At 38.7% G+C, this 564,273-nt stretch overlaps 35 protein-coding genes, 3 non-coding genes and 1 pseudogene across 71 annotated transcripts in view; 23 read left to right on the top strand and 16 right to left on the bottom strand.

The window, feature by feature from the left end:
- Nucleotides 1-1,683: 1,683 nt before the first annotated feature.
- shisa8b (shisa family member 8b) lies at nt 1,684-21,360 on the bottom strand. The gene is made up of 4 exons (XM_053512272.1): nt 20,807-21,360; nt 13,893-14,014; nt 5,121-5,231; nt 1,684-2,291 (listed from the first exon to the last, which is right to left on the bottom strand). The coding sequence occupies exons 1-4, from the start codon at nt 21,358-21,360 to the stop codon at nt 1,819-1,821; spliced, it is 1,260 nt and encodes a 419-aa protein (XP_053368247.1). The 3' UTR covers nt 1,684-1,818.
- A 12,676-nt stretch (nt 21,361-34,036) lies between these two features.
- On the bottom strand, nt 34,037-37,908 carry desi1b (desumoylating isopeptidase 1b). Of its 2 annotated transcripts, none has more exons than XM_053511756.1 (7): nt 37,528-37,908; nt 37,423-37,444; nt 37,274-37,343; nt 37,035-37,144; nt 36,733-36,855; nt 36,478-36,567; nt 34,037-35,208 (listed from the first exon to the last, which is right to left on the bottom strand). In XM_053511756.1, the coding sequence occupies exons 1-7, from the start codon at nt 37,610-37,612 to the stop codon at nt 35,184-35,186; spliced, it is 525 nt and encodes a 174-aa protein (XP_053367731.1). In that variant the 5' UTR covers nt 37,613-37,908; the 3' UTR covers nt 34,037-35,183. The 2 variants fall into 2 exon arrangements, with proteins under 2 accessions (XP_053367731.1, XP_053367733.1); XM_053511758.1 differs by having other exon boundaries at nt 34,037-34,513.
- A 155-nt stretch (nt 37,909-38,063) lies between these two features.
- On the top strand, nt 38,064-42,483 carry xrcc6 (X-ray repair complementing defective repair in Chinese hamster cells 6). 2 transcript variants are annotated; one of them, XM_053511754.1, is made up of 12 exons: nt 38,064-38,357; nt 38,489-38,601; nt 38,694-38,835; nt 38,919-39,170; nt 39,251-39,437; nt 39,906-40,092; nt 40,180-40,352; nt 40,472-40,629; nt 40,743-40,872; nt 40,957-41,057; nt 41,813-41,929; nt 42,035-42,483. In XM_053511754.1, exons 1-12 carry the CDS (start codon nt 38,288-38,290, stop codon nt 42,232-42,234), a joined length of 1,830 nt encoding a protein of 609 aa, XP_053367729.1. In that variant the 5' UTR covers nt 38,064-38,287; the 3' UTR covers nt 42,235-42,483. The 2 variants fall into 2 exon arrangements, with proteins under 2 accessions (XP_053367729.1, XP_053367730.1); XM_053511755.1 differs by having other exon boundaries at nt 38,079-38,357; nt 40,180-40,348; nt 40,468-40,629.
- Nucleotides 42,484-44,110: 1,627 nt separating this feature from the next.
- josd1 (Josephin domain containing 1) lies at nt 44,111-47,404 on the top strand. The gene is made up of 5 exons (XM_053510817.1): nt 44,111-44,245; nt 44,739-45,409; nt 45,540-45,668; nt 45,754-45,948; nt 46,352-47,404. Exons 2-5 carry the CDS (start codon nt 45,123-45,125, stop codon nt 46,452-46,454), a joined length of 714 nt encoding a protein of 237 aa, XP_053366792.1. The 5' UTR covers nt 44,111-44,245; nt 44,739-45,122; the 3' UTR covers nt 46,455-47,404.
- Nucleotides 47,405-52,023: 4,619 nt separating this feature from the next.
- On the top strand, nt 52,024-57,135 carry cbx7b (chromobox homolog 7b). 3 transcript variants are annotated; one of them, XM_053511778.1, is made up of 7 exons: nt 52,024-52,370; nt 53,184-53,227; nt 53,355-53,420; nt 53,523-53,589; nt 53,691-53,979; nt 54,191-54,279; nt 55,733-55,851. In XM_053511778.1, exons 1-7 carry the CDS (start codon nt 52,302-52,304, stop codon nt 55,739-55,741), a joined length of 633 nt encoding a protein of 210 aa, XP_053367753.1. In that variant the 5' UTR covers nt 52,024-52,301; the 3' UTR covers nt 55,742-55,851. The 3 variants fall into 3 exon arrangements, 2 of the variants coding, with proteins under 2 accessions (XP_053367753.1, XP_053367752.1); XR_008365628.1 differs by lacking the exon at nt 54,191-54,279 and adding an exon at nt 56,074-57,135 and having other exon boundaries at nt 52,050-52,370; nt 55,733-55,992; XM_053511777.1 differs by lacking the exon at nt 54,191-54,279 and having other exon boundaries at nt 52,051-52,370; nt 55,733-57,135.
- Nucleotides 57,136-60,298: 3,163 nt separating this feature from the next.
- ep300a (E1A binding protein p300 a) lies at nt 60,299-97,010 on the bottom strand. Of its 7 annotated transcripts, none has more exons than XM_053511770.1 (31): nt 96,719-97,010; nt 93,804-94,420; nt 93,017-93,193; nt 92,430-92,727; nt 90,582-90,701; nt 89,422-89,631; nt 89,189-89,294; nt 88,939-89,070; nt 88,548-88,665; nt 88,276-88,435; nt 88,066-88,146; nt 87,884-87,960; nt 82,622-82,774; nt 81,281-81,709; nt 80,946-81,167; nt 76,564-76,726; nt 74,771-74,889; nt 72,266-72,505; nt 71,852-71,940; nt 69,360-69,470; nt 69,079-69,135; nt 66,580-66,657; nt 66,415-66,482; nt 66,138-66,288; nt 65,742-65,888; nt 65,464-65,577; nt 65,186-65,351; nt 64,891-65,058; nt 64,652-64,813; nt 64,299-64,580; nt 60,299-64,124 (listed from the first exon to the last, which is right to left on the bottom strand). In XM_053511770.1, exons 1-31 carry the CDS (start codon nt 96,810-96,812, stop codon nt 61,362-61,364), a joined length of 7,872 nt encoding a protein of 2,623 aa, XP_053367745.1. In that variant the 5' UTR covers nt 96,813-97,010; the 3' UTR covers nt 60,299-61,361. The 7 variants fall into 7 exon arrangements, with proteins under 7 accessions (XP_053367745.1, XP_053367748.1, XP_053367746.1 ...); XM_053511773.1 differs by having other exon boundaries at nt 69,360-69,440; XM_053511771.1 differs by having other exon boundaries at nt 88,066-88,143.
- A 15,524-nt stretch (nt 97,011-112,534) lies between these two features.
- On the bottom strand, nt 112,535-112,606 carry trnaq-cug (transfer RNA glutamine (anticodon CUG)). Its single transcript has one exon. It is a non-coding gene; the product is annotated as a tRNA-Gln (tRNA).
- Nucleotides 112,607-112,959: 353 nt separating this feature from the next.
- l3mbtl2 (L3MBTL histone methyl-lysine binding protein 2) lies at nt 112,960-121,458 on the top strand. The gene is made up of 17 exons (XM_053512269.1): nt 112,960-113,473; nt 114,603-114,759; nt 115,114-115,247; nt 115,447-115,546; nt 115,630-115,706; nt 115,985-116,102; nt 116,757-116,891; nt 117,000-117,088; nt 117,179-117,428; nt 117,675-117,751; nt 117,835-117,939; nt 118,128-118,275; nt 118,379-118,461; nt 118,565-118,799; nt 120,715-120,756; nt 120,936-121,124; nt 121,210-121,458. Exons 1-17 carry the CDS (start codon nt 113,099-113,101, stop codon nt 121,332-121,334), a joined length of 2,439 nt encoding a protein of 812 aa, XP_053368244.1. The 5' UTR covers nt 112,960-113,098; the 3' UTR covers nt 121,335-121,458.
- A 49-nt stretch (nt 121,459-121,507) lies between these two features.
- chadlb (chondroadherin-like b) lies at nt 121,508-130,077 on the bottom strand. Its single transcript, XM_053512270.1, has 8 exons — nt 129,978-130,077; nt 129,509-129,678; nt 129,056-129,250; nt 128,623-128,924; nt 127,996-128,497; nt 127,214-127,900; nt 126,839-127,005; nt 121,508-122,128 (listed from the first exon to the last, which is right to left on the bottom strand). The coding sequence occupies exons 2-8, from the start codon at nt 129,674-129,676 to the stop codon at nt 121,846-121,848; spliced, it is 2,304 nt and encodes a 767-aa protein (XP_053368245.1). The 5' UTR covers nt 129,677-129,678; nt 129,978-130,077; the 3' UTR covers nt 121,508-121,845.
- A 1,069-nt stretch (nt 130,078-131,146) lies between these two features.
- On the bottom strand, nt 131,147-139,889 carry rangap1b (Ran GTPase activating protein 1b). Of its 3 annotated transcripts, none has more exons than XM_053511049.1 (16): nt 139,799-139,889; nt 138,997-139,124; nt 138,771-138,898; nt 138,530-138,589; nt 138,248-138,427; nt 138,033-138,167; nt 137,587-137,745; nt 137,116-137,226; nt 133,744-133,843; nt 133,359-133,443; nt 132,945-133,122; nt 132,740-132,841; nt 132,543-132,645; nt 132,356-132,444; nt 132,135-132,256; nt 131,147-131,997 (listed from the first exon to the last, which is right to left on the bottom strand). In XM_053511049.1, exons 2-16 carry the CDS (start codon nt 139,103-139,105, stop codon nt 131,919-131,921), a joined length of 1,740 nt encoding a protein of 579 aa, XP_053367024.1. In that variant the 5' UTR covers nt 139,106-139,124; nt 139,799-139,889; the 3' UTR covers nt 131,147-131,918. The 3 variants fall into 3 exon arrangements, with proteins under 3 accessions (XP_053367024.1, XP_053367026.1, XP_053367025.1); XM_053511051.1 differs by having other exon boundaries at nt 132,740-132,802; XM_053511050.1 differs by having other exon boundaries at nt 139,822-139,871.
- Nucleotides 139,890-140,284: 395 nt separating this feature from the next.
- Nucleotides 140,285-140,357, top strand: trnar-ccu (transfer RNA arginine (anticodon CCU)). Its single transcript has one exon. It is a non-coding gene; the product is annotated as a tRNA-Arg (tRNA).
- A 1,995-nt stretch (nt 140,358-142,352) lies between these two features.
- kctd17 (potassium channel tetramerization domain containing 17) lies at nt 142,353-155,989 on the top strand. 5 transcript variants are annotated; one of them, XM_053511056.1, is made up of 7 exons: nt 142,353-142,820; nt 145,368-145,476; nt 146,029-146,120; nt 146,539-146,634; nt 147,002-147,127; nt 147,417-147,550; nt 155,213-155,989. In XM_053511056.1, exons 1-6 carry the CDS (start codon nt 142,446-142,448, stop codon nt 147,507-147,509), a joined length of 891 nt encoding a protein of 296 aa, XP_053367031.1. In that variant the 5' UTR covers nt 142,353-142,445; the 3' UTR covers nt 147,510-147,550; nt 155,213-155,989. The 5 variants fall into 5 exon arrangements, with proteins under 5 accessions (XP_053367031.1, XP_053367028.1, XP_053367030.1 ...); XM_053511053.1 differs by having other exon boundaries at nt 146,539-146,682; XM_053511055.1 differs by having other exon boundaries at nt 146,536-146,634.
- Nucleotides 155,990-161,315: 5,326 nt separating this feature from the next.
- On the bottom strand, nt 161,316-174,131 carry gucy2cb (guanylate cyclase 2Cb). Of its 2 annotated transcripts, XM_053511047.1 has the most exons (27): nt 173,722-174,131; nt 172,542-172,654; nt 172,386-172,453; nt 170,439-170,654; nt 170,240-170,358; nt 170,046-170,145; nt 169,806-169,905; nt 169,585-169,717; nt 169,393-169,475; nt 169,100-169,220; nt 168,851-168,935; nt 168,628-168,730; nt 168,102-168,164; nt 167,928-167,999; nt 166,583-166,687; nt 166,401-166,487; nt 166,184-166,316; nt 165,965-166,102; nt 165,483-165,571; nt 165,258-165,349; nt 164,794-164,949; nt 164,421-164,613; nt 164,145-164,319; nt 163,378-163,476; nt 162,520-162,614; nt 162,316-162,392; nt 161,316-161,877 (listed from the first exon to the last, which is right to left on the bottom strand). In XM_053511047.1, the coding sequence occupies exons 1-27, from the start codon at nt 173,909-173,911 to the stop codon at nt 161,679-161,681; spliced, it is 3,204 nt and encodes a 1,067-aa protein (XP_053367022.1). In that variant the 5' UTR covers nt 173,912-174,131; the 3' UTR covers nt 161,316-161,678. The 2 variants fall into 2 exon arrangements, with proteins under 2 accessions (XP_053367022.1, XP_053367023.1); XM_053511048.1 differs by lacking the exon at nt 173,722-174,131 and having other exon boundaries at nt 170,439-170,637; nt 172,542-172,631.
- Nucleotides 174,132-176,637: 2,506 nt separating this feature from the next.
- csdc2a (cold shock domain containing C2, RNA binding a) lies at nt 176,638-179,976 on the bottom strand. Of its 2 annotated transcripts, XM_053511810.1 has the most exons (5): nt 179,954-179,976; nt 179,756-179,822; nt 178,198-178,470; nt 177,934-178,056; nt 176,638-177,823 (listed from the first exon to the last, which is right to left on the bottom strand). In XM_053511810.1, the coding sequence occupies exons 3-5, from the start codon at nt 178,371-178,373 to the stop codon at nt 177,661-177,663; spliced, it is 462 nt and encodes a 153-aa protein (XP_053367785.1). In that variant the 5' UTR covers nt 178,374-178,470; nt 179,756-179,822; nt 179,954-179,976; the 3' UTR covers nt 176,638-177,660. The 2 variants fall into 2 exon arrangements, with proteins under 2 accessions (XP_053367785.1, XP_053367784.1); XM_053511809.1 differs by lacking the exons at nt 179,756-179,822; nt 179,954-179,976 and adding an exon at nt 179,626-179,749.
- A 612-nt stretch (nt 179,977-180,588) lies between these two features.
- On the bottom strand, nt 180,589-206,210 carry LOC128541391 (aconitate hydratase, mitochondrial-like). Its single transcript, XM_053511789.1, has 17 exons — nt 206,144-206,210; nt 193,089-193,231; nt 192,705-192,963; nt 192,433-192,525; nt 192,162-192,320; nt 191,898-192,048; nt 191,698-191,802; nt 191,524-191,615; nt 185,447-185,552; nt 185,191-185,348; nt 184,895-184,968; nt 184,685-184,796; nt 183,894-184,172; nt 183,618-183,809; nt 183,291-183,423; nt 182,876-182,997; nt 180,589-182,395 (listed from the first exon to the last, which is right to left on the bottom strand). The coding sequence occupies exons 1-17, from the start codon at nt 206,177-206,179 to the stop codon at nt 182,264-182,266; spliced, it is 2,346 nt and encodes a 781-aa protein (XP_053367764.1). The 5' UTR covers nt 206,180-206,210; the 3' UTR covers nt 180,589-182,263.
- A 2,459-nt stretch (nt 206,211-208,669) lies between these two features.
- LOC128541134 (aconitate hydratase, mitochondrial) lies at nt 208,670-221,835 on the bottom strand. Its single transcript, XM_053511368.1, has 17 exons — nt 221,769-221,835; nt 217,695-217,837; nt 217,245-217,503; nt 216,978-217,070; nt 216,705-216,863; nt 215,260-215,410; nt 215,060-215,164; nt 214,886-214,977; nt 213,112-213,217; nt 212,860-213,017; nt 212,564-212,637; nt 212,354-212,465; nt 211,574-211,852; nt 211,298-211,489; nt 211,019-211,151; nt 210,276-210,397; nt 208,670-209,584 (listed from the first exon to the last, which is right to left on the bottom strand). Exons 1-17 carry the CDS (start codon nt 221,802-221,804, stop codon nt 209,453-209,455), a joined length of 2,346 nt encoding a protein of 781 aa, XP_053367343.1. The 5' UTR covers nt 221,805-221,835; the 3' UTR covers nt 208,670-209,452.
- Nucleotides 221,836-226,761: 4,926 nt separating this feature from the next.
- phf5a (PHD finger protein 5A) lies at nt 226,762-230,670 on the top strand. Its single transcript, XM_053511374.1, has 4 exons — nt 226,762-226,901; nt 227,537-227,560; nt 229,049-229,215; nt 230,472-230,670. The coding sequence occupies exons 1-4, from the start codon at nt 226,850-226,852 to the stop codon at nt 230,559-230,561; spliced, it is 333 nt and encodes a 110-aa protein (XP_053367349.1). The 5' UTR covers nt 226,762-226,849; the 3' UTR covers nt 230,562-230,670.
- Nucleotides 230,671-230,806: 136 nt separating this feature from the next.
- tefa (TEF transcription factor, PAR bZIP family member a) lies at nt 230,807-237,817 on the bottom strand. 3 transcript variants are annotated; one of them, XM_053511370.1, is made up of 4 exons: nt 237,715-237,817; nt 234,701-235,078; nt 234,263-234,483; nt 230,807-233,895 (listed from the first exon to the last, which is right to left on the bottom strand). In XM_053511370.1, exons 1-4 carry the CDS (start codon nt 237,800-237,802, stop codon nt 233,680-233,682), a joined length of 903 nt encoding a protein of 300 aa, XP_053367345.1. In that variant the 5' UTR covers nt 237,803-237,817; the 3' UTR covers nt 230,807-233,679. The 3 variants fall into 3 exon arrangements, with proteins under 3 accessions (XP_053367345.1, XP_053367344.1, XP_053367346.1); XM_053511369.1 differs by lacking the exon at nt 237,715-237,817 and adding an exon at nt 235,930-236,192; XM_053511371.1 differs by lacking the exon at nt 237,715-237,817 and adding an exon at nt 235,930-236,191 and having other exon boundaries at nt 234,263-234,450.
- Nucleotides 237,818-239,024: 1,207 nt separating this feature from the next.
- zc3h7bb (zinc finger CCCH-type containing 7Bb) lies at nt 239,025-251,231 on the bottom strand. 3 transcript variants are annotated; one of them, XM_053511365.1, is made up of 22 exons: nt 251,001-251,231; nt 249,893-249,953; nt 249,764-249,800; nt 249,460-249,657; nt 249,183-249,341; nt 248,497-248,577; nt 248,298-248,357; nt 248,144-248,186; nt 247,790-248,022; nt 247,192-247,489; nt 246,401-246,459; nt 246,160-246,259; nt 245,896-246,057; nt 245,576-245,781; nt 245,362-245,462; nt 245,035-245,216; nt 244,450-244,526; nt 244,018-244,265; nt 243,237-243,342; nt 242,925-243,033; nt 242,690-242,823; nt 239,025-242,480 (listed from the first exon to the last, which is right to left on the bottom strand). In XM_053511365.1, the coding sequence occupies exons 2-22, from the start codon at nt 249,949-249,951 to the stop codon at nt 242,445-242,447; spliced, it is 2,688 nt and encodes an 895-aa protein (XP_053367340.1). In that variant the 5' UTR covers nt 249,952-249,953; nt 251,001-251,231; the 3' UTR covers nt 239,025-242,444. The 3 variants fall into 3 exon arrangements, with proteins under 3 accessions (XP_053367340.1, XP_053367342.1, XP_053367341.1); XM_053511367.1 differs by having other exon boundaries at nt 246,160-246,220; XM_053511366.1 differs by having other exon boundaries at nt 247,799-248,022.
- A 4,590-nt stretch (nt 251,232-255,821) lies between these two features.
- cby1 (chibby homolog 1 (Drosophila)) lies at nt 255,822-258,313 on the top strand. Of its 2 annotated transcripts, none has more exons than XM_053511372.1 (5): nt 255,822-255,906; nt 256,241-256,350; nt 256,520-256,625; nt 256,767-256,879; nt 257,614-258,313. In XM_053511372.1, exons 2-5 carry the CDS (start codon nt 256,273-256,275, stop codon nt 257,692-257,694), a joined length of 378 nt encoding a protein of 125 aa, XP_053367347.1. In that variant the 5' UTR covers nt 255,822-255,906; nt 256,241-256,272; the 3' UTR covers nt 257,695-258,313. The 2 variants fall into 2 exon arrangements, with proteins under 2 accessions (XP_053367347.1, XP_053367348.1); XM_053511373.1 differs by having other exon boundaries at nt 255,829-255,906; nt 256,250-256,350.
- Nucleotides 258,314-265,087: 6,774 nt separating this feature from the next.
- Nucleotides 265,088-267,575, top strand: slc16a8 (solute carrier family 16 member 8). The gene is made up of 4 exons (XM_053511655.1): nt 265,088-265,304; nt 265,403-265,546; nt 266,389-267,231; nt 267,340-267,575. The coding sequence occupies exons 1-4, from the start codon at nt 265,088-265,090 to the stop codon at nt 267,573-267,575; spliced, it is 1,440 nt and encodes a 479-aa protein (XP_053367630.1).
- A 1,659-nt stretch (nt 267,576-269,234) lies between these two features.
- pdap1a (pdgfa associated protein 1a) lies at nt 269,235-272,741 on the top strand. The gene is made up of 6 exons (XM_053510814.1): nt 269,235-269,431; nt 269,762-269,844; nt 270,692-270,760; nt 270,868-270,992; nt 271,085-271,236; nt 271,403-272,741. Exons 1-6 carry the CDS (start codon nt 269,419-269,421, stop codon nt 271,435-271,437), a joined length of 477 nt encoding a protein of 158 aa, XP_053366789.1. The 5' UTR covers nt 269,235-269,418; the 3' UTR covers nt 271,438-272,741.
- A 3,935-nt stretch (nt 272,742-276,676) lies between these two features.
- Nucleotides 276,677-285,582, top strand: sh3bp1 (SH3-domain binding protein 1). The gene is made up of 18 exons (XM_053511446.1): nt 276,677-276,926; nt 280,747-280,789; nt 280,912-281,016; nt 281,131-281,207; nt 281,486-281,597; nt 281,680-281,756; nt 281,837-281,924; nt 282,004-282,072; nt 282,167-282,257; nt 282,685-282,821; nt 283,094-283,205; nt 283,371-283,452; nt 283,555-283,635; nt 283,721-283,834; nt 283,964-284,061; nt 284,160-284,274; nt 284,512-284,816; nt 284,925-285,582. The coding sequence occupies exons 1-18, from the start codon at nt 276,880-276,882 to the stop codon at nt 285,245-285,247; spliced, it is 2,076 nt and encodes a 691-aa protein (XP_053367421.1). The 5' UTR covers nt 276,677-276,879; the 3' UTR covers nt 285,248-285,582.
- cdc42ep1a (CDC42 effector protein (Rho GTPase binding) 1a) lies at nt 285,557-293,540 on the bottom strand. 2 transcript variants are annotated; one of them, XM_053511447.1, is made up of 3 exons: nt 293,374-293,540; nt 289,107-290,082; nt 285,557-287,749 (listed from the first exon to the last, which is right to left on the bottom strand). In XM_053511447.1, the coding sequence occupies exons 2-3, from the start codon at nt 289,558-289,560 to the stop codon at nt 287,127-287,129; spliced, it is 1,077 nt and encodes a 358-aa protein (XP_053367422.1). In that variant the 5' UTR covers nt 289,561-290,082; nt 293,374-293,540; the 3' UTR covers nt 285,557-287,126. The 2 variants fall into 2 exon arrangements, with proteins under 2 accessions (XP_053367422.1, XP_053367423.1); XM_053511448.1 differs by having other exon boundaries at nt 289,107-290,079.
- Nucleotides 293,541-302,189: 8,649 nt separating this feature from the next.
- si:ch211-141o9.10 (probable endonuclease 4) lies at nt 302,190-306,743 on the bottom strand. 2 transcript variants are annotated; one of them, XM_053511113.1, is made up of 8 exons: nt 306,558-306,743; nt 304,626-304,831; nt 304,345-304,554; nt 303,263-303,442; nt 302,977-303,108; nt 302,694-302,798; nt 302,479-302,608; nt 302,190-302,361 (listed from the first exon to the last, which is right to left on the bottom strand). In XM_053511113.1, exons 2-8 carry the CDS (start codon nt 304,804-304,806, stop codon nt 302,304-302,306), a joined length of 996 nt encoding a protein of 331 aa, XP_053367088.1. In that variant the 5' UTR covers nt 304,807-304,831; nt 306,558-306,743; the 3' UTR covers nt 302,190-302,303. The 2 variants fall into 2 exon arrangements, with proteins under 2 accessions (XP_053367088.1, XP_053367089.1); XM_053511114.1 differs by lacking the exon at nt 306,558-306,743 and adding an exon at nt 305,192-305,270.
- On the top strand, nt 305,758-326,132 carry tnrc6ba (trinucleotide repeat containing adaptor 6Ba). 4 transcript variants are annotated; one of them, XM_053511111.1, is made up of 22 exons: nt 305,758-306,060; nt 306,990-307,077; nt 308,129-308,150; nt 308,378-308,728; nt 309,563-312,322; nt 312,557-312,718; nt 313,122-313,294; nt 313,425-313,493; nt 313,605-313,808; nt 314,028-314,126; nt 314,380-314,499; nt 319,952-320,095; nt 320,248-320,364; nt 320,492-320,687; nt 320,794-320,952; nt 321,044-321,208; nt 322,724-322,867; nt 322,968-323,060; nt 323,178-323,393; nt 323,581-323,651; nt 323,771-323,910; nt 324,006-326,132. In XM_053511111.1, exons 2-22 carry the CDS (start codon nt 307,021-307,023, stop codon nt 324,538-324,540), a joined length of 5,997 nt encoding a protein of 1,998 aa, XP_053367086.1. In that variant the 5' UTR covers nt 305,758-306,060; nt 306,990-307,020; the 3' UTR covers nt 324,541-326,132. The 4 variants fall into 4 exon arrangements, with proteins under 4 accessions (XP_053367086.1, XP_053367085.1, XP_053367084.1 ...); XM_053511110.1 differs by having other exon boundaries at nt 314,007-314,126; XM_053511109.1 differs by having other exon boundaries at nt 314,004-314,126.
- A 3,241-nt stretch (nt 326,133-329,373) lies between these two features.
- On the top strand, nt 329,374-333,437 carry csnk1e (casein kinase 1, epsilon). Its single transcript, XM_053512313.1, has 11 exons — nt 329,374-329,590; nt 330,296-330,391; nt 330,499-330,609; nt 330,704-330,852; nt 331,006-331,234; nt 331,324-331,494; nt 331,654-331,802; nt 331,895-332,096; nt 332,223-332,359; nt 332,486-332,554; nt 332,644-333,437. Exons 2-10 carry the CDS (start codon nt 330,316-330,318, stop codon nt 332,516-332,518), a joined length of 1,257 nt encoding a protein of 418 aa, XP_053368288.1. The 5' UTR covers nt 329,374-329,590; nt 330,296-330,315; the 3' UTR covers nt 332,519-332,554; nt 332,644-333,437.
- A 1,316-nt stretch (nt 333,438-334,753) lies between these two features.
- Nucleotides 334,754-346,942, top strand: tmem184ba (transmembrane protein 184ba). 2 transcript variants are annotated; one of them, XM_053511058.1, is made up of 10 exons: nt 334,754-335,091; nt 337,703-337,936; nt 338,880-339,045; nt 341,987-342,077; nt 342,224-342,299; nt 342,404-342,495; nt 343,524-343,693; nt 343,944-344,138; nt 344,475-344,501; nt 344,659-346,942. In XM_053511058.1, the coding sequence occupies exons 1-10, from the start codon at nt 335,083-335,085 to the stop codon at nt 344,886-344,888; spliced, it is 1,290 nt and encodes a 429-aa protein (XP_053367033.1). In that variant the 5' UTR covers nt 334,754-335,082; the 3' UTR covers nt 344,889-346,942. The 2 variants fall into 2 exon arrangements, with proteins under 2 accessions (XP_053367033.1, XP_053367034.1); XM_053511059.1 differs by lacking the exon at nt 344,475-344,501 and having other exon boundaries at nt 344,659-346,940.
- A 67-nt stretch (nt 346,943-347,009) lies between these two features.
- On the bottom strand, nt 347,010-353,517 carry maff (v-maf avian musculoaponeurotic fibrosarcoma oncogene homolog F). The gene is made up of 4 exons (XM_053511060.1): nt 352,773-353,517; nt 351,780-352,032; nt 349,302-349,376; nt 347,010-349,095 (listed from the first exon to the last, which is right to left on the bottom strand). The coding sequence occupies exons 3-4, from the start codon at nt 349,335-349,337 to the stop codon at nt 348,652-348,654; spliced, it is 480 nt and encodes a 159-aa protein (XP_053367035.1). The 5' UTR covers nt 349,338-349,376; nt 351,780-352,032; nt 352,773-353,517; the 3' UTR covers nt 347,010-348,651.
- Nucleotides 353,518-354,600: 1,083 nt separating this feature from the next.
- tomm22 (translocase of outer mitochondrial membrane 22 homolog (yeast)) lies at nt 354,601-358,643 on the top strand. The gene is made up of 4 exons (XM_053511061.1): nt 354,601-354,946; nt 356,560-356,678; nt 356,767-356,884; nt 357,193-358,643. The coding sequence occupies exons 1-4, from the start codon at nt 354,857-354,859 to the stop codon at nt 357,265-357,267; spliced, it is 402 nt and encodes a 133-aa protein (XP_053367036.1). The 5' UTR covers nt 354,601-354,856; the 3' UTR covers nt 357,268-358,643.
- A 1,448-nt stretch (nt 358,644-360,091) lies between these two features.
- On the top strand, nt 360,092-367,993 carry dmc1 (DNA meiotic recombinase 1). The gene is made up of 14 exons (XM_053511861.1): nt 360,092-360,179; nt 360,394-360,451; nt 360,599-360,643; nt 361,705-361,851; nt 361,997-362,079; nt 364,065-364,117; nt 364,202-364,243; nt 364,407-364,479; nt 364,766-364,857; nt 364,969-365,042; nt 365,456-365,570; nt 366,241-366,301; nt 366,833-366,949; nt 367,839-367,993. The coding sequence occupies exons 2-14, from the start codon at nt 360,395-360,397 to the stop codon at nt 367,906-367,908; spliced, it is 1,029 nt and encodes a 342-aa protein (XP_053367836.1). The 5' UTR covers nt 360,092-360,179; nt 360,394; the 3' UTR covers nt 367,909-367,993.
- Nucleotides 367,994-369,441: 1,448 nt separating this feature from the next.
- Nucleotides 369,442-380,222, top strand: gspt1 (G1 to S phase transition 1). Its single transcript, XM_053511964.1, has 14 exons — nt 369,442-369,844; nt 371,448-371,489; nt 374,028-374,267; nt 374,371-374,404; nt 374,510-374,587; nt 375,512-375,692; nt 376,025-376,179; nt 376,312-376,452; nt 376,777-376,870; nt 377,441-377,521; nt 378,216-378,389; nt 378,489-378,578; nt 378,660-378,828; nt 379,158-380,222. The coding sequence occupies exons 1-14, from the start codon at nt 369,682-369,684 to the stop codon at nt 379,208-379,210; spliced, it is 1,695 nt and encodes a 564-aa protein (XP_053367939.1). The 5' UTR covers nt 369,442-369,681; the 3' UTR covers nt 379,211-380,222.
- A 3,762-nt stretch (nt 380,223-383,984) lies between these two features.
- Nucleotides 383,985-391,942, top strand: rsl1d1 (ribosomal L1 domain containing 1). The gene is made up of 9 exons (XM_053510820.1): nt 383,985-384,063; nt 386,142-386,278; nt 386,466-386,604; nt 386,956-387,104; nt 388,606-388,707; nt 388,946-389,039; nt 389,152-389,277; nt 389,456-389,626; nt 391,633-391,942. Exons 1-9 carry the CDS (start codon nt 383,986-383,988, stop codon nt 391,771-391,773), a joined length of 1,137 nt encoding a protein of 378 aa, XP_053366795.1. The 5' UTR covers nt 383,985; the 3' UTR covers nt 391,774-391,942.
- On the top strand, nt 388,745-388,872 carry LOC128541783 (small nucleolar RNA SNORA55). Its single transcript, XR_008365655.1, has one exon. It is a non-coding gene; the product is annotated as a small nucleolar RNA SNORA55 (small nucleolar RNA).
- A 338-nt stretch (nt 391,943-392,280) lies between the features above and the next one.
- On the top strand, nt 392,281-395,189 carry LOC128540895 (transmembrane protein 238-like). Of its 4 annotated transcripts, XM_053510886.1 has the most exons (4): nt 392,281-392,522; nt 392,603-392,680; nt 392,773-394,128; nt 394,337-395,189. In XM_053510886.1, exon 3 carries the CDS (start codon nt 393,666-393,668, stop codon nt 394,119-394,121), a length of 456 nt encoding a protein of 151 aa, XP_053366861.1. In that variant the 5' UTR covers nt 392,281-392,522; nt 392,603-392,680; nt 392,773-393,665; the 3' UTR covers nt 394,122-394,128; nt 394,337-395,189. The 4 variants fall into 4 exon arrangements, with proteins under 4 accessions (XP_053366861.1, XP_053366863.1, XP_053366860.1 ...); XM_053510888.1 differs by having other exon boundaries at nt 392,603-394,128; nt 394,340-395,189; XM_053510885.1 differs by having other exon boundaries at nt 392,603-394,128.
- A 95-nt stretch (nt 395,190-395,284) lies between these two features.
- On the top strand, nt 395,285-397,760 carry LOC128540894 (tumor necrosis factor receptor superfamily member 17). The gene is made up of 3 exons (XM_053510884.1): nt 395,285-395,544; nt 395,771-395,911; nt 396,874-397,760. The coding sequence occupies exons 1-3, from the start codon at nt 395,367-395,369 to the stop codon at nt 397,110-397,112; spliced, it is 558 nt and encodes a 185-aa protein (XP_053366859.1). The 5' UTR covers nt 395,285-395,366; the 3' UTR covers nt 397,113-397,760.
- Nucleotides 397,761-398,701: 941 nt separating this feature from the next.
- Nucleotides 398,702-505,978, top strand: snx29 (sorting nexin 29). Of its 2 annotated transcripts, none has more exons than XM_053511028.1 (21): nt 398,702-399,404; nt 402,420-402,484; nt 403,666-403,718; nt 404,001-404,125; nt 405,953-406,133; nt 406,319-406,389; nt 408,266-408,520; nt 408,737-409,097; nt 409,217-409,341; nt 409,484-409,580; nt 410,154-410,236; nt 416,047-416,110; nt 416,352-416,480; nt 421,193-421,278; nt 448,823-448,929; nt 465,463-465,579; nt 467,861-467,916; nt 468,523-468,604; nt 482,356-482,496; nt 493,596-493,735; nt 504,631-505,978. In XM_053511028.1, the coding sequence occupies exons 1-21, from the start codon at nt 399,398-399,400 to the stop codon at nt 504,758-504,760; spliced, it is 2,475 nt and encodes an 824-aa protein (XP_053367003.1). In that variant the 5' UTR covers nt 398,702-399,397; the 3' UTR covers nt 504,761-505,978. The 2 variants fall into 2 exon arrangements, with proteins under 2 accessions (XP_053367003.1, XP_053367004.1); XM_053511029.1 differs by lacking the exon at nt 504,631-505,978 and adding an exon at nt 494,647-496,518.
- Nucleotides 505,979-532,293: 26,315 nt separating this feature from the next.
- Nucleotides 532,294-532,415, top strand: LOC128541782 (uncharacterized; annotated as a pseudogene).
- Nucleotides 532,416-539,061: 6,646 nt separating this feature from the next.
- Nucleotides 539,062-564,273, bottom strand: part of shisa9a (shisa family member 9a) — a 31,893-nt gene continuing 6,681 nt past the window's right edge. Inside the window, exons 3-4 of the mRNA XM_053511034.1 lie at nt 548,651-548,803; nt 539,062-540,853 (exon numbers count right to left, since the gene is read on the bottom strand). Coding sequence (XP_053367009.1) covers nt 540,450-540,853; nt 548,651-548,803 — 557 coding nt within the window. The 3' untranslated portion in view covers nt 539,062-540,449. The remainder of the gene's footprint in view (nt 540,854-548,650; nt 548,804-564,273) is intronic.

The raw sequence follows: 564,273 nt of genomic DNA, 5'->3' as shown, positions 1-564,273 counted from the left end.
GGCTGTGCAAGATATTATATATAACCTTAGCACAGTTTTCAATGGCGTATTTCAGAGATATTAATACATTTTAAACTGGGAATAATTTTATTCTGAAAAATGACCATGTTTGCCAAATTTTGCTGTATACAGCTTTTCTATAAACACGATTAACACATTTGTCATACAGAGATTTTTTTTTTTTGTTAACATTCTGCACAGAAATCCTCAGACTGATATATTCTACAATTTATTCTGTAGTATTCAAACAGGTATTTAGGCATGGTAGAGAGATTAGGCAGTGGTCTGACCTTTTAAAAGCTAAATTGATTTTGTCACACGATTCACTGCGCTGTGATGCCCTTCTTTTGACATTTTTAGACCAAATACTAAACTGAAAAATAACCAAAAAAGTTCTGCTTCTAAAATTTCTAAATTGTCCCGTTAACACTGTCCTCCTTTAGGCATTCAATGCGAATATCATAGCTCTAAATATAGTTCTAATTTGGCTAATAGGGTTGCATAGAATATTTTTACTCTTATTTGTTTCTGAAAAGCCCTTTTAAATTAATAGATAATTCATATTAGAACGATAAATACATAACATACACTCTTAGGGGACTCCATCATAGGGTTGTGAATACGTATAATGTTTAAGGGTTCCCCCAAATAGACAACCAAATAGCCTTAAAAAGTTCTAAAAGATTTAAAAGTGTACAGTTCAACACAATATATTACATACGTGCATACATCTCTTCCAAAGTTGCTTTACAACTGTAGGGTAATCTGTCACTTTAATGCTCTCCACACAAATATTCATGTCTAGTCTGTATAATAATGACATGTAAAGTTAAGATTACAAAAGTAGAGCAAATGCTGATTCTAGAGGCTTATTGGAAGCACTTTAAAATGTATATCTTCTGAATACTATGAACATTTTACAAATGGTGTATGTGTGTTGTAGATAAATGTGCTTGAAATACAGAAGTCTATGAGCAATTTTTAACTTTCTTCTCACCGGCCTGTATCTGAAACTCTATATAATCATCTGAAACTATGAATAATCATCTTAAGAGATTCTTGTCCACCACAACAGGTGAGTTAGTGGTGGACGCACATGCCCTACTTGTCCTGGTTATAATGTGATGAGTTAAATAATGAGAATGTGGGCTTCAATGCCATTGAACTCACCATTTCATCTTTACATAAGTTATATTTAATTCAATGATCAGGGTCATGACCTCAATAGAAAGGAATTGTAATTGGAGATGTATAACAATTGTTCAGGAAAATGCGACTCAGCATCACAGTGGGTTCCCGATTGCTTCATATTCATATAAGGGGGAGCTAAGGTAAGCTAAGAAGAACAGGAACAAAGAAGTTACTGACTACTTATGTATGCATCTACTGTATGAAGACAATGTAATGTACATGAACTGTAATACTGTAACCTGTGGATTGTTTCAAACATGACCACATGACCCAATGAAAACAAGAAGATCTCTCGCAATAAGACCCACAAATGCCTCACCCATGGTTTCACTTCCCAGTTCTCACACAGTACATACATCGATAGAGACCTGATCGACACATACTCAAGTTCATTATTGCCTTCTGTCTAAACAAAATTTTAGCCCTGTAGTGTTTATGTAATCTCAGTGACACTTCACCTTCCAGCTGTGTGTTTGTGAAAAGTTTGCTGGATCAGAGACATGGAGACCAGAGGTTAGACTAAACTACTCAGGAACTACTATAGGAACCTGATGGAAAGCTTATCAGCTGTGATACAAGAGCCATATAATTTTTCTGTCCATAAATAAAAACAGCAGCTGAATACTCTTATACCGTGACTTCTGTTTTGCTGTTGGTTTGAAAGCTCTTGTGTTTGTGAGAGTAGGACGGAGGTCCTTCATAGGTTGTAGGCTGCGAGAAAAGCTCAGGAAGCATCTCTATGCTGTATTGCCTTCTGCTGGAATAGGTCTGCCGACTAGGGTGTCCAGGGTGTGAGGTCTGCCGAAGGACGTGTCGGGGTGCAGTGTCGCATACTGTGAAGCTTGAGCTTAAGTGTAAGGGATGGTTTCTGGTCTTTTGAATACAGCTCCTCTCCAGTCGACTGGTGGGGATGGAAATTGAAAGAGCAGAGTCGACATTATAGGAAGGCAGAGGCTGGTGCATGCAGGGCTTGTCTTGATGGAAATAGGACTTGTCTTTTTGGTGCACTGGGATGGGTTGAAATGGTACAGGAAGAGTTTGGTTTTGAGAGAAGTCCATGAGTGGATAGCTTTTATAGTAACCTCTACTGGCTGTGTCTGCTGTGAGAGAGAAACAGAGAGAGAACAGGGAAGTGAAAGGAAGAGAAGTGTTTGAAGACAAATGGCCATACTATTAACTGAGCACAAGTCATTGAGGGGTGAAATGAAATTATCTTAATAAATAGCAAATTGAGCCCTTTCACCCAGGAGAAAATCCTGGGTGCAGTGACCACACAAACACATAAAGCAGTGGTGTCATTTCAACTTAATGCATTAAGGTCATTACCCAGGCCAAGTTTCTTCACGTAGAGAGCTAACTTGTGTCTGGGGAATGACCTTAATGCACTAATGTGCTAATGGCTAAAATTATCTTTATTTTTATTGTTCTGTAATGCCAAGTTATTCATGAAAATAAAATAAAATGCTTTATCATAATATATATATTTTTATAAAATAAAATAAAAATCCCTTTTACCCATCCTGACCCAAGTTGGGTTCCACTCCTGTCAGCCAAGAACATACCAATCATAAAGATTTGGAACCAATCTACCTTAGGTCAACAGTCCAGGCTGGAGAGATGGTGTGCTTTAGGTGTGTTAAAGGTTTTCTAGGCATTCTTTAGTCCTGTTAATACCATCAATCATCTCTAGAAGGCCACAGACTTTTTGAGTATTGTTGCTGACCATGTACAGTCGTGGCCAAAAGTTTTGAGAATTACATAAATATTTGGAAATTATTTTTATTTTATTATTTAAAATATATAAAAAATTGGAAAAGTTGCTGCTTAAGTTTTTATAATAGCAATTTGCATATACTTCAGAATGTTATGAAGAGTGATCAGATGAATTTCATAGTTCTTCTTTGCCATGAAAATTAACTTAATCCCAAAAAAACCTTTCTACTGCATTTCATTGCTGTCATTAAAGGACCTGCTGAGATCATTTCAGTAATCGTCTTGTTAACTCCGGTGAGAATGTTGACGAGCACAAGGCTGGAGATCATTATGTCAGGCTAATTGGGTTAGAATGGCAGACTTGACACGTTAAAAGGTGGGTGATGCTTGAAATAATTGTTCTTCCATTGTTAACCATGGTGACCTGCAAAGAAACACGTGCAGCCATCATTGCTTTGCATAAAAATGGCTTCACAGGCAAGGATATTGTGGCTACTAAAATTGCACCCAAATCAACAATTTATGGGATCATCAAGAACTTCAAGGAAAGAGGTTCAATTCTTGTTAAGAAGGCTTGAGGGCATCTAAGAAAGTCCAGCAAGCGCCAGGATCGTCTCCTAAAGAGGATTCAGCTGCGGGATCGGAGTGCCACCGGTGCAGAGCTTCAGCGCATCTACACGCACAGTAAGGTGAAGGCTTTTGGAAGATGGCCTGGTGTCAAGAAGGGGAGCAAAGAAGCCACTTCTCTCCAAAAAAAAACATCAGGGACAGATTGATCTTCTGCAGAAAGTATGGTAAATGGACTGCTGAGGACTGGGGCAAAGTCATATTCTCCGATGAAGCCTTTTTCCGATTGTTTGGAGCATCTGGAAAAAGGCTTGTCCGGAGAAGAAAAGGTGAGCGCAACCATCAGTCCTGTGTCATGCCAACACTAAAGCATCCTGAGACCATTCATGTGTGGGGTTGCTTCTCATCCAAGGTAGTGGGCTCACTCACAATTTTGCCCAAAAACACAGCCATGAATAAAGAATGGTACCAAAACACCCTCCAACAGCAACTTCTTCCAACAATACAACAACAGTTTAATGAAGAACAATGAATTTTCCAGCACGATAGAGCACCGTGCCATAAGGCAAAAGTTATAACTAAGTGGCTCGGGGACCAAAACTTTGAAATTTTGGGTCCATGGCCTGGAAACTCCCCAGATCCTAATCCCATTGAGAACTTGTGGTCAATCCTCAAGAGGCGGGTGGACAAACAAAAACCCACTAATTCTGACAAACTCCAAGAAGTGATTATGAAAGAATGGGTTGCTATCAGTCTGAATTTGGCCCAGAAGTTGATTGAGAGCATGCCCAGTCGAATTGCAGAGGTCCTGAAAAAGAAGGGCCAACACTGCAAAAACTGACTCTTTGCATAAATGTCATGTAATTGTCGATAAAAGCCTTTAAAACGTATGAAGTGCTTGTAATTATATTTCAGTACATCACAGAAACAACTGAAACAAAAATCTAAAAGCAGTTTAGCAGCAAACTTTGTGAAAACTAATATTTTTATCATTCTCAAAACTTTTGGCCACAACTGTACATTCTTTTTATTTCCAAATTTATTTATCTTTGAATGGCCATGTCCAGCATGATAATGCACCATATCATGCAGAAAAAGTCATCCCAATCTGGATTCATGAATATGACAATCATGTCAACATGGATCAGAATCTCAAAGGGATTCTTCCGATGCCTTGTGGAATCCAAGAATTATTAAGCAAAGTGAAGCCTATTACTATTACTATTGTGCTGACATGTTCGTTCATTAAGCAAAAAAGGTTAGACCTTTTTAATCTATTTTTGGGGCAGATAGTACTGATTTGGTGACAGCTATAGCAGTAACTCATTAAGGTACATATTGAGCAGGATTAGTAAGTGTATGTCTTTTTTTTTTTTTTTCTTTGTGTGTTCTCTATTTTAATGAATTATTACCTGTAGCCTGTGACTGAATAGCCCCAAGGTTTGGCAACAACCCTGACATGAATTCTGCTTGAAGTAGAAATTCTATAAAAGGGTTTATGTAATTCTGTGTTGCTAAATCAAATGAATGAATGATAATTGAACTGCATACGAACCATCAAAAGGATTTGATTAAAATGTAAACAGCTCAGTAGAGATAGGTTTTTAGTAATCCCATGACTGACAGACCATCTTTATTTAATCTCTTACCAACAGCCTTCAGTGAGGAATACTTCTTGTGTGTAAGGCCAGGCAGACTGCTGTTGCTTTGTGGAAGTCCAACCACCGGCCTGAATGCTGTGGTGCTGAGATGATATTGCTCTGGAATAGAAAGGAAAAAAAGGGAAAAAATAAAAAATAAAATTATATAGTATATATTCTGATATTCTGTGGTTACTGAGATTTATTATTTATTATTTTATTTAACATTGCAGATTAAAGTAGACATTTTTGTGCTCCAGCAGACCCACCTTCAACTTTTGTTTTAATTGAATTAAATACTCAGATACCAGAGGCAGTGAGAACCACCTGGACACCTTCTTATGTGCATACTCGCACATGGCACAAATTTCCAGCTGTGTCATACAGCATTGTGTCAATTCTCTATTACCAATTACAGTATGGCTTAGATGTTCGTGTGTATGATGGCCCTCATTATTGGGTCAGTAAAAAAAAATATAAATGCAAAAGCTACTTTTCAATTAAAAATTAAATGCTACAGAGAAATGTCAGTATGCGATGCTTATAAAACTGCTGCTAAAATGTCAGGATGCAATGCAATCTCAGTATACAATGCGTATGAAAATACTTAGAAATCCCTATGAAACTGTCCAGGATTCAATTGAAAGATGCTTTTCAACTACCGAACACTCACTTTTCCAGATACTTACAGGCCCGGGATTTTACCCGAACTCATTTTTTCACATTCCCTGCTATTCCCTCTTCTAACCCACTTGATTATGTTCTTTAACTGGATCCTAACCTTAAAGGTGTGATCTCAGAATTATATTCTTTTGCCCTCTTACTTCATTCTTCTGCTTCAGATGGTCTACGATATGTTTGGTCCGTAGACCTTGGTATGGATATTAGTCCTTTAGTTTGGCAGCTAGTATTGAAAAGAATACCTACTGTACCTCTTCTATCTGTGCTCGTCATGGAGTTCTGCAGTGCAAAGTGGTGCACAGAGTCCACTGGTCCAAGAGTAAACTGGCCCGTCTATATCCTGGCACTGACTCTAACTGTGATAAATGTCATTGCGATCCTGCTGATCTCATCCATATGTTTTGGTCATGCCCGGTTATATTCTCATTTTGGACATCTGTTTTTGACTCTCTGTCAGCCATTACCTCAGTTAAGATCCTCCCGGAACCTTTGATTGACCTGTTTGGGGTTTTACCCTGTGGGTACTCCATGCCCTCCTACTTTGAACTTGTTGCATTTCTTACCCTCCTGGCAAGACGTGTTATTTTAATGCACTGGAAGGGCTCTAACCCCCATACTCACTCTCTCTAGATAAAAGATGCCCTTACTTTTATGAAGTTAAGGAAGATTAATCACTCACTGCGTGATACTCAGGTTAAATTTTCTAAAATTTGGCAACCTGTTCTTAATTATGTTGAATCTCTTCGGTTTACCGATTCTGCAGTAGTTTAGGAAGACTTTGGCATGTATGTCTGTGCTCACTGCAAGCTGCAACTATGTTATGGAATTGACTATGACCTCAATCCATGCAGTGGGATAACTAGGCCAGAACAAAGGGCTGCTTTCTGCCAATCTAGTTTAAATACGGCACCAAGTGTGGCACAGTCTATGGTGCTGGTCATGTGTAAGTCAACCATGTTAATCTCTGTGTACTAGTGTTGCAAAGAAACCCTAGAAAGAAGAGAGCAAGTTTCAGTAGCTAGAAATAACCACAGCCAAATGGAGTGACCAAGTGTCACTGTCAAATCGACACAGCCTGGCTCACCATTTTATTGACCACATAAATTCTGTGGGCTTTTTGTGAGCCCAAAGCACATAAATTCATGTTCTTATTTCCACAAGCACTGTACTTCACTGATTCTCCAGTGTTCAGTATAAGGCGTTTTATCTAACAGGATGGGCAGTTTAATTAAAAGTTCTACACGTTGACACCTCTTGACCACCATAGTCAAAATGTCCAGTAGTGCAGAGCACCAATAAGCAATACACCAATAAGTTTTATTATGAACATAAGCATTTGGTCTTATTTTAAACAGCCCACAAATGCCTTATACACTCATTGTACCACTCTGTACCATTTATCCTGGAGCCTAACACACTAAACTAAGGGGTGAATCAAACCCCCGACCCTGGAAGTGCAAGGCCAGAGTACTAATCATTAGCCATATGCCGCTACTTAATTGTTTTGATACATCAATGCATTATGTTATTGTGTACAGGTTTTGCTCCAATTAATGCAGCACAACCTTTACCCATGCCGACTTATTATTTATACCAAGCATGCTTCACTGGATAGCATAGGTTGCCGTTGCTTCAGGTTATTAAGTGAACATACGTTGTACAGTATTTTGCCACTGTATCACATAAGGTAGACCTACAATGTTAGTGTCACAGCTCAGTTAGTGATGTTTCTGTGGCAGCCCCTTTCCTCTAATGGGAAAAGTAGACATATGTTATTTAGCTCAAGGGACATGGACAGAACTAAAACCATATGGTAGCTGTATCTGAAATAGTTGACAGTAAATGTATTACCAGCATATAAAAATTATTTTATAAAACAACAATTATGTTATAAAACAAAATCCTTTTATTATTATTATTATTATTATTATTATTATTATTTCAAAAGTTGTGTACAAAACTATAAACATGTGTGATGTTTGATTATACCCCCTTTTCTCCTTTTATGGGTTGGAAATGTATGAATGTATCTAGGTTGTGATAAAATGCTCTTTTGATAGGTTGTTTGTAGTTCAGCAGCATCTCTGAATGAGGATGTAATCTGAGTTACAGATAATAAAAACATCTCCTAGGAAAACATTGAACCATTTGCATTTACTGAATAAACAAATGTCTACTGAGAATCGTGGTCTTGCCTACTCATATGTTTATAATTCTGATAAGAAGTTATGCTGTTTCCAAATAAACCCTTCTATTTGTTGGCTCAGCAAAGCAATTAAATAGAGTAAATTATGATTTCGTGCTAGTTTTTCAAGGTGATAATCCAAAAACAGCACAAACACCAGGGACACATTTAAATCTGTTAGTTGTGAGGCATGATAGTGCTGTTTTGCCCTGCTTGCCTCCTGTCATATATTGACACCTAAATGTGGTACAGCCCACAGTGAGAGCAGTGCCCCAGTCTGAATGGCCTACTTCCACACTTGGCTGGTAACATGGACAGGACACTGGTTCAATTAGTGAATGTTGGCTGCTGTTTTCCATTGATCATTAATCATGTCTCATTAAACATCGCACAGTGTGTTGAGCTACAGTATGATCGATGTGCACAGTGTTTTTCAGAGTTAACCTACATCATATATTCATAGATGTGTTCTACTGCTTCCTGTTGACAGCAAAAAAGATCTTATTTAGTCTTCTAAAGGAAGGTTTACTAAAACCACAAGCACATACTTCAGTGCATCAATGTATTATAGATTTATTTATGTATTGTAAAGAAATTTACATATTCATAGGTATTATTAAGTTAATCAATATCCTTTTCTAAGTCATAGTGGGTTAATATTAGTTCATATTAGCTTAATACTTTATGTCTCCTGAGTGGTTACTTCCAAAGTAATACTGAGTACACTGTGTGTATGTATAAATATGGAACAGAGAGAGGTTTTGTGCGTGTGCGTGTGTGTGCACTGCTACTAACTATCCTCATCATAATGCCATCATCTCACCCTAAAACCAACTATTGTGCATGATCACAGCCATGAAGCTCTTAGACCCATTTTACATGGTCATAATAGCACACTAACAGTCCTCCAAGGGCAGGAAAGACAGATATGTGACCAGTGTACCAAACAGACTGAAAGGATCAGCAGATAAGCACATGTTCATCAGGCCATCCCACATGTATGCTTGATGGATGGATCCATGCATATTTTCACAGTTATAAACGTAAACATAAATTCGGGCTCTTGTTTTACATTCTGTTCTTCTTTTTTTTCTTTTTACAAAAATTAATGAGCAACCCTTATGAAATATATTTCCCTATATATTAACTGATGTGTTCTGATCTACTGGTTAATGGATATAATATTTTTTTTACATATATTACAATATATATATTGAATTTGATTGAATATATATTGCATATATATATATATATATATATATATATATATATATATATATGAATATATATATATATATATATATATATATATATATATATATATATGAATGGGCCATGTATGGATATATATATATATATATATATATATATATATATATATATATATATATATATACATATATATATATATACATGGTCCATTTATATATTGCAATATATTATTAAATATAAAGCACTAGTTTAACATAACAAGGAAGTTATGTTTTATTCGAGTGTTTTTTCTTATTATTACTCATACACTATGGCAGACTGACTTAAAGATTTCAGGAACATTTCTGAAAAGATAATTTCCTGTACAAATTATATGCGTATCAGCTCAGACTGTTTGCAAATGTTAGCTGCTTTTGAAAAAGAGTAAGAAAATAAAATTTACATATTGATTGACATGTAAACGATCACCCTTCCAAATGTGTGTTTTCTCCAAACAGTTACCACAAACGCGGATACACACAGTTGAATGTCTTTGCTCTAGCATTACATTATTCTGCCATTCGAATTAAGGGGTTCAAACATGTTCTAACATGGTAATGCCCTTGTATACAAAGAGTGGTTTATAAAGACAAGGTTTGGCAAGATTGGGTTTGGAAGAGCTTGAGTGACCTGCACAGTATCCTGGCCCCAAACCCATTGAACATGTTTGGGATAAACTGGATAGCTGGCTGCACATCAGACCTCCTCACCCAGCATCAGTGCCTGACATCAACTAATATTCTTATGGCTGAATGAGCAATCAGTGACTGAATGAGCACAAACATGCTACAAATCTAAAGCACTCCCAGCCTACATTTAAAAATGCTCCACTTGCATGATTTCATTAGAATATTGGTATTTTTTTCTGAGGAAAATGATGTAGCTACACTTTTGATTTAATCTAGTTGTTAGTCCACAAAAATGTCTAATGTGAGTTTATGGCCATGGCAGTGCCACAGTTGTAAGCTGTTACAATTCTATAGCACTTGAAGGGGATAAACTCTCTTGATAAATGAGCCACAACATAAAATAATGACTTATTTTTACAGGTTTGTAATTTAGTCTGGTCTATTAGCGTAAGCAGGAACAGATACTGTATGAGGCTAAATCATAAAAATGATATAAGCATTTTTTCAGTAAAATAACTGCCTTGCCATTGGGGCCATCCTACCAGGTCATGTCTCTTTGTAAAGACCTAGACATTATATAACTCTTTTTAACATGTCCAGTTCATATCAGGCACTGCCTGCTTTTTTCCAAATTCTCTCATCTTTAATCTTCACATAGTAAACCCTCTATGAAGAGGTATCAGATTTCTTAAACCCTCCTATTACATGTCAATTTCCCTGATAAAGCTTTTGAACATCAGTGTGACACAGTAGCATTACTTCTAGATATTAAATCCATTATTGGAGAAAACTGTAGGAAGTGTGTACTGTCAGATACACATTAAACCCCTAAGCACTAGAGAGCCAAGCTTAAATCTTCGCTATAATGAGGAAAGAATAATCATCTCTTAAGCACAGTGCATGACATAAATCCCACACCTGATATTAGTCTGAAGTCTACCATTTGCAATTCCACCAAGTGGTACCGCAAGGAGCTCTGCTGAACTTGATTATATGTGCAGATGAGTTAGAAGTAGGAAGTTATTATAAGTATTACCTATAAAATGTAAAAAGGGTAGGGTATGTAAATTTGCAGCATAAAATAAGAAATGGAAGGAGCCCAGAGGCTAAAATCAGACCTCTAATGAACAGAGAGCGCCAATATCCTGTACATAGAGCCTATACATAGGTAAAAAGTAAAGAGCCCCTACTTCTTGCAGCATTGAAATAGGGACCAATCACCATTGTTATGTCGATTTTAACTATATAAATATTGTAGAATAAAGTTCTTTGTATTTCTAAAATTTGTAGATGATACGACAGTTGTTGGACTCATCACAGTCAATAATGAAACTGCTTATAGGAATGAAATCAGAGACTTACTAAATGGTGTGGGGTCAACAACCTTGTACTAAATGCATCTAAAACTAACTCACACAGCCCCAAAACATCTTCATGACCCCTCTACAAACATGAAGCTCAATTTTGGTCTTATAACTCCAAATGACTCCAGAAGCTGTGAGGCTTGTCTAGGTGCAATCTGGCATACTGCAAGTGGGCCTTTTTGTGGCATAGGCACAGTAACAGCTTTCTCCTGGCCACTCGACCATGCAAGTTTGTGTAAGACTCTTTATTGTGCTCCTTGAAACAGCACCACCACTTTTTTCAAAGTTATTTGTGGGTTTTTCTTTGCATCCCAAACATTTCTTCTGGCTGTAGTGGGTGAAATCTTTCTTGGTCTACCTGACCATGGCTTAGTATCAACAGAACCTCTTATTTTCCACCTCTTTATCAGAGGTCACTGGTATCACTAGTATTTTTAAGTGTTGAGATATCTTTTTATATTCTTTTACTGCTTTACCTTATTATGCAGGTCCATTGTCATTTCTTAGTCTTCCCCATGGGGCAGTATCCAGCCAAGTCAGTGCATCACCTCAAGAACTGAGAAACTCACTGACTATTTATGCACAGACGCTTATTACAATTACAATGAGTCACAGATGTGGAAACATCCCTTTAATAACCATTTAAACCTGTGTGTCATCTTGTGTGTTTATAATGTGGCCAAACCTTCAGACAAACAACTACGTAATACTGAATGTATTGCATATATATATGGTTGACGTGAACTCATCTATCATATATATATATATATATATATATATATATATTGCAATGATGCCGCTAAAGGATCAAAACTGAAATGGCGCACTCGGTTGCAAAAATTAAAGTGCGCCTTCTCCATGACAACACGCCAGCTCATTCAGCTCATGAAATGGTAAAACTTGCAGGTGACTTGGGTATGAAATGTTGCCTCATCTTCTCTACTCCCTCCTATTTGAACCTTTCCTCAGGAGGCAAAAGGAGACTTCTTTAAACACGATCTCCACCAGCTTATCCATTAAAGTGTGTCGAATTCGGTGGAGGATATGCGAAAAAAACTGTTGTGCATCCCTATATTTCTGATTTCCCTGATTAATCCCTGATTTTGTGTTTTTGGAGCTGGGTACAGAGGATAAGAAATTCAGTCTTGGTAAAGGTTAGAGAAATGAGTGGGACGGCTTTAAAGTTATCGTTACGTACAGTAAAAATTTGCCTAGGCAGCATTGTAATTCCTTTTTGGTTGTTAGGATTTGCCAGTATGCTACTGCCTTCACTTTTGCTGGGTACATTTGGATCTTGGAGGGGTTGATGGTGAATCTGAGGAAGGAAACATTGTTGTGTTGAACCTCACAACAAAGTTTCTCCGCCTTGACAAAGTTGGTTCTCAAGCAGTCTTCAGAGACCCCGGCATACATGCAGTTATTGTTATCTAATGTCCAAGAAAAGATCAAAATGTCATCCTAATAGACAAAAAATCTCCTCCCCTGATTCTGACCAGGTGATATATACAGTACGTCCTACAGAAGTGCAGTTGAGTGAGGATCTGGGTGATTTGATTAGAAGATCAATGGCTGTACTCATCAGAGGAAATAGCAGTTGGCCACAAAGAAGATTCATGCACCACCAGGAGGAGGTAATGTTTGGATAATTAAAGGGCTTTAATATACATGGCCACTTTCTGATGGGGGAAAAGTGAGTATAAACGTCCCTGTGATGGAGCTGTCTCTGGGAGAGGGTCAATAGCCCAATTGCAGGGTCTGTATGTTAGAAGGGAGATATCACAAGTGTAGTGAAGAGGGAAACTCCATAGTCATGAGAGAGACAGGAGCAGACTTTGGGCATGAGATGAGGCACAGGGAGCTCCACCCAAGGATTGCATTGTTAGTCCAATCAATCTACAGTTTATGGGGTGTCCAACTTGAGCATTAAAACTTGTAATACCACTGTTCCCTATTCATGTGCCCTATCAGTGAAGAGTGTGATTATATATGCCACCCCGAGCATTCTGTAGGACAGGGGGAGGCTCGGAGCTCCAGTAACATGAATGATATTGCAAGAGGAACGAATGACAGGTTCCAGGCTCCCCATCATAGGCTTTAGAGTTAGGCAGATGTGATTCAGGGTGGATGGAGTGAGCAGAGACCGTAGGAGATGTGGCTTGGAGTTTAGCTTGACAGAAATAGAGGAGAGCATCTGATTGACCTGCTGGTTGCTTTGTTTTACTGAGCGATGGCCTGTTTCAGCTGATCCAGCTCTGCTGGGTTCATCATGGCTGGAATACACAATTACAGACGGGACTACAAAAAAATGCAAAACCTTTGTCATTTAAAAATTGCATGCACTGGGATAGATCCACAGCATTAGTGCAATTTGCCTCCAATGGGGTCCTAAAGGAATGAGTCAAATCTGAGATTAATGGAAGTAGCATCTCCAGCTGGCTACAAAAAGTTATACCTTAACTTTCTACAATTTACTTTTTCCTCCCCATCTTCCCTGCTCAAAGCTCTACAAGGTATCATGATTCACCACATAATTGATAAGCACACATCCCATACATATTTACCACACTGCATCCATATTCAGTCATGATTACTGTTTATGTGCAGTAAATTATACATCCATTCAATTAGTGACCATGCCCGCATACACACATTAAATGTGGGGCTTTCTTACCGCTGCGGCTGCGTAATATCCGTGGTGATATACCATTGCCTCCAATGTTGGTGCTGCTGCTACTCGTTCCATCTACAGAACTCACATCACCACTTGGCTGTTTCAGTAGCTCCTGCAGAGTCCTACACAGCAAAAATGGAAACACAGGGTTATTTAAAAGTTACTTTGATATTTATAGGTTCTTAAAGTCCAAAATAACTTTTGTGGTTTATGGTTCCACATAATACCTTAAGGACTACCTTAGAGGTATAATAATAGTGATTAGGTATGCACTTTTGTTCAATAAGCTCTTGGATACAGCATATCAACTATGTCTGTATCACCACCTGACCCAACAGAAACCGATCAGGTGACTTAATACAGGTTGGAGTCAGCATTCCACTAGCACACCCCAGAGGTCTTGTGGAGTCATGCTTGAGGGGCCAGAGCCATTCTGGTGGCAGAAGGTGAAGATAAACTATGGACTTTTCCCACCAAGTGGTGGTGGCCTGGGACCCTTCAAAAATCATGCTTTTTTGGCCAAGCAGTATGTGTATATATGGTAAAATGTGCTCTCAATTTTGACTAAGTCACCAACAGCAGCAACAGCAGGGCAACCCTTACACCCTTACACCACCTCCTCTATGCTTCACATTCATAAAAATTGGTACTTAAGGCTGGTCATTCTAATAAACCTATCCTCTAGCTCTTCATCTTCTTTTTCTGGGACGATGCTTATGAGACCTGGATCACTGCACTTGGGATACATGGGATATCATATATTGTAAAAATATAGGTGCTGTATAAGCAAAACAGACAGTGATTAAAATATTACTTCCTGTATAATATTTTAATAATATTAAAATATTCTTTCACATTGGGGTGTAATCCAAATTAGTACTGATTGGAAACAAGGTTATAGCAGATTATAACATATAATGGTAACAGGCATAAAATCCAGATATTTACAATTAGTAAATGATTAAATCAAGCCCGGTAAATTTAGGCAGCATGGTGGTGTAGTGGTTAGCACTGTCGTCTTGCACGTCCAGGTTCGATTCTTGGCCAGACTCGATTTCCATCTCTGTGTGCATGGAGTTTGCATCTTCTCCCCGTACTTGATGGGTTTCCTCCAGGTCCAAAGACTTACATATTGGGCTAATTGGCGTTCCAATGGAGGTTGCCCGTAGTGTGTGAGTGAGTGAGTGTATGTGTGTGCCCTGCGATGGATTGGCAGCCTGTCCAGTGTGTACCCTGCCTAGTGCCCTAAGCTTCCTGGGATAGGTTCCAGGCCCCCCGCGTCCCTAAATACAGGAGAAAAGCGTTATGGACAATGAGATTTTCTGGAATTTTATTTGTTATTTTGTCTTTCATAGACAATGACAATGATGAAAATGATAGACCTCTCTTATATTTTTAGGTGGGAGAACTTGCACAATTGGTGGCTGACTCAATACTTTTTTGCCCCACTGTACTGTATGTCTAATACTTACGTACTCTTTATGTTGTTCCTGAGACATACTCAGGAAATATATCACCTAAATGCCGCCTTAAATTACTGATGGGAATTTAAAACACGGCAGAAACAAACTTCTTTAAAACATGACACAAACAATACATGATGGGAACCAAACTTCCCTGACCAAAGAAGCAAAAAAAAAAGGCAAAAAAGCTTTCCTTCCTCCAAGAGACACCAGACTAAACTGCTAGATTTAAGTTTACTGTATCAACTACTATTTCTTACTGCTGTACTTCGGCATGATATACTATCAAAACCCCCATCAAAAACCCCAACAGTTTTCTATTTACATAAAAATTTAAGTCCTAAACCAAACCCCCTGTTTAAAAACATTTTACGCACATCCACCATGAGATTATTCGTGGAATCTTGGGTACATGTAAATGCACCTAATGTCACTTAAACTTCCAGAACTGGGACTAAACGGCTAAGTGGCTCATTGGAGATAGTTTTTGCTGCATTGTTTTGCCGCATAATAAGTTAAGCCTTTATTTGTCACATATGCATTACAGCACAATGAAATTCCTTCTTCGCATATCCCAGCGTAACTTGGCTCAGAGCGCAGGGTCACCTATGATACAGCCCCCCTGGTGCAGATAGGGTTAAGGGCCTTGCTCAAGGGCCCTACAATGGCAACCTTGTGGAGCTGGGGATTAAACCACTGATCTTCTGATCAGTAACTCAGTGCCTTAGCCCTTTGAGCCACCACTACCCCAAGGACGTTTTCCTAGTTATGTAGAATGGCTTACTTTGTAGGTTCTCAAGCAAAATGTTTCTGTAGACGTCTGAATTCATTCTGCTGCTAACATCATGAGTTACATCATCAATAAAGATTAGTCAGCCCTTATCAGAAACAGCCACGCAAACCCAGGTCATCTACAGTAGGTAGCCTTTATATTTCTGCTTTTAAAATCTTCTTAAATAATGGATTGAATGATGGATGGTAAGGATCACCTTACCTTGTGCTTTGTGGAAGCTGTTGGTTATGTCACTGGCTTGCTTTGGGGATTTTCTTTCCAATTTTCCTGATACAACTTCTTTTGTTTTTCTTGACTGACTTCTGTGTCTGGTTGTTTGTAAAGCAGAGGATTTTTCTTTTCTAATACATTCCAAATTGAAATATTCTTTAAGTCGAATGCTTGTACAATGGCTCTCATAGACAGCTCAGTGGTCTTCAAAATTATTTATTATTATGTAAATATGAAATTTGGAACACCAGTTAGCCTAATCTGCATGTCTTTGGACCGTGGAAAAAAAACAGAGTACCCAGATGAAACCCACCAAGCATGGGAAGAACATGCAAACTCCATGCACACAAAGACAGGAATCAAGCCTGGCCGGGAATCGAACCCGGACCCTCGAGGTTCTAACCATTACACCACCCTGCCACCTACATTCAGTCATATATTCCAATATTTTTGATTATTTGAAAAATGGGTTGGTTTAAACAAAAGGTGGTATAACACATAGGTAAGTCATAACGCATCTAAAAGTTACTATAAGAAAATAAAAGCTAAAATTCTGATATTTCATCTCATGTTCACATTGATCCACAACACAAATGTCTTCGCATAAATTTGCTTTTGCTGTTCCAGTACTTTTTGGAAGCGATTGTGAGCAATCATAGAAATTCGACAACAATAACAATGACACAAAGACATTAGTCGGAGTAAGACAATAGTAGACCTGGGTCCAAAGCTGAGTCTTAGAATATGCATATGTAAAATATAGAATACTTTTCCTGTGACACTGTTACATACATGTGCATTTCCAATGAGTACTCAGACATGTACAACAAGCCCTCTGGCTGACATAACACAATGATGAGATTTAATGTGATTGCAGTTCTCCTGTGCCAGAAACTACTAATGGCAGGAGACCAGTGAGGCACAAAATAAGGACAACAACACTTCAGAGAGGCATGAAAAAGCAATGATGGACAACAGTGTGTCCTTGTGTGTTAATCTTGTACTTCACGGTTTCAGTAAATCCTTCGACTATAAGCAGGAAAGCTTACATTGAAACTAGTTATCTTATATGTAAGCTTTCCTTCTTATAGTCAAAGGATTTACTGTAACTTTAGGCAGTAGGAATACAAAGTTAGACTACTACTAGTAGTAAATTACGGATAATTACAGAGGATGTTACTTTTTCAGAAGAGTCAAATTATTGACCAGCATCAAGCAAAGCAAATAAAATTTGCAAATGAATTTGGTAAAAAAAAATGTGGACAAAAAAATTATGAATGTCTGTGATCAGAGATCAATTAACTATCTGGTGAAGTTCATAAAAAATAAACTGTAGAAATCACAGCTATGTTTAACAATAAAAGGAAAAAAAACATTAGTTTATTCACAGTGCAATGAGAACTCACAGGACTCGTCACAGGATGGTGACTTATTTTCATTGCTTTAATCTTTTGATCTCTAGCAAATTTAAGGGTTTTTTCCTGATTAGGTCTCACTAACAAGTGGTTTTCTTATAGCTACACAGCTGTTTGGTCCCAATCTTCTGAGTTCTCGTTACATTGTGCTTGTGGAAATGCTCTTACTTTTACAATTGACTACAGCTGTGATTCTTGCTGTTAATTTGTTTTCCATACATCTTTACTAAGCAATCTCCATTCATTGACCACATTTCTTTCACAAAGTTGAAGGCAAGTAAGTCAGGTGTAAGAACGTGTTGATTTTTTTAACCTAATTCGAGTTTATATAGACATTTTACTTTTACGTGGAAGATTTCTTATTTAATTGGAAGTAGCAGCAGCTTAATTAATGTTTCTTGTTTCTAAATATTCTGATTGATTCATACTATGTTTTCATTTCTGGAACACTGCACGAGACACTTTAATAAGTCAATTGTCACTTTCAAATTTTATATACTGTATATATACTTTTTTCTTCTATATTTCTATATTTTGTAATATTTTTATTATGCCCTTATTTGTAAAGTTTATTTTACTAGTTAAATTTATTTATTTTAGTATTTCTTTTTATTCATATTTATTTCTTATGTATAAGGTCACTGGCGGTCGTATAAGCATTTCACTGCATATCATACTGTGCATGACTGTGTATGTGACAAATAAAATTTGAATTTAAATTTGAATACTAAGTATACAGTACACCAGTAACAAGCAGCAAAAGCAACTGTAATCCTTATCTAATTTAGCTTCTCATCTGAGTTTAGCAATTTAAGCTTAAATAATCAATTATTTACAATATTTATAAACAATCATGTATCAAAATGAGGAACACTTACTCTGGTTTAAAAACATATGGTGCACAATTCAACATTCATAATATTTTCTTAAAAAGTTTTAGCATTAGCATAGTCCAAAACCTCCCTCTCTCTAATCTGTCCAGTAGAGCGCGAGTGAAAACTGAAAAATCCTTTATACCACCTTGGAACAGCACTATCAAAAATGTCACCCTCCTTTGCACTCTCCCAGACACACTCATAATATGAACAATTTGAAGACCAGCCAACCTCATTGACATTAATCTCATTGTCCATTAGATAAAAAAATTATTCAGTGACATGGCAATTGTCTTATTACGTTTCAGTAACCCTCAAATTTGTAAGGTCAGACAGCCTTACAGAAATACAGCCTGTGAAGTGCTTTGCATATACAGTACCTCCCCATTCCAATTTTTTGTAGTATTACAACTACTGCCAAAACTACACTTAAGTGGCTCAAAACAAGTAATCTATATTTGTTAGAATTATCGGATGAATAAAGCATAAATTTTTTTCGGTGAGTTAAACTGCATGGGCTGGCTTTTTGTTCCCGCAGGCATGGGTGAGCCTTGGATGCCTATAATCCCTTCACCAGTTTGCTGCTCGTGTATAGTCAGTGATTAGTCTCTCTCTCTCTCTCTCTCTCTCTCTCTCTCTCATAAGCAAGTGTCATTAGAGATGTTTCTTGTTAAAGTCGCAAAGAAGAAAAAGATTCTAGTTTGCCAGCAGAGACTCTGTCAGAGTAGTGATTCTGTGTGTGTGTGTGTGTGTGTGTGTGCCAGCTACGATTCTCACACCAGTTCTGATTCATTTCGAATGTTGCAGGTTAATTTGTTTTATTTTTATTTTATATTTTGTATTAATTATTTTTATATGAATATTTTTGAGTTGAAATAATGTTTCCATTATTCTTATGGGGTAAAAAATGCTTTGATATACGAGTGGTTTGGATTACAAGCTCACTTTCAGAATAAATTATGCTTAATGAAATGTCCATGCGTTACACACTTTGGTTTACCCAAAACCATTTTCAAAAAAATTTCTGTCTGTCTGTCCAGTCAGATTTTGTCAGAGCATCACACAAAACTGGACTGGGCTGGATAGAATTTAATGAAACTTTGGCAGCCATTAAACCTGTGCCATAAATAAAATCAAAACATTGAGTAGAAGGGGCGTTATGAACAATTACTGTATGTGACAGATTATGTTTTTTGGACAAATGTAAGGCTTTTTTTTATGTGGGTGTGGCTATATGCGTCAATCTACAGAGCCAATTAAAGCAATAGTTTACCGTGTATACACAGAGTATATGGAACACCTAGAAGTAACCGTAATGCCACTATAAAGTGCTCAAATCCTCACAAAACACAAAAGGAATGCACAACTTAGCATGACTTACTCTAAAAAAACTAAACCTTCAAAGATGAATGTACAATCAATGTATGTTTATTTTTCCTGCGGGAAGTTTAAAATCAGTTCGTCACATATGTTCTAAATTCATGGTGCTATTAATAAGTAGTAATGAAAAGCACCACTTAAAATAAAACACAGGTCATTAGAACAAACATATCCACAGCAGTTCAAGGTGAAGGCATAAAAAATATCTGAACTGAGAACCCAGTATTATGCACTTAAATCAAAATGTTTAGTAAAAGCAGAGGTATGACCAGATATCTTAACATTTGAATTGTGCAAACATTTTAAATGTCCGAAAGAAGGCTTTACATTTATGAATGACACTCCCATGCAAGGGTGGCAGTGCAGTCGTTCCCTTGAAGTGGAATGCCAGATCCTTATTAATAATGAATAATTTTTCGCAAAGTTGCCAAAGGGAATGAAAGTTATTTATTATTGTCAAGTATCAGCCATTCTGTTGCTGAATGTTCACAGAAACTGTGTACACAATCAATAACAGAGAGTGTACATGAGTAGGGAAAATGTTTTAATTTAGTCCTTTCTTATAATCTACAGAGAGTAGCATTCAAAGACATAAACATCAATGCAGCTAAAATAAGTGTACAATTTTAAGTATTAGACGAAACAGTCCCCTCATTCCAGAGACAATGTACAGTAATAGCACAGCAGTGTAAAAACCTGGGATGAACAATATACACTGTAGAATAAGGTCATAAAATATGTTAATAAGCACCTTTACTTAAAGAGCTTTTGGACTCACCTTGAGTTGGTGACGTCATTTTGTCCACCTCGGCTTCTCTCCAAACCCAGTTTGGTGAAGATGCCTACTAGAACCATGATGGCCACCACACCACAGATTATGTAAACGATAATTTGTGTGCGATCTCTTTCATGCTCTGACTGCACCTCAGTGATAGTATCCACAGGTTTACCCGTGTTGGCCCAGATTGGTGTATCGTAGTTGGAACATGAAGTCTGGTCCAGACGTTGCTGATGGAACTGGCAGCAAAACCGGTAAAAACAGGTACCACAACAGTACAGAAAGATACCTGCATTGCAATTAAAGGGTGGGTCCCACTGGCCCATCACATCAAAATAACCCTGGCAGCGGGTACCTGTGGATAGGACTGTTTCCTCCACTATTTCTCCTGCAGGTGAGCTCAGTATTAGAGCACCTTCTGATTTCACTGTGGGATATGCAGTCCGATTGGCCAGCTGCATGTCCATTTCTGTGATAGCCTCATCCTGTGCCTGTAGTTTGCACCCAAGTAAAGTAGCCAGGACAACGTGGAGCAGAAAAGACAGACTAACCATGTTGCTCTAAATATGTATTAAGGGCTATAAGACAGTTTTGATAGTAAGTGTTAATCATAAAAGCTTGAACTTTAAATTGAGACTTGATAAACTTTTTTAAATTAGTAACTAAATTATTATAAAATAGTAAATAAAAAAAATTAAATAGGTTAATTGTTATTAATTATCATTAATTACTAATTATTACAAATGTTTACTTATTATTATTGTCTCGGAAAAACGGCGAATTGTTTAGACATGCAAATAATTATTGCAAGTAACTACAAGTTATTATTGTAGAACATTGTAAAACTGTTAAATAACGGTTAGAAAAAAAATTCACCAATTATCAAAATCATACCAATACAAATAATCTTTTACCTCTGTCATATTAAGAAAAAATATTAAACACAAGTCTTTGTTGATTTGCTGCTTTCCCTTGCTCCTGCATATCGGTCAACAGTTTTTAGCGCTGCACTAGGCAGTCTAGTCAACAGAAGTGACATGTACATCCAAAAAGGTTCTTTTTAGTTTTTTCCACTACAAATGAAAAAATCTGTGGTTCCTTTATAAAAAGCTCTTCCTCCTCTTCTGCCTGAAGTAAAGAGTGCTAAAGAGTTCACACCAGGTGTTTTTGTAGCAATCCAGCATACTCCACTCAGAGCCCAGACATAAAGCCCTGTGAAAAGCAACAGTTCAGGACTGAAATGAAATCCCTCCTCCCTGTCTGAACCACTCTCTCAACTCTAAGAGAGAGAGAGAGAGAGAGAGAGAGAGAGAGAGAGAAGAAAAAGAGAATGGGGAGGGGATTATATTATCTACCAAGCCGCTGCTCCCTTAAAAGGGTGAGAAATGTATATTATATTTAAGGGCATCACAATAATAATAATAAACAACTACTGTAACTGTATGAAGCAAAAATCTACTTCTATTCTAATACCAGCCTGATTGTACCAGTTTGCATAAATGTATCTCTTAATGTATCTATAAGCATCTATAAGTATATAATAGTCATTAAAGGTTGCACACCAAACAGTAGAATATATAGAGTTTTTTTTCTTCATACGTTCTGTAATGCATTCTTAAATTCAGCGTTTCAGTTCTCAAATCTTCTTTATGCAATTGCAATATACAGTACAAACCTGCCCAGCCCAAATTAATCCCTGTTCTGTCTATCTACACTACCTACATCTAGTACTACCAACTGTGGGCAATAAAATTTTTTTTAAAGATTTACAAACATTTTTCAGGTTGAAGATGCACAAAGGAATAAACAGAGATGTCTTGTGTAGAATTGTGTCTCCTTTAGTCCTTAAGGCCTTAGTGGAAAAAACAAGCAAAAAATCTGATACTCTCAATTTCCATTTAGGCCACGTTCATATGTGGTATTTAAAAAATATGTATCTGATGCAAAATCTGACTTTACTCAAATTACCACTGATCATAATTCGATGCTGACAGATAATCCATGGAAGGAAAGATGGTGGCTAACAGGGGAGGAGGATTTTAGTGGCAACACAGTGATGTAATTACAGTATTTCATAAATATTTTGGGGTTATGTGGCTGAACAGGAAAAGTTTGAAGGCACATATTGTAACTGTTCAGTGTTTAAAGAGATTTCAAAGGAACTGGGTGAACACAGACATAGAAGAAACCTGGCTACATGATTAAAGGAAATTCACAAGATTAAAAGCAAAATTTAAAGAATCCAAAGATGTGAATCAAAGAAATGGCCATGACCCAATATCATGGCCTTTTTCCAGCAAGCTTGAATGGATTGTGTGACATGTTGTCCCTTTGCATATACATCTGAGTTTAGAAGCAGTGAATACATAATGTGAGCAGCCTACCAAAAAATGAGATCTGGTCAGTAAATCTGATTTGGGCCACCCTTTTTAATGTGGTACCAAAGCACAAATCCACTGGTTGTCATTTTATTGCTAATAAGTTCCTTTTCCCTTTTGGTACTGCACCAACCTTCTCAGATCCCTGTTATCTACACACAAACACAGGCTCTACATTTCTCTCCTAATCTCCCAGAAATTCTCCTTTGAGAACATAGCATATTTTACACATTCAGCTTCCCACCAGACAGAGGAGTCTAATTCCTATGACTCTTTTTCCATGATATATTCATTTTTTTACTCTTGTTCTGCATAGAAGCTGTCAGGTGTGTGAAGCAAAAAGCTATTCTCTCCCAATGCATACAGGTGAGCAAGAATAATACACTGCCCTATATAAACCAAAACTAGAAGTGTAACAGGAAAGAACAATAAGGCATATTCTGTCTGAGACAGTTAATCTATCTATAGCCGCACGTGACCTCTAATACAAAAAAAAAGAAAGAAAATGAAGACGTTTCTGTACTGGAAAATATCTTTATTAACCGTTTGTGTTCTGGCAAACTTTATAAAAAGAAACCGAGAATATAGTTCTGTGTAACTTAAAGCTTGAAAAAGATTCACACTTAAAGCCTCTACCAAGACAGTCCAAAAAATGTGAAAAGCTTTTCTGGAATTTGTTATTCTCTTAATTTATTACTTGAGGTGGAAGGAGACTAAGACTTTACTCCTACACTTTTATTTAATCTTTTATTAGCAGCAATCGACCTGTAACTCCATTCTCCACCCCTTAATGTATATATTTTTCTCTTTTTACCCTCTTGTTTATTTCTCTCTTTTAGTTTATTTGGTAATTATTTTCTATATATATATAAAGTGGAACCTCGGATTACGAGCATAATTCGTTCCGGAAGTGGGCTCGTATTTCAAAACACTCGTAAACCAAATTAAATTTTCCTATAAGAAATAATGGAAACTTAAATTATTCGTTCTACAGCCCAAAAAAATTTATACATAAAAATAATTAATACAAAATATTATTATATTAATATATAATTATTATTATTAAAGCTTCTCCGCTTTTTTTAACAGCCCATTAATTCATGCTCTTGTAATGATGAGAGGGACAAACTGGCGATGCCTGTTACTGTTACGATGATCCTTCACTTAAATCCAAAAAAAAAAAATACTGAAGAACAAAACTCAGGCTCTATATCCTGACTTAAATCTCGCCTTCGCATTCACACACACCGGACTGCATTACCCACAATGCATCTCCCGCACTGGACTACACTTTCGTAAACAGCGGTTATAAATCAACGTCTCTCTCCCGCTACACTGTTTATCTGAAAATTAGCAATAAACATCACTAAAGACACTCGTGTGAGCGCAAACTAACAGAATCACTGCTGTAAAGTAAAACAAACAAATAAACCAGCACCGTACCTCTAAAAATATTTGACAGTTCTTTCGGAGAGCAGAGTGTGTATCTCTGTGCATGTGTGTGTGTGTTTGTAAATGGGAGTTTCACACACACACACACACAGCCAACACAGTGTCTAATTACACTTGTGCACGCGCACACACCGCGATGAGGAAGAAAATAGATTTTTAACCTCTGTACTGAGAATTTCTTTTGCTTTACTCGCGCGCACACACGTGTTATAAAAAACAGTACATGCGCTGTACACACGTGCTTTTGAACACAAAACAAAATATGTTTTACACACACACACGGGGTCACAGTGTTATAGTAAACAGTACACGCATGCACGGATGTTGATTATACCAGTAAGAAACGAGCACTAAGACCCAGCAGGGGAGACGATTTCGCAGCGCAAGAGAGAAAAACCGTTGGCTCATTTGTTATCATGTGACGCTTTGTGTCAAAACAAGAACCGCATGCGTGAAACATGGTACTCGGTGCTCGTAAACTAAGACAATGCTCATTTTTCAAGTCAAAATTTATTAAATATCTATGCTCATCTTGCGGAACACTCGTAAACTGTGCTACTCATAATCCGAGGTTCCACTGTGTGTGTGTGTGTATATATACCTCTATATATATAGAGACTATATATATATAGTCTTAGGCACCCCTTAATAAATAAGGAATTTTGGTGATTTTTTTATTGAAAAGATGTTACCACAGTCTCTCTTGGAAATAGAAAAAATGCACAATATTTTCAGCAAACACTGATGCATACTGTAGTTACTTCTTATGCCATAAATAATAAAAACATTATTGCACCGTGAAAAAGTTTGGGCGACCTAAGAGTTCCAGAGTCTTAGAGATTCTTTTTACAAGGTTTTAGATCTTAATCAGCTTGTTAGATCTGATGCATGGCAACAGCTGTCATTGGTAAATGCCAATTTCAAAGGTTTACAAATACTTTACATTTACATTTACATTTAGGCATTTGGCAGACGCTCTTATCCAGAGCGACTTACATTTTTATCTCATTACTTTGACTCTTCAAACAATGCCCACAATGCAAGAGAAGGCTACAAGAAGATAGCAAAGCGTTGTCAGCTTGCAGTTTCCACAGTGAGAATTATGTAATTAAGAGATGGTTTAGGGGAACTGTGGAGGTCAAGATGAGATCTGGAAGACCAAGGAAACTCACGGAAAGAACTGCTCCTATGCTGGTCAGAAAGATAAATCAAAACCCCTATTTGATTGCAAAAAAATGCAGGAAGGTTTAGTAGACTCAGGAGTGGGGTTGCACCGTTTCACTGTGCAGTGATGCTTGCACAGACAAGACCTTCATGGAAGAGGCAGCAGAAGAAAACCTTACCTGCGGCCCCATCATAAAATCTAACGGCAGAAGTATGCAACAGAAGCCTACAGAAGCCTGGTGTGTTTTGGAAACAAGTGCTGTGGACTGATGAAGTTAAAATAGAACTCTTTAGTCACAATCAGCAAAGGCATGTTTGGAGAAAAAAGGAGCAGCATTTCATTAAAAGAACACCTTGCCAACTTATAAGCATGGGGGTGGATCTATCATCCTTTGGGGTTGTGTTGCAGTCAGTGGCACAGGAAACATTGCACGGGTGGAGGGAAGAATGGATTCCACTATATACCATAGCAAATTCTGAAAGCAAACATCACTCCATCTGTAAAAAAAAGCTGAAGCTGAAAAGAGGATGGCTTCTACAACAAGACAATGTTCCTGAACATACCTCGAAATCCACTATGGAATACCTTAAGAGATGCAAGCTAAAGGTTTTGGAATGGCCATCACAGTCCCCTGATTTAAACATCATTAAAAATGTGTGGGTAGATGTTAAAAGCCTGAAAGATGAGAAAATAATATTACAGAACTAGAAAATCCCGAGTACAAAATTCGAAAGACTTTTAGCTGCTATAAAAAGCGTTTGTAAGCTGTGATAAAGCATAACAAAATTCTTTAATTTTCCATGCCCTCACCTTGAAATTTTGTAGTAAGTCATGCTGTGCCGTGCATTTGTTTGTGTTTTTAGGAGGATTTAGGCATTTTGTAGCAGCATTAGCATTTTGTCTGTGTCTTTCGCATACTCTGTCTAGCCACTGTAAATAATCAAGTTGATTGGTTCTGTTGAGTGACAGGTACAGTATAGCTATGGCCACCTCACAGAAAAAAACAGCACATTCGCCCACAAAAGCGCTAAATGCTGTGATGTAATCTGGCACATAACTGCTCATAATTTCAGTTCCACTTAACATGTTGATGGTAAAGTTGATGTCCCCCTCAAAATACCTCAACAAACAGCCATTAATGTCTGAACTGCTGGCAACAAAAGTGAGTACACCCCCAAATGAAAATGTTCAAACTGTGCCCGGTGTCAATATTTTGTGGGGCCACCATTATTTTCCAGCACTGCCTTAACTCTCTTGGGCATGGAGTTTACTAAAGCTTCACAGGTTGCCACGGGAATACTCTTCCACTCCTCCTTGATCACGTCACGAAGCTGGTGGATGTTAGACACCTTGTGCTTCTCCACCTTCCGTTTGAGGATGCCCCACAGATGCTCAATAGGGTTTAGGTCTGGAGACCTGCTTGGCCAGTCCAGCACCTTTACCCTCAGTTTCTTCAGCAAAGCAGTGGTTGTCTTAGAAGTGTGTTTGGGGTCATTATCATGTTGGAATACTGCTCTTCGAAGGCAGGGGATCATGCTCTTTTTCAGTATGGCACAGTACATGTTGGCATTCATGGTTCCCTCAATGAACTGTAGTTCCCCAGTGCCGGCAGCACTCATGCAGCCCCAAACCATGACACTCCCACCACCATGCTTGACTGTAGGCAAGACACATCTGTCTTTGTACTCCTCACCTGGTCGCCGCCACACACGCTTGACACCATCTGAACCAAATAAGTTTATCTTGGTCTCATCAGACCACAGGATGTGGTTCCAGTATTCCATGTCCTTAGTCTGCTTGTCTTCAGCAAACTGTTTGCGGGCTTTCTTGTGCACCATCTTCTGGGACGACAGCCATGCAGACCAATTTGATGCAGTGTGCGGCATATGGTTTAAGCACTGACAGGCTGGCTCTCCATCCCTTCAACTTCTGCAGCAATGCTGGCAGCACTCACGGGTCTATTTTCAAAAGCAACCTCTGGACATGACGCTGAGCACGTGCACTCAACTTCTTTGGTCTACCATGGCGGGGCCTGTTCTGAGTGGAACCTGTTCTTTTAAACTGCTGTATGGTCTTAGCCACCGTGTTGCAGCTCAGTTTCAGGGTGTTAGGAATCTTCTTATAGCCGAGGCCATCTTTGTGTAGAGCAATAATTCTTTCTTTCAGATCCTCAGAGAATTCTTTGCCATGAGGTGCCATGTTAAACATCTAGTGACCAGTATGAGAGTGTGAGAGCGATAACACCAAATTTAACACACCTGCTCCCCAAGGACACCTGAGACCTTGTAACACTAACAAGTGACATGACAACGGGAAGGGGAAAGGGCTAATTGGGCACAATTTGGGCATTTTCATTTAGAGGTGTACTCACTTTTGTTGCCAGCAGTTCAGACATTAATGGCTGTGTGTTGAGTTATTTTGAGCGGACTTCAACTTTACCCCATTATACAAGCTGTACACTGATTACGTTACATTCTATCAGAGTTTCATATCTTTAGCGTTGTTTCTTGAAAAGATATAATAAAATATTTACAAAAATGTGAGGGGTGTACTCACTTTTGTGAAATACTGTATATATATATATACTGTATATATAATAAGTGTTCCAAATTACATGAAAAAATTTTAACAAAGTCCATCTTCAGCTATTACTACGTGACTTGTTCTCAGAGCTAGATGCTCTACTCACAAAATTCACGCATTCGTTTTACACTTACTCCATTTTCCCACAAGTTTCCCTTTTTTTTCCCTGTATTTTTCTAGTTTTTCTCTCCTTTGCACTTCTCTCATCTTTTCTGATAAGAGACAAGCCATTCTGCATTACCTTGCTGCACTGTGATGAACCCATTGTAGCATGAAATATGGCCATCCTTTGACAGTAACAAAGAGAGAGCAGTGGATTTACTGATAAGGTTAAAGTAAAGAATAGAGAGAGGACTGTTAGAATGAAATGAAAGGAATAAGCAAATTGCCTATTAGACCAAAGGGGTGGAAATACAATTCTGCACGTTCCAGTTGAAGGGGAATTGGTTATTCAATAAAACAATTAGTTATGGATGACAGTGGGAGAAGTGGTTTCTTGCTGCCATATATAATGAGCCTACAAGGTTTTTTTTAGGCATCATGGGCATGTGGATTATCGTTCAGTCATTTACCAGAGGAGAACAGGTGAACATTTTATATATATATATATATATATATATATATATATATATATATATATATGTGTGTGTGTGTGTGTGTGTCTGTGTGTGTGTGTCTGTGTGTAGGGTGGGTGAAAAGTAATTGGGCAAAACAGTCTCTAAATAGACACTTGTAAATAGGATCAGCCGTGAGAGGCAACACATGCAACGTAAACAAAGATGGCCAACCGCTTGACTGTTCAGGAAGCAAGCTAAGATCGAAATGCTGAGATGGTGGCATACAGTGTAAAGGAGGAATGCAGCATTACATCAGGAGACAATAAAAGTTGTCATGCAAAACTGATGACCACAGGCTCGGTAACGGATGCAAGAGGAAGTAACCAGTGCCTACTTTTAAATTGAAAAGGTTTTTTTTGGAAATTTAATTTGAAAATTATAATGAATGAAGTACACATTTTTTTATCTTCTATGCCGCCTAACCTGTTCACAGGGCTCATATATGTGTACACACATGCACTACAATACCTACCTTGTACTTTTACAAAAGTTAAGAGATGTGTTGAAAATGACACTTTAATAAAAAATAGTATAAGTCATAAACTATGGCAACAAAATGTGGATATCTGTACAGAAATACTCCAGTGAGCTGCATGTATTCCTATAGCAGTATCACAACAGCAAAGTCAGTCTCATACTGGAGGGGCGTCTCTGTCATAAGTGACCTTTACAGACTGAAAAGACATGCAAATGCCTGGATGCTCACTGTATTGATTTTAATATTATTATAAGCTGGTCTGGAAATACATTGATCCACTAAGAAAAGCCAAGAATTTCCATATTTTATGTCACTCCTCCAGTTCAAATAGAAACCATTATATTGACTGGTCACACAAGCCAAGGTGCTCAAGAAAAAGGTTTGTTTAGGCTTTAGTTAGAGAGCTAATCAGTTTCAATGTGGCTCACTTAATCATTTCAAACAGTAATGACTTACACATTACTTCATATTTTGACCTGACAATGAGATCATTGTGATGATAAAGTATATAAAATATCTTTACAGAGTATCACAGGTCAAGAGTATAGTAGCAAACATTGTATTATTACAATATTATTATTATTACAATATTATTATTATTATTATCATTATTATTATTATTATTATTACAATAGTTGGATATGTAAAACTTCTTGCAACAGACAAATTATAATATAGCTTTTTTTTAGCTCACAATCTCTGTATTCTGCACAGGTTTGGCTTTACTCCACTCATGGCCACACAAAAACACACCGACCCATGTTCTCACCAAGAAGTAAGATAGCATATTACTTAAAATAACAATTCGGGTAACCGTAAAAACAATAAGCACTGTTAAATCATTCTTTTTTTTTTCCCCTTTGGAATCATCCTTATTATCTCCAGTACATGTCCTCATTAATGCTCTTTGGCTGCATGATCACATATCCTCAAATGCTTCACTGTCAAGTGGAAAGCCCTACCAGAGGTCTGAAGGTTATAAACTGCAAAGGGAGACTAAATCTGGACCAGGACATTCAAAAGGCACACGCCTGTAGACAAACGAATGTACTGACAATGTTTATTCTTACCATCTTTGTTCTGGTTAATGTCTATTAGGCTACACATAAACTATTACAGGAAGCAATTTTCTTAATTTGATATTACTATGATATTCAAAACCTAAATGTAAACGTTGTGTGCAAAATGCAGTAGAAATGTGCATGAAGCTGAGAGATGACTACAAGCTGTATGATTTAGTAATTTCAAGAATCTCAAATGTGTAGCTAAGCTAAGGTGATTTAATAAAGTTTTCAACTACTACTGACAGTGACATGTACTGTAGATGTGGACGAATTGAAGAAGGATGGCTTGAGTCTTGTTCTAAGGAATCTGACAGCAGAAAGAGGTTTAGGAAGACAGAACTCCACTTCAGAGGTACAGAGAAAAAAACACACCCAAAAAGGATTTAAATAGAGCTAAAAATATTCCTGAGTATATAAAGCGTGTCTAGGCATCACATATCAGCACATAATACAGTACCTGAGAATCATAAAAATATATTTCTTCAGTAAGTAGTCAATTCCTTCAAACAGTGCGGTCCATTTTGTTGGAATGTTTAACTGGAAAAATGGACTTCTTCTTTGTCTTTCAGCTGTTCCTTTTCAGGGGTCACCACAGCGAATCATCTGCCTACATCTAATCCTATCCTCTGCATCCTCTTCTCTCACACCAACTAACTTCATGTCCTCTCTCACTGCATCCATAAACCTCCTCTTTGGTCTTCCTCTAGACCTCCTGCCTGGCAGTTCAAACCTCAGCATCCTGCTACCGATATATTCACCATCTCACCTCTGAACATGTCCAAACCACCTCAATCTGGCCTCTCTGACTTTATCTCCAAAACATCTAACATGGGTTGTCCCTTTGATGAACTCATTCTTAATCCTATCCATCCTTGTCACTCCCAAGGAGAACCTCAACATCTTCAGCTCTGCTACCTCCAACTCTGCCTCCTGTCTTTTCTTCAGTGCCACTGTCTCTAAGCCGTAGAGCATTGCAGGTCTCACCACTGTCCTGTACACCTTTCCTTTCATTCTCGCTGATACTCTTTTATCACACACCTCACCTGAAACTTTTCTCCACCCATTCCAACCTGTCTGTACCCACCTTTTCACCTCCTTTTCACACTCTCCGTTGCTCTGGACTGTTGACCCTAAGTACTTAAAGTCCTGCACCTTCTTTACCTCTGCTCCCTGTATCCTCACCGTTCCTTTTGAGGCCCTCTCATTTACACACATGTATTCCGTCTTACTGCGGCTAACCTTCATTCCTCTGCTTTCCAGAGCATACCTCCACCTCTCCAAATTATCTTCCACCTGGTCCCTGCTCTCGCTACAAAGTAGCCATGTCCATGGAGACTCCTGTCTAACCTCATCTGTCATCCTGTCCATCACCAGAGCAAACAAAAAGGGGCTTAGAGACGATCCTTGATGCAGACCCACCTCCACTTTGAACTCTTCTCACACACCTACAGCACATCTCACCACTGTCTTACAGCTTACAGCTCTAACATAGTTCTCTGGCACTCCAGAGTTCCTCAAACAATACCACAGCTCCTCTCTCGGCACCCTGTTGTACGCCTTCTCTAAATCTACAAAGACACAATGCAACTCTTTATTACCTTCTCTGTACTTCTCCACCAGCATCCTCAAAGCAAATACTGCATCTGATGTACTCTTTTAGGCATGAAACCATATTGCTGCTCACAAATGCTCGCCTCTGCCCTTAACCTAGCTTCCACTACTCTTTCCCACAGCTTCATTGTATGGCTCATTAGCTTTATGCCTCTGTAATTGCCACAGCTCTGCACATCTCCCTTGTTCTTAAAGATCGGCACCAATACACTTCTCCTCCATTCTTCTGAAATCCTCTCACTCGCCAAGATCTTGTTAAACAAACTAGTTAGAAACTCTACTGCCACCTCTACTAAGCACTTCCATACCTCCACAGGTATGTCATCAGGACCAACAGCCTTTCCACTCTTCATCCTCTTCAACGCCCTTCTCAACACTTTTACTAATATTTGCTACTTCCTGCTCCACAACAGTCACCTCTTATACTTTTTGTTCTCTTTCATTTTCCTCATTCATCAACTCCTTAAAGTACTCCTTCCATCTTCCCATCACCCTCTTGGCATCTGTCTTTAATCACTCTAACCTGCTGCACATCCTTCCCATCTCTATCTTTCTGCCTCGCCAACCTGTACAGATCCACCTTACCCTCCTTACTATCCAATCTAGCATACAAGTCCTCATATGCTCTTTGTTTGACCTTTGCCACCTCTACCTTCACCTTGCGCTGCATCTCCCTGTACTCCTGTCTACTCTCTTCAGTCCTCTCAGAGTCCCACTTTTTCTTAGCTGGCCTCTTTCCCTGTATACACTCCTGAATTTCCTCGTTCCACCTCCGAGTCTGTTTGTTCACTTTTGCCTTACCCGATGATACACCAAGTACCCTCCTACCTGTCTCCCTGATCACATTGGCTGTAGTTGTCCAGTCAACTGAAAGCACCTCCTGACCACCCATACCCTTTCTCAGCTTCCACCACTTTGTCCTCTGCTCTGCTAATGCATAGCTTAGTATTAGTGCTTATTGTTTAGGACATCAATTTTCTTTCCGTATTTTTGAAATATATTAATGTATTAAAACAGGGTGTTAACCTCAAATACATTTTTTATGTTATTTTTGGTTTTCATAAAAAAAGGTGAAAAACCTACTGGGCCCTAATTGAAAAGCTCTATAAATAAGATTTCTAAAAATTTCTAAAAATTAGTTTTCCTTTGTCTTTGTGGATTTTTTTGCAGATAAAAATGACATTTAATGCTCTTTAAATTATATTTACAACACACTTAAGTATGCAAGAACTAAAGTCATCTGCGGCCAGGATCTGTGGTTTTCCTCCTCACTAACCAAATGCTTCATCTACATGGTCTTTTTTAAAAGAATGTCCACATATTTGACATGCTCCAACCCCACCACTCTATAAAACAAAATGCAGATTAGTTATCAATTTACACAACTAAGACCTCTGAGAAACTATACTTTTAATTGAATACTTTAAATAACTGGTCAGTGGAAAGACCTAAGCTATGGATGTTTAATGGCTTAGTAAATTACATAACACAGGTCCAGTGTGATCTAATTTCTTGTTCTGAGTAACTAGAAGAAATGTATCAGTTTAGACTCAAAATCACTGCAGTTTTAGCTCAGTAAATTTCCTCACAGTTTCCAACTCCAACTGTATAGACTATGTTTTTTCACACGATTTGACTTATGAGATGTCACGTTGTGAGTGAAAGTAGAATTACCTCTCACCTGTTTAAAACAGGAAGTGCCTGAGAGTACAGGAAAAGCCTGAAACTGCTGACATGGTAGATAAAGATCATTGCCCAAAAGGATGATCTATTATATATAGCTCAGACAGGTGACAAAGTTGCTTAGCATGAAGTTGGGCCAACACAAGATCCCAAAACTGTTTTAACATACCTTGACACAGAAACTACACATCTCTAGAACTTTAGAATAACATTTATTGCGAGTTATGGCAGTTATTATACAACTACACAGTAATCACAATATAGTGCTAATTTAAATAAAAAATATTGCATTTATAAATGTCAATGTACGTTTAACTTGGTTTTCCAAGTGTGAAAAGTGTAAAAGTCTGCAGTACTTCTGCCACTTAGTGGCCACTTTTATTGCAACACTAGAATTACCCAAGTCCTTCAAGCAGACAAACAGCATCACAATAAACGGCATTTACATTTCATGACATTCCCCTGTTGTTTAGGGAAGATTATATTGTTAAACAATAACATTATTTTACAAACCACTAAAACCAACTTAATTTAATAAGTATTTCACTTATAATCCAAATTTCCTGTTAATAAAACCTTTGTGGATTTAAAAAAAAAAGTTACAAAACTGAAAAAATTGCATATGTAAAATTAATAAATGTCAACAAAAAAAGTTGGAAAGGATACAATAAATCAACTGGACATGGGCCAAACAGCAATGCAGACAAATGGACAAGAAGTGAATGGAGGTTACCAAGAAAAAGAAAATCAATCAGTAAAGTAATGCCTCTATGGCATAACACATTCATTTACAAAAGTGATCATCAATATGTTCCCATTTGTATTTTATTGTATTTGGTATAAGTATGAATGTAGGCCCACTTTGCACATCACACATTTTACAGACAGTTAAGGCTTTTAGAATTTTTTTATTAATAAAAAAATATTAAAATTCTTATATTTTATTAGCTGTTTTTGTTTTAGAAATTGACAAACTAAACATTTTGCTAATAAAAATAGCACACCTGTGTCAGGAAGACAAAAATATTTGCGATATATTACTCTGCATATTACTCAAAGTATTAATCTAAAGCTTTATTACTCAGAGTATGATTTCACAAAATTTTACACTTCAAGTTCTTGTTTGTGCCTTTTACCACTATTGTAATGCCGCACAGTGTCATATACAGTAGTACATACAGTACGCTGCATAATTTAAAACACAAATAGCAGCCATAAAAGCCAGAATCAGTTCCACAGAAGGTATTTTGAATTTGCTTTGAACAAGGTTGTGTGACTTTCATATGTGACTGCACATCAAATAAAAGTCAACACAAAAGCAGACTTCAAGATCCAGGAAGAATCCACTATGTGTCAAGAACAAGCCTCTGCCTTTACATATAAAACATCAGAACACTTAAGTAAAACATAACTATAATTTATACACACATTTGAGTATTTAAACATTATTAAACAAATTAAAATAATAACATTATCTTATAATATTTCAACAGAATATGATAAAATATTGCTTCACTGTTTATCTCTTTTGCACAATGATTACTGGACTACTTTTTGCACTAATTCCTCAATTATTGCTGCTGTTTTAAGGAATGTTTATGTTTACCCACTACCTCAACACCATATTTTATGTTCTGTTATGTCGTGGTCACTTTGCGCACTGTCACTTTGTTGTTGCTCTTGTTTGCACATTTGCACATGCACATTATGTTGTCTATAAAAATTTTATACTTAGCTAGTTAGTTTTTGTTAATTTATGTTGTAATTTATGTTAGGTCTCTCTGTCCTGTCTCTGCTAGCCAGCTAACTAGGCCTCTTGGTTAGCTAGTTTAGTGTCTGTTAATTTGTGTTGTAAAATTATGTTGCATGTAGCACCATGGTCCTGGAGGAACGTTGTTTCGTTTCACTGTGTACTAACTGTATATGGTTGTAATGACAATAAAGCCTACTTGAACTTGAACTAACCACAGTCAGAGATTTTTCTACACTCCTTATTTATAGTTCCAGTTGGAAGCAACTGACTCATGGATACAAACCAATGAAGCAAAATTTGAGATCCAGAGTAGAGTGTTTTACTTTGTTTATAACACCTTGGGACATTTATTTAGATGTAGATTCTGATGCCCTGGAGCAAACTATTTATTTCTCAGTTAAATTAGCCTCTCTACAATGACAAAATATTTATGTTTCAATATATTTAAATTAAGGGGAGTTTTTGTTACTCAAGTAAAATATACTGTATAAGTTAAACTACATTTAATAATGGAAAATAATGGTAAAATTGGTATGTTTAGGAAAAATGAATTAAATAGAATTAATTACATTACAAACTTAATTTAATTCGTAAAATATACACACAATATTGATATGTAAGGCCAGAATAGTTTTTATGACCTCATATGGTCGTGTCTGTGTGCTCTTTATTATAACTTATCTTTTTAAAGAAACACATTCGAATAAGCAATGGTGTAGAACATGTTTTATAAATAAGAGGGTGTTTTGTAAATAATTTCTTCTATATATGGAGACTTTTGAGACACCTTACATTCTATATGCTATACATGCTGTATATAGTGACCTGATGTAAACCATTTCTGAACCATTCCTTTAACATGGCATTGTTTTTATAACACCGTCTACCTCTGTCCATGGGGTCCATTGAAAGAGTTGTTGGTAGATGGGACAATGGTGACAGATTCAATCAAAGGACGCAGCGTTTGTCCAAAAGGGCTAAGGACAGCAAAAAAATCCATGTTAAATCAATTGTTTCGAGCTACCAGAATTTCTGTCCTAACAATTTCTTCACATTTTCAGTTTTGATATTGCTATCGCTTAGATGGTTTTAATGATTTCTATTAACTTTTCCAGTTACCATGGTTTGTAGTAGAGACTTACGTGGAAAGGACATCAGATGGTAGGTCAGTAATGTATGATGGAATTTTTCTTCCTGTTAAAAACTGGGCTATCTCACTACTGAAAGTGTTACAGTTGTGCTCGAAAAGATGGTATGTCTCTGGTCTGTAAAGAAAGATTTATTCATTTATTTCTTTGTTTTAAGTAGAAGCAAATGCTCTTATATGTGAGTATACGTATGTAATTTACTTCAGATTATTCTTGCTGAATTAGTTTTGCTGAATTATAAGTACATTGTCTAAAACATGCTAAAATTTATAACAGGTGAAACAAGATGGATTTGCCTGAATGTGGACTCCTGAAGGGATGAAAGATATTCTGTAAATATGTCCTTAGAAACTTCTGTGTTTCCCAAATCCACTATGGAATCAGGCTCTCCCAGCAGTGTAGCACCCTGAACAATTCACAAGACAGGACCATGTTTTTTACAACAGAAACTTTGGCTGCTGCATTATAGCTGTGTTGTAAATCTGACAACTAACTTCTTTGTACTTCTTTATGAAGATTGTTTAACAGGTCTTACCGGTGGGCAGTTTGCTATACCCTGTCCTCCAAAGAAATACTCCATTCCATGGATTACAATTGCTGTGTGCCTGGGTTCAAATGACAGTTTTTAATTGAGAAGAACGATAAGGGATCGAGACCTCAGAATGCAGATCTTTAAATACTTACCAAATTCCTTCGAGTTGTTTTCCTGTCAACCAGAAACTACGGGTTAATTTGATACATTGTTTTACAAGTAAAATATAGTTGGTTAGTTTAATCTTGCTAACTCACCTAACAGCATAGGACTCAGCTGGCGAGCAAGTCCCTTTGATATGTCATAAATATAGAGCTTTACATTGTAGGTCTGATCCTCCATCTCTCAGCACGACTTTTAATTTTCCTTCTGTTTTCAAAGTTTAAGAAACCAGGTACATCCGGTTTGAGATGAACTAAACGACACACCACCGCAATGACAAAGCAATAGACTAGCACAACTACAACGCAGAAAATGACAGCTATTTACATCAGGAAACAGAAGCGTAGTCTTGTTCTACCTCCACAACAGTAGGTGGCGATATAAATTGCAATAGTTCGTAAAGATGTGATTTTTTTTTCGCGCACTTTTTATTACGTATCAATGTGTGTAGGACACTGCTTTCGTTTGTAGCAAGTACTAGATTTATTGAAAGTTTAGGTTTAATATATTAAGAAAAATATTTTTGCGCACGTTTGGTTGCATGTCGGCTTCTGTTGCGGTTCATGCTCAAACATGTCCTCCTAAACAGACCACGCCTTTCTGCAATTTTATTGGTTTACGTGTTTCCGTTTTTTTTCGTTGATTGGATAGTTGTGTTGTCACTCAAATGGTAGACGTTTGGACCACTCATCCGGCGCGGGGTTTTTGTGCTTCTGCTTCTGCTGAGACGGAGGAACGGAAGTTACTATTAAGAAGTAGATTCTGTTGTTTATTTAAGGACACTAAGAAAACGTATAAGCAGTTTACCCACTAAATAAAAAAAAAGGAATTTGTTAGGTTACAGGTGGCTAAAAGATGGCTGATTGGGCAGATTACCGTAACGAGGATGACGAGGTTGAGCAGGAAGAAGGAGAAGAACCTGCAGGTATTCACCTATTACTTTTAATGTGGTTAAAGACTTTAAGTTAACAGTTAGGCTTAAGATATTTATCCAGATTGAATTATTTTGTTATCTTATTGTTTAATGTGCAATATTTTCTATTAACATTGTAATAGGAGAATACCGGAGCACTGGACGTGACAGCTTGGTATTCTTAGTGGACGCGTCTAAAGAAATGTTTATTAAGGGTGAAGATGGAGAACCCTCTAACTTTGACATGACAATGCAGGTATACACATATGCCTCCTGAAATTCACACAGTCCTGTTTTGAGCAATATTATGATCACCTACAGTTTTACATTAATCAGTTTTTCTTCTAGTGTGTGCGCAGTGTGTACACCAGTAAAATCATAAGTAGTGACAGAGACCTGGTTGCACTGGTCTTTTATGGGACTGAGCAAAGCAAGAACCCCAGAAATTCTTTTAAACATGTCTACGTTTACCATGATCTAGATTCTCCTGGTAAGTAATAGACACCATGTTTGTATTTGTATAATATTTTTGTCAGAGTAGTCCGTTTATTTTTTAACTCATCTTTGTCTTAGGTGCTCGGCATGTACAGGAAATCGATAAACTGAGAGGTGATGAAGGGTCTCAGCTGGCTGCAGAGACCATGGGCAGTGGAGAGACGTCACTTGGAGATGCTCTGTGGTGCTGTTCAAACTTGTATAGTGACATTAAACTACGACTGTCTCACAAACGTCTCATGATTTTCACCTGCAGAGATGACCCTCATGGCGGAGACGGAATTCGAGACAGACAGGCTCGTACTAAGGCTGATGATCTTAAAGAGACAGGTGAAATTGCAAACTGTTAAACTGTTTGTCCATCTGTTGTTGAATCTGATCCTGATTTAAGTATTTCTCTTTGCTCATAGGAGTGGTTATAGACTTAATGCACCTTACCAAGCCAGGAGGATTTGATGTTTCCCTGTTCTTTAGTGATATTGTAAGCCCCTCTGAGGATGAGAGTGAGCTTGGGCTGCATCTCGAACCCTCTGGGAAACTTGAGGAACTACAGAAGAGGGTCAGGGCTCGAGAGATGCCAAAGAGAGCCCAGAGTAGGTAAGTAAAAACGCTGCAAAACCCAGATGTGTTATGCGTTTGGATAGTTAGGTTTTTAAACCTTGTCTTTGTTTTTAGACAATTTTACTCTGTTGCTGTTTGCTTCTATATACCCAAGATTATGATATAATAATGTTTTTTTTTTTTTTTTATACAAGCACTTGTAAAGTAGTTAGATGTTTGTTTTTTTTTATTCTGGCATAAGTATAATGTTTTAAAGAAACAGTTACAAGCAGATAAAAAATCGTTAAGTATTATAATTAATTTTTTCAACATATGAACAGTAGTATGAAGAAAATTTAGTGGGAATAGTTTTGTTCAGTTTAGTCTACAAATACAGTGACAAATAAATGAGACCCACTCCTAATAAAATCTTTAGAAACAGAGTGACCCATATATTACCCAAAGTTTACTGCCATTGCAAAATTGCCCCACTAATAATATGTTTTTAACCTTTTATTTCCACAGAATTACTTTTTCTTTGGGAGATGATATGAAAGTGGCAGTGGGTGTGTATGTGTTGGCCAGAACAGCCACAAAACCTCCTGCTGTAAAGTTGTACAGAGATACAAATGAGCCAGTTCACACTAAGACCCGTCTTTTCCACACCCAAAATGGAAGCCTGCTTCTGCCCAGTGATACCAAGAAAGCCCAGGTAACTGCAAAAATTGCATTTTTAACACATTATTTGTAATGCACAAACTCATAGTAACACATTTTGGACTTTTTTCGTTATATAAAGGTTTATGGAAACAAACAAATTCTGATGGAGAAAGACGAAGTGGATGAGATTAAAAAGTTTGATAATCCAGGTTTGGTCCTGATGGGGTTTAAGCCAATGGATCGTTTGAAATTACACCATCATATACGACCTGCATTGTTCATATATCCCGAGGAGGAGCAAATTGCAGGCAAGTCCTTGTTTGTTGCATCCTATACAGCTTTTCTTTTAAACCTAAGTGCTTGTTATTGTTTTCTGGCATGATAAAACTTCAGTTCTCAAATTGCATTGTTCCCAACACTCTTCTAGGGAGTTCCTGCGTATTCACAGCTTTGTTGCAAAGATGCAGTGAAAGAAATGTGTTTGCGTTGTGTAAATTCACTTCACGCCGTAACACTCCACCTCGGTTTGTTGCTTTGGTACCGCAAAAAGAAGTGTTGGACAACAGTCAGGGTCAAACTGCACCTTCAGGTTCTAGTTGTGATTTGCTAGCAAAATATTATTCACCATAATTAATATGCACAGTGTCAATATGCATACTGTCAAGATATGAACAGTAACCAGTATGTACTTTGATCATGCAGGTTTTCATGCCATTTTCCTACCCTATGCGGATGATATACGTACTCTGGATGTGCATGAGTGTCCTACAGCCTCTGATGAACAAACTAACAAAATGAAAGAGATTGTGCACAAACTCCGATTTAAATATAGGTATTGTTTTTATTTTTGATGTGTTAATTAATGTGTCTCAAATGTGTCAAAATAATTGATTTTCTGCGTTTTATATGTATATAGGAGTGATGCATTTGAAAATCCAGTTCTTCAGCAGCATTATAGGAATTTAGAGGCCCTAGCTCTGGATATGGTGGCACCTGAAGCCATTGAGGACTTTACAAGTAAGTTTTGTTATCTGGATTATCCCTGAGATGTATCCTCATATATGCCATCTTTTAGAAATTACAGAAACAGGAAATATTTATATAAGAATATAAATTATATAATGTACTCACTGTGGTGGTGTAAGTTCCACATAACCATCACAAGTTTAGGTGTTATATAAGAATATGCAAAGTTTGCAAATAATCTGTGCATCACATGTGTGTCAAACTGTATGAAGAGATCTGCACGGATTGCAGATCAACTATGATTGGTTACACCATTGCATACGCACTCTTGGCACATACTCTAACAGCAACACTCTAACTGTTTACATAGTGCATATGCTCGAAAACATTGAGGAAAAATAATTTTTCCTTTAGACAGCTATGAGTTTCTCCTTTTACCTAAAAACAGGGAGTTAAAACTGTAAGGTTGAACAATGATGAGAGGAAAGTAAAATCAAATACCAATTGAAAAGATGACTTCCAAGCGTTAAATAATTAATAAAATATTAGTCAGGCTGCTTGTTGGTTGAGGAGGCTTGGGGAGCAGTCAGTGTTCCAGTTTATTCCAAATCTGTTCTTTGGGGTTGCAATCAGACTCTGTGCAGGTCACCTTGGACTTCTTGGTTCAACATCCAAAGACTTATTACACAACTCTATCCTTTCTGCTACTGTATGTGGCACCAGTTTGGGCCCATGCATGGATGTTAGAGTCAGTTTTTGCCATATACTAGCCATTTGTAAACTTTAATTTTTTTGTCTGTCCCCAGTGCCCAAGGCAAAAATGATGGATGAGCGACTTGGTCCTCTAGTTCAAGAATTCAAAGATTTGGTCTATCCAGCGGATTACAACCCTGAGGGCAAGCCATCAGCCAAACGCAAACCAGGTGAGGGTTCCTGGATTTTAGAAATGAAATAACTAAATTTGAACTAAATATGAACTGTGTCAGTCATTATTAGACCTGTTGAAGACATTCATTTGTTTTTAACAGCTGAGGCTGGGGGAGGTGTAGACAAAAAGCCAAAAGTTGAGATGTCAGAAGATGAGCTGCGAGCCCATGTGGCAAAAGGAACTTTGGGGAAGCTGACAGTGCCTGTACTCAAAGATGCCTGTAAACAATTCAGAGTACGGACCACAGGCACCAAGAAACAGGAACTCATTGATGCTCTGACTGAAGAGCTTTCTAAATAAATTGCAATAACAATTGTTCTGTAGCTGTCTTGTAGGTGAAAAACTATTGCTATCCTGTAAATGCTGTTGCAGCATTTTAATCGTCATCACACATCGTTTTAGGGCTGTGTAAAGCAGAAAAAACATAAAAGACTCTAATTAAATTGTTTTGCACTGTTTATTTCTATCCTGGAAGTTTGAGTGTCTTTATTGTAAATAAAGGTGCAGTACAACAAAATAAATGCTAAATACATCATCCGAAAGAAACAAGATGTGTAAATGTTTTTTTTTATATGGTCTAAGTAAGGTAAAGTATTATTTTTGCAGGCAATACTTTCACCATCTGCCTTTTTTCAGCTGAGTATTCTCTGTGGTGGACCTAAAAACAGAAGAGTCCCTGGTTCAACCCTGAGCTCAGGTTGCTCTGTGTAGCTTTTTACACATTTTCCTTAGGTTTGCATGGCTATACCTCCATGTTCACTGGTTTGGATTGGCTATCCTACATTGTCCCCATCACCCACCTTATATAGAGTAAGTTCCTCCTTCTGCAACTAAAACGATGTGCCTCTGTATTCTGACACTTTTATATTAAAATCAGAATTTGGTTTTCTTTCTTTTTTTTTCTTTTTTTTTTCTTTTTTTTTTTTTTTTTTTTATTAAAATCAAATGCTCTCCATCATGGCCATCCCCAACCAATCTCTGCACATAATTTTATGCGAACAGAATAGTAGGGTTTTTTCCCCCACATGCTTCAGTTTACTGTTTTTTCTTCCTTGGACCACTTTTGGTAGATCCAAAAGTTGCTCTATTGAGTTGTCTAGCAATCATAATCTGGCCTTCATCAAAGTCAATAAAATTTTTACACTTTCCTTTTTTTTTCTTTAACACATCAACTACAGGGACAAAATGTTCAGGACCTCCTAAAAGTGATCCAAGGAAGCAGAATCAGTGAACCCAGTGATACGGTAATGGGTGGCCAAGGCTCACTGATGCTCAAATGAAGCAAATGCTGGCCTGTGCAGTCTTATCCAAAAGAAGAGCTACTGTAGCTCAAATTGCTAAAAAGGTTAATGCCGGTTCCCATGGAAACGTATCGTTTCTAATTTAAAAACGTAATATAACCAATACATGTCCTTATGCTTTTAAAAATCATAGTCCTTGTTTATTTCTGTACATGAGAGTTACAGTTCATATTACTTCACATACAGCTCATGCAGTGGCTGTATAAAAACTTTATAAAATAATGTGTAGTTTTTGTCTGCAGTTGAGAGCCTACTGTGATTATAGAACATATGGAAATTAATGACAATATCAATGTTCTGAATTTAGCTCTCTGTGCCCTAAAAAAGTGTTTATTTTCAACTAAGGTGATCGTTAAATCCCGAATTGATATGTAGTTCACTTCACAATATGTATCTTTTTTACAATTTACCAAGAAATAAGGGGCATAAAGCAATGCACCTACAGTATCGTGCACTCTGAAAGCACGGTAATGATCTGGGGTTGCTTCAGTTGGCTAGGTCTAGGCTCGGCAACATTATGTGGAAATAAAATGAAGTCGACTGAGGACCTGAATGTCCAGGGTATCATATCAAAGGAGCTTTCTTCCCTGGTGGCACAGACCTATTTCAGGATTTAGATGATGAAAAAGTGATCCTGGGAGCATGAGGAATCATTCTCGTATATAAACTGGCCACCACATTGTGTGCTGCAATCAAAGCTAATAGTGGTTGAATGAAATCTTGGTGCGTGCTAAGGTGTAGGTACAGTGTATGTAAAATACAGAGCCATTTAGGTGTAAAAGCAAAACTTTGCAGTCACATGGGCGGAGCAGTTCGCAAGGTGCTGATGACGTAGCCAGAGCAGGCAGCAGAAAGCCAATGACGTTTCGCGCATGCTCAGGTTGGAATACAGAGCTATAAGGAAAAAGTGCGAGAAACAAAGAAATAAACAATCCTAGGAAAAGAGATAAAAACGTCAGTTTTGCGGCAGAGGAACAGCTCAGAGTCAACGGGATTGTGTACCGTGTGCGGTGAGGACGATTAATTTCATGATATCCTTTTGACGTTTTATGTAGTAAATAATCTCAAACGTGTAGCATATAGCTAGCTAGAGTAACGTTATGGCAAAATTATGAGAGGGATAAATGTTGCTGACAGAGTAAACGTAATCCGTTAGTGTCACCTTTAACATCCGGAAATATCCCACTTTAGTTCTGAAATACTGTCTGAAGTTTTAAAAAGCTTTTCTTTCCATTTCTTTTTTATAGCTATGTAGTAGTCAATGGGAAGTTTTTTGGGCCACTCTGTCTAAAGTGGATAACGTTACTGAAACCATGCATGAACTTAGCTTTGTAAACCCAGCTAACGAGGGAACAAGATTGTTTATTTCTCTTATTCGATTTCTTAGAATAGGGAACAGATAGAATTAGGAAATATTATATGTTGGGTTTCTTGTGTAATGTTGTAGACTGTAACTTGGAAATATTACAAAAAATGCTAAAACTTTGTTTCTTTTTCTTTAAGTCTGTAGTGGTGTGAGTTCTACATGACCGTCACAAGTTCAGGAGTTTTACTTGGTCATCTGTGATTGTTTACTTGAATGCCTTGCAACATCTGATCACAGCCAGAATGGAAAGAAGCCTTGTGTTAGAGACCGCTTTGGTCCTCAGCAGATCTACATGCCACAAGTCGAACTCAGAAAGGAGATGCCATTGCTGATTTTAAGAACTTCTTACAGTTTTGTCATCTGCTGATACTTTCTTAATCTTCAACTAATACACAGTCATACATTGAACTGGCTTCAGATTTCTCCTTGTAGCTATCTTCCCCTCCCCTTGCCATACACCTCGAGCATTGGAGTGGTTGTTGTGGAGATGACAGTGGTGACAGAGTAGCAGAGAATCTGGGATGGGGAGTGCACCATGTTCTGGTAAGGGGAGGGGGGTAGGTAGTTTTCAGGAGCTGGGTTGTATGCCATGGAAGGTGAGCAAGCAGAAAGGTGAGGCTGCTGGAGGGGGATCTGCCCCTGAATCATATGAAGCTTTAAATGCCAGAGTCGACCCTTCTCCTCAACAACCTCCTGCCATCTACCACGAGAAGCAACACAGAGAGTTATGTGCTCTGCATGCACTAAATAATGTCTTCCAAGATGGTGCAGCATTCAGTAGAGAGGCACTTCAAGAAATCTGCCAGAGGTTTGTGAATGTTGCATGTTGCAGGAACATACTGTATTTAGTCTAGGCCATCAGCCTTCAATGCCTTGCTTTTGGTACTTACAGTCATCTGATGACTTGTTTCTTGACAGTTATTTGTTCTGCCTTACAGGCTCTCCCCTAGCACAATGGTAACCCCTCACAAGAAGAGCATGCTGGGTAATGGCAACTATGATGTAAATGTCATTATGGCTGCATTACAGACTCGTGGTTATGAAGCTGTTTGGTGGGATAAAAGAAGGTACTTTGCTCTGTCAAAGCAGAGATGAGGTTAATATACAGACCTTGTCTGCATCTTTATGTGGATTTTTCTTTTTTTATCTTAGAGATGTAAGCAGTATTGCACTGCCAAACGTGACGGGCTTTATTTTGAATGTGCCGTCCAACCTTCGTTGGGGTCCTCTGCGTCTGCCACTCAAACGGCAGCATTGGATTGGAGTGAGGGAAGTGGGTGGAATCTTCTATAACTTGGATTCAAAACTACGCAATCCCCATCCCATTGGAACAGCTGATGAGCTCAGGTACTTTGAAGCTACTAACATCATAAGTGTTTGTGATTAAATGAGATTTATTATGGAGTCTAGGTTGTGGGTATTGCGTATGGTCCAATGTCATGATCGACCCACACCAATTGATATAGGAAGCACATTTATTTATGAAGTAAATGCAGGGGTGCCTCTGTTAAATCAGTATTTTATTTGGCCATGTAAACATCCACAAGGCTGATTTGTGTATTACAGGCCAATAAAATAGTTGTATAATTGAAATCAGGAACAACATTAAGGGCATGTTTCCCTCTATGAAACTTTATTATAGTGCAGACTTTAAGTGCACAAGTTAAAAAAAAAAAGGATTTGTTTCTCACCTTTTGTGTCCAAATGTCTGGAAATCATATTGCAACATTATTTTTTGATGATGTTGCAGGAAGTTCTTGCGTCACCAGCTTCGAGGGAAGAACTGTGAACTGCTGTTGGTTGTGCCAGAGGAGGTGGAGGTCCATCAAACCTGGAGGACTGATAATGTTTGAGCGTTTTCTCAGTTGGTTTAACTCGTGTTCAGGAGGGAATGTTAAGGTTCAATCAGGGAACCATATAAGAGCAAATGGAGTTGCAGTAATGAATCACAAAAGCACACTGGCAAGACTTTTTGTTTACACACAGGAAAAAAAAAGCCCACACAAAATGCTGGACCCAGACTAAAGCAGCAAAGGACATTAAAACACAGGGATGTTGCAAAAAAAAATAAAAACACTATACTGTTCTGTAAGACTTTTATCTATAAGAATTTCAACATTTGGATTTTGGCAATGCATTTTGATATGTCTGTCATTTTTGTTTCATACTGTATAAGATTTAAACTAAGACAATGGAATTCAGTAATGCAATCTCTGTCTATGTTACACACAGTCACTTCTTTGCTGTTCATGTGATTTCCCTTTATGTCCATATGATTGTGATAAAGTCACACCTCAACTTCTACTGTAGCAGTGGAAGGTTTTTATTTGGCTAGATTTTAAAAGGAACATGAAGCACCTTCACCTAATGGTAATCGATGTGTGGTTTGTTGTGGGGTATAATGGATAAGAAATATCAATGCAGCACAGTGTGGTCAAACTATAACTGGATTTTTCGTGTTCATCTTTTGTAAGAGTCCTAGGGAAACCGTTACTTTCTGCCTTGCACTACAGTCATGTTACCCACAATGGTTATAATTCTTTCCCTCACATAGATTCAGTTAAAACCACTGAGCGACACCTTGCAAGGGTTATGCAAGTTACATGCATAATATGGTTACATGATTTAATGGTAAAATATAATCATGTGCCATTGACAAACAGTTTGTGCTGTATTTTCCATGGGTTTTATGACTTTTTTTTACTTTCATAAAACTTTGTCAAGACAACAGAGATTTCTTCCTCGAATGAGTGCAGGAGTTTGGGAGAGGTTTTTAAAATGATCAGATTGTTGTTTTTGTTGTCTTGTGTCGGTTAAATAATTAAGACAATATTATGCAGTATGTCTGTAATTATGTTTGTTCAGGTCTGTGTATGCTGTTCATTCTGGGGGTCATAATGAAATTATTTGAAAGGGAAATCTAAATCTACACCTCAGGTTTTCTTAAAAACTGCACAGTCACATTTGGTTGAGTTAACATCTAGACATTAAAGAATGAAATCATTCTGTAAACCTTGCTAGGCCATACCCATAATTAAATATTAATGAGAATTAGTGTTGTACAAAAGGGACATTCCACATTTACATACACAGGGTGCTTTGTTACACTGTAGAAGTGTTTTGATTTCTTTGCCATGACAATCCTGTTCCCTTGTGTCCCTTTTTAGGGAAGATGTAGTCACAACGTGATCATGCCATTGTTTTCCATGCAAATGCTTGTAATGGCACTTTATGTATAATCAAAGATGTGTTGTGACATTAATAAAATGTCTTTGTATGTAAAAAGATTGATGGTCACATATCTGCTTATGTGCTCTGTGATAAATGATTGTGCATCTGTTTGAGATTGCCAGAAAATGTACATTTAAACTGACTTCAATAATGAGTGAAGGATACAGACCAAAAGATTTACCAAATATTTAGTGTACTTATAGGTTCTAGAAGGGGCACTGGTGGCTCAGTGGTAGGTGATTCACCTGCCATGCATAAGGCCTGAGTTTGATTAGCAGCCAGTTCCCAAATCCCAGCCACTAGATGCAGTGCCGGTCCCAAGCCTGGACAAAATGGGAGGGTTGCGTCAGTAAGGGCACCCGGTGTAAAATGTGTGCCAAGCTTGTATGTGGCGACACCTTGCCGAGAGCAGCCGAAAGACCACTCACAGGTTCTGAAAAAAGGATTGAAAATAAAACATTTTGTGTCAGGTTTATGCCTAAAATATATATTTTTTATGATTTTAACAGGTTACATAGGCTAATGTTTTATATTCACATTTTTGATCCAGCCTTTTTTTCACACTTCAAGTATTTGATTTTTGAGTGCATTTAACTGAGCTTGTAGGGTTCTTATACAAGTCATTTAAATAAGCATATGTACAAAATTTAGCCTTTTGTTTAGGTGGCACGGTGGCTTAGTAGTTAGCACTGTCAGCTTGCAATTCCAAGGTCGGTTTGTTTTTTACCTCGAGTCTATGATACTAACAATGCAAAGAGTTTGTATGTTCTCCCTGTGCTTGTTGGGTTTCCTCCGGGTACTCCAGTTTCCTTCCACAGTCCAAAGACATGCACATTTGGCTAATTGCCATTCCCAATTGCCCATAGTGAGTGTATGTATGTGTGTGGGCACTTAATCCAGGGTGTACCCCTCCTTGTGCCCTAAGTCTCCTGAGATAGGCTCCAAGCCCCCTACAACCCTGTACACAGGATTAAGCGATAAATTTAGACAGTGAGTGAGTGGGAGAGCTTTTTGTTTACGGTTTTGTTCCAGTGACTCATGTTGGTGTGACAATTTCTGATAAAAATCAATAAGATGAACGATCCTGTCACTCCATTACTTTTTGCAAAACATAATCTGCTTACAAGGCTACATGTAAGGAGTGGTCGCATCACTGATTCAAATTTAAATTTTATTCGTCACGTATACAGTCATACACAGTATGATATGAAGTGAAATGGTTATACGACTGCTGATGACCTCAAGACACTCACCATTCTGGCCACAGAAAAGAGGTGGCATTAAATAAACATTATGTTGCAGTCAGACAATGCCAGTCATTTCTACAAACTAGGATTGGTGGAATTTTTTTTCTGTCCTCCCCACATGGGTGGAGCTTAGGTTATGTTAAGGTGTGAGTGGCAGCATAAATGCTAATTGTTTAGATTAGAAAATCAAAGCACATTTGTGTGCTTGTCATCTGAAAAGTAAGTAGTCTTAAAAATGAAGCGAGTAGAAGTAAAAATTATCACATATAGAAATTACTCACGTAAAGTACTGGTATCAGAAATAGTACAATAGCAAAGTACTTGTACTGTACTTTGTTACTTGCCCCCTTTGCCTGCCTTACACCCTGTATTCCCAGGACAAGTTCCAACCCTGACCTGGCTTAAGAGGTTACTAAAGATAAACCAATTCTAAGGTTTTTAATTGCCATTAGAGGAGCTACTAGGATTCCAGGTCCAAGTCCAGGTTTAATTCTGATCTTGTGTATTGTTTATGTACTCTTTGTTTTCATATATCCATAGTAGTATTGACTACAATATAAGAGAAAACAAATGTGCTTATCTATTAAATGTGAGTAGCATCAAAGAAGGTGCACTTGAGTATACATTTAAAATAGTTAAAAATATATACATGTGCATCTCAATAAATTAGAATATCATTGGAAAGGTGACTTATTTCAGTAATTCAATTTAAAAAGTGAAACTTATATAGTTTCATTACACAGACTGTTTGTTTATTTATTTTAAGTTTGATGATTAAGGCTTACAGCTTATGAAAACCCAAAATTCAGAATGTCAGAAAATTTGAATATCACTTAAGACCAATAAAAATAAATTAAATGAAAAACACAAATTACTGAAATTGTTACTACTGAAACAATTTTTTTTTTTTTTTACATATGAATATGTACAGCACTCAATACTTGGGGCTCCCTTTGCATGAATTACTGCAGCAAGGCGGCATAGCACTGAGGCTATTAGTCTGGGATCTCCATCTCCATAAAGCTGGTCAGCACAGGGAAGCATGAAGTGCTCTGAAACTTCCTGGTTAGATGCCTATGCTGACCTTGGACCCGATAAAACACTGTGGACCAACACCAGCATATGGCATGGCTCCTCAAACCACCACCAACTGTGCAAACTACACTGGACCTTAAACAACTTGGATTCTGTTGCTCTCCTCTCTTCTTTCAGACTGGGACCTTGATTTCCAAATGAAATGCAAAATTTAAAGAAGAAATTGGTCCGCTGAGCAACCACCCAGTCCTTTTTGTGCGTTGCCTTTGGTTCAAACGTGGGCTAAGCCCTGACTTCAGCTGCAGTCCAATCCTTGGAAATTCAAATTTAAAATCAGAAAGAGTTTTATTGCCAAGTACGCTTGCACGTACAAGGAATTTGTTTTAGTGACAGAGCTTCTAGAACAAAACAAATGACAAGACAAATCAGCACACACACACAAAAAAAAAAGATCCCCCCCTCCCCTCTTAAGAAAAAGGTTAACATCAAATGGGTGTAAAATACTTACAAATAAGTTAAATAAATATCTGTGGTACTGCACAGTATATTGCACATGTATTTATTGTCAGTGATAGGAATATTCAGCTGTTCATGTGGTAAATCGCATGGGGGAAAAAATGTTCTTTTGTCTGACTGTCCTGGTGTTCGGTGCTCTGTAGCGTCGACCCGACGGCAAAAGTTCAAATAGAAGATGGCTTGGGTGTGAGGGGTCCAAAGTGATATTCCGAACCCTTTTCTTTACTCTGGATATATACAGTTCTTGTAGTGTGGGAAGGGGAGTGCCAAAAATCCGAACCGTCCTTTGTAGTCTTCTGAAGTCTGCTTTCATAGCTGAGCCAAACCAGACAGTTATGGAAGTGCACAGGACAGATTAAATGACGGCTGATTAGAACTGTGTGAGCAGCTCCTGTGGCAGGTTGAACTTCCTCAGCTGGCGAAGGAAATACAACCTCTGATGGACAATGGAGTCAATGTGAATGTCCTACTTCAGGTCCTGAGAGATGGTTGTGGCCAGGAACTGGAATGACTCCACTGTTGTCACAGCGCTGTTCACGATACTGAATTGAAAATTCTTGAATAGGATTTATTTCACAATCTTTTCAAGGCTGTAGTTATCCCTTTTGCTTGTGCATTTTTTTTCTACCACATTTTCTTTCATTCAACTTTCCATTAATATGAACCAAACTGAGAGAACATTTAAAGGGTCAGGAAACCTTTGCAGGTGTTTTGAGTTAATTAGCTGATTACGGAGTGTGACACCATGAGTCTTCAATATTAAACTTGTGCACAATATTGTAATTTTCTGAGATACTGAATTTTGGGTTTTCATTACCTGTAAGCTATAATCATCAAAATTAAATGAAATAAACACTTGAAATACATCAGTCTGTGTGTAATGAATATATATAAGATTTACTTTTTGAATTGAATTAATTAAATAAATCAACTTTCGATGATATTCTAATGTAGTGAGATGCACCTGTATATATAAAAAAACTTTTGTGAGCTTTTAAGATAACTTAAGAACTAGAAAATAATTTTGTGTTTATAGTTAGTGTGATCAGAAGATCTGCTTGCTTTCGGCACAGGCCGGCATGGTGGGACAGCAGATAGTGCCAAAGTCCCCAGTTAAATCTTAAACTAGTGTCTACTGAGTTTTGCATATTCCCCTGCATGTGTGTGTGTGTGTGTGTGTGTGGAGGTTCCTCCCTGGAAGGTGAACTAGATATGCTAAATTGCCACTAAGTGTTCACATACACGTGACCCACATGTCACGTGTATATGAACACGGTACCCTGTATCCTAATGGACGTCCACCTGGTGTCAGATGAATCCATCACCACCCTGACAGGGATAGGTTACTAAAGATGAAGAAACGAAGACTGAAGTGTTTGGGGCACTTTTGGCTTTCCAAGCTGATTTCGCAGGGTTGTGCGCGTGGGGGCGCGCTGAGCCATGCAGATGTGTCGCAGATTTTAAAAGTCACTGTGCGCACAGAAAGATCTAGTACGAGGAAATGGGACGTTGAAAAGCTTTCAAAACTGAAGCCAAAACAAAACTGCGAAGGGAAGAGTAGCAGAGAAGGAGGAAGACATTAGCTTTTCTTCTCAGTCATACTCACTTTAACGAGCAAAGCGCACTTCCAAATACGTTTATTCACACACAGTAAGAAGCGCAAACAATCCCATGGAACTGTCAGCTATCGGAGAACAAGTGTTTGCTGTGGAATCGATCATTAAGAAGAGAGTGAGGAAGGTAAGGGAGCAACAGTGAATGTTGTTGGTTGATGCTCTTGTTTTGCAGAAGTGTCCGGTTCATTTTTATTTTATTATTTTATTTTTTTTTGCAATCTGAGGATTTTAAGCAGCTCAGTGTTTACATCATTAACCTGACTCCATGCTTAAAGAGGGCGGGGAGCGCAGCGATCGCTTCACCGACGTACTTTAATGGAGCCTGAAAGGGGGAGAAACTAACGTGTTGTGGTGTAGCACGTTATGAAACCGTTTGGTGATCGGATCCGAGCCTTTCCTCCGCCGAGCCCCGGAGTGACAAAAACTGCTGCGCAGTATCCTCAAACAGCGACAACTTGGCTGAAGTTAACCGACATGCTGGTACTAGATCACTCATATAAGTATTCCTGGTGTGGTGGCGTGTTTCCTTTACCTTATTAGATAGGATTTTATATTTTGATATTATATTGCGCAGATCGCCTGGATGGCAGTGACGGAGCTCGAGCTGAGCTGTGATGCGATGCGCGTGCCCTGATGCTCCCTAAACCTGATTGAGGGATTAATAACATTTAACCCGGCTAAAATTTTATGTCACGTGCAGCAAATTCTCTTTAAGAGTGCAACTTAATTACAGTCTTCGTGTCCGAACCTGCCTGTAGTACCCAATGTGCGCGTCACTGAGTTTGGACTACAATGTAATTAAACGCTCCGGGGTCGTCCATTCAGTGTTTCCTTAAACGTCATACGTCATTACGTCATGTCAACTGAAGACCATAAGAGTTTTTTTTTATCTAAAAGCATACATCATTTCTTTTTTCCCCCCTATCTTGTTGAACAGGGGAATGTGGAATATTTACTAAAGTGGAAGGGGTGGCCCCCAAAGTAAGTATGTTTTCCCAAGTTTTTAAAAGATGCATGCTGCATCATAAATGTATTTATATCTATGTTATATAGGATAACTATCAAATTCTAAAAAATAATAAATTAATAATAAATACTCACCTTTCAGGTATAGCACTTGGGAACCCGAGGAGCATATACTGGATCCCCGGCTTGTTCTAGCATATGAGGAGAAGTGAGCTTTGCTCAATTTCAGGAAGCAGTATACTGACTAATTCTTTTGATTTAGCCCTTATTTAAATTGCATTTCTCAAATCTCAATTCCATTTCACAACAGAGAGCACAAGGACAGAGCAGTGGGATGGCGAAAGAGAGGACCTAAACCTAAAAGACTTCTTGTACAGGTAATGACTGGAATTGCTTCTTTTTAACCACACTATCCTAACATCATATATCAAAGCATTTTCTAACTGTACAGTTTCCTACTTCTAATCTCTACCCAAAGGGTATTTACTCAATGGATCTCCGCAGTGCACGTAAAGCTGTAGAGCAGTCTCCAGGACATCTGCATCTGTCCCTTGCACACCACCTTGATCCAAAAGCTGGACATGCAGTGCAGAGATTCTGCCCCAAAGAAAGTGCTGTATATCATCAACTAGTTCACCATAATATAACTAAGAGGAACCCCAAAGGCCCTTCAGTGGAGCATTGGGATGAGTTGGAGAAGGATGAAAACTATGAAGAGGAGGTTATAGGACAGGAAGAGGCAGAGACTGACAGGGCCACTCTAAACAGTGAGTATGTTAAAGAATAAGGATAAACACTATGTTGACCTGCAGCCATGGCTAAAAGTTTTGAGAATCACACGAATATTAATTTTACAAAGTCTGTTGCTTCATGAAGTCTGCTACATATTAACATTTTCTGACAGATGTTCCTATGGTATACTAAACTATACTAACAAGCATTTCACAAGTGTTAATATATGACTTTTCCTTTTTTAAGACCTCTGCAATTCGCCCTGGCATGCTGTCAATCAACTTCTGGGCCACATCCTGACTGATGGCAGCCCATGCTTGCATAATCAATGCTTGGTATTTGTCAGAATTTGTAGATTTTTGTTTGTCTACTCGCCTCTTGAGGATTGACTATAAGTTCTTGATAAGATTAGGGTCTGCGAAGTTTCCTGATAAATAAAATATTTTGTATTCTGATCCACTTACTTATCACTTTTGCCTTATGGGAGGGTGTTCCATCGTGCTGAAAAAGGCATCGTTCGGCACCAAACTGTTTTTGAATGGTTGGAAGAAGTCGTTCTCGGAAGATGTTTTTGTGCCATTCTTTATTCTGTGTTTTTAGGCAAAATTGTGAGTGAGTTCACCCACTTCTTTGGCTAAAAAGCAACCCCATACATGAATGGTCTCAGGATGCATTATTGTTAATACGGCCTAAGGCTGATGGTAGCACTCACCTTTACTTCCAAGCAGATACCCCAAACAATTGGAAAGGGGATTCATCAAAGAAAATGACTCTACCTCCTCAGTCTTTAGCAGTCCAATCCCTGAAACCCTTTTGCTGAATATAAGTCTGTCCTTGATTCCTGGAGATAAGTGGCTTCTTTGCTGCCTTTTTTGAAATGTATGAAGGTGAGCGCTACCATCAGCCCTGTGTCATGCCAACATTCAGAGACCATTTATGTGTGGGGTTGCAAATATTGACTCTTTGCATAAACGTAATGTAATTGTCAATAAAAGCCTTTGACACTTATGAAATGCTTCTAATTATACTTGAGTATATCATAGTAACATCTGACAAGAAGATTTAAAAATACTGAAGCAGCAGACGTTGTGAAAATTAATGTTTGTGTCATTCTCAAAACTTTAAGCCACGGCTATAGTAAACCCAAATAATGAAGTACTAAAACAGTTTACCTTTCTACCTGGGCAAATGTGTTTGTGTAGTGGACATTTTCCAGATTCTATTAAAAACTGTAGTGGAACCATTTAATTTTTGTAAAAATGAAAAACTTTCCCTTTCTGAAGCATCAGCAATAGTTTCTTTCCCTGTCAGACTGATTGCACCCTCACTATATTGTATCTGCACATTTTATAAGTCATCAATCCGTATGTGGATACATGTGACCTGACCCTTGTATGTATGTGCCACCTTGCCAAACATTACTGCCATTTAGTGCCATTTAATCCATATTTGTGGCATGGGTGACATTGTGGTTAGCACTGTGGCTTTGCACCACCAGGGTTGAGGGTTTGAGTCTTGTCATCAGGTCGGAGTTTGTGTTTGGTGGGTTTTCTCCTATGGTCCAAAGATGTTCAGATTAGACTAATTGGTGTTTAAAATTTGCCCTTAGCATCTGAGTGAATGTGCTTGTTTGTCTCAATGCTTCCTTATTTTATTAGCCATATATTTTAATGGAAAGTGCCATATATTTTAATGTCCCATTCTGTGCTTTTCTGTACAAATATTTGTTTAGTGTTTGGCTCACAAAATTTCTCTCTCTCTCTCTCTCTCTCTCTCTCTCTCTCCCAGGTAATGTAGAGACAGAGGGTTGGAGTGCAATAACTAGACCAGAGGAAATTACATTGTCTCCATTGTGTGAGGAATGGAGGCCAGTTATGGGTCCAGAGGAGGTAACTGTGACAGATGTCACCATCAATTCACTGACAGTTACTTTTAGGGAGGCTTTTGTTGCAAAAGGCTTTTTTAGAAGCTGGGAACTGGAGCTGTAATACAGAAACATGGTAAATTATGAAGATGTCATGTGAGACAGAAGGAGCGGGGAGTAAAAAGTAAGACTTTCTTTAAGTGCACTAGATGTATTTGAGGTTTTACATATTGTTTTCTACTGAATAACCTTTTTTCATTTTAAGGTGTATTTATGAATATTAGAGCAAACATCCTCAGCATGGAAAGTCTACTCATCACGCTATATGTACATGGGTCAGCCATAACATTAAAATCACCTGCCCAATATTGTGAAGGCCCTGATTGTGCAGCTCTGACTCATTGGGCATGAATTACATAGGACCTCTAAAGTTGAAGATGGTACCTTTAAGCTGTGACGTCAGGCCTCCATGAATTGGACTTGTTTGTCCATCACATCTCACAGATATTCCATCGGATTGAGATCTGGAGGCCAGATCACATTGAATTCTTTGTCATGTTCATTAAGCCATTCCTGTAAAATTTTGCAGCGACCATGTTATGCTGCTGAAAGAGGCCACCGTCATTAGTGAATACTGTTACAATTAAGACGTGCACTTGGTCTGCACCAATGTTTAGGTAGGTGTTAAGTCCACATGAATGCTAGAACGCAACATTGCCCAGATCTCTGATCCATCTTCTCATATTGAATCCTGGTGGTATCTCTTCCTCAAGTATCTCTCGGATTCAGACAGGCTTGCCTTTGCTCCCCATATACATCAATAAGTCTTGGGTGCCATGACACTTCGACTTTTATACCACTTGTCCTTACTTTGGGTAGGTACTAACCACTGCATATCAAGTCTTGTCATATGAAGAGATGCTCTGACCCAGTCATCTGGCCATCACAGTTAGGTTCATCTGTAGGCTCGATGATTTTACCTGCTTCCAACACATGAACTTTAAGAACTGACTGTTCACTTGATTCTATGTATATCCTATCCCTTGACAGATGTGATTGTGAATGAGATAGCAAGTGATATTCATGTGACCTGTCATTGGTTTTAATGTTATGACTGATGTTATTAATGCAGCAGAAGCAATCTCCAAATGCAGTTATATATTTAAAGTCTCTGAGCTAATAGAGAAGATACTGAAACTATTCTCATATAGTACTGCTACGTGAGGGTGTATTTATTTGAGTACATGTTAAGGTACTCTTTAGCTGTACATAGCCTTATTTGTAACTTGCAATCAGTAAATAAAATTGCTTCTCAGACAGCAAAGAAGGGGCACTTGTGTACACCTTTTTTTTTAGTGTGAACAAAAATAATTTAAATTATTTAAGATAACACTTTTTAAGAAACTGGAAGATGCTAATTAATATGAGATCATTAATATAATCGTGGCTGATATCACAGTAATTGGCCATAATTTTGGAAGAATTTGGGATCAATAGAATTCCACACTACGTTCCCCTGATCCTCCAGCACTGTTTGGCTGGTCCCACCATCTCTCAAAGATCGAGGAAGACATGCATCTAGACAATTTTCTGTTCTGGCACCTAGGTGATGGAATGAACTTCCTCTAGATGTCTGTACAGCTTAGTCTCTGGCAATCTTCAAACGACAACTTAAGACATGTCTGTTTCTTCAGTACCTGGATTAATGTTGAGGTTGTGGTGTGATTATTTATAATTTTTAGAACTTGGTTTGGCAAAAAGTAGATGCTTAATGAAAGTGAAGTAGAGAAGAAGCTTGTAACACACTATTATTACATTAATGGAGCTAAGTTCCAATAATATTCAAGCAAAATAAGTCGATTAAAAAATGAAAAAGATGTAAAATGATTTATAGAATTTTGGGTCATACAACACAGCATACAACTATGTAGTAGTTATATCCTTATACAATACTTTACTGACAAGTATAATGGATTGGTTTATTTTGATCATAACCATCACACTATGTAGTTAGTTTAAAAATGCAGCATTGTTAACAGAATTTCTTAAATGTCATTTTTGATAGAAAATGTAAACATACATTGTGTAGTGTGAGGACTGTTACAATCCAATATATGTGTAAATGTAAATGTAGCCTACTGATGCCGATATGGAACAGAAAATACTGTGCATTAGCATCAGTTTAAAGTTGACTTGTGACATGTTTTACTAGCAGCATGATGTTCTGTAACCTAAGCTGTCACTAAAAGAAAGACCCTATTTACACCTGGCCGTTTAATGTGTTGCATCTGGATTGTATTTTAACAAGGTCTTAATGTAATAGATGTATATGTGATGTACATGTGTGAGATGTATATACACTAGGTAAGTGCTTTTCTAGTCTAATTACAATTCAACACTTTGTGTTTTAACTGTAACATTTTGAAATCCCGTACCTTATGATATAAACTGTCATTCCATCACTTTCTCTTGAACTTAATACAACTTATGCAGTTTGTTACCAATCCAGTAAAATGCCTAAACTTCCCTGTGGTGGAAAAAAAAATTCTGAAAACTATTATGCTTTCATTGAATTATATCACTATGTGTGCAGCACAAACTTTGCAGGGGGCCCTTCTACAAACTTGCTTGTACTATGATCATTTACAGTACAAACTATCAGTACAAAGCCCAGAGCTAAATAGCTCTTCAGAAAGCAAATCTTTCGATCAAGTGAAAACCTTCAAAATGTACTTTATGCTGCATATTAAACAGCCAAGTGTCAATGGGGTCAAAATTTAGTTTTCTTTTTAAGGTATATAGTGCATACATAGTGTTGTGCGTGTTCTGGTTATTGCTGTTGTAAGTGGTAATAACCATACTCACGATTCAGCCTGGGTTAAGCAATTTAACACATAACAGAGCTGTCAATCCACATAAAATAAATGAACTGATTTCATTGAATAACAGCTACTGAATATTTATGAAAAACTATTTTTACCTTTAATATTATTTTATTACTATCAAATTAAACAAACATTATACAGAATATACTAACTATGGAAACTCACAATTCTTCCTCCCTGCCTGCTAGTTTTACTACCTCTGCATTTACTTAAAGACAATTTTATAGCAGCACACGGTAGCATTAATTGTTCTACTCTTAGTCACGCATTCCATCTGCCTGTGTGAACTTTGATATTCTCCTGCTAGTAACCATGTGATGTACATTTATACTGAAAGGTAATTACATCAACCATTGTATTTTTGTATGATTACACATACACATGAAAGGAACATTTTATATTTTTCTTATAATTAGCAGCAAAAGGGTACCATCTAAATAATGAACAGATCAAATTACCAGTTGTCTCTGAAAATCTACACTGTACAGATACCCTGGTGTTGTGTTGCCAGAATATACAGTATTTGTATTATATGACATGCTTTTATATCATAAAGCTAAATGTGAGAAATGAAAGATTTTGTCCCCTGTTGGATCACTGTCATCTTTAAGCATATATGTTTAGAACTTTGTTTTTTAATATGTTGCAGAAACTGCTTGAAAGTTGACATGAAAGTACCTCAAGAGTACTGTGGGAAGTCCTACACAAATTAAAACACAAACTTGATTTTCATTGGTACAAACATACTTTAATGTACAATTAAATAATTGAAAAAAAAAAATCTGACCACAAAAAATAACTTAATTATAGAAACCAGAGCATCAAATATTTTTGCTCCTCTCAGCAAGCACCAAAAAGTGTTAGCAAGAGAAAAGTGGTCAAAATTTTAACAAAATCACATGATTTGTCCAGTCCATTTCTGACCCACTTCAAAAAGATTCCACAGACAAATAGGTTCAGTTAAAATGGTTTGTACAGTGGATCATTATTTATATATTCATGTATAAGACGTTTCATCAAAACATTTCTCAGCAGTCCCCAACTGGGATGTTTAAGGTATGACAACAGTGTCATTTTGCATTACCATTACATCTTTAAAAAAATTTAATTTATCAGCTCCTGTTGCTTCAAGTTTTCTTTCAAAAATTAAATAAAATAATATATCTATCTATATATGTATATATAAAAAAAGAACAAGTATTTGTCTTATTCCATAAAATAGGTCTCACACCATATTGCCACTGTTCAGGTAATGTCCTGCTAGGTTTATCATTTAAGCTACTGAAGAAGTGGGGGGAAAACAGGAAATTTATCATTTGGGTTGCTGTTTTTCATAGCCTTCTGTAACTGTCTTTGTCTATGTGAAATGGACAGTAGGGCCTTCCACAATGTTTGTGTGCCACAATGGCAAAAAAAATAAATAAATTGTAATCCTAATTTTAGTATACATATAAAACAACTAGTATTGGTCTGAGAAACATCCCACCTAATAAATCTTATAGCAAAACTCCACTGAGCCTGCTTGCCCCAAGCTGCCCTAAAGGCTCAACTCCCTTCAGCTTAAATCAGAAGGAAACAAAAATATAGATTTCTATTCCTTAACTGTCTGGTTCCATGTACACTTTTTATTACAAATCTATTCAAGTCCAGAATTTCTTTACACAGTAGGAAACAATGATGGAAACCCCAAAGTTCTGAGCATCAAAAGGAAAACGAGTCAGGAAAATGTTTCCTTCCTGGACAGAGGAGGAAGTGTAAGGACACTGATCCAGAGAGATAGTGAAAGAGCATTTAAATTGCTTTCTTGAGAAATTCAAGTTCCCTCATCAGAGTTTAGGCTTCATGGTAGAAATTACGGCACTGTCCTATTATAACATCTGTAGAGTCAGCAGTTCCAGTACCATTCCATACATAAAGAGACAGAATGAAAGAATGCAGCACACATTTAAAGAACAGGATTTATGGTAGTGGGAAATCAATGACACGCATAGAAAGACTAAAGTATCCTATGCAATCTGCCATTGGGAGGGAAAAAAAGGGACACACTGCAATTTTAAATCAAAACAAGACCATACAACCCCCCAAAAAAGGAAATATTAATGTATGAATTTCTTGCTTGGGTCAGTTAACAGAAATGCATTACAAATTGCAGCCACTTTTAAACAGAATATGCCAAAAGTTGTACAGTAGGAGTCACTGCAGGGATTTAAAGTTTCTATGAAAAAGATGATAAAAACTGTTAAATTCTAATCAGTAACCACTAATAAATTTAATATGTGTGGAGGAAAAACAACAAAGATCTATTGTGTTAACATGTTTTTCTCTTTAATTTTATGCATTTAAAATATTAAAAAAAATATTTATAAAAAGGCAGTCATCCCCAAAAATAGTGCTTGTCAAATACCAAGGAGAATATTCCCATCCTTTCACCCAGAACCCCTTTGAACACAATTGGCTAAAAATATATATATATATATGCATATATTAACAGCAATAATTTACCATTCATTTAATTTATTAATTTGCTCATTTAATGTAATATCTCCCATAGGAAGGTGTAGTCTTTTCATTTACTTCAAAAATATTAAATAAGAACACTAATAATGAGAGCAACAGTAAATTTTAAAATTGCAACCCATTCCTATTAAGTGTTTTGAGGACTGTAATGCTACATTAAATCTAATGAGCTGTGATTGATATTTGTCCCCATGTCTTGGTTGTTGCTGGCCAGCATGTCATTAGTTCCTTGTCCATGCAGGGGCCCCATTCCACCGAGTTGTGAAAGCATGGCATTCTGGTCTGAACCAAATGTAGCTTGGTCCAAAGCATTAGCCTGTTGTTGCTGCTGAGATGGCTGCTGCAGTTGTTGTGGAGGTGCTACCATACCAGTGTGATGTGGGGCAAGATGACTAGGGTGTGGGGAGCCCGTTTGGGGAGAGATCCCAAACGGAGATCTCGGAGAAGGCTGAGGCTGCATCCGAGGAGATGGACTAGAGTTTGGTGGCAGAGACTGGGGCCGTGGTGATGGCTGAGGTGACCGCACCTGGTTGCTAAGGGAAGTGGATAGTTGTTGGCCCTGTAAATGTGGAGACTGGGACATTGGCTGTTGAGGGCTCATGGGATTATGTTGAGCAGGAGATCCACCACCTCTGTGCTGCTGTTGCTGCTGCTGAAGGAGCCTTTGATGCAATGCTTGCTGAATGATGGCCTGGGAAGGTTGAGGCTGAGAACCACCTTGGGGGGGCTGTAATTGCTGCTGCTGCAGCGAACTACAATCACTTCCTTGAAGCCCACCCATGGCATTCTGCTGCTGCTGCATCAGCAGCCTCTGTTTCAAAGCTGCTGCCCCTATTTGCTGAGACATGGATCCTGAATAATTCTGTTGCATCCCAACCTGTGGTCCTCCTTGTTGCTGTTGTGGGAGTCCACTGGTTTGACCTTGACCTGGCTGCTGACCCGGCATCCCTGGCTGACCAAGATAACCTTGCTGTGACTGGGGATGCTGAAACTGACCAAGATTTCCCATCTGCTGCTGCTGCTGCAAATGTTTCCTCATGAATTCTTTCAACTGGGGAGACATATTGGCCATGTTTGAGACTTGACCAGGCACAACGCCATGTTGCTGCTGCAAAACCATTTGCTGCTGCTGCATATTCACACCCATAAGGGAACGTTGTTGAAGTGGGTTTGCGGGGGGCATGCCATTCCCTTGGCCCATGTGCATACTTTGTTGACTGCCCCCTGTATTTACATTTACCTGCTGGCCTTCTATGCCTGCTGGGCCTGAACCTCCAACACCAGGCCCACCTCTTCCAAGGTATTTTGGCACTCGCTGCTTAACAAATGTTGCCATAAGCTGTGGATTTGAGCGCAATATCTTAAGAACCTGCTGCTGTTGAAGGGGGGAGCTGGGAGAACGCAGAGTTCTAAGAAGATCTTGCAAGGCACTCTGAAGGAGACCTCCATTGCCGGTCCCTGGGTTTGTAGCTCCACCTGGGCCGCCAATCATACCCATCACTCCTGGTTGCCCCTGTTGTTGGGGAAGAGGTTGCTGCACCACCTGTTGTGGTTGTTGCCCAGAAACCATTCCAGCATGACCCATTTGACTCATCACTGCTCGTTGCTGAGGGGGCATACCAGAGGTTCCCCATTGCTGCTGTGAAGGCTGGAGCTGAGGCCCACCCTGTGGCGCCTGTGGCATTTGCACTTGGGAAGGAAGTTGGCTTTGAGGCCCTACTTGTTGCTGCATGCCAGGTCCTATCACACCTTGTTGCTCAATTTGACCCCTGGATATAGTGGACTGTGCCTGGGGTTGTAAACCTTGGGGTCCCACCATCCCTGCTCCAGGGTGGTTCAGACCCATTGGGTTTTGTGTCTGAGGCCCCTGGTGCAGGGTGTGTGGGGCCATTATCCCTGGTCCTTGACTCATCTGCAGACTTTTTTGTTTAGCCATTTGCCTTTGAGTCTCTGCCACTCGCTGAATCTTCAAGGCCATTTCTAGAGCAGCAGGAGGAGGACCAGATGGCTGCGGTGAGGGAAATGCTGACTGACCCGTGTTTGACTGTTGTTGCTGGGGCAGAGTGGCTGGGCCCATGCCAGGTTTCCCCATTGACTGAGAAATTGGAGAGGAACTTTGAGGTCTTTGCACATATGGAGGAAGGCTGCTGGGATGCTGAAGCTGTGTAACCGAGGATGGTTGTGGTGGTTGTGGTTGTTGCTGCATCTGTTGCTGTGGAGAGCTCATCATCCCACCACTGACAGGTAGCTGTTGGAACTGATGATGCTGCACCATTCCTGCAAGTTGCTGATGCTGCTGAGGACCTCCTGCAACTCCAGGCTGTGGGACAGGAGTTTGACATTGTTGAGTTGGTTGCTGCAGGACAGGAGGTTGAGTACTTTGGGTGGGTGTCCCAGGTCCAGTTGTGCCATTGTTGCTGGGTGATGGTAACCCTTCATTTCCACCAATTAATGGTTGGCCTGTTCTTTGCATGCTAGCCATCCTTCTCCGAAGCATCTGAGCTTGCTGAACCCGGTGCTGAAGCTGCTGTTGACGCAGTTTCTGCTTGATGTTCAGGCAGAAAGGCACTGGACATTTGTTCTCTTGGCAGTGTTTAGCATGGTAACAGCACAGTGCAATTAGCTGCTTGCAGATAGGGCAACCACCATTGGTTTTGCGCTTGCAGCTCTTGGTGTGTTGGACGACTCTCTTCATCTTTTGACAGGATGGAAGTGAACAGTTGGCATTGCGGCACTGGCAAGCATGTACTAGAGACTGTATGCAACGCTGAATGCTAAGACGGCGCGAGTCACCGGGACTCTGCATGGAGGCTGCAGCTTGGCTGTTGCTCTCATCATCCAGACCCAGGCCCAGCTTCTCCATCTTGTGCTCATGACCTTTTGCATTGTAGCAAGTTATGCAAAGGTCATAATCCTGCAATGAGAGATTATGTGGTGGGTTTAGTGAACCACAGACAGAAACCTAAACCTAAAAATCATGATAAATGTAGATTGTGGACTTTATTATGTACATTACATAGTCCTTTTAAATGTACTACCCATTATCAGTTTCTGTCTTAGATTTAGAAGCTAATTGAATATTTCTTACCTCACATACAGTGCAGTGGAAACGTGTTTCAACATGGTGTTTGCATTCATTACAGGTATAGACAAATCGATCTTGACTCTGGTTATGCAACTCTACCAGCATACACATCGAACTCCATTTGGACCGCCTCAATGAGGAAAACTCCAAGTGTTTCTCCCGTGCCAGTGTAAGAAAAGCATCTCGCCCATCCATCAGGTCACATGCCATTAATGGATCTGGGTCCATGATTGGTGGAAGAGCATTGGAATTGGGCCCAGCAATCAGCCGGATGACAAAGAACACCTTAAAGAAATAAAAAATTAGAACACCAAGCTTCCCCTAAAATTAAAACCTTGACTCTGCCTCTGTCCTACCTCTTTATGCTTCTCCATGGTGGCATAAAGTTTTTGTGATAAGTCATTTGACACATTTGGCATCCCGGGTTTCTTTTTGTTGGCTCGGCTCATACTGCTCTTGTTCTTGCTCGTCTTTTTATTGTTCTTTTTCTTGGCATTCTTGCTGTCGCCCTTCGTAGCCTAGAGGGTGCAAGGTGGTATAAAAATTAAACTGACTAAAGGGTTAATGTAACTACAGTGAAGATACTCAAACTTACATCTACACTTTCACTGGCAGTACTGTTCTCCTCCCGTTTTCTCTCCTCTTCCTCCTGTTCCAACTCCTTGATGCTTTCTTCAAGCACATTGGGCCAAAAGTCACCCTCAAAATAAGGCAACTCCTTGGCACTAGTGAGACGATCCTCTGTCGCCTGTTTAAATATGTCCTGCAAGGAAAAAGAAAAAAAGAAAAAAGTGTTGTTTCTTGAATCTGTGTTTGCCTTGTAAATATAAATGCTATAAAAGCACCAGTTAACCAAAATATATAATTTATACATGACAATCAATTCTTACCTTATAGTCATGCACAATGCGCTCTGCCACAGCTTTATCTAGCATCTTCTTGTACCATTCCTGCAGTCGCTTAGGCTTGGGTATCTTTTGGTCTGCAGGGTGACAGTGGAATATGTAGTCATCTCCCTCACTAGGAGGGCAGGCCCAAATGTGACCTGTAGTAAACCTTAAAGAAGAGCCATAAAGACAAGGTTGGTGAGAGCACTAGTGCAAAATGTGCATGCATAACTATTTTAATATTTCTTACTCCATAATTGTTTCTAACGGAAACATCTTACCCTAACTTTTTGGCATACTCCAGATACCCAATAAGAATCTCATGGTATACTGCTGTTCTTAAACAACGCGGCTGAAAAAAGTGAACACTGTCCAAGTAGGATATGTACACCCGTCTGTCAGGAAAGACCAACATTTTCAGACTGTACACAGTTTCAGTTCAATAACTTTTATTTATAAAAAAACATTAAAAACCTGGTTACGTTTGTTGGATCAATAATGGGGACAATAATTCTTTTGTGTGATATAAGAAATATAATTTAATAAAAATATGTTGCACCTTTGATTTGGATGTGGACAATCTGAGCTGTATTCCTGCACATGCATGCCAAAAAAGCAAACATCCGCACCATTAATGTCTTCAAAGGCAAACAGAGCTTTTGATCTGTATGGGAAGGACTCTGGCATCTCACCACTGTCGACAAATCTGAGAAAAGGGGGAAAACATCAATTAATTATCATCATCATGCAAAATATTACTTGATTTAAGAATAAATATATTAAAAAGACTTAGTTCTTGGTGTGCATCTTCTAACTAATGATCATAACCCCCCAAAAAATGAAAAATTTAAAACAAACGAATAAATAAAGAAAAAAAAGAACGGAGCACAATAAGATACAAATACTGCAACTGATGCCGGCATTACATATCTTGACATATCTAAGCATCTCTCACCTGGACTTCATTCCTGGTTTGACTTCTACCACCTTGTCAGAAACATGGACAACACGGATAGTGATTTCACCACACTCCGGGTGGTTCTGGCGCTTCATAAAGTCATTAACACGAGTTTCTAAGTAGTTGCCCAGTTTAGTCTGGGGCAACCCTATACAAGCAAAGAACATTTACAATTATTGTGATAAAATGTTACCAATACAAGGTATTATCAATTATACCATTGTTTGTAAGTATTTATAATATATGTAATAATATATTGTAAATATATACATACTTTTAGCAGAGTACTTATTCTCTTTGCGGGTCTTGTTGGCCTTTTTCAAACATTCATTACAAACAAAGCTGAAAGAGTCAAAGAGGACATACAGGTGAGATGGGAAATCCTTGAAATACAATCAAAATGAGCCAAATCATAATGTTCAGTATGACAAAGACTCACCCTGAAGGCCAAATTGTGTCATTGTGCAGAACACAGATCTGATGCATTTTACGCCCACAGTCCATACAGTCCACAAATCTACAAAGCGGAAATGTAAAATCAATTCATAAACTGTATAAAATATAAAGCATGCAATATATCGCCTTAAAGACTGAATTATTGTAGCATTTACAAGGTGAGCATAATGCAAGTCCTCCATGTGCGTATATATTTAATGTACAATATGCCCATTTATATATAAATAAAATTATAAAATGTCACTCCGGCTTTATTTGAATTAACTTGCTTTTCAACACACTTTGTCCATCCATCAACAAGCTTTTATATTTCCTCATTGAAAAACGTTTTGGGCTGAGCTGCAAGCCACTCATGCCCTGCCGTCTCCACTTCATCAGAAGTGAATCTGGTTCTTCGTAAGGCTGCTTTCAGGAAAACACAGTTGACAGTGTGAGCAGAAGTGTGGACAGGCATGGTCATGCAACATTAATCGGAAGTGTCCTACTGTAATGAACACTGTTGATTGTTGAGACTTTTTCCCTTTGGAACCCCAGAAAATTAAGCATCAATTTTTCAGCTGATAGTTGGTTGGCAAATGTAGATGTTTCTGTTCCATACACTGCTATTGTATAGCACTGCTATGATTTTCTTTAAGAAACTTCCAACTTCCTTAGGGTGTCAGTGCAAATTTTGTTTGCAGATATTCAAACACTTTTTTGTTTTTATAAAAATTTAAAATCACTGCATGCTGCTCTTCAAAATGCATATCACAAGAGGGGGGCATCCATTTTTGCTCGCACTGCAGTTACAAATAAACTGATGTACAACTTCAAATCAGAAAAAAAGTTGGGATAGTATGGAAAATTCTAATAAAAAAAAAAAAAAGAAAGTAGTGATTTCTAAATTTACTTCGACTTGTATTTCATTGCAGACAATATGAACACATATTTCATGTTTTCTCTGGTCAACTTCATTTCATTTGTAAATACACATCCTTTCCTGTCATTCAGACCTGCAACAGATTCCAAAAAAGGTTGGGACAGGAGCAATTTAGGGCTAGTGATTAGGTAAATTGGTTAAATGATGTGATTTCAAACAGGTGATGTCAACAGGTAATTGTAATTATGATTTGGTACAAAAGCAGCATCCAAGAAAGGTCTAGTCTTTTAGAAGCAAAGATGGGCAGAAGATCGCCAGTTTGGCAACAAATATGTATCAAAATTATTGAAATGTTTAAAAACAATGTTCCTCAAAGAAAGATATTAAGTCATTTGGATATTTCACCTTTAACAGTGCATAACAATTAAAAGATTCAAGAAATCTGGAATAATTTCAGTGCATAAAGGACAAGGGCACAAACCTAAGTTGAACAATCGTGACCCCCGATCCCTCAGAATAGTCATTCATTTATGTATAAGCGAACCTTTGTCAAGTACCACAATACGTAGTTACATCCACGAATGCCAGTTAATACTGTACTGTGCCAAAAGGAAGCCCTATGTTAACAGTGTTCAGAAGCGCTGTCGACTTCTCTGGGCTCTGAGTCATCTGGGATGGACCATCATACAGTGGAAACGTGTACTGTGGTCAGATAAATCAGTATTTCAGGTATTTTTTTGTGAGAAATGAATGCCGTGAGCTCCGGACCAAAAAAGAAAAGAATTATCCAGACTGTTACCAGCAACAAGTCCAAAAGCCAGGGTCCGACACGGTATGGGGTTGTGTCAGTGCCCTTGGCAAATGTAACTTGCACTTCTGTGATTGCACGATTAATGCTGAAAAGTACGTAGAGATTTTGGAGCACAATATGCTGCCTTCAAGAATACATCTTTTCCAGGGACGCCCATGCATATTTCAACAAGACAACGCAAAACCACATTCTACACACACATTACAAAGTCCTGGCTGTGGAGGAAGACTATACAGAATGTAACTTGACTGGCCTGCCTGCAGTCCTGACCCGGTGTATTTTGAAGCGCAGAATTACGAAGTTGTAATGGCAACCTTACAAAGTGGTAAATGCTTTATTGTTCCAACTTTTTTTGAAGTGTGTTGCAAAAACCAAAATTTAAATACATATTTATTTTTTAAAAAGAAATTAATAAAATTTATGAGGAGCACATTAATGATTTCCAAATTTACTTTGACTTGTATTTCATTGCAGACATTATTTACATTTTCCATATTGTCCCAACTTTTTCTGATTTGGGGTTGTAATAAGTTTACACCTATACAACAATGACTGGGGAGACAGTAGCCTTTAACAAAAAGATTAACTGCAACCAACAGAAGTTTTAATATAACCGGAGTACGGTAAATATTGTGTGCGCGTATGTACAAGTCTACATTTATATCTAGCATTGCTTTTAAGATGTAATTGTACATAATCATAATAAAAGGACTACAGATGTTCACCTTCTAGTAAGGGCATGACATTCAAGAAAGATGCCTTTTCACTCGAGTGAATAATTGTAATTGTGTTAATTAAAATTCAAAACTCACAATTCTGGGTCCAGTGTGTCATTCTTCTTTTTTTCAAACTGGTCCTTATTGATAGATCTGGAACATGAATGATCAGTTTTCAACAAGAAGTAAGAAAAATCTAATAGCTAGAAAATATTCCTTTTCACTATAGCAATCTCTTCATAATCAATCTGTAGAAGAACACTGAAGAGAGTATTAAGGCACCTACAGTAGACAATTAGACATTTATCCTAAAAACAAAATACATAATTTTTGCTTTGTGAGGCTAGAAAAGAGAAAGGCTGTATGGAAGAACTCACGTCTGTGGCTGCGATGGGTCGTCCCCTAGGGACACACTTTCACCCTGGATCTCGTTGAAACACTTTTCACAGAAGTGGTACCTGTCAGCAAGAAGTCCATATTTTGGTGAACTACACCATTCACCAACACCACAGCCATTCACAGATAGGCCATGAGGAGGCAGACACCAATCATTGCAGCACAAGGCAGGGCAGGCCAAGGGGGAAGCAGGCACAGATGAGGAGCGCAGAACAGGGTCGTCGCCAGAGGAGTCAATCATGATGCAGGGTTTTTGAGCAAGGATTTTAAGGAGGAAGGGATATGATGGAGATGAGTGATGAGATGAAAGCAGGCAATGGCAGACATGACACGTGTTGAATTACAGAAAAGGTAGTGTCAAAGAAAGAAGAAAATAAAAATACAAGACATTAGATTAGAGGTAGGAATGGACACACAGATAGGGAAATGACAGACAAGACAAGCAGAAAGCCAAAGCAAAGCACAGATTAGCGTTTGCATGTGTAATGAGTAAACCATCACAGCTAAACAAGAGCATAATCAACTGCAGGGGAGGCAGAGGTGAGGGGAAGTATTTACAGACACATGAGCACATTAAACATATACACACGCAGCAGAAAAAAAAAACGTCAGCCAAAGGTTATTTTAAGGCTGTCTCTTCTCATAGGAGGCACATATATAGCATGTGAATTACACCTTCAGATCAGCTGTTAGGGAACTGTTTCTTTTTGCTCTTTAGCCTTCTAGGTTTTACAATATATGTGCCTAAACTTTTACATGAGTACAATGAATGGACAAGCATTCCAAAATTTTGCACCAATGCTTAACACTATTTAATTTGCATTGAAATACACATGGCATGTTTTTAGGGCAAGCACTTGGGTGTGGAACAGGGTAAGTAATTTTGGAAAGGAAGAAGAATCATCATCTTCTTCAAAAGAATCATAAATTAGGAACAATCCTGTGGCCATCTATTTATACTATATACTTTTGAATAATGTTCGCTCTCTGTTGTCAGTGCTGTTCAGGGGTGCTGGATGTGCTTGAGAGGGGTCAGATCTCATCTTACACCTACACAAGATTATATTTCATATTATGCACAAAAACTTTCTTTAAGCTTAAGGTACAATACACTAACTACTTAGTGAGTGAGCAAGCTAAAGAGATTGATTGATTGTTTTTTTTTGTTACCGACCTGCTGTTACAAAAAACAGCAGCATAAAATGCGGATTTACCTGACTGTGCCATACTTCAAAAGGCCAGACACTGTGCTTCTGTTGCTCTTAGCAGAATAACTGAGATTAACTAGTCTCTTCCAATTTTTCAAAGCTTAAAAAAAATATGTCCCATTGTTTTCTTTTGCTCATTTCGAGGCTACTTATTTGCCTGCTAGCACCATTAACTAAATAATAAGCTAAAAAAAAAAAAAAAAAAAAGGAAAAAAGTTAAATGTGAAAAAGCTAGAAATGTGCATTGACCTCCAGATGGCAATGAGTTAAAATCTTAGCAAAATTAGTACCACCCAACCCCAGTGGGTGCAAACATCTAAAATCTCTTTATATAATGCATCTATAATAAGATGGCTAAGGAGGATAAGAAGAATTGCCTATTCTTGTGGTTGTCAATTTTCATGATACACACTATATGTAAATACGGAGGTGGATCGGTGATGCTTTAGAGCTTGTTTTGTAGGGGAAAATACTAAAAGACTCAGTTTAAAGACAAGTCTAAATTTTGTGAAACTTCCTATAATGCAAGTCTTACAAAATATTTTGTTTTAAGGGTATACTGTATAATGAGAACAGATATTTAGTGCTTAGCTCTCAAATTAACAAGTCGGCCCACTGAGAACACACATGAGAAACTAGGCCAGTCAACATAAAGCAGTGCTTATATTACATGCGGTATAGAACAATTAGCCTTTAAATATTTGGATGTATCCTGAATCCGTTACCCCTCCTCTGTATTTTTTATGTCCTTAACATTCCTTTATCTCATATATATCTTTTAGATAATGCTTAAAAGGTTGAAATCTCTTGCCAGCCTAAATTAAATTGCAGTAGTTGGGCCACACATCTAAAAGAGCACAAAGTGGCACACATTATTAATAGATAAGCAATGAAGTGGAAAAATTAATTGTGGCTAAAGTACAAGGATTTTCCCTATTCTTATGATCACTTTTTCCCTTTTATTATATGCTGATAAATTAAATAAATCACACAAAACACTTACACTAAGATTAAAATATTCCAATTTTGTTAAGCTTAATGTTTTTTTTTAAATCAATAGAAATCTAAGACAAATGTAACAGCCGCTGTTTTGCTTTACCATACTGAATCAATAAACCATCTTATTTAAGATGCAGCAAAAATGAATTTCATCACGAAGCCACTAACGAGGTTTAGCAGTATTTAGTCATATTGCCTTAAAAGAATTTATTATATACACACACACCGTATTATATTTGTGCATGTGTCCAGTCTATGTCTCTTACCTGTTCTGGTAACTAAAGTAAGCAGCATCTCGTGGTATAGTGCAAAGCTGCTTGCCATAGCAGCACAGAGTTTGAGGGGAGAATTCCCGCTAAAATAAAGACAAAATCATGGAACCATTACAATAAGCAGCAGTTGGTAGTGTTTGTGCATTTAACAGCTTGTGACAATAGCTTTTTCCTATATATTAAATGTTAAGTCATAATTAAAATTATACTTATTTAACTGTCACAGGATCATATATTACTTGGTAAAACTTTTTGTAATTACAGGCAACCAATTGCTATGGACAGCATGAACAGAGAAAACTGACCAAGTGTGAGCTTGTCTTTTTACCACAATTAAATATGCTAAGCCTATCACTGTGATCATAATTGTTCCACTTTATGAGCTCACCTCTCTGAGCATACACTTACCTTTCTCCCACAGCAATAACCAAGGCTCTGCATGACAGGGTCAATCTCTTGCTCAAATACCTCAGCCAGTTTGGAACAACACTTGTACACCCGTGAAGTCTTGCGGTTGTAAAGCCAGGCATTATTGAACATTAGCCAGATGTCATCAACATATTGCCACGGCTCCTGATACTGGCCTGTGTCAAGTTTGCGTTTTATAGTAGAAAGGTCCATAGGATTCTTAACAATATCAAAATAATCCTAAGGGGGAAGAAAGAAAAAACAAAAAAAAGTTGTTACACATTCATTACTTGCACTACTCTTGGACTTAATTCTTTTTTTTTTTTTAAATAGATAAGCGTATATATAGTCAAGCCCAATATTATTCATACTCCTGGCAAATTATGACTTAAAGTTAATTTTATTTAACCAGCAAGTTTTTTTCTTGATTAGATATTACATGGGCATCTCCCAGAAGATGATAAGAGAGTACAAGAGGCATTATTGTGGAAAAAAAAAAAATATGACTCGTCCTTTATTTACATTCAAACTAGGGATGCACCGAAATTTCGGCCGCCGAAAATTTTCGGCCGAAATAGCATTATCGGTTTCGGCCGAAACGTAAGAAAGCGCCGAAAATAAAAGCCGAAATTGTCGCCACGCCTCTCCCATCCTCCCGTCTCGTTCGCGCTGTCATTACGCATCAAACACGGAGTATGTCGGCGGTTTGGAAGCACTTCAAAGTTTCAGATGAGGACAGCAAAGTTGCAATATGCAACATTTTTTAATACAAACAAAAAGAAAATATTTTAAACATGTTTTTTAATGAAGCCATTTTCGGTTTCGGTATCGGTTTTCGGCCAAGTGCATCCAAAAATTTCGGTTTCGTTTTCGGCCCAGAATTTTCATTTCGGTGCATCCCTAATTCAAACAAAAAGTGGCATGACCAAAATTATTCATACCCTTCTCAATAATGAACAGAATAGCCTTTATTTGCTATTACAGCAACCAAACGCTTCCTATAATTGCTGACCAGCTTTTTGCATGTCTCCTCTGGTATTTATGCAAATTCATATTAAGCGATGAGCTCCAACTCTTTCAGGTCAGAGGGTTTTCTTGCCATCACCCTGATCTTTAGCTCCCTCCACGGATTCTTAATTGGATTTAGGTCAGGACTCTGGGAGGGCCACTGCAAAACGTTAATGTTTGTGTCTGCTAACCATACATACATACATACATACATACATTCTTTACCACTTTTGCTGTGCGTTTTGGGTCATTGTCCTGCTAAAATGTCCACTGGTACCCAAGGCCAAGGTTCTTTTGGAGTGCCTGATGTTGAGAATTTTGATGTATTGCTTCTTTTTTATGGTGCCGTTTACTGTGATTAGTTCCCCTGTTCCCTGGTAGACACCCCCAAAACATTACGTTTCCACCACCATGTTTGACAGCGGGGATGGTGTTCTTAGAGTTAAGAGCTTCTTTTTTATGCCAAATAAAGGCTACATTATTGTGGCCAAACAATTACATTTTTGGTTCATCGGACCATAAAACAGAAGACCAGAAGTCATCATCTTTGTCCAGATAAGCATTTGCAAAGGCCAAGCGAGCTTTTGTGTCCCTTATCTGGAGAAGCGGTGTTCTCCTTGGTCTGCATCCGTGGAACCCAGAGGTGTGCAGTGTCTGTTGGACTGTCTACCCTGCTGCCAGCAGAGCCCAGAATTATCAGGATGGCCTTGGTGGTGATCCTTGGATTCTTTTTTACCTCTCTCATTATCCTGCCGGCCAGCACAGGTGTCACTTTCGGCTTCCGACCACATCCGCTGAGATTTATGCGGAACATCTAGTATTTTTCAATTATACTTTGCACTGTAGCCACTAGAACTTCAAAACATTTAGATTTGGTCTTATAGCCCTTTTCTGACTTGTGAGCAGCCACAATGCGCAGGTCCTCAGTGAGCTTCTTTGTCTTAGCCATGACTGTCCACAAACCAACTCCAGATAGCTTCTGTTTTTTACCTTTTGAGTTAAATAAAACAGCTATTCCCAGCTATTCCAATCAGGGTAATTTGGATCCTTAGAACAGCTTGGACTATTCGGAATTATATAGAACTTTGGATTTTCCCATAGACTGTGACAGTTTGCAAAGCATATGAATAATTTGACATGCCAATTTTTGTTCAAATGTAAATAAAAGATAAGTATTTGTTCCCCCCACAATGATGCCTCTTGTACATCATCTTATTATATTCTGGAAGAAGCCTGTGTCATTTCTAATCAAGAAAAAGCTAGCTGGTTGAATAAAAGTAACTTTAAGTCAGAATTTGCCATGGGTATTAACAATTTTGGGCTTGATTTATATACATTTTATATACATTTATACATATACATGTTATGTATTTTATTTATTTACTTTAAACCATAGAGATCATTGCACAAATAATCACATTAAAAAGCTAAGTTTAAATAAGTAAGGACAAACAAACAAACTAATTTTAGTGTTCATGAGCGGTGAAGGATACATACAGGAATTCCCAGAAGTGATGGATCCACAGGCTGACGGAAGGGGAGAGACTCCGGGTCCTGACGATAGAGAGACTCCAGTGTGGGCATAAGAGCCTGTCTCAACTCCTCAGGTTTGAAAACTAGTCCGACAAAAAAGGAGGGTTAGAACTAATGGGTAGTTTTAAAACATTTCATTAAAAAAGTTTTCCTTTACTCTGAAAATATATACCAGCGTTTCCCCTATATTAGTACAGGCATGGTGGGCTTCCGTGCCAACAAGATCCCCTGCCATGCCTTCACAACAGACCATTGCTTTTAATCTAATACTGTCCAATGAACTGTAACAGTTGGAAGATTAGTAATGTGGCTACATGTTACTACCAAATATGGCACTTTTTAGTTATGGTAGACTAGAACAGAGGTTTTGTTAGATGCTGCTCCTATTACCCATGATGCCTCTACCTCGCTGAACTACTGAACTTACTCTCCTCCCTAATGAGCACTGCAGGTGTTATGCACTAGAGGGCATTTTAGTGCATACGCTAAATTCTGCAGTTCATGAATAACTAATAAATATAGTGTTGTGGACAACTGGGTTATATAGTCAATGTTTAATGCTGACAGAATAAAGCTGCCATGCGGAATTCCCCACAGAGACATTTTTTGCTTTCCAAGCCAACATGCCATCTTGGGGTTAATGCTACCAATAAGCTTCAGCTTACTGGAATATAGTATATTTGAAAATGTTACATCACGGTTTTAAAAGAGGACAGAAAAGTATAGAAATCCTTGTTTTATTAGTATAAATCTAGTCTTGTAGTGATAATAAACAGCAAATATTTTGCTTGGTTAATTACATACCGTCATGTGCAAAAGTTTGTATTTTCTCTTTAAATTCTGTGAGATTTTGTGTAAAAACAAATTATCTAATTGTAGTCTGACAACAAGTTACCGTGATATGATTCAAAAGCTTGTAAATCCACCTTTAGAAGAAATAACCTAAACTAATAGTTTCCTATATGAGCATAAGTCTCAGATAATTGTGGAGGAATTTTCCATTCTTCTTTACACTTTCTTTAAGGTTTTGGGCATTTGCTTATGCACAAATCCCACCATGCCATTTCAATTTAGGTAAGGTCTAGACTTTGACCAGGCGAGAATCCCTCAGTGTTGAACGGTAAACTCAAAATTGTTTGAAAATGTTTTATAATCCCCTCCAGACTGATGTGCAGCAACAATTGCTTCTCTAATACCATTGCTTATGTCTCCCCTCCTTTGCTTTTAAGTCCTGTGGAAGCAGTGAGGGCGTATTTAGTATTGCTCACTTTTTTTTTTACTTTTTGGCTTCATTTTTGTTAAACAGATAATGGCATGGAAAACATTATAGGATGTTCATCTGGAGGTTATATTTGCCTAATACAATTATTAGTATTATGATAAGAGAATTTTTACTGTTTCTTCATAAAAACACTATTAAATAAAGGACTTGGTCTCTCCAAATCTGCCCTTGTCTAGAAATAGCAAATAGATAACATGCTGCTGAAATAAAGGGCTTGTCTCTCCAAATGAACACAATTTAGTATGCACACTTATGGAAATTACCCATCAAAAGTCTTGTTGGGTGAGAAATAAATAATCAATTTTAGAGAATAAATGCAAAAACCTCCATCTTCCTCCTGCCACCATGCCTGAATGATTTTCTAGGGAAAAACACTATACTATTGCAGGTAACTGCGTCAAGCCAATAAATTCTACATTAAAAGCACTTGGGTATATACTTTATGTAAAATTTCCTTGCAGAAAATGTTTCTCACGTTTCTTTTTATTAGGTATCCCAGCTGGAGTGCCAGGGGTGCCTGATCCAACATCTTCTTTAGGCTCAGTTTTCAGGACAGGCTTTTTGTCCTCCCCTGCTGCCATAGATGTTTCCATGGGAATAATTTTACATCCGTCACTGGATGGAACGTCCTTCTTTATCTAAGGAAAGCAGGATATTGAAATTGAAAATATTAGGCAAAAATTCAGGCTTAAAAAACAATTTTAAAAAATAGTTGAAAAGCAACAATGATCGGGCCCAAGCACCTGTATCATCGCCGTTTAGGCGCACAAGAAATGCAGTGGGCACATGCGACAAATGTGACATTTTGGGTCTACTGAAACTGATCACAGCAATGCAGACTAATGTCAAAAGCTATACACATACACACAGATGCAGCTCAACAAATCGTTGAAAAGTTGATTTCGGGAATTCGATTCAAAACGTAAATGTGAAGATTCATTACACATATACTGCTGTACAAAAGTTATTATTCCTTTTCATTTTGATTATGGCTTAAAGTTAATGAAAACCCAAAATTCAATCTCTCAGAAAAATTTAAATATTGTAAAAAAAAAAAAACTTTATAGGAGACTCATGGTGTCATACTCCGTAATCAGCTAATTGACTCAAAACACCTGCAAAGGTCTTTCAGCCTGGTTCAGTAGGCTGGCTGTTCACGGAGTGCTGTAGGATTGTGAAACAAAGTCCATTCAAGAATTTAGGGTGAGATTCACAAGGAGTGGACTGCAGCTGGAGTCAGTGCTTCAACCACACACAAACATATCCAGGACATGGGCTACGACTGTAACATTCCTTGTGTCAAGCCACTCTTAGCCCAGGTAAGATACATCTAAAGTCTCTGGTTCAAGGGCAAAAAGGACTGGACAGTTGCTCAGTGGGCCAAAGTCCTTTTTTCAGATGAAAGTAAATTTGAATTTTATTAAGAAATCAAGGTCCCAGAGTTTAAAGGAAGAGAAAAGATGCTGAATCCAAGTTGCTTCACGTCCAGTGTAAAGTTCGGACAATCAGTGGTGGTTTGGGGAGCCATGTCATCTGCTGGTGTTGCTTCACTGTGTTTTATCGGGTCCAAGGTCAGCATAGGCATCTGCCAGGAGGTTTTAGAGCTCTTCCTGCTTCCCTGTGCTGACCAGCTTTATGGAGATGCTTGTTCCATTTTCCAGCAGGACTTGGCACCTGCCCACACTGTCAAAAGTACTAATACCTGTTTAAGGACCATGGTATGCTTGTACTTGATTGTCCAGCAAACTCGCCAAAACTAAACCCCATAGAGAATCTATGGAGTATTGTGAAGATGCAAGACACCAGAACCAACAACGCAGAAGAGCTGAAGGCCGATATCAGAGCAACCTAGGCTTCAACAACACACCGTTAAGTGCTGCACATGTTCATACTTTTCAGTAGTCCAACATTTGTGGTTAATATTCTTCATTGGTCTTACATAATATTAAAATTCTCTGATACACTGAATTCTGGGTTTTCATTAGCTGTAAACCATAATCAAAATGAAAAAAAAAAAACCTGAAATACCAGTCTGTGTGCAATAAATCTGTATAATACGATATTAACTGTTTTAATTGAATTACTGAAGTAAATAAACTTTTCCAATGATCTTGTAATTTATTGATACACTTGTTTGCATAAATGCATCTATGCATGCATGCATGCACTGACCATTAAGCCATATTTAAAAGATAAAGGGAGAAAGATACATCTAGTGGACATTGTTTAGCACTGCAGCAGTGAGACCAAAAACATGTCAAGTCAAAAGGAGAATAAATTAAAAACATTTGTTGTGAGCTGCTTGAGCATTTAAATAATCAAACATCCTCACAACTATGTAAATATTTTGAAACATTTGAACTTTCCACTTTTAAAATGCATTACATTATTAAAAACATGAATTTTCTTTTATTATGTCCTTATTTAAACCCACAGACCAGCAACAACATTTAAGATATAAAAAATTCCTTTGCAATTCCATTGGTTAAGTTTAGCAAACAAATCAAAATAATCGACTTCCTGTGGAAAAGACCCAATGACATGCAATGAGAAAGTTGTCCAGCTTAAGAAGGTGTACTGGGTTTTACATGTATATGTGCAAGTGTCTATGAGCTATGCAGCAAGATTTTTCAGAGGGTGCTGAGAAGGGCACGTGCCTTTGTGTACTGATCCTCTACCTATACGTTTACTCAAACATACAAAACCAGATAGAATGGAACTTTTTTTAAAAACAGTCCAGTAGTCGCAACATTTCAATGGCCAAGTTCCTCAATCTTTTAGGTTAGAACTTACTAAACCACAAATTAAAAAACCTGATCTTGATCCTTGTCAGTACTCTACCTATAGGCTAATATTAAACCTCACCATTATCTCCAAAATCCTAGAAAAAAAATGCAACATGGCATGCTCACATGTAATAGGAATAATTTATCAGTCAGGATATAGGCCTATTGAAAGCACAGAGACAACGCTGTTTAAACTGGTAAATGACCTCCGACTGGGCTCTGGTCAGGATTGTGTGCCCATGCTTATATTGCTTAACCTTAGTACAGTTTAACACCACATATACTGTAGTACTATTCTCATTGATAAATTAGAAAATGTAAGACTCAAGGAAAAAAAACTCTCCTCTCAGTCACTTGATGTAAATGGTAAGATATACCTTTATTTGCCCCACAGTGGGAAAATTTCTAAATGACTATCCTATGTGTACTAAAGTAAAGTTTGGTGTTCCACAAGGTTCTGTTTTAGGCCCACTGATATTTTCTCTCTCTAGGTTTCCTTTGGGTACCAATTTGTGAACGTGTATAGTGGGTAAAATAATTATTTCATCCCTTATAGATTTTGTAAAGTGACTTACTTAATGCCGATAAAATAGAAGTACTGGTACCAAGACCACATGGAGCTAGAAGTAAGCTTTCTGCTCACACAGTAACTCTGGATGGCTTTTCTGCATCAACATATGAGAGATTATTCATCCCAGTCTTTTACTTAAAACTTAAGTAGACAATATTACTAGGATAGCCTTCTTTCCACTCAAATACAATAAAAAATATATTGTCACTACACAATGCAGAAAAACTAGTTTCTGCTTTTGTTACCCCTACTTTGGATTACCATAATGCTTTACTGGGTGTTCTACTATGTGCATAAACAAGCTCCAGTTAGTCCAGAATGCAGCACCCAGAAAATAGGAACAGAATATATCCCAGGCTCCCAGTGAAATTTCGCACTGGGGTGCTCCAATTGATTGGCTGCTGATCAGAGTCGAGGTAATGGCGCAAAACATGAGTCAACAGCCACAACAACATTCCGTAGCCAGTCTGGAAATATTACCAGGTCTCTTTAAAAGATGTCAAATTTGCAATATGCTAATTTTTTTCTGAAGCAAAAACGTGTGGTAAAGTATGCCAAAAGCTTTAACAGAACAAACCTTATTTACCACTTAAAACAATGCACCATGAACATTTGGAGTATGAAAAGTTTGGAGTAGAAAAAGCTGACATTCCCTCAACCGCCTATATACGCTCAAAAAGCTTGAGCCTTACTTTGCAAAGAGTAAAAAGGCTAAAACCATCACCACAAAAATAATTAATTAACAAAGAGCCATTCCCAGCTCTGGCCAAGGCAGCCAGGGTTTTTTTTTTTTATTCCTCCATGCTGTGGGGTTGACAGTGAGCTGCACACATTCTGGATTTGCACACTTTCTGGGTGACTCATGGACCAAGAGTTTAATGAGAATGGCGGAACCCAGTTCACCATAAATCACTCAGGTTTGTTGACAATTGAATTGACTGGTTGCTTTACTTCCCAGGGAGCCCTCATGTCTTATGTTTCCTTCTGGCTCTCCCTTTTAGTTATGCTATCATAGTCAGTCCTGCCAATATACACTGACCTTATACATTACGAGACCCAACTGTTCTCCTTATCTCTGCATATTTTATACACATCTCCCTTCCCAATTTTCTTTTGATTCTGTAAAGCTGCTTTTCAACAAGGATTACTGTTAAAAGCACTATACAAATAAAACTGAACTGAATTGTTAAAAGCACTATACTGTATAGGGCTCCCTGTTGAGTCTGGTTCCGCTCAAGTTTTCATCCTGTTGTCACCAGTGGCTTGCTAAACTAATAAACTGAATTATAATTTATACATATTTACTCACTTTTCAAACTTATTTAAATTTTTAAATTCTAAAAATATGCTTTGCAACAATGATCATTGTTATGATGACTATTTTGTAGAAACACAACAATTTAATTGAAGTTATACTGGTTACATGCGAAGGACGAATTTAAGTGTCTGGTGCATTAAGTCAGTCTTTATCAGCCCACAAGATTTCCCTTTGAAATTTACCTCAGGCTTTTCCTCAGCTTTAACATCTACTTTTTTTCCAGTTCTTCCTCCAGTCATTGTCTCTTCCTCATCCACCTCTTCCTCCTCATCCTCCTGCTCCACCTTGGGCTCAAGGGTGGCAGCAATGTCTGAGGGTACCTGCTGGGAAGGTGCCTCAGCACTGCTTACAGAAGCAGGAGTAGAAGCCTGGCCATCTACTGGCAGAGGGCCCTTCTGAGACAGCTGATGAGTAAAAGAAGAAACAAGAAGATATAGTAGTCATTAGAAATGCAAAACTGACACCACCATGACAAAAAGGCAGATAATCGGTACTGTGGCAGGGTGAAAAAACTCACTGGAGTGGGTGGATGCTGAGGCACAAGGCCAGTGTTGGGTGTTGAAGGAGGCCCTCCTAATGGCTGCTGTAGTTGCATAGCTTTGTCAGCGTTAGCAGGCTGAGGTAGCTGCTGCTGACCGGCACCCAAGCTTACGTGGGGCAAACTGGGGGTGTGAGGCTGTGGAGTCTGTGAACCTGGTAAGCTTGGAGGAGGTGTGAGGTGTGGAGTGGGTGTGCGGCTGCGTGCTGGAGAGGGAGAGCTCTGTCGAACAGATGGACAGTGGGAAAGGCTTATAGACTGAGAAGGGGTGGATGATGGAGGCACTCCAACCCCATTGTTGGGGCCTAGAGAACCCAGTGATGCCCCGCTACCCATTCCCCCAACAGAGCCAGGCTGGGCTAAAGGACTACTGGCTGGCAGCAGTGGCGATGTTGAAACTGGAGCATGCTGAAAAACAAAATACACATTCATAATAATTCAGCCCTTAATGAAAGGTGAATAAAAGCAAAACAAAAAACACCCAGACAAAGAAGTCGTCCATGTGTGTGTACATTTCCGAAGCACAAATTATTATTTTTGAAGGGAAAAAAATAAGGTAGATCAAAAGAGTAAAAGCACTTTTAAAAAAAGTTACACATATACACGAAAAGCAAGAGACCCAGCATGCAGTAGAAGTTCCATCTTTATAACCTTCTTTTGGGACATGAATGGTCCTATTCTGATGTGTTTCAGGAACATGGTCAATCAGTGAACAGTAAAGGCCACTGTGCTGTGCTTAGAAACAGACTGAAACCTGCAGGTCACAGCAAAAAAAGGAGAATTCTTTATGCTCTGTGAAAATGCATGTCCCCCCAGGCAGAGCGGTGGAGGTGGAGGCAATGCAAGAACTGCAGTTTAAATCTCCCTTACAGCCCTGATTAGTGACGATGCGACAATGATGTCTTTGGCCGACTTAACGAAGCTCTATGTGGTTGCAGGTTCACCTCTGATGAGGTTAAGGAAGTTGTGTAGACCTGCATTCAGGATCATCAGCTGAAAAGCTTTTAAAGTTAAAGAAATTAAAAGAAAGATAAAGTGTATTGACCTGCAGGGAGCCTACAAGGAAAAGTGCAGCTACCAGTATTAAAGGTTAAGCTGCCTTTAAAAAAAAAAAAAAAAGTTATCCCTTGAACACCCATGATTTGAATTGATCATAAGATGCGACAAAGTCTATACTAATTACATTTCTTTTTTATTATTATAAAAAAACCTTTTAGGACCACAAAACCCTGCTGTTTAATGTTGTGGCTGGTCTATCTAAGAAATCTGCAGTGCTTGCTGGGGTTTGACAAACAGTGCTCAATGGGAATTTCCTCTTACCTGGGCCATGCCACCCTGAGAGCCAGGCTGTGCTATACCAACCGGCCCAGTACCAAGCATTGGGCTTGAACCCTGAAACTGGCTGGATGGCAGATACTGATTCTGCATTTGTGCAACACTAGGTGGTGGCATCTTTGTAGGCCCCATAGGCATCTGAAATATTAAAAAATGAACGCTAACATTATGCACAAGTCTGTCTTCATATTTTAGGATTGCAAGCAGACAGTAATTACGTAATTAAATGTTATACCTTAAAGTTCAAGAGGGGGACCATTGTAACTGTCAGGGCTGTGTTTGCAAATGATTACTAGTAGTGCTGTACAGTTAGTCACATAAAAGGGGAAAAAAATCTAAATATGGACCTGTACAATTATTTATTTGCAAAAGGTTGCAATTTATTACAGGTAATATATACACAGTCGGAAATTTATGTAGGGTTTGTCAATTTAAATACAGTGAACCTAAGCATTTTCTGTATATGAATAAACGAAATGCCAGCCAAGTTGAGTCTACGTCCAGTAGCCGGTTCAAAACTTGTTTGCGTCAGTGGAAAGCCAAGCGAAATGAATCTACAAATTATTTTTGCCAAGAGAAATCATAAATTATGGTTAAGTGAGGTTTAATGTCTATTTATTTTATATTTTACTTCATTTACACACCTTTTCTAAATGTTTTGATAGTTTTCACATGCAAAAATACAATTATAGAGTGGTAATATTGGTAATATTTTTGGGTGGCTGGAACAGATTATCTGCATTTACATTCATTGAAACCAAAACATTTATTGAAGCCAATTAATTTCTCCCGCACCTCCACACACATGCATTATGACTTTAAACATACATACACACACACATTATTTATATATTCAATTACACACTGAAAATATTGTAACTATTGATACACTGTGCACTGCAGTGTATTTTTTGTAAAATACACGTGAACTACTTCCGTGATTTGTTCGCATCTACAAATGTTTATAGAGCCGCAGTCCGTTCGTATCTGCAGAAATTCGTAACTCTAATGTTCCTATGTCGGGAACTTACTGTACATATAATAGCTACATATCACAATTTAAATTACGATCATGATGTGTCAAAATAATTGCAGTGTACTTTTTTGATCAATTTGTGCAGCCCTAATTACCAATCAAAGCCAATTTTTACAATATTCTCAAAAACTGTACACAGTTGGGTTTTTTTAAAACCCACAGTTTGAGCTCTAAACAAACCTCAAGTCATAGTATGGTTTGAAAAAAATGAGCCAAATGGTAAACGCTGCTTATTTAGAGGCCACAGGATATGTGAGATCTGGGGATGAGGGTTAAGTCACAAGCTGAGAACTTTATCCAAATCTGGTTAATGTCAGATCCAAAAACCCGGGTGGCTCCCAAAAGACCTGACCAATCTTCTCCATTTCAAGTTCATACAAAGCATGAGAGTCAGCTATCCATTTTGATATAGATTTTGTGATCATGTGTCTAAAATAGTATATATACAGTGGTGTAAAAAACTATTTGCCCCCTTCCTGATTTCTTATTCTTTTGCATGTTTGTCACACTTAAATGTTTCTGATCATCAAACACATTTAACTATTAGTCAAAGATAACACAAGTAAACACAAAATGCAGTTTTTAAATGATGGTTTTTATTATTTAGGGAGAAAGAAAAATCCAAACCTACATGGCCCTGTGTGAAAAAGTAATTGCCCCCTGAACCTAATAACTTGTTGGGCCACCCTTAGTAGCAATAACTGCCATCAAGCGTTTGCGATAACTTGCAACGAGTCTTTTACAGCGCTCTGGAGGAATTTTGGCTCACTCATCTTTGCAGAATTGTTGTAATTCAGCTTTATTTGAGGGTTTTCTATCATGAACCGCCTTTTTAAGGTCATGCCACACCATCTCAATAGGATTCAGGTCAGGACTTTGACTAGGCCCTAGGCCAAAGTCTTCATTTTGTTTTTCTTCAGCCATTCAGAGGTGGATTTGCTGGTGTGTTTTGGGTCATTGTCCTGCTGCAGCACCCAAGATCGCTTCAGCTTGAGTTGACGAACAGATGGCCGGACATTCTCCTTCAGGATTTTTTGGTAAACAGTAGAATTCATGGTTCCATCTATCACAGCAAGCCTTCCAGGTCCTGAAGCAGCAAAACAACCCCAGACCATCACACTACCACCACCATATTTTACTGTTGGTATGATGTTCTTTTTCTGAAATGCTGTGTTACTTTTACGCCAGATGTAACGGGACACGCACCTTCCAAAAAGTTCAACTTTTGTCTCGTCGGTCCACAAGGTATTTTCCCAAAAGTCTTGGCAATCATTGAGATGTTTTTTAGCAAAATTGAGACGAGCCCTAATGTTCTTTTTGCTTAAAAGTGGTTTGCGCCCTGGAAATCTGCCATGCAGGCCGTTTTTGCCCAGTCTCTTTCTTATGGTGGAGTAGTGAACACTGACCTTAATTGAGGCAAGTGAGGCCTGCAGTTCTTTAGATGTTGTCCTGGGGTCTTTTGTGGCTCTCGGATGAGTTGTCTCTGCGCTCTTGGGGTAAATTTGGTCGGCCGGCCACTCCTGGGAAGGTTCACCACTGTTCCATGTTTTTGCCATTTGTGAATAATGGCTCTCACTGTGGTTCGCTGAAGTCCCAAAGCTTTAGAAATGGCTATATAACCTTTACCAGACTGATAGATCTCAATTACTTTTGTTCTCATTTGTTCCTGAATTTCTTTGGATCTTGGCATGATGTCTAGCTTTTGAGGTGCTTTTGGTCTACTTCTCTGTGTCAGGTAGCTCCTACTTAAGTGATTTCTTGATTGAAACAGGTGTGGCAGTAATTAGGCCTGGGGGTGACTACAGAAATCGAACTCAGGTGTGAAACCACAGTTATTTTTTTAACAAGGAGGGGCAATCACTTTCACACAGGGCCATGAAGATTTGGAGGTTTTTTTCTCCCTTAATAAAGTAAACCTTCATTTAAAAACTGCATTTTGTGTTCAATTATGTTATCTTTGACTAATAGTTAACGGTTTTTGATGAGCAGAAACATTTTAGTGTGACAAACATGCAAAAAAATAAGAAATCAGGAAAGGGGCAAATAGTTTTTCACACCACTGTATATATATATATATTTTTTTTTTTTTTCTGAATCAGCATGTGAAACCCATTATAGTCTATGGAATGATTTTTTTGGGGGCATGATTTTTACTAACATAGAATAGTTTTTCTTTTGAGCTATTTAACGTGGCATGTTTAAGTTTCTAATGGGACCAAAACCAGCCATACCGTTCTTAACCCAGTCACTCCGCCAGAACGACTGGCATTAAATGCAAAAGTTTTTCCGCGTTCAAAAATACAATTATAGTAGGGGAAGGCACCCTTGATGGCATATGGCTGCTACAAAAACACTCCCCGTATTTCTTATTTTAATATTGTGATTAGCCTAAACCCCTAAAAAAAATAATAAACCGCACACTGATGGCAGGGTCAGAATAAGGTCCCAATAGCTTGAATCCATGAGCCTAACCAGTCCAGACTGGTAGAGGTGGTGTAATGTTGTGTTGAAGGTTTCCTTGGCACTTTTTGGGCACGTTAATATCAATCACTTGAATGACATGGCTTATTTAAGTACTTTTACTGACAATGTGCATGACCCTGGGCTACAATTTACCCCTTCTACTAATAGCTCGACATGCCTCCAGTTTGCCACTAGCTAACTTGTTTGCTGATCGTTTTGGTCTGTGATGTAATTGGTCAACCCTGAATATAATATTAACCGGACATACTTCAGTCAACAAATCAATTCTTCTTCCGTGATTGTATAATAGGACGAGGACAGTAGTCCTATTAAATGGTTTACTTAAGAGATAACCATAGCTTAATCTGTTCATGTAAACGTACTGGGTGATTCCCCTATAATAGTACAGGCATGGTGGGATATTCAACATTACTTGCCTTAGTATAAAGCAATCAAATAAAAAAAAAAAATTACCTGACCTAAAACACATTTAATATATCTACTGTAAAAACTAAAGACGCACCAATACCGGCCTCAATAACACATTTTCTAAAGTACTCATACTGGTTAAAATTCCCCCGATACCAGGGACCGATACCACGGTTTGAGAAATGTTTATGTTTGAGCAGCGTGTAAGGGGTTAATCACAGGCGCCGAGTGCCCACCCCGGCTGCAGCTCAGAGCGGGGAGAAGGCGAGACATGTCAGCCATGTCGTCTTCATTCACTTCAAAGACGACAAAACAAATAGTTAAATTATATGACTAAAGCTGTTACCTGTAAATTTAAATCATGTTTTTATTAAGTGCTCGGTATTGGTGAGTACTGAAATGCAAGTACTCGTAATCCAAAAAAGTGGTATCGGTGCATCCCTAGTGAAAACATATGTATGACCATAAGGTAAACAACAGAAATTTTTGTTTTATTAGAATACATGCAGTCAGATACAGAACAAGTGTAGCGATGTGCAATGTAAAAATAACAGCCAGATGAGCGTCTTGAAATTAATTATAAGCAAAGACTTATATATTTAAGGTTACTTTCCTTGTTTTATATAATATAAAAATTATTCAAAACTGTTATTTTATTCGTTGCAGGTTTTTAGAACACAATAATTGTTTCTGAATGTCAAAGTGCTGCTGAAAATACAATTACTGAATAAAGGGCTTGGCCCCATCAAATCTCAGCACTAATCAGTAGTACACACAGAGCAATACATATTGACCCTTAATACAGTTGTGGAAAATTAATAGAATGTACAAATGGACATTACCAAGCAAAAGTCATCGCATCAAAGAAATAGACTATTCAATTGAACGCAGCCCTGCCATATTATCACACATGCTTTTGTACTGCATCAATTAAACGGTCTGAAAAATGCAGCCCTGCTGTATTATCACGCATGTACTAACCACGCATTCGTTCAAATAAAGAGTGGGATACACAAATTTACCTGGTTATGGTATGAAAAGCCTTAGTTAGCAGTCAGGCAAAAGGGAAGAAATAGCTATTGGGTCATTATTCACCATGACTATAACTGAGTGAAAAAACTGAGTAAAGTGCATGTGTAAAAGAGTAAGCATGCTTTCAGAACTACATTTAGTTTGTGGACATACAAGATGAAATGCAATCTTTCATTGGGAATTTCTAATGTTAAGTGCATTAAGCAGAGTTCTGAAACAGGGCAGATCTAATTATTTAAACTAGTTTTAGGTTGGCTAGTCAAAATATGTACCATCAGTTTACTCACCTGGTTGAGGGGGCTACCAAGTGGAAGAGGAGGAGTGGATCTCGGACCCATGGGCATTTGATTAAATGTACTCATTCCTATCCCAGAGAGAAACATTTAAATGAGTGCATATAATTTACCATATGTATATTTCACCATTTACCACTAAAATTGTTGTAACACTTAGTATCTAATGAACAGACCAGCAGGGTTCTGCATCCTGTTACCCATCGGGCTTGGTCCTGTGGGCCGCACCATTAATGGATCAGATAGAGGACCATCTGCTGAGAGAACAAAGAATTGTTTACTTCTCATTATGACTATAAAAAAGTACCATCTACTCAGATCTCATCATAGGAAAGATTGTTCTCAAGATAGCACTTTGCATTGAGGACAAGCACTAGTCTACTGACTTGGGGGTAGTCCTGTAGGTGGTCCCTGCGGCATCCCAGTAGGTGGCATTCCAGGCTGAGTGGGCACCATACCCTGTTTCTGCAACCTCATTCGCCTTTTCTCCTCCAGTTCCTTCTGTATCTTGTAGATCTTCTCTGCTAGCAAGTGGTAGTACTCTGCCTACATGACATATTAAAGAAAAAAATAAACAGTCTTAAGTGAAGACCAAGACTTAATAAGTAAAAGAAAAACAACATACAACAGTCAACACAGCCTATGAAAGAATCGTTACCCTGCTGTTTGCAGATTCATACATGTCACCCTCCACTTTACGAGCATAAGCCACTAGATTCTCCATACGCCGGTCCTTTAGTGCAGCTGGATCTGGAGTAGGGAAGATGGCCTGGACACTGTTTTAAAACAAGCAGACACAACTTACTGACAAGAGCACAAACACAACGTTATATTGTATATCAAAAACTGTTAAAACAAGTTAACAGGAATTTGTATACCCGTTATTTTTCCTTTAGTCTGGATTACTGCGCTCATCTATCAAAGCATCTCACCATACATTATTACATTATGTAACTACTGTCACTTTCATTCACCTGGTGGGAAAGCTAATTAATTTGTGATTTGTTCACCTCAGCATCTAACTTGAATAATTATGAAAAAGTGCATACAGTTTGTGGACAAGATGGTTGCGCAGATCCTGGGTGATGTCCTCATGCCAGTTCTTTCTCATGCCAGCACCAGCAGAGGGAGAGGCGACAGGCAATGAGCTCATATTGCCCACACCACTATCATTCAACATACTAAAAAAAAGAGCAATGGAACGATGTCTTTAAACATGCATGTGAAAATATTAAGAGGGATGTAATAGAATGTCAAGTCACAGGTTTCCAGAATTGAGAACCTGATTGCTTTGCTTACTTTTGAGCATTCATGTGAGCATGCAGCATAGGATCTTGAAGAAGGTTAGACGACTGACTCTGCGGTTGGACACCAACAGGCCCATTTACTCCCATTGGGTTCCCACCTGGTAAAGCATGTGCAGTATACGAGTCACATCAAACACAATTAATTTAGCCATTAATAAGCCAAACATTTTAGTAACTTAGTAGAAAGTTTTAAATCAATCAACGTGCAGTCTTTGTTAAACTTACCCACTGATGCGTTGAGTGGCCTAGGTGTTTGCTGGGTGGGTTGAGTTGGTGTTGGGTTGGTCTGGTAGGTGAGTCCCAGAGCTGCATAAGCTCGCTCAATGGAGCTAGGGTCTATCGAACCTGGAGTGTTGAGACTGGGGGCATTGTGTGTGCCACCTGGTGCAGTACTCAAAGCAGTACCTAAGCCCACACTAGCATTGCTTAGTAGGGCTGTGGTTGGGGAAGATGTAGGGTAGAAGTTTGATTAAACTACGCAGCGGAAATTGTAGAAAAAAATATTTAAGCAGTCACTTTTTAAGTAAACTCTAAATCGAGTACTGATGTCTAGGGCTAAATTTTAAAACATTGCACGAGAGCTATACAGAAAATAATGAAAATATAAGGATAAATTATTAGACAGCAGTTAGTTCTGACCAAGCAATCAGATTGGATGAGATGCTTTCCACGGGTGATAATGCACAGTAACACTATTGAGACATTTAACTACATGCAGCCTGACTGAAAGTAGGTCTGCATTATCCACCATTCTGGGGAGAGAGCAGCCGCATGCCAAAGAACGCATTCAAAACCAGTCAGAACAGAACTATCTGTTGCCAGCTCTGCCAGTCGTGGTTATTTAATTCTACCGTTTGAGGAATGATGCGAGTGCCTGTGATGCCTATGACTACATTACAACGTCCTATATCCAGCAGTACAGTACTACCTCACGTGTGGTATTGCTTAATTATCAACCAAATCAATCTTTCAAACTGCACATGTTGGTAAAGTAACTCTTTCCCTATAATAACTCTTTCCGTCTTAGAGTTCTTTACAAAGGAGAGGTGCATGCCTTCCCGGGGATGGGGGGGGGACACAGTGGAAGACGACTCACACGAAAGTGGATAGAACAGTGCATTCGAAAGATGGGTTCAAAAATGGTGCAAATGCATTGCTTGTGATGGAGACCATGTTGAGAAGTACCTTAGTTTAGAGGAAGATTTACTCTGCCAACAATTTAAGCTTTATATTATATATATATATATATATAAAAATAAAAAATAAATAAATGATAAAAAATAAAGTTATGCCCACTTTTGCATTACTTTTAGTCTGACCCTATACATCATACAAGTCATGTAGCACACACAAAGACAAACAGAAACTGGTGAAATGATACACACACTCACACTGTTGATTCCTCTTATCTCCTGCATGCTTCAGTGGCAAACACACAGGGCAGTCATGTCGCGTACAATTCTTCCAGTGAGAGATGATCTGTCGTGATGATGCACAATGTGCCACTGGAAATTAAAGTGAAAATGATTAGTTTTTATTATTTATTAAAGGGGAGAAACTATCGGATCACTTGTTCTCCACATATGCAACTACCACAAGAATTTAATATTATTTAATGAATATAATCAACAGTGAACACAACATACCATACCTAAGCTTTACATGCATCCCAACGATCGGATTACCACTGAATGCTGGCAAATTACCTGACTATTCAACTGAACACTAAACATTTGCCTAAAATCAGATTAAAGCAATTAACGGATTCTGAAATTTAGAAAATGATCATTATTGGGCCCAAATCCAGCTATGTAAACATAACGAAAGATTATATGTATTGATTTTTAATATATAATATTTCTTAGCTTTGTATGTGTACATGGAGATGAAAAAGTTGTTCACCATGAAGTTACATGCCAAAAAGAAATTTAAGGTGAGGGGAAAAAAATATATATATATATATATATATATATATATATTTTTTTTTTTTTTTTTTTTTTTTTTGGAAATTTTCTTCAGGATCAATAAAGTATCTGTCTATCTGCATAACACACACTATACATGTATACATCACTCACACACACACACACACACACAGCCTGGAAAAAGAATTCATACCTTTCATACATTTTGTCACATTACAACCACAAACGTAAATAAATATTATGTGATAGACCAACACAAAGTGGCACATAAACAAAGTGGATGATGAACAGATTTAAAAAAACTAATAAAAATCTGAAAAGTGCAGCATGAATTTGTAAAATCTAACAACTATTTTACTTATAGTACTGTGCAAAAGTCTTGGGCAAATAAAATATGGCATTAGTAAAAGATAATTTTGAAAACATTTCTGCATAAAAATTTTAAAATTATAAAATTTTTTATAAAGAGTAATAGAAAAACAAACATTTGGACTGAAAACTCATTGCTTAAAATCAGGAGTTTTAGACACAGATTTGTGCAGTTTTATAAGAAAACAGCTGTAGGTTTTACTCGCTCCTTTCTATTTTTATGCAAATCCAGCATAACGTCTACCGTGAAAACAGGTAGGTCAGGCCGAGTTCATAGCTACTGAGAAACCCTAGCTCAGACTGCAGAGAGTCTGTAGCAATATATCAATAGGCAGACATAGGGACTCAGGGCCAGCGTGAGGAGTGGCAGCAAGTTGACTGCACACTTCTTTTGCAGGTAATGGTAGCCAGGATTTTCAGGTAAATATAAAAGGGTAGGGTACAAAATGCCTTTGAATACTGTTACGTTGTAAACGGGGAAGCAGTATTCAAAAGCATTTTATCATCACCAACTGTAGAAAATTTACACTGGACTTCAAGCAACTTGCAAAACAGACTTTATGTAGAGGGGATAAAAACAACAACAAAAAACTAGTCTTGGACCTCTGAGCAACAGTTCAGTTCTATTTCTCATCAGCCCAGGTAAAACACTTTCGATCACTCTTTTCGATATTCCATGAATATGAATGTTATTGGTGATGGTTAATGGCTAACTAGAAAGAATTATAATTAAAATTATTTTCTCACTACGACCGCCTGCAAACGGTTCTGCCTACTGGTAATTTTTTATACTCCCTCCCCTATTTTTGTTAAACCAGAAACTGTGAAGTTGGAAATGCTTGCTGTTCTGTCTTTAAACCATTTTCTTCTAGGCAATTTAATTGTTTAGGTTTTAAAGAGGAAAAAAAAAAAAATCTGTGTAGCCCTTGCTCAACCTACCCTGGCAGGATTTGCCAGCCTGGCAGTGCGTCATGTGGTTGAGGACATTCTTCATAGTGCGGCAGTGGGGCAAGTTGCACTGGCGTATTTCCCCATTAGCTTGCTCCCGTCGCTGGCATTTGTGGGCATGGAGCAGGAGAACCAGCTGCTGTTGTATTAGTTTGCGCTTTTCTGGGTCAGCCGTTGGAGGAACTCCTGCTCCCGCTGATGCAGCTGATGATGGACCAAGCCCGCCCTGGGAATTAGGTACCATGCCTGCTGCACTTCCAGCAGTACCAGCTGCTGACTGCTGGGAAGCCTAAGCGAGAGAAGAAGGAATGAGCTTGGAAAAGAGTTTATGCCCCTATTAAAGTTTTAGACACACTGCCAGTTATAGCCTAATGTATTGATGTTCAAATACAATTTTAATTATGACCGAAAGAACAAGGCTATTCCAAGTAATCATTGCAGGGCAAGCGGGATACAGGAAAAAACTAAACTTCTACTTTTTCATGCAAGATTTTTATGAAAGGTGACATCTTTAAAATAAAACAGCTTTAATTTAAAAGAAAGGCAGAATTCAAGATAAAAAACATCTATATACTCACCATGGACTGCATGCCTGACATAGGCTGAGTTTTTTTGTCCATGCTGAATTGAGCCAAGCTGTTAGGTAAACCTGGTTTGTTCACGAGCTGTGGGGCAAGCCCTCCGCCACCAAGACTCTGACCTACATTTGGATTATAGGGGCCTCCATAGGTGCCTGCACCTACCATCATCCCCATCTGGAAGTATGAAAACATAAGAACATAAAAGAAAGCAGTAAGAATAAAATAAAATAAAAACTCAAACTGTGTTTATGAGAAATGCGACACGACAATAGCTTAAAGGTTTAATATTAAATATATTCAATATTACTCAATAGCTAAAGCACCAGGCTTATATTTAGAAGGTGGCAATTTCCCAGATGTGACTCATTCCGTTTTAATAAACTTCTCATTTAACACATTTAACAAATGTTGCTTACGCTTAGATAAACTTTATGTATTTATTTTTTTATACAATTGATATAACAGATCTGTCAAGAATTTGGGTTCAGGAAAGTAAGGACCAAACAGGTCCATGATCTAATATGCATCTCTTATACTGTAAGCAACCTACTACAGCATATAATTAATTATTCAACACATTATACATACAAATACATATAATAAAATATAATTATTGTGCACAAGGGTACACAAACTGGTTGCTTTGCTTTACTGCTGTGTGTTGCATACATACTATGACAGTAGTCAAGAAACCTGTGTGGAAAAAAAAGCACCAAAAAAACCTATGTAATATGCAGTAAAAAAAAAAAAAAAAAGGGGGGGGGGGGCAAAAACTTTTTCCTACCTTGTTTAATGCCCCAGGCTGCTGTGCTCTCAGTCCACCTTGGCTTCCTGCTGCCTGCTGCTGCATGGTGTCAGGATGCAGGTTACTGTTACTGCCCATGCCTGAATTAGAGTACACCATTCTGGGTGTGCCATTCAACATCTGTCCCCCCATCATGCCTTGCTGCTGAGGTGTAGGGGCCCCTTGTTGCTGTTGACCATTACCTTTCTGCATAGTTCTGTTCATGCCACCCACCATACTTCCCATCTGTTGCTGCTGAATCAGATTGGCCTGCTGAGGGGAGAGGTGCTGCTGCCCCTGAGGCACCATGTTCTGAGGTCCTAGAGATGCCTTCATGTTCCCCATGAGCCCCATCCCAGTTGGACTGCCTCCTTGCTGCTGTTGCACTGTTACAGGTGGAACTCCCGATCGAAGAAGCTCAGAAAGTTGCTTGTGTCTAGCAGCAGCATCTTGGCCAGAAATGCCAACCCCTCCGAGCCCACCGACTGCTGTTCCACCTCCACCCAGGCTGGTGTGGAGCTGCCCAAGGTCCCCTCCATTCGCCATGGCTAGCTCAGAGGAGGAGCTAATAAGCTCGTCCGGCAGGTCATGCTCCAGATCAAAGAGTGATCCGAAGTCTTATAATTAATAAAAAATAAGTAAATAAAAAAAAAAAGAGATTAATTTAATTGTTATGTAGAGATGTACATAGTGATGCCTATAATCAATGTGTGAGTTTACTCTGCAGTATTACCACACAAGTTTAATAGAATTCTCCCAATCCATCCATCCCAGTTATTTTTAAGCAATTAGTATTAGTACATTAGTAGCCACAAACAGGCAAGGTCAATCAGATTTCGCTGTTCAGTGCTAGCTGTAGTCTGACCAAGATACAAGTTCAAACCAAGGATTTTTTTTTTTGTTACAGACTACTCATCATCCAACTTTAAGAATTGACCAAAGTCCTATTTAACCAGCAAGTCATAACCTTTGACTTACTGGTTTGAAGTCATTCAAAAGTATGAGTCACAATATTTTGGTCAGTTTTGTATTTTATCATGAGAGGTCCTTCCAAATCTTTTTCTTTCTTTCTACTACACTAAGGAATTTGTTAATGAAAATGAAACCACACTGACTGTATATTAAAAAAAGAAGGGAAAAAAACAGTCATGTGTTTAGAGGGAGTGAACAAGAATAAATTTATTTTACTTGTCCTACTGGTTTTAGCATCTTCTGCACATTAACAAGAAGCAATGTCATTTTATAAACATGTACAAGATCGCATTAGAGGCTTTTGAAAGCGACAGACAATTCATAAAGTACATGCTCTGTGTGTTCGCACACTGACAGCGTCCTTGAAATGTTTTAATTAATCAATGCACAATGATATCCTACAAAACATAGTAAATGAGATGCAGACTGGTGGGAAATCAACATTTAATAGAGGTAACCTAAAAATTAATAAATAAAATAAATCGGGGGGGGGGGGGCAGAAAATAATAAAAACCCATCTCAACAGGTTCAGAACTTCCACACTGGGATGAACCGCTGGTGAGCGAGATCTAAACTTAACTTCCAGCGAGCATTTGTTTAGGTCCCCCCCCCAAAAAAAACGGAACAGTATATATTATATGTGCACTAATAACTTTTTTGTTCCCCTTCAAAACATAGTAAATTAGTAGCTTTAGGGTTGAATAGAACAACTGCTGATGGAAACACACAAAAAATTACAATTGACATATTTACAAAAACTAGCTAGCTGGTCAGTCAAGCTGGGCTGCGACTGACATCTGTTATGTCAAACATTATGAATAGTGGCAAAGTGTGATTATTTCCTACAAAAACAAACAACAACGCCGCCGCCGCCAAAGCCAGTTAGCCAACTAGCTAACAATGCCAAAGAGAGTCGGAGTTGCAACAACTGGGCCTGAAGCTGCGGCATTTACAGCTACACAGTGTGTTCACAACAGCTAGCTGACCAGCTAACAACATTAGCCACATCTTTAGTAGTCCACATCTCTGTATCACAAAACGAACGAAATAGTAAAGACAACCCCGGTATTTGATTAACAGAAAATACTGAAACCATAAACGAAGTTTGGTGTCTTCAAACAGACATTGGTTTTACACCAGAGCTAGAAGTTTTGCCATTGTTTGGAAAACAAACTGGCGTTAGCCAACTAGGCTAATGAGGGTTTGATCTTTGTCGATTGTTAGCCAGGAATAGATGAGCTTTGATGTAGCAAGTTAGCAACGATCTAATATGAAACTACAAGACAAATTTAATATTTTTTAAAGAATAAATCTTTGGTCGACCAATTACATTTAATGAGGAATGAAATTTTCGTGAATATCACTTGCAGTTAATCATTTCTATAATTTAACACCTTTCAGTCGAACAGAATATTCTCTCTGTCAAACTAACAGATTGTAAAGTGACGGATAAGCATGTTTGGCTCTAGCTGGTGTTGTATCCTCTCTAAATTACACCATTACGCATCATGTGTGCTGTTTGTTTTGAAACCAAACAAAAAAGAGCCATTTATTAGCCACCAAGTTACATCTTTGGCATCTGGTTACAATGTTGTGATCTGTTCGTGCAAAATCTGTGAAACAGCACTTCCTAACTTAGCCACAAGCCAAGCTGAAAGCTAGTGTTGTCACTAACTAGCGAAGCTAGCTGTCTTAGCACTCAATGGCAAACTGGCGCCGTTCACGCAAAGCTGGAATGCTAAGCTAGTCCCGTACGGTTATACGTCGCTAGCCTACAAGATAGCTGCGTTTGCTAGCTACGGCAAAAAACGAAAACTGAAACTCATCACACGCTTCTTCCCAACATGACAATCCATGCACGGTAATAAATAGGTGATAGACGGGTTAAACATCCAAAATAAATCTGTCTTGATTTATTTGCAAGATAAAATAAAAATAGTTACCGTTTCCATCGCTGGCGGAGGCAGAAAGTGCCGGAGAGGATAGTTTAGGCCTCTTGGCTGAAGGCGGGCCAGACTCCAGAACGTTGTCAGCCATATTTTTACGAATTAAAAAAAAAATATTTCCACAAAGATAGGCGTCGTCGCCTATTAGGAAGCCTCGACTTTTTAATCGCCTTCAAAATTCGACTTTTCCCCCTCCTTTTAGGGACGAAGGAGGGGAAAGTCCCGTGTACAAAATACTCCTCTTTCCTGGGTTCGCCTCTCGATTTCAGCTTCAGCGTATCAACCCCCTCCCCAGCGCGATTTTTGTTCTTTATAAATTTGTGCGAGAGGAGGAGGAGGAAGAGGAGGGGGAGTCGGCATCAGACCATCAAAAGACACACGTACTAACCCCTGACCCGCTCATAAACATAAAACAAACCCATTTCCCCATTTTGCTCATATTCCTTGTTAGAGGGCAATTTTAAAACAAATCTGGCAGCGCGCGAGGCTAATGTGACCAGCACTCCTTCAAGTTGCTAGATAAAATAAGAAGTCAGTGATATAATCTTTCTGAATGATTATTGTTATGTTAGTATATTTTAATTCGTATTTCAGATATTTTATCCTGTTTGACAATATCACGCTCTGGTAAATATTTCTTTTGCTGCGCGTAAGCGACCGAGAATTATTTCCTCCCACAAGGAAGGTGCATGTAATTCATGCAGGGCTAAATGTCAAGCTTGACTCTTAGGGCGGTGGTTCACAAAGATGGGTCTGGATATCCCAGGGGTCAGTGACTTTTTTTTCTTTTAAATAGCAGTGGAACTCACTTTCTATTACTCACTAATTCTCTATAAAGCTTATCCTGTACATGGTTGCAGGAGGCCTGGACCCTATCCTAGGTGACTGTGGGCACAAGGCTGGATACACCCTGGATAGGGTGCCAGTCATTGCATAGCACAAGCAAGCATGCACACACACACACATACACTATGGGCAATTTTTACCTGCATGTCTTTGGACTGTGGACTGTGAAAGAAAACCGGAGTACCCGGGGGAAACCATCAAGCACAGGAAGAACATGCAAACTCCACATACACAGACCTGAAGGCTGGACTTGAACCATGGACATGCAAGACCACAATGCTAACCATTATGCCACAGTGCCACCTACAATCCAATATTATCAAAGTTATAATTTACTTATTATTGTTCTTATAGTTGCCTGTGTGCTTGGTCACTTGAAGTGGGTTTTTTCCACAACCCTGATGTATTCTGTTAGGAGACCCTAAGTAACTAAGCATCATAAGTAAAAACAAATAGTGAGTAATTTTTTTAAGTGTTTTTATGAACAGTTATGTGCCGGATTTAATAATTTACCTTAACATAAGCTAGTAATAAGCTACTTGCACAATGTAAACAAGCAACTGCACCAATAGATATTAATTAAAAAAAGCGAAACTGAATATTTTTACCGGGATAACTTAATATTTTCACAGCTGAAATAACAGTGCTGAAGTAGTATACTGCGTATACAAGTGCTGAAGAACTTTAAAGGACTGGAGTTGTTTTAAGACTAAACTTAAACTTTATCACCCTTTTTCAATTTCTGATCTGTGATTAAATCTGTGATCTCCAATTTCCTGAACAGGGAGTGTATTTGGCTGACAACAAAAGAACTACAACTTAGTGTAAACAAGACTTAAGATACTCTGTTGTATTAATATTCTAGAAAGAAAGTTCTGACAAACAGAAAGAAAGGCAGACATGTACGTAGGCCTCAAACTAAAATAATAATTCAGATAATGATAATTAATTACATTAAATCTGATAAGCTTATTTTTAGCTTTAATTTGTACAAACTCTTTTCCCATCAATGACCAGTCATGAATAAACTTTTTAAATGGTCAGTAATTATTACTATAGCTTCAAGTGTTATGGTGTACTTCAGTTGTGTGTGGTGCGTCAAGTGATGTTGCCATATGCCAGCCGAAGCTGCTGCTCGACCAGTGAGGAAAACGTACTTTTCACAACTGCTTTGTGTAGGTACAATTGAGTAATTACTTGTACCATAAAGTCAGGACACACATGAAAGGTAACAGTAACTTCAGTATGCCATTTTGCACTGTAATTGTAGTTGTGGAATTATACATATATAACATTTAGCTATGAAATGTCAGTAATTACATAGAGTATAAACAAATGTTTTCGGTGAAAATGTGTGTAATGTCGAATGGTAATCATTTAACCATCACTAATATTAGCTATCATAGCTAAGTTACCTGGAAAGTTAATTATTAACAATCACCTAGCAATCAACCAAGGTGCACAGCTATGTTAAGGTCTTTATTACATTGTATTTTTCAGAAAGCCCATGTGAAGTTTGATCATATAGGTTAATCATTGAAGTAAATGAACTAAATTGTTTAGGTTGCACTGCATCTGTAATTAATGTAGACAATAGTAGCTTTCATTTACTGTTAATGTATTTGTATATTAGGCTATACTGTATAGCTGTACTTGATTATGATAAGCAACATTATTAGTGTTTGTTTAAATGATGTAAAAGCTGTATTATTAGAACCAGCTTTCACTCACATTGCATATTATTGGGAGAAATGGAAGGGTGACATTGATAATAGCAAGTTTTTTGGGAAGGCTCAGAAAACAAGAAAAGTAAGTTTGGAGCTATGAGAAAATGAATACTAGTTATATGATAGAAACATACAGTACTGCAAGCAGCAAGTAAATGTCTCTTATAATAATAATTATGTTGCATGCAGGATTATTTCCATAACGGTTCTGGCACATGGACAGAACACACCTTTTCTTTAATGAAAGCTTTGGTTCAGCAGCAAAGTATGCAGTTCTTTGTGAAGTACCCTATGTGCAGGAAAGACATAGGCTTTACAGGCATCAGGGTGAAGGGCGCAGTCGTGGGGATCTATCCTCAGAAGGCACAGTGTCAGCAGAGATGCATAGGCATGTGCAGAACAGGTGAGACCAGCGGTGCTGAGCAGGAAGGTGCGGTGTAACCTGAGACAGCAGGGCGGGCACGTAGGCGGACAGAAGGTGGCTTTCTCCTTGGCGAACGGGACTCAGAAGAACTGCAGTCCAAAGGAACAGGAGATGCATATAGATTAGAGCTTACAGAAATACTACTCACTGGTGCCAGGCCAGTGGATCACTGAGAACAAGAAGTCCTGCATGGAGAGAAAGCAGCAAGTTATTCGGGGGTTAGTATCTTGCCAGCCACTGTAGAAGAGCATGGTCCATGACTAATGTGAAGTGCCACGCTTATAGAAATGACGGATTATAGACAATAATGTCTAGACTATCCCGTTCAATCGTGACATAGTTTCTCTCTGCCTGCGTAAGCTTCCTACTTACATACAGGACTGGATGTTCTTTGCTCTCGAACTCCTGAGAAAGAATGGCCCAATGTCTGATGTGTGCCATAGGGGCACATACCTGCTTTTTTGTTGTTGGGCAATGGTATAATTTGATGGTCTTCACTTTCTTCTGCTGCGGCTTCAGCTTTCCGCGGCCAATTTGATACCCCAGGTACTGTGCCTCGGTGGCAGGTGGCACTTCCGGGGGTTTGTAGTAAGTAGTTTGTACCCACCTTTCTCAGTTCGCCCAAGATCTGTCAAAGGTGATAAAGATGATCCTTCCAACTACATGAGTTAATCACAACATCATCCAAGTACGCAGTGGCATAAAGGCGATGGGACTTTAGGACGATGTCCATTAGCTGCTGGAATGTTTCTGGGGTGCCATAGGATGAGGGTGGATATGGTGTTGAGCCACCGAAAGTTATTACAAAGCCTGATCCACCCATCAGGCTTGGGCACCATAAAAATGGGGCTTGACCAGGGGCTTGTTGACTCCTCTATGATGCCATGACTAAGCATGGTATTGACCTCAGCATTAATGACATGAGGGCGGGCCTCCGGGGCTCAATGGGGGCACTGGTGAATAACTACGCCAGACGGCATTTAAATATAGTGGGCTTGGGGGAGAACACATCAGCAAACTGATCCACTAGCTCTTCAGCTCCCCTGATTCTGCAGCAGCAGCATGTGAACGCCAACCTAAAATTTGCGAGTCTGAGCCAGTCAGTGATAGATGCGCTTCTGCTTTTCCTGTGCCTCCTGCACAGGAAAAGAGAATTGGCATAGCATGTATTACAGAGAACTAGGTTAATACTGGTTACCAGGTCTTGCACAAATTCAATCATCGACCTGAATGCTGAAAGGCTAATTACCTGAAAGGCTGCTACACCAAGCCTTTTTTGGCGAAGTTGAACAGAGCACACGGCCAGCAGCCGAAGGGCATGAAATCTTTGGAGGCGTTTGGCATTTCACATGGTACAAACAGGACATGCTGCAGTATTCGGTTCCAGTTACAGACGATTCCGTCCACCAATCTCTGGAGCATCTATTTCAAATTTTGGTTGTATTGTTGGATGAGACAGTCGGTCTGAGGGTGATATACTGCCATGCAGATCTGCTTAACCTGCAATAGCCTGCACACATCACAAATTAGTTTTAACATGAATAGTGTACCTTGATCGGTGAGCACATCCTTAGGGAGGCCAATTCTGCTGAAGAGCTGCAAGAGCTCTCTTGTTGTTCGATGTGGCTTTCCTCAGCAGAACTGCCTTGGTGTAGCGAGTTGCATAGTCCACAATCACCAGAATATACTCATGACCCTTTGCAGATTTGGGCAGTGGCTCACCCAGTTCCATGCCAATTCTCCCAAAGGGTACGCTTATAATCACTAGCAGAATTAGTGGAGAGAGGGCGGGATTAGCAGGTGAAGTACGCTGGCAGGTGGGACAGAGTTGATAGAAGTTGCATGAAGGTGTCGAATTTAGCCTGGGGAACCACCAAGAGATTCTCATCGTTTCGTGTAAAAATACAACAGATTATTTTTAACAGGAAAAAAAGAGGCTAGCCGTGGCTGCGGGCCGCTTTGACTTTACCCTCTATAAATACCACCTGTTCCCAACAGTGTTTAGGCATGGGTCCTCACACTGCAGCCATGCAAAGTTGTCATCCTTTTTTACCTGCTGAGAAATTGAAAAATAGTAATTAGATAAATCATTAGCCTCACATTTATTTTCTGCATCACTGATGGCTGTAGGCAGTTGCACCAACCCCTTTAATCTTAACTCAGCATGTGAGAGGTGGCCCAGGACCTTCAGCATAACTAAAGCTGGGAAGAATTCCTTGCTTCAGAAGCTTTTCCGGCTTCTCTCACGGAAGGGCTCTAAGTAGTTCATCGTCACTCTTTCTGGCAGAACGTCACTCTTTCGTTCTGGTTTCTGGCTGGAGCCACCTGATCGTGATTTGGCTGAGCTTGTCCAGCTGCGCTCGCGGTGCCAACTTGAGCACCATAGGTCCAATTGTGAAATTCCATAGTGGCTTGAGCACTTCAAAGCCCACAACAGACCAAGATTTCCATTTTCAACAACAAGTTTTTGGCTTAATGAAAAATAGGCACTCTTTGCCTCACGTGATAGCAGCATAATCAATATGTCACTTCACTCGGGGCATGGCCAGCCTTCCTGCTCTGCGTCCTCGTGGAAAAGCGTGGATCAGCCGTGTTGAAGGCATAAAAGCCCCATCCTGCAAACATTTACATTTACATTTGGCAGACGCTCTTATCCAGAGCGACTTACAAAAAGTGCTTTAAAGTTTACATCATTGGATACATACTTACACTGGGTTAACTAGGTTAATAACTAAGTGCCATTAGTCCAACACAACTGGGAAGAGTTTTTTTTGGGGGGGGTTTAATTCAAGTACTGGAGAAACAGATGCGTCTTGAGTCTTCGTTTAAAGATAGTCAAAGTCTCAGCTGTACGGACATCTAGAGGAAGTTCATTCCACCACCTAGGTGCCAGAACAGAAAAGAGCCTGGATGAATGCCGCCCTCGATCCCTGAGAGATGGTGGAATGAGGCGAGCAGTGCTGGAGGATCGGAGGGAACGTGGTGCAGTGCGTGGTGTGATTAGAGCTGAGAGGTAAGTGGGTGCTGGGCCATTTTTAGCTTTGTAGGCAAGCATCAACGTTTTGAATTTAATGCGGGCAGCTACAGGAAGCCAGTGCAGGGAGCGGAGGAGTGGTGTGGTGTGGGACAACTTGGGAAGGTTAAAAACGAGACGTGCTGTTGCATTCTGGATCAGTTGCAGAGGACGAATCGTGGACAGAGGCAGGCCTGCCAGGAGTGAATTGCAGTAGTCCAGTCCTGAAATAACAAGGGACTGAACAAGCACCTGAGTAGCCTGTGAAGAAAGAAATGGGCGAATTCTTCTGATATTGTAAAGAAGAAATCTACAAGAGCGAGTAAGGTTAGCGATGTGTGGGGAAAATGACAGATGATTGTCCACGGTTACCCCAAGATTGCGGGCAGTGGTTGAAGGAGTGATTTGGTTGTTGTCCAGGGATATTACAAGGTATTAACATGGGGATGAGTCACAAGGGATAAACAACAGTTCTGTTTTACTGAGATTGAGCTTCAGCTGATGAGCAGCCATCCAGGTTGAGATGTCTGCCAGACATGCTGAGATCCGGTTGGAAACCTGAGTGTCAGAGGGAGGAAAGGAGAGAGTAAGTTGGGTGTCATCTGCATAACAATGGTATGAAAATCCGTGCGATGATATGACCTTACCAAGAGACCGGGTATAGAGGGAGAACAGAAGAGTTAATAAAATGCAAACCGTAATAAAGCTGTCCCAAAAGTGCCTGGATGCTCATTTCCAGCAGGTGGCCCAAGTACTGCAGGTTTGTCCTCATCCTGGACTCAACCTTTGCAATCTGATCTGTCAGTCCTTTATTTACATGTAGGCAGGCATATCGCCTGTCCAGCTAGGCTACAATGCTTGCTCTCCACCACCAGTCTTCTCTTGGAGTGCCATGTAGGGTCTTGCATTCCTCTTTGAGGCGTGCCAAACATTGATGTGAGCTTGTTGCTGGTTAGAAAGGTGAGGACCTACAAAATCTTCTTGCCTTCTATGCTCTTTACTGTTGGTCTGCCTTCTAAATGTTGTTAGTTAATCGGTCAGTTCTGTCAGTATAGCTCCCCCAGAAATGTCAGTGGTTAGGTCTTGCATTCTGTAAAGTATTTTCATTCAGATAGATATAAGCCTTTAAACTGCCTCTGAGTCCAGTAATTGTGTGTGAGTGAAGAAAGCAACTAGGCTAAGCCAAGTCCTCTGGGTCTAAAGCTGGATATCTCAGTAACTTTTTAGATTATTTGACAATAAAATATTTTGGTGAAAAATTGTGTGAATCAACAGTTTAGAGAATTGAGGTAGTTTTGATGACTCATTGTCTCTACATTGTAAAATCCCATTAATTTTCAATGAATCCAGTTTTGAACAGTTAATAATAAGTAGAGGTTTTCAAGTTATGTCTGATTTTTCAATTGGACCAAAAACAACCGAGGGCTGTGGGAGAAAATGAGTATGGCAACGGTCCCGAAAATTGTCATAATTCAAAACCGGTGAATTTTCACTAATTTCATAATTTTTCTCTATAGCACTTGGGTGACTCTGTTAAACATTTTGATGTAAGTTTCCCACATTTGCATGCAAAATGTGGGAAATACAGCCATCCATTTTGAAATGGACAAGCAGGAACTTTGGGATAACTATTGGTCTGATTATGTCACTGATGTTATGGTGTTGCATTCGAGGCATAAGCGCAGAGGTTAAGATTATAAGATGTTTTAATATAATATAAAGAAAACATAAGCAAACTGAGCATGAAACTATGATAACAAGAACAAAAAAATGAAGCATTGCAAAAGGCAGTTTAAACAACTTAACAGAACAAAACAGCTTAACTCAATATTTTTAACACAACAGATGCAAGACAAACTATGAACTCAAAATGTTGGCAGTTCCCATCACCTGACTGAGGTGCATTCTGGGAAATGAAGTTCAATAAACAACAAACACAGGAGTCTTTCTAGGGGTTAACCCTGACAGATTACTTAGAAAGATAATAGCAATGGTATGACCTCCAATAAATAAATAAAAAAAAAGTAAAAAAAAAAAAAAAAAAAGTTTTTTGTGCTAAAAAATTTGGAAGATATTTTGGTGGTAATATTCACTGAACAGGATGATGAATTCTCTGGCTGAGTGTCTCCTCCAGATTTAACCTCTCAAGATTTAACCTCTCGAGATTTAACCTCTGATTTTTTTCTAAGTATGTGTTCAAATAATATTGTTTGTTTTATTTGTTATTGAGTTAGAGAAAAAAACAAACTCTTAGTTAATAAATGACAGTTTATGTGCCAACATTGTCTTCTTTTCTATTTTTGCTTCTCCTATGTCACACTACTGTAACTTGATTGTCTTTCTAACTTCCTTACTTTGTTGGCTAAATTACTTTTAGCAAGATCCATCTTTTTTCACTCTCATCATTTAAAAATCTTTACCTACCATTTTTCTTACCTTTTTTTCATAAAAAGATGGTGGAGAGTTATTGGAACGCTCAGTGTCACCCTGTAAATCATTGCCACCCTGCACCTCAGACCCACCCTTTACATTGATTAGCAGACTAGATGGAACTTAGAGCCACACAAGAAGAGGTCTGAGACTAGCTGCTATAGAATTTGGAGCCATGGACCCCATGGCAATGCCCAACAGAAAGATCTGCGGCCACCTCTGTCACTGTCTATCAAAAACACACTCTAAATTTTTTTCTGTATTTTGACAATTTAGATGGACTGAAATGACCCAAGAAGATTTATGCAAATACATTGGCCACACACTGTATATGAGTATATTAAAGCTTCCAAGGCTAAGACAGTACTGGTGTGGCAATTCCGTCTTCCATGTTCCCTATTCTTAAAAGCTCACGTCTAGAGACTGGTTCCTCAGCATCACATGAAATATGCACTTGAGTGACCTTGAGGAAGATGCGCCAATGACAGAAAAAAGGCAGATGGGTGTGATGCACTGCACAGTCTACAGCATCTGTATGACAATTTACATGTAGCCGGCAAAGCTGTGTACCACTGAGGCAAAATCTTTTGTGAAGATAAGTGAATGCTAGCCACCAAAAAGTCAGCCCAAAGCAAAAGATCAAGAATAATGCAAAAAAGTGGGGAATTAAGCTATTTGTGCTGAGTGATATAATACTGCCTACACAGTGGATTTCAGCATTTATACAGAAAAGTCCAATATGGCAAATGGGAAGGGCTTTCATTGGTTCTGTAATGCTACTGGTTATAAGTCTACTCAGATGTTTATTCAGTCCCTTGTTATTTTAAGACTGGTCCTACTGAAACTCACTCTTGGCTGGTCTGCCTCTACCCACCATTCGTCCACTGCAGCTGATCCAGAATGCAGCTAAACCTCTTGTTTTCAACCTTCCTTAGTTCTACCACTATAGCTTCCTATAGCTGCCTGCATTAAATTCAAAACACTGATGCTTGCCTACAATGCTAAAAACGGCCCAGCACCCACTTACCTCTCAGCTCTAATCATACCCCGCACCGCACCACGTTCCTCCCTCTGATCCTCCAGCACTGCCTGTCTAGTCCCACCTCTCAGAGATCGAGGAAACATGCATCTAGACTGTTTTCTGTTTTGGCACCTTCCTCTAGATGTCCATAAACGAGTCACTGGCAATCTTTAAGTGACGACTAAAGAACTATCTGTTTCTTATCTATATGGGTTAATCCCCCACCCAACGAAAAAAAATCAACAGTTTGACCGATGGTACTTAGTTAGTAACCTAGTAACCCAGTGTAAGGATCTAGCCAACGACGTCAACTTTAAAGCATGTTTGAAGCACTCCCCTCCTTCCCACCACACACACACCTTTGCTATTGCTGTCGACTGTGGACATTTCAAGCAATTAGCTTAATTTATATTAAACTAAACAATCTAGGTCTTAATCCAGTCTCATTTTTTAAACTTAAGCATTTTTTCTGTGCTTGTGGTTGCAGTGGCTTGGTAAGAAGGTGGTTTGAATATTGTTATCCCGCTTCCAGTTCAGCATATGTCCTGAAAATCAGGTACTGCGTCTACTATTGTGATGGCATTGGTCAATGCTCGATAGCTAACCAACAAAACTTTAATGTAAACTATTGATATTAAGGGCCACTCCTGTCCTCAGGAGTGCGGCTTCTCCTTGCATGAGAAGGACCAGCACGAAGCGTGCCCCGTCTGTCTGGGAATTCTCCATGCTAGGAGAGCTCTAGCTGAGCCCGAGTCATGTGCGCTTTGTCGCCAGCTCCGGCGTTCAACGCTGGAAAGACGGGTCACGTTCGTGGAAAGGACCCTGGGGAGAAATACAGTCGCTCAGCAGGACCCCCTCCTTTCCGAATCAGCAGTCCTAGTTTTGCCTGTGTCTGCTGACGAGGAATTTCCGTCAGAAGTCCCCGCACTTAGCTGGGCGGACCAGATGGAGTATCTCGAGGGGTCGGAGGACGGTGGGCTCTCCTACAGCGCTGGCCAGCAGCCAGGCACCGAGCAGCATGCTTTCGAGGACAATGGCGTGCTCGACATCGGCCTAGAGATACAGGGCTTGTCGGAGGACGAGCATGAAATTTTGCCGCCTGCTCAGAGCTCCGCTGCTACACTTCATTTTTTGCTCTCTACCGCCGAGCGGCCGAGAAGCTGGAGGTGGAGTGGCCCTCCCCGCTGCCGGCTCAAAAACCGTCAAGGTTCGCGGGATTTTTTCTTCCTCCTGAACCGAAAACCGTTAAAAACTGCTTGCCCATGTTTCCCGACTTTGTCGGCGAGTTAACGTCGTCATGGAGCAAGCCGCTGTCGACCCGTGTATCAGTGCCCGGTTACGGACAGTATTCGGAATTAGATGGAGCTGAGAAGGCTGGACTAGTTAGCCCACCGCCAATGGAGCCATCTTTGGCTGCTTATTTGGCACCCTCGCATAATCATGGAGTGTCTGGCTCTACTCTCCTTCCGTCCAAACACTGTAGATTCTCCTCTGCCCAGCTGAAGAAGATTTACCGCGCTCAAGCGGGCACTGCTTGTGTGCTCAACTCCGCTACGCTGCTTCAAACATATCAGGCAATGTGTTTGGCAGAGCTTGGCTCACTGGTGCCTCAGGAGAGCCCGTTCTGTGCGCTGCTTAACGAGGTCAGGACAGCGACAGACTACATTTTGCGCATGTCTCGTTGTGCGGCTCTTTCCCTCGGGAGAGGGATGGCGAGCGCGGTGGTAGCACAGAGGCATTTATGGCTCACGCTCTCTGACATTCCAGATAGAGACAGGGCCGTCTACTTGGACGAACCGCTGTCTGCTGAGGGTTTGTTCAGTCAGTCACTCGATGCCATTCAGGCAAAGTTTGACTTCAGAAGGAAACAGGCCGAAGCGTTGCGAGACATCATTCCTTGACGAGAGGTGAAGCCCAAACAGGCTCGAAGTATGACCACTCCGCGGCCACCTCATAAGAGACCACCGCCGGCAGCTAGCTCGAGCCAGCCTCCCAGGCAAAACCCACGGCAGTCGGCCTGGGGTATGGGCCCCCCACCGGGCGTCCGAAAGGATTCAGCGACTAGGAGGAAGAATCCTCTCTCCTCCTAGCTCAGATTTTAAAGGGAGAGGAGCTCTGGCAGCAGGGAGACACTGTTTCTCCTCTCTCAATGCCGCCCAAGAGGCCGCTTTGTTATGTTCAGGAAATCAGTCCCAAACGGCGCTGCACTTCCCTAACACAGTCTCCCAAGCACAATCCCCCCCCCCACACACACACAAGTGTTTATGTTCGAGTTATGAACCCCAGTTGGGGCGTGTTAAAAAATTCTCAGGGACTTTCAGCAAGTGCCCTCGATGTTTACAGTTTGATTGCCCCAAAAATGGTGCCTTTTGTAAGCCATGTGAATGTTACATTATTAAAACCAATAAAGAGTCTTATTGTTTACAATGTTGCAAAACAAAAAAGCCCAGTGCCATCGATGAGGCTGCATTTTGGCAGAATGCCAGGGGGCAGCAGCCCCCTTTCAGAAATCAATGCGGGCCGGTTGGCGTCCCACGTTCTCGAGTGGCGCGCATGCGCAGTCTCGACATGGGTGCAAAACACAGTCGCTATGGGATACCGACTACAGTTTCGCATAAAGCCACCGCGCTTCTCTTCCATAGTCAACACCGAGGTGTCGGACGCCGCCGCAGCAGTGCTTCGGGAAGAGATAAATTCTCTTCTGAGCAAAGGGGCGATTCAAGTGGTGCCTCCTTCGAAAGCGAACTCAGGTTGGTACAGCCAGTATTTTGTCGTTCCGAAGAGAGGGGGAGGACTGCGTTCTATTTTGGATCTGAGAATATTGAACACGTTTCTAAGAACGTACAAGTTCAAAATGCTTACCCTGAGGCAACTGCTAATTGCAATAGGTCCGGGAGATTGGTTCACTACGATCGATCTCACAGATGCTTACTTTCATATAGCGATCTTTCCGCGCCACAGAAAGTTTCTGAGGTTTGCATTCGAGGGCGTGGCCTACGAGTACCTAGTGCTGCCGTTCGGCCTGTCACTAGCTCCCCGAACGTTCACGAAGTGCGCCGAGGCGGCGCTGTCTCCTCTTCGGGAGAAAGGCATTCGCATATTAGCCTTTTTAGACGACTGGGCGCTAATAGCAAGCTCAAGCGAGCAGGCAGAGAAACAGACAGCACTAGTTCTGTCTCACATTCAGACTTTAGGGTTCTCAGTAAATATGCAGAAAAACTCACTGATTCTGAGTCAACAGTGTTCATTCCTGGGTCTGGAGATATGCTCCGTTACCAGCCGAGCACGTCACTCAGAGCACAGAATAGCCGCGTTTCAGCGCTGCCTTGCTCTGTTTCAGTTGCAACACAAACTTCGTTTCCGAGTGTTTTTACAACTAATGGAAATGATGGCGTCTATGATCACTGTGGTGCCTCTCGGGCTGTTGAACATGCGTGCATTTCAGCGCTGGGTGTGCTCTCACCGCCTATGTGCGGCGCGCCACCTCAACAGGAGGCTGACGGTGACACCGTCGTGCATGTCAGCCCTTCTGCCCTGGAGGAAACCCAGGCTATTACGTCAGGGCTCTCCGATAGACAGGGTGTCATTTCGCAAAGTGGTGTCAACAGATGCCTCCCTCAGCGGCTGGGGCGCTCTGTGCGACGGCTCTGCGGTCAGGGGGGCGTGGTCACAGGAACAACGCAGGCTTCACATCAACTATTTGGAGCTGTTAGCAGTGTTCTCAGCCCTGAGACATTTTCGTCTGGCTCTGACAGGCCATCATGTTCTGATCAGGACAGACAACACAACAGTGGTGTCGTATATAAACAGACAAGGGGGGACTCGTTCACTTCCTCTGCTGAAACTATCTTATTCTCTATTGCTATGGTCCAGTGTTTATCTTCTGTCACTCTGGGCCACTCACATTCCAGGGCACCTGAATCTGGGGGCGGACCTTCTATCCAGAGGGGGCCCGCTTGTGAGGAAATGGAGGTTACACCCATGGGTGGTAGCTCAGATCTGGGAGCGCTTCGGCAGGGCAGCAGTGGATCTTTTTGCATCCAAAGAGAATGCTCACTGCCCACTATTCTTCTCCATAACAGATCGCAATGCCCCACTGGGGATCGATGCGCTGGCACAATCATGGCCCCCAGCTCTATTGTATGCTTTCCCTCCGGTAGAACTGATTCTGCCTGTCACAGAGAGGGTACGTCAGCAAGGCCTGTCACTAATCCTGGTGGCACCTCATTGGCCGGCGAAGTTGTGGTATGCAGAGATAGTCAGCCTGCTAGCAGCAGAACCATGGAAACTTCCTCTCCTCAGGGACCTTCTGTCTCAGGCAGGGGGAGAAGTAGTGCACCCGCGTCCCGAGCTGTGGAACTTGCACGCTTACCTGTTGAAAGGTCCAATTTGTTAGCAAAAGGGCTTCTCCCGAATGTGATTGAGACAATCCAAAGTGCTCGGGCCTCGTCTACTAGAGGTTTATATGCTTACAAGTGGCGAGCATTTGAGCAATGGTGTCAAGAACATAATGTTCTTCCATTTCAGTGCTCCATGGTGGAGATTTTGTTTTTTCTACAAGAACTATTAGAGAAAGGCCTCTCCTTCTCTACTATTAAAGTATATTTGGCAGGTATATCAGCCTGTCATGTTGGTTTTGATGGAGTGTCACCAGGGGCTCATCCGCTGGCAGCACGATTTTTAAAAGGAGTGCGACGTCTGCGACCCACTGCGAGGTCCAGTGTTCCGTCTTGGGATTTATTGTTAGTGCTTGAGGCCCTCTGTGGTCCTCCTTTTGAGCCAGTTGAGTCTATAGATATGAAAATTCTTTCATATAAGACGGCACTTCTTCTTGCTTTAGCGTCTGCTAAACGAGTGGGTAATCTCCACGCTTTGTCCGTGCATCCATCCTGTATGCAGTTTGCTGCTAATGGGTTAAAGGTTACTCTACGGCCGAACGCGGCCTATGTACCGAAGGTCGTCTCCACTGATTATAGCTCTATGGTCTTTGACCTTTATAGCTTTTTTCCTCCTCCTTTTGCTTCTGATGAGCAGAGAAAATTGCATAATTTGTGCTCCGTACGTGCACTACGGGTGTACATGGACCGTACAGTAGATATGCGCTTATGTGATCAACTGTTTATCTGCTTTGCCAGTCAAGTAAAGGGTAAAGCGCTGTCTAAACAGCGGCTTTCCCATTGGATTGTGGAGGCTATTACACTAGCATTAGAGCAGTAAGAGTGTCCCATTGCCTCTGGGTGTGAAAGCACATTCAACGAGAGCTATGCAACATCATGGGCTCTGTTCAAAGGAATGTCCGTGGGTGATATTTGCGCGGCAGCCAGTTGGTCCTCACCACACACATTTGTCCGGTTCTACCGACTTGATATAACGGCCCCTCGGTGGCTCATTGTGTCCTCTCTGCGGGGTCCATGATGCAGTAGAGTAGCTATCAGGGTTCTTGTGGCTAACTTTGGTAGATACTCGGCGGGGCGTGAATATATGTCCCATACAATATGTGTTGTACCGAGTGAATTGACTGAAAGGGAACGAATGGTTATGACTATAACCTCTGTTCCCTGAAGGAGAGGAACGAGGTACAACACATTGCTGCCCCGCCTCATAGTTACGCTCGGCAAAGAGCGGCTATCGAACTGAGGGTCAACCGTGGCGACGATGGTTTATAGGTGTAGGCGGGGCTACACCTTCGTCACCACAGGTTTGCCTGCCTTTACGGCGTGAATAAAGGTGGCTTCAGCCAGGACACGAGAGGGCGTGATATCCCATACAATATGTGTTGTACCTCGTTCCTCTCCTTCAGGGAACAGAGGTTATAGTCATAACCATTCGTTCATGCAGCTTCCTATTCTTATCTTCAGCAAGGAGTAGGGCTGCTTCTAGCAAAGCATGTGACGGCACTGTTTACAACACGAAGCCGCAAAGTAGGCTTCACATTTTAATGGGTGTTGTAGTTTTGACAAGTGGAAAAGCAAAATAGTGAAATCAGTGCCAGTTGTGTGAAAGCTTCATTCACACAGATAAAACTTACAGATGCATGACTCAGCTGAATTATGTTATCCTAATCCTAATGCTCCAACTTTTTCAAGCCCCTATAATAGAGCTGTGTAGGACTCATGAGTTAAATGAAAATGATGACATAACTGACTGAAGACAAAGACATGCAAACACTATGAAAACTTGTTCAATAAAAACGATAACATACTAAGACTCATTGATTGAAGAGGCTAGAGCCATATAATTGAAACTAAACATGTTCAAAGAAATTGTAAGCCTTAGAAAGTCTTCAGACTATTAAAACCTGTATATTATTGACGTTCTGTTATTTTTTTCGTACGAGTTTGAAAAGCTTGACAGGTTCCACCGAGATTTGAACTCGGATCGCTGGATTCAGAGTCCAGAGTGCTAACCATTACACCATGGAACCGATCTAGCATTCTAGGACGTGTTTTTAAAAATTATAGTTCAATATTACATTTATGATATGCTATTAATAATATGCTAAGGTATATGAGAAACATGTATCAAATGAATTCAATTGTGAATAAATATACAGTATATGTGTATATGCCCAGCCGCAGACAAATTTGCGCAGGGTGTTTGAATTTTAATGTTGCAGTTTGTCTGCACTTGGTGGCAGTAGTGCACCTTTCGATAAGACAACAATCCCCAAAGAAACGGCGTAGAGAAAGCGTGTGGATGGTTTCTGAGGTTAGTAGTTTAAGCGTAGTTAGTGTTAAATTATTAACAAATTGTTGTTGTTTTTGTTTACTTTTTAATAAACAACACATTTATTCTGGCTGCAATTTCTTTCAGATATACTTTCAGAGGGAAATGATGTGACTATCAAAATCAAACAAAAAATAGAGTCTGCTGGATTCACCGAAATAACGCCCTTTAAACGCCTAAAAAACACAAAATGCCGAACCACTGTGTAGCATTTGGCTGTAGAAAGTCATACCGGGATAATGTTAGTATGTTCAGATTTCCAAAGGACCATGGTGACTTTCTAAAATGGGAAAAACAGGTACAAAAAACTCGCCACAAATGGGTTGCCAAGACCCACTCGTTCTTGTGCTCTGAACACTTCAGCAAGGACTGCTTTGAACCCAGACCCACCACGGTCACCAAGAACATGGGTTCTAAAGGACTCAAGCTAAAGGAAGGTGCCATTCCAACTATATTTATTCGACCTTCTTGCACAAAGTGTGGAGGCAATGGCAGCACCTGCGCAGTGTGCAATCCTAAGAGGAAAAAGCAGGGTGTCAACACAGAGCATCAGAAGCTGGACTCGGTGAGTACTCAAAAAACAGCTTCTCTCTTTTCAGTAGAGTTGATTCATTCAGGCCTTGGGGGTCATATGAACATGGATCACCCGGTACAAGCAGGTCATTGGATATTTTGTGACATTCATGGCATTTTGGCAGATGCCCTTATGGAGAGGGACTTACATTTTTACCTCATCATGGTTTACAGTCATACATCTGAGCAGATGAGGGTTAAGGGCCTTTGCTTAAGGGCTCAACAATGCCATCTTGGTGGTTGTGGGGTTTAACCTGGGACCTTCCAAACCATAGTCCGATACCACTGACCCACCTTTAAAAAGGGGGAACCACAGATAATGATTACCCTCCAAAGTTTTATTGGAAAAATAAGTCAACCGATTGAACTTTGTAGATATATTATAAAATAACTGAAAACTATCCAGAACCAGATATGAACCTCAGTTCTTTTGTGTGGCAATGTCCATATTGGCACACTGACTCAGAAATTATTATTATAATTTTTTTTTAAACCGCTGCTCTTCAGTTTGATTAGCCATGACCGACGATCAGCCGACGAGCCTCAGACATAACTAGCTCTGTACCAAATGCAGAAGCTTCTGAGTGGCGCAACGGAAACGCCTATACAGAATATCAAAATTCTTTGCAACTGCAAATTAGTTGAAAGCCACTCAACCTGTGAGTTTACTGCCAGGTTATGTTTTGAGACTTTGAAAGCATTTTAGCAGGTAAAACATCACAGTTTCTTAATAATCCTACAGGTAGTGCACTCTGAACTATTTACAGATTTTCATCCTGCGTTGTCGGTTTGTTTAGAAATAATATAGAGGATGACAAATATGTGCTGCTCAAACTCTTGCATTTTGAAGTTAGTTTGCATTGTTTAAATGCTGCGCTTAATTGGAAAGTTGTGAAACTAATGTTATAAGGAACAGGTTACATTTTACCAATATATATATTTTTTGAAGATTTAAAATTGTAACAAAATCAGGGGAAATTTAGTATCGATTCGAGATATTTATAAAATTGCAATCCATGTAGAATCGCAATGTCAATAGAATCAAACCACTGCCTATTATTCAATGGATCTTAAATGTACCTAATTTAACCACTTTCTACTTTTTCTTTTTTTGCATGAAGAAACGTCGGCCCCCTCTGAATGCAGACACGGATGCTGCAGAAAAAGAAAAAGAAAAAAAAGATGACAAGCGCAGCGAAAAGCTTCAATCTGATGAAGATGGCCATATTAGTCCTACTTTTGCTCCACTCTCTCCTGTGGAAGTTGCTGATGAACCAGGTGTAATTTTAAGAAAAAAAAGAGTACTACTATTTTACTCTCTGGATAGTGTATATGGAAAGCACTATGGAGCTGTGAGATTTCAGAAAATGATAAACGAATGTGTTAACTTTTGATTGGCGGATGGCTTGCTTAAGTAATGCACTAAAAACCAAAAATAAATATTTTTCCCTTTAAATTACTAGCAGTGCATTTCCCCAAGAAAGTTCATATACCTCTAGATTACTGGATTATTGTGTAGGTAATTTTCCTTTGTACAGAAAGACAAAATCAATCATTAGGGAAGTGTTTAAAGATCTTCACACTTGTAAGTGGTTCTTTAAATTTAAGTATTTCTGTCTTGCTCTTCTGCAGTGGTTTGTGAGATGTGTGGTATATCTGGAACACGGGGCACTTTTTATTCCAGATCCAAGCGTTTCTGCAGTCCATCCTGCTCCCGTTCTTTCTCATCCAACTCTAAAAAATCCTCTATAATGGCAAGATTACAGGTAAGCAGTGAAGTCATCTATGAAGTGAAATTGTTAAGGAAAGAGACGGTGTCTAAAAAGGCTGCACATTATACTGTAGTTTAGCTAGAGTCTAAGTGGATGAATGTGAACTACATTCATTTTATCCTACATTGTTTGGATGCTTTTAAATAATGAAACATGATTTAACACCTTTTTGTGTTTGTGCATCCATGTTTAGGGAAGACATCTTTGCAAAGCCCCTGCACCACAGACCACTGCTTCCTCTCAGGTGGAAGTCACAGAACGTCATCATAGCAGCACAGCTATTAAGAAAGATGGTGGGACTTACATGTGCATTTTACATGCAGATATACACACTTTTTATGAAGCAAGTGATGCTTAATTTATTTTCTTTCTCCAGCCTCTTCTGGCTTTAACTGGGGATGTTACCTTGAGAGAAATGGCTACCTTGCTGCACCAGTGTCCTGCTTCAGACATGTGAGTGTTTTTCCTTCAGGCTGTAAATTTAAAAATAGGTAAAATCAGCAAGTATCTAAGTATCAAAGTTCTATAATACCAGTCAAATGAAAGCCAGATTAATTTATTTTGTATTGTTTATGTAAATAAAACCTTTCTACTGTATGCTTTTAGAAATGTTTACTGTTGCTGATACAAATTCATTTAATTTTATTTATGTCACAATTTTTTTTTTTTGTTTAATGTTAAGTAACTGGCGTCACACACATCTATTTGATTTCTGATTCTTGGCAACACAGGTACCACTCTGTGCTCAGTGGGAAGACATTGAGGTGGGTTTGCTCGTGGAGGTCCTGAATACTCGCACTGCTTTGCTGACCAAGGTTTACTGGATTGCAAACATCATTCGACTTGCTGGTACCAAATCATTTGTTCCACATTCATTTATTATACAAACAGTGTTAGTCAGGTGAAATCTGATGGATGTCAACTAACTGTTGTACTACAGGATTAAAACATCATTAACAAAGTAATTAACTCTTGTATTAATTTTTTTTTAAAAAACATTCCAAATAAATAAATTGAAAGCTGTGTAAATCAATTTACCAATTTACAACCTAATTTAATTTGAGTAAAATAAGAGTCCATTTTGAACAAAATAAACAAAGACCTTATTTTGTTTGTGCAGTGTGAAAATTTGTGTGAAAATTTGTGTGTTTGTGCAAATTTTAAACACAATATTTTCACCAGTAGAGGCTAAAGATATAGGCTAGTTACTGTATTTTATTCTACAAAGAGCAAGGTTTGAACAATGTGGAACGTAAGCATGATACTTTTTCATGGTATTAATAAATTTTGTTATAAGAATATAAGAAGGGAAGACAAGCCACAGGGACACAGTGTTAACAGGTTTACTTATAGGTTATATAGCAACAAATAATTTTTAAATCTCATGAGTTTTAACCTTCAATTATTTGATTTTGTATTAATCTCTATATGCCAGAGTTTTTCTTGATAAAACTGTCATACTTTTTTGTTTTGAAAAATATCCTTAGTCATCTTCTCTCTCAGGTTACAAGGCCCTTTTACGATATGTGGGTTTTGAAGATGATGATTGTCATGATTTTTGGTGTAACCTGGGTACAGCTGATGTCCATCCTATTGGCTGGTGTGCAGTGAACAGCAAACTACTAGTTCCCCCTCAGGGTAAGTCAGAAACCTCTGGCAGTAAATCCTTTATTACTTTATTTAAACAGAAGTAGGAGCAGCAAGACATTGTGTATGGTGTTTCTTTTTTTTTTTTCTTCAACTCAGAGATCAGAAAACCTATATCTGATTGGAAATCATACTTGATGGAGGGACTTGTTGGAGCATCTACAATACCTGTGGATTTTCATGCTATGGTAGTATCAAAAGCACATTGTGTCACATACCTTTCAGTTTTCTATATACAGTGCAGTGCTCTATATTTCTTTCTTTTCTGTCTCTCTCAGATGGCAGATAGTATAAAGTGTCCATTTAGACAGGGGGTCCGTGTAGAAGTAGTGGATCGCTCGCTGGTTAGTCGAACCCGTACAGCAGTGGTAGACACCATGATTGGGGGCCGTCTCAGGCTTATATATGAAGATGCAGGGCTTGGAGCCTCAGGGGAGGTGCTTTCAGATTTCTGGTGTCACATGTTGAGCCCTCTTATACACCCCATAAACTGGTCTGTTAGAGTGGGTCATCTCATTAAAGAGACAGGTAATGATGGATAGGTGAATGATTTGCAACATGCATACAATTATTAAATGTTTTTTTTCTGGATAGTAACATTAATTTTTATATATTGTAATGATAATTGTCTAATGATAATTTTATTTAGCAAATATAAATTTCATCTTTAAATAATTAGATTTTTTAAATTTGGTACTTTACATTTGAGAAGATAAAATACACTTTAAAGCTCATAGCAAAGTCATATTTTAGTTCTGTATACTTTCTTCACAGATAAGTCTATTGATATGAGCAGTCATCCGGCATTTCGTAAGGCTCCGTGTGATAGTTTGCCAAGTCATTTCAAAAAGGTCAGTGTGTGTCTCATGTGACCAACTATTTCACTTCTTATCTTGGTGATGTATAATTTTTTTTTATTTTTTATGAATGTTAGTTAAGGACTGTTTATATGGAAGGAGGGTTTTTCTTAGAGGGCATGAAACTGGAGGCCATCGATCCTCTGAACTTGGGGATCATCTGTGTAGCTTCTGTTCGAAAGGTACAACAGTGATTGTCATATTGGTTTGCAAAGACTGCTATTACAGTATATTGGTATTTTGTGACTTTATCTAATTAAATTATCACAATTCCTGAGAAATTTAATTGATGTACTTTATATTATTGAGTAAATTATTTAAAATTGTCTCAGAAATCTAAAGTTTGAATACTTTTTTTCTGGTTCATCAGGTGCTGTTTGATGGCTATCTTATGGTCAGTATTGATGGTGTGGAGATTGGAGATGGCTCAGACTGGTTTTGCTACCATGCTAGCTCACATGCCATCTTGCCCACAGGATATTGCAAAAGCAATGACATACTCCTTACACTACCCCCTGGTAAAAATCTAAAAAAAATATATATATATCAAAAATTCTAAGACTGCATATTTTCCTGTACAATTTATTAGGATAATTTGAAATTTATTTATTTTATTAATAGGATATGATCAGGCAACCTTCACATGGCCCAAATATTTAGAAGAAACGGGAGCAGAGGCTGCTCCACGCAGACTTTTTAACACAGTAATTTATCCTGTCTTTATGTTTCATTGGGGATTTGTCCGTGTAAAATAACAATAATACAGTAAATATAAGTCCTTCCCCCTCTATTGTCTCTATTCCCCAGGATCCTGTTGAGCATGGCTTTGCCCCAGGCATGAAGCTGGAGGCAGTGGACCTAATGGAGCCTCGGTTGGTGTGTGTGGCCACAGTGCAGCGCTGTGTGGGTCGTCTGCTTTTGTTGCACTTTGATGGCTGGGAGTCAGAGTTTGATCAGTGGGTAGACTGTGAATCCCCTGATATCTACCCTGTGGGCTGGTGTGAACTCACTGGATATCAGCTACAGCCCCCCATTGGACCAGGTACACTGAACCCACTTATTGATCACAATGTCTTTATTTTTGTGTTTCATGTCTTGCCGCTTATGACGCTTAAATGGTATGTCAGTAGTTGTTGCCCGAGTGTAAAGTCTTACCTCAGTACCATGTCCAGTACTACAGTGGTGCTACTGTACATGTACAGTAGACATCAACATGCAAGAAGTAAGCAATATGCCATGGACAAGAGTGCTGTTATGCTAAAATCCACAACAATTACCTGAATATCAGGATGGCTGTAATTACCTTTGATCTCGTGCCTAGACCGAAATCACAGCTATGCTTGCATTAAACACAATGGCATAATCACACATGATTTTCCTTTTGTACAACTGTTCTTTAAAGAAGAAATTAACATCAAGTTACTGACATGCACATCAAATTACTGACCAAATTACGGACCAACACAACAGTGCCAAATATTTAGTTTATTTTTTCTGTGGCTAAAAATATGTAGGTATTCAAGTCAAACCAGGACTTTTGATTGTGCAGAAAAACAGAACACTGGTATGAGAGTAAAACCTTTATCGATATATAAAGACTTTTAATAAATTAATCAATTAATTAATTAATAAGGATGCCAATATGTGCACACATATATGCACACAGTTACACTCTAACGCTAATTAGCCTAATTTGCATGTCTTTGGACTGTGGGAGGAAACTGGAGTACCCGGAGGAAACCCACCAATCACAGGGAGAACATGCAAACTCCATGCACACAGACCCGAGGTGAAAATCGAACCCGGGACCTGGAGGTGTAAGGTGACAATGCTAACAGTAACTCCCAGCCAATTTCCTGTGGTGCGGTGGGAAGTATGTGCATCTGCATAATCTGCAAAAAACTGAATACCCTTAGAGATAAAAACAGACCGTTTTTCATTAAAATGCACATCTCGTAGACCCTGCCAGTAGTATTCACTGTTCATGTTTGACAGCGCAGGGTAGAAAATCCACAAGAATGATGCTACATTTGCAGATGCTACATTTGCATTTGCACTAGGCTTGAAATTTTTTCGGGAGCAGGTGTGTCTGTTCGCTTCTACTGTTTTTGCTCCACATTTTGATTTGGGGATAAAATGATGCACACAAATCACAGGTAACAATGTGATAACATTCCTTTTACTCAGTGCAATCTGTGCCAGTTGAAGTCAGAGAGCTCTCTTGTTAGAATATGCAAGTATTTGTTAAGGATTGCGGGTACAATTCCCACAGATAGATGCTTATCTTCTGCTTGTTGCCAGCAAGATTTCCATTGTTTTTTAGGGATCAGGTGTTTCACTCAATGATTGTTCATAGTTCACTGGAGTGGGTTCCCAGCCACCTCAGCCGAGATCATCACTCATGGATGTACAGGCTTCTTTATACTGTTTGCACTATTCAAATGTTTTCCTGTGAAAAAATGCCTCATCACCATATTGTGCTTGAAGTCTTCTGTAAGTGTCGGTCTGTTTTGAATTCCACTAGAAATTTTATTACAACACGCTGTTCCATACTTGCAATAACACGGTTGAATTTTGTTTAGCTTGACACGTGATTTGTGCATCCTGATGCGGCACCATGTGGTAATTGGAGACACGTTTTTGTACTGTTCATGAATCACAAGTCCTGGTTTGACTTGAACGCCACTTCGTATTTCCCAATGTCATGTTATGCCATGTCTTCCTGTGTGCAGACTGACTGATAGCCTTTAGTACAAACAAAAAATCTGAGTCATAAAAACAGTGAAACTGCACATTGTTCTTTTTCTAAATATCAACATTTCTGTTAATCATACTGGTGGATCAGTACTAATCGTTGTTTAATTATATTTATATGTAACTGAAATTGTTTGTTTGAAGTTCAATTTAATGTGACGGTAACCATTATTTATGTTTTAATCATTTGTTTATTTTTGCAGAACCGCAGGAACATACAAGCAAAAAAACTGTGGGTAAAAAGAGTACGTATTTTTCTTGTCTTAGTCATTTCTTTTGTTTTATTTCTTTTTTACCTCTTCCTCTTTTTAACAATGTTTGTCATTTGTTTAATATAACTTAAATTTCTAAACATTAATTTTTAAAACAATTGTTAATTTCACATTATCTTCATTTTCCAAACATATATTTCTGGGAACTTTAGAGAGACGATATGTAAGGAAAAAAATTAATGACGACACATCTAAAAATTCAGCCCCTCCGCAAGATGGAAGTCTTCAGTCAGACAATCGGGCTGAATCTACTGAGCCCCGAGACATGCCAGCCCTGCTTGCAGACACACCTGCACAGCCCATACCAATCATAACTCTTAAAACTGAGCCAGAGGAAGAGGGTATGTACTACTAATATTTTAAATTGTTTACTTATTTTTATAAATGTAATACTCATATATTGAGGTGCACCTTTTTTGTTGGCAGTTATTTCTATTAAAGTGAAAGTGGAGGATTTGGAGACACTCATCACCCCTGACCTTGAAGATAGTGAAAGCACAGGATTACATACACCTCCACCTTCCTTACTGAAAGAAGAAAGACCAGAGTGAATCACTAGTCTCTAGAATCACTGGGATTACAGACTGCATCAAAACAGCCATGTACTGATGGACATTAAATGAAAAATTTTTTCCTTCTACATTAAAAAAAATCCTGAGCAAGAGAGATGAAACAGTTGATGGATTTGTACTCTTTTTCTTCCCAAACTCTAGTGAAGCTTATTCTCTATTACCCAGTTCGTTAATACCAATAAATGTACATTAGTTTCATTCAAACATAAAGAATGGACAGGAACTAAGAGGATGTGTGAAAACACTGGCTTATTTTTCCCCAAAAAAAATTTATTACTATTTTTAGTCTGTTAAAATAGTATACCAGTATTATTGAGTGCTAAATTGTTAGGCCCATTAACCAATTCTAAAGGGATGAGGCCTTAAAGACAACATTTGATATCATTCAATTTGTTAATGGGTAAAATGATGTTTGTGTACTGTTTAAAAGTTAAGTAAACATTAATTACCTGATTGATAAATGTCAAAATACATTATAAATGTTTTGTGATTACACAGACTTGTGTTTCTTAGCACTAGGCTTCTTCCCCAAGTGAGATTTTGCATCCCTGCTTGGTTTGGTTTGAATTGTTTTAATGACTCTCCGTGGTTTGGTGGGGGTTGATCTGGGTTTTGAGCTTTTTGGTGCTTTGGAGATCTTCGGTTTCTGGGAAGGAGGAGGCCCCTGTCCTGGACAGCTCTTAAAACCATGAATGTCCTTTACCCATTGACCTTGGAGCTCAGGCGGATATCCACATCTGGCCCTCACCTTCAGGTTGACCTTCTCTAGCCAGCTGCAGAAACGGTTTTTTGAAAGTGTAATGCTTGCACATATAAATACATTGCCAAAATTATGAAACTGTATTGATTAATCATACAGATTACAGAAACAAACAAATATATACACCCAGGAGAGGTCTGTCTTAAGTCTCTTACAGTGGGGCAAAAAAAGTATTTAATCAGCCACCAATTGTGCAAGTTCTCCCACTTACAAAGATGAGAGAGGCCTGTAATGTTCATCATAGGTATACCTCAACTATAAGAGACAAAATAATAAAAAGAAATCCAGAAAATCACATAATAGGATTTTTTAATAAATCAATTGATAAATTCCTTGGTAATATAAGTATTTGGTCACCTACAAACAAGCAAGATTTCTGGCTCTCACAGACCTGTAACTTCTTTAAGAGGCTCCTCTGTCCTCCATTACATGTTGTAACATTACATGTTAAAAGTATTAATATCATCTGTTTGAACTCGTTATCAGTATGAAAGACACCTGTCCACAACCTCAAACAGTCACACTCCAAAGTCCACTATGGGCAAGACCAAAGAGCTGTCAAAGGACACCTGAAACCAAATTGTAGATCTGCACCAGGCTGGGAAGACTGAATCTGCAATAAGCAAGCAGCTTGGTGTGAAAAAATCAACTGTGGGAGCAATTATTAGAAAATGGAAGACATACAAGACCACTGATAATCTCCCCCGATCTGGGAGCTCCACGCAAGATCTCACCCCGTGGGTTTAAAAGGTTCCATCAGGAACACACTGCGCCGCCAGGGACTCAAATCCTGCAGTGCCAGACGTGTTCCCCTGCTTAAGCCAGTACATGTCCAGGCCCATCTAAAGTTTGCTAGAGAGCATTTGGATGATCCAGAAGAGAGGATTGGAAGAATGTCATACGGTCAGATGAGACCAAAATAGAACTTTTTGGTAAAAACTCAACTTGTCGTGTTTGGAGGAGAAAGAATGCTGAGTAGCATTCAAAGAACGCCTACTGTAAAGCATGGGGGTGGAAACATCATGTTTTGGGTCTATTTTTCTGCAAAGGGTCCAGGACGACTGATCCATTTAAAGGAAAGAATGAATAGGGCCATGTATCGTAAGATTTTAGGTGAAAACCTCCTTCCATCAGCAAGGGCATTGAAGATGAAACGTGGCTGGGTCTTTCAGCATGACAATGATCCCAAACACACCGCCCAGCAAAGAGTGGCTTTCTAAAAAGCATTTCAAGGTCCTGGAGTGGCCTAGCCAGTATCCAGATCCCAACCAAATAGAAAAACTTTGAAGGGAGTTGAAAGTCTGTGTTGCCAGCGACAGCCCCAAATATCACTGCTCTAGAGGAGATCTGCGTGGAGGAATGGGCCAAAATACCAGCAACAGTGTGTGAAAACCTTGTGAAGACTTACAGAAAAGGTTTGACCTCTGTCATTGCCAACAAAGTGTATATAACAAAGTATTGAGATGAAATTTTGTTACTGACCAAATACTTATTTTCTACTATAATTTGCAAATAATTTTTTTTTAAATCCTACAATGTGATTTTCCTGGATTTGTTTTCTTATTTTGTCTCTCATATTTGAGGTATACATATAATGAAAATTACAGGCCTCATCTTTTTAAGAGGGAGAACTTGCATAATTGGTGGCTGACTAAATACTTTTTTGCCCCACTGTATACTGGTATAAAGTCCCCTCTGAAAATATTGGAACAGCAAGGCCAGTTCTGGTGTTTTCGCTGTGCAATGGAGGCATTCGCGTTAAGCTTAAAAGATGAATATGTTATGGTGGATCAGAATTTTGATTTTGATTTCCTAAAATTTACATGTGAAATTTTACATCTAAAATTTAAATGCAAAAAGTTTTACCAACAAAGTAGAGCTTTATGTTCTCCTGACCATGTGCAAACAATGGGGTGATTTGGGGCCTTTTGCAGTGGCTGGTCCTGAACTCTAGAACACCATTTAACCTGAGTTATGTTACAGTATACCTGTATTACTGACCTGCCTCTGTTTAAAGCAAAACCTTTTGGTATTTAATAATTGTATTTGTTTTGATTTGTATATTTTATTGCTATTTTATTGTTATTTATTTCATATTGCTCTGAAGCACTTTGGTTCAACTTATGTTGCTGTAAGGTGCTATATAAATAAATGATGATCTCACACACACGCCTTTTCAGTTAGGTTAGGATTCTTTAACCTTGGAGGACGTAAATATGAGGAACTTTCCAATTTACCTTAGACTGAAGAAGCTACTTGGATGAGTAGTGACATGTATCTACTGAACAAGAAAGAAGTCCAGTTGACATGACTCAGCTTCCAGATAACCTGCCCTGAATGACTGAGAATCTTTACAGACTCAAAATCTTTTTGTTATTACACTGTCTTCTTTTATTGTCCTTTAAGGTCAGTTAGTTTTATTGGTTTATGCAAGCATCAGGACAAATACACATTTGTGAAAATCAGGCAAAGATGATTTTGTTTCTAAATCACCTGTAACCTTTGTAATGTTTTAAATTGGAGCTGTTTAGGTCCACAAGCAGCAATTTGCAGGCAAACAGTGCCATTACTTTCACACTAACTTGGAACATATTTTGAATGTTTCTAAAATTTGTATGTAAGTTGCTTTAAAGTCCAAGTTGCTTTGGTTTTAGTTCAGTTCAGTTCAGTTCAGGCTTTATTCCTCACACATACATTTCTGCACAGTGAAATTCTTTATTCTTTGCATATCCCAGCTTCTTGTTAGTGAGCAGGGTTCAGAGCGCAGGGTCAGCCATTTTACGGCGCCCCTGGTGCAGACAGGGTTAAGGGCCTTGCATAAGGGCCCACAGCGGCAACCTGGTGGTGCTGGGGCTCAAACAGCTAATTGCAGTTGCAGTCAAACAGTGGCATTTTTTCACTAGGTTTGAATGTATTTTGTCTCAGACTGCCTTAAAAGTGAATGCAAAATGATTTGAAGTTATAAGCAAATTTTAATGTCATTTGCTTATCCACAATCATTCTGAACCTTGAATAGAAATCAGATCCACACCTTATTAAGTTGTGGAGAATAAGTATATTATGTAATAAGAATATTAAGTTTGAGAACCCTGGCTTTAAGATTTCGGCACATGATGTTGTCGTCAGTTCATGTGTTTGAAAAGGCACGTTACATTGATGTAACACCCTGGTTATTTAGTACATTCAGGTTATCAGCTGACTTTATTTTATTGCCACATAACATTGCTGAGTCTAGATCTGTCCAACTGAAGCAACCCCAGATCATAACACTGCCTCCAGAGGCTTGTACAGTGGCCACTTCTTACCCTGACGCGCCCATCGCTCTGGAATAGGGTCATTCTGGACTCATCAAACCAAACTACTTTTTTCCCTCGTTACAAAGTCCAATCTTTTTGTTCAGTAATAATTTGAAGCATTTTTTGTTGATATGTCTTACTAACAAGTGGTTTCCTTTTGGCCATACAGCTGTTTAGTCCCAATCCTGAGAGTTCTTATCACATTGTGTGCGTATGGAAATGTTTTTCTTTCTCTGTTAAACATAGCAATTTTCTGTTGTTTTTTTAATGACTCTCCGTGGTTTGGTGAGCGCTGATCTAGGTTTTAAACATTTGGTGCAGCATCACCACTATTTTGATGTTTATGCTTTTTGATGTATATCTTTTCAAACTGCTTGCTCACGCATCATTGGGGCAGACTAACACACTCGGAGGACAGCGCTATCCGCTCCTTCTGCTTGCGTGAGCTCACAGATGCCCCTGATTGTCTGTAGAGCCGTCATTAATGTGGGAGCCCGAAGTTCCTCTCATCCCTCCCCTGTGAGAGAACTCGGCCAATCAGCTCTCTCTAGGCCTCCGGCTGTGAGTGGTTACAGCATCACCTGGGGATCGAACTCGCGATCTCCGGATGATAGGGCGACCACTTTACCACTGCGCCACTCGGAGGCATGTTTATGCTTTTTTAACAAAAAATGCAATATGCACAAGCAGACCCAGGCCACAAAAAATAATAGGCATGTAGAGGAAATAATTGTGTAGTTAAACAATAGGGGAAGTGGTGGCTCGGAGGGCTAAGGCACTAAGTTACTCATCAGAAGGTAAGCAGTTCGAGCACCACTTCACTGGGCCCTAGGCCCTTGAGCAAGGCCCTTAACCCTATCTGCTCCAGGGGTGCTGTATCACGGCTGACCTTGCACTAATGTGCGAAGAAGGAATTTCACTGTGGAGTTATTTATATGTGAAAAATGAAAGGCTTAACTTAATAAACTTACCAGGGCACACATGGGCAACAAAAAACATCTGTGAGTCATGGTTCAATATTTTGATCATTAAAAAAAAAAAACGTATGGGTTCATACATAGGGTGTCATCTAAGTTTAACACATTTAGATGTAACTGTCAGGAAATTAAATTCTAATCCATCATTTTATATACATCTTTTGATCAGTGACCTAAATGTCCGTGAATAGCAAAAACTAGTTATTTGGCTGTTCTGGTCCAATTCTTCATGGGACTGTATGTAGGAGCTTAAGCACTACAGGTTTCTTGTTAATTTGTATTTTTTCCACACGGTGTATTAAAAAAATAAAATAAAAAAAAAAACAGCATGCGATATTCTCACAAAGCAGACTAACACACTAATTAACCACCAAAGTTAACCACACTTAAATAATTTGGTGCCATTGTTACAGTAGGTAATGCTAACACACTGAGGGGAAGCAATCTTACTTGCGGAGTGGTAGAAGTGGGCAGTCACACAGTAGAGGATTTCCTGCCAGATTAATGACCTCTAGGCCTGTAAGTGGACTTAAGTCAGGCACATCCTCAAGCTGGTTGCCCTCCAATAAAAGACTCTGTAGTCCAGACCCAAGACCAGCAAGCGAATCCTTGGACATCTGTACATGGAAAGTGAATGAAACAGATATCATATGTAAAATTAAATCACAGAAATTTGTGCACATTTTTGGTCACAATAACATAATAGAGCTGGGTAATAGAGTAATTCCAGTCTACTGCAAGATAAATGTTTTATCCCTACAAATAAACTGGTGTATTTAGATACAAACTGCATTTTAATTCGGTAAGTGTGTACTTAGATCTTACCTTTTCTAAAGTCATGTTATTAAGATAAAGGTGTTTTAATGAGGTTGCAACAGGAAGAAAAGCTTCAGCCCCAATCCAGCGAATAGGATTGTGGGACAAATCCAGCTCTTTCAAGCTGTTTGTTTTTGGCAAGGCACTAGTTGGCACTTCCTTCAGTTTATTATTGCTCAAGTCCAGTTTATCGAGGTCATATCCTGGGGAAAAGGCCCCAGGAGCGATGTCGGTAATATCATTTTTGGTAAGAAAAAGACTTCTTAGCTTCTCAGCAGCTGTCAGGATTCCTTTCTCAAGCTTGGTGATGGCATTGTTTTCCAAGTGTAGCGCCAACAAGCCAGGTAGCAGTGTAAAAGCTCCTTTAGGAAACTGCTTAAATCTGTTTTTCTCTAAATGAAGGTAGGTGAGCTGGGGTAGACCCTTGAACGCATCTGGGCTCAGTGATGTGAGTTCATTCTCTGAAAGATAGAGGTAGATCAAACCTTTCATACCACTGAAGGCCCCACTTTCCACTTCATGGATTTTACAGCGCTGCAGATGAAGGGACACCACTTCTGGCAGGCCCGGAAAACTGTTGGAAGCAATGTAATGGAAGTGATTGTCATGCAAGTCCAGCAAACGTATGTCTGGCGAGAAGCCTCGTGGTATTTTAGTGTGTCCCTGCTTTTCACAGGATGCATGATGGTTTTCAGTCTAGGGTTGAGGGTGAAACAGAGACAAGATTTAATTATTAAAAGAGTACCTAACATAAAAAAAATCCTTATCATGCTATAAGAATTCTCTCTTACTTCACAAACACAGTTGTCTGGACATTTGGCCTTTTCACCAGGTGGGGTGGTTGGTGGTGGTGGAAGTCTGCTCCGTTCTTCCTGCTCGAATTTCAGCATGGCCTCCTGACTCTGGCACCGCAAATCAGGAGGTTGCACTGCATCAAGGCTCTCATCAGACAGGTGGGGTGGACCACTACAAGTTCCTCCGAGACGTACCCGCTCCTGGATTGACCACTCGCGCAGTGGACGCAGATAGCAGCTGCAGTAGATTGGGTTGCCTGCTAGGTTGAGTCGAGTCAGTTTAGGGGAGCCGAGAGCCAAAGGCTGTAAGACACGTAGCTGATTATAACCAAGGTCAAGGTGAGTGAGCTTGGGTGAGAGCAAAACAGCTGCACTGGAAAAATCCTGTAGGGAGTTGTGATCCAAAAAGAGATGAGTAAGCTTGGCCATAGACACTACCTCCTCTCCTAGATAGGTCATGGGATTGTAACTTAAATCTAGACGTGTCACCTCGGTGAGTCTATGGATAAGAAAAACATTTAAAAAACATATCTCTCAGTTATCTCTTGCTGACATATTCTTCTTACTTCCAACACATTACACAATGGCAACTTTTAAAAAAACACAAATGTGGATTATGCTCACCTTGTCATAGTCTCAGTGGGGAAAAATTGGAGTTCGTTGTTATCAAGACTGAGACGGGTAAGAGTGAAGAGGCCAGCAAAAGCTTCAATGTCAATGTAATTGAGTGCATTGTGACTAAGCCGTAACCATTTAATGCTTTGCAGACCTTGAAAAGCCATATTTGGGATGTATACCAGCTGATTGTGAGTGACGGAGAGGAGGGTAAGAAATCCCAGCTGCGCAAAAGCTCCTGGCTGGATCTCCTCTATTCTGTTGTGGTCAATAATAAGCTGCTTTAAGGAGGAAAGTCCATCAAATGACTCCTGAGATTAAAATGAACAGGAGAAAAAAAGTTTCATATTAACATCAACTATACACAAACTGTAGCAGTTGAAACAAGACGTGGTTTATACTAAATGAATCTCGTCTTGTAAATGAGCAGTGCTTGTCTCACTTGGTACAGGATATCAATGTCATTGTAGGCCAAGTTGAGAAAGACCAAGCGTCCGAGACTGCGGAAAGCTCCTTCTCGTACTTTGTGGATGCCAGTGCGTTGGAGAGATAAGTGGGTGAGGTAAGGTGTATGTTTGAATGCTCCTGTAGGAAGCTCCTGTATGTAATTTCCTCTCAAGTCCAACTTAACTGTGATCTGTAAAGAGCACACACAGATTTGGCCTATAATAAGGTTTACCATATGGAATTATACATAATCTTTATATAATACATTACACAATGTATGTATTAGGATGTACTGTAAAAGGCAGGAAAGACCTACTTTTTCACTGTATTAAGAATGTGTTTAGTATTTAATTACTATTGCTATTATGTCTAGATGTGGATAACATCTCAGTCCTGTTGTAAAACTCCAATTTAACTCCTATAACTATGTTAGCCGTACTGAATGCACCTCATCAATGGTGGGTGGAATCTCAGTCAGATTCTTCTTGACACAAGCCACTGTAAGCTGAACGCTGTCGCACATGCAAAATCTGGGGCATTTTCCAGACTTCACTTCCCGGGTGCCAAGGAAAAACAATAATATAACGGCCTGTACAGCAAGGAGAACCAGCTTCATCTCTATATGTATGACACAGCAGACATGAACATTTTCTTTTAGACATAACTGATGGTCATTTTGTCATTTTCCATTTTCATGACATTTTTTTGTGTTAACTCGATGATTCAAGTAATTTTGTGAGCTCCATCAAATTCATTTTAACAATGAACTATCAATCTATATTATACAATTTTCTTCATCTAGTAGTTAAATACATTCTGACATTAGACATATTTAAACATAGAACATTTTCTAGCTTCCAAAGAGTTTTTACTGTTTTTAATTTTGAAAAAAAAAAAGTAAACTGAGATGCACCTACCTTCAGTACTGCAAAGCAAATCTTCAATTAGTCTTCTGATACTTCCTAAAACCTGAGGTCCATTTAATCTTAAATACCCATTTGTGTACAAGATTTTAAAGATTTTCTGGTAAGCACTAGCACAGAGGAATTTGCTGTGTCGATGTGAGGCGGCTCATTTTGCGAGCGCACACATGTGTGTGTGTGTGTGTGTGTGCGCACAGCTCCAGACCTCACTGCACACACAACACAAAGACACACTGTTTCACATCACACTCACAGCCAGAGTGGCTCTCACAAACATACCATGGAGTGGACATAATTTTCTCTTGAATTCCTCTCCTAAAAAATCTTTTCTACTCATTACGGACTGATTTTGAAATAGTTTTTATTTTGCAGTTACTGAAAAAAAAGAAACCCAAATCAAACAAGCAGTCACTCCCTAATATTATTGTGTAAAGTTATTTGAATACAGTTTGAATCTAGTTAAAATGCCAAGCACTTGTTAAAAGTCCCTGTACTTTCTAGTAATCCTCCTTAGCCAGTCTGTCCTTGCTAAATAAAGCTGAGCGCTTTCACTGAGACTCCCATTTGGCTATAGAGGTGTTGATCAGCAACACTTATTCTAATCATCAGATTCATGCACAGACATTAATTGCTTGGAAATAAAGTAAGAGGGCTCCCTTGCTGACTGCAAATATATTTAGTAACATCCTAACAGGATACAATAACAGCTGGAAACACCTAAGTAAACTCATGCCCAAGCAATAACACTCCAGACAATACTATATTTAAACTACTGTGGAACCTTGATTTGTGAGTAACCAGGTCAGCGAGTGTTTTGCAAGACGAGCAATAATTTTTAAATACATTTTAACTTGATAAACAAACAAGGTCTTGTGTCCAAGTCTTGTGACTGTTCTTTAGTAACTGTGTTGCAACAACGGCAGAAAATAAGGTTAAAAAGGCTGTAGCAGTGCAGCAGATCAATCTGTTTAAAAACAATGCAACATCGTATTTTCACGAAATCCTCAAAAAGGAGACAAAAGCATCATTGGGTTGTGGAATGAATCATCAGTCCATTATTTTTATGGGTAAAACATGCTTTGGATTTTAAGCACACTTTTGGAATGAATTATGCCCGCAATCCAAGGTTTAACTGTATGAAATGACAAGATCAGACATTTTCTAACAAAACAAATCAGTTTAATGTGAATGCAAAAACAATACAGCATATTTATTAATAATCATACAGCCATGTATGAGATTTAAGTCATATTGAGGTACTTTTTCATATTTTAGTCTGTTCCCTTGTACAAGTGGTTCCCTAAAGATTATAAACACTATGTCTAACATCACCATATACTAAATTTGACATCTTCTGTTAAATAAAACTCTGTGCTGAGGTGTTGTCTATCAAAATTACTTACATGAGCTAAAAAAATAATGATTCTAAAATGCCCTCATCCAAAACTTATGATGTTATTTTTATATATGAAAATATGTCAATATTTTAAAAAAGTAGTTACAACAGTAGTTTTCTGGACATTCTTCAGATTCTGTCTAAAACTGGCCAAGTGCTGGTATTATTTGAAAGACGTAAAAACAATAATAATAATATTCCTCATTAAATATCATATCTAAAAAGCTCATGAACAGTAACTGGGCTGTTATTTAGATAGTCAAGACGGAATCTGTAAATAATGGAAAAAAAACAGTCACACTTTTTATATATAATTTAACATTAAAATTGTTTGTAACAAGGCAGTGATTTGCAATGTACTTTTAATACATTTTGGTCTCCAAGGACTTGCTTCACTATGTTTAAATTTTAAATGCTCCAACTTAAGATAAATTATGCCTTTGATGGATACAGACAACAACAGAAGCATTTCTGGTCCCCTCGTTGGCCCATGTATTTGTCCTGTATTAATTAGGAGTTCTCAGTAAGAAAACAGGGTCTTAGGCAGAGATCCTTTTCTCCAGTGTAGCTTTAAGGTCATCTCTAGCACTCATACATGACGCTAAAACTTTGCTGTTCCTGAAAGTTAAATATACACAAAGTGTTAAAAGCTGTAATGGAATGTGAATAATCATGGTCAACTGAGCTAAATATTTTAATAAGCTGATATGGAAAAAAGAAGATTTCTCAAATTCTCTGCATACAGATGTACTAACCGAGACACAAAGACTTCTAGAACATTGGCCTGGTCCACAGGGAAGTAGTCCTGCTCAACGCAGTGCTTTAGAGCAAGTAGGTGACCCGGCAAGAGGCAAACTTTCTTAACTCTCTTCTCACCCTAAAATTAAAAGTATGAAATGTTGCACCATGCTGATATATAACATAAATATGTGAATAATCTGAGCAAAAGACCCAAAGTGAGATATACTTTAATTACCTTTAAAAGCCCCAGTTTCACCAACAGTGAAGAGGTAAAACTATAGATCTGAAACTGAGGGCTGGAAAGTGCATTCTTCAACAGGGCATCTGTTTTACATAAGAGATAAGAGGTCTATTGACTAACAAATATTTTAAAAACAAAATTGTTTTGCTAAAGTTATAGGAACAGAGCATTTTGTTCATACCAGAAATTTCAAAAACAGCTTGCTTCACTTCTGCATCTTCTTCATACAATGAAGATAGCTGAAGAAAAACATCTGCAACTTTAGCAGCATCTGAAAAGTCCATCTGAAACCACAGCGAACATGTTATGAAGAGTATGAAATGGATCAGATCATAAAATAAATTGGGCCAGCTTTAAAAATAAAACGATATACTGTACTTGTTGCTCAAAGAGCTGAACTCTCTTGCCACCAAGATTAAGCAGTTTTTCTGCAGACGGAAACTGAAGGAATGATAAGATGTCAGTACTACCTAATGACACCTGTGTAGAAAAAAATTATATTACATGACATCAATAAAAAAAAACAGATCTATCATTCTCTTCTTCATTTATAAGTACTGAAGCAATAGGCAATCTATCTTACCTTTTCTGGATTCCCTTCACCTTTATATTCATCCTTTAGCCCATTGATACAGTTCTGCTTATTTTCTTCCTCCTCCTTTTTTTCCTCCTCTGTATCCTCATCTTCACAATCTTCCTCATCATCTTCACAATCTTCCTCATCATCTTCATCATCCTCCTCCTCTTGCCCCTCATCATCACTACAGGAAAAATAAAAGTAATTTGAAATCACATCATGATTTATGATTTCTGGACACTAACTGAATGATTATTATTATTTTTTTTTTTTATGACAAAGACATTTTATGAACAGAGTTTTAAAAATCTGCCAGACTGAAATCAGTGCAGATTTTTATAGATAATTCACAGAAATCCTATGATGCATGCCTAATTTGATTACTGAGCACTGCTTTTCCTTACTCTACTAAAACATTACCTGAGCGAGCCAAGTACATCCCCCATGCCCATATTTTCCATGGCCTCTTTGAGTGCCTCACAACCATCTTCCCCCAGGCAGTTTCCTGTCCAAGAAGAAAAACAGTAATAACTATTCAGTTCACCTCAGCACTTTGAAACATCATATATATGTTGAGAAAGAAAAATAAAATTTTCAGTTTAATCACTATGTTTTTGCATGCAATGATCATCGCTGATTGTTGTAAATGGAATAAATACATCAATTTGTATTTGTATACACAGTTTGTATACCAAACCAATGAAACCAATGAATCATTTAATCAATTCTATGCACTTATAACTAATAAATGTATGTGTCTAAAGTGGTTACTAATTCATAACCACTAACACAACACCAAGGTTACCATTGAGGTCTAGTTTCTCCAGATCAGCCTTGTCCCGTAAAGCCCTGGAAACAACCAGAGCTGCAGTATCTGAAATCTCTCCGAATGACAGGTTCAGCTCCTACACACATAAAAAGCAGGAGTTCTTTTCACCAAATGTACTGCTGCTAAAATGATTAGGTAATGCATATGAAAGACATACAAGTAGAGCCAAGATGATCAATTTTAATACTTTATTATTTACAAACATCCATATTTTACTGTGGCAGCGTGTACCAGTGCATCAGGTATAAGTCAAACTTTGCCCTCACTACTAGACATGGAGCCCATAAGCCCTGATTATAATAGAGTGAAAACTCGGTTACAATTAACGCGGTTTACGAGTGTTCGCATAATGAGCAAAGTTTTTTTTTAATAAAATTTTGACTTGAAAAACGAGCATTGTCTTGGTTTACGAGCACAGAGTATCATGTATCACGCATGCGCTTCTTGATTTGATGCCGAGCGTCACGTGATGTTGAGCGTCACAACTGAGCCAACGGTTTTTCTCTCTTGCGCTGCGGGTAATCATCTCCCCTGCTGGGTTTTAGTGCTCGTCTCTTACTGGTATAATCAACATCCGTGTGTGTGTGTGTGTGTGTGTTTTTCTTTTTCTTGCGCTGCAGTGTGTTATGTGCGCGCGCGTAATTTGAAACCGCGCCGGTTCACAAACAAACACACACACTCTCTCTCGCCTTTACTATGTGTCAGTGTTTGAGTGTGTGTGTTGTGTGCGCGTGTGTGTAATTTGACAGTGTGCCGGTTCACTCTCTCTCGCCTTTAGTGTGTGTTTGTGTGTGTGAAAGAAACAGAGAGGGGGTGCTTTAGTCACACACAACCAGCACGGTGTCAAATTACGCGCGCACACAACACACTCAGCAGCGCAGGAGAGAGAAAACCACACACACAGCGCCTGTGCGCATAAATGGAAACAATTTTTTTAAGGTAACGTGCAGGTTAATTTGTTTTATTTTTACTTTATATTTTGTGTTAATTATTTTTATGTATTTCTTTTTTTGGGATGTGGAACAAATACTTTTAATTTCCAATATTTCTTTTGGGAAAATGTGCTTTGATTTACAAGTGTTTTGGAATACAAGCCCGCTTCCGGAACGAATTATGCTCGTAATCCGAGGTTCCACTGTAATCTGCCAGAGAGTACAGGCATTTGCATGTTAAATATATAACCCCAGTGCATCATAGCGGATAATTAACACTTCATATTAATGATGAGTACCAGGTATAAATTTAAAGTCACATTTGGTATAAGATGAAGGCAAAGCAGCTGCCAAACCAATTGAAATGAATCTTATTAATAAATTTGAAAAAGTGACCCAGAAAATTCAACTTCCATATCACATTTAAAATGTTTTTGACCTTTTTATTTTTTTATTTTTTTAATCCACAATAACATGGTACTTACAGTCATGCTCAAAACTTACAACCCCTCAGTTATTTCCATGTTTTTTGTGTAAAACATAATAAATATAATTTGATGATAGCAGATCTTCGTATTCGGCAAATACAACCTCAATTAATAACTTTTCTCACACACACCTTCCCTCCTGAATAACTTAAAGTAAACATCTCCTGCATGACTATCAGCATTCTTCTTTACAACACTGCTTCAGTTAATTGAGGTTTTCGGGTATCCGCTTATGCCCAGCCTTCTTAAAGTTCCACCACAACATTTCAGTTGGGTGGAGGTCTGTACTCTGAATAGGTCACTCCAAAACCATGATGCTTTTTTTGTCAGCCATTCTGATGTAGATATACTGCTGTGCTTCAGTTAGATAATTGTCCTGTTGATGCAAATTTAACCAAGCTGGAGCTGTCAGACAAATAGTTTCACATTTGCCTCTAGAATATTCAGGTTTACGGGGGAGCTTGTGACTCAATGACAGCAATGCGCAGGTCCTGTGGCTGTAAAACAAGCTCAAATCATCACCCCTTCACTGCAGTGCTTGACAGTCGGTATGAGGTGTTTCTGATCAAATTCGGTTTGTTTGTTTTGCCAAACATGGCACTGGGTATCAAGGGAAAACAACCGCACTTTGGTCTCATTTGTCCATAAGACATTGGTCCAGAAGTCATGTGGCTTGTTTAGATGCAGTTCATGCAGATCAGCCATGTTTCAGTTTTCTTTTTAGACAAAAGAGGCATTCTCCTAGCACCCTTCCAAACAAACCACACTTATTCAGTCTTTTTCTAATTGTGCTCTCATGAACTAACATTTAACATGCTCAGTGAGGCCTGTAGGTCGTTTTTTTTCTCTCTCTTTCTGAGCATTCCATGGTCTGACCTTGATGTGAATCTGGTGGGATGTCCACTCCTGAAAACTGACTGGAATGCTTTCCACTTGTGGATAATCTTTTTTCACTGTAGAATGATGAACTACAAATAGTTTGAAAATGGTTTAATAACACCTTCCAGATTGATGTGCAAACTACCAAAACACCTGCTTTTATTGAGTTCTGCATAACTGTTAATCAGTAAATCGAGGTCTGATGATTAACAGCACCTGGCTGCAAAATCCTGTGGGAGCCGTAAGGGGTACTTAGTATTGCCCACATGTTTTTTTTTTTTTCTTTCCTTTTTTTATATGTTGTTTCACTAACTTTTGAACATGAATGTATGTTGCTTTTAAACATGTTATTAGAGCATAACAAAAATAGTAAGGGCAATCTTTTGCACTGACTTTGTGTTTTTACAAATTTGCCTGAAAAATTATGACCTATGACTGCAGGTTTTTTTTTTTTTGGTATCAAAGTCAAAAGGTATCAAAAAGTTAATATATTTTTATATTTATAATTTATATTTTTTAACTAAATCATTTAAAAGCTTTAAATACAAACATCACTTAGATATAAATGTAATAGGTAAAAAGCAAATATAATAATAATAGGCAAGTATTTTAATATGCATACATTTATAGCTCCCCCCAAAAATTCCTGAACCCCAATTCAATCTTCTTTATCTGTTCTAGGATCCAATATGTTTTCTCTGATATCCTTTTGGCCATTTTTGCTGGTTTCTTCGCAAAACCAATATGTGGTATCAGATCACTGCCATCTCTACGGGAAACATATGTTTCCTTCGATAATTGCTGCATATTCTTGTTTTATTCAAAGTTCTTATAGTACAGTCACATTTAAGATTTTCCAACTATGGCAATAACTTACAATCATACTCTCAATAACTTGCTCTTGCGAGTTTGGAGTTTCTGAATAATAGTCTAGTGTGCAAAGCGCCCTTTGCCAAGTAATACATTTTACCCAATAATTTCACAGACATAACTAACAGTTATTAATAAACTGGGGTTTTAATTTAGCTGATTACTTAAAAAATACTGACCTTAAGAACAGACAATCCTTTTAGTGCTGCAGTTAAGGCAATAGCACCTTCAGAGCGCACTAGACAGTCTCCAAAATTAATGACTTGTACATTACACAAGTGCCTGAGGGCCTGCAATATCATCACAAAAAAACAAATGTAATTTTGTAATCGAAATGTTTAAAATAATCTAACAATAAATTGCTTAGTTGTACGAATTAAGAATTTTCAATATTGTTACCAATTAAGATTTGGCCAAGTTAATGATAAAACTTTCAAAAAAAAAAATCTGTGCCTTGATCTTTTCTTATCACCTGCTTGAAAGTTACATGGGGCAGATACTGTTTATTTACACAACTTGCTATTTGACTGCCAAATAATGTTATAATAGATTTATTTACTGTAAAAATCTAAATATTTAAAACTTGAAAAAAAAAAAAGCTAAATAATAAAATGTGTTGTCAGCCAGTAAAATAAAAAAGTGAATCATACCTGTGCCATGGCTACTGCACCTCTCTTGGTAAAAGTATTGTCATTTAAGTTAAGCACACGCAGATTGGGATTATGTTGCATTGCAGTGGCCAACGCTGTGATCCCTGGGTGGTTGATCCCATTCTGAGGCATGTGAACCTCCTCCAGGCTCCCAATTAACTGAAGAAAAGTTAAGGTTGCAATAAATGCATTAGGGTCAGTAATTGGGAAAATGTTTTTAAGGTAGGGTAAGCAAATCAGAAATATGTACATGTTTTTAAAGCACCCATCAAGTTTGTTTGCAACCCACACAGTGTATGTATATATATAATATATATATATATAATATATATAATATATATATATATATATATATATATATATATATATATATTAACCAGTATATGGATCTATCCTGATTATAGTTGTGGCATGGCAAAAAATTTAGAAGTAAAATATCTCATTACCTGAAATGCTTGGGAAAGTGCAGTGGCGCCATCATTCTCAAGTCGATTACGTCCTGCTACAAAGACTTTTAGCTTTAGAGGTGAACCTGCAGCACTTGACTGCTTGTAGCATTCAGTCAATGCAGATGCCAGGATCTAGTATCAATACATATTATAATCAATATTACTGATTTGCTTTCATTTATCTATTACCTGACGTATTAACTACCACTTACTTTGCCTCCTCCAATTCCCATGCCACAATTATTCAGCCTGAGTTCCTGTAGAGTATAACATACAGGGCTCTTGAGGAGGTCCTCAATGCCCTTTACGCCATCAGGTCCAAACGCATTGTCACTCAAGTCCAGTTCGGTAAGCTTGGCCCCTGATATCATCAAAGCACTGCCTAGTGATTTCTAAAAGTATGTTTGAAGATAAAAATATACATGTAAATGCACACTTTTTGCTTACTTACTAACTGTAACATACAATTCATATCACTTAAGTTACTGACTCACCAAAGCTGCTGGAATTTCAGAGCGAAGGCGACCCGTAAACATATCACTCCAGTAGCATCGCTATCCAAAAAGACAAAAATATCTTAAAAAGCTAACAGAAATTGTAATAAAGACGCACAACCTCACTTAACTTTTGTAACCAGTTTATTCTGGACATGAAGTGGGGATGATGCTAGATAGGACATCCAGTCTGTCATAAGATACAGACACACATAACCTAAAATAAACCAAATGAAACTACCTGCAGATCCTTTTTGGACTCAAGAGCCTTTGAGATGGCCTGTGCTGCTTCAACGCCAACAGTATTTCCTTCAAGCCGCAAGGCTTTCAGACCTTGGAACTGCTCTATTTCATGCACAATCTTTTCCACTAAAGACAAACAGAAATCACTCAGTTACTGCAAAATAGACATATGGAATTTTACTTTACCAAAATGCAATGTTAAAGAAGACATAAATTTTTCCAACCGGACTGTTTATCGTTCAGCTTCAGTCCATGACCCTTGTAGCTTAGCTCTTCCCCAACATGCGTCTTGGCCAGAGCCTCTGTAAGCTGATCAATATCTACAGAAGCCATTCAATATCCTTTGGATTCCCTGGTAATTAGAACAAAAATAATGTAAAAATGCGTTAATATTTAATTTAAAAAACCTTAATGTTGTAACCCAACTATGACAAAGCAAAACTGATCGGCTGGTTGGCCAAACGTATAAATATACATACGCAACTACATCATAAAGGAAGTGAACATTTATAGTCATCTATCTAGCTAAACTCATTTATACTGTAGTTATTTACTTAGTAGAGCTATAGCCTAACCACTATAATTATGATAAAACCAACAAAAATGTGTTTTCTTCCTAACCAAACAGCAATTTTAATTCTCAAACTTCTAACAGCTAATATTATTCTGTTTAACTAGCCAGTGCGGCTAACTTATTAGCATTGTACGTGTTCTCACAAACCGTTCATTAACATTTAATCATGTTATTTATCATTTATATCTTAAATAACCAGCCAGATAAATTTTCGATTTTAGCCTAGTTATTGACCTTAGCTATTCAATGTTTATTAACATTAATTTAAACTAACCTTACCTAAATTCGCTAAGCTTAATTAGCTAACCTTGTTTTTCGCGCCCAACAAGCTATCAATGTTTAGTTAGCCAACAAACTAGAGTGTTAGCATTTAATGTTGACGTCCAAATGTAACTTATACGTCTTAAACACTAATTACCCGACATTAAATGTACCATGCTGAAGTTACACACCTGATATCTCTAGGTATAGTTACCTCAAGTAGCCCACACTAACGTTTAATTTCACAACAAGGGCACATGGGGACACTATATTTTGCCGGTTCCTGAACGTTTCAAAATAAAGCGGTGTATAGTTTAAGAGGGGACTAAAGCCCCATGAGGAAGAGAAAACCTCTTTAATTTGTCAAATGTAAACTGCTTATTTATTTAAATGTATAGATAAAGATCTAATGGTTGGTTTCTTAACAGGCATGTAGTTAGTAAAAGATCCAATAAAACAATTGTGAAAATCGGTCAGCACTTTTATTGTGGAAACCTCGCACCCCGAGATCTACGCGTACTCGGTTTCTACCGCGGGAACTGAACTGTCTGCGATTCAAAAGTAACCTAACAGAATCTTTCATTTAAGGCATGATGTTAAATTATTTGTTTAATAACTCTCATAATAACTCTTAATAAGCTCTCTTCATATAGACAATGTTCAAGAGCTCTTGGCATGCCCCAGTGGCCTAATGGATAAGGCACTGGCCTCCTAAGCCAGGGATTGTGGGTTCGAGTCCCATCTGGGGTGGTCATCAATTTTCTTTGTTTTCTCGATGTCGACGGTCGTACAAGTTTACTCCATTGGAAATTGTGCATTTCAAGAAATGTTACAACTGCAATCGTGGAATCATAATGAATCAAACAGAATTACCCAAATCTGATTCCCACCTAGTAATTTAAAAGAACACCACATTCACCACTTCATTACTTTACAAATGTCTTTTAAGGATTCAATTTATCCTTATTTTAATTTCACAAAAACATCATTAAATTTTTTACAAAGTTTTGTTAATGTACTGAAAATTAATCTTTTTAATAATTTACATATGTATTCACCCCTCTTTATGCCTGCGCATAATGCTGTTTTTTTCCTAAATATTGTAATAAAAGATATTCAGAACAATGTTTGGCTATGAAATTTTTTAAATACACCAATGTTGTTTCTAGAGATCAAAGAGACAATATAAACCACAGCAGGTTTGTGCATAGTCAGTAAATAACCTGGGGTTATGGATTTAAAATGTAACAAGCTTATGAAGAATAATCTCTGAAAAGTAATTTGATGGACAAGATGATGAAACTGGCTTTTATGGAAGATTTACCTGTGCTGGAGAGAAGACGTTAATTTAAGATTACCACCCTCAAAACTTACCAATCAATGCAACTTCATATTAGGGCCTTTATGAAGGCTTTACAGAGCATAAGTAGTAGCTACAACTCAACATTAAGCTTTTAAAGAAAATTGTTGGACTTTTTAAAGTTCTTTGTAACATATTGGGGGAAAAATTCATTTCATTTTAAGTTTTCAAAAGTTACATAAAAATAATTATGATATTGTAATATAAAAGAACCAATAAGAGACTGATAAGCATCTGTTATCCAGGTATTTTACTGACCTTTAAGCAAAATAGAACCTGTATTTAACTGTTTTATGAAGATCACTGTTTTAAGTTTGACTTGTATTGAAGAGCAGTTTTTTAAGTAATGTTTGTGTGTTTTAATTGTTGGAGTATTGAGGCCAGTTTGTTTTTATAGAAAAACAATTACTTGAACCAACTATATCAATGGGCTACAATGGGAGACAACCTACTTTTTGGGCAGATGAAAAGTTGGAAGTCAACACTAAGTTAAAAATCAACACTAGAGAAATATAATCCATTAAGACCCACAACCAATACTACTTGAGCTGACTTAAAACTTTGAATTACAAGTTAAATAACTTGATATTTAGATCCTGGATGTTAACCAGTGTTGTGTGTGGGGTTTTCCTACATAGGTCAATCACCATGTCCTTTGTCTTACTGATGTTTAAGTGCAGGTAGTTACCCTTACACCAGTTAACAAAGTTCTTGATGACCTTCCCCAATTCTTGTATATATATATATATATATATATATATATATATATATATATATATATATATACTCAGCAAACTTTTTTTTTTCTTCCTTTGAGCTGTAAGGCGTAATAAGAAAAATAAAAAAGGGTTGAAATATTTCACTTAATTGAAATATTTGCACGTAATTTATTGGTGTGGGTTCCCATTTTTAAAAATTAAATTAGCAAAAAATCATTCAAATTCAAATTTAATTTGTCACATACACAGTCATACACAGTACAATATGCAGTAAAATGTTTAAACGACCGCCCGTGACTTAAAAAAAATATATTATTAATAGAATAAATATGAATAAAAAAGAAGTACAATAGAAAATAAATGTATAGCTAGAGTAATAGATCTATAGAAAACAAAATATACAATATAAGAAAATATAAGAAAAATATAATTCCATGATTTTTTTAGATGAATGGTATATTGTACTTGTAAATAAATTTCTTTTTCTTCTTTAATCTAAATCTTTTAATTTTTACTTTGTATTGCGGAGTAACTGTAGAGTATGCTACCTGAGAATCGCTACAAGCATTTAGAGCAAGTCCGTACTATCTGGCAACCCGGGCAGAGAGCAAAGCGTTTAAAGCAGGAGGCAGCGACGCCACAGTCAGACTCACACAGAGAGGGAGAGCAGCCCGAGCTGGTCTAATAACGGTATCAAATTAAAGCGTTAAAATAACGATAATAACTTTGTCATTTACAGCATCAATTATTTATTACCTGATGGCTACAGCTACGAAGAATAAAAGGAAGCCGTTACCCTGGAATGTAACTGAAAACGCATTGAGTTCGGCATACAGCAACCAAAACAACAATAACAACAACAACAATAATAATAATAATAATAAAGACAGCGAAGGAAGTGAAGCAACAACAACAACACCCACGTCTGCACCCATCGATACGATCGGCTCCGAGATCAGTGTGACGGGGAACGGAGCCGGGCTCACCGCCGCAGGAACAGGAGGCGCGGACGGGAAGTGGGTCCGGCTCAATGTCGGCGGTACCGTCTTCCTGACGACGCGCCAGACACTGCTCAAAGAGCAGACATCCTTCCTTTACCGACTGTGCCAGCAACAAGACCTGCATTCTGACACGGTAAGACGATGTTCTGGCACAATCTGTTTGGAGAAACAAATATTCGTAACATCCGACCTGGACGACGAGCAGAGCAGAGCAGAGCAGAGCGGTCCTGAGTCAGGTGATGGACTGCAGAGCTAGTGCAGCATCCCAAACCCTCAGCATCACACAGGGCTGAAATCATTCTTTTCTCATATTCTTTTACGATCCATTCACATCTCACATTGTTGGGAGAAGAAAAATGATTTCGACAGTGTGTGTGTCGAATGTCCCGAAAAGGATTGGAAAAACAAGTCATTTTGACCTTGGGGGTCTCCACGACGACAACTAACCTTAAAAAAAATTACCTTAGAAATATCAAAAGAAGTAAAAGTTTTGTGCAGTAGTAGCATTAATTAGCTGCATTGACAAGCATGTCAATTTAATGTGTGTGTGTGTGTGTGTGTGTGTGTGTATAAGAGAGAGAGAGAGAGAGAGAGAGCATAAACAGAACATAAACATTGCCCCCTCTTTCATATTAATAATGTGCTTCTTGGCTTTTTACCCTACTTGTGTTTATTATTTATTTATTTATTTATTTATTGTCTTTGACAGGGGTCAAGCAGACTGGCCACCATACTCTTACACTGTCCACCATTTTTGTCATTTCTGTCATGTCACTCTTCCTTTTCCATCCTTCTCCTCTTCTTCTTGCACCTTTTCATATGCTCTAAAAGATTATTCCCTGTTCCTTGTACCCAGGCTTTCTGTTCAGCCACACACAAACTGTGCTCTATGCAATATTTCTCATTGGCTTAAGTTCCAAACACGGCTTTTCTTCTTCCAAGTGCCAATGATATTTATTTTAAAAATTCTTTGATAAGCATTCTCTCTTCTCATCTCATTGTCCATGCTTTACTCCTGTAATAAGATTAGAGACATGAAACATTGAATTCTGCTATTCCTCAATCTAAAAATATCATTGAAGCCCCCTCAGTTCTATTCTTGGTTTAGTTTTTTCCCAAATGTTGAAGGATTTTTTTCTCCTCCTACGTTCCTGCTAGATGTGCTTGTGTAGGCTGTATCTGTTTGTTGCTAATAGGAATAAAGACTTATGTAATATGATGTATATGGTTTAGAATTTGCTAGATGGTTCATACTTCTGGAGAACATGTACTTGGTCTTGGTTTCTCCTACCTTTTCTTAAGTGCTATATGTTTTGTGTGAGTGAGTCGTGGTCCACTTTGAAAGGTGAAGAAAGGCGTTTTTACACATAGATTTTTCCTGAAATTTTTGGAGAGCACAGAGTGGCAATGAAAGGTGTAGATCAGAAAAATGGTGTTGATGCACCTTGCCATGTTGATATAAACAAGTCCTTTGTTTGTCTACCAGGCAGATCCTTTGGGATGCAGGGGGTTGGCTTTTGGGACTTGTTTCTGTGCACAAATAGAAGGAGGAATATTACCACAGATTAAATATTTTGTTATTGTATATCTGTCTTTCGAGTCACATTCATGCTTTGCTGTTCTTGACCTTGCCTGATTATAGTTTTTTACAGGATTTCTTGATGACTGATAAACAATTAAATTAACAAAAGATTCATTTAAAGTAGCCAATAATTCCAAAAGAATAAAATTTTAACATTTTGAATCGTAATTGGGGACAGGCCTTCTGCCTGATTTTATACTGATTATATACATCAAGGGCTCACCACAGCAGACCATCTGATCAGCACACAACTTGGCACAGGCTTACTGCCGATGCAACCGCCCTATTTTATCCAGGCTTGGGACCAGCACTGCAACCAGTGGCTAAGGTTTGTGCATTTCCCTGGAAACAAACCAGGTGTTTCGCAAAGGAGGTGAGAAACTTACAATTTAGTCACCAATGCCCTATGTGCATTTTTGCTTCCGGCATAAAAAATGGGATTTAATATGCAATCTCAGGGCAGTGTAACAATCATGCCCTCAAGTCCTCTTATTTACATATCACAAAATGAGGGGCATCAATATATTGCCTGGCTTGTCTTCATTGTTTTCTCACTAAGTTTATGTGGATAAAACACATATTGAACATCCAAATAATAATTTTATTGTTCACATACTGGGATCCAATGATTAATCAGATATTTGAATACATACAGTATGAAAACTCCAACAGGCTTTTTCATTTTTAACACATGCTCTCCCACCATATATGTATGAGCTTTAATCTTTCTTTTACCTTTTCTTTTCCTTCATTCTCATTTCATCTTCTGTTTTTTTTTTCCTTGCTTTCTTTTTGTGTAGTCATATGCAAGACCAGCTGGTATAATGTACTCTGCAGGGCATCATGTAAAGAACATTATTATCTCCAAGCTACGAAAAGGCTCCCTGTAGAGCTCTTAAGAGCACTAAGATTCACTGCAAAGAGCAGCCACACAGCCATGCGAAACAGTGACTGTGACCACACTGATGTGACCTGCTGCTTGTAGCTATGCACTTATTCTTACATTTTCCTTCTTAAAGTGACTGTAAGGTAAGACGAACTTATTATATAAACGTTAATCCAAGAATAAAATCTGATAGTCATTGAATCTTTGTGTAGGATGAAACAGGTGCCTATGTGATTGACAGAGACCCCACATACTTCGGCCCTATACTTAACTACCTCCGGCATGGGAAACTGGTTTACAACAAGGAACTGGCTGAAGAAGGTTTGTTTTCAATTTGTTTTGTATGCAGATAATTATAGACTGCACCAAAAATTTAGGCAGTAACATGCAGAAGCATTCTAAAGTGTGAGGATTTTAATTAGACTAAAATACAATTCCCTTTCAATACATTACAGTATGTCCTAAACCTTTAACCAAAATCACAGGTGCCATGCACTATCTAGTCCTGCCTGAGTTCACACCCAGAGTTCATTCTCACACCCAAATTTATCATAAATAAAGCTAAAAAAAAAAGTCCACATTCCATTTTTATTCTAAGATTGAAAATGTCCTTTTCCATGAAAGGTAAATTTCCTTTTCAATAGCTTATATAATAATGCACTAATTGATCGACCAACCTTTCCTGTTACAATTAAAAACAAGAAACAAAACAGGAAATTGGTTGTCAAGTTGTATACACCTTGGCATGAGCTTGTCCAGTTAACCAGAGAATCATTTGACTATATGTATAAATTTATTTGTTTAAATTCTCACATGTAACATAATGACACATGCACTGATGTTTTTACTCTTTTGATATGTTTGTAATTTCAGGTGTATTGGAGGAGGCAGAGTTTTATAACATCACTCCACTGATTAAACTAATTAAAGAGAGGATTCTTGAACGAGACTGTAAGGCCTCTCAGGTAATGAGTCATCTGTCTTAAAATCTTTTAAGACAGATGTTGTTAAGCCATATTCTGTTTCATTTAAAATCATACAGTAGAGCTGCAGGACAAAACTTTTTTTTTTACTTAAATTAGTCATTATGATTGAAAAAAATTATGGTCTCGTGCTTAAGTAAGTTAAGCTGTAAAATCTAAAGAAGTAATTTGTGCCAGTTTAACAACATAAGACATGAAAGGCTACTTTGGCTACTGTCAAAAATAGGAGTGCCGCTGGGATGAAAAAGAGACAAAGTTAACCATTGAACAAGTCAAAATGATGCAAAAACCTTTTTGATAAGTTTGCATACACCTACTTCTTTAGTTTGTCTTCATTACACACCCTCTTCTTCTTCTTTTGCCCCATGGCTTTTTACTCTCCTCACATATTTTACAGCAGGTGCCTCCAAAGCACGTGTACAGGGTGTTGCAGTGTCAGGAGGAGGAGCTAACACAGATGGTGTCTACGATGTCAGACGGCTGGAAGTTTGAGCAGGTCAGCGTACGTGCCTGCCGAAAGCCGCGGCCCGGACTGCTCTGGACTGTGGGTTGGATTGATGCTGAGTTGATTTCCTAATCCCAGTGTCCTGTTCCCCCTTCCAGAACTCAGTCCAGTAACATATTTAACTAAAGAAATGACACCTGCACATTTTATGTGGTGTCACATTTCAGATTACAGTTGCAAAACGCATTATTGCATTTACATGCATTCATCAATTAGTAATCTGTAAAAACAGTTGATGCAAATAAACACATATGATGTAAAATTTTAATGGAGGAAAATGGTGTGTTAAATCATTTTGTTTTAACAAACTGCTTTCTTTCTCATGCTCCCCTTGCATTATTTTTCAATGGTTTTGCAGATGGTGAATATTGGCTCATCTTATAGCTATGGTACCGAGGACCAGGCTGAGTTCCTCTGTGTTGTTTCCAAAGAGCTTCACACGTCTGGTGGGGGCCTAGGGACAGAGCAGAGCCACAAGAATAAGGTTGGAGTCCTCTGTTTATACTTAGTATTTAGCTTTTTAAGGATGTTCAGCTGCATTGTGTAAAATGCAAATTCAATATAATATTGGTATTGAATAGTTGCAGTAAATCCTTTACTACATTTTCATACTTTATCACCCCCATTTTGCCTAACAGTGTGTTTTTTTTCCTTATATTTTTATCTGCATAAACCATCTAATCATCTTCCTTTTAAAAAAATTCACAAGAAGTGCCATTCTTTTTTGTGTGGTTGGGGTACATCTGTTTGTTGAACACCCATTATATGTCAAGGCATCAGACACTCAGGCGGAGGAAGGAGAAAAGGAGGAGCAGGAAGAGGAAGAAGAGAGAGAAAGAAATGCCACCCCAAATGAGTGGATTTAGAGATTAGGAGACATTTGTCATTGTTTCGATCACATGAATGGGTGAGGATATCAAATGCTAGGTGTTTGTTGGTGGTAGCCATAGAAATTCTAACCTGTAATATGAGAACCCTAGGTTATTTTATTTCATTGCATCAGAACTCTATTACTGAAACTGTATAAGTTTAACAAGCTAACATGAAAATATATAACCTTATGTGCATTCTACAATCACCAAACTGTACAGAATTGGTTTCACAATAACCTCTGATATAAATCTTTTTCATTAATCTTTAGGCGGAACATAATATATGGATAGCATGCCAGTCTATTACAGGGCATAATGTATACCCATATTCACATACTCAGTCAGACCTGGGGCAATTTCATGTATATTAGATTAATCACCTGCTGTCATGCTTTTGGGAGGTGGGAGGAATTATGGAGGAAAACACTTAGGTAAAAGTTAAAGTTTAATAATTTTTTCTGGAAACCTCAGTTAATATATAACAGAAAAAAGTGATGAAATTTAATTAAATTCAATATTAAATCTAATATTCAGTTGGAAAATGGTAAAATTTATAATGGGGAGGAGCGGCTTTTGATTTCTTTAATACAAGTACTGTACACTGAAAATGGTGCAATGAAATAGAATGGCCTCAACAGCCTCCTTTAGAAACATCTAAGCATGCTTGTTTATACCTCCTTATTCAATGTTTTTTCTTTATTTTTTTTATTTTCAACATTGTATATTAATACTGAAGACATTATGAAATTATGACAGAACAAATATTATGTAGTCAACTAAACGTGGTAAATAATCCAAAATATGTTTTATGATTCTTTAAAGTAGCCACCTTTTGCTTTGATGACAGCTTTGTACACTCTTGACATTCTCTCAGTCAGCTTAATGAGGTAGTCACCTGGAATGGTTTTCCAACAATCTTGAAAGAATTCCCAGAGGTGTTGAGTACTTGTTGGCTGCTTTTCCTTCACTCTCTGATCCAAATAATTCCAAATCATCTCAATTGGATTTAGATTAGGTGGTTGTGGAGGCCAGGTCATCTGATGCAGCACTCCATCACTATACTGTTTAGACAAATAGCTCTTATAAAACCAGTTGGAAGTGTGACTCTTGGAAATAATGGCCCCACTTAGTGTAAACCAGATGTCACTGCAAAATGCTGTGCTAGAAGTGCTGGTTAAGTAATTTTGACTAAGCCACCAACAACGTCAACAGCAAAGCACCTCCACACAATCAAGCCATCCCCTAGGTGCTTCACAGTAGGAACCACACAATGAAACAGTCCATTTATCCTCTTTTTGTTTAACAAATACATGGCGGTTAGAATTTGGACTCATCAGACCAAATGATAGTTTTCTACTGATCTAATGTCCATTAATTATACATTCCATTTCTTGGCCCGAGCAAGTTTCTCAAGCTGGTTCTTGTTTCATTGCTGCAATTCAACCATGAAGGTCTGACTCTCCTCTGTTAAAATATGTCTGCCAGCTAAATGGCAAGAAGCATTTAGGTAGGCTCTAATGTTAGACTCTGTAAATTGTCAGTTTCTGAGGCTGGTAATCCTAATAAGCTTATCCTCTGTAGCAGAGGAAGCTCTTGGTCTTCCTTTCTTTGGACAGAGTCAGTTTTGGAGTCAGTTTTATCATAGCATTTGATGGTATTGGTGACTGCCCTTGGGGGTACTTTGAAAGTTGTTGTGATTTTTTGACGATGTGATTGATTGACCTTCATTTCTTAATGAAGAAATGTCCAGTCTTTTCTCTTTAATAAACTCATAATGTAAACTGGATTTCTCAGTATTTGTAGTAACGCTAATAGTGTTATTAATAATACTGCTATAGTGCTATTGACTCTGCACCCACCCTTCCTCTGCACAAGAAAACTGATGGTTTAACGCACATTAAGAAGGCAGGAAATGTAAATTGAAAACCATTCTAGGTAACTACCTTGTGAATCTGATGAGAGATTGCCATGAGTGTGCCAAGTAGTCTAAAATATAAAAAATATTCTGGGCTATGTAACACTTTTTTGCTTATCACATAATTCCATACGTGTTCCTTCATAGTTTGAATGCCTTCAGTATTAATGTTCAATGTTAAAAAAAATAAAAGTAAAGGAAAAAAAAACACTGGAGAAGAAGAGAAGCTTTGTCCAAACCTTTGACTGGTAGCGTGTATTCACATACACATACACAAGGGCAAAAAAAAAAAATTATGCAAACTGACTGTAGAATTTATTTTTATCAACTGAAAAATACAAATGCATAATTTTATGTCATAATTTCATTGCTTCTTAATACATTCAAATAGACATTCAATTTGTCCATCTGTTCACCAGAAGTTAATTAGGACACCAAACAGGTGAAAATCCAATTTTGCGGACATACATTGTCATGCAAGATCACAACCCCATAGTATAGCAGTCCTTTGCATTTCATCTAAAATCTAAAGCTAGTTAGGAAGTTTAGGCTTCAGCTCTTCAAAAATCATCTCACTGTAATAAGCACTGTTGATTATTGAACCTTTTTTAAATAATGTTCCAATACTGGCCTGTGAGAATCGCAGTAATATGTAAACATAAATTTTTCAACAAATGGTTAACTTTCGAACTTTTTCCTGGTCGGTGGTTGAGAATGTTTCCATTCCATATTCTGCTGTTTACTCTCAGGCTCATGTGATGAATTCTCTCAGTGATGAATTCATGTCTCGTCAACAGTAATGATTCTTTTAAAAAAAATTCACCTTCCTTAGAGCAGTGGTTCCCAAACTGGGGGTCGCGACCCCTGTGGGGAATAATTTCATGGAGTCGTGAGTGGGGTTTTAAAAATTATGTCTTTTTTTGTGATTACACACTTTTCAGTATTACAAGTAAATGCTATAAATAAATATTTTCTGATTTGTAAAGATATTACTGATTGAGTGTAAGTGTTTAAACTGAGTGTTTTTAAAAAATAAATTTGCGACTCAAAGATATGACGTCACTGTGCAGCGACTGGCTCACTAGTTATTGCTACAGCGCACAACTACACGTGAAAACCGAGATGGATAAATTTGTTATTTGCAAATCTAAAAATGTTGAGGAAATTGTGGCCTGAGTCATCTGAACCATGTACATCGACCAAGCATAAGAGCAAGACCCAATTAGACCAAAGTAGGAAACGTCGAAAATATCAGGAAGAATTCATAAAGTATGGATTCGCTTGCTCTACTGTTGACAACGTAGATTTCCCTCCATGGGTAATCTGTTCAGAAGTGCTTGCTAATGAAAGTATGAAGCCCGGCGAAACACATGATTGCTCAACAAGCGAAAAAAAAACAAAAAAAAAACAAGTACACCCTTCCCATTAAAAGGTAAGCCAAAATTATTTTGATGTATAGTAAATGTAGTCAAAATACTGTGAACAGCTTGTTATGTTTATTGCTTGTTTTTGATAGTGGGGGTCGCGAGATCTTGTCGATCTTCAATTAGGGGTCGCTGGCTTGAAAGTTTGAGAACCACTGCCTTAGAGTATCAACCAACTTTCTTCATACCGTGCACAAAGTCTTCGATAAGTACAGTAACGGCACCAGGTACTGTCTCAGATCACAAAAAAGGAATCACTGCACACTGCTCTTCTTTTGCGCAAATCACAAGTGGGGCGTCCATTTTTGCTCGCACTCCAGTTACAAATCAACTTATGTAATACGTTCACACCTGCACAGCAGTGATTGGGGAGACATTAGCCTTGAACAGAAAGTGCTAATAAGACAGTGTGGCTCACAGAATTTTTAATATAATAGTATGGCAGATCACCTTATTGACTTACCTTTTATACTCACACATACCCAAAACTCATCTATGCCTGTTATGAACAAAGACTTGCAGGCAACTTGCTAAAAATTAGAAAGCCACCCAAACACCCAGCACACCACACCCTACTGTGCACAGGGCCCCCAGAAGACAAAAGCCTGACTCGGCTTTTGAACCCCCCAGATTCTTTGGTATGCAGTGGACAAACAGGTGCAATCCACAGAGACCCCAGCCCAGCAACCCACAGCACCCAAATGCCAGCACTGCCAACATCCTGGTGCCAGACACCACAGCCACCACAGAGGTCCTGTGGAGTTATGCCCCAAGGGCTCAGAGCTACCTGGGGAACGAACACAATATTGGCCATAATTTTTCCTGATGCAATGTTATGGCTGATTGGTATGTGTGTGTATATATACATTAGCAGTCAAAAGTTCGGAGACACTGGTCAAAAGTTTAGATTTATTTTCTACATTGTAGAACAATACTAGGGATTTCAAAACTATGCAGTAACACATTCGAAATGAGGTAAAAAACTAACAACAACAGTGAGTTGTTATTTTAGGACATGAAGGTCAGCTGTCTAGAATAGTTCTTGCAAGAACATTACTGTCAAGCGCATTTGAAAAACCCATCAGAAACCCATCAAACCCATCTGGCCAACTTGCTCACATGAAGACAATCCCAGGAAAGGAAGACCAAAACCTCTCAAAATCTCTGCTGTAGAGAAGTAGTTCATTTAAAGTTACCGTTACCAGCCTCAAAAGTCACAAATTAACAACACCTTAGATTAGAGCTGTTATGGAGACTTTACAGAGCATAAGTTGCAGAATCATCTCAGCTGTTCGAAGCAGATTATTGCATCCTTTGAATGCCGTCAGCATTATTTTACAATGTAGGAAGAAAGAAAAATCAGTAAAGACTCTGGAATTAGAAGTGATGGTGGAACCTTGGATTGGGAGTAACCCGGTTTGTGAGATTTACGCAAGACAAGCAAAACTTTTTTCCAAATTTTGACTTGATAAATGAGCGAGTCTTGATATACCAAGTACCAACTATCATCGAGTATCATGTGGCACACATGCGCAATGGATCTCTCTCTCGCACTGCGAAATTGTGGGTAATCATCTCCCATGCTCGGTCTCAGTGCGTGTGCCTCACTCGTATAGTCAATATCTGTCTACGCAAGTGCTGTTTACTATAACACTGTGTGCGCATAAAGCATCTTTTATTTTGTGTTTGTATGTACGAATTTCATACACACCAAAAGAGACTCACCCACATGTTTGTGTGAGGGTGACTCTTTATTCGGTAAACTGGTGTGTGTGTGTGTGGGTGTGGGTGTGTGAGAGAAAAAGTTGTCCTACACAGCAGGCCCCTTCTCCCCCCCTTCTTCCTCTCCTCTCTCTGGTATCAGTCACTACAGCCATGATTCTTTTCAATGGTAAAGTGCAGGTTAATTTGTTTTATTTTTACTTATTTTTGTTTTGTATTTATTATTTTTATATTAAAATTTTTAGAAGTGGAAATAATCGTCAGAGTTTTCATTATTTATTTCCTTATGGATGAAATTTGCTTTGATGTACAAGTGTTTTGATATACAAGCACACTTCCAAAATGAATAATGCTCGCAATCCAAGGTTCCACTGTGTGTGTGTTTGTGTGTGTGTATATATATATATATATATATATATATATACACACACACAGAGTGCTGTGAAAAAGTACAGTATTTCCCAGCCCCTTCCTACTTTTTTACATATTTGTCACACTTACATGATGCAGATCATCTAACAACTTTTAATATTACACAAAGATAATCATGTTAAATGTTTTTTTAATGATGAATTCATTTATTATGGAAAAAGCTGTCAAAATCTTCCTGCCATTATGTAAAAAAGTAATGGAGTAGAGTTGCTCCTAAAACTAATAATTGGTTGTGCCACCCTTGGCGGCAACAACTGCAATTAAGCATTTGCTATAACTAGCAGTGAGTATGTCACATCAATGTGCAGAATTCTTTTAATTCAGCCACATTGGTGACTTTGTGTTCATGACCGTTCTCAATCAGATTTGACTAGGCCATACTCTGTTTATGTTTGTGTAATAGTAAAATTTGTTTGATGATCTCAATCTTTTAATTGTGTCAAATATGCAAAAAAAAGGAGGGCAAATACTTTTTCACAGCACTTTATTTATATTTATCTATATACAAGTGCATCTCAATAAATTAGAATAATCGAAAAGTTGATTTTTCAGTAATTCGATTAAAAAAGTGAACCCTGAAATTACACACAGACTGATGTATTTTAAGTCTTTATTTCTTTCAATTTTGATGATTATGGCTTACAGCCAATAAAAACCTTGTTCCTTGATAAAACACAGTGGATCAACACCAGCATATGACATGGCTTCCCAAACCACAACTGACTGTGGAAACTTTACCCTGGACTTTATGCAGCTTGGATTCTGTGGCTCTCCTCTCTTCCTCAAGACTCTGGGACCTTGATTTCCAAATGAAATGCAAAATTTACTTTCTCCTGAAAGACAGTCCAGTCCTTTGCCCAGGTTATACGCCTGTGACGCTGTCTCTGGTTCAAGCATGGTTTGACACAAGACTGTTGACATTTGAGCACAACTAATTACTTGCTCTTAAAGCACTGACTTCAGCTGCACTTCACTTTTTGTGAATTTCCCCCCAATTTTATAAAATGGGGTTTGTTTCACAATCCTCTCAAGGCTGCGGTTATCCCTGTTGCTTTTGCACCTTTTTCTACCACATTTTTTCCTTCAATTTAACTTCCCATTTTTATGCTTGGATATAGCACTCCGTGAACAGCCAGCTTCATCAATGAGATTTTGTGTATTACACTTCATATGCAGGGTGTCAATGATCATCTTCTGAGTTTCACTTTTTGAATTGAATTACTGAAATAAATAAATTGTTGATGATATTCAAATGTATTGAGATGCACCCATACTGTATACATACATATAGTAATAGTATTAGTAGTAGTTTTGGTAGTAGTAGCATTTTTTAGTTTTTCTATACATCAGGCATACTGACATACAGTCAGGTTTTTTTCCATGTGCCCTCAGTACACCGCAACACTGAATTTAAAATTAAACAGTCAAGTTGTGTACTTGACTTTTAGCTTTAAATGGAGTTTGATGGATGGCCGGTACTACCCATTTAGGAATTACAGCAATTTTCACACACACACATAAACATTTCGGGGGCTCATGAACATGTTAAAAGGGAAGAATTAGCTGGCAAGCTTAGCAACAGCAAAAGGCCTGGAGAACCATTGACGGCAACTAAAGTGAATGACCACAAAATTCTGTCCAAGGTAAAAAAAAGGGATATTTTTTACTGTCATCTGATCTCAACGCAATAGTAGTAGTAATATAGTCTTTGACCACAAAGGATTTTCATCCAAGTACTAAAAAAAGTCCTTTTGTTTGTAATTATGTTAGTTTGTTCCATTATTTATGAGCCCTTAAAATGGGTGTGTGTATGAAAATAAATATAATTCCTGAATGGTTAATACCACACTTTTGTCAACCCCCTTGAGTTAAGCTGAAAGTCATGACTTTTTTCTTGAGTAGTTCATTTCAAATGCAATGTGTTGGTGTACAGAGGCCAAATACCAAAAAAAACATCCTCGCTCAAAAAATGGATGGACCTGTAGGTGGAGTATTAATGTAATATAAATATGATGTTTGTCTGACATAGTCATAGTTTCATAAATTCATTTAGTCATTGTCATCTTCACCTGCATCTCCGTCTAGAGAAAGAGTTTACCTTATTATTAGAACACCTGTTCTTATTATAAATGTGATTTTTTTTAGTTAATATTGTAAAATGCTAGATTTAAATTCTCATTATATTTTTATTTACCATTTTTCAGCTTTTCCAGATTCATGGATCCCGGATGTAGAGTATACCTTTTTTGGTATTACCATAGTTATTTTTTCCAAATACTGAATTGTTTATTTCGCAGATAAGTGAAAAACCAGCAGCTAAAAGATAATCAAAGTATGGAACTGTGTGTGAAGCATGTGTAGAAAAGTGTTTAAGCAAAAGTTAATAGATCTCACTTGTGACTAAAGGGCAACTGATTGTGGTATAATTTCTATCAACAAACTTTAATTTAATGAAAACAGGAATTAAAAAGGAAAAAATATAAAATGGGACTTGATTCATACTATAATATCGGACTATTGCCATAACTTTAAACCAGTGATACAAAGATTTGTGGTAAATATGTTGACAATATTATAAAACCTAAAAAAAAATGGCTGTGAAAATGTGACTCATGTTAAATATGTAGCCTAACCACCATTTATTGAGCAGTTGACACAGTTATGTTATCCTGTGCTCCTAACACATACCAGTGCAACTGGGATTCTGCACTGTTCCAATGTTGTGGTTGGTTTGTTTAAAACTTCAGTCATATAAAGTAATACAACTGGATCTGTTTTGAATGCTATATGACATTATGTGATGCCCTTTTGTCTTGGATTTATTCCAATTATACAATATCTTTCTACATTTGGGTTCTATAAACCCATTTTATTTAAAAATACAATGACTAAATTAAATGAACAGTTCACTTATTTTAAACAAGCCACAAAGTCAAAAAAATCAAAAGAAGCACTTTCTGCCTCCCTCAGTCATTTATTGAAGGTAGTTTTTTTTTTTTTTTTTTTTACATATTGTGATTAAGCATATTCATTCTGTAGTGCTGCATAATTTTATTAATTTTTTATAGACAAGATGGACTTTGTAATCATAATCATTTGTATAATCATAATCCATTTGTAATTATAATTAGGTCATTGTGCAGGGCATTAGGTTTGTATGAGATACTAAGTATGGAATGGTAAGCCTTTATATACAGACCAATCCACTTTTGTATCAGAACACATTTTTAATGGAATGCACACATTGGTATTTTACTTTACTTAATTCTGTGTAATTTATTTATTTAATTTTAAAATAAATCACTTATGCTTTATTAATTTATTCATCCTTAATGTATAATTTAAAACACACAGAGGTGACAAACTTTTGCCTCAAGCACACCTTCCCTCTACCTTCATGGTGGACTTTTTTCACACCAACTGTGTTGGATATGTTAAGAATTTGTTTATGTGATGGCTTTCATCCCATCAACTGTGGAGCATTGCCATGGAATATAAGTATTTGTTTTGTTTGTTTATACCATATGTTACTTCTTTTGTTAAAATGTATAATTTCAAGTGCTGAATATTAATTTATATAATTGCTGTCTATAGTATTTATAAGTTATAAACAGTAAAGTGCACAAGTTCCTTTTCTCTAAAAAGTTTAAATAACCTTAGTCACTTCAACAGTCATGTGACAGCAAAGCAATGCAAAAAAAATATCATAATAATGCAGATACAGGTCTAGAGTATCTTTTTGTATCCATCCCCAGATCTATGTCCTGATCTATTATCTGTAGACCTGTTTTCTGTCATGAACTAACCCGAGGAGAACAGAAGACGTAGCTTTAGCGGTTAGCCCTTTGTAGCGTGAATGGTAAACCCAAACGCGGAGTGACACGAATAGGCAGGATAATCACGCTATTTGATCTAAGGACTCTCACAAATGGGGAGCAAGGGAGAGACACAACGCCTCTGTCCGAGACAATGTCCTTTGGGAACCCATGCAGACGGACTACGTGCTCTAATATCAGTTCCGCTGTCTTTTTGGCTAATGGGAGTCCGGCGAGGGCCACCAGGTGCACGGCCTTAGAGAACCGATCGATGATGGTCATGATGGTGTCTTTTTCTTCGGAGGCCGGCAGGCCCGTGATAAAATCGACGGCGATGTGCGTCCAGGGTCGGCGAGGGACGGGGAGAGGTTGGAGTTCGCCGGAGGTAGGTTGGTTGGTGTCCTTTGCCCTGGCGCACACCGGGCACGCCTGAACGAACTCCCGGACGTCCTTTACGATGGATGGCCACCAGAAGTCCTGTTGGAGGAACTGCAGTGTGCGTCGTCTGCCCGGGTGTCCCGAGATGGGGGAGGAGTGACCTCACTGGAGTACTTCTGACCTCATATTGGTGGGCACATAGAGCCGTCCAGGCGGCACACCTGCCGGTTCGGTCTCTGTGGTCTGCGCCTGGCGAACCCTCGTTTCCAGATCCAATAGTAGGGGTGCGATGATCTTTGAGGGTGGTAGGACAGGCGCGGGGTCTACCCGGGGGCTGTCAGTTTCATGTTGACGAGAAAGCGCGTCTGCTTTGGTATTCTTAGACCTCGGGCGGTAAGAGAGATGGAAATTGTAGTGCTCAAAAAATAGAGCCCACCGCGCCTGTCTGGGGTTTAATTGCTTGAGGTTTCGGATGGTGATTAGATTTTGATGGTCCGTCCAGATAATGAATGGGTCCCTGGTGCCCTGGAGCCAGTGACGCCATTCCTCCAAAGCCCACTTTATGGCCAACAGCTCGCGGTCCCCTACCCCGTATCGCTGTTGAGTGGAATCGAATTTTTTGGAGAAGAAACTACATGGGTGTAGTTTCTGATCTGGACCTCGTTGAGAGAGGACAGCTCCAGCGCCCACATCTGAAGCGTCCACCTCTACAACGAATGGTTTACTGGCGTCCGGGTGGAGGAGGATAGGAGCAGTGGTAAAAAGGGAGCAGAGCTTCTTAAAGGCAGAGATGGCGGTCTGGTTTAGTCGAAAAGGGGAAGATGATGGGCGAGTCAGGGCGGTCAGTGGCGCGGCAACTGTACTGTAGTCCCGGATAAAGCGACGATAGAAATTCGCAAACCCGAGAAACCGCTGAAGCTGCTTGAGGGTCTTGGGTAGGGGCCAATGACGCACAACTTCGAGTTTCTGCGGGTCCATGGCCACACCCTGGGGCGAGATGATGAAACCCAGGAACGTGGTGGAGCGCTCGTGAAAGGCGCACTTCTCCAACTTACAGTACAGCTGGTGGGCAAGTAATCTCTTTAGAACCGCCCTGATGTGCTGGATGTGTTCATCAACAGAACGGGAGTAGATGAGTATATCGTCCAGGTAAACGAATGCCCACCGGCCTAGCATGTCCCGGAGGACATCGTTTATGAAATGTTGGAAAGCGGCGGGGGCGTTGCACAGTCCAAATGGGATCACTAGACTCTCATAGTGTCCGGTAGGGGTGATGAAAGCCGTCTTCCACTCATCGCCCTCTCTGATGCGTACCAAGTTGTAGGCGCTCCTGAGGTCCAACTTTGTGAAAATGGTAGCACCAGAGAGAACGTCCAGGGCTGAGTTGGTAAGAGGCAACGGATGTCGATTCTTGATGGTGATGTTATTGAGCCCCCGATAGTCAACACATGGGCGAAGTTCGCCTCCTTTCTTCTTCACAAAGAAGAACCCCGCGGCAGCAGGCGAAGAGGATGGCCGGATGGTACCATGGCGGAGAGCGTTGGTCACATAGTCCTCCATAGCCTGCATCTCTGTGGATGACAATGAGTAGAGGTGGCCGCGGGGTGGGACAGTTCCCGGCTGCAGGTCTATTGCGAGGTCGTACGGTCTGTGAGGAGGAAGATGAGTGGCCCGTCTCTTGCAGAAGACCTCCGCCAGGTCCCGATAAGCGGCAGGGATGGCGTTGACGTCGACATCGGGGGCCTCGGACTCCCTAGAGCACGTCCCAGCCGCAGCCCGTAGGCACAGTTCGGTACAGGTCGCGCCCCACTGTAGAATCCGGTTCTGTCTCCAGGAGATAAGAGGGTCATGTTGGATGAGCCACGGAAAACCTAGGATGATTGGAGGAGAGGAGATGGGGGTGACATAAAAGTTGATCTGTTCCTGATGTTTATCGATGATGAGGATGATGGGATGAGTCTGGGTGGTGATGGGACTGGTGGAGAGGGGCCGACCGTCGACAGCGGTAATCCGAACCGGCTGGGATAACGCCTCGAATTTTAACCCCAATTTTTTGGCATAAGAGAAGTCAATGAAGTTGCCTGCGGCACCGGAATCGATGAACGCAGTACTCCTAACTTGTTTGTGGCCAAAATGGAGGTGTACTTGAACCGTGAGACGGGAGGAATCGGTCGAAGTGGAGGAGAGTTGGATATGACCCGGTGAGTGGTCCTCCTGTCTCACCGGGTCTGGCCGTTCTTCTGCGGTCAAGGAGGCGCGTCCTAATTGCATGGGTTCCCCGGCTCCTGTGTTAACCACGGCGGGAGGTGGAGATCCGGCAGGTCCGGTGGTTGTAGGAGTGACGGTAGATCGAGTGTCGAAAGCCGGGGCCTGGGTGACGAAGGTGGGCGAGGACATGGAGGGCGGCAGGGTCCGAGGAGCTGGCTTCGGGCGCGAGAGCATGCGTTGGTCAATCCGGAGGGCCAATTGGATGAGACCCTCCAGGGTCGCGGGCAACTCTCGTCCGGCTAGCTCATCTTTAATGCGAGACGCCAGTCCCTCGAAGTAAGTTGTGCGGAGGGCGGCATCTCCCCAGGTGGTCTGGATGGCGAGGGTTCGGAAATCCGCCGTGTAGCGACTCACGGACGACCCTCCCTGCCGTAAGTGATAAAGTTTGGTACCGGTCTCCACCTCACCGGCAGGATGTTCAAAAGTGAGCTGTAGTTGGCGTGAAAATTCATTGTAGGAGTGCGCTGTGTCTGAGCGCAGTACCGCCGTGGCCCACTCAGCTGCCTGCCCAGTTAGCAACGAGACGAGAAGAGCAATGCGGAGCCGATCGGTGGAGTATTTGGTGGAATTGAACTCAAACACCAGATCTAGCGCTGTCAAAAACACACTACATTTCCCGTCTGTGCCATTCCATTTATCTGGAAGCGAGAGAAAAACATCAGAAGGAGGGGGGGGGTTGATGCGGCGCCGCGGCCTCCGCGGCGGGGGGCCGGCTAGCCGCGCCAGCAACAGCCGCGCGGAGATCCGCGTTCTCCCGCCGAAGCTCCGCCACCTTGCGGCGCAAGGCCGCGACGTCTTGGATGCTCCGGCGCAGAGTAGCAAGATCTCCGGTTAGCTTGTCGATTAGCTCGGCATGCCGATCCACCACATCACAAAGACGCGCGTGATCCGCTGGGTTTACCGCGGAAGGCTCAGTCATTCTGTCATGAACTAACCCGAGGAGAACAGAAGACGTAGCTTTAGCGGTTAGCCCTTTGTAGCGTTAATGGTAAACCCAAACGCGGAGTGACACGAATAGGCAGGATAATCACGCTATTTGATCTAAGGACTCTCACAAATGGGGAGCAAGGGAGAGACACAAATCCAACCCGCGTCCTATAAACACACACTCAATCTGGAAGTAAACCCAAGAGGGTGAGTACTCACGGTTCGGTGAAACGGTCCGAGGCGACATGGACCGCCTTACTTCCGGGTCCTAGTGCCGGTCGCGGACTGAGTGTGCATGACATTTTCTCAGGTCTACAGATAATTCTCTTGCTCTCATGGCTTTGTTTTCACTCTGACACACTATCTACTATGAGACCATATATAGAAAGATGTGTGCATTTCCAAATTATGTAGATTGAATTCAATTAGGCACAGGTGGACTCCAATTAAGTTGTAGAAGCATCTCAAGGATGACTAATAGGAAAAGGATGCGTCAGCACTCCAAGTGTCATAACAAAGGGTCTGACCACTAACGTAAATCGGATATTTCAGTCTTTATTTTTAATAAAGTAATAAAAAAAAAACACTCCAAACACCTGTTTTACTTTGTCATTGTGTAGAATGTTGAGAGGGAACACAGGATTTGAAAACATTTTAAAATGAGTGTGAAACCCAGCAAAATTTAAAAACACTTGAAAGATTCTGAAAACTTTCCGTCAGCACTGTAAATACAACACACACATTATGTGCCCAAAAGACCATCATAGCCTTGCATTGTTCTACCCCAAGATGTTGCCACAACATTGGATGCCTTTCAATGCTTTTGCCATGAACATTTTGCTTTACTGGAACTTAAAGGCACTTTTTCTTTTTATATATTTCATATATTTCCAATATATTTCCAATATATTTCAGAAAGAGTATGTATTTTGATGTGTGCATTATTCATGAACATTTTCATAGGCATACAAATCAAGCACCTAAGTTGAATTGACATGGGGTAGCAGATTAAAAATTTATAAGTTAATGAAAAATTTACTAAATATTAATTTCCAATAAATGTTTATTGATGAAAACTTACTGTAATTAACTTGTAATGAGCAGTAATAAAGAAAATGAACAGTTGTAACTGAAAACCATTCACATAAGAAAATGATCGAACAATAAAAAAAGCTTTTAAAAGAATACAACATAAAAGGATACGAAATACATTAGTACTGATATTTAAATATAAATTATTTACAATATTCTGCAATGAACATGAAACAAATATTTTTACAGGCTACAGGTATGTACTAATGTTGTCTGCAATAGCCAAATGAAAGTACTCAGGCTGCTCACTGTCAGCCAGTTCTGAGTGACCTCTAAGCTTCCTCTGACGTGCTGAAAGTGTTTTCCTCTTCCAAAGGCTTGGAGACCGCTGCTCCAGACAACTCTTTATCATCTCTGCCAGATCTTGCTGCAGACGCTGGAAATTTTCACTACCATCACCAAAGAATACAGGAGATTAGCTTTTTTTCTGAGCTCTTTAAAAAAATGAAATTGAGAATACAACAGACAAAATCTTTTAAGTGGCTACAGGATAACAACAAAAAAGAGCTCTTTAACTATGGTATTTTTATGTGGAATTATGAAATATTAGGTGCAAGAAACCCCATATAATAGTCTGGTGCAGTGTATGATATCTTAAAGTTATTCCAGCAAGGTGATGAAATAAATCTAATACATTTGCAAAAACACTGTTGTTATTAACAATGATTTCAGAACCTTATCTAGTTAACAGAGCAACATTAACACTGGTTAATAACTATTTCACATGAAATATATTTACTTTATTAATTAGACAGTTGATAAATTTTGATTGTATACTTTTATAAATATTATGTAAATATTGTGGAATGAGTGAAAGAAAGACTCACGCTGTTGGGGGTGTAGGCAAATTGTAGTTTTGTCCAGTAACTCCTGTTAACCAGTATGTTGTCTCTTTGCCTTTACCCTTATAATAGCAATTGTAAAGACATAAATAATAGTGTAATGGTCGATACATTCACTCGTTTAATCTACCTAAGCTAACAAATTCTCTCTTTTTTTTATTGGACTGTGGCTTGTTAATTTGTACATACCTTTAAATATGTCTCTCCTCGCTTTATATATTCAAACTTGCAGTCAGCCTTCTTGATAATGTTGATTGTTGACTGACTTACATGGATTCTCAAGGCTGTATAAGGTGTGAACAAAGAAGGGCAATCTATAATTAATCTGTCAGGCAAGATTGTAATAGCAAATCTAGAAATTTCTGTGAGAACGTGATACATGGGAGTAACTGATCCTGGAGAACAACAGCCAAACAAAAAAAATCTCCCTTCGACCCAGCAGCTCCCCTAGAAGCTCCTCCCCAATCTCATGGACACGCATTACCAACCCCACTGAAGCTCTAAAGCTGGCCTCCTCCCAGGGGAACCGGGGAAAAGAAGTTGACCGAGAGTGCTCTCCAGTTGGCCGCTCGAGCAGTTAGACCCACTGTGAATCCTGGATCTTTTCACCCTGGCATAAAAAGCAGGACTTTGTTTCTGCACCACTCTGGCCAATCAACTTCCAGACCGGGGGTGAACTAGGGGAAAAAAGTCTTACCACCCCGCCATGAAAAGCGAAAAAAAAAGCAACCAGAATGTCTGGTGCAAATTCATTTGTCAAAACATTACATAAGCCTTAGTTTATCCAATATTAATATGGCTGTTTGTATTTGTCTTATTTAATAATTTCTTCCTCATTTTGTTTTTCACACTCCCCCAGCATTATGCAGTTTGGGTAGAACAGCAATGTTTTTTAGCGCATTTACAGCACGGACAGATACCAGTATGAGAGTAGAGATTCCCTAGTCGTTATTAGAACATAATCAATTGATGCACCTTTAAGAAAAAGATACATACATAATATACAGTAAACAATGTATGTAGTTATTCTTTGCTGGTAATACTTACGTAATCCTGTGGACTCCATGCGAGAGGCAGTGTTCACTGTGTCTCCAAACAGACAGTATCTGGGCATCTTGATCCCGACGACACCCGCAGCACAAGGGCCTTTGCATGTGATAAGCAGTAGTCATTTAATTATTAATTTCATTTGCAACATAAATCAGAACTTTTATGAAGAGTCAGAACAATAAATAACTGGATTTAAATAGTATAAACTGTCTTAATTTTTTTACCATTATGTTTTAGCCTCTTTTAATCATTTAAATTTTTGTTTGTATTAGTTTAATTATAATGACTGTTTTCAACTTAATTAATAGAAATATTTTAGAAAAATATTGTGGAAAATATTCCTTCCTTCTACTTATTATGACCATGATTATACATGTTAGATCTCATGATCAGACCCAAATATGTCTAAGCCTTACATTTTATTCTGAGGTAATATTACAAGCACAGTATAATTCTGCACATGCACCCATGCTTAGTTACTTTGTACTTAGTTAATAATATGCCCACTGTGTGCAACATTTACACCTCAATTTTTCATGCAAAAGGTACAGCTCAGCACTCAGCAAGCTGTAAATAGTGTTTAATCCTGATATGCCGTAATTCACATGATGGTTAAAATACACTTTGTATTTGTATGCAGTCACAGCATACAAGCCACCTTCCTGCAGCTTGCCCACATAACATAAATATCACCCTGGGCCACACACCTCACCTCTCAGCCCTGGTGTATGTGTTTGTGTGTGTGTACAAGGTCTGAACAATACCTGAGTGCACCCCTATTCGAATCCATACTGGTAAGCCAGGGAGGTGGCGCAACTCAAAAGTGCCCATGAAAGAAAGTATGTCCAGTGCCATATGGCAAATGTCCATCACATGTCTGTCTCCATTCCGCCGTGGGAGACCAGACACCACCATGTATGCATCGCCAATTGTCTCTACCTGAATCATTAACAGGCAAAAAGATCATATCATTTGATAGTACAAAATGGATTATGCACAAATACTGTTTAAATGGGATGTAGAATCATCTGCAAAGGCACCTTGTAGACATCATGATGATCGAGGATACTGTCAAAGTTTTTATAAATGTCATTGAGCATATCCACCACCTCCATGGGTGTGCTGTAGTGGCAAAGAGTGGTAAAACCCACAATATCACTAAAGTAGATAGTGACCTCTTCAAAAAGCTCAGGCTCCACAATACCAGTCTCCTTCAGAGAGCGGACCACTGGCCTAGAATATACAAATTCTTTCAGCTCGAGAGTTTTTGTGTACAACTTAAATTCAACTTTTATGTACACATAAAACACTGAAATTGTAAGGCACACTATGTCTGAAATAGAGGAAATGTATGGTTGTGTGTTGTGAACATGCAATCTGAGGACAGTGAACCTTTACAGTTTTGGACCTTACCCTGGGAGAAGCATGAAGTTGAGATTGTCTGCTCTGTCTCTCTCTGCCTTGTACAGTGCTGTGCGCTCTTCCACCAGGTACTCCAGGTTACGGGAATACATCTGTAGTCGCCGAATCAGATTGCCCATGTAACTCTCATTGGCCTGGTTGTGAAGGCTACGGAAATTTTTTTAAAACATGCTTGTAAGACTACATCAACTTCTATAGTAATTCTAATGTAGCATGATAATCACATACTACCAAAATATGTCATCAGGATTGGAATGTGCAATAATACTGTATATCTGGCTAAAAAACATTTACCTCTACCTTTATGCCACCACTTTGCATTATAGTTGGTATTATTGCTTATAATGATTTTTGCACTGCCTTGCAACATGTACAAATCCGGCAATACCTTTATTAATGCATCTGCCCATCTGTTTGTATTATAAATTTCTTTCTCCAGTCTGAATGGTTGTTACCTGACAATTTTCCCCAAAGTGCTTTCAATCTTTTTGAAATCTGGTCTTTTTTCAGGGTCTTCATCCCAACAGGATTTGATAAGCAAGTACACCTGAAACAGATTGGACAAAAGTCACAATACAATATTGGTCTTTTGTTTGCCCTCACATTTTTCAGAAATGTATTTAAATACCACATTAATATAATATACACAAACACACACATGTACATAAATCTATACACACCTCCAATTCATTTTCACTTGCAGTCTCAAAGTTTAGGTCAGGCCTGAAAAAGCACAGCATTCTAGGATACTGCACACGGTCCAACTTTTCTGTATAAAGAAAATTATGCTTATACACATAGTAATAGTATTTAAGAATGTGTTACTAATCAACATTTACTCTACCATGGCATTTTTCAGAGTGGATTTAACTTGTACGATGTCTCTGAAAATGAACACCAATAGCTGCCCAGCAGGGGTCAGTATGTGTATAACATTTACATTTAGGCATTTGGCAGACGCTCTTATCCAGAGCGACTTACATTTTTTATCTTATTACACATTTGAGCAGTTGAGGGTTAAGGGCCTTGCTCAAGGGCCCAACAGTGGCAACTTGGTGGTTGTGGGGTTTGAACCTGGGATCTTTCGAACCGTAGTCCAATGCCTTAACCACTGAGCTACCCCTGGCCTCAATATGGTATAACAGAGGTGTACCAGTCTCACCAGCTTTCTCAGAACAGGTCTGGGTGTAGAATGTGGACTTTCTCAGCATGATTTCCTGTGCAATTATAGCAAAACTATACACATCTCCCTTCTGGGAAATGCCCTCCTTTCGTAAGTGTTCAGGGGCAGTCCACAGATCTGTGAGAAACAAAACATTTCTAATTAAGTAAGAAATAAAAATCAGGTCAATGTAAATGCAGCCACCTGAGGAACACTTACCTCTATCTGGACTGAGGATAGTATTAAAACCAAAGCCAGTAATTTTTACTACCATACGGTTATCAATGACACAGTTGGTGGACTTCAGATGACCATGGACTTCAATATTGCTTGAGTGAAGATAGGACATACCCTGCATGGTGCCATATAAAAAATTTTATGCTTCTCAAAACATCCAAAAAATGTTCAACTTAAACAATAAAAAGTTCTAACATACCTTTGCAATGTCATACATGACAGAAATTTTGAACTCCCAGTCCATGAAGGTCTCCTCTGGGTAGGAAACCCTATCATTAAGTACATACTGAAAGAATACAGACATTAAAAATAGGTGTAAATTTGAGCTGAACCAGTGTATGGGTAACTTTATGATCTTGTGACTTGTGCTGTTCTACACACCCTCAGAGATCCTCGCTCGCCATACTCAAACACTCCAAAAACCTCATGATCAATCTTTACTGTACCATAAAATTTTATTAGGTTGTAATAATCGATCTGTAATAGCTAAAGAGAAAGTAGACCATCGAAAATTTTAGTTAGCTTGCATTTAAGATACATTGTACTGCTTCAAGAAATATAAAACATGTTTCCAGTGAAGGATTTAAAATTTATACACACAGGGTGATGGAGTTCAAACAAAATTTTCCACAACTTCACCTTTTTATATCTTACCATACATTTTTGCTTTGTTAAATGAATTATTAGGGTAAGTTAGTGCCATAGGAGCTCATTCGAACAGATGTCCTGTAATGATTTTTGACTGCAACCACTTGAATATTTATAGTATTGGAACATTCTAGAACAGCTGACTTAAAATAACAACTGACTATGGTTGTTATTATTTAATTGCCTAATGCCATATGTTCTATTTCATAGTTATTTAAAACTCCCACATTGTTCAAAAAAAAAAAATTGTTAGATTTTAACTAATTTTAATTACTATACAAATGTTTTACTGGGTCAGAACTCTTAATGGGTTTACATACACTTATTATTTGGTGGCAATGTCTTCTAAGCCAGAATTGCCAATATCTCCTGACAGATCAGGTGTAGCTCAGTCAGGTTATTTGGTCTCCTTGCTTAACCAAACTCTTTTGTGATGGCCACTGAAATACTTTCACCAGTCGAATCTAACTTTGTGGCTGATTTCATGAAATGTGTCCTATGTATTTCTAAAGAATCCTTTGATGCCAACTTTTTTCTAAGTTACACCGGTCCATCCAAACATCACCACAACATAATCCTGGATTTTGTTTAAATTAAATCCTCATACTTTTTTTCCTGTGGACATATTGCTGATCATTGTGACCAAGTTCAATTTTGAGAACACTACTCTAAAAGTTAGATCATCACCTGCAAAATCCAGTCTGTTTTTCTTAAAGGGGCTTTTTCACACAAGTCTAATTGTGTTCTAATTGGGGATGTCTTCATCAGTTCCTTTGTTTTGACAGATGCTTATACATTTTTATTTGTTTAAAAAATAAATTGCCCATAATGAAGAACCAAGTTGCTTGGATTGGTTTAAACATGCTATAGGGTACATTTTAGCCATTTGGAATACAGGTACCGATACGGTGAAGTCTTGCAGTAATAAATGTACGGAAATATAAAATATCTGAAGTTATGGAAAAACTGATATTAAACTTCTTTATCATAGGTATATGTACAAAAGTTTGACAAAAGCTTGTTACAAATAAAGTGCAAATTGTCGTGAAGAGGGGGAGAAAAGGGACATGTCGCTTACCGCATTAAGTGCTATCCTCTGTCTTTCACTGAAGCAGCCATCAGAGTGCTTCAGATCTTTAAGGATTACAATCTATGATAACAAACATGCATTTGTTTTAAAATATAAGGTTTTGTTTATTTTTTTATAAACCAGTAAGATGATGAGATAGTTACTAGGAGAATAAAAAAGCACCTTTTTATCATAGCGTGCCCGGCGAATCTTCTGACTTGTATCTTTCCAGGCGTCCTCATCAATCTGATTAATCAAATGAAGTGTTTAGTAATAATTAATTGTCTACTAATTATTAATTGTCTACTACCTCTAAATGAATTTCATTAAATGTGGGTAAATGGACCTAGTAGCCATTTGCTGATGAATCATAAAAGCAAGCCATATAAACCAATAGCCATATAACTAAAAACCAGTTAAACGATGAATAGTTCAGTTATAAATATTCATAGCATGCATATATTATTTGGCTGATGTATTTCAATATGTTAACAAATGTGATCCAATGGAAAGATACAAAGAAATTTTAAGTGTTAAAAAATGAACTAAAAAAGAACAAATCATGCCTCATACATTACTGTCTTCATATTATTTCTATTCCTAGTTGTGTCCTTTACAATGTGAAAATGACTAAAGCAAAGTAAATGGATCAAGATCCAAAATGATCCAAAAGCATACAGCCTAGATCTGCATTATTGACAAACATTACCTTAAGAGACACCATATTTCGCTCACTGGACTCTACAGGGGTAAGTTGCTCTACAGGGATGTGGGACCATTGTCTCTGTTTACGACGGTATGACCTGTTCTGCCTGGAAAAGCAGAAAGGATATTTCGTCATGTTTTCCAAACACAATTAAAACAGAAAGCAGACAACTGGATAATAAAATGTGACAGGGAGGAGCTATAGTGATCATCTGTGATGTTCTTACCAGTATAAGACAAACGCAACTGTAGCTATCACTACCAATGCTAATGAGACCAGGGATATAATAACAATGTTTTCAGCCAGCAGACCTGGGTATAAATAGTGCAAAAAAGTGTGTTAGAAACCACTGATAAGTGTCTGTACAAAAAGACATTGTGCACACTATACATATGGCTTATCTGTACTTAATATCATACAAACAGTGTCAAACAGCTAACAGCAAAAAACTATTAAATTAGAAAAACTATAGCACCTGTGTTATAAACACGAGGTTGATCATCAGGAAGTTGCTGGTGAGGCCAGATGAATGAAGGATTGCTGTCTACCAGTGTTGTTTTATTATTGCTGGTGTCAAACTCATACAGAACTTTGTACTGAAGGACAGAAAGGGGAACTTAGGCTTATATGTCTGATAACGAAAACTGATTGCACACAATGGTTGTCAGTATCATGGCAGTGACTTTAAAAATGATTCCCACATTTCCATAATCTCCCAGGCAAATAAATCTGGTCTAGTAACTTGAGTAGTTAAAGATTATTGATTACCTCATTGCTGGTGTTGGTGTAAATCAGTGAAAACACCACATCTCTATCCCCATGCTCATCTATCATATAATCTCCTGCAATACCTTTAATCATAAACATAGAGTATTCACACAGGTTTATTTTTTACATTATAATTTTACAAACTGTAACTGTGACATAATTAGGAAGCCAACAGGATTTTAAGTCTCCGACCTTTAAATGACACATTTCTGAAATAGTTTATGTTGACGCTGTCTACATCCAAGACAGGATTGCTCCAAATTTGCCTCATGACCTGCCCAAACAACAGCACGGCATCATGGTATGCTGCAATATAATCATTCATCTATAGTCAACAAGACAAAAGAAAACAGATGTTTAAAAAAGGTACAATGAGAAAACATTTCTATATAAAAAGCAGGGAAAACCCTCACCGTGTTGTTGGAGGTTATAGTGTAACTCCGACTATTGGGCATTGTCAGGACTAAGACATTCTTCATAGCATCATTGGATGGTTCAAGGTAGTATTTGTCACTAAAATGAGATGTTTGGCAAAGTCTAGTTTAGTCTTAGTTTGCTATGTTGTTTCCCATGAGCACCATAACAGAAATTTAAGCTTCAAAAGAAAACTTAGTCTAAAAGGTTAAAACAGCAGTAAACGGTGGATGACTAACTTGTACAGATCAATGAGAATAAAGGCAATTTGAGCATCAGCATCCAGAGAGCCATTCTTCAACTCAATTATATCATCAGGAGTTCCACATAATATAAACACTGTGGTAGAAAGAGATGCTAGTTAGTGATGGACAAACATTTGCGTGTATAAAAAAAAGTGAAAATAAAACAAAAACATGCAATATATCCTTACAGTTACTTTCTTTCTTCTTTTTTAGTGCAGCACTGAAATCTTCTTCTTTTCTGAGCACCACCCGTGTCTTAACACTGGCAGCAAAGGAGCCTGAGGCAACCTCTAGGGCATTCAAGTACCTAGGAAAAAAAAAGTTATATGTCATTAGCTTCCGACAAGGTAAACTTATTTCTTGCAAAGAACACTTCCGGTAACTCACCAAAAGCAATCCTCTGTGATATTGGCTTTTTTGTAGATGTATGTATTCTCCCAGGAAGGCTTAATTCTGTCTGAGAAGTTCCAGAAGTTGATAAAGAAGTTGGAGACCTTGCGAGCAGGAGGCAGTATTCGTGTCAAGTCTGCTTTGAAGTCACAGGACAGGCCAAAGCTTCCCGCTGAGATGATGGGCATATTGAGTGCTAGACCAACATCACGACTGTCAAAGACCAGGTCAAACATAAGATAAAATATTTCCAAGAGAAGAAACTTTATAGTTTCTTCAACTGAAACAGATATTTGTCTTTCCATTAAAAAGCACTGGGCTATGTGCCAATTCTAGACATTTTCAGGTCACTACAGGTCAAATTTTAAGTGCAAAGTGAGAATCTGAGACCAAAATTGTACACTTATGCATTCAAACTTTAAACATAACTACAAGCCTAAACATTATTAAAAAATTGCATGAGTTTTAATCATACAATGTATTTTGACTTAAATGAAGGCATGTGTGAGGTATGCCTGGTTGTAAAATTAACCTATAGAGCATTTTCTGATTCAAGATCGGCTCAAGTGAGAAGCAAGTGTTTAGTCCATCACCAGTGTCTAATAAGTAACCACAATTTATCATGCTGAAATTTATCTTCTGGCAAAACACCTTCAATACTACGTAATTTGGCCATTTTAGGCCAAAATTAAACATATACATACTACATTTGTATGTAGTTAACAGCTTTAATCAATTGAAAATCTTTTTTTTATTTTTTTTATCAAAGACAGCCTCTTAAGGTGAACTGTAAACAGCATATGTTAACTTATTTTCTTTAAAACTGTAAAGTACACAGTGCATTAAGACAATGGTTCTCAGCCCTAGTCGTGGGGGACTATTGCACTAGACATTTTGTGTTTTCTTATTTCCTATGACACTTGACTAATCAAGACTAGAGTTAGGAACGACTGGATTAAAGCACTGGTTGTATTTTATTAATTCTTGACAAATGGCAAATGAAAGAAGCAAATTGAAAGTATTTAAAAGTTTGTTTGTTTTTTAAACTATCATTTCACATGCTTACATTGTAATTTCATTAACCTACTTTGGTATCTCAAGGTTTCACTAAAATGTGTGCACATTTAAAATAATACTATAGATTGAGCTGAATCAAGTGATGCTTTATAAGCTAGAAACCATCACTGTTAAATTAAAGCAAATTGTAACTAAACAGATCATTCACAATATAAATACACTATATAACTCATAATTATAATCAAGAATATTAATTTCTGATTATTGGGTTCCCTGTTGAGTCTGGTTTCTCTTAAGGTTTCTTCCTATTGCCATCTCAAGGAGATTTTCTTTGCTACCATCGCCCCTGGCTTGCTCATCAGGGACAATCTGATAAATATGATTTATACATATTTTCTCACAAATTTTCAAATAATTTCCCTAGTTTTCTTTCGACTTTCTTTCTTGTAGAACTGATTTACGTAAATAAACAGTCTTAAAAGCACTATATAAAGAACAGTTAATTGAATGATTGTCATTATCATATAATTGCCGCATTTTCATTTCATTTTTATTTTGTCTTGCTTTTATGTTACATTTAATTATAACTAACATCATAGAATAATAATAATTTATTTGTTTAGTCTGCATTTTGTATCTGATTTTTTAATATTCATAGGCAAGTACTTGAGTTTAAAGTCTGTCATCTTAACACTATTGAAAGTATTAGGCACTTCTACTCAAGAAAGATCTGGTGATCTTACACTCATGTACTGCGTGCAAGTGATTTGCATAATCTAAACAAAGGGCCTTAAAAACTGATATAAGTAGGTCTGTACAAAGGTCTGAATACATGCAAATTTCTCTACATAAATATTGACAAAACTTTTAGACTTAAGTTACCAACTCTAAATACAGCCCAAAATGAGTAATTTCAGTCTAACTCACTCCACCAGTTGGAAAGTTGCATAGGTACAGGACGGTCCCAGCAAAGCGCAGCCAACCATTCCTGTGTTCTACAAAAGAATGTTGGCTGTGAGATTTAGCAGTGTTCACAGTGATAACCATGTCTCAAAGTAAATAAAATCTAAAATTAACTCTCACCTGGAGGTCTATCAGGATCTCTACTGCCTCACAGATGCTGCTGCTACAGCCTTTATTTTGGTAATAGATGGTTTGAAACCCATTGTAGGTAGCAGTCAGATTGTGGAGTACATCTAAAACCACAGCAGCAGTGAAAGAATTAACAACACTTAACAAAATCATGGCCCTAAATGTGTTAATTTATTTTAGTCAAAGCTAATATATCTTCACCAGAAAGTATATGCAAACTTCAAGCACACAGGCCGGAGGTGAAATTAAAACCCACACAATGCAGTCATCCATCTGAGCATATTAAATGTAAAAAATATGATTGTGCATTTTTTTACTTATACGTATGTTGCATTTCAGGTATGCACATAAAGAATAAGCCATACTGTTATCTACTAATCATAATTTTAACCATAGAGCAGTTTTATAAATTTTTGTTGCAACAAACTAAGTATGAGTTTACAGACTTACTAGATCCAAGATCCATCATATATTTTCTGCTCTCTGGTAAAGCGACATTCAGGACACAATAAAAAGTAATAATAATTATTATTTTTATTATTATTGTATCCTAAATGTGGCGGCACAGTCAACACTGTCGCTCTGCACCTCCAAGGTCAGGGTTTGATTCCCACCCCGGGGTCTGTGTGCACTGAGTTTGCATGTTCTCTCTGTGGGGTGGGTTTCCTCCGGGTACTCTGGTTTCCTTACACAGTCCAAAAACATGCATATTAGGCTAATTGTTCCTGAATTGCCTGCAGTGTGTGAATAAGGATGTGCGCCCGCAATGGATTGGCACCACATCCAAGGTTTACACGCCTCGTACCCTAAGTTTCCTGGATATACAGGATAAAGCGGTATAGATGATAAGTGAGTGAGTAAGAGTGTATCCTAAATGTTACTTCAACAGAGAGCAAATATATGATGGTTCAATAATAATAATAATAATAATAATATCTTATTACATTTCTCCACCATTATATTTGTATTATTGTGGTTATTAAGTTACTACAGAATAATTTTAATAATAAAATTGACTGGTGAGTTTATTTGAAGGTAGGAAGGTCCACACCTTATTTCCAAGTACACTGCACTTTAATTCTAGTTCACAAACTACAAGGACAACACGTCTATTTTCTCTCTAACATTAAAATGTTTGTTGGTTTTAATTATCAAGAATAAATAAACCTACTATTTTTGAAGTTGATCTCCGCGTCGGATTCAATGGCTTTTATCACCGCTGGCCGAACGAAGTTCATACTCCAGGGGGAAACGCCATCCTGCAGCAACACCACGTTCATCATGTACATACCGTTTAGACAAGACAAGTGCAGCGTCTGTGGAAGAGTCGAGAACAAACACGCAAAAATCCAGTAACGCATTTTCAGTCATTAAAAAAAGCCACGTCTCTTAAAAAAAAAAAAAAAAGCTTAAAATGTCTTCAAAGGATTTTTAACAAATATTTATAATTAAACAAGCCCAAATGTAGGTGTAACAGTGTATGCCGCTAAAAAAAAAAATAGGTTTATTATATAATATTAGCCTAGTACAAGAAAAAAACGACGTAAAAAGCGGTAACGCGTGAAGGCGAGTTGTCTCTGCGGTGTGAAACACCTGTGCTCGTTAATGAACTACAGAGCGGAACAGAGCTCGCGCAATAATAAACCGCCTCTGTGTGAGGTGAGACTCTCTCAGGAGTCAGTCCATGAAAACTGCAGCCACTGTGACCATGCTGCAGTCTACTTTATAAACTGTAATACCATAACAGCTAAAATATACCATTTGGTCTTAACTTTAACTTTAACTTCTCAGTGATGCAACTTTGTTTTAAAAAAAAATTCTCAACAGTCTTCAAATTCCTTCTTTTTGGATGGATCGACATAAACCACAGTTATCTTGAAATATTAAAGTTAAAACATCACCCAACTGTTGATTATTTTCCACTGTCTGTTAATGTTATTTATTGAGTTGTCCAGTGTATCTCTGTTTACACAGACAGATCCATACAATTCGGAATAAATATAAGTTGTTTTTTTTTTGCCATTTGTTCTTTGTACACCACCACACAGCTTTTAAAATGAAGCACTTAAGAAGTGACTTTCAGCTTTATTTCGTAGAGTTTGATAAATGTAAAGAGTGCATTAACAAGGTACTTGTACAGGTAAATGGCTGTAATTCCTGAAGGGTTAATGCAACAATTTTGTCAAATCCATTGAATTAAAGCTGAAAGTCTTGACTTCTCTTATATATTGAATGTTTCATTTTAGTGCAATGTGGTGGTGTACAGAGGCCAAATGCCTTGTTGTTGTTGTTGTTGTTGTTATTTTAGTCTCCTGCTTACATGAACAACACAATTAATGGGATGCCTCATACAGTAAATAGTTTTAGTGGAGATGTTATCTCTTGACCCATATGCTTTTATGTCTGAGCATAACAGTATCATTCATTCAATTCTTCATTCATTCACTTTGCCTACTACATATTCTAATCAAGGTCATAGGGAGCTTAAACTTCAAGGAACTCAGAGCACAACGCAGGGTACACCCTGAATGAGTTTCCAACCTCGCAGGGTACAGGCACACACATTCACACACTTAATCATAGATTTTAAAATACCAATCACTTACAATGAATGTTTTTAAACTGTCTGGGAAATTGGAGCAGCTAGAAGAAGTTCACCCTGGGAGGACATGCAAACATTGCACAAACAGACTGGATGGGAGATTTGAACCTAACTATTGAGAGGGATTGGAATGTGCTTCAAAATTCCTTTTTCTCGAATTTTCCCGCTTGTCACAATTTGGCTGTAGTTTTCATGGAGTGACCCTTAGATAAGAGCCCTGTTTAAACATGTATGATTGCCCGCATCTGCTTACAGCTGCACTATTACAAATGCAATTACAGTTTAGCAAATATAGAATGACAGCTAGTCACCTGTTGTTGTGGTCCCTCAGTAAACAAAGGCTTTAAAACAAATGTCAGATAACACATGTGACTTTTTTGATATTACCTGTTTTTTATCTAACCAACTATACTTCTATATGCAATCACGTGATGTTATTATGCCTATAGAACAGTCCCAGGATATTTTAATGTTTCCCATTTTTCTACTGTTTTGTTAAATGGGCTAATGTAAAAAGTACATATTAAATATTAAAATGTTTTACTTATTTCTTTATTTATAAGAAAGTATAAATACTTATTTGTAAAATGAATTACAAAAACCTTTCATTATAGCTTGATCTTAATCTGAGGGGCATTTTTTCTTGCCTATGTCATTTTTAATAACATTGTATCACTACTGAAATGTTGTACATTAGCCTTCTTGATTGAGCTTAATTAATTTGTTAAAGACTGTAAACTAGCCTTGCAGTTCTGCAGTACACATAGCTGCCGGTTATTTATTGACTTATAGAAACCTTAATTTTAATATTTATCCTTATATTAAAACCTGTTAGAAAGAAATTATAACAGTAAAGGAAGAAAACAATTACACTTAAGGTGCAAAGGTTAATGTGCTATAAACCTACTGTGCTGCTGGGTAACTGAAGTGTCATAAAATCATACATAGTTTACTATTTTCAGCACAGCACTAGTTCTCCTTTTCATACTAAATGAACACCGTTTCTGAATGCAAAACAAAACGGGTACAATTAATTTGTTACAATCAAGTGGGTATATCATGTACTATTTTACACATATATGTACAGTTGTATGCAAATGTTTGGGTACACCCAAGTATATTACACTATTTGTTGTTGTTGTTTTTTTTTAAAGGAAAAGACAAGCCTCTCCCGGGAGACTTAGGGCACAGGTGGGGTACACCCTGGATAGGGTGGTAATCAATCGCAGGGCCCACACATATACCTACACTCAGATACTTAATCACACACTATGGGTAATTCATTGACATTTAAGCAAATACCTACACTCAGATACTCAATCACACACTATGGGTAATTCATTGACATTTAAGCAGATAACTTATATATATATATACACACCTGCAAAACATTTGCATATGATTTGCAGATTTTACTCAGTTTCCGTATTCAAATTATATTCCATTGTATCTGTATGATCAAATGCATTTATTCTCAGACAACTGTAAATTCAAAACCAAATCTTTATTACACTGTAAATACAATAAAATTACACATACACTAAATTTTGTAAATAAGTGAATTTGAATGGGATATTTAGTTAAATAATTGTTTACTTAAAATTCTTATAATGCACACAGTTTGTTTCAAATGAGGACAATCTAATGTCAAAAACTATTAGATGAACAGCCTATTATCAAATGGATAAGGTTTGTGCGCAGGTCCAATGTCCTTAAAAAAAGTTATTTACTTTGACCAAGAACGGACAATGCTTGAGTAGTTGTACTTTGTTACCATACTTAATAGTTTTTCTCATGTTCCATTATGAAGATAGCACTATAGCTAACCATATCTGTCTGAATATGGAAAATTCATTGCAGTGAATCTTTTAAAGATACGCGTCCCTGGGCAAAAATAGAAACTATTTGACTGTCACTTAATTCAGTTTTTTTGGCAGGATACTTCTGCTTTAATATTAAGTAAGATTTTGACTATTTATACCTTGACTTAAGTATAATTTCTTAATACTTTGTCCATCCGGACTGTGAGGTAAGATAACTGAAATTTACATTTACAAAAATCTGACATTTGTATTATTAAAGAGCATAATTTTCACTGACCTTCCATAACACATTAGCATTTTGGTTGTCAGTATTATGCAACCACAATGCAGCAAAATTATAAAAACAAACAAAACAAATAAATACAGGTAGACAGACAGACAGACAGATAGATGAACAAACAGACAGACATTTCTAAACAGATTGAGACTTTGTGTTTTTATAATACTATCATTTTAAAAGCTCAGTCAGGCCTGCTAAACTAACTTATATCAACTTAGCATTTATTTGCCAAGCTAAATACTCAGAAGATACACGACCCCAAATTCATCCATAACCTACTTTTACACATGACACCATTCAAGCATAGCCTTTGGCTATTTTATTACATTGGATTTTCCTTCTCCATGCCCGAATTCATCCTGCTGAAACTTCTGTTCTTCATTCTTGCAAGAGTAAACATCTGAGCTATGAGCTGATGACTTGTCCAGACCATGTCTCATGCTTTGTTCCCGGTGTAAGGTTAGTGATTACCACCTCTACAGCTTGAAACTTCAGATTCTTCGGTGGAACAGGGCACACTTTGTAGGTCACTTCATCTCCTTCCACTGGTACATATTCACCCTCAATGCTGACAAACACAGGACACATACACTATTACTCTCTAATATTTAGATATTATGCAGATATGCAGATCCAATGCAGCACATATGATAAATACTTTTGTTATGGTGTACTTACTCTGAGATGTGAACAAATATGTCCTCTCCTCCATGAGTGGGTCGGATGAAACCATGTCCCTGGGATCTAGAGAAGTTCTTGCAGACTCCCTTGAAAACTGGTCCAGACCTGGACCTCACAGTTCTGGAAGACAGAGTTAATGATAAAAGTGACTCTAGAAAGCCAAACCGTGTCATACATTTAGTAAGACAGCATTGTCAAAACTGATCCAGCACACAAGTTTTATTATATTTGTCTAACATAAAGTTTGTAACTCCGACTTACGCAGAGTAGGAGCGATTGCGTTTGGTCGGAAGTGGACTTGTTGTGTCCCCGGCTTGTGGTGGTTTCCTTTCCCAGACATGACTGCCCCCTCTCAGAAAAGGGAAAGAGATTGGGAGGGAAGTGTGAGGTTTGTGTAGCAGGGGATCAGATGAGGATGAAGTGTCTGAATCAGTCATTGTTCAGAGGAGTCTGAGCCCTCTGAACTGTCGAGCTCCACTGGCAGAAGACTAATCAGGTGAGCCACAAAGGAGTAGATTCAGAAGCAGGAAAGCACTGCACAGATGCACAAATTAATATACATAATATAGATTAGAATGTACAGAACAATTTAGCTATAATGTGAGCAAACAACATTTATGACAATAAACACTTAGCATCAGCAATGAGTAGTGTGTAGTAGTAGATGTGTGTAGTGACTCGAGCTCATCTCCTGTAACACATCATGTATTAGTCACCCTCACTGCACTCTGCCCTTGAGTACAAAGGGACCACCACTTCATAGGTATGCAGTTTAATATATTCTTCATGCATATGCTTTTTTTTAAGGCATAATACAGGACTGCTATCTGCAGTCTATTCTCAACCCAGCGGCAACAGCGAGGTGTGATAGTAAATTCTAGCAAATGATTCTGATCAGTGCTACGCAGACAATCATGTCAGCATCATAGAGAATGGTCCACCACCCAGATATCACTGAGTCATCAGTTGTTTTTATTAATGCGCAGGAATATGGGATGGCAAATTGAGTGGAAGGAGATGTATCTTTTATTGAAATGCATAAATATATGTGCCATGCTTGGTCTTTCCTTACATGTAACAGCATTGGATAAATAACTAACTAGCTCAAATTCACTGAAGGTAGTAACAGTTGAAAGAACCAGCGAGTGCAACTAGAAGACATGGGTGCACCTGTAAATATCTGGCAATACAGGGTATTCACACAAAAAGGTCGAGGGGGAAATGCTCGGAAACCAGAATGTTTCTATAATATCAATAAACTGTGAACATTAGAGGTGTAACACAAACCGGAATTTTAACATCGTCATGATGCTGAAGCAGAGAGCGCTCGGTAATTCACTGTGCTCCTGAAGAGATGTCATTTCACTCCATAAAACCTGGGCGTAAATGGAGATTATCTCCATGTGAGAATGTATTGTTCTCGTTTTTGTACACAGAATATCCAAATGCACACACACGGAACCTAATAATTAATAGTCTCCATCAGCGGTTTGTTGTTATAGCATGATTAATTATTATAGCTGAGAGAAAAACGATTAGCGACGTAAAAACACCACAAGCTTTCCTTTCGCTTGTAAACATGAACGCGTTATAAAAAAAAATAAAAAAAAAACAGCATGGCGTTTTATTTATGCGTGGACGAGGAGGAGGTGGGATGGACCTGGCCACCACTGAAGAATAACCTCTTACCGTACTGTATTTCCAAAATGTCCGCGGGTGTAATAGGTTTATTCTTCACTCCATGTTTATCTGAAGCTCATCCATGAGCGACACTCAGCTGTTTGCTCTAAAAGAAAACACCAAACCAGGCAGAGCTTACCGAATGATGTGCTGAGAAAACAAGGAGGAGGAGGAGGAGAGGAGGAGGGGGTCGGGATGTGCCTTTTCTAGAAAAAAAAAAAAAAAAAAGTACACTCATTTACACGTCAGAGGGTTAGTGTACCACTTATTATTTATTTAAGTTTTATTTCTATTGAGCTTTTAATAATAAGCATGGTCATAGAGCAGCTTCACAGACCGCCGGTTGTAGATTTAGCCGATAGAGTGTTTACATCCGAGTGAGTCAAGTGCGCCAGTGGCTGTGAAAACTCCCTGAGACGACATGAGGGGGAAAAAACCTTGAGTGCTAACTTAAAAAGGGAACCCGTCATTTTCTAACACTGGATAGTAGAAAATAGGGTGGAAAAATGATACAGTAGAAAGTGCTGTCATTTACTGTAGTTTGCTGATGCTCAAATCATTTCAATTAACATAAGACACATTACTTGTATATGTTTAGTAAATATATACGTATATAGTATTTTTACTTTCAATCATGCAACACGATTTCTCACTTTGATGTTCAGTATTCAATTGTAGCACTTGTTTAAAGGCCAAGATCAAGGAAATGTCGTCACTATGTTTATACATCAAAGTAAGACCATATACTTTTCATCTAAAGATTTTTTTCATGAAATCAATCTGATTCACAATGTCATCAATCTTCAACACTAAAATCATGATTTGATAATTTATTATAATTAATAATATGGAATAAATATCAGTCACCCCAAACTAAAAATGTATATCAGATGTTTCTCTTTATTTGTTTTGAAATGTCATTTATTTTGCAATTTGAGTTGAAGTCCATCACTGATGTTACTCATTTTATAACCGTCACACAAAAACAGAAAACGTGATTAACATCTAAAAATTAATTGATTTTGACATTATTGAAAACCATGTGGTCTTACACATGGAAGCCGTTTTGTAAATAATTGCCATTGGTGACCGATGGCTAAATTGTCATTGGTATTATCGTCATTGGCGTTACCAGGAAGAGAAGTAACAGCAGTTATTAAATGTATTTTTTTTAAGCATTATGCTCTACTTTTTGTCTATTCATAAAGTTATGAATTTTTTTTTGTCTATTCTAGGTGTGAAAGACGAAATACATTTCAGTAGAATTTTATAACCCAAATTCCAGTTTTTCTGTAAAATGAACCAATAATCCATTCCTCTTTTATAATTGTATACTATAGTCAACACAGTGGGTACAAAGTATGTTAAATGTTTGAGCATTATGGTCTGGTCACAGCAGCAGGTCTTATGTAGGTACAAAAATAAACACTCATCAGACTAGGCTATGCTTGTCTAATTATCTATTGTAAATTTTTTGGTGAGCCACAAAGTTTGACATATGAGGTGCATTCAGAGTTCATTGGCATATCTCGGTTGTAATGTTATTGGAGTTACTGGTGCCTTTCTTTTAGCACAAACCCATCTGTCCCTTCTCCTCTGACCTTTGCATTCAAGAAGGCATTTTGCCCAGAGAACTACCACTTAGATGACATTACAGAAATTGGAACATATGTTTTACTGGGACAGGCTGCAAAGTGCCTAAATCTACGTTTTTATGTAGTAACCTTACCAGCAACTTCATTTCACCTCTCATTGGTTACAACCGCTCAGCATTCACCAACCTGATCATCTGCACCTGTTTCTCCGAGCTTGCCAGGTTTATGCCATAGGTTTTTTAGATTATAATAATTTATTTAAAAAAAAAGATTCTACTAGCTGGCAGTGGTAATTTAAAAATAGTTTCTGGTTTTCAAGCATTACCAATTTGTCCTGTGTTTTCTGCAACCGGTAGCTGGTCAGAGCAAGCTGAATTTTCTGTTGGAGAGTCCTATGTAGAGGGTCATACACCACATTTACTCCTACTGCCAATAACTGTAAGAATGATGTATGTGATCTGTGTAATCCTCCAGATCACTCACTCACAGACGAAAGAGCTACCAGCCGGAATCATACCCTGTGCCATTTGAGTATGCCAAGATAACAGCCACACTGCAAGCATTCAGAACTTAATTGGTTACACATAAGTGTTAATGTTTTTACACATTTTAAGATAGGCTAAAACAGCTTTACAACAGAGATTAAAAATACTTTTAAAACCAGATAAATATAGCCAAGATTTTAATCAAGTTTCAGGTATTTTAATTTTATGGATATTTGCCTTTCTTTGCTAGTGGTAATAAATAAGCATTTTTGTAATGTGAACTACAAAGTAATGACAGACTGTATATACATTAGAGTTGAAGGTTTGGTTGAACCTGTGAGGCAGCATAGACAACCAAATTTTCACCCATTACATTGAAATGGAACTAAAACCAAGAGCACTTTTTTGCCTATGGCAACCTTAAAACTATGAGGGTTACAGTTACAGTTATGAGGGTTACCACAGATAGAGTTATTACAGAACATGATTCACAAGGCTATTTCCCTGTTTATCTGATTAGCATGACAAACACAGGGAAGAGTAAAGATGTTCATAAACAGTCCTTAATTACTGCAGCTCTTTCATCCTGTTTAGGGCAGAGCCTGCCTGAAACCATTCGATCTGAGTCTCGTTGAAAGTGTGGTTTAGTTCAATAGTTTCCTTGCTGCCACCCTTGTGCTTGATTACAGCATGCAGAGGCTAGAGGTAAAAAAATAAATAAAAAATGCAGAAAAAGTAAATAATTCACTAGATTAGTGAATAAAGCTGTAAATCAATAATGACAAAGTAACTTTAATAATAAATAAATAAATAACTTTAATAACAAAACTTTAATAATACTTACATGCCACTTACATGCACATTTGCACACCCCTAGTCAGTTTTTTTATTTACACTAAAATTTCTATATTTTATAGATTTTCTATATTGTACAAAATATTTTAATTTTTTATCCTAGCTAAATTTATTTTCTATTGTATTTATTTTTATTCATATTCATTTTCTATTAATAAGCTTTTATTTTATTTTATTTTCGTACTGTGTGACAAATAAAACTTGAATTTAACTATACTGGACTCTGATGTTTTTTAAATTTGTATTCTGTTAAACACCTGATAAATAAAGGTGGGGGGCCGGACGGACAAAAAAACTTGTTTATTTTGAAAAAATGCTTTTCACCTTTCCTGGGGCAAACGTCTGGAGACCTACGATGGATATTTTGTCATCTGGGTGGATTTTGTCATAATCAGTAGGGTAAGCAAAGGTAAGGGGAAGCAGGCCTTGTTTCTTCAAGTTTGTTTCTGTTAAGAGACAAAAAAAAAAGTAAAGTCAATGGAGAGTATTTTTTTATCCTTTGCTTCATTCACTCTCTGACTATAATAAGTTCTCCAGCTTCTGAATACCTTTACCTAGCTTTTGACTATGCTCCTGGTCACTTTTAATTTCTGCATCTTTAACATTCAAAATACAGCAGGACGTTGAAAAGCAGGAAACTGAAATTCTCACACACATGGGCACAAGCCTTATTGCCGGCTTACAAGCTCTGCACATTCCCTCACACGCAGAAGATAGGGAGGAAATAACTAACACTCACCATGAATTCTGGCAAAGCTCTTGACAATGATGGCCCTGCCTCCAAGATGCCTAGGCTCTAAAGCAGCATGTTCTCTGCTGGATCCTTCACCATAGTTCTCATCACCCACCACAACCCAGGAAACACCATTTTTCTACAGGTAAGCGAAAGTAAAACAACTTAAAAAAAAAAAAAAAAGTTACCTACTCCTAAAATTTAAAAGATTTAAATTGCATCTCTTTCTCTACATTAATGAACCTATAAATAGCATATTTAAATAAAAAAGAACTAGTCTTTCTGCAAATTCAGTAAACAAATCATGTCAGAATCTAAATAAGATTTACTTGCCTTGTAATTGCGAGCAACATCAGGTACAGCACCAAATTCACCAGTCAGCTGATTGCGAATCTTATTAACTGAATCATTTTCAATATTCACAGCTCTAATAAGCAAATTGTTTGAAATGTTGTCCAAATGACCACGGAATTTCAGCCACGGTCCAGCAGCACTAATATGGTCAGTGGTGCATTTGCCCTTCACCTAGGAACAGCTCCAATTAAAATTTTATGATAAACGTATCCCAAAGAGCTAAATCAATCAATAAGCACTTATTAGCCAGATTACCTTTATGAGCACTTGCAGATCCTCCAAATCTTTGCCGTTCCACTTATCAAAGGGCTCGAGCAGCTGCAGGCGATTGCTTTGTGGGTTGACATCCACTTTGAGGCCAGAGCCATCAGCTGGGGGATGTTGATACGTGTCCTGGCCTGGGTCAAAGTCACGTGCAGGCAACTCGTCTCCTGTAGGGGGCTGCAGCTTAAACTTCTCTCCGTTGGAAGCTGTGAGATAGTCAACCTCAGGGTTGAATTTCAGTGTACCCGCAATGGCAAGAGCAGTAACAATCTGATTGGCAGAAAATCAAACAAAAACTGTAAATTTAACAGGCAATCCAGGGTGATTTACTCCAAAGAGATATATTCTGTAATAACTCTAGCTAGGATTAAGCAATCTGAACGAAACAATGTACAAAGTGGTCCTCAGTATATGAAGCTTCAAACAAGGAACAAGCCCGTGGAAGCACTGTGGAAGATTGGAAGGAAAACATCTAACATGAAATTGCTGCTTCCTTCCACACTGATACCCTTGCCGATATGTTCAGAAAAATGGAGCACCACATCAAAGTGTGTCTGGCAGAAAACAGAAATCACTTCCACCATCACATGTAAGGTGATGTATTACACATATCTCAAGAATGTAGTGTACTTTTTTTTGGTTCTGTTAGCTTCGTCATAGCAAGAGTTATTACAGAATTTTTGGGGCCTCTTTTGAGTGAATCACCCTGCACAACGATAAGAAATCAAAAGATTATGCTCCAAAAGGCAGCATGTCCCTTAATGAAACCATAATATTAATACCCCTGGAGAAGTGACGAACGCATGGGTGGCAGGATTGGCATCATTCCGTGCTGTGAAGTTCCTATTAAACGATGTGACTATGGTGTTCTTCTCCCCATTCTTAACATCTCTCCTACACATGAGAAGGACATGGGAAACCATGTACAATACATTTAAAAGAATTATTACTTAAGATAAATGCCTACGTTTCATAAGCAGGGCTCTCCATACCTGTCCCACTGTCCGAGGCAGGGTCCACAAGCACTGGCCAGTACAACTCCTCCAACATCACTGAGTATCTTAGCCTGCAACCAGAGAAATAAATATCCCATTATTATTTATACAAACCCTATATTCAGTTTTACAAAAAATAATTACTTTAACCCCCTAAATTCACTCACTAAAATCATAAACAGGTATTGAAACTGATCGTGAAAACAGGGAACCAAGTACAAGGATAGATTAAAAAGTTAATGCCTGGTCTACATTTTTTTAAATAAGCTTATAAATTAAGCACTCAGACTTACATAACCGTCTCTCTCAATGGTAGCACGAATCTGCTCAGAACCAGGGGTGACTGTGAACATGGCTTTGCACTTGAGCCCCTTATCTAGAGCCTGCTTGGCCAGTGAAGCAGCTCTACTCATATCTTCATAACTCGAGTTGGTACAGCTTCCAATCAGACCTGAAAGTCAACGCATGAAAGGCAAGCTGTTTACTCTGACACCAATCTCAAGTCATGTGCATACAATACAAGTTGATGGAGCCGTGTTTGCTACATACCAACTTTAACCTCTAATGGCCATCCATTCTTCTCTGCAACAGAGCCGATTTCAGACACTGGGTGGGCCAAGTCAGGAGTAAAGGGACCATTGATGTGTGGCTTCAGCTGAAAGAGATTGAACATTAAATTAATGAAGGCACACAACAATTGAAAAAACCTTATTTGGCAATAAATTGAATGATTTCAAACGACAATTAATTCCCTGTACTCAAATGGCCTCCTGGCACATTATCCTGAGATTGTAGGAAAATGTACATGGTCAGCAACAATACTCAGTGTTGCATTAAAAAAAATGCTCAAGGCGTACAAAGTGTGCCAGGAATATATCCCCCGCACCATTATACCCCCACCACTAGCCTAAACTGTTGAAATAAGGCAGGATGGATGGATGCTTTTATGTTGTTAAATCATTATTCTGACCGTACCATCCAATTGACTTTTCTGAAATTAAGACCCATCAGACCCGGCAATGTTTTATTGTCCAATTTTGGTGAGCCCTTGCGACTATAACAGTTTCCTGTTCTTAACTGACAGAATTGCCACCAAGTGTGGTCTTCTGCTGCTGTAGCACATATGCTTCAAGGTTCCCACCAAAATGCTGCTCACTGGGTATTTTCTCTTTTTCAGACCATTCTCTGTAAACCCTAGAGATGGTTGGGCATGAATCCCTGTAGATCAGCAGTTTTAGAAATACTCAGCCCAGCCTGTCTGAGACCAAAAACCACGCCATACTCAAGGTCATTTACATCTCTCATCTTCACCAACCTGATCCTTCGTTTGTACGTCAGCAAACTGTCTTCAAACCATGTCTACATGCCTAAATGCTAGGGTGCAACGATTAATCAATCATGATGACTAAAATCGATAATTAAATTAAATTAGTTGCCAATAATTTGATTTGTCAGTGAGTTGATGACCACCCTGACATGTAGGTGTTAGGCTAAAGTGAGTAATAGCACTTTCATGAGCAAAAATCTCCTAACTATGGAAACATTTAACCCAGGAATGAACCTATTTCAGCGCATCAAGATAAGAAGAAAACCACAATAAGCAATGCACCAATCATGCATTGTTCTCACTATACAAGCCTCTGGCGGCAGCGTTATGATCTGAGGTTGCTGTGGTTGTTTGGGTCTTGTCACGGGACAAACCGGAGACAACAACAGACGACTTAGCAGTTTAGCCCGTGCAGCGTGGATGGTAACCCAAACGCAGAAGCAGCGAGAAAAGGCAGGATAACCTTACAACACACACTCGGTCAGGAAGATAAACCCAGAAATGGTGAGTACTTACGATCAGCAGGTAAACGTTGGGACCAGCATGTGCAACTCAGTGACTGAGCGATGTGAAGCGCCGTGGAGGATATCCGACGATGGTAGTCCCTGATGAGATCGGAGTCGAGCATGAACTGGGCCAGAATCAAGACCGCTCCTCGGGGCCGTAGCCTTCCCAGTCAACTAGGTACTGGATGCCTCTGCTGCGAGGGCGCGAATCAAGGATCTGGTGTACGGTGTAGGCAGGGCCACCGTCGATGATCTGGGAGAAGGAGCAGGGGGGGTTGGATGTAACCATGGAAGATGTAGTGAAGGGTTTGAGTTGGGATGTGTGGAATACCGGATGAATTTGGAGCGCTGCAGGCATCTGGAGCTGGTAAGTGACAGGGTTGGTTCGGAGATTGATGCGATATGGACCAATAAACCTGGGTTTTCTCGATTCAGTATGAAGGTGTAGATTCTTAGTTGCTAGCCACACTTTGTCACCTACATTGTACAATCGTCCCGGGGGGTGTCAACGGCGATGTTGAGTGGCGTAGCGGGTGTTGGCTTGGTGGATGGCTTGGTTGGGTTGGTTCCACAGCCGCCGACACCTGCGGGCCAACTGTTGGGCCGATGGTACATCAACCGCCGGTTCTTGGTGTTCGAACATCGGAGGCTGGAAACTGTGACATACCTCAAATGGGCTTAGATTCGTGGCAGATGAGACATGGAGGTTGTGTGACAGCTCAGCCCATATGAGGGACCGGGCCCAGGAGCGCTGACAATCGGCGATGAAGCATCTTAGATGGCGCTCCAGTTGTTGGTTGGTCCCCTCTGTCCCAGAAGAGAGGCTACAAGTGGAATTGATCAGACGGCAGAAGGCCTTCCAAAACCGGGCAGTGAACTGGAGCCCCCTGTCCGAGACAATGTTTTTTGGGAATCCATGCAGGCGGACTACGTGCCTTAATATCAGTTTGGCAGTGTTCTTAGCTGACGGGAGTCTTGTGAAGGCCACCAGGTGCACAACTTTGGAGAACCGATCCACGATGGTCATTATGGTGGTCTTTCCTTCCGAGCCCGTGATGAAATCAACGGCAATGTGTGACCAGGGCCGACGAGGGACAGGGAGCGGTTGGAGTTCCCCCGGTGTCGGCTGGTTTGTGTCCTTTGCCCTGGTGCACACTGGGCCAGTCATGGAGGGCCACCAGAAGGTGTGTTGGATGAACGAACTGAAGGGTGCGCCAAGTACCTGAGTGTCCAGATATAGGTGAGACGTCCAGATGGTGTGCCTGCCAGTTCGGTCTTCGTGGCCTGTGCCTGGCGAACCCCCATTTTCAAGTCCCAACGGAGAGGTGCGATGATTTTTGATGGTGGGAGGACAGGTGCGGGTTCCGCCCAGGTGACGTCTTCCTCATGTTGTCAGGAGAGGGCGCGGCCTTGGTGTTTCTGGACCCCGGGCGGTACAACAGATGAAAATTATAATGTTCAAAGAACAGCGCCCACAGCGCCTGCCTCGGGTTAAGTTGTTTAAGATTCCGGATGGTGATCAGGTTCTGGTGATCGGTCCAGACAGTGAAAGGCTCACTGGAGCCAGTGACGCCATTCTACCAATGCCGACTTTATGGTTAACAGCTCGTGGTCCCCTACCCCGTATTGCTGTTGAGTGGGGTCAAATTTTTTGGAGAAGAAGCTACAGGGGTGTAACTTCTGGTCTGGACCTCGCTGGGAGAGAACAGCCGTGGGCCCACATCTGAAGCGTCTACCTCCACAACGAAGGGTTTGTTGGCATCTGGGTGGAGAAGGATCGGAGCAGTGGTGAAGCAATGACAGAGTTCATTGAAGGCGGAGATGGCGACAGGGTTGAGGGTGAAGTGGTGAGGTGATGGACAGGTCAGAGCGGTTAAGGGTGCTGCAACTGTACTGTAGTCCCTGATGAAGCGACGATAGAAGTTCACAAACCCGAGGAACCGTTGAAGTGGCTTGAGGGTCTTGGGTAGGGGCAAATGACGCACAACTTCCAGTTTCTGCGGGTCCATAGCCACACCCTGGGGCGAGATGACAAAACCCAGGAACATGGTGGAGCCATCGTGAAAAGCGCACTTCTCCAACTTACAGTACAGTTGATGGGCGAGCAATATCTTGAGGACCGCCCTGACATGTTGGGTGTGTTCTTTGACAGTCTGGGAGTATATAAGTATTTTATCAAGATATGCGAATGCCCACCGGCCTGACATGTCCATGAGAACATCACTGATGAAGTGTTGGAAGGCAGTGGGGGCATAGCAAGTTTGGAGTCCAAACGGAATAACCAGGCTTTTATAGTGTCCAGTGGGGGTGATGAATCCCGTCTTCCACTCATCGCCCTCTCTGATACGCACCTCTGATAAGTTGTCTGCGCTCCGAAGGTCCAACTTTGTAAAAATGATGGCACCAGAGAGGGCGTCCGGGGCAGAGTTGGTAAGAGGCAGTGGGTGTCGATTCTTGATGGAGATGTTGTTTAGCCCCCTTTTTTTTTTACAAAGACGAACCCCGCGGCGGCGGGTGAGAAGGAGGGTCTGATAGTGCCTTGTCGGAGGGCGCTTGACACATACTTCTCCATTGCCTGCATCTCGGTGGTTGAGAGGGAGTAGAGATGGCCGCGGGAGGAATAGAGTCCGGCTGAAGGTCTATAGCCAGATCGTAGGGGCGATAAGGAGGAAGATGGGTGGCACGTCTTGTGCAAAACACTTCAGCCAGGTCTCGGTAGGCGGGGGGGATGGGGTTGATGTCAACGTCGGGGGCCTTGGACTCCCTAGAACCTGTCCCAGCCAGTGCCCATAGGCAAAGTTTGGAACAGGTCGGCCCCCACTGGAGAATTCGATTTTGGGTCTATGAGATGAGAGGGTCATGTTGTAGCAGGCAGGGGTGCGCGATGATGATGGCTGGTGATGATATGGTGGTGAGATGAACTTGGATCTGTTCTTGGTGCGCGTTGATGGTCAGGGTGATGGGTCGAGTCTGGTTGGTGATGGGGCTAGATAACAGGGGCCGACCATCGACAGAGGTTATCTGAACCGGCTGGGATAACGCCTCGACTTTTACCTCCAATTTTTTGGCATAAGTAGAGTCAACGAAGTTACCTGTGGCACCGGAGTCAATAAACGCAGTACTTCCGACTTTTTTCCCGGGCAAAGAGGGTAGATGGCTCGATGGTGCGCAGCCAACCCACAATACGCGCAGAGCCCTCCTCGGAATCGCCTAATTGCATGGGTTCCCCGGCTACCGTTTGAACCATGACGGGTGGTGGAGATCCGACAGTTCCAGTGACAACGGGGTTGAATGCAGGTAGGGCTTCAGGGAGAGAAAAAAGAGGAGGGTCATGGCGTGGTTTATGCAAGTGATGACAGGGCGGGCGGCAGGGGGGCTGGCTTTGGACGGGAGAGCAGGCGTTGATCGATCTGTAGTGCCAGTTGGATCAGGCCTTTCAGCGTAGCAGGCAACTCTCGTCCCGTGAGCTCATCCTTGATACGTGAGGCCAACTCCTCGTAATATATCGTCCGAAGGGGGACCCTTTAACACCCCCGGTGGTCTGGACGGCGAGTGTACGGAGCTCTGCCGTATAGCGACTCACCAGGCAAACCTCCCTGCCGTAGATGGTAAAGCTTTGTGTCGGTTGCCGGGTGAATTTGTTGTATGAATACGCGGTGTCAGAATCGGAGCGAAGAACTGCCGTGGCCCACTTAGCTGCCTGCCTGGATAGCAACGAGACAAAAAGAGCAATACGCAACCGGTCTGTGGAGTATCTGGTGGAGTTAAACTCAAACATAAGATCCAGTGTGGTTAGAAAAAGATTTCTCATCTGGCCATCCCACTTGTCCGGTAAGGCTAAATAAACATCAGATAAAGAAGAAAGTTGCGGCGTGGCAGCTGCTGCGACGGGCGGCGGACCAGCCGGAAGAGGAACAGCCTTACGGAGAGCCGCATTTTCGCGCCACAAGGCCGCGATGTCTTGGAAGCTGCTACGGAGAGCCGTGATCTCGCCGTTCAGCTGATCGGTCGACTTAGCATGTCCGTTCACCACATCGCAGAGGTGAGTGTAATCCGCTGGGTTAAATGCTGGCTCAGTCATTCTGTCACGGCACAAACCGGAGACAACAACAGACGACTTAGCAGTTTAGCCCGTGTAGCGTGGATGGTAACCCAAATGTGGAAGTAGCGCGAAAAGGCAGGATAACCACGCGAATTATTCTCAGGACTCTCTCGTAACGAGAGCAAGAGTCTACACAAATAAACTTGCGTTCTTACAACACACACTCTGTCAGGAAGATAAAGCCAAAAATAGTGAGTAATCACGATTTGGCAGGTAAACGTCAGGACCAGCATGGGCAACTCAGTGACGGAGACATGTGAAGCTCCATTTTACCTCCTTTTATGCTTCCTGTGTCGCGACCGTACTACTTCCGGGTCCTAGTGCCGGTCGCGGAGCGAGTGCATGACAGGTCTAGGCTCAGCAACATAATGTGGCAATAAAATGAAGTCAGCTGATAACATAAATGTAACTGAATGACCAGGGTATCACAGTATAAATTTTTCCCCCTAATAGCACTGGAATATTCCATGACTTTCAGATTGTGAAAGAGTGCAGGCATGAGGAATAATTTTCACACATGAACTGACTACCACAATATGTGCTGTAATCAAAGTTAAAGGTGACTAAATAAGATTTAAGAGTGAGTAACATTTTTTTTGGTAGGCACTGTATTTTGTCATTGTCAATATAAATTTGAAAAGGTTTCTACTGTAGTATTTTAGTGATGAATTAAATCAGGACAGGCGCTTACCTCATTTAGGTTAATCTCAATCACCTGGTCATATTCACAGCCAGCGTCAGGAACGAGCAGATCTTTGTACTCATCAGCCAGACTGGCAATTTCTAAGCAAACAAGAAAATAACTCCCATAGAGGAAACAGTCTAAATGGATTAACACAAGTGTGTGAGAAATTCTACAACCAACCTGCACGTCCTGTCTTCTCCAAGTACGTCCTCATGCGGTGATTGTATGGGAAGACTGAGGTTGTGGCACCAATTTCAGCACCCATATTACAGATGGTAGCCATTCCTAAAAGACAAAAATTTAAAAATAATATAAAAGCATGTAAAGCATATACAAAACAGTTTTAGTTTCTTTTGACTTTCAGTGGTGCAATGTCTTACCTGTACAGGAGATGGAATCAACCCCAGGACCATGATACTCCACAATAGCACCAGTGCCACCTTTTACTGTGAGGATGCCAGCCACTTTCAGGATAACATCCTTTGGTGAGGTCCAACCTGACAGACTGCCTGTCAATTTTACACCAATAACCTGCACAAAAATTCAAATTTTTTCGTATTATAAAGATGACAGTTAACAAATATGACAAAGTGCCACAAAAGGTGACCGGCAGCTGACGGCATGTACAGTATATGTAAACTTACCTTTGGACACTTAAGCTCCCATGGAATTCCTGCCATGACATCTACTGCATCAGCTCCACCTACTCCAATGCAGATGCTGCACAATCCACCACCATTAGGGGTGTGGGAGTCCGTACCAATCAACATTACTCCGGGGTAGGCATAATTTTCCAAAATAATCTGTGAAAAATTTGCAAATACAGAATGGCCTATGGTTGCTGAATTATATCTTATATACAACAAAAATATCTTCCAGTAAAGAAGGGGTACAAGAAGCACCCTTAAACAGTACCTGATGGAGGATTCCTGAACCGGGTTTCCAGAAACCAACCCCGTATTTAGCTCCTGAACTGGCAAGGAAGCTGTAAACTTCCTGATTCACTTCCTGGGTCACAGCAGGAAATACAAACAAACTGCAATTTACTTAATTTGCTCAACTAAAAAACAATAACAGCTCTATTTAAACTACTTAGATAAGGTTTTAAAACTCTTGACTCAGACACAACACATTTGTACAACAGGAACAGCAACCATGCTGCCAACCACATATTACTATAGACTTACCTTTGCTCGTTGCAAGTCCTGGGCTCCTCCTAGCTGAGCCTCGATAAGGTGATCACAGTAGATGGTGGACGGTACAGCCACTTTTGGGAGTCCACTACTGATAAACTGCAGCATGGCCATCTGTGCTGTTCCATCTGGCATTGCCACCCTGTCTGGACGCAGATGCAAGTACGTGTGTCCGCGAACAATCTCCTGGCATTCCGGGTCATCCAGATGTCCGTAGACAATCTTCTCTGAAAGTGTAAGTGGCCTGTCCAGCCTGTTAAGCAAGAAAAAAAAACTACTGTTGAGGAAGAACTATACGTCTATATATAAAACAGTGTGTTGGAAAGAGGTCATCAGAAAGAGCAGTAATAAAAACAGCAGTGAGTAAAGCAAGCTGACCTTTTGCGCACAATATTGACATTGGACTGGAGTTTATCATAGTTAATGTAGGAGTTGGGCTCAAAACGACTCATCGCCACCTTGGCTTTAGCACTGAGAGCCGCAGCCACATGGAGACGTCGAACTCCATGGCCTAGGACCAGCTGAGGAAAAGAAAATATAATGCACTCAAATGCAATCAAATTTAAGTTGGGATGACATGCTGGGACTATGAAACATTTCTCATAGTCATTCTTTTCCAGGACATTTTCAATAATTATCTAGCAGCTAAAGTATGATAGACAGGTTATCACACCTTACACTAATGCTTTGCAGATGTGTCACTTGCATTTTGTACATTTCTTTACCCTGGTTGCTTGTCTGATTTTGAAGATGTACAGTCTATGCCTATAACTCATTTATGAAACATATCTGCATATGTGTTTGCTCCTGAAGCAAAATGATTTTGGTCTTCTGTTGTGAGACCTTGTATTCTTAATAGAAACTGGATCAAAGTGAAAAAGGATCATTTGAGATATAACATTAAATTTACCCTGATAAGAAAGTATTGCAAAGATTTAACTTAAGTATTGACCATTTCATATTATTTATAAAATTAATATATTTTATTTCTTTTTTCACTGTGATCATTCAAATGCTTTTTGAAATGATGTGCAAATCATAATTACTTTAAAAACAGGTTTTAAAGTACAGATAAATATTTAATGTATATTTTTATATTGATATGTATATTTGATGTATTTACATTGAATGCATTTAGTGTTTAACGGGTTGACTACTAATTACTAATTAACTACTAATGGGTTGGCTCTTGATTACTTAAGTTCCACACCCAGCTCGGTAGGTAACATTAGCCAGGGACAGGCCGAGGCACGGGACCACAAGACTACATTTGCAACGTTCTCAGGCCTGAGAGACAGCATACCCCAGCAGCCGGTAAACTAGCTTCGGGGGGCGCTAAGATGAAGCCGCCTCCCACAACCGTTCTTGTTCCCCCAACTAGTGGATTCAACTTCCGGTCGGGACGTTTGGGAAGCCGCGCTGGGATTTATGTCAACTGTGGGCTAGACGGCGGCTTACTACAGGCGCTCGTGGACACCAGCCCCACTGTTTCGCTGCTGCGCTGTGGATTACTGGGGCAAAGCGAGCGCGGTTGCAGACTGCCTGACCCAGCCTTCAACATTTGCACCGTGTCTGGGAGCTACATGAAGATACGGGCTTGTCGCATGGTGCGAGTCCAAATAGATGAGCGAACTCATTCACACGAATTCTTTGTGGGTATTATATCGAGGAGAACTGCATTTTGGGGTTAGACATTTTGGAGAAATGGGGTGCGGTGCTGAATTTAACTGACGGGACTCTTCGTGGTAACTTCGGGGTAGCTAGGTTGTTTATACTCAAACCTCACAGCCGCACATGTTAGTAGCACACACACGGGGGGAGGAAATCCCGGTAGTCGCGTAAACATCCGATAGCAGACCAAGCGGGAAACCTACACGCTAACGCCGACGCTTTATCACGACGGCCGTGCAGCAAAGCACGCCGTCGGTACTGCGAGTGAATGGAAGAGCGCGTGTGCGGTGGCGACGAAAACCAATCCCCGAGACCATCGATCCAGAACTTCCCTCTTGCGCAGTCCTCCGGTCTCTCCGGTGTTGATCAGCCGTCCGAGCCAGCGTGCAGCCGAGTTACTGCATCACCTAGAGCGTCACCCGTAGTCACTTCGCCTGTGTCACAGCTGGACCGTGATCAGCTCATTGCCGAACAGGAGAAGGATCCAGTTCTGCATAGGATGCTAGATAGGGTTAAAGCGGGCGTGAGACCGGATTATACCGCAGTCGCTCATCTAGGGCGAGAGGTAAAAGCTCTTCGCTTCCAGTTCACTCACCTAGCGTTGCACGAAAGGTTACTCTATCGCCACTGAAAAACGGCCGCGCGTCACGGGCGAATGCTTCCAGCTGCTGGTACCAAGGGCTTTGCATATGAATCCTAATTAGTTTGGAGGAACGTTTTAATCTGTTCTGCAGGAGCACTCTGTTCTTGGATAAATGGCGTATTGGTTTTCTGTTTAACTGTATTTTACTGTGTTTGCTGTTTGATGCTCGTTTGATATTCAGCTTTTGCCGCCCCTCTACATGCAACAGAAAAAATTTGAACGAATAGATGCCACTTACACAGATATACTGCAGCTGAAGTGTATGCATAATCAAATGTTTTTTTTACAATAATCAATTAAAGAAGAAATCCATTGCACATTTGCCCATAATTGTGCTATCCCTCTCCATCCCAGCAGCATGTCACAAGAGCTCTTTCTCCAGTTTAACCTCAATTTATAATTATATTTATTAAATAAAATAAAAATAAAAATCAATTTGCACAATAATAAACTAAACAACAAATATATTGCACTATTCTTTATCCCCTTTATTTAAGGTTATATTTATTGCAAAATAAAATCAATTGGCACAATAATCAATTAAACAACAAATCCATTGTACTTTCCCCATTTTTCCTCTTGTGATACGTCTCTCCCTATACCAAATAACAAAACCCGAAAACAAAATAACAAATTCAAAATTAAAATAACAAAACCGAAAACAAAACAACAAATTCAAAATCAAAATAACAAAACTGAATACAAAATAAAAAACCAAATACAATATAACAAATCAGAAAACACAACGACATATCCAGAAACAAAATACCAAATGAGAAAATACAACGACAATTCACGTAGATATAGTTAAATACTTATTGCTGATTGGATGAAACATCTTTTATTCAAGACATACAAGAAGTACTATCAAGTGAAGTCAGAATAATTTTTAAAGCAAATTTAACACAACTTAGTTGACCAAAGTGCTGTATAATCCTAAAATACTAAAATGAATCCAAATGTCTGTGTGGCTGCAGTACTTCATATATACGTACTATATTTTGAGTGACAGATGTCTCGTCCAATCAGCGGTAAGAATCAACAAGCCAAAAAAGGTAGGTGAGGTTTTCAAATAACATTCTTACTGCTGATTGGACGAGACATTCGCCACTAAAGATCAGCAAGAAGAATTTATTTCGCAAACCACATAGGCATGTTGATTCTCACCGCTGATTTCCTGCTCTTTGTTTTACCCAGATGAGGATGGGTTCCCTGTTGAGTCTGGTTCCTCTCAAGGTTTCTTCCTATTACCATCTCAGGGAGTTTTTCCTTGCCACTGTCGCCCTCGGCTTGCTCAACAGGGACAAACTGACCATTTGATTCATACACATTCAAATTCCATACAAACTTAAATAATTCTTTTGATTGTGTAAAGCTGCTTTGGGACAATGCCAATTGTTAAAAGCGCTATACAAATCAATTGAATTGAATTGGACAAGACATCTGTGACTCTGTCTTTTCTGGTTTGACTAAATTGTCGTGTTTTCTCATTTGATATTTCATATCTGGATATGTCGTTGTGTCGATTTGTTATATTGTTTTCGGTTTTGTTATTTTGTTTTGCACTTCTCGGCCACTGTACATGACAGATCCAAACATGCTTTTATTGTAATTAAGGTTTTCCTTCATAAATCAGAAAATAAATTATTAAAATGTAAGCTACAGTGTTAACTATTTACACTCAACAAACAACATAAACAAAATTAAACCCTTGACTGACATTTAAAATAAGGACTACTAAACTAATAACATCTGCAAAATGTAGCGGAAATTCTCAAGACCTGACTCTTCTTTCCCTCCTCTAACAAATTATTTTGTTATCAGTCACAGTGGAGCTCAACCTGCCAACAGATTGAAAATGGTGAGGTGAATGAACCAAAAGCACACCCATTTAGCCCTTTCAACAGTTATGTTAGAACCTAATCATATATTAATGAAATCTCCTTTTTTATTAATATTATAATTAATTATGAGATTTCACAAGCTGTTAGCAGTATGATTAATTTGAATCAATCAGTAAGTCAAACTGTAGTTTATGAGAAAGTGCAAGCAAGGGATAGGCTTGTGTTGAGTGAGTAATGTAGTATTTTTAACATCATGCACCTTAGCGGTGCCCTGATGCATTGTTGCATTTATCACACTGAATCTGCATGAAAGATTTTACATGAAATTGTGAGCAAAGAATATACCTGTTCAACTCCTAGCAAGATTCAAAGAGAAAAAAGAAAGCAGAAAGCAGATGATTTTGACTTTAACTTGGATAGACATGTACATGGAATAAAAATGTATAGCACATAAGAATTGAGGGGCTGTTAAGAATGCCACTATAAAGGCAAAAGTAGGAGGGGTCTGTGTGTGGCATGGTGTTCAATAACGCGCACGCACACAGACCCAAAGAGCAGGCTAAGCCTTTAGCAGAGAGAGAAAATTTATTTTTTTTACCTGTCTAATGAGACTTGCTTTTGCTTTAATCATCACCTGCACTGTACACACACGCATGCAGACACAAAATAAAATATGTTTTAGGCACACTTACATGGTCGCAGTGTTATAGTAAACAGTACACATGTGCACGGATGTTAATTATACCAGTAAGAGATGTGCACTAAGACCAAGCAGGGGAGATGATTACCCACAATTCCGCAGCACAAGAGAGAGAAAAACCATTGACTCAGTTGTGATCACGTGACGCTTGGCAAGAAGCGCAAAACAAGAAGCATATGCGTGATACATGATACTCGGTACTCATAAACCAGGACTTGTTTGTTTTTCAAGTTAAAATTTATTAAAAATCTTTGCTCGTCTTGCGGAATGCTTGCAAACCGCGTTACTCGGAATCTGAGGTTTCGTTATATATACGAAAATTTGTACTATAAACAATATGGTGCCTAAGACTTCTGCACATTACTGTAATGCCCCTTTTGGAGTTCTGCAGCTGGGTCTATTATGGCCAGCATTTACTTTTTTCGGCAATTTGTGCTGCATTGTCTTTTTTTTGTGGCATTGGACATGACATTTGGACACCACAGGCATAAATGAGCATTGGAATCCTGTCACCAGTTTCTCCTGTTATGTGTTGTGAATGGTACTGTAAAGACGAAGAAATCTCTGGCTGATTCATATACTTATGTATAATAATTTGTTTGTAAGGCTAATCTAAAAATGGCTTTAGTTTGTATGGGTACAAAGATTTGTCTTTGGAAAATGCAATGGAAAATGGTCATATGATCTGATGAGTCCAGATTTACCCTATGCCAGACGTTAGGCGCATCAGTGTAAGAATGTAGTCACACAAAGTGATGGACTCATCATGCATAGTACCCACTTCACAAGCCTTTGGAGGAAGAGATCTGGGGATTTGGGATTACTTGGTTTTCAGACCTCAGTCAGCTGACAACCTGTACTGAATGATGAGATTATCAAATCAATGCATGTATCTTTCCTGGCATGGAAAGGGCATATTTTAGAACATAAATGTCAAGCTTTATTAGTTTTCAAATTGTTAAATACTGATTCTGGGCGCATAAGGATATTTTCATTTTAAGTGAATTCCACAAATGAAATTAAAACTCAAGATAGTCAATCAAAATATGTGTACATGACTTATACATAAGGGAACAAGAGAGAGAGAGAAAAAAGGATAAAAATTTTCTAGGTGGATTATATGTGGTCAGTGATGGCTATTTTCTTTTTATAATATTTATTTATTTATTTATTTATTTAGTAGCATCTGTCTACTTGAACATTAATCACAGTTTCAGCACATGATACAAATCCCCCAATAGCCTTCATTGAGGGAGAACTTACTGAAATCGGTGAGCAGCTCTTTTTGATCTTCCAAGTCATTTCCACAATTTACTGGATCCACCATTTATACTTAATTGTGCATGTAGATACTATCCAGAAAAGACACATATGTTTAAAGCTTGTCTTGTTGAATAACAACCTTACTGATCTGCAGTTTACCTGAATCATATACAGCTATTGTAATGATAATATGTAAATGTGATTACTGACAATGATTTACGGCACCCAAACAACACTAAATGTAGTAACACATAATAACTAAGAAGCTCTCTAAGGCCTGTAAATCTGTTATCTTACATAACCATTCTATAACTTATGTTACTGTGCTAACATAAATAGGGGCTAGAAACTGACCGTTTTTTAAAAATGTATTCTAGGCCCTTACCAGGCCTAGAATACCCAGGCCTAGAAGGCACTTCCAGTTGTTGTTATTGATGTTTACAAATTAAATTGTGGCATCTTAGGAATTAAAATCCACACAAAATTTTGAAACAGGGTTTCACATAATAATTATAAAATGTCTCTGTATGTTGTATAAAAATTTTATGTTGTATTTGAATTTGTATAATTGTGTAATTAGGAATTCATATAACTTCAATTAATTAACTTTAATTAAACCAGACAAACTTTTCTGATCGCTTTGCATGCCACGAAATCCCTTTCACCAAAGAGAATTATACCCGATGTGTAATGGTTGACTTGAGACAACCTGATGCTCTTGTGGTTGGACTTCATGCCTGTTTTTTTTACTATTAAACCTTCCCAGCTGCTATCTTTTGCATCTGTTCTTAAAGGAGTTAATACTCCCACTCTCAACTTCTCTTTATCTCTTTTCCCTCTCCCCCAACTGAAATCAAAACCCCCTGATTCTTCTCTATATGGATGGACATATATATATCTCCCACTCCTTTGTTCCTCAGAAATTCACCATGACATTTACAATGGTTTATGTTTTTTGTCATATAGAACATAAACCATTGTCGATAGAACAGGGGTTTGGTCAAACATATAAAAACATATAAAACCCCCATCTTTTGCTGTTAATAAACAGAGACCTTTTTGACAATGTGTGTGTCTTTGACTAAGTCTCTCCTGGTGCCAGAAAAGTTCATCGAAGCACAGAGGACAGACAGAGCAACTCACTTCTTCTACTAATGCCACTTTAAAACTTTACAGCAAGACAGTGTACTGTACATTCACTAACTTTACTGAATGGCTGCACAATGAAATTCAAAAAAAGTGTACAAACAGAAAAATAGAACTTACTTCACCACTTGGTCATGTCTAGATCTGCCAGGTTTCGGGGCTGTCGCTGAGCAACACAGGGTTTCAGCTCTCTTTAAAGATTTTCTATTGAATTTAGGTCTGGAGACTCCAGAACCTTGATATGCTTCTTACGGAGCCACTCCTTGGTTTTCCTGGCTGTGTGCTTTAGGTCATTGTCATGTTGGAAGACCCAGCCATGACCCATCTTTAATGCTCTGACTGAGGGAAGGAGGTTTTTGCCCAATATGTCACAATACATGGCCCCGTTTATCCTCTCCTTAATACAGTGCAGTCGTCCTGTCCCCTGTACAGAAAAACACCCCTAGAGCATGATGCTTCCAGCCCCATGCTTCACTGTAGGTATGCTATTATTGGGATGATACTCATCATTCTTCTTCCTCCAAACACGGCGAATGGAGTTAAGGCCAAAAAGTTCTCCTTTGGTCTCATCTGATCACAGGACTTTCTCCCATGACTCCTCTGGATCATCCAGATGGTCCCTGGCAAACTTCAGATGGGCCTGGACATGATCTCTTCACGGCATTGACCAGCTCCTCCCGTGTCGTCTGGGCTGATTCTTCACCATTCTTAGCATCACTGATACCCCATGTATCTACTTAGACTTTGGCTGATTGTGGGGTGCACCGGTGTCTTTATGACAGCTAACGACCTCAAACAGGTGCTACTAATTTAGAATCATGAGCGGAGTGTAGCTGGACTATTTAAAAGCAAAATAACTGGTCTTTGCGGGTCAGAAATCTGGCTGATAAGCAAGTGATCAAATACTTATTTGACACAGTAATTCACAAATAAATTGGTAAAAAATCATACAATGTGATTTCCGGATTTTTCTTTTTAGATTCTGTCTCTCACAGTGGAAATGCACCTATGCTGAAAATTGTAGACCCCTCCATGATTTCTAAGTGAGAGAACTTGCAAAATCACAGAGTGATCAAATACTCATTGACCTCACTGTATATAAATATACGTGTACCTCTCTTTCAAAAGAGTCTTGTCCATTTTGCTTTGCAATTGGTATCTGTGCTATATCCATTGTTGTTTTCTTTACTTTTTCCCCTCAGGTTCATCTATTCTGGCCTGTTTTATAGCTTTTCCATCAGGATTTTTGGGCTTGATATTTCTAGGCAATGGTACAGATTAGTCTTTTCAGTTTTTTCATCAGGTTGGTTTTGCAAAGAAGTAATTACAGAATTAAACTCTGTTCTGTATATGGTTGAATATCGTGACTTGCCAATGATGGTTGTAGCCTTCTTCCTTCCCTCCTCATTTTCAATAATTTTCTATTCTTCTGTTTCTGTAATCTCATCACTATTAACCAAATGACTTCTTTTGCAATTAGGGACACCAAATGGCCAAGACTGGTTTGCACAGAGATGGTTAATTTAGGTTCAAGCTAAACAACACAAAGTATCCTGAAAATTTTGGCGGCATCATGCACAGATGTGCAATTCAAAATTCAGAAAGTCTTTCAAGCCCTTATCACCAGTTCCTTTGCCAATAGCCACTGTGAAGGATTTGATGACATGAGCCGAGCATAAGTGCAAAACTGTCGAGCATAAGTGCAACACTGTCACAGTTCGAATTTTTGCCCATGTCTTTGTCCTGTTTTCGATGGCATATATCCTCTCAAGATAAGCACCATGTCTTCATGGTTAAAAGTAAGCATGAGTCCCAAACTGTAATCCGTTTCTATTTGTCTTATAATGCATCTTGTGTATGTGGCAAGTTTTAAATAAAATTGCATAAGCCAGAACGTAATGGGACTGAATGTTCATTTGTGACCACTTCACAAACAGGCAGCGGGGGAACATCTCTTCCAGCCCCAGGCAAGGTTAAGTCGTAGTACAATACCCTTTTTTTTTTGGTAAGGATTTTTAGATATCACTCCTCCAGTGGCATACAAATACAAAGAGACAGGGGATGCTACCCTGAGATGTTCAACAAGTATACTCAGGCTAAGCTCTGTGTAGAGGTGCACACAAAATGGATTGATCTGTAAATTTTAAATGTACCCAGGTGTGCTGTATGAAATAAGGTCACATTCCTTCAAAATAGTTCGTGTCAGGTGCATCTCTAGTAGCACATCATTGTGAATTTGAGTGCTTTAACGGACTTTATATGCAATGACTTTTAGGATGTTTTTGCTAAAACATTTTGTGACCTGCCTGCAACGCTTCCACAGGTGTGGTTCTCAGCTTGTGGTAATACTCCTCACTGATCTCCTGCAGAACAGTTCCAGCAATTTTACCACGTTTGATATTACTGGCAGGTCTTGCTCTTGTCTCAGCTTCACCATAACGATGAACCCTAAAAGGAATGGCCACAGAAAACTTACTTGGTGATGAAGCTAGCCTAAATACATACTTTGCTTTGCAGGTTGAGAATGAGCAGACTGCACGAATTGTAATATAAGGAGAGAGGATGTTTCTGCTTTTTCTTGATTTTCAAATTTCAAATTCAAATTCAATTTTTTTTTTGTCACATACACAGTCATACACAGTACGAAATGTAGTGAAATGCTTATACGACTGCCATTGACCCTAACAGAAAATTAAAGTTTACAAATAAGAAATAAATATAAATAAAAGAAATACGATAGAAAAATTCAATAGAAAAATTTAATTAAACTAGGAAAAATAGAACTAAAAATAAAAATAGAAATATGATATACATAAAAATAGAAATATACTGTACAAATTGAAATATACTGTACTGGGTGTGCAAATATGCATAGAACAAAGTGTCTTTGTGCAAAGGTTATTAAAGTGTCTTTGTGCACTGGTCCAGGATGTAAACGTAAACATGTAGTGTAGTTGTGAAGGTAGGTGTGCAAAGTTATTAAAGTGCTGGTATGTGAAATGGAGTGTACAAAATGTTTTTTTTCCTGGAATTCTGAATAAATTGCATGTGTCCAAGGCTTTCTGAGTTTTGTGGTGTGTTTGGGTGTTGCAATTTTTTCGCATGTTTTTTGGTCAAATGAATGGTGTTTTTTGTGTTTTCCTGTATAAAGGTTTCTGCCAGCCTCCGAGTGGCGCAGTGGTAAAGTGCTCACCCCATCATCCGGAGATCGCTGGTTCGGTTCCCGGGTGATGTTACCTCTCACAGAGAGCTAAATCTCTCAGCGAGGAGGGATGAGAGGTACCTTAGTGCTCCCTTAGCACATTAACCACGGCTCTATGCCATTCTGTGAGCTCATGCACGTGGAGGGAACGGATAGCACTGTCCTCCGAGTGTGTTACGCCACCCCCAACGGTGGATAAGAAAAAAAAATTTAGCCAGGAGGGCTGAAGGCTGTCACATTTTTCCTCCAAACCACGTAACAGCCTTCTGCCCTCCTGACTAAATCAAAGTAGGAGCCCCCCTAGTGACGGGAAGGAATTGGACACGACTAAATTAGGGAGAAAATCGGGAAATAAAATCTAAAAGAAATTAAAAAAAAGGTTTCTGAGGTTTCTGCCCATTAGTATCTTCTAGTGAACTGTTTGAAATAAATCTGGATCCACAGAATCATCATTTTTTCTGTGACAGTACTTTCGATCCATCTTCATACAGGCATCATTTAAATTATTGAAATTGAACAGCTCAGTCTCACTCAATTGGGGTACGGGAGAAATTTAAGGGGAACCCTTTTTCAACTCCTTGTGAAGCATCCATTTGTCGTGTTTTAGTTCAAATAATCTCACTTTTTAACTCATTCTTGATGCTGCAGGGCTGAGACTGCTGTTGTTCATGAACTCTGTCTCTAATCTGACGGCGATTATAATTCCACGCAGTCCAAAGCCATTTTCTGCTAGCCATATTGTATTTTTAAAGATTTTCATTGATAGATGAGACCACACTTTGGATTTAAAACATGTGTCCTGATTTAGCACATTTAACTCTAACTGTTCAGTATCTCCAGCTAGTGTCCACAAATCTGTCCTTCATGCTCCTTTTTCACTTCCGTGCCTTTGGATTTTCAGATCTACTTGAATGATTAGTGTGTCTTAATCTAAGCCACAAAATAATAAATTTGGAATTATTTCTCTGAAAAAAAATTGGGATATCTGAAGTTTATCTATTTATTTTAGTTAGGCTATTAAAATAAAGCATTCTTGTGATTTATTTTAACTTTTTTTTTTCTTAAGAGAATGGCTAGCTTGATATTCTATGAGAATAATGTGTTTGTCTAAAATTTGTGCCAATGTAATACACACTAATAAAATGTATATTACATTTTTATTAATGTGTATTACATTGGCATATATTTTTATTCAGTGATTGGTATGCTCTTCTGAAATACATTGAATATTGTAAGTAGTTAATACACTTTTCAGTGAATAATTATGTGCTTTATGCTTTTTTTTTTGCTCTGATAGTTTAAAATGTTGAAAAGAGGCTGATTTGACATGTGAATGCAACTATATGAATTGTAAAAGTTGTTAAAAGTTTTTAAGTTTAAAAAAAGATCCACAACTTACCAAGCTTTTACACCTTCTGCCGTCACTTTATCTGTTGACTTAATGTTTTGTACCAAGTGAGGTGAGGGGATGGGGGTAGGGAATCCTTTAATGAATTGGTGGTATGGTATAGTAGAAACCAAAGAAGTCTTAGTGACACTTAATATAAAAGTTTACCTTTTTTGTTTGTTTTACTTAAAGGTGAAAAATATTATGGTGCACAAATAAAAAAAAATGTATTCTTTCAGCATGATGGATGATAAAAAAAAATAAAAAATAAAAACACAGGACATTGAAAATTCTATTTAATTTAAAAAAAACTTTATTCACCCCCAGGGGGAAATTTAGCCACGCAGAGTCGTACAGACAATAAACCACAAATTTTATTGATAAAATGTACAAAGATAGCATAGGATTTTCTTTATGATAACTCCAAACAATAAGTCAAATTATTGTCCTTAATTTGACAAAACAATATATACTATAGTGAACCTTCATTAGAAAACATTTGGTGCACTCTGGGAAACGCAGTCCCAGCCAAACAGAAGTCTCTGGGTGCAAGATGCCCTCTAGGGCTCATTTCTGACAAACACATGACATGATACAAAACAACCTACCCTAAACAAGCAATTTAAATACATCTGTGATGGGAAAAATTGTTGACATAATGTATTAGTGAGAAAAGGAACTGATTATAGCGTACATCGTATAGGGTAAATTGGCAAAACTTTCCTTGCGATATGTTGCTGGAATAGAAAGAGATTTATCAAAAAAAGATATGCACACAGTTCAGTGAAATCTTCGAATTCTATACCTAATACACACACACACACACACACACATTTATTTACTTGAAAAAGCTCCTGTGATATACTGATGGGATAGAGTAACGCATATCACAAGAGGAATTATAAGTAAAAGTGCAATAGATTTGATGTTCAATTGGTTACTGTGCCAATAATTGATTAAAATAACAATAAGTTAATATAACTGTAAATTTTTACGGGTAATTCTTACGCAGTCCCTAAGCCGCACACAGTGCAGCTCCGCTTTCAACAGGGTTATGCGCCTCCCAGAATACTTAACATACATTTAAGGCAAATAGGTGAACATATTACCAGACCCCATATTCGTTCCAAACCTTCATGTTGCATGCAGAGAGGCGGCAAAAGCTGAAAATCAAACTAACATCGAACAGCAAACGAGCAAACCTCAATCACTATTTTAACCTTGCGTTAATCTTGCAACTAAAATTTCCAGCCGTCCTCTTCAGACAGGCAAAATACGAAACCGTCAAAAACCATATTAAGTTTTTTAAAAGGCTGGTTTGCTAATGTATGAGCAAAAAAAAAACACCCATGAATGGTAACTATTTTGGTGAGAAGAACTCCTAGCCTTCTGCTAACATCCTTGGAGGCGATGACCTGAGCAGCATTAGCCGACTATCTGCGCTCTTCTCTCTCTTCTCGCAACAAAAGCATTTTAACGTTAAATAGACACACTTAACTGCAACTAACACCACACAAAAAAATTCTACAGAGAGTAAAACACACAATAAGATACTGCAATCGTGGTTTATCGTTTACCTGAAGCCTGGAGACGGTCAAGCAGTAGGATGCCATTTTGTGCACTGACAAAGATGTGACGCTTGAAAATGACGTCGGCAGCTATAAATCCGCGGCCCTCTCCACCCCGCTCTTCCCACTTTATATCTGTATGTAAAACCCAGTGTGGCTGGTAGTGTGGGATTCAGGATGCGGTTCCCCTCCCTCTCACTCTGTCTCGGTTACTCAAAAGTTGCCTACCAGTATGTATTGTCTGATTTGTATTTCTGCATTAGTACACTGTAAATTACAAATTCATGCTTTTAGGCGCTTACAATGTAATGTTTTAGTATTCTTCACTCAGTTAACTTCTTTAGATACACTATACTGACACTAGGAAGGGTTCAGCTTTGTATTTCACAGGATATTGCAAGCAATCTGGTCCATGTAGGCATGATTTCCTCACAGTTCCTAAAGACATTTTCATGCTGGGAAGCACCCTTTCTACAACTTCCTAAAAGTGTTTAACTGGCTTTACAAATGTATTAAATTTGCAAAAATCTCAAGTAAACTTTTTGCATGTTGTCATTATGGGGTGTTGTGTGTAGAATTCTGAGGAAGAAAATTAATTGACATAAAATGTGCAAAAAGTGATGCGCTGTGAATACTTTCCGGATGCACTGTATATAGTATCTACTTTTAATCATGAAACACATTTCTTACTTTGATGTTCAGTACTGTACTTCAAAGTAAGACCATATACTTTCATCTAAAGATTTTTTTTCATGAAATCACTGATTCACAATGTCGTCAATTTTCGATAAAATAAGTTTAAAACTAAAATCATGATTTGATAATTTATTATAATTAATAATATGGAATAAATAGCAGTCACCCAAACTATATAATTAATGTTACTGTTAAACAAGAAGAGCTTTATTTTAAAAGTCAAATGCAAAATGTATGTCAGATGTCTCTTTTTATTTGTTTCGAAATGTCATAATTTATTTAGCAATTTGAGGTGAAGTCCATCACTGTTGTTACTCATTTTATAACTGTCACAAAAAAAAAAAAACAGTGATTACATCTAAAAATTAATTGATTTGACATTATTGAAAACCATATGATCTTACACATGGAAGCCGTTTTGTAAACAATTGCCATTGGTGACTGATGACTAAATTGCCATTGCTGTTATCATTGGCGCTACCAGGAACAGAAGTAACACCAGTTATAATTTTTTAAAAATAATTATGCTCTACTTTTTGTCTATTCATAAAGTTTGCTGTTAAAGGACTTTTAGGTGTGAATGAAGAAATACATTTCAGTAGAATTTTATTACACAAATTCCACCTTTTCTGTAGGATGACCCAATAATCCATTCCTCTTTCACAAATGTATACTATAGTCAACACAGTGTGTACAAATTATCTTCAATGTTTGTTTAGGAAGAGCATTATGGTCTGGTCACAGCGGCAGGTCTTATGTAGGTACAGAAAAACACTCATCAGACTAGGCTATGCTTGTCTAATCATCTATTGTTAACTTTTGGTGAGCCACAGGGTTTAAAATATGCTGTGCATTCAAAGGAGCTCTTTGGCATATCTCGGTTGTAATGTTATTGGAGTCAATGGTGCCTTTCTTTCAGTGCAAACCCATCTGGCCCTTCTCCTCTGACCTTTGCATTCAAAAAGGCATTTTGCCCAGAGAACTACCACTTTGATGACATTACAGAAATTGGAACATACATTTTACTGGGATGCAGTAAAGCTGCAACTTTGCTAGGCTGCAAAGTGCCTAAATCTACTTTTTTTTATGTAGTAACCTCATCAACCTCATTTTACCTCTTATTGGTTACAACCGCTCGGCATTGACCAACCTGATCATCTGCACCCATTTACCCCAGGTTTATGCCATAGTTTTTTTTTTTAAAGACTATAATGCTTTTCAAGTTTAGGTTACGGTGTGCCTTACAATAATTCCACGGAAACTAGTTTAGAACATAAAAAAAACTAAGTTTAGGTCTTCTTGGGAAATTCGACAGCATTATATAGAATTACCTTCCTTACATTAATGTAAATAAATAACCTTGTCTGAGATACTCTATACTATTCATGATTTTCATGATTAATCGCCATCAAAAACCATCAAATTATTTTCCAGCTTCCATATTACTTGACTTAATTGATCAAATATTCAAAATTTTCTAAACATTTCTTGATATTTTATTGAAAATATATTTTCTACTAGCTAGCAGTGGTAATTTAAAAATAGTTTCTGGTTTTCAAGCATTACCAATTTGTCCTGTGTGCCATACACCACATTTACTTCTACTGCCAATAACTGTAAGAATGATGTATGTGATCTGTGTAATCCTCCAGATCACTCACGGACGAAAGAGCTACCAGCCAGAATCATACCCTGTGCCATTTGAGTATGCCAAGATAACAGCCACACTGCAAGCATTCAGAACCTAATTGGTTACACATAAGAGTTAATGTTTTTACACATTTTAAGATAGGCTAAAACAGCTTTACAACAGAGATTAAAAATACTTTCAAAACCAGATGAATATAGCCAAGATTTTAATCAAGTTTCAGGTATTTTAATTTCATGGATATTTGCCTTTCTTTGCTAGTGGTAATAAATAAGCATTTTTGTAATGTGAATCACAAAGTAATGACAGACTGTATATACATTAGAGTTGAAGGTTTGGTTGAACCTGTGAGGCAGCATAGACAACCAAATCTTCACCCATTACATTGAAATGGAAGTAAAATCAAGAGCACTTTTTTGCCTATGGCAACCTTAAAACTATGAGGGTTACAGTTACAGTTATGAGGGTTACCACAGATAGTTATTACAGAACATGATTCACAAGCCTATTTCCCTGTTTATCTGATTAGCATGACAAACACAGGGAAGAGTAAAGATGTAACTGTTGCTGATCTGATGAAATCACTGGACTTTATATTAGATCAAGTGGAAATCAAACAGAAAACAATTGCCTAATTGCATGAAACAAACTGAAACGCAACAGAAGGGAAAAAAAATAATAAAATCTCCATGCACTTTTAAACAACCATTTAAATCACACAGAATTTATCACCACTGCTATGCTCCTCATATTTTGTGCCTATGTATTCATTTATTGTGATTGTATGCCGTATTGAGGCAATACTGATTGCTTAATTGGATACATACACGTCAATCATACACAATGTAATAACTGAGTGGAGTGAATTTAATTTCTGCCATAACAAATTACAAATATGTCTGCGGAATACTTGAATGCTGCACAAATCTTCTGCATGTGTAGATCCTTGCCCTTTCTTCATAAACAGTCCTTAATTACTGCAGCTCCTTCATCCTGTTTAGGGCAGAGCCTGCCTGAAACCATTCGATCTGAGTCTCGTTGAAAGTGTGGTTTAGCTCAATAGTTTCCTTGCTGCCATCCTTGTGCTTGATTACAGCATGTAGAGGCTAGAGGCAAAAAAAAAATAATAATAAAATGCAGGAAAAGTACATAATTTACTAGATTAGTGAACAAAGCTGTAAATCAATAATGACAAAGTAACTTTAATAATAAATAAATAAATAGCTTTAATAACAAAACTTTAATAATACTTAGATGCCACTTTCATGCACATTTGCACACCCCTAGTCAGTTTTTTTATTTACACAAAAATTTCTATATTTAATAGATTTTCTATATTGTACAAAATATTTTTATTTTTTATCCTAGCTAAATTTATTTTCTACTGTATTTCTTTTTAAATTTATTTTCTATTAATAAGCTTTTATTTTTATTTTTTTTCGTACTGTGTATGACTGTGTATGTGACAAATAAAACTTGACTTTAACTATACTGGACTCTGAACTGAAATTTGTATTCTGTTAAACACCTGATAAATAAAGGTGGGGGGGGACAAAAAACACTTGTTTATTTTGAAAAAATGCTTTTCACCTTTCCTGTAGCTGTAGTTTATTTATTTAATAATAAATAAATAAACTTTAATAAGCCACTTTCATGCACATTTGCCAGTCAGTTTTTTTATTTACACAAAAATTTCTATATTTCCTAGATTTTCTATATTGTACAGAATTTTTACTGATAAATGAAAATGGGGGAAAAAAAAAAAATACTTGTTTATTTTGAAAAAATGCTTCTCACCTTTCCTGGGGCAAACGTCTGGAGACCTACGATGGATATTTTGTCATCTGGGCGGATTTTGTCATAATCAGTAGGGTTAGCGAAGGTAAGGGGAAGCAGGCCTTGTTTCTTCAAGTTTGTTTCTGAAAAGAGATGAAAAAAAAAAAGGAAAGTCAATGGAGAGTATTTTGCTTCATTCACTCTCTGACTATAAGTTATCCAGCTTCCAGATACCTTTACCTAGCTTTTGACTATGCTCCTGGTCACTTTTAATTTCTGCATCTTTAACATTCAAAATACGTTGAAAAGCCATATTGCCAGCTTACATGCTCTGCACACGTTCTCCTTCACGCTGTTGTGCACTCCTTTTTTTCAGCTCACAGCAACAGGCATTTAGCCATATTCTCCTCCTCCTCACACTTCACTTGACCACACCCCCACAACATAACCAAAGACTTAATTTTAAAACTTAACTCCCATAACTGCCATCTGTTTCTACTTTGCTTTTTCTTGGTTCCAGAAAAATCAATAAAGTTCTTTAAAAAAAAAAAAAATAATTATGAAGAATTTATATTTATTATTAGCATATGTACAAATCTACCTTACGCTAAATTAAAAGCTATAGAGTAACTGCCATTTGTAGTCATATTAATTGATTAATCATTTCAGTCATCCTAGTCATCTTTCAATCAAAGATGAATTGACTATTAAAATAGTCATTAGTTGTGGGCCTAAAAAAAAAGACATTAAAAACTAACACTCACCATGAATTCTGGCAAAGCTCTTGACAATGATGGCCCTGCCTCCAAGATGCCTGGGCTCTAAAGCAGCATGTTCTCTGCTGGATCCCTCACCATAGTTCTCATCACCCACCACAACCCAGGAAACACCATTTTTCTACAGGTAAGCGAAAGTAAAACAACTTAAAAAAAAAAAAAGTTTCAAATTGCATCTGTCTCTACATTAAACTATAAATAGCATACCTAAATTAAAAAAAAATCTTTCTGCAAATTCAGTAAAGAATCTAAATAAGAATGACTTGCCTTGTAATTGCGAGCAACATCAGGTACAGCACCAAATTCACCAGTCAGCTGATTGCGAATCTTATTAACTGCATCATTGTCAATGTTTACAGCTCCAATAAGCAAATTGTTTGAAATGTTGTCCAAATGACCACGGAATTTCAGCCACGGTCCAGCAGCACTAATATGGTCAGTGGTGCATTTGCCCTTTACCTAGGAACAGCGGCAATTAAAATTTTATGATGAACGTATCCCAAAGAGCTAAATCAATCAATAAGCACTTATTTGCCAGATTACCTTTATGAGCACTTGCAGATCCTCCAAGTCTTTGCCGTTCCACTTATCAAAGGGCTCGAGCAGCTGCAGGCGATTGCTCTGTGGATTGACATCCACTTTGAGGCCAGAGCCATCAGCTGGGGGATGTTGATACGTGTCCTGGCCTGGGTCAAAGTCACGTGCAGGCAACTCGTCTCCTGTAGGGGGCTGCAGCTTAAACTTCTCTCCGTTGGAAGCTGTGAGATAGTCAACCTCAGGGTTGAATTTCAGTGTACCCGCAATGGCAAGAGCAGTAACAATCTGATTGGCAGAAAATCAAACAAAAACTGTAAATTTAACAGGCAATCCAGGGTGATTCATTCCAAAGAGATATATTCTGTAATAACTCTAGCTAGGATTAAGCAATCTGAACGAAACAATGTACAAAGTGGTCCTCAGTATATGAAGCTTCAAACAAGAAACAAGCCCGTGGAAGCACTGTGGAAGATTGGAAGGAAAACATCTAACATGAAATTGCTGCTTCCTTCCACACCGATACTCTTGCCGATACGTTCAGAAACATTGAGCACCATTCAAAATGTGTCTGGCAGAAAACAGATCCCTTCCACCATCACATGTAAGGTGATATATTACACATATCTCAAGTATGTAGTGTACTTTTTTTTTGGTTCCGTTAGCTTCTTCATAGCAAGAGTTATTACAGAATATTTGGGGCCTCTTTTGCGTGAATCACCCTGCACAACGAGAAGAAATCAAAAGATTAATGAAGCATGTCCCTTAATGAAACCATAATCTTAATACCTCTGGAGAAGTGACGAATGCATGGGTGGCAGGATTGGCATCATTCCGAGCTGTGAAGTTCCTATTAAAGGATGTGACTATGGTGTTCTTCTCTCCTTTCTTAACATCTCTCCTTCCAATGAGAATGAAATGGAAAATCACGTACAATACATTTAAAAGAATTATTACTTAAGATAAATGCCTGCGTTTCATAAGCAGGGCTCTCCATACCTGTCCCACTGTCCGATGCAGGGTCCACAAGCATTGGCCAGTACAACTCCTCCAACATCACTGAGTATCTTAGCCTGCAACCAGAGAAATAAATATCCCATTATTATTTATACAAACCCTATATTCAGTTTTACAAAAAATAATTACTTTAACTCCCTAAATTCACTCACTAAAATCATAAACAGGTACTGAAACTGATCGTGAAAACAGGGAACCAAGTACAAGGATAGATTAAAAAAGTTGATGCCTGGTCTACATTTTTAAAATAAGCTTATAAATTAAGCACTCAGACTTACATAACCGTCTCTCTCAATGGTAGCACGAATCTGCTCAGAGCCAGGGGTGACTGTGAACATGGCTTTGCACTTGAGCCCCTTATCTAGAGCCTGCTTGGCCAATGAAGCAGCTCTACCCATATCTTCATAACTCGAGTTGGTACAGCTTCCAATCAGACCTGAAAGTCAACGCATAAAAGGCAAGCTGTTAACTCAGCAATCTCAAGTCATGTGCATACAATACAAGTTGATGGAGCCGTGTTTGCTACATACCAACTTTAACCTCTAATGGCCATCCATTCTTCTCTGCGACAGAGCCGATTTCAGACACTGGGTGGGCCAAGTCAGGAGTGAAGGGACCATTGATGTGTGGCTTCAGCTGCAAGAGATTAAACATTAAATTACTGAAGGTACACCACAATTATTCAATTTATTTAAACAAAAACCTTATTTGGACTGAGTAACAATAATAAATTATAATAATATAAAAAGCAATTTATATAGAGCTAATCTTAAATAAAATGTTTTTAAGAGATGGGTTCATGCTGACAAATTGCACTTTGAAACACAAAGACAATGGGGGGCGGGGGGGGGGGGGATCATGAAGGTCAGATTCACCTTCAAGATGCAAATTTACTGTTCCACCACACACCAAAGGTGTTTTGGTAGATTGAGACTGGGTGACCGTGGAGCCAGTCAATTGAATAAATTAAAAGGACAATTAATTCCCTGTACTCAAATGGCCTCCTGGCACATTATCCTGAGATTCTAGATGGTCAGCAACAATACTCAGAGTTGCATTAAAAAACAAAAAAAAAAATTTTTTTTAAATGCTCAAGGGGCACAAAGTGTGCCAAGAATATATCTCCCGCAAGAATATGCTCACCACCACTAGCCTGAACTGTTAAAACAAGGCAGGATGGATGGATGCTTTTGTGTTGTTTATTCATAATTCTGACCGTACCATTCAATTGTCTTATCTGAAGTCAAGACCCGTCAAACCCGTCAATGTTTTATTGTCCAATCTTGGTGAGCCCATGCGACTATAACAGTTTCCTGTTCTTAACTGACAAAAATGCCACCCAGTGTGGTCTTCTGCAGCTGTAGCACATTTGCTTTAAGGTTTCCCACCAAAATGTTGTTCACTGGTTATTTTCTCTTTTTCAGACCATTCTCTGTAAACCCTAGAGATGGTTGGGCATGAATCCCTGTATATCAGCAGTTTTAGAAATACTCAGCCCAGCCTGTCTGAGACCAAAAACCACGCCATGCTCAAGGTCATTTACATCCCTCATCTTTACCATTCTGATCCTTCGTTTGTACTTCAGCAAACTGTCTTCAGACCATGTCTACATGCCTAAATGCTAGAGCACGACGATTAATCAATCATGATCACTAAAATTTATAATTAAATTAGTTGCTAATGAATTGATTTGTCAGTGAGTTGAGGAACACCCTGACATGTAGGTGTTAGGCTAAAGTGAGTAATAGCACTTTCATGAGCAAAAATCTCCTAACTATGAAAACATTTAACTCTTAACTTGAGCAAAACAGCTGCTAGAATCAGGAGGAAAGACTTTGAGTCAGGAATGACCCTATTCCAGAGCATCAGGATAAGAAGAGAACCACACGAAGCCATGCACCAATCATGCATAGTTCCCATTATACAAGCCTCTGGAGGCAATTTTATGATCAGAGGTTGCTGTGGTTGTTTAGGTCTAGGCTCAGCAACATAATGTGGCAATAAAATAAGGTCAGCTGATGACATGAATGTAACTGAATGACCAGGCTATCACAAAATAATAGTTTTTCCCCCCTAATAGCACCGGAATATTCCATTCCTTTCAGATTGTAAAAAAGCGCAAGCATGAGGAATAATTTTTACACATGAACTGACCACCACAATATGTGCTGTAATCAAAGTTAAAGGTGACTAAATAAGATTTTAGAGTGAGCAAGATTTTTTGGCAGGCACTGTATTATATATACTGTAAATCTGAATTTGATTTGTATTTTAGTAATGAATTAAATCAGGACAGGCACTTACCTCATTCAGGTTAATCTCAATCACCTGGTCATATTCACAGCCAGCGTCAGGAACGAGCAAATCTTTGTACTCATCAGCCAGACTGGCAATTTCTAAGCAAACAAGAAAATAACTCCCATAGAGGAAACAGTCTAAATGGATTAACACAAGTGTGTGAGAAATTCTACAACCAACCTGCACGTCCTGTCTTCTCCAAGTACGTCCTCATGCGGTGATTGTATGGGAAGACTGAGGTTGTGGCACCAATTTCAGCACCCATATTACAGATGGTAGCCATTCCTAAAAGACAAAAATTAAAAAATAATTTAAAAGCATGTAAGGAATATACTAAACAGTTTTAGTTTCTTTTGACTTTCAGTGGTGCAATGTCTTACCTGTACAGGAGATGGAATCAACCCCAGGACCATGATACTCCACAATAGCACCAGTGCCACCTTTTACTGTGAGGATGCCAGCCACTTTCAGGATAACATCCTTTGGTGAGGTCCAACCTGACAGACTGCCTGTCAATTTTACACCAATAACCTGCACAAGAATTCACATTTTTTTTTTCGTATTATAAATATGACAGTTGCAAATATAACAAAGTGCCACAAAGGGTGACCGGTAGCTGACGAAAAGTACACAGTGGGGCAAAAAAGTATTTAAACAGCCACCAATTGTGCAAGTTCTCCCACTTAAATAAGATGGTGAAAAAATTCCAGAAAATCAGATTGTAGGATTTTTAAAGAACAACTTTGCAAATCATGGAGGAAAGTAAGTACACCTACAAACAGGCAAGATTTCTGGCTCTCATAGATCTGTAACTTTTATAAGGCTTCTCTGTCCTCCACTCATTACCTGTATTAATGGCATCTGTTATCAGTATGAAAAAGACACCTGTCCACAACCTCAAACAGTCACACTCCAAACTCCACTATGGGCAAGAAAGACCAAAGAGCTGTCAAAGGACACCTGAAACCAAATTGTAGATCTGCACCAGGCTGGGAAGACTGAAGCTGCAATAGGCAAGAAGCTTGGTGTGAAGAAATCAACTGAGGGTGCAATTATTAGAAAATGGAAGACATACAAGACCACTGATAATCTCCCTCGATCTGGGGCTCCACGCAAGATCTCACCCCGTGGGTTTAAAAAGATTACAAGAACTGTAAGCAAAAATCCCAGAACCACACTGGGGACCTAGTGAATGACCTGCAGAGAGCTGGGACCAAAGTAACAAAGGCTACCATCAGGAACACACTGCGCCGCCAGGGACTCAAATCCTGCAGTGCCAGACGTGTTCCCCTGCTTAAGCCAGTACATGTCCAGGCCCATCTAAAGTTTGCTAGAGAGCATTTGGATGATCCAGAAGAGAGGATTGGAAGAATGTCATACGGTCAGATGAAACGAAACATAAAACTTTTTGGTAAAAACTCAACTTGTTGCTGATGTACCATGAGATTTTAAGTAAAAACCTCCTTCCATCAGCAAGGGCATTGAAGATGAAACGTGGCTGGGTCTTTCAGCATGACAATGATCCCAAACACACCGCCTGGGCAACGAAAGAGTGGCTTCGAAAGAAGCATTTTAAGGTCTTAGAGTGGCCTAGCCAGTCTCCAGATTTCAACCCCGTAAAAAAAAACTTTGAAGGGAGTTGAAAGTCCGTGTTGCCAGCGACAGCCCCAAATATCACTGCTCTAGAGGAGATCTGCGTGGAGGAATGGGCCAAAATACCAGCAACAGTGTGTGAAAACCTTGTGAAGACTTGACGAAAAGGTTTGACCTCTGTCAATTTGGTAGCTGACTAAATACTTTTTTGCCCCACTGTATGAGAACTCACCTTTGGACACTTAAGCTCCCATGGAATTCCTGCCATGACATCCACTGCATCAGCTCCACCTACTCCAATGCAGATGCTGCCCAATCCACCACCATTAGGGGTGTGGGAGTCCGTACCAATCAACATTACTCCAGGGTAGGCATAATTTTCCAAAATAATCTGTGAAATAAAATAGAAAATACAGAATGGCCTACAGTTGCTGAATGATATCTTGTATATAACAAAAATATCTTCTGGTAAAGACGGGGTACAAGAAGCACCCTTTAACAGTACCTGATGGATGATCCCTGAACCGGGTTTCCAGAAACCAACCCCGTATTTAGCTCCTGAACTGGCAAGGAAGTTGTAAACTTCCTGATTCACTTCCTGGGTCACAGCAGGAAATACAAACAAACTGCAATTTACTTAATTTGTTTAAAAAAAATTATAATAACAGCTTTATTTAAACTATATAGAAAGGGTTTTAAAACTCTTGACTCAGACATTTTTTACAACAGGAATAGCAACGATGCTGCCAACCACATATTACTATAGACTTACCTTTGCTCGTTGCAAGTCCTGGGCTCCTCCTAGCTGAGCCTCGATAAGGTGATCACAGTGGATGGTGGATGGTACAGCCACTTTTGGGAGTCCACTACTGATAAACTGCAGCATGGCCATCTGTGCTGTTGCATCTTGCATTGCCACCCTGTCTGGACGCAGACGCAAGTACGTGCGTCCGCGAACAATCTCCTGGCGTGCCGGGTCATCCAGATGTCCATAGACAATCTTCTCAGAAAGTGTAAGTGGCCTGTCCAGCCTGTTAAGCAAGAAAAAAAAACTACTGCTTTATATGGCTTTTCCAATCCCAGATTAAAGTGAACAAATAGGAAAACAGTGTGTTGGAAAGAGGTCATCAGAAAGAGCAGTAATAAAAACAGCAGTGTAGATAAAAGGGGAAAAACAAACAGGCATAAGAGTGAAACGCAAACATGAGTAGAGCAAGCTGACCTTTTGCGCACAATATTGACATTGGACTGGAGTTTATCATAGTTGATGTAGGAGTTGGGCTCAAAACGGCTCATTGCCACCTTGGCTTTGGCACTGAGAGCCGCAGTCACATGGAGCCGTCGAACTCCATGGCCTAGGACCAGCTGACGAAAAGAAAAAAAAAACAAATATATAAAATGCACATGAAACTTAAGTTGGGATGACATGCTGGGACTATAACATTTTCAATGATTATCTAGCTGCTAAAGTATGATAGACAGGTTATCACACCTTACACTAATGCACCCCGCTGTCGCCACATGCTTTGCAGATGTGTCATTTTCTACACTTGCATTTTGTACATTTCTTTACCCTGATTGCTTGTCTGATTTTAAAGATGCGCAGTCTATGTCTATAACTAATCTATAAAACCTATCTACATGCGTGTTTGCACAACTCCTGAAGCAAAATTATTTTTGTCTTCTGTTGTAAGACTCCTTGTATTCTTAATAGAAACTGGATCAATAATAAAGTAAAAAAAAGTATAAGTTAAGATATTAACTCAAATTTACGCTGTTAAGAAAGTATCACAAAGATTTAATTTAAGTATTGACTATTTCATATTATTGATAATATTAATATATTTTATTAATTTTTTTCACTGTGATTATTGAAACGCTTTTTGGAAAGATGTGCAAATCATGATTAATTTAAAAACAGGTATTAAAGTACAGATAAATACTTAACGTATATTTTTTTATATAGATATGTACACTCACCTAAAAGATAATTAGGAACACCATACTAATACGGTGACCCCTTTTCGCCTTCAGAACTGCCTTAATTTTACGTGGCATTGATTCAACAAGGTGCTGAAAGCATTTTTTAGAAATGTTGGCCCATATTGATTGGATAGCATCTTGCAGTTGATGGATATTTGTGGGATGCACGTCCAGGGCACTAAGCTCCTGTTCCATCACATCCCAAAGATGTTCTATTGGGTTAAGATCTGGTGACTGTGGGGGCCATTTTAGTACAGTGAACTCATTGTCATGTTCAAGAAACCAATTTGAATGGATTTGAGCTTCATGACATGGTGCATTATTCTGCTGGAAGTAGCCATCAGAGGATGGGTACATGGTGGTCATAAAGGGATGGACATGGGGTCCGTTCTTCGTACGTCGCTAACTCAGTTAGCTGGATTTGATTGTTGTGGATTTGTCCTGATCTTGGATTGTTTCGTTCTTCGATGCGCTTCTAGCATTTGTTGTCATAGCAACATATCCGTAAGCTTAAACCTGCTCGGGAGCAGGTTTATTTCATGTAAACAGGATTTAGCCTGCGCTCCTGGCGGGTTATGATTGGTTGAAATGGCGAGGTCACATCTGATTGGTTAAAGAGCACGACTGACTCACGTGGAAAAAGAAAAGTATATGCCCCCTGCCATGGACAACACACACACACACACACACATAATCGCTATCAAATATTATATATGAACATAAATTCATAGGTTTATTGTTATCAAATATGATATTACTATTATAATAAACCCTAGGCACGAGACAGCCGTCAAGACCATTAATACAAATTCTTGTATAATGTTTATTTTGTAACACATTTATTTTTCAGGGGTTTGTCATAAAAATATGCTATATATAATATTATATATTAAAAATACATATTTTATAATGATAAATTGGACGAAACTAATTTTATTATAAAATAAACAATATAAAAGTATACATAATATTTCCATTTTTTTCATGTACAACATATTTATTTTCATATTGCTTATTTTATTTTATTGTCTCATGTAATTTGTAATTTGAAAACCATAAACTTATGAATTTATGTTCTAATATAATATTTGATAGCGATTACGTAGGGGGGCAATCCATGGCAGTGGGGCATTTCAGCGCATAACACGTTATGACACGTTACAAAAAAAATTGAGCCGCTCTTTTTCCATTTCATCAACCAATCAGAGGGCTTGTGATCAGTGTTTCTATTGTCGATGCATATCGCCTTTTAAACCAACGCACGAACCCACAATAATCCTAGACAACTCAATCCAGCTATACTAATCATCAACAACAGGTATGCTCGAAGAACCGACTTAGCCAGATCGTAATTAGCACGATGATCTCATCTTAGATGTGTCAGTTCATCTCGGATGTGTCAAGCGACGTACGAAGAACGGACCTATGGTCAAAAACAATGCTCAGGTAGCCTGTGGCATTTAAACGAGGTCCAATTGGCACTAAGGGGCCTAAAGTGTGCCAAAAAAACATCTCCCACACCATTACACCACCAGCCTGCATAGTGGTAACAAGGCATGATGGATCCATGTTCTCATTCTGTTTACGTCAAATTCTCACTCTACCATTTGAATGTCTCAACAGTAATCGAGTCATCAGACCAGGCAACAACTGTCCAATTTTGGTGAGCTCGTGCAAATTGTAGCCTCTTTTTCCTATTTGTAGTGGAGATAAGTGGTACCCGGTGGGGTCTTCTGCTGTTGTAGCCCATCCGCCTCAAGGTTGTGCATGTTGTGGCTTCACAAATGCTTTGCTGCATACCTTGGTTGTAACGAGTGGTTATTTCAGTCAGAGTTGCTTTTCTATCAGCTTGAATCAGTCGGCCCATTCTCCTCTGACCTCTAGCATCAACAAGGCATCGACCACAGGACTGCCGCATACTGGATGTTTTTCCATTTTCACCATTTTTTGTAAACTCTAGTAACTGAGCAGATTGTGAAATACTCAGACCGGCCCGTCTGGCACCAACAACCATGCCACGCTCAAAATTGCTTAAGTCACCTTTCTTTCCCATTCTGACGTTCAGTTTGGAGTTCAGGAGATTGTATTGACCAGGACCACACCCCTAAATGCATTGAAGCAACTGCCATGTGATTGGTTGATTAGATAATTGCATTAATGAGAAATTGAACAGGTGTTTCTAATAATCCTTTAGGTGAGTGTATATTTTATGTATTTACATTGGATGCATTTAGTGTTTAATGGGTTGACTACTAATTAACTACTAATGGGTTGGCTCTTGATTACTAGGCAAGTTCCACACCCACAAATTTAAAATAGTCTTTTTTTTTTTTTATCAATTTGCTGTTGAACTGAATCTATACAGCATTTTTGCATGTTGACAGAAATAAAAAAATATATATATATATTTCTTTTTAAGTACTTAGTTTTAATTATTTTTATTTGTACCCATGGACTAATAAAATAACCTATAGGGCATATACAAGTAGTTTAACTTTTTTTTATGTTTTAAACATTTGCACACTGCTATAACAATTTGTTCCTCTTTATTGTAAATAAAGGAAGTTTATATATATATACATACAAACAGTGTATGGAAAGAAAATAATAGAATCGGACCCATGTTGTGGCTTATGCACAAACATTGGACATGAACTGACTGCTTTTACCCACAAGGCAGAGAGAAGCAAACAATATATTTATTGTTAATAAACTTCTTATGACTGACTAAAACATAAACTGATTTCTTGTATTCTTGAACTTGACATGACGAGGAAAAAAAGTGTTAAATTATGGTTTACGTGGCAGTCCTATATATATATTTAACACCATAAATAGACACACGACTTGTAGAGACTCCTAATTATTTTGGAGGAACGTTATAATTTGTTCTGCAGGACTCTCTGTTCTTGGATAAATGGCGCAGCAGTTTTCATGCTTCAGGGCTTACACACTATTTTAACCTTGCGTTAACCTTGCAACTAAAATTTCCAGCCGTCCTCTTCAGACAGGCAACATACGAAACCGTCAAAAACATTAAGTATTTTAAAAGGCTGGTTTGCTAATGTATGAGCAAAAAAACACCCATGAATGGTAACTATTTCGGTGAGAAGAACTCCTAGCCTTCTGCTAACATCCTTGGAGGCGATGACCTGAGCAGCATTAGCCGACTATCTGCGCTCTTCTCTCTCTTCTCGCAACAAAAGCATTTTAACGTTAAATAGACACACTTAACTGCAACTAACACCACACAATAAATTCTACAGAGAGTAAAACACACAATAAGATACTGCAATCGTGGTTTATCGTTTACCTGAAGCCTGGAGACGGTCAAGCAGTAGGATGCCATTTTGTGCACTGACAAAGATGTGACGCTTGAAAATGACGTCGGCAGCTATAAATCCGCGGCCCTCTCCACCCCGCTCTTCCCACTTTATATCTGTATGTAAAACCCAGTGTGGCTGGTAGTGTGGGATTCAGGATGCAGTTCCCCTCCCTCTCACTCTGTCTGTCTCGGGAGAATGAAAACAAAAACGTTCCTCAAAAGTTGTCTACCAGTATGTATTCTGTCTGATTTTTATTTCTGCATTAGTACACTGTAAATTACAAACTCATGCTTTTAGGCGCTTACAATGTAATGTTTTTGTATTCTTCACTCAGTTAACTTCTTTAGATACACTATACTGACACTAGGTAGGGTTCAGCTTTGTATTTCACAGGATATTGCAATAGGTAGGAGTATCAGAGTACCCAGAGGAAAACCCACCAAGCTCTGGGAGAACATGCACACGGAGATGGGAATCACTGCTAACCACTACACCGCCGTGCCTCCGCCTCCTAACACAAAGTGTATTAATCCAATATATCAACAGTGTTTCATGCAATAAATATACTGTATGACTAGTGCAATAATTAAAGACATCCATTATGACTTTTAAATAATTGCATTATTAGTGCAATACTATATGGTAATTTAATTTAATAATTTCAAACATCATTAATAGTAATTGTAGGTGTTATTTTGGCTTGTGGATTGTCTGGTTGGTTGTTTGCCTCTGATTTTTCTTTGTTTCCTTACAAGCCACATGGTGTAGAACATTTGTTCTCAAAGTCCGGACTCTGGTCCGGATCCTGACTTTATGGTCAGTCAATCTGGACCCAATACAGTGTAATAAAGTATATGTTCCCTACCTTAATAAACTGTTAGTTTTGTAGTCTATAATAAGATCGTTATGGCGATCCTTGCCCGATATTAAAGCTAAATGTAGTTTTCCTGTTTGACATGGTTGTCATGGCAACATTGACTACCAGTGAGTGTTTGGGGTTAAACGCCAATTGTCGGGTAACAGGCACCCATTTAAAATTAGCGAGTTAGCTACCAGATAACAGGCTTTCGCGTTCTGTCCTTCAGGCATTGAAAAGTACGATTTCTGGCGTCTTTTTCCGTGTGTATCTATGGCACAGCAAGTTAAAAAAATTTCAACTTTTCAGACTGCTGCAATCAATCAGCTTCACTCTTTCCTCATTCTTTCACTCTGTCCCCTTGGATCATCTGGTGAAATTCTCCATGTTCTCTTTATGCTTGAAGGGTGATGAGAAGCACCATGGCAGACATCATGGGAGCGCAACCTCACAATTTTCCAAGTGTTTTTTAAACGTAAAATGTCAATGAGCCCTTAGGGCATCATGTAACTTTTACTTCAAAATCATTTTGGTATTACAGGGTCTTCTTGTCTTATTCTTTTAGGTCAATTTGTTTAATTGGTTTATTCAGGCATTATATGAAAATACACTTTTCTTGTTCAGCTTGTTTCGGTTTGAAATCAGAAGAGGAAATGCAAGAGTTTAGGAGTGATAGTAGGGACTTTGAATGTTGGGACTATGACAGGGAAGGGAAGAGAGTTAGTTGATATGATGCAGAGAAGGAAGGTGGATATACTGTGTGTCCAGGAGACCAGGTGGAAAGGTAGCAAGGCTAGAAGCTTAGGATCAGAGTTCAAATTGTTTTACAATGGTGTGGATGGGAAAAGAAATGGAGTAGGAGTTATTCTGAAAGAGGAGTTTGTAAGGAATGTTCTAGAGGTGAAGAGAGTATCAGATAGGGTGATGAGTCTGAAGCTGGAAATTGAAGGGATAATGTTCAATGTTGTAAGTGGTTATGCCCCACAGGTAGGATGTGTGTAGCCAGACAACACAGAATGGTGGTGTGTAAAATAACCCTGGTGGTGAGGAAGGTGAAGAGGACAAAGGCAGAGCAGAGGACAAAGTGGTGGAAGCTAAGAAAGGAAGAATGCTGTGAAGTCTTTAGGGAGGAGTTGAGACAGGCTATGGGTGGTCAGGAGGGGCTTTCAGTTGACTGGACAACTACAGCCAATGTGATCAGGGAGACAGGTAGGAGGGTACTTGGTGTATCATCAGGTAAGGGGAAAGTGGACAAGGAGATTTGGTGGTGGAATGAGGAAGTCCAGGAGTGTATACAGGGAAAGAGGCTAGCTAAGAAGAAGTGGGACACTGAGAGGACTGAAGAGAGTAGACAGGAGTACAGGGAGATGCAGAGTAAGGTGAAGGTAGAGGTGGCAAAGGCCAAACAAAGAGCATAGGAGGACTTGTATGCTAGGCTAGACAGTAAGGAGGGTGAGGTGGATCTGTACAGGTTGGCGAGGCAGAGAGATAAAGATGGGAAGGATGTGCAGCAGGTTAGAGTGATTAAAGATAGAGATGGAAATGTACTGACAGATGCCAGGAGGGTGATGGAAGGATGGAAGGAGTACTTTTAGGAGTTGATGAATGAGGAAAACGAAAGAGAACAAAGAGTAGAAGAGGTGACTGTTGTGGAGCAGGAAGTAGCAAATATTAGTAAAAGTGTTGAAAAGGGCGTTGAAGAGGATAAAGAGTGGAAAGGCTGTTGGTCCTGATGACATACCTGTGGAGGTATGGAAGTGCTCAGGAGAGGTGGCAGTAGAGTTTCTGAGAAGTTTGTTTAACAAGATCTTGGAGAGTGAGAGGATTCCAGAGGAATGGGGAAGAAGTGTATTGGTGCCAATTTTTAAGAACAAGGGAGATGTGCAGAGCTGTGGCAATTATAGAGGTATAAAGCTAATGAGCCAGACAATGAAGCTGTGGGAAAGAGTAGTGGAAGCTAGGTTAAGGGCAGAGGTGAGCATTTGTGAGCAGCAATATGGTTTTATGCCTAGAAAGAGTACATCAGATGCAGTATTTGCTTTGAGGATGCTGGCGGAGAAGTACAGAGAAGGTAACAGGGACTTGCATTGTGTCTTTTTAGATTTAGAGAAAGCGTATGACACGGTGCCAAGAGAGGAGCTGTGGTATTGTAAGAGGAAGTCTGGAGTGGCAGAGAAGTATGTTAGAGTGGTGCAAGACATGTATGAGAGCTGTAAGACAGTGGTAAGATGTGCTGTAGGTGTGACAGAAGAGTTCAAGATGGAGGTGGGTCTGCATCAAGGATTGGCTCTAAGCCCCTTTTTGTTTGCTCTGGTGATGGACAGGATGACAGATGAGGTAAGACAGGAGTCTCCATGGACTATGATGTTTACAGATGACATTGTGCTCTGTAGCGAGAGCAGGGAACAGGTGGAGGAAAATTTGGAGAGGTGGAGGTATGCTCTTGAAAGCAGAGGAATGAAGGTTAGCCGCAGCAAGACGGAATACATGTGTGTAAATGAGAGGGACCCAGGAGGATCGGTGAGGCTACAGGGAGCAGAGGTAAAGAAGGTGCAGGATTTTAAGTACTTAGGGTCAACGGTCCAGAGCAACGGAGACATTGCTTAACACTGATCGTTCCGGACCTTTGAGCTTAAATAAAAATCAGATTTGGACCTTTGAATATTATGATTGAGTACCCCTAGTGTAGAGGAATATTAGAGCTAAATAAAAATTAAAAATCACACTGAGAACAGATATAAAACAGAAATCCATGGCAGGCATTGATTGTGTGTTTACATGTGTTTGCACAGGTAGTCATATGCGTGTTGCTGACCGAATGTATTGGTAGGCAATGTCATCATCGTTTTTTATGTCATTCTGTGACCATGTCACAGGCGTTGTGAAAACAGGTACGTCAGGCCAAGCTCACAGCTACTAAAAAAAACATCAGACTGCAACGCATCTACAGCAATAGTGCATACGGATGGCAGAAGTAAGGGCTGCTGAAATGTTGGAGCAGCGTGAGGAGAGGCAGTCTAGAGGTTATTCCAGAAAATTTAGGGCAAGAGGCAGGGGCAATTCATCACAGGGCACACTCGTATACACACTCACTATGGGCATTTTGAGAGCACCAATTAGCCTAATATGGATGTCTTTGGACTGTGGGAGGAAACCAGAGTACCCAGAAGAAACTCACCAAGCTCAGGGAGAACATGGAAACTCCATGCACACAGAGGCAGAAAATAAAACCTGACCAGGAATCAAACTTAAGACTCTGGACTTTCAAGACAAGTTGAAAATTTGTGCTGCCATGTGCTAAAAATTACTTACTTATCTTCTATACCGCTTTATCCTGTATGCAGGGTCTCGGGGACCCGGGGCCAATCCCAGGAGGCTTAGGGCACAGGCGGGGTACACCCTGGACAGGGTGCCAATCCATCGCAGATGTGCTAAAACTATTTTGATAACAATTCAATGAATCATGAGTCTCTGGATGAAGTAAAGCTGGATTTATTGCAACAAGTTCAACACAATGAGTTAGCCCTTGATTCTGAGTCAACCCAATTAAGTGTCACTTAAAGCGTCAAGGTCCAGTCAAGGAGGTCCTTCATGTGCATACTTATACCAAATTCCCCTCTGTTCATTTAATTATTGTATCTGCAAAGAAATTCTTCTTAGTGGACTTCTAATTATACAGCAAAAATTATGGTCAGATATTGTTTTTATTTAAAGTTTGTTTCCTGAATTTAGTTTTTCTTTGAAAGACTTTTTTGACTGCAAGAACGAGGTTAATAAACATTTTAGAATAAATGTAATCTTTACGATTACAAAGTTTCTACTGATAACTGTAAGTTATATTAATTATATAGTCTACCCCTCTTTTTTACATGTTCCTGTTATCCTTCCTGGCTATGTTGTTTGGATTGTGTGTTTTGAATAGCTTTCGGCAAAGACAGCAAGGTGACTTAGTGGTTAGCACCGTTGCCTTGTGCCTTCAGTTTCAATGGTTCGATTAATTCCTGCCTCAGGTCTGTTTGCATGTGCTCCCCGTGCTTAATGATGTTAGTGCGTATGGCTGGGTGCACACCAGAAGATGGCAATGCGCGCGGCGTTTTTGCGGCGCGAGAGAAAAAACGGAAGAGGAAGAGTGGGGTGAAAGGTCACTAGTGACGTCGCTACTACGAAAGTGTCGTGGAGCCGAATCTTCCTCGGTTTATCGGCTAGCAGACAATGGCTAAACATCATCCGGATTTGATTTTTTGCAGAAAGCAAGCTGGTGTCGGTAAGAGTGACTGTTGATGTGCTTGCATACATTTGATATGTGGCTGTGGTTTAAAACCGATCTGCATAAATTCAATTGAAACAAAAAAAATCTAGTTGTAACCAATTAGCCACGCTGTTAGCTAGATTAGCAAGTTTAGCAAAGTTGGTGTAGGCTAGCAGCCTTTTCCCTATAATACAGGCTTGTGCGCCCAAATAGTATTAACTGTCTCTACTTGTTACAGAATAAACTTACTGCGTGCTTATTAGCACTTTTACCTGACATTTAATATAAATAATCTTCATAGGAATCTCCAGATTATGTATTATGAAACTGATTTGAGTATGACTATGATTGCCTGTTATTTGTGATAAAAATAATACACCCTTGTTTATAATCTTTACCATTTGAGGTTTTAAAATACTGAAGATAATTTCTTTCTTTAAAAAAAGTTATGTAAAATAAAAACAAATAATAAAAATCCTATCAAGTGTTGGAAAAATAACACAATTTATACACATTTATAATCACAAATTTAAAAAGCTGATCTGTGTAGTCTGAAACAAAATAATTAATTAACCTAATTAACTACTTAATTGACTACTCAAATGCATTGTCTAATTGTATGTTTCACATTCTCTCGTTTTCCTCCGCAGCCATCGGGAGACTTTGTGAAAAATGTAAGTTAAAAGAAAAAGCAGACCTCGGTCTATATGTTACTACTAACACTAAGTTATAAGTAATAGTATAATACACTCACTAAGCGCTTTATTAGGAACACCTTTACATTTACTCATTTTTTTCCAGCCATTCATGTGGCAGCATTATACTGCATAAACTCCTGCACATATGGATTCTCCATGTCCGGTAATGTTCAAATTAGCAATTTTGACGTGGTGGTGCCAGACATGGTGATTTAAGGGGCTCAGTTGGTTAAGGCTCTGAGGTACTGATCGTAAGGTCGGTTCAAGCCCCAGCACCACCAAAGCTGCCATCATTGGGCCCTTGGGTACAGCCATTAACCCTCTCTGTTCTACCGGCACTGTATCCTCTCTGACCCCAGCTTCCTACCTGGGATATGTGAAAAAAAAAAAAAACATTTCCACGTGCACTAAGGTACATGTGACATAAGTATTTCTAACCGCCGATCTTCTAGAATTTTGCTTTTGATTTTTCTAGAGTTTGCTCAAAATTGTGCAGTACAGAAAAAAACTCCAGTAAACAGCAGCTTCTTGTTGATGAAAGAGGTTACTTTAGAATGGCTTTAAACTGATAAAAAGCCTACAATAACTTTGGAAAACCAGTCTGTATAATTAAAAGTAGCCTGGTCTGATGAATCCTAATTTCTGTTGACAAATAGTAGGGTCAGAATTTGGCACCAAATTTATGAAACCGTGGACCCAACCTGCCTTGTGTCAACAATCTAGACCAGTGTGGAAATGTTTTTTTCTGCATTTTTTTTCACCCTTTAATATCATTAAATCATCGCTAAACTGCCAAAGCCAATTTGGTTCAAAGGCCACGATTTACCCGTTTTCTAGCATGATTATGCAGCATGTCACAAAGCAAAAGTTGTCTCAGACTGGTTTAATGAACATGACAATGGTTCAAGTGTTCTTCAGCGGTCTTCCCAGTCAATGTATCTAAATATGCTAAAATATCTTTAGGATTTGTTAAACAAAAGTGCACCTGAAGAATCAGCAGAAATTGTGATATGCAGTCATGCCAACACAGACTTGAATCTGAAAGGAATGCTTGCAACATCTTGTATAATTTTGCAGGAGGAAGTGAGGCTCTTTTAAAAGCAAAGTCGTGTTCCTAATAAGGTGGTTGTTGAGTTTAGATCTAACGTAATAGGTTCAGCAATATTAATTAATACATGCTATATAAATATGCTTTGAATAGTTAGCTTTAATATTTTAAAACTCAGATCCACTTTACATTTTTTAGAGAATTGATTACCACCATGTATTAATCTTAGTTGTACTTTTTTGGAAGTCTATTTCTGTCACTGGTATGATGTCATGAAGCTATTGACTCAGTATAATAGTCATTTTGTATTTTTCTATTTAAATGGTAGTTTTTCTTAATTACACTTATTAGCATTTAAACTGTTAATATTTTGTGAGTTTTATATAATGCTTTATCTAATGGTTTAAATGTTTTAGGTGATGGCAAGTGTGTTATCTGTGACTCTTACGTCAGGCCTTGCACACTCGTACGCATATGTGATGAATGTAACTACGGATCGTATCAAGGACGCTGTGTGATATGTGGCGGTCCAGGGGTTTCAGATGCTTACTACTGCAAGGAATGCACCATTCAGGAGAAAGATGTGAGTAAATCTCAGTTTTAAATAATTCTGGCATGTACAGACCTCTAGAGAAAGATCATTCCACCACCTAGGTTCCAGAACAGAAAAGAAAGTAGGTGCATGTCTTCCTTGACCTCTGAAAGATGGTGGGACTAGTAACTTATGGTTGGTCAGTTATGGCAAAAATCATAATTATTATTATTAAACTGAGATCATATCTAACCAGATTGACTTTGGAAACATCATGCATTTATGACTTAAACACAAGTTTTAAAATTCGTTTCAGTGTTGCATATAACCTCACCATAAAAATATGACTCCAAACAGGAAGATTGTAAGACAAAGTACAATAATCATTAAATATTTATTTTTTGTTTTCACAGTTGTAGAAATTGCAACTAATTGCATAGCCCTCACGTTTTTTTTTTTTTTTAAATAAAACATTGTTTCCTGGCCACATTCAGTAGGTGGCAGTATGGCAGCAATTACCTGTTACCCTTCAAAGTAGTAGAAGTGGTGACACCTTTGTAGAGTCCAGAACATGGAAGCAGTTTGCATTTTCTGCAGAGACTAATGCTGCATTTTCTGCAGAGACTAATGCTGCATTGCATTCCACAGTGTACTTTATAGTGGTAGTTAAGGGAATTTTACATTGATCAATTTAAAAGATGTATAGAAAAAGTATGCTTTTTTTCAAAACAGATTATTAGCCTATATATCAGTAATCTATAATTATATATTTTTAAAATTAAATTGTTAATTATAAACTCTTATGTCATTAACATTGTTAAATTCAATAATAATGATAAATGTAGACACATTTTGAGCTTCATTTTTTTCATGCTCCAGCAGGACTCAGTAACTGATTGCTGTAAGTGGATATGCAAAATTTCCAAAGTGATGAACCTTCACTTGTTCCCTACACTGTTCACAGTTCTCTTTGAACTGAGCAGTTTCACTCCCTGCAGTTTGGAATCGTACTTAAATTGCCTGAATACCCTGTGCAACATACTCCGACGGGAAATCAGCTGCTCATTAGAATGCAGCGATATTTAAGAATTTGTCTATTTTAAATAATTAACATTTTTAAAGCTTATCTAAATAGTTCAAGAAAACCTAATCGAATTAATTATTGAATTAAAAAATCTATTAAATTCCACAGCTCTTATTCTGGTGTATTGTTTTAGTAATCGTCACTGTCATGATCTGTTTTTCTTTATAAAGCAAACAAAGTGTTGATTCCTAATGTTGTCTTATTTTCTCTCTCTGCTGTACAGCGAGACGGCTGTCCTAAGATTGTGAACCTCGGCAGCTCCAAGACTGACCTCTTTTATGAAAGAAAAAAATATGGCTTCAAAAAGAGGTGAAGATGACGGAATATGGAAGATGACCTTTTACATGTTTTCATTAACTTCCCTTTTTTAAGTGTTGCTTTTTTTCAATGTAATAAAAAACTGTTAGTATGCTGGCACAGTGTCACTTGGCTTGCGGTGGAATAATATGACACAAAGTCATAAAATTACAAGATATATTTTTAATAACAAGTACAAGCTTAAAACATTTAGCACAGTGTTAAATTTTTTATAAACCAGAGTTTAAATGTTTTCTTTAAAAAAAAAAAACAGATGTGAACTGGAGTGGCAATGACATACAGCTTTAAATCCCCTTTCATCACGAAGTAAAGCTTTTATTAGACATGCAGTAAAATTAATATAGTGGTACATATTCCCAATTTTTTTCAGGTCAGAAAATATATATTTTTTTAATTTACGTTCTGCACCGTTTCTGGGTTTACTAACATGGAGCTTTGTCAGCATACCTACCCCTTCTGGTGACCAATCAGAATTTCAGTTAAGTCACACTTTAAGGGCTTTTAAATAAATAAATAAAGCATTTACACAGTACCTGGTAGACAGTTTCAGAGTGGAGGAAAAAAAAGAATGAATATTTATTTTAGGAAGCACTAGTATATTAGCCTTTTAGCAATAAACTTAAACGGTTGCTAAAAGTCACTGCAACACAATGCCCTTAATTGAATTCCATCTATACTATCTACAGATGGGAAGCTCATATTTAGTCTACAAATAATTCAAAGCAGCTCAAGTAAGTGCACAGATGTGTGATGCAGTCCCTGATAATCCGAGACAGTTTGGTCATTGTACAACCTTGAAATAGAAACTCTGCCATCAAATGAGTAATGGTAGTATACTTTATCAAAATTACTGGATAGCCTGTTCAACTTTCATCACCACTGAAATAACATTTAAACTTGAAGCTGAAATAGTTACTCGGTCACAAGACATACTAGTTTTACATACAGTGTTACACCCTATTCCAAGTCAGCGTTCAAAATCACTGGTTTATGGGGTACTTGCTTAAAGCACAGTAAAGTAACAACTTGAATGTGTAAAAAAAATATATATATAAAAAAGTTAAATCTTTTAACACTTTGCTGTTAACATATTCACAAGCATTCCAGGAATCCTTTAGAAAGCAAAGCTGGATTATCCGTGACCCAGATTGTGAAAACCCAGCTAAAGTCTTTTTTTCTGTGTCACTATTTTGTGTTTTCACATGGGGACACGATTGTGTTTTAGGATTGTTTCTAAAACATGGGGTTTTATGGGACTTTGTTTCACGATCAAACAGATAACAGTGATATTTTACTATGTTTTTTTTATTGATAGCTTTCAAGTTATTCGATTGTTTTTGGGTTTTTTTTGCAATTGCTAAGAAAAACTTTTCAATAATGACCTAACTTTCTTTAAAATCTTTACAGTCAGCACAACAAAATTCTTTGTGGACTAAACTGTGAACCATTTTTAACTGCTTTGACAAAATGCATTAATTTTATTGTCACACACAACGAAAAGCAAAACTTTATAGGCATGTTTTTGCATGTCAACATACTGTTTACACCTGAGTTCAAAGCCTAGATATAATTATTTAGATGGCAATTTGATACATTTTCATAATAACAGGATATAAAAAATATAAAAAATCTGAAGAAAATTATATACAGTGCAGTGGGTACTGGAGTGGCCAGGAGAGGGAGGGACCAAGAATTATTGTCTCAAAAAATAGTAAGGCTACTATAATTGATTATGTGATAAATCACAATCATTCTGTCAGAGAGGCTGGACTGATGGTGCAGCGAAATCTGCTACGCTTAACAGGGTGAGATTTTGCATTCTGCTAGGGTACATGATTGAGATACATTTTACATAATGTTACTATAAATTTAAGTAAATCCCCCAAAACTTGTGCATTTAACAATGTTTATAACTGTATGGGACGATATGGCTTTTTACTGTGCCAAACTTCTCAAAGAGTGGCCTGTGAGAGGATGATCTCGCATTTCCTTCCACCATACTCGCAATTTCTCAACCCCGTAGAGAAACGGTGGAAACTTTTAAGAGTTTTTAAAAGGTGTACCCAGTATAGAAAAAAACATTACAAACAATAGTAAAAAAAAATCTAAAAAAAAATATGTTGTGCTTCTGATTATCACTTTATGCTGAGGGCATTAAAACTATCTATATCTATATATTTATTATAGGTGGCACAGTGGCTTAGTGGTTAGCACTGTCGCCTTGCACCTCTAGGTTCCTGGTTCGATTCCCACCTTGGATCTGTTTGCATGTCCTCCCCATGCTTGAAGGGTTCCTCTGGGTGCCCCGGTTTCCTCCCACAGTGCAAAGACATGCCGATTAAGATAATTGGCATTCCAAACATGCCCCTCGTGTATGAATGAGTGCAAGTGTGTGTGTGTACATGTGCGTGCCCTGCGATGGCACACTGTCCAGAAGGTTCCCCGCCTCCATGCCCTCGCAACCCTGATCACAGGATGAAGCGGTACCGACAATGAGTGAGTAATTTTTTTTTTTTTTATGCATTATTGTAGATTTATATGGATAATCAGTTTATCAGTTTGCTCAAGGGTAAGAAGACAAGGGGGTACTTTATAAAATATTTAAATGTATGAAAAATACACCATCTACAAATCTACATCATATTAATATTCAGAGCCTTCTCTCTCTTTTAGATCACAGATTTTCACATAAGCCTAACCTCCATATACTTGAATATTTAAAAAAATAACAAAGTTACCATTTATATAAATGGTTACTGTTAAAAGTTAACTTTTTTTTAATCCGATAAAGACAATTATACGGCAATCATAACTATAGGGTTTTAACAATGCGATAGTGAATTCAGATGTTAAAATCAAGGTATTTTGTTCCCTTTTGATTAACATTTTTTCCATTACAACACTTTTCTAAACACAATTTATTACCCTGAAGCCTCAATTTTTAGTAAAAAAAAAAAAAAAAAATCCAATAATATCTCAGGTATAAAGTAGTTTAGGGAAAAAGGCAATTGTGACTGTAGTAAAGGTTTCAGTTTAGTCATGAGATGGAGTAGATTTACTAACTTCTCTTGAAAACATGAATCGCCCAGCTGTTGTTTGCCAAGATCAGGTTCTTACAGTTCTCCATATTTCGCTTCATAGCAAGCCATGATTTTCTTGTAGCTTCCCAAGTCTTTGCGCAGCTCAGCCACCTCCTGCCTCAGAGCCACGTTCTCCCGCTCCAAGAAGGCAGCACGGACTGTGATCTGATTTTCCTTTACCCGCCGGGCGTCTCGGGATCGTTTTGCTGCAATGTTGTTTTTCTTTCTTCTCTGCCAATATTTTTCATCCTGGAATGGTTTACCAAAAGATTGATTACAATACAACGACAAAGGTGAACTGTCTACATTATGCACAAATTACAAATGTTTTTGCATAATTGTTATTACTTGTTGTAACAAAATACTTTTTAGGAGAGTATTGTTGTAAGTGTGCATTGCGGGGGGAAAAGAAATCAGTGTTCATGATTTAAATGTCCAATAGTTTTATATATTTAAAAAAATAGAACTAAAAAACACAAATGTTGTGGGCAAGGACAAATAAAAACATGTATTCAGTGTAAAATTCAAATTTTATGCAGGAGTGGAATAAAAATTAAAAAGCAGTTAAAAAAAATAAATAAATAAAAAAGTACTGCCCACATCTCTATAGACCTACCTTCTGGTCCTCAGGGACAAATATTTTCTTGGCTTTCTTGATTATGGGTTGTGGTTTGAGATCATCTTCACTAAAGCGATGCTTGCGAGGGTTAAAGAGTTCTCCTCCAGGTACACTGGAAAGCACTAGGTCTGCAGGATCTGGCTCGAAGTTCACTGCTATCTCAATGTCCTCTGGGTTAACAGGGTCTGGGGTCAGACGTTCACACTCTGTGGTTAGGCCTAAAATATAGGGTTTTACTAGGTTTTTCAAAGTTTATTTTACTTAATTTCTATGTGTAATACAATTCTAACAAAATCTGTCAATATAACTTTTTTTCTGAATCTATTTAAACAAAGCACATCTATACTCTTACCAGAAGGTAGGACTGCATAGCACTGCACAGTTTAACTTTGACTATTTCATGACTCAAATTTGACATTTTCACTCTATACTGACCCGTTTTGGTCTGTGCCGAACCAGGGTTTGATGCAACAGTTATTACTTCTTCACACTGCTCCAGCTCCATGGTTGGTAGAAGACAGATGGGAGTTGCTGGCCTTGGTTCTGTTTTTGGTATGATGGTGGGGACTTTCTCTAATATCTGCTCAGAGCTTTCCCTCACAAGGCTCTTCTCTTGGACTTTTTCAGAAGCAGTGATGCCATTCTCCATCAGAAATTCCTCCAGATCCATGTACTCAAGATGAAATGTTTTGCCATCATACGGAATTGTTTTGTCCCAGATAGCAGGGGTCAGGGCAGCTGATGGCCCCAGTCCACTGACTCCACCTCTGGAGTCCATTTCATCTTCTGAAAGGTTCTTTTCTTTCTCATGTTCTAAAAGAAATTCCACCAGAGTTACCATACATTTTTCTCTTCATGTTTTCTCTACTGTTTTTTTTTTTTTTTTGCAAACACAAAATTGAGACCAGAATGTACTGTATATTGGAAATGGATATCCGTAATGAAACAAGTGTGATCACTATCGCCCTATGCTAATGAAGCTGGTGCAAGTGCGTTGTTTCCAGAAACACACAATAGATGCACACATACAAAAGGTCCAGCTGGTATGGATACAGCATGAAAACTATTCTCAAGAGAAGAAAAGCTAGAACTGTTTAAATTTATTCAAACTATTTGACACTCACTGCACATAAACCACAACATGTTTAAAAAGTACACTGTATTTTTTTCTCACTTGTTTTAATGTGACCACATTTGATTAGGTTTGAGCAAAATAAGTCTTAGTCTCACGTGTATTGTCAGTTATTTTATCAGACTGCCTGACTTCACACTCAGAATAATAAGTAACATGATTTGCTAAGGTTTTTAAAATGTTATACATTCCTTCTAAAATATGTGCTGTTTTAAGCAATTTCTTATCTATAGACATAAAATACCACTGAACTACATTTTCACGAGGATTACTTTGGTGGCATCACATGCATAGCATCAAAGCATGCATGCACCACTCGCATTGTTGCCTCACTTAATAAGTATGCACTGAACATATTTGACGTGTTGTCATATCTTGTGGAGTACAGCTACAGGGTAGTAATGGAGACCATGTTTTGTAGGACTACTTAACCTTTCACTTGCTTCAGTTGTCGTCTTCACGGTTTCAATGACGTTTGGTCGTTTATACATATCGTGTGTGTGCCTCAGTCAGAAATGCGTGACCTACGTACCATCTGTACATTCCAGCAAATTCGGCGGAGGAATTTCCAGTATTTTCTTTAACGCCACTGGAAACGCAGCAGGAGGACCGCTGCCGTCGTCCACACGCACTGTTACGCGTTCCGCTGACATTTTTGTAAACGTCCTTCCTTCTGTGTTACAAATTGTATCACTTACACTTTTTTTGAGTGACTGATTTTGGCGAAAACTCCCGTACACACTACCGCGCCCTATAAACAAGAGAAGTGCCTTTCACCCGATTCTCCATGTTGCACGCAAAGAACCTGCTTCATATTCACACACTAAGCCCCGCCCACATTGGGGAGTACAGCCGTATAGAACAGACAGACTGAACATTCGCTTCTCCAATGTGAATAATGTGGTGAAATTTAACCCGCATGGGCGGGCACACCGACACCCACAGAAGCGCTCGTCCAAAACAACACACTTGTTGCTTTACAGTGTGGAAGTTAGAACTGACATAAAATATCAATTCATGAAACTGCTCAAAGATTCTGAACCAAATAATCCAATCTAACCTCTCAAATCGCACGTACGCATTTGTTATAACAAAATGTAAATGAAAAACATGCAATTTGTGTACTTCTGTAATAAATGTTAAATAGATAAAGTGGCTGTGTATAGCAAATGTATCACATTTACATAAATATGAGCCAAAACCTGACCACAAATGTCTTACTGGATTGAGCATAACGCAGTATTTGCACGCAACTGGAACCATGCGCGCGCACACACCCTCACATGGCCCTGCACGTGCCGTTATCAGTTTGGAAACACACACACAGACCTATGAGGCAGCCGGCTGCTAGGAGGCGTGGATCCCGTTATGTCTAAACTCTCGCGAGATTGTCAGGAATTCTTGTTTCCAAAGAAGCGATTGCTTCAATCAGACTTTGCAGAACAAAATAACAAAATATATAATTAGTATTTTAAATTCATAACAAATGCACGGGAAATGTTTATTGCTATCCGTTCACACCTGGGTATGGACTAGACTTTAATAGCAGGTTTGTAATGGTAACAGGTGGGGTAAGGTATAAGCCCATCTATATCTTGGACCTTACAAGCATGGAAGGTAAAAGAGCGCATGGTCCCTACTGGTCTCGAACTGATGTGCAGGTAATGTACACGATAAACAACAGTGATGGTTCTCAGTTACAAACTGAGTAACCGATACAAATCAGGTGGTAATAAATAAACGTTTGATAATAAATGCGCATGTAGAATATTGTTAATTTACAGAAATCGCGCTAAAATGCATATAAATTGGTGAAGTACCTGCATCGTAAAACACCACTGCTGTTCGGATGCCAAATCAGTTAAACAGTGAACTGTGCGTAATCCATCGTATATACAAATTTATTTAATGACATAAGAATATATTTGCATGTAAAAAAAAAAAGTTATATTTAAAGAATAAATATATGTTTTATCTCATAGTGTAACCTGAGAAATATATTGAGACTAAATAAACACCACTAAATCTAATTTAATCTACCCAGGGCATTGCCTTGTCTTCTGGGTCAGTGGTGCGCAGTTTCAGTGCAAGGGAAGTCTCGTTACTCTACAAGATCTCTGATGTTTTAAATAAACATTTTTAGTGCTAAATTGTAAAAAAAATTTTAACTGAAATGTCGTGCAAATATTATCAATATCCATATAGTAAGCCACACTAAATGTCAATAAAGTGTTTGAAACAAGAAAAAAAATCTTTTTATTGACGTTACAACAAACTAACTGCGGAAAATACGTAATTTTTAGTTTTATAAACTTACCGTCATCGTTACCAGTAGAGAAGGTGAAAGGGTGCTCAAGCAGGGCTTTAAATATATCCGGAATATCAGAAGACGTTTCAGAACTCATGTTGTAAGTATTAAATAAAATTACAAAAGACGGCAAGACGGAAGGTTTGTCGCAGTCTTCAAAACACGAATTGACCTAACATGTAGAAGTTGTGTCAAGTTACCAAATCCGCCTTGCCACTGAACACCGTGTTTCTCCACAGCGCGCGCACAGCTAAGCACCGCCCCTGACTCCCTGAGGCTAATTGCTCCGTGAGCTTTGATGTGTGTGATTGGATGTCAGGACGCTTATTGTCCGTTTGGCACCCAATATGAATGGGGGGGGGGGTATTGTTCATGAACGATTCGTTCTGTTTGAACGATTCGTTCTGTTTGAACGAATCTTTAACGTGACTCAGAAGAACGAGTAGTCTCGGAGAGTGATTCATTCATTTTCTACAGGGCGCGCATGCGCAAATCATCGCAAAACCTCCGTAGGTTATGTACAGGAAACAGAATTGAGCGATTCTTTATCAATGACTCTTCTACTCCGAGTCGTTCGTTATTTTGTCACGTGACTCCTATAAACGCAATGCAATGCAGTACACAGGAAACAGAATTGAACGGTTTTTAACGAATCTTCAAGTCCCGAGTCATTCGTTCCTTTGTCACGTTGACGCTATGCGGTGCAATAGATTCAACAGAACGAACGATTCAGACTGGAATATATGATGGTGAGCTACTTATTCTGTTTATTATAATATGTCCTTAGCTGCATTATAATATTTCAAACTATAGCCAAAATTTGTATATATAGACATATTGGGGGTCTTTTTTTTTATTGAAAATGCAACATTTTATTTTATTTCTGATCAAAAGAACGAAATGAACTAAATTACTCAAAAAAGATTAGTTCATCTTAATGAACGGAGATTCCAAGAACCGAGTCACTAAGATGATTCAAACTTTCAATCACTACAGCGAGGAGGGTGTCAAGGAACTTCTGGACATCCGTCATGTCGCCATAAATAAACCAGGAGTTAGGACCTACATGGTATTTGTAGTAATTAACTCAAACGTAATTTTTTTTGAGATTGTGTTATTTTCACTGTTTATATCAATTTGTCAAACTCTTCTGCACAAAGCTGAATATATATATATATATATATATATATATATAAAAAAATTTTCTTTAAGTGAAAATTCTCACTGCTATTCTTATTTGGTGTATTTAGTAACACTTTCATAGGGTGACCACAAAGATCACGTTTTCTGACTGAAGCTTAAAGAAACAACCAACACAATTCTAAAACAATCCGTTTATTGTTAAGCACTCATGAGATTTGGTCCACTGTATTTAATATTCATTCCAATAGGGGAGGAAAAAGGAGAAAACAAAAACAATGTAAAAATACAGTACAAAAAGAGGCATTTTTTTTCTTTCAAAAAACCCTGATATTTTTTCAGCTATTAGTTGAAAAATAATTAATCTCGAAAGAGAACAGCATCTTCAACATTAGCAAAATTGTGTGTTCTGTTGAAAAGACATATCTTTTCAGGATAAAATATGGAACATCATACTGGGATCAATGCTTAAATGTCTGCCATTCAGAATGGAGACCTGGCTTGAGAGAGCATTAAACACAAAGGTCTAACCATGTGCAATCTCTCCCCATTTGTCCAAACTACTTGGGGAAGGAGTCAAAGTCCAAGAAAATTTAAAATGTCCCATGTTCACATTCACATGAAGTAAACTCAAGTTGAAAAATGACAGGGATGTGATTTAGTTGAGTGTATGATTTTCTCTCATAAACCAATTGAATAACCGGTGGCCAGAGATTCTGCCCTTTTGATAATATGACCATTTGAAAACATCCTCATGATCGAGACGGTGTTTGTAAACCGAGTCTCTCTGCACCCTCTTCTCAGCTTACTCACACTTCCTCTGATTGTCTACCTGTCATCAAGAATGGAAACTGCTACCAAAACCAGAAAAATACAAGAATTCTGTGAAGTGTCAATGTTCCACAGGAGAACGTTCAAGACAACTGGAGCTGCATGCCACAACCAACCACATCAGCCAACAAAACAAACCACAAAACCTGTCCACCACCTTGCATCTATTTCATTATTCAAGTTGTCTAAGTATGTATATATTTATCATATATTGAAGGAGAAAGATTATATATGTTAAGGATATTTATAATTGTATATATGTTTATATTGTATAAGGTGCTATGAAAAAAAAGAAAAAAACACTTATGTATGCTTAACATTTTCTCATAATACAGCTGACAAATACATGTGCTTGAGGACTTCGAAACCAGGCAAAAAGTCTGGACAGGTGGTGCTGTGTGTTTCAATCGACCTGATCCACCTGTCATCATATGAGAGTTACAGTAAAGGCACAAGGTGGATCCTACCATTAGAAATGGCAACAAAATACATGCTAAACACACTAGAAGAAGCAATAGTGTATGACCTCATTGTAAACTTACATTGTACTTGTTTTGCATTAAAAGACTAAATGATTGACCATTTCAAAACCTTAAGCACATGTATCTATACAGCGCCTCCTCCCTAAACTGAAAGTATCTCAGCATACATAGACTATGCACTGTTATGTTTTATGTTCATACATTGATACATATACTTAAAAGAGAGTTATACATTGCAATTAACATATACATATATCAATAGAATATAGGAGGATAGACAGTCATAATAGTAATTATTATCATAATAGTAGTAGTAATAGTAATAATAATACAATCCCTCACTGAAGCATACATTAAGATCATTCCAGAAACTCCCTCATAGTATTCAGACCTGTTGAAATCCAGACAACTCCCAGCCTCAAATACATATGGTCTTTATTATTTCTAAGACATCAATGTGCTAACAGTAAAATGTACAGTTATTTTTTTCTTGAAATAGTTGGCGGTACAGGCTGGCAACTTCACAAAACTGAAATTTCTGGAATGACCCTCAAAGAAGCGAGAAGAAAAATCACTAGTCATCTAATCAGCAATACAAGTCATATAGCATAGTTCAATAACAACAGGTTCTATGTAATCAATACAAGGTCAGGCTATATTTAATTAAGTTTTAACTGCTAGGTTATCAATAATTATTAGTAGTATAGTAAATATGTATGTCCACCATACGTATGGACAGGGCTTACTAAAAGTAGCAAGGTATATCATGAGTGTGTGTATGCATGTGTGCGCAGGTGTATGCATATGCATGTGTATGTTTGTGTGGTTGTTTGTATACGCACATACACACACACACAGTAATGTGCAACAGTCTTGAGCCACCCCTCATTTCTTTAAATGTAATTAATTAAATGACGTAGATTAAAGAAAAGGGAACAAAAGTTTTACTGCGACAAGCTACAAAGTGCTTAAAGATACAATTCAAAAACTGGTTGTTTTATGCAAGAACCACAACAGCTACCTTATTTCTCCTCTCCGCTTTTTCAACCACTCAGCATCACCTGGTTATCTGTCATCTCTACCTCTATCTTACTGGTTAAAGACACAAGTTTTTAGTGCTTTATAGCCCCCCCAAAAAAAGAATTCTCTGAAAATGGTTATGTAGAGGACTGAAAATGAAAGCCAAAAACCTGACAAAAATTAGAGCCAAAAAAGAAAAGGCATTCAGGAAGCTTGTTTAACTATTCAAGACCAAAAAAAAAAAAAAAAGTAAAAGTCTGGCTCTTTGGAAGCAAAATATGAAGAAATAAGGGGTGGCTCAAGACATTTGCACAGTACTGTGTGTGTATAATTTTTTTTTAGAGAAAATATAGTTATGCATAGGCACACCATCTTAAGTTTATCTGCCTAAAGTCTCCCAAGTTCATGTTCATTCATTATCCTTGCCTGAAATGAGTAAATATGAGTTATGGAGAACTACTATGAATCTGTTACGAATTCAAGAACTCACTTAAGAATATAGCCTAACGAGATCCAACGTTGCGTGACGCACTGGGTTAATGAACTCAAGTCTAATTCCAATCATTTATGCATCTTAAACTTTCCATCAAAGCAACCAGATTACTACAATTACAGTAAAGCCTCTTGAATCTGCCTGATCAGATCAAATGGTACTAGAGGAGCAGACTTTTATCCAATTCCTTGGCTCAATTGCCTTCTTTATTTATTACAAATTCTCTGCTTTTCACAGCTCAGTGCAAACTGAATGTAAATGCAAGTTTGGGCACGCAAGGCTGGATGGTGCAGATAGATAGGCAGCAAACCTACATGCTAGTTCTATGAAGACACAGCCAGACAGACAAAGGATAACTGCCAAGGTGTGTTCAATACATTTCACATATCTTTTGGAGGGCCTTTGCTGGCTATACAATCATGTATTTTTGCCAATATGGCAAACACACAGAATAAGGAACCACTTATTTTTTTTTAAACTGTGATTTGGTTAAGGAAATTTAAAATGACCTTAATTACATAGGCTTACTGGTTCGCATATGAAACACACAGCCAAGTGTAATGTCAACAAATGTATTTGGGCATAAATGAGAAAGCATGTATGCTTGTGTTCACTATCACCATGTTAGGCTTACAGTCAGGCTGTCAACAGGAGATTACAGTGCACCCTAAAGTTGCACTGAAGGGAATGAAGAATACAAACTGACTGGGTCTCATGACGAAAAGCTTTATCCAGAAAGTCACAAGGACTACCCCTCAATGCTTTGGTTGGGATCATAGCTCCCCACCTCCTGACATGCGGCGCGTAGCCTGTCAACCAAAGCCACACAATCAGTCAAACGTCACGCTATAAAAAGGCAAGCAAAATCATGAAGGCATTGACTAGGATGAAAAAGGTTGCACAAATGCCATGCAATACTTATTTTACCAACAAACATTTGGTAAGTTTAGAGTCACTAAAATACATCCACAAACTCTCCACACATTAAAACACAATCATCAGTATGCCTGTCACCTACCACTGACTCAGTGTAGTCAGCTTGCATGACATTCTGTTTATCTTCAGGAGGTGGAGTCAACAAGGGGCCGTCTGTTCGACGATTCTGATTGGTTAGTGATAGCCATAAGTCATACATTTGCTGCATGTCCCTCACTGTAATTGGGATAGAAAATAACATTTTTATATGTAAAAAACGCAAGCCTATTTAATAACAGCTTTTTATCAGTCCTTTGTGAAGAACGAATGATACTCACAACTGTTGTTCTTCATATAAGTCCACACATCTCTTTCTTCTGAACTGTGAGCGAAAGAGCAGTTGCCAATGTAGTGGCACTTCTTTTGCTTCATCACGTGAACACACATCTACAAACATACAGTACAGAAAAATAGTTGTTACAAAAATGTTACAGTTAAATAAGGCTTAATTTGCTTTAAACTCTTATATTCACAACATCATTTAAAAACTGGATGGAAGTTTGGACTTGGAACAAAATTTAGAAAAAGACTGATATTCACAAATCTGTGCAGCTACATGGCTAATTGCAAAGAAATAGCTCAGAACTTACATCGTACTGCTGGGGGTATGTTCGAGAGAACGGCAGTGGCCGTACAACTACCCACTTTTTCTTCTCAAACGATTTCACCAACAGTACCCGCCGTTCTTTTGTCCAGCTAAGAGTAGAATTGAACAAAGAAAAAAAAAAAAGGATGAGACATGTATCTGACTTTAAGCATTATATTTTACATATAGAAATGTGTGATAGTAAATCCATGCTGCAGTTACACTAAACTGAAAAGTAACCATTAATTATTTTTAGGATACCATAGTATTAGGTCAGATTTCGCTTTCAGATGAAAAATTAGATTTTAGCATAACAGTGAATTTTAAAAAATTTATAAAATTTGATGCCATGCAATGAATCCAACTAACTGCCTTCAACAAATACATCAGTCCTGTGTTATGGTTTATTAATATTTCCTACCTGTGTGGGGGAGTTTAACATGGTATCACTTCAGTGCAGTTTCCAGCACGGTTTAAGTAAGAAAGCAGTCAACAATTCAGTAATCGTTAATATTAGGTAACATGCGTATGGTTATGCATAGGTATGTGAGCATCATTGTAACACACCTGACCTTTTTTGGGATTAAATCATTGTCTTTATTTTAATTAATAAGGATAATAAATTATTAAGTATGTATTTAATTAATATTATATTATTAATTAAAAATAATAAAGCATAAAAGTGTCCAAGTTTATTTCTTAATTTGGCAACCAAGTTCCAAACAATAACATTACATACAACTAAGATGATCTAAAACCAGTTTAAGGCATAGTAGCAGGTTCACCTGTGTTTGGCTTTTGCAGTGCAGTATTTCAGGGCCTTGTCTGGCTCATTGACCTGGCCCTCCCTCCAACACTGGCCACAAACAAACTTCATCTTAAGGTTGAGCCCACGGCCTCGGCCACACGTGCCTCCTCCTGAGCCGCCACCTCCAATACTGTCACCGCCCATTCCAACCCCTCCTCCAGTCCCAAAGGCAGCACTGGTTACAGGATTACTGCTATTGCTGGTTTGGTGAGGCACATGCATGGGCTGAAAAATAAAGGGAGTAAGATAAAGCAATGAAAAATAAAAAACAGTATAGAACTGCACATAAAATTATATTTAAACTGTGTATATGAATAAATAGCAAGAGAAAGAAAATGCAATTAGATAAACGTTTATGTAAGGAGAAGACGACCATCACTTTAAGAAGCAAAATCTTTTAGTGCCTCACCTTCTGTCTTTGTGCATTCTGCTCCAGTCTTTGCCAGTGTCTCTTTGACTCCTGAACCATCTCCTCATGGGTGATTCCTAGGCATGCAAGTGCATAGACAAAAGACAAGTAAAAATTCTCATTTTAAATATATTTTATTAGATAATTCTTACAGCATTCTATGTGTGATTTCTTTACTTAGTCTCAAAGTTAAATAAAAAATAAATAAAAAAAAAAAGCTTTCATTCCATTGCATACACACATTTGGGGAAATCACTGTTTGTTTTTGGAAAATTTACAATAAACATGCGAATACTGGTCCAGAGCAACCTAAAAGTACTTTGGAGTGAGGAACAATAGTTACTATAAAAATTTTGCGAAGATAAAGTTTTATATTACTGGCATTAATTTAAAATATTACATAAGAAAGCATGCTAGCACAAACACCAAAAATAGGAAAAATAAAACAGAATTTAATTATGACACAAAATATGCCAGCATATGGGGCAGACTTGTCTAAAGTTGGTTAAGAGGACAAACAGTTACACACAACTGTACTCAACTATTGGCCCAATGTGATCAACATTATTATTGGATATGTTGTACCTGTGTCCTGTTGCAGCACCCAGCACTTGAGTTCAATAACTGAGTGGGCAAAAGAACAGCTGTCTTCCCTCTGGCAGCCGTATCGCACCTCATGGCGGCATACGTCAAACTGGCATAATGGATGGAGCGGACGAATCTTACTGTAGCGCACGTTGGCCGAACGTACCACGTGCACCAGGCACCTGCCATATCGCATACAACAAACAAACAAATGCATTAATGGGATTAAAACATATGACTACAATATACCAAAATCACCCATCATCTCATTTAAGGACCATGTGACTTAAAAGAAAAAAAAAAAAAAAAAAAAGAGAGGTGGCTCACTTGTTATCATCAAAAGGATGCTTTGCAGTCAGGTTGGAGCAGACACCTAGGTTCTCTTTGCTGCGCTTACTTATAATACGAGGCTTACTGTCAAAACATTCCTACAATACAGCAGGGATAGAAAAAAATAGACTTACATCAGTTTCAGGTAAACACCCATCTAGAAAACTGGCTTTTAATGCAAAAGATGTATTGTAGTCCAGTGTTAAATTACCTCACAGAGGAACATGAACATGCCCATATGAATCTGCAACAAGCGAGTGACACTAAGTGCTCGTCTCTCATTTGTGCCCAGGGGGTCGAATAATAGCTCTCGACATAAAGCTCCTTTTCTCTCCTGGGTCCACACATCTATTTCCTCCTGACAATAGGCAAATGTGCAGTTTTCTCCATACTGACACTCCTGACGCTCCTGCACTTCTGTATTGAGAGTACAAAAGCATCAGCAAACTCAACAAATCAACTAGTGGAAAACAAAATGATACCTTTGACCTTCATGACTGTGTTTATTTAAACTGCAACACAGTAAAATACCTTTGCAAAGCACAAACGCCCCAAGGAAGTTATTCCGGGCAGGGCGAGGCCGTATCCTCTTCCAAGTGGCGTCTTCAGAAGATTTGAGGCGACAGAGCAGCACATCTCTTTTACAGCGATGAGCTGCTTCAGGCTGATACTTGTAATCCATGACCCGAGGACCTAAATCAGAAGCAAATATCAAGCTCTGCTTGTTAAATGAAGTCTAAACATAGTGCAGGGAATATAAATGTAGTACTGATAAACATGTCTCACACACAGTACCTATGCGACTGTAACAGGCATGACAGGCCTGTCTGAACTCATGAGTGGCAGCAAGTGGATTCTGGGACAAGAGGGAAAGGTTTGTGGCAGCTGAGCCATTCTACAGGAATCATCATTAAAAAAAAAAGATTTGTTGGACAAAATATACTTAATGGATTAATGACAAATTCTAAACAAATAAGCAGCTCTTTCTATTAGGAGAACTGAAAGACTCATGAGTGAAGTAACAAAAAGTGCTTACTGAGTGAATGGTACTATGGTTCCTTAATCCAGAGAAGAAACTGCTAGAGACTCTTCCACCTGTGTAAATAAAGAGAAAGTAAGTATAACACAAAGATTTAGCACCACAATATCTGTAATATTAAGCGGTTCTGCCACTATTTCAAGAATTAGCATGCATTAGGATCTAAATAGGAAAAAGATCTAATAAGGAAAAATAAATTCCCCATCATTAACAGGAAATGTGGATTTGACACTATATATATATATTTTAGGAACCGCACAATATCAACATCTTGCAAAGACTTGGATTTGGAAACATAGTCAGTATTAGGCCTGGGTGGTAATATGGTAACAAGGAATCCCAGTGTACTTAAAAGTAGCAACACATCACTTTAATTACAGAGAAGAAAAAAAATCTGCTGTGCACCATAATAGGGTCTGCATAGTCATGAAAATCCTAGAAAAATAAGGGGTTTCAAAATCACATTTTCAAAACCTGGAAAGATCACTGGGGGGAGGTGTATTGGTAATGTGCCAAAAAAAAAAAAAAAACTGTCTGGCAAATTTACCAGGAGATTATTAGGGGAAGGTGTTATGGTATATATATATATATATATATATATATATATATATATATATATATATATATATATATATATATATATATATAAAATACCTTCTGTCCAACCCTATTTATTATCAGATCATCCATAACACAAGGCTCTAAGATCTATAACAATTAAAAAAAAAAAAAAAAAGAAAGCCATTTAGTGCATTACTACTGCTAAACTTGCTGTAACCAAGGATTACCTGGTAATGTGTACTCAGAGAGAGAGTCTAGTCCTTGTGTGCCGAGTGATTCAGCTCTAGCCCTTCCGACAGCCTCTCCGGACCCAGGAGGAAAAGGGAGAAGAGACTCCATGGCTTGTGAGCTTTCACTCTGTCCAAGTGCTGAAAAAGCATCCAGCTGAGTGAGGGGGTTGGTGGTGGAGCCAAAATAAGGTTGTGGAAGCGGGGATGAAGAAGCTGGGAGAGCAGAGGGGTAGGCAGCACGCAACCCTACAGCTGTGTTTGGGAGGTTAGTAGGAATGGCACCTTGAACTGGGGTCTAATAAAGACAAAGAAAATAAAAAATTTAGTCGATTAACAAAACAATAATGGCTGATGCCAATTAAAAGAATAAACAGTAAGCTTTGACTGAAAAGTTATTTTTATAATATTTGATTTATGATCTAACCGTGAAAAAGTTTAGATACTTAGAGCTAACTTTGTGTATGTGACTATAAACACTTGAATAATGTGTTTCTTTAGAATATGTAAATAAAAAAAAATAAAAAATATTTTTTTAAACCAATGGTTTCGAAAAAGACTGTTGAAAATGACTCTAAACTGCTGATCAAGGACTTACCACACTGACCTCGGCTCCTTTTTCCAGTAGGCTATCCAGATTTGGATTCATCACACATTCACCCACATCCTCAGACACTGGCACGGAATACTGCACCTGCCCAGTGGGGCCCTGACTGGGACTCTCAGGGGTGTCCTGGGGAACTATGGAACTCATTGGGGGCATTGCAGGGTCATCACTGACCGGAATTGGGGTGGCCAAAGGTGCAGGGATGCACTGGGCATTGGACAAATCTGGGCATGATCCAAAATTAAAGTCAGTCAAACACACACTTAATACTCAAAAATGTCAAATTAGCATTTCCGTTTAAAAGTCAAAACACATATATTCTGAGGTCTTAAAATGCAGCTTTACCTGATCCAATATCAGTCAGTGACTCGAGACCATTTGAGGATGTCTAAAAAAAGATTAAACATGGAAAAAGTTAAATGAAGAAACATAAAATTAAAAGAGAAAATTATGCAAAAAATTAGGTCTCCATAATGAAGCACACAAAGCCTATACCTACCTCTCCTGCTGAAGGTGCAGCTTCCCCATTACTTGCTGGACCAGATGTTGTGGATTCAACCTGGACATGGGGGGAAAATATATATATATATATATATATATATATATAAAAAATTGTGTGTTCAAGCTTCACCTGAATTATACACTGCCTCTTGTTCACGTCACACAAATACCATACAAAATGAGTGTAGATAAATTACCTGAAGACTAACATAGGCTTTGCGGATTTTCAGGCCAAGTTTGTTGGCCAGGTCCTTAGCCAACTCACTGACTTGACTGTCCTGTGTTGAATGAAAAAATATGAAATACGTCAAGACATCCTCGTGACACACACAGCAATACTTAATTTAAGCACTGATACTGTGCACAAGAAAAACAGATTTTTATGCTGTGTGCGTGTTTTAAACACTGCTGCAAATTTTGATTTTAGCATGAATGTAATAATATGGCATATTGTTGGCTTATCAAAACAGCAATCCAGGATAAAGAAATCACTACAGCAACTGGAATGTTTATAGTTGCAAACATGAGACTACTTACCAGAAACAAAACCAGGATTAAAACACATCCATTACTACACCAGAAAAAGTCTTGGTCAGAGGAGTAATGTTCTTTCCCTATCATATGACACATCCCATAATCAGGGAAACAAAAGTATTACTTCTGATTTATGTGAATCCAATTAAACCTTTTTTTTTTTAATCTGTTCATGGTACGTTACAGGTTAACTTATTACCGTAACGTTGCTTGCGTGTATCTGAACATCTATAAACTGAGATTTTCAACAGTGTGTTTTGATGATTATTCGCAGTCTGCAACTGAAATTAATGATTTCAGATGAATTCAGATGTTTGCACTGCAGCATATCCAGAATTAAGGTACGTACATGAGGGGAAGTAAGCAGACACCCAGTGCCACACTCGTACGCCTCTCTGAATCGACCCAGCTCTCTCAGACACAGTGCCTTTCTGTAGAGTGCTCTCCGGTTACCCTCAGACACGGCCAACGCGCAGTCACAGTCCTGCACCCCCTGCTCGTACTCTCCCTGAACAAAGACGAGAGCAGAATAATCAATTGCAATCGGCACATGGACTCTTCTCCACTTTCCCAAAGCAACGTTAAGACTAAATTTAACTGTGTAGGGAGATAGAACATCTACTTACAAGGCTATAGTGTGCAGATGCCCTGTTTACGTAAAGGCTTTCAAGCAGTTCTGGAGGAAGGACCAGGGCTTCAGACTGGGCATATCGAGCTACGTTCACACCTTCAGTGTAGTGCGCGGCTGCCTGCCTGTAATCTCCATCACGAAACACTGTGTTACCTTCGTCCAGCAAGTTGCACACTAACTGAGTCAAAAACGCCTGTATAGAAAAGTGGAACATGGGATTATTTCTCAAAATAATAACACTTTGAAATGAAAAACACACTACATGAGGAAGTACGATTTTTTCTTAATGAGACACTGACCTCATAACCATCAGGATCAGGGAATGGTAAAGATGACCTGCAGAACCATAACGTAAGATCATTAAACAACCAATCTGTAAATTCTTGCATACAATAGGTTATAAGAAAGATGTATTAGAAAAGACATACTGAATAAATCCCAGGGCTTTTTCAATTTCCTCTCTGCGCTTCTGTCTCTCTGGATCCATTGCTACAAAATGGTAAGGGTATTTTAGGGTGGGGGGGAGGACATTGCATCAGTTAGCAAAATGTAAGAAAGTTGAAAAAAAAAACTGGACACCACACTTTGATGATTATTTTTGTGTTAAATAGAAATAAGCCAGGTTCGATATGTGTATGATCTAAAACTTGAGTAATTAAGTACAAGTCTAGTAAAGCTGTCTTAAACAGCACACACCCACACGAAATCTTGTTTTTTTTTTTCCTTCGGAAAACATTTTTTTTAATAAAATATTAACATAAATCAGCAACACCCATTGTCTGTAAACGACTCGGGGTTTTTTTGTTTACTTTAAAACAGACAGGACGCGCTGTTTGCTAAAATGTCTGCCAACCTAAATAAATGCTTCCCCGCCGAAGTAGCTTAAACTCTGCACGGGCTACAGCTAGTTAGCGACACAGCTAGTTAGCCTACCAACAAAATTAGCCATAGTTACCCGTTTATTTCACTTGACTCTTGCGAATTAGCTACTCAGTTTGAGGGCCAAATCTATCTATTACTTCATATATTGGTAACAAAAAAATCCACATTATAATTGAATTTGAAGACTAAGGACATGCTGTAATAAAACAAAGTACTGCGTTGTGATCTTGTGATAAACTGCAGCTAGCTAGCAGGCTACAGAGCGGGCCTCTGAAACACGGAGGCTAATTCACCACCTAATGCGTTAGCTAACTAAGTAGCTCACCGCGGTATTTGAAGAAGACTGCGTTGCTACCTATGTACACACAAAATAAATAATTAAAAACAGGGTAATTATTATCACCATAATACGGAGTTTATTATAGGATGTAGCATTAGCTAGGTTAGCGCCTGGAAGAAGTTAAGTGCATATGAAATTAAACTCCTCAATCCACAATCAACACCAGTATCCTGAAGTCAGCTTGCGTTCACTAACCGCCAAGCCAAACAGCATTTTGTTTTTTATTAAGGCAGCGAATTGTTTAAGCCAGCGCCCGTCGCCTAGACAGGGGTAATTAAAACAGCGGCGTGTTTTGTGCACATTAGCTCACCCACCTAGGGCAAATCGTGTTCACTTCCACAGTCTGTGTTTAACACCAAGCAATGAATTCCGTGGGAAAAAATAATAATCTGAAAAGAAAACCGCGCAACTTTACAACATTATTTATTCTCCCTAGATCATTTTATCCGAGTATGCTTTGTGTCCAAAATGAATGCTGCGAATTGTAAACGGAACATGTGAGACTCCTCTGCCGATTTCTCCAAGTTGATCTGGGCCGGTGAGTGCACACGCCAGGTCCTAAAGCGAGACGATTAAAAAGTAGCCTGGAAATGCACACCAGCACTAGGGGACGCTGATACACACTAATTTTATTAATTAAGTGAAGATTAACACAGACCATACATGGTTCTCAAAAATGCATATTATATGATTAAAATATAACCACAGTAAAAACATTAAAATAATTGAACACAGACTAGACTGATCATGTGCACATACCCACCACTTTTGGCATATGCTAATAAATATTGATGACTATGAAGAAAAACAATACAAGTCACGTGACTGAACAAGCAAGATGTAGGAAACCCAAACACAAAGTTTTTACTTGCCAGATTCTGTAAAAAGCTTGTGTCTTTTTTTTGCAAGTTGGTTTTGTGTTCGTCATGATGGTTGTTTTGAAGACAATTATAATGAGACAATTATACCACAGGTCCTGCACATTTTAGTGTTTTCCCTGCTCTATCACACCCACTTTAATAAAGAACTGATTGCTGATTAGTTAATTCAGGTTTTCTGGCAGATGAAAAACTCAAAAAAGAAAAAACACAAATACAATGCTCAGTTGTATTAGTCATGTAATTTTAACTTGTATATTGATTTTACTTTTGTAAGGAAATGATAACAAGCTAGCATTTGGTAGTTAGTTGATATTATTTATGTTCTAGTAATGTAAGAATAAGGTAGCTATTATATAAAGTAAGGTACAGGGCTGTTATGAGTAGTACCTAAGAAGCGCCGAAACAAATAATAAGCGCTGGCATGCTAAACAGGTGAGGGTCCAGCTAGGATCTTTGGATTAGAAGACACCACACCTATGAAAATGCAAAAAGACCTGAATGTAGTTACCTTAAAAAAGACAAGGATCCTGCTCATTATTCTCCAACAGCTATGCATCTGTCAAATTCACAACTGTGCAAAATATGTGGGTTATATCGGGACCACTGCAGCATGACCTTCTGTAAAAAGCAACGGGGAAGAACCCGACATTCTGATGACAAGAAGGTGTGCTAATCATGTGGAAAACACAACCCCAGATCAAAGGTTACCAACTGATGACCCTTCTTTGAAAACCAGAAGAATTCTTTACAAAATTGAAATATGAAACCTGAGAACCCTAAGGAATCAGAACTAATTTCTACAGAAAGCCATTGGATAGGATGGATGTATACGTAACAGACATCTGTGAACAAAGTTGGATAGATACAGGAAAGTATACCCTGGATGATTATGTCTTCTCTGGAGATGTACAACAATCCAAGTATGAAGTGGTAATCATGTTAAAACATAGAAATAGGAATTTCAGTTATTCGGTTTTTGGTATTTGATCAAACAAAACAAATATGATGACAGAAGGGACAAAACCTTCAACATCAATATAAGCAAGAATACGACTGACCAAAAAAGAAAAAGTCATTATCAAGCATAGAAAGTAACAAAAGAGATTTTGAATTTAGAAATCTCCAACACATTATTAAAACCTGGAAGGATATTGCTATACTGCCCACAATGTCAAAAAAATGTGCTTGGAATAAGATCATGCACGGGGACAATTTAAATGCTTGGTGAAGTTGCATCATCATAATGAATAAATACTGTAAATAAAATCCACAGGAGAAATCAAAATAATTTCCAAACACACAGTGTGATGAGAACTCAAAAGCTTGGGACTTAACAGCTATGTGATCATAAAAATACCACTTGTTAGTGCGATTAATAATAAAAAAAAAATTCTTGCCTTAGTTAGGCAGGTCTATGCCCAGCAATGTTATGTGGCATTAAAATGAAGCCAGCTGATGACCTGAATATACTGAAATAGCAGGTTTTTCCACTCCTATGACTTTGATTTTACTTCCCTGATGGCACAGGCTTATTCAAAAACTCAAATTATGAAAGAATGGTTCTGGGAGCATGAAGAATCCTTTTTACATTTTTACATTGTGCACTGTAATCAGATTTAGAGGTTAATAGTTTAACTCTTTTTTTTTTAAATGGTTCAATGAAATCTCTTGTGTGACTTTTTTTTTTTCGGCCAGCCAGTGTATATACTCTAACATGGGACCATTCTTATGAAGAAACTAGTATTAGTAAACCAAATATGCAAAAATGCAAAGGTAAAACAAGGAAACTAAATCTAGGTACAAAGGAACGTTTGTCATTAGAGAAAGAGGAGTGGACTTACTGAGAAACACAAGCTGATAATGATAAGTCCATGGCTTTATCATCCAAAGAGAAAATTATACACATGTAAGAGGAGAATTCAGAACTAAGTTGATCATGTGTATGATGTTGTTTCATATGAAAGTCCAGTACAAAATAAAAAAAACATAAGTGTGTAGTAGAAACAATAAATAAAAAGAAAACATTTAGTAAAATATTATAAAAACAGCAACAAACAAAAAAGATGACAGACAAAATACTAACCAAAATACAAGAACAAATTCTGAAGAGTAAAAATGTATTGACAATAGGATCAGCAATTGATGAGGAGGACAATAAATCAAAAGAAATATGGTAAAATCAAAAATAGAACAAAATAAAATAAACAGAACAACTTAATCAAAGCAGTCAGATAATACTGAAACAGGGTTGGTAAAAAGACAAAGTTCATCCCAGTATTGGAAAACAGATTGTGGATCAATACCTTTGAAAAACCTACTCTATTTTTTTTTCTGTTGAAAAACAAAGAGAAAAACAAATTTCTTACAGAAAGAGAAATTGATAAAAAATTAAGAATTAAAATTGAAATTTTATTTGTCACATACACAGTCATACACAGTAAGATATGCAGTGAAATGCTTATACGACCACCAGTAACCTTAAAAAGAAAATTTTTAAAAAGAGAAAAAGAAGAGAAAACCATATTAATGTGTACACGGTAGAGCTGTATGTCATAATGCTGCCACTACAATGTATGGAAAAGGTCAGGCACAGAAATGTACTGATCTGTAGTTATTTAGTGTCAGCCCTGGAAAACATCAAGATGGGAGACAATAGAACATACTAATCAAGTGCCAAGAAAGAGGAGAGATGATGGCACAACTATAGAAATTTGGAATGGGTGGGGACATTGTGAAAATTATTTTAGAGAATGAAGAAAGAGGACACGGTGGATAGTATTTCATGGGTTTCTTATGGGCAACTGGACTAGAAAGGAATATAAAGATGAAAGGAAAAAGAGAGCGAGCATGACCAGAAGGTGGCAGTAATGCGACACCAAGGGTGCCTTCCGATCGGCTTGAAGTTCCCTCAGAAGCGGACTGCACAAGATATTCCGCCATTTTGTTAGCGGTAGCTCAGTGGTTAAGGTCAATACCTACACTATGAACTATGTGAAGGGTGTAGGGGAACAAGTGAACAATGGGTCTTCACTTAACCGGAAGTGGAGATATTTTTTTTCCCCAACAGTCAGTGAGCCCCCAGGAGCGTTAAAAAAGGAGCACGAAAAAGGATTGATATATTTATTACCCTTATTAACGAAAACGACATTATATTATTAGTACACAATAATTTACATTTTAACGTAATCAAGATTAGTCAAACATTTGTTTGCAAGTTATACACATTTCAATAGAATGTATTATAATGGGATCAGTTTTTGTTTTAATAAATATTCAATATTTTAATGTCTGTAGTATGACATTTCCACAGCAGCAGCAAAAGGTATACAAGGTGCTTATGTTGCCAGGGTTACGCACGGAGGAAGTGACGTCTGCGTCTGAATGGTGGAATTTTTTAGTTATAATAATAGTAGTATTGGTAATAGTAATTAATCGTGATGGAGGGAAGTTCCCTAAACCGACAGAGTATGAAGTACAATTTGATGTAAATAGTTTTGGAATAAATAATAACTTAAATAATACTGTGTTAATAACAAATTGAAATATTCTTTATAATTATACACAATTTATTCAACTAGCCAGTTTCTTAAGAGATATAAGGCTTACCTCTCTGAATTTTGTTCTTTTGTGGAATAGATGTGGAGTCTATTGTGCATCTTTTTTTGAATGTATAAATGTTTTTTTTTATTATTAATGTTGAATGTTTATTCACTATGCTGAATGGAAAAAAGATTAGTGAATACTAACTTAAAAAATTCTAATAATGATTTTAAAAAATCAAGTAAAATAAGGAATGTATTTTAATAAGATAAAAAAGATATTAAGGGGAGTCATTTTTATGTTGTAAGATGTTTAGGTAAATTATATATACACAAATGTAAATGGTCAGAAAAAATGTACAATATCTCCCATTTCAAGCAGCAACAAATATGGATGCATTCAAAGAACTAAAATCCGGAGAAAACCCAACAAACAAGGGGAGAACATGCAAACTCCATAAATACAGACCCGAAGGGGGAATCGAACCCAGGACCTGGAGGGGCAAGTAAGGAGTAGGAAGCTTTATAAACAACGTTTATGTCCGACACTGAGATAGAAATATTTTTAGACTCAGATTAACTTTAAGCGCGATTGCTAGAAATGATTGTGAGACGCTTAATAAGTACGGGCCATGGCTTGATTTTATTTATTCATGACTGAAAGAATGATTTCCTGCTGTGTTCTTTCTGTTTAATGGGACTTTTATTAAATACAGAGGAGGCGTGTGTGCTGTTGCTAAGCGCCCCCGGAAGTAGCCTGATGTTTACACGTTTTTGTTTCGCAGGAAAGAAAAGCAACGGTAAACCAACTGTTTGAAAAAAAAATAAATAAAATTAATGCATTTTTATGAGAAAATCTTTAACGTTTCAGTAGATATCTTTCCCAGTATATGACTAGGCTTTCGCGCCAGGCTTTCGGCTGACTTGTGTGTTGTAACTGGGACTAGCTCTGAAGCTAATAATCTGTTTTACAGCTTTAGGAGGCTATAAAGTAATAAAGCTGTGTAATGCTAATGATTAATATCAGTGACATATTTATATTTTTCTGTATATTAACGACTTTTTAAATGTTGTAGACGTCTTGTTAAAACGTCTAATTACAGCTTTGCTCATTTTGTGTTATTTCTCTATCAGGTACCACAGGTGATTATTAAATTTAGACTAAAATGCCCCTTTTTGGCAATACATTTAGCCCCAAGAAGACACCTCCTCGCAAATCTGCCTCCCTCTCCAACCTTCATACAGTAAGACATGATTTCTGGGACTACATTAAAGTCTTTCAATTCTACGTAGATTAGTAATACATTCATAAAATTCAGTACGTCCAGTAATAATATTGCGCAAACAACAAATTTATTATTATTATGTAGATAAATAAATTCTAGTATAATATGCATGTTTGTTTTCTGTCAGTTGGATCGGTCCACCAGGGAGATCGAATTAGGCCTGGAATATGGAGCTCCTATGATGAATATTGGAGGTCAGAGCTTAAAATTTGAAGATGGACAATGGATTATAGGTACGACCTTTCTCCTGATAAGCAAACAACTCACAAAAATCCACAACACTGCTATTTTATAAATTAGTATCTGGTGGTTTGTTGTCTTCTTTTTTAGGGAGCAGGTCAGCAGTGTGTTTAACGCTTGTCTCTTTGTCACAGAGTCAGGAGCGAATGGGTCTAGCAAGGAGGTGCAGAAACTGAAAAAGAGGAATCTGCAATTAGAAGAAGAAAACAACCTTTTAAAGCTTAAGATCGAGCTGCTGTTAGATATGGTAAGTAGGCTTAAGCTTACATGTTCAGATAATGAACGAGAGGTATTATTAGATTAAATACTTTAAAAATTGTAAAGTTTTACATTTTCATAGATGAATAAACCAGACGCTTGGTCTGTCCTCTGTGCTTCAGTAAGCTTACTGATGCCAGGAAAGACACAGTCAAACACGTAAACACATTGACTGTCATGAAGGTCTATATTTATTAGCAAAAAAAGATTTTGATTTGTTTGTCCGGAGACGAACCACAAGGTGTTAGCTTGAGGGAGGAACACACAGAGAGAGAGAGAAAGTGTGGAAGAATTAGCACATTAATAGGGGAAGTAGGAGACCGGAAGGTAGTAGCATAGAAGATTTAACATGTTACTTCAGATCCAATGGGAAGAGAGTAGAATAGAGCAATTTTGGATGATTTGGAGCACTTATTGTACCAGCATACATAATGATGTTAAGGGCATAAACCAGCACAGATGCAGCAGAAATAGGCATTTTTTTCCTGCTCATATGGGCTGCGAATTTTATGGATGTCTTCAATAGTGTGTGCTCTGTGGCAGTTTATCCATGTCTAACTGTTGCCTCCAGATCCACAGCCATTGTCCATTTTATTTATGAATTATTTGTTTCTTCAACTGGTTTTATCACTTGCATCATGGTTTTAATTTAAGATGTTAGCATCTGTTTCCTGTAGTTGTTCTATAACATATTGACAATAAATCATATCTCTTCTCTATCAGCTCTCAGAAACCACAGCCGAGTCACATCTACTGCAGAAAGAGTTAGACGACTTGAAGAGTCACTACAAACAAAAGAAGTGATCGGAAGCATGAATTGCAAATAATTTTGTTTTGGATGCAGATTTCTTCTTGGTGTTTTTCATAGAAAAGGATTTATCGTACTATTTGCATACAATAATTAATTTCATGTGAATTTTTTAAGTGTTATTACATGAAATTATGCTACAATGTTTGTTTAATACTTTTTTCTTTTAGTCATTGCGTGAGCAATTAAAACAATATTTTCTTAGTCAAGTGTGATTTTTTTTTTTCTTCTTCTTTTCTTTTAACAGATCTCTGTGCATGTTTTTAATTTGTTAACAAAAAGCCACAACTATCAGTAGTATTGAACATACTGACCATTTTATATTCAGGTAGAACAATCCTCGAAGGCTAAATTGGTCAGCACTGTAACTCTTTCATAAATACACTGCTGCACTGTTTGATCACTTCTTAAGAAAAGGAGCTTACTTGGATTGTGTGGGTTCTAAAGCATGCAAACAGATTTGTGAGGATTGTTGTACGTGGAATGAAGCACGTACAGTAGGGTGCACTGGGTTGTGGCTTTTTTTATTAAAGGGTTTTATTGCATCAAAATGATGACAACATTGTCATCTTCTAATTTTTAAGGATGGCTCCAGAAAAAATAGCAATAAAGGACTTTGTCAATACACATTAAAGGCATAGGCTGCGTTCTCGCTCCCTCTTTCTCTCCTCACTTATATATACACTACCGTTCAAAAGTTTGGGGTCACTTGCAAATTTCTTTGTTTTTGTTGTTATTTATTTTCTACATTCTACAACAATATGGAATTAGGTAATTACGTGACAACAACAAAAAACAACAGTTAGTTGTTATTTTCAAAAACAGAGGTCAGCCTTTCTCTAATAGTTCTTGCAAGAACAGTATTGTCAAGTGCATTTGCAAAATCCGTCAAGCACCATAATGAAACTGGCTCTCATGAAGGACATCGCAGGAGGGCGAGACCAAAACCTACCTCTGCCGCAGACGAGAAGTTCATTATCAGCCTAAGGAGTTATCAGCCTAAAAAAAGTCAAATTAACAGCACCTCAGATTAGAGGCGTTATAAAGTCTTTACAGAGCATAAGTAGCAGACACATCTCACCATTAACTGTTCAAAGGAGATTAATGCATTTTTTGGACGCCTTCAGTATTTCTTTACAATGTAGAATGTAGAAAGAAATAAAAATCAGGAACGATCATGGAGTTAGAAAGTGCCCCCAAACCTTTGAACGTATATTTATATATATATATATATATATATATATATATACACAGTGAAGTATTTGATCACCCTGTGATTTTGCAAGGTTTCTTACTTAGAAATCATGGAGAGGTCTACAATTTTCAGCATAGGTGCATTTCCACTGTGAGAGACAGAATCTAAAATGAAAAATCCGGAAATCACATTGTATGTTTTTTTAACAATTTATTTGTAAATTACTGTGTCAAATAAGTATTTGATCCCTTTCTTATCAGCATGGGGCTGGAAGCATCATGCTCTGGGGGTGTTTTTCTGCACAGGGGACAGGACGACTGCACTGTATTAAGGAGAGGATAAACGGGGCCATGTATTGTGACATATTGGGCAAAAACCTCCTTCCCTCAGTCAGAGCATTAAAGATGGGTCGTGGCTGGGTTTTCCAACATGACAATGACCTAAAGCACACAGCCAGGAAAACCAAGGAGTGGCTCCGTAAGAAACATATGGACTATTTAAAGGCAAAATAACAGGTCTTTGAGGGTCAGAAATCTGACTGATAAGCAAATGATCAAATACTTATTTGACAGTAATTTACAAATAAATTATTTTAAAAAATCATACAATGTGATTTCCGGATTTTTCTTTTTAGATTCTGTCTCTTACAGTGGAAATGCACCTATGCTGAAAATTGTAGACGCCTCCATGATTTCTAAGTAAGAGAACTTGCAAAACCACAAAGTGATCAAATACTCATTGACCTTACTGTATATATATATATATATATATATATATATATATATATATATAATTTATTTATTGCAAAATTTTACCATAAAGCACTGCTGCCTGAAAGGCTGAATAGCTAAATAAAAAGCTAAATTTAATGTATCATTATCAGTAGCAATGATTAAACAAATAGGTTTATTTCTCATTATGATGAGTAGGCTGTTTCAAAGAAATTAAGAGAAGGGGACTGCTTGTTGTGACACTTGTGATCTTTACTTAACACTGGCAGTAACATACTTTTAATTAAACTTGGTATGCAAGTTCATTAACAAGTAAAAAAATACCATACTAGCAATTTGTCTCTTTATTTGTTTTTGTCTAGTTCATCGCTTGCCTGAGCTGCCATCTGAGTGGTTAAGTTTTATTAAGGTAGTTCTAAAACAGCTGGACCATTATTTTTTATAGCTATATTATTTCATAATTTCCTAATCGGCAAGACAAGCAGTGACAAGAGTTTCAAATGTATTACTTGGTGTATCATGAGGAAGTGATGTGAGGTTGGAAAATAGATGAGCAGTAACATTAAATACATTTCAAATAAATGATGGATTTAAAGAAATTTGATTAAATTTGTTTAGGTTTTTAATCCATCCTTAATCTATACTGCTTATTCTGTGTAGAGTCATGAGGTCTGGAAATTATCCCAGGGAACTCAGGGCACAAGGCACACACCAAACCATCGCAGTGAACAAGCACACACAGTCTCACACAATCATACAGTTTGGAAATGCCAGTCAGCCCATAGAACATGTCTTTGGACTGCAGTACCCAGAGAAAACCCAACACGCACAAAGAGAACAAGTAAATTCGATGCACATGAGATATGAACTCCAATCCTGCATGAGCAAGGCAACAATGATAAATTAAAACCAGTTATTGTGGAGTCTATCATGTAACACAAGATAAATGCATAAACCTTGCATAAAGTGTAAAAACAATGTGTGTTGTCAGATTTTTGTAACTTGTTATATGTCTGTGTGGACCTGTATTTCCTCTGACAGTTACTCCAACGAATGCCATCGAATGCAGTCTGACGTAATGTTCAGTGCAAATACAGTACAAGTTTATTTTTGTAAAGAAAAAAAACTTTGGCTGATCATAATAGGTATTTGTTAATAAACATCACTTTCATGCACATGCCCAATAAATATGAGCTTTATAAGGAATTAGAAATGATTAAGCGGAAAGTACAAGGAACATTGGGGCATGGGGTTTATCTGGCAGATTTTCTCAAATTGGGATCATAAAAGAAAAGAACACAAACCGGTGTAATAAACTGGACTGCACTGAAAAACCTGCATATTATTAGACTTGGATGGATCCAAGATGGCGGCGCGGCAGTAGCACGCAGCGGCCGCTCCGGAGCCAAAATGGTGCTACTTTGTTTACGTTTTGTGTGTAGCGCGTTTATTTTACTATGTGTATGGATATCGTCGCAACTGGTGTCCGTACATACAACAGCCAGACACTTTTCAACCTAAATAACCCGGTTAATGTTATCCGCGATGAGCTGCGGGAAAAGCTACGCGACCTCGGCTTGCTGCGTGAACCAGGCCTCGAAGCCTCGGCGTTGCCTGATGCAGGAGGCCGGAGGAAGGGTCATCGGAAGCGGTGCGCGAGGAAGCGGAAGCGCGGCAAGCGGGCGGGAGTCTGTGCTAGGCTAAAAACAAACCCTAGCCGGCCGGCTCTCCCGTCCATCATCTTATCCAACGTCTGCTCTCTGGACAATAAACTGGACTACATCCGACTCCAGCAGGCTACACAGCGTGAGGTTAGAGACTGCTGTGTCTTTGTTTTCACGGAGACATGGCTCAGCGACAGAGTACCGGACGCCGCTATTCAGCTAGACGGGCTAGCCTCGTTTCGCGCCGACAGGAATACAGCTCTGTGCGGTAAGACTCGCGGTGGCGGCTTATGTGTTTACATCAACACGAAATGGTGCAAGAACTCTGTGCTAGTTTCTAGTTATTGCTCATTGCTAGTGGAGTTTGTGATTGTTAGATGCAGACCTTTTTATTTACCACGAGAATTCACCACTGTTTTCATTATCGGAGTGTACATTCCACCTAGCGCTAATGCTAAGGAAGCGCTATGGGAATTGTATACTAAGATCAGTGAACTGCAAAATACACACCCGGATGGACTGTTTATTGTTGCTGGAGATTTCAACCATGCAAATCTCAAGTCAGTGCTTCCTAGATTCCATCAGTATGTGGATTTTGCAACGAGAGGGAAAAACACGCTGGATCTTGTTTACACAAACATCCCCGGCGCATATCGGGCAGAGCCCCGCCCCCACCTCGGCTACTCAGACCACATCTCTGTTATGCTAATTCCAGCATACAGACCACTCGTCAGGCGCTCAAAACCGGTTCTGAAGCAGGTGAGAACCTGGCCGGCAGGAGCCATCTCTGCTCTTCAGGACTGTTTCGAGTGCACTGACTGGAACATGTTTAGGGAGGCTGCAACTTACGGCGACTTCACTGACTTGGAGGAGTACACGTCATCAGTGACCAGCTACATCAACAAGTGCACCGATGACGTTACTGTCTCCAAGAGCATCATCTCACGACCCAACCAGAAACCGTGGATTACTGCGGAAGTGCGTGCACTTCTGAGGACCAGAGACTCTGCCTTCAAAGCGGGAGACAAGGTGGCCCTCAGAACAGCAAGGGCCAAACTTTCTCGGGCCATCAGAGAGGCAAAGCGCGCACACGCCCAGAAAATCCACAATCACTTCAGGGACAGCGGTGACACACGGCGCATGTGGCAGGGCTTACAAGCCATCACAAACTACAGGGCGACATCACCTGCCTGTGACAGTGACGGCTCCCTCCCAGATGCGCTGAACAACTTTTATGCTCGGTTTGACAGGCAGAACAACGTAGCGGCGAGGAAGACCACCCCTCCTCCGAACGACCAGGTGCTGTGTCTCACTACAGCTGAGGTGAGGAAAACTCTACGCAGAGTCAACCCACGTAAAGCTGCTGGACCAGACAACATCCCAGGCAGAGTGCTCAGAGAATGTGCTGAACAGCTGGCAGATGTTCTCACCGACATCTTTAACATCTCTCTGAGCAGCGCCGTCGTTCCCACGTGCTTCAAGGCCACCACCATCGTCCCCGTGCCCAAGAAGTCTACTGTGTCCTGTCTCAATGACTACCGTCCCGTTGCACTCACACCCACCATCATGAAGTGCTTCGAGCGGCTCGTCATGAGACACATAAAGTCCCTGCTGCCCTCCTCACTGGACCCACTGCAATTTGCGTACCGTCCTAACCGCTCAACGGACGACGCAATCTCCACTACACTCCATCTTGCCCTCACACACCTTGACAAGAAGGACACATATGTTCGAATGCTGTACATAGATTTCAGCTCAGCATTCAACACTATCATCCCCCAACAACTGATTGGGAAGCTGAACCTGTTGGGCCTGAACACCTCCCTCTGCAACTGGATCCTGGACTTTCTGACCGGTAGGCCTCAGTCAGTACGGATCGGGAACTGCACCTCCAGCACCACCACACTGAGCACTGGGGCCCCACAAGGCTGTGTGCTTAGTCCCCTGCTGTTCACACTGCTGACTCACGACTGTGTAGCAACACACAGTTCGAACCACATCATTAAGTTCGCTGATGACACGACCGTGGTGGGTCTCATTAGCAAGAACGACGAGTCAGCGTACAGAGAGGAAGTGCAGAGGCTAACAGACTGGTGTAAAGACAACAACCTGTCTCTAAATGTTGACAAGACAAAGGAGATGGTTGTTGACTTTAGGAGGACACGAGGCGACCATTCTCCGCTGAGCATCAACGGCTCCTCTGTGGGAATTGTCGAAAGCACCAAATTCCTGGGTGTCCACCTAGAGAAGGACCTCAGCTGGTCCCTCAACACCAGCTCCCTACAGAAGAAAGCCCAACAGCGTCTCTTCTTTCTGAGAAGACTGAGGAAGGCCCAGCTTCCACCACCGATCCTGACCACCTTCTATAGAGGAACTATCGAGAGCATCCTGAGCGGCTGCATCACTGTCTGGTTTGGGAATTGTGCCATATCGGATCGCAAAACCCTACAACGGATAGTGAGGACAGCGGAGAAGATCATCGGGGCCTCTCTCCCCTCTATTGAAGACATCTACACCACACGCTGCATCCGCAAAGCCACCAGCATTGTGGCTGATCGGACACACCCCTCTCACACACACTTTACACTCCTGCCATCTGGAAAAAGGTACCGAAGCATTCGGGCACACACATCCAGGCTGTGCAACAGCTTTTTTCCACAAGCCATCCGTCTCCTCAACAAAAAGGGACTGGACTGATAAACACAAACACACTCACACACACACAAACACAAACATTATCACACAGCTTAACTCAACTACCTCAAAATATTGAGACTGGACTGACTAATCAACACAAGTGCAGACACACTGACCTACACCACCAAATTATCGTACACACCAACCTGTAAATGCTTCACTGTTTTTAACAATCTTTTTGCACAATGATCATTACTGGACTACATTTTTGCACTAATTCCTCAAATCTTGCTGCTGTTTTAAGGAATGTTTACGTTTACCCACTACCTCAACACCATATTTTATGTTCTGTTATGTCGTGGTTGCGCACTGTCACTTTGTTGTCGCTCTTGTTTGCACATTTGCACGTGCACTTTATGTTGTCCGTAAAAATGTTACTTAGCTAGTTAGTTTTTGTTAATTTATGTTGTAATTTATGTTAGATCTCTCTGTCCTGTCTCTGCTAGCCAGTTAACTAGGCCTCTTGGTTAGCTAGTTTAGTGTCTCTGTTAATTTATGTTGTAAGTTTATGTTGCATGTAGCACCTTGGTCCTGGAGGAACGTTGTTTCGTTTCACTGTGTACTAACTGTATATGGTTGTAATGACAATAAAGCCTACTTGAACTTGAACTTGAACTTGAACTTGAACTTGCTCTTTAAGCTTTGCATGAAAAAACAAATCTTTAAAATGAGCAAATGTGAGGAATTCTTATTCATTCTCCTTTCATGTGGAATTCGTATGGGAACAGTGGAGCTGAAATAGTCATCAAATCATCAAATAGTTTACTGAAGCATCCCCCTTTCTCCGAGGACTGATAAGAAGTAAGTAGCTTTCCTTTTTATCATGTAAAAAAAACATAAAAATAATAATTTTGTGAGCATTAAATATTTCTATTAAGAGTTTGTTCTTTGTCTGGTACAGTCATAACATAATTAGACTGATTCAAATTTATTGGTAGATTGTATAGCATGATCTTTTTTACATTAAAACCTCAGTTCTACAGTATCTGTACAGTACTTCACATCTCTGCTGATGAGTAATCATTTCTGTTTTAAAACTCAACATAAAAAATAGGACCTTTAAAGATTTTTACCTTTTCTGCAGGGATTTTTTTGGGCAAACATGGGAGGCAGTGTGGTAGAGAGAATCAGAGTGGATCCTCCGGATGGAGGCTGGGGTTGGGTTGTGCTCTTTGGTGGCTTCATTATCACTGGTTTCTCCTACGCTTTCCCAAAAGCCATCAGTGTGTACTTTAAAGAACTGATGCGGGACTTCGGCTGTGGCTACAGTGACACAGCGAAGATTTCCTCCATCATGCTTGCCATGCTTTATGGCACAGGTGAGAAACGAAGATAAAACAAATAATTCATGCAACATGTTTATTTTTCATAGATTGATTAAGTGCATAGATAATCTTTAAAACATTACTCTGATCAGGTCCAGTTTCCAGTATCATGGTTAACAAGTTTGGATGTCGACCAGTGATGCTCATTGGAGGATTGTTAGCCTCAGCTGGGATGATTGGTGCTTCTTTTACCACCAGTATTATCCAACTTTACCTCACTGCTGGAGTCATTACAGGTGATTTAATGCCTGCGTGAAGTTTTAAAAGCATTGAACCACTGTAGGGCGAGGTGCTGTACTAAGTACATGATAGTACATTCTTTACAATTAATAGAGTTCCTCTTCACTGTTCTCGATGAATAAAACATCTTAAGTCAGTTTTCAGAACATATAATAGAGAGTTAAAGGTTTATAATCATTCCAATTTTATTGAGTCCAAATTTCGGCCGACTAGGATACCTTTTCTACTGATACACCAGTAATATCTGACAGACATATTTATTAGATATTTATGTACCAGTCAAAAGTGTGGACACAAAATTAGACTTATTTTCTGATTTCTAGAACAATACTGGACTTTTTTTTTTCGAAACTATGAAATAACACATATGGCACTAGGCAACCATGCAGCAACAACAACAGCAGCAGTCACTTGTTATTTAGGACATGAAAGTCAGCTGTTGTGGAATAGTTCTTTCAGGAACAGTATTGACAAGTGCATAGGCAAAACCCACAAGGAACACGATGAAACTGGCTCTCATGTAAAGTTCATTTAGAGTTACCAGCCTCAAAAATCATCAATTAACAGCTTCTCAAATTAGAGGCGTCATGACGGCTGTGCAGAGCATACTGTACTGTAAGTAGCAGTCCAATCCCAACATCTTAATATCATCTGTTCAAAGGAGATTATTGCATATTTTGGGTGCCTTCAGTATTGTTTTACAGTGTAGAAAGAAAAAAAAAAATCACGAAAGATGGTATGGAATAAGAAGGTGTGTCCAAACTTTTGACTGGTATTGTATATAAACATTTTACTGATCTAAGACCATTCATGTATTGCTGCATTTTATTCTCCACAGGGCTTGGTCTAGCTCTAAATTTCCAGCCCTCGCTTATTATGCTTGGATATTACTTTGACAAACGCAGACCTCTGGCCAACGGTCTAGCAGCAGCTGGCAGCCCAGTGTTTCTCTCAGCTCTTTCTCTACTGGGACAAGTGCTGCTGGATCACTTTGGCTGGAGGGGTGGCTTCCTGATTATGGGAGGGCTGTTGCTTAACTGTTGTACCTGTGGTGCTATTATGAGACCGTTGGGATACAAAGTTTCGAAGTCTGCAGCCAGGGGAGAATCAAATGCTCATGAGTTGAAAGAGATGCTCCCATCGAAGCCTGATCAGGAGAAGAATCATCTGGAGAAGGCTAAGAAGGAAAGCCCCAAGCGAAAGAAGCTACTTGACTTCAGTGTGCTTCGTGACAAAGGACTTGTCGTTTATATAGTAGCCAAATTTGTAGTTGTGCTTGGTCTGTTTGTCCCTCCGATTCTCTTGGTCAACTATGCTAAAGATCAAGGAGTGCCAGACCAGGAAGCTGCCTTCCTCCTCTCCATTATTGGATTTATTGACATCTTCGCCCGACCCACATGTGGCGTAGTGGCAGGACTAAAGTGCATACGAGCCAAAATGCCCTATTTCTTCAGCTTGGCCTTACTTCTAAATGGGCTTACGGATGTTTGCTCTGCAAGAAGTACAGACTACATGGGACTAGTGATCTTCTGTGTCTTCTTTGGCCTTTCTTATGGAATGGTGGGTGCGTTGCAATTTGAAGTGCTGATGGGAATCGTTGGAACTAAGAGTTTTTCCAGTGCCCTTGGTTTAGTACTCCTTATAGAGGCAGCAGCTGTGCTCATTGGACCTCCTTCTGCTGGTAAGTCTTGTTAAAGTAATCAATGTCTTATTTAAACATGTTACAGCATGTCTTTGAAGGAGAGTAAGCCTATTTCCTCTGACCTTTTTCCCGTATGCATTTATGCAGGACAATTAGTGGATACTTACAAGAACTATGAGCTGATTTTCTACATGGCTGGTGGAGAGTTGATGGTTGCCGGGTTATTCTTTGCCATTGCATCTTACTGCTGCATTAAGCCCAAGAAGAGCAAGGACTCATCCGTCATTCAGGATGCTGATATTGAGGGCAATAGTAATCATACTAATTATGAATCGAACCATGATTTGAACCATGAATCGATTCATGGTATGAACAATAACTAACGGTAAACGTGACAGTTTCCCGATTTGTAACAGTAAATGATATTTACGCATACATGGTTTTAGTGTATAGCATTGAAATCAATGTGCTTTTACTATGTGCACTTTCTTTGACCAAATAAAATATATTTTGTAGTCCTATAAATAACTCTGGTTTTTCCTTGTTGTACAAGATTAGTTGTTAGATTAAGATTATTCTATAAAGGTTAAAAACGAAGCAATAATATTCCAGCTTCTGTTGGGACCTGTATTCATAAATGCCACAGATAAGGAATATTCCAAGTAATTTATTTATTGGTTGTAAAAGAAAACATTTCAAGTAAAGTATATACAGTATACATATTAAGAAAATATGCTAAATTTGAACACGTAATAGTTGTTTTAAGCTCTGTATATAGCAGCACAGCATATAGTGATGCATAACTTTTTGACAATAAAATAAAGAGCATTGGGAACACTTTTACCTTATAAAAAATGTCCTTGTGTAATGCTTCGAATGTCATAAGGGAAAAGGATACTGCCATGTAAAGCCATTTGCAGTCCGAATTGCATGATAAAGCAGAAAATGCAGGTAACTTTTAACACGACTTTTAATATTCTGCCTGCTGAATATTAATGTACAGTAATGTTGTGTACACACCAGGATTCAGGTCAACTAAATTCAATCTAATTTTATTTGTAGAGTGCCTTTTACAATAGACCTTGTCACAAAGTAGCTTTACAGAAACCTGGACATACATTTACAAGTTTAATTCATCCCTAGTGAGCAAACCTTAAAAGACTTAAATGTAAATTGTTATTAGCATTGCAGTCTTTAGACTATCCAAGAGCAGTCTTTAGGGTTTCTGTGTGGTAGCATTTACAGTAATCTCATGCTTTTATCATGCGATATCTTTAACGATGCTTGATCCCTACTTAGTGTGCTATTTTTGCTTTGTTTCCAATTTAATAGGGACCTAGTTTTTACAGCAATATTTGATTTTAAATTATTAGCTTATTGTAGTGATCATTCATTCATTTTCTATACTGCTTATCCTGTATAATCATGAAAAGCCTGGAACCTATCCCATTACACTTTGGGCATGAGACAAGGTACACCCTGGACAGGGTGCCAGTCCATCGCAGAGCACACACATACTCACATGTTCATTCACACACTTTGGGCATGTTGGCCCATTCTGTATGTCTTTGGACTGTTTCCAGAAAGCTAGAGTACCTTGAGGAAACCCCCAAGCATAGGGGAGTACATGCAAACTACTCGCACGTAGATGCCCTGATGCTGCCTCATTTCTCCAGGGTCAAGGGTTCGATTCCTGCCTACAGTTGGCATATTCTCCCCATGCTCTTGAGCTCTCAAGGTGCAAGGCCACAGTGTAATCACTACGCCACCAAGTGGCCTTGCAGTGGGCATATAAACAAATTAATGCTGCTACTAGATTTTTAAAAATCTGATTAAAATGCCTGAAACCAGCTCAATACCCAGTTTATTCTGTAAATATATATAATTTGATGACTTCTAATTTTCTACATCTCAATACATGTAAAGAAAGTTATCAGTGAGAACAGCCTGTTTGCTGTTCACACTTAGTACAGCAGGTGGTAGCATACAGCTGTTGGGGTGGTTTAAAACCCAGTATTAAAGTCACTGAAGAAGAAGAAGAAGGAACGTCACACTCCGGAAGCGGCATTAAGAGAGTCTCGCGCTCGAGGACCCTCTTAAAGACAAAGATTTGTTCTTTTGTTTGTTAGAATTTTAAAACGGGATTCGTGTAGACTTTTTATTAAAGCAACAACAGACATACTTTATACGCAGTTTCTCCTCGAAGAAGTTTAGACACTTGTCACGATGCCTAGAGGAGGTAAGAGGAGCCGTACATGTGTCTAGAGAATTTTAGCTTTGTGCTAACAGGGTTAGCTGCGCCGCCGCATCGCGTCATCAGAGCAAAAAGCTAACACGCAGTAACCCGATAATAATAATTCCATTAACTTACTCCTTTAGGTTTTTAATCTTTGAATAAACTAACATTAAAGCTCGAGTGTTAACACTGAGTAGCGTCCGCTCATGTCTATACCTTTCTTTTATTATTTTATTTCCGTGCTGTATTTCTCTAATCTCTCGTGTATTCTGGTATTTCCTTTATTCTCTACATTGACTATTCTTTCTAAAATCGACCCCTCTTTTTTCTTAGGGAAAAAGGGCCACAAGGGTCGGGGAAAACAGTTCAGCAACCCCGAGGAGATCGAGCGGCAGATGCGCGCGCAGAGGGAGAAGGTAAATATAACCTACAGTATTGGTTTCCTGGTGACGGGAATCACCGGGCAGCTCCCGGATACGATATTATCACGATACCTCGGTTCGATTAAAATTGCCATTTTGTAAGTATCACGATTTTATACATTTACCGATGCGATATTATATTTCTCCCGAATTTTGTTACATTTTTAAACCTTTAAAAAGTGTTTACGACCAAATAAATGTAGTATATTGCTTATACCATTATCTTTCTCACTTAAAATTAAATGCAAAATTTAAATATCAACCAAATTCATATACAAATTAGTTTAAAAATCTAACTGAGTAGCACCTATCTCTGTCCTTCACCATGATTACTATTTTCAAACAAACTTGGTAAATACTTGATTGTAAATGTGTTCGGTTCAGAATGTGCAATCTGTATTATTAATAATAATAATAAGAAGAAACAGCAATGTTTTACCTCCTCAAACACCTTCTAAGTTTCAAAACTCAACATAACACTGAGCGTACAGGCAAGCGGGGCTTCTACCGCACTGCTGTAAACTTACAAAGATTGGTTAAAAAAGGCAGTTCTGAGGCTTTTAGCATGCATGGTTTTTGGTAATTTAACACCATAAAAGTGTATTTCTGTTACGCCACTTGGAAGCTTCTACGTTCAGTACAGAATTGCTTATATCTGAGGTTCATCGGCTATCGACCGGTCATGGCCTTTTAAACTGAAAACCATCCCTCTGTAAAAACTTAGAGTTTTTGGTTCATCCCTCTGTAAAAACTTACCCCCCCCCACACACACACACACACTCAAGTAACGCACGTTATTTTGCCTCACTCAGTCTCAGAAATATACACCATGTTTTGGCAGGAGGAAAACGGTGGTGCTTCTGAGAGTCCATCTGAGTCTGAGGAGGAAAGCAGTGATGAAGATGAAAAAGTAACTAACACTTGCCTCTTATTTCTTTTAATTTTTGTACTGACTGTTTAACTACAAATACAAAAATTGATTTGTTTTTTCACTAAAATGTGTGTGTGTCATGAAAGAGTCAAAAAAGGAATGGAGTCCAAGGGTTGATTGAAATTGAGAATCCCAACCGTGTGTCTCAGAAGAGCAAAAAAGCCGCAGAGGTTGACGTCGAGGCACCAAGAGAGCTCACACGCAGAGAAAGGTACTTCTACACATCTGGGGTTTCAGCTTGAGAATGTTGTTGCTGCTGTGTTTTGATTAACTTTCGTTTGTTAATGTATGTGTTGGTTGCAGGGAGGAGATTGAGAAGCAGAAAGCTAAAGAACGCTATATGAAGCTGCATCTGGAAGGAAAGACAGATCAGGCCAGAGCGGACCTTGCCAGACTGGCTATTATTAAAAAACAGAGAGAAGATGCAGCGAAGAAGAGGGAAGAGCTGAGGAAAGGTGAGTTTAACCCGCTGTGTGACATTAGTCTACATGTTGTATACTAAATCAATCCCCATACAAAATCTTTAGTGCTTTACTATTAATATTCAGAAGCTTTTGTTATGCTTAACAGATTTTTCAAAGAACTGAGTTCGTTGTGTTCTGTTTTTTTAATCTGTTCCAGAAAAAGAGGCACAAGAAGCCAAGTCTAAGCGTTAAGTCTCGGCCCCATGCTGAGGACTCTGGGCGGGAGGGAAGGGACCAAATTAATTAGGGAGACAGCTCAGGGGTGTCCAGATACTGCCCTTTCATCCATCACTGGCAGGGACAGGCAGAGATTTGGACATTCAGACTCACATCACATAAAGTGGGGGTTAAAGACAAGACCTCACTGGTTTGCTTATTGGTATCTAAAAAAGGAGGCGCTCCGCAAATTATGATGTCCTCATGTCCTTTTCCCCCATATCTCTGATGTGTTCTGATCCTACAGCTGCTAGAGTTCACTCTTAAATTTACACTTTTGGTTATGTTTTAATAAAGCTTTGATTGGGTTGTTGGCCAGTGTGGCATTCTTCCTGATGTTACCTGCCAAGTAGGATAGAGTAATGAATGGAGGAACTAGCAAACTTATTGAACACCATCTGTTCTCATCCTGACCTTATTGCTGTATGTTTGTATTCTCTGTTGCATAAGCTACACATAATAAGCACCCTTTGTATTGAACAAGATGTCATTATTATTGCATGCTAGTTGCAAGATCCAACTTATTAGAAATGCCAGTAAGTACACATTTAAAACATAATTAATTAGTTACTTTTGAAAAGATCAACAGTATTAATATGCATATGTAAAAATGCTAAAGGTATGTATGGTTGTATTCATGGGTTTTTACTTCCCCTCCTTTATCCTGTTGTGCTTACATGTCTCTGTAAATGGCCTTTTCTCCTCACGACCAACTTATAAACATACCTCTTGTATATTAGGCCTTGTTCACACTTGGTAATGATATCTATCCGGAGTGATGTCATCAGAAGCAGACAGACGGATCAGAAGTTTTACGCATCTTCAGTAACCACTTGTGATCTATGGACATGACACAGTGGATAAGTTGGTGCTTTGTACTGAATTCACACTACAGATGTTTCATGGCTATATGTGTTGAAGTAGTTTGAGCTGATCTGATTTTGATTCCAGGAACATGTTTTCACCTGTTCCCCATGCTGTGTATATGTGATCATTTCATCTAATGTGGACGCTAAAACCAGGCCTGAACAGGGTCCTATATGCCTCAGCTTGTTGGTGCGACTTGAATTGCCTTGAATATTAGGGGAAGCAATATTGCAGTGATGCAAATGATGAAAACTTCAGCTTAGTTTGTAAAGGAATTTATTTACAGAAGTGGTTAAAAGATTTGTAAAGTGTTCTCCATTACTGAAATTTACTTGCTTGGATGCAATTGGATGTTAATCCCGAATTGATTTTTTATTTTTTTTGGAGTTGAAATAAATACGTTAGTACAATTACTTTATTTGACTTTGTTTTGCTTTTTGAGCAGTATTCTCTCACCTTTGACCTGTGCTTATGTAGATCACTGGGAAAAATTTTTTTAATTGCCCAAAGGCAGAGATGATGTTTAAAAGTGCAATTTTCTTACACTGTAAAACTGTCAGTGTTATACCCAAGGGATCGATATGGGTTATTTGTGGTAATCACTCAAATGTGTGGAATGTGGTAGATATGGATATGAAACCTTGGAATATTCCTCTAACCATGGTCAGTTTGTATTATTTATGTACTAGCAGGGTTTTGCCCCCAGTTCTTTCAAAGTCACAAAGATAAAAATATTTGGTTTCATTGATGGAGATTGAATGCTATGGATGAATTTTCACCTCCACTTTCACTAGAATTTAAAACTGGAGGGTCCTAAATGCTGATAAGCTGATGAAGATGCAGGGGCTGTAATAAATAATTAAAGAACTAACCAGTAGGGGCTGCACTACTTCTTTCTCCTAGTCAAGAGTTACACTTAAAAGGACCCCTGCCATGCACATTTTACAGGTTTCTCAGCTCCCAGCACACCTGATTTAACCAATCAGCTAATTAACAGCCCTTATTTGAAGTGATTGTATTAGAGCAGGGAGATACTAAAATGTGCAGAGGAGAGGGTCCCCTAGGACGAGGGTTGAGAACTTTTCTTTTAGAATCACCAGCATCATTTCAGCATCACCAAAAATACATTGTGGCTGCCCTGTTGTGGCTCACTCGCCTGCTGTTTTATTCTGTAGATGAATAGATAGAACCTTATTGTCATTGCATTATACAGTTACTCAGCTACAGAATGCAGTTCAGCATCTTCCAGAAGTGCAAAGTTGTGTGTATATATATATATATATATATATGTATATATATATTTATATAAATAAGTACGCAGTAAGGTGTAATAAGCAATAAAATGTTAGTTAAATACAGAGACAACCGAAACGTGTATACACGCTTCAGGAAAAGAAAACCTTTTTGCCTGACCCTCTCTCTTTGTAGCAATAAGTTCAATTAAAAGAACAGGAGTATCATCAAAAAGTTCATTTTAAAGTAATTTTTTTTTAAGTGAAACTTATATAGATTTATTACACACAGACTCATATTTATTTCTTTTCATTTATGTCTTTGAATTGGATGATTATGGCTTACAGCTAATAAAAAAAAACAAAAATTCAGAATCTCAGAAAATTATAAATATATAGAAACTATTACATATGACCAATAGAAAAAAAAAGGTTTTTAACACAGAAATATTGGACTACTGAAAAGTATTAACATGTACGGCACCTAATAATTGGTTTGGGCTCCCTTTACATAAATTACTGCAGCAATGCGGTGTGGCATGGAGGCGTTATGGAAGTTCAGGTTGCTCTAATTGCGGCCTTCAGCTCTTCTGCACTGTTGGTTCTGGTGTCTTGCATCTTCTTCTTCACAATGGGGATTACATCGGGCAAGTTCGCTAAACAAAAAAGTACAGGGATACCATGATCCTTAAACCAGGTATTAGTACTTTTGACAGTGTGGGCAGGTGCCAAGTCCTGCTGAAAAATGGAACAAGCATCTCCAGAAAGCTGGTCAGCAGGGGGGAGCATGAAGTGCTCTAAAACATCCTTGTAGACAGTTGCACTGATGCTGGATCTAATAAAACACAGTGGACCAACACCAGCATATGACATGGCTCCCCAAACCACCACTTACTGTGCAAACTTTCCACTGGACCTCAAGCAATTTGGATTCTGTACCTCTCTTTATTTCCTCCAGACTCTGGGACCTTGATCTCCAACTGAAATGCAAAATCTTTTGTCTGAATAGAGATCTTTGGCCCACTAAGGAACATTCCAGGTAAGCCCTGGTAAAACATATTTGATGGTGGTTCAAATGTAGCTTGACAAAATGCATTTGACAGTAGCCCAGGTCCTGGATACGTCTGTGTGTGGTGGCTCTTGAAGCACTGACTCCAGCTGCAGTCCACTCCTGATGAATCTCCAAGTTCTTGAATGGGCTTTGTTTCACAATCCTCTCAATGCTGCAGTTCAAAATCAAATCAAATAAATTTTATTTGTCACATACACAGTCATAAACAGTACGATATGCAGTGAAATGCTTAGACGACTGCCTGTGACCTTAAAAATTAAAAGACTATTAATAAGAATTAAATATGAGAAAGAAAAATTTACCCATAAAGGAATAAAATATCTGTACAGTACAAAATATAAAATATAAGAAAAATATATCAAAAAATAAGAAAAACAGATGTGCAATATAGAAATATAGAATTTATAAAATTTTTGTATGCTGAATATAAATAGAAATGTCCAGGGGGTGTGCAAATATGCCTTAAAGTGTCATAATTCACATAAGACCAGTTATCCCTGTTGCTTGTGTACTTTTTTTCTCCCACATTCACTTCTACTTTCATTTAACTTTCCATTAATGTGCTAGGATACAGAACTCTTTAAACAGCCAGCCTACTGAACCAGCCCGACAGACTGTTCAAACGCTCAGGAAACGTTTGCAGTGTGACACCATGACTCTCCAATATTACTATAACTTTTTCAATTTTGGATTTTCATGATCCAAAAGCCATAATCCATAATCATCAAAATTAAAAGAAATAAACACTTGAAATATATCAGTCTGTATGTAATGAATTTATATAATATAGGAGTTTCGAATTGAATTACTAAAATAAATCCGACAATATTCTAATTTATGAAGATGTACCTGTATATAGGGTTTCCTCCAGTTTCATCCCAAGTTGTGAAACTGATTTGTTGGCTGATTGGTGTTTTCACATTCACATTGCCTTGAGTGTATGTTTTTGTTGTGTGTGGAAATTGGATGGATAGATATGTTTAAATGCCTCAAGGTCATCTTTCTTTGGCCACTGAGTGTCAGTCTTACTTAGAAATCCTGCCTTTAGCTTAAGCATTAGAACTACACAAGCTCTCATAATTTTTTTAATTAAACAGTTATGTCCAACTGAAATTCTTATTCTTGCTATTCTTATTCTTAATGCACTTCAGATGCATTCTTATAAAAAATTCTAAAAATCTAAAAATGCATTATTATAAAAGATATTTTAAAAAGATTCTAATCTTTCAAGAAAATCTGAAAAATTATATATATTATTTGTTTTGTGACTATTAACATTGTGTATGACCTTACATTATTAAGTAATTAAGTACTTCAAAAGTATCAATGATGCAAAGTGTTGATGGGTAGCACAGCGGCTACGTGGTTAACACTGTCAACTTGCACATCTAGGAACAGGGGTTCGAATCTCACCTCTGGTCTGTGTGTGGACTTTGCATGTTCTTGTGCCATGCTTGGTGGGTTTCCTCTGTGTACTCTAATTTTCACAGTCCAAAGATATGTGGTGTAGGTTGGTTTCGAAATGGCTCGTAGTCTATGATTGAGTGTTTGTGTGTGTGTGTCCAGGAAATACCCTGTCTTGTGTCCTGGGTTCCCTGGGAACGGCTCCAGAGCAGGAGAAGTGGTATAGGTGATGGATGGATGGATGGATTATGTTAATGTAGGTTAAATGCTTCGAATGAAGTGCTATTAACTGCAGTGTTCAGTGTGCCTAGACTAAAATAATCACTGACAGCCTCCCTGATTGCAATCACACAAACTGAGGTAGTTCAGTTAATGCAATGCAAATGATGACATTTCAAGTAAACCAATCTGTAACAAATTTCCGGCCCTTGGCAACTTTCCACTGACTTTATTTATCTTTCAGGAAGTCACATATATCTGCCAGAATAAAACACAATATGTAACAGAGCTTTCTGTGTTAAAACGTATGCACCCAGAGGTGGTAAATCTACTGGTCACAGTTCTGTTTTCACTGCAGCAATTTATGACAGAAAGAGTTTCACAGTGTGATGCACAGAACTCCTTCCCTGTAGCATGATTTGACTTCCTCTTTCTAGACTCGAGGCGTGTGCGACTGTGAGTGTTTGGTTGAGAGCTTCAAGTGGGGAACTTAAGTGAATCACATTGTTTTTCTTTGGACATAAATCATATGGAAATATTAACCATCAAATGAGACTGATTCTGACCTGAGCATAAGAAGCAAGGACTACACGGTGGTGGGAAGAAAAGCAAACCATCATAACCATGCTAAAGCAATTTAGTCTCCTAAAGCAGTTTGGAAATGTGGGGAAGTAAGTACTTTCGTGTGGCATCTTATGATAATGTTAAATGTTGTGTCGATAAACTGCTTGTTTACTTGAATAACCATCATGTATATTTCAGCTTTAGATTTTCCTCACACTTGTAATTCATCAGTATGATAGGTAGCATGAAACGTTGGCCAGAAAATGTATTTTGATTAAAATGTTTTGGCCAGAAAATGTACTTTGACAAGGCCATCATGATTAAATTTATATAGAAGGAAGTTCACCCAATGACACCCTAAATGCATACAGTCATTCAGATTCCTTTCTAATGATGACTAATCGTAGTATAATAATATTATAGATAAATATCACATATAAACCATAGTAATATTTTTATTACCTCTGTTTTATTTTATTTTATTGTTTTTTTTGTTTTTGTTTTTTACAAATAAGTCCCTTCCCAAAAATTAAGAAACTGTCATATGTATAAAACATCCATAGATTTATTCTTTTTTTTAATCATTCTAATCAATTTTTTTTTAAATAATAAAGTTTATTTTGAAGCTACTTAGAGAGCTCTGCAGTTGGCCCCTGTGCTAATTCGAAATAAGGTGGGTGTTGATGCAGAGCCGATGCTTGCTAAGGCTGCGGTGTGTATGTGCAAGGTGCAGAGATAATGCAGCTTTTTGCAACCTGCTAACTGATGTTAGCATTGTTATTGAATACTTCAACAATACGCCTACAGGTTTAAAGATCAACAAAGCGTCCACTACGCTGCGGTCATACTGCAACCATTAATAATATCAAGAACATTTATCTTTTTATCTTAAAGTCTTCGAAAGGTGCTTGAAATACGCAGTGGAAATCTAACTGAATAAACACCATACAACTTATCCAGTTATCCAAAATGACTAAATTGGCCCACATGTCTAAATGTGTTCAGGTGTTTGTCTTAGATGTTAGAAATCTATAGCTGTGGAGAGACGGATAATATAACACAGTTTCGGGGAGAGAGATAAATGTCTCTGTTTAGAGAGAGATAATGCCTGTCTGTTTGAGACCCTCGAGCGAGTCACTCTTACCCATCTGCACTTGTCTGATTCAACAGAAAGATGTGCAAACAGTTGGTAAAAGCACCTGTGGTAACAGCAGCATTTCCATATTAACAGGGAGGGGTATCCTCTTTGTGTCTGTGGTTTCTCTTGTGCTCTTTCTGTGTTTGGAAATAGTGTGTGGCGTGTATGTAGCTTTATGTGCCAGTTAGAGCTCAGTTACTGTATCTCTCGTACAAGACTTAACAGCAGACAGAGCTTCAGATGTTGTTTGAAATGTACGTTTTATTCGTCTGCCCTTGATATAGTGTAAACCATCAGGCTAAAATATTACTTCGGTGAGAACTGAGAGGACATTGGAAATGGCATGTATAACCCATGTGTTGCAGCATGCAGTCACTGCCCCCCCGACACCATTCTCTTCGGCTTTCATTTTAACCACAACACGATTCAGCCTCTAATTTTAGGACTTTCTTTTTAGTAGTCTGAGACAGTGTCGAACTGCACGCTCAAAAGTGTGCACTACATTTTCTCTTTAAAGTCAGACGTTTTACAATTACCAGACCTTAATGACATATTAATTATGCATTAATAATACATTTAAAATCTCACTAATGACTGTGAAGCAGAACTGAATAAGCCATTTAAAGATTTTTTTTTATTTTGTAACACAATATATCATAAAATAACTAATTTTAAATGTGGGGTTCAGGTAGTATAACCAGCGCATCTGTGTTTAAATACAATGTTTATTAATGTTAGAGGTCATGTCTAAGAAAGAAAGAAATTTTTACGATATTTTGGTAATACATCAACTGATTAGTCACTTGAACTAAGGCTTAAAAACTTAAACTGCCCAGTAATGTAAGTAACATTAACATCAAAATTTTAAGACATGATTATGTACAGTATGTAATCAAGATAAGTGCACTGATCGAACATTATAGATAAGGTGTAAATTATAGATAATGTCTTCTAAATGGAGACAAACACAGACATGCAACAAGACAGTGACTTGCAAGTCTATCAAGATTCTTTTACTTTCATGTTAGGTGAAGGCAAGCATAATCTACATACTGTAGTACAAAGAAAGATCACGAAGTAACATGAATTTGCAGCAATCCTTAATCTGCTTGGCCTGAGATTGGCTGCTGGTTTATATTTAAATGTTTAGATGAAACGTTTCTATTTCGGGAAATACACCCAACTAAATGTCTTATAAAATACTGTGAGAAAGTACAAAAAATATCTCTACAACTTAGCGCTATAACTGAAAATGTAAACATTTAAATTAAAAAGATTATTTGCTCAAAAAATTTACAAATAGACCCATAGATGCAAAAAAGGAGGTGACCTTTTCCTTGCTTAACTGAAACTACTGTATATGGCCAAAATTATGTGGATATGAAATCATCACACCCATATGTGTCTGGTTTAACAACCCTGACATTTATCCCCTTTTTGAGAGTTTATCCCCTTTGGCTTTTTCAATAACAACCACTCTTCTGGGAAGGCTTTTCACTAGGTATTAAAGTGTGGCGGTCGGGATACCAGATCATTCAGCCACCAGAACATTAGTGAGGTCAGGCACTGATGTTGGATGTGAAGGCCTGGCACAAAATCGTCATGCTGAAACAGATTTGGGATCTTTAGTTCTATTGAAGGGAGTTCTTACTACCAGATTTCTTTATTTCTTAAAGGAAAAGAAAAAGATTTTATTATTATAAATTATAATATAAATTAAATATATATTATTTTTGTAAGTTTTATTTTTAAAGCCTCTGCTCTCTATAGGCCATGCATTTTACACAATGAAATATGGATTGATCTGCAAAAATAATTATAACTGAATCAGTAAATATTATCTTGTGCATTTATTTTATGTATCTTTATTCATTTGATCCTTCTCTATTGCTCATAGTGATCATTCTCTATTGCTCTTCAAAGAAAATCTTTATGGATAATCATACAGTCATAATGAAGCTTCCCCTAATTTGACAAAAATTAATCTGACAATATATTATTACTGAACTATTATTGTTGAGTATAAATAACAGTTCTAAAAATTGGTGTTTCCAAATTGCCCCTTAGTGTGTGAATGAGTGTGCGAGTGTGTGTATGTGTGTGTGCCCTGCAATAGATTGGCGCCCTGTCCAGGGTGTACCTAGCCTCGTGCCCCAAGTCTCCTTGGATAGGCTTCAGGCTCCCCGCGACTCTGTTTACAGGACAAATCGGTATAGATGAGTGAGTGAATGAGTAAAAAGAGACAGGGACAACTACCAGAAGTCCTGTACTGTGTCTACCCTTTTTATAGAAATAATTTTCAAGAATGAAAAGCCCGATGTCATGAGTAAATAATTGTTATGGTTCATATTTGCTAATTTTTGCTTATTTAATTAGCACCTAACATTTTTTTTTGATTATGTTCCTAAAATGTGGTGATTTATTCCAAGACAGCAACTAACTGTATTAATTGAGTACGATACGCATTAATGTATCTGAAAATAAACATGCGGTATATGGTACCCTTCTCACATTATATTTAACCCATTAAACCATGAAAACAATGTTTGGATAGACATTACGTCACAAAATGATTTAGTGTTTGTGTTTAATATACTACTATTTAATGAATCACTTATTGATATTTAATCAATATTTAATGAATCCGTCAGTAACTTCAGTAAAATATACAGAAAAGGTGTGCAGCTTTAAGAATCGGGAATGTTATAGGTCGGGAATGTGATACCTTCTTATGAATTGAAACCTTGTTGAAAAATGTGGAGTTCAAACAAGCGCTATTACTATTTTAGGGCACAAGATGCAACTGACCTTCTCGCTGAGGATCTGGTTTTGGTGAGTCATTTTGACAGCTCTTGTTGCTTTCTTTAGACTGCACTTTCAGCCTCAGTACACACTCTTTCACAGTGTCAGTGAGTGTAAGCTTGGTTCCTAATTGTACATGTCGCTGTGTGAAGGTGGAACAGCGTGTGGAACCAACAAGGAAAGCAGCTCAGATCATCCATAAGAAGCTGGTCGGTTGTTTGCAGAGTCAGCAGGGGCTGGACTCAGAGAAACGCATGGTGATCGTTGTCTTCTGTCTTCTCATGCATGAATGATCTAATTATAGAAATTACAACATCTAACATCCGTCTCTATTATTTTTGTTGCACTTTTCTCCTTGTGTCATCTTTTAGAAAAAGCTCCCCCTAATGCTGCTCTCTGTCAGTATGGCTGAGAGCTTTAAAGATTTTGATGGCGAATCCTCTATTAGGTAAGAGTTTATGGACCAACTTTACAAAAACAAAAACAAAAAAAATCAAAAACATATAGCTCATACTGGAAACTATCCCACATTGTTCTTTGAACTTTCTTTGACTTTAAGAATATCTTGCACGACATCTAGCAGCTTTTAACTGAGGGCTAAACTGAGCAGATTGAACAGCCTGAAATTTTTTTTAGCAATCTGCGGTCATGAAAATTGACTGGTCTGTCAGACAAAAACGGCTAAATTCGGGTTCCTTAACCACGACTGGTTGTACCTTTCTACAGGACTGTTTTAGAAATGTGCTGCTTCATGGAAAACACTCTGGCACAAACATTAGCAGAATTTGAGGTGAAGCTGGAAAAAGATGTTCTGGAGCCTTTAAATAAACTCAGTGAGGTAACTGCTTTTGTTTCTCTAGCACCCAACATCATCCACGGCATTCAGAAGCACTAACACTACAAACGTTCTCTCTAATCAGGAAGACCTTCCAGAGATTTTAAAGAACAAGAAGCAGTTTGCGAAACTGACAACAGATTGGCACAATGCTCGAACCAGGTACAGTAGATGCTGATGATCTGTAAGTTGTTTTAACATAATAATGGACCTTGGACTTTGACCTGTATTTTTTTTCTCAGAGCTCAAGGGAGTTCAGGTCCTCAGGCTAAGCAGGATGGACTGAGGGAGGAAGTGGAGGAAGCCTGGAGAAAACTAGAATCTATTAAGGTTTAAATGTAAATCTGCCATGATTTTATATACCGAATATCATTTGTAGACTTTACTGATCAAAGTTTTTTTCTCACAGGATCAGTATTCAGCTGATCTTTATCATTTTTCCAGTAAAGAAGATGAATATGCCAATTACTTCTTACATGTGAGTTCTTAATATCTTTAGTAGGACTGGTATAAAAAATGCAATTACATTTTGATGGAATCTGACTTCTTACCATCATCTGATGTCTCTTTAGCTCTTAGAGCTCCAAGCTGAATACCACAAAAACTCTTATGAATTCTTGGAAAAAAATATCACAGAACTCAAGGAAAGTCACAACCAAACAGGTGAGGAGAAAGAAAATATGATCAACAAGATTTTGTGTTTCTTGGCATTTAAAAAAAATCTATTTAACATATTAGGTTAATGTAACAAATATAGCACGTGTACTTATTCTTACATTAATGAGGTTCCTCAGTGGTGCTTATGGAGATCAAGACTTCTGTTTTTGTTCGGAAAGGGACACCCTTTGGTCCAGGATTTTAATGGCTTTGAAAAGACAAAACAATCAATTCTTTAGGGTACTACACAATTATTACAGCACAGGCAGAACGAAACGCATGTTAAGCAAGCATGTTTTTCCACATTGGGATGATTTTTTTTTTTTTTTTACTCAAACTTGCTTAGCACAAACCAATGCATGATTCACTTCTAAGAAAATGGTGTGCCCTTTATCAAACGTCAGGACTAAAGTTGTGTGTGTTTGGAAAATAGAACCCAAGATGAGTCTCTCATTAAGGAAAGTGTTTGGTGAGCCTCTGCTTTCCCATCTTAAGAGCTGTGAGAAGGAGATTGCTGAACCCATTCAGGAGTGTGTTAGCATGCTGCTGAGGACAGGACTTAAAGAGGAGGTAAGCCACCTTAACTTGAGTACCTACAAACAAACACATGCTAAAGTGGCACATAATGATAGCAAATGGTAAATAAGGATTATGTCAATTTGCCTGGCATGTGCTACCTTTCTGTTTTAGCCACAATAAAGTGTTTCCTTAAGTGTTATTGACCACACTTGCACAAACCCACAAATGGAGATCTAAACTGAAACCCTCTTAGTAGCACTAGCACATGGATGCTTCCTCTATTCCCATATGCCCTAGTGTGAACACCTTGTGGCTTCTCTTAGGGCTTGTTCAGGCTGGCAGCAGCTGCATCCGTGGTCAAGAAGCTGAAAAACAGTTTGAACTCAGGGATGGTGGATCATGATGAGTTCTGTGCTGACCCTCATGCAGTTGCAGGTACAAGACCACCAGTAGAAGATAGCTGGAAATATTTTAAACACGCATTCTCATTAAAATGTGAAATTAGATATTTATAGAACATGTCAGGTGGGTGGTTATGCCAAGGATTGCAGAGGATTAAAGGTCTATTACAAAAGAGGTTTTTATTGCATTTTCTCACAGGTGTTCTGAAATCTTACTTGAGGGAGCTGCCGGAACCTCTCATGACATTTGAACTATATAACGAATGGTTCAAGGCAGCAGGGTAAAGAACATTTAATATTTAAAATGTTAACAGTGCATATTTCACGCCAAACTCTTAATGAGATAAGATGATAATGCTGTGTCTCCAACTCTGTCTTTTAAGAGAAAAAGACCTAGATGAGAAATTGGAGCAGTTTCGGACTGTATTGAAAAAACTCCCTTCAGAAAACTACACTAATCTTCGGTGTGTTTTGGTGAATACTAACTACTAAGTAGTTGAATGCCATCACATTTTGAAGACTAATATTCAAAACCTCTCCTTGCCTCAGATACCTTATCCAGTTTCTAGCATGTTTGTCAGAATACCAGGCAGTTAACAGGATGACTCCTAGTAATATCGCCATAGTGCTTGGACCTAATCTGCTGTGGCCTCGAATTGAGGGGTTAGTATAAAGCAGAGACACATACACACTTAGATGCTTCATCGTAACATTTCATTCTTTTATTAGCTCTTAATTTTGTACGCACAAGTGATATCTGTACCACTGCTGATTTTCTGTGCCATTTTACAGAGAGACTTCTTTGTTAGACATGGCTTCTGCATCTTCAGTCCAGGTTGTGACAGTGATAGAACCCCTCATACAGTATTCCAAGAGCCTGTTCCCTGAAGGTACTGTAGACCCACATGGTTGAAGAAAAAAAAAAGTGCCTATGTAAGATTTCCGCATAAGTGTGTTTTGTCAGCTTACATGCTATACTGTTTTCCAGATGTGGATTTTGAGATTTCCGAACTCCCTGCGCTGTCTCCATCTTTACCTCAGAAGTCCCCATCAGACACTGTCTTTCCCCCATCTCAAAATGTGTCTGTCTCAAAAACTGACAGGTAAGATTTAAATCTTGCTTTGTTAGAATGGAATATATTATTAAAAGTAATAATTCATGTTTCAGGTAGCTCCAGTTTCTTGTCGACCATTTATAAATCTTTCATCTAGATTCATATATTTTCAGCAATAGTGTTTGAAGTTTAATACATGCTTCTTTTTTGTGTGTGTGTGTGTTTTTTTTTTTTTTTTTTACATTTTTCAAATTTGTGTGTTTTCTCTTTTCCCACCCCACCCAGTCCATCTTCAGTTGAAAATTCTGGCACATCAGTAAATATTAAGACTGACTTAACGAATCGTGGTTCAACAACTTGGGATGGTAGCAATCCTTCTCCAGACAGTCAGCCGCCTGCTCAGGCTTCTAGTTCAGATGCAGCTCTTGGTGAGAAGCAGCCCAAACCTCATCCACAACCACTACCTCGGTCTCAGCTTCAAGCAAAGTCTCAGATTCAGGATGCCACCCAATTAAAGACAAACGACTCTCCAGATGATGGCTTAGAGCATTCCCCCGAAGGCACACTCAAGATCACCACTCCCTTTAAACGTATGATTTTTTAAAAAACACATAAACCCTTTGCATTAAGGTATGATGGCATGCACACATTTTTCAAAGTACTCAGCCTATGTTAATCTGTTATTTTATGTCTTACAGCAAGAAGGTCATTTGTTCAGCACAGGGCATTTAATAAAGACTCTGTTGTAAGCTATGGCAAACCCAAAACCCCAGTTACTCCCATGAGCGAGCCTGGAGTTCTGCCAAGAAGTTTTCCACTGGCCATGCCTGCAATCTCTGAGGCACAGATGCAGCCTGCAGCCAAACCCCAAGCGCCTCCTGCTCCTTCAGCTCCTCCTGTTCCTGCAGTTCCTTCACCTGAAGGAGCTCCTCAGAAAAAGGCTGCGGGCAAGAGACCCAAAGTGCCCCCTCCACTTCCACCCCCATCCCTGCCCAAGCAGCTCTCATCCTCAGCCCAGTGAGCCCAACCTGCATTGGCCTTTCTCACGATTCACTGTCATCATGTGGTGTAAATAATATGCTTTCTTGTTTTTAAATTTGCTTCTTTTTTATGTGCACTGTCTCATTTACTGTAGCTCTATAAAACCTTACCCTGCAAACCGGCTTTCCCCAATAGGTTCCTATATATGCAAATATAATACAAAGGGAAATCTCACTTCCTATGGTTTCAGCCTTGTGTGCTAACAACAGTGTACAATTACAATGTCCTCAGCAAACTGGGGATTTCCTATGTGGTACAACAAGAAAATTGTAATCACACGTGTAAATAGTGTTGTATTTTTGTGTTATGTTCTCCTTCTTTTTTTTATTAGATATATTATTCATACTGTTTATAAGAGTACATTAGTAATGTGCAGATTTCCTGTGCAAAGGAACACATTCGTATATATATACACAATATAGAGCACATGATTGAGAAGTCAACTTCTCTGTCAAAATATATAAAAAAAATATTCATACAAATTATTGTCATATTGGCTGTTATAATCTACAGCTTTAGTGTGTCACAAAAAATATTGTATGACGTTGTTTTCAGTACAAAACTTGACAAAGTGTTTTTATTTATAAGTTGTGTTTAGATGCAAAAATACAAGGGACAGTCAAGTCAAACTGGGACAGCTGAAAGTTTTTATGAGAGTAAAAACTCATGATCTTTATTTCTCTATATAACCCCTTGATACACTAATGCACTTATCCCAGCATTTCACTACTGCTCAGATACCTGTAGGGTAGAAGGATTTCTCGGGATCTTTGAAAAAATGATCGGACTGCCTGCATCGCTGGCCTCCCAGGAATTCCTTTAATGGCCCAAACATGTGGAAATTGCTTGGATCAAAGTAAAGACTTCCTCCCAGCCTTTTTAAAAATATTTGCATGTTTTAAATGTTTTACTGCAGATAAGAGTCGCGTCACCATACTTAAAGGCTTCTGAAAATATCAATTGGTTATAAGCCTTCATTCTTGAGAAATTTCACCACAAGTCTTGGTTTGACTTGAATGGCCCTTGTATTTACTCCTAAATAAACGTAATAACAAACGGAAAGGTTATGTTACTTTTAAAATGTATTTTTCTCTTGTCAGTATTCTTATACTGTATGTACTGTAACAGCCTAGAGGGTTAAACTGAACTGCCTGAGTAGTTTTATGCAGTTCATAATAATATGACAGAGGTTTCCCGCAATAAATATGTCCGTAATAAGGCGTATGTATAACATGTGTAATTAGAGTCACCGAGTCTATATGCAGAATTTTGTGTATTAAATTTCTGGAACATAAAAATAAGAATGCTGGTGTAAAAATTACATATACTGTACCAGTCAGGAGTAGTTTATTTTGCTGACCTTATACCGTAGCTTAGCCTTAATACTGTAGCTGTAACTGTTCATGCACTGACAAAGAGAAGTGTTATTCACGTAGTTGCTATGGCAGGAAGTTGCCTTGCTGTTTGGACTCCTTGGTTTAAGGTTCGTATTGCTCATATTCAAACATATGAAAATAATAGTGATGAGGTCAATTTGTTCATCGATTGTCACAATGAAACACTCAGTACATAATTCAAATCCACACCTAAGCTAAAAAACATACACTAGCATCCATCATATACAGTACTTTAACATCCTTCCACAGCCATACCTCTTAAAAACCAAATAGCATTCACCTGCATTTTTTTTTTCAACTTCATGTTCTGTGCTGTCCTTATTTAAAAAAAAAAAAAATACAATCACAGAGCAAGAGAGAAGCTTGGTTAATAGTACGTTTTCAAATGTAAATTTTCAGGACAAACTTCTGTTACATTTGGCACAAGAGAAATGTAAAGCTTAAGGTTAGTAGTCTTTCAGGCTAGACCTTGATTTCCTCTTCCTCATCATGGTAGGAGTAAGGTTGTCTCCTCTGGGTGATGCTCATGTCAGCTTTCCTGTTTGTTCCACTGCCGTAATGTCGGGCCAGCACATCTGCTGCCTCCTGGAACCTTTTGGCCTCCATGCCGTGCTCCTTGGCAGTGTAGGAGCGCATAAGATCACCTACCGTAACGCATTTCAGAGATTTGCCATTCATCACATCCCCACACCCCCACTCTACTCCGTAAAGGCGACTCCGGCCCTCCGAATCCTCTCTCAGAAGTGAATCCACCAGTGAGGTTCTGGTGTCTGAGATCATTTCAGTGTCACCATTGGGCCGTGGCTCGGATTTGTGCTCTGATTTAGAGATGTGATTGGCTTCCCAATGGTCACTGGGCTTATCAATCATGGCGAAGACTTCTGACATGAGCGAGGGGCCAAGGTCAACGGTAAAGGAAGTCATGGAGTCAGACAGGCTGAGTGGTTCAGGGACGGTGAGGGTATGTGTCAAATCTGTAAGAGAGCCACTGTGCATCTCAGCAGAGAAGGATGAAGGAGCTGCGCTCTGCACAGGCCTCTCTGAGCGTGACAGCCTGGGCAATGTCACAAATCCAGACTCTATACCTACAGACGGGTGAAAAAAGCAGAGAAAAATGGGAAATGGCATGAACAGTAATGTGCTTCTACTTTGACTGGTGGTGTAAGAAAAACATCTGGCTGAATAAATTGTATTTATTCTTTCCCAGAAGATGGCACTGAAGAGTTGAAGGCTTTATAACATTTCCTTCTATTAAATATGTTATACTGTGAGAGAACCGATCACTTAACGGTAAAACTAAAGAAATACAAACACTGCAGAATAAACATCTGGGTTGGTTAACATAAGGAGCCTTTTCCTTGATCTGTACTTAAACTGTGTACAAATAACATGCATTCGAATAAAAGTTTTGATACACAGTATACAATGTCAGCTAAAACACACAGGGCGAAGTTTCCCAAAACTCCTGCAGCGCAAAAATCTTCATCTAATAGCAGATCAAACATCACACTGATCGTTTTTGCACTCAAAATTTATCTTTATTTAAAAAACAGCTGTGTGTTCAGTAATCATCACTAGGCAGCACATCTACAATGTCAGTCTGCAGGGTAACTTTGCTCCTACACATGGCTTTACTTGAAAAACGTGTCTTGAAAAATCGCCATCCCTTCACCACTTCTGGTATTTCTCTGGAAGAATTAGAGAGTGATGACTTCACTCCTGAACCCTCATGAGATTAGCCTCTCATTGTGTGAGACTGATAATAACAGTAACTAAGCAGCAGCCTTCGGGACATTAGAGAGCAAACTGCCAGACTCAAAAGGTAAGCTTTTTTTTATTTTCGCATCTGACTGAGGAAGTAACTTTACCTCTGGACACGTGTATAGAAGTGTGTGTGAGAGGGTGTGTGTGAGAGCTGTCTGTGTCAGATGCAGGCCAGATAGGTCACACAGGGAGGTGTAGGTGAGGTGCGTTTAAGTATCACAGACATTGGAATTCAGACACTGAGGACCTTGGCTATGTTGTAACAAGTTTGTAGATAACAGCCGAGTGAAATATTGAAAAGACAAAAATCTCCTTTTGGTACCACTGATTTTAGTTTCCCTAAAGTATCATCGCTAAATAAATTGTCATACTGGTGGTGTTCATACTAAGCTGTGTCTACCAGTTTACAATTATTTTTCTTCAACTGGGCAGTGATTAGCATGTGAAGAATAAAAAAATTAAATAATTAAAAACACCAATTTTAGTTAAATCATGAGAAAATAATGAAATTTAAATCAATGTTACATAATACTTCATCAGTACCAATGTTACTGCAATCTAGTGAATGTCAAATATGTTTTAACATAAGGACTGAGTTTCTCAAAACTGCAGTACATCAAGAATGTCATGTATTTATTTCAGAAATGATGCCCTGGTGTCGTATTATATTCGTCTTACCATATGAGCAAGTGCTGTCTTCGGTTGGCCTGGGTGTGCTGGAAAACAGGACCTTGACAGGGCAACCGTTCGGTGAGTCCACATCCAAGCGAGGGAGGGAGATGGCGTTCTTTATTATCGGAGAGATGGGTGGAGGTGGAGGAGAAAGGTCCCTGGAACCGCCCCGGGGTCGATCTGGAGTCTTGCGGACATGCCGTAGAGTGCGAGAGAAGAAGCTCTCGCTCTTTTCTGAGGCAGTGATGGAGTCTCCATCACCACTGTTCCCTGCACCACCATGGTTGCTAAGGAACGAGGTGTCCCCGAATACATCTCCCCCACGGCCCACATGCATGGTGTGGCGGAAGTCTCCGAGCGGTGGGCTTATCATATCAGGAGTCAGATCCCCCTTAAAGCGCCGCCTCCCTGATGAGTGAGAAACAAGGCCCTTCAGCCCAGACAGTTTGCCCAAGTTCATGACTGCTGAGTTTTCTGAGCTCACAATAAAACCACAGGAAAGCACAGCAAATTTTCCAAGAATTAGTATTCCAACTGAAACTCTTGGTGTTCCAGCGAGTTTTTGCGTCCTATGCAGAAGAAAGGATCTGGCCTAGCTTGACAGGAAATTATCCACACATTACCATTCATGCAAAATTATGCATGGCTCCCTTTTTCTCTCTCTCAAAAAGTCCAGTTGAGTGAAATGTTTCTCAGAGAGGATTTTCCATAAGTATCAAGACAAAGATTTTTTGCCCCTGGTTGCTGTCCATATCCAAAATGATCCCGCTGAGATAGACGTGAGATGAAAATACTCATGTCCTCAATTCCTGGAAACGTCAGATGGGTATGTGGTCAGAGAAACTGGGCTCTACAGTTGTTTTGGGTTTTGGGTTTAGAAAACACAAGTTCAAAAATAAATCCAACTCGGGCTGCAGAGATCTTTGTGGTTTAGGATTTGCTCCATATATTCCATCTCCAATGAGTTTGAGAGTATCCGCTGCTGTATGTTAAGAAAGATAAAATGTTAAGAAAATATCTGCAAATTTCATTTTTGCAAAAAAGAGACAGTGACGTGGTGAATGTGGTATGAGTGGGTAGCACTTGGCTACATAAATAATTGCAGGTTTCTGCTGATTTTATGCTTTAAAACTACATTAGCTTCTGTGCCAGATCCTCCGATCTAAAGTCCACTTCCCTCCTTTTTAAAAAAAAAAAAAAAAAAAAAAGCAACCTTAAGTTAGAGGAAAAAAATACTTCGGTTTTGCAAGTAACACTGGACAGTGTCTTGATCATTTATTTTCATTATGTCTTGCAAAAGCCTTTTTAAGTAGTTTCTCAATCTTAGACTACAAAACTACTCTTTTCAAAGCACAGACCTTATTTATGAATATTCAACATCAAAACCAAAAAAAAAGCATTTAATTGACATGAAAAGTCAGGATATACATCTCTTTCTTGATGTTCTGTTGTTATTTTGAAAGGAAACGTGTAATTGTCATTTCTTTTTTTAAATGTTTTAACAAGGTAGCACGCTTTTACAGGCACGTCTATTTTATGAGCTTTCCACCGAGACTGGCCTCCCACACATGTTAGTTCGACTCCATTAATGAGTTATTACGGTGCTCCAACAGCATTACGTCAACTCTCAACCAGCTCTTGGGTCGTTCTTGCTCATGCACTGATTGTTGGTCTTTTATGTTAACAGACTACTCTTTTAAAAGCAGTAAGTTTTTCTTTTCCTGCTCAGCAGAAGGTCTCATGCCCTCATGTGGAGAACAGCTCAGCTGTTACAGGTATGTCGTTCTATTTAGCCTAAAGTACTTTAACATTTCTTCTGTTAACTGTGTACTTAAGATAATTTAAGTCTGGATTAACAAAGAATCCTTGCTGTGTCCTTAAAAACCCTCTTGCCTCAGCCCCCCGCAGGCATGTTCCCTAACAATGCAGTGCAGAATTAAAAAGCATTCGAGTCAGATTGTAACAACTCTATGAAATTTTTTTTTGTGTGTTTTTTTTTTTTATAAATAAGGAAATGACTTGCATACCTAATTATTAACACTATGTACTCCCCTAATCCCAGTCCACTCAGTAACCTCTGCCCTGTCTCCTGCTGTGTGTTCTCGAGAGAGGGCGGGCACAACACCCTCAGTCCACCACCCGCGATAGACTTGTTGCTTCATCCCTCCCTAAGCTCTGACCAGAGGCTTTCTTTTGCCGTGTTCTTTTGTCCTCTTGATACCTGGCTCCAAAACTTCTGATTCACTTTCCAAAAGGTCAGACCAAAAGATGTTAAATGGCTTTTAAATGCAGAAAAGGTAATAATCTGGACAACAGTCAGGATAAGATCAGCTCGTTATTGGGCATCTTTTCTTTTCAAGGGCCTTTGCCTCCCTCAATACATTCAGCTTTTTCGGCAGTGTGAAGTAACTGCCCTGCATTAAAAAGTGAAGAGGGAGGAAGATTTTTGTAATATATGATTATGACCACCTAAGCAACAAATGACTAAACAAAATGATCTGGAGGTTTTTTTTTTTCTTTTTAACTCCAAATGCCCCTGAAGGCACATGAAGTGGCTAGAAACCACATAGGATGCAGAATATATACACACCGTAAACCTCATGATGCAACACATTCAAAAATTGAGACCATACACGAACAGTTCTGCTCTAGGAACCAGACAGAGAGTGGACCCATTAGGGAGATGTGCATATAAACCTCTGAAACAAAAGAATAATAGGACCCGTGTGTGTGTGTGTGTGTGTGTGTGTGTGTGTGTGTGTGTGTGAACACATTCCTAAGAAGAATATCACTGAAGAGTGTCTACATCGAAGATTAGAAACACATTTTAGTTTGTCTCCTTGTTCTCTTTACAAAACATCACCAAGCTGCCAGTGTAAGGTTTCGACAATAAAAATCTACTGACCTAATAAACAGATTCCCATTTATTGGAATTAAAAAGATTCATGTTACTGGAACTAGGCTCATGAAAAATTTCCCTGAATTGTGCAAATATCTCTCTGTCTCTCTCTCTTTCATGGATTCCATGTTACTTTGTAACTGAGTGGACCAGGTGGACAAACATGCAAGATAATGACTCATTTATCTTCACCCAATGACCTACGTCCTCTGCCCTCTTAGTCACTTCGACTGCAGTCATTTGACAGACACCAAAAACAGAGAGCGAGCTTTTATCATGTCCCAAGGAGATTATATTATATTATACTAATATTAATCGTACTTTTTAAAAAAAAATTTTTAAACAAGACTAGGTTTTTCACTGTCCTTGTAATCAGACTATTTTGAATCAAAAGACTTGTGGTTGTTGCAAATATTCTCACACCTGAAACTTATGAAAAAAAAAAAACATTTCGGATGATATTAAATGACAGATAAGGTGTGCATATGAGATGCAACACACTGAAAATTATTATTATTCCTATTATATGACATGCAAATGTTATACAGTTACATGGTGTAGGCTCGGAGATAATCAAATTTCATATCAATTTCATTATCATAAAAAATGCGTTTGTAATAGCAAACAAACTTTTTTATAAAAAGTTTTGTGATTTTTAGTTATTTTAATAAATCTTTTTTTATTGTAATTTTTCTAGTTATTTTAAAATATGTAAAAAAAAATAATAATGCATAGAAACTGCTACAATTCTGCAGTGCAAATCCAGCATTCAGCATTTGTTTTATCCACACTTATAAAAGGCCCTTATATGCAGACCTGACGGAATAAGAACTAACTTTAAAACTGAATTTAGTATTTTAATTACTGCCATAACCTAGCCGTAAATAATGCAGTAATGGTTAAAACCCACAAAGATTTACACAGAAATGGTTGAGGATACATAAATGGCACAAATGTTATACTGTATGCTAACTTTTACATATAATCCCACAACTGTTATTGCAAAAGTCCTGCATTTCACCAACAATTCTTAACCAACAGCATATTGTGCAACCCTTCAAATGTTGCCAGGCTCACTTTTTCTCATACTAATACTTCTTCATTAAGGAGTACACTGTGACAGTACAGTAATCTGTATGAGAGAAAATTATAGAAGAGTACAGAGAAGAGATAAGCAAGCACGATAGAGAGTAAAGATTATTAAGTCGTAATGTTGTGGTGCATGCAACCTAGAAATTTATATGGATCTTTTATTTGTGTTCTGAGATACATTTGCAGCAATATAGAAAATAGTGACTCTATCTAAACCATACATATGAATACAGCTATATTCAGGTAATAAACCAGGTTTCAAAGTCATCTATGCCACCTTACCTGATGAAGAACAGTTCACCTTCAGATTCTTGCTGATGAATGAGATTTTATTCCATGTTCATAAAATATTCCATTATGGAGGGTTTTTTTTTTTTTACAAGCTTTAGCCTTTGCCGCTTTTCCACACTGAGACTGCCTCTGCTCTGGTGAACATGGGCAGCACACACCACCAGCAATCTGATTCACACACACGCGTGCACACACACACACACACACACACACACACACACTATTCCAGGCAGCAGCCTGCTCAACTGGTGGGTGGTATTTGGATGAGGGACAAAAGGGGCGGGATTTTCTTGGGGACTAAGGAAAATCCCTTATTTTAGCAACAGTGTGGCATGTTCAGAGGACCCTTCAAGAGTTAATTTAACACAACGAGTATTAAAAGAAAGTCAGATGTAAACAATTTGATTTATTTTAAATGTCCCTTAAAAAGTTCAAGTGCCCGGTTTAGCCAGTGAAATCGGGCAGATATGGATTTTAGCCTAATTATGTTTTTTCAGTGGGCCCTTTTCTATAAATGGAAACTGTATACAGAGCTATAGTGACACCTTTTACAGTTTCCCCCAAAAAAAACAAACAAAAGTGGTTTACATTTGGTTCAAACATGTTGATTCCCAGAGGTTCTACTTAATTTGAACACCCTTGGTTGTATAAAGAACATTCAGTGGAAGAACTCGAAGAAGCTTTCATGTTATATTCTTCATGAAGGGTTTGCAACAGAAATGGCAAAATATTGACATTGCCATATGTTACTGATACCAAATTCTTACATGTTTCCTTAAAAAATTACTTTAATAAATTTCTTTTCTCTGGAGCACAATTTTTTTTTTTTTACACCATTTACACTACATTTAATGGGATCACTTGCAAATTCCTTCGTGTTTGTTCAGTGATTTATTTTATATATTCGACAACAATACTGGGGAAAACTATGAAATAACACATATGAAATTTGGTATTTATGTAACAACAACAACAGTTAGTTGTTATTTTAAGACACGGAGGTCAGCTGTTCTCACAAGAACAGTTTTGTCAAGTGTATTTGCAAAACCCATCGAGCACCATGATAAAACTGGTTCTCATGAAGACCTTTCCAAGAAAGCAAGACCAAAACATATATCTGCTGCAGAGAAGTTTATTTAGAGTTATCAGCCTCAAAAATCACTAATTAACAGTACCTCCGATTATAGCTGTTATAAAGGCTCTACAGAGCACAAGTAGCAAACACATCTCAATATTAACTGTTCAAAGGAGTCTATTGCATATTTTGGATGCCTTTACATCCATGTAGAAAGAAATTGGAGATAGAAAGTGATCCCAAACGTATGTGAAATACAATAAATTATCATCTGAAATAAAAAATATCAATTACTGTATGTATTTCAACATGTACTAATATTATTTCCCCAACTCCTGTATAAATCTTTTTATTTTTATTACAGCATATAACATCTACAGATGATGATTAGGGCCATCTTAAAAAAAGATGTCAAAATTCTACATAAACAATTCAGAGTACTGACAAAAAAGTCCGAATAATATAATTATTCAATTAAACAATTTTTAATGGTGTCCCTAATCCTCACTCACTCACTTATTCACATATTCATCGTCTGTACCGCTTTTTTTTTTTCTCGTGAGCCTATCCCACGAGACTTTTACACTCTGGATGGGGTGCCAATGCATCGCAGTGACCACACATGCTCATTCAGATACTACAGGCAATTTAACCGTATCCTGCATGTTTTAGGACTGTGGGAGGAAACCGGAGTACCTGGAGAAAACCCACAAAGAACATACAAACTCCATCCTCACACAGACCCAAGGCGATCCTCTTCTGTAAATATCCAGTTGGTTTTCTCTCCACCATTTTTTTTTTTTTGGGGGGGGGGGGGGGATTGTAGACATCTATAGTTTTTATATAGTTTAATAGTTCTGTCTAGTAAACCTTACTACATTGAAGATATCATTTAAACTTAGCCAAAAGAACCTTAAGCTAGTCTTACTGCTTTTACTTGGACAGACACATAAACACAAGCTGACATATTTACTTCCAAATGTAATTAAATACCTTAGTCTCAAGGTTTTTATGCAAATGAACCGAGAGAATCAATGAGAGTTCTATTATCAGTTATTTTCAATTCTGTGAGCACAGTTGGATTGATACACTGCAGGTTGATATACTGATATACACTCTGGTCTCCAGAGAGAATGCAAAGAATGCAGTAGTTTTTCAAAATCAAAACTCCAATAAAATGATTTCAAAATGTGTTTCTTCTTTGACTATGCTCATTCCTCGCGAATGTGTTCATACGTTCCTCATTTATGTCCACTGAAGCAACCTAGCTTCTCAGCATAAAAATGCTTCGCTTCAAGCATGCCAGCTATTTGCTAAGAAAAAAACGTGTAGCTTTTGGAAAAGGTTCAGATGTTGGTCCCCAAAGAGAGGCCACATTACATTTTAGCCTTTGTGCTCCACACATTTGACTTTTCCACAATCCATCTTACCCTGTCTTCTTTCTTCCTTCTCTTCCTTTCTCCCAAGTTCAAAGCATCCCTCCATATGTTGGAGATCTTATTTTATTTGCACCTATAACCTGCCTTAAAAACCTCCATAATTAGAGGGCTTTGTCCTTTTGTGTAGGTTTAAAAACAGAATTTTTCTTAACCACTGGTCATTGCACATACTTACTCTTTTAAAGTATTTCTCTCTCAGCTCCTTTTGCACTCCCCTTATACAGAAACCGCTGGTATTCAGGCCCCTCAGCTGTGATTCCTGTGCTGTGAGGAGAGCCAAAAGGGAACCAATCCAGAGCTGAACTTTTAGCTTATCATGGAAATGTTTATTAAGCTCAAGGTTGATGGATGTCCTGGGGCTGACTCTGTGCAGCATTACTTTGTAATGAGCATTGGGACAACAAACAGTGCATGCTAAAGTTTATAATGCCACAGTTCACTTGAGGAACACTCCAACTCAAGATATTAAGCAAGTTAAGAATTACTGTTTTTTTTTCTCATATTGTTAAAATGTTCTTTGACAAAACAATAATTTTTTGAAATGATCTGCATAAGATTCCTAAAAGTGACTTTGTTTCGAGTGTCGGTTAGGTGGTATGCCTCTTATTTTTCAGGGCTTTTACCTCTGTAACAGTTATTTGTTTCGCCGAGCACTGATTCCTTGCCTTTCTTTCTCCTGCTCTGTTTTGCTTTTTAAACAGTGAATGAGGTAAGAAGAAAGCTGCTTTTGATATTCGGTGAATATGGCTGGCATCCATGTCTGGTGACCAAACAGCCAGGCGAGATTGCGTCTCTGTGTTCTCTCTATGTTTAGACTACACCAGCATCTCTTTGCACAGATATGGATCATGGTGCCGTTTCCTGTGTATGATGAGAGAAACATTACTGTAACAAATAAAAAAAATACAAGCCAAATCACCGAGGACGCTGAAGGCTGTGCTTTGGAAACACTGAGTCTGTGTTCTCACATGGTGCGTGGGGTTGCTTGCCTTTTGGCCCTGTTCTGACCCATATGATTACTACTGTGTGTCTGGGTCATAACTAGACTGAAATGCATATACAGTGCTTTTTGGAATAAAATATTGTACTTTGAAGGTATCAGGATTAGTATGCATGTTTTCTAATAGACAGTAACTGAAATATTATGAAATCATAAAGTTGAAACACAGAGAGGCATAGAGGAAAAGGGTGAAAGAGCTTGGGCAGGGTGGATAATAGACTGTTTCCCAGTAAAGAAAACCACTTTAACATTTACATATGAAATGGCTGCATTTTATTTGCAAGTTAAAGGATGCAAAATAAACAACTAATTAATGGCATACCCAAAGACTAGAAAAATGTCATTTGAAATCTTTTTACTGAACCCCAGTAACATTTTAAATGATTAACTATGTGTATTTCTTGTGGTAGTCCCCGCAATGCTCTAATCACAGTAGTAATCTATTACTGCTTCAGTGATATTCCCCCTTTAGAAATGGGTACACAATGCATATTTAAATCTAATTTCTACTGCATTTAACTGAATTCAAAAGATTCTCCAAATGGGTTAAATTGCTGTGGTTTACACTCATTCAGCACATATGTCCAGAATTGCTCACTGTTTGCAGACTGTAAAATGAAAAATGTTTTAGGGGTCATTGCTGTGAATTATTAGCTTGCTGAAACCCTTAGCAGACCTGTATTTATAAAGGCTGTTTCCTGATCCACATTTCCTTTTTAGTGCAGAGTACAGTATGTGGATGTGTAGTAAATGTAGAAAAATATTTGTGTGAGTAGTATATGTAGTAAATGTTTTTATAATACTGGTAGCAGTGTTTGTGGTTATTATTATTATTAATATTATATATTTTTTTTTTACCAAATTTTAATTACATCCTCCGTCTGGTTTCAAAAGACACAACTTACATAAACCTTTGTTTCATATTCTCCTGCGTGAACGTTCTCCTAACAAAGCAAATATTTATTTAATTGTGATGCCAGGCCTCCTATTCAAGTTCCATTAGGGACTGGAAAGTGGTGTACGTTTGGATTATAAAAGCCAGATGTTGCGATCCGAGAAGGAACGTGGTAAAACGGGTAGATGTGGGGAGGGTGGGACTGTTCGGCTTTAAGACTTTTTAGGACTGAAAGTTGTTAATCTGCACAAAAAAATAAAGAGCAGTCATATTTTAGCAACCATTGTATGATTATTTGTGTGCTTGAGAACGAATCCTCACTTTATCTGTCTCCATTTCCACCTGCTCCCTCCCTGACTTCCTGAAGAGTGTGTCGCTAATTAACATCCTGTTGGGAGTGGACCCTCTCTGAGCACTACGCTTCTTGGATGGAGGGGTCCAATGAGACAGGGGTGGGGGTGTAACTCCAGGAATGTGTTTGGACTGCATTCCCATTTCCGTGAATTCTGGCCTGTCAGGAAGCAAGGCTCAGGCGGTGGACAATAGACAATAGTGAGGCTAGGCCCTTGCTGGTGTGAGGCTCCAACAGGAAAAGCAGCACATGCACACATAGCACATAAACATTCAGCTACAGAGTCATAGCTGGCGTCTTCCACAGTAGATAAAAATAACAAGTTGGCTAAGTTTTTCTTTTTCTCTTGCATAAGGGATGATCTCAATGGTACTTTAGCAGCCTTTGCTATCCGGCTCTCATCCAAGTAGCTGTCGCTGAACATGGTGGTCAGGCAGGTTGAGATTTAAAGTAGCTACTTATCCCATGGACAACACTTGCTATTTTCCAAATTCTGAAACTGTTAATATCATAAGGTTGGTCAGGAAACCATATGCAAAAACACATTTGTCTTCTGTCAGTTTACAGTAAAGTGGCGAAGAAAAAATGGCGAAGAGTGTATCTGTCCAGCACTATGAGGAATGTTGCAGTATGACTTATTTATAGCCTATTTATGAGTGTGTTCCATGACTATCCTCATGCAGACAAAATGTCCTTTCTTCTCTTTCTCTCTAGGCAAAAGTGCCTTTTTGATGAGAGTTCAGAGGAGAATTTCCAGATTGGGTTTGAGCTGCAGGAAGCCTGTGATAGCTCAGAAAAAAAACATTCTTTACAACCATGGTGTACAGAAAAGCATCCCAGAGTGCAGAACAAATCAAACCTTGAGAAGGGAAAAAAATTTAAAACTACAGCAGGCTGAACCTTAAATCTGTAGCAAATATGCAATGCAATCAATGTCAATATGGACCAGAATCTTAAAGGAATGTTTTACAAAACCTTATGAGAAATCCATGCCATGATGAACTGGGCTGCTCTGTATTAGTACCAGTATTAGTATAGTGTTCCTAATAAAAGAGGCATTAAGTGTGCATTTGTTTAAGAAGATGAAAGTTAATCCTACATACCTCCAAATATTCACAAAAGCCACTGTGTGGAGAAAATTATTGTTTACATCATCTGAACTAAAATTCCTGCTCTTCTACAATTATATACTGTATGTGAAGTTACACATCTTAGTATAATTAACACTGAACTGTGGTAGGCAGTGGAATCTTATTGTGCAAGTTTCATGACAGCTGATGTGTAGAAATAGACTGGAACACTCAGTAAGTTGTGTTTTCCCCATTCAAGTAAAGGCATCGGAATCAGAGATGCCTCAACTCAAAAAGCGTGACCAGAAAACTGAGGGTAAATTAAGAAACTCAGATGTAGTTATTTAAAAATGTGGACAAATAGAAATTCTCTTTTATGCACATACAATCAAAACAAACTGCAAGATGTTTAAACCACACACCATCACCCACTCACAAAAGCAACGTCCTGCTGTGTGATGTTCCTTCATTTTCTTTTTCCACACAAGGTACAGAGCATTTATAAAGATGTGCTTAGTCTCTTAGGCTTTTGAATTCTTACCAAATCAGCAGGGTTCAGAGAAGATCGGACTGGAGCCTGCGGCTTCTGCGTGTGATGGCCTGTCTGAGGCTGCGCGGCGTCGTTCCCAGCCACCACTCTCTGGAACATTCTTTGGTCAAGGGCAGGAGTCGAGAGAAATAGAAGCCCTTATACAGCCACGCTTGCTGGATGTTTACTTCATTGCATGATTTTTGGGCACATGGCGATTTACACTTCTGATTTCGTTGTGCTGCATGTGGCCCAATTCAGTCTCGGAGACAAATCTACTATACACATTGTGTTGGTTTGAACCTGACATGTTGCTTTTGTGCTTTCATAAAATAACATGACCATATCCAGTAAGTCTTTGGGCCTCTGGTTATAAATAAAGCTACTCTGCCTGGTGAAAATAAAAATTGCCGTTTCACAAAGAAAACAAGTTTGTTGAAATTACTGGGTTAAGAAATGTCGAACCATGAACTTTATTTAAAAATGGTCAGAAAAAAACATTATGACCATTCTCAAAGTTCACTTAATTATTTGGTGAAGTTGCATCGTAAAAAAAAAAAAAAACAAAGAAATTACAGCTATATTTAATAGTGAAGATAAGTCATATTCCAGGACTCAATCTGTGAAAGAGTGGTTCTAGGAGGATAAGGATCCATTTTTACATATAAATTGGCCACTAGTTCAATTTAGTTTTATTTATATAGTGCTTTTAACAATGCACATAAGCTTTACAAAATAAAAAATCTGGTAATGCGTTTGAAAAGTGTAAGAAAGTGTGTATAAATCATATTTATCAGATTGTCCCCAATAAGAAAGCCGAGGGCAATGGAGATGGGAATAGGATGGAACCTTGAGACGAACCAGACTCAACAGGGAACCCATGCTCATCTGGTATCAAACAGACCACCACATCGCACACCGTAATTTAAGGTAAATGCAATCACATATTATCAGGTAAAAAATACGTAATAAAAAATAGCGTTTGTAACTTTTTAGATGTTGTGTTTTAGGTTACCTGTGAATGTGTATGAATTCAAAGGAAAAAGTTTGTGTAGTATTTCCATTAGTATCCTCTAACTGATGCATGCTTCTTCCTGCCTACCAAAGCACAGGCTGTCCTCCACCCAGCACTTTTATCCAGCTGAAGTTTTAATGATAGCTGAGCTGTTCATTTCAGAATCATTTCAGAATCAAGTAAAGCCATTGTCTATTGGGCATCTTTCAAACGAGTGTACAGCACTTGCCAAAACTGTTTGAGGATGACATTTAGGTTAACCACATATGAAGCGGCATATGCTTTAATTTTGAGCAAAGGCTCTACTTATATTTAACAGGGATTCTACATACAAGTGGTTTGGCCTAATTTGAATTGGGCAAAATTCAGTATAAATAGTTTGGCAAAGAATCTTTTTAATTTATGTTTTGCTTTAATCAGTTATGTTTAACTGAGAAAGCAATTAAAAAGCAATCTCTGTAAAGTATTTTAAATATCCTAAAATTAAGGCCTTGTGAAGAAATAACTTTAGGAATTCATCACATTCGGGGAAAACTTGTACTTATACTGTGTTATATTGTTCTTTCCAAAAAATGAGTTATATCAGTGTTCATTTAAATTTGTGTCTGCATTTTAAAGAGACTACATATCCAACATGGCTAAATTGAGCCAAGCGGTGTGACTTTTGTAGTCTTTGTCGAGCCCAATGATCCAACCCAGACACTGAGGCTCTTAAAACAGATTTGTGTCTGACTGGCATTTCCTGTGGGCTGGCAATGAACTGAAAAAAAAAATCCAAACCAAGGCACCTTTCCCTTCCTGTTAAAAAATTCACACTAACCCCCTTCTTCCACAGTAGCCTCAAGAAGAACCAAAACTTCAAACTTCAATCAGTAACTTAAACTGTCCAGTAACACCAAATGACATTGACTAGCTTTTAAAGCCCAGTGCCATACCAGCTTTGTGGAGTGACCTGTGATTGTTCCAGTTCTAGGAGCAAGGACAGGAATGGTGTTTATTGTATGCCAGTTGTGTCCGTGTGGTCTGGCGAGTAGCTTTGTATCCATGTGAACAGCTTTAAATGAGCTGAAGACTCAGAAACTTGGCCAGGGACAGCAGACGAAAATTAAAAACAGGGTATTTCCCACTAGTGAATGAAAAAGACAAACATTATTCGGAACAGGGAAAAGAGGAAGAATATCAATGTGAATTACTCACTCTCACAATTCTCAGGGTTTGCAAAACAGAAAGAGTGATTGAGTAAATTCTTTAAAACATATGAAAATACAACGTGAAAGCGGAATTGCTTTAGCAGACCTATTTTAAAATTTACTGCAGCGTTTCAAATTACACTATTACTTTTGCATTGTTTCCAGCTCCCTCTGCTGACTAAACTGCTAAATTCTAGATGTGCAAACAATTACTTACACTTAACAGATTATTTGAACACAAGTTATGTTTATTGTTTATATGTATGAATTGTACAGTATTAGAGTAGAACACAACAGAACACAAAACAGAACACAGGAATATTTATTATTATCCATTGAAGAAGCCCCCATGCATTCTAGTGCTTACAGAAGGAGTACAGGAGCTCTATTTGCTCAGCATATTGAAAACCTCGGCTGTGGACACACATACACACACACACACACACAACAAATCACACAAATCACACAAACAGGTTGTAATGACTACTTTTTTCATTAATAAAGTCTGACTATTGACATTTTAATAATTACCGGCCAGGTGTCTCAAGAATGAAAGGAATGTTGTCAAGTCGGGGCTCATTCACAATGCTTCGGAAAGCAGAGATGCCAATCTTTCCACGGCCAATGTCCTCATGGCGATCCAAACGGCAACCCAAATTACCTGTAAACATCAGGTTAAGCACTTTATGGTAACGGGAAAAGCAGTGAGGAGATCTTATAAAGGTACTGTTCTTTTATAAATGCACCTTTTGAATCATTGAGATGAACTGCTCTCAGGTAGCGCAGTCCAACCACATGGTCGAATTCGTCAAGCACAGACTTTACTCCACCCTTTGAAGAAATGTCATAACCTGCAGAGATGAGTAGAGTTTGAACTATATACTATATATTGCCAACATAAGCTATGTGACTGATAACAAAAAACTCAAGTTCAAAGAATAGTGATTTTTAGATATGACGCTATTAAATTTTATATTTTACAAAGATATTTAATTAAAATTCAGCGTACTACTAATCTCTACTCCTTACCTGCTGCAAATGCATGGCACGTGTCTAGACATACTCCAACACGTGTCTTATCTCGAACGCGGTCAATTATGCTCTTCAGCTCATTAAAATCTCCACCCACAGTGCTTCCCTGTCCACTCATATTTTCAAGAACTAGTGAGAGGATGAAGAGCGAAAGAGTGTGAGGGAATGCATAGTCAGAGGTAGTACAAGTAACCAGCAAAAAAATTAATTGCATATGGCCAAATTTATCATAAAAATACACATTCTATCAATGTATTTGATAATGGTAGCAAAAGTAGTTTACCAGTACAGACTGAAGGTACTTTCTGGTGAGCATGGTTTATAGCTCGGGCGATCCTTTCAATGCACTCCTCTTTGCTTGAGTTCACAAAAGCCCCAGGGTGGAAGTTGAACTGAGTGAGGCCCAAAATATTGCAGCGCCTAAGTTCATCAACCAGCAAGGCCTGGCTCTTACTAAACACATCTGAGTTGCAAGAAGGAACACAGCAATGCAAACAATAGTTTATTAATCTCTTTTAGGTTTTATTCACTTACTGGTGCCATACATTTTGTTTCCTCTTAGGTTTAGCTGATTTTTTTTAACTCTTTATATTCTATATTAACTATAATGCCCCGTTTATTTAATGTCATTGTGATCATTGTAAATATCAAAATAACTTCAACTTGATCTTTGCCATTAGAATGAAACTGCCAATAAATGGCACTTAAGGAACAATAATGAAAACAAAGAAGCAAACAGAATATAGCACAACCTACTGTGTGTATACAGAATAAGATTTACTTTTCATTACTAAAATACACGAAATGCTGATACTCAAGAGTTTTTCAAGAGCAGGTTAAGATTTCACATGTAACTTGTAATTTCCTAATATACTGTATAAAAAATATGACTTTAAAAACTGACATATTTGTGTTACAGACAAATATTATGTTCTAATATAGTCTAGCATAGTGCATAGTATCGCAAATAATAAATTGCATCTTTCAGACTTTTGGCAGGATTTTTGCATTTGTGTTGATGCTTTTACAAACATTAAAACCTGCACTGATCAATAAAATGTGCAAGTCATACAGAAATGATAAATACATACCACATGTAGCCAATTATTAATCATATAGTGTTGGTGAGTAAGAATCACTGGTGACGCATACACAAGGAAGCCAAATTTGGTGAAATCAGCAGAAGGAAGATTTCCCAGTATTCAAAACATAAAATATTGCTCTAGAAACTAATGTCAAGTGTCAGGTAGGCTCGTTTGGTATTAAGAGTGTATATTGAGTACTATATTATAGATTTTTGCCCAAATACAAAACATGTATTTGTTTTATATCAGCTGGTGGGATAGTAGAGCTTGGTAGACAGACCTTTCTTGGGAGAGCCACAGTTCATCAGGTAAGATCCATGTGGCAGAATGTGTTCTGGGTCAAAGCCGTGATTAAAACACGCCTGCTGGAATTTCTCTGCAGCGGTCCAATCGAGGGCAGGTCTTTTCCAATTGCGTTGGGAACCCAAAAATAATCCAAAACTGTGACCCCCCATTTCTACACTTGCTTCAACTGCTTTCCATATGCCTCCTTAAAAATACAAGGGTTTTATTAGGTTTTATAATTTTGTTGTTGTTAGAAACGTACTTGATGTGTCTTACCTGCTATAGAGACATGCGCACCAATATACTTTTTTAGTTTTTTTGTCCTGGCTTTCTTTCCCAACACCACTGCTATGGTGCTGTCATCTGATGAGTCACTTAATTCAGAGTCTTCAGTTTCCTGTATTTTAGTTGGGTTTCTTTCCTTTCTCTTCCTCTGTGCTGTTTTGCGTGGACCCATCTCCTTTGCAACTCAAGTTATTTACCTGAGGACAATCAGCAGCATCAACCTGATTCCTTACATCATGTGAAGTTATGCAACAAGGTGTTTAGAGTGTGTTACTTCACATCTCTCTCTCTCTCTTATATATATATATATATATATATATATATATTTTTTTTTTTTTTTTTTTTTTTTTTTTTTTACACAACAACAAATATTTTTTACAGAGCCCATACTTAAATAAATTTACTTAAATAAATAAAGTGCTATCATTTAGCAACACTTAGCAATGAGATAAATCCAGGTAGCTCCTCGTCCATTTTCCACAAACACTAAGAATGACTAATCATACCGTTGTAAAAATATTGTTAAAATAGAATTGTGTCATTTCAAGCATTCTTACGTTAACAGATCACACTTTGTATCGCACCAATGCCATGAGCCTATCTGTGTTTGTGTGTGCAGCCCCACCCCTCAACACGTACATATGGGCGGTGCTTATCTGGTGACGCATTAAAGGGCGTGGTCATGTGTGAGCAAAATTAAACGCAAGTATTATTACAAAAATCATATTCAGTCGATAAAGAATTAATTATTGCATCCTCCAATTTAAAAGTTCGCGGTAAAAAAAGGATAAAATAGGATACATTCTTTAGCGACAGATAGATAGATAGATAGATAGATATATGCTCGTATTAACTTCTGAAATTATTTTAGTGCCCCCCACAAGCATTTGATTGTAGTGAATGGATTTTGAAATATGACGTCATTGTTTGTAAAGAAATGTGATGAGAGAACATGAAACCTGTTGTCAGTGTCACTGTGAAGGAATTTACTCACTTTAGATTATTTGCATATAATTGTGAATAAAGAAGAAAAAAACAGGAGTTCAGGTTATCCTGGGTCAGTACCGATCTGTGGACTTTTAATACTGAAGGTCAAAATTTTCCCTTTGCTAACCCCCCCTTCCGACAGAGCGCTGCTCGCACACAATTCATACCCGAGCAGTAAAATGGCCGACCGTCAACCGACTGACTTTTCAGCGCTTTAAAACCAGTTTGGTCTTTTCTTCGTTTACATTCTCTCATTGCATAATTGCAAACACCACTGTGGAGGACTCGTTTTCAAAATTAACGTTAGTTGCATCGCTGAAAACTTTTGATGGAGTGTGTTGGATTCCAAGTCGCCTCGAATGCCTCAAAATTTACAATTTCGCACTGAAGCACTTTAGCAGTAGCTAGCTTCCTAGCTACATTTCATGTAATTCCTGGGGTAAGTGGATCTTTTCTTAGCGAAGTAGCGATCATTTTGTTGTTTGTAAGACCGTCGTTTTTGTGCATTTAAAGAACCAAAGCATGATGCATAATTAAACATGTTTACAAGCCTTTCCTAATCGAAGGCAGGATAGAGCTAGCCTGTCTACCGTTAGCATAGTTAGCGTGCCAAGCTAATGCAAGTTGCTTGGTTTTCCAGCTTCAATGATTATCGAGCTCCAGGTCAGAAATGTGTGAAAAGCCGGGTGCAGTATTAGCAATTGGTTTGCATATAATGCCTTTTGCGGTTAATTGAGAGCGGGGTGATGAAACGTTTGAACGCGGCGCGTTTTTATGACAGCGGACCGTAAATATTTGGCTAGCCGGCTAACTAGCAAGCTAGCGGGAGTTTTGCTTATTTTACTATAAAAAGGTGGCTAGCTAGTTAGCTAGCCGCTTTATTTGACTTGTCATCCGGTACAGGTTGCTCGGAGTAATGAGCTTTTACTCGCTTACCGTCGTGAAAGTTCAGATTCCCTGTTCAATAGGCCCTGATTAGGGTAGCAACTGGACGTGTGGGTATTTGATAACAGCCCTTAGCATATACAGTTAGTTTTGCTTGGGAAAGCTTTCGGCGGTTAAGTAACTGTTGCGTTTATCCGTTTGGATTTTTTAATTGTAAAATTTCACCCAATATGACGGTGTGCGCGCGACAGTGTTAATGTAGCTTAAGCTGCGCACTATCTGTTGCATAGAGATACTCGTAAGGAAATGGGCGGGTGTGCGAATGGAGTGCTAGTAATGTCACAAATTTAGTCAACACGCTTGTTTCACTTTAGGCTGTGTCAACATATACAGCATATTTATTTATCTATGTTTTCTCTCTTCTTTTTTTATATCTATATTTGTATACTGGAGCTAATGATTTCAATGCTTTTATTTTACTAGAAAGGAGCGTCTGGAAAGGGAACAGCAGTTCATGGAAGACAAGAAAAGGAAGAAAGAAGATAAAAGGAAAAGGGAAAGCTCACAGAAGGTAAAGATGCTGTAAGGTATTTTAGATACGCAGCAGATATTTTGTGTTACAGGCTATATTTTGTGTTACAGCATAGCATATGGCACCTGGATTTATTGTGAGCCATACGACTGCAATACATTTGTTTCGTAGACCTGTGGGTTTTAGGACCAAGATGTTGTAGGAACAGTTCAGTATTCCTAAACATGTGTAAAATAGCACATTAAACTGCGTGATTATTCAAATATAATGCATTCTGCTGTGGTGTGATATGGCCAACATAGAGCAGAGTATTTATTTATTTATTTATTTATTTTTGAACATCTGCATGAGCTGAAGTGTCATTCTGGTTATGCCATAGCACTTTGCAAACACATTTTTTTTCACTTATTTATAAAGAACAAATTTCATTTTTTACCTGTTTGTAGTTGCAATTATTATAGAACCGCTCGAGAAAATGTATTTTTTTTGCCATCATGTTTTGCTGCTTATTATTTGTTGTAGCAGCAATATATATATATATATTTATACGTACAGTGTAGTGGTTAGCACTGTGGCCTCGCAACTCCATGGTTGAGGGTTCAATTTCCTCCTCGGGTCTGCATTTTCTTCCCCTGCTCAGTGGGTTTCCTGTGGGTACTCAAGTTACCTCCCCACAATCCAATGACATGCTGATTAGGACTATTGGAGTCCCCACCTTGCCCATAGTGTGTGAATAAGTTTGTGAGTTTGTGCATGGGTGCCCTGCAATGAATTTGCACCCTGTTCAGGGTCTACCCTGCCTTGTGCACAGAATTTCCTGGGATAGGCCCCAGGCTTCCAGTGACCCTGTACAGGATAAGTGGTATAAAAGATAAAAGATTAATAATAATAATAATAATAATAATAATTTAGGTTTAAAATTAGGGAGATAATAGGCTTTTAAATCTTCTGGTACAAAGTGGGGATGCTTCACCACATCAGTTATGGTCAATATATATTATTCAATAAATATAGCTCAAATATTTGTGCAATTTAGTGATTTTCATTAAAATATGTACTGATGTTTGACATTGTACTTTTTACATTTCAGGTGGTCGAGCAAAAAAATAAAGGTAATTTCTATCTTCCATATTGGTTTAAGTGCATTTATTTACTTTCAGTTAGACAATCTGTGGTATTATTTTATATAGCTATATATTTATTATTTATACAAAATATATTTCTACATTCTTGTGTGTGGTTTGTCATATTACTTCTTTTTTTTGTTTTCTTAATATTTAATTTTACTTAAATTTGGCTTTCTCTAATTTATCTAAATGTTTATGATTTTCCATGACAGTGCCAGAACTGACCAAGACCCCATCTGCCCAGTCTCCTACCGTCCCCAGCTCGGTCTGTCCCAGCCCTGGCCCTATCTCTTCTACAACATCCTCCACTGCCACCCCGGCTGCTGGTGCCCCCCCTCAGGGTGGGAACAATGCTAAGCGGTCGGCGGTGGCCAATGGACAGCCCTCCCCCAGTACCCAAGCCCCACAGCGCTACATGCCCCGTGAAGTGCCCCCTCGATTCCGTTGCCAGCAGGACCACAAAGTGCTACTGAAGAGGGGCCAGCCACCATTGTCCTCCATGCTGCTGGGAGGAGGCAACAGTGGGGGAGATAGCCCCAATGCAACAGTGGCCGCTGCCTCAGGTACGATTCTGTGATTTAATGTCTAGGGGAAAAAAAAAATATAAAAAAAAAACCTACATGGTTGGTTAGGTGGATGGAACTAAAATGTAGTCTGGTAATTTGAAATCCCCAGAAACAATGAGGTTGCATTTATTAATTTGTCAAATGAAGGATGAAGGTGGTGTTCACTGTATATATCATATTTGCCACACGCTTTAATATTTAGACCATGCTTAGCTTTGATTAAGGCATGCAGTGTGGGTTGGCAATTCATGTATAAAAATGGTTCCTTTTGCTTTATGCAGAAAAGAAAAGTCTATTAATGGGATAACCTGGACATTCAGTACATTCAGTAGTCAGTTGATTTAATCATATTGCTGGTGAGCATAGAAGCAACCCCAGATCACTGCATCCAGAGGCTTGTTTAATAGGCACTATGATTGGTGCATTGCTTTATTCTTTTTCTTATTACTTTACTAAGTCGTATTCTTATGGCCACTGTTGTTTAGTCCTGATCTTGTGAGGTCTTGTAGGGTGGAATGTTCTTCCACCCTACAAAACCACATTTATGTAAGATTGACAGTTAGGGGGCTATCCTTTCAGGATTTCATTTGTGTGTTGGACAGTTCTTAACCCAATTTCAGTCATTTTAATATTTTTTTAGCTTCACAATGTCCAATAGTATTTTTGAGCAGGCATTGTAAATATACTACTGTACCACTTTTCTGATATGGAAATTGGAGTGCAACAAAAAAGTATTGTACAACAGCAGCTTTGCTACTTAAAAAAAAACAAAAAAAAACAGGCTATTTAAAGTCCTGCAGAGATTAATTTTATTCTTATTTTATTTATTAGATACCAGCTTGGGTTCTGCAGGTCCAGCTGCTTCCTCTCTGCCCCACACATCATCCTCCTCATCAATCGCTGCTTCTTCTACTACTACAAATTATGCAAATTCCATGTGGGGGGTGAGCTCTGGTAGCCAACCCCTCTCTCAGGGCAGGGAGAAGGTGATAGTGGATGGGTCAGACCTGGAGGAATGGCCTAGTATTGCTGCTGGGGATGGAGCCAGGACAGGAGATAAAGCTGTTTCGGGGGTTGCAGATGGCAATGGAATGCCAAACTGTAGTGCCTCATGGGGTGAAAGGCAACAACCGAAGGTTGTGGGAGGAGTAAATGAAGGTGGAAAAGGTGTCAGTTCTGGTAGCCCCTCCCCACCTACATCCTCCTCTTCAACCAATGAATGTATGCAGCCTAGTAGTGTTGTTTGGGGGTCCCAGGGATCCACAGGTGGAAATTCAGTAGCAGCGGGATCATTGCCCTCCGCATCCAAAGCCTCCCCTCTTTCAGGGACTGAGTGCTCCATTGGTGTCAACTGTGGGTTTCCAGGTGCCAACTTTAACCCTAATGCCAATCCCTCTGCCTGGCCAGCTCTTGTACCAGATGGGGCTGGGGCAGCTGTAACAGAGGGTGGCTCCACTCCTCTCCAAAGTGCAACATCATCGTCTGCCAACAACTCTCTTTCTGTGAATCAAGCCTCTCATCAGCACCAACTTCACCAAATGCAATATAGAGACATAGAGCCATCCTGTAGAGAATGGGGTGGTACATTACTGGAGCCAGGAGCAGGACCAAAAAACACAGCAATGACGGAAGGGGGTGATGGAGACTGTGGAAATACTGGGGGAGGGGATCTTTCTGCATCTTCATCTTCTTCTTCCACCTCTTCATCTACTTGGAGAGTTCAGCCTTTTCCTGCAAATTCCAAAACGGGTGCCTCAAGAACTGATGCATGGGAGGGTGGAGCTGGGGGTAGTTCTGTATCTGCTGATGGGGGAAACTCGTGGGGGTTCAGTGGACAGGATGACAGAGGAGGGCCTGTGGGTGGGAGTACGTGGGGCACTGGATCTCAGGGATCATGGAATGGGGGAGTTGGTGAATGGGGTAATTCAAGTAGTGTTGGCAATCCAGGTGGGGGAAATGGAGATGGCTCAAGCAGTAACAGCAGCACCAGTGGTGGTAGTGCTGGAAACCCGTCAGTTTCTTCCTCTGCAGCTTCAACTATGACAAGAGCATGGGACAATCAGAAAGTTTCTGGAGATGGCGGAACAGGGGACTCCAATGAGTGGGGAGGACAAGGAACCAGGGGAGGAGGAGGTACCTCATCCTCTAGTGGTGGAGGAAACTCAAAAAATGGCAATCAGAACCATGGCCACCACCGCTCTCATCAGCCTCCCAACGCTGAAGTGGCCTTACAGAATCTGCTCAACCGGCCTGACCTGGACCCCAGAGTGCTGTCTAACTCGGGATGGGGGCAGACACAGATTCGACAGAATGTGGCATGGGACTTGGAAGGAGAAAGAGGAACAGCAGGTGGAGCCAGATCTTCTACTTCAGGCCAGGTGCCACCATACTCTACCATCACTTCAACTACTGCCCCATCATCCTCATCTTTGCATCCTAGTCAACCTCAGAACACCAACCTGAACTCCAGTTCAGTTCTCACAACCCAGTCTATCTCACCTCGTGAGGGCTGGGATAACAGTAGTAGCAGCAGCAGCAGTAGTTCCTCTCTGCCTAATCGAGGTGCACAACCTAATCGAGGTGCTGCTAATAGTATCCAAAACTCTGGTGTTTCACAATCTGGTAGTGGAGTTGGTCAGTTAGCAGGCCAGAACAAGCCTTCAGTAGGCTGGGGAGAGATAAGTTCATCTGAGAATCAAGGGAAAGGTTGGGGCAATGAGGGTCCAGAATGGCGAGATCAGGTAACAGGGAGTGGAACAAGTGGATGGGGAGATTTTAGACAACAGGGTACTCAAGTAGGAAGTGGTGAAAAGTGGGGTAATAATCATGATGAAAAAGGGACTGGAGGTTGGAATGAAATGGGTAGAGGGGATGGGGGCAACTGGGGTCAGAAAAATAGCAGTGAATGGGGGGAGCGGGAGACCAAAGCGACCAGTGGGAGTTGGGGTGATGGGAAGGATAATGGAGGTACACGTGTAGACTCAGAAGTAGGTACATGGGGAAGCTGGGATGAAGGCACACCAAGGAAAGCTTGGGGAGCAGGAGGTACTGACACAGCTGGAGTTGGCAGAGGTGGGGATATGGGTAGCAAATCTCACTTGGGTTGGGGTGGGAATGTACACACTCCACAGATGCCAAACAGCCAGTTGACCTCTTTAAAAGGTCAGGCACAACAGCAGCAACAATCACAGCCCCAGCAGTCAGAGTCAGTGGACACAGGGGCCATGCAAGGGGGCTGGGGAAGACAGGGAGTTTCTTCAGCCCCAAGCCAAAGTTCAGGGTGGACCTCAGGGCCCATACCCCAAATATCCAGTGGCCCTGGGAGCAGTTCAGAGCCAAGTGGCTGGGAGGAACCCTCTCCACAGTCTATTAGTAGGAAAAAGGAAATAGACGATGGAACATCTGCCTGGGGTGATCCTAATAACTACAACTATGTCAATTATTGGGACAAGAACAGTGGCTCATCTGGACAGGCACAACCAATGCAGTCTCAGCATCAGGGACCTCCACCTATGCCAGGAAGAGTGCCTACAACCCTTGGAAACAGGGATATTAACGTCTCACATTCTTCCAATAAAGGCCCGGCAGTGGGTAAGAATGGTATTTGCTAATTGATACAATTCAGCCCATAAGCAGTCAGAAAAGAAATGTGGAACTAGCACAGTTTTTAGCTTTGCTTACTTAATTAGCACATTTGCATACTTTTCACTAATGGAGTTAGTTGTTTGTGAACAGTCTTTGACATATACAGTAATCTTACAAAAAAAAAAACAAGATATGTAACATCTAATATGTGCCATGTATTTGCCACTTACCGATTACTAGCTCCGGCCGGATGGGGCAGAAGCGGTTCTCCTTCTAGTCCATGCGTTGACAATGGCACTGCAGCTTGGGGCAAGCCTGCGGACACATCCACAGGCTGGGGTGATCCAGATGATGCTGGGAATGCATCAGGCTGGGGAAATCCCCCCAACCCAATCAAGCCTGGTGAGGAATTTTAGTCGAACTGACATTCAGGTTTCTGACAATAAAACAAAAACCTTACTTTTTTTTTGTCTCGCATACAATACACATTACAACATGCAGTTATTTTATGACTAACTGGTGACATAAAACTGATGTTATATGAGAGGAAAAGAAAAATAGGGAAGACCGTAAAAATAATTGCCAGTTTGGATAGTAAACTCCAATGTGGATTTTTATGTACAATACAGTTCTGTGCAACACACAGCTGAGGTAATCACAAGGGAACAAGCTAACAAACCAACAGCTATTTGAGAATGCAGGATATGCGGAGAGTACTGACAGAAAATCTGCTATGAGTGTTTTAGTCTAATATGCAATAGTGAAATCATGGAAAGGTCCATAGTGCTTATGTTCGTTCCAATAGGTTCAAAGTCTATGCAAGAAGGCTGGGGTGACAGAGAAGGCTCTGTCAGTGCATCTCGTCACTCTAGTTGGGAGGAGGAGGATGAGGCCAGTGTTGTGTGGAACAGTGCTGGATCACAAGGCAGTAGCTCTTCATACAACTCTGGGGGCTGGGGAGGCAAGAAGGCTAACAAGGTATACTATTATAACCTTAAATTCCCAGCTTGATAATGTACTTTATAAAATGCCTCTAATGTTTGATATTGAGGCAAGTCACTGCATTTGGTGTTTAAAATCTAATGTGTCCCCCACCCCCCATTTTCAGGGTTCGGTTAAAGGTAGTGACTCGTGGATGAACCCGATGACTAGACAGTTTTCAAACATGGGCCTTATGGTTTGTATTGCTTAAATAACTGAAAATACATCATGTTAATATGTATTAATTATAGTACTTCTGTAGTATTGTGTGAAATCATTAAAAATAATGGAGTTGTTTGTTTTATAGGGTGAGGACCCCAGTAGTCGTCCTTTGGATCTAGCCCCTGGCCCTCCCCAAGATAAAAAGATTGATGGTGATAAACGTGCTATAGGTCTAAATGACTATAATGGAGAGATGCGCAAAGGAGGACGTGCAGCTGGAGGAGTAGTCTTCCGTTCACCTGGTTCCAAAGAGACGGGGCCTGCTGAGACTGGGCCTTATTATGACAAGGTAACGTGTTGCTGTTTTTTTTTAAAAAAAAATTATGTTTAGCATTTCTGATTATTAATTTGGTTCCATGTGTATCCTTAAATTTTCCTCTTTCAAACTTCTTGACTTCACCTATCTATCCCTCTCTGTTACACCTATTTCCTATTTATCAAATCCTGTATTTGGCCCTGTCTGCTTTGCTCTTACTGTACTCAGCAGACCTTGCCTTTCACCAATCAGGATCGGTGCCTTGGGGAAGAGGGGCCTTGTTCTCCATATTCTCCGCCCACTGTCTTCAAGCCCTCTCCCCTCTACAACCACCCCAATCCCCCTAGACAAGTAAGGCTGTGACACTGTATATCTTTTAGGCTATCTCAGTCTCACTGCATCACCCCTGGCCAGTTTTAATTGTTACGTGTATAAATGCTTTATTACCCAAATCCAAGTATCACCCCAAAACTACCCCTTTGGTTTCTCCCTTCTATACCCTGATGTTTGTTCTCTATTTTGATAAGCGCTTTATTCGCTTCAGGCTTTTTGTGTTCAGGACATAGCTTTTGTGTTTAATTTTCTTGTGACCCTCTGTCTGCAGATGGGTGGTCATACATTTGGGAGTGGTGGTGGAATGGCACAGCCCAGGCACCAGCCAGGGATGCCACCCATTAACCCAACTGTGCGAGCGCAAGTGCCTCATCAGTTCCTGTCACCTCAGGTATGTTAATTTGATACTTCCACTCCTCTTACCCAGCCTGCTAAATTTGGCCACATGTCGGTTTATTTTTTTAATAGCTATTTTACAGTTTACTGACTGTGTTATTATTATGTGAGTATGTTTTTATATATTAGCTAGACAAATTAACATTTTATAGCCTTCTCATCATGGTACGTTAGGGTGAGTTGTATAGAAGATTTAAAATTTGGGTGATTTGGGCCAGTGTCTCTTATTTCTCTCTCACCATCATCATCATCGCCAACGGGCGCTCTGCCCTTTGATGTTTATAGCTATTTCTTTCCTATTCATTTGCTGTGCGCCATGTGACTCAAATTTTGTACACTTCCTGACATTCCCTAAATGGTCTCCCATCCTGATTTGACCCATGTCATTCCAAACATCACCTTTTTTATCAAACAATTGTCATTCATCAGGGAGGAATTAACCAAGCTGGTTGTTGGTTGTAAGCCTAATGTTTATGTTGGTCCAATCCTTCTCCTTACTTCGATGTTTATCATCTGTTGCCATCCGCTATTTAATATCCCGTGGTGACAAATTTTGAATATACATAGAATTGAATAAAATGCAGAAATAAAAATAATATACAGCTGTGGTCAAAAACTTTGAGAACAACACAAATATAAATTTATAGTCTGTTCAGAGTTTTTGGATCTTTTTGTCAGATGTTACTATGGTATTTCACTGAAATATAATTATAAGCATTTTATAAGTGTCAAAGGCTTTTATTGACAATGAACATTAAGTATGCAAAGAGTCAATATTTACAGTGCTGACCCTTTTTTCTCAAGACTTCTGCAGTTCGCCCTGGCATGCAGAGTTGGGTAGAGTACAACCAAAAACTCTACTCAAGTAAAAGTAGCTGTACTTTCTCAAAATAATAATATTTAAGTAGAACTAGAAAGTAGTCATCCAAAATATTACTCAAGTAAGAGTAAAAAAGTATTTGGTGAAAAAACTACTCAAGTACTGAGTAACTGTTTTATTGTAATGTCTGATTTATTATTATTTTATTTTTTTGAAATTATGTAAGCAGCCAGATAAAATGTAGAAATTCTGACATTTTATTATAAAATTAATGAAATAAATTTAATAAAATAAATGAAATAAATTTAATAAAATAAATGAAATAAAAAACTAAATATCTTTACAAAATGGCAAATTAAGGAACAAGAAACACAACTGTCCTAATCTCACTTTTTTCACAACATCAAGCTTTTGAAACAAATACCTGTTTGAACAGTGTAAACTATTTCCAGAGTAAGATACACTGTATATTCAGTTGCCCTCCAAATGGCTCAGCAGATAGAAGATAACTTTAGAATGTGTACAAGAGGTCTTGCTTTACCATAAACTGTGTCCAGCAGAACAAATGTAAGAAACCTATATTTTTTTTAACCTCTAGCTTATTTGCTAATTATATATTTTAACATTGCAAAATTAAATAAAACAGCTAAACTAACTGCATCATGTTTCCTTCACTGTCTACCAAAAAGTTACCTAAGTAAATGTAACAGAGTAAATGTAACTCATTACTACCCACCTCTGTTGGCCTGCTGTCAATAAACCTTTGAGTCACATCCTGACAGGGGCAGCCCATTCTTGCAGAATCGGTGCTTGGAGTTTGTCCGAATTTTGGGGTTTTTGTTTGTCCACCTGCCTCTTAAGGATTACCCTCAAGTACTCAGTGGGATTTAGGTCTGGGTAGTTTTCTGGCCATAGACTCAAAATTGAGATGTTTTGTTTTCCAAGTTACTTAGTTATCACTTTTGCCTTATGGCAAGGTGCCCCAGGACGCTAGAAATGGCATTGTTCATCACCAAGCTGTCCTTGGAAGTTGCTCTCAGAGGATGTTTTGTACCATTCTTTATTAATGGCTGTGTTTTTAGGCAAAATTATGAGTGAGCCCACTCCCTTGGCTGAGAAACGATCCCACACATCAATGGTTTCAGGATGAATTATTTTTGGCATGACACAGAACTGTTTGAGTTGATTGACGGCATGTCAGGGTGATTGCAGAGATCTTGAGTAAGAAGCGTCAATGCTGCAAATATTGACTCTTTGCCTAAATGTTATTGTCATTAAAATACTTTGACTCTTATGAAATGCTTGTAATTATACTTCAGTATACCATAGTAACCCCCTAAATAGCAGACTATAAAATAGAGAAAAATAGAGATGTGCATTTTTTAATATTTATATCATATATGATAACTTGGTAATTTATATTGTATATTTGATAACTTGGTAACCAGCTAATGTAAGTTTTGTCAACAAAAAGATTTGTTGACGACCTTTGTTCCTATGACTAAGGCCAGACGATGATGAGGCATCACGGGAATCAATGGACAGTGACGAAATCAGCATGCAATATTGTAAATAGAAAAAGACGAGACTTAAATGTAGTTTTAAAAAAATAAAAACTGATAAAATATGTCTTTATTTTCGTGGACATTAAAATTTTGTCACAATCTGCTGCGATAGTGTTAATTTGTTATGGCATGAGCAGTAGTATTTCCCAGGTCACAGCACGCGGCATATCGGGAGTAATTTGCACGCGCAGTGATGGGATGATACAAACTTTAGCATTTTTAACTCTTTGTCCTCACAACAGTATTACTGAGTGAAAGAGAAGAGACAAATAGAATTTGGGCCTATTTTCTTTATATTGACCGGGGGAATTAAGCCGACGTGTAGTAATATCAGGGGGGAAAACAGTGTGGGCATACAATTGCTGGGGAAAATTCCACAAACATGAAGAGACTCATTAAGGCATTCCATAAAAATCTCAAGCTAGTTCTATAGCCTCTTTGTTCTAATTGTTTTGCTATATGTGATGTATTTTATTTTATAGCAAAACTGTTGGCAAACAAAGTTTGTAAATTCATATTTTAGAAAAGCTTCAAATCTCTGTATTGGCCATACTAATCCTGTTGTTTTACTATACAAAAGTATAGTTGCATTAGTAGTAATAAAAAAAAAAATTGGAGTACTGGACATGCAGCAGTTGTTGCGATGGTTAAAAATAAATATAATTACCTGAAAACATCAGATGAAAACAGAATTTTAAAATGTTGAGAGAATTATTTTGGAAAAACTTCAAAAAAAAAAAAAAAAAAAAAAAAGGGTTTTGGCTAGAATAGTTTGACTGTAGGGTTAATTAATAATAAGCTTATTGCTAAAATGTTACGTTTTCATTGACTAAAACTAGACCAAAATTCCCTGTCTTTTAGTCGACTAAAACTTTACTAAACAGAAATACCATAAGATTGACTAAATATGATGATAACTACCAGGGGCATTATCCCCGGAAAATAGCTGACAAAATTAACACTATAACCAGGCAAGGAATTGGTTGTTGTGAAGATTACCACAACTTGAGAGAGCAATTTAGGGGTGCCTTTTCTGTATTTAATTAAGAGTTAGATTCGCCTTGAGCTTTAAGCTTGGCATAATTGCCAGTGCTTAAAATGACTGACTTCTTACTGTGGACTACTTTTACAGTGAGGTCAATAAGTATTTGATCACCCTGTGATTTTGCAAGTTCTCTTACTTAGAAATCATGGAGGCGTCTACAATTCTCAGCATAGGTGCATTTCCACTGTGAGAGACAATCTAAAAAGAAAAATCCGGAAATCACATTGTTAGATTTTTTTTTTAACAATTTGTTTGTGAATTACTGTGTTAAATAAGTATTTGATCACATGCTAATCAGCAAGATTTCTGACCCTTAAAGACCTGTTATTTTGCTTTTAAATAGTCCATATGCTTCTTACGGAGCCACTCCTTGGTTTTCCTGGCTGTGTGCTGTGGGTCATTGTCATGTTGGAAGACCCAGCCATGACCCATCTTTAATGCTCTGACTGAGGGAAGGAGGTTTTTGCCCAATATGTCACAATACATGGCCCCATTTATCCTCTCCTTAATACAGTGCAGTCGTCCTGTCCCCTGTGCAGAAAAACACCCCCAGAGCATGATGCCTCCAGCCCCATGCTTCACTGTAGGTATGCTATTATTGGGATGATACTTATCATTCTTCTTCCTCCAAACACAGCGAATGGAGTTAAGGCCAAAAAGTTCTCCTTTGGTCTGATCTGATCACAGGACTTTCTCCCATGACTCCTCTGGATCATCCAGATGGTCATTGGCAAACTTCAGACGGGCCTGGACATGGGCTGACTTCAGCAGGGGAACCTTCCGTGTGATGCAAGATTTTAATGAAATCATGGCCATGAAGTCTTATTAGTGTATTACTGATAGTAGCCTTGGAAACGATGGTCCCACCCCCCCTCACGGCATTTACCAGCTCCTCCCGTGTCGGTCTGGGCTGATTCTTCACCATTCTTAGCATCATTGATACCCCATGTATCTACTTAAACTTTGGCTGATTGTGGGGTGCACAGGTGTCTTTATGACAGCTAACGACCTCAAACAGGTGCTGCTAATTTAGAATCATAAGCGGAGTGTAGCTGGACTATTTAAAAGCAAAATAACAGGTCTTTGAGGGTCAGAAATCTGGCTGATAAGCAAGTGATCAAATACTTATTTGACACAGTAATTCACAAATTGTTAAAAAAAAAAAATCATACAATGTGATTTCCGGATTTTTCTTTTTAGATTCTGTCTCTCACAGTGGAAATGCACCTATGCTGAAAATTGTAGACCCCTCCATGATTTCTAAGTAAGAGAACTTGCAAAATCACAGGGTGATCAATTACTTACTGACCTTACGGTATATTAAAGATATTGTGTGTGTCAATGACCGGGATGAGCGATAAAGCTTAGGCTATGCTTGGCAGGTTTGGCATCCTGTGTTGGCTTGTTTGCGAAATTGTGTTCATTATCATGTGGATAAAACAGTCTTGAACATCAGTAGGTCATTTGTAGGGACGTGATTAAAACCTTAATGATAACGGTTATTAAATTGGCTGTGTGTCAAATTGTATGCTAATTCAACAATTCTGGAATCTGTCTAGTGGTGAGCTTTACCCCAGTGACATTATCTAGCCTTGCTTCTAAATTAAAAACCTTGTAGAAGTAAGGTGGAATACGAATTCACCCTTCTCCAGTTGAGCATATAGTTTTCATCCTGTCATTTGAGAATTAAACATTACATACTCTACTATGTAGACAGAGAGCTTTAGTCTTTTTGTGGGCCGGTAGACGGATTTTACGGTGGTCTGGTGTTGAGTGTTTGTTAAATATATTGGCCGTGTTCTGATGATACCAAAAAACTTTACAATAACTGCATCATGAAATGTATATTTTTTGAATGATAAATAAAGTTTATTTATTGGCTCATTGGTTTCATTATTATTACATTATATATTATACAAGTTAATATTTGTCCAAATAATAATTTGCTGTTAATTGCTTAAAAAAAAAAAAAAAAAAAAATAGATTGGTGCTATAACTGGTAGATGGTGTTGTCTAGGTGCCAGGCTCTGTGCTGAAGCAGATGCCTCCTCCGAGTGGGGGTGTTGGAGCAGTGGGTGGAGGAGTTTTCCCTCCTCAGCTGTCCCCACAGCACATCGCCATGCTCAGCAGCATCTACCCTCCTCACATCCAGTTCCAGCTGGTGAGTATTAGTGCTTATTAGTTTAAATTACACTGCCATTGTCCCAATAAACTAATTAGTGGCTAAGTTTTCTTCCCCTTAAATAAACTAGAAATCTAACCCTTAGGTTTGGGGTTTATAATTGTTTCACTCTCTGACTCACTTCACCACAGGCGTGTCAGCTGCTCCTGCAGCAGCAACCTCAGCAGCAGCAACAGCAGCAGCAGCAGCTCTTACAGAACCAGCGCAAGTTCCCTCAGAATGTGCGTCAGCAAGCAGACCCCCAGCAGGTGCGGACCTCTAAATGCAAAGCTGACTTGCTTATTATAGTACCATTGATAAATCCCGAACTCTCTCTAGAAACCTAGTATGTCATTTTGAATGTACTAAAATAATTTGTGCTTTTCCATCTAATAGCTTGCCAGAATCATGGCTGTACTCCAGCAGCAGAGACAGCAGCAGCAGCAGGCAGGCAGTGTAGGGGGAACCTCTAAACTTTCGCCATCTCACCTTGGTAGTGGTAGCCAAAAAATGCCAATGTCTGATTCGCTGTCTCACCCTGGACTGGGAGGCTCAGTGGCAGACCTGCATCAAAAATCACCTGCCTATTCAGGTGAGTGCTCATGGGAACCCTGTTGGTAAGGTTACCTTTATACTTTGTCCTTCTCTTGCCCACTGTAAGCAACAAATTGTTTCACCTGAACTTTTCACGACTTCAGGGTTTGGTTCTGGTGTGAACCTGTCTGGTCTGGAGTTGGGGTCCATAGCCAGTGGTCCTGGTGGTTTAAAAGAAAGTGGGGGTCAGCAATCTCGTTTTAAATGGATGATGGAGGGTCACTCGCCAGCTCCATCTCCTGATGATGCACTTCATAAAAATGGTGAGTTTATTCTACAAAAACCCCAATGCAGCAAATGCTGCTTTACATTCGCTGTACGTCTTATGTTTGTTTTTTTTGGTTATCTTTATAGGCCCTATAGCTGCTCCTCTAAAAAGAGGAGGCTCCCCATACTCTCAGTATGATTTGTTGGGCACTGAAAGTTTGGGTGGCCCCCTCCAGGGGTCCTCAGACAGCTGGCAGAGAACTCCTGGAAACAAAATGGGAACCAAGACTGGAACATCCAGCTGGCCTCCAGGTAAATAATTCTTTAGGAACAATATATAATACTACATAATTACCTACAGAAAGCTTTTCTTGGTGTAGTTGTTCAAAAAGGTACAAAAAAATGTTTTGGTTAATTTGAAAATGAGAATCTATTAATTGTAAAGTTTGTTTTAGAAACTTCTCAAATATCTATTTTTTTAACAAATCCTTATTTCTCAAAATTTTTATTAACATAAACCAACAAATTGGTAACAAACTACATTAATTCTCAACTATAGATATTACTTGTAATAACAAGTTAAATTACAATTAAATACACATGTCTATATTGGGATTCAAGTTTCTATGCGATTAAATGTGCAACAGTAATTTAACTTGTAAACATGCGTGTAAACCTGTAAAAGCAAGGGGCACGTGAAGGCACTTCCCTTTTATCCTTTAAAAGAACAGAAAACCTAGCTATAAAAAAAAGAGAAGTCCACCTAGGGGATTCTCTTCAAATTCAAGTTCCTTTCATGGTAACTGAATAATGTCAAATCAACATGGCCGCTCACACCATCAGTAGCATCAGCTCCTTTTACATCACAAACGACATCGCCCACTCAGACCAGATTTGTATGTCATGACGGTTTCCCTTGATAATTTTTTTCTTAATTACTATAAAACTGACGTTTATTATTGACACTAATGTTGAAGCATCTGTCCTCGGACACGGCATGCATGTGCACATCGATGTCTTTGCTCACAAAATCTGTGATAAATATATCATAAGTTTCTGTGACCACTCAACTTTTTTAAAAATGCCTTATCACCTGATTTCTTATCTTAATTGTGATTAGATATTTGGGATTTCTGCAGCACAGGAGCAGAGCTGTAGTGCTCTTCATGTAATTACCATTGTGCACCTATAACATGTGGGCATGTGTGCACTTGCACAGTTAAGGTGTAGCTTGTTTGAAGGCCTGTGTGAACTCTATTCCTGCATTGGCAGATCTGCATACATACTGTACATCATAGACGGTAAACTAAAACTGAGTTAAAACACAGTTGAAAGACTAGTTTACTGCTGCAAAATATACTCAACCAGATTAAACTGTTTATAAAGTCAAACATATAAAGTAGTATGATGTTAATTAACATCATGAATGTCGTAGTTTGTAATTATTATGGTTTTAGGCAATATAGATAAAGAATATACACGTATTTTATGTTTAAATTATTAATTAAATTATTTTACTTATTGTACTTATATTAATGCCAACTATTCTGACACAAGGTTTTATCAATTTATTAATGTACATTTTTATATGCTTTTTATTTCCTTTTAGTTTTTTTATTATTAGATTTATTTCTGTTAACCCTTTGCCATATCATGTTTTCATTGGGAAATAAAATAAATTAACAGCAAATAATGTTTTTCCGTCTTTACTAAGGGTGCCAATAATTCTCCATCTGTTTCATGAATCAAAGTCTTGGCACCTGATTGATGTCCGTATTGGTGTATTGTCTCTTAAAGATTACAATTTTTTTTTTCACGTTGGTGTAGAATTCCAGCCAGGGGTGCCATGGAAAGGAATCCAGAGTGTTGATCCCGAGTCGGACCCCTATATGACCCCTGGAAGTATGCTGAGTTCGTCTGCAGTGTCGAGCCTCAGTGATACTGAGCACCAGTTGCTAAGAGATAACACAGGTAGCTACAATCACACCAGTACAGATCAGAGCTGTTATACTTAAGGTACATTTTTTATTTTTATTATTTATTAATTAATTTTTTTTAACCCTTGCTTTAGAATCAAACCCCTCCCTAAACACCTTGCTGCCTTCACCTGGTGCCTGGCCCTATAGTGCCTCAGACAGCCCCCTCAACAATGCACACAATTCAGGTAACAATTTTAAAAAAATATTTCTTTCTCTCTCTAAACCGCTGCTCCCTCTACCCTAAAACCCTCAGACGAATAGCTTGCCCTATAGTTTGCTCATGTACATTTTTGTCCCAACAGCTAAGTACACAGAGTACAAGCCAAGCTGGCCTCCCGAGCCTATTGGACACAACAAGCCTTGGAAAACCAATCGAAATCCATCTCAACTACCACGCCCACCTCCTGGACTGACCAATCAGAAACAGTCCTCTGTGTCCCCATGGGCGGGAGGAGCACCACGATTAGGGAGGGGTTGGGGTGGATCTGGAGGAAGCCAAGAAAGCAGATACGGATCTGGTACTGTCATGATTTGAGTTACAGTCAGTTACAGCAACAAAAAAAAAAGGAAAAATCTTATCTCAATGTATTTAGGTGGATTTTTTTATGTGAATAATTTATTTTTTTTTTTTTCCTGCTCATGTTGCAAGTTTTATAGAACTTGATTATGATGGTGATGGGTGTTGTGTCTGTGTTTATTAAATAGGCTCAGCATGGAGTGATGGAGGAGCCTCAAGGGGGAGTTGTTGGCTGTTGCTGAGTAATCTTACTCCTCAGGTATATAAATGAGAGTGGGAAGATATTGTATAGCGAAGTTGGCCTTCACAATGCTGACCTACAGATGGCAAACTGTTGAATCAACGTACTGACCTTTTGATTTAAATTTTCTTGTTTAGATTGATGGTTCCACCCTGCGCACTATCTGTATGCAGCATGGTCCTCTGTTGACCTTTCACCTTGGTCTAACCCAGGGCAGTGCTCTGATTCGCTACAGTACTCGCCAAGAAGCAGCCAAAGCTCAGAGTGCACTGCACATGTTAGTATATATTTATATATCATTTGTGCTCATTCTACATTTAACCATATGGCTTTCTTCCTTTTCAAACATTTTACTTTTTGCTATTTTGTCAGGTGTGTTCTGGGCAACACCACAATCCTGGCAGAGTTTGTAAGCGAGGATGAGGTTGCTCGCTATTTTGCACATTCCCAGGGTGGAAGCACCAGTGGGGGCGGGCCACCAGGACCAGCAGGGTCGTCCAGTGTAGGTGCAGTGGGCACAGTGGGTACTGGTAGCTCCGGAGAAAGGGAGCGTGCAGGAGGAGGAAGCTCTACTACAGGAGGTGGTGGCAATGGGGGTGGAGTCGTGCCTGCAGGCTCTAGTTGGCAGAGTTTGGATGGTACGGGTGGCTCCCCAGACCCGGTCTCTGTCCAGGCACCTGGCCTGAACATCTTTGCTCAGTGGAGCAATGGTGCGGGGGGAGGTGGAGCAAGCACCACCGCGGCGGGTGTGGAGCCGGCCAGGCAAGGGCTATGGGCTGCAATGCCAGCTGGGTATCCGAGCAGCAGCCTGTGGGGAACATCAGCGCTGGAGGATCGGCACCAGATGAGCAGCCCTGCAGCGCTTCTACCTGGAGACCTGCTGGGTGGAGGCTCTGACTCCCTCTGACTGACACATTTACACAGATAACTATACACACATGCTGGCAGCACACACGTCATTATGACACGAGTATACTGAAAAGCACCCAAAAGTACATCAACAAATGATTAAATCCAGGTGTGAAAAAAAGCACTCTCAAACACAGGAATCTGGAGAATTTACATGTTTATAGACGTAAAATAATTAGTCAATGTGTTTGCCAGCAGAAATATATAGACAAACAAGCACTCAGTCCTATGGTACAGATTCACATTTAAATGTGCTCCAGTGCTGAATTATTACCAATACCGACTTGCATTATAACATAAGAGAGAACACTGGTTACAGATGTATACACACTGTTAAACACATGAGTTTCACAAAGACCGTGCTCTATACCCTGCTCTCCATAATCCAATCTCCATTCTAAAATCTCAGGAGCGTGAAGATGCAGAGTGTGGGGCACGGCCGCTTTTTTGTAAGTATTGCAGTGCAAAATTGCTGACTGACCTACACAGACGCACATGCCTACACATCCCTCATACACCTTTTATCCTTAAATGAAGACTTTTACAGCAAGACTTGAACTGATCAAAAAGATGGACTAAAGGACTTAAACTCAACTGGATGAGTTCTAAATCTTGAGTTTATATAAGATCACACTCGCATACTGAGGCAGCATCACTCAGGCATGCACTGTAATAAAAAAAAAATTTAAAAAACGGACAAATATATATGCATCATACAATGTTCTATGTGATGTTGAGCACTTGACATAGAGGACAATTCAAAAATGTTACAGCTTCTATTTACTGGCAATGTCAAACACACTTACCCAGCCATGCAGTTCTGATGTCTGACTGTATCTTGTCTTTGTTTTAAATGTGGAAAAGTGGAATCCAGAGATGTCTCTCTCTTCCTTAATATGCTGACCTCGTTTTTTTTCTTTTCTTTTTTTTTTCTTACTCAAACAAGTTTGTTGTTCTGATGACTATGATCACTCTGATGTTAATTAGCTGTATAATGTGCTCTCTTGGCCTGTGTGCATGAGAGAAGTCCTTAATGGAGGAGGTGACATGGAGCATTAGTATGACATCACTGAATGTGTGTCATTAAGAGATTAAGAAGCGTGGTGTGCATTTGCTAATATATATGCTGGTTAGGGAGGCGAATAAATGTGTGACAGCTTCTTTCAGGTCTGTGTGCTGGATAAGTGTATGCAGATATGTCTGTATGCGTGAGTGTAGACAGCAAGTTCAAAAACATTGGCACTAATGAATATTTTTTAAGTTGTGGTTTTAGCAGCCTTTTTTGTTTTATATATTGTCTGAATTGCAATAATATTAAAGAGAGAAAGCTTTTTTTTTTCTTAAAGAAGAAACAACCAACTGAAGGCATTCGTACAGAGACATGCCAAACCTATTGTACCAAGCTGAGCTGGATGGATGTTTTAGGAACACTTAAAAGTTACCTATTGTTTATTTTTGTGTTGTGTACCATTTTAAATTAAGGCAGGCTTTATCACTCCTGTTCAGGTTGTTTGTTTTCTGATTTTACAAAGAAAAGGAAGTTAATTTAAAAAGAACAAGTCAATTAATAAAGGTTGAACTGAAAGCTTCTGGTCTTGTCTGCAGTTATAAATGTCTTCTTCCTCTTGTTGTTTAACAGCGGTTGGAATCCAGTAGATGGGTTACATTACCGCCAACTGTAGGTCTCAATCTTCATCTGCCCGGCCTCTTAATGACGATTTTCCAGACCAACCTTCCTTAAAACATCTAATGTATCCTTCGCTGATCTTGACTTGACTTGTTCTGTTTCTTTAACTGTCTGCATCCACGCTTTCTTTTCAAAACATTTCCTCTCGGTACCACTCAGCAATTTAAAATATTTGTATATTGCGATGCAGTCGTAGTTACGAATTACAATATATGTATACTGTGATTCATCCTTACGCTGCATCACAATATAGGTGTATATATTATGATGTGGTCGTAGGCAAGAATGCACACTTCAACCCGTGCTGATAATCATTACCACAACATTGCCTTAAATGTGGCATTGCTTTTCTGCAAGTCCTACAAGTGGCATTTATTATCAACAGATGATGATTTGTCTGTTTATTTAACCAGATGTTCTGCTCTGCCAACACATATCCTTCCATGAATGGACAAGCTAGAGTTGGGCTGGCAACTGGCGGTTAGTGTGTTAAAAAGGGGTACAAGTAATTTTTCATTCTTACCAGTACTATGTAGCCAAAAGAATAAACCATGGAACCTCCAGTCCATTAAACCTCGTAAGTTCTTCTTTATATTTCCACTTATTTCACTTTGAAATATCTGCTAAATTTTGGATTGTTGGGTTGAATCCAGAATTGTTTCAAATGGAAAGGTAGTATGTTATATGGTGTACAATTGATTTATACCTGTTCCATACACCAAGCAGTGCCCTTAATTAGGGGTTATAGAGGGATTTGGGATTCTTGTGTTAGAAGGGAATTAGCATTGTGGCTTGTGTATGCTGTGTAGAAAACAACACAGACAGTTTAGAAGCACTAAGGATAAAGTATGTTGTTTGAGATGCCAATGTTATCAGGTGTGTTTTCTTGATGAAAGTGCTTCTTTTTTACGGCTGCTTTGACTTTAGACTTCATAAAACACCACCCATCACCAAAAGATGACATGGCACCCCAAATCATCACTGTGGAAACTTTACATTGGACTTTAAGCAACTTGGATTCTGTGCCTCTCCACACTTTTTTTTCTTATATGGGAGTAGCCTGATACTAGGAGTGCAACAGTCATAGGCATTTCCTGGAGGCGTCTGTGTGTGGTGGCTCTTGATGCACTGACAAGTTTTTAAATTGGCGTTGCTTTCCAGTTATATTCCAGTAAACTGGTGAAAGGATCATGGGCAGCCAAGTCTCTTCTATGCCTGTGGGGACCACTAAAAAGCCACTAAACTACAATTTGCTGAGAAATTTTGCAACATTTGGCAGACACCCTTATCTAGAGTGACCTACATTATCTCATTATACATCTGAGCAGTTAAGGGCCTTGCTCAAGGGCCCAATAGGGGCAACTTGGCAGGGTTTAAACCTGTGACCTTTCAATGAGTAGTCCAACACCTTACCTAGTGAGTTACCCCTGCTTATAAAAAGTCAATGCTGACCACAATAGAAAGTTATTAGAACACTAGTGTATCACAGCTTGCTATGTATGAGGCCATGCCGCTAACGTCCCAGTGCCAGACCCCACAGCACACCCCCAGCGGTCCTGTCGGCACATAAGAAACCTACACAATATTGGGCATAATGTTTGCATTTAAATGTTATGGATGATTTTTGGATGAAGGGTATTCTAGTTGAACAGACTTCCTATTGTGCAGGATAGCAGAGCGCAGTTATGAGAGTAAGAACTGCCTTTATGGCTCTGTATAATCCCCTACAGCAGTAAGGTACTTATCACAGCATTTCACTAGTGCTTGGATACCATCAAAGTTTTCTCAGTACGCCAGAGATCGCACTGCTTGCGACTACATCACCACTGCTGAAACACTGGCCTTCCAGAACTCCTTCAAGGGCCTTTTCTTTTAAAAAACAATGCCATCTGCTGCTGTTGGTCCACAATGTTTTTTGAAGTTGAAAGTCAATGCAGCTATCTCTGAGATGATTTTACAGCACTTCATAATTTTGTCTGCTGACAAGCTTTATGGAGATGCCAACTTTCCTTTTCTAGCAAGAATTAACACCTGCCCACAGTGCCACAACTACTGTTAACTGGTTCGATGACCATGATATTATTGCGTTTAACTGGCTAGCCAATTTACCTGACCTCAACACCAGAGAACCTTTGAGTTATTTTCAAGATGAGGATTAGAAACGACTGACCAAACAATAAAGATGAGCTGAAGGCTGCTATTATGGATGATTTAAAAAATACATTGCAGTTATTTTGATATAATTTAAACTGCAATATTTCACTATTAAATGTACTATTTTGTATTCAAATGTATTTATCAAGGCTAACTCTAAATAACTGTAAAAATGATCTCATTAAGTAGATGTTTCAGCTCAAAATGATTTTAGATTGTAAAAGCAAACTTTTTAAATTAAATTATTGACGCTACATAAATTCCTCCTTATGCATATATTACCATATTTATTTATTTCTACATTGTAAAGTAATGCTGAAGGCGTCCAAAATATGTAGTAATCTGCTTTGAACAGTTGATATCGAGATGTGTCTCTACTTGTGTGCTGTAAAGCCTTCATAACGGCCCTAATCTGAGGTGCTGTTAATTAGGGATTTTTGAGGCTGGTAACTCTAAGCAGAGGTAAGTTTTGCTCTTGCTTTTCTGGGTTGGCCTTCATGAGAGCCAGTTTCATCATGGTGCTTGATGGGTTTTGACAGAGCAGCTGACCTTCATAACAACTGCCTGTTGTTTTTACTTGTTGTTATTGTTGTTGTTACTTATCAAAATTCCATGTTACATGTATTTCATAATTTTTGTTAATTATTGTTGGTACTGTTCTAGAATGATGAAAATATGAAAATAAATCCAAACTTGTTACTAAAGCTTTGACTGGTATTGTGTGTGTGTGTGTGTGTGTGTGTGCATATGTACAGTATATGTAAGTCTGTATTATGCAAGGTTACCTGGTTACGTAATTTTTTACATCAATGGTTAGTTAAAGGTAATGATATATATGTGTGTGTATATATATATATATATATATATATATATATATATATTCCCAGGCCTCTCCAGTACCGAGTGTTTCCATCGTGCGGCCCCTTGAAGTGATCCGGGTCCTTCCGGTAGTTTATGAATGACATCATTTTCTGTCACAAGTGCGCTGCGATACAAACAAGGGGAGGGTGGTAGCTTTGCTAACGCAAGTAGGTCAGCGCGAGCGCTAGAAATCGAGGATTTGGGAATTCCTACTGAAAGAGCAGGATCGTTTTCTACTCTGCGTCTGGAATGAGACTCGTGAAACGGCTCGTGCTGCCTTCGCTGTCCAGGGTCCTGCCTCGCGAAGCCGTCCGCCTGCGCCGCTTTGTCCTCGCCCTCGGATCAGGTAGGGTGGGACTCATATAAGGTCAAAGCGGGACGTGTGTGCGTGTACGTGTGTGTAGCATGACGGGTTGTTCTTCTTCTTCTTTGTGTGTGTGTGTGTGTGTGCTTTTGCTTGCGGGTGGATGGAAGCCGTGTCCACTGCGCGCTATGCGGTTGCTCCGGAGTCATGATCTCTACAGGGTGCGGCTGCAACCAAATCCGTCGTGTTCCTCTCCACCGTGGCCTGCTGCTCTTTCTCGATTTGTGAAAGCATGCCAGCGATGGGCGAACGTAGTTTTTGCAATAGGAACCTCCGTTTTCACGGCCTCGATCTTACCAAATGAGCTTGGTAACCAATTGCATATGCGTATTATAGATAGCATTGCTGGTATTGCCTAGACTTGATCAGATGATTCTCACTGCAAGTAGTTCAGTACTAGCCTGCCATCGATCCTGACCATAAATCAAAGTCAGGTTTGCTTTACTGTACTGGAGAGCTCCCAGTGCATGTCAGCGATTCATGCGTTTTCTCTGAAAGATTACAGAAGAGGTTTATGTCAGTTGGCACAGCTAGTGGCTTGTGCACAGAATGATGTACTATTACCGTGTACCATTCTGTTCTGTAATCCGGCTCCGCATGCTGTAGTCTCCGGTAGCTTGCTAATAAATCTGTCCAAGGGATGTGACAATTTCCCCAGTGTGGCACTAATTTTTTGCTCATTCCCAGACAACTTTTAGAACAAAGTCATGGAGCTACGTGTTGGAAACAAGTACCGCCTTGGGCGGAAGATTGGAAGTGGCTCTTTTGGGGACATCTATCTTGGTGAGTAGCTTCTTTGAACGTGTTTGAAAGCAGACCACACAAATGCTTTGCTCTTCTCCTTAGCTGAATCTGTCTATAACTCAGTTTGCCTCATCACTTTTTTGCAGGTGCCAATATTACTTCAGGAGAAGAGGTTGCCATCAAACTAGAAAGTGTCAAGACTAAGCATCCCCAGCTTCATATAGAGAGCAAATTCTACAAGATGATGCAGGGAGGAGGTGAAGCTAGAACAGACCTTTTATAAAGATATATCCAAATAAATAACGTAAAAGATCCGTTAATCTATGTTTGTCTTTTTACCTGTGTGTGTAGTCGGAATTCCGTCGATCAAGTGGTGTGGTGCCGAGGGTGACTACAACGTGATGGTGATGGAGCTCCTGGGTCCAAGTCTGGAAGACCTGTTCAACTTCTGCTCAAGGAAATTTAGCCTTAAGACTGTGCTGTTACTTGCTGACCAGATGGTAATGGGATGGATGCAATCAGAACATGAGTTTACATGAAAAATCTCTTTCTGCTTTGGTTTTCATTATACTGTCATAAACTACTTGCTTTTGAACACTGTTCTTTTTTGAATTTCCTGTTTATATATATTGGTCTTCACTTCTTCCCTGCAGATCAGCCGCATTGAGTACATCCACTCAAAGAACTTCATTCACAGAGACATCAAACCTGACAACTTCTTGATGGGGCTTGGCAAGAAGGGCAACCTTGTGTACATCATTGATTTTGGTTTGGCCAAGAAGTACCGTGATGCTCGTACGCATCAGCACATTCCTTACCGGGAGAATAAAAACCTGACTGGCACTGCCCGCTATGCCTCCATTAACACACATCTGGGCATTGGTAAGAGTGAAATAGGGTGTTAGATACAACACTGCAGACATGGGTTGTTGCTTAGGGCTTTTGTGTACATGTCTTATCTGTTCCCATAGAGCAGTCTCGGCGGGATGACCTGGAGTCTCTTGGCTATGTGCTCATGTACTTTAATTTGGGCTCACTGCCTTGGCAGGGTCTTAAAGCTGCCACGAAACGACAGAAATATGAACGGATTAGTGAGAAGAAGATGTCAACTCCTATTGAAGTGCTTTGCGAGGGCTATCCATGTGAGTAGAGGAACAGCAACTGAATTATACATGATTTCCTCCTACTGACAATTCATTTACTTTCATGTCATTCATTGTATGAGTTCATGAGGATCCATCTTTCTTGTTACTGTTGATTTTCTAATGGCCATTGCTCTTTTCCTTTAACTCTGTTTGCAGCTGAATTCTCCACATACATGAACTTCTGCCGCTCACTGCGATTTGATGACAAACCTGATTACTCCTATCTGAGACAGCTGTTCAGAAATCTGTTCCACAGACAGGGTTTCTCCTACGACTATGTGTTTGACTGGAACATGTTAAAATTTGTATGTTTTTCTTCCTGCCCACTGTTATAGAAATAATTTTTACCCTAGACATTTGTTGTTGATTCCCCTATGTTTGCCTCTGACTGCAACAGGGATCCAGTAGGACAGCAGATGAGAAAGAGAAGGAGCAAAGAGGAGGAGAGGGAGAAGAGAGAGACGAGAGGCCCACTGGGGGTCCTCAGGGTTCTGCAGCACGTGCACTGCCCTCTGGCCCGAACCTTCCAGCTCCTAACAGAGTCCGCAACGGTCCAGACCCAACTGGCTCTGCACCTGCTCCACGGGTTCCACAGTCTGGTGAGCTGTGACATTAGCTGAAACCATTTTTGAAAGAGGTTTCTACAGAGTAGATTGTCTTAGAGTGTAGGTGTCACCTATAGAGCTGTGTCAGGTTACAGTAATGTGTGACATGTTGTTTCTCAGGGAATGCATCTCCCAGAGCAGGGCGAGGAGCTGAGCGAGAGAGGAGAGTGTGCTTGCGTCTCCATCGGGGGGCTCCTGCCAACGCATCTCCTGATCTCCCACTGCGCCATGATCAGATTCGCATTACCCCCCCACAGGTACGCACACCTGGGCTGCTGTATTTGTATTTGCCCTGCTGTGCTTATCTTAGTTTTTTTAATTATTTATTTATTCCTTTTCTTTTAACATTGCTCATATTTTGCAATATTTTGTTTCATCCTCAGGTCAGTGTGCCATTTGAGCATATGGGAAAATGAGCTTGGCAACTTCTGTTATTTATTCTTTTTCAGGAGGTAAGTCTTTTTTTATTGCAACTGCGTTGCCCATAAGAGTAGAGTTTTCAGTTAACTTAAAATGTTCTGTTATCTCTTTAATTCATTAGGATTTCAACAAACAACTCCCCTAAGGCCTTTGTATTCATCTTTCTATATAAGTCAGTTGTGCGGAGAAACAGAAGTAGGGGAGAATGTCAGTAAACATCGTGCTGCATTGGACAAGAGGGTCACAACATGACTCCTCTGAAGTGCTGAAGTTTTCTGGGTATTTAGACGACAAGGCACAATTAATGAAGAGGTGTGATTCGACTATGGACATTTGGATCACACGTTTCAGAAGGAATTACCGGAATTAAGGACTTTTTGCCCACAACATGACTGTTGTTCCTGTTGGTCCGACATACAGATATTGGAAAACATGGAATAACTTCTTAGATTGTAATGTAAAAATTGATTGTTTATTAAGTGTGAGTCCAAATAAATGTATCGCTTGCACACTCACTTTAAATGCAAAACAAAGGTGTTATATGTTGTCATACATGCTGATGTAGTTGGTATAGTGAAAAACATTATTTTTATGTTTGAACATATATCAACATTGATATTAAATTTAAATGTTTTTGCTAAATTAGATAAAAATTGGACTAACTGCAAAATAAGACACTAAAGAAAAGTTCTGTTACTCTATAGCATGGACAACACTGAAATTTAACAAAGATGTGATCCTGACCAGAGGTTTGTGTTAGCCAACCTAAAAACGTAAATGACAGCTCAAGCATTCCTGCTGGCCTATGTATATGTCAAATCCATAGACTCCCATGCCATATATTACAAGATTTAATCTAGAGAATTCTGTAATGGCATGTTTAGCCATGGTACCCTGATTTATAAATAAATGAATATGTCCAATAATGTCACAGACTATGTGAATGTGTGTGGCTCTAAAAAAAAAAAAAAAAGAAAGAAACATTGGTGTGTGAGCGTGAGCATGTGTGTGTGTATATATCACGAGTCAGAAGTTTTCTAATTCCTTGGTCTTTCCTGATTTTTATTTTTCCCATCTTTACAATGTTAAAGTCATCCGAAATATGCAATAATCTCAGTTGAATGGTTAATAATGAACAGTTGATATTGAGATGTATCTGCTACTGTACTTATCCTCTGTAAAGCCTTCATAATCACTCTAATCTGCGGTGCTGTTAATTGGTCATTTTTGACCCCGATATACAGAGTCAGCCAAAAAAAGTGCATACAGACTTCAGAAAAAGAAAAATAGTATGATGTATATTATCTTAATATATTCAAAATATTATATTATTGTAATAATATCATATTCATATGTTTATATTATCATCATATTTATCAATATATAACCTATAGCAATAGATTTAGTATCAAACTATTTAAACAAGTTTTTCTTTTTCCTGAAGTGTGTATACATTTTATTTGAGTGACTCAGATGGTATGGATGGCGGCACAGTGGCATAGTGATTAGTACCGTGGTCTGAGGGTTTGATTCCCATCTTAGGTCTGTGTGTAGGTCTCCCTGTGCTTGGTGGGTTTTCTCCGGAAACTCCAGTTTCCTCCCACAATCCAAAGATATGTAGATTAGGTTAATTGGGTTCCCAAAATGTCAGTAGTGTGTGTGTGTGTGTGTGTGTGTGTGCCAGCGAAGTGGGGTACATACTGAACATCCAACACAGGGCATACACACACACACACACACACATATATATATATATATATATATATATATATATATATATATATATATATATATATATATATATATATATATATATATATATATATATATCAGGCGACGGAAGTGGGGTACCTACGTGCAATCTGGGAACGCCTGCGCCACAGTTATTACTTTTATCTTGAAGAGTGGACAGGAGGTCAGCCATTTTGAAACGTACAGAAGGCATTTAGTGTTGCCAGATTTGACTGTATTTTATCTGTTGTTGCTTTTGTTTAGATTTTGACTGCGAAAATGTGCACGTAAAGAACACAGTCTGCTCTATTTTAAACAAATTAAGGGAAAACTATTGTTTTGGTATTTTTCATATGTATTAATCCTTGTCATCTTTACATTTCATGTGAAATATATGGGTGTTCTTTGGGGGTGGGCTGAGAATCGACGACATAGTAAAAACCAACCCAATCTGGCAACCCTTGAGAGTTGACTCGCTGGCTCTCCGGCTTCAGCGCACTGCCACTTCAGCTCTTTACCTCCGTTTAGCGGTGTTCATCCTCACCACAGCGCCTGTCTTTAAAGCTCTTATACTGCACCTGGAGAATACTAATTGTACCATTTAGTTTAACAGTGGGCTGTCGTGGTGTTTTTTTTTTTATGGCGCTTTGGAGGAGTCGGGTGGCGAGTCAGGTAGTTAGTTAGTATAACAAGTCAGTTGTTTAGTTAGTGAGCCGAGTTCTGTCTCAGTGTCAGTGGGAAGATAAACATGGATGACGGGCCACGGTGATGGCTTCCAGGAGTTTAGGCCCTGACTGATCTGCTGCTTCTTTCTTTTCAAACAGCATTCATGCATTTGGTAAGTGGGATAAATCTAATACTGATGTTTTACTGGTGTTGAGTTAGCTTTGGCGTTCCTAACAGAGACCAAGCTGAGCTTCGGGTGACCTGTAAAACTCCTCTGTAGTACTGTCTGTCTTTTATCATTATTAGTAATTGTTCAGGTTATAAACGATGTATTTATTTTAACAGTTAGAGGACAACGTAAAGTCGCATAATGACTTCGTGATTGTTGACTCGGATTTATGACTTTCACTGAATAATAAAACAAGTTATTTATTGGGAAATGTTTTTTTATGTAATTTTGTGAGCAGCGTTAAATTGAAACGCTTAGTCCAAGTTCGCTAAATGTTCGCGACTGTGTGTTAAAGACTCCCCTTTATTGGTGTATCAGTGAACACCTGACCTGTGTTTGTTAACCGACTGTTGATCCTGATGCTCTTATTGTTTGCATTACAGCTCTATCTTTCTGTCAGTTACTTTGCGTCACTTAATTGCGCTCGGACGTGTCGCTCTAAATAGCGCGCGTGACGCTCAGTAGTGAAGCGCTGAGATTTGCGTGGTTACGTATGCAAAAAAAAATCGAAAGGTTGCTAAGTGACGCAGAACGAGCTCATGCCCACGATAGTCCTATTTTCAACCCCCGCCCACTTCCGGTCACCAGTCCAGGCAGGCAGATCCGTTTAAACCTACCCTCTTCGTCCAGCATGTGGCATGTTTTGGGTTTTTTTCTATTTCTTTCCCTAGCTCCTTACATTCTACTATACATATAGTCTACCCAGAGCTTATTTTACAACACAATATTTATCTTGTACTACCTATTCAAAACAGGATGCTTGCCTACAGGAAGCACTTATCACACCCCACACTGCACCACATTCCCTCAGATCTTCCAGCACGGCTCGACTGACCCCACCATCGAAAGACCTGCATCAAGTTTCTTGCACCTAGGTGGTGGACTAAACTTTCTCTAGATGACCGTACAGCCGAGTCACTGGCAATCTTTAATTCGACGACTAAAGAATATTTCTTTATTAGATATTTGGGTTATCCCCCCCCTCCTTGTATAAGTAACTTAGTGTAAGGCTATATCCAATGTATCCAAACTTCAAAGCACTTTAATAAGTAGCTTTGTAAATGTAAATGTACTGTAATAGCACATCAGCACCTCTTTGGCCTAATCAAAAAAACCTAAACTCAATACAGCTCAATGTATTCATTCCTCTTAAGTAACCTCCTTGTCATGGTCAACACACAGGAGAAGATGCACAGTTGTGCACCTGTCTTTCCATGAACCTTAGAGCTGTGAGGTGTCAGCATCACACCCCTGCATCACTGTGACTCTCTGGTTAAATACTGTTCTACCGTATAACTATGAAATACGTATAACTATCTGTATAACTATGAAAATAAATCTTTAGCCGCACTGTAAAATATCACATGCACAAATCGGTATATACTGTAAATAGAAGAAACAATGAAAGGTTAGCATCTAATAGTGAATAAGATATTATTATTATTATAGTATTTTGTATGTTTGTAGTTGCAATCTGAATCAATCAGCTACAACATTAAAACCACTGATGGCTGAAGTCAATATCAGTTATTCAGTTACAGTGGTTCATGTGTTGGAAGTAGGAACAGTGGGCAAGCACAAGGATCTGAACAAGGACCAAATTGTGATAACTAGAACGGGTCAGAGTATCTCCATTTCAAAATGGCAGGTCTTTTGGTCAGAGTGCCCATGCTGACTCATGTCCACTGCTGAAAGTGAATAAAGTTGGCATATTACAAACAAAACTGGACTGTGGAGCAGTGTAAGAGACTGACCTGGTTTGATGAATCATGTTTTCTTGTATACAGTATTATGTGGATAGCCAGGTGTGTTGCATAAATTACCTAGGGGAAGAGATGGCACTACAGGAAGCAGACAAACTGGCGGAGGCAGTGTGATGCTTTAAGCAATGTTCTGCTCAGAAACAATGGGTCCTAACTTTCATGTGGATGTTACTCTAAAACTTACCTACACATTGTTGCAGGTTGAGTAGACCCCTTCAATGCCACATTATTTATTAATGGTGTTTTTCAACAGGATAATGTGCCCTATTACATGATTAGAGTAACTTCAAGTTCAAGGTGTTGACTCACTGTCCAAATTCCCTGGGTTTTAATCTGATGAAGTGTCTGTGGAATGTGCTGAACAAACAAGTTCCATCCATAGAAGCCCAAACTTACAAATGCTAATGTCTTAGTGCCATATACCACAGAACACCTTCAGAGGACTGGCACAATAGTAGCCAGGTGGTTTTAATGTTATGGCTGACTGGTGTATATTGTAAGATGTTGTAGGGCTTTGGAAGGTAATCTTAAAAGAGCTTTGTTACCTGAGTCACCTGCCTGAGGGACGCATTTCAGATTGACTGTAAAGTGGATGAGGGTGTGGGACTAAATGTTCTTTTGTTATCCTGAATCCTTTCTCTAACCTCCTGGATTTAAGTGAGCAATAAATCTGTCAATGTATTCATCTAAACTGATATAAAAAGGAATTGGTATAAAAAAATTTGCTAATAGTCTTTTTTGAAAGTGTAATGATCTGTATGTGAAAATGGTTCTTCCTGATTCCTTTTCAGAGCCCCAGGCTCTGGAGACGTGACGTGCCTTTGTCAGAGCAGTTTGGCGAGGCTTCAGTAGCTGCAATGGTTCCAAGATCTCCAGCAACAGTGTCCCCTACTGGGCCCAACATCTCATGGCTCCCTGAGGCTCCACTCCGCACTGCTGACCAGCCAATTTTCCTCATGACCACCACAGCTCAGGCTGTGTCCGGCTTCTTTGTGTGGACAGCATTATTGTTTACCTGCCACCAGGTACAAACCTGCATCACGGCTTACATAAAAAAAGGATAGCCTTTTTCATTAAACACAGAAATACATGTGTGAATGGCAAGATATGATCAGGGTCTTTTCATTGTAATCAGGAAGCTTGATTCCCAGCTGAGTGTCTAAGGGCATTTTCACATTAGCGTCCCAGGATCAGGAAAACACTTGACCCCAAAGTTTTGTTTATTTTGATCAGTGAGAACACAATCGTTCCTCTTTCTGGAACCTTGGCAAGTCCACTGGAAAAGGCGGTCTCAAGAACGATACAGTGTTCTTGGGCACAGATCGAATCGAACAAGGAAGCTGATTGTACCTGAGAATGGAAGCTTAGATGCGACATTATCAGTGCTGTCTCCTTTGAAATCTCAGTGTGTGTAGCACGCGCCAACCTCATCCTCTATTCCACACAGCGATAGCTAATGGGAAGTGGGGAGATACATGAGAGTGTAGCATGAAGGTTAACTTGTTTGTTCTATTCTTCTCTTGTGTTTAATGGTAGCTCACAAAATATGTAGGTGCATACTGCCACCTGCTGTATCGAGTGTAAATATGCAAGTGTACCTGAGAACGGAGCGCAAAAATAATGTCAACGCTGGCCAGCGGTGGAGTGAGAAGAGAGGGTGGTGGATCATTCCTGGGCACGATACAGACCAATTGTGCCTAATGTGAAACCGCTCTAAGCTTCTCTCATTACCATTACATAAAACTGCTAACAACAGAAGAAATCAAGCCTTGTTATTAAATAAAAAACCTTCTGTATTTAAGACAGATAAATGTGTTGAAAAATGTGCAGTGGTCAGCTCCTGAAAACAGTTAGTCATAACGTCTATAGCTTTAAATTTACTTGTCTCTTAAAAATTTGAATTACTGTACTGTTTTTTTTTTTTTCCTTTGTTTATTTGTCCCCCCCCCCCTCCCCCACACCTTTCAGATCTACATGCACTTGCGCTATTACAGTTCACCGAACGAGCAGAGACACATAGTGCGCATCCTTTTCATCGTTCCCATCTATGCTTTTGACTCATGGCTCAGCCTTCTCTTCTTCACCAACGATCAGTACTACGTCTATTTCGACACAGTGAGAGACTGCTATGAAGGTAACGTCGCCTTGTGCTAACTGCAGTGTAAATGGCAACAAGCTTCGAAGTCCATAGCACGCATGGATTTCCACAGCTATGTCTCTGAGGCCCTCGTATTTGTTCTCAGTCTCAGTGCACTCATCTCCAGGGATTACTTTGGGAGTGCTGCTTGTTGCATGGCAACAGTGTTGGTCTAGCTTTTATTAAGAAGCGACAGAAAAACGCAGCTTAGGGATAAACGAGGAAATTTGACCTATGATCAGCGTCAATCTGCGTCTTTATTAGTAAATGGGCTAGTAGGTAGAAATTATAGACCCGTGATTTATGTCCTGAGGTTTTGTCCTGGACTTGTCTCTACCCTGTAGTATTTTTATTTAATTTTTTTTTGCATTACCAGGTGACTCATCTGGTAATTAACAACCCCTTCCAGTGTTGGATCAGGTGTGCTACAGCAAGAAAAACACTACGCGGGGCTGGACTAGTCTTAGAGCATACATAACCCAGAAGCACTTGAATAATTATTAAAATTATGGTCCAAAAACTTTATTAAATGCTTCTGCTGTCTTGAATGTAATTATAAAAATTTGTTATATTAGGCAAAGTAAAGTTAAGAAAAACCAAAGTCTCTATCCAGTCAGGACAGGGCAGTATTTCTGTTGCCGGTTAAGTTGTGTAGTTGTTCTGGTCCAGGCATGTGTTATACAGTCAAGGGAAGGGTGGTTATTTGCTGTCCATAATATCTTTTTATCAAAATAAATACATCACCAGTCACATCTGCTTTCTCTCTAATGATTAAGAGAATCATGTATTGTATTAGCAGAGCAGAAGGCTAGCTACTGTAGGGGTGAGCACAGGCTGGGTGTAACTGCAAAGGTGATGTCTGCATCCACAAGCCTTTCAGCTGTTCCGTACTGCAGCTTCACCAGACAGCCACACCAAACAGCTTTGTTCCTGCAGCGTTTCTGCTATATATAGAGCAACACTCACCCCCCACCCACACACAAACGCTCACCAACTGGTCGACAGACCATGAGATATGGACAGATTAAACCCATGAGGAGGGTGTGATGAGTACCACAGTACGTTTACGGCATGGACTTCCCATATGGCTTCCTGTCTTGTCCTTTATTAGGCTTCGTACAGATGCAGTGAGCTTCAGAGCAGGTCACATTTATTTGTTCCACTGTAATTTCAGTTAACATGCTTGTTAACTAGTTGAAAGTATTATATTTAATATTTATAATTCTCACAATGTTTTCAAAAGTTGAATTTCCATTTACATTTTCTTGTATGTCAGAGCAAATATAAAAACAAGGATTTCATAATCTGGACAACTGATACTAGTTTGGACAAGGGAGATGATTTGACTGATTTATTTAGAAGCAGAAAGAGTTCGTGTGTAAATAAGAAACAGAAGTAAGTTCGGAAAATTAACGAATAGTTGATGCAAAGAAAACGAGTCAAGTGCTAGTCTAGACATTGTCTAAAGAGGCAGGTCTTTTATGGAAGGAAAGGAGACGTGGTTAGGATTGGAGGGTAAAGTTCATGCCACCATGACACTTCTTCAGAGTGTGCTCATCTTACAACCATGCTCAGATAACAGAGAAGGACATGCCAGAGGTTAAAGACTCAAGTTGTGTCACAGGTGTGCGGTCCTGAGTTAAGGTACATACAGTACACTATATTGTGTAGTGGCTGCTAAAGCTTAGTTAGCAGAGAATGTGTCCTAACGAGAAAGGCTGGTTAAGGTTATAGCCCTGTGAATGTAGAATGTACAGGAAATCTAGCATTTGAAGGAACACCAGCAAGTAAAGAATTAAAGCATTTTTACGCCTGGAAATCACCAGAGTTTGTGTGAGACTCTAAACAGTTTCTGTGCTTAGGAACAGTCGTGTTCTCCTAAAGCTATGAATGATGCATCTGCAGGCCCTGGCCTGTTATGTCATCAGATGCAAAGAACACCTCATGTCAAATCATGCCAATATTCTTAGCAGTGTCTGAGAGGCCTGTTTACATTAAAAGTTGTAAACGTTACATTCAATTCCTTATGTATAAAGTTTGCAGGCTCAATTCAGATTGTTGGATGGATTGTACACATTAAAATTAACACAATGATTGTGTTTTATGTAATGACTGTGTACATAGCATCTATCTGTTTGTCTAGTCATTCAGTCATTCTTTTGTCTTTCCTGTGCTGTTGAGTACATTGGGCTTAGGGACCGCCGATGGCAGAATTATTTTGTATGGGCACAGGGTTAATGCTCTTGCCTACGGGCCTGACATTAGCAATCCAGCAGTGAAAGCCCGAACCACCACTGCCCCCATTTTATATAGGATATAAGAAATGAATTCAGGAAGAATACTAACATTTTGATGTTTTGTCCACTAACTTAATTGGTCGAATGGTGCTCTGTGTGTGATTGTTCAACCCGCTGTTTGTATCACTCTGCTCATCTGTATTTGGCATATAAAATTAAAAGGTCAAAATATTGTGCAACCTTGGCAAGGAAAGGAATACTTTTTAGGAATATAACTTTAAATATAAATTTAGGAATAAGGAAGCAAAGTGCACATTAAAATGAGCTAGCTAGCTAGCCTATGTGCTACAAAGCTTTGTGACTTCTTTGGGATTTATTCCTACTAGAAATAAATACAACATTTGGCCAAATTAGTTATAACTGAAGTCTTGCTTTTATTTGATGTTATTTAATAAAAAAAAATATATATATGGTGAACCCCAACCACTGGATGCAGTGCTGGTTTCAAGCCTGGATACATTGCGGGGGGGGTTTGTATCAAGAAGGGCATCCAGCGTAAAACTTGTGCTAAATTGTTTTGAGCAGTTGAAAGATTAACAACAAAAAGTACTTATAATTTTATATTTAAAGTTTGATTTAACATGTCATTAATTTAACATGTTTCTTTTTTTTGTTTGGTGTTGGTTTTGGTTCTTATCCAGCGTTTGTGATCTATAACTTCCTGAGCCTTTGTTACGAGTACCTGGGAGGTGAGAGTGCCATCATGTCTGAAATCAGAGGGAAGCCCATCGAGTAAGTTCTGTATTTCTTCTGAGATTATTTCTCATTAATAAGTGTTAGGAGACAAAAAAAAAAGTCAGCTATTTATCTACAACCTCAGGTCCATGTTTCTCATATGTACCTTTTTTTTATTTTTATTTTTTTATTGCTGTGTGAAGGTCCAGTTGTGTCTATGGGACTTGCTGCCTTTGGGGTAAAACCTATTCTATTGGCTTTCTCAGATTTTGTAAGCAGGTAAAATAATAATTTATTTCTCTTACATTTCATTATCATGCTTTTTTGTTTAAATCTGAAATGACACTTCGAATCGACTCTACCTTTTTTTGTTTCCTCTCCAGGCCACCCTTCAGTTCTGTGTGGTGAAGCCCCTGATGGCAGTCATCACAGTCATCCTGCAAGCCTTTGGAAAATATCGTGATGGAGATTTTAAGTATGTCTTCCTCTTTAAAAATGAAATCTAAAACAGGAAAAAGTACAGTTGAATAAATCTGTCATATATTTCTTAATTCCACAATTAATTGAATGCTGTTTACGGTGTTATTAATTTGATTATGTATAAAATGCTTTTCGACAATGACCATTGTTAAAGGTGCTATATAAATAAAATTAAATTAATTAATTTGTATAAAATAAGCTACATTTTTGTTTGCAGTTTTAATTTATTTGATCTCTGTTGCATTCAAACATGAGTGGCCATTTTTTTTAAAAATGTTTTAATTGTCTTTATCATTATATTAAATGTATTAAGATTATTCAATTGACTTTATATATATATATATATATATATATATATATATATATATATATATATATATATATAAAAAACATTATACAGACTAACGTACTGTGCAAAAGTATTGAGCCACCCCTCATTTCTTCATATTTTGCTTCCAAACTTAGTCTTGAGGAATAGTTTTTCAGGCTTCCTGAAGGACTTTGTTGATTCTCCCTGTATCTGACTAAGGTTCTAAGAAATGTTTTTTACTAGTTAAGCCACACAGTGATCTATGATCATAAAATCTATTTAACTTAAGGCATGAACCAGTAAGAAACAGGTGCAGATGATGACAGATGAGCAAGCTGGTGATTAGTATACTGGTGATGCTGAATGTTGAGTGGTTGGAACAGGCAAGAAGGGAAATGAGGTCGCTGCTGAGATTTTTTAAATGGTATTTTTTGGCACTTTGTAGCCTTTTATAGAAATGTTTGTCCAATTTCTTTAGTTTAATCTACATAATTTAATTTATTATCAAATAAGATGTTGCTCAAGACTATGGTACTATAGATTTGTAAAAAAAAAAAAAAAAAAAAGATGACTGTAAAATTACAGACTTTTTTTATCATCATTTATCATACCAATTGTGAAAAAATGTACTGTTTTTTAACATACTAATAGTTATTACCATTATCATCTGTAATAATAAAAGTATTTGATTGCCTGGTTATTTTTCCTAACAGTGTGGCCAGCGGGTATCTGTACATAACCATCATCTACAACGTCTCAGTCAGCCTGTCCCTCTACGCTCTCTTCCTCTTCTACTTTGCCACCCGAGACCTGCTCAGCCCCTACAGCCCTGTGCTCAAATTCTTCATGGTTAAATCGGTCATCTTTCTTTCCTTTTGGCAAGGTGAGCCACATTTGTCTCATCTGATGTGTATACTGTATTATTCATATGTATATTTATTCTTATAATTGTACACCACTATTGCTTGTGTAAGCTTGCACATAAAAATTTCACTCACAAGTACTGTACCAGTGTACCAGTAACGTGATGTGACAATAAAAGTGATTTGATTTGATTTGATTCTCCCCCTCATTGGATACCAGCAGTAGTCGGAAACGGTAACAGCTGATGATCTTTCGAAAAATCTTTCCAGGTATGCTGCTGGCCATCCTTGAGAAATGTGGAGCGATTCCAAAGATTAGCTCTGCCGAGGTGTCCGTTGGTGAGGGCACGGTGGCAGCTGGCTATCAGAACTTCATTATCTGCATTGAGATGTTTTTTGCTGCGGTGGCCCTGCGCCATGCCTTCACATACAAAGTGTACATGGACAAGAGGCTGGACTCGCATGGTGAGGCACCTCACAGCTTGCAGCTGATAATCGTTACATGTCTAAGCATGCTCTTTTTTCATAGTTGCTGGATTAGACAACTTTAATCCAGACTTCCTTATAAAGAAATATAATGACTTATTCCTTTAACTTTCCTTCTGTCTCTTGTTTTGTCCTCCCATTTTATGTTCCTCTCCCATGCATTCATCAAAATGATTTTCATGCCTTTTTTGCTATCGCTCAAATATTGCCTGCTTGCCTCACCATCCCTACTTTTAAATCTCCTGCTCCTTACATTTCCATATCCCCTTTGGTTCTCTCCTCAATTCCTCCTCCCTATCCTCATGCTGCATAAAGGGCCTCTTCCAACATATGGACAGTTCGGTAGGCCACACACTTGCTCTTTACCCTTAAATGCCTTTAACATGATTGCTTTTAACTTTCTTAATATTACGTCTAGACTTAATAAATTTTGTTTCTTAGCCGTTTTTAAAATGTGTTTTTTTTTTCTTTTTTCTTCTTTCCCTTCCGTCTGTCCCAGGCCGTTCAGCACCTATGAAAAGCATCTCTAGCAGTCTGAAGGAGACCATCAACCCTGGGGACATGGTCCAGGATGCCATTCATAACTTCTCTCCAGCTTATCAGCAGTACACTCAGCAGTCCACTCTGGAACAAGGAGTCAAAGCACCGCCCCTGTCACGTAGCCATAGCTCTATGAGCGCACAGGACACTGAGAAAACCCTCCTGCTCAGCTCTGATGATGAGTTTTAGCACCTGTGTAGGCTTCCAAAATTATCCAAATATATGTAGAGCTACTCTTCTGTCTCTAGGATAGACTCTATGCTGCAGTGATGAACTGGTAGGCGAGCCGTTTATAATGGGGACATGTCATTACAGGACCATGTGACAACTAGTCCAACGATTTACATGTTGGAGTATTATAATTATTGCTGCTTATCGTTTCGTTGTTATTGACGTTCTGAAACAACAAATCCTTTCTGCAGAAGCCTTTTAGTATGTTCTGCCTTCTAAGAAAACAGTTTATTTTAAGAGTAACCTTTTCTGTATTATTAGGAATTATTTTGTTGTCTTAAATGCTTATCAGCATTTTTACACATTTATACTTGAATTGATATTTTTTTCCTGAAGGCATTTAGTTATGGAATGACAAACTATTTAAACTCCTCATAAATAAATCTAAGTCATAAAGTATCTAAGTGATGGTAATCAGTAGGGGATTGAGGTTTTGTCTTCCTCTCCCTTGTTTAAGCTCAGCCCTGTGTAAGATGTCCAGTGCTTACATTTGATGTAAAAGGGGTTTGACAGCAGAAATCTTATAACATTTGTTTTAGCAGCTGTGAGTTGCATGTTTTTGTGATTGATAAATCAGGGACAGAGTGGAGTCACAGTTGGGTTTAATGAGATTACAGATTAAGACAAACCTGCACTTGGTTCGGGTTCGGCATTCCTGCAGACTGGAATATTAGGTTATAATTGGGGACAGTAGTGTGTTAGCCATTAAGGAACTGCCAGTGCTCTTGGTGGTAAGGTCTTTATCTGGGTTAGCTTGGGGGTACAACAAAAATGCAGATAAATGTTGCTTAAACTGCAAAATCTTCTAATAGTACATTTCAGATATGACTTAATGATACACTCAACAGTGACACTATACATATTTTATCTTTTTCAATTTTCTTTTTATATGCTTATTAGGGCAGTTTACATAGATCCTTGACAAGCAGGCTTACCCTAGGTGAACAGGCCTGTTCTTTCTTGATGGCCACTAGAGGGCGGGATCTTGTAGAGTGGGAGGGCACCAGCACCTTATCTCAGTAGGACATATTAGTTGCTGTGGTGTTTTCTAAGGGCCGTGTTGATATTTCCTTCCTGTACTTCTGTTGTTTTTTCTTGATTTCAGTTTCCTTATGGTAGCACTACAACCTCTCTGGCCTAGACTCTGCTTGTTGTGGACATTGTTATATCTTTAGCTTATTACAGTTAGATTGAAATATTGATGTCTGTTCTGCTCTTATTTGTGCAATAGAGGCCAGTAGAAATGATCTAGCTCCAGTATTTGATTAAGTATTTATGGTACTTGCTTTTTAGTATGTTAGGGTTTTTTTGGGTGGGAAGGGAATTTAATATCGAATTTTTGGAAATATTTACCATTAATGCACTAAAGCCCAGCTCAGTGCCCTAAAGGGAATGTGAGGCTTTTGAATTACTCGCCCAGGGGGCATCCAAACATTCGCTACATTTAAATAATCACAACAAGCTTTCTTTGTTCTAAGGTAGCTAAACCCACAGTGGTTACATTATTTTGAGAGAGGTGGTACGGTGGTGTAGTGTGATTTCTGCTCCGACCCGGAGTCTGGCGTCGTGTCTGTATGGCGTAGCTCTACATTTTTCCCTGGTGTCCTGAGAAATAAAAAATAAAATAAAATAAAAAACCCTGCTGGTGGAGCTCTATTGAAAACTCTAGGCATGAACGAGTGCGTGAATGAAAATACGGGTGTGTCCAGCCTGGTGATGGATGGGCTTCTCAGTAAGCGTGTATCCCTGCCTTTAGAGGACTTCGGATCCATTGCCTCTCTCATGAATGAATGATTTAGAGAAATTATTATTGTTACTAGGAATTAAACTATTGAGGCTATCCAGCCCTTTTGAACACTAAAGTATATTTTAAGCACAGATAGAGCAATAGTGTGTACGATCAAGCAAATGCTTTAATTTTGTTTTATTTTTAATGTGCCATTGTATATTTTCCTGCAAAGATGACGCTTCTATTTTTCCTTGTGCCGTACCTACAGAATAATAAAAAAAGGATTTTCTGTAATGACATTTGAACTGATCTTTCTTAAACACATTTTCTTTTAAATGAACATGTGCAACTTTATGTACAATATATACATTTATTTCAATTAATGGCATAAAATAGACAATATTTTACCATAGAAAAATATATGTAATAAATACAAATAAAAGGCTTGTATTTTGCTACTTCACAAAACATCCAGCATGTTTGGAACCAAAACAAGAACAAGTTGATAATGAAATCACGTGTTCGATATTAAATTTGAAATAGCTTTAACAGATTTATTTGCAATAAAAATGTTTTTACCTATAAATAATACATATACTGTATACTCCTCGATGCTGGAGTTAGTAAAGCTAATAGTCGGCAATCTTCTTGTCAACCATGAGTTAATCTGTAGCCACAACTTGTCTTTCTTTCCTTCTAGCACTTTCAGAATCTCCTTTTGTTTCTCTCTCTCTCTCTCTCAGACCCTTAAACTGTTTTTTTTTCCCCCTTAGGTCACTTTTTATTCCACATTTCCTTTTCCTCTGGTCTTTCATACAATTTACCATCATGTGATACTTTCTAGACTTCCAAAAAGTATTTTGTCGTTATAAATAATCTACTTTTATGTACAAAAATACCACTGCAAACAAGCCACTATAATATATTAGCACAAATACAGTCATCACACATACTGGAACACATTCCAGTAACATGTCCTGTCTCGGTCATGATCATTTTAGCATTTCCCTGTTCCTTACCTCAGGCGATCAGCTGAAAGAGTGTTATATGACAATAAGGGAAATTCTAAAATATCCCATACCGAGCAGGAGGAGAAACACACTGGCATAGCTGAACTGCTCTTTAAAATATACTCATCCTAAATACAAATCACACCATTACAATAATCAGACATGAAAATATTCCAAAACTAGTTACTCAAACAGTATTTGGACGTAAAATCACAGCTCTCTAGCTTTTAGGTCTTCATCTTAAATACAGATTAAAAAAAAAAAAAACATGTTGCAGATGTAAGATGAAAATATAAGTGGGAATGTAATTGAGAAGCTTGCATTGATGTGGCATGGCATGAATCATAACTGAGTGATTATGATTTTTTTTCCTCTTAATCAGAACTAGAAATATACTCCAGCAATATTTGCCAACTTTGAATGAGTTGGTAGTCAGAGATATGAAGTGAAGCTTAATCATGAACTCAGTAAAAACATTCTCTACACTTAGGACTAGCTTTTTGTGTGACGGCAAAAATCTGGCATATAAATATTAATGGTATAATTAAAATAGTTTCAAGCTACGTTACATGTAAACTTTCCAACGTTACGCTATTTATATTTTAGTTATACTGGTTATAGCAAATGCAATCGACCATACGTAGAAGAAGTGAATACAGTCAAACAATTCAATTTAGAAAACAAAATCATCTTTCGTTGTGGAGAAAATGTTTCGAATGAAATCTGCATTCTCATTATCTAAATGGTCCAATTAATTAATACACAAAACGGGAATGAAAATGCAACATTGGGGTAATAGTGTGGCAAAAGCGATCCGGCATCACTGACATCAATGACTTGACTTACACAATTGTGTGTTGTGTAACGTTAAACGTTTGGCAGTCATTCATTTCAGCTTGGTCCAGTTGTTGTGTACTGTACCTTGTACCTCTACGTGTTTTTGAGTGTGTACATGTTTGCCTATTGCCTGTATGACTCATCCCTACGATGCCTCTTGCTCTCTGGGGCCATGGCTTTGCTGTGGACTCTTCACTATGGTGATGACTGAGGCGGTGTTGAGGCGAGGCGCTGTAGCTAGAATGTTGCCTCCTGCAGACTCGAGGCTGCGTGCGAAGCGCTGCAGCGCTGCCAGGCGAGCCCCAAGCCCCTCCAGCTCCCTGCGCATGCCCGCGTTCTCTGCTCCAAGCCGTTCAACCTCACGCTGCAGCTCCTTCTTCTGCTGCTCCAGGGCCTCGCGCTGGGACACACGCTTAACCCTGCAGCTGGCCGCATAGCCACGATTCTTTAACGTACGCCTTCTTTGCTTTAATTTCTGGATCTCCTCTCTGGACAAGCCGCGCAGGTGCAGGTTCAGCTCACGCACCGACAGAGACATGAGCTCGCTGTCCGACAGCACAGGCACGTTCTCTCCACACTCTCTCTTCACCTACAAAGAAACAGCAAATGCTATAAGAGCTCCTGAATAAACAACGTTCTCATTAATTTTTTTAAAATAAAAACAAGACATGCGTCTTTGTAAAATTAAAACCATCACACATGATGCAATAGATTCGTACTGAGCAGAGAAAAGAAAGAAAGAAAGAGAAAGAAAGAAAAAAAACATCTTGATAGAGACATGGATATCATGTTTACCTGTAGGGCTTTGCTGGCTCTGCTGTCTGACGTCATGGTTGCGCCTGGGTTGTTTTTTTTGTTTGTTTATGAAATCTGTAAACACATGAACACGAAAAAATAACTATGTTGATCTACCCATGTGAGCATAAACACACTGTAATACAATAATAATGTAATGTGCGCGCATACAGATGAATTTACACACTAGGGACAATTTGGCAATGTCAGTTAGCCTAATCTGCATGTTTTTGGACTGTGGAAGGAAACTAGATAAACCAGAGGAAACCTACCAAGCACAGGAAAAAAACTGCAAACTTCAGAAAGAGACTCAAGGCGGAAATTAAACCCCTGACCCTGGAGGCATGAGGCCACGGTGCTAACCACTAGAGATGTGGCATGTATTGCCACACTAACTCCGTAATTGTTTTATTATTTTTACACATTTCAATTTGAGGTGGTAAAATATTGCAGTCCTTCTATAATCCTATAGGTGGTACTCTAAACTATTAGAAGTGAATGCTTTGTGTAGTTTGTTTAGAATTGAAACTACAGTGTGTGTGTGTGTGTGTGTGTGTGTGTGTGTGTGTGTGTGTGTATATATATATATATATATATATATATAAAAATCAGGATATTTCTAAAAATCATGATCCTAACAGAATCTTTGTATCGCGATATCGTATCGGCTGGTCCGTGGTGTTTCCCATCCTTACTAACCACTACATCACCATGTCACCAGCTTCAACACAGTGAAGGTTATTCAAGTATATTACAGTTTTATCTGGGTGTAATGTCTACTATTACAGCAGCAGAAAACAGGAACACAATATGCTCTACTGTTGGCTTATACACATACACACAGTGAAAGTAACATAATATAAATGTAACTTTTACAAAGTTGTTTCAGACACATCTTACAGCTGTTTGTTGATTTATTTTTTGAGAAACACATTAACTGGTCCCAACTGCAGATGTTAAAACGCAACTCTTAAAACCCAAGCAGCACAGATACGATGACGATTTAGAAAACAAAATGCTGCTTTTCAACCCGAAAGGCTTCAAACTGTGCATTTGGGTTTTCGGATTGTCAGGTAGACCGAAAGTTAGCATTACTTTTATAACGGAAATTTCACCACTACAAGAATAGGGAATGACTTTGCAAATATGTGGAATGTAAAATATATTATTAATATAATCATTCTTATCATTAGTATTGTTTTATTATTTTTTTTGGTCATAGAAACACCTAAAGACAACTAGAAAAATATGTAATCGTGTGTAACTGTGCAACTTCTTTGTCTATGTGACCCATTTTATTTTAATTTTGTGCTCCATCATAGTTATATTTGGTTAAAATAAAATAAAATTCAGTTAAACACATTGCCTAGGTTGTGCTAAAACAAATGATGTGTCACTGTTACATATTGCACAATCCTGAGCCCTATACATGGTTAATAAAAAAAAAAAACAGCAAAACAAAAAATGGTTAAAATGCTCTGGCTACTGTACATGGATCCTGAAACAGAAATGGGTTACACCTCCTAGTATGAACACACTTTTAGCTCAAATTCACAAACACACACCAGCATTGTGTTGATACTCGTGAAAACAAATCATTATGTGTACAGTGTGAAAGATCCACAAGCAGAAGCAGGCTTTCTGAGGGCAGGTGAATTGTGGTTAGGAGTACAGATAACACACACAGCGCTGTTGGCCAACACACTGCTGAAAGGAGAAGTGTGTGGGCCGAGCTCTGAGCCTGTTCTGCTGTTCAGCCATGATTCAGCACAAGTGCTGTCCCCATGGCCTTCACTCACATGATGACCGAGTTTCCATTAAATAGAGATTTATTCGGCTCATGGGTTAATATTTCTCACCACCTTGACTCAGGGTTAGTATATCTAACAGTTTGACTCCCATGAGGAGGTCATAATAATGTGAAATTATGTGAAAGTGGTGATGTAGAAAAATCCAATGACATGTTCACTAATTAGAAAGGCAACTTGAGTTAAACGTGTTAAAGAAACACTGCAGTGTTTACTGGAGCTACACGTTTTTACACCTTATTCCTAGATGTTTTAAATAGATGGGTTAAAAACAAACAATAACAATAATTAATAAATGTCCAGCTCACAGAGTATTAGGGTGGACGGAACTCGACAAGTTAAACATAGCTAGACATTTTCCACCCGCAGCTAACGTTAAACACCTCACTAATCAACTTCTCGCTAAAGGCTAAGCTAGTCAGCTAGCAGTCCTGTCAGCTTCTCCTTACGGAGAGCTAAACAACCTCAATGCTACTCGTGTCGCTTAACACAAACCGAAACAACACACCACTACTCACTCAAAACACACGGCTGGCTTTTTATTACCACTTTGTTTAAATGGCGACGCACACGCTGGGGAGCTAGCTAGTTAGCCACATAGCACAACTGGGCGGATTGCTCCGTAGGTTAGCGATATTGTAAACAAACGGAAAGGAAAAAACAGCCTTGCCTGGTAGTGTGTACTTGAACTTCTGCCCTCCAGTCGTAGTAAGAAAAAAAAAACAGATATTCTTCGACGTTCTTTACATTCAGAACTAGATAACAGACAGGAACAAATTCAGCAACTTTACACTACAACGCCACAGTCCGCCTTTTCCCGGAATTACTCAGCGACTCTCCGTGGGATTCTTTCATTCATTAAAAAAAACACCCGATGACGTAATTCTTCAAGAATGTGGGTGGAGCCTCGACACCTCCTCAGTCTGGAGGGTTGTAAACAACATGAAGGGAAAACAGAAATGAAATGTCAAATCATGAGCTAGTTATATAGAGGGAAAACAAGATGAAATAGTACACATATAAAAAAAGGGATGAAAGGCAAAAAAAAAGTTAAGACACAAGTTTGGATTTATTTTTTACATTCTATATTCTATTCTATATTCTATATTCCATAAAAACTGGATTACCCCCTCCACCCAAAAAAAAATAATAATACATATGACATTAAATAATTAAGTAACAACAATAACAGTCAGTCGGATGGCAGTTGTTCTGGAATAATTTTACAATGTAGAAAGAAATTAAAATTAGGAAAGACAATGTCATTTAACGACTTATTGCCACTTAATTGCCTAATTCCACGTGTTATTCCATAGTTTATGTATATTTCCTTACAATAACTGTTGCTCTGATGTTAAGCCAATACAGTACTTTCACCAAAAGCTTCAGTTAAGAGCTCGTTATACTGACATCTAGTGGACACATTTTGTGTAGCAAATAGATCCTAACATCGCAAACAATAAAATTAATAAGTGCATACAGCTGCAAGTATTATTGTATCAATTATTGACAGTTGTCAGTTGTGTGTTTATATGCTGTTTACAATTCCACTATGCAAAGCTAATGTTGGTGCACATAACCATCATTTCTTTCTTTTAAAAATTTAAATATATAACAAAATTTAAAAGTGTCTATATTTTAGTGATTTAAATTAAGTAATTACCTTATTTGGAGAAATCACTTAATAATGTTGCCAAATAGGGAAATCCTTCTCTTCTCTTCTTCATTTCTTTCTTTCTTGTGGTTGACGGTGTACCTGCTGATGACAACTCACAGAATAGCACAGAATTGTATGGATATCTGCAAACAAAATTTGGACCAATACTCCAAGGAAGGTGAAAGTTTCTTAAACTGAATTATCACTTGTGACAAGACATGAATTCATCACTACAAGCCTGGGAAAAAATGGCAAATATAGAACAGAAACATCATCAATCGGCATCCATGAAAATGTTAAAAAGTCAACCATCAGCATCAACGTTGTTTTGAGGTCTTAAAGCATCCTCCCTATAGTCCTGATCTCAACCCATCTGACATTCACTTGTTTGGTCCCCTGAAAGCATCCCTATGAGAACAAATACTCACTTCTGATGATGAAGTGAAGACAGCGGTGCATTTGTGGCTCGCAGTTCATCCTGAAAATTTTTTAATAAAGGACTACGAAAGCTTGTTGACAGATGAGCAAAGTCTATTGAAAAGCAAAGAGACAATGTTGGAAAATTATGTATTTGTCTTTTATAAATATTCGTTTCAATAAATTCTACAACCAGAGTGCAGATAATTTTTAATAAAATGATGAACACATGTAAGTAAAATTAATAGAAGAGGGAAAGAAAAGAGAGATTTAAAAAAAGAACACAACCAAGACACAATAACAACACTAGGGATTTTTAGATAAACTGAGGTCATTAATCAATGAACCAAAAGCTTGCTGTGTGCATTTTCCTTCTTCGTGCATTTTATAAGAAGTAGTTCATTGTGAAATACCAAAAAAGTGATTCATGGATAAAAAAAATCCTTAACATAATGACAGAGTGAGTCACCCTGTCATCAGAGACGTCAGTGAGACGCTCATGTGATCAAGCCTTTACTGAAGCTATTTGAAGCGCGGGGCGAATTAGTCACGTGGTTCCGGCAAACCGCGCGGTCTGGAGGTGTGTTCCGATCGGCCTGAAGTACCCTTCGAAGTGTACTTCACAGGGTGTTCACCAAGTGTGATTCCAAACCGCATGGAGCGAAAATGTTCAGTTCAAACGGAACTGCAAACGGTGTAGGGAACAACTGAACAACAGGTCTTCACTTCACCGGAAAAGGGAATAAAAAATTTAATTTAGAGTACCACCTGTAGGATTATAGAAGTCAGTGCATCCCGCTGGAGCGTGAAAATAATGTAGCTTAAAAAACTATTTAAATATTTAGTATCACTATTATCGAGGACAACATCATAGTAATAAGACACAATAATAAAAAAAATAATTTAATCAATAAATCATTAAATAAGAAAGTATCAGATAATAAAAAATACATGTCCGTACATGTTTAATCAATAATAATAATAATAATAATAATAATAATAATAATCAGCTATTTATTCACAATTTATACACGTTTCAATAGTATATGTCTTATAATGGTATCAGTTTTTGTTTTAACAAATATTCAATATTTAATGCACGTAGTGTGAAATTTCCACAGCAGAAGCGACAGGTATTCGATGTTCTTATGTTACCATGGTAATGTACGGAGGAAGTGACGTCTGCACTGGTGATTCGCAGAGTGTTCCGAATGGTGGAGTTTTGTCGAGGGAAGTTCCCTTTACCGACATTCCCTGCAAACGGAGCAAGCACTAGGGAGCACCCTTTTAACTACACTTCGGAATAGAACGCAACTTCGGTCGCCATTGATCACGTGACACTCGGGGACCCTCCACCCTCCTCGAAGCGAGGCTTAACTTGGAACCGCCCCTCCCGCTTGACACAAGCGTCATACGTAACAGTACGTCCCTGCTGCAGGCGGCGCTGTTTACAGTTCTGCTCATGTGCACTGCAGCAAGCGAAGAACAGTTCCTTCATTTCGGTGCGCATGTAACCGACGTGACCTCCGGCTTTGGTATAATTCATTTGCTCATATTTTCATCCTGCTCTCATATTCGCAATAAAGACCGGCTATTAGTTTTACACGCAGCGCCTTCATCTTAACACCTTCATCTGTAATTTAGTCGCGTTAGGGTAAATAAGCGTCAGGCTGATGGCTGCGGTGTCGGCTGTGTCTCCAGACCCTGGGCCTGTGGTTACACGGCCACCTGAAGACGACATCGAGGGAGACGACGAGGATGACGTGAGTTAATTTATATACGAGTAACACACTGTTTAGCTCCATGAGCAGTAAAGATTGAGTGGGTGAAATATATCTCTCGAGCCTGTACCAGCTACCTGTCCGCCTGCTGTCCAGCTTTCATTCATTCAAGTTCAAGAAAGTGGTGTGTGTGTGTGTGTGTGTGTGTGTGTGTGTGTGTGTGTGTGTGTTTAACCGCCTATTGTTTTACACAATACGCACGATAGGAAAAGACAAGACAGGATTAACCTTGATGAAAGCCTCGGTATGGGTTTATTTTTAGTATTTATGAAAATATTTGACACAATGTTTGGCTTTGCTTTAAGATCACGTGGTATGTGGTCATCTAATAGTTTTGCTGCTCAGACACAACCAGTCCTTTTCTCAAAGGAAGACTGGTGTTAAATGATTGACACACTGAATCACACACTCATTATCTATACTGCTTTGTCTTGTATAGCGTGGGGCCTGAAGCCTATCCCAGGACGGGGTGCCAATACATTGCAGGGCACACACACACATCCATGCTCATGCACACATTACAGGCAATTTGGAAATGCCAATAAGCCTAATCTTCATGTCTATGGACTGTGGGAGGAAACCAGAGTACCCGGAGGAAACCCACAATGGGAGGGGAGACCATGGAAACTCCATGCAGATAGAGACGGGAATCGAACCCGCACCCTGGAGGTGCAAGGCGACAGTGCAAACCACTAAGAAAACTTTAAGGATTGCAAAGAAATCTTATGACATGAGGAACTCAGGAGTTAGCAAAGGAACATCCATATTTTAAGTCTACGTAACTGTTATTATATATATTTATATATTTTCATCCATCTACCTGTTCCCGCCTTGGTATGTGGAGTTTGCACTTTATCCCTGTGCTTGATTGGTTTCCTCCCACAATCCAAAGACATGCAGATTATATAAATTGGCATTTCCAAATTCCCCCTAGTGTGTGAATGAGCATGTGAGTGTGTGTATGTATGTGCCCTGTGACGGATTGGCACCTTGTCCAGTGTTTACCCTGCCTTGTGCCCCAAGTCTCCTCCCCAGCGACCCTGTACACAGGCTAAAGTGGTACAGGCAATTAGTGAGTGATTATCTATCACTCTCGCTGAATTTTCAACCGTGCACACAAAATATGAGCACTCAGATTCAGTACGCTAGGGGTTCTCAAAATTTTACCATAAAAAAAAATAATAATAATTACAATGTCCCCTTAGAACAGGTTTGTTTCATGAAAAAGCATAGAATTTTTTTTCTGTTTATTAGAAAGATATATGTTTCTTTTCTTGAACTTTCATGTTTTGTCTGAGTTGACAGTAATTATTGAAACATATGTTAACAGTCAAACAGATAAGAAACTGTATGACCTTAATCATAAAGATGACATCTTTCATAATGGTGGATTAGTTTTTTCAGTTTTTTCAGTTTTTCTGTCCTCAATGAAGATTTCTGTTATATGTATATAGATTAAAACTCACTGACCCACTGGTTGTACTTCTCAGGCCTGATAAAACAACTACAGTTAGCAGTGTAAGAAGCTTCGGTAACATCTCAACTTCTCCTGTGATTTCTCACTGGTTTTTGTGTTTGTGTTCATTCCCCATCAGCTGGATGAAACCCTGATGGAGAGGCTGTGGGGATTAACAGAGATGTTCCCTGACACACTTCGCTCAGCAGCTGAAGTATCGGCACAGTGCTCGCTGTCCCTCGCGAAAAAAGTTTACAGGTACTGTCTCGGCTTTATCTGTCTCATGGTACTTAGCCTTTTTTTCTAGCTTTTGTAATTCTCCTCCCAATTCCCTGTTATTTTGTAGCTTTTCCCGCACTGCACTGTGGATAGGCACAACTTCATTTATGATCCTGGTGCTTCCAGTCGTGTTTGAAACAGAGAGACTACAGCTGGAACAACAGCAGCTACAACAACAGAGACAGGTAATATTTAGCAATAAACCGAGATTGTAGAATTGTTGTAAAATTGCTAAGGATTTTTTTTTCTTGGTTTGTTTGTCTTTAAGTCTTAAATCTTTAATATTAGTAAAAAGCTTAGCATGGTTAGCAGAATTCTTTCTTAATTTTAATCATTGCATCCACATTTAGTATGTATATAAAATGTTAGATTGTGAAAAACCTAAGACTTTTAAAATCTGTTCTGGCGTCCCCTTTTTTAAATTATGTAATTATTTTTTGGGCATTTAAATAATAGATTATGTATAATATGTTCATAATCCTATTGATCCTAGATCCTATTGGGGCCAAATGCTGGAATGTCTGGGGTAATGCCTGGAATGGCACCCATGACTTCTGGAAAGGTCTGAAGAAATGGCTCATATTCTATCCTCAAGATGCAGTTCACTGGGGACCTGGAAAAGAATCGTCTAGTCATCTGAATTGAGAAGAGGAGACGGCTTTCTTTATGAAATCTGTCATCCAATGTTTAAATTTTTGTTTGTTTGATTGCCTGTTATGTTGTCTTTACATGTCTTTCTGAAAAGAAAACAATGACTGTAGTACTCCAGTAATGTAATTAATTTTATATGTATATACTTATACATACATACACGGTGGTCCCAATGTCTGGATCCATAGGCAACACTCTACTTTAAAGTATTAATTAAAGCAAATTCTCAAACTGACAGCCTCTGACTTCCCAACAGTGTGTGCACAAAGTTAAAGAATATCGATTATTTTTTAATGTGTCAGAACTGATGTTACACGCAGAGATGATTTTCTCTTTATAAGTAATTATTAGTCTGGGCTGATTCTGAAGTCAAATGGTGTTCTGTCTGTTTCTGTTCAATCTTCTATTTTTAGATTTAAAGTCATCTTGGAATCCTGAAATAAAAATAAAAATGTAACTTTTATATAAAGAAAAATGCCTATAGATGCAGATTTTGGACCACTCTGTATACAACAGCAGCTCTGTTTTTTTTTTTTTTTTTTTTTTTTTTTTTTTTAATATGCGTCGATGCACCAGTCAGAGTCAGAAACATATTTAAAAGTTAATTCTGAAAGCTTTTTTAATGAATTATAAAGGACAGTCAAATGATTTGCTTATTCAGAAAGACCAATGAATCTTGGTTGGCTATTTTTTTTTTTTATGATGATGATGAATCTGTATGCCTTGTAAAGTTGCAAGTTATCATCCGAGCCCTTTACATGTGAGTTTTAGTTTATGAAAATTAAAGTTGTGGCAGTGACAAAACAATACACTATGAATGGTAACAAATTGTTGTATTTTCTTTGGTCAAAGTGTTTACTACTTGATAGTAGACACTCTACCTGGCTTCTTATAAGAAAAACAGAAAAAGGTTTTTAATGATGTAATGGCATAACATACGGTACAGCACTTTACTCCGTAAGAATGCTGTTAATAATTCATTTGGGGAAACATTTTACAGAACATATAAATCCTTCTTCACTGCTCCTCCAGAAAGTTTTCAGAAAATCTTTGTATATTTATCTTCAGAAAAAATAAATTAATGGTTATTTGCAACTCGATAAACATAGATCAAGCAGTAGTGCACATGTTAGATACAAAAAAGAGCTTCTATGGCTTTTGAACATATAAAGCTGTTTATTTTGCGGAACTTGTCACGTATCTGTGGATTTGCACTTTCTCATGTCTTATACAAATGAATTGAAAGCAACACCAAAATAAATGGAGTGGATAAAGTAGGAGTAAAGATACAAATGTTTGTCTATGTTTCCAGATTGTTCTAGTTGACACTATATAGTACTGTTTATATAATAGTGATGGTAAATAATAGTGGAGATCTCAGGCGGAGCAGCCATGGCCAAATGGGCTATTCACATGAACATACCATTCCTGAGGAAGCTAGGTGGGTCGACCAGCCCAACGCTCGCTTGGACAACATCCGCTTGGCCGCTCTCACAGGGTCACGATAGACTAGTCTGGCTCAGTGTACAAGTCTGCTGCAGTAACTTCTGACAAAGATGAGGTTGATGTGGAACTTTTTCAGTTACAGTTAGTCCAAAATGCAGCCGCCAAGGTTCTCACTAGATCCAGAAAATATGATCATATAACACCTATATTATCATCCCTGCACTGGCTACCTGTTCAATTTAGAATTAATTACAAAATAGTACTACTTACATACAAGGCTTTAAATGGTTTAGCTCCCTCATACCTAACCAGTCTTTTGATACGCTATAATCCACCACGCTCCTTAAGATCACAAAACTCCGGACTTCTGGTAATTCCCAGAATTTTAAAATCTACAAAAGGGGGCAGGGCATTTTCATATTTGGCTCCAAAGCTTTGGAATAGCCTTCCAGACACTGTTCGGGGAGCAGACACGGTTTCCCAATTCAAAAGTAGGCTCAAGACGCATCTCTTTAATCTGGCATACGCGTAACTCAACCCATAACCTCATACTCCATTACACTTATCCTGAATGGCAACTACGCTAATTCTCTCCATCTTTTCTGTATTTTTCTACCCATCCTGAGACATCTGGAGATTGTGCCAGCTTCAGTAGACAAAGGCCAACCCTGCGAGGTTTCTAAAGCATCTTGAGAAGGACCTGCTCCAGCTAGATTCTGCTTTATGATGGCTGGAGCTACACATCCTGCTCCTGTGCTTCCAGTGATCTGACCCCATCTGCCCTCTGCACCTACTGCTGAACTGAATCTACACAACTTCTGATATATTGAACTTTCACCTGCACAACACACTTGATGTTATTTCTATCTGTTATCACCCAGATGAGGATGGGTTCCCTGTTGAGTCTGGTTCCTCTCAAGGTTTCTTCCTATTGCCATCTCAGGGAGTTTTTCCTTGCCACTGTCGCCGTCACCCTTGGCTTGCTCATCAGAGACATTTCATTCATCATTCATTCATTTAATTATTATCTAGACACATTTTTCTCACACATACACACTTCCAAATATTTTCTTTTCTTTTCTTTCTTAAAAAAAAATAAAAAAATAAATAAAAATCTTTCATTTTTTTCTTGTGAAGCTGCTTTGGGACAATGACCATTGTTAAAAGCGCTATATAAATAAAATTGAATTGAATTGAATTGAATTGAATATACTGTATTTGCGCACGAGGTGCTAGAGCTGAGGCGCGTGTTTGCGCGGGCGCGCGCGTTTTGTGAGTGCGCGCGCGTGCTCTGTATTTCTGAGGCGATTTGCTGCTGTCGTGTGTCAGGTTCATCTCTCAGTAACCATAGTTAGCTAACTTGACCATTTGTGTGTTTTACAGGTAAGATAGTGTGTTAATAAACCTTTGTTCCCCACAAAACGTGTATTTTGAAATCAATCATTAAAAAAAATGTGTGAAAAAAAACGAAAAAAAAAAAAAATTAGTTAGCCACGTTAGAGAGAATTACTTTGTTAGTTTTGTAGAGTAGTTTACAGAAAAACAGCTTTAAATAATAAAATAAATCATATGAGACACACATGATTGTCTTTGACAGTATGAAATCAGTGGAGGACCAAGTTGTAGAAGAGGAGGCTGGGTATCAGGAGGATGAGGTGAGCTAATCAACTAATTCACATACATATAATCTTACACCACAATATTTATGATTATCACAGTGTAATTATAGAGTTTTATTGTATTTGGATAACACAGAAAGAAGAAGACAGGATTAAGATTTATTTTTTTTGGTTAACTTTCAGGAATCTTTCTTCCAAGACATCGAACTCCTGCAGAAATATGGCATTGTGAGTAAAATAGCTAAAGTTATGATAAAATCAGTGAACATGGGGAAAGCTTAATCTGAGACTGCCGGACATCTTCAACCCAAACATTAGTAAAAACGAAAGAATTATTGGGGACCTATTAAATCAATAAAAATGTTAACTTTCCAGATGTTATGGAACTTACATATACTACAATCATCTTAAGGGCATCAGAACAGAGTAATAGTAATATCTTATTTTTCTCAAGATGACCTTGCACAGGGAGGGAGGGGGGAAAGAAAATTTATGTATGTACAGTATATATACAGTATATATGTATGAATACATGTGTATATATTATTATTATCCCCCTTCTCTTTTTCTTATGTATAAATTTTATTATTTTTTTTAATTAAGAAAGGGAAAAAGAGAGAACAGGTGGTTGTTTTTTTACATATACAAAACAAAACAAAAAAAAAAGCTATACAAAAACAAAATGACCTTGCACCTCCTAGGTTCAGGGTTTAATTCCTGCCCTGAGATTCTGGTGGGTTTTCTTCCACCTCCCAAAAACATGCAGATTAGGTTAATTGGGATTTAAAAATTAGTGTGGATGTGTGTGTGCGCCCTGCGAGGCCAGGGTGTGGCCCGCCTAGTGCCCTAAGTCTACTGATATAGGCTCTAGGCCCCCGTGACCCTGTACATAGAATAACGCGGTATAGAAGATGAGTGAGTGAAAGTGATTAAGATGACCTAAAGACCTCTTGAGGACTCATAAGTTTTAAAGACGGTTGTACAGTGGCATAGTGGTTAGCACCGTGGCCTTGCACCTCAAAGGTTCGATGATTTGAGTTCCACCTTTTCTCTAAGTTTGCATGTTCTCTCTGTGCTTGGTGGGTTTGATCTGCATACTCCGGTTTTCTTCCACTGTCCAAAGACATGCAGATTAGGTTGATTGATCTTCCCATATTACCCGTAGTGTGTGCATGTGTGTGTGTCCTGCTATGGATTGGTAGTTTTAAAGACATTCTGCAGACGACCTGAGGGTTAATCATTGTGTTGTAATTGTCACTATATTATTCTCTATATTGCACTCTACATAGAACATGGCAGATATCAAAAAGCTGAAGTCCGTTGGAATTTGTACAGTAAAAGGTATCCAGATGACCACACGCCGTGCCCTCTGCAACGTCAAGGGTTTATCTGAAGCAAAAGTGGAGAAAATCAAGGAAGCTGCTGGGAAACTGCTGGTAACGTTCCCTTTTACACATTTACTGGAAAAGTAGTACATGATTTAATCAGGGCTTGTTGTGTAAAAGGAATGAGTATAGAATTTTACTTGGTACTTTAATATTTTTACATTTAGTATTGATTCTTTTTTTTTTTTTGCTGCAGATGAGTGGATTTCAGACAGCTTCTGAATACAGTATGAAAAGGAAGCAAGTATTCCACGTCACAACAGGCAGCTTGGAGTTTGAGTAAGAGTTAAATTGTAGATAGTCTCTTAGCATGTCATTAGTCACTCACTCATCTCACTTACTCATCTTCAATACCGCTTTATCCGGTATTCAGGGTCGCAGGGGGCATGGAGCCTATCCCAGGAGACTTAGGGCACGAGGCAAGGTACACCTTGGACAGGGTGCCAATCCATCGCAGGGCTCACACACATACTCACACACTCATTCCCACACTATGGGCAATATGAAACTTGCCAAAAAACTTGAAACACCAATTAGCCTAACCTGGACTGTGGGAGGAAACTGGAGTATCCAGAAGAAACCCACCAAGCACGGGGAGAACATGCAAACTCCATCCACACAGAGAAGGGAATCGAGCCTGGCCGGGAATCGAACCTGGACCCTGGAGGTGCAAGGCGACAGTGCTAATCACTACACCACTGTGCTGCCTACGCATGTCATTAGTGCATGGCATAAATAATAATCTATTATAGAGGTGTAATGATATATTGTAGGGATGTCTTGATACAACTTCTTGTCTAAACTTCCATTGGGGTACTTGCTGATACCAGTACCTTGTATGTTGTCCAAGAGTACAATGTGCACAGAACTTTCCAGAAGGCTCCATGTTTGAAGCGTATTAATAAATACACAAGCAATTATTAATAATTGTTTATTATATAGAACTTAAATGGAGTTCTTTTCAGTCAAAATTTTCAAAAAAATTTCAAAGAGTTTCATTGTAATCATATAGTGTATAGTTCTGTATGTCTAGGCAGTGAAGCACCATATTATAACCAGCACACAACAGTTTTATTGATTGATGGTATCAGTGGCGACACTTATTTCTACACTTAATTTCAAACATTTTGGTCTTTCAGTTCTGTTGCACTTAAGCTCTGATTTAAAAAAAACTATGGTGTAAAATACCGTATACATCTCATGAACTATAATACAAATTTTCCTATAACTGTATTCAAAAAAGTGAAACTTGCTTATAATAGATTCATTACATTTACATTTAGGTATTTGGCAGATGCTTTTATTTAGAGCAACTTGCAAAAGTGCTTTGACGTGTAAACTTAAATATTTCAAACCTTTTTTGTTTTACTTTCAGCTTACAGATCTCAAAAAAAAAAAATCCAGTAACTCAAAATATTAGAATATTTAATTTTGAGTTTGGGTAAAAGCGGCATGGTGATGTAGTGCAGTACTCAAGTCCCCTGGGATAAGCTTCAGGCTCCCCATGACCTTGTACAGAATGAGTTTTATGGAGGATAAGAGAGTGAGAGTGTTTGGGTAAATTGCTATTCATACAGTATAAATAATGTGTATCTCTTAGCCTAGTTCAGTTCATGAAACCACAATTATAGGAAAGATTGCTGACTTGATAACTGTCCAGAAAATGATCATCGACACCCTTTACAAGGAGGATAAGCAGAGGTCACTGTAATTAATATATAGCAAATATAGCAAATAATTAAAAATATTGTTTTTAAATTAAAAAACAATAACTTTTCCATGGTATTGTATTATGGAATAATATGTTACAATACTAACTGGTCATGATTAGTGTAGTGTTACTACATCATCACTAGACCACTTTTGAATCATAATAATTCTAGGTATTATAAGCACTTTATCTATTGCCTATCAATATTGGCATAATCTTATACCATGATGTATATTATAGTGGACATATAATATTTACATTTGGCAGACGCTCTTATCCAGAGCGACTTACATTTTTATCTCATTACACATCTAAGCAGTTGAGGGTTAAGGGCCTTGCTCAATGGCCCAACAGTGGCAACTTGGTGGTTGCGGGGTTTGAACCTGGGATCTTCCAAACCGTAGTCCAATGCCTTTACCACTGAGCTACCCCTGGCCCCTAATATCACAAACAAAGTGTGACAGGATCTGAATTACTGTAGTGTAAGGAAATATATAGTACTGTACTTATCCATATGTTATAATCCAGGTTGTAATTAAAAAATTCTCTTTAGTAAACTTCTTGGAGGTGGAGTAGAGAGTATGGCGATCACTGAGGCTTTTGGAGGTAAGCTACATGTACACTTGTGCTCTGTGGACCTCTTGGCCATTCTTGTCTGTTTTGTTTTGTAACTAATACATCTTTATGCAGAGTTCAGGACAGGGAAAACTCAGCTGTCACACACACTTTGTGGTAGGTAACAAAATATCTTACATAGTGACCCTAGATTATTGCATGACAATAGTGTTAATATTTGTTTGATAAAATGTTTATTAAAATTGCGACTAGGTTAAAGAGACTTATTTAAATTGTTGCTTATGAGCTGAACCCTTAGAGTCAGTTTATCTCTTTAAAGTTACAGCCCAGTTGCCTGGTGAGAATGGGTATACTGGAGGGAAGGTCATCTTCATTGATGCAGAAAATACCTTGTATCCTTCTCGAAATGGCTTTGCTGCTGTAAGTCGAGGGTGGGAATCTTTAGACATCTCACAGTATTGTCTCTATAGGCTGCATTTTCTTTTTCCCCCCACTATAAATTAAATTTTTCTTTTTTAACCATCATCAAAAATCCCTTGACATTTTGCAATTTAAAATAGCCGTTAGCTATTTTAATTGGGAATAGTAAAAAAAAAAATGTTATTGTCCCCATTTCCTGACTGTTAGTTATAGGTTCTGTTACTTCTAGTTTTTTTGTTCTTAGCTTCTTTTTCTCAGTCGACCAGACAGGCTGAAGGACATTGCAGACAGGTTTAATGTGGATCATGAGGCAGTCCTTGATAATGTGCTGTATGCCCGTGCCTACACCAGTAAAACATGATTATTATTATTATTATTATTATTGTTATTAAGCTTAGCTTTTCTTCAACGTTTAATTTGGTAGATATTTTGTACAATGTTGTTGGTTCTGGCTACTTTAGGTGAACATCAGATGGAGCTGTTGGACTTTGTCGCAGCCAAATTTCATGAGGAGGGAGGTATCTTCAAGCTCTTGGCAAGTAACAGGAAGGGAAAAAAAAACAAAAACAGTCTTTAGTAATATCTGAACAGTGAAGTACTGTTTTATTACCAGGTTAGTACTATTCTGGATGAAACTGTGGCCTAGTGGCTTAGCACTGTGGCCTCCCTCCTCCAGGGTCCAGGGTTCGGTTCCTGCCTTGGGTCTGTGTGTGTGGAGTTTTTCACATGCTACCTGTGCTCCAAAGACATGTAGAGTAGACTAACTGATGTTTCTAAGTGTGTGTGCTTGCATGGCCTGCATTCGATTGGCACCCTATCTAGGGTGCACTCTGTCTAGTACCCCAAGTCCCCATTGATAGGCTCCAGGCTTCCTGCGACCCTGTATGGGATAAGCAGTATAGAGTATATAGTCTTCTGTTTTTAACCTGGACCTTTGTTTTGCTTCAGATCATAGACTCCATCATGGCTCTGTTCCGTGTGGACTTTTCAGGGAGGGGTGAGCTTGCAGAGAGACAGCAGAAGCTAGCACAGATGCTTTCCAGGTTGCAAAAGATCTCAGAAGGTCAATTTGACTTTATAAAGTCTTAATTAGATTACTGTTCTCTTGTTTCTTAACACACTTTCTTTATATCTGAGATGGCAATTTATCCTGAACCTTGGTAGAGTTTAAAATAAAGTGACAGGAAAACATTTGAGGTAGAGAACTCCTGCAAATTTGCATCAAAATTTGACCTACACTGAAAAAAAAGACAGCAAGTCAAAATGTGTCAATGTTTCTTATTCTGGGATTCTCATAAATCAACACATATTAACACATTGTTTCAAATGCTTGTCCTTTACAAGTTTTAAATAATTTTATATTTTATACTGTATATTATATCTTATATTTAAATATTTGTTGCTGCTTTCTTTAATAAACGTATTCAAGCTTGGCATGAGTAAAAACATGGCTAGGAATAGGTTTAATTATTATATATTTATTTTATTACAGTGTTTAGATGAGAAACACTACATAAATCAGACTATATTTATAACTAGATGTGCCCGCGACTTTGTTTTTTTAATGTACTCCAACTTTACAGTTTTATTATATGTATAGAAGAAGATATTTTCACTTACTATGATGTAAGTTTTTGCACTGTACTTGAAACATTAGGGATAAAGTCACTAATTGAATAAATAAATAAATCAGCTCTTTTCTGATCAAAAGATTTCTGTTTTAATTGCGACAGAGTACAATGTTGCAGTGTTTGTCACTAATCAGATGACAGCAGATCCAGGAGCCGGAATGACGTAAGTGTTTAACTTTTCTTTGGAAACTTGCTACATGCAGCAGATCGCTGGAATGATGTGTCACGTCCAATAAGTATAAACCTGACCATCACACACTACATAAACATTGCCAGTGCAAAAAAAATAAAAAAACACAATCTGGATTTAACTAAGCACATAGTTAAGAGCCATTTATTAGATAATTTCTGTAGTGATTAATATGGTTCAGCTGGCAACACATTATTTAACCCTAACTGACATAGCCTGTGTTCATGGCAAAGATGTTCCTCTGTTTCAGAGGGGTCACATTATTGTCTTGCATCAAGAAAAGAAAACAACGAAGGATATTGCTAAAACTATTAAAATAGGGTTAACTCTCTTTTTTGGACCTGGCAGTGTATATACTATATATATATATATATATATATATATATATATATATATATATATACAATATATATATGAATGTAAACAGAATAATGTGTCTTAAATGAATTTGAGGTGTGAGTGTACTATAGGTGCAGCTACTGATTTGTACCCATTCTGTTAAAGATTTCAAGCAGATCCCAAAAAGCCTATTGGAGGTCACATACTGGCGCATGCCTCCACCACACGCATAAGTTTGAGGAAAGGACGTGGGGAAATGAGAATTGCCAAAATATTTGATAGGTAACGTATTTTGGGGGGAAGAGCTGCCTGGAATAATAAAAAATGGAACCTCGGTTTACGAGCATAATTCGTTCCGGAAGTGGGCTCGTATTTCAAAACACTCGTGGACCAAATAAAATTTTCCCATAAGAAATAATGGAAACTCAAATTATTCATTCTACTGCCCCAAAAATAAATACATAAAAATAATTAATACAAAATATAAAGTAAAAATAAAACAAATTAACCTGCACTCTACCTTTAAAAAAAGGAAAAATCAATCCCGACAGACAAGTGACAGACACACTCTCTCTGCCTTACACAGAAACTCTGCTCTGTCACAATTCTTTTCAAAGGTAAAATGAAACACGACAGGCTGATACAGAGAGGAAGAAAAAAAATTTAATCTCTAATGAGACTTGCTTTTGCTTTATACGTGTGCTGTACAAACACGCTTACAAACACAAAATTAAATATGTTTCACACACACACACACACATGTGGTCACAGTGTTACAGTAAGCAGTACACGCGTGCACGGATGATGATTATACCAGTTAGAGACGAGCACTAAGACCCAGCAGGGGAGACGATTACTTACAATTCCGCAGCGCAAGAGAGAGAAAAACCATTGGCTCAGTTGTGATCACAAGACGCTCTGTGTCAAAACAAGAAGTGCATGCATGATACATAATACTCAGTGCTCGTAAACCAAGACAATGCTTGTTTTTCGAGTCAAAATTTCTCTTGCGGAACACTCGTAAACCGCGTTACTCGTAATCCGAGGTTCCACTGTACGCTTAAGCCAATAGATAAAATAATAACTTATTACCGTGTGTGGGTTGATAACTAATGTCAGTCCACACTGAAAATAAAAAGGAGAGTCTAAAGTGTTCTCTCTGCTTTTCAAGCCCTGACATGCCAGAAAATGAAGCTACCTTTGCCATTACAGCTGGAGGAGTGGCAGATGCAAAAGAGTAAGGCAAAAACTACACAGTGAAAACACAGCGCATGGATTGTTAGTAGACATATATTTGAATTTAAATACAGCTGTTTTCTTGTTTGTTTTTATATCATATATCTATTATGATAGATATATGAGTTTTGTGTGGTTTGTTTTTGCAATAAACCTTTAAGCTTATTTATTGGTTGAAAATATTTCTGAATTTTTATTCCTCACTACTAACTCCCTTAACTTATTCAAAGGACTGGCCTGTATCTTTTAACCTAATCTCTCTATTTCTATCTCTATCTGTGATGACCACAGAAATTAAATTTTGAAATATTCCACTTTACTAAGTAAACCGTTTTTCATTGCCTGATAACCCTAGTCACATGAATCTTAAAAAATCTATTACAGAGAGTTCTTTGGGTGTGGGTGCTTATATAAAAAGTGGAAAATACAGTATGGTCCACTTGCACTGGACAAGCTTTATTATTTATTCATATTTTTTTCTTACATGGATATATTACTTAATATTTTTTGCAGAATTGACTGGAGAATGGCTACTGATTATTTTTTAGCCCTGTTCATACACTTCCAGTCAAATGTTTGGACATACCTTCTGTTTTGTTTAGTGATTCATTTTTTTTTTTTTTTAGAACAATACAGATTTCAAAACTATAAAATAACACATGGCATTTGGTAATTTGTTAACAACAACAGTCAATTGTTATTTTAAGACATGAAGGTAAACTGTTCTGAAATAGTTCCTGCAAAATTAAGTTCAATGTCAAGTTTGTTTGCAAAATCCATCAAGCGCCATAATGAAACTCTCGTGAAAACCAGGAAAGCAAGACTACCTTTGCTGCAGAAGAGAAGTTCATTCAGACTGACCAGCCTCAAAAATCACCAATATAAGAGCTATAAGTAGCCGACACATTTTAATAGCAACTGTTTTGAGCAGATTATTGCATATGTTGGAAACCTTCAGCATTGTAGCAGTGGTAGAAAGAAAGAAAAATCAGGAAAGACACTGAATGGACCATGGAAGGTGTGTCCAAACTTTTGACTGGTAGTGTAGTCAGACAGTTTTTACTACAGATCATTATGGGTTCAGAATCAGGGTGTGTGGTGTCTCTGAGACGCTGTGACCTGTCATTAGAGACTTGTGACGCAGACCACAACCAGGCATGGCATGAAGTTACTGTACAGCTCATCAAGATTCATATATTTGTAGCAGTATAGGGGGGAAAAAACAGGAAATTGGGAACTGATCTTCACACTAAAAAAGTGATTTTGTCTTGTTTTATTTCTATGGTTAAAAACAACCCAATACAGAAGTAAATAAATTCTTTTATACATAACCAGTAATCAATTCCTGTAAAACCTTTCAGATTTTTTTTTACAGAAAACAATTTAATTAAATTGCCCTGAGATTTGTGTTTAAATGTTGTTTAGAGTTTTTTAGCTTTGAGAAAAAAATAAAAATAAAATAAACAGACAAATACTCGAAGGTAATCTCGCTGACTCTGAGGACTGGTGTTTTGGTGTCCCTCTGCTGAGGTCGTGCTCCATCGTTTCTGGCTTCACACACTGATCACTGAAGCAGGAAGCATTGAGGCGCAGTCAGCTATCTGAGTCCGCACTGTGGGAGCGGAAAAAGCAGCAGGCTTCATGCCGTAAACCCGCTATACACGCACTCACTCACACACACACACACACACACAGACACGCAGTTATCTGGAGCTGTTAAAGAGAGCAGTGTCGGGGACGAGCTTTCTGTGCGGCTGTGGCTGTAGTTCGAGCTCGCTATGGACCAGAGAGACACTGCGCCGGAGAGCTGGGAGGAGGACGACGTGGAGGCCCGGGCCGACACCGAGCTCCAGGCTGCCTTCACCGGCCTCAACGTCAACGCACCAGAGTTTGTACCGTCATTCGTACCCAGGGTGTCTCCTCAAAACACCGGCTCCAACGGTAAACACCCCCACACAGACCCACGACACACTGCTAACCAGCTAACGTGAGGAGGAAATAGCATGGCGGTGAGGTTAGCTTAGATAGGATTAGCTTAGCTGCCACGCTGAACAGCTGTCAAGTGTTGTACACACGGTGAGATGAAAATACACTCCGCAGAGCATGTATTCTCACGAGTGTGTGTGTGTGTGTGAGAGAGAGATAAAACGCTTAGTTAGAATGTTGAGACAGTAATAAAGCTGAACGCGTGTAAGCTTTACGGTTTGTTTAGTGAAATGGCCCCTGCTGGCTCTGTGAGAACTGAGTGGACCTGGGGTTCTGTGTTAGTCAGAACTTCTGCACAGTCAGACATCTAGTTATAATAAAACACCCTTTAGGTTTACTGACTTTCTGTGTTCAGGTAAAAGCCAAATATTAACAGCAGTGAAGAGAAATACTATCCACATCCCAGATTTTTGTTGCAATTATGTCCATCAACACACACACAGCACTGAGGTGCCAGAGCGCGCGCGCACACACACACAGCACTGAGGTGCCAGCAGGCACATTCTGGCCTACTGGCACATGAATTCGATCCACCCATTTTCTCTATATTGCTGTCTGATTGCATGTACTGGAGCAAAGTCTGGATTAAGAGTCAGTGTTTTTTTGGGGGGTTGTACATTACAGCACAGTGAAATAATTTCAGTGAGGATATATATGAAGCTGGGGTCAGAGTGCAGGGTCTGATTTGGGTGTTTGAGCCACCACTGCCCTGATTTGAGTGTTTGAGCCACCACTGCCCTGATTTGGGTGTTTGAGCCACCACTGCCCTGATTTGGGTGTTTGAGCCACCACTGCCCTGGTGTGCCAGAGTGGAGGGCACTCTGAATGTGGTGCTAACCCACTGCAGGCCACAGACAGACACAATCACATTTACTTTCACATTTAAGCGTTTGGTAGATCTTGTTGTCCAATGCTTTGAAGTTCACTAGATATATCGTTAATCTGGGTAACCAGGTTACTTACTTGTACTAGAAGTAAGCCATCAGTAAGACATTGTTAAGCAGGTTTTTTTTTTCGGTTTTGGGAGGAGTCAACACAAATATCTTACACACACCTGGTGATACAACACAGGGAATTTGTAAATGTCTTTACACTGCGGAAAAGTAACTTAACGTTAAATATAGTCCTCTTTTGGCGCCCTGGTCTCACACTGCGCCTCATTACGGTGTCTTTCAGACTCTGATCTGATCCCAGGCTGATGTTTCAGGCCAATCAGACCTGAATACCGGTTTTTAGTATCAGATCAGTATGACCTTTTGTTAAAGTGGTTTTCTGTTCATAACTCTAATTATTATTGGGTTAAACAGTAAATAATTTATGAAAATCTAATTTACTGTCTTTAGTGATATCAGTTTAATTAATCATTATTCTCAATAGTTATGTAATTATATTCAGTTGTCCATTGTGTTCTTATTGTAAATTGAAAAGAAATGTGTTTAATGTAAAATCACACATTATATGTGAATAATAAACATCATCTACAACAGTTTGTATCTTGTGCTCGATATTACATCATTTAGTCTCAGACTGTTTAAACTGTGTACTGTTCTCTCTTTAGGTCCTGACGCTGTTACGAACATGGAGATTTCAGAACCTGTAGGTAAGTACAGTATGATTTAACTTTAGCTATATGATGATTTAAAGTGAACAGAATTCATGGTAATTTAAAAATAAGCAAATGCAAATTAGAGTACTTGTATTTCTCCCAGTTATGGTGGTGTAATACTGTCATTAGTGTTAGTTCAGCTATATAGAGGCCAGCTGGAGATTGTACAGCTTGGCTCATGTAACAGTCTGTGCACGCTCATGTTTCACTCCATCTCTCTCTCTCTCTCTCTCTCTCACTCTCTCTGCTCAACTCCTCCACCAACAGCCAGGGACCGAAGCATTCCCAAACAGCAGTATTATATTCCTAAGAAGAATAATCAATTGTTAATACTGTTTCAGAAATATGATTAATAGAGAGTGTTTTTTGTGGCAATTGATTCGGTTATGAATCACAAATTTTTTGCGTGCCGGTTCATGTAGTGCCACATTGACTCCTCACACATGCTTACACAAGTTTAAAAACAAGTGCACTAATTAGTCTTGAAACATGCACGTTAAAAGCATTAATTTAAAGGCATTTGAGACATGTCACATTTTCCTTGTAATCCTACAGGTGGTACTCAAAAAACTATTCACACATTAAGATCTCATGTGGTAGGAGTGAATTATTTGCTAAGTTTGTTTAAAATTATAATTTTGGCAAATGACAGAGATATGTGCTGCTCAGGAAAATCTAGCCTTTTTGTTTAATTGAATTTTCAGTTGAATGTTAAAATTTTGTATTTCAAGTTAGTTTGTATTGTTAAGTGTGAAAACTAATGTTTATTGAAAGGGCTACTTTTAATTACAGAAGTTGATGCATAAAACTGTAGAGTTTTGACAACTTTTTTATTATTATTTTAAAGGCTTGAGGTTTTTAAAATTGTAACCAAATTGCAAAAAATAGAATACTGAATTGGAATATTTATTAAATCATGGCAGCTCAGTGGTTAGCACTGTTTCCGAGCACTTTCAGGGTTTGGGTTCGATTCCCGCTTCGGTGTCTGCGTGCATGAAGTTTGCCTGTTCTCCCAGTGCTTGGTCAGTTTCCTTCAGGTACTCCAGGTCCTCCCACAGTGCAAAGACATGCAGATTAAGCTAATTGGTGTTCACAAATTGCCCATAGTGTGTGTGTGTGCACATGCACGCAATATGTTGGATTTGCTTCCTGTCCAGGGTGTACACCGTCTCGCCCTAAAAATAGCATAAGAATATTATCTTAAAATTATTTTCCATATTGGAAGACCAATACCCCTTTTCCACCAAAGTGAACCAGACATGAACAAGCACCTGGTTCACTTTGGTAGAAAAGGTAGCATTTTTAATAGCGAACTTCCTAAAAATTGGCTTTATTTTTCCATGGGCTGGAGAGTCGTGTCTTTATGTTACTGTATATGTCTGTGTACCTTTATACTTTCCCAGCAATGTGAGAAGCACAACTTCAACATAACCTTGTAAGCGGCTCTCTTGGTTTTGCAAGTCTACTTTGGAAACCAACCATAATTTCTAAAAAGCATTGCATTTTGAGTATATATATTTTTTTTCATTTGTATAAAATGATTGTTAATAATGGGGTACAAGAGAGCAGCATGGGATATGCTCTCAGGTAGGGAAGTGTGAGGAAGCATATGATAGCTTTTACACTCCCTGGTTGGTACTGAAACAGGAGAACTGGCTCAGGGTTGGGAATTGGTCATGCTTAAATTATAGAAAAAAATCATGAAATAAACCCCCCTATCCGTTATGCTGTCTGGATCCAGTTACCAGACAATTGAAATACCGTTTATTCCAAATTATCTAATAAATGGATTTTATTAACATATTAGAGATATTTAGTATAAAGATTATTTGAAGTTTGTAATTATACAGTTTATCAGTGCCACAGTGTTCTTTGTCTCCGTGATCTGTCTTCATCCTTTTCTCACGATTGTCACATTTGCCGCCATGCATATGTGAATCAAAATGACATTTATATTATTAATTAAGCATCATGATTGATCCTGATGTCTAATTTGCTTTTTAACTGTCTGTGTGGTCTCATGACCTAACACCCGCACTCGCACAGGCCTGCTGTACTGGTTGAAATGCAGCGTTAGGTGTGTCTTTCAGCCCAGAACGTTTATCTCTTTCATTATTCTGAATCACTGCTGACAGAGATAAAGCTTTATGATCAGTTCTCCTCAAAGTGCAGACAAGCTAAATGGCAGTCTGTAATTATGAAGCATATTTCAAATGCCTTTGTACATCGTTCCTGTAATTTTTGTTTGTTTATGTAGAATATTTTGGTCACTTTTACTCTGGTCTCAGTTTTTTCTTTTTTTCTTTTTTTTAGTAACAAGACTAAGTATGTAGGTTTATATGATAAAAGAGTATATATACTCTTTATATATACTATATATAGAGTATATAGAATACTTTTATAACAAATCATGAAGCAGAAACTATTTTCTGTTTCACGAAACAGCAGAATAACCCACAAAACCTGTGCTCTAACACGTATAAGATCATCATTTTAAACTTAATGTCATGCATGTCTCTTTTGTCTCTCTAGCTGCTGTGGAAAACGGAGAAACAGATACCGGCACAGCAGAGTCGTGGGAGGAGAAGGGTGACTCGGATGAGGTGGAGGCAAGAGGCGGGGCTATGGAGGAGAGCGGACCTGAGAGGGAAGAAGCCCAAGATGAGATGATGATGGAAGAGGATGAGGAAATGCTCACCCCTAAGCTGCCTCCTCCTCTCCCCGACGCCCCAAAGAAAGAGCATGTTAATGTTGTGTTTATAGGACATGTGGGTGCGTCAGTGTACAGTACCTTCATAGCATAGTCATTTAATTTTGTATTATTAGTGCTGTTTCAAGATTCACCATTTTATCTTATTGTGGCTTTTTTTTTTAGATGCTGGCAAGTCGACAATTGGTGGACAAATCATGTTAGTCAATGCAGGCTTTACATTTCTCCTTAAACCCTTTTAATTAAGTGAGTAATTTTGTTAAATGTAATATGTTAGGCATTAAGTCTAAGATTTTTCTTTTAGGTATTTGACCGGCATGGTGGACAAAAGGACCCTGGAGAAATACGAAAGGGAAGCAAAAGAAAAGAACAGGGAGACATGGTAAAACTGCTTTATTGTGTCATTTTGCAGACTTTTTATTTATTTATTTATTTATTTTTTACATTATTTTATTTTATTTTTAAATTTATTTTTTACTTTATTTTATATTTATTTTTTATTTGCTACACTGGCCATCTTAATCACAGCCACCAGGCAGGCCGAACAGAATTTCTGTTTTATACATAGGTTAGTTATCTATATAGCCTATCCTGCATGGAGATCCTTACACCTGCGTGCTATCAGTACCTCCGAAAGGAGTGTGTGGTAATCTGTTGTTTGTGCCATCGCTGTAGACACTCCGCAGTCTAATCCGGGGATTCAGTAGTTACTGCATGAGCTCGGCCTGACATAACTGTTTTTGTCGTAGACGACGCTGCCTGTTACTATATTTGGTTAAATGTATATTAATGTATACATCAATCAGAAGGCATCATGGTAGCTTAATGGTTAGTACTGTCGCCTTCCACCTCCAGGGTCCTCGTTTGATTCCCGCCCCAGGTCTGTGTGCATGGAGTTTGCCTGTTCTCTGTGGGTTTCCTCCCAGTACTCTGGTTTCCTCCCACAGTCCAAATACATGCATTTTAGGCTAATTGCTGTTCCCATATCGCGCTTAGTGTTTGAATGAGTGTGTTTGCGCCCTGCGATAGATTGATACCCCATCCAGAGTGAATTCCGCCCTGTGCCCTTAAGTCTTCAGGCCCCCCGCGTCCCTGTATACAGGATAAAGCTGTACAGACAATGAGTAAACGACATCAATCAGCCATAACGTTTTTTAACACATTAACATTGCTGGCATCTCTTTGCAGGTGAAGTGATGTGATATAAGATATATTCTCATACATGCTGTATTTACTGGTTTAAATGTGTATTGTATTTCCTCATTTACATGCTTTAATATTATTTGGATAACTTTTTTCTTTGCAGGTATCTCTCTTGGGCTTTAGACACAAACCAGGAAGAGCGAGACAAGGGGAAAACAGTAGAAGTAGGAAGAGCATATTTTGAAACGGAGAAGAAGCACTTTACCATCCTGGATGCCCCGGGCCATAAAAGCTTTGTGCCCAACATGATCGGTGGAGCATCACAAGCCGACTTGGCAGTGCTGGTTAGTTTCTTGCTATCCTTGATATTTTACTGCTGACAGCTTGGTGCTATACTTCTGTTGCTGTGTGGGAGGTGAAATATCAAGGTTGTTGTGAAGACTGAATCTCTGTTAGTTTGCTGAAAATATTCTTTCAACAAAATGTCAGGAATGGCCGTTTTGATCACGTTCTTTGCAGCAGGCTATTGATTTATCTATCGGCTTGGTAATCTCTATAAAGGTTATCACGTCTTCTGTGTTTTTCTTTCTTCAACCTTGTATTTTTTTTTTTTTTTTTTTTGCCATTTTTAGTCTCGTTTAGAATAGGATTTTTTTTTTCTCTCCTGTCTTGCCAGGTTATTTCTGCCAGAAAGGGTGAGTTTGAGACGGGCTTTGAAAAGGGCGGTCAGACCCGCGAGCATGCTATGCTGGCCAAAACAGCTGGAGTCAAACACCTGATAGTCCTTATCAACAAAATGGACGATCCTACAGTAAACTGGAGCTTGGATAGGTAAACCGTGTTTTCATGTCGACGGCAAGATTATTATTATGACAAAATCTGAATATGGACGTTCGGTTTATTGCATAAGTGTTACATTTATGGTAATTTATTGGCATTTTAGAAAACACATTTTCTCTACAGATATGAGGAATGTAAAGAGAAACTAGTGCCATTTTTAAAGAAGGTGGGCTTTAATCCAAAGAAAGACATCCACTTCATGCCCTGCTCTGGACTGACAGGAGCCAACTTGAAGGAATCTTCTGACATGTGTCCTTGGTACACGTAAGTAAAGCGTACAATGACCTTGAACCGTAGCAAAGTAAATTAAGACTAAACTTATTCTTGAGCATTCCAACCAAAGTCAAACACTGTCCATTCAAAAGTCATGTCAGATCCATTCCCAGTGATGTCATTCATTCAATAATATTATTATTATTCATTTAATAATAGTTTGTTACAGTTCATATGCCCACCCCCACCCCCCTTTAAGTAGTATTGACGATGTAGTGTAGGCTCATGCATTATTTTTAATTGTAATGATTTTAAATTACACTAATGGGCATAATATTGAATTTTATCAAGTAACCCATTTCTTTGCCATTTTAGGGGGTTACCATTTATTCCACATCTGGACAGCTTGCCAAACTTCAATCGATCAAGTGATGGTCCCATCAGATTGCCCATTGTAGATAAGTACAGGGTAACACTTATCTTTAATTACACTACAAATAAAATATCTTTAATTACACTACAAATAAAAAGTCTATATAGACTTGATCTCATGTATACTGTAAGTGCTTAGAATTTCTTGGAATTTGCTGATTACTTTTTGTCTGATGTTTTTAATCAAAAGGATTCAGTAGACTATACAATTATTTAGAAATGTAATAGTATTCAGAGAGTGAAATTGATTCTGAAAGTTGTAATAGATGTTAGTACTTCTTCAGTGAACATTGTCGTACAGTAACAAATCTGAAACCATGTCATGGATAAGTTTGTGTCACTTTCTTACTATCATGTAACTACTCACAATGAATTTCTTTTGAGATTATCTGGTGGTAAATAATAATAGAAAAGTTTAGTGTGATACGCTATTATAAACTATTAGCTCATCAGTTTTTATGCTGTTAAGTGAATACAACCAGAATCAAGATTAAAAAAAGTCTGTTAAATTGCATCTCTAATTATTAGTTAATAATTAGCCTTTCAAACACAACAGTTACAGACGTTTTTTTTCTTTTGATCCCATTTCTTGTCTTTTTTTATGTAGGACATGGGCACTGTGGTGCTTGGCAAACTGGAATCAGGGACTATCGGCAAAGCACAACAGCTTATCATGATGCCAAACAGGGTAAGATAATACTCTGGGGGGGAAAAAAACGTCAAGCACTCTTAGATTTCATTCAGTCATCTTTAGCTTTGATCACAGCACACAATGTTGCGGCCAATTCATGGGTGTAAATGATTCCTCGTTCTCCCAGAACCACTCTTTCACTATTTGAGTCCTGGAATATGCCGTGCCATCAGGGAAGAAAAATCCATTGATATGATACATGAACATTCATGTTTTCTATTGCTTCAAAGTCCAATGTGCACCATAGCAAATTTAAGCCTTTTTTTCTAATGAGTCTAACTAAAACATAATTTTCCTAAGGCCACACAGCTGTGAGTTCTCATCATGCTGTGTGTGTAAGCAAATGCTCTTACTCTCACTACTAAACATAGCCTTTTTTTTTTTTTTTTTTTTTTACGAGGCAACTTCAAGTGTTTAAGTGATGTCTCCACCCCCGACCACATTTCTTCCACAAAGTTGATGGCTCAGCACTATCGTTCCAGGTTTTGATAATGTGTTATCAGGGTTCTCAACCCAGTTCCAGTCATTTCAAATCTCATTAGTTGTTTCCTTTTGTTGATGCAGCCCAATAATTTGACCTTTATATAATGGTGACTTTTATTTTTGGGAAGCACAAGAACAGTGAAATTCTATATTTTTAAAGTTCAGAATGTCTGTGTGTCTCAAATATGATGTGTGGTTTGCTTTCTAGCACACTGTGGAGGTGCTGAGCCTACTGTCCGATGACGTAGAGACAGATGACGCAGGGCCAGGTGAGAACCTGAAGCTACGTCTCAAAGGCATCGAAGAAGAGGAGATCCTCCCTGGCTTCATTTTATGCAATGCAGAGAACCTGTGCCACTCAGGACGCACGTTTGATGCCCAGGTAGCGCGCTGACTAGTTGTTTTCTAAACAAGTAGCTTCAAACTACGTTTTGCCTCGTTTCCTGTCTTTGATGGATTTTTTTATTTTCTTGTTTTACAGATTGTCATTATTGAACACAAATCCATTATATGTCCAGGTTACAATGCAGTCCTTCACATTCATACCTGCATAGAGGAAGTGCAGATAACAGTAAGGAACTGGTGGCTTTCTCCTTGTTTCATGAAAATGAAAATACTTATCTGTATTTTAACTTAACACTTCTGTTTAAAGGCCTTAATCTGTCTGGTGGACAAGAAGACCGGAGAGAAGAGCAAGACACGTCCCCGCTTTGTCAAACAAGACCAAGTGTGCATCGCCCGTCTTAGAACGGCAGGAACGATCTGCTTAGAAACGTTCAAAGACTTCCCACAGATGGGTCGTTTCACTTTGAGGGATGAGGGTAAGATCTTATAAGTTGAAACAGTAAGTCTATTAAATCTGTGTACATTGGGTGAGAAATTGGTTTATTATATTAAGATAAAACAATACAAATGATTTAACAGTATACAGAATATTTTTACTATATTGGCTTATAGAGATGATACTTAAAGATTTGCAATTTGAATTGAATCTGCACCTAGGTATTGGGATAATATCGTATCGGGTGGTGACTCATGAATCCTATCCTGATTTGCTTATTTTGGATTTTAAGTGTTTTTGACAGTCTTGATGATAAATTGAGTATAAGGGGAATGCAATTGTACATGAATGTGTCATGTCTTTTTGCAGGTAAAACAATTGCCATTGGCAAGGTGTTGAAGTTGGTGCCAGAGAAGGACTGATCCCACACAGAAGGACTGATCTGCTGCACTGCGGATTAGGACGAAGTGTGCAGCGACCTTTCCAACCAGATTCCTTCAATCTGCTCCATTCTCTTATTGTGGATTAAAACTAAGAGAAACATTTGAAAAAGGACAATATCAAAATGACAGTATGTTTTACGAAGAACAATATAATAGAAAAAAAGCTCAGTGTGACAGCTTTCTCATATTGAGAGCTCAGCTATGCCACTCATGTAGCCCAATTTTAAAGCCAGCCCATTTCCACAGGCCCGTATTCAGTGAGAAAAATGGATGCAATGCTCAAACTGACTATTGGCTTTTTAACTGCCCTCTTGATTGAAGGATTAAGCCATTCCTTTGTTAACTGTCCTTAAGCAATCTGAAACTGATGATGCATATGGATTTTCTAAAAACAATTGTTCACTGGGTTCAAGCTTGTTTGGCCAATTATATATTTGCAATTGAGTCACTGTAACAGAAGATGATCTATTTATTAAGTCTAACCCCAACTGCACTGCTCTGAAATGGGGTCCATGAAGGTAATCAAACTTTTTGCCTTCTCTTCAGATGTTTGTACCGTTTCAGACTGCTTGAGTACATGAGCACAGGAACAGTACGAAGCCTTTCAAAGTTACGTTAAAGTTCTGGTTGTGTCTGATTTTTTTTTTTTGCATATCTAATATTTTTCTGGTCTTCTCCTAGATCAGATCTTTAGTTCAGTCTTTTTCGAAATCAGAAAACTTGCGATATGGACTATGGGCATGCATTTCAGTACATGACTAGCATTTTTTTAAATAAATGCACAATTTCAGTCAAAACTAAACCAGATCAGGCTTATGCACACAATAACTAGTCGTTGCTTATCCTTTAAAAATTGTACTCGGATTAAAAAAAAAAAAAAGAACTGTGATGTTACAGTTTCTCACACTACTTGGCATCTGATCCAGTTTTACATACTTCTGTGGCGATGTCAGCATTAACTATCCAACAAAATAAAATCATTAATTGATCATTTCATCTTTTTTGTGTTTTTTTTACTGCATGTTGTATTCTGAACATTTTATCCTTAATCACACATTTGTCTGTTAAATCCTTAGGCTTTGGGCCGAGACCCTGCTCAAAAAGGTTTTGCTTAAATACAGATGATGAATAAATGGATGGATGAAAGTGTTTTAGTAAGGGGCTGGGCCAGCACCACTGTGAACACCATTCCTAAGATTTCCCAAGTCATTTTTATGATGAAATGATTAATCAGGTATCTTTGTTATAGGATGTCATTATACACACGAAGGTGAGTGGAAAACTATGCACACTGGCTATAAAATGTGTTTAAATTAACTTTTAGAAAAGACATCACTTTTGACAATCTCTTTGCTTTTTATTATAATGTCCATCTGCAAAGTGATCAGCAAGCTTTAGGCTGAGCTGCGGGCCACGAATGCACCACTTTCTTCACTTCTTCATCAAGAGTGAATGTTCGTCCTCGTACGGCTGTTTTTAGGCGACCAAACGGGCGAAATTCAGATGGCGTGATATCAGTACTATAGGAAGGATACTTTAACACCTCAAAACAAAGTTTTTGCAGAGTGTCGACTGTGGGCTGAAGTGTGCGAATGGGCATCGCCATGCAACATCACAACGCCCTTGGATAGCAGTCCTCTGCGTTTAATCTGGAGTTTAGACTTCAGCTCTTTAATAAGCATCTCACTGTAACAAGCACTGTTGATTGTTAAACCTTTTTCCGGGAAATTTTCCAATACTGGTCCTTAAGGATCCCAAAAAACTGTAAGCATTGATTTTTGACTGATGTTTGACTTTTGAACCTTTTCTTGTTTGGCGATTGAGGTGTTTTCATGCTGTTTACTCTCGGACTCTTAGTGATGAATCCATGCCTCGTCACCAGTAATGATTCTCTTTAAGAAACTTTTACCTATCTTAGAGTATCGGTCCAAATTTTGTTTGCAGATATCCAAACGCTTCTGTTTTTATTCTCTTCTAAGTTGTTTCGGCACCAGGTACACCCTCAGACCACACAACCATGACAACAATCATTGCACAGTGCTCTTCAAACCACCACTGGAGTATTGATTTTTACTCGCACTGCAGTTACAAATGAACTGATGTAACACGTTAACACATGCACAGCAGTGACTGGTAGCCTTGAGCAGAAAGCCTTGATAAGACAGTGTGGCCAACAAAAGTTTTAATATAATATTTTTTGACTCGCCCCAGTAACAGGAAACTTTAGAGAGCGAACTCATAACATTAAAGGAATATTCATTGATTATTGCAAGACGCTTACGGTTTTTATTTTTAGAAGCCTTTATGTTAACGCAAGGTCCCTGAAAGTCCAATTTATTCAAACTGTTGCTGAAGGTTTGATTTATGTGCGTTTGTTCGAACTTTTATTTTGAAATTTGCTAACTGCTTCCTGTTCTGCCGTTGAAGCTGAACATTTTTCAATGTTAGAGATTTTAAACTTTTACTCCTCACTTGGCAACCGATTATGTGTAGTTTTATTTCACTAAGAAATCGTTCTGTATTCTTAATTATTTATTTAATCAAACTGTAATAAAGAATCTTTTTGAGTTAAAGATTTCCACCCAGATTCCAGATGCAGTATCGCTCACGAGCGGCCCCTAGTGGTCAAATAAATGTTTACATAAGTAAGACTGTAGGCTGAAAGTGTTGTAGAAGTCAGCACTAATTCTTGAAGGTCTATTTCAAATAAATGCGTTTTGTTAAATTAAAGATTTGCTGAAAAGTATATTGCGTTTATCTAGCCCTGCATGTAATGTTACATATTCATTCATGTCTGCAAGAATTAAATCTAGGGACAGTGATTATTTCTTCAACCCAGCAGTAATAATGTGTATGCTCTTTTTTCGAGCAGATGCATAATGAAAATGGCTTGGGAAAATACATTATATTCTTATTGCCTTTATCTCGTAATACTACAGCAACACACAAATTGCATGGGGTGTTTTAATTGTCACATATAGACTACTCGGGAGAACCATTACATGCAGTTTGCATATTCTCCTTGAATTTCCTCTGTTCTTTGTTCCTCGCATACTCTGGTTTTCTCCCACAATAAAAAAGCATACACAACAATTCCAAATTGGGCAAATTGTGAGTGTGCCCTGTAATGGATTGGCACACTGTACAGGGTGTACCCCGCCTTGTGGATCAGTAAACGTTTTAAAGAATGCCATATGTCCATCAATGACATTCCCAGCCAAGGTGGCCTGTAACCCATTGCATTTGTTCTCACGAACATGCAGTAAGCCCAACACTGATCCTTAAAAGCCAAAGGATAAATTTTCACTAACTTATGTCCCAGATAATTTGTTTTTAATTATTTTTTTATTTTGTTACAAGTCTAAACAAACACTGTGCTGCCTGCCAGTTTATGAATAGATTAGAGCACGACACCTGTAGCATCATAGATAAACTGCAGCATTTTACCACCACAAAATGCAAACACTCACTCATCTTCTATACTGCTTTATCCTGTATTCAAGGTTGCAGGGGCTTGGAACCTATTAAGAGATGCTTAGGGCACAAGGCGGGTTAGACCCTGGACAGGGTGCCAATTCATTGTAGCGCACATACAGTGGGGCAAAAAAGTATTTAGCCTGCCACCAATTGTGCAAGTTCGTCCACTTAAAAAGTGAGAGAAGCCTTTAATTTTCATCACTTGTATACCTCAACTGTGAGAGACAAAATAAGAAAAAAAAAATCCAGAAAATCACATTGTAGGATTTTTAAAGAATTTATTTGCAAATTATGGTGAGAAAATAAGTATTTGGGCAATAACAAAATTTTATCTCAATACTTTGTTACCCTTTTTTGGCAATGACAGAGGTCAACGTTTTTCTGTAAGTCTTTACAAGGTTTTCACACAGATCTCCCCTAGAGCAGCGATGTTTGGGGATGTCGATGGGCAACACGGACTTTCAACTCCATTCAAAGTTTTTTTACTGGGTTGAGATCTGGAAACTGGCTAGGCCACTCCAGGACTTTGAAATGCTTCTTACGAAGCCACTCCTTCGTTGCCATGCTGAAAGAGCCACGTGCCCAGCCACATTTCATCTTTAATTCCCTTGCTGATGAAAGGAGGTTTTCACACAAAATCTCACGATACATGGCTCCATTCTTTCTTTCCTTTACCTGCATCAGTCGTCCTGGACCCTTTGTAGAAAAACAGTCCCAAAGCATGATGTTTCCACCCCCATGCTTTACAGTAGGTATGGTGTTCGTTGGATGCGACTCAGCATTCTCTTTTTTCCAAACACAAAGTTCTATTTTGGTTTCATCTGACCATATGACATCGTGGAGTTTGGAGTGTGACTGTTTGAGGTTGTGGACAGGTGTCTTTTATACTGAGGAGTGGAGGACAGAGAAGCCTCTTAAAGAAGAAGTTACAGGTTTGTGAGAGCCAGAAATCTTGCTTATTTTCCACCATAATTTGCAAATAAATTCTTTAAAAATCGGAATCGAACCTGGACCCTGGATGTGCAAGGCGACAGTGCTTTCAATTATTTTCCCCATTGATATATTATATTATATTATATTATATTATATTATATTGTATTGTATTGTATTGTATTGTGGTATCTTATATAATTTTATATTTATGAAAAAAAATAAAAATAAAGTAAGGGGCTGTAATGCTTTATGTTCTTTGTAAAATATTGGAAACCTTTTTTAAAACCTATGATTCTATCCCGATTTTCGTCACGTGACGCGTACAGGAAGTATCTGTCTCGCGCATGCGCATTGGAGTTCCACCACACACGTGTACCATGGAGCCAACAGCAGGAGATCAAGTGCCATTAGACCTTCTTCAGGTATTATGCTCTTAATTTCACGGTTTTAGAAATGTAGTGAACAATCCCGTGAGTGTACATTTTTATAGTTAATTATTTTTGGGGGGTTAAAGTGCGCATGAGCAGTGTGGATAAGTGAAATGAGACCGTGTAGCTAGCTCGCTAATGAGGTAGCATCATGCTGCTCAAGCTCCTATACACGCTTAAGAGGTATTTATTGTTATATGTGCGTATTTATATGGTTTTATTGTTTTTTTTTTTTTTTTAGTAATACTACAGTGACACGTGTGTGTTTTTTCTCTTGTAAAAGAGTTGTAGTAATATTTATTTGTGTGAATGGAGAGTCTGTGGTCTTCTGTATGGAGATGTTCTCTTCACCTTTAAGACTGTAGACACGCGGCTGAGATTATAGTCTGTAACTCATCTGTTCTCACATGGAGTTTTTTCTGGATAACCTGAGATAAAGAGCAGGAAGAAGGTTCGAGTCAGTATGAAACATCAGACTGCAAACTCCAGAATCTGGCCAACATTTCATCAAACAAGCTGCTTTTGATCTTTAGACACAATGTTTAATGTTTGCAAAAAATTAAGCTTTGATGTTTATCTGATTGAAACATTTTACTTACATGAGAATAGAGTCTCCTGTACATCACATGACTACTGTTTATAATTCTACAACTCTGTCACTGTATTATTACTACAATAGCAATAAAACTTACCTGGACATCTGTGAGTCAAAAATAGTTCACACTCCAACTGTAAAGTCTATTTGAATTAACTTATAGAAAAGACAAATACATCATTTTTTTTTTTAAACAGCCCCCTTCAATACACTTTTTCAACAAGTTTTTGTGTTCCCTCATGTCCTTAAGGATCCCAGGTAACTGTAAGCATCAATTTTCCAGCTGATGGTTGACTTTTAAACTTTTTCTTGTTCTGTGATTAAGGAAGTTTTTGTTTTATTTTCTTCTGTTTACTCTCAGGCTTGTAGTGATGAATCCATGTCTTGTCACCAGGACTAAATCTCTTTAAGAAACTTTTACCTTCCTTAGAGTATTGGTCCAAATTTTGTCTGTAGATATCCAAACACTTATGTTAATGCTCTTCCTTAAGTCATTTTGGCACCACATACAACCTCAGACTACAAAAAAAACCCTATTCCTTCCTAGTCACAGCAGTGACTGGGGAGACAGTAGCCTTAAACTGAAAGTGCTAATAATACACTGAAGCTGACAGATATTTTAATATAACCAGAGTGCGGATAATTTTTGACTTACCCCTGTAAAATCCTGACATTGAACTAACAAGCAAAATGCGCTTCTGGCTGCCAGTTTGTCGTTGTACAAACTGCGTATGTCTTCCTCACACTTTCCTCAAACAATATTATTGTGTTCCAGTTTGGTCGTCTGTTTTCTTGCTGCAAAATTCATCAAGCTATGGGAAATATTATCAGGAAATATTATTTACATTTGTTTATGGCGCAGTGGAGGCTCAAACGATTAAGAGCACTTTTACGTTAGGCTCGAATGATTTGTACCGTGACGAGGAACAATCGCTCCCCTCTCTCAGTTGGCCAGCGTTCACATTAGTGGACTGGCGGAGATTTCAAAGGTGACAGGAGGCACTGATGACCTCACAACCTTCCGTTTATCAGGTACGGTTGGTTTCCATAGCCAATTCAGTCCGTTGCCGAGTGCGCTGTATCGTTCTCTAGACCACCTCTTCCAGGAGACTCAGGCACGATTTTTACGAACATGAAACTTTTTTTTTTTTTTTATAACTGGTCAAGATAAACCAGCCTTTGAGGTCAAGTGTTTTTGGACATTATCCTGTTTCCTAGGGCTTTGGTTTGCAGATCAGAAGGTCAGGGTTTCAAGCTCTACTATTGCCAAACCTGGCTGACTCTGACCCCTTGAAAAATAATAATAAATAAATCATTGTGCTGTCAGGTTGTCATGTGGCAAATAATCTTAATCGTATGTGCAATAATTCTTTTAAATGTAGTCTGTATTAAATTGGTGATTAAAAAAAATAATTCTTAACTCTATAATGGACATTTTATTCTCCTGTATGAAATGGCTCTGCTGTTTGCATTGCAGGTGAAGAAGGCCGTGCAGGCATTGCAGGCTTTTTTGAAGAGCTCCTCAAGCCAGAAGACTCTTCTCAACGAAACGAAACACATTTCTCTCCTCATTACCTTTTGGAAGATCCCCAAACAAGAGCAGACCATTCGCATGTAGGTGTCACCTGGGGTTTTTGCAGATCAAAAGTTGATTTAATATCATTGACAACCTGTGTGCTTGTGTGTGTTAGTATGCAAACATTTACGGTTTTCTTAGCTGTCTGAACAAAGTTCACTTCTTTTTTTCATAGTATTTTTAATAAATGTATTTATCGTAACCAGTGTCCTGTAATTCTCGCAGTCCTCTGCCTCATTCTATCCGCAACGATTCTGTCGAGGTTTGCCTCTTCACACGGGATGAACCCAACATGACAGCAGATCAGACAGAAAGGTTCTACAAGAAATTACTCACACAGAGCGGCGTCAAGTTTATGCCTCAGGTACGGCCTTTTTTTACTTGTAGTGTGAAACATGGGATCACTCAGCGCTCCAGCAAGCCCTGTCCTCTTTCAGTAGTGGATCTGGGTAAAAGTAGTGCGAGATCGACTCAGAGTGTATCCAGACGAGCTTCTGACACCGTTTGGGCTCGTCCCTACAACCTCTGGAACAATCCCTGCCCGAGGGTTCTCACTTCCTGCCCTAAGGACCTGCACGTTTCTGTCATGCCCGTGCTCTAACACGAGTCATTGATTAAGTACTGATTCCTTAATCGGGTGTGTTGTAGTGGAACTTTTTAATGGACATAGATGAATGTGATATTAAAATATTTGACTTTCATATATTTTTGCTAGGTGATTCCTTACAAAGTACTGAAGACTGAATATAAGCCCTATGAAGCGAAGAGGAAACTGCTCAGCAACTTCGACATCTTCCTGGCAGACGCACGTATTCGCCGTCGGGTACCGTCCCACATTGGGAGACATTTTTATGAGAGGAAGAAGTAAGATGTTTTACTGTACATTGTTTACTTTTTCCTTGTGCTTTAATAGGATTAGAATTTCAGTTACAGATCAATAAATCACACACACTGTATACACCAATCAGCCATAACATTAATACCACCACCAAGTGAACTGAACAACTTTGATCACCAACTGTTGACTGGTGACGGCATCATGGGCACCCATCGCTCATCCATACCCACAGGGACTGAAGTCCAGCCTGTTCATGGGATTGGACTCCACAGAAAAGCCTATGCAACAGAAATAACTTGATATTAGAACTATGATGATAAAATGGCACCAGAAGACCCAGTGGGCCACATCCACCATGCACAGGGCCCAAGGCAAGCAAGTCTGATCCATGGAGCTAGATAAGACAAGGAGGACAGAATAGCTGAAGCCTAAACGCACAGGACTGCTATTCAGGGGCATTGTGATCCCGCTCGAGGATACATGTCCACACACTTCTGTCGACACGCTAGAAAAACTTAAAAACCCTATAGTCCCAATCTCGCTTCATCAGACTTTGACCTGTAAAAAGCAGCCCTATAAAGATGTAGATTCTCTTCTCATGAACTCCAACCATAAACATAAGTTTTAAAACTATAAGAAAACAATATCTACTGGAACAAAATTTAAGAAAACCTATTTTACGAGACAAACACCAGAAAAACTATTTTTAGCGAGAGTGCACCTAGAACCTTATGTAAAGTCTTGTTCTTCTGATCAAGGCCATGTTATAATGTGATATAGATATATATATATATATATATATTTACTTATTTATTTATTATTAATATTAATACTTTTAAAAATAACTACTTTTTTCTGCAACCTTTTAAATCCCTTACATTGTAACATAATGTTATATTGGTTCAGGTAAATTAGTTTAATGTTTTAATATGTATCTGCCATGAAATAGCCTGAGAAGCTGATATGGCAAGAATTCCCAATACAAACAAACTTCTGATGTAGAAGTGCATTTGTGACTCAGAGCTCAGCCTAAAAATGTTTTTTTTTTTTTTTTTTTTATTAAATAAGGGAATATGAAAGCTGGTTGCCAGATGGGCACAGTGTGTTGATGACAAGCAAGGAGATGATTTAGAAAAATGATATACTTGTCTTGAATTTGGTGTTGTCTAAACGTTAATTAAAATAAATTCTACTGCTGGAGTGCGAATAATTTTTGACTCAGCCGTGTATGTGTGTAAACTAAGTGTTGTGTACACTCAGGAAGTAGAAAAAGATTTAAATTTCTGAATCATTTTCCTCGCTCTTCCTCTTCATGATTGTGGGCGATGTGTCTATGTTGCCACGTTCCCTCATTTTGTCTCAGTGTTTGAAAAGAAAATTAAGGTTAAATTGTAGCATATTTTTGTGCTTTCTATTAACGGGTGCCAATAACGTAAAAAGTTTTACCTCCTAGAAGTCTTCTCTATATATAAACTGATGTAAAGTCACTGTATTTCTTTGATATAAATGTTCTGTCGTGCATTGCAGGGCTCCTTTGTCTGTCGATCTGACGAGCAAGAACATGGCCAGAGACTTGGATAGACTCGTTCAGGGCACAACTCTCACCGTCAACAAAAAAGGCTCCTGTTGGTAAAGTCACGGTTTCCTTGTTTACCGTCAACCCACGGCACTTCAGCAAACTCTGTCCAGCTGCCTGGTGTTGGATCAGGGTTAACACGGTGCCAGAGTGACTCAGAGTGTATCCAGATGTGTCTCTGTCTGTTGGAGCTCGTCCCTACAACCTCTGATACACAAACATTTGATTTAAATGTTGTAGCATTTTAATGCTATAAAGTTTTACTTATTGGGATGTCCTTTCTGTTGTTAGCACGGTGCGTATAGGACAGTCGGGAATGACTACAGATGAGATTGTTGAGAACATAGTTACAGCTGTTGGCACCTTTTCAACAAAGTTACGCATGGTGAGTTTGTACATCAAGTGCGTTGTCGTGTCCTGGATTCTGATTCTTATCCTTTTAGCCTTTTAGGATATGTACTCATGTTATTGTTTGTTTTAATTGGCTGTTTAAACAGAAAGGAAAAAGCGTAAAAATCATCCACCTGAAAAGTCACACCTCTGTGTCTCTTCCCATCTACACCTCTGACCTGAGTCACCTGACGGTCCTGGAGGAGGAGATGAAGAAAGCACGATTAGCAAAGGCGAGTATTTCCATGCTTCAGTTGCTTGCTTTTTTTTTTTTTTTTGCAGTTGCCATGGAGATGTTCCCACGATTAGATATAGCACCATCCTGGAAATTCCTTCATGGATGTTGTGTGCTCTCCAAGTGAAAAGATCCCTGTATCGTATTTGTGAAATTATGTCTCCCTCGATTCACAGGGGGACAAGGCCAAGCCGAGGGGCAAAAAGAAATCTGGTTTAAAGCAGAAGCGTCGTGATAATAAACAAACAGCAGTTGAAAAGGATGTCAAGTGTGGAGGTGGTGATGAAGAGGAGGAGGTTCCTCAACTGGTGCCTATTGAGTCTCCTAGCAAAAAGCCCAAGCTTGAGGTCAGTGCTGTAAACCGTTTGTACAGACCCTGTCCATGTATAAGAATAGTTTTAAAAACTTTTTTTTTTTTATCCATTTATTTAAAAATTGGGCCTCCGAGTGGCACAGTGGTAAAGTGCTCGCTTTATCATCCGGAGATCGCGAGTTTGATTCCCGGGTGATGCTGTAACCTCTCACAGCCGGAGGTCTAGAGAGAGCTGATTGGCCGAGCTCTCTCAGAGGGAGGGATGAGAGGTAATTAGTGCTCCCACATTAATCACGGCGCTACAGCCAATCAGGGGCGTCTGTGAGCTCACGCAAGCGGAATGAGCGGATTGCGCTCTCCTCCTAGTGTGTTACGCCGCCCTTTACGGTGTATGAAAAAATGTGGTTTGCGGGCGTTACGTGGTTCAGAGGAAATACGCGATAGTCTTCAGGCCAGGTGGTGAGGGTTGGACACAACTAAATTAGGGAGAAAATTGGGGAAAAGGCAAAAAAAAAAGTTTTTATCCATCCAAATAAAGGAAATAAAAATCCGTACACAACAGCATTTTCAAAAATCTATATTTAAAATTTGAACATCTACTAGGTATAGGAAGTGCATTCCAGGATGTCATGAATGTCAAAAGCTGCAAGAGTTACATCAAAAGAATAGAAAAGCATGCAAGTTAGGACATAAAGGCTTAATATTGCAAAACATAAGTTTTATTATTGTTTTAAATAGTGACAAACACAAGGGTTCAGGAGCTGTATAGTGCATGTCATGTGGGTGTAATATCTATATATTTTTATTTGCTTTTCAGTATACATTTACACTTTGCCCTCTGTTATTTCTATATTGTTTATCTTTCTATTTAAATTGTTTTATTGTAACTTTTGTAAATATATAAATAGGGCTGCAACTAACGATTATTTTGATAATCGATTAATCTATCGATTATTGAGCGGATTAATCGATTGATCTCATCTTGATTGGTAACTAAGAGTCACGATAATAAAGGTGAACACTTCATTTAAAGTTGGGCGTCTTTAATAAACTTCCTGATAGAAAAGAACACGTGTCTGCGGAGAATATAGCTGATTAGTGCGTGTGCATAAGGGAGAGAATGCGCGTGCAGAGCTCAAAAGCCAGCAATAAGGTGCGTGTGTGAAGTGGAAATAAAAACTCGATTCGCACATTCTCTTTAGTTATGACTCCTTCCCCATCAACGTGAGTGGTGCTTTGCAAAACTCGCCCACAACCCCGCGCTTTCCCTCTGATTCTAGCAGTTAAGAGTGAAAAATCTCATTTAGGAGATTTGATTCTCCTAAGTGAGATTTTTCCTAAGAAAATTCATTTGCTCATGAAGGTGTTTGCCATCACGCTATTACTCAATACACTTTAAGCCTAAGATCTGCACGTCAGAGCGTTTACACTTAATGTAAAAGTCAAGCCCACTGATGTCCTGAATGAGTCAACAATTTCATTTGATTATCGTTTAATCTACTTTTATTTCATCGATTATCTACTTGTATGTAGATTTCTACATCCCATGCCAGAATTTTTAAATTTTATTTCATTATTATTATTATTATTAAAAATCTTTAAACTCTAGTTTAATTGCATACTTCTGGTTCAATTTTTCTTTCATCGTAGTGAAATCTTTCTATTATATCCCATCTTTTGGGCTTGAGTCTTCGACAGACACTGTATGTGGTTGTGTACGTGGCAAATAAAATTAAATTTGGTGTTGTCAGAAATGGCCTATGTTGTTCCTATGTTAAAACAGCGTGGTGGGAGTTGTACATTTGTTCCCTTTTTTTTAGACTTTAATATATAGATTCCTTTTTTTCATTGACAGAATTTTTGATGTTGACACAAATCAAAATTGCAGGGGAAAAAAAAAAAAAATCAATGTGTGTACTGGGCCATAAAGTGTATCCCTCTATATCTATCACACCCTAGTGGACTTAAATTGTTTAAAGTTTTCGTCATGATGATAATATATTATTCATTAGCATTAAAGTTTTCATTTTGATTTTGCAGGCTGTGTCCAGAAAGGGGTCAAAGAAAGTGCCGAAGCCAGCTGCAACCAAAACCGGCCAGAAACCTAGACAAGGACAGAAGAAACTGAGCAAAGCGACACCAAAAGCCCAGCAAAAGAAACAAAAAAAAGTGTCTGTCTGAAAAGCATGTATACATAAAAACTTATTTTCTTGCAACTGATTCATGTTTGTCAATGCAAAGACATTCAACATTTCTGTAAATGTTTTATATAGGTGTTTGTTCATAACTGCTATAGTTACACATAGCAAATGTGTAGATATACAAGAAATAAACACTGTTTACACATTTACTTTGTGTGTGTGTGCGCGCATGTGATCAGTTGTTGATGTGATTATATACAGAATTTCATTCCTGACTCGATATGTCTCCACATTATTTATTACTACATCGTACATCCACAGCACTTGTGTTGGTTTACCGGCTTTTGGTGACGTCTTTCCTCAGGGCTGTGTTGGACCAGCTGCTGTTTATCCAGTCGCTTTATCCAGCTGACAGCGGCTTGTTAAGGGCTGTCAGTCTAGTCCCCCTATGCGTATATGTAAATTCATTTCTGTGTTCGCAGGAAGCAAACAAGATTATTTTTGCTTTAATTGTACAAAAAAAAACATCCTTTCCATCCCCCTAACAGGCTGTCCGAAAGCCCAAGAGCATTCGCGTTGTGTATTTTGCGAAGACATTGCTGTGCATGACAGGAGGCAGACGTTATTTGTTGACCATCATGCCCCTCCCTCACTTTAATTACAGTCAATGCAACGAGTGAGGCGTTACACTTTGTGGACACCAAACACACTGTCCAAAAGCTTGGAGATAGATTAAGCACGGGTGTTGGAGGAAAGACTTGTGTATCAAAGCTAAAAGTAGATAAACAGGTAAGCGTGCACTGGACATTACTGCTGCTGTGAAATTTAGTTTAGGATTTGATTATAAAATGTAATTAATGGTTTTTCAGATCCACCAGAGATTTGCAGGGTTTGTTCAAGATGTCCTCTGGAGCCGAGGGTCCACAGAACAACGGGAGGATAGCAGAGTTAGTTCAGAATCCTTTCTACTGTGTGCATGAGCCTGTACCTGCTGAGCCCCCTCTCTGGACTTACTACAATAAACCTATAATTCTTTCAGTTATTGGAGGGCTGGTATTATGCGGAGGCATCGTGTTGTGTCTGCTGGTTGAGTTCGGCGTGGCTGATGTGCCCAGTGGCATGGGACCTGTCGGTCTGGCTGTTGGCATCATGTTCATCGCAGTTGCACTTGTGTTGTTACCGATCATCAGGGAAAAACTGAGGCGCAGAGGAGTGAAGACGCGCCGCGCGCTTCATAGGGAACAAGTGTGACCGAGTGAAATGGTGACGATCGACGTTCATCCGGTGACCAGCAATTATTTACTTGTGAAGCAGAAAATGTATATACAGGATAGAGACGTAAAGCACAGAGAGGTTAATATATATCATGTTGAAATGTGTAAAATGTCAGATAAGCAGAACATTTTGTTTCATAATGTGTGAAGTTTTTAGTTTATTACATTTTATTTATGTTCAGTGTAACTAAATTTGAGACTGTAGCCTGTACATATTGTTTAAATAGAGGTGGAACAAGTTTTTTCAGTCTTTTCGTTTCGTCCATAAAGAACGACTGACCATCTAAAAGATCTTATTCCATGGTTTTCAGTAATATAAATTTTTCTTAAAGAAGTGGTCGAGTGGATTTTTTTTGTTTTCAGACCCTGATATGAGCATCTTTAACCACGCTTCTAAGTGTGCATACATCATCATCTGCTAAAATGTATCCATTAAAATATGACTGCTTCGCCTGGTGGAAGATGATACCATAAGGCAAGATAAAGGTGTAATTCGTTGAGTCGATCCTTGCCGAAGGCTTATCCCTTACAATGTACTTTGACCCTTTTACAGAACGCATTTCCCTCAGAGTGACTGCACGGTGTACCGTTAACACCTGTGTCACTCGTAGCAGAAATATATATTTAGTGGAGAAAAAAAAAACACATCGTGGTAGACATGGAGAAAAGTGGTCAGGGAGTGGGTCGGTGCAAGTTCTCGTTTTGGTTTGCTGTATTTCATGACATACTAGGACTCCTGATCCTCATGTCTGGTGTGTTCTGGGATATCTTTTTCAACGACCTTCTGATCTACTCTGGAGCCGTGGTCATTTTCCTCAGCCTTATCTGGTGGGTGTTTTGGTACACTGGGAACATCGAGGTGCCTCCTGCAGAACTGGAGGATGACATCGCTTTGTATAAAAGGACCAAGGGAATTTCTGGAGTGGTGCGCAAAGTCTCGGCTCGTCTCTCCAACGGACTTGGTTCTTTCAGGAGAAGCGGGAGAGGCAGTGCTGTCAGGGGAACCTCCCAACAAAATGCCAGCAACAGCTCAAACATCTGCATGATCTCCTATGCAAACACGCAGCCACTGGGACCATCTAACTCCCTGAACAGGGAACCGTTATCCATATGATCCACAGGTAAATAAAAGAGATATCATACAGCCAGTGATTAGCTTTATTTCAGGAATCGTGCCTCCTTTGTAGTCTGTTAATCATTACCTGTGCTGCTCCTCCAACTGGTTGGTGAATGGAATCAAACAAAATGTTTACAACATTCTTTGCAGACTTTGCACTGCACTGAATATAGGAATGATCAGTTATCAGTAATACACAACTCTTTCCACAGCAGTGTGAAGAAGGCAACCTCTGGACAGCTGTGCCATGTCGAGCAAGCACATGACTGGAATATGTTGGAAATATATTTGTAATTTTATGACTTTTTTTTTGTTTCATATTTATAATACTGTATAAATGTTCTATTTAACACAATATTGTCTGGAATATTTTTGTTATATGATAAAGCGCATAGCACATGAAATAAAATATAAACGTGAAACTTCAATTTCAACAAACATAAGTTTAATTATGGTAAATCTATCCCTTTAACAAAAAACCCCTGACATGAATCATATTTTGTTTTCATTAACACAAGTAAGACGAATTATGCTCAAAAGTTCACATTTCCCTTTTTCCTTATCTAGCTTTTGCATTTTCACATGTCAGATTAGCCACACCTTTAACTGCTTCACCTGATTGCTTACTCTTTCTTCTCATATCTGTACTGTTCCTATTCAAATCAAGAACAATGACTGAGACGGTCATGACAAAATGGCTTTATGTATTTTTAAAAAAATCCTAATTCTATTTCTTGTACAATATATGGTAATGTTAATCTAATGTAAAAAAAAATAGGTTATGCAAACTAAGCTGTATTGTAATATAACATCAGCATTGCAGTTAGCTGGGAAAAAAGAATAGTTTAACAGAACTATGAGTATGAATACTTATGATTGACAGACACTTTTGAGATGTACTCTGGAAAACACAATATTGTGTTTTTTAAACTGTTTATAGGAACAAGACAATTTTTGTCAGCTGAATACAATTTAAAGGACATTTTTTCTGCTAAAACAAAATATCTTAAAATAAAACAGTGTTGATGTCACTTAAAGAAACAATCTGTGACCCTTCTTAAATCCTCATGAGACTTTGTAATGGAGCATCATTTTTATGAGTAATCATGAGACTACATGCACACCTCTGATGATGAAAATAGGACTTGGCTGACTTAACTCTAAAGGGACGCCCCCTTCCTTAGAAATTATTTACATACTAACAACATAAAGGCTGCCTGCTGCGTACTAAAGTGACTTCAGATGCGTCGGGGAAAGATGACTTCCCATATATGGCTTTTACTTTATGTAACTCCTGTGGCTTTGGCAAAATGTGGCATTAACAGTTATTACGATGGACTACTCGAGGAGTGTCAGCATTGCTCCATTAGATGCCAAGCTCCCCCCTCTGTCTGTGAGACATATTGTAAATCTACAGCATGTAAGTACCGTATTGATTAATATTTATGTATGGATTTGATAAAAAATATAATAAAGATAGAAAATATAATAATTGTAAAAAAACTAATAAAATTTACTGCCTTTATGGAGATAAATACATTTCTAATCTTTCAAATTTTCAACATAGACTTTAAGAAATTCATATAACAGGACTAAAATGAGGAAATGACCATGTCATGATCTTTACTACTTTATATCTTTTACAGCGCCTGCTAATGAAGCTGGAGCAAACCGAAATATTCGTATAATCCTCATAGTGTTATTTGTCTTCCTTGCCGTTTTCATTACACTGACTTTGATTCAGTTTGTACGCAGAAAGGCCTGCAGACCTGTTGCCAATGCCAAAGGTAGAGTGTTTTACACAGCACGTCTAACACTACTATTATCATACTATAATAAGAAATTATTGTATACATGAGACATTAAAATTTTTTTTTTTTAAAAACAAAATTTATTTAGTCTTTTTTCCAGTTTATCATTAACTATATATATATATATATATATATATACACATGGACATGCGTATATGTGTGTGTGTGGTAATGTAGCAGTAGAGTAATCATTAAGTGAATATAGAAGATTAAGAGCTTTAGTGATGTATGCTCTAACCAAAATGCTCTAATTGGATAATGTGAGAGAGAGAAAAAAAAAAACATGATCTCATGATTGCGAGTGCCAGATCGGCTGATTTGAGGATTTCATAGACTGCTAGGGCAAAGAAAATAATAAATCTGTAAAGTAAAGTTTACACAGACTTTTGTATAAAAAAAAAAAGGACAAAGATCAGCTAAGTGGTCTGAGGGAAATGGCCAGGTATGACATGTTTAAAATAAGAGTAAGTCTATGATACTTTAAATAACCACTTCACAACTGTGCTGACCTAAAAGATTTTTACTTAGCAAAACACATCAAACCTTGGTCAAGGGAATAACAGAGCAGATGATGGTATAGCGGTTCAATCTTGTCAGCAAAAAATAGGAATATAATGCTACACTGGTCACTAAACTGGGCAGTTGAAACATGAAAAAACATCACCTGGTCTTTTTCCAACCTGCAACACCTTTCCCATCATTTTAACTGTTTTTGATTGATAATCAAACCTGCCAGAAGGGAAGGCCTTATCCTTGACTTTGTGCATTGTGCTGCTGCCAGATGATTGGCTGATTGTATAGGTCAACAGGGGTGAACAGGAGTTTCCAGTGAATAGATTTGTATACTGTATGTACTGTATATGTATATGTGCCAAATAATTAAGATCATGCTAATCACCGTGATAATGGGATAAAAATGGATTTTATGTTACCAACAGCTCAACAAGATTCATCAGAAAGTGATGGAGGTTCTGAGGCAACTGAGAAGTCAGATGATGGAACAACTGACATGGAAGATGCCAGATGCAAAACTCTCTGCAACACGAGCCTTCCACTTCCCTCCACAGAGGAAGGCACCACCATGTTAGTCACCACAAAGACAGTGCAGACATATAACTGCAAAGCTCAATATACAGAGGATGTAACTTTAGGTGTCTGGAGAACTGAAATCGTGTAAATATTACCTGAAGAATATACAATTATGCTGTCTCTAAAATACAACAAAACTGTAAATTGCACAAAAGATGTGTGATGTTTACATATTTGACTCAGATGCTCTTGGCTTTTAAAAGAGTTGGAGCTCTTTTTCATCTTTACCTCTGATTCATTTAGTGTCATTTAAATGTTAGATATCTGGACATCTGGATGAAGTGTAATGGGTTTGACGTCAACCTAAACGAAGTAGGACAGTTAATCTCCAGGAGTACAAATGTGCATCACTGAAGTCTGCCACAGGCGGTCATCCTACCTGAGATTTAAGCACACCCCATGGAAACTAACGTAGGCTGCTTTTGCATTGTATAACCTCTTGATGATTATGATCATCCTTATCTTTGAGACTATTGTGAGTTTGTTAGTTTTACTGCTGTAGGGATAACCAGATTTACAACAGCATTATGTGTGTGTGTGTGTGTGTGTGTGTATATCTATATAGATATGGATATAAATATATATCACTGAACATGTATTTTGTATCAAATTTGGATAAAGCCATACTGGGTTTGTAGCTACAATGTTAGTTGCTTATTAAAAACCCTTGTGCATGTGCACAGCTTCCAGGTATGTGACAATGCATGTGCTTTGTGTATAACCCTTTTTTTTTTTTTTATTCTATTTAATTCAGTTTAATTTGCATCACATTTTTTGCGGCATTGTGGCAAGGTGGGTAGCACTGTTGCCTTGCACCTCCAGGGTCCGGGTTTGATTCCCAGCCAGCCTCGATTCCCATCTCTGTGTGCATGAGGTCTGCATGTACTCCCGCCACTTAGTGGGTTTCCTGTGGGTACTCTGGTTTCCTCCCAAAGACATGTAGATTAGGTTAATTGGCGTAGTGTTAAGTTGTCCGTAGTGTTTAAATGAGTGTGTGAATATGTGTGTGTGTGCCCTGCGATGGATTGTCAACTTGTCCAGAGTGTACCATGCCTCGTGCCCTAAGCCTTTTGGAATAGGCTTCAGGTCTACCATAGCCATTTTCACAAAGCAGCTTTCCAAAATTAAAAAAATTATAGAAATAAATTGAAGGCCACTTCATCTGTGACTATCATCTGTCTTACTAATTGATTAACTAACTATACTGAGATTATACAGAGGTAAGAGCTAGAAGTCAAATTATTTTTTTTTTTACTCCTATTTGAGCGAAAACATGCATGGAGCCCTCCTTTTATGAACTTCATCAAACAAGTACCTATTCTTTTAAAGTCTCACACACTCACTCATCGCCTATACCGCTTTATCTTGTATACAGGGTCGTGGCGGTGTCCGGAACCTATCCCAGGAGGCTTGCGGCAATAGGTGGGGTCCACCCTGGGGTCCATCGCAAGGCACACACATACACACACTCACATGCGTCATTCTCAATTAGCCTAATTTGAATGTTTCAGGACTGTGGGAGGAAAACAGAGTACCTGGAGGAAACCCACCAAGCCCTGGGGGAACATGCACACTCCACGCACACAGACCAGGGAAGCACACCGAACAGTGAAAGCACACTGAATATATATATATATATATATATATATATATATATAAAATCAAGTTTGCAAATTTATTCCACATCTTATGCAGAATTAAAACTTAAATAATGAAGAATAGGGTATGAGCTCTTTTTTTTTCTTCTAAATTCATAATAATATTGTGGATTAAAGTGTTAATTTTAAACAATGTTAAAATGTAAATCCGAGTCTAAATTTAATCGCATGCTGGATACTAAATGCATTTCTGTTAACATTATAATGCACTAAATAGTGTGTAGTAAAAAGCATTGCTATAGGCATAAGGACGCCATTAGGCAGAGACACCGCGGTCACATGACCCACAGACCGGGTCACGTGACTAATAAAGGTGGAAACGCTGTGTAGTGTTGGTGTTTAGCTTAGCATTAGCACTTTGCTCGCAAAGTGGCTCGTGGATGTTTTAGTACAGCACGTAATGAGTGCTTTTCTGCTGAGTGTTTAATGAAACACTGGTTGGTGTAATATATTTGTAGAAAGGAGAATAGAGAGTGTGTGCAGGCCTTTGTTTTTGGCTAGTCAGTCAGTCTGCTTGTCCTCCTCCTCCTGACTGTGGGCTCCATCGATGGCAGTGGCAACAACTTCATCTAACGCCAGCGTTAAAATTGAAAGTGTAGTTTACTAAATCAGGCTCTGAGCACCGTTTGGAGTAAAACCTTCGTCCTTGAGGAAGGAAACCTGTCTTCATGCCGTATAACCAGAGGAACGGATCAGCCTGGGGTAGACTGACAGAATGAACGGTGAGTTGCACATCAGAGAGAGAGAGAGAGAGAGAGAGAGAGATACATATATATACATATATGAGAGAGAGATAGATAGTTTCAGAGAAGGGCTCGTTTTTTTTAGTTAACTTTGCGCATTCTCCCACCACATCCGCCGTGGTGGATTTCAACACCAATCCTGTGTCACTTACCCTCATTACATCTTGGCTCTATGTAAAGCTTTAGCGTCATGTTCCTGGATATTTAATTTAACAACAGGACATCAAGCAAAATAGTATTATTATTATTATTATTATTATTTTTTTTTTTTTACATATACGCATGAGTTCTGAAAGTGTATGCGCGTGCAAAGGTTACTTTCACTTCAGTAACTATGCACGAGACACTGTAAATTAGCAACATGCTAACAATTTCAGTTAGCACTTCACACTGATCTTTAAGCCGTGCGTACTGTTTATATTCCATGCTTTTGCAGTAAGAATACTCTAATAATAAGTGTCCAAATTATGAATTGCAGATGTTTAAAACATATAAATAGCCTATCTGACATTAATAAATGGATGATTAATACTTAATCAACGTTTCAACCTTTTTTAATGTCAAACTACTGTCCCATTAAAAAAATACACACAAACATTCATGGCATGTAAAGTTTCAAGATTCCTAACATTTCCACAATTTACCTTGAGTAAACACACACTGGTAAATCTAAAATCCATTTTAATAGATATGGGTCAAATCTAACCAGGATCTGTTTCAATGTTCAACAAATTGTAGCACTTGTGCAAAAGTATGATATTGTAAAATAATTTTCACTTCATTTTATATCTCAAGCTAAGCGTTTGCTCCAGGACTGTTTTGTTAAAAACTGCACTAATAAATGTAAGTTCAAGTTTAAATTCATTTGTCATTTACTCAAGACATAAAAACGTAATATCATTCCTTAAGTGTTTACTTGTATATTTCCTTTAGGTTGATTTAAATAAAGACTTAAATATATAAAACACAACCAGCCCAAAGAAAAATTTGTCATGTCTCATTTTTTAGTTGGTTTGCTTGTGTGTGTTTTTTTATTTTTATTTAAATTTAGTCAAATAAGGCTTTTAAGTGTCTTGAATCTCACTTTGTTTACTTATCTTATTTATGCCACTTTATCCTGTATAAGGGGTGCGGCTTCCCAGGAGATGAGGCAGGGTACACCCTGGACAGGGTGCTAATCCATACACACACACACACACACACACACACACACACACACACACTTATTCACACGCTATGAGCAAATTTATTCAGAAAACCAGTTAGCCTAATCTGCATGTTTTGGACTGTGGGATGAAACCGGCGGAAACCCACCAAGCACTGTGAGAACATGCAAACTCTACGACCACGAGGCGAGATTTGAACCCTGAGTCTCGAGGTGCAATTCAACAGTGCGAACAACTATGCCACTTTGCTGCGTGCCTTACGTCTGTGTTTAAAAAAACAAAACAAAACAAAAAAAGTATGTTTGAGTGGAGCAAAGGTCAGGCAATTTTGAGGGCTGGTCATTGTGTATCATCATCGCACACAGATTTGTCTTAGGGCATTTCACATGTCCTCCTGGAATAAAAACATATTTACACTTACATTTCTAACGTTTATAAGGGACCTTCTCCAGAGCATCTTGTACATATGTAACTTAGATGTCTAAGCAGGTGAGAGTTAAGCACCTGGCTAAAAGGTCCAGCTTGGTGGTGAGAGGGGGTGTAAACTTGCACTCCTCCTGATCAATTGTTCAATGTTAACAACACACTGTTTAATTCTAAAAAATATTAGACGAGCGGCCATTTGACGTTGCTTTTATCGCTGAATCTGACTGATTCTTCCTTCGGAAGATTTATGATTAAAAGGACCAGTCCTTAGAGCTAGATGACTACCTTGCAGTTTCCCTGACTACACCCTAAATCCCATGGTAATTAAAAAATTTTTTTTTTGAGTGATCATTAGTATTCTGCTCGTTATATTTACATTAAGCGCAAAAAAAAACATGGAGCCTAAGCACTCACTGAAATGGAGTTTGTCACGTTCTGCTCAAATGATTACACACATTTACATAAAAACTCCACATCGTTCTGATCAGCAGAGATAACCCTGATTAGCTAATTATGTATTAATTGTGATCGATAGATCATAAAATGTAGCTGACATTGTTTCCCTTTTTAAATACTATTTTAGTAGTAAAAGTAGTATATGAGTTTATTGAAACCTTTAGGCTTAGTAATTTAGAAATACAATAACTCTTGTTTTACAAGAAGGAAAGCAGTTATTCTCACTCTGATAGTCAGGACAACGAAAAAAAAAACCAATGTCCCATGTGCATGGCAGTTAGTAGGCTAGATTTTTAGTCAACTCGCAGACTGCAAGTGGTGTGAAATATTTTGTATTTATATCGTGTTTAAAGCATGACCAGCTAAATAGCTTTTACATCTGTATTGATAAGCAGTCAGAATCAGAAAACATTCAATATCGCTTGGTAAAATACTCCACTTGGGTATTGAAGTTAGTTTTGGTGTCACATTTAGCATTCACATAAAATTCACAGAGCAACATTACCCCACCCTGATTTAAATTCACATCCTGCATAGCATGTTGGATACAGCATTTTGCCTTTGAGTATTGAACATGGGTCATATTACAATTGTAATGCTAATGTTAGTGAAAACACCATCTCAGGTTGATCTGTCATTTTTTTGCATGGCTAAGAAGGAAGTGACGAGGCGTGAATGCTGTAAGCGTCAGGAGGTGGAAGTCAGAAACTTTAATTAAGCAGATACTTCTGCTTATTAAAAATAATCTGTATAATAAAACCCAGACAGCTTCTCTATTCCTCTAAAACAACTCAATAAACACTGGATGTACAAGTGTTTAGTGATGTCTGCTGACAACTTGGTGGACTTCGCATGTGTGAAGGCTTTGTGCTATCTCTAAATTCCTATATTTTTGAGAAATGTGGGTGCTCCAGTAAGTAAAATGTGGAATGTTTGGATCTTTTAGGCACACAACAACATGACATGAAAAGACAAAACCTTCTGGAAAGATTGCTGGATGCAGTTAAACAGGTACAGTACCTCAAAGCTCATGTTGTTTTTTTTTATCTAGAGGTTCTGTGACTGTAAACACTGGAGGGGTATAAAATTAAATCACAGTTATATAGATTATTCTTATCAAGATTATGTTTATTATTTAGTTGGAAGGCAGAAACCATTTTTGATAGCTAAGAAGTATAAATAATGGTAACCTCAACCTTTTAATAACAATCTTTTAATACATCTGAATGAGTAAAAGGTTCATGAACAGCTCTAATATTGCAAATAAAGAGATAAAGTAAAATAAAATATAGAGTTAAAGTAGTGACCTTGATCAAGGGTTGAAGAGGGATTTGGGATTTAGGCTTGTGTTAGAAGCTAGTTAGCGTTGTAGCTTGCGTGAGTCGTGATAAAAACAACATGGACGGTTTTGAGGCAATTCGAAATGTCTTTGAAGCAATTACTCAGTTACCTACTTTCACTGATGCTGCGACAGACAATTTGTGTAACTTATGATTGTTAGAGCACCTGTGATGTATATAGTTCCAGATGCATAAATTTCCCAATGCTGTTATGTTCTATAATGTGAAATGTGAAATGGCTCTCATCCAATCTAATTGCTTGGTCAAAACTAACTGTTGTATAATGTACATTAAAAATATAATTTGAGCCTAATATTTGAATTGTTCCTAATAAAAATCTGAGGAATGTATACATAAAAAAAGGGGGTACAAAAACTCTTGATCTCTCCTAGGCTGGGACTTTGATATAAATGATTTTGTGCTGAAATTACACTATATTACCTGATTGTTAGTTTATTCAATTAGTTAACGAAATTATTTTAATTTAAAAATGCATTCCTTTGAATAACGCTGATTTGTAAAGATTTCTTTTTTTCAACTATTATTTATTAAACTAGTTATAAGTATGAAAGTATGCAGTACAAGTGTAAAGGTTCATATCAGTTTAATATGCTTTTAGATATATGCAATAACTAACATTCTGAGTTTTTAACTACAGTATATGAGGTAACTAATAATTTTAAGGTACATAACTAAGCGTTTGTGCAGTAAGTGGGGAGGGCGGGATGTGCACATTTTTTAAGTTTATGTGACTTTAACTATAAAACCTTATTTAAATAATCCGTAAAATTTTGCATATTTTTTTATACATTATACAGTATATTATTTCATTTGTTGTGATTTATTTCATAGTGCCAAATTCGCTTTGGTGGAAGGAAGGAGATTGCCTCAGACTCTGACAGCAGGTTTGATGATACTTTTGTATACGGTATAATATTATTTATGATTCATTATATTTAAATCTGGTTTGTATCGGACCTACTGTATTCTAGATTTCCCCTCACCTTTTCATGTTTTCTCCTGTTCTCTTTATGGACTGTGATCCATCTATAATTTTGATGTGATTGTGTTTTGAATTATTTCCCATGCCATGCTGTTATTGCTCATTTTTTATTGCTGCGTTTTGACCTAGGTTTCTGTTATGTTCCTGTGACTCATTTCTTCCTGACTGCTGTGTGTGTTTTCAGAGTCATCTGCTTGTGTGCCCAGTTTGAGGCTGTACTTCAGCATGGCCTGAGGAAGAGTCGAGGCCTGGCGCTCACCGCTGCCGCCATAAAACAGGTTGCTGGCTTTACCAGCAAGACCGAAGGAGGTAAACAAGCTACAGACATGACGCTCATCTTTTACTAAGCCACATTCTCTGGTTAATATTTAAAGAAGTCTATCTGGAGAGTTAACCTTTTTTTAAAAACCAGAAACCTGGGCAAAATTCACAAAAACAAATGCCAGTCTACACTTTCCTTCTAAACCTGGGAGGTGCCTTAGTAACAGAGAGTATCTATAGAGCTGCGGGCAGTTTATAGAGGAAACACATGCTTCAGAGATCTTGTACAGGGAAAGCAGGTGCTGAGAGTGCTTGCGAAACCAGATGGTTATACAATGTGTCACGAAAAAGAGTAAAAAAGAGAAACAGGCCATCTCTGAGGTTTACTACCAACACCTGCTGTGGTTTAGAGTTTTTAAAAAGCAACAGGGGACTAAGAATGATAGTATTTCTTAATGTTCCATAGACTTGAATGATTAGGGGATTAGCAAAGGTAAATGTGCTTGACCTCAAGAATTGGATATCATATGGTAGCTGGTGACATTAAGTGTGCTATAAGGGTTTAGTTAGAGGTGCTGTTTTTTCGCCCCCCTCCATACCACTGCTTTTTGGCCACTGTTGTGGCTCTTGAGCTTTGCTTAAACGAGACTTTGTAGATCCCAGGAGACTTTCAGAAAGTTGATGCACGTTTCCCATGTCCTGCTTTTTTTGAAGTGTGAAATTGGGGCCCACATTTTGCTTCTGATTTGATTGTTCTGAAACCTAGAGGATCTCAATTTCAATATATCTTTTTCAACAATTTACTTGTTCTTACGTAAAATTTACTTGAAAGTAATCATATCAGTCTTTTTTTTAACTTATCAAGTAAACAATCGTGATATGTTAAATTAAATCTTACTGGCTGTTTGCTACTGTGCATTTGTTTATTACGGGTTTGAGGATGTTACCACACTGTAGACCTTGCAGCATCTAAATCCACTTTGGGTTCTGGGATTTAAACCTCTGACTTCTGTTTGATTGACCCAATTATTTGGAGCAGTGATTGTTTATTCTGTTTACCTGGAACCTTTCTCTACTTCAGGTCTCTCATATTAACACACTTTATTTCTCATCTAAAAAAATAAAAATAAAATCCTACTAACAAGGTTTGTGCATGTCCTGAGTATGAATGGATGAGTCGAGTTGCCACTTGGCCTTCCAAATCTATGGCGATCAGGAGTGTACATAGTTGTTGAGGATTTATTCCACAGCCTGGAAGCGGTATTCCTGGCTACTCCAAACTGTCTCGTGATGTCTGCTTGCATTGCACTAAGGGGAGGAATGGTCCTCTCCTATTTTGAGTGTCTCTGAGGATTCTGCGCCACTTAAGGAGCCCTTCTCCTTGTTGCGTTTAGTTAATTTTCTTCCATTTCCCCCCCCACCCTTAATAAGTAACCCCCAGGTATGTAAATTGGTGACAGAAATGGATGTCTGTAGGGTGCTCTGTCACTGTGATGGACTGAAGTCCCATCCACCCTAATAAAGTAATTACTGAGGAAGAAAAAAACTAAAGGATAACATTTACTTATCAGACATTCAATTTAAACACAAAGTGCTCGAAGAGAAGTGGTATACAGTGCAGGCACATGGCTGAGTAGTTGCAAGTGGCTCGGGTGTCTTTCTGTTGCTTTTTTCCAGTCGATCATGTGTAATCTTAACTTCTGAGTTCTTATTGCCCTCTTTTTGTTTGCCGTTGCTGACCTGAGTCGAGCAGAATATTTCTTATGTTTGTATAAGCTCAACTTTAAGTGCAGTTTGTGCAAAATCCTTTTACAAGCCGTGTTTAAGTCAGAGATGAAAATGAATGATGTGCGTTGCTGTGTAACTGTTTTGCAGATCTGACATTCTGGTTCTATGTGAAAGAGCACCTGAACCGCCACGAGCTGCAGCGTTTCTACTCTCTAAGGAACATCTGGTCTGAGCTGGGCCGAGGCAGGGCATGGCTGCGCTGTTCCCTGAACGAGCACTCTCTGGAGCGTTACCTCCACATGCTGCTGGCTGACCGCCCTCGTCTGAGGTACACCTTGCTCTGTTTGATTTACACTGCTGTTTTGTTCAGCTTCCAAGTCAGGATTGTTGTATTTTTGGATTTCAGGTGCACAGGTACCATATTTCAGGGCTAGAAAGCTTATTTTCTTACCCTGTTTGAGCAAGTAGGCATAAAGTTGCAACTCATCGTCAGATCATTTGTATGTTTTCTAGCGCCTTCTATGAAGATTGGGCTTTTATCCTTGATGAGGAGAGGGCCAGTATGCTTCCCACCATGGCTGCAGGTTAGTAGCTTGGCTTTCTGTAAGCTGATAGTGTGTATAAAGCCATCTTTCACTTTTGAAATCAACTGAAACTTTAATACATCACCTGAGATGCCATACTTCCTGTAGTGAAATGTATGTTTGTTTAACTGTATATTCTCTATATTTTTCTTTGTTATTATGACAAAAACATTTGTTTGCCCAGTAATATTTTTTTGGGGTGGAGAAGCCTAGATTATTGAATTATTTATAAATGATTAACATCAGAACTCGGACCAGGAAATGCCTAGCCAAAAAAGTCACACTTCAGATTTCATTCAGTCAACGTTATCTTTGGTTACAGCAAACAATGTGGTGGCCAATTAATGTATGGAAATGATTTTTCATACTCTCAGGGTCACTCTTTTACAATTTGAATCCTGGAATATGCCTGTGCCATAAATGCCTGTGAAAAAAACCTCCATAGAATTGATAACCTGCTCATTCAGTACATTCAAGTCATCAATTGACCTCATTTTATTGCCACATACTGTTGCTGAGCCTAAACCTGACCAACTGAAGCAACCACAGATTATAACACTGCCTTCAGAGGTTTGTACAGTGGCCACTCTGCATGATGAGTGCATCACTTCCCGTTTTACTTTACCAAGTGAAGTAAAAGTGATCTCGATTCATGTTTTTTTTTTTCCTTCCACAAAGTTGACGGTTCAGCACTATGCTTCCAGGGTTCTTAACCCATTTCTAGTCATTTCTATTTTAATTTTATTTGCTTGATGCAGCCTAATAAATTGACTCTTCTAAAAATTGTCACTTCTTCCTTTTTTTTTATTTTTAATTTGGCCAGGCAGTGGATATAATTCATGAATTACGATCCCAAAATTAAATGTACTCATGAACAAAGGTTGGATAATTTTTTTTTGTGTCTGGCGTTGTCACTCTGCAGTGTAATTAGTTGTTCAGGATTTATTTCATAAAGTGGAAACGGCAGTCCTGGCTACTCCAAACTGTTTGGTGATGTTTGCTTGCGTTGGACTAAGTTGAAGGATTGTCCTCTTTCTGATAGTATTGTCTAAATGGGAATTGATGGTGTGAAGACAAAATGCACAGTCAGAATGTTGTTCTTGCATTTGATACCAAGACATGTCAGCTGGACATGATCACATGGCAAATTTCATGCACCTGCACAGCAGCTCTTAAGAAGACTTGAATTAGGTTATCCATGGTAAAATAATCTTTCCTGTGTTCTTAATGTGACAAGCCAATGAACATTATAAATTAGATTTGGGGTTTTGTAACAGTACAATTTTTTTGTATATATATTTTTATACTGCATGTTTCTTTTGTCCATGAGTATAGCTTATTTAAATTGCATCCATCAAGTTGGAATTTGGCTGATTCATAACAATAATACTACTACTACTAAAAATAATGAATAAACAGAAAGCAAAAAAAAAAATGAAGGGAAATAAGGCTAACTCATAGGACAAAAGAAATGAAGTCTGTGTGTGCCTGTGGTAACTATTAAACTGTAATGAATTAGCTGCCTTACTGGAACATTTACCTGCCTTTAGAGGTTCACTTTTACAGTTTAATTATCATTTAGTTGCTATCACCTCTCTATTATCTTTGCCTTTTATAAAGTATTGTGGGCATCATTAATGTAAATTAACTCTGGGGTGATTATGATTTGTAATTTATGGGTGAGGGACATTTATTAACATACTCAAATGAGCACAGAGAAAATCTGCGTTGCCAAAAATGTTGTCTGGGGCAGAAAGATTTTAGTTTGTTTTGGGAAGAATAACATTAACAGACAACGTTAAGCTTATTAATAAATGACTCCCTGAGCGTCTTTTCACATAAATGTTGATCCGTGCTCTTTGTTTTGTGAAAGCAGGACTGAATTCCATCCTGTTTGCCATAAACATTGACAACACTGATCTGAATGGTCAGGCACGCACAGGAGCGTCTGTCTCACTCCTGCTGAAAGAGTCCACACAAGGAATGAGCAGTCTGTGGAAGGAGTCGGCACAGGGTGTCAGCACTCTGCTCAGAGAGATCGGCACTGCTACTGCCGTGGTACCTGGTTTTGCACCACGCTCAGACTGTCCCTCTGATCCCTTGCCTGTGCTGCCCCGGAGCACATCTGCAGGTATAGGGAAGAGACAAACATGACAAAATTTTTTTTATAGTTCCCTTTTTAATTTTTTTTATATTATTAACTTCCTTTATGGTCAGCATGCATATTAAAGTAACTGTACAGAGGTTTCTAATAATGTCTGTTCTTGGTAATTGTTCGTAGCAAGATCACAGTTAGAGCAGTTTAAACATTTGACGCTTCCTGGTTTCTGTTCCTTTTGCTCTTTAGACTCTGGTTTAAGAAAAGAGCGCAGGAGGAAGAAGAAAATCACTAACATAATTTCATTTGATGATGATCTGGACGTGGGAGCGGAGGATGAAGACGAGGGCTGTGTGGGCGTCACGAGGAGTCTGAGGAAGAGTACGACGGGTGATGTAAACTCTGAGGAAGCTCTCGAGACTTGTGAGTCGCCCCCCTTGCAGAACGGGCTGCCTGAGCCAGAGCATGGCATCATTAGTTGGGCTGAAACTCCTCCACAGAACGGCATTCTTCTTGACACCAAGAGCACTGACCATGACGAAGATGACGAGGAAGATTTTTACAGCAAGAGCCGGCCAGAGCCTCAGGAGGACCACACGACTGGGGAACAGTGTGTTTGTTTATATGCACTATGTGATTTTACAAAGAGCAGCATCAGTGAATTAATATTGATACATTAATATATTTTTTTAGAGGTCTAACAGATTGTCATGTGATTTCTTCATTCAGGGTCGTAATTGGGAGCTTGTCCAGTGTTTCGACTTGGAGCCCCAGGCCGGTCATTACAGAGGCCGACAATGACAGCACAGACATCCTTATCCCTGTATCTAAAGTGGAGACCTACAGCCCGAAAGGTCTGCACACCCTGTCAAACCTTTTCTGGTTTTATTCTATTTATTTTGAAACATGATGTAAATATAGAGCTGGTTAGTAGATAACCATGCAAACCAGAATTAGTAGCGAAATTAACTTTGCGATGTGCTTGTTTGCTTTCAGTTGACAGCTCTGTCGAGACGATAGGATTTCACGAGCAAACAGAGAGCTCAAGTCCAACCACTGACACTGAAAAAACAAAAGCTGAGCCAGAGTTCAGGTAACACTTCTGCTTTGTACATCTTAAAAAAATGCATCTTGGGCTGCTGGTATGGAAGTATGACAGTGCCAAAATTCCCCAAAGCGAAAAAGCAACGTTGAATTACATGAACTGAAAAATTCTTGTTGCAATAAAAATTTTGAATGTTTTTCTGCATTGCAATTTGATCTGAATTGAAAAAATCCTTACAGCATTTACAATGCTTGAAATTTTTGGGACTGCAGTTTATTGTGGTTGAATATTTCACATGAAAATGTAATTAAAGCATTTAAATTTCAATGCAAAAATATTTAAGTTGGTAAATTGCTGTTAAAGAAAATATTTTAAAGTGTTAAAAATACAATCTATAATTTTTTAACCTTACAAATTCAAGTTGGGGAAATTTGGGTAATAAAATTCAGGTTGAAAAAATTCAGGTTGAAAAAATTCAGGTTTTTTCATCTCAGTAAGAGCAATAGATTGACGAATTCTGCTGTCTGTGTTGTAGTGTATGGTAACAGAATAACAGAATTTCGGCACTGTTATACTTCCATATGCTGGTCATTAACTGCAGAATGTCATTTTGTCTTTCAGCATGGAATCCAGCTTGTTGCCCCAGAATGCCTCTGTGGCCAGTGTAGTCTCCAGTCCTGGCCTGTCTGACTCTATGACTATGAGTAAGTGGGTTTTTTAACATGCACGACCGAGATATATTGCCATCAATATTGTTACTGGTGATTTTGACAGGGTTTTATGATATGATGTGATAAGTTGTGATAAGTTAGTGTAATATATATCAGTGATGTATAATAATATACACAGATCGGCCTTAACATTTAAGACCACCTAGGTTTTGGGTTCAGGGGGTGCTATGTAGGTGCTCTGGATCCTCGGGCGTGGACGCACAGTGCCTTTGATGGTATCATGTGGTTTCTGGCACTCTATGGATTAGACTTGTTTGCCTGTGTGTCCCATGGATGTGCCATCGAATTGGGATCTAGGGAGTCTGGAGGATAGATCTGTGGCACTGGGGTCATGCACAGCAGGCTGTGGTGCACTGCGTGTTCTAGTACCTTTCTGTCATGGACAGCGTTGACTTTTCTGTGGGATCAGACCGGATAGACTGATCCCACAGAATGTCAGTGGTCATATTGTTATGGCTGATCAGTGTATGTATACTGAAATGTTGTGAACTGAGTAAATATTTTTTCATGTTATGATTTATAATCACACCCAGATGTAGCTCACCAATGAGCTTTGAGAGTGTTGTTAATGCTTACAGAACACTTCATGTACAATGGCTTGTGATCGTACTGACTGTTGCATGCAATAAGTGAGAAATAAAACATGAAGGCTTGTGCGGTTATAGTACACTAGTGCAAAGCCCTCTGTCCTGTAGACTCTCCAGTGGCAGAAAACTTTTGACCGTGACAAAATGCTGACATCTCCATGCAGTGAGTTTTATCAAACCAGAGATTACACATTTTACTTTCAAATAGCATCACAGTTTTTATCTTTTTATTATTCATCTAAGAATATGTGGAATGCCATACATGATACACTTGTTTCTCTCTTGTTGTTGAAGTAAAAAAAACGAGGGTGAAACAAATATACAAATTCTACACTGACTGTAGAATTTATTTTAATTTACTTTCAGAAAAGACAAATTCATAATTTTTTAAAAATATTCTCATTGCTTTTCAATACACAATGTCCATCTGTCAAGTTTTTGTATTTCCTTATTTAAAAACATTTTGGGCTGAGCTGGTGAGCAACGAATCCACCGCTGTCTTTACTTCTTCACCAAGTGAATCTTCATCCACGTAGGGCTGCTTTCAGGGGACCAAACAGGTCAGGACTATAGGGAGGATGCTTTAACACTGCAAAACAAAGTTTTGCAGAGTGTCAACAGTTTGGGGAAAATTGTGGAATGTGCAAGATCACAACGCCCTTTGCGTTTAATCCGAGGTTTAGGCTTTTGCTCTTCAATAAGCCTCTCACTGTAACGAGCACTGTTGATTCTTGAACCTTTTTTCTGATAATGTTCCAACTGTGAGAATCGCAGAAAACTAAAAGCATCAATTTTTTAGCTGTTGGTTGACTTTTGAACCATCATCTACAACCAACATCTGTGAACTTTTTTTTGTTGTTCTGCGATTGAGGATGTTTTCATTCCATACACTGCTGTTGACTCTCAGGCTCTTGTGATGAATCTATGTCTTGTCACCAGTAATGATTCTCTTAAAGAAACTTTCACCATCCTTAGAGTATTGGCCCAAATCTTGTTTGTAGATATCCAAACACTTTTTCTTTATACTCTTCCTTAAGTTGTTCCGGCGTCACGTACACCCTCAGACCGGGACCGACCACAAAAAACATAACATACACAAAAAATACAACACTGTTCTTCTTCCGTGCAAATCACAAGTTGGACATCCATTTTTGCTCACACTCCAGTTACTATTTTTCAATCACACTCGTATTTTCTTTCCGTGTATTTGTGCCCCACAAGGGGATAACCTTAGGGAGGTTATGAAAAGGAAGTTTCCTTCCTCATCGGGAAACTCTGTGTGAACAACACCCTTCCGCCAGCCTTCCCTTTGGGCTTTCATCCACTGATACCTTACATCCATGTGAAGGAAGGGCTATTCATGCTTGGCTTTCATTTCACACAAATGCGTTTTTGATCTAACTCATTATAGACGAGACTAAATTCCTGAAACCAGAAGGCAGGATTTGTTGAAAAAAAGATGGAAAATTATAACGATAGAGATCAAAACGAGTTTAAGTAATCTAACCTTCAAAAAACCTTCTATTAGCAGATCAAATGCTTCACAGTTGGTGGAACCACTTTGCGCAGGTCAAAAAAAGCTATGTTCTGCTTAAATGCTTTAAGCACGCTTTCACCCATGTTCCCACTGTGTTACTGTAGCTGTTAGTCATATAAAAATACACTCTTGGTGGCAGATCTGCTTCCGGCGGGAGTCCTTGACGACTGGTTTCTATCACACTGCTCTAAAGCCTTAGTCTGTCTTTGTGTTTCTAGTTTAAACTTTATTATTATTTTTTTTGGATTTTTCCAATTTTCTCCCCTAATTTAGTCGTAGCCAATTCCTCCCCGTCAATGAGGGGCTCCCACATTAAGGTTATTACTACCACTCAGCCGGGAGGGCCGAAGACCACCATGTGTTTCCTCTGAACCGCGTGACGTCAACCGACCGCATCTTTTCGAACTGCTTGCTCACGCACCATTACGGGCACCATGTAGAGCCGTAACTAATGTGGGAGCGCGAGTACCTCTCATCCCTCACCCCTGAGAGAGCTTGGCCAATCAGCTCTCTCTAGACCTCCAGCTGTGAGAGGAAAACAGCACCCCCCGGGGTTCGAACCAGCGATCCCCGAATGATAGGGCGAGCACTTTCCCACTGCGCTACTCTGAGGCCTAGTTTAAACTTTGATTTAAAAGTCCCATATTTTATTATTTCTTTAACACGTTAACACGGGTCTCAGAGGTCTCCCAAAGTGTGTTACCGCTCCAGTTGAAATGACCCCCAGATAGTGCATTCTTACCTTAAACTCGTGCTGTTTCACTCCTCCTACTCTTCCAAACGCGTGTCTGTATAAATGAGCTGCTGAGGCACGCCCAATAAAGAGTCGCAAAGTTAAGCCAGGGAAAGGGGATCTACTTATATGAGGTCACAATTGTCAATTTGGCATAATATATGATGTTTAAGCCTGTTGCATTTTTTTTGTTTTTTTTTCTTTTGAATTGAGCACCTTTCTCCAGTGGAGGGCACTGTTGATCCGGAGCAGTGTCTCAGCAATTCTGCCTTAGTACTGTAAATACAAATGGTACGCTAAGATGATTCCAGAAGTGGCAGAGATTAGGTATGAATAGAAATAAAATACATTCAATAGAGCACAACACATAGTGTTGAAATATGCATATTTAGTTTTTAGCTATAAATTCGCTTATTCAGTTTCAGAGTCGAAAAAGAGTGACTGAAACCTGCTCCATCTACGAGTTGAAAATTTTTTATGATCACGACCACTTTGCCCAAAGTAATTGTGCATGAGACAAACAACAACAAGTGCATGAGAGCCCCCCTGCTCCTGTAACCATAATGGCAATTTTAGACATGGTAAGAAAAAAAAATGCACTAAAACATGGTTGTGTAATGCCAGTGGAAAATTTTTGCACCGGTCTCTTCTGCTTAGCTTTTTGTGCATCTCTGTGTGTGGATACTGCTATTGTGATTACTCATAAATTGTGTGTGGGTGCATTCATTCAGCTGTTGTAGGCAGGATCTTTCCTTGTCACAGGGTATTCACGGGCTGCACTGAGAATGTGCTTGCTAGGGATGATAACAGTAGTGGGGGACCCATCTGTAAGATTCCATGACACCTGAGCTGCATTGTGCCACAGTTACTGTAGATCTGTGCAGAAGACTACTGAGCTTACTGGAGACTTGTGCGATATTGATTTTTCCTTACTTGCAATTATATACTTACTGTTAAGTTAAAAAATATATATTTTCTTTTTTTCATATATGTACACCATTCCACTGACTTCTGCTACTACTACTACTAAATTCATGGCCAATCCTGATCTTTACTTTTTTCTACATTGTAAAACATGCTTAAGGCATCCAAAATCTAGACATGTTTGAAAATATTTTTGAAATATTTCACAGTTGTATTTGGCGCAAACTTGGGGTAACACATAGGCTTCGTTTTATTGCACTTGGCCTATGAGCTAATATAAGAAGATATGCTACTTTGAAATTTAAATGAAAAATGCCCTTATTTAATAATTTGACCTTAAAAAATAGGGAAAAAAATTAGTTAATCTCCAAATTTAACAGATGGGGCGTCTGTGAGCTCACGCACGCGAAAGGAGCGGATAGCGCTGTCCTCCTAGTGTGTTATGCCGCCCACAGCGGTGCGTGAGCAAGCAGTTCGAAAAGATGTGGTTGGGTGGCGTTACGTGGTTCGGAGGAACCATGTGATAGTCTTCGGCCCTCCCGACTGAGTGATAGTAGTAGCCTTAATGTGGGAGCCCCCTAGTGACGGGGATGAATTGGACCTGACTAAATTAGGGAGAAAATCTGGAAAAAATCCCCCCCCCCCCCAAAAAAATAAAAATAAATAAATAATAAAAAAATAAAATTAAAACACGCTCATTAGTGTGCAATATGCAGGTATATCTTGTGTATAATAATTTCCTTTGACCAGTTAATATTGAGATGTATCTACTGCTTATGCTCTGCAAAGCCTGATAGCAAAGATGATAGCGCTGGTGATGTTTGTTTATTGGTAATTTTTAAGGCTGGTAACTTTAAACGAACTTTCAACGAGAGCCAGTTTCATCTTGGTGCTTGATGGGTTTTGCAAATGCACTTAAGTAGCTTACCTTCATGTCTTAAAAAAACTGACTGCTGTGTTAATCTAAATCCTTGTGTATTATTTCATAGTTTGGAAATCTAAGGTATTATTCTAGAATGCAGAATAATTAATAAATAAATAAAAATAATAAATAAAATAAACCCAAAAGGTTAAATTAAATAAATGGAATTTGTTTTTTACTTCAAAATTTGTTGTTTATGTATCACCCTCAGCAGCAACCTCATTTTCTCTTTTGTCTTTTCCAACCATTCAGCATCACCAGAATACTGATCACCCGCTTCGATCATCTGTAATCATCTGATTTTTCACTGGTCCATGCCTTATACCTCCAGTATTATTCTTGAATGATTTATAGGTTACTGTGTAATTTAACAAATACTCAACAATATTCCTCTTAAACTGGTCAGGTACAAGGACTGGACTGAAAATAAAGGCACATAATTTACCAAAAATCAGAGCCAAAAAGTCCTTCAGAAGGCCACAGTAAGTTCTCAAGCAAGTCTGGCTTTTTGGAAGCAAAATATATAGAAATAAACAGGTTTATGTGGGTTAATTTTTCATACCCAACATTAACTCATAATTTTACCTGGACAATTAGTTAGCCTGTTCGTTCCTGTTATATTTAATTCTGTAATTTCTGTTACAATTGTCTCTTGGCAAAATGTGCCTCCTGAAAGAGACAAAAAAAAGTGTTGGGTAAGGACTCATTGTCTTCCAGTCAGTGTTCACAGGTAGTCGGTTGTTAAACTGAAATCGCTGGCGTAACCCTCTGGCTGTGTGGTGTTATAAATGTCTTCCCCTTTCACGTCACCATCACTTAAAGAAATTAATGTCTGGCTGGTATTTTAAGCTCCACAAAGTTCTCTTTATTATTTCTGTAGTGCTATACAAATGAAAATGTCAGTAGTCTGGAATAGTATCCATTAATGAAAAGAGTAGCGGTCTACATGGGACACTAAACCTCACCAATATATTCAGTACACTGAATATATCTTCTTATTGTCCTGTGAGAAATTGAGCATGTGATGCTTTAGTCAAGTTTTATTCTGGTCCTCTTTTAAAAATTATTTTGCTCCTACAGCCGAACTACGTCAAGCTATTGTGGCCATGATGAACCGGAAGGATGAGCTCACTGAGCAGAACATGTGAGTCACTTTAGTTTCTACTCGCTTTGCCAGCTTTGAACGAACAGTTGTGATTTCCTCAATATATGCACCTTATCGTATATAATTTTGTATATAATTAACCCTTAATGTTAATTTTCATATGGTTGTAAATGAGCACACAAAATTTAAGCAGTATGCATGGACTATTAACACATTGTAGCTTTTTTTGTTTCTGTGAGCTACCATGAATTCACAACTGTGTGTGTGTTTATGGCTGCAGGTCTCTGCGCAGTCTGCTGGATGGAGAGATGGAACACTCATCTGGGCTGCGGCTCGAGGTTGACAGTCTAAAGAAAAAGCTGGCTGACCTGGAAGAGAGGCACACTGCCAAAGTTCAGGCCCTTGGGAGGTACGAGCACTTTGATCTAGACCTTCAGTTTCATGCATAATAGCCACTAAGCATGTCCTGGATTTGGCTGTTTCAAAGTAGCTACAACGCTTTTAATGCATTTGACTGAAAAAGTGTTGAGCATAACCAATCTGATAATACCATAAGGACCTCTTTAAGCTAATGCAGATCATTCAAGCATAAATTTACCTCTTGGTAAAACAGAACGGTTGCAGGTCCCTGAAATCTGCAAGATAAACATAGTGGGAACATTGCTTTGAGTAGCTGGAGAGACTAGTCAGTCTGGAGAAATTCATATAGAGATTTTATTGAAATTTAAACAGCATTTTGTTTTTACTTTTATGCTACTGCAAGACTGGGTTGTCTGATGCAGCCATCACTGTGAGTAGGGTGCACATGCTACACATTTAGTGACAGGAAGAAAAAGATCAATGTCTGGTAGTGTGAGAAATTGTATTTTAAGTAAACCAAGGGTCAGCAGTACACGCAGGAAAAGAGACTTGATAATGATCACAATTACAACTATGATAGTGGCAAGGCTCTACACGTATTGTTCCTCGCAAATAATCGTTCATTCGTTCATCTTTTATGTATACTGTTTATTTTGTGTACAGGGTTGGGGGGGCTGGAGCAAACTCAGGAGGCTTAGGGCACGAGGTGGGGAACACTCTGGACAGGGTGCCAATCCTTCTTAAGACACACAGGCACACACACACACACACACACACACACACACACACTTTGGGAAGTCAGTTAGCCTAATCTGCATGTCTTTGGACTGTGGGAGGAAACTGGAGTATGCAGAGAAAAACCACCAAGCACACAGACCCGAGGCAGGAATAGAGCCCTCGACCCTAGAGACGTGAGGCCAAAATGCTAACCACTCCGCCACCATACTGCCTTTTGCAAATATTGTTGATGAAAAAACAGTATTATTTAAATGATTAATAATTTATTATTTGCATGTCAACTACAGCAAATGTTTTTTTTTGCTTTAAAACTGCATGAAAATAACAGTAGTAGTTTTTTTGCGATTTTTATTTGGATTTAAATTATTTTTCAATATATTTGTTCATTTTGTGGCATAAATACACAGAATACGTAGACTGTTACCATGCAACATTTTAAAGATGATATTTTGTCAAAATTTGACATTTGCCTACCCGTAGTCCAAATGGTAATAAGAAGATTGGAATTAATCAGCTCTATCTAGGTATAAAATTATACTCCATACTACTGTACTGTTCTGTAAAAAAAAATCCCTCTCATTCATTTCCCTGCTCCCTGCTTGAGGTAGGAACGTGGGTGACTTAAGCTTGTCTTATTTTGGCTTTTTCGGTCTCAGTTTCTTAGACTCTGAGGCAGAAGGAGCAGTGAAGTCAATCAAAGTGTCTGACTCAAATGAAATCCTGCCAAGTCGATAGAGACTAAAAATAAGGGGGCAGCTTGGCCTGCTTAGTGTGAGATCTTTCGAAAGATGCGAGCTCTAGATTCAGTCGTGCACAGTGGGCAGTGCTTAAGACATGGGGCTGTGCTCAGCACCAGGCCGACACGCTCACGCGCTCGCACCTTCTCTGCCAAAATGCTGCCTGCTCTGCTATGATGCCGAAACGCCTTGGTGCGGGAAACTGGCCAACATAGACCAGGCGGTTTGGGTGAAAAGTGTTGTCATGGTGGGGGTAGGTGGTCTCAGTTTCAGCTTGTATCAGAAATCCCTCTTAAAACCCTTAACATCCAGTCGAGTATTTTATTTATTTATTTATTTATTTATTTATTTATTTGTTTTCTTTGACTGTTTTTGTTATTTGTGCTTTATTTTACAGGGACGTGCTAATTGTGCTGGTGTTTCATTAGTTTTAGTGTAATTGTGTCTTGGATAGATAACACGCCGAGTGAGTGAATGAGTGAATTTATCTGGAACAGTAGGAAGCACTCTGCAGGGAGCAGGACACGGCATTGGCAGGATTTACAAGAAAAGTTTTGTGCCAAGAAAAGCATGTTAACGTTGATGGGATCCTCACCTGTCTAAGGGATCAAACCAGTGACTCATTTGTAATATCTCACAATGCAGTAATACTGTCTCTCAGACTTCAACTGTCAGTGTTTCACGCTCTGTCAAACTATCCGGGCATAACACTGGTAACATAGTATTGTTAAATGTTGAACCTGCTGATATTTTAAAGTGGATGAGGAGGTCTGATGCTTTTTTTTTTTTTTTTTTAACCACGGTTCAATATATTTGTTGTTTTCAATCCACCTGCCAGACAAGCTTTAGGGAATTGACCATGAATAGGTACATTCCTGTACACTGAAGCCAGGAAACACATTCAGTCTGAACTTTACCTCCTTTCCATAACTTTCCCTCCCCATCACGTTCTGTATCATCTCCCAGGTGGTGGGTTAGTTTTTCCAAACCTTTCTGTAGGCTTTATGTTGTGCCAGGGTTGCATGCGGACGTCCATGTGATGTGCGTTGATGACCAATTACAATTGACTTTTTTTAAACTGTGCTGGGATAGAAAATTCTGTGAAATTTTGCTTTGAAGGTCATTTTTAATTTGTTCAACATTTAGGAATTAGGCTGTTGATTTTGCTTTTCCATGGTGAAAAGATGAAAAGAGCTCGGTAGAGAAAGTTCGCTCTGAAAATGTGTTTCCTGTCACCTCTGCCATGCTGTGCAAATGGTAGGAACTATGATCATAAGCCCCAGGAAGCCTCAAGGAATCATTTCATTTCATTGATAAAAAGGTCAGTTCTGACAGTTAGAAAATGAAACAGTAATTACGAAGCTGAACTTTGTGTGTGTATAACTGCTACCATGTGAATGTCATGCGATATGATTTAATAAGATTAACAATTTCCTTACTTTGTGAAAATCACTATAATCTATGAAATATAAAAAATACAGTAAATGACAAATGTTCTTGCCGTTGATTTATAAAATGGAATAATACATTAAATTAATGGTAAAGTCAGGTGTATGTATTACTTACTGCAGATTAGGATTAAATGAGGTCATTCAATCCTCACTCTCCATACATGTTATTTATAGTGGAGGTTAGAATATCTTCTTACCACCGGTATGTTTGTATATCCTGTATGTCTTTACAGTACCAGTCAAAGGTTTGGACACAAGTTTGGATTTGTTCTTGTAGATTCTCATACAATACTGGAGATTTCATAACTAGGAAATAACACATATGGCATTAGATAATTAAGTAACAACAACAAAAGAGAGTTGTTAAAATGGGCATCATAAGAAAAACCCAGTTTGAGTTTCATACTTATCATGGTCATGGCTGAGTGAGACATGGCTCTTCGGGAACAGCTCTTGTAAGAACATTGTTGTCAAGCGCATTTGCATTTGTCATGAAGGCAAGACCAAAACATACTTTTGCTTTAGAGGGAAAGGTTATTTGGCCTCATTACCACCCTCAGAAATCACCAATTAACAGCACCTCAGATGAGAGCTGTAATGAAGGCCGTACAGAGCATAAGTAGCAGACACAACTTAATATTAACTTGCTGAAGGATATTATTGCATATTTTGGATGCCTTCACTATTGTTTTACAATGTAAAAAGGAATAAGAGAGGGAATAACCATGACGTTGGAAGCTGTGTCCAAACTTTTGACACTTTTTTAAACTTATAAGTACATATTTTTAATTTGGCTGCTTATAACTACATGATGGCTAATAACTGTGATTGTCAGGACAGAGTCTATATGCATGCCTGTTTTCGCATTCTTTGCTCTTGGACGGCGGGGATTTGATCTCCAAATTCTCCATACAAAAAGGCAACTATTTTACTGCCTTGTAATCTTTGTCCTCCTACCTTCCGTACCAATACGATAAACCTGGTGCTTACTAAATACCTATTGTTCTTCTCTAGCTTAAAAAATCCCATTAGAGATGTTGGGGCTCCCTTCCATGTTTGGCATCTTAATTTCTCGAATATGAAATTATGTGAAAAATCACGGGTTTGCCCAACATGGACAATAGAAAAGATCAGTGTGGCACACGTGAAGGGTGGAGAGCTCCCCACAGAAGACCTGCCATTTATAAGCTTTAATTAAATCACACTGGAATTGTGCACAGCTCGCTGGCTCCCAATAACCACACTGGGCTATCTGAGCGCCTCCGGAAATCCTCCATTCTCCTGGCTATTCAAGGCCTTAAAATGTGGTGTGATAAGAGAGCTGCAAGAGGCCCTCAGCAAGAATAGGAAAGCTTCTTTTCACAGCCTCACAGCCTGAATTGATTATGATTGATTTTTCCTAAACCAGCAGAATCAGCCAAGCTGAGTATAAGCACACACACACACACACCCATCTCACAGCCCTTAGGCCACAGCTCAGGGAAGATACTCACCAGCAAGAATTGAATCAGGTTTTTATTAGGCATGGTGGCAGAACAACATTTGCTGGTTCCATATGCTGTGGATTAAAAAAAATTTTTATTAAGATGTTGGATGTCTAAAAATTGATGATAATTTCTCTTGGTCACTTTATTTCTTTATTTATAAATGTTGTTTTTCTTGCTAGCTTTGTTTATTCTGGTTTTATAATTAGTATTAGAGGTCTAAAGGGTTGAGCTGTTCATGCCCTTTCTTGAAAGGAAAAATGGACATCATAAGACAAACCCATTTTGATGGCTTATACTGGGCTCAAAGGCATGGCTGAGTCAGACGCCACTCTTCTGTCTGTTTTGCAGGGAAAACGAAGTGCTGAAGGTCCAGCTGAAGAAATATGTGGGTGCTGTCCAGATGCTGAAGAGAGAAGGCAACCAGAGCGTTGACTGTAAGTTTTAATTTATACGCTCATTTCGAAATTTTCATAAAAACCACTCAGAAAATAGCTGACGTCGCAAAGCACAATGGCTCTGGCTCAACATAGAAGAGCGAGAAATTTCTTCATCATTAACCTAGTTTCAGAGCAGGCAAACTTTTTAACATGTCCTTGGGGTTTTTTTTTAATAAAAGTTAGTTTGCCCTGGAATGAAAACCTGCTGTGCAAAGAGTATTCAGTTTAAAAGGGCTTTATCAAAAGCCAAACAAGGCTAACTTCGAAGATGTAAAAGGGGAAAAATAATTGCTAATTACATTTGGGAGTAACGGAAGCTAATTTATGGAGAATGTGAAAGGAATGTCCTCAGACACAGTTTGACCACCTCTGCAGGCTCTGGAGGTGTAGAACGCTCTGGTATAATTCTCTAATAAAGGTTTTGTTTTACAGAGACGAAACAAATCAAAGTGCTTTATTATTTCTGTGGCCATGGATACCTCAAACCACAGAGGTTCGAATCATTTAAAAGTGGTTTGGATGTGAGACTTTGGCAGACCGTGAAGTCTGTTGTTTATGTGTTTTGGCTTTTATCGCATTAGTAGGTCTCCTAAAACTCCTGTGATTATACATTTTGTTGCTCTAATCCGTCTGATGTGGATCGGTCCATTGCAGGCACTCCTTACTTTGTCTTATTACGTCTCTGTACAACAGAGTTAGATAAGTGTGTGTGTGTGTGTCTGATGCTGTGTGAGTATACAAGACCCAGTCAGATGCCTAATAATGACCTTTATCCAGCCGCCACATGCTGCGTGCGTACAACACCCCTTCGAGCCTGCTGTAGAATATGACCGGCGGTCCGTGCTCTGAGGAGCACTCTTGATGTAAATTTCCCAATTTGCTTCAGCGCTGCCATGTATTTTCCCTGCTGCCCCTCTTTGTTCTTGCAGCGGCTCGGCTCTTGTATTTACACATAAACAATCTCCCGTCATGTAATGCCTCCTGCACTGTACTAATGATGCACATTGCTATACACCTGCTTTAATGATAAACAGCAGCTAAAAAACATGACCATAAACGTCACATGGACATACAAGCTTAAATAAAGGCTCTTCTCATGTCCTGTCAGTGTTTTAAAAGGTCAGGTGCAACTGTTTTTAATGTATTTAAAAAAACAAACAAACCCAAATCTTTGTTCCTGACATCAACCACTGAAAGCAAGCATGTAAGATGCTCCTGACATGGTCTGTACATCACTGATATCAAGCTCTGTCACATCTTATTTTACTCATGCCCAGTTTTGAATAAACGCTTCGTTAAAAAGCTGCAAAAACGTTAAATGGAGGAACTCTCCCTTCATGTTCTTAAATTGATTATAATAAATGTATTGCAAAATCATATAAATGTGCATGGCTAAGTGGCCTATCAGTTGCTGAGATCCAGATGGAGCTGTCATCTGGCTGGGGGTGTGTTTGAACAGCTGGTCTCCTCTGTACAGATATCCAGGTCCAGAGGGACAACTTGCTTCAAGCAAAACCCATGAGGAAAACCTTTCCCCAGCATCTGTAATCCAAAACATGTAGAGGAAAAACTGAATAATGTAGTTAATGTACTGTATAATATAACATTTTATATTGTTTTCTAAATCTGCGCTTGAACATTAGTAGAGTAGTAATCTACATTTTATTAATCTGTTTTAGCAATGAGAGAACTGAAAGCATTTTTGAGCTGGGGATTGTCCTACACTTTCCTCCCTAGATGCTTATGCTGCATCACATGAAAGCTTAACACACTTGAAAGTAAGCACTGTCCACCATCTTTTGCACCATCACGGGCACACAGGATAATGTCCGTGTGATTGACAGCGCAGATCATTGTTACTTCTACCCAGAGACCATGGTTCGAAGTTATACATCTTTAAAGGGAAAGTATTCAAGTCTGTCTTCAATTAAAATCTGATAGGATTATATATATATAAGTATCTCGCCACAGGTCTTTGTTCTGAGAATTTTCTTGCTCTGCAAAATTGTTTATAACTTGGAACATGAGTACAATGTAAGTAATCAAAGCCAAATCTCACAACCCTTGTTGGTATCTTTTGGCGTTTGTGTATTTAGTACAAATTTAACTATTTTATATTTAACTATAACTGAAACTAACCATATGGCTAAACAGAAATGTATATAAAACGTGTACGTATGTATATAAATTCTCTAAATATATTCCATAAGGACCAGTATCTTCTTTTCTAGAATGATCTATTCATTTATTAAAAGTTAAGTACATTTTTTTCTATGTTTATTTCTAAGCTCTTATGAGTACACACTGAACAAATTTCGTACCCTGAACGGTACATGATCCCAGACAAGAATTAATAAACTGACTCTATGCACTCAACTCACTGCTGACGGCCACGCTTAATGAATCAGCGAAGACCATTATTTACTGGACCAGCTGGCAAAAAAAAAAAAAAAGCGTTAATAATTTCATCCTTCAAATTCATTACACGCTGGCTCATATTTCCTTATCGCTGCCGCCCTGTTAAGGGTAACCGGTTTACGCCGGCTCTTGAGTTCTGGCTCAGAGGTGTGGATGAGTGTGCGGCCATGTGTGGGGCGGGGGGGTAGGTTACAGTGTTTACTTTGACTAATACAGACCCCTGGTGTGACCGAGGGAGGCTGTTCTTTATTTAACAGAAGAGGTGTGTGTAGCAGAGAGGAGGTGAGAGAGCATACCTGCAGGGCCAGGTGGTCCACCGTTTGGGGGAGCGCATCCCCGTTACCTGTTAACCAGCAGTGTTAATTAACATTTTAATCATCACCTGTGGGTTAAATGCGGACTTGGCAGGCTTGAAACTGGTGTTGTCAGTTATTGCTTTTGCCCTGTCGACGGATCCGGTGCTCAGGAGGAGCACCTGGACTGAACTATCTGGCTCCTGCTGCCTGCGGTTATTTATCATTTCCTCTGTCAATCCTCCAACACCTACACAGTTGCTGCCCTATACCCATGATCTCACCTTTGAGTTCTAAGCTCATCGGCCCACTTGACATCAGTCACACTGTGACTGCAGCCCGGGATTTCTGATTCAAGCTCTGCTCTGGCACAGGACGTTTACAGAAAGCGGGTGGAAAAAATATACGCAAGAGCCTAGGAAGAATTCGTACTCCTACTTTTAGTAAAGAGACCTCATCCCATAAGGTATTGGATTATTTGCCTTGTTAATCCTGAAAATCCAGCATGGGGAACAAGATAAAGATGAAGGTGATCTTTTTCATCTTCAAGAGCCTTTGTTAATCAGCTCTTTCTGGTACTCGCGTCCTCCATTTCACTTTGAGCCTTATGCAGTGTCTTTGTGGAGCGAATGGAAAAGTTGAACGAGTGCAGCAGCTGTCTGCCTTGAGTGCCTGTTGTTTATCTGATGTTATTTAGATGAAGGAGGACTTTAGAGGACTGCTGCATGCTGAGGACCTCTGATGATACTCAGCAGGTCAGTAGGCAGATGCTCAGTGGAGAGACAGCATCACGCCTTAAGCCCCTTGCCTAGTGTATTTGGTCTAACCCCAACATACATGGATATAGCACAAAGTATACAGTAAGCAAAATATCATTATATACTGAAAATAACACAACATACTTAAATACTTGGGAATTGAGGTCACAAAAGATTTTCAGTCATTATTTAAAGCCAGTTTTCCCCCTTTAAAGGCTAAATTGCAAGATAATATTCAGTTCTGGAGATCCCTCCCCATTTCTTTAGCATGAAGGGTCAATATTATTAAAATTATCTTTCGCCCCCATATTCTATATATTTTTCAAAACTTCTCAATATTTTTACTAAAGACTTTTTTTAAACAACTATATTCCATTATTATACCATTTTTGTGGGATTACAAAGCGTATAAGTAAAGCACACCTTTTGTAAACCTAAAGTTGTAGGTGGAATGTCCCTTACAGATTTTGCCCTTTACTACTATCATATCATAATATGGCTAGATCATACGGTAGCACACTCAACTTGGATCCAATTGGAAAGAGACATTTAGCCCTTATAATATTGGTGCAGTCATACTGTTTCCTTTAAGAATAGACAAGTCAGTAATTACAGTGCACCCGGAAAGTACTCACAGGGCATCACTTTTTCCACATTTTATGTCATGTCACAGCCTTATTCTAAAACAGATAAAATAAATTTTTCCCCCTTAAAATTCTACACACAACACCCCATAATGACATGAAAAAAGTTTGAGATTTTTGCACACACCCATCTTTTTTGAAGAAAAAAATTTAGAAAGCACATGTACACAAGTATTCTCAGCCTTTGCTAAATTGAGCTCAGGCGCATCCTGTTTCCCCTGATCATTCTTAAGATGTTTCTGCAGCTTAATTGGAGTCCACCTGTGGTAAATTCAGTTGATTGGACATGATTTGGAAAGGCACACACCTGTCTATATAAGATCCCGCAGTTGACAGTTCATGTCAGAGCACAAACCAAGCATGAAGCCAAAGAAATTGTCTGTAGACCTCCGAGACAGGACTGTCTCTAGCCACAAATCTGGGGAAGGTTACAAAAAAAATTCCTGCTGCTTTGAAGATCCCAATGAGCACAGTGGCCTCCATCATCCTAAGTGGAAGAAGTTCGAAACCACTAGGAATCTTCTTGAAGCTGGCTGGCCATCTAAACTGAGCGATCAGGGGAGAAAGGCCTAAAAACTGTGCTCAGTTTACTAGGTACTGATGTAATACATTTTTGATGTGGGCTGTAATATTTGTAATATTAAGGCATATAGAATCATAAAAAGATGCTCATCTGCTTCAGACTGTATAGATATCCACTAGAGGTTACCTGTATCATTTGCTTAATGAAGTTCAAAATAATCTTTTTTTAAGTTAATTTTTTATTATTTTTTTGGATTTTTCCCGATTTTCTCCATAATTTAGTCGTGTCCAATTCCTCCCCGTCACTAGTGGGCTCCCACATTAAGGCTACTACTATCACTTAGTCAGGAGGGTTGAAGACTATCATGTGTTTCCTCCAAGCCACGTGACGCCAGCCGACCGCATCTTTTTCGAACTGCTTGCTCACGCACCGTTAGGGGCGGCGTAACACACTTGGAGAACAGCGCTATCCGCTCCTTCCGCTTGCGTGAGCTCACAGACGCCGTGATTAATGTGGAAGCACGGAGTGCCTCTCATCCCCCCCCCGGCCAATCAGCTCACTCTAGACATCCGGCTGCGAGAGGTTACAACATCACCCGGGAACCACTCGGAGGCCAAAATGATTTTTAATCGATGAAAAAACATGTTTGGAAAACAGAAGAACACAGCATTAAAACCACTTGACTAATATTGTGTATAGTTGCAGCAGATTCCTTAAATCATGTAAGTCATGAGGTGGAGCCTTCATGGACATGTCCTAGCACTGCCCCACAAAAGCTTGATTGGATTGAGATTTGGGGACGGCCAGGACACTACCTTGCACTCGGTGTTGTGTCCATCAATTGTAACGGGTTCGACCCTTTTTTGCTCTATTATTTATTTGGATGCTCACATGCTCTTTGTAGGCGCTTTCAGTACTGAACGGGGGTCAGCATGGGAACTCGGACCACATTGTGCTACAGTAGCACCTTCGTGAGACCAGACAGGACGGACTAGCTTTTGCTCCTAAAAATCACGAATGAGCCTTGGATGCAGATGCGGTTCTTTTGGACCAATTGGGTAGGTAGTAACCATTGAGGAACATAAGACCTGCAGTTTTGGCGATGCTCTGACCCAATCATCTAGCCATCATAATTTTACCTCATTTAGCGTTTGGCTCTTTAAGATTTATTTATTTTTATTTTTTTCAACAAATTAATGTTAAAAACCTTATGTTTGCTGCCTAATATATTTCACTTTGGCAGGTGCCATTGTCAAGAGCTAACCAATGTTATTCACGACTTGATTTTAATGTCTGAATTTGCAGAAATGTGACGTTGCATCACTGTTAAACAGATTGATCTCCCGCATTGCTACAGCCTTTTAACCTTTTTCCTCACGAGGGCTAAAGAACAGACACTACACTTGGACACAAAATAAAAAAATGCTTTAGCAGACTTATGTCACCCAAGGCACACAAGTCTAACAGTCTTTGAGAAGCATAGTGGTGGCAGCATGATTTTCATCTAGGCTTGGGTCTGTGTAAGATAGAAGGAATAACATCTCGGTCCAAAATACCATTCTATTTTGGCACAAAACCTCCATGCTTTTTTAGATAGCTGAAGATGAAGAGAAATGTCACCTTTCAGTCCAATAATGACCCCAAAAAAAATGCAAATTCAGTGTTTTGGACTGGCCTACCCAAATATAACCACTTTTTTTTTTTTTTTTTTTTTTTTTTTTTTTAAACAAAAACCTGTGAAATGACTTGAGGATAATGCACAGGAGCTGCTGAGATCTAATGCATTACTGCAAAAAAGAGTGGAATAAAATTGCTAAATAATGTATTAAGTTGGTACTTTTACTCGGATATATTGAATGCTATATTAAGAGGGTAGTTCAAGACAATACGGGACTGATGATGAAATTTCTTGTGAATGAGGTCAGAAAATCGATTGACATTTAGAGAAGACTTTAAGCACACTATGGTGATGAGACTTTAAGCTGCAGTAAAACATTTGAATCGTGCAAATGCTGTAAAGAAGGCCGCACATCCACAAATGACAATCCCTGTGGCTCGGAGCCCACTCAGAGCAATCGTTTCCCTGAACAGTTAGCAAGTGGAATGCCTGACCTTGAAAATCACTGGATAATTTGTTGTGGGATAAGTGCATTAGTGTACCAGGAGATTATATAGAAGAATAAAGGTAGTTTTCACTTCTTATTTTAAACTGTATTTTGTTTTTTTTTTACACCTATCCAACAAACACAAAGTGCTTTATCACAAAGTCTTAGCTAGAGAATGTTGTTGAATTCAAATTCAAATTTTATTTAAATTTATTTGTCACATACACAGTCATACACAGTACGATATGTAGTTAGATGCTTACACGACCACCTGTGACCTTAAATTTTTTTTAAAATGGAACAATTGACAAGAAAAAAAAAAAAAAAAGCAAGAAATAAATAAGTGGTTTAACTATAAGAAGTGACCAAAATATAGAAATTTCTTAAAATATACAAGAAATATAAAACTTTTATGTGTAGACAAAATACATTAAGATTCAGATGCAAATAAGAAGTGGAATGAATGGAAAATGTCCAGAAGTGTGCAAATCTGCATCGTGAGTGCAAGTGTGCAATATGCAATATGTGTGCAAATGTTGCAATGTGTGTGCAAATGTGCAGTGTTTTTGGTTGTCACAGTATATTGGGGTGTGTGCTCAGATGAGAAATGATAAGTGAGCAGTTCTGTGTTATCTTGCAGAACATTGAAGAAACACGGAGATGATTAGTCCTGTGTGTTAACCTGGTTGAGAGACCGTATTACCTGCGGGAAGAAGCTCCTCCTCAGTCTCTCTGTGTCTCCCTTAGCACCGCTTGCTGTAGATCGATTGCAGGTCAGGGAGCTTGGTGAGAGTGGTGCGCTCTGGTAGTTCCTGTCCTGCTTTGTGCTCAAGTCCATTATCAACTTCTTCGTCTTGCCGACGTTCAGGAGGAGATTGTTCCTCTGGCACCAGTTCTCCAGATTTCCAGTCTACTCCAGGTTGGCTGTCTCGTCGTTGTCAGAGATCCGGCCCACCACGACAGTGTCGTCAGCAAACTTAATGATGGTGGTGGAGTTCGTAGTGGCTATGCAGTCATAGGTGTACAGTGAGTACAGCAGGGGGCTCAGAACACAGTGATTGTGTTCAATCACTGAATCAATGTGGTTGGTTGAGGTGGTTACTCTGTCTGTTTGGCGTCTGGCCTCTGATTGTAGTAGATTAAAGTTCAGATCAGAGATTGAGCATTGACTTTTCATTTAAAGAGCTCTTTGATGCCTTTTGATTTCGTTGTTGTGTTGTAAATGTCACTGTGACATTGATGAGGTCGTGATTAGGTTGTGGTTGAGTACTTTGATGTTTTAAATCGGTGCTCTGTTGTATTTAAGCTTGAGTGAAGGTTTAATTAAAAATCGTTCGTTTGATCATGCCTTTATGGTGAAGGTTTGTTGCTGTACAAGTATCGGGCATCTCTAGAAGATATCTTGTGGAGTGTTTATTTGCTTCATGTAGTTATATAACTAGATTTAACGCATGTGTTGGGGAAATTGCCTAGATAAAAGACTTAATAATTTAATTTTGATTGAATTTGCTTGAAAGTCTTGCCTGCTTATTTGGCTTTGCACTAGTGCTTGATGGAGCAGAAAGAAAGCATGGATTAGGATTGTTTGTATCAACGCTGTGAAAATTCTGTATTACCGATTAGAAGGATTCACATAATTGATTTCTGTATTTGGGGTGCTTTTTGAATCTTGATAGGACTGCCTCTCATATTCTTCACAACATAAACCAAGAGTATTTAGAGTTTTTAAAATGTACCACAAAGCTTAAAGGACACTGGTGTTTACAAAGATTATTCAGCTGCTTTTTTTTTTTTTTACTTTGATATGCATTCTCAGTTAACATGCTGTGTGCCACATGTAATCTGCAGGTACAATAGCAACCCTGTTATTCATATTCTTTCCATATAATGATTGAACTATGTATAGCTAAGGATGCTATGGTAACCATCACTGTAAATATTTATTGTAAATAGATTCAAAAGTTAAAATAAAAGCACTTTTCCAAATAGCCTTTTCACATGTAAATAAACATGAGACACAGAGGCAAAGTGTTTGGACCACATTGAAGCCACTGATATATATATATATATATATATATATATATATATATATATATATATATATATATATATATTATAAGCCAAGTAATGAAATCTTTTTTACCTGTTGATCAGACTGCATCACACAGATTTGGAGAAAAGCTTCTTCTGAAAACATGAGCTTACAAACGTCCCATGGTTGCTAGTGTCAGTGTGATTGACAGCGACCCATAGAGCACGGCTCATTTTGCTTTCTTGAATTCCTGGCTACTCGATGGCACAGATGAGATGTACAGTACCACTCAAAACTTTAGACAGTTGGTATGTTTTTCTATAATCTAGAACAATACTGGATTCTTTTTTTTTAAAACTATGAAATAACATATTACATTAGGTAGTTAAGTTACAACAACAGTCAGTTGTTTTATGACACGAAGATCTGGAATTGTTCTTGCAAGAACAGTATTGTTGAGTGCATTTGCAAAGCTTATCAAGCCCCATGATGAAACTGGGTCTTATCAAGAACATCCCAGGAAAGCAAGACCAAAACTAATATATAATTACCAGCCTCAAAAATCACCAATTAACAAACAGCACCACAGATTAGAGCCGTTATAAAGGCTTTACAGAGTGTAAGTAGCAGATTCAACTTAATATCAACTGTTCAAAAAAAATTATTGCATATTTTGGATTCTTTTAGCTTTGTTTTACAATGTATTAAGAAATAAAAAAAAAACCAGGGAAGACCATTGCATTAGAAGGTGCGTCCAAATTTCTTATTTCTAATTTCTTTGTTTATTATCATTTTAATGAATGATATAAGGAATGTTCAGCCATTTGTTGTGAATAGTATGGGTTAATGCTGCAAAACATAGTTGTCCCTCAATAACTATGCACTTTGAATATTTGATTAGCCACAAAGCATGTATAGATATTGTGTGTTAGCTGATGCTTTAAATTGCCACAAATAATTTTTTTTTGTTTTTACACTTTGAAAATCTAAAAACACTACAGATGGTAAGTAGTTGGCCTGAGTTTGTCACGATTGAAAAGAGTTCATCTTTTCTTTTTTCAGACAAAGGCATGTGAATTATTTCACTTTCTTCCTTGTTTTCTTCAGATTAGCATGCAGCATAAATTTAGCCAGACATAGAAGCTGTTGGAGCAGCTGTCTGCACCAGCTGAGCACTTCTCATAAATGTCCTAGACTGCGGCTGCTCTCACTATTAGTGAGGAAAAAATGGATCTGGCATCATTAGGCCTCAAGGCTTTTAGATTTTCTTCCCTCTGTTTAAAAAAAAAATATGCAAATAAACTCTTGGGGGGGGGAGGGGAGACCATATTTAGGGCGTGGCCTAAGAGATTTTTGTATAAGGCAGCATAAAATGTAACAAGCCAACAAGTTACTGCACAAGGACGAAACACATGAATGAATTAGTGTACTTTTTTAATCTCTCAACTGTTTGTCTCTTGTCGTAGACATCACGGTTAATTAAAATGCCTAATACTAATACCGTAGGCCTTAATATGTAAGGAGCAGTGTCTTAATGGCAGTATAATTGTCCTCAACTTCCTGCTTGATTAAATTAGATATGCATGCTGAGGCTTATTTACGTGTGTTTTTCGGTGCATGTATGAGGAAGCGGTATACTTTGTTTCCTGCAGGGGGAATATCTTCTCCACGACCTTAAACGTTTTTTTTTTTTTTTTAATGTGCAGTGTCAATTAGGCTGATGAGAATAATGACAAATTATTGTTGTCAGCTTTCCGCTGACAACGGTGACGATGTAAATGTGATTAAAAAGTTTTATGTAACTTACTCGGCTGAAAAGATTGTAGCGTGCAGACAAGCTCTTTAGAAAGCTTTATGTGAGACAAAAGCAGCAATATGACACGCTCTGAATCTCTGAAGAAAATGTAGTTCCTAAAGAAATTTAAATGTAAAGATTTGATTGGCCTAAAATTGTAAACTCGAAACAACTCTAATGCTGTTTCTGTAGAAACACTGACTTTTATCAATCAATTCCAACCACAAAATGATTGATATTGATGTTTGTGAGAATCCCACAGTTAGTGTCATCACTACTGGACAATTCTTCTGTCATATACGTACAGCATTATTTCGACAGATGGTTCTTAGTGGTTCTTATTTTTTTAAGAATCGCAGCTAAAAAAATTACATTTGATATTGTAAGGTGTTCCTCAATAACATGTACTTCCTTGGTGAAGACGCGGAGGTGTAGTGGTTAGCACTGTGGCCTTGCATCTCCAGGGTCAAGGGTTTAATTCAAGGGTGTGTGTGTGTGGTTTGTAAACTCTCCCTTTGCTTGGTAGGGCTCCTGTTTTCTGCTGCATTCCCAAATTGCATCCTGGAAACTGGACACTTTATACATGTGTATTAAAACCCTGGTTGCTCCTTTCCTATCAGCAGATTTTGTCATTTGCTTGTTTGCACACTGTATACAAGTGTTTACATATTGGGTTTGGGAACAGGGAAATGTTTTCTGTTTTCGAATACTGTTGAGATGCGAAAATAGATCACACAAGACGGCTGGATGCAGTATAACATAACTCGCTGCTCTGTTTTCACCGTCAGCGGACTGGTGTGTCAAATTTGATTTCATTAACATCGTGCTGTAGGTGATGAACACCTGCCGCCCAGGACAGGGGCTGCATCTCGGGTTTTCGCCAGAGCTTCAATTTCCATTACCACAGTGCCTTTCTGTTGTGACTATAAGAGAATGTTTCAGTTAAGACCAGAGAAGAACATGTAGGCAAATTCGACATCATGCGATTAGACTTGGAGAGGTAATTACAGCAAGAGTCCATGATCATATTAGTGTCTGGTTTACCTTTTTACGTCAGCACTTGTGATTAGCTTGTGCTCTTAACAGCGAGCATGTCAAGCCAATCTCATGTGAACACATTTTCTTTTCACGTGAACGAGAAATGGGCTGGTCTGCGTTTATAGACTATTGTGTCGTAGATGGGCTGCAGGCTGCCTGCAGGAAAGAAAGAATTCTCTGTGAAATTGCTCAGAAAGACATTTCTCACTCGGTCGCTTTGCCATGACCTTGGAGTCAGCCTGAAACAGCATATTTTTTTTTTAATGATAAAGTCTGAGATATGACTTTGCAAAATGGGGAATGCAGAAAATGGAAAAAAACAATTTTACCATTTTAGCATCAAAATACTGTATATGTGTGTTTGTATGTATGTATACGTGTGTGTGTGTGTGTTTGCCCGTTTTCTTATAAAACTGCATGCATCTGTGTCTAAAACACCATATAATATGGTGCCTAAGACGTTTGCCCGCTTACAAAGAAATGAAGGCTTTATAATTTTTATCATAGGTTTATGGTACAGGATAGAGACAGAATATCAAGCAAAAATACAGAAAAAGCACATGATACTAATGTTATAAATCGATTTACATTTCAATGAGGGAAATATGTATTTGATCCCCAAGTAAAACATGACTTAGTATGTGCTAGAGAAATACTTGTTTGTGGGTAACCAGGTTTGCACACATCTCAGGACGCATTTTGATCCACTATTCTTTACTGATTTTCTCTTACTTTATAAGATTATTTGCCTGCCGCTAGGCAACTCAAATTTTCGTCTTTTTCCATACATTTTATATAGGATTATGGTCTGAAGACTGGCTAGGCCACTCTATGACCTTAATCTGATTCTTCTTGAGCCACTCCTTTGTTGCCTCGGCAGTATGTTTTGGGTCATTGTCATGCTGGAAGACCCATCCACGACCCATCTTCAGGAGGTTCTCGTCCAAAGTGTTACAATACATGGCCCGTCCATTAACCCCTCAACGCAGTAAAGTCAGTCTGTACCTTTAGCATGAAACCAGCCCTAAAGCATGATGTTTGCACCTCTGTGCTTGACTGTAGGGATGGTGTTCTTGGGGTCATAATCAGCATTTTTTTCCCTCTAAAAACAGTGTGTCAAGTTGATGCCAAAGACGTCAATTTTGGTCTCACTTTATTCCAATCCTTCTGTTCATTGGCAAACTTCAGATGGGCCTGTACATGTGCATTCTTAAGTAGGGGGACCTTGCTGCACTGATTTCAATCCTTGGCGGCACATCATGTTACCAATGTTTTGTTTGGTGACTGTGGTCCCAACTGCCTTGAGATCATTTACAAGCTCCTCCCTTGTAGTCCTGCACTGGTCCCCTTATTTTTCTTATGAATATTCTTACTCTTGCATGGAGCTTCAGACTGAGGGCGACTGATGATTACTTTGTATTTCTTCATATACAAAGTAACCATCAATTTGTAAATAATCGCTCCAACAGTTGTCTCCGTCTCACTAAGCTTTTAGCTGATGGTCTTGTAGCCCATTCCTGCCTTGTGCAGGTCTAAAATCTTGTTCCTGACGTGCTTTGACAGCTCTTTGGTCTTGCCGATGGTGGTGAGGTTTGAATAGAAGATAGAGATTTAGTGGACAGGTGGCTTTTATACACATTATGCGTTGTTGTCAAGAGCTTCTTCTTAGATTAATATGTGTACCATATGAGCACATAACTAGTCTGTGGGAGCCAGAATTATTGTTGGTTGCTTGGGGATCAAATATTTAATTCCCTCACTGAAATGCAAATCGATTTATAACTATTGTATCGTGCTTTTTCTGGATTTTTGCTTGATATTCTGTCTCTATCCTGTACCAAGCCTATCCTGTATAAACCTATGATAAAAATTATAAACACTTCATTTCTTTGTAAACGGGCAAACTTAGAAAATCTGCAGGGGATCAAATACTTTTCCCCCCACTGTATATATAAAGAGATTGTTAGCTTGATATTACAAGCAGAGCCTGGATTTCAGACGTTGCTCCTGCTGCAGCACAGGTGTTGCTTGGTGCGAGACATGAAATTTCAAGCACTTAGATACGCGATGCAGACCTCTGACACCTTCTTTCCTTCCTCCTTCAGTATGTTATTACAGCGATCATTAAAAGTGTGTAGATGTAATTTTACAGTAAGTAATCACCAGGCAGGGCTTGTGGATTGAGGGGTATGGAAGGTGATTTTATATTGGTCAGGTCTGGAAACACTACACTATGTAATCAGTGAACCATTGGACAGAGTGTACAGAGAAATTCTCATTGTAGGGGTTGTATAATTTAAAATATTCAAATTAAGATGACTTGGAGAACTATGGATTCTAATGTGTATTTAAATGTTTTGGAAATGTTTGTACAAAGTGTTTCTGAAAATCCTTGAATTTCCACAGTGTCAAATGTACCGCATTGTAGTGTACCTATCAAATCAGCCAATGACGTGGCAGCAACACAATGCAAAAAATGCACATACAGGTCAAGAGCTTTACTTAACATGAGGCGTCAAAATGGAGGGAAATGGGATCACTGTGAACTTGATTGTGGTATGGATGTTGGCATCAGAAGGACTGGATTTAATATTTTAGAAACTACCGATCTCCTGAGAATTTCACACACACACACAACAGTTTATGAAGTTTAAACAGAATGGTAAAAAAGCAAAAAAAAAAAAAAACTTTTGTATGAAGGGGGGAGTGCTGTGATAGTGATACAGCCTGTTGATGGGACATATCAGAGAAGATTTATCAGACTGCGCTGAAAAGAAGTCTATTTTGGGATAAATAAACACACTTTACAACCGTGGTGAGCAGAAAAGGATTATAGAAGATGAAACGCATCAAACCTTGGAGCAGTTCACCACATCAGGTTCCACTTTTGTCAATCCAGACCAGGGACCTGAGTCAGACTCCCACAGACAGCTGAACGTTCTTCAATTTCCTGGCTTGACCCAATCTGGCCACTTTCCTGTAACCTATTTTATCGGTCTTGTCTTATCTCAACACAGAATTGTTGTTTAATCAGTGTTTGTGTGTGTTTTTTTTTAACCCTTTTTTTTTCTTTTCACTAGTTGTGTGAAAATCCCAGGATATCAAAAGTTTCTGAAATACTCAAGCCTGAGTTTCTCGTGGCAATATCCATGATATGATTGTTTGCACTTGACCTGTATCTGCATGATTTAATGCCTTGCGTTGCTGCCATCTGAATGGTTGATTTTAGATATCCTCATGTTTTTAATAAGGTGGACAATGAGTGTGTGTATATAAAACAAATGCTCCATTTTTTTTTATTCTAATCATCTATTCTTATTTAAAAAAAAAAATCTCTTGCACCGTCAGTATTCATGACACTGTCATTATGAGCTGAAAGAGCCTGTGTCTGTGAGGAAGTGTTCCATGCAGAGCCCGAAAAACCTAACACAGCAATGTGCAGTGCTGCTTAGCCAAAGATGGATAGATGTTTGGTTAATTTCTGGTCCATGATGCCATGTGCTTCTGTGTGTATAATCACATTATGCATAATAATGGGGTAGTAACATAACATGTTTAGAAGAGCAGTAGATGACAGCGGGTGTAAGATTTCAGGAGTCCAGAGTAAGCGGGTAGGAACCAAAAATTGGAGCATTGACTCTGTGGCAACCTTAACATACTTTGCAGTATTTGTATGAATCAGTATGATTAAACCAAAGATATCTCATGATTCTTCATATTTTACACTCATGAGAAAAATACACGAAAAGTTCAATTTAATGCAGCAAAAAGCATAGACAGACATTTCCATATCAATTGATTGACTTTTTTACTTATTTATTTATGAATTTTGTTTACTCACTTGTGGTAATGTTAATAAAAGTGTTAACAGGAATAAGGACCAGCAGGATAGTTTAGATTAGGGCTGCAGGATTGAAAATATAATAAAAAAAGAATCACATTGCAGTTATTTAGACACATATTACGATTGCAGTTTAAACTGTAATGGGAGGGGCGTATTGACAAATTATTAGGGCTGGATCAGAATAATTGAATGTTCGTTTGGAGGGATGGCATTCGATTTTTCATTTTGAGATTTGAATATTCGAAGAAAAAAAAATAACCTGTGATATCTGCGAAACGGTTCTCATTCGCGCTTAAATGACTAGCCCTTGCGGCAACGCCCACATTGTGATTTACTTTATCTTAGAGAGAAGATAAAAATACCAAAGACCTCAGTTGTGGGAGCACTTTAAATTGGCTAAAGACAAAACGAAGGCAGATATGCGATTTGAAACTGGCCTACCACTACAGCTCAACAAGTAATCAGTAATTTTTACACATGATTAAAACGTTCATTTAATTTGCTTGGAAAATACTTGCAATACTGCACGGCAGTCATAAGGTACGGTAGCCCACCCTAGTAATAATTTGTCTATAGGTACATCCCCCCTCCCACTGAAGCTTCGAATATTTGATGTTGATCACTACTGAATACTCGAAACTCAAAAAATGGTATTCGGACCAGCCCTACAAATGATTTAGTTTTAATAGGTCCATATTGCAATTAATTAATTGTACATCACTTGTTTAAATAGGTAGATGGATAAAGAGCGAGAGAAAATTTGAGAAAGTACCTTATTAATATATGGATAAATTGCACTATTATTAAAAGAGAAGAGATTGAAAATACGTGATCATGTTAGTGCGGTCAGGTGATTAATCTAAGAAACTCTCTGCATTAAAGTGCATTTTCTGTATGGGATATTCAGAGATTTTACAGTGTGACTGTTAACTACAGAACAGATTAGAATGTACATGACTATATGTATAGTGAAGCTGTCACAGAAGGAGTTCTCTGTCCTATTAAAGAGGAGAGTTATTGGAAAATATAATGGCACTCTGCAGGAAAGACTTCTTCCTGTGGCGTTCTTAACAACAGTGAAGTGGAGTGGATTCTCTTACTGGAAGTGCTCCTCTGTTTGACCAGTACATTGTAGAGGGGATGTGAGGTATTCTTTATGATATTTATTAGTTTGTACAACATGTTTCTTTCCACAACAAACTCCAGACACTCCAGGGGAGGTCTCAGTACCGAACTAGCCTTACTGATGAACTTGTTCAGTTTCCTGTAAAGATTCACATCATTTTTTTAACCTTACAATAAAGAATCTGAGAAGTAGAGTCTGCTTTTCTGCAGAGCGCGCCTGTGTTACATTTCCAGTCAAGTCTGTTATCCAGGAGAACTCTGAGGTATTTGTAAGCTCTCCATCACCTCCAGCTCTTTTCTCAGAATGGATCCTGTGTTTGGGGTATTCCTGGTTCTCCTGAAGTCCACAACCCCATATTTGGTCTTGGCCACATTCAGGATGAAGGGGTAGGTGCACCGATTCACAAAACTGCTTCCTAGGCCTCCAGTCCACCACTGACACACAGCAGAGTTGATTAAACTGTGTGTAGGGTCTCATTTGCATGTGATTGTCTAGTAACAGGTTGCTCTAAAAGCTGCACAGTCCCAGCTAGTCTTAGCTCATCTGTAAAGTAGAGAAATGTTAATGGAGGTCGTAGGTGGTTTGCTGATGGCCTCTCTAGAGACTCATTGTCAATGCTCTCTAGCGAAATGTGCTCAATTACCCTATTGATGGATGCCGATGGTGGAGGAAAAGCTCCTATTCTACCAAGTGTCAGGCTGCTGACTCTCATAATAGAGCCATGATAGCATCAGCTAACACTGAGTCCTGCTGCCAGCCAAGATATGGCCTCTCCTCTCTTCGCTTTCCAAACCCCTAGAATAGGAACAGTCTAAATTACACTTGCTAATAGAATGCAGAGACAGTGATTCTTTTTCTTCCCATCCTCCATCCGCTCCTTTTCAATTCTCTATCAGGGACGAAGGACGTTTCATTGGATATGAAATGAAAGGCCTTTTCTTATTGACTTTATAGGAAGGCAAGTGAAGTAGTGGAGGGTTTTAAGCAGGAAGACAGGGAGGGTTGGCGCGCTGGTGAGCACGGCACAAACGCATGACTACTTCCTCTTGTTTTCGCCAAGCACCAGATGGGGACATCAATACTTAATGCATGCGTGCTACTTCACGCTTTAAAAAAAAAAAGCCTTGAATTAGAATCGGTCTCAACGAAATGCATCAACTAAAGGAACCGATCAAATAAGAAAATTAGCTTAATATATTAAGTTATATTTTGATATTGATCTGACTGTTTTGAAAGAATTGACTGTTGAAAAAAGAAACCTGAATGTATACCATGTATAGGGCGAAGGTTTTTTTTTAATTTTTTTGGAGTTTATCAGACTGAGTTTATCATCACATGCTGCTTGTAAGGCAAGTGTTCAGGAATGCCTGCCGTATTTTGTAACACCTCTGTGCTCTCCTTGAAGTCGAACCCTTTGCTTGTTTGGTATTTTTTACCAGCGACACAATCTTAATTGAATCATTGAGTGGAAGGTCCCTTTACCAGTGTTTAAGTGCTTTGCATTCGTTTCAGTAAAAAAAAAAATAAAAAAAAAAATAGAGCAGTGCAGCTTCATTACTCACTGATGGTTAGCTCTCTCCCTAAAACCCTTTTCTCCCTCAATCTGCTAAACCTGACATCGTGTTGGCTTGGGGAGTTGCTGTAAGATTTACAGATTTCTTCACTCTTAACGTTGAAATAATCGATTTGACCCACTTTAACATTCGTCGTTAGTCATCGGGAGAGTTTCCTCTATCGTCATGCATTTAATTATCACAGGGAAGCAAATTAATCGTCTGTGTGCTCTGGTGTCTCTCCCTGGGGAGGAGCAGATCCCTTTACTGCTGTCAAGGCTATTAACACAATAACAAAAAAGCAATTAGATTGACTTTTGGACATGGCAGTCAATTACCAAGCCTGGAATGGGGAAGCTCAGTGTCTGATAAAGTAGCTTCTCTCTGATAACAACCGGCATTTCTCACCTCCATCTCTTTAGAGAGAAGGGGCTCATTGCTTTTACTGCACAAGGCTCAGCATGGAGGTGATGTGTCAGTGCGTGCACACACACACACACATACACTGATGATAATCGGAGTGATTCCGATCTCTGAGGCCTCCTTTAACTTTGACTGAAACGTTTGCCAGCACAGATCCTCTTCTCTGGTTCTGTGGTGGCCGCGTTATTGCTCTGCGTGAGGACAGTAGCGCCCGAAACGAACGACGGTGGGCTAAAATCATCTCTAATGTTCATTACTGTGAAGCTTGTGAGCTTGTCTCATGAAGACGGGTTGGAGCTAGTATAATGAATGCTTTCATTATAATAAAAAGAATGCAAACATATTGGTCTCTCACTCTCTCTCTCTCTCTCTCTCTCTCTCTCTCTCTCTCTCTCTCTCACTCACACACACTCTCACACACACACACACACACACACACACACAGACAGTTGTTTCAGGGGTGTAGTAAACAGCTTATTCCAAGCAGATGGAGAGAGAGATGTGAAATGATGAGATGACTTAATCTCCTCCCATGTAGCTGTTTTAACTTTTCACACCTCCTCTGTCTGTACTTATACTCTTTAAAAGCCAGAGTAGTTATTTCACCTGAGTTACAGCATTATGCAAGTGCTATGGTGCAAAAAAAAAATATATATATATTTTTAATGTTAATTATTGATCTGGGCGTTGCTGTGGTCAGATAGTGCTAAATATTTAAAAACATCTCCACAATGCATACTAAATTGGGTCCCTAGTGTCATCAGTGACATGCCAGTCATACATAGATGTCATTTCATAGATTTTTTTTTGTGTGTTAGTGTTTTTTTAATAACGTATTACAGGTTATTAAAAAATCCAGCTTTGTAGAATGTAAGCTTTGACTGCAATGAATTTGGATCATTATTTTTCCAGCATGCTGAGGTACAGAAATATGAAACAGAATATTTTATTTATTCTTGTATTTTCCATACTGCTTATCTTTAAGGGTTTAAATGAAAGAAATGGGGAACAAATGTTTTACTGTGATAGGCTGCAATGTGCCTAAGGATAAAATGAAAAAAATGGGTATGTAACAATATCAGCAGCAACCTCATTACCCCTCTCATTTTTTTCAACCGCACTGCATTCAGCATCACCATTATACAGTACAGTACTAATCACGCATATCATCAATCTGCGCCTGTTTCTCACTGGTTTATGCCTTGGTTGGTTTAATTTAGATGACTTTCTTTAAGGCTTTGAAATGATTCATGGTTCACTGTTTGGTTTAACAAACAACAGTTCAGTTCTCTGAAACTAGTCAGGTACAGGGACTAGACTGGAAATGAGAACTAAAATAACTTTCAGGAAACCTGGAGAACTATTCATTAAGACTACATAAAAAATACAAGAAAGTCTGGATCTTTGGAAGGAAAATATAAGGAAATGAAAGGGGCTCAAGACTTTTGCACAGGACTGTACATCTAGTGCCAGTCATCATCTTATAGTCATCATATATATATGATATTCAGTATCTAGTTAAAAGTAGTTTACAATAAGCTAAACGATAGTATTGTTAGCTAGGCATCACAGTAGACTTTAGTTGTCAAATGGTACTGTAGTAATAGCTACCATTTTTAAACATTATATAGTTTGGTCAGCAGTGTGGTGTAGCGGTTAGCACTGTGGCCTTGCACCTTCAGGGTCATGGGTTTAATCCCCACTTTGTTTTTTGTGCAAAGTGTTTGCCTATTCTCCAGTGGTTGGTGAGTTTCCTCCAGGTACTCTGGTTTCCTCACAATACAAAGACATGAAGACTAGATTAATTGGCTTTCCCAAATTGCTATACCCCGCATCGTTCCTTGGGAGAGGCTCCAGGCCCCCTGCTACCCTGCACAGGATATATGGTATAGAACATGAATGAGTGAATAGTATAGTTTGTTTAGAAATGTCCTTCACTGCTTGACTCTTGTGAGCTACATCAGCTCTCATCGAATTAGCTGTGATCTCTCAGACATAGATGGAACTGATTTCAGTAAGAAGTTATCTGTGTGTTGCAGGGCATTAGATGCAGTGCCTCAGTGCTAGCAGCTACCTGGAGCAACAGCTTCACGTTATTCTTCATCAGTCTTTATCAACTCCATGAAAAACCTGCCATGGCTCTATTATCAGCCTGATGTATCTATTGATCCGTGTTTCAATTCCCCATATGGGGGATATGATCACATACTCAATGCCCTTTCTTTGATTGGAGGAAGCCCAAAGAATAACACAGGTGTAAAAATTGATGGCAAATTACCCCGGGGTCTGGGGTTTGAATTCTGTGACATTATAGGATGTGGAAAAGGGGATAATTGTGACAAAATGGCAGTTGGTTGTTGAAATCTGGTGTGATTGTGCTGTGTGTTTTGTCAGATAATTTGTAAATTATTTTATTGAGCATATGCTAAAAAAAGGTGGATCAGTGTTAAATTTACATTCAGTCTTTTTCTCTGCAGTTTGTCTGAGTCGTTGCTGATTTGCCCTCATTCTGTTCAAGGGCTGATTTCTGCCTGCACAAACTAAATGTATTCAGGTTATGTATGAGCACTGCGTGTGTGCGTGTGTGTTTATTTGTTTGTTTGTGTGCACTTTTGCAAGGCAGCTTTGGCATGCAATTTCACGTCTGAAAGTCAAATTGCCGAAGAGTTGTAATTTGAGGACGCCTAACTCGGACTCGGAATGATTCGCTGAATTTATCCCAAGCGGTCCCGCGCGGCGTCAGCGGCCGCTCACTGGTCAAAAGCAGAGGAAAATTACTTTGATCAGCACATTCATTAGGTCTGCCAAATGTTTTTTTTCTCCTCCTTCTGTATCCAATCAACAGACTCTGATTATGCTTGTGTTCGTCACTCTGATTATGTGTGTATTGTCCCTGTAGGTGCATCAACACAGATTTAAAGCCTCCGTTTGAATGCAAACTGAATAATTGGAGATTTATGCAGAGCTCGTTAACCATCGGTTTCTCCGACTGTGTATTCAGCGCATGATCTAGAGTGTCTAGGTTACAGTAGAGTGGTGATGAACAGCTTTCTGGTCGGCACTGGTGTGAGACACATCACGGAAGCTGTTAACTGCAAGTTTGACTGTTTTCTCACAAATCCTCAGCCTTTAGGGCCAGTCACCTCATTTATAATGATTGTGAGAGAGAGAGAGAGCGAGAGAGCTGGTTAGGCCAAGACAGGTTACTTATTATTAAACAAAAGTGGCCTATATAAGCTTGATGCTCAAGTCCACTTGCCAGTAAATTAGCTCAGTTTTCCGAGTGTGTGCCAGGATTAATGGGAACTGATGTTATGATCTATGAATTTGCTTTCAGGAGCACAGCATATAGTTCACGGGTTACATGAAACTTTGACATTTTAAAATGTATCCATCAATCACACCAACGTAAGCCAATACAATTTAAAATGTATTAACCAATAATGTTGGTTATGCATGTACTGTAGCAGTAACCTTGCCAACCCAGCTGTAATATAATGTTAGCTTAGCTTTCCTTACTAGGCTCCTTCCATGCTTGCTAAGAACTTATTTGACGGGTTGGATCTCTTTTCATGAACACTGGATCAAGTCTGCCTGCTTACACCCCACTTCCCTCTCCTCCATCTTTTTCACAGAGAGTTCTGTCATCTAACTCTTTGCTGCTGTTGTTCTGAAATGTTTTCAATAAATCGACAACTCGGTGTGAACTGCTTCACAATGGTTTGGATCTACACATGCTGCTCCTGAACTTCTAGTGATCCAGACTCCCCTCTGTCCTCTCCACCTGCTGACTCATCCCTGTGCTGAACTGGACTCCATGATAACTTGAACAACTTCTGTTATACTGAACTTCCAGCAGCCTAATATATATAATTTCTGTTATCCGTGAGGATGGGTTCTCTGTTGAGTCTGGTTCCTCTCAAGGTTTCTTCCTTTTGCCATCTCAGGGAGTTTTTTCTTGACATCGTTGCCAACAACCTTGGCTTGCTCATCAGGGACAATCTCGTTATTATCTAAACATATGTTTTCCCACTTATACTCACTTCCATTAATTTTCTTTTAATTTTGTGAAGCTGCTTTGAGACAATGTCCATTGTTAAAAGTGCTATATAAATAGAATAGAATTGAAGTGAGTTGCGATTAAACTGTTGTATTTTTATGAGGGCAGCTGATTTGTGTTTACAGACAGGTTTCTACAGTATGTGAGAGGCGGGATGAGCGCATCAATGCTTTGGGCAAATAAGCATGATTTTACCCATTTAACCTATATATAATAAATAGAGAAAATAAATTCCTTGAGGTCAGTGTTGATACTGTGGCGGGTTTCCACACATTCAGTAAATGTGTGTATGGGATACCCTGGGTTGTGCAGATGAGACTGTTTAAGTAAAACTGTGTGTCAGGTTATCATTTAACAGTTAATAATTTTTTTAACATGTTTAATGTTGTTAAGAAAAACATGCGTCCCATGCTTTAGATTAGCAAGGGTTAGCCTTCACACTCTGTGTTGCTGTTAGTCGTGTGATCTGGTGGGTGGAAATTTGTAAGTGAGCAAATTGGGAAGGAAACATCGAACAATCCATCATAAATATCAGACCATGTCTGGGTGGAATAAACGTATTTATGGCGGAATACTGAAACCCTTGTCCTAAAGGCATTCTGTTTGAAAATATAAAACAAGTAATGAATTTCGAATACATTTTAAAAAGGCACATGTGAGCCATATAGTAATTTGTCTGTATTTCCTGAGGCACACTGTTCCTTTGTGGTCTTACTTGGCAGGTATCTCAAAAAGAATTTTTTTTGGATGCTAATTCTGGTAAACTTGTATCTATTTCATGCAATAGAATAGTGTGGAAATTTTAACTTCACTTTAAGATTCTACTCTAAGACTAAGGTTTTTTAAACCTAACTGTGTAATAGAGATTAGAGAAAAATCTATTATGTTTCGCGATTTTTCTGTGTGGCGATACATGTATCGCCATACTGACTCCAAATTTTTTTTTCATTACATATACAGTTTATACAGTATATGTTTGTATTTGCTGTGGTAAAACGTCGCAGTTCCTCTATAATCCTACATGAGGTTCACTCCAATCTATTCACACATTGACAGCCTGTCTGATAGAAGTTTGTTTAGAATAGTAACAAAAATGTAACATCGAATAAGATTGTTTATAAAACTGTGATACTTACAGAGTTGCAATCAAAATCGAATCGGCATCTAGGTCGATATAACAATATATACAGTATCCTTATATCGCATGGGCCAGTCCCTGGCGACTCCCATCACTACTGTGATATCCACAATTTCAGTGAAAATAAACAAGCGATCCTGTGGGCTCATAAAATAAAAATGCGGATTACTTAGATGAACGCTACCAATACAGTGGAACCTCGGATTACGAGCTTAATTCGTTCCGGAAGTGGGCTCGTATTCCAAAACACTCGTAAACCAAATGTAATTTTCCCATAGGAAATAATGGAAACTTAAATTATTCGTTCTACAGCCCCAAAAAATAAATACATAAATATAATTAATACAAAATATAAAGTAAAAATAAAACAAATTAACCTGTACTTTACCTTAAAAAAATGTAAAATTAAACCCGGACAGATAAGGGTTTTCGTTTGTGCATGCAGAGTGTATGTGTGTAAAATGTGCGCGCGCGCCCGCACACACACACACACACACACACACACACATTAACGGATAGACCGTTTTTAAAACCATTTAAAAATTAGCAAGGAACATTCCTAGTCACACTCACGTGAGCGCATACTAACAGGATCACTGCTGTAAGTAAAACAACAACAACAACAAAAAAATTAAACAGCTCCTCACCTATGAAAACAATCGCGACAGAGAGAAGTTTGTGTGTTTATTTGGCAACCTGAGAGGAGGGGGGCTGAAGGGGGGCTCGCTCGCGTTTACAGCCCCCTTCTCTCAGGTTGCCAAACAAACACACAAACTCTCTGCCTTACACACACACACACACACACACACACACTCAAAAACACTGCAAGCACTAAGACCCAGCAGGGGAGACGATAGGTCTCGGCTTTACAGCTCCCCTTCTCTCAGGTTGCCAAATAAACACACAAACTCTTCTCTGTCGCGACTGTTTTCAAAGGTGAGGAGCTGTTTAATTTTTGTTGTTGTTTTACTTTACAGTAGTAATCCCGTTAGTATGCACTCACGCGAGTGTGACTAGCGATGTTCCTTGCTAATTTTTAAACGGTTTTAAAAACGGTCTCTCCGTTAATGTGTGTGCGCGCGCGCACACGCACATCTCACGCACGCACACACACACACACACACACACACACACACACACACACAGCGCGTGTGTGTATTCACCCAGCAGGAGAGACGATTACCTACAATTCTGCTGCAAGAGAGAGAAAACCCGTTGGCTCACTTGTGATGACGTAACGCTCGTTGTTAAAACAAGAAGCGCATGCGTGAAACATGATACTCGGTGCTCGTTAACTAAGACAATGCTCGTTTTTCAAGTAAAAATGTATTAAAAATAGTTGCTCGTCTTGCAAAACACTCGTAAACCACATTACTCATAATCCGAGGTTCCACTGTATATGTTATCTTAACTTTGCTTAGAGTGTGTGTGTGTATTTTAATTTAAAGTAACTGGATTGAAGGGGAAGTTTTTTATTAGTAGTAGCTGTCGGTACACAATTTCCTTTTCCTCTTTGCCTCAGAGATCATATGAAAAAAGAAAAAAGGCACATTTGAGTCATATAGTATTAGCTATTACTGAGGGTGGATAGTGACTGTGTAATGCATTTTAATCTTCATTTTCCGAAAAAATAAAAATAATTCTACTAGTTAAGTGATTTATACTTTTTATACTAGTTATATTTGAAGGATACTAGTCTTTACTCGTTCAGCTTCAATATTTCGTTAATGGTAATAAAACACCCACTGGCACTTTGTGTTGAGGACAAAAATCATCATGACAGCCATATGTTCTTGTTGAACATTCTATTGCAAAGGCATTACCTTAATTTACAGACCTTCCTCTAGCTGTTGGGATTTGTGATTATTCATCAACATTAATGAGGGCAGTCACAGATGTTGGGTGAGGAGGCCTGGTGTGATTCAGCGCTCCAGTTCATCGCCAAGCTGTTCAGTAGTGTTTAGGTCACGGCTCTGTGCGGGCCACTCAAGTTCTTCAACTGTACAGATCTCACTTTGTGCACAGGGTGACCGAGATGCTGGAACAGGTTTGGACCTCTTGGTTGCATTACAGAGAAATTGTAATTTTAAAGCATGCAAAAGATATTCTAGATTGAATGATAATGGTTTAACCCTCCAGTCCAAGTGTTCTGGAGAGGAGTGGTGGGATTAAACTCAGTTACCTTCTTTCTATATATTTTTTGTTATATTATCTATCTGGTCTTGCTAATATTTTTTCATGAGCCCCTTATGTATTTAGACTCTATTCTCTATTCATGTAGCCATCCATTCATACATCAAGACATGGGACATTTAGCAGATAGCTCAATTTTTAATGACTTAAACGGCCAAACCTTTCTAGGTTTGAGTTAAAACTGTTTAAAAAAACTATTTTGGCTTTGGTAAAATAAAGGATGAGTGCACAAACACAAACAGCTTTTAAACTGTCTATGTGTAATTTTAACCAACAGATGTCTTCATTTAAAACTCTCTGGAACCCAAAAGCTTATAAATTTTAGCTATGTGGTGCAATTAATATGAAAAAAGTGGACTGTCTTTGTGGTTTTACAGGAATTACATCATATTTCTTTTTTAAACATGCACATTCAACATTACAGTGAAATAGGTTTCAGTGTTTGCACACAAGCAGCCATATCTATTTCTGTAGTTCAAAGCAACTTCCAGACACAAAAGTGTGTACACACACACACACACCTTCTTCATGAGCACCGTATCAGGCTTGGTGGTGGTCTGGAATTGGCAGCGTAGGCTGTTCTTTTCACTGTGCTTGCTGACAGTAGCTGTATGTTGGTAAGAAGGCTACACCAGCTATTGAAAACCAAAGATAAGCCACAGTGTTTGAAATGGCAGGCGAGTGTGTGTGTGTGTGGGTGCGTTGATAATGTTTAGGCTTCTTAGAGAAACTCTTTGACTAGACAGCGTCCAGTATTACTGTGCCTGTGAGGCTCACGGTGTAGACCTATTTGCTCTCAGCTCTCCATCAGTGTTGTTCTCCCCATTAGCTTTGTCTCTTCCTCTTCTTATCAGGCACTTCCGCAATACACCGACACTTAACGACACCTAGGCAGCCTAATCCTGCCATCACATCTCCTGGAGTCAATTTTTTCTCTCTCTTTCTCTCTGCAAAGCTTGAAGCGTGGAGAGTTATCTGGTAGGCATTAAAACGAGACACTGATTCAAATAGTTTTTCTTTTAAGTCAGGTTCAGGTTTGGGCTTTCTAGGTTGGAGACTTTCCAGTTGCTCTCACCCTGTCACCCGTTTTCCCTTGGGGTGTTAGGGCTGCATTCGCATTGTCAAAAGTTGAGTCATTCAGGTTTTTAATTGAGTTCGCAGGATGGAACAGACTGAAAAGCTCAGTCTTCATGCTTCTTATGAAATGTGTAGAGCTCAGCCTCCACCAATTCTGAGTGTTGCTCTGAAATTAGATTATGTTGCGTTTGCAGGCTAAATGAGTTCTGTTTACTGGCATTAAGTGATGAACCATTTTCAGAAAGGAACAAAAGCAGCTTCTTGGTGCGAGAAGTCCAAAGGCAAAAGAAATTATTTTTATATTTGTTCTGATTATTTAGAGGAAACTGCAGACTGACTGCCTGAAAATGGCTCTGCCCAAATAACCCATCATTCAATAAGTCAACCTTCATTATGCTGCTTTGTCAATAAACCACTCTTCTTACTCTTTTAGGCAGTACCAGTATTCATATTTTTTTTTGCATGTACAAAGCCAGTTTTATGGGTTTGAATAATGCAGTGGAATACTTGTTGTCCTGCAGCTCTCCCTATGCTGAGGCAATGTGAAGGCTCTGCTCCTGCTGTGCAGCACAGGTCAGTTGCAGATGTGGAAGAACTGGCAGCTAGCTATGAGCGTAAGCTCATCGAGGTGAGTTTGATTCACAGCATGCTACTGAACCCTACAGTTGTTTTTGTTGATGAGATTTTATTCCTTTGGCTTAGTTTATACTGTCGGATCCATATGCATTTGGACAGCGATGCAGTCTTCTCACATCACCACAATATAATTAAAGCACAAACTTTAATTCAAGGTGTTTAAAAGGAAAAGAAAAAGGAAAAAAAAAAAAAACGCCTTGAGTGTTTAGGATTAAAAAAAAAAGTATTACAAAGTCTCTTAATTTTCACAGGCTCAAAAGTAATGAGACAACTAACAATCCTAAACATTAGAATTATTTTTAATATTTTAAAAGAAGTCTTTGTCAATCAGTGCCTGCCGTCTGGAACCCATCAACATCCTCAAATGCTGAGTTTTCTACCCCAAACTGATGGACTGAAGCCATTTTTAGGTGCTGCTTGTTTGGGCCTTTCTGTCTATAGTTTTGTCTTTTACTGTAAAGCACTGTTTTACCAATTTTACACCATTTGACTAAATCTGAGCAGAAAGTGTTGCCCTATATACTGTAGTTAAGAATGCATCCTGCTACTTCTGTCAGCATTTACATCATATATAAACACCAGTGATCCAGTTCCACTGGCAGCCATACATGCTCATGCCACAGTGTTTCCACCACGTTTGATAGATGATGTGGTATGCTTTGGAACATAAAGCCCTTCCTTTGCTTCTCCACATTCTTCTCTTACAATAATTGTGGTAACATCTTGCAGTAAACCATCTTTATTTACCTTTATTCAATTCAATTCAGTTTTATTTGTATAGCGCTTTTAGCAATTTTCATTGCCGCAAAGCAGCTTTACACAGTCAAAAGAATTATTTAAGTTTGTATGAAATGTGAATTTGTATGAATCAAAATGGTCAGTTTGTCCCTGGTGAGCAAGCCGAGGGCGACAGTGGCAAGGAAAAACTCCCTGAGATGGTAATAGGAAGAAACCTTGAGAGGAACCAGACTCAACAGGGAACCCATCCTCATTTGGGTGAAACAGAAAGCAGTAAATGATCTGCATTTATACAGTGTGTAGGGTGGGAGGCAGTTCAGCTATAATAGCTGATGTTAACTGATGTTAATATGGAGTCCAGGTAGTTATTGAAGACCCAGGTAGACTTGTAAGAAGTTCCAGTCATGAACTATCGAACTGTCAAGTCCCCAAAGAAACAGTTGCCAACACCAGCCAAGGCCAGAACCATTTTCTAGGTAGAGAGAATCATTCCCAGACACCAGACGCATCCCAGAGAGACACACGGGGCATCCATGTGACGAGATCTTCAGCCAGAAGCCGAGCACCAGGATGGGTCAGACAGGTCCGGAGGGCAGAGGGAGTCTGGATCACTGGCAGCTCAGGAACGACATGTGTAGCTCGACAGAGAGAGAGAGAAAGAGTGAAAGGGGGAGACAGGAGGAGAGAAGAAAGAGAAAGAGGGGGAGAAAGAGAAGAAGAGGAGAGATGGCAGTTAGGTATGGTCACAATCACACAATGTATAATGTGAATGTATATTAAGTGTAGAGTGCAACCAAAAACTCCGGCAGGACTAACTATGACAGCATAACTAAAAGGGAGAGCCAGAAGGAAACACAAACATGAGGGCTTCCTGACATGTAAAGCAAACAATCACCTCACCGTCAGCAATCCTGAGTGATCAATGAGAGTGAGGAAGACAGCATCCAAACATACCAGTTCACCATAATACTCTACGTCCATGAGTCCCCCAGATCTGCTCCTTTACCTATGGCAAATCTATTTATAAAAATGCTTGGCTAAATAAATAGGTTTTTAGCCTGGAAATAGGTTTTTATAAAGGCATCATTAAAGGCAAGACCTGAGTTAGTTTATGAGAACACTTGACCCCAAAGTCTGGCTCACTTTGATCAGTGAGAACCCAATCGTTCCAGGCTTAGGAACCATGTCTGCTTGAAGACCTGGTCTTGAGCACAGTACAGCGTATTTGGCACAAATTAAATTAGATATGGAACCAGGTGTACTTTAGCTGGGATACGACATCATTAGTGCTTTTTTGAAATTTCTGTGTGTGCATAGCACATGTCAATCTCATCCTTTGATCTACATGGCCATAGCTGATAAAGTAGGAAGGCACAGGGGAGCCTTTTTTTTTTATTTTTTTTTAAATATTTTTCAAAAAAATCTAAAAAATGCCTAAATATTAGGCTTAGTACAAAAATTTACTTCTTTTTAATGGCAACTCACAAACCAGGTAACTGCATATTATTAACACCTGCTGTATCGGAGTGTGAAAATATGCCGAGGATGGAGAACAAAAACAATGTGAGCGCTGGCCAGTAAGGGAGAAGAAGCAATTGTTCCTTTGACGGTACAAATCAATCGTGCTTAATGTAAAAACACCCCAAGTGTTCTTGTCTCGTAATGTTTTAAAAAGGTTTTTATTCACCAAGGAAATAATTCTGTGAAAAGCTTTACTTAAGTTGTTCTTTGTCATGTTTCAGCCATTCCTTTTATTTGTTATTTTTGATTTGGCCACTCCTCGAATTTTCATAAGTCAGGGACTTAGAATCTACTCCAGGCCTTTTATCATTTCTCATGTAATAACTAAGAAACAGTTCGCAGCTGGCCATAAAAATCTTTTGGTCCATCATCCAATTACATTTAAGCCTGTGAAAATGGAAGGAATTCATAAAAAAAAGGCTGTAATCTTTACATCGTTAACACACTAGTCTTTGTTAAACCCTTTGATTTAAAGCTGTAAGTCTACACTTCAATCACGCCTTGATTGCTTCTTTTCAAATACATAGTGGGTTTACAGAGGCAAATGCTTATGGACCTGAGTGTATATTTCAGTAAATTATGGCTAAGTGTGTCTATATTTCAGTAAATGATGTCATGTATTTTGGCCTAAAGTGGTAATCTGCTTAATGCTTGTATTTTTCTCATTAATATGTGTTTACTCCCAGCCCATGTGTAGGACTGTGTACAGTGCGTTGAGCTCCCAGGATTAGGGTTGAGGACCACTGATTTAGAACCTTAATGCTCATGATGTTTTCGCTTTTGTTTTGTACACATGTCTTCAGGGATTCGGCTAATGAGAGAATATTTACATAAAGACTTTGGTAATTGATGTAAAAATTCACATTCACACAATTTGTTTTATTTTTTATTTTTTTGTATTGTTATTAATTTGGTAATGAAAAGTGAAGTAAAGTTCATTATATAATGAACAAAACACAGTGGGTTAGGCTGTTCTAGAAAAATAACCCATGATAGGTTGGTGTGATGTATCCTGACGTGCCGTGCTTCAGTTCCTTGCAGTGGATTAGTAACAGCATGTCCAAAAGTGTATCATTCCTCATATCCTGCAGCGATTTTACAGCAGAACAATATATACAGTATATAATTTTTTTTTTTCATTAAATGAAACTGCATCCTTTAACCATTTGGAGTTAGATATAATGTCGTGGAACTTCCGCTGGGCAAGTTGGTTCTTTCTGTCCCTTATGTTGTAGAAGCCATTAAACAGCTGTTATGTAATGTTCAAAGACCTCCAGCCTGAGAAGTTTCCCATGGTGTAAGAACTTACGTGAACATCAATATATAGAAGGCTTTACCATATCAGTAGTAAAATAATAATTTCTTTGTTAAATACCACATTGTTCTTGATCGGTTTAGCTATACATTATGTGAAACATTGTAAGCCCATTTCAACTGTTACTACAGGAATTATATTAATATCATATTATTTTAATATAAACATGTGAAAATCTACTACAATGTTTATCATGCAGACCCAGCTGTCCATCAAACATATTTTATTTGACTGTAACTCTTTTATTCCTTTAAGGATCTTGTTTTAGTCTGTTGACACTTTAAAAAAAAGTTTTTAAACAAGTAAAACCAAATGTAGTTTTTAAGTTCTTATAAAAAAAATCATTTTCAACATCTTATCTAGTTTTAGTATTGAATAACAAAAATGTCTCTCGCCATGAATATAGCCACAGAAGCTGGCATGGCACTAAAAAAGAGAGAAAGGAAGAAAGAATATAAACATATAATTTAAATTACGCTCATATATAAAAATGTCTGAAGTTTCAATCAGAATCAGTCTGAAAGAACAATGATATAAAATGGCTATTCTGTAAAACTGTCTTGATAGAGAATAATTGTGATTTCAGAAAATCCTCAACAAAACAGTGTTCCTATTCCAAAGTGAAAAACTTTGACAGAATGGCGCCCAGGATTCACATCACAAACTTAATTTGCAGTCTAAAGCCCTATTCGGACGGGACTAGTTTTCCAAACGACGTTTGAGTTTTAATTTTTTTCAGATGACGTCATTTCATGTACGCAATCGGACGGGACTAACATCTCCATGTTTATTACAGAGGTAGGAGTGTCTGTGTTTTACGTGTGGGCGTTGCACAAGATCACATGTCCACATCTACAACCATTATTAGTGCGCAAACTTGAATACCGGCGCGCTAGAGATAGTACGGTAGTTCACGTTGACCAAAAGAAAACGCGTTTTGAAAAAAAAAAAAAGGCAATCACAAACATTTGCATTCGGACAGGATTAGATTTCACAGAGTTTGCTGAAAAACAGTAGGTAATTTGCTCTGGAATTTTTACAGAGGTCGTGTGAGAGAAAGACAGACATGGCAGATTCGGACGGGATTAAAATCATAAAGTACGTCTGTGAAACAAAAATTTCTCTAACGACCCCCTGTAAAACTAGTCCCGTCCGAAACGGGCTTAAGTGAAGTTAACCTCCGTTTGTGTGTGCAAAAGTCATCCTACACAATACCCTCCTCCTTTCCTGTCTTTCTGTGGTGATTCTTTTTAAAGGAGCAGGTTAATTAGTTTTATTTTTGCTTAGATTAATATTTTTGGGGTATGGAACAAATCATTGGAGTTTCCTTTATTTCTTATGGAGAAATTTGCTCTAAGACAAAATGGCATCCAGGATTCCAGGATTCCCCTCATGATTTAAAGGTGCAGAGTCAACATTGGACTGAGATTTATTTCCTTAGGCGCAGTTATGTTTTTTAGCCACATGATGGCATTGTTGGAAAAGGGGACATTTAGTCAAGCGGATCGGTATGTTTTTTTTTTTTTTTTTGGATATTTGTGTTAAAAGCTTATAAGACTAGCTTTGTCCAACATAAGCACAAACCCGACTTACGAACGTGCTCCAAGAACAGAACTTGTTCGTAGGTAGGGGACAACCTATTTTTATTGATTTGTTTGTTTGCTGGGGGAATGAGTATTCTATGATTTTCTATTATTTCAGTTTCCAGCCATAATGCAGCTGTCCCGTAATAAAACAGCAGCTACCAACCAGCTTTAAAACACCTCAGATTGACTAGTCACTGGGATTGAAGGGAGGGACTGAGAGTATGTCATCCGCCTCATATCCTATCCCCATGAACCTACCTGCCTATGAAGATCGCTGCTTTTTTCTGTCTAGGATTCTTTACCCTTGATGAATGTGGCATTATGTGGATTCTAACATGCTGTTTCTGCATGATGGGGCAAAAGCTTTTCTGTTGTCCCACTGAGGAGTGCTGCTTGGGTTTGCACCCACAGATGCTTTATTTGAACAACTTTGACCCTTAGAAGTTGACCCTCCACTTAACTTTTTTTCCCTAAGTGCTTAAAGTCCTACAGTTTATTACAGTTTTAAATTATTATTTATTTATGTTATAAATTTTATTTTTTTAATGGAATAATGCTGTATCTTAGTAATTGTACATTTTTTGACCCCTATGTTTTTATGGAAAGCTCCTTCCTTTAAAGGAGTGATGCCTGCAGCAGCCATTTTATTGCTTTAATTACTTCATTCCACTGGTGAAGTGTGTGTTTTTTTTTTTTTTTTTCTTCTATCCAGTTTTTGTAGGGAAATCACACAAAACAGTACATTAATATTGCTTTGTCTTCATCCCGGTTTATTGAATTGTCTTGTTTTTGTATTTTGTCTTCTAATAAACGTGCAGTGCAAGTATAAGTGCGGAGCAGAAGAATGCACCTTCATGAACTGAAGGAACCTCTGCTTAGGCAAAGCGTCAGTGTGTAGGCATTGCTAACTGTAGTTGTTGGGCAGTTACAGTTACAGTACTGTGCAAAAGTTTTGAGCCCTGACAGATGATTAGGCCGGTGATCAGCATCACCAGTATACTGATCATCTGTCATCGTCTGCACCTGTTTTACTGGTTCATGCCTCAAGTTAGATGGTTTTTAATGCCTGGATGATTCATAGGTCACTGTATGACTTAACAAACAAAACCTTCCTCTGAAACTGCTCAGGGACTGGACTGAAAATAAGAGCCAAAAAAAAAACCTGCCAAAAACGAAAAGCACAAACCAACTTCAGGAGGCCTGGAGAACTATACAAGACTACATAAAAAATACAAGAAAAGTCTGGCTCTTTGGAAGTAAAATATACAGAAATGAGGGGTGCTTCGAGATTTTTGCACTGTATTTGATTTCACACAAGCACATGGTGTGCGTTTATGTCAGCGTGTCCATCTTAAGCTATTTTTTAGTGTTTTTGAATGAAACTCTGGTAGTGGGAGTTTTGCGCGGCCTTTGAGGATTGCTGCTCTAGTGTGCGGAGTGTGTCTCTTTTCAGTATCCTTTCTTGGAACTTTGCCATGACTTCATGTTTGTTTGTTGCCCAGCTGTCTCTCTTGTATGTAATGTTCCTCTTTCTTTACTTACAAACATGAATATACTGCAGGAGCTTGCCTCATTATAATTGTCTGCCTCCTTCTGTCTGTGACCTAGATTTATGAGAAAGCACTATGTGGACGTTTGTGGGTCTTTTTACACACACACACACACACACACACACACACACACACACACACACACTCTTACCATTTGCTTGAATGCACACTTTTGTTAAGAAAACTCTTCTCAAAATAAATGCAGATGTGTACTTTGGACTTTGCAGCACTGTATCGTCTTACCACATGTGTGTGCAAAGCTTGGTCATAGATTATACAGGGTTTAAATGCAATCATGACACACAAAGTGATATTAAAAAAGACCACTAGATGATGAGGTCCGGGGCATGACCTCGTAGATTTCCTCTAATGGCGATGTTCATTAATGAAGCCGTAAATAAGGACCGGGTGATTAGGATGTGTGCTGATTAATGGAGAGGAGCTAAGCATCAGCATATAATGATACTTAAGTGAACCAACAGCCCTGGTTTGTTATTCAGGCAGTGCTCTAGTGCATGAAGTCTTCAGGAGTTTTATAATCATTATGGTTTTCAAGGTTAAAGAAGCAGAAGTTTTTTTTTCTGTTTGTTTGTTTGTTTGTGTGGGGTGAGTCCTTACTGGCATAGCTCTTGGTCACTCCTTTTGTCCTGTCTAGTTTTAGTGACTACACGAAATCAAGAGAGCTGTGCTGTATTGTCTGGAGCATATGCTTTCTGTGTAACCCATTATGAATATTGTTTACATTAAGCTTAAGCAAAAATACAAAAGCAGCCTATGAATTGGATTACACCGATCAGCCATAACTTTAAAACAACCTAGGTTTTGGGGTTTCCTTGTGCCACCAGGGTGGTTCTGGCCCCTTGGGTGAGGTTTGGAAAAAGACCTGTGGGATGCGCCCTACATAGATCGGACTTGTCTGTTGCATCTCATGGTTCCATGATCAGGTTGGAATCTGGGGAGTTGGAAGGCCGGATAACCAGCCTTGATCTCTTTGCCTTCTGAGCACTAAGTGTTCTGGAGCTTTCTGTCTTTTAAAAAATATATATATATATATTTTGCCATCCGGCACATCTGCGACAAATATTCCCCACCCTGGAGATATAGACGTTGTTTCTCTGTTGCCAGCTTGACGCACGATTGCCATTCACACACTGCCAGCGATTTGGGAATGCCAATTAGTCTAATTTGCATGTCGTTGGATTGTGGGAGGAAACCGGAGTACCTGGAGAAATCTCACCAAGCATGGGGAGAACATGCAAACTTCATGCACACAGACCCCGAGGTAGGAATCAAACCCGGACCCTGAAGGTGCAGGGTGACGGTTTTCTGTCATGGCCAGCATTAACTTTTTTTTCTGGTTTGTGCTGCTTTGTCTTTTCTGTGGGATTGGACTGGACAGGCTGGCCTTTGTTTGTTTCGCATAGACACAAATGTACCCCTGATCATGTTACCAGTTTACTTTTTTTATACTTGATCATCTTTGAGGATGTTATGGCTTATTTGTGACCAGTAGCAAGTTCAAATCCATGCCTAAAAATTCTATAGACTTTTTTCAACATATTCAAGATCATTTTAACTTATTTATTCATAACACTTTGTAATAATTTTTTTGTAAAAATTTGACATGACATGGTTTTGGTCTACTTATGAAACTCATCACAGCATCACAGAAAGGCTGAAGTAAATGACATAAATACACTTTACAAATGTGGCGAGCAGAAAAGCGCCTCAGAATGCGCATCATTTTTGTTTTAATGAGGGAGGCTCGATGGGTTCATTGAATGCGAAGTATAATAGAAAACCGAGAGAATTATTTTTTTATAAATAAACGTGCTGTGGAAAAAAAAAAATCTCAAATTTCACAAGGCATCAGAATTTGAGGTGGATGAGCTACGGTAGCAGAAGACCACTTTGCGCTCTACTGCTGTCAGCCAGGAACAGGAATCTGATGCTACAGTGGGCGTAGGCTCAGTAACACTGGACAGCTGAAGACTGGAAAAGACCAGGCGATGTTGTAGAATTTTCACTTGTGTAAAACTGTGCCAGTATAAACCTGCAGTTGACTAGCTTTCCTTCTCTCTTTAATAATGAATAGCCCTTTTTTAGTGTAATACAGTACACACTAGTCATCATATGCTATTCATTATTTCCGGATAGATTAGAAAACAGTTTATGATGATGTGCATCCTGCCATGCTCTTACTGATCACACTATTACATGATGATGATGATGATGATAACATGTACTTCAGCATTTTGCTTGAGTGATGGGTAAATGAGACATTAACTGGTCCATGTAGTAAGAATAATTATATTAACATGAGGAAGATGTAATGTTCATAAACTGAACATGTTTGCCTAATGATAATTAGCGATGAGCTAATGAGTTGATGAATATTATGTTAATGTGTAGGAATGTAGCGGTATGTAGATCATGGAGAAGTGCGGTGATGAGTTAAGTGATACTGCAGTGCTAGCAACTACTGTAAGTTTTGCTTTTTGTAATTATTCCCTTGGTTTCGCTTTGTTTCATCGCTTTAATTTTAGCAATTTTAGCCAGTTTCTCCTCCTGCTGTACTCTTCTTCTCCCACTGATTTATTTATTAGTTGTTCATTTTTTGTTTTAATCTTTTTGACCAGCTGTTAAACCATACTTGTCACAGTTAGCCTGCTGGAGTAGACCCTGGCACCAGCATTCACTCTCTCACTCTCAATCTTTTCTGATTATTTCATGCAATGAGACACTTCTACTCCTGCCAGTTCAGGACTATTTGCTTTTGCTGAGCCTGTTCTGTCTGTGCTCCGTACTCATTTCACATCCAATTACAGGCATTAGACCAGCATCAGGCTACACTGCTCTCAGTCTTGCTTAGACTCTTTGCCATTCAGGACAGTTCATCATTAGCAACCTTTGTCTATCTCTTACTCCAGTTCGGTTCTATTCCCACGACCAGCTTCAATGTTTTAGATCTTTTTTTTCTCAGGTGGTACTTTGATATACTGAAGTATAAGTATAAGCATTTTTCAAGGTTTTAATTGACAATTACTGTACATTAAGTTGATGCGAAGTGTCAATATTTGCAATGTTGCAATGTTGGTTTTAAGACCTCTGCAATTTGCTCTTACAGGCTATGTCCTGAGATCTTTAGGAGAAGTTGCTCTTGAAGGATTTTGTTTTTATATTTTGTACTATTCTTTATTTATGGCTGTCTGTGTTCTTAAGCAAAACTGTGAGTGAGCCCACTCTCAAGGCTGAGAAGCATCACCACACAAATAGTCTCAGGATGCTTTACTGTTGGCATGACACAGGACGGATAATAGCGCTCACTTTTTTTTTTTTTTTTTACTGGACAAGCTTTTTTCCCGGATGCCTTAAATGATTAGAAAGGGGATTTATATGAAAAAAATCACTTTACCTCCTCAGTCCTCAGCACTCCTATCCCTGTACCTTTTAAAGAATATCAGTCTATTGCTATCCTTATGTTTTTCCTGTAGAGAAGTGGCTTCTTTGGTGCCTTTTTTAAAATGTATGAAGGTGAGTGCTACCATCAGGAAAATCAGGTCTTGAAAAAGAAGGGTCAAACTTGCATAAACTTAATGCAATTGTCAATAAAAGTCTTTGACACCTATGAAATGCTTGTAATTATACTTCAGTATACCATAGGAACATTTTGATTCATACACATTCACATTTCATGAAAAATTCCATAATTCTTTTGATTGTGTAAAGCTGCTTTGCGACAATGACAATTGTTAAAAGCGCTATACAAATCAAATTGTATTCAATTTGATTAAAAATACTGAAGCGGCAGACTTTGTAAAAAATATTTATGTATTTGTGTCATCCTCAAAACTGTAGGCCACGGCTATAAATGTTTTAAAGTTACATTGCCATAAACTTACAGCTCAATATGTGTCCAGAGGATTGCTGTTGCATCGTGTAGACACACTGCTGCCAGCTTGTTTCATCTCAGTCATGGTGCTCAGGTTATTTGCTATAAAGTACAGCGAGATAGCTTTACTCTGCTTGAGTTTTATCTTCTAGTGGTTCTGGTAGCTTTGTCTTTTTTTTTTTTTTAAATGTCATAACTCACTTCTCAATTTAGGCTCGTTCTGATGCAGTGAAATGTTGGTGTTTGTTAGCGTGGTATTGCAGCTTCTCAGGGCCAGCTCAGTAACAAGCATTGTGCTTGGTCTTGGCATTGCAGGGTTTAGCAGCAGAGGTCAGTTCTCTTTAAATGGAGCTAGTGTCTAAAGGTTCAGAGTAATGGTTAATAATTGTTTCATAGTTAAATCGGCCTAATCTGGCTCTGTAATTATTGTGTGCTGTGTTTCCATGAAAATTTCCTTCACAAAAAATGAAGAAAGCTTACAGGAATTCCTGCCTTTATCATTTCTACCCAGTGATTCTCCCTCTGCTTAGCGTTTTGAGGTGGAAATTGGGCACAGGATCTCACTGTATATATGTTTGAATATTTTTTTAAATTTGTCTTTAAGCTAAAGGTTAGATATCTTTTTCTCCGGACATGTCATTACCTACAGTATCTTGGGTAACTCAATGTACAAAGCAATATACACCATAGACAGCATGCCAGTCCATCAAGCACACTCACACACTCAAATTCGGGAACACCCGTCACCCCATTTTGCATGTCTTTGGACTTTCAGAACCGCTGTCTTTTTTCTGTATAAGAGTAGATCATTTGTCTTTGCTCTGTAATTAGGGACTTTGGAGGGTTCTTCTAGTCAGTACTAACATGCTCAGGTTCTCTGTTTTGTTTTTTTTCCCTCCATGTTTTCTTTTCTTTCTTTTTTTTTTAAATCTACAGTATGTTTATATATACACATGCATTACTAGTATCAGAGAGTAAATTTGTATTCTTGTGTCTGTTTGGAATGTTTTTCTTCCCCCTACGTACAATTTCTTTCTGCATTGTGATGTCAAATTGTGATGTGTCAAATCATATATGTTTTAGCTTTCTATGTACGAGGAGCGTTTAAGTCAAACGCTCTGACTTTCTTATGGAAGAATGCATAAAACCGATGCACATTGACAAGAGTTTCATGGACACAACTCTTCAGGCACAGTATGGCAATGAAACTCTTACAGTAGGTGCAGTAAAACGTAAATGGTGCCAAAGTTTTAAAGAACACCATAAGTCTTATGAATGTACATGTTCACCAAGTAGAACATCTGATCTTTTCAGATCTTTCAAATTAACAGATAACGTCAACAACTTGTGAACAAGATGCATCTGTCTGTGGGAACTGAACACACACTCATTCACCAACACCACTTGCGCATCATAGGAACTCCACTGGGAGTTATTGCCATATGCCCAGTACAGTCCTGATCTTGCTCCAAGACATTTCCACATATATGGACCATTAAATGAATTCCTGGGAGGCCAGTGTTTCAGACATGAAGCAAGCAGTCCGACCATGGCTTTGGCACACTAAAAACTTTCTCCCTTTTTGCTGTCCATGCGTTAGTGAAACTGGGATACGTGCATTATATTAGCAGGGGATTAAGTAAAGGTAGTTTTTACTTTCATAACTGAGTTATGTAATTCTGCGCAATCAAAAGTCCTTGTTTGACTTAAACACCCTGTGTACATTTTAGAATTATGTCTTATAGGTATGTATCTTAGTACATGGTTATTAATGTAAATTTTGAACTATGTTTAGAGATTTGAGTAAAGTGTTCATGCTAAATATGGCTTTTAGCTCATCAGTCTTATCCTGATGAGGGTGAACAGCTGTTTGATTTCTTCTAGATCTTCTGAAATGCTACTGGCTGTGTTCTCCACAGTGTCATAGTGTCTGTGTCATAACACAGCTGTTGGTCTATGAAGGTGTTGGGCCGTGATGGTGTTGGACTATTCAGCTGTGAATTGAGCTGTTGTCTTGCTGGATTGTAAAGGTTTTCGACTGTAAAGCTGTTTGGCTGAGAAAGTGTTGGGCTGCTGGGCAGTGAAGATGTTACAGTGGACTGTTGTACTGTGAAGGTTTTGGACTGGGTTTGTTTTACAATGTTATGGCTGGGGGTGATTTTGAGGAGTGTTGGGAAATGTATTAAGGATACAAGGGTGTGTCAGGTGCACAGAGGCTCTTAATGCAGATTTCTGCATCTATCATCAGGCTGTTATGAGAGTTGATCTTGCTCGCTCTCTCACTCTCTCGTGTTCTCTCACTTTCTTCCTTTAGCCCCCTCTAGTTGGAAGCAACACCAATACTGAGAGCTCCAACATGCCCAGGAAACATGGTATTACTGGGAACTATTTTTTATTTGTTGTTGTGTTTCATATTGAAATTTCTTTATTTATTTCCTCATGAGGAAGATTGAGTGTAAGTTAGATTGAAATGGAATGTAATGAAGTCTATGCTTTTTATATTTTGATGAGCAGGTTTTTGAAAGAAACTATTAAAGAAGTCAGAAGCATTGCTGTAGTCAATTGGTCTACCTGTCTGAATACAGTTAAATCGAAAGCTTTTGAAGGTTTCTCCCCTCAACACTACAAGATGCCCGTTCCTGATCATTTTAAATGTCCATTCTTTCCTGTCATTCCTATTTGTGCAAACAGCTCCAGCAAGAAAAATAACAGTTTGTTAATAGTTTCCTGATGCTCTCTGCATATTGCACTGTTGAGAGCGCCTTGCCAGGTAGAAACAGGATCTGCTAACTCTCATCTGCACTCACATTTTTTTTAACCAACAAATTGACTGTGAATATTGGCTGCTTCCTGTCTGAAAGCTTTCCTATTCCATGGCTTGATAAACTCAGCTGATTGTGGACTTATTATTTAGCTTTCACTGAAGACTCCTGGCAAGATGTAATTAGGATTCGAGAGCAGAGACCTAGAAGTGCCTTTTGACCTGGAGCGAGAAGGAGTAATGCGCTTTGATATGCGGTCTGAAAGCTCTGACCTGTCAGTCTTTTTTGGCAGATTGGAGGCACCAGGCAGCCAAGGTTTGAAAATACACTATTACTGACCGTGAACAGGTCATTTCCTCGTCCTCACACGCGCACACACAGAAAATTAATTGGATTTCTTCACGCTTAAAATTAATTCCCATTTTTAATGTCCCATTTGAAAGCTTGGGTAGCAAATAAATAATTAAGTAGAGAGCCTGTGTGTGTGTGTGTGGGGAGCAGCTTGCCACTGTGTGTGGGTGTTGGAGATGCAACAGTACTCACATGTTGCTTCTGAGTATGCAGGATGTGTCTGGGATACAGTAGGCTGCACACACACACACACACACAAGCAGAGTGAAATATCTGTGACTTTACTCGAAGTTCAGTTATGATGGTATCTTTAGAGTTCTGGTTTCTAGGGGCTACAGTCTATTAGGGCGCTACCGCACCGTCATACAGTTTTGCAAGCAGCAATGATGTGCTCCGGCTGGTCCATCATATCTGTCTCCCTTCAGATGCACTTCAGCTACAGCTGGGAGTAGCGAGTTTGAAGCATTTTGACCTCAGCTTTGACCCCCCCCATCTTGCTGGCTTCAAAGCTTTGCAGTGGCAGTGTGTTTTATGAGTTGGAGACAATTGAATCTTTGGAGTCCTCGTTAAGATGTCAAACAACAGACATCTTTATGCTCAGAGAAAGCATCTGATTCCGAGTTAGTGTATCGAACTTAGACGGCGCCACAAAGTGCTAATACTAGTGTTTTTTTCTTTTCTTTTTTTTTTTTTTTTACAATTTCACTAGGGGGCTCCCACATTAAGCTTCTACCACCATTCGGTCAAGAGGGCCGCAGACTATCACGTGTTTCCTCCGACCCAGCGATCTCCGGATAATAGGGCAAGCACTTGACCACTGCGCCATTAGGAGGCTGCTAATATCTGTAACATTTCGAGCTAGGAGAGGGAGAATTAGCGCCCTTTTTTTTTTTGCAGGAGTTGTCTACATGTGCTGGACAAAAGTTGTAAAAAACTACATTTCCTTCATGTAATAAAAAAAATACAAAAAACGTAACTGCTTGTGAGAAGGCATGAGTGCAACCTGAGGTATAATCGAGAAACGGCTTCTAATTATACAGATTTTTTTTTTGCGCGAGGGTCTCTTTCCGGCTGTTAAAAGTAGCGTGAGGTGACGGCGCTGAGCCAGAAAAGACGTACATGCTCATTTCCACCAGCTTAAGAGTGATTTGCAATCGGCACAGAGCACATAAATACGATAATGTCTTCATGACCCCTGCACTGTCGCTTAATTACAGTCCAGATTGTGATTGTTCTGTGCAGCACGTCTCCACATCTGCATAATGGAAATTACAGGATTTATTTTTAGTTCCATTTATTTTTCATTCATCTTGTATACCGCTTACAGGGGGCCTGGAGTCTGTCTCAGGAGACTTGGGGTACACCTTGGACAGGGTTTCAGCTCAGCGCAGGGCAAACACACATATACTGTACACTAGAGTATAATTTGGGAACACTAATAAACCTACTCCGCATTTCTTTGGACTGTGAGAGGAAAACGAATTACCCGAGGAAACCCACCAAACCCGGGGAGAACATCCGAACCCTCAACCCTGCCAAGGCCACACTGCTAACCACTACATTTACATTTAGGCATTTGGCAGACCCCCATTATCCGGAGCGACTTACATTTTCATCTCATTATTTATCTAAGCAGTTGAGGGTCAGGGGCCTCGCTCAAGGGCCCAACAGGGACAATGTGGTTGTCGTGGGACTCGATCCAGGGACCTTCGGGACCGTAAATTTCTTGTGCAGAAAAATTGTGTTTAAAGTCACATCACACAACATAGTTAATGTATGATGGTTTAATATTCAGGACTTTTTCTTAAATCATTGAGTAATTTAGCTCCAAGCGAAAATGCTGCACTTTTGCCTGTTCTTTCTTATTATTATGATTGTAACGATCGTCTAGTGCTTTTTTTTTCAGAGATTTTCTTTTGTGTGTAAGCACTTTCCTTTTTTTTTTTTATTTTAGAAAGCGCCAACGGGTTTCTAACTGTTACACTTCATTTTAATTAAAGGCATCGCTTGGAATTCTTCCACATACTGTACGTATCCATCACTTTGAGCGAACCATGAAACCACATGTCATTGTAATTTTAAGTTTTTTTGTTTGGTCTTCTTGAAAGGTCTCTCTGATGTTCAGATTGGTGTGCACCTGGTGTCTGTGTTGGGCTGTTAAAATGCTCTCTATGAAGAAACACCAACAAACGTCAGAATTGACATAATTCATCTGTCAGGCGAGGCGTTGCCTTTCCAAATTCACACCGACACATGATTTCCATAAGCAAATGAGCGCTGTCTCGCCGTCTCCGTCACTTAGGTGTTGTGACAGTTGATGAGGCGTTTGGCAGTGGTGCAACTGGCTCTAATGAGGAGCCTCTCCGACCACATAGTCACACAGGCATACACACACACACACAGAAATGTGTCGCTACCTGTGAGAGAGACACTTTATCCCACCGTTGCCACAAGCCAGCATAACAGCTTTACCACACTCTTATTTTTAATACTTTATATTATGCCTTTTAATAGCTTTTTTCCGCTTGACTGGATGTGCGCATTTCTTTTTGTTAGTGGTCACATAGCTTTGGGTTTTACATTCAAGTTTTACATTTTTTCATTCAATTAAAGCGCTGCTGGAAATCAAAGGGACTTTTCAGTTGAGACAGGACGCAATCCGAATGGCTGAGCGTCCTGACTTAAGGGCCCAATATTGGCTTTCTGGCAGTCTGGGGGTTTGAACTCAATCACTGACACGAAGCCTGGAACATTTGGCACTTACGATGAACCTGTGTGTGTTTCTATGTGTGTGTCTATGTGTTTAATAGGTGGCTGAGATGCATGGTGAGCTAATTGAATTCAATGAAAGGCTGTATCGTTCACTAATGGCTAAAGACAACCTGATTGGCCAGATGAGACAGGAGCTTATCGACCTTCGAGGCCCAGTGAGTATACACACACACACACACACACACACACACACACACACACACACACACACACACATGGGTGAGATATCTCCTTCTACACCTAGTAAATCATCATGTTCCCTTTCTCTATCTCTACAATGCAGACTCTCTCTCTCCACTTACACCACTGTCTCCCTCCACAGGTTTTCTCTCTCTTCAATCAATATCTCTGACTGTCTCGCTCTCTCAGACACACACACACAAACGTGCACGCACGTATACGCACGTACGCACACACTAATCTTAGACACGGTGATGAATTCAGCCAGTAGAATGTAATCTGGCTGCTCTGTGTGTTATCAGTGTGTTCAGGTGAGTAACTTTACATATGGCCAGCACTTGCATATAAATAAACCGGGTTATTAATGTGTGAGTGGTTCTTGGGCGAGGCATACAAAGCGTGCTAATCAGCTACCTGTTAAAGCATTCTAAACATTATCATGTCGCTTTTCCGAGCCACGCTTGGGGTCGTACGATCTACAAATCTGACATACAGTATAACATTTTTTCAGTTTATTTTGTGCCTGTGCTTTAGGTAGTGTTTAACATAAAATAGGATTTCTTATAGTACAGATTAGGTGGACTTTCCATTTTAAACCCGAGCTTGTTGTTCAGCTCCGATTCCTCTCTTTGAACTCGGTGTTCTTTGAATTCGATGGTGATTCATTCATAAATTACCCCCTAATTTTCCAGGGCATTCGTCAGACAAAGGACCTCATTCACCATTAACCGGCAGCAGTTCCTTCATTACTGAATTACCCCAATTTCCAGACATTACTCTTGTTCTTCTTTATCGATTTTAGGTCATTTCTTCTGTTTTCCCTTCACTTCTGATGTTTAAAAAATCTTTAAAAGGTGGTAATGCGTCATAAATTATTACAAACATCATGTGACATCCAATTCATATTCGACTCTAAAAAAAATCTGTTAAAAAAGCAATTGTAGCAATCAAATAATAGGCTTGTCTACTATGAATTTTTTCTCATTATGGCATTTTTACAAAAAATAATTATTAGATTTTTTTTTTTTTTCACTCTCAAGAACCGAAAGCGTAAAAAAAGTTTGTTGAGCATGTTTGTCCAGGAGCTGTGTGTGTTGACAGAAAAATTCAGTACACACCACTGGCTTCGGGAACTGAAATGGTGTTTAGCTTGTTAACAGCTGTGTATAATTGTGGGGTTGATAGAAAGCGTTCAGAAGCAGGTTTTCGAAGCGATCGTGCGGTGATATGCATCACACCACGCTAGGAAAACCTTTCAGAACTCGCACATTTTTAAGCTAATGAGCGTAAAAAGGTTTGGGCCGACTCACATGGTTCTGTAGTTGTTAGTCGATATCAACTTTGTTGTTGCCCGTAGGCATTTATGGTGCGAATTTAGAAGGATCAGCGTGGCCATGTTTTACCCCAAGCATCCACATGGCATATGCTGTAGATCCACCTTATGTACTAACCGTGACTCGCTCTGGGGTTTCAGCCCGGGTTTTTTATTTTTATTTTTTTACCTCTTGTCTCTGCTGCCTCTACACAGCCTATGTGCAGGAGCACGACTCTGATAAACGCTTACATTACAACTGAACCACTAAGGGGTGATAAACACACGCGCGCACACACACACACACACACACACACACATACTGTACACACATGCATGCACGCATAAATAGGATTACAGCACCATTGCTCATAGACTGTGAGTTATTAAACCAATGCTTTAGTGTAATACATAGTAAATGCACTCTTTTTGAACTTTTCATCTTCAAACCCACGTACTTATTTGGTTTTTTTCTAATAACGGTTTTGTAAATTCAGTTTTAAAAATATCCTCTTTGTATTTGCACTGATATGAAAAATGTGACCTGATAAGATTTGCAAAAAAAAAAAAAATGATTCCTGTGTTTTTTCTACATGAACACCTCTTTCATTGTAAAGACCTTAAGAAACGAATTGTAATGCTGTAGGGCCTGGAGAGAGCTAATTGACTGAGGTGGGATGGGAGGCACTTTTACATCAATTACGACTCCACATCCAATCACGGACGTCTGTGAGCTCACGCCCTACAGTGTGGGAGCTACAGTAGCAGTTTGGCGTCACGTGGTTTGTAGAAAACACATGATGGTCTTCACAGCCCTCTCCGATTGAGTGGAAGCTTTAATCTAGTGATGGATGGGAATTGGATGCGACTAAATTAGAAAGAAAATCAGGGAAAAATCCTGAAAAAAAATATTCATGCTTCCCCCCCCTCTTTTTTTTATAAAGGTTCCTGGAGACCTGAGTCAGACCTCTGATGATCCCAGTCTATCCGACTTTGAGACGTAAGTGTACCCTGTTTGTGTGTACCCGGCCTTGTGATGGCAAGGTGGTATTAGAGTGCTGTATATTTTCATGATAATCACTGTAACCAGTAGGGTGACTGTGTCATACTGAGCTGTAACTGAAGGTCTATGAATAGAGCGATTCAATAGCTATGCTGTGAAACGTACCATAAACTTTCAGGTACCTTTTCTACCAAGCTGTGACCTTTAAAACATAAGGGCGTTGCTAGATCTCTGGCAGTTGTTTATCGATTATAGAGAGAGAGAGAGAGAGAGAAAAAAAAAAGAAAAATTGTGCATGGATGCTCAGAATCACTCCTCACTCTTAAGCACTTACATCATTGGGGAGAATATCAGATATGGCATTGGCACTTAATCTATATTGTCGGTGACACAAGTCTCAGGAGCTCAAAATCAAACCGTGTTGAATTTCCAGTTCTACATATTCTCAAAGATTCTCATATTCAGTCAGTTTGTACATGCAGATAATTGCTTTAATAATCGATTATCACTAATTTAATAATTTTAAATAATGCCATTGGCTTTTCTTTGACTTGTATGCTGTTGATTAGTGTCCTCAAGACTGTATTCCATGCTTTCCCACAGAGCTCACCGTGCTCTCGTGAACGTCTGGATCCCCTCTGTCTTTCTGCAAGGCCGGGCTGCCAATGCCTATCACGTCTACCAGGTAATGTTTCCTCCATCTAGTTCAATTGCCCCTAGTAAATCCTACTTTTTGTAGGATATGTAGTTGAGGCATATATCATTGATAACCAAGTCTGACCAGTACCATTCACATCCATTTGACCTCATTCAGGATGTCCTTTTGACCTGGATTGTCCTGCCTAATGGAGCAATGAGCCGGCTAATACCGTACCATTATATTTCAAAGAATCTTTACAAGAATTATCATGTGTTAGAGTTAGGAATCTGTAGCAGTCTGTCCTCTGGAAGACACTTGCATTCTTTGGCAGGCAGTGCCGAAACCTCATCGTTGACCATTTAGATCATTTGTCATTATTTAAGCAAAGCAGTGTTTTAGCAAAGGATAACTGCTGATGTAGGTTAGTTTCACACTAGATTTTTTTTATTGTTCTTTATTTATGTACTTTATTTGTCCTGGTTAGATGTTCTAATCACCATAGCAACCAGGTCAGTCCTTGCTACCAGATGGCTTTTCTGATTAACCCCATTTCTAAAAGGGCTAAAGGATCCCATAAGCCTTTTTTTTAAAATATATTTTGCAAAGTGATGCAGCAGATAGCATTGGCAACACTCAGCTTTAAGGTGTCAGGTTCAACCTTGAGCGAAGGGTAATGTCCATGTAGGGTTCCTCACAATTTTCAAAATTCCTTCTGGATCCATGAAAAATTAGCTAAATTGTCCCTCGGTGTAAATGTGAGTACCTGCTCTGTTGTCCCATCCAGGGTGTATTTCCAGCTCTTGATAACAATTACTGAAGACTCCCTAAGTGGATGAATATATAATCCAGGAGTGCTTTACATGAATATTCTCAGCTGTAAATTCCTTATAGTATCTTCATATGGTATTTCACCTGTCCTACAGTCCTACACAGTGTATACTGTACTTGTTATGGCTGTTGCCTGGAGTGCAGGTCTTCTTAACTTATATCCAATAATTTAAAGCAAGCAATAATAATTATTCCATCAAAATGTTTGGATTTTTAAAAATAAATATTCAATATCAAAAAGGTTTATGTAACACTGTTTTTTATTTAGGTAATTAATACTAGTACATAATTATTAAGTAGGGTTATCACATGCTTGATAGGGTGTGGGCAGTGGTATGATTTGAGGTTGCTTCTGTTGGTTAGGTGTAGGTTCAGCAACTTGAGGCAACCTGAATGTAGTGAATAACCAGGTTTCTTGTTTCTTTCCTGTTGGCACAAGCAGTGGCACCAAGATGACGATGCCAGGATTCATTGGGCTCAAATTGTGAAAGAAAGAGCATAAAATATTTTCACACATGAACTGGCCTCCAGAGGTTTCAGACCTTATCCCCTTTTAGAGTCTTCGGGATTTGCTGGAGATGGCTTTTGCACCGGTCCAACTCTCCCATCATTGGAAGATGGGGGGTCTCTGTCTGTCTCTGTCTTTCTATCTGTCTGTCTGTCTGTCTATTTGTTTTGGGGATTAGTTCTTTCAGCACATTAGCGTTTAGGAGAGAAGCCAAGGGAATAAGTAAAGGAACAGAAATGAAGGCAGTAATAGAAAGTAGCAGTAGGCTGTCGGCTGACAGTACATTTTTAAAACTTTATTGCTACTGCTAAAACTTTGGGTCTTTACATTTCGATTGCCTGCCTCATCAAATGTCTTAAGTTTATTTGCAGCATGCTCTGTTTTAATTATATTTTTTTCAACATTTAATTTTAGTCTTATGGCAATGATTACTTGATTTATCCAAGCTTGACTATGTTTAACTCTGGTCCAAAGTTGCTGCTATTGTTTTAGCATCTTCCACTTTTTTAAAAGAACTACTGAAAAATCTGATGATTCGATGCTCATCTCTTAATAGGGCTTGACTTTCTGGCCAAAGAAAAGTAAGTAAGACAGAAACACAGGCACCTAATCCTGTAGTTTTTGTGTGTCTTTGCTGCCTGAGCAAGAACACCGTGTTTGATGTCCATTATAGTTTACAGGTGCGTTAGAGAGCCTTTATTTATCTGTCTTTACTGTTAAACAGTTAAGTGAATGTTCTCTGATGTCTATAAGCTGCTCAGTGACCGACTCGATATCATATTGTGTACATGTCACAGGATTGTCTACTGTATGAACACGTGTGCTCTTTGCTGTTCAGTGTGCGGTCATGTCCGTGCCTTTTCAGTGCCGACCTTTTGATCAGCGTGAGCGTTGACCTGAGCAGTTAAGCACCTCTTTAACCTGAGTGGATGTTTTGAGAGAGAGAGAGAGAAAAAAAAGAGTTACCCCTTTGACGTCTAAGGTTGAAAGTTGTCCTTGGGGATGTTGGAAGTCTCTAGGCGGCAACCCGCTGTGTAAGCAAGTAGTGTGGAAAAAAATAAAAAGTTTTAGTCAATCCATGTAGAAGTAGAGCATCTCCCACAAGAGGAATTTCAAGCCTTGAATTATGTGCAAGAAAATAAGATCCAAATGACTTTGGGTGCCTATAGAAAGGGTGTAACTGATTGTCAGTTATATTGCAGCTGCTTTGTTTTGCTGTGAGGAATTTCTCACAATCCCTTTATTGTCACATAATGAAAAAATATAACAGCTGCTGCAAAAGCACTTGCTCAATCTTATGGAATTTCAGTGGGAAAGGTTTATTAAAAAAGAGGGTGTAATGACTCTGTCGAAGGAATACTCGGGTTAATCCTTTGCCACAGAGGCTGTTTTTCATGACCTTTTTAACCAGGTTTGTCTTGTCTGTGTGATTGCCAGCAGAGAAACAAAATGTGAAGCTGGTGCAAAGGCCTCATTTTTGGTGTTAGTGTCAGTCTGCCTTTGTAAAATGTTCTCTCTTTTCATATTCCCGCAGCAGAGATGCAGGGATTTATTAAGAGCTGACAAAGCTGACCAGATGATCAAGCTATTACTGTACTAATAACTATGCTGTTTAGGGCCAACTGGCTCAACTCTACTCAGATCTTTCCATCATTAATTTTAATGCCTAATCAGTAAACACGGGTTTGGAACGCCGCAGTTTTTATGCTTACAGAGGACCCTGATTGCCTGGTAATGACGGGAGTGTTGAATACACCGAGGGGGTTTCCCTGTTCAAACAGACCTGACTCAGCCATGAAAGACTTTATAATTAGCTAATACATTTTGTATGAAGACGGTGCGGTGCCTGAGACAGGTCTGCTTCGGCTCCGTCTCTGTAGTGTATAGCAAGCAGTTCAGGGCAGGCAGTGGGGACGGTTTATACAACATCTCCAGGATTCAAAAGTCACACAGTTTCCAAACGAGTCATTCGCTTGTAGTTGTTGGCAAGCTGAGGCTAATCGCTCACAACTCAGTTTTTCCTTTTTTTTTTTTTTTTATTAGATTAATGGAATTTCATAATTCTAGCTTTTTCTCCCCCATCTCAGCATGTTTATTTGAATTCCAAATAGTTGCCATTTCTTATGATTAGTGTAGAAAGGCAGCAAAAAATTGTGCCATTATTAATGTGTGTCGTCTTGGGGGCCAAGGGAGGAAGAGAGAGAGAGAGAGAGAGAGCGAAATATACCGCACTTGCATTCTCTCCATTATGTATAAGCTTGTAGTAAATTGTCTGTCTACTGATATATGACACAACATGGACATACTGCATAAAGTCACATCCTTTTGAATTCAAGTGCCATGTAGAAATGCCTAAATAATATCTGATATCTCTTAATATCTGCTGCTAAGACCATATCAGGACTGAATTATTCAGTTTAGGACATGAAAATACAGTCGAAGTCTATCTGCATCTAATGTCATTCCGAGCCGAAGTTTGCGTACATCTTTTGGCAGCTTTTATTCAGATTATGGTATAATGATGCTCAAGATCATGTTGACATGATGGTGACAACTGTCGCAATAGAACTGATTATTAATAGAGTCAAATCATTTCAAGGCTATTATTAATCACAAGGTATTTTTGCACATGAATATTACACATTAAAATGCTTTTTAAGCTCTTGCACGGTGCCTCATGTCCTGATTGAGGTTTTGTACAGAGAATGCTGGAAGATACATTTTAAATTGAAATAAGCTGCTTGTTATCACCAGCCCGGGCACTCGGGACAAGCATATTACATATCCTGGCTATCAGATTTTCATTCACACTTGCCCGGCGGACTAGAAAGCTGTTAAAATAGTGATCAAAGCCAATTGTTTTTACAACAACCAGAGAAAAAGAAAAAAACTCGCTATTGAATTTTGTGAAAGACACGTATTCATTTGTTTTCTTTGTTTTAACTCAATACCCTCCAATTGTTTCACACATTCCTAGAAAAACATAAACTACTAAACTCAAACTTTCCTTGTTGCCAGGGTCCCGTACATGAGTGCTCCTTTATATTCCATGATTTACTTTTTTAAAAATATTTTTTACATACGCCACATTTACATTATGCTGCATATCTTGGTGGTGCAAGGCATCTTAGTGATATGACCCATGCTGCTTTTTTTTTTCTTTCTCCTGATTCCCACCACCTGCTGCACTGCGCATGCAAAGTGAGGACGTGGTCTGGCTCTTGGAAGGAACTACATACACTTGGCATATTAATCAGCTTGAACAGATGCTAGACACCATTTCCAAAATCAGAATGGGAAAACAGTAATGAAGCTGAGCAAAATAAAGTACATTGCTGCAACAACAACAACAAAATAATGTTATATAACTTTCATTTTAGCCACACTTTTAGCTCACGGTTAAAGAGTTCATTAAGGGTAAATGAACGCACATTGTCGTCAGACCTGATTTAATGAGTGACGGGTATAGTTGGGCAAACACAGGAGTGCTAACATTCCCGGTGAGCTAGCTAATAAATTTCTGATTTCTCCACTGCTCTGCTCATGTAGCATTGGGTTTATTTAGGGCTGGTTATTTTGATTGGATGACAAACCTCCATGCTGTGAGCATTAAGGGTCATTGATTGATTTATTGATGGGTAGGCAGAGGTGGCTTAACGGATTAGTTATTAGTAAGTTTAAGGTTCAGCACTGCCAGGCTGCCACTGTTGGGCCCATAAGCATTACTTTAACCATCTGCGAAAAGGAAATTTCACTGTGCTAGACAAATAAAAGCTTCTAGTGAACCTCAGGTGCATACTACATTAACTTGGATACTTGGACATTTCTTCAATTCAATTACAGCTTAACTGTTTACATGGACACCGACCCCAAATGATGTTTGTTTACATGCACAAAGTAAGCAACATTGGCAAAATGGAAGCATTTAATCTGCTGCAAATATATAGAAGTTAAACTTTGGGATTATGTTAGACTTCCGATCCTTTTCTGATAAATCACGACTTCTGTATTCTAAATGGTTGGAGCCAGAAACTCAGTAGATAAATGTAAAGGCTGATGAGAGAAAATCGTTCTTACTAAGTCTATTGATCAGAAATTTTAATAAAATAACCCTTAGGGAATCTCATCATGTCACCTAATGTTACCTGGCTTGTGGGGCAAACAAGCAACTATCGAATGGATTATCAAAGATTTACACCCCTCTCATTCCTATTAAAGGTTAATTCCGATCGAGTCAGATCAGGTCAGACTGTTCTGAAGATTTCGAGGTTTGATGACCCCACCGTCCTCAGTAAATCTCTTTATTCATGATCCTTGGGGTCAGTGTCTTCCAAACTTTTGCACTACAGCTTCGTTTGCCTCACACCTTGCTCCAACAGTGAAAATGTTTGGGGAGGTTATCTCCATTCGGATTAGCTTAAATTAGATTCAACTTTACTGTCGATAAAATGCAGTTCGAATGTAACAAGAAGTGCATAAGTCCCATATTTACAAAAAATTACAAATAAAGATATACAGTTATAGGGGTGATATGTACCAGGGTTTAGATATTTTATGTACAGGATATATATGTACTGGATATACATTTATATAAGTATGTACAAAAAATGTGTAGTGGTGCAGAGTTAAGAATATAACGTTGAACAGAATATACATTTGTATAGTATATATATTTATGATTATAGGTACACCCTGAAGAGGGTGCCAATCCATCGCAGGGCACACACACATACACACACTGATTCACAACCTATGGGCAATTCGGGAACACTAATCAACCTAGTTGATTACATAGTTGATGTGCAGTGCAATAAAAAGTAAATGTAACAGGTATTACAGTATGATCAGATGTCACATGTAAGAAGCTATTTCTCAGTTTCTTTGTGCGGGCACTAAAGCATCGCATGGGTATTCCTGATGCGAACAGGGTAAATAATTAATGATTAGGGTGTGAGATGTTTTTAATAATCCTTTTGCCCTGTGCAGGCTGCATTTCTTGTAAATTTTCTCGATGGTGTATAGCCGAGTGCCAGTGATTCTACTAAGATGCAGTTGGTGATGATGCTTACAATGGTGAAAGTTTACAAGAATCATCAGTGCACATTTTCAGGCTCCTCAGAAAATAAAGTCGCTGTTGTGCCTTTTTAACTTGGTAACTCCTTGGCAGCAGCTCCACTGATGTGAATGGGAAAATGAGTCCAGAAGGACCTCCTCCTTTTTTTCTGGTATTGAGTTCCAGGTTATTGTTCTTACACCATGCCACTAGTTCCTGGATCTCCTCCCCCTGTAACCCGCTCCATCGTTACTTCTGGTCAGGCCTATCACTTAAATGCCATCCGCAAACTGTTAGTGCTGTTGGAGGAATGCACAGGTATGCAGTCATGAGTGAAAAGAGAGTATAAAAGAGAGGACAGTACACATCCAGCCAGGTCTGTAACCTGATGCTGTTTCCTGACTCACTTTTCCAAAACACCCCAAAGTGCCTCAATAATGTTTACATCTGGTGACGGTGCAGGCCATGGAAGATGTTCAACTTCACTTTCATGTTCACCAAATCACTTCACTTTCAACTTCACTTTCATGTTCACCAAGTCACCAGTCTTGCTGTGTGTATTGGTGCATTATCATCCTGATACATGGCACCACCTTCAGGACGTTTGGTGTTGGCACGAGTTACCAAAGGTTTGGCTATAGCATCCCGGCCATGTACTGTACATTGACCCTGTTTGGCTCCCGACGAACAGTTTTAATGGAAACATGAGAGTTGAGGTGCACATTTAACTCTGCAGTGAGTTGGCCAGCTGTGGTTTTATGTTTTTTGGATACAATCTGGGTCAGCCCCAGACATCCCTTTCAGACAGCTTCCTATTGCGTCCTCAGTTCCTCCTGTTGGATGTGGTTCGTTCTTCTTGGTGATATGCTGATATTACCCTGGGTACCGTGGCTCTTGATACATCACAAAGACTTGCTGTCTTGGTCACAGATGCACCAGCGAACTTTGAATTCTGACATGTCACCCATAATGTTGTGTGCATTGCAATATTTTAAGGAAAACTGTGCTATTACTCTGCTAATTAAATCTTCACACTCGTACTGGTGGAATGTGCAATCCATGAAGATTGGCCACCAGGCTGTTCAAATTTAGCCATGAAACCTCCAACACTAAATTGGCCAGTGATTTAGTTTCATTGTACAACCCCTGTAAGTGTTGGGTTTGTCCAGGTGAGTCAGAGCACAATGAAAGGCAATATTGGCCTTCCCCATGGTGATAAATTCCTATGAAGAATTGAAGTCTTTGTCAACTTGTATTTATTGCGTGGTTTCTAGGGCTGCTAATATTAGTCGCTCGTGCTTCTGTTAAGAATGTTCATATTGTCTGCTGCTTAATCATGTAATGTTGTTGCCAAAAGTATTCATGTGTTTTAATGCAAATCAGAGCCCTGTGGCTTTTCCTGTGCAGACAAGAAATAGTGACAAGAAATGGAATGAAAAGTTATCCTGTGCAGTGTGTGTGTGTGTGTGTGTGTGAGAGAGAGAGAGACTGTGGATGTTTAACCTTTTAAACTGGCTCTCATTACAAAGCTGGGATGATCTCCTGTTCATCCTCATTATGGTGGCTGAGCGGCCGACACACACACACACACACACACTGTTCATTCATATGGATGAGAGAGCGGCAGCTCACTGGCACTAAAACCTCACTGACAAGTGGAAAAGCTGAGGGGAAGAGGCAGCTATTCACTTACACTTTTTTTACTCTCCTCTCCTCATCTCCTTTTTCCGTTCCTCCCCTCTTCTTTTTACTCTCCACTCCACCCCAGTCCTCTTTTCTTCTCTCCTCTCCTTTCCTTTTCTTGTCTCCCTACTCCTTTCCTGTACTTTCCTGTGCTCTTCTTTTGTCCTTTCCTTACCTCTCTTCTCTTATCTCCTTGCCTCTTCTTTTTTCTTCTCTTCTCCTGCTTTCCTCTTGTCCCTTTGTTTCTTTTCTCTTCTCTTCTTTGCTCTTCTCTTCTCTCTACTTCCCCACTCCTCCCCAGTCTTCTCCTGTGCTCTTCTCTTCTTTTTCCACTCCTAATTTCTCCTCACTCTTTTCTTATTCTTCTTTCTTTTTTCCTTTGCTCTTCTCTCCCTCACTCTTCACTCCACCCGTCCTGTTTTGTGCTTTCTTCCTCTCTTCTCTTTCCTCTCATCACCTCTTCTCTCATCTTTCTCTTGCCTCCTCTCTGTTTCCTCTTTACTCCTCTTTTCTTTTTACTTATCTGTCTTTTCATCCCCTTTTTTTTGCTCTCACCTTCTTTTTTTCATTTTTCTTTATTCTCCTCTCCTTTATTAGCTTCTCCTTGCCCTCTCGTCTCCCTTTCCCCTTCTTTCCTCGGGATGTTTCTGGTTTAAAAGAGACACTTAAATACTTGTGGCCTCACAGAGTAAAAGGTACAATCGGCAGAAAACATTTTCATTTTCCTGGATAAACCACAGGCATGGGCGTTTTAGACATCTTTCTCTGGACTGCAAAATAATTTTTTGATTATACTTCAAAGGATTTTTTTCGCACTGTTCATGTACAGTTCACTCAGATAGTTATTACTATATTTACTTTCTCTTTCCCACACACTCGAATGCGCACCCTCTGGATCTCCTTCTACTGTAGATCTTACAGCGGTCACACTCCAATTGGTGAAATAACCAGCTGTTTATTGTGAAGTGAATATTAATAAAGAACTATTGGCGACGCAGTTGCTTTCCTGTTCAGTAAATAAATAGCAGCGCATATGAAATAATAGTGCATGGCATTCATTTACCTTTTGATTGTCGTCTCTGTGTGAGCTGTCAAAATAAATCAGAACATTTCCTTCTTACCGGCAGCTGCATGCTGGGCTCCTCGCAATAATGATTCGTGCACGCAGTCGTTTGTCTTTTCTCTGGCCTTTTTCCCTCCTGTTAGATTGCCACCAACTTGTGTGTATCACATCCTTTTACTTATCATTCTAAACTCAGCCACTGTCAGTAGCTATCACTTCCTCTAATGATCACCCCAGTCGAGCTCAGACACTAATCGGCTTCCTCGCTGCGCTGCGCGTCCTCGCCGAGCTCACCTGGACTTCAAGTAATTATGGGCCCATCAGCTGTTGTGTGCTTCTGTGGCCGCTACCTGTCACTTTACGCTTTTCCTGATCCTCCATCAAACCCCTCCTGAGCAAACCGTTTCTGCCATTTATTTCGGCGTCTACTCAGGACATCCCGGACGATGGGTTCGGCTCAGTTACTGTATACACCGGGTGTCTTTATTAAAATTTTGGACAAAAAGGTCAGGTAGGTACTGTACGTTTCCTATGGCTTTTTGGAACTTGCTGTAAGTTCTGGTTTACGCTTTTGTACATCACAACAATGCTGTCAACTGCTGTTACTAAAACAGTTTTTTTTTTTTTTTTTTGTTGTTTACTTGTTTTTAAAGCAGCTTGATAAGGTCAGACTGTCATGTTCAACCTTTTGATTAATGTTAAACGGTCAGCCTGTTTGCCTTTGAGGATTTTGCAGGATGATGTATTTTTGCGCCATCCAACAGTTTTGTTCAAATTTACTCATGTATGCTTTTATGCTGTTTGTGAGCTTGTGGTATGTAAGATTGTACAGAAATTAAATTCCATCATGACCACACACGCACACACGGTCACAAGCACCGTCACCTGAGAATTACTCTATTTTGCACACAGGTGACAGATGCTGCTGCTGAATATTTCTAATTAACGAGTCCCTCCTCACTCCTTATTTCTCTCACTCCTCTCTCTCTCTCTAGCTTTCTGTAGCTTGCTCTCTCTCTCTTTTTCTCTCTCCTTATCCTAAAAATTTTTCAAATCAATTCTATTTTCTCGCCAATTTGGCAAAGTCTCTGTATAACGTGTAGAGGAGAATGATAACTTGGCTGGGGTATCAAATTATAAGGTGATATGTTTCTGTTGCAGCCGCTTGTTCTTTTATACAAAGAGCCTGGCTGTAGAATCGCTGTAATTACACTGTGCAGGTGAGCGTATTCTTTAAGACGTGCTACTGGTGCCAATTCGCTGCTCGTTTTGAGACCAGACATCCATTAAGCACACAAAAGAATCAATGTGAAACAGACGCCAGGCAGCCAGAGGACGATTTCCACCAGGGCCAAAAGGCACACCTGTTAAGACAGGAACTAGTCATGACCAAAAATAGTTTCTGACAGTACTGTTCTGTTAGCCCTTTCACAACTGCAACGCTCTGCGACTTAGACAGGTTGAAATAAACCCTGCAAGTTTGACATCGAGTGTCTGCTCGACCGCAGCGAGCGCTTGGTGTGATCTTCAGGTTCTGTAGTTCACAGGCCAGCCAGTCATTTCTCATTCCTCCACTGACGGCTCAAGTTCCAGCCCTGCTCCCTTCACGTGATGTGTTTGTGTCTTATGTGCTAGCGCGCATAGGTGTGAATATGTGCCAAGACCCTACAGGTTGATGTAGGTTCCCTGGTGAGAGGAGAAGGAACATCCCAGTGTGGTACCTCTGCAAATGGAATTGGTCAGATCACAGCTTTTATGAAAGCTGGCCACCATCAGTTATTCATCCTGAAAAACTCCATTTAAACCCAGCATGCTTCCGTTTCAGCCGTGCAGCATGTGAACCCTCTACTCAAGGCAAATACACACACACACACACACACACACACACACATACATATATATATATATATATATATATATATATATATATATATATATATATCACATACATTCTGATAAAATGCTTTGATATATAAAAATCAAAGCATTTTTTCAGAATGTGTGTGTTTGTAAAATGTCTCTCTCCCTACAGTATCTCAGTCCCCTGGTGAGGTACACTTTCCCTTTCAGTAAAGATATGATGAGAAACTGTAAATGCATTCATGGTTGGGCAAAATATTAACATCCTCCTCCAGGATGACATTTGCTTTTAGTGTGAATATAAACAGCACTAGGACACTGTGGCTGCTTTCCTTGTTTTTATTATTAATACTACTTAAAAAAAAAAAAAGATAAATGCTGTCAGAGCCACTATCGTTGTTTAATGATGTTTCGTGACTTTTCCATGACTTTGGTCAAGCAGTTTTCAAGTAATTACAAAGGCACGTATCAGGGTGAGTCAAAAATGATCCAGACATTGGCTGTAGAATTTATTTTATTTAAGTTTTTCAACAGACAAAAACATATTTTTTCTACCTAATCACTTTGGTTTTCATTACTTTCTGTCAACAAGCTTTCATATTTCCTTATTAAAAAAAGTTTTGAGCTGAGCAGTGAGCCATGAATGCACCACTGTCTTTACTTCTTCATCAGAAGTGAATCTTTGTCCTCATTGGGCTGCTTTTAGGGGACCAAACAGGTGAAAGTCTAATAGAACAAGATCAGCTCTAACACCTAAAAACAAAGTTTGTCGACAGCGTGGGCAGAAGTGTGCAGACATGCATCACCCTGCAAGATCGCAACACCCTTGAAAAGCAGTCCTTTTTTCCTGATAATGTTTCAGTACTGGGCCTTGAGAAACCCCGAAAATTGTAAGCATCCATTTTCCAGCTGATGGTTGACTTTTGAACTTTTTCTCGGCCGATAATTGAGGGTGTTTCCATTCCATCGTTTGATATATACCAGTAATGATTCTCTGTAAGAAAATTTCACCTTCCTTAAAGTATTGTTCCTGAAGTGTTTACTGATATCCAAACACTTTCTCTATACTACGCACAAAGTCTTAATTGAATAACGGCACCAGTTACACTCTCAGACCACAAAAAAAATTATCTAGTCCAAAGGAAGTAGTGCTGATGAGACAGTCCAGATGTCACCCTTGTATATTTAAACACATCTAATTCTCTTTGACCAGAGATATGTTTATTAAAAACCTTTTTCATGCTTTGATTTTATATTTTTCTGATTGACATTTGAAAGAAAGTCATCTTTAAAAAAAAAACAATAAAAAAAAACAATCTTGAATTGGACCTGTTCCAACATTTGAGCCTGTATGGCTGGAGACATTATTAAGGTTTAAAGATTTTTCTTTCCCTCAACAAAGAGTCTGTTTCCACTGGTACAGCGACGCATAGTCCTCCTCTGTCTAGTATTCAAAAATTACAAAAGAATTAATTTTCAATTACTGAGATGAGTGATTGCTCTTTAGAGGATGATCTGTTTCCATAAATATGTATGCTAATGAGGGCACCTCACTGGGAATGTATTTGCTTTATTACACCATGGGTTTGTGATTTGATTTTCTCCTGTTGAGCGTGTGCATCTGTGCGCTTATCAGGCTTTTTGTGCTCGCGTTTATCTCAGCATCTGGAAGTTTACTTTGAATAACAGATATCATATCTGTTCGTGACTAATAACATTCTTAATTAATTTGAGGAGGCAGCTTGTATGTTAAAAAAAAAAAAAAAAAAAAGTCTAACCAGTCCCACAGTGCTGGATAACTAATACACGCACTCTTAGCTTTCTGTTAGTGGATTCCTGAGCCAGACACCTGAGATGCTTTTTCTTGAGGAAAATCCAGCATATGCTCACCACTTGTTGGCTGCTTTCCTTTTAAATGAAACACTTGTTGGGTGGGCAAAGTGACAAGGAAAAGTTACGAAACCTTTTCTCGAAATAAACTCATGCATATGCATCAGCTATTCATTGAATTTGCCTGAGAAAGCTATTTTGGCATAAGGCTACAGGTCGAAATGTCCTTAGGGTAAAAAAACAAAAAAACAAATCTTAAAGTCTAATCTTTTTTCTTTTATTTTTTTAACCTGTTCGTTTTTTTCATCAGTTCAATACATTTTTTAAATTTTGTTACTGCATACAGTATATACATTATTGTTCCGAGGTGTATTGTGGGAAAAACTTTGATGTATGCTTTATCTATTGACTTGTCCTGGGATTGATCTACTATATTAGTTATTTAATAAATGTTTTTTTGTTAAACACAGCTCGTACTCCATGATAGTAACGCATAAAATAATTATATCTCTGTGATTTGTTATTAGCATTCAACCAGACTTCCACTGCTGGCCTTAAGACGTTCTGTTTCTGCTCACGTTTTCATCTTTGCATGCACACTTTCATGTGCACCCGCTTTCTCATACACACACAATCCGAACCCAGTGGACATGCTGTGTCTGATCTTGCTGTGATCAAAGGGTCTGTGCAGTTAATTCGAGTGTGACTGCAGGGTCTAGAGAGGAGAGGTAGGGCCGAATGTGTGGAAATAGCTTCATCATCCTCCCTTGACCCCTTTCCTTCACGCTGCTCAGTCGCTCATGTTAAGCACTTTTCCACACTTCCATGAACTCGTCTAACCAAGACACACAAGCTGTTGATTAGAAAAAGTAGGGTGTAAACAGCAAGGATTTGGGTATCATGTATTATTTTTTTTTTCATTAAATAATAACAGTTCCAGACGTGTATTTATTGTGTGTTCTGTGTTTCAGGTGTACATCAGGATCTTGGATAACGAATGGAACGTCTACCGACGTTATGCAGAATTTAGAGCGCTCCACAATCACCTGCGAGGCAGGTTCCCTTTAGTCGACACTTTCAGCTTCCCTCCCAAAAAAGCCATTGGAAACAAGGTGAGTGTGGCGACAAAATGTCAAACAGCCAGTGCTAACGTTTTCCTCTCAATGCCTCTCCATACCCTTATCAATAAGTCCTCCATCTTCTTTTCTACAAATTTGTTTGTGTCTTGTTGCAGTTTTGGTTTAGTAAAAATAAAAAATAAATAAATAAATGTCGCTTCAAATCCCAGCTTGAAATCCTGCCGCTGCTTTATGGTTATTTGCAGCACTCTTCTACAGTGACCTTGTACATTAAACTGTCTCTTCCCCGAAGTGGCAGTGTTGTTTGTCATGATGTTAAATTCGCCCCAGAATGAAGGCCCTTTTGTGTTGTGACAAGATTTGACTGAGATCGATGCTAAGTGAAATCTGAAGTCTGAAACAATTTGTGTGTCAGAGTAAACGGTGTCACTTTGAACATGAGCTATACAGAATTTCTAACAAGCAGAAACTCTACTTAGTCTTCCCAATCACTGCTCTCAGTTATCTTTATTGAGCTTTAGGGAAAGATTTTTAAAAACCTGACATTCTGTATCTAAATTATTTTTTTTTGGCAAGCTGAACAACTTTCCACTTTTTTTTTGTGTGGTGTCCCTGTTGAGTGTAAAGGGGGTAGGTGGTTTGCTTTGGATAACCTTTGATGACATGACACACAAATCAGTAAAGCATTCCCCTCTTTCTCTCTCTCTCTCTCTCTCTCTCTCTCTCTCTTTTTTTTTTTTTTTTTTTTTTTTAAAAAAAAAGAAATTTCCCCACTGTGGGATGAATAAAGGTATATCTTGAAGGGAAATCTTATCTTATGCCATGCAACAGTCTGCCCCTTAGTTTCAGCAGAGAATTGGAGTACTTCAACTAATAAGGCCAGGTTCTTCCTCTTCTGTCTTTTCATTTTCTTTCTTGTTTTGAAGATCAATCGATCAATCGGCGCTGCTTCCTGTGAGTTCTTAGGGAGTGCCAGTTAGACCTGGTCCTCCCGTACTCATGACTTTAGTGGTAAGCTTTTCATAGCATGAAAACTGATTCACCAGAAGCCAGACGCAAGGATGTCTAACAGTCTCCTTGTGAGTGGGTGTGTGTGTGTGAAGATGAGAGCTGGCTGGTTTCTCAGGTGCAACGCCTGAAGCTAGGTGCTTTCTTTAGATTTATGGTCCAGCAGGTATTTTTCTCCAATTGAAATTATATAAGGGGTTTGTGGCACTGTACTAGTTTCCTCTTAAATCCCTTATGACCTGATACCGTATGTGGTGCTGACCTCACAGTAATGTGCCTGCTGTGTTCCATCTTTGTTGTTGGTGTTTAATGCAGACGTGCTGCTTAACCGCCTGCTTATAAAGTCTTGGCAGGGACTTTGACATGTGCATTTGAGTGTAGTTTAGAAGGCCCTGAGGACAAAAAAGTGGGTAAGGATAGATAAATGAGAGTCAGACACTGTACAGCGCTGGACATTTAACCGTGACTGAGTGTTTTTGTTGGTTTTCAATGTGTCCACTGAGATTAACTGTCATGTTTATCCTCTTATTGTTTTTCATGATTGGCCTTTGTGGGCGCTAATCAGTGGTGCTTTATAGAGAGTGCTTCAGTCCTTCTCTTTCAGGAAATAAACTGTTCTGGATGAGCCTCTTCTACTGTCAGATTCTCTGAGGTCAAGAGGGCTCTGTCAGTGAGGCTGTTGCGAGGCTTCTCTTCTAACTTACACTGCCTGGCCAAAAAAAAAACCAACAAAAAAAACAGACACTATTTTTTCATTCCATCACCTTTAGCTTTGATTACTGCACGCAGTGTGGAGGCCAGTGCATGATGTGTGAAAATGATTCCCAGAACCGCTCTTTCACAATCTGATTCCTGGAATATGCCTGTGCCGTCAGAAAAGAAAAAGTGCATTGATTTTATGCAGGTTGTCAGCATATACAGTACAGTGGGCACTATGAATGATGGATACTTTACTTCATGTGCCTTCCTTCTTACCCTGATGTGTATAATAGGGTCAGTCTGAACTCATCAGAACACATGACCTTTTTCCATCGCTCCAAAATTCAATCTTTATGCTCTGTAGAAAACTGAAGCATTTTTTAAAATAAATCGTACTAACAGGTGTTTTTTTATTTTTTATGTCCACACAGCTGTTTAATCCCAATCCTGTGCTGGTTGTCTATGCACGTGTTGCCAACTTTCACTATAAAACATCACTCTGATTCCTACTGTCAGTGCAACTTTCTTTCCTTAAGTCATCTCTGATTACAGTCATTCATGATTTTTGTAATTTCTTATGTGAATTTGACAGTTCGCTATTATCCATCCAGGTTTAAATAATGTGTTGGACAGTTCCAGTAATTTCACTAATTCTAATCTGCTTAGTATTCTTTGCTTGGTGCAGGCCATTCTGAAATGGTGACTGTGTTTAGCCAGATGTATTGCACAGATTAATTTTACAACTGATATCGCTTAGCACCTACAGTAAATGAGCATGGGTTCCCTGTTGAGTCTGGTTGCTCTAAAGGTTTCTTTCTCTTGTCACTTTAGGAAGATTTTCCTTCCTACAGTCAACCTCAGCTTGCTTATATGGGACAATCTGATAATTATGATTTATACATATTTCCTCAAATTTTTCAAACTCATTTCCATTCTGTAAAGCTGCTTTGTGGCAATGACCACTGTTAAAAGTGCTATACAAATAAAACTGAATTTAACTGAATTCAGATTAATTTCAAGTTGGAACTTCATTAAATGCATTTAAAATGCATCATGTAAGTATATGAACTGATGTGTATTGTGTTTCTTACTTACCAGTGTTCAATTTTGTTGCACTCGTGGATATGGAGTGATGCTGAGGACATGGTACTGTATGAACAGAGAGCTGAATTGACGGGACCAACTGTTTTGTTTTGTTGTTGTGCAGGCATTTCTCTTCGCTGCTTCTTGATCATGTTTTTTTTCAGTAAAAAAAGATATTTGCTTGTGATGTCTTTATGTGAAAGAAACCAGGCTTTAAGGTCTGGGAGGAAAATGAGCGAATATTTGTCCTTGTTCAGAGAGAACCCCTGCATAAAAAAAATAAAGTGATAAAAATAAATGTTTAACAGTCTACATTGTAATGTCACTCTATGTAGCTTGAAATGTGTTTTTGACTCCTGTGTTCTTCAGTATTGAATATATAATTTGAGGAAATCTTCCAGTCCTAGCTAGAGGCTAACTGAAGCTACGGTTGCTTTTTCCCAGCTACCATGCTGCTGTTCTTGATTAATAAAAATAATGTGTGTTTAGGCAGATCAGTGGAGCTAATTACCAACCCCCCCTTATCGTGCTCCCTTATCTAGCTGCACATCAACACTTTCCTAATGCCTTGTGCTCATTATAACATTTCTTATATATTGTACCTAAAATATCTCTACCTTGACTTGTACTTCATGCACCACTGGTTTTATATAAATTCTAGCTCCTGTGATTCTTCACCTTTAACTAGGCACCGTCTCAGATTTGTATCGCAAAATACCTATCAGCTGATACAAGGGGTAGGTTACAATGGATGATGAGGGAATCCATACTGTAGATCTTCTCCATTTTCTGTTCGTATACCATAGTTCATCCGTATCTTCTAACAGCGGTTACATCTTTCAGCTCGAAACTCATCAAAAATGACAGAAAGAAGGCTATCATGCTGTGCTTCCCTTAGGTTAATAATAGTAATTTAACTGGGAGTGTAGGCTTTTATGAAACCTTCAACTTTTGCTGTAAGCCATTACACTAAGGTATGATTGAGTTTTTTTTAAGCTGTTTTCAATCTTATTTTCCATATTTAGTAGAAGCCTCTTGGCAATAAAAGTCGTTTCTTTTTACCTTCTTTGCTCCCACAGTAGCGTCATGCCCAGATTTGAATTCACATGAAACTGGGAATAAAAATTGAGCTCCAGTTTTAATTCCCTCCAGAAAAAAAACAAAGCAGCGGTAAACCTGCAGAGTGACAAGCTGTAATTCATGTTTCATCAAGGATTTATGAATAATGCTAATAAGCAAATGCAAAAAATGCTAAATCTAATTAGAGTTTTTAATGTACTACATGCACAACAGTTTTGCTGCTCGAATTCCCGTCACAGCTCCCGAGAAATCCCATTTTGTACAGTAGTTGTGAATAAGCTGATGACGCTCCATGATTTGGGACTGTTCCTGAAATATAAGTGTGTGTGCACTACAGAGAGAAGTGCTGATGATGTGCTGCTGCTGGTCTCGCTGTGTCTCACACCCTGTCTGCTTGGGGCATGTCAGATCTCTCCACGCATAGCTTTTCTGACAGCTCTTAAACAGCTGATTTGTTAGGGCTTGAGCCAGCAGACACGCTAAACGATCCCAAGTGTGCTCCGTCAAATCCGACCCAAACGCAGCAGCGTACCGTGGACAGGCCGCTAGAACCCAAAGCGATGAGATAAAACAGCACTGACTGTCACTGTCTCAACTCCACAGCTTAACCCTTCTTCACAGCTCAGAGGCTTTTCATTAGGATAAAATTTGCAAGTGCCATTTTGAAGACTTTAAAAGTGGAATAAATTATAAGGTTTCTGTTACAGACACTAATTAAGAAGCAGTGGAGGTCAGGGATTAATATTCAGCATTTAGACAGAGTTGGAAAAGCACAAATATGCTAGGTTTCAGGGTGATGTTCTGTGGCTAAGGAATCTGAATGAGATGAACCTGTTTGTCCAGGATGGAGGAGGGTGAAGAATTATATACAGGATGGCCCAGAAGTCTGGATCCACAGGCATTTTTCCTTATGTAAAATTTTAGATTTAAGCAATATCATACCAGGAGGATTGCCATTTTTATTAATATCAACGTAGCTGTGATAACAACAAAGGCGTAAGGCCCTTGATCAGGGGTACAGTAGCTATGTGATTTGATTTAGCCTTGTTAGCTAGTTGGCTTCGTAGCTGAAAACAAAAGAACATCAAATGGTTCAGAGGCCATTCGGAAAGACTTTTGACAATTATTACAAAGCCAAAATGTTTTTTTTAAAGATGGCATAACATTATCAAATGTGTTTTCTTTGCTGAAAATCCTTCTGTGATTTCTTTTTTTCTATAATATGGGTATTGGCAGGTAGCAGCTCTCTCTTCAGTATAATGGACCATATAGACGTACCTGTTACCCATTACTGTCACATTACTGCTTTTTATCATCAATGAAACAAACTGGTTTTACCCTTGCTGCAGAAGGAATAAACATATATTCTGTTTATTTATCTTTTGAAGGTTCCGTTTTTAGAGTGTACTTTGCCTTTCTTGGAGTCAGCCATGCTCTGTTACGCTTTTGTTTCTGTTTCTTCTACTGCATTGATTGGATCTGTTGAGTGATATGTATAGCTCCGCCCACCTTGAGGGGGAAAAGGCACTAAATTACTTTTAGATTATTTATGCTCATTTATAATTAAAGCATCAGGGTCCAAACAGAATAGTCACTCGGTCAAGACTTTAGCACATTCACTGTTGCACAATTGTACTGTACATCACTATATCACTCTATATACACAATAACTATATTACCGAATACATCTTCTGTTTGTAAAACACATTGAATTAAATTTTTTGTAAATAAGCCACTTATACACTGCTGGTTAGATGCTGTTGGGTTTCATTGGCTCTTGATCTAATCTAATCTAATACAGTTCGCCGTTTAGTGATCCCTGATCTGAAACAATACTGGATTATAATTTTTTTTTAACTATTAAGATAACTCATATGGCATTATGTAATCAATTACAGCAACAACAACAACAGTCAGTTGTTATTGTATTTTGAGACAAATGTCAGCCCTTCTGGACTTTTAGTTATTGCACGTACAGTACTGTCAAGTGAAATTGTAAAACCCATCAAGCACCAAGATGAAACTGGCTCTCATGAAGCACATTCCAGGAAAGCAAGACCAAAACTTACCTCTGCTGCAGATGAGAAGTTCATTTAGAGTTTATTAGCCTCAGAAATCACCAATTAACAAACAGCACCTCAGATTAGAGTTGTTTTGAAGGCATAAATAGTAGACAAATCTCAATATCAGCCGTTCCAGATCCTGAGGGAGGATAATTACCTGTGCTTTCTATGTAGTAGGGGCTTATTTTGCTTCCTTTTTGTTGATCAATGAGTTCTATTGTGTTAGGTGGAGGTACATTATAGGGCTGCATGAAAGTGTCGATATTTACAGTGTTGATGCCTCTTTTTTAAGACCTCTGCTATTCGCCCTGGCATGCTGTCAATCAACTTCTGGGCAACATCCTAACTGATGGCAGCCCATGCTTGCAGAATCAATGCTTGAAGTTTTTTTTGCCACTCGCCTCTTAAGGATTAACCACAAGTTCTCAATGGGATTAAAGTCTGGGGAGTTTCCTGGCCATGAACCTAAGATTTCGATGTTTTGTTCCCAGAGACACTGTTACTGTTACATCGTTACTGTATTAGGCCTAATGGCAAGGTGCTCCATCATGCTGAAAAAGGCATTGGTCGTTACCAAACTGTTCTTGGATGGTTGCGCGAAGTTGCTCTCGGATGTTTTTGTACCATTCTTTATTCATGGCTGTGTTTTTAAGCCAAATTGTCAGTAAGCCCACTCCCTGAAAAAATAAAAAGAATCCCTTTGTAGGGTGGCTTCTCAGCATGAATAATCTCAGGATGCTTTACTGTTTGAATGACACAGGACTGATGGTAGAGCTCACCTTTTCTTCCCCAGACAACCTTTTTTTCCCGGATGCCTCAAACAATAGGAAAAGAATTTATAAGAAGAAGTGACCCCAGTCCTCCACAGTCTAATCCCTGTACCTTTTGCAGAATATCAGTTTTTCCCGGATGTTTTTCTTGGAGAGAAGTCACTTCTTTGTTGCCCTTGATACCAGCCATTCTCCAAAAGTCTTCACCTCACTTCACCTGCTGCCATCTTGCTGAGAAACATCTGCCCTGGTAGTGCCTCGATGCCGCAGCTCTATCAACTTTCGGAGACCGTCTAGACACTTGTGGGACTTTCTGGGGTGCCTTCAAGCCTTCTTCATAGCAATTGAAACCTCTCTCCTTGAAGATCCCACAAATGGTTGATTTAGGAGCAATCTTACTAGCAGCGATATCCTTAACTGTGGATCCCTGTGAAAAGAAATGATGACCGCATGCGTTTTTTTGTAGGTGACTTTTTAAAGACTTCAGTCTCTTATTCTCATTCGGCACGACGGAGTGTTTTTCAGTCTTGTCCTTATCAACACTCTCACCTCTGTTAAAGAGAGAATCACCTCACATAATGTCAACCGGTCCTTTTGTGGCATGGCCAAAATGCAGTGGAAATGTTTTGTTTTTTTAAGGTTATTTCAATGGCAAAGAGGGACACTGCAGTTAAATGCGATTCATGTTATCGCTCTTCATAACATGGAGTGTATGCAAATTGTCATCAGTCAATGAACTCATCTCATTTCTGAATGACGGCGATTCACTTGCATGCATTTCCCTTGCATTAAAATCATGTTGCATTTACGTTTTCTCTTATTTACTTTACTTATTTACAACAATCCCAGATACAATATCAGTCACACACAGTGTTAAAAAACAAAACTATTCATTTACAGAGTTTAGCGAATGATTCAGTCATATAATTCAGTCATCTCTCTTCCTCATTTTCTCATTTCCTTATGATGTGTAACAAGGAGGCAGCCCTAACGAGCTTATCAGTTGACTTGGTGAAGTTCGAGTCGTGTGCAGTTATTTTCGTGCCAAAAACCTGAGCATAAAACGGTTTTGCGCTCTGATTTTATTTTGCATGCTTAAATGAACGCTTGTGCTGTCTAACTCTCCCTCATGCTCAAACTGTGTTTCCACTCTCATTCTTCTGTTGGTACAGTACCTTAATCACATTTGTTAATTAATATATTATTATTTTTATAACAATAACGCATGTGATGATGAAGTACTGTAGTCGCACAAAAAGGATATTTATCTGTTATTTTTATTTATTATTGTTAACATTCTATTTATTTTCAACAGCTTTTGAACTTAATAGGCATTTTTTTTAAATAATACAAAATAGTGAAGGTCCTATGTAGACAGCACAACAAAAAAAAAATCATGTGATCTCAATTCCCATGCAGAAAAATCGTGATTCGCATTTTGGCAAGAATCGGGCAGCACTGGCACATTGTGCCTATATGTTAATGCCAGTCTTATTCTGATGTCTCGCACTTTACAGCAGGGTGTCGATTAGCAACGCTATTTTTCATGAGCAGAAGGGGAGCGTTCTGTTGTGCAGTGTGTATTATGCTCATTGTGTACTTTTATTCTGTACTATCTGTGTTTTATGATTTGTAGAGTGCAGGGTTAAACTTATTGACTTAAACTGCAGTATTCATAGCTTATTAACTCTCTTAAGCCACCTTGAAAAAGAAGCTGTATACCACTTGTATTTCTTGTTTATTTCACATCACAGAGCACTAAATTAGTAACTATGTCAGATTTAATTTGTAAATTTGTAATTTTTGTAATTTTTTTAATTAATTGATGCTGTTTATAGAACTGATTATTAATTGTATTTTTTTCTCTTACAAAAATATATATATATTTTTAAACTTTTATTATTATTATTATTTTTAGCACTCCTGCAATTTTCTAGCATTACTTTAGCTGTCTACCAGGGTTGTGAAACATACCCCAGTTTGACCTCTCCTAGTTATGTCTCCATCTTTTTTTAGCAGATGTATTGCACATATTGTGAGAAGGATGCTGCTAGTCCTGGAATCCTAAACTGCATTGCTACGGGCGAGGACGGAGCTGCAGGGAAAGTCACAGAGATTGCCAGCCGTTTAGAGCTCGTGCTCTGCCACAGTGTCCTTTTAAGATGACAGACAGCCTCTGACAGCTGTTTTGCTGCTGGCGCTCCTCACGAGACACTCGTCTGGCTAAACTGTTTAGCGGCTCTGCGCTGCCTCTCATGAGCGTAGTCATTTCTCACAGTTTCCTCCACCAGGCCCGCTGATCACGGCAATGGGACGGCTGCCCCTCTATTCTCCAGCTGTTGAGGCTTTGTGTAGAGCCAGGTGGTTCGGTGTGGCCTAGTTATTCACACACCATCTTTTAGTTAGCATTTTGTCCAAGTTGTCCAACCTTCCTTGGGCCATGTTTATTATGAAGCACGTTGCTCCTTTCATGAATAATGAAAGTCACGGAGCTAAAATAAAGGGTGTAGTGAAGTTAACTGACAGGAAGCTGGCAGTTTCGGGCATCTTGAGTCTTTCCAAGGGGTTTCAAGCACGCTTAATTGAGCTCGGCATTATCGCTGCATTAAAGACAACACTCTCATGAGTCCTCTCTCGTTATTACGCTTGTTTTTCAACCCAGCTTCTACTGTACAACTCAAAGTGAATAAATTATGACTCATGTATACTGGATGAATGTGGAACAAGCATGGGTAATGTCTCCTGCATTATGGAGACATAAAAGGTACCCGTATGAACTAGTTTCATGGTCACAATTTATTTAAGAATGCTGGTCTGTGTGGTCTTTGTTTGATGCGGGTCATCTGTTCAGTCATTATTATTTCATTAATCAGCACCTCCAGTGTTTTTGTACATAAAACTGGCTGGAGTTGCTTCTGTATGTGTATGTACAGTATGATTTGTTTTTAATATTATATGACCTCCTCCTACATGCACAGAGGAGCATTCCTGCAAAACCTCCAATTAAACCCCTTTTTGAAGCTGGCAATATGACCATCTAATAACTTCATTACCTTTTTATAGCTTTTATTATTTTCATCCATTATTAATAATTGCACGGTTATTACATCAGAATGCAATTAGCTGGTTTGCCCATGTGTGCTAAGCTCTTTGCTTGTTTCAAGTGTCTGACGTGTAAGACTGTCCTGGATTTATAAACATGAGAAAAAGACCTCCAAAAAAATCAAACTTTGATTACGCACAATGTACCTTCTCTTTCAACCAGAAGTAACTTGGCCCAGTTTTTTCTCAAACTCTCACAAAACCACACGTCCACATGACTACCACACTCTTATTCTTTTTCATGGACACTCTTATTCATGTCTCTTCCACTTCAGCTTGTTTTTTTTTTGTCTCATTAAATATTCTTTCCAATGACAGGGTTTGTATGCCGCAAGCTGGCTGAAGCAATCTGAATGCCAGAAAATAGGCGCTGTAGCAAAATTTCATGCAGGTGATCCACCTGCTGTTTCTGAGATTTTTTTGTGCATCCTCTTTTAAAAGAGGCTCTAGTCTGGGGTACAGCATGCATGCTTTGAGTAGGCTGGAGAAAATCCTGGCATTTAAAAAAAAAAGGAGACTAAAACAACCCCAAAGACAGGATGCTTGATGCTGGAGAACTGGGCATTCGAGGTTACAGAGCACTTTGTTGGTCTTTATTTGGCAGGTTTTGTGTGAGTAAGCTAATACTTGTGTTTACAGATAGAGAGAGCTGTGCTTCACTCGTTGATCCATCTGATAATGCCTTTTATTAAATCCACTTCCAATAAAGCGATGTGGTTTTTCTGCTATAAAGCCATGTTTGCTTTGGTGCTGTGCTTTACATTATGTCTGTCCATAGAGAAATCTCTCAAGGTTCCAGTTATGGAGATATTTTATAACTTAGACAAGAATTTTTTTTAACAGATGATGTGTTTTTCTTGATACTGAACGAAATGTGGCCTCAGGTTCTTTACTTAAGGGAAAACGCAGAAGACTTACATAATTAGATGGAAAAAATATTTATTCCTTTATCAGATGCTGCACTGAACTAAATATATATTTACTTTGTGACAAAATGTGTCTGAAGTATGATGCTCATGGAGCCAGGGTTGTTTTGACCATGGAAGCATGGCTGGTAAATATGGCTGTGAAAAAGTTTGGGATAGGTCTGTTTACCTATTTAACTACTTACAGGTAAACCTGGCTTTGTAGACTGTTTGAGTTAGGCTTTTATTATATGCTTAAAAGCTTATTGTCTTTGTTTCTCTTTGCTAATCTCTGATTAGTTCATTTCCATTGTCTGTGTGACTCTCCACTTCTACAGTACCTTAATTTGAGATTGATGATACATTAATGCTCAGAAGAACCCATCTTTCTTTTGTGTGTGTACGTGTGTGTGATTATGCAGGATGCCAAGTTTGTGGAGGAAAGAAGGAAGCACCTGCAGTGTTACCTGCGCATGGTGATGAACAAGCTCATCCAGACACTGCCTGAGTTTACTGCCTGCCCCACCAAGGAAACACTTCTGCAGCTGCTGCCTTTCTGCCAGTGAGTGCACAAATATATACACACACAAATATGTATGCACTTACATACAGTACAACCGCCTCTGAAAGAATTGTGACAGCAAAGCTTATTCTCTTGTTTTTGCTGTACACAGAAGACATTTGTGTTTAAGATCAAAAGATAAACATGAGAAGATGAATCAGTATTTCAGCTTTCATTTCCACTTATTTACATCAAGATATGTTGAACAACTTGGTACATGACAGAGTTTGTTTGATCTTACCAATTTCTAAGTGATCAAAATTAATTTCTGTTCCCATCAAATGTGCATTTGGTGATAAACATAATAATAAATGTATGAAATGCATGACATTTGAAGCATGGAAAATGGGAAAAGAATTAATCAGAGCCATTGCACAAGCTCTGAGCATAGCCATTATAACAATTTGGAATGTCCTAAAAAAAAAGGGAGTAATCACTTATACAGGAAAAGAAGTACTGTACTAATAATCAGACATTGAACAAGTTCAGATTTGACCAAGAAAAAAAATGCAGTGAGAGATAAACAACATGAACAACTTTCACAGGACAGCAGTGAATCTTAGTCACAATCTAATTATTTCATGAGTAGAAATATAGAGGCTATGCCGCAAGAAACGAACCATATGAAGGCGAAGGCCAGACTTCGAATTCATTAAGAGATACATACCAGAGCCACAAAAGTTCTGGAACCAAGAATAATCTCTAACACAGTAATGAAAATTCCAAAGTTTGGAGAAGTTCATGATCCAAAACATGCAAGCTCATTGATCAAGTGCAGTGGAGGGTAGTATAATGGCTTGGGTTAGCAAGAGCTCACTAATCTTTATTGATAATGCGACTCATGATACAGTAGTAGCAGCAGAATTACTTTTGTAGAAGACAACAGAAACATTCTGTTTGCCAATTCACAGAGAACTGCATTCAGTCTAACTGAGACGAACTTAATCATGCAGCAAGACAATGACCTAAATCCCAGTGCCAACACAACATCAGAGGAAACACTGGAAGCTTTTAGACCGGCCAAGTCTCAGACCTTGAAAGGCTTGACAGAATGAGAATGCAACACTACGATGATGGCAGAGGATTGCCAGCTTGATGCTGTTTTTGCAAGCAACGTACAGAATATGAAACATAAATGTTGTTGTTTTTATTTTACTTAAGAGTTTAAGAGTTATGTTTATTTATTTATTTTCTCACCTTAACATTGGGTGGTCTGGGATGTTTTAAGTTGTTTAACACATCAGGATGTCCATATTGGTACTGTAAACTTAAGCTTAGATTCTGATATTGTCTCATTCATTGTCTCATCCAAACCTAAGTGTCTTCAGTTTACAGCAGAAATAAAAGTTTTGACCCTGCTGTTGCAGTACTTTCAAAGGGGACTGTATCTGCATAAATGGCTAAATTGTATTTATTACATCATATTTCAATATAATTGTATCTTTCTCTTTTCTGACTGTTATAATTTTATCATATACAATCCATCATCCTGTATACAGAGAACAGAAATATCCTATATTTAGTATCTGTTGTTTCCCCAATTACACTTGCTAATTCGGCATGCTGTTTCAGAGCCAACACTTGGCTCATCCATCTATCAGCTTCACCATTTTTTCTCACGCTGCATATCACTGAATTACTGTCAGTCCACTGAGTCTCAGCCAGCTCCAATTACAAACAGGAGATTAATGAAAAAATGTTCCTCCCTCTCATCAAAATGATCAGGATGAATTCATCGGGAATCCTTGGCACAGCTTTGAAAATGACGAGCTAATTTAATGGCTTTCAGCTTGATGTAATTTGTGTGTTGAGCCAAATGAGGCGTTGATGGGTCCAGCTGGGATGTGAAGGAGGTGAGGGTTGAAAATTATGGGAGGCTTTTTATTGGGGGTTCGGATGGTGGTGGTGGTGTTTTGCATTAAAATTGGGTCACAGCCTGCAGAAGGAATTGTCTGGAATATGATTCTGCGCTGTTGATACAGTACGGAGGTTATAGATTTATTTATTTTTAGCTGTCCCTTTAATGCAGGTTTATAAATGTCTAATTAGAAAGAGACATTGTTTATACTTTGGTTAGTTAAATAATGTATTATGACTGTATCATGTGTAATAATAATAATGAGCTGGATTTGACTTCCAGTCATCATTGAGGGCTCACAGTTCAACCAATTCACTCACCCTTATGCCCTGTACATGGGGGTCATCATGAACGGAATCATTTTCATTATGATAGAACTGTTTCATCAGGAGCTGATCAGTCAGAATACCTTTTTGTATTTATTTGCATGGATGCCTTCTCCTAGCAGCATTACTGCTGTCTTTAAATACAGGCCTTGTATTCAAAACGTGTAAAGGGGCGTCAGGTCTGAGACAGTCATTTATTTATTGGTTTTTTCCATCTCACCCCTCCTCCACACTGTACTGAAATTCTTTCTTCTGCCAGCTAAATGCTTTTTGTCATACATATGTATTAGTATTATTTCTGTCTTTACTTTGTCCCCTGAATGTGAAACTGCTTAAATTCTATTTATTTTTAGCAATTTTTAGACAAGATGGTTGTTGTCGCACCCTCTTTTAGGGAACAAAGTGTGATGCATTTATAAAATGAAAAACACTCAGACTTGATGCATGAGTTCAGAATTGTTACTGAGAGGAAAGAAGCAGGTGATATACTGGGTCACGTCCACATCCAGTATACAGTACGCTTTTTCCCAGTACTTTTAGATCTGGAAAAGAAACTTGAATTTACCACAAACTTACTTGCAGTTGTAGATGTTGTATTTAAAGACATATTGCAAAGTATTTTTGCTCATACTTTGTGCAAGTTATTAAACACTATCAAAAATACAGCTTGCTATGAGCTTGTCAGATCATACCTGGCTTATCTAGCATTTAGATCTGTCTGAGTGTGTACTGTATGTTTCACCAAGTAGACAATTCAGCCTGTGCAATGCAAAATATTGTACATAATTATTAATGGTGTTTATTTTAATCGTGTGAGGATGACTTTAAGGATCAACAGCAAAGATAAGTTCTGGTCTTGACCTCCTGGGATGAAGCCAGTTTCATCATGTTGCTTGATGGGTTTTGCAAATGTACTTGGCAGTACTGTTCTTTGAAGAATTATTCCAGAGCAGCTTATCTTTATGTATTAAAACAACAACCGACTGTTAATTTGTTATTTAATTAATGAATAATATTTCATAGTGCAAATGCATAATTGTTCTACAATGGAAAATAAATTTAAACTTGCATCCAAATTTTTGACAGGTACTTATATATACATAAGGTATACAGTCTTATGCAAAAGTTTAGGTACCTCTTAATAAATAACAGATTTTGGTGATTTTGGGGAATAACAGTCACTCTTGGTAATGGAAAAAAAATGCACAATATTTTTAGCAAACACTGATGCGTAGTTACTTCTTATGCCATAAATTGAACAAAAATTAAAATAAAAACATAATGGCATTGTGCAAAAGTTTGGGCACCCTAAGAGTTTCAGAGTCTCAGATTCTTTTTACAAGCTTTTAGACCTTAATCAGCTCGTTAGATTTGATGCATGGTAACAGCTGTCATTAGTAAATGCCTTTTACTAATTACAGTAGATGCTTTGATGCTGTGCACACTTGCGGACACTCAACAACCATGGGTTCCTCTAAGCAGCTGTGTAAGACTCTGACTGTTTCCACAGTGAGAAATGAAATTAAGAGATGGCAGTTCAGGGGAACTGTGGAGGTCAGGATTAAAAAGACAAATCAGAACCCCTATTTGACTACAAAAAACCTGCAGGAAGATTTAGCAGATTTTATTAAAAGAACACCTTGCAAACTCATAAGCATGGGGGTAGATCCATCATGCTTTAGGGTTGTGTTGCATCTAGTGGCACAGGAAACATTGCTTCGGTGGAGGGAAGAATAAATTCCACTAAATACCAGCAAATTCTGGAAGCAAACATCACACCATCTTTAAAAAAGCTGAAGCTGAAAAAAGGATGGCTTCTACAACAGGACCTCGATATCCACTATGGAATACCTTAGGAGACACAAGCTGAAGGTTTTGGAATGGCCATCACAGTCCCCTGATTTACATATTATTGAAAATTTGTTGGTACAGTAGATGTTAAAAGAGCTGTGCATGAAAGATGACAAAAGAATATTACAGAACTAGAAAATCTCAAGTACAAGAATTGAAAGACTTTTAGCTGACTAAAAACTTTTAGCTAACTTTTAAAAAGCGTTTGCAAGCTGTGATATCTATCAGGGGTACTGATTATGACATTGATGGCCATACCATATGAAGCACTCCAACTTCATGAAGTCGAGCTTCAGGAGCATCATCATCCATGAACAGAAAGTTGGGGGTGTGCTGGCGGAATTGGGGGATGATGATGGGTTCTATGATGTCTCTGAGGTAAGAACGTGCAGTGACAGAGCCATGTACAATAACCAAATCTGTTTTGCGCTGACTGGTGATGCCTGCCCAGACTGTTTGTCTGGAAACCCTAGTACCCCTCACATCTCGTAAACGGGCCTGCAGCTTTGTGGCAGTTGCATAACGATGTCTCAATGCATGGGTCCTTAGATACTGTTCATCGTTGTGGTCTGTCACTCGTGGGGCTCCACCCTGGGTCTGCCATGAACTCTGCCAGTAGTTCTGTGTCTTGATGCAAGTCTGCTGATGACACTTTGAGACACCAAGTTCACGAGCAATATCTGACTGCCTGCCACTTACCCGAAGCGCCCCATGGCCAGGTGGCGCTGCTCATCCGTTCAGTAACATCGTGTGTTCATGGTTGTTTGACTGATGAACTTCAAATGACTTACTGACAATACCAGCTTTTTGAACCACAAAATGTTGAAATTTATGCCACATTGAAAAAGGTTGTCTTTTGGGATTCGCCCCAATATGAGGCACACCTGTACACAATGAGACCATTTCATGAAAAAAAAATAAATGAGGTGTGTCTATCACCCCAATACAATTGCCTCCCTATCTCAAAAATGTCTGAAGTGAAACAAATACCGTATGTAAGTAGTGTATGTGTGTCTGTATATATATATATATATATATATATATATATATATATATATATATATATATATATATATATATGTATATACAGGTATATATACTGTAAGTTTGGGTTTATTTTCTACATTCTAGAACAAAACTGGAGATGTCAAAACTATTAAATAACACGTCATCAGTTCATTAATTAACATTAAACAGTCGGTTGTTATTTTATGAGGTTCTAAAATAGTACAAAAGGGTACAATAGAACAGTATTGTCACGTGCATTTGCAAAACCCATCAAGCACCATGATGAAACTGGCTCTCATGAAGACCTTCCCAGAAAAGCAAGACCAACTTAGAACTTGGCTCTGCTGCAGAGGAGTTCATTTGGAGTTACCAGCCTCAAAAATCACCAATAAATAAACAACACCTCAGATTGGAGCTGTTATGAAGGCTTTACAGAGCATAAGTAGCAGATACACAAACTCAACTGTTCAGAGATTATTGCATATTTTAAATGCCTTTAGCATTTTTCCACAATGTAGAAAGAAATAAAAATCTGGAAATACCACTGAATTATGCTCAACATGTTATAAGTCCATTAAAAAAAACTTTTTTTCCCCCCCTTTGCTTCCAGAGCCATTCAAAAACTGTGATGTTTACCTGTTAATCTTATTATGTTTGTGTCACTCGCTTATTACTGTATAAGCTGTTCTGGACCATATGTAGATTCTGTTCAACAAATCTTTCTATATATGCAATAGGGATCCGCAAACTGCTCTAATTTGCAGTTGTTTGGTTTACAGTAAATCAGGCTAGTCTGCTCGTTGCATGCGTCTATGAGGGTTACTTGACTTCCTTGATATTATACAAGACTATAAACCAAAGGATTGCTCAAGTTCTGACTTTTCCAATGTGTTGCATCAGGTTAGATCATGCACACCAAAAGAGACACCAGTCTCCTGGCTCACTGTACACCGTAGCTCACAACTGTTGAGGTTCAACTTAAACCATCATGCTTAAAAAGTCTCATTTTGTCCCGGTCTTAAATTAAACAGCAAGTCAAAAGAAGAGCAAGAGGTAGTTTATCTCTTTATAAGTGGTAGTGGTTGTGTGTCAGGGGTACCACAGAGGTTAAGTTGCTGGACTACTGACACTCCAAGCACTGCTGAGCCCTTGAGCAAGGTCTTTAACCCGATTACTCAGTTGTATGAATAAGATGGAGTAAATGGAAGTACTCAGGATAAGGCTGTAATGAGGTAAATGTATATTAGTTATACTAGAATATACCTGGATGTTTGTAATGCATGATGACAAACAGGCAGCAGGACAGAGACACCACCATTAAGACATAAAGGAAAACTATTCCAATAGATTTAAAAAAAAATTTGATTTAATTCACTTTTTCCTTTTTTCCCTTTTGAAATCTCGTTATTGAAAAAGTCTAAAACTACATAAGAAAGGTCACAATGTTTGTGTGTGATGGTACAAATACAGAGCGGAGGAGTGAGAAGAAGAAAGAGAGAGCAGAATAGAGAGGCCACAAATGTAGAGAGAGAGAGAAAGTCCAATGAAACACAAGGTGAGAGGTAGTCAGGACAAAATAGCAGGATTTTATTTTGGGAGCTTCTGAGCAACACATGGAGAATCAATGTTTACCAGATTGACTGACAGTCTTCTTGTGTTTTTTTTTATTCATAATGAGCGGTAATTAATGAATCATGGTGAATCAAACCTTCATATTTTTAGCCAACCACACACAGTCATACCATATTTCCAGATGGAAAGAGATGCACCATCTTTTATACACACGTACACGTACAGCACAAGCATGTACAGTTGAACACCAAATCGGCTGTGTGTCTTTAGACTAAGCTGCGGAGGAATTTCAGTTTTCTTCACTCTCTTCTGAGACTGAGACACCACTAAGGGTTAAACTCTAAAAACCTGAATGCTGATTTAGACCATCGCTGTTTTTTCTATCTGCACATATAGAATATTTTCACCCCTTGATTTCCTTTAAAATGTCTCCAGTTTACAAAATCAGACAAAGCAGCTTTGTGGTAAAAGGATGAGCTGGAGCTTTGTCCTGAAGGGTTACGTAATGGCTCAGTGAGGAGCTGCTATTTAGCTCAGCCAATCTCTGTGGGGACAGATTGAATAGTGCATGTGTATGTGAGAAGAGAGAGAGAGTATGAGTGTGCAAGAGTGTGCACGTGTACATTTGAGGAGAGAGAGATATGTAGATTGAAGTGTATGTTTGAAAGAAGGCAGCACCCCACTTACCTGCAGCTAACTTCTTCCTGCTGTTCAGGCTTGATTAAAAGCTAAAGCCGTTTGCTCTCTTTTCATTCTTTCTTCCCATATTTCATTCTCTCTCCCTCTCTTTGTATCTATCTCGACCCCCCCCACTCTCTCAGCTATGCTTACCTGACGGCAGAGGAGTGTGCCAGCGTATTTAGAAAGAATACCCATTAAGCAATGTGTGCCAGTCTCAGAGCTTCATACTCTCAAAGCTCAAATGGGTTTTTATTGTTACTGACATCATAGCTCTGGCTTTGTTTACGATCTTCTGCCTTGTCTTAGTGCACCAGACACACACACACACACACACACACACACACACACACACACACACACACACACACACACACACACACACACACACAAAATCACATAAAGGGAGTATGATTTTCTTAGGTGGTCAATAGCTCTTGGTTCATGAGTAGTGTGGTTGTCATGGCAGCCAGTGAGTGAGGTTGTGCCGAAGCTTTCTAACTGTATAGCAGAGATTTTGTGTTTCGGCTGGTTTTCAGCCCTTCATGATGATTAAATGTCCCCAGAACGATTTGATGTTAAATGTTTTGATCTGATGAGTTTTGGTTGGTGTCTGATTTTGGGGGGAAAAAATGCAGCTTTCATCTGAGTCAAAAGTGTTGCTTTGGGTGCTGATCTTTGTGTGTTTTTAACAGAAGCTGACCAAAGACAGCTCTTAAATTAAAAATTACAAACATGTACTGTACTACATACCCAGAAGGGGTGAACAACCAGTCGTTTAATAAATATTTAATTCTAGATGAAGTCGATTCTACAAAGACCAAGCTGAAATATATATATATATATTTTTTTTTTTTTGCTTAAATCGACTCAACACTTTGAGCTCACTCCGTGGAAAGGAAAAGCGTGAAATGTATTTTTATTTTGTGGTTTTGTTTTAAATCCCTTGTGCTGCTCTTAAAGGAATTCCATATGCAGTTATTTTTGTTTTCTTATTTAAAGTTAATTAAAATTCTAATTACATTTAAAAAAGACATTGCAGTCCCATGGGTTGCACATTACTGTGCCGTCCCACTCAGCTAGATTAGAGTAAGATCAGCAGTACACGCCTGCTCATAGAGGCCGATTTACATTCCGTTTCAGATTACTACCGAGACAGGAGTTGACTACAGCAACAACAACAAAAAATACTCTCAGAGGCTGTTGAAGACATTCATACTCCATCCACCATTAAAATATAAGGAGCTTTAGGCTACGTTCACATTACAAACTGCATTGTTCAATTCCCATTTTTTGGTCAGATTGAATTCGCATATCATGACAGTTCATGTTTAGAATTACAAGTTACTTTTTTCTGATTCTAATATGGACGAGTCAGTCTTCTGAAACTGCACATATGTGCACATCCATACGTCTTTGCTCATTTCATCTGGGCTTAAACACATCATGAGTTTGTGTAATCACGCTTTCATTTTAAACAATGGATATGATTTTACCAAAAAAAACCTTGGGCATTTGCTTAGGCAAGCAGTTAGTCGGCTGTATTTGTTGAGGTGCAGAAGAGGGAGGAAAGCCAGACACTTCGCATCATCGCTAGCACTGCTATGAAATCCCCACCCTGTCGGTGGTAACTGACGTCAGCAAAAAGTCGCATAAATTCTGATCTGCCTGTTTTCATTCATGTTGGATAACTGTCTATCTAATATGTATCCAGCCTAAGACCACATACAAACTTAACTCAGATCCAACTCGAACATTCATTTGGGCATCACAAAAAAAAATCTGATCTGTTATATTGGGGTAAATAAAAATAAAACATGTAGTCACTTCAGACAGGTAATGTGAAAATAGCCTTTGTGCATACAATCAGCTATTTCATCTGTGCCAGCAGCTCATGCATTTAAATATGGGACAGGTTTTGTACATCATGCTGTTCATGTTGGTTTTCCTTTATTTGTGGTTTACTTGTGTCAGTTTTTTTCTAAAATCAGTGTATGATCACTCCCGGGAGCGACATTTTTTCTAAAGGAAAATTTACAGTGGATGACTGGGAGATACATTGTTCATTGTTTGATCCAACCGTGATGTGAGCATGTGCAGTTATCAGCATTATGTTCATGTCTGTTCCTCTGGCCTTATGCGTGAAATGCAAGAAAATGAACCGATCTATAATTGACGATCATCCTATCCATATTTCGAAGCTGGAAATGTGTAGCTTGTGCCCAGTTGTTAGTTAAGTGCAGTTTGACATATTTTGTGCTGCACAAATAAAAGTGCTTACAAATATAATTGTTCTGAAGTTGATGGGTTTTGAGTGTGTTTTTAGACTAGATGATGACTAGTCAAGTTTTTTTCCCTTTTTTTTCTATTATTACTGCTCAACAAGTAAAAACTCAGTAACCACACAGCCTCTGTACCCAGTTACTTATTCAGCTGTATTCAATCTGCTTTTTTTTCTTTTCACAAATAACATTGCTTATGTGACTGTAAGGAGTCTGTGTGGACAGTGTTGGCCTGATTTCATTCTGCTGGAATAGGATGATTGAATGGATATTTCAAGCTTATTCTACACGGCCTGGCCCAACGAAAGTCAACACTAATATTTCAGTAATATTACTAGCCTTTCACTTTTTGCATTATGCGATGTCATAACATTTATTTCCATCCATTTTTTTCCATCCAGTTGCATTCATTTATGGCTGAGATATTTCTGTATTGATGATGGAGTTGAACCACTCCAGAAAGTCACTTTAGACTTAGGATTCTATAGTGGCAAATTTATGTGTTGAAATGATTCCTTATGCTCCCAGAACCACTTTTTCACATTTTTAGCCCAGTGAATCTTAGCATTGTCGTCTTGGAATATGGATGTGTCATCGGGTAGAAGAACAAATGCATAAATATGATGAACTGGTCAAACAGTTCTGACGCAACCCCAGATCATAACACTGCCTCCTGAGGCTTGTATAGTGAACATAATTCATGATGGATGCACCTTTGCTTCAAAGTCCAATTTAGTTAGTATCTCTAACAAGTGGTTTTCTTATGAGCGCACAGCTGTTTAGTCCCAAACCTGTGGGTTCTCTGTGTGGAAATGTTCTTATGTTTAATATTAAACGTAGCTGTGATTTCCTGTCAGTTCTTTGTTTTATTTTCAGTGCAGGTTAACCGAGTGTTAAATTGATCTCTTATCATGGCCATATATGATGTTTTTCCAACAACATTTTTTTCAGCGCTACTCACTGCATCAATTAGGCTTAAAATAACTGTTACCACCTGAAATGTATTAATCACTGGAGTAATTATTCTTTCAAAAACGTGTTTGATTTTTTAAATGCATACAGTTTAGCAGTGTATTCTAAATGAAGTTTTAACAAAGCTCTTAAAACATTTTCTTTTTACACAGCATTGTCTTCAACTTGTACTTGTATATAACAAAAAGTAATGTACAATATAACTGAATTTTGAGCTCAGACTCAAAAAGCCATCAGGTGTGTTGTGGATGTGTCACTTCTGTGTAAAGTCTGTCACTGTTACACAATTCAGTGTGACAAGCTAATGTCATGATCATCATTTCTACTTGTGTGTTTTTTCTCCCACAGGGACGCCCCCGCTGCCAATGAGAGTGGAAGTAAAACAGCCCGATCAAAAGGTTCCTCTCGTTTCCCCCGGCTGGGTCGCAGTTCTGGCCGCGATGCTCGTAATCCAGAGCCCCAAAGTGGTGACCTTTAACCTTGCACTTACACAGTATATGTTGAGAGATACGGACCCTCTGACCTGACCTATGAATTACAGAGTCTGGGAGGTCTATTTTCTTAACCCCCGAAACTGAGACTCGATTCTGTAAATCTCAGCCACCTTTTCCATTATGGATATACGCGGAGATGAGATGAGTCGAGGAACTGGAGTACGACAGAATCTCAGAATTCTCTGTTTTCTCTCTCAGTGTGATGGAGCTGTCTGTTACTACGGTGCCTAGCGTTTTATAGCAGACGTCTTTAAAAGGAAGCAGGGTGTAATTCTTGCAGAGCCCTAATTCCCTGATGCTTTAGTGAAAGTTGTGAATTCACTTTAAAGTAACTTGCACATGACCATATACTCAACTTGACCAAAAGAAAATGGGAATACAGTTTTTTTTTTTGTTTTTGTTTTTCATGTTTTGTTACTATGCTAAACTGTATATTGGACACAATAATGTATTACAGGATGCTTACACCTAATGGCTTAATAGTTGATAAAATACAATCCTTTTCACTCTTTCAAATGTATAATCGTTACATAATGTCCATGATCAATCAGGAAAACGTGACTGAATATAGTGGGATATATCAACAATATGTAAAATCATGAAAATGAATATGCTGCCTGAGGAACTGAATGTATGAATGGAAATGGAGAGCCTAATTCTGGATATTTTCATTATCCTTTATTTTCCATGATGACCCAGAGTTTTGTTACACAATGCCAAATGCACAACGGGGCCAGAGTAGCTGTAGATAAATTAGTGGTCACTCTGCTCAACGAATGAACAAATCATGTTTCTCTCTTTTTTTTTTTTTTTTTCTGAGCACAACGATGATGATTCTGTGTATATACTGTACTGTATGCAAACCTCCTTTTATTTTGCTTTAACTTGACAAATGACAATGTCATTGTTTATTGACTGTTAAACTTATTATCTACACTATGATGAAAGAAATCCTATTCAAATGAGTACATTATTGAAATGTATTCTGTGTAACAGTGTTGCCATTAGCCTACTTTGTTCTCTGTCCATCTGGCAGTAGCTTTTGCCATAACTCAGCTTTATACAGGATATCAGTTTTTGCAGTCTTTTTGTACATTCACACTACTCAGCAGACTCTGTGGTTTTCTTTATATCAGCAGTGGGTAGAGCTGCCAGCCTTAATCCAGTGAAAAGAGCAAAATGAATAAATCAGTAGAACTAAACGTTTCTGTTCTGTGTCCAATTCCGGGAAGTTTTACACCTGTAACAGGAACTAGAACGAATTGTAAATGTTTGAAAATGACTGGCGACAAAATATTTCCAAATGCAACAATTGACATAGAAACCAGGATAGCTGGTTGCTATAGTTACCTGATGATTTAGCAACCATCCAATTTTGGGTTCTCTGCTTTTTTTAGTGGTTATATAATTTCAGAAGAATGTGTGTTCTAAATGGGGGTACTGCCTGCATTAAAACTGTGGGCATGGCTGTTGAGGAGCGGGAGACTGAGCACAGTCGAGCGAGCGCTGGCCAGTCGCGCTACAGTACACAACTCCGCTTAAATAAGCCCTTTTATTCAATGTCGGTCATGTTTCAGTTTGATAATCTATCAACAAAAGCTTCTTTTTTTTTTTTTCGAACTGTGCATGTACGTTTCACCGAATGCATTAGAAGTGTCGCCTTCAAAGCTGCCGGTCCCGGAGGATCACCTTCCCTGCTCCCTACAGTGCTACCTAATTCAAAATCTGCTTTCGTGCATCTCTGGACCGGATGTACTTTTTTATTCATGTGTCCTTTTGTTCAAGCGAACATGATTTTTTGATTCAGAGCTTCTTTGTGCGCAGGCAGAATCGGTGGTGTTGACCTTACTCACAATAAGGGTGTTGCATAAGTAACTCTTCAAGTAACAGAAATGTCAATTTTACAAAAGGAAAATATTATCTTTGCCTTAATCTAATACATTTAATAATGGACCATAACCATAACCCCTTAAAGAATATCTGATGCTAAATCAGGGTCTGGAGTTAGCATGTCGAATGGAGCCTAGATTACAGCTGCTTTATCTCGGTGTCTCAGTGTCTTTGGAAAGATCATTTTTTTTAATGACGAGGATAATCACAGAGAGTTTAAGTCTGTTTGAGCCTTTGTGATGAATTAATTGAGAATGCTAAATATTTACAAGGGAGCGATTAAATACTGCAATGTTATGATCGACATCAGACTGCAAGAATTTCCAAAACGGGCAGAATGGGCTGTCAGCCAGAAAAGTGAACAACCAGCAGTGTTTCTCCATTAACCTCTCACTCAAAACAAAGGCTTGATGGAGAGGAGAAACTGACACGTTTATAACTACAACAACATGTGTCATTTGCATAAACAGTTGGGACTAAGAGATGAGCCAGATTTGAGTGGTAATTTGTCTGTATCTCAGAGATCGTGTGCTGCTCAGGGGCCTGTGTGCGCGAAAAAGCTTGGCGCTGACGTCGGGTTAAAGAGGCAGGCTTTCCTCCAGAGTGGAACATTCTACACTGATTATTTACATGACTGATTATTATTTAGGGAGGCATCTCCAGATACGTATAGTGACACTTCATTACAACGCAGCACTAAAATAAGTGTCTCCTACTGTAAGGCGCTATCCCCATAAACCACATGCTAAGTGACGTCTACATTCGGCTGATGTCACATTTTAAAGCGATTGCAGACTCTAAATGTGAGAACTGATCTGCCTTGTGTGAGACGGGCACCAGCTGACATTGCAATCAAATCTCACTGTTGTGTGCACATGCCGTGTCCTGTTCTGTACGGATTCTGTTTATTGGAATGGGTCCATCGCAATAAGAAGGCACAGATGCAGTGCGTTTCGACTGGTTGACTGGAATCGGGTGACAGATGCGAGACGGAAATGGTGCCTAGACCGTGCCACACTAGGTGTTCTGTGTCTGAAAATCTTCTCACGTTGTATCCAAACTTTATGCCACATAATGGGGAGGCGAGGCCTATTCTAGAGCACTAAGAAAAAAAAAACAAAGGCAGTCCACCAACAGTCGTTCCTGTAATGAACAATTGTTTGTGTGCTGTGCTCCGAGCAGTCCTTTTGTTTGTAGACAATGTAATTATCACTAAATTATGGTCATTATGCTGATTTGGGTTGAGCCGTTATTAGACACAATAAAGGCAAATAGCAATGAACAGGTAGGTACAGGCTGAAAAGATTTCAGATTTCAAGGTGCTTTTTAGGTTAAACAGCAACGAATATCAGCTGTATTTCAGCACTCGGTCTCAGACGTCATGTGGTAGTTAGAGAAAGAGATTAATCTGAGCGGCACAGCTGTTACAAGTGCTTCTCCGGGTGTGTACACTGAGCACCGCAGATCTGTCCTGCATCCTGCTGTGTGCCTCTAGTAGGACTCAAGCAATTGGTTGGGGCGTTGAAGATCTGTCCCAGTACATGGTCTTTATTCCCAGGGCTTTACACAAACTCTCCTAGGTTTCCCTTGTTCTTTTTTTTTTTTTTTTTTTTTTTTACTTAAAAGCACAAAAGGCACTACACTTGCAGAGATGCTCTGGGATATACCCTAAAGGATGAAATGATTCCCTTACGACAAGAGCCGAACAAGTACGTTATAGTCCTGCAAAGCTATTGTAAAGAGAGGGCTAAAGCACAGACTAAGTGTGCACTTAATCACATCAAGTGGTAGCTGATGGTAGGAACTGATACTTCGAAGTGGTAGAAAAGCAGAGCCCAAAAAAAGGGAAGTATGTTGGACACAGCAGTCTGCCGCCCTAGATACAGCAGCAGTGCTTTGATATTGTAGCACAGGGCTCTCTTTTCATGTTTCTTTTGATTTTACAAGAGCAGCAGCCAAGAGCTTCCTTCTTTACACCAGGCATAATTCAGTTCATGGTGAGGATTAGACCTGACATAAGAAGCTCGCCTCTAAGGTGTAGCAATGATACCAAGTCCTCTAGTGACCTCTCACATCAGACTGAGGTGTTGTATTTGCTGAATGGAAGGACAGATAGGCTGTCAAGTAAGACTCGTCTGGGACTGCTGAGTGATAGTGGTCGACTCCATTTGTCTGGGCTTTTAAACACTTTGTCTTGGGACAGGAAAGGACAGAGTAGTGATGAAATTTCTTGTTGGGTAAATGCTCTATCAGCTGTCAAGGAAAGAATCCATAATGTGCAGACTGCATTAGACATATAGAACAGTGCCACAAAATAGTGTTCGTGCCACCTTTCTGGTTTTTTTTTTTTTTTTTTGCATATTTGTCAAACTTTAATGATCCTTAAAAAAAATCCCGAAGGAGACTCCAGTATCTGTTGATCAGACTGTGGTCTCAAGCTCAAGCTCTAACCTTATGCAGCAGGACGATAATCCGTAACACACAAGTTCATTTTTGAATAGTTAAAAAAAAATCGATATAAAAATTGTGTTTTGGTGAGGCCTAGTCAAAGTCTGGACTTTAATCCAATTGAAATGCTGTTGTATGACCTTAAACAGGTTAAACCCTTCATTGTGGCTTAACAATGATGTGAAAGACTCATTGCCAGTTATCACAAATGCTTGATTGCAGTTGTTGCTGCCAAGGGTGGCATAACCAGTTATTAGGGTTAGGGGGCAATTACTTTTTCATATGTGGCCAGGTACAGCTTTTTTCCCAAATAATAATTATAATAATATTGCCTCGTAGCTTCCCTGTACCAAATATAAACCTGTGAAGAAGTGAAAAGTCTAGAAAGGTATAGAATCATCGATAAAATCGATAATTTTAAAGACACATTACTAAGCATGGTGAGCACTGTGGACTCGCACCTCCAGGGTAGAGGGTTTAAGTCTTGCCTTCGGGTCTATGTGCATGGAGTTTGCATGTTCTCCCCATGCTTGGTGGGTTTACTCTCGGTACTTTGGTTTCCTCCCACACTCCAAAGACATGCAGATTAGTTTAATTGGCGTTCCCAAGTTGTGTCTGTGGGTGTGTGAATTGCAGGAAATTGGTTCCCTATTCAGGGTGTACCCTGCCTCGTGTCCAAAGTCCCCTGGGATAGGCTTCATGTCCCCTGTGACCCTGAACAAGATATAAGCGGTATGGAAGATGAATAAAATAATAAATAAAAAGCCCTGTAATGAGAAGAGGCTCGCTGGTTCCTGCTGTTCAAGCATCAATCTTTTTTTTTGGCCTTGAAAATAGCTCCACCCCCTAGCTGGAAAATCTGCTAAGTTCTGCCCATTCTTGCCTAATAGGTGACTAATGAAGCATGCAAAGCTTTTAATGTTAACATCAGTCAAACGGCAAATATGGAAAGAAGATGGTACATTTTTAACAATTTAAAGTACATTTAGGTATTGAGTTAGACTAAGCGCATGTACTGTATGTTAACAAATCTGAAATCTGCATCAGCTAGACCTTTTAAACACAGTTTTGTTTTTTTTATTTGCATCCAAATTATTTACTCTTACAGTTTCGGCTAGTGCCTCATTCTAGTCTGCATCTCAGCGGATCTGGAATCTATGAATCTGTACACTGAACAGAAGTTAGAAACGTACTGTACCCTGGATGGGATAAATGCACAAAATGTACACACACACACACACACACACACACACACAAATTCACATCTAGGGGAAGTTTAGAGTCACCACTGTTTTTATGAGGTGGGAAAACCTGAATAACCCTGAGGAAACCTATGCAGACACAAAGTCACAAACCTGAACAATGCCTTTACTGTAAATAATCCTAATAAATCATATTTTCTTGTTTAATGTACAGTACCTGTTTTTCAACTCAGAGCTGTCAAATGTCCGTTTTCTTGCTGTTCAAGTCTGTTTTTACTGTTTTACTCATTATTATCAATTAATTTGTAGTATAGTACTAATAATAACAGTCTCAGTAAGAGAACACGAGGAATATATACTGCAGTAAATTAAATAGATTAACAAAAGAACAAGCATTTTATTTTAGTACCAGCCGTTATTCTCTTTAAAGTCTGTTCTGTACCCAGCTGCTGTTCAAAACCTGTTCAGAAATATGCTGATTTCTTATTTAATGTCATGAATCCCCCGGCTAAATCAATTGCTCCTGTCATACTGGCCTGTGTTCTCAATCCTGTCCTGGGAGAAATGTGCCGTGCTGTACATGTAAAATCGTCTCACTCCTCATTTTTGGCATTACTACATCACCACTAGAAAGCTGTGGTTACATCCCAAATTGCATACTAGTATACTTAATAGTACCTCAGAATAGTGGACCTCTATGGATTACTTCATACTAGTCAGATACAGTATAAGATTATAACCAAAGGAATTAGGTGAACTGAATACCATTGATTTTCTTGTTACATTGGCACCTGTCAAGGGCTGGGATACATTAGGCTGCAATTGAACAGTCCATTCTCGTAAGATTTGTCTGTCTGGTTAATCCTAGAGAACAGCTACTGGATGTTAACACAAGTTGCTGAAATGGTGCTGGCTATGGTAGAAATGGTTTGGACAGTCAGTGCATTACTGCGTACAGTAGCTGCAGACTGGTCAGAGTGCCCATGCTGACCCGTGTCCACCGCCAAAAAAACCTTCAATGGAAGAAGGTGGTCTGATTTAATTGAAATAAATTGTATTTGTACAGTATAGCACTTTTAACAATTGGCATTGTCGCAAAGCAGCTTTACACAATCAAAGGAATTATTTAAGTTTGTATGAAATGTAAATGTGTATGAATCAAAATAAGATTGTCCCTGATGAGCAAGCCGATGATGAATCCCGTTTTTTGTTTTTAAATCACTTGGATGGCCAGTTGTGTGTGCGCATCACTTATCTGGGGAAGAGAAGTCGCCGGGATGCACTGTGGGAAGAAGGCAAGCTTGCAGAGGCAGTGTGATGGTTTGGTCAATGTTCTGCTGGGAAACCTTCTGGCATTCATGTAGATGTTACATTGACATGTACCACCTACCTAAACATTGTCGCAGATCAAGTAGACCTCTCCTTGGAAAGAGTATTTATTAATAGCTTCTTTCAACAGGATAATGTACCCTGCAAACATTGTGTGTGGGAATGGGTTGAGGAATAGCTCAACCGGTGTGGGCTGTTTCAGGCAGATGGTTTTAATTTTATGGTTGATTGATGGATCGTGCAATACTACTTACAGTACACCACTCAGTCATAATGTTAAATCCACCTAGGTTTTGAGTTCCCTTGTGCCACCAGGGCATCTCTGGCCCATTGGGACATGGCTCCGTAGGGCCTCTTGGGGTGAGCTTTGGTGTCTGGCAACTAAATGATGGTCTTGAGCTCTTTGCCTTTCTTTGTGATTTAGGATGTACAGTGGCCTGTGTTTTGATTGTGAACATGGATGATTACGTTAGAAGAAGCTTTTAGAACAGCTTAACATAACTGAGGAGCTAAAAAGCGAATGCCTTGCACGATGAGTAATGATGAGTAGCTGGTGAGTTTATCAACTGAAGCATATTTAGTTGTGGAAAAATTAAGTAATGTTCAATTATCAACCTACTGTAATAGCATGCTCAACAAAGGAACAACCTCAGTGTACACTATTCTGTATTTGTAAATGGTCTATACCAGCTACTTTTTTTATTATCTTAATCAATAGGGAGAAATAGGATACTTCAGGGAAAAAAACTTTACAAGCTAAACCCAAATTGCACAGCCTTGTTTTCTGTAGATGATCATTCAATTCCAATTCCTGTAATCCAACAAACACCGAAACAGAAATGATGGCTACATCCTTTGTACGAAACATGAGAAAGTTCTTATCTAACAAGCCTCCTTCGTTGTCACACTAACTTATTAACATTTCACACTCATTTACTGTGGTATTTTCCCTCTTCACACACATCCCAAGCAATTCCTCTCACCTTCCTGCTCTGGAGTTATTTTCTGTCTCATTGCACACACCAGGTACTTGTTCGGTCTGTTCAATGATATAGTGTTTTATTACCGCATCCTCTCTGCAAAACCGCACCGTGTTTCAACCGGTCGAACCCAGCAAGGTAACACCTCGCAGATTGCAACTTTTGTTAATCACCACTTGAACAACAGGATAATTTTAATATCAGCCTACACAAATGAGAGCTGTTGAACTATGAATGTGCGGGGTGTATCAACCGAATATTTTTAAATAGTGTAAATCAGTTATTAAAGACTCGATGATCTTACATAATCTTTTCATCCTGAATCCTGAAATTCAGGTTCCATCAAATTGTGATTGAGGCCCTGACGAAAAAACATCTATGATTTATGTTCTTGACCCAGAGACCCTCGCTGGGATTCTACCTCCTACTGTGAACCACTATTTTTAAAGAAGTGGAAGTCCACGGGGAAAACATTGACATTGGCTGTGCCTTTACATGCACTGTTCTCGCCCTTGAACAGCAACTATAATTGCAATTGAAGCTGCTTTTTCAAGAACTTGCATTTATTTGAATCAGATTTGCATTTCTACAAGCAGATGGGCCTTTTCTTTTGCCAGGTCTGTTTCACTTCATATTGTGGCTCCATATAATGTTTCTCGTTATATTCAAACCAAGATAATGCTAGGACAAACAAGTTAGACCGCATCACATGTCCATGCTATCATGTTAGACACACCTGTCGTACTTCATTCATTCTTCTTCGGTTACCACTTTATCCCGCGACTACATCCTATCCCATGAACAGTGGGCACAAGGAGAGGGAATCCTTGATGGAATGCCAATCCATCAAAGGATACTGTACACCGATACACACTGCAGGAAACTTTTATAAAAGCCAAAAAACTATGTTTTCAGGATGTTGGAGTAAAAACAGCAGATATCCCAGAAGAAGCCCACGCTGAGGTTGAGGTGGAGATGGACAGAAATGCCACACAGACAAATCCTGAGCTCAGGATCACTGGCACTGGAACACAGCAATGCTACCAACTGCCTCATAGTGCCACCCACTGTTATGTTGCTGTGGAAGTATCTGATTAAAATAGTGTGTGTGTGTGGTACTGTCATTGCTCTGTACTGTAGGTGTGTGTAAAACTCAGTTTTGATTGCTATGCATTGACTACCCTGTTTGGAAAGTTTAGTCATCCAAGTGGGAAGATGCGTCTTAGGATTATATGCCTGCTTATATGTTTTGGTTTTGTGGGTATTTCTGTTTTGAGATGCTTTCCCAGCACAAGCCTAATTACATAAACCCCTCGATACCTGAACCAAGAAACTCCATGAGAGCAATCAGGCTCCCAGTTGTGCTTTTATCCGCATGTAATCCTCTCCACAGGGACGCATGCTTGAGTAGTATGCCACATGCAGCTGCTGGACGTATTGTTTCGTGATGAGGACTAGCTCTCATGCTTCACACACTTGTCACGATGCCCTTGCCTGGCCGATGATAAAACAGTCGCCTCTCACTGTCTTGGCAAACATTCAATAATCTATTCATTTTTATTTACTGTATATAATATGTAATTAGTATACATGTATAAAATGTAGCCTTGGTACATGTGCTGTGCTGTGTGGATCATTCAGGCTGTCTATAGGATGGTGTTTTGTGTGCACATGCAGTCCATCCACTGAGTAAACCCTGTACCAACGCAAATCACCATGGAAACATGGTTTTCCTCTCCTTTTTTTCTGGTAAAGTAAAAGTAACCAGTGAATTAATTTTTTTTGCTAAACCCGAAAAATATACTTCACTCGGTGAACGCAGTCACGTCCGCTGTGTGTGTATGCGAGTCCACGTTTCTGTCGGGGCCATGCACTCGATTCAACATCATTCATCCACTGTTGTTCAACTCGTGTGTTTCTATGTTTTGCTTCCATGTTACAGCTTATTGACTCAGGAAACGGATTAGAATAGTTCCAAACCAAGGAGTTTCATTATTCCAGAATATGTGATTTATTCTGTACTTTTTTTTAAAAAAAAAGATCAAACATATTTTAACAGACCAACACAGTTGAAACAAATAGCATCTTCTCATGTAATGTGTGCAATATCAATACTGTGGAACATTCAGTCTTTTCTATGCGTATGAATTCTGGCATGACTGTAGGAAGGAATCGTTTTCATTAATGCATCCGCTCCACATGGCTTGATGAGAATTCCCCAGCGATGGCCGTCACATCTGCACCGTTCCAGGGGTTAATGTAATTCCTGGAGTGATAAGACAACATGACTACATCTGCATGGATTCTGCCAGGAGGTGAACAGCGTCTATTTACTATGACTACACAAGCAGTCCAGCTGGGACCAGCCATATGAGGACGGCAAATGAAATATGTTAAGTTGTGTCATAGGAATACTAGATTTCCTAGCTCAGATTTTACTCTATGCTGTGGAAATTTATGTTATATACTGTAGAGCAACATACAGTAACAGTGGCATGCTTGATTTTTCAATAATACCTGGAACCATGAGATTGATTTGTTTCTTGCATGTGCCCTAAGAGTTAGAGATTATAATAAAGTCTTTAATATATATTCTGTGATTATTTATATAACAAATAGAAAAGAATCGTCTGTGTTATTGAACAGGAGTGAGGAATAGAGAGCATCATTAAATATTAGCATCTGTGTGGGAAGGGGTTTGGAGAACAGTCTTTATTCAAGGTATTTGGTCCCTAATGTATATGTGAGTAGTTGATTGGAAATGAAAGAGCTCTGATGAATATTATACACAGCCTGGCCAAAAATAAATAAATAAATAAATAAATAAAATCAGACTTTTCAGGAAAATCAGTTTATTGGCTTGCATCCAGCAAGAAAACATTAAAATGTCTGAAAATGCAGAATTATCCAATGCATGATTAATACCATCATCATACGTTAAGCTGGTTAAGTGAAATATTTGTGTGTGCACAACTTTTACTTTTATTTTTTCCTTATCAACTTTTTGTGAGTAAGCAGCCAGTGTGTATAACCTGAGTGTGTGCCAACCTGCCACAAATCTCACAAATCTGGATCAGTGATGTGACAGTAATCGCACCGCTTCCCCTCACATTCATCAGTGAACTATCCTCTTAAGACAAAGGATGTAAAGGACACAGGCAATTGAGGGGAAAGTCTAAAAGAAGGATTTAAGATGAAACAATGGTAATGATTTCAATTTAATGAATGTAAAGCATCATTAAGTGGCTATATCTCAGTCAGGTCACATTTGGGACGATCTGGGTTTTTTTTTTTTTTTTTTTGGCTGTCTGTGGTATAACTAAAAAAACAGATTGACTCAATTTTCTCCTAAAAGCAGAACAAATGACAACATTAAAAAAAGAAGTAATTTTAACTGCAAATACAACACAAAGATGCCTGACTCCCTCTGGCCTACTTCGAGTTTTGTTACACTACAGGTAAGTAAACTTCATTGTCGTCCCACCCGTATGCACATACATAATGCAGGGAAATATTGTGCCTCTAGCACTAAAGTGACAGCAGACAGCATAAAAGTAGCTTATAAAAAGCTAAACAGGCTGCCTGCAAATTACATGTAATTGTTAACTTTCATAAGGAAGCAGCTTATGAAAAAAAAAAAAACATTGTGGAGCTGAATTTTTTAAGATAATAAATATCTTAACATGTTGTATTCTTACTTGTGGCAATGAATGTGCATCCTGCTCTCTCTCTCTCCCTCTCTCTCTCTCTCTCTGTACCCTTTTTGTAGAGTTTGATAGAGGGTCATCGGCAAATGGTAGATTCATTGCAGTTGTAGCTTTTGTAGAAAATGTCATGAAAACTAGGACGAGAGAGACCCTGATGGTGTTCTCAGTCATATTCATGCTCAGCTGCAGCGTCTTGTACTCTAATGTAGGGAAATTCACATAAGACATTTTGATACAGCTGGTCAGGATTTTCTCTATAGCAGATTTGCTAAGAGTGGTGTTTAGATGTCACCTATGTGTAGCTGCATTATTATGCTTTCTTAGACCAGAGTAAAATGTTGCATATAACCCCAAGAAACATCAAACTTGATGTCCAGTGTGGAGTCTTCCTGAACTCATCAATGAGTTGTGTTCACACTTGTCCACAGGCTTCTCCCCGCTTCTCTCGTGCTGCACGCTTATTCAGCATCGTTGTATTCAGACTCGCTGTCATCTGAACTCCACTTGACACTTGACAGTATGTGTCAGCAGCGTGAACAGCCCTGGACCAAGCACACAGCCCTGAGAGACACCGATGTTCAGCACAGTGATAGTTGAGGTATTTTTGATCTGAGGTTAGTCAGCTGAGGACAGACAGAATATCATATTATTCAGCAGAGTGATGGTCTTCCCTGCAGGCTTGTTATTCTGTATTTGTTACAACACATCAAAGCACTGCAGCACATCTGGGAGGGAAGCATCGCTGTGACAGACAAGCCATTCTATGTTGTAATCAGTGATGGCCTAAATGCCTGGATACATGTCTCTAGTGCCTAGGAAGTGGACATAAATTGTTAATGCATAGGATTGTTGGTTGACTCTTACTGTTCTCTGGCCAATCTCATGGAGGAATTACAGGTTTTCAGCATCAAGCAAGCTTTAGGGCTTTCTCTCTGAAATATAAATATTTGGACTTTGATTCTGTTATAGTAATCTGCCACAGTAGAGATGAATTACAATTCAAGAGGAAATTTGATAGTATTTACCCAAATTCTTATATATACAGTGGGAAAATAAATATTTGATCCCCTGCAGATTTCCTACTGTAAGTTTGCCCGCTTACAAAGAAATGAAGGGTTTATAATTTTTATCATAGGTTTATGGTAAAGTATTAAGACAAAATATCAACCAAAAATCCAGAAAAAAAGCACATGATACAAATGTTATGGATTAAGTTGCATTTCAATGAGGGAAATAAGTATTTGATCCCCTACCAGCCAACAATAATTCTGGCTCCCACAGACTGGTTATGTGCTCTTGTGGTACACATATTAGTTTAAGAAAGTGCTCCTAACAACAAAGTGGTACTGTATGTGTATACAGTAAAAGCCACCTGTCCACTAAATCTCTATCTTCTATTCAAACCTCACCACCATCGGCAAGACCAAAGAGCTGTCAAAGCAAGTCAGGAACAAGATTTTAGACCTGCACAAGGCAGGAATGGGCTACAAGACCATCAGCTAGAAGCTTAGTGAGACGGAGACAACTGCTGGAGCGATTATTTACAAATGGAAGAAATACAAAGTAACCATAAATGGCCCTTAGTCTGGAGCTATATGCAAGATTTCACCTTATGGAGTAAGAATAATCATGAGAAAAATGAGGAGCTTGTATATGATCTTAAGGCAGTTGGGAGAACAGTCTCCAAACAAACCATTGGTAACACAATACGCCTGCATGGATTAAAATCCTTCAGGGCAGCAAGGTCCCCCTACTCAAGAAGACACATGTACAGACCCATCTAAGGTTTGCCAATGACCAGAGAAAGATTGGGATAAACTGCTGTGGTCAGATGAGACCAACGTTGAGCTCTTTGTTATCAACTCGACTTGCTGTTTTCGGGAAAAGAAAAATGCTGACTATGACACTAAGAACACCACAGTCCCTACAGTCAAGCACGGAGGTGGAAACATTATGCTTTGGGGCTGCTAAAGGTACAGATTTACTTTGCTGCACTGAGGGGCCAACTGATGAGGCCATGTGTTGTAAAATTTTGGATGAGAACCTCCTTGTGGATGGGTCTTCCAGCATGAAAATGACCCCAAACATCCTGCCAAAGCAACATAGGAGTGTCTCAAGAATACGCACATTAAGGTCATGGAGTGGTCTAGCCAGTCTTCAGACCTTAATCCAATAGAAAATTCACAGAGAGAGATGTAACTTCGAGTTGCCAAGCAACAGGCAAGAAACCTTAAACATTTAGAAAAATAAATCTGTAAAGAATAGTGGATCAAAATGCATCCCAAAATGTGTGCAAATCTGGTAAACAACTACAAGAAACGTCTTCCCACTGTGCTTTCTAGCAAGCGTTTCTCTACCAAGTACTAAGATATGTTTTGCTTGGGGATCAAATACTTATTTCCCTCATTAAAATGCAACTTAATTCATAAGATTTGTATCATGTGCTTTTTCTGGATTTTTGGTTGATATTCTGTCTCTATCCCGTACCATAGTGATTGTTGTTGTACCTCAGTGGCTGTTACAGTTACAGTAGGACATTTTGTCTTCAGGGTTGTTTTCATAAAATGAAATTCATAGGCAAGTAGTTCGAGGTCAGGTGTTTGACATGGTCAATGCAAACATTCCATTTTTTTGCATTTCAAACTACTCTTGAGGTCATTGTCCATTCAGCTCCTTGAAGCATTTTTAAAGGTTTTAAAGCATTTGGCCAAATCTGAGGATATATTTTAGCCATCTACGGTACATTTCAGAATTCATCCTGTTCCATTGTTCCAACCAGTTCCATTGGCAGACATATAATACAGTATGTCTGTGTTACAGTATAAGATGAGCAGTTCCATCTTTTTTCCCATTTACTTATCTTCCTCTCATTCTGGTTCAAGTTGTTCTTTACCTCATCTGTCTATAGGATTTTGTTTGTTTTTCAAGAGCTGCACAGCTTTTTATGGTTTTGTTCTTTCTTTCTGCATTTAGTTTTATCTTGATTGTTCACTTTCATGCTATTGTTTTCCGTCATCTTCCAGGTCTTCTGGATGAAGTGCTCTTGTACATTTTGAGAATATACCAAATTGTTGTTTTGCTACCCCTGTGTGAAGGTTTTGTTTTTTTTCTTTCCACCTAATGGTGGCTTGCTTCACAGATAATCACAGCCTTTTGGACTTTGTATTCTGAACTATCAGTGACGGACATTTTATCTGCCTACTAGTAAGTGAAATAATGAGGGAATTACACACAGCTGGCCATGGGCTATGGATCAGCCAATTGTCCCAATTACTTTCAGTTGTTTGAAAAAGTGGAAGGGAGCAAATTTGCAGTGATTCTTGCCAGACTACCCTAATTTAGATGTAATTACTCACTGGCCATTTCATTAGGGACACCTAACTACAGTAGTACTGGATTGGACCACCTTTTGCCTTTAGAACTGAACTGTTGATACAATGCAGAATGGATCCATGCTTACTCTATATGGTGTTTGCACCAAATTCTGACCCAACCATTGCAGCAGAAATTAAACCAGGCAATATTTTTTTCAATCATCTATTGTCCAGTTTTGGTAAGCCCATGAGAATAATAGCATCAGTTCCCTGGTCTTAGCTGACAGGAGTGGCACTCTGTGTGTTTTTCTGCTGCTGAAGCCCATCTGCTTCAAGGGTCAATGTGTTGTGCATTTATAGATTCCCTTCGGCATACCTCGGCTGTAACCAAGTGTTATTTGAATTACTGTTGCCTTTCTATCGGCTTGAACCAGTCTGGCCATTCTCCTCTGACCTCTGGCATCAATAAGGCAATTTTGTTGAGAGAAGTGGAGCTTGCTGGATATTTTTCTCTTTTTCTCATTCTCTATAAACCATAGAGGCGATTGTGCATACAAAATCCCAGTTGATCAGTAGTTTTGGAAATACTCAAATCAGCCTGTATGGCATCAACATCCATGTCTTCAAAGCAACAAAAGTCACTTAAATCACTTTTCCTTCTCATTCGAGTGGTAGATTTAAAATAATAATAATTAAAAAAATAAAAAATAAAAATAATAATAATAATACAGGAATGATGATGATGATGATAAATTTGTTGCATCACCTCTTTACTTAAATATTTAAAGTTGTTAAGGAATTACAGAAAATTGCAGAAACTGTGCAAAATAGATGTGATCAGCCATCTGCAATATGTCTTTTAAGCCTTTTTCTTTGAAGGTAGGCACTTCTTGTTCATTGCTAGTTAAAAATAGTGCACCTGAAAGCCTCTATATAATCACAGTCGTATGCTGGAATCCCATGCCATTAATTAAGTCCATAGTCAACTCCATTTCCCAGAAACTGCAGCCAGTTAAATACCTGCAATTTCTACCATATACAAAACGCACCTGTTCTTTTAAAGGAGACCCTAAATTAATTTTTTAGGACATTTTAAACATTTATATCTAGACTAGCTCTCCAGTGTGCTTGTGCAAAAAAATAAAAAAATAAAATGAAAATAATATATATAATACTTTTTTCATCTTTGAAATGCCAGGGCTTAAATAAGCCAATTAGATTTTCTCCTAATGTGACCTCATATAAGGCGATACTCTATTTTGGTGGGCATCATAAGTAGCTCTCGTACATGAACACATAAAGGGTGAATTTGGATGAGGAGTAGAATAAAAGGAGTTTAAGGTAAAAAAAAAAAGAAAAAAGAATTATGTGCGGAGTATTTCAGCTGAAGCATTAATGCACACTTTGGGCGAGCCCTGAGACCTACTGTATGTTACCTTATTAAAGAAATAGTAAAATATAAGACCTTTAAATACCACATATTTTAATAAGAACAAGTCTCACTCCTTGTATTGCTTCAGTGGTGACTCCCATCCCACGGATGGTTTGACTTCCTTGACCCTTTGGCAAAAATTATATTTTTGGATATGCTTCTGATGTAAAAAAAAAAAAAAAAAAAAAAAAAAAAAAAAATATATATATATATATATATATATATATATATATATATATAGTGCAGTGCTGTGTAATAATCACAAGCCACACCACATTTCTTCATATTTTGCTTCCTAACTTAAAGAATAAACCAGTGAGGAACAGATACCGATGATGACAGGTAGTCATTAGTACAGTATAGTTAGTAAGTTAGTATAACGGTTAGTATACTGGTCCTGCTGAATGTTTAGTGGTTGGAACGAATGAGAGGGGAAATGAGGCTGCTGCTGAGGTTGTTAGCAGTTGCTTTGGGCACTTTGTGTCCTGTTAAATAAGGGGTGGCTCAAGACTTTCTGGCCCAGAACTAAATTTGAGAACAGAATTATCAAGAATAACCATTTTTAACTTATAAATTAAAGATGGATATGATAATATGATTTTTAAAAGGTCTATAAAACTTGAATAAAACCTTTATGCTGTAGTAATATACTGTAATATACTACACATGTTTCAGTCCAGAGGAGGCTTTGGGAAAACCCAAATTCTGTGCAAAATGTATATTGTCTGTTTTCAGGGGTTAAATTCCTCTTTCAATTCCTCGGACCGGTACAACTTCCAACGATTCCTCCAGCGCAGTATTTACTGTACTTCCCTGGCCTCTAAGGCGTGAAAATGATTGAAGGATTTAAGTAACAAAAACAAAGAAACTGAAGCAGGGAAACCTTTCAAAAGAAATGTATTCCCACTCTGGGACATCAATGTTACAAAGGTGCAATTTCTCTCTCTCTCTCTCTCTCTCCTTTACACAGGTCTGTTTCCAACTACTCCAACATTTATTATCTCCACTTCTCCAAATTAATTGTAAACCAGCTCCTAATTTGTTACACATCCATCAAAGAGCAGGATATTAAAGTATTCTGGTGTCAGTGCAGGGTCATCTCATTAAATCTCATTTACAGAAGGATCATTTTAGCGCTCGTATATGAGGCAGAATAACATTACACATGAATTACAGAGTAAAGATTTCAGAAAAAAACAACAGAACTGAACTTTCATTAGGAAGACACAGTCAAAACTCCAGAGATGAAATATATTATGTTCCATGCCACTATGACAGAGCGAGAAGGAGGATTATCCTATTTCAAACAGTGTATTTATGGTTGCTTATTTTACAGCTTTGAAATGAACAATGAAGCGTAGAGTGTATGTTTTTCTAATGTATCTCTACATGCATATTTTACTGTAACTAAACTGCAACCCCAAATCAGTTATCGTACTAGGTGGAATGGTGGCTGTGTTGTTGGCACTTCCTTGTTGAGTTTGTATGCTCTTCCTGTGCTTGGTGACACTACACTGTATAATCGGTATTCGAGTGCGAGGCAAAAATGATTCACACTCCTGTTATATTAAAACTTCTGTTGGCCGAACTTGTCTTATTAGCGCTTTCCGTTCAAGGCTACTGTCTCCCCAGTCATGGCTGTGCAGGTGTGAACGTGTTACATCAGATCATTTGTAACTGCAGTGTGAGCAAAAATGGATGCCTCACTTCTGGTTTGCATGAAAGAAGAGCAGCGTGCAGTGATTCGGTTTTTCTGGTAGGTGTACATTTCTTAAAGAGAATCATTACTGGTGACTGAATTCATCACTATAAGCCTGAGAGTAAACAACGGAATATTTGAGACAGCCATCAGCTGGAAAATTAATGCAAAAACTTTTTTGTTTTGAGGTGTTAAAGCATCCTCCCTATAGTACTGATCTTGCTCCATCGGATTTTCACATGTTTCGGTCCCCTAAAAGCAGCCCTACAAGGATGAAGATTTACTTCTGATGAAGAAGTGACGACAGCGGTGCATTCATGGCTCACAGCTCAGCCTAAAGCATTTTTTAATGAGGAATACGGAATAAGGTTAATGACAGATGGACACATGTACTGAGAAGCAATGACCTGATTTATGAAGTATAAATTTCCAATCCTCATAGATAATGGATGGATGGACAATATTAACATAGTGGTACTCTTAGGAGTTGCTAACTACTGTATCTGCGCTGTTAATCTAATTTTGCTCTTCTGTTTATGATCAGCATGTTTTGACATACCTGACATCAATATTAATGAATCAAAAATTTTTCTGCCTTTTTAAGATCATTTACATTTTCACACAACAATGCATTATCGTAAGAATGTTTATGTATTCTTTCAAATCTAGCAGGATGTTCTGATGATTCTAATACTGTAACCTTCCTCTTAGCTTCTTTCTAGGAGATGAAGCATGGTATCTCAGGGTCAAAGTTAAGTTTTTCATGCTTAATATTTACAACTTAAATTCCTAGAAAGAAGATGTTCTTAAAATGTATTCCTCCTTTTTTTGAGAAGCAGTAATCCTTTCGTTGCTCACCTCTTTGTTTAGCCTTGTGTCTTTGGAAATGTAGCTGTATTATATTCAGTTCTCTTTCTTCCTGAATATCCGAGTCACCATGTCACCGTGGACATTAGCACCACTTGTCTCGGTACAAGACTTTATTATCGATTCACGGAACTTGCTTCTTTCGCCATTCCTTATTTTTGCGACAGTGTGAGATGATTTCTTCATTGCTCCATTGTGCTCCAGCAGAAATAATGTGCTAGCATGGGGGATAGAATGGGGCCTCGTGTGGAGCCCAGACCAGTAACTATCTGTTCTGTGCAATCCACAGAGGCATTCTCTTCCTGAACAATACATGGCCCTGCTTTCCATCTCTCTGCCTGCACAATAGGTGTGTCCTCAGCAGCCGGCTGCCTCTAGCTGCGAGAAAGCTTTCTCTTTGCCTCTGGCCAAACTCATTCACTCACGGGAGCTTACTGCAAAATCAGCCCCTGGAAAAGTGCAGACACACATAATCCAATCATTTCTGCATGCTGGCATGGAGAAAAAGATGCTTTAAAAACAATGGCCCGTGAGGCATCACAAATGAAGTCATCCATATGTTCATGGTTGAACAGCTTGTAGTGCTTCCCTTCCATATCATCTCTCTCTCTTGAATGAAACGTGAGCATTATAGCAAAATGTGTCAAGTCTCTCAAGACTCGAGAGTTCGCTTAACTTCCTCTTTTAAGTGATATTTAAATTGGGGTTTATTTGTTTTCTATCTGCCTTTATCGTCTTTTATGTTGCTTTTAATTGCTTTCGTGTGCCAGGGCTACAGACACATTATCAAGCGAAAAAAGTGCAGGAGGAGGAGAGAGAGCGGGATTTGTCGAACAAATGAAAAAAGCATCACTCCTGGCATTTCTAGCAACTGCAAACAAGAAAACTTAATGAAGCTCATTAAAAACAAGGTTTATTACAATACACAAAGGCCATTAACTCATTCCAAGAGTTATACATCGCCCTCACGGACAACAAATATGAAAATAACTTGGCTTGCTTCAGAGGGTACAGCAAGTAATTGTGCCCAACTTTATCACCCTGATATGTGACCGTGATATAGTACATGACATATTACAGTTACACACGGAGATTTACACAGTTTATAACCATATTTAATTACATCATTATTCATGTTAAACGTTTTAATCAGTAAAAGACGTTTATGTACTGTACTTGTGGAATTATCAACATAATATTCGTTATTTATTTCTGCTCTGCCTCCCACCGATTAGGCTTTATGTGTGTATAATCACACACATAAAATAGTGTGAAAGTGTTGCCCTGATTGAGTTTACTGTGTCACAGCAGGCTGTAGTTACGGCTCTCCAGTCGTTTGGTGTCACACAGAGCTGTGTGTTGTGGAAGCACCGTGGGCAGCTCTGTGTTTCTACACTGTCACAGGCCTGGATCAGCATCCAGCCCGTTCCATCGGTTTGTTTCACTGAAGATTTAATGAAATCTAAACGTTCTCTTTACACTTCATGTCTGGTCGCATTCGCACCCATTTTCACACACACGTTTATTCACACATGAAGAACCGAACGTACAAACAAGGGTTCGTGAATTTAACACACAGAAAACAGATCAGACTGAGATACACAGTTTTGTGCTTCTGACTTATGCAACAACAACAAAAAAAGACAGATGTTGTCTATGACATGCTGAGACCTGGAGTGTCTCAGTTTGCTAGTGAATTTCGTCTCTGTGCTGAATTATTCCGACTCGCTATCAAAAGATACCACTGGTAGAATGGTGTTTAAATATTAACACGCATTAAAAGACTTTATGTATAAACGTAGAGTTTTAGTGTGGCTGTTTAAAGCAGAATTGGAAGCTCTAGTAAATCATGTGCACAGTGCTGGATTAACTAGACTCGCATCTGAAAGACAGCTATAAGTGCAGTGCCCTAGGGATTAGAGCATTGCCCAGTGCACATACGTATACACACACTGTAGATATGAACAAGCCCTTGAGGCCCTGCATGAATCGGCTCCATCTGCACTCCATTTGTGCTGTCAACCATCTCAGCTGACACACATGTGATAAAGCCTTAGGAGTCCAGTGGTTTCCTCGCCAGGCCTGCCCCAGTTCACCCATAACCCACTTTGGGACTATTACTGCCAGATGAAATAGTAATAGTCGTTGAGCACATAGTATACACTTCATTTTCATACATTCAACTAAAATTCTATCTATCTATCTATCTATCTATCTATCTATCTATCTATCTATCTATCTATCAGTAGTAAAGTGCTCGCCCTATCAACTGGAGATCGTTAGTTCGATGCCGGGGGATGCTGTAACCTCTCGCAGCTGGAGGCCTGGAAAGAGCTGATTGGCCGAGCTCTCTCAGATGGGAGGGATGAGGGGTACTTTGCGCTCTCACATTGATCACGGCTCTACAGCCATCAGGGGCGTCTGTGAGCTCACGCAAGCAGAAGGAGCAGTTATCGCTGCCCTCCGAGTGTGCCGCCCCCAATGGTGCGGGAGCGAGCAGTTCGGAAAGATGCAGCTGGCAGGTGTCACGTGGTTCGGAGCAAACACATAAGTCTTCGGCCCATCCTGACAGGTACTGTAGTGGTAGCCTTGATGGGGGAACGCACCAATAACACGCGGGAATCGAATATGACTAAATTATGGGCGGAAATCAGGAAATGATAAAAAAATTTAATTGTAATCAGGAAATGATTTAAAAAAATTGTAGTGGGTGTTCATTATTAGGCAAATACAACCACACACAAACAACGATAAATAAAACCATGTTTTGGCAGTTTGCTGGTGTGGACATTCAGGTATGAGTTAACAATCTTAGAGAAGCGATTGTTGCTGCATGTCAATCTGGTAAGGGTTATGAAACTATTTTTTACCAGACTAAAAACTTTTTTTTTTTTCTAAACTATTAGTAGTTCAATGTTCTCAAGTGGAAAGCATTTAAGACAGTTGCCAATCTTCCCAGGGATTGACGTCGCAGCACATTCATTCCAAGGTCAGACTGTGCAATGCTCAGAGAAATACAAAAACTCAAAAGCTACATCTCACACAAAACAACACTGATCACCAACTATACACCTAAATACTGGTGCTTGTGAAGACTGGAGGTCAGGTCCAACTGCACAGAACTGCACAGAAAAGTCAATCATTGCTATGATAGAAATGCACCAGATCACCCAGTGCACCACAGCACAGTGCACAAGGTCAAGCTGGCAAAGAGCGAAAAGCCACCAATCCAGCCTCCAAACTCACCAGAACCCTATCCAAGCAAGATCCCAAGGGACGACAGACAAAAAAGTGCGATCCACAGAGGCCCCACTCTGCCACCCACGGTGACCATAGAATCTGCAAAAGCTCTGCTTCCTGACCTGCAATCTGGTCAGGAAAGTTGGCTGCCCAATGAAGTACAATACTGTATCACAATCAGCAAACCAGTTCGTGGTTGTTTTAACACTGTGATCAGGTCCTGCAGGAAAAGGAAATCAGCAGACAGAAACATGAAGTGCATTAAAATATCCTGGTAAATGGCTGCATTGACTTTGGACTTGATAAAACACAGTGGACCAACACCAGCAAATGACATGGTCCCTCAAATCATCACAGACTGTAGAAACTTCACTCTGGACTTCACGCAATACGAGTTATGTGACTCTTCACTCAAACCATAATATGATTTGATTTTCCAAATAAAATTTCCAGATGAAATGCAAAATTTACCTTTATCTGGAAACTGGATTTTTTTTCAAGTTCCTGAATCAGCATCACTTGACAATCTTCTCTGCCTGTGCACATTTTCCGACCATACGTTTTAACTTTCCATGAATATGCTTCAATACTCTGCGAACAGACAGTCTATTTCTGCGGTGACTTTCTGTGGCTTACCCCTTTGTACTTGGTGTCCATGATCATTTTTATAAGTAAGCAGTCCAATGATTGTAGATGAGTGTACTGAACCAGACAGAGAGATACATAGTATTTATAGTGAATAAATAGCAATTTACTTTAATTTAAGATTTTTAAATGTTATTGTAATTATCTAAATCATGAAAAAATTAAAACAATAAAAGGCTTAAAATACTTACGGTAATCTTACTACTTATCAATCTTTATATATATATATAAAATTTAATACTTTAATATTTAATTATTATTTCATTAATAATTAATAAAAATAAAAAAATATATAATTTTTCCATGAAATCCTACTTTTTGAGATGTAATGCATGGATTAAATCAGTACCCTTCAATGTGTAAAGCTATACTATATTTCATTTATGTAATTTGAAGCAGAAAAAGCATCATTAGTTTAATGTAGGCATCAGCTGGATACAGTGAGTATCTACACAAATACATCATTGGAATTTACAAATTGTAGTTATGCATTTCCTTTAGAAGTGTTGATTTATTGTGATGAAACAGTTGTATTATTTTGTCTTCTACAAGATTAAATTTTGATTTCTACTGTTGTTGTTTTTTTCATGATTCAACTTGACTAAGTGTTTATGTGCTTAAGCAGTAATCTGTCATGCATGGTTTTGAATAAAGTGGGTAAAATGTTGAACAGTTATTATGCCAAATCCAGTAAATTTCAGTAGTCTCCATAGTTCTTTTCTTTGCTTGATGCAGACCAATAATTTGACCCTTCTAAAACAGACTAACATCTTCGCCATGAATTTAATAAATACAGTAAGAAGCTAATCATGTTGCTAATCAACTGCATCAGTGATGGCTGAGAACAGTTGCAGCTGACACTATTTTCCTCTGCTGTAATTATCCAATCAATGCCTCTTAATCATTCGCCCATTCAAACACAATTTGTGAATTTTCTAGGTCATACATTGTATTAAGTTTGTAAAAATAGTAGAATAAAACAAAGATAAGAAGAAGACTGATTTTTTTTATGACTCTATTATTTAAAAAAAAAAAAAAAAGCACGCACACATGAGGGTCATGATAGCCAAGTGTCTCTTAAAATACAGAATCATCCCATCATTTTTATGTCACCATTTATGACTGTGTGTGTATGGGCAGGAAAATATCATTCATCTGACTTTATACTGCAATGCAATTAGTAAAATAACTGAATATGAAGCTGATATACAGTATACAAACCCTGAGTGGAAAATTGCTTAGTCTTGACTCTTAATTGGGGATGGGTAATGTTTTAATGCTTGGCAAATAAAATAATAAAAAAAAAGAAAAGGTCAAGTCATTAGATGCCTAGTTGAAAAAAAAAGTAAAGAAAATGAGAGATTGGCAGAAGTTAAAGGTTGCATCAGTTATGTCTTTATAAGGACAATATTATGTAATTCTATTATTTAAATAGGCAAGTATAACACTTATGTTTAACATTTCCAGCTGTGATGGTAGGTAACAGAGCATTGGATATCATTTTATTTCCAAAATTTTATATTTTAACTTTAGCAAAGTTAATGAATTTTTTTTTATTAAAAGAAAAAAATTATAGGATGTGCTACTAAAGGGCCCCAGAGCCAAGTGTTATACTGTACCACAGCAAAAATTACAATTAGTCAAATCAGTCAGCACAAACTGATAGATACACGTGACCATGACCGTTTTGTTTAAGATTCATAGACTTAAGATCTAGTGTAAATGATTACTAAAGAAACAAAAATACATGTACAAGTGATTTTACATATTCAGTTATTTTATTTATTTATCAAAAAACAAATTAGATGTTGTTAAAAACTGAATATTATTCAGCTGATAAATTTCATAAACTTGAAATGATTTGCAGTGTAATTTTTCTTTTTAAGAATCGTGCAAACAAGTTTTTCCTCCACTGTGATTTATCAATTTCTTTTTCTTTATTATGTGATGATAATGACAGGGTTTTAACTATGTTGCTGCCTTACTGCTGTTTCACTTATTTGCTTTATAACAACAGGGGAACCTCTGACTTCCATTAAAATATTATTCGGTCCAAAACTCGTAACGTCTCACTACGAAAGAGTTCTTGAGTTAATGAGTGTCTCATTTCATAAGTCATTTAGTTTACTTGTTTTTGGGCGAGGAGAGCGATGAGAGTGATTTAATACAGATGCCCAGATGCTACTCAGCAGGCATGTAATTAAGCGTGCTGTTGTGGGAATTTTGCTGCTGCTTTTCTGTCCATCAAATAGGAGTAAATGTGTGATAGTGAACACATCTGCGCTGAAGTGATCGTAAGTGTACCTGTGTGAGATCTTCGACGTGCATCACCGGCATCACCTGGGATGTTCATTCGGGTGGTGACAAAGATGTGATGCGTCATACAGCATATGGTAGTGCTTAAGCAACCTAAGTGCCTTCAACAGACTAGAAAACACAAGAAAACAGACTTTACTTATGGTAAATCTAAAACATCGAGGGAAAACGTATGTAGTGTTTAAAGTCAAGTTTCAAACATTTAATTATGAGACAAGTATATCTACTCTTATGTGTGATTAATAAAGGCAATACTGTATATTCTTCTCTGATTAAACCTAGGGTAAGATAAGTAACATCTCAGACAACTATGTTTAAATGGTGCTAACTTGTAAAATTAGTTCCTGAAAACCAGTTTGAGATGTTAAACTAGAAAGCGATGTTTATAATGAATTGATCCACAAATGTGTCTTTCAACAAGTCTGCTTTACCAAAGATCATGCATAAACATGAAGATGAAGACGTACTGCTCGTCAACGTAATTCCAAAATAGTGCCCCCATTTTATGGAGCTCTGCGAGATAGCTGGAATCACGTCCGCATCTCATTGAACACGGTGCTGGGAGCTTTGTCACCCAGTCAGCCATCTGTTACTGCTGGCCACAAGCCCAACTCAGGGGCACAAGCAGCATGGCCAGGTTGGCTCGGGCCTGAGGTGTGAAAATTAGCATGCAGAGGAGTGCTCACAGGACAAGAAGCAACTCCCTCATATGGCATACGTGTTTTTGCAAAGCCATATGCATCTCTGCTCATCAAGTCCTCATTAACACCTGCTTTTAGAATCACTGCTGAGGCTTCATTTTGAAACTAACCATAGGACATGACTGTTAGGGTTGAAGTGAAAGCATTTCAGCATTTGAACAAACAACGATTCTCTATCGGTGTATATGCTAAGTGCTTCATTTTCCCTGAAGCTAATCAGATGTTAGTGGTTGTGGTAATTACAGGTACTTAGACAGCAAGGTGTACATGCAAAGATTACATCTGGAAGTTGGAGACTGAGTATATGGCTGATTGATGATTGCTTGTTGTGCTAGTGAGTGATGTGGAAAACATGCGGCATCCTTCCAAAGTTTGAAAGAGAAGATGCTCATGTAAATCATTCTGGTTTTTAGAAAGTGCATGAAAACAGTATTTAAAAATAAAGCAAACAAAAACACCAAGGCTTTAGCAATACTGCTTATGAGACATTGCAGTTTGAATAGAGCAGATGTTGGATGATTTCAGTTTAAGGAATGTAAACTAGGTAAGATGTAGCTGAGTTGGGGCCCTGAGCAATTGAGCAAACTGGCAAACTGATCCTATAAGAACCTGTCACAGAAACAACAGACATCTCTCCAGGGTGGGGAGTATTGCCTGATGTGTCTGATGGTACAAGGATAGGCCATTGTGCATAGAATTTGCATGTTCTCCCTGTGCTTGGTGGGTTTCCTCCGAGTACTCCAGTTTCCTCCCACAGACCAAAGACATGCAGAATAGGCTAGCTGCCGTTTCCAAATTCTCTGAAGTATGTGAGTGAGCGTGTGAGTGTGTGCATTCTTGTGCTTTTTGATCTACTGGCACCCTGTTCAATGTGTACCCCGCTTTGTGCCACCGGATGGGCCTGTAATGTCCCCGTACCATCATTATCGAGAATGAGTGAGAGAGTGATGAATTCGTTTCTTACAGAAACTGCCAACAAAACACTGTATCTACAGCATGTTTACATACTATGTCCAAATCTACTAAATATAAGTTCAAAATTGACAACAAAACTGAATTTGGTTGCATGTATTCCAAGATGTCTGCCAGACATGCTGAGATCCGGGTGGAAGCCTGAATGTCTGAGGGAGGAGAGGAGATGAGTTGTGTGTCATCTGAATACAAATTGTATGAAAAGCTGTGCGAGCATATGACCTCACCAAGAGACCGGGTACAGAGGGAGAACACAGGAGGACCAAGTACTGGTCCTTGTGGGACACTAGTGGAGAGTCTGCATGGAGCAGATGTGTAGTCCTAAATCTACTGATGATTGAAAACAAAAACAAATACATGCATACCTACATATACACTGCTGACTGAAAAAAAAAAAAAACAGTCACACATTTCAAGATTTCATTTAATTCCCTTTTGTATACCCCAGAACGTCAAGCACAGAATGTCAAGTCAAGTAGGCTTTTATTTTCAAGAATTAATGTGGTGGCCAGTTCATGTGTAAGAATAATTCCTTATGCACCCAGAACCACTTTTTCACAATTTGAGTCCTGGAATCTGCCTGGCCATCAGGGAAGAAAAACTCTTATTTTATGACCTGCTCATTCAGCACATTCAGGAAATCAGTTGGTTTCATTGTATTGCCATTTAACGTTGCTGAATGAAGCAACCTTAGATCATAACTCCACTTCCAGAGGCTTGTGCAGTCTGTGTATTTTAATGTTATGAGAGCATTGCTTCATGAGCTTCCCTTGTTACCCTGATGCAGTGGCAGTATTGTAGCTGGGGTTTATTCAAGGCATGATTATTGCTAGTTGAAAACTTTACCCAAACTGTACCATGAAGTATCCATTTCTCTGGAATAGGGTCAATTGGGACTCATCAGACCACATGATCTTTTTTCCATTGCTATTTTCTTCTGATTAGTCTCACTCCCAAGTGGTTTTCTTAGGGCCACATACAGTAGCATTTAAGTTTCAATCCTGTGAGTTCTTGTCACATTGTGTGTTGAAATGTTCTTAAACATAGCTGTGATTTCTTTTACTTAAAATGTTTATGATGCAAATTCCCCACGTGTTTAAGTGATCCATTCATGTTTTTTTTCTAACTATATTTTTTTCACAAAGTCGCTGGGTGATTACGGTCCTTCCAGGCTTGAATAATACAATGTAGGGTTTTATCATTTATCCTTTTCAGAGTTGCTGGAGGGCCTGGAGCCTATCCCAAAAGACTTGGGGCACAAGGCAGGATACACCCTGGATGGGGATTCAGTGCCACAAGCACACACATGCTATGAAACTCCAATCAGCCTAATCTGCATATGCTTGGACTGTGGGAGGAAACTGGAGTACCTGGAGGAAACCCAGCAAGCACAGGGGGAACATAAAAACCACATGCATGCTCAGACCTGAGGTGAGACTCAACCCAGAAGATGTGAGGCCACAGTGCTAATCACTACCTCACTATGCCGGCCACAATTTCAGTAATATTTTTTATTGTTTTCTTTGCTTGATGAAAGCCAGTAATTTCACCCATTTGCAATGGTGATTTGGATGGTATACATAGATACATACATACCTAAATGAATACATACAGTACATACTGTACACTGATCGGCCACAACAGTAACACAACCACCAGATACCATAAGTAACATCCTTAATATATACAGTACCAGTACAACAGTTGACAGGATAATCGCCACCCGAACATCATCACAAATTGGTGAAAAGGTCAACACTGGCCATGATAGAAAGGTATCAGGACACTGAGCACATCACAGCTTGCTGTGTAGGGGGTTTAGCAGGCAAAAAAAATCAGGGTTGTTGATCTGGCTTCAAATTCCCTAGATCTGACCAAGCATCCATGGAATGCACTGGAAAAAAAGGCCAACCTAACGGATCCACATCCCGATGCCAGACACCATAGCACACCTCAACATCAGAGTCACAATCGTGGTCTTGTGGAGTCATGAGTGCTTTTTTTCCCCTACGGGGCAGCGGTAGCTCAGAGGGCTGAGTTACTGATCGGAAAATTATCGGTTCAATCCCCAGTTCCACCAGGTTGCCACTGTTGGGCCCTTGAGCCAGGGGTGCTGTATGATGGCTGACCCTGCGCTCTGACCCCAGTTCTGCTGGGATATGCTAAGAAGGAATTTCACTGTGCTGTAATGTATATGTGACAAATAGAGGCTTAACTTAAAAGTATCTACACAATGCTGGGCTTAATGTCTGTGTGTTTTAATGTTATTGTGGCTGATGTGTACATATATACATACTTACAGTATAACCAACCAATAATAGCCGATTTCTAGTGTAGCTGAGGACATACTGTGGTTTTCTTTACTTTATGGCCTTTTACCCAAAAGAAGATTATAATTCATAACAGGGAAGTGGCAGAGAATCAAGAGTGTCTGGGAGCGGGGAGAGGAAAGGGAATAAGTACGCAATGTGGAAGCCAATCGACAGTATGAACTGTAGCCTCAAATCACGGATCACGTGATAAACGATGGTCTATTAACAAGAGTGTGCAGAGTGTTGCCTACTTATCATTGGCACCTATCGCCTGGCACGCCGTATTACTGGATATATTTGTGAAAGTTTGCAAGAGGACCGGGTTGACAAGAATTGCACTGAAAAGTAATTAACTGAATTTGCTCGATTTAAATTAGTACTTCAATTCCACATGAATAAAATATCACAGCGGCATTTGCAAAAGTAAGTAAACTGAAAGAGAAAACTGTGTCCATGTGGGAATGATTTAAATCAAATCGATATAGTGCATCAGTGCAAATACAATCAGCCATGATTAACATCTAAAGAATTTACGTATCGACTGGAGAATTCTTGAATGTAAACGCTCAGTATATAGATTATTTTTTCATTACGATTACCATGGTTTGTGTATTTTGGAGACTATTATGCAAACCTGACAAAACGTAACACAGACTGAAGTATACTCCTGCATTCCTGATAATCTCTGTCACTTATACTGCAGAACTGTGCTGCAATATGCTTCAAAAATCTGCATCTTGTACAACTCTACATTTTTCAGGTCATTGTATTATGAATGACAAAGTGTTCCTGTTCAGAGAGTCCCACTGCTAGTGGTTTAAAGTTTCAGGTCGTACTGCATGTGTGTAAATACTGTAGCTTCGTGTGTGTGCATGCATGTGTGTGTTTGTGTGTGTTTTGATGTGCTGTCAAGTGATATTCTTTGCATGATCCTTTTGTCTTGGTGTGTGTGTGTGTGTGTGTGTGTGTGTGTGTGTGTGCATCTGTTACAATATGCTTTCAAGTGTTGGCAGTTGTCTTTGCATGATCCTTTTGTCTTGGTCTGTGTGAGTGTGTGAGTGTGTGTGTGAGTGTGTGTGTGAGTGTGTGTATGTGTTGTCTAAATGGTTCAGATTGTTTTTCTTCCTAAGCAGTACATCTCAACAGTATAAAGCTCTATTAGCTCTCATCGTCAAGTAGGGCTTGCCTGCTCCTAGGTGAAGTGTGTGTGTGTGTGTGTGTGTGTGTGGTCTGCGTACCCGCTGTACTCTCATAATGAGCTCCATGAGCACATGGCTTCTGCATTATCATTTATATTCTTGTCCTGTCTGGAAGCAGGACTGGGATGGATTTAAGCACTGCATCATCACTGGTTGTTGCTATGGTTAATGGAGGCTGCTTATAGCCCTAACTCAGACACTTTATGGAGGGAACCTCCCCCTAAGACACTCTGCTTGGATCTGTCCGTCTTTGCCATCTTTCTGCTTCTCACTAACGACTTATCTTGGATAAATGTGCCAATATATTTTTTCAAATATATATATATATTTTTTTTGCGGGCATAAACAATGCAGGCATGCGATTCCCTCAATGCCCACAGTGCACCACCACCACCAGCTCCTCCACCCAGCTACAGTTGTTGCCGTGGAAACATACAAAGAGTTTTCAAAGCAGACTGCACGAGTTCTGTCACCGTGGCAACAGTTGGCTTTCATCCAGGCGTAGTTTGCTCCGTTCAACTAATTTTGTCCAACTGACCACTGACCAATTGGTTACACATAGACCATAACTGCAGAATACACCCAGCTTGTAATGCAAGTCATATTGTATTCATGCTATATACAGTACCGTACAGTAAAGGCCTGACCAGTGCATTTTTTTTTATATGTAAAGGCAACTTCATTAAATGATCTCTTTTAAATAATATATATTCACACGCAGTCGACTGTTATTTCTTCATAAGGCATGTGCACTTGCACGACACAAAGACATTCAGACAGACCCTGTCAGGAACTAACCAGAGCCGATATTAGAATTTACAACGTGCCACTTAGATTTTAATCACTCAGGATGTCATTGCAACATAAAGTGAACAGAACCAATCTGAATATTTCTTTCGAGACAATACTTCCTGCTAACTCCCTTTATGACCTGCCAGGGGATATTCATCACTTTAATAACAGACTCGCTATCCGAAACCTTCTTTGCAGGAAGCAGCATGAACAAGATTTTTCCAGACAAAGCAGTCTTCCCTCATGATGTCATCTTGACTTGGCTTGTTCTTGGTCGCTCAGCCATACGGAGGACTGATACAGTCAGGCAGATTCAGCTCAGCCTCTCACTCACTTCTGCAGAGTAATCAATAAGACATTCGATGGCCTTTAAAGGAGGCCTGCAGAGGAGCTTTTTTATCTGGGTTTGAGCGGAACAGATGGCGAGCCGCAAAATCAGGCCGCGCTGAAATCCCGTGAAAGGAGGAGGAGGCCGGACGCTCTGACTCTCTCAGACAGCAGATGACTGGATATGTGAGTAGAAGGCCAACAAAAACATTGTTTCAGGAGGAACAGTGAATACCCAAAAACCTGAGGATTCTTCCCAGTCACCAGTGAGAGTCTGTCTGTCTGTCGGTCTGGTCATTACAAGTACACAGCACATTTCTCAGTTTTATAACTATTCGGGGAAACGAACGCTGAAGTTCTGTAGGAATGTCTGATGATGAGAAAGGTGCGACATCATTTGAAATTTCACTGTCTAGTGTAAGATATAACCAGCAACTGTGTTTTTTTTTTTTTTGCGCGTTTAATTGGCTTCTGTCGAACAACCCGTGCAAGAAGGTGCTGCTTTAATCAAGGACAGAAAAAAACCTCAGCTCACTTTTTCAGCTCGCACTCAGGAGAGCAGCTCTGCAGACATCGGGTGTAATTAATGTGTGAGAATCCTGTCCGCATTGATTGTTGTCAATATATTCGAAATGATGAGCCGAGAACAGAGAACTGTATTTACACCGTGGATTCGGCTGAAACTGATTAGCATTTCATATGTTTGATGGGGAGGAGAGGTTTAAAAATAACTCGGTTTAAAAAAAAAAACCCAAACACAAGATCAGGAGACAAAACTAGCGGTGTTCTTTTATGGCCACGTTAGAAAATAGATTGGTGCATTGGGCATAGAGCGAGTGCTGCTTTTGAATGAACAGAATCTCCACAGGCAGCTGGGGTGGTTTAGGAAGAGGATATAGATCAACATCTAAAATGCTTTGTTTTTGCTGTGCTTAAAACGCTGCTGAAATATTTACTAACCCTCTATCATACTGGAATGAGGTTTGAACAGGTTATAGCATGGGGTCAGAAAGGCATCTGAAATGAGCAACAGTGGAAATATGATCATTATATCTATCATATGCAGATATAATAAAGGAATCGATGAATCTTTTTAACGCTCCATTAAGAGCTCATCCGTCATGTGCTTGGCTTTAACGTGTTACTAAATCCATCGCTATCTTTAATCCTCCCTTATTATCAAATAACATAATCCCATTTCAGAAATGTTAATATTTTAATATGATAATGCCAGACATGAGACGGAAAGCTTGATTAGTTTAGACAGATTAATTACTAAATCCATCTGATTTCCATATTTTCTCAATATGTGGCAATAAATCTTGACGCTATTATTTACTTTCTGTTTTTCTCAGTTTTCAAGTCTTCTTTATGAAGTCTTATGTTAATTGAACATGTTCAAGATAAGGAAAAGTATACTGTACCTTCAAAACCGGCCAGTTGATTTTGTATTTTCATATCTCATATTTTAGATATTTATTTATGAATTAGATCCATTCATATTTTCATGTCTTATTTTTAAAGATGTTTGCTGTTTTACATTCAGAATGAAATAATAAAATTGTAAGCGCTGTGTTTGTCTGATTGATGGGTTAATTTATAATATTTTAGCATGCATGTGATGGCGTGTGTAAGAGTGGCATGATGGTCCACGGGTAGCATTGCTGCTTCACAGCTCAGTGCTCCCTGATTCAATCCTGTGCCTAGGGGTTTTTTTTTTCCTTAGCAAACTGATAGGCTACTATGTTTAATTTCTCCTCAGTATGACTTGTGTAAATTGATGGCACTATTGATTAAAGATTTTAGATAAAAGAGAATCAGACATCATTTCATACTAAAATAAGAATGTTATTAGTAGCTAGCAGTTGATTTGTTAAAAAAATATATTATTATATTATTATAGTACCCATTGTTTTTTACTATTGAGTATAATCACTGTAAGACCTATGGTGAAAGCATCGCAGAGGAAGATTGCTAGTTTAATGCAGCGTGTCAGCTGCGACTTCATCGCCGTGACTGAATGGACCACAGAGTCTGACAGCTGAATTTGTCTGGGTGCCAAGCGGACTACAGACCAAGAACACTTGATCCTGCTAATCAGGTCACTTGCACCCACTGCCACAGTTAAATTTTTTTCCAGTGTAACAAGGCCTTGACACAAACAAGTACATTTAACCACTGGATAATATGAGGCACCTGTTTAGAGGTGAAGGAATGCCAGATGTGAATTGGATTAGAGGCTCTACACTTGCTCAAAGAACCTAAATCTAATCAATTAGTGCCTTTTTCCTTTTCGGATTGTCAACAGAGAAATTCACAGGATGCGCGCTGACAAAAACAAACAAACAAAAAAAACATTTTGGGTGTTTATATAATTGAAAAAAAAAAGAAAAAGAATGTGAGTCATGAACTGTCTGGAGAACAAATATGTCATAAAATGATGCACTTGTGTTTTTGGTTATTTCACGCTTTTAAATTGTTTTCTATGCTGCGCCGTGGTGCAAAAAGGAAATGAGGTCCTAGAACTACAGAGGGGAAAAACGTAATCACGAAATGAAAATGTGTAAATATGAACTCTTTCTTGATCAAAATCACACGAGTATAGATTGAAATGATAGAATGGATAATAGAAACACTACTGTAAGTGGGAACAATGTGTCCTGTAATGTATTAGGATATAATGCACTCTATAAAGTACTGCACAGAAGTAGAGACTATTTTTAAGAAATATACCTAATATATAATTAATATAATAATTAACCATAAATATATATAAATAACTTCTAACAGCTGTACCCACATGACCTGGTGTGTAGAATTCCCTTTACACCTATTACAATCCAACATCGTGTTAACACTAAAAACAACAGAGAAATTTTACAGAGAGAATGAAGAAATGCTTATTTTATTCCAATATCGTTACTTGATTTTGAAAGATCATCATTATTTCCAAAACAACCACATCCTCTTATATTGTGATGCAGCAGAAGAAACCTTTTTTTTTTTCTCATTTGGAATGTACAAGTGAGTGAAAAAGACAAATAGATTAAATTAAACACAACTTTAACAAGCTAATTCTTGGCACAATGTACTGTATCATTTGCATACATATACTGGCAAGAGTATAAATATATGTATATATATATTTATATACTTTAAAAATCAATTTCACCAGAAGGTCTATGTGAAAAAAAAAAAAAAGAAAGAAAATGCTTATCCCAAACTACTCACTACTGAAATGAAAGTGCTAAAAAACCAGTGGTTGCAATTTAGCTGCACAAACATCTATTGTCATGAAGAAATATTGTACAACAAGCTTTAATGTCTCCAAGTGGATACAATACAACACATAAGAGAAATCATTTGGAACTATACTGAAGGGCGTCCGGATACTTGTTTCAAAGATAACGAGCCATCAGGCACAATCTGTAGCAGACCGATCATGTTATTTAACAGTGCTTTTACTCCGCAGCCTCCAGCTGACATGCTACCTCATGGCAATCTGCAACAAGCACAGCACAAACCGGCTGCGCAAGAGATTATACCATTACTTTTTTTTTACGAATGACATTCCTGGGGGTCTGTTCCAAACTAAATGAATGTACTGGGAGTTTCTTTAATCTACACACAGTGAAGACTGTTGGTATGGAAATGAAAGGTACAGCCCTAAAATACCAGTCCATGGTATACGTAACAGTTCAGGTCTTTCCAGGGTATCTTCGAATAAGGCATCTGCCACTAAATACTTTTCAGATCCAATGAGCGTGACCTTAGTCTCAGTAGTGTATGAGTGATCTGAGAAATAATTGCACAAAAGAGACATCATGTACACCAGCTCTGGTACTGTAAGGAATACCGACCCTGTGTTCAACACGCAGCACTAGCCCTTGAACCTTCAGCACTGCACTTATTTCCTCTTAATTACTGGAGTAAACGTTTGTTCCTAATTATTCTTCTTGTGTCGGTTTATTCGATTTTTATTGCTTGTTACTTTGATTCTTTTCTCACTGATTTGTAATTAAAACCGCTTATTTTCTCACCGATTGAACACAAACATATCATCATTGGCATGGGTATAAATTATAGCGAACATTTCACGAAAACAATGGAATGTTCCTGGTTCAGCTGTTGTCATTGCTTGCTGACCGCCTGGTTGTGTTGCCGGTCACGGTGTGTGACCGGCTCACGTCTGCAGTTACGCCTCCATTCCACAAGTGGCGGAGTGAAGGTTACAGTCAGGATAATGATCCGTTTCTCTTGCTCACAAAGACTGGTGAGCCCTTCGGAGACAAGTCGTTCTTTCACACAGTCACTTCAGTCTTACTGTTGGTTATGAAGTATGGCTGTGTGGGTAGGTAGTGGTGACTGCGGGCAGTGTGGAGCTCGTTCATCTGACCCACCATGCAGGGCTTCCTGGGGCCGTAGGTCTTGCGTCGACCCACGGTCTCTGTTCCCTCCCAGGCCTTCAGCATTCCTGGGTTGGCTATGGTGTTGGAGCTGTAGGCCATATGATGATGTGGCACGTGGGGCTTGGCAGGCTTGGGTTTCTGTTCGTTCTGCTTCGGGATGGGAATTTCGGTGACGTATGTGGCGGTGGGCTCCACGTGCTCCATCCTCATTGTGTGAAGAGGCAGGCTGCCTTTGGCCCCCAACTCCGTCATGTGGCAGTGCTGCTTGTTGTAGTATCCCCCGTTCACTTTTGAAGCTGACAGCAAAACAAAAAAGAAAAATGAATGAGCATACACAGAGCTGTAGGAAGAAATCAATTTGCCTTATAGAGATTATTTGATTGCAAAAAAAAAAATGATTACAGTTATTTAGATTTACTTTATATTGTATAGCAAATCCCATTATCCAGTGTGACTTTGTAGTCTCTATCAAAAACACATCCTCATGCTAGTTCTCTAGGGACTTCAAATACCCACAAGCTAAATCCCTTTAGCAAACACATGAAAGCAAACACACAATGCAAGACATATTTTTGTAAAAAAAAAAAAAAAAAAAAAAAAAGCTACTCCACATGCTTGATGAAGTGCTAGACCTTTAATCTCTGCCTCAATGATTTCACTGGTCCACAGCACGTCCAGTCCACCACCTGAGTGGCAGAACAGAGACGACTCTAATGCATGTCTCCCATGTTCCTTAAAAGATGATGGGTCCAATCATGCTGGGCTAGAGGCTCAGAGTGTACAGAGTTAGGTGTGATGAATGCTTTAAGGTAGGTTTGGGCTTTGAAGGAAAGCATCAAGGTCTTATACTTGATGTGGTCAGCTACAGGCAGCAGTGGGGAGTGTGGGAGAAGTTGGGGAGGTTAAAAACAAGTCTGCAGCGCTATTCTGGCTGCTTTGCAAAGGTTGGATCATGCTCAGGGGCAGGCTTTTTTATACCATGGAAAACCACTCTTTTAACTCCTTAAAGTCCCAGGTCCCATTCACAGGTCCAAACACATATTTCTTTTTTCCCTCTACACTGCATCAATAAAGTCTCCATACTTAGGGAAACTGACAGTTTTTTTTTTTTCCACAAAATTTTTATACTTAGTTTATAGCTATATACAGTAAGAGGATATTTCCACTGACTTCTTGCTCAACTCTGCTCTTCTCTGGCATACAGTACAGTAGTGTGGCTTACAGTAGACACTGAAATAGCACATTTGGAGGAGGAGTGAAATAAAGGGAGTAAGAGGTGTGTGAAAAATGCATTATCTGCAGGGTATTTCAGCAGGCACATTAACAAACATGCTTTGGGCCAGCTACAGTATGCTTACTTATGAATTATGGTAACTTGTTAAAAAAATAGTAAATTATAGTAAACATTTAATAACGTATTTAACGAAAGGAGACTGTATTAAATATATTCTAATTAAAATGAGTTAACCATAAAGGGAGGGATGTCTCTGTGTTTGTTTGTAGATATGGCAAACATGCAGACAATGTCTCATTAATACATTTACATTTTGCTAAATAGTGTTAATTTTTCCTATGGTACAGTATGGAGACACTTGGGACACCCTGTATATACCTTTGTCTAAATTTCCTTTTAGTTTCATGGTATTTAAAGAAGAACCCCCTGTCATCACTGAATGAAATGTATGTGTATATTTATGTGGGCTCAGTGGTTAAGGCATTGGACTACGGTTCGGAAGATCCCAGGTTCAAACCCCACAACCACCAAGTTGCCACTGTTGGGCCCTTGAGCAAGACCCTTAACTACTCAGGTGTGTAATGGGATGAAAATGTAAGTTGCCAAATGCCTAAATGTAAATGCAATACTGCTAGCAAGAAGAAAAGGGAGCCACTTTCAGTTTTACTTTTAAAACACTCCAAGAGGATTCATAAATTAAGGTTCAGTTTAAGGTTTCAGATTTGACTTCATTTACGTCTTTTTTTAAATGTTTTGATTGTTTTTATATGCCAAAATATAATTATGGTGTTGTAAATTGGTAACATTGGAAATATTTTTGGAACAGATTATCTAAATTTACATTATATCCTATGGGAAAATTAGTTTCGTATCACAAACATGTGCCCCTGAGAACTCGCCTTCAGGACGGATTAACTACTGCTGTACCTTAAACACCATCAATGTCAAAACACTAACTAGTTTGTCAAGCCATGCTTCTGAAATTCATTGACCATTTAACTGTTATAGTAAAAATGCTCATTGATGTGTGCGTCTCCGTCCTGAACAATCCAGCTATGTGCTCAGGATCCCAGGGCTAATACGGCCACCCGAGGGCTTTAATGTTCTCATTGGCATTTGTTTATCAAATGTCTTCTTCTGACCTTTAATCTATCATGCAGTTCATTGGAATGAGACGCCTGTGTCTGACTGTGTGCTCACACTGCGCCTCCTCCATTTGGAACACTAATGGCATGTTTTACTCGTTTCTAAAAGTCCTCAATTAAAGTTGTTTGGAGGGGGGTTCCAAACAAATATCAGCCTGGTCTATTCAACACGTCTTCGATTGCCTATAAGAGATTTTCAATTAAGCTCAAATGGGTCTCAAATGATATTGAGCAAGCCAACAGTATTAGCAGCACAGTGAGCTTAGTTTTACTAGTTCATCTATTCAGCGATTTCCGTGTTTCCTCTATCACATGATTCATGTTCACCAAGGAATTGTTACCTGGAAGACTTGTTATTCCTATTTTGACTTGCCTACTGTATGTCTATGTTTGATGGTTGGTTGCCTTAATGTCCTTAAAGATAAACCTTTCAGACTCATTTGTCTTAAGAAACGTGGGTTATGGTGATTTTTTTTTCCCACTTGTGGGAAACTACCTCGCTACATGTATCACTCTCAGAGACCTTATTTATGAGACAAATGTCCCTAATCAAGTGTAAATATATATTTTATATATATATTGAAATTAAATCAGATGACATCTCTTATAGTTCATAGCTGAATAGTCTGGGTATGTGAGTATATATACTCTATCTCTTGCTCTCTCTCTTTCCACAATTAGAGCTACAGTACAATAGCTCTTCTATTTGATTGGACTACACAAGGTAGCCCTTTGCCCCCCATGACCCTAACGCTAATTCCCCAGTTTTAATTCCTTGGAGCACTTTTGGAAGGTCCTGACCACTGCAGACTGGAAACATCCACCAAGAACTGCATATTTTTGGAGTTGCTCTGGCCCAATAGTTTATAGCCATGACAATTTTTCCCTTGTCAAAGTCTCAAATCTTTATGTTGGTCCACTTTTTCTGTTTCCAACACATCATCTTTACTTACAAAATGTTCACTTGCTGACTAATATATCCCATCAATCAAAGACTATTCATTAATTGATTGATTATCTTCTATCCTGCATATTCTGTATATAGTTGAGTACAGGAGACTTTAAATAAGCATAAGGCAAGGTACACCCTGGACAGGGTGCCAGTCCATCACAGGGCACACACACACCACAGACAATTTGGGAATGTCACATAATCTGCATGTTTTTGGACTTTGAGATGAAACTGGAGTACCCAGAGGAAAGGCCACCGAGCACGGGGAAAACATGCAAACGCACACAGGCTTAAGGCGGGAATCAAACCCCAGACCCTGGAGGTGCGAGGCCACAGTGCTAACCACTACATACTATACAGTACCATACCACCCAGTGTTTTAATGCAATTCTCGATTTTTAACAATGACAATCAAGATAATATAAATAAATGGTTATATTTTAGCAACAAAATTGCTGTACAACAAGCAATATTTAATATTAATTAATTCATTCATCAAATCCTGCTGGATCCGGCTGGGCACAGAGTCAAAAAGACCTCTGTAATAATCTGGTGTCACTCGCTCAATCCATGCCTGCTTGATTGCTTCTTGAAGATCATTCACCGAAGACGGTTTCTTGACTACCACCTTTTTCACCATTGTCCAACAAGTTTTTATTAGGTTTCGGGCTGGAAACAACCCACACCAAGGCTCCAGAAGCTGAATACCATTGTCACATAGCAGGTTTTTCACTACATTTCCAAATAATTTGCACTCTTCAGCCAGATAAACTACAACTGATTATAAGTATGAGACATGACATATGCTGTCTTAATATACAGTAAGACTTTTTTGTCCAGCAACCAAGTATAAATTCATGGATGGATTGAGATCTGAGGAATGTGGAGATTAGCTCAACAACACACAACAAAAATCTTTGCCTGCTAAACCCAAACATGGCAGCAATCAGTGTTCTGATACTTTTCTGTCATGCCCAGCATTGCACTACATTGGCTCGTCTGTGGAATCAGACAGAGCTGGCTGGTCTTTGCTCCCCACAGGCAGAGATGACCCTTGGGTGCTCATGATCCTGTCATCAGTTTACTGGTATATAATTGATAATCAATGTTATTCAATTGACCTGTAGGTGGTGTTAGTGTTATGGCAATGTGTACACACACACATACACACAGAAACCGCTCCACTCCTATGAACTTACAAGAATCATCTTGGATGGCATAAAAAAAGAAACTGAAGAGTTGAGTACACTAAATAAATGCCCTAAAACATAATGTGACTTTGAATTACGAAAGGTAGGCCCACAAGCCCTACATAACCACTGTGGTGGCATAAAGCTTCATTTCTACAGTACTCAGAGCCAAAATCCTTCACCAATTTCAAATCTGAGATTTAGGGTGCGGTTTAACACCAGGACCTGCTTATGTAACTCCTGATACACTCTACATATTTTTTTCTTATTAGGTTCTTTGTAGTCACTAAATAATGTGGGGAAAGTAAGAATAAATTGGTGAGTCCTTTTTCGGATCAGGATGGCGCAGATACGGAGCTGCCATACAGACTGAATGGACAGGCACTTGTATTATCTTTGGAACATTTATGAGTGGTATGTGGCCTAGATTTGTTCCCATAAAATGATATAAGCTTTCCTTCTAGAATGCTTCTCTTAGGGCGTTTTAGCTCATTTTTTCCACTAAAGCCAAGGAAAATTCAATATCTGGTGACCTTAGAGATGCATTCAAGGGACAGCAAAGATAACTATCGATTGATTGAACTCTTATCAGTTTCCTTTTGCTACTTTGGGAATTTTCAGGGAAAAGCAATTAAATAAAAAAAAATATATAGAATAATAATACCAGTCACTCAAGGGAGTCAATTTTTCTTTTTTAAATGATTTCTGTGTCACTCATGATAAAAAATAATATGGTTGGACTGCGTTTGCAAGCTATAACAGGAAAGGAGAGCTGCTGTGACATGATGTCATACTGAAATAATGCCTGCTAACACTGGGTTCTGGCTGAACGAGAGGGTTAAATAAGAGACGCACATGCATCATAATGTGATGAAAGAGCTACTTATGACTTAAATGCAGTTATGATTTAGGTGACTGTTCTTGTAAAGGTTTAAATTATGACTAAATCCCTTTATTAAAATATTACACTAATAATACGGGGCAGTATGTCCTTACAACTTAAAACAATTCTCTATAGCATGGATTCCATACGATGTCAGGAACATTCTATTGAAATTCTGGTCCATGTCTACATGATTGCGCTGTGACTATGAATTATCATGCTGGGAGTAGCCATTAGAAGAAGGAACCCGGCTCAGTCTTCTGCTGTTGTAGCCCATCTGCCCCAAGGTTCAGTGTGTTATGCATTCTGGGATGATTTTCTCCTCAGCACAATTGTTCCGAATGGTTATCTGAGTTACTAGAGCCTTGCTGTCAGCTTAAAGCCATCCTCCATTGCCCTCTCTAATCAACGAGGCATTGCTATACACAGGACCGCCACTGCCTGGATGTTTTTTCTTTGTTGCATCATTCCGAGCAAAGTCTAGAGACTGTTCTGTGTGAAAATCCCAGGAACTTAGTAATTATATAAATACTCAAAGCAGCCTGTCTGGCACCAGCACTCGTGGCACAGTCAATGCCACGGTCATGGTTGATGTGAACTTCACCTGAAGCTGCAGGTCCATATTTGCATCATTTTTATGCCTTGCACTTTGAAACGTATGGCTGATTAAATAATGACATGAGTGAGTGGTTGTACAGGTGTTCCTCATAAAGAGCTCAGTGAGTGTAGCTTGTATTTTGTGGTAAAGACCCACAAGTAATACTGTACACTGCCTAACCAAAAAACACCTATTACTGAAGAGTCAAACAATTTAGCTACAGTACAGTCGGGTTGAAATGTTAGTACCCCCTCTTTTAATTCTATGTGTTTTTGTGTAAAAACAATACAAATCATCTGATCCTAGTGGGTCCTAATGGCAGACAAGTACAATCTCAGACCATAAACAACACGTAACTTGTTTTCACCATGCCATTATTTATTTAACAAAAAATGATTAACTTGGTTAACTGGTCATCAGCAGGTGTGCAGACCGCTATGAAAGCAAAGTTTTTTAGCGGTTCTCTGGTCTGGACATGTGTGTTAAAACAATGCCAAGAATTAAAGACATACTGTTCATCGCTCTACAGTAAGGAAGATTATTCACAAGTGGAAAACATTCAAAACTTCCCAAGAGAGTACATCCCAGGACGTTCACCCAAAGGTCAGACTGCTCAGAGAAATACAAAGAGCAACCCAAGAGCTACAAGTGGCTTCACTGAGTATGTTAAATATTAATGTCCATGAGAACAATCAGGAGAAGACCGAACAAGTCTGGATTGTTTGGAAGCGTTGCCTGGAAAAAGCATCTACTGTTTAAAAAGTACACGGAAGCATGGCTGAGGTTCACTAAACTGCATCTGAACAAACCACAGGGCTTCTAGAACCTATAAACAGAAGAGACCAAAGTGGAGGTATTTGGCCTTGATGACTAGCGCTATGTTTGGTAAAAACCAAACAGCATTTCAGCAGAAACACTGTTATCCACTTGTCAAGCACGGTAGTGGAGAGGTAATGATTTGGGCTTGTTTTGCAGCCAGAGGACCTGGACATCCTCTGTATACCAGAATCCTCTAGAGGCAAACGTAGGAACGTAGGAAACGTAGAGCCCTCTGTCTGATGGCTAAAGCTGGGTTGAAATTGGGTTATGCAACAGGACAATGATCTAAAGCATATCAGTACATTTTAGAATGACTGAAAAATAAAGAACCAAGGTTTTGGGAATGACCTAGTCAAAGTCCAGACTTCACTGCGTTGGGGCAAAATTCCTCCAGAACAATTTGAGAGACTAATAAAGTCAAAGAGGAAATGGACTTCCTTCAAGTTATTGCTGCTAAAGGTAGATCTACAGGTGAGTAGAGTATTGCCTACATGTTTTTTTTTTTTTTCATCTTTTTGGCTTTATTTTTGTTTTTAAAAAAATGGCACAATGAAAAAAATGTATATGTTGTTCGTCTGAGGTGAAACCCTGTTACAATTGGATGGAAGTAAGAGCAGTTCAAGATGCACACAATGTGATGAGAACTCACAGGATTGGGACTAAACAGCTGTGTGGCCATAAAAAAAACCACGTGTTAGTGAGAATAATCAGAGGGAAAGGCTTGAATTTGCCAGAGTGCATAAAGATTGGAGTTTGGGGCATTAAAAAAAGGTCATGTTGTCTGATGAGTTTAGTTTGATCCTAGTACCCACACTAGGGTAAGAAGAGAAGTGCATGAAGTGATCATGCATAGTGTCACTGTACAGTACAAGAGTCTAGGGGAAGTGTTACAGTATGATCACCATAGACTCAGCAACATTATACTGTATAGCAAATAAAATGAACATCTGATGACCTGAATGAGCAGGGTATTACATCAATGGAGTTTTTACTCCCTGATGACATAGGAATATTCCCATACTTACTGTATATTGTGAAAGAGTGGCTCTTGGAGCATGAGGAATCATTTTCGCACATAAACTGGCCAAGCGATATACCACACAGTATTTCACAGAGTAAAGGTGACTAAATGAAATCTTAGAGTGTGTGTAAGGTTTTTTTTGGTCAGGCAGTGTATAATAGATGGTGTGAATTTAGAATTCAGAAACATGCTGTATAGTTATGGTATCTTTTATAAAGAGTGTTAACTATACAGAACATTCCCGGCCTTACCGACAGCCTTTAGTGAGGCGTATTTATTCAGCTCTTTGACAGGCTGCTGTTGCTGCTGCTGTTGCTGCTGCTGCTGCTGCTCGTACACATGGGCCAGCTGGCTGAGGACAGGGTAGGGATGGGCCTGGCTCATCGTCTGCATTTGGGCTCCCTCTGAAATAAAAAGAGAAAGTGCAAGTTGGTTAGAGACTTGCATCAGTCCTAGACTTTCAGTTATTGAATATGTGTCAGAATTATTTGTGAAAGTTAGGAATAGAGCTTTGGTCTGGACTAAATGTCTTTCTTCTCAGATTTAACAACATCACCTTGGGGATCTTATTACCTCAGATGAGAAAAAAAAGAGGGTAACAGAAATATCATGGGGATTTTCAGACTTTTTTTTTTAAATCTCAGATCAGCGGAGGCAATTATTTCAGCATTATGCACCGCTAAAGGACGAATTAGCGAACAAAACCAGCGGATTGATGCTTGCGCTGCATGTACACGGGTCAATGTCACGAGTCGCACTTTTATTAATGTGGCAGTCACAGATAAAGACAAATGAAGGAATGATGCACACATGCAGGTGGCTCCGGTGATTCCGACGCTCACCTTGCTCTGGTAGGTGGAGATTGATTGCCAGCGGTGAACGACGATCAAAGCAATGTAACCTGTCTGGCATATCTGTCAGCGAGTAGCTCCTGTTGTGACTAATTAATCACTTAGCCTTGCTGCAGGGTTGCTGACAAACGTCGGCGCCAAGCGCCATGCAATGAGTCACACAACACCAGTCAACGTGCCGAATCCACCTCCAGACTGTACGCTCGAATACGATATACCACACAGTATTTCACAGAGTAAACAAAGGCAGCAGTGTTGAATGGATCTGTTTATGCCTCTTTCTTTAGCACTTTAATCAACATGTCTTAACATCGCTTCGGTAATCACACGTCTAAGTGGGACATTAAAGGTCAGATGTTAAAAATCTCCAGCCGGAAAGGCACGTTTACTATCCGCATTTCCCCTGACAGCATGTAAGACCCGCAATTAAACATTGACTGATGTCTTTCTGGGCAAAAGTGCTTAGTTTGTTTTATTAATCCTCAAATTGGATATTTATTTAACCTTCTGAAGACAAATGTTCGATGTCAGTTTGAAAAATTGTTAATTTTACGTATTGGTGCAATAAAAATGCAAACGCAGGACAGAAAGTCAGAGCTTACATTTCTTAGGGAAAAGTCAGAGCTTGCATTTTTATAACTCAGGCTACGTTTAGATGCAGTTTAAACTAAGATTCAGCTCTATGTCAAGAAACAGTGAATAGCATGTTTTCAGCATAGAATTGAAGAATAATTGCATGAATTTAGAAGATTCGAAGGGACAGGATAACATCAATAACAACACATTTTTATAAAGAACTTTTGCTTTGGACAAAATCGCTGCTGTTACATGCTGTTCACTTTGTTCACCACAGATTTCTCAGCCTACTCACTTGAAAAATTGACAAAAGTACCAGCTAAGTGGGAGTGATCCCATGCTTGGTTTTGTTCAATTGCTATATCTCAGCGTGTTTTGCTTTGTGTTTGGAACTGACTCATCTCTACAGGGAAAGTTTCCTCCCAAGTCTTCAGCTGCAGATTGACTCTACATCGTCTTATCCGCATGCTTACGTATCTCTTGTCATGTGAACACATCTGGTTTTTTTTTTTTTTTTCTCTTCCATTTATGATGCATAACATGACACATGGTATCCACCAACCACATGCACAGGGTTTCCAATCAATCGAAGTGAATGGAAGTTTATTCAGCTTCTAACAGGCTGGATTTGCCAATTCATAACTGGCTTGACTTGAAAAATCCATGAAATCCGTACAGTCAGTTATGCTTACAGCAGAGTGGAGAGCTGCAGGAAAGTTCACATTCATTCAACAAGTACTTCAGAGTCCACCACAAATACAGTGTCTTGACATGTCCTTGTACATCAATTATATCAATTTATCCTGTGTACAGGGTCACGGGGGGCCTGGAGCCTATCCCAGGACACTTACTGTAGGCCATGAGGCGGGGTACACCCTGGACGGGGTTGCCAATTTATCACGCTTATTCACACACTACGGGCAATTTGGGAACGAGAATTAGTCTAATCTGCATGTCTTTGGCGGAGGAAACCTGAGCACCCGGCGGAAACCAAAAACCTGTCCCTTCGACCCTGGAGGTGCAAGGCGACAGTACTAACCAAAAACCTCTGTGCCTTCTATTTACTTACTTTATTTCAAATTTGTTTGTTTAATTGCTTTTTTGACTTGTCATAGGACCATTATGCAATGTGGAATTTCGATTATGAATATAATCCTGTATTTCGTTGTACAGCACGGTGTAAATGGTTGGTTTTAAAAGGTGCTATATAGGACAAGGTAACAAGGCCAAACCGGCAACAACAACAAAAGAAATGCTATTTCATTAGACACAGTAATTGAAGCTGCCACTTTCCCCCAACTTTTCATTTACAGTTGCAGTGCAAATGTGACTAAGATGTTTGAAGAAGGGTTAAGACTGAGGCACTAACAGGAGACACTGAATTGAATAAAAGCACCGAGTGTTTTCTACAGTAAACACATGGATATCAGACAGTGAGTGTATTAGGTTGTGTAGAGGATATTAAGTTTGTTACAAACACTGTATCCTTGCAATCAACTCATGTTCATGTTGTTATTAATTCATTTCTTTTCATTTCTTCATATTAGTACAGTACACTGCCTGGCCTAAGGGGGCACTAACAGAAATAGTTCACATGTGTAAATGATTCCTCACGCTCCCAGAACCAGTCTTTTACTATTTGAATTCTGCAATACTGTACGTCGGTGCCGTCAGGGAAGAAAAACTCCATAGATGTGACAACCTGCTACATAACCACATAATGTTGCAGAGCCTAGACGTGAGCAACTGAAACAACCCCACATCACATCACAACACTTCCTCCAGATGTTTGTACAGTGGCCACTACAGTATGCATCTCATCACCTTCACATCACCTAAATCATAAGGACAAATCTTCATGCTAACGAGCCAATTGAAGCCTTTTGTTTTGGACACACCGCTGACGGTCCTAATCCTGCAAGTCCTTGTCGCACTGCGCATGTGGAAATGCTCTTACTTTCACTATTAAAGGTACGTACAATTTCTGCTGTAGATATATATTTTTTTACGATGCCAGTGTTTAAGTGATCTCCAATCACAGCCATTCCTGATATTTTTTTCAGACCAGTTATTATTCGAATTCGATGCTCCCCCACTACCCTTACAGGTTTTAATAAAGCACTGGATCTCCTAGTTGTTGTCTTTATGTGATGGAGACACTTCCGAAACAGAGGCATTTCTTCGTCCACTCAGTGGATATCTTTACTTTTCAAACAACACTCGTCAATCATTGTAGAGTTGTGAGTGACATCATAAAGGAAATGAAGTCTGTTTTAAGCTCATGTTTTCTGTGAAAGGCAGAATGACAAAAAACAGACTGCAAGTAACTATTTTAGAAATCGATTTGAAAGAACGTCTCTTCGGTATTTAGCATTTGTTGGGCTTGTAAAGGTAGTAAACTGTTCAAATTGAAATAGCAGTGAGTAGCACATCAAATTGTGTTTTCTGACGCCAAATAGTCCTTGAATGATAAAGAGTAGAGTTCAGATGCCTAACGGGCACGTGAGATCCCACCGATCTGAGAATTCGTATTTATTTTATTTATGAACTAAAACAATGGAACATAGATCTAGATTATAGTAATAATAATAATAATAATAATAATAATAATAATAATAATAATAATCAGAATGCAGTGTGTTTAACATCAAAAGACAGCAACAACATGGGGCAGGTGGTGTTAAACTCTGTTCATTTTCAAAGCCATTTCTCTCTGACAGCACAATCAATCAGAATACCAAATGAACATGCTCTAATAAACCTCAGATACGGGCAAAAGCTGACAATACTTCATTTTCAGCACACCTTAGAACGAGAACAATGACAGAGCAAAGCTGGAAACGTGTTCGCATGTGAGTTCACGGCCAGAATATTCCTTTTTTACAATATTCAGAATATTACATACGATACAACCTGATACACAGGCTTACGTACATGCACTACAGATGTGTACATGCAAGTAGTAGAAAACAGACCAGATCAGGTATTGGACTATCCATGACATATCAGAACTCACAGATATGGAAGTTAGCAGCTGCAGCAGCAATAGACTCCCACAAGCGAGAAAAACAAGCTGGTGGATGGTATAATTCAGGTTTAATTACAGCACTTCCCTGCATAAGCTCCTCCTCATTTCCTCATTACAGAGGTGTGAATATAAATAGCATAAATAATTCATTTATTCATTTTTCAGCAACCTCATTTTTCTGATCAGGGTTGTGAACGAGATGCTAGTCCACTGCAGGGTGCATTTGCACACACACACACACACACGTTCCTACCTACAGATAATTTAAAGTAGTAAATTCAGAGCTAGTAAAACCCCGCGCAGACAGCAGCCCAAGCTCGGAAAACCCTTTCAGCTGTGAGCCAGCAACGTTACCCGCTGCGCCTGTGTGCTACAGTACGTCCATAAATAATTGCGCTCCATAAATAATCAAAGTTCTGGCCAAAACCCGTTTGCTTAATCCTACGTTCAAATAGTAAGTGCTGTGAACCCTGAAAGAGTAAAGCTTTCTACTAATTCAGACCCCCTGTTTTCTTCTACTACTACCTTTTTAATTCTTTATCAGCCTGAGAAGAGTCTTTCAGTTAGACCGCCTGAGGCTATGCATGAATATTTTCTTGTGTGATATCTGGGGCACCAGCACCTCACTTTCTCCTAGGCTAAGAAAATAAACCCCTAGCCATAATAGTTGGAATTACAGAAGGTTTTCATGTGAAGCTGATGCCACCCACAACAGCAACAACTACAAGAATAATCCTTCTGTGATTTCTACAGAAAATAATGCCAAGAGTTTTAAGATCCCATCTACACAAGGGCTCTTGAAATGAGTGATCATTGCAAAAATTTATTTAAAAAAAGTAAAATAGAATAAGAAGAAATAAGAAGAAAAATAATAAGGAAATCATTCCTGCTTCAGGCTTTGTGTGTGTGGAGTCTGCATGGTCTCCCTGTGCTTGCTGGGTTTCCTTTGGGTAATCCGGTTTCCTCCTACAGTCCAAACACATGCAGATAAGACTAACTGGCAATTCCAAATTGCTTGTCATGTGTGTGTGTGTGTGTGTGTCCTGTAATAGATTGGTGTGCTGTCCAGGGTGGACCCTGCCTTGTGCCCAAAGTCTCCTGGGAAAGGCTCCTGGCCCCCCTTCAAATGAATAAATACTAAGAAAAAAATTATATATAAGAGTATAATACAGAAAGATTGCAAACATACTGTATTGTATAACAAAGTTAGTTTTTCTCCAAATTGCGAATCATAACTTGATGTAATTGAGGGCAATAGTTGCTATAAAATGCATAATATCCATCACGATGAATGCATGATAGATATTATGAATTGTGTTTGCAGACTGAAGCAGACACCACTAACCGTGTGTCCAGAAGCCAGGATACACCTGATTCAAAAGGACAGCCATCAGCTATTTTAAATTAGAGATGTATATTCCCTCTTTTCCATTTTAAATGCTGATTTGTAAAAATGTCACCTCTATGAGATGCACCATCCATCAAGGCTTGTTAGGATAGTGATGTATCTGGTTTATGAGTGTGTCTCTCCTTTGTTTCAGCGAAGGATTTTTAAGCAGAGGCCAGGGCTCCCAAGTGGCACAACAAAAAAGCATTTGCCTTATAGTCTGAAGATCATGAAATTGAATCTCAGTGACTCCCCAGCTATCTGTGGCTGGTAATCCATGAGAGCATAATTGGCTCTGCTCAAAATGTGGGTAAGAATGTATCACTTCTCTCTTCTGCCAATCAGAGCAGCCTGGCTTGGGCATTTCTGGGCATCATGTCCTGTATGTGGCAGGTAGAGCTTTTCTTTCGAGTGTCTTCAGCTGCCCTTGAGAGATCAGAGATGGTGTAATATTGTGGAATCCTGGACACTAACCCAGCGAGCCGACATACACAGTGAGACCAATTTAGGCCTAGAATTTTTAATTTAGAAATTGCCCAACATCCAGACCATATGGTAGGGACAATGGTCTTTTGTTCATTTTCTAAACAGACACTGAGCTGGTTCAATTACAGCACTAATTAGGCCCAACCCATCTCCTCTGGTTCTCATGTCAGAAGCCGTGGCTCAGATCCAAACATGTGTGGATTGATTAGAGCTGCACAATTCGGCGTAAAGGGGATGCAGACAAGTTGCAGGCATTTGTGCAAAAACAAAAAGCCACCAAATGTGCAAAAATAACAGACAGCCTGCTTCGCCAATACCTACATTGTGCAACGACTGGTGGAACTTAGAGAATGAGACATTGCTGTCCATGGCCACTGTCAGGCAGAATAGCAGGCAGGGGACCGGTTGTGTGACAGGGAAGCCGAAGCGAGACGGAGTGAGCATGACAGGGCTGAGGGACGGAGCGAGCAAAAGCAGGAGGAGCGTATAGTTAAAGCAGTAATTATAAAGAAACTTTGTGATTAACAGGGACTCGCGGGGAGGGAGTAGAGAGGCAGTGAGTGTGCCATGACGATGATGGTAAAAATTCAATTATTGTCGGTGATGATAATAACATTAATTTATTATATGCATGAACATAAACGTCATCATAAGGTGATGTCAATGTCACACTATTGGCATCGTTCACGTTCACTGTTGCTGACTAGCGTAACGTCATGTCTAATGTTCTTTTGCCAGGAGCACGCTAGCTAAGCCCACGTTGATTTTCAGCAAACTAGGTGCATATTGTATCATCATAATATTAATGAAATAATCACGCTAAGGATTCCCTTGATGAAGATGTGTGAAAAGGCTGTATTAAATACAACACCTGCAGCTCCTCTCTGCTAAAATCTATTCGCTTACAGGGAAAAAAAACAATTTCCAACAACAGGTAGCAGTGTTTATTTTCAGCCAGGTATGTTGTAACTATTAGGATTTATACTGTATGGGGTTGTTTACTGAAGTGGCTCTTCACCTGCAGTAAGTACAAATTGGTTGGTGCTGCTTTCTGTTGAGCATGCACCTTGATGTGGTAAGCGCATGAACTCTAGGTCAAACTCCCCAAACAAACAAGCAAACAACGCATTTAATTGCCCTATCACATGCAAAGATCTTTTCCCCCTTTCTGAATATTAACATCAAACAAAAAGGTAATCTATTCGCTGTGTGACCATGATACATTATTCATTATCCAAACTTTGATGCTTGAAATATGTGTGAACTGAATAGTTAGCATTAAATGAAACAAGATGGAACAGCCCCATGAGGTAATTGAATAAACAACTATTTGCTCATTACGCATATGGTAATTTAAAGCGATATTTCCAGCAGAGCTTTTTCTTTGACAACAACTCGTACAGTTCTTCTTCTTCAGTTAGGAAGAATAAGTACCTTCATCATTTGGCACTGGTATACGTGTACATGGCACTTTGGCAAGTGGTTTTGGGAAATAGCACAGTAGGTAGGCATTTTTTTTTTGGGGGGGGGGGTGGGGTGGCAGCGGCATGCACCGCTGGGGGTGGCGTAACACACTTAGAGGACAGCGCTTCCGCTCCTTCCACTCAGAGACGCCCCTGATTGGCTGTAAAGCTGTAATTCTTGTAAGTAATTTAATAAGTCCTTCTCATCCCTCCCTTTTGAGAGAACTCGGCTAATCAATTAATCTAGGCATCACACAGCATCACTCGGGAACCGAACTCGCGATCTCCAGGTGATAGGACAAGCACTTTACGACTGCGCCACTCGGAGGCTGTAGGTAGTCATACTGTATGTAAAGGGACCACAAGAATGGTGTACTGATGGGGTGTGGTGTCCAACCAGTTGGTGTGCTGTCTGGGGCAAAAATGTCCCAGTTCAGTCTTGTCTTTGATGTAGCCTGAACAGGAGTTCAAAAAGACAGGGGGCTGGCTTGATATTTAGGAGGACGTACATGCTAGCCCTCATCTACTGTAGCATGACTTTTGTCTTACATAAGCGCCAGAAACATGCACTGTCTGTACCATAGGAATTAGCAATAACAAAAGACAGAAAAAAAGCATAAGACAAACCAAGCCAATGCTAAACTTTTAACTGCTCACTTTATTCAAGTGACAAAGCAACCCTAAACACTTTAGTATGTGCTATAAATTGTAGTGTAAACACATTTACGCTTAGACAAGGGGGGGCTACTGATGGTCTTTAGACCTGAATTAAGATGTCGCAAGTGGGAAAGTGCAAAAATCATTGAGTCATACTGTGCTTTAATCTTCTCAGTGTGGGAGCTCCGATGAAGGAATATGACATGTTGTTATTGTTAAACTTTGCTCTACTGGCCTGAATCCTGCATACAGGGAATCTGCGAACAACTACGCGAAGGATTAATGCAACATTTTAGCTTACAGTTACTTAACTCCTATCCCTGTCTTCTCCCGATTAAAGCAGTGTACTTATTTTAAGCTCTATGCACTGTCAGATCAAGTTGCCTCACTAAAAGTGTGACATCTACCCAAGTGTCTTCCTATCCCAGCTGGAAAAAAAACTGTACACATGCATTAGTTTATAATTTGGTCTGTTGTGATTTGCTGCTGTGTGTGGGCCCTTGTGCATACCTTGAACTGCAGACTCGACACATTTTATCTGCTGTTGTATTTGCAATATCATGGGAGCTGCCATCCCTATGGTTCTCTGGTAACATCAAACAGTCCACATTATATCATATCTGCAAAAAGCTGAATGGCAAACGGCATATTGTACGCCAGTTGCATGCACCCTGACATATTATATACAACTCTCATGCACCGGCATATGAATTGTACTTATGTATGAAGGAGCTACAATTATCTTTTATTAACCAGACCATAAATTGAGTGCCATATTCCTGATCTCTTTGACACATTCTGTAAAAAAACAAAAAAAAACACCAACTGTCAGGAGACCCAAGTTGAACCTCCACCTTTGGATAGTGATGGATATGGCGTGCCATAACCTTCTGGGTCAGACTCCTCTCTCTGATTACCCACAACCAGTTGTAGCAGATGAGTCTCAGAATGGAAGTGAAAGCATTGTCAGCCAGGAAAATTGAGGTCATCCTGACCACGGTTCATCCTGGTGGAATAGGAAATTGGGTTGCACTAGTGGTCAGTCTTATTCCTATTTGAGAGTGGATTTCAAATAGCTATAGCAAATGACATCAATGACTTGGCCTCTCCAGAGTAGGCTCTCCTCTCATGTAATGATGAAATATTTGGGTTCTGGCGTACTTTCCTCACCCTATTTCCTTATGGTCATGTTGTGATAGGAACCTGGACAGGAACCTGGACACCCTGCAGTTACCCTCCTGTGCCTGTTTGTACAGTAGTAGGTTCACAGTACATATTCAGTAATGTTTTAAACACACAGAGAACTCCTTGGTTTGAAGAATTGTTCTTGGACTATGCTCATCAGCAAAGGCATCAGAGGGTAAATAATGATATGAAGATGATAATAATAAAAACAATACACAGTGTCTCCTTAAAGTATCCTTCATACTTATTATGCTTTCCATGCACATGATGTCAGCTGGGGTATGTAAGAGAAATCAGTGGCCTCCAGCTACTGTAAATACTGTAACTACTGCATAATGGGTTTTTCCCTCCCTGCTTCCTTTTGTGTCCACAAATGCTTATGTTACGGCACTTCGGGTCTAGTGGTACCCCTGGTTAGTGAGGAAATGCCATTTATTCGCTCCTGGTGTAATTTTTCATCATGTTTGTTGCCTCTGTTGCATTACCCATATTTTTTTGGAATGCTCACCATACAATCATCTACTGGGATTGAATATGTCAAGGTTACTAAACATCAGACCACCACAACAACAACAACAAAAAAAGACCAAGACAACAGTGCAAACCCAGAGACACCTTTCCAGAAATTCATTAAAGATGCATGAGAATATTTTGGGAGCTGCTTATCTTTGGGGATGATAGTATTAGAAGGGCAGCTGAGCCCATGAGTGATTTCTGTTTCATATGAGAATTTTTCTCTTTTTTTCTCATGTCTGCCACTTGTTTTCTGACATTAGCAAAATGCATGCAGTGCAGAAATGATTTCAGCACCCTGATTGCAAGATGCCAAGTATTATCCCCTCGGAGGCTCATCTTGCCCACCCTTTGATGCTTATTTTTGTTCTTATATCATGGCATTAACCAACAGTCAACCAAGCTTGTGTGGATAAATTCTATGTGACATTCTGTCATAAATACTTTTTTTAAGGATTACTGTACTAGGCACAGCGGTGATGTATGCAATTTATAGCGCAAATGAAATGACACAGGCCTGTAATAAAACTAATGGACTAGAGTAGAAAGCTGCCGTCATCCATAATATCAAATATATTAAACCATATGAAAAAAGCATTCTTTTCATAATAATACAATATATTACATATCCCTAATTATTCCAGTGGAATAAGAATACATTCTAGTTTTTACAAGAATGTATAGAACCCAGTGCATATACAGTAATTATGAAAGATATATCAGTAATACTGCTCTCATCTGTGAACAATGAGAAGAAATTTTAATATAATGGATAGCAGCTTTGTTTTATGGATATTCTCAGCGTTGGTTTTTGATAATGGAATTCAATTTCTCTCCGCTAGCCAGCTCTTCCCTATCGTACAACAGCAATAAACCATAGAGGGTGAAAGCTAGCATGTGATTATCCTGAGACTTGTAAAGCCAACCACAGCACAGCATCACATCACGGGGCAGCAGAACACACTCGGAGGAAATCTCTCACTGTCTACTTCTGAATACATGCGTTCACAGGGGAGAGTGTAATATGATCCCTCTCAACCAGAGAGCATAACTAATTAGGCTCTCCTGGGCTCTCGGCCACAGATGGCTGTGACATCATTGGGATTAGGGCCCCCGATGATACAGTAGGGTGCGTTTCTGTTGCAGCACCCAGGATCCCCGGGTCTGTGATACGATGTGCAGTGTGATTTCAGTTCTATTTTTCCATGACACAAAGCAGACTAGCAATCATAACGGTGCATGTATCCGCAAATACATTGACTCTTTTCTTTCGGAAGCTCATGAGGTCAAAGACAGTGCCTTAGCAACCATGCCCAAGAAACAGTTATCCATGACAGAGGCTCTGCTAGTAACAAAGAAACCCTGATGCAAAGGCATGCATTCCTTCTAAGGAAAAAATAAATCATGTAGCAGGGAAACCCATATGGAGGCAGAAAACACCCCTGAGCAAAGATGGAAACTCTTTCGCCAACTGCGAACATTGCAACTTCGCCTGTAGATATCATTCCTCAAGGCTTAATATTTAAGACAGAAATATGGTAATCATGTGCATACAACATTAACATGGCTGATTGATTTGAAGCAAAATACTTTCAGGGATGAATATTCAGTTATTAGATTCTACTATATTTGTGGGTTTTCTCCTGGGAGTTTAACCTAAACCACGTAGTGTAGCACTGTGAGATTACTTGGAAGAAATTTGCGTGAAGGACTTTACTGAAATATCTCAGATATCAATCATCTCTCTCTCTCTCTCTCTCTCTCTCTCTCTCACACACACACACACACACACACACACACACACACACACATACAGCATGCAAACACATCCTACAAGTTCATATGTTTTCAACCTTGTGCCAGCAGTTTAATAGGGACCCACACATAGGTGTAATGGGCAGGTGTCCACAAAGCTTTGGCCATATGATGTGCATTTTCAGTCAGATGTTTTACACTAATTATAAACTAAATGTATATTTGCAATCTTATTAATACTCATTACTAATATGAAACACAATGGATATTCAAGTAGATAGAACTGTTTTGAAGAGGGATTTTTTTTCAATGTATCTTCAGCGTGCTACAAAATTCTCCACGATGGTAAGATTTTTTCGCTGAAAAGTCTGAGCTGAACAGACAGATAATAGAAATTATTCTAATCTCTGTCATGTGAAATGATAAACAGTGCTAAATGCTCTGCTGAAGAAATCCATTAATGTGTCATTTCATTGCAGAATACTGTGTGTGTGTGTGTGTGTGTGTGTGTGTGTACAGTGACAATGTTCATCTGTTATGTGAGGAAAGTGAAAAGAAAAGAAAGGAGCGTGGCAGGTTCTGATCAATGCAATCAATAGATAATTGAGGCCTATAAAAGAAATTGGAAAGGGGCTGATCTTAAAGGGATAAACAATGGATAAAATATCAATTAGAGGTTTTTAATCTTTTGACTATAGGGATATACACCGATAGTTAATGAGCCACTTTCGATTAAAAGAATATTAACTAACTATCTGGAATTTTGAACTTTTCCAAATATTAAAGAAAACAGACAATATGCTTTTAATAATTCTATTATCATACAACTATTCTGATTGATTGTAACGATTTTTTATTACAGAACTGTCCAATATAGGGTTGTCATTTTTTAATACTTTCCAATAACTAAGCTTTGAGTCAGAGGTACTTCTGCAATAATTTTTTTAATAAATGAGCTAGAGAAATAAGGGTGATAAATGTGTTACACAAGAGGGTCTTATTAGTTTGTGAGACTGAAGAATCATTACTAGAAAATATTTTATAAGGCTGATAAAAAACTGAGTGCTAGTAAATTTTATTTATACTTGTTTATACACCGATCAGCCATAACATTATGACCACCTACCTAATATCGAGTAGGTTAGTAGTCGGCTTTTGCCATCAAAACAGCCCTGACCCCTTAATGCATAGACTCCAATAGAACTCCAATACCTAGAATAGGTATCTGGCACCAAGCCGACTTAAAGCAGGTCCTTTAAGTCTTAAGTAGCGAGGTGGGGCCTCCGTTGATCGTATTTGTTCTGCCAGAACATCCCCCAAATGCTCAACTCGACTGAGATCTGGAGGCCGAGCCAACACCTCAGACTCATTGTTGTGCTCCTCAAACCATTCCTGAACCGTTTTTGTCGTGTGGCAGGGCTTATTATCCTGCAGAAAGAGGTCACTTCAATCAGGGAATACCGTTTCCATGAAGTGGGCTACTTGGTCAGCAGCAATGTTTATGTAGGTGGTACTGCATGTGTCAAAGTAACATCCACACTAATGGCAGGACCCAAGGTTTCCCAGCAAATATTATTTAAAGTGTAAAACTGCCTCCGCAAACTTGCCATCTTCCCATAGTGCATCCAGGTGCCATTGCTTCTCCAAGCACACACACACCATGCCATCCGTATCACGTAAAAGAAAACGTTATTCATTAGACCATGGCACCTACATCCATTGCCTAATAGTCCAATTCTCATGCTCACGTGCCTGTTGTAGGCACTTTTGGCAGTGGACACGGGTCAGCATGGGCATCCTGATACAGCCACATAACGCAACAAATTGCAATGCACTGTTTCCCGACACCTTTCTGTCAGAACCACTTTTAACTTTTTCAGTAATTTGAGCTACAGCAGCTTTTTTATAGGATCAGACTCCTACCACGAGAACTGCAGTTTTTAAGCTTGAATCAATCAGCCACCCGTCACAATTTGGCCCTTGTCAAAGTAGATCAAGTGGTCACGCTTGCCCATTTTTCTGCCTCCTACATTTGTCAACTTGCAGTCATGCACTTTTTAGACGTTCCCTACTGTAACTTTCACCAGCGAGCTGAAGATCTGGCCTTCATGACAGGTCTAATGATGAAAGAGTTAAACAAAAACACGTTAAAAAAAGTTTTTAAATATTTGAATGTATTCTGTTCCGGACGGGTTTTAACTTTCTTGAGGTTCTCTGCATGGCTGTTCTCCATGATGATATGCTGCTCATGTTGCTTATTAGAAATGCTAAAGTGTTAGTTATATACTTCTTTCATCACGGTGATTTAGTCACATACTAAAAAGAGTAATATTGTTATTCGTATCTGACGGTTTTGCATATAATAACTACAAAGTCATGGAGAAAGCTGAAATGATAGTATATCAAAAATCCTATTCAATGCTTTTGACGGAAATTAAATTCATGATCTGTGATCTGTGTGAGTTCCAGAGAATGTGTCTAAGATCTGAAGATTAATAAATCCCAGCATAAATATTATTTTTTCCACAATATAATTTCCAAATTGATTAAAACAATCTGTTATTTACCACATAGTAAAACCAATCTGTCATTTACACAACCCAAAGAGAGAAATACATGGATTGTACATACATTTTCATATGCAATCAATCCCTTCCTTTCCACACAGGTCATTTTCACGCCATGGCCTTCTTGCATATTCTTTTAGATCTTAGAGTGCTCTCAAACACAACAGTGCTTATTAAAGCAGCAGAGTGTGTATCTGAAATAAAATTAGCTCTGGCACCAAGTATAAGACCTGTATGTACCCATTTCAGTGACGCACATAAACTGACCACATGGCCCTTTTCCCCAATGTGTTGGCGGCCCATAAAGAAATAGACTGCCAGGCTGTCCTCGGGGTGCACATTCTGAGCCAGGATTGCTCAATGGAGTTTTCCAAGAGCGTCGACCAAACTGGTCCAAATACACGCCCAGCAGGGGGCTCCTGTCATGTTAGCATGGCAGTGTCAGTGATTGTGCTCAGTGAACCAACAGAAATATGCTGCCTGCCTCAAGGAGCATGAACCATGGCCCAGTAATCAGGGTGGGACAGAGCCTCAGGAGACAGGGCTGATATGCTGCCAAGGCCATACACACCGTGTTTTCACCCAAAGCCAATCGCCTCAGAAAAAGAGAGAGAGAGAGAGAGAGAGAGAGAGAGAGAGCTGAAGAGAAAAAGATAGAGAGGTTGTGCCTCACGGTGGATTATATAGAAACTGTTATCATTGAAAAACAAGAGCAGAACACATAGATTCTTCACAATGGAACAGGGAGGAAATGAGAAGTCATTCACAAAAGCTAAAGATTAAGGAGGATTTCTCACCATAAGGAATTTCTGAGAGCTTAATGGAGCTTTAATCCCTTTTTGTGATTTCTGCTCATCTCTAGACCTAAGGCTATGAGCAATATCTTACTTAGCATGAAGCTCAACTCCTTCCACAGAATAAAGATAATTGCCTGAAATGAGTTTATAAACCATCCACATGTTTAATATGGCTGGGGATTTCATAAAAGCCAGGTATTAGTATTTTGTTTTAGCATGCTTTTCTGAATAAAAACTCAAAAATTAGGCATGGTTATCAAACAGGTGTCAAACTGGATGAAATAACAGAAATGCCAAAACAAATGACCTTTTAAGAAAAGTAAGTATATAATATCCCTTTTAATCTGATGTCTCATGTGACTATTCGAAAACGTGTGGTTAATAATGGGTGGCATGGTAGTGTAGTGGTAAGCGCTGTCACCTTGCACCTCCGGGTTGGATTCCCGTCTCTGTGTGCATGGAGTTTGCATGTTCTCCCCTTGGTGGGTTTCCTCCCACAGTCCAAGGACAAGCCGATTAGACTCATTGGCGTTCCCAAATTGCCTGTCGCATGTGAGTGTGTGTATGTGTGTGTGCCCAGCGATGGATTGGGCACCCAACTTGTGCCCT

Source organism: Clarias gariepinus, chromosome 14 (assembly GCF_024256425.1).
Source record: "Clarias gariepinus isolate MV-2021 ecotype Netherlands chromosome 14, CGAR_prim_01v2, whole genome shotgun sequence".
NCBI lineage: Eukaryota > Metazoa > Chordata > Actinopteri > Siluriformes > Clariidae > Clarias > Clarias gariepinus.
This window is presented reverse-complemented; position numbering and strand designations above follow the sequence as displayed.

Bases quoted from the DNA above. Each gene is read 5' to 3' on its own strand.
- gspt1 (XM_053511964.1), top strand. From the start codon at position 369,682: ATGGACCAGAGAGACACTGCGCCGGAGAGCTGGGAGGAGGACGACGTG. The intron at 377,522-378,215 runs GTAAGATAATAC...TTTGCTTTCTAG, and splicing joins TTATCATGATGCCAAACAGG to CACACTGTGGAGGTGCTGAG. The intron at 378,829-379,157 runs GTAAGATCTTAT...GTCTTTTTGCAG, and splicing joins TTTCACTTTGAGGGATGAGG to GTAAAACAATTGCCATTGGC.
- cdc42ep1a (XM_053511447.1), bottom strand. From the start codon at position 289,560: ATGAACTTGGGCAAACTGTCTGGGCTGAAGGGCCTTGTTTCTCACTCA. The intron at 287,750-289,106 runs GTAAGACGAATA...ACCCGTCTGTAG, and splicing joins AGACAGCACTTGCTCATATG to GTATAGAGTCTGGATTTGTG.
- csnk1e (XM_053512313.1), top strand. From the start codon at position 330,316: ATGGAGCTACGTGTTGGAAACAAGTACCGCCTTGGGCGGAAGATTGGA. The intron at 330,853-331,005 runs GTAATGGGATGG...TCTTCCCTGCAG, and splicing joins TGTTACTTGCTGACCAGATG to ATCAGCCGCATTGAGTACAT. The intron at 332,097-332,222 runs GTGAGCTGTGAC...GTTGTTTCTCAG, and splicing joins TCCACGGGTTCCACAGTCTG to GGAATGCATCTCCCAGAGCA.
- sh3bp1 (XM_053511446.1), top strand. From the start codon at position 276,880: ATGCTAAAGCAATTTAGTCTCCTAAAGCAGTTTGGAAATGTGGGGAA. The intron at 276,927-280,746 runs GTAAGTACTTTC...TTACTATTTTAG, and splicing joins CAGTTTGGAAATGTGGGGAA to GGCACAAGATGCAACTGACC. The intron at 281,017-281,130 runs GTGATCGTTGTC...GTCATCTTTTAG, and splicing joins TGGACTCAGAGAAACGCATG to AAAAAGCTCCCCCTAATGCT.
- zc3h7bb (XM_053511365.1), bottom strand. From the start codon at position 249,951: ATGGATCCAGAGAGACAGAAGCGCAGAGAGGAAATTGAAAAAGCCCTG. The intron at 246,460-247,191 runs GTAATCCTTGGT...TTATTTACACAG, and splicing joins CTCTGAGTACACATTACCAG to GTGGAAGAGTCTCTAGCAGT. The intron at 245,463-245,575 runs GTAATTTAACAC...GCTGTATTGTAG, and splicing joins TGTTCATGTTCCTCTGTGAG to GAATGTTTTGACAGTAAGCC.
- chadlb (XM_053512270.1), bottom strand. From the start codon at position 129,676: ATGAAGCTGGTTCTCCTTGCTGTACAGGCCGTTATATTATTGTTTTTC. The intron at 129,251-129,508 runs GTGCATTCAGTA...TGCTCTTTACAG, and splicing joins TTCCACCCACCATTGATGAG to ATCACAGTTAAGTTGGACTT. The intron at 127,901-127,995 runs GTAAGAGAGAAT...CCTCAACCCTAG, and splicing joins CAGACAACTGTGTTTGTGAA to ACTGAAAACCATCATGCATC.
- cby1 (XM_053511372.1), top strand. From the start codon at position 256,273: ATGCCCCTTTTTGGCAATACATTTAGCCCCAAGAAGACACCTCCTCGC. The intron at 256,351-256,519 runs GTAAGACATGAT...GTTTTCTGTCAG, and splicing joins CCCTCTCCAACCTTCATACA to TTGGATCGGTCCACCAGGGA. The intron at 256,626-256,766 runs GTACGACCTTTC...TCTTTGTCACAG, and splicing joins AGATGGACAATGGATTATAG to AGTCAGGAGCGAATGGGTCT.
- tefa (XM_053511369.1), bottom strand. From the start codon at position 236,050: ATGTCAGCGGAACGCGTAACAGTGCGTGTGGACGACGGCAGCGGTCCT. The intron at 234,484-234,700 runs GTCAGTATAGAG...CCTATATTTTAG, and splicing joins TTCGGCACAGACCAAAACGG to GCCTAACCACAGAGTGTGAA. The intron at 233,896-234,262 runs GTAGGTCTATAG...AAACCATTCCAG, and splicing joins TTGTCCCTGAGGACCAGAAG to GATGAAAAATATTGGCAGAG.
- l3mbtl2 (XM_053512269.1), top strand. From the start codon at position 113,099: ATGCCGAACCACTGTGTAGCATTTGGCTGTAGAAAGTCATACCGGGAT. The intron at 114,760-115,113 runs GTGTAATTTTAA...GCTCTTCTGCAG, and splicing joins GGAAGTTGCTGATGAACCAG to TGGTTTGTGAGATGTGTGGT. The intron at 118,462-118,564 runs GTAATTTATCCT...TCTATTCCCCAG, and splicing joins CACGCAGACTTTTTAACACA to GATCCTGTTGAGCATGGCTT.
- LOC128540895 (XM_053510886.1), top strand. From the start codon at position 393,666: ATGGAGAAAAGTGGTCAGGGAGTGGGTCGGTGCAAGTTCTCGTTTTGG.
- snx29 (XM_053511028.1), top strand. The intron at 409,098-409,216 runs GTGTGTTTGTTT...TTCTTCATTCAG, and splicing joins GACCACACGACTGGGGAACA to GGTCGTAATTGGGAGCTTGT. The intron at 416,481-421,192 runs GTACGAGCACTT...TCTGTTTTGCAG, and splicing joins AAAGTTCAGGCCCTTGGGAG to GGAAAACGAAGTGCTGAAGG.
- si:ch211-141o9.10 (XM_053511113.1), bottom strand. From the start codon at position 304,806: ATGGGTCCACGCAAAACAGCACAGAGGAAGAGAAAGGAAAGAAACCCA. The intron at 302,799-302,976 runs GTAAGGAGTAGA...TCATCTCTGCAG, and splicing joins GTGCCATGCATTTGCAGCAG to GTTATGACATTTCTTCAAAG. The intron at 302,609-302,693 runs GTGCATTTATAA...TGATGTTTACAG, and splicing joins TCATCTCAATGATTCAAAAG to GTAATTTGGGTTGCCGTTTG.
- ep300a (XM_053511770.1), bottom strand. From the start codon at position 96,812: ATGGCTGACAACGTTCTGGAGTCTGGCCCGCCTTCAGCCAAGAGGCCT. The intron at 90,702-92,429 runs GTAGGTTGAGCA...TTTAATTTCCAG, and splicing joins GGCTGGCAAATCCTGCCAGG to TGGCACATTGTGCATCATCA. The intron at 89,632-90,581 runs GTGTGTATCATT...CCCCAACCACAG, and splicing joins GAGGAATCAACAGTGTGAGT to CCCTACTAAGCAATGCTAGT.
- phf5a (XM_053511374.1), top strand. From the start codon at position 226,850: ATGGCTAAACATCATCCGGATTTGATTTTTTGCAGAAAGCAAGCTGGT. The intron at 226,902-227,536 runs GTAAGAGTGACT...TTTCCTCCGCAG, and splicing joins CAGAAAGCAAGCTGGTGTCG to CCATCGGGAGACTTTGTGAA. The intron at 227,561-229,048 runs GTAAGTTAAAAG...TAAATGTTTTAG, and splicing joins CGGGAGACTTTGTGAAAAAT to GTGATGGCAAGTGTGTTATC.
- rangap1b (XM_053511049.1), bottom strand. From the start codon at position 139,105: ATGGCTTCTGTAGATATTGATCAGCTTACAGAGGCTCTGGCCAAGACG. The intron at 133,123-133,358 runs GTAATGTTTTAG...TTTTTCCTGTAG, and splicing joins GATGTACTTGGCTCGCTCAG to TGATGATGAGGGGCAAGAGG. The intron at 132,445-132,542 runs GTATGAACAAAA...TATGTAAAACAG, and splicing joins AGCTGTTTTTGAAATTTCTG to ATGCCCTGTTGAAGAATGCA.
- tmem184ba (XM_053511058.1), top strand. The intron at 342,078-342,223 runs GTAAGTTCTGTA...TGCTGTGTGAAG, and splicing joins ATCAGAGGGAAGCCCATCGA to GTCCAGTTGTGTCTATGGGA. The intron at 344,502-344,658 runs GTAGGCCACACA...CGTCTGTCCCAG, and splicing joins TCCAACATATGGACAGTTCG to GCCGTTCAGCACCTATGAAA.
- rsl1d1 (XM_053510820.1), top strand. From the start codon at position 383,986: ATGCGCATTGGAGTTCCACCACACACGTGTACCATGGAGCCAACAGCA. The intron at 386,279-386,465 runs GTAGGTGTCACC...TAATTCTCGCAG, and splicing joins CAAGAGCAGACCATTCGCAT to TCCTCTGCCTCATTCTATCC. The intron at 389,278-389,455 runs GCGAGTATTTCC...CTCGATTCACAG, and splicing joins AGAAAGCACGATTAGCAAAG to GGGGACAAGGCCAAGCCGAG.
- LOC128540894 (XM_053510884.1), top strand. From the start codon at position 395,367: ATGCGTCGGGGAAAGATGACTTCCCATATATGGCTTTTACTTTATGTA. The intron at 395,545-395,770 runs GTAAGTACCGTA...TATCTTTTACAG, and splicing joins ATATTGTAAATCTACAGCAT to CGCCTGCTAATGAAGCTGGA. The intron at 395,912-396,873 runs GTAGAGTGTTTT...TGTTACCAACAG, and splicing joins ACCTGTTGCCAATGCCAAAG to CTCAACAAGATTCATCAGAA.
- desi1b (XM_053511756.1), bottom strand. From the start codon at position 37,612: ATGGAGGATCAGACCTACAATGTAAAGCTCTATATTTATGACATATCA. The intron at 37,445-37,527 runs GTGAGTTAGCAA...TCTGGTTGACAG, and splicing joins GCTGAGTCCTATGCTGTTAG to GAAAACAACTCGAAGGAATT. The intron at 36,568-36,732 runs GTAAGTCTCTAC...TGCTGTCCTTAG, and splicing joins CCATCTGATGTCCTTTCCAC to CCCTTTTGGACAAACGCTGC.
- LOC128541134 (XM_053511368.1), bottom strand. From the start codon at position 221,804: ATGGCATCCTACTGCTTGACCGTCTCCAGGCTTCAG. The intron at 217,071-217,244 runs GTAAGTCTATAG...GCTGTGACCCAG, and splicing joins AGGACTTGCAACGAGCAAAG to GAAGTGAATCAGGAAGTTTA. The intron at 216,864-216,977 runs GTACTGTTAAAG...TTTATTTCACAG, and splicing joins GTTCAGGGATCATCCATCAG to ATTATTTTGGAAAATTATGC.
- gucy2cb (XM_053511047.1), bottom strand. From the start codon at position 173,911: ATGCGTTACTGGATTTTTGCGTGTTTGTTCTCGACTCTTCCACAGACG. The intron at 166,488-166,582 runs GTGTGTAGAACA...GTATTCTTTCAG, and splicing joins GCGAGCGAGGATCTCTGAGG to TATGTACTTAATGATAGGGT. The intron at 164,614-164,793 runs GTAAGGTCCAAA...TGTATATTCTAG, and splicing joins AACTTCATGCTTCTCCCAGG to GCCAGTGGTCCGCTCTCTGA.
- slc16a8 (XM_053511655.1), top strand. From the start codon at position 265,088: ATGGGAGGCAGTGTGGTAGAGAGAATCAGAGTGGATCCTCCGGATGGA. The intron at 265,305-265,402 runs GTGAGAAACGAA...TACTCTGATCAG, and splicing joins TGCCATGCTTTATGGCACAG to GTCCAGTTTCCAGTATCATG. The intron at 267,232-267,339 runs GTAAGTCTTGTT...GCATTTATGCAG, and splicing joins CATTGGACCTCCTTCTGCTG to GACAATTAGTGGATACTTAC.
- cbx7b (XM_053511777.1), top strand. From the start codon at position 52,302: ATGGAACTGTCAGCTATCGGAGAACAAGTGTTTGCTGTGGAATCGATC. The intron at 52,371-53,183 runs GTAAGGGAGCAA...CTTGTTGAACAG, and splicing joins TTAAGAAGAGAGTGAGGAAG to GGGAATGTGGAATATTTACT. The intron at 53,421-53,522 runs GTGAGCTTTGCT...ATTTCACAACAG, and splicing joins GTTCTAGCATATGAGGAGAA to AGAGCACAAGGACAGAGCAG.
- shisa8b (XM_053512272.1), bottom strand. From the start codon at position 21,360: ATGGTTAGTCTGTCTTTTCTGCTCCACGTTGTCCTGGCTACTTTACTT. The intron at 5,232-13,892 runs GTAAGAAAGCCC...TTTCTATTCCAG, and splicing joins GATATTACGCAGCCGCAGCG to AGCAATATCATCTCAGCACC. The intron at 2,292-5,120 runs GTAAGAGATTAA...TCTCTCTCACAG, and splicing joins TTCCTCACTGAAGGCTGTTG to CAGACACAGCCAGTAGAGGT.
- kctd17 (XM_053511052.1), top strand. From the start codon at position 142,446: ATGGCTACAGCTACGAAGAATAAAAGGAAGCCGTTACCCTGGAATGTA. The intron at 145,477-146,028 runs GTTTGTTTTCAA...TTGTAATTTCAG, and splicing joins CAAGGAACTGGCTGAAGAAG to GTGTATTGGAGGAGGCAGAG. The intron at 146,121-146,535 runs GTAATGAGTCAT...CATATTTTACAG, and splicing joins GAGACTGTAAGGCCTCTCAG to CAGGTGCCTCCAAAGCACGT.
- tomm22 (XM_053511061.1), top strand. From the start codon at position 354,857: ATGGCTGCGGTGTCGGCTGTGTCTCCAGACCCTGGGCCTGTGGTTACA. The intron at 356,679-356,766 runs GTACTGTCTCGG...GTTATTTTGTAG, and splicing joins CTCGCGAAAAAAGTTTACAG to CTTTTCCCGCACTGCACTGT. The intron at 356,885-357,192 runs GTAATATTTAGC...TATTGATCCTAG, and splicing joins AGCTACAACAACAGAGACAG to ATCCTATTGGGGCCAAATGC.
- pdap1a (XM_053510814.1), top strand. The intron at 269,845-270,691 runs GTAAATATAACC...ATGTTTTGGCAG, and splicing joins TGCGCGCGCAGAGGGAGAAG to GAGGAAAACGGTGGTGCTTC. The intron at 270,993-271,084 runs GTACTTCTACAC...TGTTGGTTGCAG, and splicing joins GAGCTCACACGCAGAGAAAG to GGAGGAGATTGAGAAGCAGA.
- LOC128541391 (XM_053511789.1), bottom strand. From the start codon at position 206,179: ATGGCATCCTACTGCTTGACCGTCTCCAGGCTTCAG. The intron at 191,616-191,697 runs GTTGGTTGTAGA...TTGTTTGCTTAG, and splicing joins GGAGAAGACAGGACGTGCAG to AAATTGCCAGTCTGGCTGAT. The intron at 183,810-183,893 runs GTAATCTGGCTA...AGCTGTTCCTAG, and splicing joins ATCTGCAAGTGCTCATAAAG to GTGAAGGGCAAATGCACCAC.
- tnrc6ba (XM_053511109.1), top strand. From the start codon at position 307,021: ATGGAAGACAAGAAAAGGAAGAAAGAAGATAAAAGGAAAAGGGAAAGC. The intron at 308,729-309,562 runs GTACGATTCTGT...TTTATTTATTAG, and splicing joins AACAGTGGCCGCTGCCTCAG to ATACCAGCTTGGGTTCTGCA. The intron at 320,096-320,247 runs GTGAGTATTAGT...ACTTCACCACAG, and splicing joins CTCACATCCAGTTCCAGCTG to GCGTGTCAGCTGCTCCTGCA.
- xrcc6 (XM_053511754.1), top strand. From the start codon at position 38,288: ATGGCTGATTGGGCAGATTACCGTAACGAGGATGACGAGGTTGAGCAG. The intron at 39,171-39,250 runs GTGAAATTGCAA...CTTTGCTCATAG, and splicing joins TGATGATCTTAAAGAGACAG to GAGTGGTTATAGACTTAATG. The intron at 41,930-42,034 runs GTGAGGGTTCCT...TGTTTTTAACAG, and splicing joins ATCAGCCAAACGCAAACCAG to CTGAGGCTGGGGGAGGTGTA.
- maff (XM_053511060.1), bottom strand. From the start codon at position 349,337: ATGACGTCAGACAGCAGAGCCAGCAAAGCCCTACAG. The intron at 349,096-349,301 runs GTAAACATGATA...GTTTCTTTGTAG, and splicing joins GAGCCAGCAAAGCCCTACAG to GTGAAGAGAGAGTGTGGAGA.
- josd1 (XM_053510817.1), top strand. From the start codon at position 45,123: ATGGGGAGTGCACCATGTTCTGGTAAGGGGAGGGGGGTAGGTAGTTTT. The intron at 45,410-45,539 runs GTTTGTGAATGT...TCTGCCTTACAG, and splicing joins CTTCAAGAAATCTGCCAGAG to GCTCTCCCCTAGCACAATGG. The intron at 45,949-46,351 runs GTACTTTGAAGC...ATGATGTTGCAG, and splicing joins GGAACAGCTGATGAGCTCAG to GAAGTTCTTGCGTCACCAGC.
- csdc2a (XM_053511810.1), bottom strand. From the start codon at position 178,373: ATGACTGATTCAGACACTTCATCCTCATCTGATCCCCTGCTACACAAA. The intron at 178,057-178,197 runs GTAAGTCGGAGT...TCTGTCTTCCAG, and splicing joins CGCAATCGCTCCTACTCTGC to AACTGTGAGGTCCAGGTCTG. The intron at 177,824-177,933 runs GTAAGTACACCA...TGTGTTTGTCAG, and splicing joins ATATTTGTTCACATCTCAGA to CATTGAGGGTGAATATGTAC.
- dmc1 (XM_053511861.1), top strand. From the start codon at position 360,395: ATGAAATCAGTGGAGGACCAAGTTGTAGAAGAGGAGGCTGGGTATCAG. The intron at 360,452-360,598 runs GTGAGCTAATCA...GTTAACTTTCAG, and splicing joins CTGGGTATCAGGAGGATGAG to GAATCTTTCTTCCAAGACAT. The intron at 362,080-364,064 runs GTAAGAGTTAAA...AATTCTCTTTAG, and splicing joins ACAGGCAGCTTGGAGTTTGA to TAAACTTCTTGGAGGTGGAG.